The following is a 576,716-nucleotide window of genomic DNA, read 5'->3' as shown; positions in this document are numbered from 1 at the left end:
CATCTCACAGCACCAGGCAGCTCCAAGGTCCCAGTCAGTAAAAAGTCTAAAGAGGTAGTCAGTAGAGCACATAAAAGCACATATATTTATATATTAGGATAATCTAATTGCATTCTAAGCTCGATGACTTGATGTCTATATACAAGCTTATAGAAAGATGCCTAATATTATAAAGAAATTTTCTAATATTTCTAATTCAGTGCAACTCTCCATGATTTGGACCAGTGTCCATCTACTACCAAAAGTCAAGCAGGTGAGAAAATTTCTAAGATTAGTCCTACTCAGTCCTTCATCTTAACAGCACATCTACACTGTATTTTACTAACTGTAGATCTATTTTCTGAATGTGAGCTTAATTTTACTTTTCATGAGAGGGTACTTTCCTCTCTTTGAATGGGTTACAAAGACAACAAGGTTATAAGGAAATATCCTAAGGAAAGAGAGCAAGGGAGGAAGTTTCATCCTTCCTACAGCATATTAACTCCAATCTAAGAATCCACGCATCTGTTTTTTCTCTGCAGGTTCCAACTTCTGAACAGCTGGTGTGGTATAGGTATGCAGGGAAGGAGAGAAGATCAAGTAGTTCTGAGGCAAAACAGATACAAATCATACCTGTAGTCATGTGGGATGCAGAGCAGAAGCTGGATAAGTATCAAGAATGCATCTGGGAAACACAGAACAGGAAAGGAATGGGATTTGATACCAAGATCCAGGGTGAGAAGGGTATCAGCACACCATGGATAATGTGGTGTCATTTCAAAGATAACACTATTACAAACACTTTCCTACTCCATTTTCAGTAGCAATCTTAAGTTAACTTTAACCACCATCATTTGAGTTACATAACCCAAGGTAAAACTCCAGCAAATAAATAGTGCTTTTAAGTTTTTGCATGATTTCACTGATACGGTTAAAAATGCTTTAGTTAAATATCATTAAGAACCTAAGTGTTTTTTGCTTTTTTCTTCTGTGAAGTTAAATCATAGAATCAGAGGATCACCAAGGTTGGAAAAGAATCTCCATGATCATCCAGTTCAACCATCCACCTACCATCAATACTTCCCCACTAAATCACGTCCCTTAGTACAACATTTCTTGAAAACCTCCAGGAACAGTGACTCAACTACCTCCCTGGGAAGCCCATTCCAGTGCCTGACCACTTTTTCAGGGAAGAAATTTTTCCTAATGTCCAACCTGAATTTCCCATGGTGCCATATGGGGCCATTCCCTCTAGTCCTACTCCCACCTCACCACAACCTCATTTCAGGTAGTTGTAGAGAGCGATAAGGTCTCCCCTGAGCCTGCTCTATTCCAGACTAAACAATCCTAGTTCTTCAGCTTCTCCTCATAAGACTTGTGCTCCAGACCCCCCAACAGTTTGTTGCCCTTCTTTTGACATGCTCCAGGGCCTCGATGTCTTTTCTTTTAGTGAGGGGCCCAAAACTGAGCACAGTACTTGAAGTGCAGCCTCACCAGCAGCTGAGTATAGAGGGATGATTACTTCCCTGCTCCTCCTGGCAGTGCTATCTGATACAAGCCAGGATGCCATTGGCCTTCTTGGTCATTCTAGCACACTGAAGTTCAGTTCAGCTGAGTGTTGACCAGTGCCCCAGGGTCTGTTTCTTCTATACAGTCTTCCAGCCACTCTGACCTGAGCCTGTAGCATTACCTGAGGTTGTTGTGGCCAAAGTGCAAGACAAAACAATTGGTCTTGTTGAACTTCATCCCATTGTCCTCAGCCCATCTATTCAGCCTGTCCAGATCCTTCTGAAGGGCCTTCCCACACACTGGTTTATCAACACTTCCCCCTTGCTTGGTGTCATCTGCAAACTAAATGAGGGTAAGTAAGATGACCTCCTCATCCCGGTCATCAATAAAGAAATTGAACAGGACAGGCCTCAATACCAATCTCTGGGGAACACCACTTATGACTGGTTGCCACCTGGATTAAAATCCATTCACCATCACTCTTGGGGCCCAGCCATCCAGCCAGTTCTTTACCCAGTAAATAATGTACCTGTCCAAGCCACAGGCTGCAGCTTTTCAGGGGAATGCTGTCTGGGTAGACTAAGTCAACAGCCTTTCCTTCATCCATGAAACGGGTCACTTGATCATAGAAGATCAGGTTGGTCAAGCAGGGCCTGCCTTTCATGAACCCATGCTGGCTGGGTCTGATCCCCTAACTGTCCTCCACATGTCATGTGATCTCACTCAAAGACTGTAGGCTTCAAGTTAATTTTCAAGTTATTGCAACCAACCACCATCACTCCTCCTCAAGTCACTACTGAGTGCCTCCTCATGTTCCGCTACTCCCTCTTCCTTTGTGAAGTGAAGGATCATTTCTGTTAATACATCAACTTCTTGAACTGATAAATACAATATTCACTTAGGTTTTGTTTAGTGTTGCGTAGAACTTGCTCAGACATTTAGCTCATGTCCAAACCAGCAGGCTGTTCCAGATTTGATTACCACTCTCACATTCTCAACAGCCATTCATACTAGTTTTTCTAATGTGTACTGTCATGTAAGCCAGCAATAAACTCTGAGATGCTGCATATTTATTCCTATTTTTCACAGTTTATTATCCTGACATTTCAAATTGCTCTGCTTAAACTTTAATAAGTGTTGTATGATAGAGAAATCAAATTTCTATGTAAGAAATTGTTTCAATTAAATGTCAAAATAGACATAAAAATAATTGTAAAGCCATATATGGTTCTTTCTAAATATTATGTGCAGAGGCTTACTTTGGAATGAAAGCCCTTCTCAGCATCCCCTCCTTGTGTTTGAACTTCAGTTTCTATAACTGAATATAATTTATTATATCTTGAATGTAATTCAAAAGATGTACAAATTACTCTTTCCTCTTTTTCTACCATGTCACAGAATCACAGAATCAGAGAATTTTAGGGGTTGGAAGGGACCTCCAGAGATCATCGAGTCCAACCCTGCCAAAGCAGGTTCCCTACACCAGGTCGCACAGGTAGGCATCCAGGCAGGTCTTGAACATCTCCAGAGAAGGAGACTCCACAATCCCCCTGGGCAGCCTGTTCCAGTGCTCCGTCACCCTCACCCATAAAGAAGTTCTTACACACATTAGTGCAAAACTTCCTATGCTGCAGCTTATGTCCATTTTCCTTTGTCCTGTCTCCACGTACCACTGAAAAGAGACTGGCCTCATCACTATGGCCCCCACACCTCAGATGTTTACAGACCTGGATCAGGTCCCCTCTCAGTCATCTTTTCTCAAGGCTAAATAGACCCAGTTCACTTAGCCTTTCTTCATAGGAGAGATGCTCCAGACCCTTCACCATCTTTGCCCTCCGCTGGACTCTATCCAAGAGGTCCCTGTCTTTTTTGTACTGGGGAGCCCCGAACTGGACACAGTACTCCAGATGAGGCCTTACCAGGACAGGGTAGAGGGAGAGGATCACCTCCCTCGACCTGCTGGACACGGTCTTTTTAATGCACCCCAGGATGCCATTGGCCTTTTTGGCCACAAGGGCAGACTGCTGGCTCATGGCCAATGTCGTCCACCAGGATGCACAGGTTCCTCTCTGCAGAGCTCCTCCCCAGCAGTTCATCCCCCAGCCTGTATTGGTGCATGCAATCATTCCTCCCTAGATGCAAGACTCTACACTTGCTTTTGTAGAACCTCATCTGGTTTCTTACTGCCCAGCTCTCCAGCCTGTCCAGGTCTCGCTGAATGGCAGCACAGCCTTCAGGCGTGTCAGCCAATCCTCCCAACTTCGTATCATCGGCAAACTTGCTGAGGGTGGCCACTATCCCCTCATCAAGGTCATTGATGAAGATGTTGAACAAGACCGGACCCAGCACAGACCCCTGGGGGACACCACTGGTTACAGGTCTTCAGAGAGACTCTGCACCACCAACAACGACCCTCTGTGCTCTGCCAGTCAGCCAGTTCTCAACCCATCTCACTGTCCACTCGTCTATCCCACATTTCCTCAGTTTTGTTGTAAGGATGACAAAGGCTATTTAAATAAATGTAGGAGCATGTAAAACCACGTCTTGCAGGGGGCATCTGTAAGCATATATTCTTTACCTGATTTTTTTATAATTCCATTCCTTTTCCCTCATATTCCCTGGGTTGTGTCCATATACTAACTGCCTCGCTCCCAGTATGGTCATCCTAAATATTTGTTTCCTGTGTAATCCTGTTCTGTGTATTTCAACTAGTCATATAATTATTATTTTTACTACAGTAAGTCTTTTTTTACCACATTTCTCTTTCCTATCAAGATAACTTTGATCTTCTTTCTTTTTGTATTCCTCTGGCTAAAGGCACCTTCTCTCCCATGCCCATACTCTTCTGTCTGATCCTTTTCCCCTGCAGCTCATTCCTAGGATTTTTCTTCCTTTCAAGCTCCTTTGTTCCTATTTCCTGCTAATCCCCTGGTCCCCCGCTTGCACACACCACCACATGTTCTTCAGTCCCTTGCTGTTTTACCACATCCTGTTCAGAAGACAGATAATGCAATTTTAAGTGAAACTAAGAAACTTTAATATTATTCTGATCCCTCTTGGATTTAGGCTTGTGAATAGAGCTACAAGCAGGATGGGAAAGAAAGAGAAGGAAAGTAAGGAAAGGGAAGGAAAGATAGGAGGGGGGACCAGCTGAAGAGAGACAGAAATGCAAACTTGATAGAAGTTAGCAGTCTGTTTATTTCCCAAATTGTATCCACTCAGCTGGGTAGCAGAGAAATGTGAGCCACCAGATGTGCGCCTATAATACTGCTGTCAGCAAGAGCTGCTCGAGCAGGTTTTGGCCAGAACACAACATGGGACATCACTGCTTTTCTCTGCAGCCAGGGTGCATCCCAGCAATTTTGCAATGCAAGGACTTGGAAGACAGAGCAGTATAAGTAAAGAAATAAAAGAGCTGTCGTTTTATGTGGACGAGCACTGAGGGAAAAGACAACAAAGTTAATGTTAAAGTAACAGAAAAGAGATTGTCTAGCTTGCTTAAGGGAAGCCACAGATTTAGTGATAAGTAATGACAGGTTCATAACAGAAGCAGCTGAGCAGAGCTGAACCAAAAAGTCTGAGTCTGCATGGCCATAATTCTGCAGTGCCCTAGCTGTACTCTCAGCACTGAAGGCAAATGCAGCTCCAGGCCAGCATCCCACACTTCTGTTCTCCTACTCCTGGTTTTACCATAGGTGGAGCATCCCTTTAACCATATCCCAAATCAAGTATGTCAGTGATTTGCAAACAGTACTTCTAAGTTACTAGATCTTGTTGTATGGCTATGTTCAAGAATCTATAAGATAATAGATAAACTTGTTGTATAAAATGTTATTCTGTACTGGTGGTAAAATCAGTCTCCCCAAAAACAAAATGCCAAACAAGAAAAGAAGGATAAGTCCCTGTTTCATTTAGCTAGTGAACAATAAAGATGAGAATATGACCCAGAAAGGGACTTAACTCCTGTACAAGCACTACTTAGATAAGGTATTAAATTTATTTAACAAAATTCAGACAGAAAAGTTATTCACCCGTTATTCTTTTCAAAAATTTGTCCCACTGTGTTACATGGGACATAATTAACAAAACATTACAGTGTGTTTCAATGGAGCCAGCTATGTGCAATTTTCTCCAAAGTGTGATTAAAGAAATGATTGGAGGGCAAATGGAACAGCTTTTACTGAGACAGCTAACAATGAGACACATTGGATTCTTATTATCTGCTATTAGCTTTGGCTTTCAGGTAGGAGAAAAAACATATTTTAGGATTCTTTCATTGTGCTATTTGAATAATTCCCAAAACATGCCAGTTACTGAGAAAGTTGAATATTTGTTTTATTTTACTTAATATTTTCATAAAAATATGGAGTCTATGGAAAGCTACTCCAAAAAATTTTTAAAAGGAAGAAATCTGTGCATATTGCACAAAGGAGTAGAAACATTACTAATGCATGGAGATGGAGTTAATGGTCCAATTTAGAACTTCAAAGCTGGGTTTCATTTTTGACATTTGAGTGGGACGCTTGTAAAACCTTTGCAAGACTCATACAGCTTACAAAATCCCTTACCTGGCGGAATCTGTATACTTACCAGTTCTGAGGCTTTGTCTTTTTTCAGCTTCCATTTTGAATGAAGTGTGAATTTACTACTGTATACAGACCATTGGTGTCCCAATTATTATTGGAGTATACATGTGATGGTACAGGGATCCAACCCAGCCTTCCATGTGGCAGTGTTTGTATTTTATTTTAAGACGACCAGAAAATTAATACAATTTCTAGGTGCCATGAAAAGCTTTATTTTTCTTTCTTGAATAAGAACTTAACCTTCTTGGAAGAATCTCATTCAGAGCCAGAAAATGCTGCCTCTCAAAGTGCCTCTCTAACTCCTACCAAGTTCAGAGGAGTGAATATCTGCCACTCAGGTCTTTCACAAGCCTCTGCTCTCAGCCCTGGGCTGACCCAGCCTCACAGCACTTAAAATGAACCCATCTGTGGCACTGTGCACCAGAGATCTCCTGTTCCTGCTCTAGATACCATCATAACACAAATAGCGACGAATGCTCCATGCAAGTTGTGGTGTGATCCCTCCTTGGAGTGGTAAAAGCTTTTTGTTTCTCCTCTTTATTCTAGGAAGTGAGGATACCCAAAGTCTTATTCTAGACGATTGACTCTCTATTACACTCTTCTTTTGTGAGGACACTTACTTGTTCCTTTCTGCTTTCAAATTTCAGCCTTCTATTTTTCCTTCAATTTACTGTCTGTATAGTACTTTCTGCTTAAATAAACGCTTTGGTAACTATCTGAGTAAAACCCTATACTGATTATAGGCCTGTAGGGTTAAGAACATTTTCCTCGGTGAAGAACTGAATATTATTTCCTACTGTAAGCACACTTGAAATTGGCTTTAGGAAATTAAAACAATTTAATATGTGGCACTGCAGAATGTGTCAGTTAAGAGCCGCAAAAAAGAAACATCTGCCTCTGTTTAACACCTCAGCCCTTCTCCCGAAAATGTTTTTGATCACCTCATTCCTCTGTCCTGCTAAAGAGCTCAGTCTTCAGTACACAAATGCAGATTAGACCAATAAGTGATTTTTGGTCCCTATCTGCCTCTTCTTAGCTTCTACTTCAAACATTTTTCAGCTAATTCTTGGATTACCCCTGCAGACTGCAGTATAAGGAATAGCACACAAACATTTATTTTAACAAACTGTTACAGAGAAAACGAGGCAGCAATAGATGTGTTAATTTTTGCAGTGGTCCCAGCTTTCATCTGCTGAGTCCAACATCTACTGATGATTGCTAAGGGCTTTCTTAGACATAAGATATACAGTAGATCATGTGCAACCTCTGGTTTAAAATTAGGAAGAAAGATACACGATTATAGGAAAGGCAGGTGTTTTGGTGTGACAACTAATTTCACATCTTCATTGATGGACGAAGTTCACACCCACATGTATTTTAGATTTTAACTTGATTTGCATTGTCTTCAGTATTTGCCCACAGCTACAGGTCTGTAAGGGGAGGAAAAAAAAAAAAAATCTTGATAAGAAAAAAACATTTCTACACAGGTCAAACCCATCAGCCAGCTCCTGGGTCAGAAATCACATCTTCTGCATAGATGACTCACTACCACTTATCCCTCCATTTCAAAGCCTACTGATCATTTATAAAACTGCCTGCTTTTTGTTAAAATAGCCAGCAGTAGTAGAGCCACTGGGCTTTGATTTGCTCTTGCAGGGAAGGCTCAGGTCTCAGTTCCTACCTTTGATGTTTCCTGTACTACTAATGACTACTGTGGAGCTCCTCTCTGTGGGAGCTATGACACAGAGAGCCATTTCACTACTGCTGTGAGACATATTTAGTTGAGTTCCTTGACTATATGTAACACTAAAAGATTAAGCTCAGATAAAGCAAGGCACATAATTTTATCCAGATTTCAGAAAACTTTTTCTACTAGTCTACATTAAAAAAATAATGCACCTGAAAAAAACACACAGGTTTAACGAAAGAAAGCAGCAGAAATCACTTGTTATTCCAGCCTGTTACCTATAGTGCCAGTAAGTACTACAGAACCGTTCTCTAAGATTAATGTATAAATTAAAACAAAGGAGAACATATTAGAACATCTGATTTAGATTCAAGTTATAAAAAAAAAATTAATGAAATAATTTCTGAAAAGCTGTCTTATTATGTTGGTAATCTTGATAGTTACTAACTAGTTGTCATCTCCCATAGTGGAGAGAAGTTTACCAGAGTTTTGTGGGATAAAAAACCAAACACCGACTTCAGACAGGAACATTTTCTTACATGTGACAAGGTCAAATATTTTTCTTCCTTACACAGCCTTCACTATCACTTAAATCCTTTATCAAAACAGAACTAGAAGTGCTGAGTTTTCACAAATCAACAAGAGCCAGACAATTTTTCAGAACATCTTGGAGCTAGTTTTAGGTGTCCAACTGTAGTCACATTTGAAAATTTTATTCAGCATTTCTTCATAGCAATTTAGCCCTATCATATCTTGGACAGTTTAGACCATGCAGTTTTGCTGACACATCTTCAGAATGCTCTTGCAATACATAGATACTCTTGAATCATTATTTTCCTTTCATTCCATATGGTCTAGGCGCCCTTGACATAATTTAAAAATACAGTGTAGTAGCACAGTTTAAGATAAACCACTACCAATAAGCCAAGCAATTTAAAATCCCATATCCTCTTCACCTCTGAACAAATCTGAAAAACTTACAATTCTTCTCAGCGTTCCTGGAAGTGAAAAAAAAGATGAATGCAGCAATGCGTCTCAAGAAATCATTTGAAATTATACTGCCATTCAATAGCAAAGTAGTTGTTTAAGCTATTTAATCAATAACATTGTTGTATCATGGATAACAAGTTGCAGAGACAAACTATCTTCCAACTGTTGTCAGAGAATTAAAGACATAATTTTGGGTAAATGTATGGTGGTGCTGTTCTGTTGTTCTGATTCCCTGTTCCCCCTTTAACTTCTTTTGTAGTGAATCTGCTTATAGTATCTCTTAATTAACAGAAACAACTCTAGTTTGAAGTTCTCCAAGGTATTATCTTGTCTTTTTTTTTCTTTGTATCTATTTTTTTTTTTTTAAATCTTCAGATTTATGTGGATTTATGTGGATTTTGTTCTTATCAGAAGTCATTGTAGCAATTAAGAGTCTGTTTACACATCAGGCTCAAAGCAAGCTCTTCATGCAGTATCTCTTTGTCCTTCTGACAACAGCATTATATACCTTAGTTCTAGGAGGAAAAACAATGTTGATTACACACCAGTGTTCATAGCTGCTGCTAAGCAGTACTGTACAGAACCAAGGCCATACTCAGTGAAGGGCCTGAGGAGCTGAGAGGGAACAGTGTTAGGACAGTTTAAACAGACTTAAACTGGCCAAAGGAATATTCCATACCATATGAGATCATGCAGGAGGAGTTCTGAAGGGGATTGGAGTCTATCTTTCTTTCTTTTGCTTCTTGGTGGTCTAGCTGGGCGTCAACCAGTGGGTGGTGAGCAATTGCTGGTTTATCGCTTGTTATATGTATATATATAAAATATATATATATAAAGTTATGACTGTTTTTTTTTTTATCTTAACAAATAGTTTTATCCCAACTTATGAGTTCAACTTTGTTGTTTTTTTCTATTCTTTCTCTCATCTCACAAGAAAGGGGGGAAGTGAGCAAACAACTGTGTAGTGCTGTGCCACCTGCAGGTTTAAACCACAACATTTATCACAGTTTCAAACTATCCAGCCAGTCAGTCAAACAACACAGCAGTCAGTGTTTGCATTTTTCCGTTACATTTCCTAAGAAAGAACAGTGGAGAAGAAGGCCTTCCATCAATTTGACTGGGCAATATTTCACTCCTTGTTTCAGCCCTGAGCCACAGGTTCATGTCCACAGAACCGAACCAACATTTTGGCAGAAAGATAGAGTGTGATCCAACAGGTTTGTAGTGTATAGAAATATTAACACATCATGAGCCAAATCTGTCCGCTTAATAAATATGCTGCCATCTCCATTATTATGTTTGACCTCTTACATTAACAGTAAAGCAGGCCAAACTGTTCACTAAGAACAATTTAGAAACAAAATTTACTATTTATTAACCACAAAGAATTTTTAATTTGTAATTTTTTGACTATTAACAACGTCTTGAGCAACAGGAACAGGTGAATAAACAACATTTCATTGCATATTCATAGTATCTATTAAATTTACCACGTGCTTGAAAATGTGCTTTGAAAAATATCTTCACAGAGTAAAAAAATTAATTCAAAATATAGTTAGGTAGAGATATAATAGTAAAAACTGATTTATTGTCATGATTAACCCATATTTTTTTGCAGACAAACCCTTGTGAACTAATCCTTTTTCTGCAGGGAGATACCATTATAAAATAAAACAAAACTCAACCAGGGTATTGCGTTCAAATTTAAAGAAATTATTTCATTTCACTTCAGACATCTTAGCTGTTTGTATCATTAAGTTTTAACATTTTAATAGAATATGTCAAGATATTTTGGCATACTGAATGATTTCAGGCAATGTAAAAGATGAAGAATATCACTCCTGCAGTGTGTGGTTACCATGCTGTGGCAGAATGGCCACAATTCACTTTCTTGCTTGTATTTAGATAATTCTAATTACCCGGAATGTATAATAACATGTGAAGTAAACAAACATGTTCCATACATTAAACTGTTTCCTGTATTTCCATTTATTGTCTTCCCAAGCCCCTTGCTGCTATTCCTTCGACCTGTGGTATTTCCCAGCAGTTGAATACAACTGCACCAGTGCTGGGCTGAATTAACATCAATTAGCATTTAAATTGCATGCTTAAATGAGTGCATTAATAGGTGCATGCAATTTATATCTCTCGCTCCTCCACTTCCAGCTTTATCTAGTGCCAGAGATTTGTCAGACAACTGGTATCAATCTGCCTAATCTCAGACTTAGGATGACTACTCGCCTGCATACATTTATTCGGCACACACTGATTAAAGGAAAATTCGTATAGGTTAGCTTTAGATTTACAATGCAGTTTGACATACATTTTATCATGTGCATCTGATTTTACAGCTACCTTTCAAGGGCCAAATATTACCTGATTTACAACCACTTCCCATTGCTTTTAGATGCACTGCACTTCATGCTAGGCTGGAACAGATTTGGCCCTTTGTTTCACTATCCACCTATAAGAACTGCAATAAATTATCATCTGTGTAATAACAGTCCTCGTGTCCTCTGAGCTCTGAATATCAAACCATGGTTCTTGAAGGGTGGTATGAGTAAAGCACAAGCAAAAATTGCCTACCGCTAATTGCTGGTGCAATGACTGAATTCATTGTAATATAAATCCCAAAATCCCAAAACTTTTAGTGATGGAGATTCTGGAGGTTTAACTTATGCAGAGTTGATGTTCCCTGAAATGAATTTGTATTGTAACTGTTTTATGAGAAATATCTAGCAAGATTCATGGCATTAATTATTATTATTATTATTATTATTATTATTATTATTATTATTATTACTATTACTATTATTACTGTTATTACTATTATGAACGGTTGGACTGGATGATCTTTTAGGTCTTTTCCAACCTTGGTGATTCTATGATTCTATGATTCTACTATTTTATGGAAACTGAAGGAATATGTACAACCTCAGCCTAATGGGTGAAAATGGCGCTGAAGGCACAGAAAAATGATTTCAATGGCTTTTTTTGTCCTACTTTCTAGTTCTGGCTCCAGTCTCACCACAAGAAAACTTGGGAGACTAATTGGAGACTGCCCTCAGTATGTAGGTGTTCTGAGCACTCATGTGCTACTCAGGAAACATGCCAAGTCCATTGTTCATGTGATCAGTATACACTGAGACAAATGAGAGTGTCTACAGAACTTCTGCATAGCAGCTCTGGGAACAGAAGGCTACACAGACATAAACAGGGCTACTTCCAAATCATGCTAGCAATAGCAAACATAAAAGTTAACTGAGAAAAAAACATGAACCCATCTCTGGGACATACTGACACTAAAAAAGACACCTATAAAAATAACATACCAGAATAAAATTTCAAAAGTAACTTTAAACATCTACATAAAAATACAGAGCACCCGGGACAGTAAAAGCTATTTCTAAAAGCTATTTCAGATATTTTTGATGGGAATCTTCTAAATTATGATTACTTAAGAAACATCATTCATTAAAACAAAATTGTAAAATCAACTTGTGGTTGAAGTGCAGCAGTTTAAGTTGTGTGATAATTTCATTTTATTCTGATACCTAGTCTTAAAGGTATAATGCAATTCTTTAAATATTCCATGTCCATGCACTGTTCTGAGATTTATTTATACAATAGATTAAAAGGCTTACATTTTTTTCTTAAACAACATGCTACCATGGCAAACCGTTTCATCAAGGTTAACCATTCTTCTTGCCTAGTACCTTCAAAAATTAAATCCTCAAGAGAAATTGCACAACTAAGTCAGAGAGCATGGGCAAATTTAATTAACTAAATTCCAGAGGCCACAGTTGTTATAGGTGACATAATGAGAAAAAGAGATAGGATGTAACCTTGAGGTACTTGTTATTGCTACCAAATGCTTTAAAGGATTGTTTACCTGGATGTGAAGCATGCAAACTGTAGCACAATTAATATCTGTGCATCACTGCAAGTCTCTCAAAAGAGATTTTTGATGTGATGTTTCTTATACTCATTAAAGAAAACCTGGGGTGCAAGGAAATAAAATACACAGAGCTCTGCCAGGTCAGCTCTGGCATCTGCACACTCATCTGACAGGAGAGATATGGACCCAGTGCCTCTCTTTAATTGCAACCACGGCAGGGAAGCCCAAGCTTTGCCCAACTCAGACACACAATGGAAAATTGCCAGTGACCTTGGGCATCCACATGTTTACATAAAATGGTGAATCAAGAGCTACCCTCTGTCTTACTATCTAAGTAAGTCTGCTAGGAGCTTGGCACTGAGTAGCTAGGACCTACCTGCCCCAGGTATGTAACGATAGGATCCAGATTCTTTTTTTTTGTATCACAGCACACACTGCCTTTCCAGAAAACAATGATGCACACTAAATGCTGTAAAAGTGTGTTGTTTCCTCATCCATCTATACTGCTTTGAGGTAGATAATACTGGTTTTGTACAGATTTTTGTAGGTTCCTACAGGTTGATTATAAACCTGCCACCAACTGACATCTAGTATCCTGCTGTTCTGGGCCAATGAAAGTCCAAGGCATAAACATCAAGGTTAGTCTCTTACTTTCAGCTGAGATAACTGAAATTAGGTTTTCCAAAGTTCAGTAGAAGCTATCCATCCAGGTCCTTCCTGGGAGCCCATTCATTGCCATTCCATGAAAAAAATCAGTAATATATGTCTGTCATTCTCTTTCACTCAGGGAGTAATATATGTCTGCCATTCTCTTTCTCTCAGGGATGCATTCTTAGAAGATGCAAAGGCTCCACAGAACCACCATAGAAAAGAGTAAAGACCTACTCTGCCTATGACATCATTAAATGATGTCTACTTAGAAAGACCCAATGGAATCACAAAGAACAGATTACAGACTTTAATACATTTCCAAAGACATGTATCAAAGTATATCTACAGTCTTTTAAAACTAGCATGGGAGTGGTAGAAGGAAGCAGAAATAGGATTAAAGAGTAGAGTTTCAGAAGCAGAATGGAAAAGAAATGAAGAGTTATATATAGAAAAAAAAAAAAAACAACCTCTAAACAACATTTCTGAAAATATATGCAATATACTAACCTGCTTACAATAAGCCCAATAAGATGAGAGAATGGATGAAGAGAGAAAGAGTAGAACAGAACATAATGGCTTTTAGGAATAATGCTGTCCCAGCAGAATCCTTTTCAATGCTTATGAATGATACAAACACATCTTCTCTGGTTTGAACTATCATAAATAAATAGGAAAACATCCATCAGACTATTAATTTTTCAAACTACAATATAATTTTGCTTTTTAAATAAAGGAATTAATGATTATTTATAGCAGAAAACAATGGTTGGTGGCAAAAAGATAAAAATGATGAAGGTTTAGCAAGCAGTACTCTACATCTGATATCTCAGTAAGAAGCAGTGGGGTGGAATTTTTAAATTAAAATTTACTAAGAACATAGAGCCATGTATAGATTTGATGGGAATATAGTTTTTATTCTTAGGAAGAATCTTTAGAATTTTCAGGCACCTATGCAGTGAGAGAAATCTTCCCATACTGTAAACACTATTGGAAAATTGCCCTGTCTAGACATCCTTTCTTAGGCTCTCTGTTCTGATAAGAATGAGCTAGAATAAAACTATAAGAAACAAATACACATAAAGAGCAATTGCTGTTTGATTCACATTCCCCAAAGGGTATTAATGTCTTCACAGATGTCAAGTCATCATAAAGAATATACTGCACAGAAACACTGAGTAAAAGAAGAAATGAATATTATTATAATTCAGAATTAAAGAAATAATGTTTGATTGTTGCAAACGTCACTGATTTGAACCAGCTGAGGGCCTCTTTTTACTAATACATCAGATCATATTTTGAAATACACATTGGTTATGTAATCTTTAAAGTAGTTGCTAGGTACACCTAAGATGCTAAAAATACTGAATTTTCATAGGTTTGACTGCTGGCTTATATGAAAAACTTTTGTTCAAGAGCCACATGGGTTATATATTAATGAGGAGGAATCAAAGAGAGGCTGAGCATTTGGAAGGGTTCAAGGAGGCTCTACGCAACCCAGGACTACACTGGACCACAAGCAGCTGCTGTAGATGGTCCCAGTTGGTGATAGTAAATGGAGGTACCACATCCAGTCTTCTTATCAGACATGGTCACCAGCCCATGCACTCTGCCAAACCTGACAGAGAATTTGCGAGAGAGGTCTTTAGCTTGGACAAAGGCACATCAGCATCTTGTTAAAACTTCATGCAGACAGTCAAGTCCAGGTGCCCAACATGTGTGCACCTGGCACACATTCATCTACTACATCTTCAGTGCCTGTTTCCTGCTCTCTGTGGTACTCACATGTACAGTACTGCAACATGTATGTATATATTGCCATTTTTCCATTGACATTGTTTCCGAGCACCCACATTTGGAGGTGTTTTACCTCATCACCATCAATCCAGATCCATTCAAGCTGGGAGTATGACATGGAAAGGTTATTCAACTCCCAGCTTGCCAGGAGCACAGAGAGAGAGATGGAACACTGGCATGTAAGACAACACATCAGCCCAAGGTACATGAAGGGAAGGGTTAAGTTTCACTGTGGATCTCACTCTAAATCCAGGCACAGCCGATCTTTAATAAATATTCTTAGTGAGGTATGTAGCAGTCTTCTCCTAAAGTATAAAAGATGTGCATAAGACCAAAAAACAGCAGTTATTCACAACAGCCAGAAATCCTGATGTTCACACTGTCTGTCACAGTATCCTATCCATTCTGGGTTAGGGGGTAATCCCAGTCAATAATAGCATTGCAGATGTCTAATGCAGCAAAAAGTCAAGTAACATAGAACTTCAAGTTTGAAAGGATGAGCACTAAGGGCCTTCATTACCCAGAAATTCAAATAATGCAGAATGGCCAACTAACCTGAAGTCATCGATAGGCCCTGACAAATGCATAGGGACTCCTAGACACTATTCAACCTCTCTTTGAGGAAAAAAAAATGAGCAAAGAAACCATAAAAATTAGATATACATGCTGCATTTAACAACAACAGCAACAGAAAAATAGCCTGTGTTCAACTTGGATATGGCAATCCCATTTCCCACATCAATTCTCTAAACAAAGGTAGGTTCATTCGTTACTATATCATATATCCCAGAATTACAGTATTCATAAGAAAATTTCTCACTGCTATATTTAGAAAATAGCAATTTACTGAGTTTTAATCAAAGCAAAATAAAACAAAAGGAAAAAATATTAGAATTATTTTATTCAGATACACAGTCATTACTTCCATTCATATTTTCCTATGAACTCAAATTCCAACACCACATCTGTTGTTTGATTTAACTCTTAAAGGAGCAAAGAGGCTGATGGAGATTCCTGTATATACTCCAAGCCAATTGTGCCCCCTACTCCTTTAATTCAGCTTCAAATCAAATTGCAACAGGCAAGAAATTGCTCACACTTAAGTGCTTAGGTGGTTCTGTTCTTGTTTAGACATTGGGCAACGGCTAAAGTTATCACTTCAACATTACTGGTAAGAACTCTGTCAAATTATTTTGTAACAATTTGAGTTCTTGAATATCTATTATTTACCACTTCAGTGATTTAAACACAGAGGAAAGATCAGTTTTTTTGCTTCTGAACTGAGCAAGATTGGCTGGAGAAGGAGTGAGAGGGAGTACTGAGCAAAAAGTACCATTGTACTAGATAAATAAGGCTGCTTGTTAAAACTGTGTTTAGACAAGTCTGCTACAACAGATATTTTTCCTAATGCACTTTGCAATTCTGATGTGTTCCATTTCAATTATTTTTTCCTATTGACCAGTTCACCTTAACTGCCATATTCCTTCTTTTTCTGTGACTGGTTGTTGTGTAGCACTTTCAAAGGATAAGTAATATTTTTTACCAGAGTACAAACTTGAGCTATTTTCTAGTTTCTATTTTTTTGTAAGAGATATATTGAGAGGCCTATGGATGTGCAAGTTAGAGATGGAGTTATTTATACAGTTCTAGACCCAGCCCCATAGACTTCACTTTACTGTAGATTTGTTCATTTTTAAATATTTCTTAATATGGATCTTTCTCATTTCACTTCTGCCATAGCCTTATTCTATGAATGGAAGAGATGCTGCTTGGAAAATATAGATTCTTACCCTGAATTTTTATTGAAAATATTCACCTTTATATTACAACTGTGCATAGCCTCAGGGTAGTGTTAGAGCAATCATTGTCTATTGCACACTTTGTTAAAAGCAGTACACGTGCTTTTAAAGTACATAATTAGTGCTCTGGAATGTCTTTACCTTGCATGTAGATATATTCTTGGATACACTGTAATAAGACACTTCAGGAGGTATTTACACCAGCTAATATCAGATGACCTACATAGTCAATGGTAAAATGTAGACAACTAACTCAGGTGCTTTAGATAGCTCTCTGGAGGAGCCTACTTTTTTTTCCATTTAACTTTACAGGGTGTTTAGGATCCTCAGTTTGGTACTTATTTAGATGCTTGAAGTTCAAAGATGTGAATACCCTGCTTTGTGACTTTACTGTCTTAGATCTCCGTGCGCTGTGCTACCTATCATACTACCCAGCAAATGTAGGTTTACAAGATGGCAATTATAAGGCTCGCTTCCTTCCACTTCAGACTTGCTCACATAAATTGTACTTTTATAGAGAAGAGCTGGCATTTACTCCTTGTGAACTGAATTGTCCTTTCCTACTGCTTCATTTATATTCTTTATACTTCTTCTGAATTTTTCAGCCTATAGTAATTGTTTCTATTTCCACTCGGGCAGATATTTGTACAATTTGCATAATAACTTTTCTTCATTCTCAACCTGAAGCCAATAGTGTTATGATCGATGAGATTTGAGAAAAGTAAAAAGGACAAATTCTTCTTCACCTGACAGATTAATATTCTTTCTCAAGAAGAGTTTAATTTATCATAAAACACTTTTTTTCTCTAGATCATGTAATTGTCATAAGAAAGCTATATCCCATGCTTAAACACATTTATCGCCTCTGTTACTTTCCTTTCACTATTAAATATTTTTATTATATTGGCTAACTAAAAACTTATGATTTGTTACAGACTTTCCAGAGCTGCTGACAGAGCTAATTACTAAATTGCCACTGATCTGCACTCTGGGTAACTTTATTATCTGCCTTCATGTCACCTCCAATCCTTTTGCACAAAAGCTTTATAAGGCTTTAACATTCATTGAATCTGACCAAACAAATTGACCATCCTGTTACATGTGGGAACAAGATTTAGTAATTTGACTGTATCTTTTACCTGAGAAATTTCATGCCAGTACATCAATTTTCAAAGGTCACTCACTTGCTCTATTTCATTTCACTTTCCTTTCCCCAGTCCGTTTGCTTTTCTGTAAGTCACTCTTAGTGCTTTTTGGTCCATTTTGAGGCAACAGAAATCATTAGTTCTGCAGGACCCAGAAAGAGAATATATTGTTCATGGCTGGTGTCATGTAGCAAGCCAGAATCACTGATAATATTCACCAGTATTTGCACATGCAACAGGAGATCTGGACAAAAACAGACTACTTGAAGGCCGCTTCCATTCACTGCTGCTCAAAAAATGCTTGGGATTCAGATACAAGTGGAATCTCAACAGAACAAAAGATGGGGAGTTCAAACAACTAGTTACCTAGCTCCAGCTAGGAGAATAAACTGAGAAGTAATATGGCACACCTTAAAACTTTATTATTTAAAGGATAAAGTTGCACAGTGGTTTCTCTCCTCAGTAAATTTACTTTTCTGCACTTTCTGCTTTTTTCCTAAGCTCTTCAACTGATATTAAGTTTGTTATGTCAGCATGTTAGTCAATCCTATTGCAGCTTTTATCAAACTGGCAGACTCCAGCTCTGTGGTGCTTTTATGACATGGTTGCTCTGACAAATTGCTCCCATATGACACTGGAAAATACAGTGACTCAGAGGAGCAGATGGGAGCATGCACTTTCAGCTAGCTGATTTGATGAATGAAAAATCTCAAGGAATTCTACTGCGAGAAGTTGTAATATTGTATTCCACATTTGTTTTTATCACGCCTGTACCAAATGCTTGAAAATTATTAAAATACTAATTTCAGAGTTAACTAAGAAACGCAGAAACTGCTGTTTTCTTTCTTTTTCTGTCTATATATATATTCACCTGTATGAACCTTCTTGGTCATTTCTAAGAGGCCTGCTAAAATCTGAAGTGTGAGTTGTAGAGAATAGCAAATGGATCAAAAGACAAACTGCCTCTTGTGTGGAAAAAAATATAATAATAAAGATACCATTCTGTCACTTCGAGTTTGCCAGCTTTTGAGACCATTGCTAGCTTTTCTGTCTTTACATCACTTACTTGCGTAAAAACACATTCAGATAAACTTTCAAGGATTTTTCAGTCGTTATATATTTTTATTATAAAGTTTAAACAATAAAGCAATATGTATATGCATACATTTCAGCTGAAAACAACATTCATTCAACAATACATTCCTCCAATAATACAAGATTACTTATTATATCCAATACCTAACTACTTTATTTGTTAAAATTTAAAGAATATGAATGTTTTCAACATTTTATACTTGATATTCTTATAAATACACATACCATCTATTATCAAAATTTTCTGTCATATTTCGGTAATTGAAAGGTTTGTTCCTGGACTACAATCCTCCGGAAGAAATCAGCTGAAGGGGCTTTGATCCATAATACATGAATTTCTACTATTAAATCCACAGCAGAAAATGTCAAATGTTTATTTCTACAAAGATGTTTGTATAAAACACTGTGTTAAGTCTTCAAAGACTGAAAGTTGATGACCACTTCAAAACATTTAGACTTCTCTAGCTGTCACCTGAAAATATGGTTTGAGTTTTTTTGTTTTGATTTGTGTCCTTCTTCTTCCTCCCTCTTCAATGACTATCATAGGAAATGCTTGGGGGGAAAAAAAAAAAAGAGAGAGAGATAAAGAGAAGGTTTCCCATTACAGGACTTATGGCTTTTAGACTGCAATGTGCACCCAGAGATAAGAATTCAGAATTTAAAAAGAGCATGATAAGACTCTCTAAGACCATTTCACTCTCTGAAACTACCTGTTCTAGGAGTCCCTTTTGGGTGTGCATTTTATTTGTCAGAGAGCTGTGGTCAGTGAGACAGTAGAAATTGGCTAGTGCAGCTAGACTGGAACCAGCAAATAATACATCTGTGAAGAGCTGTTCACCAATGAGTCAAACTCTAGTGAACAAACTGCTATAAACACTTCTAAAATATGTAGTCTGTGAGGAAAAAAGAGGAGCAGAGCTTTTGAAATAGCAATGCTTTTGCAGAGTTAAAAATATGTTGCAAAAGTTCAGCTGTACACAAAATCACACATATGCTAAGTGTAAGCTAGTGTTACTACAATGCACTGTTTTGTCAAATGTTTAAATATGGTTCAGAGTATGACTGTTAAAGCCTTGTACAGTCTAGTCTGTTTTCCACACATATGCCAGAGCAAATAACGATGTGATCTGAGAGGCATAATGACAATATTATGCCTATAATACAAGTGCCCAAAGGTGCACTTGTGCATGTTTTCTATTCATTTTCGTTCTCTATTGCACAATTCTCTCAACTTAATTATTCCATTGATTGTAATTAAGATCCCTCTAAGCCAGTCATTGTGGAGTACATTTTCAAAATAAACATGACCAAGCTGACTTGATTCTCGAGCTTTTCTACTCTCATAGTTCTTTAAAATACCTTACAGGCACTTTATCTAAGAAGAGCACATGCATTTTCTTCGAGACACTTTCTTTGACTTCACTCATTACAAAAAGAGAGTTAAAATCTGAATTTCAAACAACAGAAATCAAACCTATGACAATTTTTTAATCTATTATTCTACTATTTGTTATATCAGTACCTATTACAATGTGTGCATCCCTACATAGATTAATATTTCTTTATGGTAAGCGCTGAATGAATATGTTAAGAAACAGTCCCTGCCCAGAAATAAGGTTTATCTGAATTCTTTGAATGGACTAAAAAGAAGAGCAGAAAAAAATATAGGAACTAGATACTAACAGAACTAACGGAATAACCAGATGTATTTTTGCATAAAACTGCAGTCTGAGTTTGCCACCTGTCTAACCATCTCAACATTGCAACATTTTTTCTTAACTTGAAGAAATTCTTTGGATTCTCAAATGCTCTATAGTACTGATCTGCCTCAGTTGCAGTGTAGCACTCCAAGAATGGCTTTTTTTCCTCTTTCTCTCTCTCTGTTCACTTCCTGAAAGGCACATGCTGTCACAGAATCACAGCACTGTAAGAGTTGGAAGGCACCCCTGGAGATCACTTGTTCCAACCCCCTGCTAATGCTGGTTCTATCCCATAAGAACATATGGTAGTGCAGTAACTTTTTAACATAAACAATAAATTATAATACAACAAGTAATGTGACTTAATTGAAGATCGATTAAATTGCTTAATACCTCAGCATTACCATGTCTACCAACAGTACAGTAATATTATGTGAAAGCAGTATGTTCTAAAACATGATAATTTGAAATTTATAGGTATTGAAAGGATTTTCTGTGACAGTTTGACACAAGATTTGAAGGAAAACAATGTGAAAAATATTTAATTAGGAACAGCTAACAAAATCTCACATATACTGTAAGGTATAAGTTTGGATCCAGTAAATCATCAGGTTAAACATAGCATACATGGAGTCAGATTGAAAAAGAATGAGCCTGCTTCTTTACTTCAAGCCTTTTTGCATATTTTTAATGCATTCAAAATTGAATGGTTATCTAAAAAAAAATTCTTTAGAATCAGCTAGCGTGCAATAATCCTTAGTAGATAAACGTTGAAACTACTAATCAAACTTTGACCACACTGTGTAGAATATTTTTACTAGAACATACCACGTAGCATTTCGTTCTCTATCACTGTCTGACTTAGTCACTTCAAGCTCCCTGTGTGCATGTCCTGATCTGCTCTGCACTGGTGTGGGCTGAGGGGAGTCCTCATGGCATCTGCAGCTCCTTAGAGAGTGCAGAGGGACAGCACTGAGCTCTCCTCTCTGGCAGCAGGGCCAGAAGTGGATTTGGGTGCTCCTGTGTGAAGCCACAGGTTGAACTCAGTGATTTTGGTCAATTTTTCCAACCCAGCATATTCTGTGATTCTATTCTATGATTCTATCAAATTTCTGATTACCGATTTGCACAGATGACTTTCTGTTTTAGTATAAACAGATTTAGTAATTTGCAAACCATATGGTAAGTAATGTAGCAGCGTAGATGAGCTGATATGGATGCCTTGGATCTGCCATTCCACGGTGTCTTACAGACTGTAGTGTATTGGTAGAAATGGAAAACTTATTTATGATAATTATATTTCACTGCACGTGGATGAGCTTGTGGATAGTGATATGGAATAAAAGCTACTTCTGTGTCATTATAAGTCTAAGGTGTTTTATTTCTGTGCTGGCTGGGATGGGGTTAACTTTCTCCATATCAGCCCGTACTGTCCTGTGTTTTGGCTATGCAGTTGAAATAATATTGATAACATACTAGTATTTTGGCTAGTGTTGAACAGTGCTTACATAGTGCCAACAATTTCTCTTTTTCCCACTCTATCTCCCGGTGAGTAAGCCAGTAGTGCAAAAGCAACTTTGTGAGGACACAACTGGGACACCCAACTAGAACTGGATGGAGGATATTCCATGCCATATATTGTCACACTCAGCAATAAAAAAACAAAGTGAAGGAAGGAGAAAGGGGGAATATTGACTTTGAAGGTGGACATTTCTCAGAGACTGGCCAGACATCAGTATGCTTATAAGAAGTGGTGATGCTCTGTGATACCTGCATTTTTGTTCTTTCCTTCACCTATTGAATTGTCTTTATCCTGCTCCACATGTTTTCTTGCTTTTATTCTGCTTGTTCTGTCACCCAGCTCCTTGCTCTTGCTATAGTGCATGGCCTTTCTTTCAAACTCACATTTGGACAATTACTCCAGACATCTTAAGCAGCCTACCTTGGGAACTATTGCATGATATGCAGGTAGCTAGGAGCAGTTAGAATCTCTTTCATAAAATTCAAAGCAGTCAGGCTGGATACTACTCTAAATGCCATCAGTGGTGAAATTTCCATTTACTTCAATTCTCAGTAGGTTTCGGTCAGAAAATATTAAAAAAAAAAAAAATCATGTTATAAACTGAGAAATGCAGAATGTAGCCTGAAGTGAATAACAAAAAGGTATATCACCAAATCTGTGTACTTGTGCAGAGTCTCGTTGTAATCATTTTATAGTTTTGTCTAGAGAACTGTTGAAAATATTGAATAGGATTCAGCTGCAATCAAAATCTCTGCAGTCTTTTTACTGGAAACTATCATCTGACAATATATTGAACTACTCTGTAGGATCTATCATTTTGCCCATTTTTAATCCATTCAATATGGGCTGCACTAATTCTGTGGAATACTAATTTGATACTAATTTCCATTATGTTTAATTAAATCAAATACTTTACAACACTATTTATGTCAATACAACTACTTTCCTAAGCTGTACATATAATCTCATCAAAAGCAATATCAAACTTACTCAAATAGACCTCGTTTCATTAAAACAAGGTTCCCTAGTGTTAAATATATTAACATCCTTCAGTTCCTTATTGATCATATCAGTATCATCTATTCTGTGATTTTTCTAATGATAATTTAATGCTGACCATTTTAACAGGTCCTATGCAATCCCATTTTCTCTGTTTTTAAATTATTGCTGTGCCCTCTAGTATTCTGTTTTCCAGTATTTGTCACGGATCAATGTCAAGAATTTGAAAATTCCACTGACCCTTTACAGTTAGATTCAGGTGCAAGTTTTCAGGTCCTGACAATATAAAGTATAATGGTTATCTCTTGATATTATCATTAGGCTTTGAAAAAATAAGATATGAAAATGAAAAATGAATTAAATAATAACTGTAATTTCCAGATATAAATATGAGATGGATGTGTTTGTTAGATTAGGTCACTCCATCAGAGAATTATCAAGGTTTTTCCAACAGTTATCTCACCTTGCTTCCCCCCAAAAAATTGTAGAGAACCAACTGACATATTTCAGACTTTCTTCCATTGTGACACATAATTTTTCCTGGAGTCACACTCATATATAAGAGTGATATACTTAAACATTACTTCTCACTGTACTTGTTAAGAAACTAGTGGGAAGGGTCCTCAGATATTGAGGCCAGCTGACAACATCTGTTAGTATGAGTCCAGTGCATACCATTGTTCTTTCCTCAACTTCTTCATCAGATCAGGTTCACAGCCAATTATATTAGATTTTCATGAACACCCTATCCTATTCTCATCTATGCATCCATGATCTGCATTCTCATCTTCTCATTGTCTTCACATATTCCTGGTTTTTCTTTCTAAATTTAAAATAATAATAATAAAAAAAAAGAAATCAATTATTTTTTCACCATTTTTCTTAAGTTTTATTATTTTTAACTAGAGATAACTTTTATGATTACTAAATTGTGCTGTGGCGAAAAGGCATTCACATGGGTATGGGTTTTTTTTAATGATTTTTGTCATTATTTTCAGTTTATAAAATTGATGATTCTAAAGAACAAAGTATGGATGTTCCTCATAGTACATAATTACTCTGAATTGATTTCAACAATTTGTGTATCAGAAACATATTGATTTTATTGCTTTAGAAGTTCCAATTTCTTTAAAAAATAACAAAATAAAAACAACAGCAAGGGGGTTCTAGATCAAATTCTACTTTGCCATGATTAAACAGACTTTTCTTTACAGATCTGACAGATAAATTGCCAAGATGTATTTATTGCCTCTAACATATTAATTTGCTCTCTAAATCTAATTTTAATCAATATGTCCCTTATTTATCAGTCTGAATACTAATCCAGGAGATTTCTGTATCCTGTCCTTTAAAATTTTCAGTAGCTTTGATGTAGATAATATTTTAACTGTAAACTTCTTCTCACATTATAATTATTTTCTAAAGTGTCAGCAGCAATGTTAACCCTCAAGCCATGTGGAACATCATTCCCCATTTCACTAAAATACATCTGATCAAATATCAATTCATAATGAGTATTTCTAATCCCTCTTGCTTATTACAAGGTTCCTAACTAATACTAATATACAGACCAATGAAGAATGTCTTCTTTATCCATTTCCTGACATCTGGATTCTTTACATCAACTTATTTTATAGACCTATGAGCAGAGAATTGTATATTACTTCACAGTTATTTGAATGTCACTGCAAGCAGACTTAAAATGAATTTCTACTTCATGGGAATCGTGTTATATTGAAACTTTTAATATTGTCATGTATTGAAAAAAAAAAGAAAAAGAAAGAAAGAAAGAAAGAAAGAAAGAAAGAAAGAAAGAAAGAAAGAAAGAAAGAAAGAAAGAAAGAAAGAAAGAAAGAAAGAAAGAAAGAGTAAAAGTGACCGAATTAACTCATTTTCTGCAACAAAAGATGATCATATTATTAATAATTTAAATGACTATAATGCAATACATTTAGAGCAATCAAATTGTCAATGTAGAATAGCAATTACATTATTTTCAACATTCATGAACAATGATGTAGATGTTGGTTCCCTAATTATTAATTCAGAAGAACGACTTCTCAAGAATGTGGCATATTTCTTTCAGCTGCAAAATTAGGGAGAAAACTGTGTCAACAACTCTTGGTAAAACAACAGTTACAACATAGAATTTGAATACTCAAATACTCCAGTGGGAAGAAGTGATCAAACCAGAATTTAAGTGATCCATAGATAACAGTGACAAGTCTGCTACATTTACTACACCTATTCCAGTGAATTGCTTTAATACTGCATTACCATATTAGAAACAACAAATAAATAAATGAATAAATAAATAAACAAAAGTTTAAATGTTTTCCATGGTCAATCAGGTTAAAACTCTAGACAGGTCTAAGTGCAGTGAATTTATTTAAAAAAATAAAAATAAAAATAGTGGGCTGTTTTCAGTAACAGCTTGAAAAGTATTTGCTCAAGTTGTGTATCTCCTGACCTACAGAAACAAATTATAAAGTCTGAAAGTATATTATTTTTAGAATTACTTTATTTTACCAGTTTCAATCCTTCCACTTGACAGTTTTCCCTGTTAATGTATTAAAGAGATACATGGAAAATATTGACCTAAATGCTAAAAAAAAACAAAACCATAATAAAGTTAAATAAAGATTTGAAGATGGGGCAAATATATAAGGTAAGCCTCCCTTTATTTGAACCCTTCCTGTCTGCTAAACATCATCCTAAAAGACAACCTAAAATGTCTGTCATTGTTATATATTACATAACAAAGTAAAATGAAGAAAGAATTTAAAAAAGAGCATGTTCCAGCCACCTTCATGATCAGCTTAACAGGTACAATAGTATGACCTGAAATTGAAATTCAGAATATTGAATTTGTTTCAGATATCAGTTACCTCTGACGGTGTCTTGATGAGTATTAATAAATACAGCTTTCTGAAAAGAAGAGTGTTACTTTGCACTAAATTTCCAGAAAATATTGGTTTATATTCACTCAGCTTGCAGCATAGCCACAGTTCATGTTTGCCCACATCTATTTGCACAGAGGGGAAGACAAAGGGAGCTTTCAGAGGCTATAAAAACTCAGAAGATGTAAATAGAAAATAGCCTTGCTGCAGGACAGCATTTTGCTTGAATAACATTCAAAACAAACACTTCAGTGTGTTAACTTGGGATGAATGAACTGCAGTATATCAGACTCAAAGACTCCTTAAAAAAGGAAAGAGGGGAAGAAGGGGGAGACAGGAGCCAAAAAAAGAAGAAGCAAAGTAAGAGAAAGAGGCACAAAGATAAATTTGGCTATGAATCATTTTGGGCTGGAAAATAAATGAAAATTTCACACAGGGCATAGCATTCAGATTCTTGAATTATCTAGTAGTAGAGATAGAAGCTAGTAAGACAAAACAAAAACAATTTGCCTGATAGAATACAGTGAATTGCTCCAAAATTAATGCCTCCTGTTTATTTGCATAGAAATGACATCAGCGACAAAGAACACAGTAACACTATTTGATAGAGCTCATTCTCAGATACAGAACATTGTTTTTCAACATTGTTTTTCACTGTATAGCAGAAATGCTGAGTCACAGCTTGAACCGGTGATTGAGCACCTGGTGGGAAAGCAGGGCCAACCCAGGGGAGCTCAGGTGCATGTAACACACCTGACCAGAAGGGGTGGAGCCACGATCTATCCTTTCCCAGACCTCATTTAAAGATTGGCAGTGGAGGCAAAGGTATTTTACTGGGGATTCCTGTATACCTGAGATCTTCTGAAAGTAAGTAGAATCTTTCCTTTATTTCTGTGTCTGTGATTGCTGTATTTGACCAAATCCTCACTTGATGTAGCTGGAATAATGCCCAGGAAAACAGGAGTCAGAAAGTGCCAAATGTGGGCTACATGGTGGATGCAATAGGACAGTCTAGCCAAGTCTGGCAATGTATTCCACAGCCTTCAAGCTGGTATGTGACCTGGTAATATTGTGTTGCAAGACAAAGACTGTCTTTTTCCCTGGACTGAATGTGAAAGTTCAAGCCTTCAGCTTAGTCAGTGTCACAATATAGCTGCCAGGGTTGATGGTTTGTCCAGGTTCCAGGAAAATCCTAAAGGATCTTTTCTTTCTTTTCCTGAAAGTATAGGAAATCAATTTACTCCCAAAAAGATGCTTCTTGAAGTTTTTCTTCAATAGGGAATTCGCATCTCACCACTCCATGGACTGCTATTCTGACTTCTGATCATATTGGTAACATCTCATCTCATTACTGGTAATAATGCAATCCAAGGAAATGATACCTTCAGCCTTCATATGTGTTTGTGTCCTGACTTACTTGCATGTGGTGTTCTTTGAGTTCCTATGTGAGCAGGACCCACTTCCCCCAAACTTTTCAGTGTTCTAATATGCCATAATATTTTCCAGCGCACTGAAGCCAATATTAAGCTCTGTATACTATTCCCTGTTCATAATCCATGGATATACATAGATAAGTTGATTGGAAAAACTTTTCATTTTGTGGTGTGATAGCTGTACATGACTATCCAGAACATGGCTAGTCTTTCACGTCTCTTGTTGTAACAGAAACGCACCATCTACCCCTTCACTGTGCTCACATCCACTGGTCGGTCTCTAGGAGCATTCAGCAAATGTCAGTTAATGTCAATGGGTACACGTTTTTCAGCATGGAGGAATTCAGTCCCCACATTTGCTTCGTATGCACTTCCATGTCAGACATCTTTTTGTCAGTCCAGCCCTCTGTTGCTATTGTTGCTAATGTGGCAACAAAATTTTTCTACAATGGCGTGGAATGTCCTGTTAGTGAATAGGAGTCTGAAAAAAAATCAGAGGGAACAGTTTTTATTTTGAAGTAAGCTGAATCATATGCCTCTTGGATTGTAAAACATATTTACAAGGACAAATGTACATTCAAGTAACACACTGTACTTGTCAGAGTACAGAGTAATAAAATATAATCTTGTGTTGAATCTATTAAATATATGTATACAGATTCTTTTAGTCATACTGAAAGAATACTCGTTTTTCGTATAACCTTGCAAAACGAGGGTTATTTTTTTCTTATACCTTCTTCTATCAGCTTATCAGTAAACAAGTTTCAATATTCAATTGTTATAATATCAAATTATTGACTATAATGAGCTGGTCAATATCAAGGTTTAGAAGCATGGCAAGTTTCTGCAAGCTTATTCTCAGGGGTTGATGACAAAATAAAAACGAGAGAGAAATGAGAAATGTCCAGCTTTGTGGAGATGCTAATGCACAAGTCAATTGCCTGTATTTTTTTCCAGCTAAAATCCTCCACTGCCTTATCTATTTAGTGTGTCTTGTCCCTTGCTGGCCTACCACTGACCTCAGCTCGGATATTGTAGTAATAGTGGTAACCATTATAGCAACAGCAATAGCAGTCTTGTTACTCAAATACAATTCCCGTGTTGCAATTTATTTCAGTGCAGTCAACAAACACCATTTTGTCCAAACAAATGAACCTTCAGGTTTGAAGCATTTCTCATTATTCATGCACACTACCATTAATTTGTTATGTGAAAGATTCAGAATGAGGGAATGAGCTGTGTTGTTGGCTTTTATATGATTTGCCTTTTATTACAGCAACAGTGACTGATAGAATTATTCCCTTATCTACAAAAACACGAGGAGACTTATGTAATATTAATATATGCAGCTAAGTCCAGGCAAGTAGTTTAACAGTAGAGTTTGAACTTTCTCATGCAGTTCTAGTTAAGCTAGAGGTTTTGTACATCTCTTCACTTTTAATAACAAAAACTAAGGTAACACAAGTATTTACAGACAAGAAGAGTCAGTTTACTTGACTGATCTTACCGAAGGTAATCAGCTACTGAAATTCAGTCTAATTTCTTGTCTCAGTTCTTGCTGCTTCTTGTCACCTTGACAATTTAGAACAGAAAGGAAATCGGCATGCCCAAGCCCCATATTCTGTTATGAGTTCGATGCTCTTAACCTCTTGCAAATTCTGTGGCAGATGTCACCAAGGCTCATAACTCATCTTCAGAAGTCTCACCTGGAATTCACTATCCAGAGACTGACGTTATAGCACTTTCCCAGTGATCCAAAGAAAACTCCATAAAGTATTTATTCTACAGTCTTTCCTGAGTTTTGCTTCTGTGTTCTCATCTTTCCTTGATTAGAGCTGTCTGTAAGTACAGCACTTGTCTGTAAGTACCTGAGGGGAGGATGCAGAGGATGAAACCAGACTATTTTCAGTGATGCTCAGTGACATGGCCACTGCTTCTTGTTATGAACTGGAACACAAGATGTTCCCTTTAAATATTAGGAAGTGCTTATTTACTGTGCAGGTGACTAAGCCTTGGCAAAGGTTCCCCAGAGAGGTAATACAGTTCCATCCTTAGAGACCTTCAAAAGTCACTTGAGACCATGCTTGAGAAGAATTGGACAGATGACCTCCAGAGGGCCTTTCCAACTTCTTCCTTCTGACAAACTATTGCTTCCTATTCCATAGCACAAAACCAGTTTTTCAACTGCTTTCATCAGCTCTGCATTAGGTCTATTTATACTTACTCACAGCTCCAGAGAACACAGTGTATGAAAGAACACTTATAGAATTGTAGCTTATGCACTGAAGAAACAAGTTGTTAATGAATTATGCTTTAAGTGACTTGGGGGAAAATTAATTGAATTAGGAAATTAAAAAAATACTATTTGACATTTTAAATAAATGGAAAAGAGTGTATTTTTGTTTGTTTGTTTGTTTTGGATGTAATGCTCAAGTCTATGAGAAGTACTATAAAATAATCTGTATATCTACACATCAGCCTAGGTACTCCCTACTTTGCTTTTGTGTTCTAGAGATCATCTGTCTACCTCAGAAAAAAATTTGCGGTATGATATCTAACTATGGATTACAGGACACAATATTTAGAAATGTGTTTTATCACTACAAGATAATGTTTTTTTTTCCCTATTTTTCAAAGCATAACTAAATATTTTTTAAACTAATATTTTTATAATTAATAATCTTTACTGTTGTTCTCTTAAGCCTCTGTTGTGTTGTCTATGTCCACAGATATACAGAAATGTATACGAAAATTTATCACGTGTTCTTTCTGAAAATCTCATCAGATAAAAGCATTATGATTTCTACTGTGTATACCAAAGAATGAGAGCTATCTTATCTCATTCTAGATATCCAAGAGGTAGATATTCAGTAGGCATCAGCTGTACAGAAAAAACATTGGTTTTTTGTATTTTTTTTTTTTTCCCCTCTGAAATCAGTGATGAGCCACAGATATATTACTTTTTTTGTAGGAATTTGTATGAGTGTGTCATAACTTTGATGGAATATGCTGCACATGTCCTACTAATCAAAGTTTTTCCTTTCTGCTCTTTTAGAGGTGTACAAAGAAATATTTTTTAATTAAACTGATTAATAAATATTTCATACTAAATTAGTGTTTTCTTCCATAGATCTTTGAGTGATCTATACCTCTCCTTTCCTGACTTTTCTAGACAACAAGTCTTTTAACCTCAATAGAATTGTTAAGCAACCCTACAGTTGTTAAGCATCAGTGTCTTTAACAATTTCACACATTTTGATAATCAAGTATGATGACAAATCTTTCTTATCTTCATATATTCATATATCCTTCATCGGGCATACATGTGTTCAGACTGAACATTAGGAAAACTTCTTTACCTTGAAGGTAACAAAACACTGGAAAAGGTTTCTTATAGAGCTGATTGATACCTCACATCTGTCAGTGTTCAAGAAGCATTTGGGTAATGCCCTCATTAATAGGTTTTAACTTTTGGTTAGCCCTGAAGTGGCCAGGCAATTGTACCTGATGATCTTTGAACGTCTCTTCCAACTGAACTATGCTATGAGCTCATTAGTTAGCATAATCGTTGAGTATTCTTTAGCCTTTTATGCAATGCCTTTTATCTAGTCCTTTTCCAACAATCAAGGCAGGTAGGGTGTTTAAAATTGAGAAAAGGAAACTCTCTTCAAAGTCATTGCTTCTTAATAGATATATACTGTATCATACAGTAGATCTATTTTCTAAATGAAAGGCATTTTTGACATAAAAAGTCAGTGCTTAAAGACATTTTAATGCCACACATTATTTGAAGTTTTGAGAAAAGTTTTTGCGTTGAACAATGTTCACTTGAAAAGTGGAGGGGAAAAAAAAAAAAAAAAAAAAAGAAATTAAGTATGAAGTGTTTCCTTTAAATATTTTGCATATGAAATATACCCACTAATGTAACTTATGCTCTGAGGGAATGCACTACTCTTCATTCATATACTGTCAAAATGCATGATAATAGCCTAGGTTTTTTCCCTTAATTTACTAATTGACAACAACTGCATTGTTGGTAATTTTAGGTGTTTCGTTAAAGCTGAGTAAATCAATGTTCCCATTAATCTGACATTCAACATCAAGACAATTCTAGTTTAAAATGAGAAGTAGAAAGAGATTGTCACATCTTGAAACTAGGAACAAAAGTTAAATTAAACTCTCATTCTGTTTGTCACCAAGGATTCCAGAAGGAATGTGGAAAAGAAGTTTAAAAAACATTGAAAGTTGCCAGACTTTTTTAAATGTAAGCTATGAGATTCAGTGCTATTCATATATGCTTCTAAATCTTATTATTTGGTCTTCTATTGGCGAGACATTGGTAAACTGAACTGTGGGTGTTTCAGAGCATTATGACTGTCAGCAGATAGTATCTTATGCAGAAAGGATGCAGGGATGTTTTTCCCTGTTGCAGATAGGAAAGACATCTTCATAAATAAAGTATATCAATATCAGATATGATAACATAATTCCATGAACTGACAGGAACAGGAACTTGAGAAGTATACTCTGCACATCCACTAACATGCTGTAAAAATAAATGCTGGCTTCTGTTCACAACAGGAAGACAGTGCTCGCATAAAAGGACAAAGAAAGAGAAGGAGGGATCACAGAATCACAAAATCATAGAATGGCCAGGGTTGGAAGGGACCTCAAGGACCATGAATCTCCAAACCCCCTGCCACATGCAGAGCCACTGACCTCCCTATTTAATAATAGACCAGGGTCAGGAGTAAAATCATTAAAAAACAACTCAGAGCTCTGACTGCAGTTGCTATTCTTCTTTTTGGGGTAGTATCTAGGAATGCTAACAAGAATTATATCCTACTGTGGGCAAGTCACTGTCTGTATGTGGAAGGACAGCCCAAAGGTAAAGTTCTTATGCTACAAACATGAGAGGAGCAAGAAGAAGAAAGGCAGATAAATAGTACAGGAAATAATTATACAAAATTGACCACTGTGATAAGCAATAAAGAATTCTTCTAGGTCATAATTGATGGTAATTTTGCTCTTACTGTGATCTAATTAAAACCAAATGGAATTTAGTCACGACAGAGTTCATCATCATCATGATTTATCACTACATGTTCACTGAACAGTCAGAATGTTTAATTTTGATATCAGAAGGCTTCAATGATCTGGACAAAAAAAAAAATCAGTGTTATTTTTTTAAATAATCTTTCTAAGAAACTTCAAAGAATCTGTGGAATTTTGTGGATGACAGGCTGTCTTTTTGGGCTATGATGACGTGAATATAACTTGTGGGAGGATTGCTCTAGAAATGCAAAATACTGCTCTATTCATATCCAATTCTTACACATTCTTTCTTGCACACAGTCAGTACTGACACATATGCACAGCAAACCACTGCTGAAGAAAATATACTGACATTCAGTCTGACCTAAACTAGCTGTTCTCATCTTATGGAATACTTATTCTTTAATAGGAATTGTGAGTTGTTATACCTTTTCTAAATAGCTAAGTTGTAAGGGGCAGATACATTTTTTAAAAGTGTATAAGTAATCCTCAATAGGTTTAAATATAAATGTATAGATCTGTTCACTTCTAGATATAATATACACAAAGATGATTCACCAGAATATTAATGAACATATCACTTGAGAATTCATATTCTTTACAATATTTGCTAACTGACCCTCAGCTACGTCAAATTCTTACATAGTGCAGATCACATGAAAGTTTGATTTTAAACAGAAAATATCTCTTGAGTTCTCTTTTTAAAAAGTCTCCCTACCAAGGTAGTTTGAATGTCTGTCTACACCCATCAAGCACAAACAGCTGTTTTAAACTTATTCAAAATAAAATGTACAAACAGAAGATTTCATAAGATCCTACGTTCTTTAATTTAGTAGCAAAAGGTGAGGAGAAAATTGCAACAAAATTCTGAACCTATATTATGTGCTCTATCACAATATATAGTCAGTAGGACTCTCAGTTCTGTCCTTCATAGTCCCAGGGAATGTGACTTTGACAGAGAATAACCTCAGAAAGCATTTACTGAAATGTGAATAAGAAGGGTCTTCTCAAAGATTCTCTGAATGTGTGATGAAAGAGACGTAACGCACAAATGGAGTCCTAGAAAACACAGAACATAAGTATAGACTAAGGTTACAGTCAATCTTGTTAAATGTAATCAATTTTTAAGGAATATAAGATTGGAGCAACAAAGCTTCAAAAAGATTTTCATTATACAAAATGATGCAGATCAGAATAGACTAAGTCCTAAGAAAAATTCAGTGCATCCAGTTGAACTGCTTTCAGTGGTAGAAGGTAAAAAGTGTGGATGAAACATCATCAGCTGTGGTGTACAGTAAACCATACATGGACTGGAAAATGAAATCCAGTCCACCAAATTTATCTATTTTAAAATTAGTTACAGTGTCTAAGTTCAGGAGCTCAATTCCAAAGATGCCAAAAAACTTTCAGTGTTAACTCAGTTTTATGTTTAACTATCTACATTTTAGCTAATCCAATGGGCATTTTCATTATCCATATGCTAAAAAAAAAAAGTTTGAATCAATTTACGGAAAAGTTATTTCTTAATACCCACATTTACATCATAAGGTGACAATGCTGCAACTGTAAGCTGCAGGCTTTTATTTGCTCTGTGGTGTATTGCATGCACCTGCTTGTCAGGTTGGAGTCCAGGTGTTTAACAGTCACAAGTTGAGCAGCCCAACACACATATGGTTAGACAGTTTGCTGCTTTTCAGATAGGTGTAGTACAGTGTCAACAAATTTAAAGCAAAGACAACTGCAATAAAGTGTGCAAGGTAAAACAAAAAAAAGTTTAATGTTTTTTTACATTATTTAACTGTTCTTTCAGCGAATGGTAAAGATGAATCAATAAAACAAGTGAAGGAATTCAGAAAAGGAAATGATATTTTGAACCCGTATATATTATCAGCACTGTTGCTAAAATCAATGCATAGAAAAGAAAACTGGAACACAGATGTCAAAAGCACAGAAGATGGAGACGATAAGGCAATGCTGCTGGAAAATCACAACCATAACAAAATTGAAGTGATGGACCAAAGGCAACACATACAAACTGAAAGGAAGAATAAGGAAGAAGAAAAAAAGCAGTCTGATACAAACTGTTGAGATTTGATCCTCATGTTGAATTCCAGTAGATGATTATCAATCTAAAATTTATTTTGAATGCCACTAAGAATACAGACTTTTATATGTGATTGTTTTGAAGGCATTAAATTTATCAGATATTTGGAAAAGGTTTGGAAAAGGACTGTGTTTGTTCTTTGATCTGTCATAACAGAGGCTATGTCATAGCATAACTATTAATACAACTTTTCCTTTAAGCTTATCTCATATGGAAGAAGTAATTTAAGCTATAATAACTGTGCAATTTAAATACTTCAGCTAAAATAACGCTTGTTCTAGTAAACAACTGAGCTAATAGTTTTTTCAGTATTGACAACTGACAAGGTCTCTGGGATTTCCATCTGTAAATTAGAAACAATCAATACAGCCTATTGAAAATTGTTCAGTGTAGAAAGCAACTTTTCAGCAAAAATAAGAAGGATGAGAATTAGTCTAACAACAGCAAGCTAACAAAATTAGAGTGTACCTCAAAGCTACTTACCTTGGGCATTCTTTGCTCACTAAGTTAGAGCATTTCCAATTTCAGATATATATATATTTAGAGAGAGAGAGAGAGAGAGAGAGAAAGAACAGTCTCTTCAAATGATATCCTACATTTTGATCAGCTGAAAAAGCTTTGTTGGAAGCAGCTGGGTCTGTCACGGCTTGTTTTAAACCAGAGATGAGGAAATTGTTTGTTTCCTTCTATTCACCTGAGTCTTTTGAACTGGAAAAAGCTGGCAGAGGACTACAATGGAAGGGTACCAAAATGAGAAGATATGCTAAAAGATATGTTTTTCAAAATTTTTGACAACTAAAAATCATTTGCAAATTAGCTGCTGTTGTTATGTGTTTATATCATGATTTATTCCTTGAATGTAGTAGTATAACAGTTTCTACCTAGAAAGAGATGGACTAATATGCCTCAAAGTACTAATGAAGGGGTTTGCGTAAACTTATGTTGCTACAGTCATTTTGCAAGGCCTTAAGATTACTATATTTCTGAAAGCTATCAGAGTTCAAAAGTGAAAAGAAAAAAAAAAAAAGGCTATTATTGCGAATCTAGATAATATTTTTCTAAAGGGGCAATTTTAAATTATTGGTCCAGCTCAGTCAGTTAAATGCAAGGTAGTGCCATTACCCTAGCAAAAAATTGTACAGGAAAATACATATAATTTTAAAATAACTGAGGCTGAAACATTAAATTTGAAGGATTTCATTTAGGCCTTCATTTAGGAGTTTTGTTTTTTCCTTCCTAACATAGAAAAGAGTTAAAATGCAAATATAAATCATTTTACTTCTAATTTATTAAAATAATTATATCTGAATTATCTGAGAATTTTTTTCATGAGAAACTTCAAATATATTTTCTTTTTATGATGTAGTGTGAAAAAAATATTGAAATGAATAAATTAGTTAAGGGATGCAAACTCAGTTGCAATCAGTTCTGTCGTTTACCTTCCTCTATTTCTGCCTATTAATATCCTTGATTAGTCCAAAGTTAAAAATATTTTTTAACTGCACATTATTAGACCATCTTTGTGATATTCCTTCTCTGGATAAAGGAATGAAGCTTTCTAGAGGCAGGTTGTCAAGATTATCTAGCCATTTCCTTCATGCAAATTTAACTCAAATGAGGACCTAATACCAAAGTATTTACTGTGAAGTCCTGGTTTTTTTAAACAAAATAGAAGGTGACTGATATTCCCTTTAATCCTTGAACTCCTGAGGTTTTGCTTCCACTGTCTTGCATATGTTTATCATGGTTATCACAGTAACTTCTCTACATTTTTTTCTATATTTTCAATAGAATCATAGAATGGCCTGGGTTGGAAAGGGCCACAATGATCATCTAGTTTCAACCCCCATTCTGCTGTGTGCAGGTCACCAACCACCAGACCAGGCTGGTGGCCACATCCAGCCTGGCCTTGAACGCCTCCAGGGATGGGGCATCCACAACCTCCTTGGGCAACTGTTCCAGTGAATCATCCAGTTTCTATCATTTGGCAAGATATAGAGGGTAAAAATAAGTACAAAAATTTCCATACATAAAAGATTCTATTTATTCTAGATCTCCTATTGATGCAGAAAATTGATCAACATTAATCACTTTGAAAGTGACCAAAAATAAGATTATTATAGACATCATAAAAAAGTGCTAGAAAGTTCTCAAAGGAAATAATCATGAAGTAAATTTTTGAATCATTGTCAAAAAGAGGAATTCTCCTTCTATGTTTTTTCAGCCAGCTTTTAATTATTCTTTGCAACCTGGAGTCCACGTATTTTTACTGTTTAAGTTTGAAAATTTATGGATAAATCAGTAGTGCCTCTTTGTGTTTCTAATGATATAAATAGCTTTGAAAATCCAGCTGTGTATTCTAAGGTCCTTCTCAATTTTTTGAACATTCTGAACAAATCTGTTTTGACATATGTTTGAAGAATGGGCAAAGGTTAGGGCTTGTTCCTATTTCATCGGAGTTAGTTTGGCTATGATAACTTGCAAGGAATTCATTCGTTCCCATGGCAATGCAGTGAATTCTGAAAAACTTTGCTTCTGTCATAGCAAATGAAGCATTTTTTTTTTTTCCCTGAAACTATACCAGTTAAAGGAAAATATCAGGTAACAGACAAACCTAAGGTCCTTGAAGATATATAATTAATTTCAAAGGGATTTGCAAGAACTTCATAAACCAAAGTAGGTCAATAGAAATTTGAGAGCACTCAAATACAATAGAATTCAAAGGAACTCAAGGTAGGAATTCTTAATAAAATTAGAATTAGAAAAGTTCCCTTTTGGGACATCTGCTTGGTACTGTAAATGTTGCTTAATGCCAGCCTCTAGTAGCTACTGAGGAAATGCACAGATTTTCTGCCTCTCATTCTCCATCAAGGAAGAACACCTCCCAAAGACCATGCCACTGTTAGGAGAGAGATGACTGTGCATCCCTATGAGAGTTACAGGTTTGAACCTCTCAGAAGGCAGCAAGAGTCTTCTCAAAGGCAGGAACGGGAATTCTGGTAAAGATCAGCCAAGCATCTCTTTGTCTGTAACTCGTCTGACAGCACCAGAAGGCTTTACTCAGGACACTACACAGAAATTAATGCAGCACTAATTGAGCCCCCGGAAGGCTTTTTTTAGAAGAATGCAGACTATTCCTTAACAGCTCAGCTACAGCTGCTGCAAACCCTAAAACCACTAGAAAGCTAATGTATCTAGTTCTCCACTGTTTCTTTATTCGTCTGCCACAGGAAAAAAAAAGATCATGAAAAAATGAAAAATAAATTGTAATTTGTCAATTATTACATGAAACATTACATGTAAAAAAAAAAAAAAAAAAAAAAAAAAAAAGGACTTAATGACTTAATATAAAAATTATTAGATCTGGTTATAACTAGCATGTTGCATTGCCTCCTACGCTACTGACCTTAACCAGGCCAGGACCAAATAACTGCACGTATACACCTTTCTTTTGTGGATAAGCCTGTGTCCTTCCTGACCCATGCGCGCAAGCAGCTTAGCTGCAAAAGCAGAGTCAGTCTAGCATAATACAGTTATCAATTTACATGAATAAACTTCATTTCCACTTATGAATTTGTGAATTTACTGGTATAACTTTCTTCTTATTCTAAAACAGATGGAACTAGTTGTATTAGTAATAATAGAATTTATCAAAAAGTGTTTCTTCCAATAATCTGACAACATATTAGCCAAAGAGGAAAACACAGAGGATTGTGGTTGTATTCAAACTTTTTTCCCCAGTTGGAGCATATAATGGACTTAGTTTAGTGCATGCAAAGTCAATCTCCTGCTTTGTTTATTCCCAGAGTAAATGGATCACTATGACTTTATCAGCATCTTCATAGCTAAACATTAGTGCAATCAGAACAGTTACCATTTGTCCCCAGTCATTCTTTCTATCTCAGTGTATATATTTCAGTTGCAATTGCTTGATTTCTGTCTAATGCTTCAAGTATTTATGAAGTAATTGTATTGAAGTTATCCTCTCGAAGGCAAGTAGTCTATTTTTCTTACTCTCTTTGTCTTTAATAGTCATATTTAAAGGAAAACTTCTGCAGTTTTCAGACCATATGTATTGCTTGTGTTGTCCTTGAAAAATTTGGAAAGGGCACCATTAAATAGAAATTGCAGACCACTGTTGCTATTTTTCAGTTTTATTTCAGATCTTAGTTGAATCATCCATCTGTTTTCAACTGTCATTGGTACTATTTATTTGTTTTCTAGTTGGCTGTCAGGGTCCCCATGCTGAAATCATGATTTCAGTATGCTGAACAGACACACGATGAGAGAGCCCTCAAGTTGAATAAATTATAATCTAAATAATTCCTGATAAAAAAATTACACTCTACTTTCAGTTGTAGCTGTGAAAGTGAGGAAAAATCTAGGCAAATTAATTCATTTCACTTCTGGGGCAGGGTATGAGATGTTAGTGAGTTCTGTTGTCCAAATCAAAAGCAAGAGCATTGAGTTGCTCTGTTGTACGTTCAACTGTACACCTGTTCATTCATAACATGTATAGGTGTGACTGGGAAAATGTGATCCTCAATCACACAAGTAAGTTACTTCTTTGTGTTTATAGTGCATTTATCAATATGATGGGGGGGCTATTTAATATAAACTTGCATTTTACGTTGAAAATAACGCAGGGAAAATCAACTTGCTTCTACTGTTCTTGGAGCGCTGCAATAAACTCTATTTTATAATCCTTCTGCAGGATCCTTCTGCAAGGATCTATTTTCATCACCATAGCTGGATGGAAAATGATAAAAAAAAATCCATTCTAAGGATACTGTGATTCAGTATCTGGATAAACATGTTGTCATGATGGTCTTTTCAACTCTGGGTCTCCTGCTGTCAAATTATGCTACAGTTTTGGAAAGCAAAGGAGCATTTTCTTGTATCTCATCTGCTCACTGTCTAGTGTATTATACTGAACTACTGAAGATGATTTGTCCTGCTGTCCCAGACTGTGACCTCTGCTCATTGCAGAGCCACAGATTTAGTTTACTACCCCTGGTTTTTTCTGTTTTTTTTTTTTATTTGTTTGTGGGGAAAGGGGGGGGGGGGGGGGGGGGGAGGTACAGGGTAGGGGGTAGATTTTGGCACAACAGCAGTCAGCTGTGAATGATGTGAAATTATGTGAGCTCTCCAAAACTGAGTTATTTAACCTCTCCAGCAAGCAACTCTGCATTTAACAACTTTTCCCATAAAAAGCATGCATGCATTTATATGCAATGTCATAAAGAGTGAATTAAAATTATACTATCCAATAGTTAAGGGCCAGTTTTTTTTAAAGAAATGAAATAAGTGTTAAGAACATGAGGTAGATAAATACTTGTAAAAGTGAGTTTGTAAAGCTTTCTGAAAAAATAGTTTAAGCGATTATGTCAGTATAAATTCCACTGCAAGAAATAACTGCCCATGAGCTTTTTACATGGAGTATAAAAGCATCTTAAAATAGTATAGAATATCCTCTTGTCTGGACAAAAATAACTGTGACAAGAAATACCTTTATGCTAAATCTAATGACACTCATTTGGAGATGATTTGTATTGCTTTTTCAGCAGTGGAATGGGTAAAGTGAGGGGCTTTTAACATAATAGTAAATTTTGTAGTATTTATTCAGTTCATATAAATATATATATAATATTAATATATAATATATTATTAATATATAATTAATATATAATACATATATAACCTGAAGAAATACTATATATATATTGTATTTCTATAGAAATGTCTATATATAGAAATACTATATATATATATATAGGTTTTTATATATATATATATATATATATATATATATATGTATATTTTTTATATATATATATATATAAAACCTGAAGAAATACTTTTCACAATTCACAATGATTTTGGTCAGCTGATACTGAGTTTTACTTCAATTTGGAGCAAGATCTTCTTACCTCTAAAAATGTTTTTAATGAAAATCTAACAGACCACAGTTCCAAGTTTTCCCAGATCTTCAGGTTCAGGGAAAGACACATTTCTTCCAAACTCCAAGCAAAGGGATTTTGGAATTGACTTTGCCCATGAATTTTGACTCAGTATGTGAAAGAAGTAACTTAAAGTCCAGACATGTTTTTTTAGGTGAATTGCAGAGTATGTTAGTCTCGTCATTTGGTAGCTATAACTTTTCCATCCATTAGGAAGATGTCTAAAATTGGGTTATATGATAAAGGAAATATTTGAAATAGGTACCACCTGGAATGATGACTATTGACAGAGCTTCAAAGATATCAGAAAATCACCATGTAATATGTCTTATGTCATAAATTAACATCCTTCTTTTAAGATATTTTATCGGTGAGTTCCTCAATACCTCTGTCTCCAAGTCACTGATGCATTGAGAAAGAGAGAAAGAAGAGGAAAAGTGTTGAGAACACTTATTGGTTTTAACTCATATCTGAAGAAGAAGTCAAAATCTTCCAAACTCAGGTTGCTGGTAGGATGTAATGAATCATACTGCTTTATTATAGCAGGAAAAAAATGAACCAATCTGGTTATGAAGCAGAAATAAAAGTCATCAATTGATGTGGGCTGTACCAGTGATCTACTAAGGTAGACTGAAGTTTAAAAAGTTGGAAATGGAAATCTGAGATTGTTAGATATGTAGCCTGATTTTGAAATCAAATTGTTTTTCAATAAAAGGGAAACAAATTAAAAAAAAAAAAAGAATAAAAGAAAAAATGAAGGAGTGTGCAGCAAGGGGAAAAAAGGGTGACACTCTAGCTAAATATTTATATCCATATGCATTTGTCCAGATGGAAACTTAACAGATTTTGAGATCCATTATTTTTTATCCTAGCTGCTCACGTTTTCCTGTGTTGTCCACTACAAAATTTTAACTTTAAAAACTATAGGATAATAAGTGCTTGTATGACACAAAAGAATTGCAGTGCACACAAAAAATTATGGATCTGTCAGTTACAAAAGAGATATTTAGTACCATACTGGTTTTTTTCAGTATTGCAGTCAGCTGCCTTCAATGTCTGCTGTCTCGAAGGCTGAGTGAATCACCTTTAAAATATATATGAAGATCTCTTGTGAAATCACTTTTTCAGTAGCTCAGCTACACAACGTGGAGATAATCTGTATAAAAAAAAATCCTGACAGGGACTATGCTTCCCTAGCAGATCTTTGAAAGCTTTCTACTTAGTGACCTCAGGCTTCAGTGAGTCACTATAAAAAGTCAAGCTGCTGGTACGTAGGTAATGAATGCACATATTCATACCTCCACTATTGCAGCTATGAAAAAAAAGTGAACATTTCTGGAAATGAAAATATGTGACGTTTATATCTGGAAAAGAAATGTAATGCAGTCTTACCGATTTCATAGTGCACATCTATGCTGTCAGATGGGTTCAGTGCCTCTTTGACTCCATGACACATCTCCAAGTAATTTACACTGCATATATGCCGCAAGCCAAGTTATTTCCTTACAAAAAGGAGCCAAAAGATAGTTTTGCTCTCATAAGGTTGCATCTTTATACAGTTGACAAGCTGTATGAATGTGGCTAGTCTACTTCATAAAACTACACTTGAGTGGTATAATCATGAGCTTGCTTGTCAGGATCAACAAAGACATAGCAAATGCATACATGCTGTAATACAGTATTAAGAGGAATTTTTTTTTATTCTGTCCACTCTAATAACTCTTTATGGAAGCCTTCAGTCAGGATATACGTGGAGTGGCTCTTTCTACCAAGGCACAATGTGAAGCTATGCCAAGACCCTGGGCGACTTGATGTAGGGGTTTTGGACCCAATGACCTCCAGAGAGCCCCTCCAACCTCAAACATTCTGTAATTTTGTGATACAATGAAATCTGCTGGAGTAAGGAGGAAAATGAAGCAGACTCCTACTGCATTTCATATTTTCTTTTCCCAATTAAAAAAAAAAAAAAAAAAAAAAAAGCCCAACTTAAGCCACAGTCTAATTCTAGTCTTAGGTGTCAAAAATGTTATAAATGAATTCTTTCACTCCTGTGTTTTTCACAAGGCAGTGTAGTATTCAGAAACCAGAGAGAGAAATTGATATGTAGTAATTTTAAGTGACACAGACAGACTGAGCCCTCTGTTAAGTCCTTGCAAGGGGAAGAAGCTAAACTAGCTTCCAAACTTGATGAGACAGACCACAGAAATACACAAGATGAGGGATCCTGGACCTTCATCTGTACTCAGAAGGAGTCTCCCCTTACCTCAGAAATGCCCTACACAACAATTACAAAACTCTTGGAATAGAAAGAGGAGTGAATGGTACCATTGGTTCAGAGCCAGCAATGAACAACTAATGTTAAGTTGCTCAAACCGAGGATCCAAATTAGAATTAGTACCACCAAAAAAGTCCAAGATTACTGCATTTCTTTGTGGGGACTCTTTCCTGAGGGACATCAGCAAAGGACATTGCCCATGAAGCAGCAGCATGGCAGCCTGGAGGATCTGTGCGTAACTTACAAGTGTTTTAGTCTGCTTCATGTCCTAAAGGCAGTGATGAGGACACACATTTATGTGACTCCCTCAATCTACTTTTCAGCAGATGCCTTCCTGCAGGTCTAGCTGTACTGAAAGTCATTGCTGGTCTCCCAGTTTATCAGAGACTTCTGCAGACACTTCGCTCTCAGTGAGTTGTGCAAATTCACTCCAGAAGCAGGTGAAACAAAGGCAATGTTCCATGTGTATCACTTGTTTCATTTAATTAATACTCCACATGGTCTCCCAAGCAGGGAACAAGAGTTATTTTATGAAACAGATGCGCTTTTTTTCTTAAGTAAGAAAAAAAAAAGATCCTTGAGGCTTCAGGGATTACCTCATGTTTTATTAAAAAAAAAAAAAAAGAATTTTAATAACCCTAAAATGTTTATTTGATATACAATTAAATAGTACATACACACAGAAATAAAAATGTATCAGCAATCACACCTTGAAAATGCAAGAATACAAAGCATTTCCAATTAATTACAGGTCCATCTGGTCTCTGTGGGTTGTTAGCAGAGTAGTTAGTTTTATAGTTGCAAACTCAGGAGCTCAAATTCAAATCCAGTTCGTAAGCTATGGATTGTACTCCAAACTGCAGTCATTAACAGCTCTAAGCCTGAGGGCCCTACTCTACCTCCAGGGCTATTTTTAGAGCATAACCCTCCAGTCTTGGGTTCAGAGTTTTCCAACATTTTATTTTCCCAGCCATGCATATAGGATTTATTATCCTTTTACATCTGTTTAATAGAAAACTGAATGCAACATATTAGGACACATATTTTATGTATTAAAACGTTTTATGACAAGATTTGTATTCAATCAGATGAAATGAAAGGTATGAAAGAGTTTATTCCAAAGAAGAGAGTATAGAGGGAGTATGTATGACACATCATTATCATTATTAGGAGAACTGCCCAATGAGGACAAAGACTGCTTTTGCTATCTATAACTTCGACATCTCAAGAATTTTTGCTTAAAATTATTGTAGTTATATGGAGAACTTAAGACTTTTCCTAAATGAACTATAGAATCATAGAATGGTTGGGATTGGAAGAGACCTCTCAAGCCTGTGCAGGTCCCTCTGGATAACATCCCCTCCCTCTAGCATGTCAACTGCACCACTCAGCTTGGTGTCATCTGCAAACTTGCTGAGTGTGCACTTGATCCCTCTGCCTGTGTCACCTACAGAGATGTTAAATAACACCAGTCCCAGCACCAATCCTTAAGGAATGCCACTCATTTTAACACTCCAAATGTGAGCATCCAGCCAATTCCTATCCAGCACATAAGACAAATCCATTTTTCACCTATTTGGTGACCAGTGAACTGTGTAAACACGTTTAAATACTTTCATTTCCTTCCAATATGAAATTGTTTAAAATCTTTCTGGTAAAATTCAGTGAAAACTGTTGTATGTTCCATCAGAAGACAGTGAAACTAATTCCCATTGCCTGTGCTCTTCATAGCAATTTTTTCTCTATTCACACTTGATGGCATAGACTCTAAAACCTGAAAATTGTCTCAAAATAATTTTTAGTAGAATATTACTGGTATCCAACCATTACAACAGATAAGCAAATACACAGACTGATCAACTAGAAGGAATATATTCCTTCAAGATTCACTACTTCCTGAGTGTTTTAGGAGCTGGGAAGATACTTGAGAGTAGAAAGTACCTTGGGAAAACTCAAGACTCCTGGGCTGAAGGAGAAGAAATTAATTTTCTTTCTTTTCATGTGTTATTCAGTCTCTGATTTTTGCCCTTGCTCTTATTAATACATGACAAACCAACTTACTTCACTGATTTCTCTCAGGAGTTCTTACACTAGAAATATTTGTTGTTTTTCTAACATGCAGAAAACTCAGGAGGGAACAGCACATACTTCCATCCTGATCGTTTCAAATTCACTGATCAGACTGTTACCTAAATATCTTATAACCTCAGTGCAGTTCTCTATCAGCTGCTAGGGTTCTTGATAACAAAGACAAGCACTGAAATATCTAAACCATTAATTCTTTGCCATCTTCTTAGACTCATGTTTCTCATCCCACCAACAAACATCACAGCTCAGATGTTTGATCACAAATCATGTTGTTTCAAGAATATTGGTATAAACGAGCACAGAATTTTAATTTCCTGTAAGAAGACTAATTGATTGAGACTAATAGGCTAGTGTTTTGGTTTTTTTTGTATGTTTGCTTTCTTCTGTGCTATGTAAACAATTCTGCTTGCTTTGTTCTGGGACTAGTTTTTTTCTTTTCTTCTACTATTGTATTTTTGTTTAATTTGACTTATGTCTTTTGCAAAATAACAAGGCTTAACACTGTATTGGATATTGTTATTCTTTTGAGGTCAGCATAAAACACTTCTTGTTCTCTCCTTTGATTTTTCCATCCTTACATGACATACACATATTTTTCTGTTAATTCCCTTGGAATAACTATTTTGATACCTTCAAAAAAAAGTTCTGCATAGTATTGAGACATGAAAATATGGCCTATGGTGATTCTTGTGCTTGTGGGAGGCACAGAAACTCATTTATTGTATTGTTTTGGGTAGTCATGAGTTCTCATAAATAGATGTTTCTCTAGCCAGTTTAGAGCTTCATATAATCTTAGAAGGCAGCGGATATAAAAAATATAGAAAAACAGTTTTGGTGCCTGAATTTGAATTTTGGAATTCAAAATTTTTCTTGTAGCTAATGAGAAGCATTACCATTTCACATCTTTTATCTCTTCAGCTCTGCATAAGAAGTGATGTTCCACCTTATTTTTCTCCAATAGCTCATGCTTTCAATCATTCCCATTCTTCTCCTTATTGTATAATTTTGAATCCCATTTACTTCAGCTTAAAAATTCTACTTTGGCAAGGTGTATGGCTCCTGAACCTCTGCTGGCAATTGTCCTGTGATCAGAAGGCATATTCCACTCAAATGATTTTTGATCTTTGCTTTTCTGTTAAATTCATCAGTTAATTGAACTCTGCATATTTCTCATCTATCCTGGATTTCTTTTTGTAGAATCATCATAAAAATATATTCTAGTCTAATATTTGAATAATTATTTGGATTCAAATCTATTCCATGTAATTCCCCTTCCAAAGATTAAAGAAAAGACCTTTGTCAAGTACATAGTCACCTAAGTTTCTCTTCACAGTCAGAGAGAAGCAATGAGAGAGACAGACACAGGAGATCCTTCTAGACTGATCCTGCATGATACTTTGCAGGTGATTTGCTTCTTCCACTGACTGAGAAAAGTCTTTTGAGGAGAGAAGGAATCTGGACTCCTCATACAGACACTCTAATGATGAGTCCAAAATTAGATGAAATAAACCTGAGTGTAGTTCACTACTAAGCACTGAACTGCATCCACTTATCTTTATGAGCACATGACTCTTTTTGCCACTGATTATTATATTGTTTCTCTCATCACATTGTCTTGTACATATCTGAATTTAAATTGATAAATTTTCTATGTTTCCAAATACATGGTTCATGTATCTCAATTTGTGGCACTGATGATATTTCCTAGGAGTTCCTCTGGACTGAAAACAGAACCATTTCCTTTCTTGTATGAACTGTACCTCCTCTGTTGGTGTTGCAAGCTCATACATTCTGACACAATTCACTGAAATATTTCTGCAGTTTTCCATCTTTGAACTTATTTTGCATTTTTAATTGTGAACTGCTCCACATGTATTTATGCCCCAGGTACTCATCCTTGTAGTGTTTCATATATTTTTCATATATTTCACCAACTCCAGCATGTGAAAACTCTCACCAGGTCTTGGGCTTCAGAGGAGATTTTCTTGGACTGGAAAAAACTACTTTGTCAATGGTGAGTTCTGATTTTTTTAGAATGTTTTGTCCTAGATGCTCTCCTGATTTAGCCAGATGCTTATGATTGAATTAACTCTAAAATTGAAAGATTTCTACAACTTATAATTCTATAAATTCCTCCACAGATTTCTGCAAATCTTTCTTCGGAGTCTATCTAAAAATCTCCTACATGTTTGATTTTTATATGAAGTGTGAAGTACTTGAATTTTCTACTGCACTTTCACAGTTAGCCTTCTCTGCTTGAGCTATTGAAAACCATTAAAACATCAAGTAGTTCAAAACCACCTACTGTTGGCAAGAAGGCTGCTTTCTCTCTGTCTTCCTTTTGCTGGTGCCCATTGCTTGTAGTTCATTTTAAACTTCCTCTGGTTGTCCTCCACATTTCCCAAGGGGTTTAACTCTGTTGGGGCCTTGAACTACTTACTCCTTTGTTCTGTGAAGGGTGAAGCTCAATTGATTTTATTTCTATTCCAGTGTTTCATTCAGCAGCCACACAGGGAACAGAGAGATGGCTGATATCAACTGCACTTGGTGAGGGTATTCTTAAAGAACTTTTGAAGTCATCCTTTCTTCACAACATATCATTTTCTTCCAATTATCACAAGCAAAAACATCTTGATAGAGGAGTTTCCCAGAAAGTGAATACTAGCAAGAAAGTGGACATAGAGAAGATGGGACTAGAAAAACTGTGGAGAAATCAGAACTGGTTTTAGCCTTTGTGGAAATGCAAGCACCTAGCAAGAGAATCAAATGTAGCAGCTAATGAGCCTCAGTAAATAGCACAGCTGTTATCCTTTTGATGATATTCCTCTTCCTCCTGTCTTGCTGGTGACCTGGGCAATGAAGAGTCTTTGTGGCAGAAGAAAGCAATTCTGTCTCAAGGTAAACAGTGATCTGAGCTGAATGTGTTACTCTTCTGAGGTATATTTCATCAACCTATGTGACCAATAGTGGAGAAAATGAGCATATCTCAGAAGGAAGAAATAGTATCATTTTAAGCAAAAACATACAACAACTCTGTGATCAGCATCATCTATTCCTTCTTCTAGAGCTTATAAATGGCTACTTTGTCTCTAGAAAGAAATAGCTCCGCACAGCTGAAACATTTCCATTTGATGATGTTCAGTTTTCTATACTACTAGTGTAGAAGGAAAAATATTTTGATTATTGTCAGTAATTTAAAAAAAAGCAAGTAGCATATAAATATGGAAACACAGCCAATGTAACTAACAAGGTCACTAGAAGGGGTATGAACCCTTCTTGACTTCATTTCTCTTTGTATATTCATTTAAGTATTCACCACAATAGGAAGGTTCAGATAGTCCACCTACAGGCTGATGATAAAGGTCCATGCCTAGCCTGTGAGGCTCTCCCTTTCATTAGATTAGTCAGATTCCAGCTGAATCTAGTAAGTACCAGTTACTGTGAAGAAGTCTTCTTTTTTTTTTTTTTTTTTTTTGTCTCCCTTTTTTTCCCCTTTCTTTTTTAATCAAGGAGGTATATTTAGGGAAAAAAAGGAGAAAAAAAAAAAAAAAGAATGAAAGAAAAAGCAGCCAGGAAGATGCAACTTTTGAAAGCACTATTTACTTTTAATGAAAATTTTATTGTAAAATTATCAAATTATTATTATTATATAAATTTTATTTAATATTTGATATTAAGTAATATTAAATATATAATCGCTATTTTATTATAAAATTATATTTTCCTCAAATGTAGTAAAGTTAGTTACTTTTAACAGAAGCTAAGATATTTTAGTAAAATGCTTTTTTTTTTTTTTTTTGGAAGTTGAGACTTTTCCCGTTAAAGGATATATTAATTGTATTTTTTTCACTCAGAAATATTTATTCCCTTTCTTAATGATCTGTAAGTCTAATATTCTATTTACAAAGTACAATTCTTCATTCAGAACTAAAAGGTTACTAGTTTTTTCATTGACAGTAGCAGTGTTTTTTCCCTGCCCTATGGTATTTCAGTTATGTGCTGTTACAATAGGATGGAAATAACTGTCAAATATTGCATATATGTAATGACAAAAATGGCACTGTGAAGAGATAATCAATCTTTCTAGAAGAAATTAGTTTTGCATGCAAGGCAGCTTTTAAAATGCTACACAAAAGGAGGTTGTATTTGCTTGCAAGAAATATGTACATGCAATCACTACCCACTTACTGTTCATTCCAGCAGAGGGCTGAGTTCCTGTGCCAACGACTGACCAGCGTACTTTGGATTCTAAGACATCACAAAACCCTGCTGTTGTTTTGATAGAAGAGAAGGAGGGATGAAACAAACTGGACGTTTCAGCTCTACTCTACCTCAACTTAAAACACAAGATGCTGTGAGTGTTGTTCTGCTGAACACTGATCAATGTGATTGTAGCTTTGAAGCTGGCTGTACATCATGCAGCAAAGATATCTTTGATTAATCCCCTCCTGGTTAGTTTAAGTGATAGAAAGCCCCCTGAGGACTCAGGCTTGCTCTCCTTCTTTGCAGAGATCAGAGACAAATAGTTTCTTCCTGCGTTATTCTTGTCTTGTGTAAAGAGGATTTATACAGGGAACTCCCCAGTGTAAACAGTATTGAAAAATTGTTCTAAAGGATTAAAGCTTCTCTAATGATCTGACCGAGGAGTGTGTCTTCTAGCAGTCTGCACTGATGCACTGAGGTTTTTGCTTCAAGTTGTGAGGCAATGCACTAGACATAAAATTTCAAGTGGATATGAAAAACAGAAGCAGTACACATCTGTATATTTGTTAGAATTTAAAATGAATAACAGTTCTTCCCCTTTAAAGGGATGTAATTTGCCCAGTAAATTATATACACTGGTCTAACATCTACTTTTTTCTCCTTTTTTTGTCTTGTGAATAAAAGGTAGTACTAAGAAAGTAGATTTAGACAGAAATGCTGGAGCTCGACTGAATCCTCAGACTTCCTATACGGTTACTTTAAACCTGATAGGGACACACTTTTCTCCTGTATCAGAATACTGTCCAATGTCACTTCTAATTCAGTAAATAGATGTGTCCATATGATTTTCCAAAAAAAAAAAAAAATAATATCTACATCTCACTGACCTTTCACCAACTTTATCCTATATGAATTTGTCTTCTTTCAAACAGTGCCAAAAAGACCAACTTTGCACCTTAAGTGAAACTTCAGTGAGGAATTCATGCTTATAGCATCTTTCAAATTCATTGCCTGTCTCTTACAAAATGCATATATATTAGGTTTTCCTTTAACTGACAGACTAAGAAAAAGGTAGCATAATTTGATTTAATAGTCAGGATATCTATACAAGAATTCTGTTTGCTTATTTTTGGAAGTGAAGAAATCAAAGGAGCCATAGAACTATAGAATTTGCTTAAAATATAATCTGTAAGATTTAATTCTACTTATAGTTCTTTTGTTATAGTGGAGAAACTGCACTGAGAAGAGATAAGAAGACTAACCACCAAAATATTACCTGAAAGAATGCTTGTTCTTCCATGGAAGAATGAGACTTAATAGGAAAAGTAAAACAATTGATACTTATCTGTATAAACTGTGATTCTGATTGGAAAAATTACTTTTTGCATGCATACACATGTACACTGAGAGCAAACTGAAATTCAGAGTTTCCTAAAACTTGACTGGATAATCTGGATGGTATTTGTTAGTGCTTCTTTGTTGTGTGAATGAGAAGATGCTTCATACTTTCCGTGAAGTGAGACAGAAGAAAATCTATGTGCAATACTGATAAGGGTTGATTGTTAATGGATCAAAAGCAATGTAGTTTTTAAATTTACCACTCAGCTTCTACTGTGTAAGACAGAGGAGAAACAGACAACATTGGTACCCTCTTAGTAGATTACCTGTTTAGTTTGAGTTTGTATAGGAACTATAGCAAGAAATAGTCTTGGGTTTATATCTGCCCAGCCATTCTATCCACCCATGGAGCATGTCTGATGGGTTAAAGTCCATCTGTGCTCTCCTGGCATCACTCCCTTCCCATCTCCACAAAACTGCTACCCTGTTCCTTCCAACTTCTCTTTGGCTTGTCTCACTCCTGCACTGGCCTCAGCCCAACTTCACTGTTCAAGTGGCTGCCACTCTCACCTGGATATTCCATTCAGACCCGTGTCTGTAAACAGGTGAACTCTCAAAGCTGGCACTGACAGAAGTAATTTCCCTTTTCTACTCAACACAGTTATCTTGTTTCAGTTTAATGTTTTGTCAGGTTTATAGCTTGAATCTGTTTCAAAGCTGTCCTACTCTCAGTCTGCCTACTGATCCTAAATGATCTAAATGATCCTAAATGTTAAAGATGAGTCTTCAGCACTTTCACCCCTTGTCTGGGTTGTGTAACTGTCCTTCTAGAGTCTTTCCCACGGACCATATATTATTTCCAGTCACATCTTCTGTTGTCCTTGCAGATCATGTTGCCTTCATTCAAGTTGGCTATTAGGCAAAAAAAATTCTTCTTGGAAAAAGTAGTGAGTTATTGGAAGAGGCTGCCAGAGATGTGGTAGAGTTACCATACCTGGAGGTGGTCAAGAAAGGAGGCAGACGTCTCACTGAATGACATGGTCTAGAGCAGTCACAAGTATGGGTTGATGGTTGGGGTAGATGATTATTATTGTCTTCCCAACCTCAACAATTTTGTGGTATATTTCCTCTACCCCAATTCCCCCACTGGATAAGTACAGAAATAAGTGACACTGCTTCTGAGTGCAGCTTCTGAGTGCCCCACACCAAGATCTGCCATGTTCCTATCCAAACACAAGAAATGCAGTGTTCACCACAGTGAATCAGCTGTGACTACAGCATAGTTCTATTGTTTTATGTTTCCAAACTTCACATTCTTTTATATGAAATAAGAACAATGCCAACACAGCCCCATTTCATCAAGGCACTTAAGCATATATTAATCATCTATATTTATACTCAGCAGATGTTTTACTTTAATTCTCACAGAGGTCAGCATATAAGAGAATATTTAAATGCTTACCATACTGGAATTAGGATGAAGCATCTGCGTTTGAGAAGAAAATCAGCATGCTGTGCAAAAAATAAAAGAAATCTGAAGGGATAAAAATATCAAATTTGTTCTTTTAAACAGCACCTTGCAGCTGAATAACAACACACAAGAAAAAACTAATAGTTGCGTACTTTTCTAAATTTGAAATATTCTGTACATTTGTTTTATTAGATACATTTCTTGGTCAGCTGAAATGATCCCCATAAAGTTTTCAGTAATCTTTCCCATTTTTTACTTCCTTTTTTGTCACATTTAATAAATTATCAAGGAAGAGAAAGCCAAAAATGCAGAAGCTCTCAAGAAAGTGATCGTGGATCTCAGATCTTCATGGATTCTCCAGTTACTGCTGAAATAGCTCAATGAAGATGATGTGTTATGCTTCCTTCCCATTTTTCTTTTTTCTTTCTTGGCAGTCCTCAAAAGCACATCACATGTGTGACATCCCTTGTCCTATCTTTGTCCTCAAACATTAATTAGTTTATGCTTTGTGACTAGCTCCTGCTGACTAGTATCTCTGAAGTTAATCATGTCACTTGGGACATGTGTATAAGCTTAGATTCTATGTAATAGTACTAATTATAAAATGAGATATAAGGTTATTTGGCTACATAATTGTATTGTTTTGTGAGGGTAGAGAAAAGCAAGGTAAGTTTTCAGATGTTGCTGGTGAGAGGAAAAGTATGAGTATAAACTGCTCAGTAGTTCATTAACACCTTTATTTGTCTTTCCTCACTATTCCTTTCCCTCTTTCATGCCAATATCCTAAGGCAATTGTAAAAGCTACAGTTGATGCCAGTGGAACCAGTAGGAATTCTGATAAATTTAACACTGAATGTTTTAGTAATAAAGCATGGTGTTTGTTACTGCTATGTGGCTCTGAAGTTATCTTCAGTTAGGACAGTGGTGTTAATACAGATAAACAGTTTGAAACTTTACCTGCAGCACTGATAGCATCCTTCTCACTCTTTATTTATACCAGTAATCTTAAAAATAAGGCTACTATAAAACAAAAGTATTCACCAGTATTTCAAAAAAGAGATGATATGAATTTTTTTTAAATGCACAGTAGGTTTTCCCTTAGAAGAGATGAAATTTCTGGTTAAGAAAAGGAAGAAAGAATTAACTGACATAGAAGCTGAAAATATATTTAAAATTAAAAGATGATTGTCTCATAGAGTAGGATAGGATAGCTGCATTTTGCAAGTTATATAACATGCTGCTGGAAGTAAATAAGTGCCAGAAAACATGCTTTTATCATAAAAATGATTACCGAGGAGGATAAAGGTACTTGGTGGTACAAGAATAATCCTGTCTCTCATAGCACACCCATTGCAGTACGTGTGGATAACGGAACAGCTGTCTCAACAACTAACACTCTCAGCATATGACTGCATAAAAGCTGATGCCAATGTCAATCATTCTTCCTGATGCTAAATCTTCTGATGTTAGATCTTTAGCAGAAGAGTGATAAAACCAAACTGTATTCATCTGCAAGTGGTGGTGCAATCCAAGCCTCGCAGAGCCCCACCTGCAGTCCTGTAACCAGGGCAGGAAGCAAGCTTGAAGTTTGCTTCAAGTATCTGTCACCTGATGTGTGAAGTAACAGGATTTCATCAGCATGATCCCCTTGCCCACATTTTAAGGGGGCAGTTAAGCAATTTAAATCAGGGACAAGACTGATTATGTAATTATACCTAAATATTTTTCTGAATATATGCAGTGAAAATTTTTGTCTAGGAGATTGGTTGGCTTAGCACTTCCTCCTGCAAGCCTGTTTGAATTTGGAGTAGACAGAATTTCTTGAAAACTGCTGTGCTTCAATATGCTGTTATTTGTGAAAGTTAAATTCATCAAAAACTTCATTACTGCGTAGTCTGAAACTACTATCACAACTAGAAGTCGTGTATGCACTTTTTGGCAGTGTTAATGAGCAGAGAAACTATCTCCCATCCTTCCTGTGCTGCAAAGATCATGCAGACTATGTTCCTCGAGGCAGAGTGCTTCGAAAAACCTATCACTGCCACTGTTCTGCTTTATGACTTTGATAGATTCATGATGTGATGGGAGCCAATCTGCTAGCTATCGTTAAAGCCATTATTTGGTTTTCTATCTATTTGTAAAATAACTTCCTTTAAACTAGTAATTTTGTCACTTTCTATATAGACTCAATTGAAACTATGGTTTTGAGTTAACAGCTAAGCAAATACATGAGTTCTCTTCTTTCAGTGAGCTAAAATTGTTATATATTCTACTCCATCTAGTTAAATAGATATAGCAAAACAAATTATTATTTTTGCAACTGCTTGGCAGACCTTTCTTATATTTTATGATAAGTCTCCCCCCCCCCCCCCCCCCTTCTCTTTATCTGAATTCTGCATATCTTACATGTCTGTACAAGTAAACAGAGTAACAGCAGAGAACTGTTTAATTTAGTCTTTTCCATATGAAGGAAAATATTGTGGAAATGGATACAATAGTGAACTCAAATCTCCACAAAGTTCTAAATACTATACTTAGTGTCTATGTTTTTTCTACTTTAAATATGCAAGAATTCAGTCTCATAGATGTTTCTGATGTGAAAACAGCTAGATCTAAAACATCCTACAAGCACCTAAATATAACATACAAACAAAAATAGTTTCAGAGGAAATACTCTTGGAGCTTGTGTCTGTACTGTATAATGCTTGTTTTGATGTTTTCCTTGGCTATTCTGTATTTTCAAGTCCTAAACACATGTGAAAAGAAAAAGCTATTGATGGGGGAAAGGAGACAGAAAAAGGAGAGGGGAGGAGGGGGTCTCTGGTGTCCTCGAAATGGAAAGCAATTGGGCAAAAATAGGCTTTTTAGGAGAGATTTATCTCATTCAGCTTTAGCTCTGTGAAGGTTAAACTTCTCCATTATCTGTGATGAGAATCAGCAATAGACAACCATCCATGACAAATATCCCTGAAAGTTTCTGCCTCTCTCTTTTGGCTATTGGAGAAGCCTGTTGACAGCCTTGGCCTAGGCTCCTGATTTTTTGATATCTAAAGTTTGGATAAATTAAATCTAATCCATGGCCATCGTAATAAATGTCACAATAATCTTTATTTATTATAATAATTCCTTCAGCATGGGGAAGATCATATTAGGTCAACTTTTCTCTATTTGATTAACAGTCCTTTATTCAACGTTATATTTTACCTTGAGCATGAATTTGTCTCTACAAATGTAAATCAAAATAAAACTACGAATATACTTCCATATTAAAAGAAACTTCAATATTTCAAATTCCTCATGCTTCATATTAGATATGATACTCATCTCTTTGAAAATCAAATTGCTTCTACAAAAACATTATACCAATTCTAAGAGAAGTTTGCAAGGAAAATAAAAAGTGGCACTGGGTAAATAAAAGGGTTAAAGAGAAAATGAGACTTAAAATATTCCTGGAGAGAACTATAAATTAATAACAACTAATAACATGAGTTCTCTGTTTGCAAGCAAGCCCTACCTACAAACATATTTCATAGAAGAACATTCATAATATTTTGATGACAAAGTAATTCCCACCTTAACCTACAAGAGTAACTCTCCCTAGAGGCATTAGTGTTGTTCTGTCTGCATGTTTTATGGGTTCTGAATCTAAACGAAAAATTGCATTTACCCTTTCTTTCAGAATAAGGAAAGCAGAGAGGCAGGAAGGCTCTGACTTCTGAAATAAATATCAATTAGAAAAAGAAAAAATTTTATCATTCAAGAAACTTCAATAATTTCATTCAAGAGTAACAATCTTGTCTATTCTAAATATATAAATATGTATTTTGGATCCATAAAATACTTTGGAATAATTACTATACAGAAACCTGTGGCTTTGCCATAGAACATTTTAGGTGCCAGCAGTATCCTTTTTACAGCTACCCCTTTATTTATTGCTGTGTCAGAAAGGCATAGGTCAAGAAAGACAATATGGAGTAGTCTGTTCACTAGCAAAACACCGACACTTTGGAGGCTATATTTTAATTTCTCCACAAATTGGTCCTGAGTCAACAAAGTACTTTAGCAAACTCCTATCGTTATGCACTGAATATGACCTAGGATATATGCGTCCCCAGACTGAATCCAGAGGTGAATGTCCTGTCATTAATGTACTGATATACACTGTTTTAACTGTTTCTTCTAATTTCCTTAGAAGACAGGGATTCACACCATACTACTACAGAGTCTGTAATTCAGATAATCAGAGGACCAACACAGTGACCATATTTGTCAAACAAGAGGCGTCCAGTTTGGCCTAGAAAGCTACAAATGAGGCCATAGTTAGATGTACACTAGAAGAACTTGCAAATTTGTTGCTACTTGACCCTGTCCCCCACAGAAAACATCAACATCTAAGTAATTATACTTATGAACAATGTGATTAAAGTCCTGTTGTTTTTTTTTTTAAACATAGAATATTATTAATACTAAACTTAAATATATATATTCTAAATATTTTAAATTATCTGAAGCATTTATCCTATATATTTCCTGATGATTCCGGAAGAATGTGTGTACGCATTATGACAGTACAAAATTCTTTAAAAAACTAGCATTTAAGACAAATGCTGCTACTATGCCTTCACATCCATTTATATGACTTTTTAAAATAATGTAATGAGGGAATCAAAGGAATCATCATTTTACCAAAGTGACTTCAGAAAAGACATTTGAAAAAAGAAACCACAATTTTTTGCACATAACACATAATCTGTACAGACCACAGCCATTTAACTCTGAACAGACAACACTTGCTGCTTTTAGCACATTGGTGAAAAGAGTGGGTATGTTAATTGCCTAATTGCAGCTTTATATAATGATATTTCTGATAGGTGAGTTTCTAATTTACTACTACAGCATGTTACAGTGGATTACTATCCACTTATCAGTCTATGAACAGCCCTGTATCCATTACACTGAGACTCACTTAAAGGTAGAATAATCACACTAATAGAATAAATCTATTCTATATCCTGTTCACAGGGCTGTCTTTTATTCAAAAAGAGTATGTGAAATCTTGCAAGGACAGAAAGTCCTTGAAAGGGTGCTCAGTCCAATATTAGCCAATTAAATGTAAGTTCTACTAAGGCTTCCACTGAAAGTAAAATTTAGCATAATATTCCTAAATAAGGAAAAAACAGGTAATTTAGGGTTGCAACTCTTAAACTTGCTCCTTAGCATTGCTGATAATTGAGGTAGCTCCTTGCAGTTTCATCATCCAACTGTATCCTAAACAAACTGAACGGTCAGTTAAGGTGATACGGACACACAGAATCAGCACCTTTACATCAAGCCAGTAATTAAATCACTCTCTAATGAGTGCCTGACAGGAATACACTGAAATTAATGAGATTTTCCATTGCTATGTTAAAAATGAAAATTTTTAGAACTCTTCATCTAGATTATGTTTATTAGTGGCAAACTGTTTTGAACTCGTCTTCTAACAAAGCTTAAAATACAGTGCTGGAAGACTGCTGAGCAGAATATCAGGATGAAGTAACAAAAATTTGTTAATAAAGGAATAACAACCAGTGTATAGCTCTACTCTAATACTGAAGGTTGTACCACCAATTAGATTGCAGCTGTGGTAGAATTTCTCAACCAGAGCAGAACTACTCACACTGTTACCCCAGAAAACAAAATGTCACACCACAGTTTAGGCCATCGCTGTGTGCCAATGCTACTGTGATGTGGGCTTACAGCTGCGTTGGTGTCACATAACATGGAGATATGTATGCTTTAAATATCTCTTTTTTAAAGTATTTTTTGTGGTCAATTTAGGAGAGAAGTACTTTGAATATCCCAGCTGATATAGTTACAGCTTTGCTTCAGTTTGATTTCTCCTTGTAGCATCACAGCATTATGCAGAGACTGTGTGACTAAAGATGGAGATCTGTTTCTGAAGCAGTCATTCCTTTTTCACTTACAATGAATTGGTAGAAATAAACACTGCTGGGATAGAATTCATCTTATCCTTAAATAAATGCCTAAAACAAGTCACAGGACACCTTGATAGTGCCTGTTTATCTCCACTGACTATAAGGACTGCCTAAGGTTAGATCTAGAACCCATATTACAGGTATATTTATTGAAATTAACTAGAAGTTCAATGGAAGCATACATTTGCACATCTCACTTTCTTTGATAACATCTACAATTTTTTTTTCTGTCAAGGCAGCAAACAAACAGCAAAACACTATCTAAGTGCAGTGGACCAGCTTATAGCTGTACTGATGAAGTTTTAGGGGCCCTAAGAAGCACAGGTTACATCCGTAATGTAGATCAGCATATTTAGGATCTGGCTCCAAGCCCAACTCAGACTGTCCTTAGGTCTGTGTGTGCAATTTAAGACTGTGATTATTATTTCACTTGCATTAGAGTAGAGCCCAAGTAAGAAGAAAAATCTGTGCACTGCATTGTAGTTATCTATCTGTCTACAAACATATACATATTAATTAACATGTAAATTAACTGCATATTAATTATGTTGTATTACATGAATACATTTATATTTTTTATATGTTAGAAAACAAGGCTTTGATCATATCTCAGTGAAATAGTAGCAGCAAATGGCAGGTGCTTTAAACAATAACACTGTCACCATCTAAGGGTGCCCTAAGCAAGATAAAGACTTGTCACGTTTCAGTGGTTCTGCCTACTGATGTGACTTTTGCTTGCAGCAAGAGGCAAAATCTTATGTATCCAGCTGTGTAGAGACAGGGGTTTATTGATCAATATATGTCTTACTGTTTTATGAACATGTATTGCAAGAGATTGTGTGTGACAATCACTTCCTTATGTGTGTGTGTATATATATTTGTGTGTCTATATATATAGGTAGCAGATATCGATTTGGTGATCTCACATATAGCTTTATGATTATCTTTTCTTAGTAACATAAATGATATAGAGGTCACGTCTACATCAAATGTGTACACGTTAATTGAGATATTTAATTTACTTTAGATTGTATTTCTGTCTTGATGTGTAAATGCAGAATCAGATAAAAACTAGCCCTGTTTATGCAAAGCATCATATTATGAGATCTGTAAGACTATGAATTTCTCCCACTGAAAACATGCCTGTTCTCCTCATGATGTTTAGAACATATAAGTTCTTCAATGCAACTTGAATTAACCAGATACTACAGTTAGTCATATAGATTTATTCCACCAATATTTTCTGTTATTAAATAAAATGACCAAAATTGTTTAACGTTCAGATATATCTAGATAGATAGATAAGAGAAAAAAAGTAGGAATGGAAAGGAAATATACTGTCAAAGTGCAAAAGACAGAAAGCATAGATCAAAAATATTGTGACTGAATGAGTTGTGGTAGCTGAAAATCATCAGTTAGAATGTGCCTGATGGCAATTTATATAGGCAAATAAAATTTCTGTATGCACATGGAAATGTCAAATGCAAATATATATGTGACAACATTATTCAAACTGTGCAATATGACCACAAGCAAACAGTTCTATATCTGGTCAGTGTACTCTAAAAGTAAAATGATTTAAATAACAACTCAAAAGAGAACAACAGATTCAAAAATTCCTTCGTCAACTCAAGAAGGTTAGATAAATTACCAGGTAGACTATTAAGAGGAGAAAAACTGCACTGAGAGTAATTTAAATTTACACTCAACTACTGAAGTTAAGCTTTACAGATTTGTGGGGCCAGCAGCTCCAAAAAGAATGATAAACAGTATTTGACAGCTCTGGAGTAGCATGTCCACAGCACATTTCCATAGCACGTGCCCTAAGTGTTAAATGTGCATCCCAAATTGAGAAAAAAAATAGATATATATATGTCCAAAATGTTCTACACAATATTCTTATGGTGGGGTAAAGTGTGCTGATAATCCACCAAAAGTACAAGATATCTGAATGCCTATCATCTGTGATGGGTAGGCAATGCTTGGATATAGTTCAAGTTCCTTAAAGAGATTGGAGTCTAAGTGAAGTGAGCAGAGACCAAATAACTCTTTACAGTATTCACTATCTGTATTGTGTTTAAAAATTAATTATCTTGTGATCTTTCTCACATTTTAATCCTGTCAGATGCATTTATGCTTTCTAAAGTATCACGTCTGAGATGAAACATCAGTAAGGGTAAATGTTGCTCACAAGCTATTGCAAAGAAAAGCTAGGATTTACAATGCAGAAGTTAATTCAGTGGTGATTATAAGTTGATAAAGGAGGACAATTTCCAGCCTCCTTCAGTTCAAGAAGTGTAAGGCTAGGTAATTGTCTTTGAATTAGGGTTCAAAGAGTTTCTGTGAGACAAAGACTAGAGATGCACTGTAAAAAAATTCTGCATAGCCACATTTAACAATCATTTCTTCAGTGTTAAAGCACAGCATTGTTTCCAACATTAAGAATTTAAAAATGATTACATCCTCATCCCTTATTTTATATGACAAGTTTCAAAAGCTCATCTCTGTGGCATTATTGTATTGTCAAAATGAAGTTTTCAAACACTGTCTAGAAAGCATAAAAAAATTGTCAAGGATAAAACATGCCAGAAAATTCATGCACTGCTCTCCAGGCACATCTCCTTAATAGACATGAAGAAAAATCAGTATGTTAGTCTAGGCCAAAAAGCTCTTTGCTTTTTCTACTACTCTAGATGATTTCTTTGAATTAATGTAAACAGGTAGATATCTCCAAAGGATAATCTATCCCAACTGAAGATGGACTCATAAGATTTAGGGTCTCTTGAATTGCTCTCTTGAGTTTCTTCTGTATCTATGAGGGAAAACTAGACAGTTTGGATTAGGCAGTAGACTTTTAGATGGCTTTAGTTAGGTGAGGTGTACGTGCCTATGGTACATTCATTCTAACACTATAGCAGTAAAGAGAGGCAGTCAGATTTCAGAGCTGATTCATATTTTGTCAATGAATATGAATAAAAAGATGTGAACTTTTCATTTTTCCCATTGCTAACAAGCAATAAAGAAAATCATGTTATGTTTCAGCTGTAAACAGTGAAATAATAGCAGGCAAGTCAGCGTTCAGATTACCAGTAAATACCAAATAAATACTAAACAGTGTTTGTGATATAATGAAATGACTGTCTGTGCCTATAGCTTGGAAATGTGTTTCAGTGCATTTCTTATTCTGCAATCCATACAGACATAGCTGAACTTATTTTAGAAGAGCCAGTGTGGGACCTAGAGAGAGGTCAATATTGTAACTAAACCTTCACATCATATTGTGTACTGATTCTCTTCTTGTAGATCACACATCCAACCAAATGAAGAGCAACTATTTTAATGTATTCCTAAAATTTGGGGTTATAATGCAAGACCTCCCAGAATAATGAGGCGAATTGAATCAGAAATGAGGACACATTTCCTCTGGGTTTATCCAGCATTTAGTTATGTAGAGAGAGGAAAAAATATAAGTTGAAGTGATGCAAGGAACATATTGTTTCTTTCAGATAAGAAATGTTTTATGAATTCCTATGAAGTGTAGGGAAATGCATAATGAAAAATTATGCCATCAATAATGCAAACTAGAAGGGGAGAAATGGAACAAGTTAGGCCTGCAGCGTTCTATTTATGTAAAAGAGCACTTCTGTAACCTTGTCCTGATAAACAAGGAAAAAAGGTTTAAAACATTCCTTTTAATGAATCTTCGTGGTTTCGTTCCACTGATGAAATAAGACAGACTATAATTGGTAAAAGATACTAAGTACAGCACTGTGTCTTTAAAAGCAGCATATTTGAAAGATTTACTTTGATGGTGTTTAAATACAGGATCCAGAAGGGGGAAAAAAAAAATTATATTGCTTATTCCCTTATAATGCTTTGTATTGGTAGAAGACCAGTGGGAGATGTTTATCCTTACTTATTTCTGGAGCTAACCCTTTGCACAGGAGAAATGAATATTTTTGTGCTGAAATGCGCGCTTATTAGCAGTGCAAGCAATTATCCTAACACTATGTGTGAAGCTGCCTGAAAAATTGTACTTGGTAAATGTGGAGAAAGAAAATAAATGGTAAAATTTTCCAGAAAAAGTATATTCTGTTGTATTTACTAAGAAAATCATTCTTAGCCTTGCTCTGTCAGTGTTTGCCGTATTCACCTAAGAGACAGGAGGCAGGCCCGATACGACAAAGATTTTGTCCCCAGTGCAGAATCAATTGAAAAAAAGGACATAACCTGATTCAATGCCATCAGTACAGAAAGGATGAACAAAGCTTTGAAAGCTTCTAATAACAAGATCAAATTAGAGGGAATCCTGATTATCTGCTGTGGCTTTATTTGTGAAGCAGCAAATTAGAATAAATTTATATGACTAAATAAAGGAATCAGTTTTCAGAGAAGACAAGAGTGCTTACAAGGTAAAAAGAAATAATAAAATAAAATAAAATAAAATAAAACAGTGCTGTTTTTCAGGACTCCCTTGATTTAAGAACTCTTACAGTGTGCTAACAGATGCATTCATAACATAGCAAAACCAATGCTAAGTGGTAAGTGTAGGATCTGGCATCAAAGTCTGGATCTTTCTTGATTTTCCTCTAATTTAACAGTCAACAAAATGTCAGTAGTACAGATCTCTGCATTATATATTTCACTTTCAAAGTTACTTTCTGTCTGCCAGATGAAGGAAAGAAGAAACACGTGTTCTTGATAGGATTCCAGACATCACTGGAAATGTCTGGAAGCTGCAGAAGTGTTAACAAAGTTGGGTTTTTGTGTGTGCGCTTTTGCTTCCCATATAATAACATGCGGGTGATCTCCATGTGTTTAGGAGGATGTTTTGTGTACTACAGAAGTGTTATGCAGCAGTCAGGAGCTGTCTAATGCTGTTAACGAGCTCTGTGCATTGGATCCCCTCATGGAGGATGAAAGACATTTTTAAGTGCAGTCGAGCGCCATTCTATGAGTGTGGACTCTGAGAAAATAAATAGTTTAGATTAAAGGTACTGCCTAAAAAAAGACAGATGAATGGGAAGGTACCTTTATATTAACTGAATTGCTATGAGCTTAGATAAAAAAAGAAAACCGTATTGCTTAGAACAGCAATGGTATTATTAAAAATGGCTGGTCTGGGTGCAATCTCCAGCTAAGTGCCTGAGGACAAAAACTATCACAGTTCTGATGCTGGTGTTTAATATGAAATTATATCTGTGGCTGGAAAGGAGCTCTTTGTCTGACAGAGCAGAGAGCTTTTGTTTATGATGTTTATTAGAGCTTACCAGGAAAGGTGGCTAATGTAGGGTGATAAGAGCATTACTAATTTTCTTTGAAAAATGGCTCTGAGATATTTTCCATTGTGAATTGTACATTAAACTGCAATTTCTTTCATGAATTTCCTTCTCTTACAGCTATGTGATACTGATTCTATACCCATCATATGGCAATTCTAATGCTCATATACAATGAAGCAGTAAAACGAGTGCTAAGAAAACAAGATTATAATAAATAAACATTGGGCTAAATATTTTTGCAGTCATGCTTCTTCAAACAAACCATAGCAATCCAGAGCCCAGAGTAATTCAAAAACACATACCTAATATACAAATGCTAAAAGAAATTATTGACTTCTCTTACCATAATTTTTGGTTTGCCTTGATTCTAAGTAGTTCTATCATTATTACAGATACTGCTTTCAGCTAAAATCTGAGAATACTGCAAGACCTGCTTTATGCAAAAGAATGAGGTAGACTAGTATAGATTTCTGTCCTTTTATTCCCAGCAACAATTTGCTGAATAGTATGAAGAAGAGACAATCAAATAGTGAGAGAGATGTTGGCTAGAGAAATTATTCCCTTGCATTCTCATCAAAAATATCAGAAAAAGTTGAGTTTAAAATAGCAATAATAAAATATTATTCTCATTAGGTTTTTTTTGTTTGTTTTTCTTTTTTAACAAGGTAATTATTTTAACAGAAAATCTCTAAAACCTAAAAAACCCTAATGTTCTCAGCATTTAAAATGAAAATATTTCAGATGAACATGACAAAATCCTGGAACTCTTGGAGATGTAAAAATGAAAATGAAAAGTCTTGGAGTATGGGGGTGATGGTTTTTTTTTCAGTTTTCATTGGAATTATAATGTTGAAATAAATTATTTTTTTCACTGGTACAGATGAAAATTGTGTGGACTTAGTATGAGGCCTGTGGGATTTTTCATAGTGACTCATGTCATCCAGACAGTCTCTTGCCAACTTTTACAGTATTGAGAAGATCATATGTGAAGTTCACTTTCCATACCACATTCTGCTTGAAGACCAGGAGATCTCCCAGGAAACTTGTATTTTGAGCTGTCATTTTCATAACTTTGAAGAGAGAGGCTACATATTAGGCAATAACACCGTATACTCTACTGCACCCAGTCTATAACTCCAGAATCTGCTCTCCATTATTACATTTTCTGTAATGGTACAAGTTCCTGGAGATAAAATTGTTTATTTTTGTGTTTGATGCTGCAAGATGTTTTAAGAAAGCAAATACATTCAGCTCCTTATAAGCCTGAATTATTTAAGTAATGTAATGCTGAACCTTCATCCTGTAGCAAGAAGTATACTGGTTGAAAGAATGAGTAGTCTGAGAGAAAATGTGCTATTGAATGAAAGCCAGTTGAACTGCCACCATCAGAGAGTGGAATCATCCGTGGACCCCGAATTCTTTCCTGCCTAAGCATTAGTAATCTCCCACTGCCTGTGAGTCTGTTTTATTTTGCAGTGAACTAAGCCATTTTTGTACAATTTGTGTAGACTTTTCACCTAAGGATTCAGTACCTTTTAACAATCAATACAGTCGCCCTTATACTCTTGAGCATTTAACCCCAGCACAGTTTTCATGTCCTGCATAACTTCTTTGATTTTTCAACATTATTCTTCTGTATATTTCCAGTTTTACTGCAAGGAAGAAAATTATTTTCTGTGGCTGGAATTCAAAGTTTCAGTAGATGTCCTTTCTGCTGTTCTAATATAAATGTCATCTTCACTCGTGACAACTCATAACATTGAACTCCTGCTTTTTGTTACTTATAATTCATTAGCTGTATTGCAAGTATCAAAATATAGAATGAAAAACACTGAGGAACCATCCAAGAAACACAGCTTTTAGAAATTTCCAAAATTGGAGAGATTTGAAAGAGCAAATACTGGACAGCACCATATGTTATTACTGTTATCCTTGCTCATTTGTCTCAAATTATAAACAATTATAGTGTAAAGCTGGAAAAGGGACGTGAGGAAACTGGGTTGCAAGGGAGGATTTAGAGTGCGAAGAAAACAGAACTGAGAACATAAGATGATGAAAAGGAAAGGAAGAAAAGCAGTGCATTTATTGAAAAGGGGTTTAAGGAAGGTCAGATTAACTCTGGGATTTATGAACATTAATATGAAAGAAAAAAAGATCACACACACCCCCAAAAAAGAGGTTTATTAAAGTGCTTATATACAAAAGCAGCAGAGATAAGAGAGCTGACAGCAAATACACATTTGAGACTTATGGTACTGTGGAAATAATTCAACTGGGCTAGAAAACAAGAGAGAAGAAAGTACTGCAAAAGGAGATGCTTTCGGGCAACAAAGAGAGGAAGAAATCTGCCAACTGGTGAGAGAGTTTAACACTATCACAAAGACTAATTCAGATCAGATATAGACATGTTTGAAAGAAGATTCTGTTATTTTAGGCCATTATTCCACCATTCCTTTATTTAACAAATGAACAAAATCAGTGTGTAAGTTGTAAATGAAGGATAAAGTTGGAAAGCATAGTGGATGTGCAACTTAACTCTGCAAATAATATAAGGAGGTACCAAAATGCTGTTTATGCATTTCTTCTTGGAACTCCAGTCTACTAGGCATTATGTATAGTAGCTATAGACACACTCATCTGTTTGTGAGGCTTTTACAATTCCAACTTCTAACCTTAAGTTATTGATTATCTGAGTTATCCGCAGAAATCCACAGGAAAGGAGAGTGCACAGAAGAAAAAAATAAGCTTTCGTGAACTTGATTTCCATTCATGATGTTATGAATATGTGTAGCAGTCATATGAAAAAGAAAGATACAGAGAGGAAAGTAGGATCAGTACACGAATGTTGCTGGTTGGTGAAATCCAGCAGTATGGGGTTCCGCTGCCTGTTAACCCACTCTTCTGCATGCAAGAGTAATTCTTTGGAAGGAGAGTGCCATCTCTTAAAATGTTTTTTAGGGCAAGCAGCACATCAATTTTTCAAGCTCTTAAGATTATTCTGATCTGTTATAGGCGCACTGAACTCCTGCATGCAGCCTGAAAGAGATAACACTTTTTTCACATGGCTACTACACAGCTGAGTTTTTATTTTTGATCTGCTGTAGATCTAGGATGGAGAATTTATAGAAAAGAAGCAACACTATGAATTTAAAGGTAAAGATCTGCTGCAAATTACTTTGCTAACTGTACTTTGGTGGCAGCTACTATGGAAGGTTTTTAGAACATGACTGTGAGAATGACCACCCTTCTATCAAAGTCCAGCTAGCCTTATATCCTGTTTCTGACAACAGTTCATCAGGAAAAACAGAAAGAAATGGCAGATATGCTATGAAATTCATTTAGAAAGGCTCTAGTTTCACTAATGACCATCTCACTGAGCCTCAGTACCAAAGGCACTGGATTTTTATTTAAAGGATGTTTTATTCTTGAATTTGTCCCACCATTTCTTGGACTCATTTTTTGCATTTGGAATAAAACATGTCCCGTGACAGTGATTACATGGCTTCATTATGTACTGTGAGAAATTATGTTCTGTTTGCTTTAAGCTTGCAGGTCATTTCATTTCATTTCATTTGGAGGCTTTGTAAATCTTATGCAGTGAGAAACAATGAATAAATATATCTGTTCACCTATTGTATTAATAATTCATGATTTTATAGATCTCTGTCTTAATCGTCTTTTTATCGTGTACAAAGAATTCTAATCTATCAACAGAAGCTATTCCTTACCTTTTATCTCACTGGTTGCATTTCATTCAGATTTTTGTAGTTTGCTGTATGTTCTTAGTGATAAGAGACACCAGAACTGTACTCAGATATTCAAAGACTGAGCAGACCACTTGCAGTATTACATAATGATTTTTTCTGCTTCATCTGGTATTTATTTCTTAATGATTCCTTTTTTTTTTTTTTTTTTTTTTTTCCTCTTCTGACTGCTGTTGAGTATGGAGCTGTTATTTTCATAAAACTATCAACTGTAACTCTGACCTCTCTTTTTCCTGAGTTGCAATCTGTAGTACAGAGGATATCTGCATTTATTTCTGTTCTTATTTTCTCCCAAATATACTACTTTTCACCTGAACATAGGTGAACATATAATTTCACCTGCCATTTTGTTATATTTTATGTATTTATTCAGTAACACAAACAAATTTATTTCAATCAATATGTTATCATTAAAAACACATTTTGATAACTCAGAAATATATATTTTATGATTTCTGAAACTGTTTATATCCTCTATAGCCTCTACAATTTATGAACAAGATAATAGTTGAGAAGAATGTAGGAAAAATATCCTGAGGGAGAAATATGTATATCTAGTTTTTTCAGGATTTCACTTCTTAGAAAACCCACATAGATTGCTCTTAAAGTAATGCCTCCTTTCTGTGGAAACTAAAGCAGACACAAAGAGCACAATTACACTATTTGATAGAGCAAATTCTCAGCTACAAACATTATTTTTTAACATAGTCACCATCATTAGCTATGTATTTTCACTGCCGATGAACAAGATCCTGTATGCCACACTCATAAAATTCTGCACTAGCAGAACTAGCAACATAATAAAATTGCAGATATTCATTTCAGAGCAGCTCTCATATTTGTGTTTTCCAAGTTGCTGTAAAGATCGTGAAGCCAACACTACTGAAAAGGACAGACTTCTTCTGTTATGACAAATCCATGTGACATCTGACAGGTTTTTTAACGGACTTTGATCTATGTTCCAAATATGAGAAACTATATATATATTCTTAATGATTTGGATGGCCCAGTTTTACAATGTACATTATGCTCACTAGCTCAAAGGTATGGAAAACCTTGATTTAATAGTCAGACTTGTGTATCTGTAGTGTAATTACCCTAATGCTTATCATCCTAAGATTATTCCCAAACAAAATGTTAAATTTTGCATTTTGAGAAAAATTCATCTTTGTTAAGATTCATAACTCACACTAAGAATTGCATAATTTGGTTTAAAGCACTGTGGAAATAGATCAACATAACCAACCCCAAAGACATTCTCAGAGTAGGCTAAGACAGTAGAATTCCTCTCACTTAATATTAGAGATATGTATTGAAAAATCATTAAAATCTTGAAAAAATACCATAAAATGCTAGAATCATTGAAGTTAAAAAAGAGTAAAGAAAGAAAGAAGCAGTCATCAATGAAGTAAGAGACAAAAAATGTCAAGTAATGAAGTATTCTAAGAATGACACTTATTTCTTTTTGCATTCCGTCAGAAATCTGAAACAGTGGCAGTCATGGGCGGCAGTTTAAGACACACTTGCTTCTTAATAGTTTTAATGTGCTTGTCTTCCCGCTCAGCAGGAAACACATTAGTGAAAAAATGTCAGATGTGGTCTCACTGGAGAATTAGTCAAATAAATTCATACAATGTTCTAATAATTGTGAAGCAGTAGCAAAAGCAAAAACAGTGTTAGAATAAAATTCTCTTTGCTAGGCTGGGTAAATTAGGGAAGTGATCTTTGTCTCTGCTTCATAGATTCTGAAACATTGTTTTTGCCCTAAAATTTTGTATTTGTTTGGATTATGTGTTGGGTTTAAATTAAAACTAGGTGGCAAACCATCTATAAACCTTCTGATGTCACTAAAATTAGGATTTTTTTTATACTCATCTCTTTGCTAATAAGAAAAATATTACCATTCTTTGTTCATTTCCTTATTTTCCCCTTTTACAAAATATGTTCTCTGACTCAACACTTAAACTTTAGTATAGAATATAATCACTTCATCTGAAATTAGAGCCAGTCATAATTTTCATAACTAACACAAATTAAATTTAAAAAATAAAATGTTCATTGTTGTGCCATGTCAGTTTTCATTCTGTTTCTTCTTGTGCTTTAGTCTTGTGTGGAAAAGGAAAACAATTCAGAATGATCTGCTTTCTATGTAGGGCATTTTATTTCTTTGGTTTTTTTTTTGTTTTGTTTTTTCTTTTTTCATTTTCATTGACTTTTCGTTTTCATTGACTTTCATTGACACCAAATGAAGTTTGCAAGCATGAGGATTCATTTCCATCCAGCTCTTGCAGACCACAGGAATCAGTGAAGATCTCACACAATCTTAAGGAATATCCAGTTGGACTACAATTTCACCACAAAAATAGGTTATTACTCTATACATACACAGTATTCTTGAATGTCAGTGGGCAGTTATGGATTTTCAGTGGAGAAAAGCTTTTTAAGTGCTACAAGTTTAACCTGTTCAGTCCACTATCATAGTCAATAATATCATCTAAAAAGGCCTTCTGGCATGGAGAAGTTTCTACAAAAATGTTTTCTCAGCAATAATAATTTTATTTAATTTAGAGCTATAACAACTTCAAAATTTTCGTTTTCTCAAAAGGTCTTTTGAGAATTCTTATGAGCATATTATACAATATGGAGGATTACAAATTTTATGGTAGAAATATTGATCCAATTTTTGGGGCACAAGATACTGAATTTCTATCATTTACAAATAGTACAAGAGTGATGGAGTGTAACCAAATCTTCAGACAAATAGAGCTAGCAAAAAATCATAGAATGGGTTATGTTGGAAGGACCCCAAGGATCATCGAGTTCCAGCCACTCAAAAATGAACTAAGTTTTAATACTTTTTAATTTTCCTTTGTGCAAAAATCTCTCACTTTTATCTCTAGATCAACTTCAGTGAAAGCAAAGAAAGAATATACTCTTGGTGAGATTGCTTATAAATTTTTTCTAAAACAAAGGGAAGAAGGACATATCAGTGTAGAGCTGAAAAAAAAATACTAAAGAGGGAAGACTGTTAAAATTCATGTATATTAAATGAACATAAGAAAATAAATGAGAACAAATTACGTAATAAGTTTCGTAAGCTACATGTAAAACGAGTCACCAGATAGAATCAGTGGAGCTATAAGTGTTATTGGTAAATAAATGATAGATGAGATTGGCAATCTTGAAATGAGTGAATTGTTATTTTTGCTATTTAAAAGAGAATTTGAAATAAACCATCTCAATAATGAGATCTGTTAGTTTAAGGAAAAAGTTTTCACTTTCATTTGTGAAAAAGGAAACTAGATAATATGCATCCAGAACAATAGCAATTTGAAAGAAGAATCAATCTCAAATTCTTAACTTCAGACATCTGGGAGGATAGTAACAAAGTATGTAAATATTTTTCCAATATTGGGGGAATTTAAGGAGCAGTAAATGTTAGAGGTTATTGATGATATTTCTAAATGTGAAGGCAGACAAAGAATTGGATATTTAGTTAAAATTTCATCATGCCAAGCACTTTTAAAGAGAAACCTTTGTTGTTAGTATCTTTTGGAATTATCAAATGTTTCTTAAGGTCCACTATCACTTAGAAATGTGAAACTGGGTAATAATTGCTATGATTTATTTTATGGAAAAGTGATCAGAAAAGGACTGTATTTTCAGACTATTATAAAGTTAAACTCCTGGAAGGAGAGTTCTGGATATTTCATCCCAAAAGATGTTAAGCATCAGAGAATATTTCTAGTTACTGTATCTGTCCATTTATTTGACAGTATGACCTGCTTCTTGGTGCAGAACTTCTTTACTCAATCTACAAAATTTTACAAGTCGTAAAATTACCTCCTGATTTATTCCCTGGTTATGTGCTACTACTCTAATGGAAGTATTTTCAGCAGCAGTTTTTCAGCTTACACATTTTATCTGTACATGGAGTACAGTGAATTTAGTCTTAGTGGTTTTGGTTTTAGTCTGTTTTTTTTTGAGAAATAAAAGACTGAATGATTATGCAGACATTCATTATGCTTTTTATTCCCATATTTTATATATAACTTTAGTAATTAACACAATTTACCGCAAAAAATCACAGGGTAACTATGATCATAAAATCTTCCTGAAAACAGAAAAAAGAGAAAGAGATAGTCAGTACCTGAAAGCCTGAAATGAAAATATACCTCTTATTAGATGCAAGAGAATAAGCAAAAAGATATTACGAAGTTTCTTAAACCTTCTTGGGTAGACACTCACATGTATACCGAATATTTTGTTGAATACATTGCTCTACGAAGAGTATATTTCCATCAAAATTAATATGAAATTCCTGTATTCCTGATCTTTTGTATCAAAACTATAAATAAATAAAAAATACATCTGTACAATGGGTGTTTTTCACATTGTAACATCATACCAGGTTTCTGATTGGAACTATTTATCGAGAAATAAACCAATGGAAATACAGTCACAATGAAAGGAAGTTAGCGCCAATTTCTCACTTTCTTGAGAAATAATTATTCATATATGTGCATTCAGCAAATAAATCTCCCACTCATTCTAAATAGAGCAGCACATACATAATTTTTAGTCTCCAAAAGCTGAAAATAATATGCTAGGAAAAAAAAATAGAACCATAAGAATTCCACAGATTCCTTCATGGTAAATTTGCTAGTTATTTTCTTTTGCATATGCTGCTGATTTGCAGCCAAAAAGCAAAGTGACAGATTAAATTTCTCCGGATTCGTGAAAAATTTTTTCTAACTCTTTGGATGTGCTTCAGTGTCTCTTGTCAGATTAAAAACCTTATGTTCTTGAAGCATGAAAACTATGAAATAAAGCAGAGTGATTCTGTCACCCTGAGGACTTACTACAGTCAGAAAAGAAGTCTTGATCTGACAAAAATTCAGACAAGCAAGGCCACTGAAATATTCCCAGATGTTAATTTTTAGTCATTAAAAAGGTTCCAATTTTTATTTTCCTTTTTCTTCTTTTTTTTTTTTTCCGTATAACAAAACAAAACCGATCCAGAAATATTAAGAAGACTTCTGGTATATTTTTTGAGTAAAGAGACAAACTAATCAAACCAACGCAAGAAGAAGCCCTTTCCCAGAATGAAGAGCAACTAGTCACATACCCTTGGGAAACATGCAGAACTACTACAAAAGGTAAAGTAGGTTTTCAGTGGGACTCAAAATATGTGAGCATACCTTAACTACAGCACTGTCCACTACAGAAAGGAGATTTGGATGGATAAATATGTAGAAACAAAACTGGTCGGATTTTTTATTGGTACTTTTCCACTGCAGGTACGTTGGCAATATATCTGCAGGATAGTAATTCAGGTGGCAAGGAGCACAGCAATTAGACTTCAACTTATTTACTTCTTTGTTAGTTGTTGGAAATGGAAACTGAAGTGCAATAAACTCTTAGGGTACAATCACTTGGCCATTGTATGATTTCATATAACTTCATATAAATCTTCAGTAAAAGCATTTAGAACATGCAGAGAATTCATTTATTTCTGTTTATTCTTATCTGCAGAGGACAGTAACTGGAAAAATAACCTTTAGTTTAGTAGAAGTCAATGAAGTTGTTCCATTTACTTCATGGGAAATTGAGAAAATGTTTCCATCTGAAGATCCGATCTTATTTTTAAATTGAAGAGAAATATAGAAAATGAAGGCAATTGGGTCTGACACAAGCCTTGTAATTACAGAAGATCTGTACATCATGTTTGCTTTATTCTTCCATGAAGCTGACCTCACTGTGTATTTCAGCATTAAGCAAGGCTTACATGCTTGTTTAGCTTTAAACTTATTTAATCCTTTGGCATTTTAAAAAATTTGGACGAAAAGTACTGAAGGATCACTCTCTTTTTCTACTGAAAATGGAAAATTCATGTTGAGAACAAAATCAAACAGGTCATGGCAGCTGACAGAGAGGCAAAACCACAAGCTGTATAAAAAATGACTGGCAGAATATTTCTGGTGTTGTCACATCACCAAAACTCATTTAAAGCTTTCAGTCTTCAACAGTGAGCAGCACTATCTGATGCTAGCTAGATCCATGGGACTGCTCTTCCCTTCTCTGGTGTCATGCAGAGCCAAGTTAGGCACTGCTGAAAAGAATTCTGTTTGCTCTTTTAGTAAGTGCCTTTTTCCAGTCATCTGCAATTCACAGAGGACAAGTGCCTCTTTCTAAACAATGCTGCATATTTTATCCTCTCAAATTGTTTAGCAAATCCTTTATTGTGTCCTAAGTTTTTCATTTCCCCCCAACATTTCACCCACTGTATTATGGGCATCATTTGAGGATTTAAATCCAAAAACTGTTACTGTGGCTCCAAAGTCTCAAATGAAAATTGAAAGATGTAGTTCAGCTGTTCTTCTATAAATATGCTGCAATTATAAAGAAATAAGGGTCAATACAGAATCCCAGAGAGCATTGCAGTAACCTGCACTCACTATATTTAACTAGAGACATGAAAGCTACTTAGTTTCAAGGAAGCATTTAAGTATTACAAATGATGAATTTACAAATTCATGAATTATTGATGAAATAGAAACCTCTCTGGAATTTGAGCAACTTTTATTTGAACATAATTCCCCGTATTTGTGTACAGGCATTTTAACAGCATTTTTCCAATTCAGTTTGAGATTTTGTATATATGGCAAGACTCCTTATTTTGTAAGTAACTGGTGACCATGTATTGCAAGTACAGTTTGCACCAGGGACTGTAAATCTATTGTCTCTACAGTCAAAAATCCTCCAGCTCAAAACAACATCCAATTTCCCTCCATCCATCCTGTTCAGTTGAATAGGAGACATTGATTCTGTGAGACACTGGTTGTGGTGAGAGGTTGTGAATGCCCCCGCCCTGGAACCATTCAAGGCCAGGCTGACAATGGCTTTGAGCAACCTGGTCTTGAGGGAGGTGTCCCTGCAGGATGGTTGGAACTAGATGATCTTAAAGGTCCCTTCTAACCCAAACCACTCTATGACTCCATGATTCTATGAAGAATGTGGCATTTGGTATATAGCAGTAGCCAAAGGGGTATGCTGGCATTGGGATCAGGTGGGTGAGACAAGCACCTTTTGCAAAGAAGCATAAGACTTATTGTCACCTTGATTCACAGTCCTCTGTCTCATTTCAGATTTATTTATTTTTCTCACAATTCCTATTTATAATGTTCAGACTGAAATAATTCATGCATTTGGTTCAGAAAATTGTATGAGTGGTAAATCTGTAGCCCTAATTTTAGTGAGTATCAGCAATCACTGAGAACTTTCCAAATGAAAAATAACCACTTTTCAGCCACTATTAAAATACACAGATGTCCATGAAGCTGTGTTGTGCTTTAACACAGCGAGCAACTGAAAACTTCACAGCCTATTTCTCACTCCTCTTCTTCCCAGTTGAACTTGTAGATTGACATAAAACCTATTTACTAGGACAGAAAAGGCAGAGAGGGACAAAGGTAATGATAATAATATGTAAGTGATAATAACATATATATAAACATACATACATACATACATACATACATATACAAAATAACTGATGTAAAAAGCAATTGCTCACCATCTGTTGATCAATGCTCAGCCAGTCCTTGAGCAGAATCTGCCTACCTGGCCAACTACCTTTGGATTAATAGTTTTTTGCGTAATACTATATGGTATAGGGTATGGAATATCCCTTTGTCCAGATTAGGTCAGCTGTCCTAATTTTCCCCTCCCAGCCTCCTTGCTGCTCCCCAATTATCTTTCCTTGCTGAGTATCCATGAAGAAGCTATTTTGAGAAAATATTTGAATCCTTCTTCTAATGGGGAATGTGACTAGTGAAGGAATATTTGTAAAGGTAACTATTATAAAATTCTTCTTTGCACAAAAGGAAATGGAATTATGAAGAGGAAAAAAGTGCACAATATTATGCAAACAAGAAAACATTTCGTTTTCTTCAGTGGTTTGATTACAAAAATGACAAAACCTTATGACATATCCATTACTGTTACTGCCAAAAGAAGTCCATCAGGACAACTTTCAGGCAAGCACGCAATACTGAGCCTTGCCTCAAACTCAACTCGACAGACAATGCCCCAGTGCCTTCAGATTTTATTATTACAGAACTCAACAAGTGGTTAAACCAAAACATGCAAGAGAAATCAGAGAAGTTTATTTCCCTTCCTGTATTTAAATTAGACATGATTTCAACTGCATGAACTCAGAAACATTTCTCCAGCATGACTTTCTACTTAGCCTCTTCATTCCACATCATGTAGTTATAATACTTGCATTTCTAAATTTTAGCATTTAAAGTACAAGTCTACACTATCCAGTTTCAAGTTGCACATCAGTTTGTGTAGTAGGCCACTGCGAGGCACCCCATCGGGATGTGACGTGGCAGGACCTCCCCAGCTCTGTGATGGATGTATGACACATGCTTTAGGGGTGTAGACGAAGCACATAGGGTATATAAGCTAGGGTTCACTTGTAATGAACGCCATTTTGCTGTTCACCACATTGGTGCGTATGTTCATAGAATAGAGCTGCACATTTGTATAGTCAGGCCAAAGTTAAAATGATTACCAGCTTGAAAATCACATTAACAAAAATCAGTTGGATTTCCCGACCTTTTCCCTTAGTTCTTGACCTTTTTTTGCAGCCTACTGTACAAACGCAGAATAATTTAGGAGTGAGCCCCGAAGACTACATTCATCTCTTGCCTTTTATCATCTGAATATTTTTTCCAGTAATGTTGTTTTCCATTATTTCTTCTTCAAATGATGGTTTCTCCTTTTCTTCTATTACGTCCAATGTCGCTGCAATCTTTTACTCTGATGTTGCTTTCTAGTAGTTTCATTTCTGAAATTCAAGACTGTCTAAATTTTTAAATTTTACACCTTTTTACATTTAAAGTGACTATTTTATAAACCACATGTTACCTTTCTTTCTGCTAATCTGAAGGAGCTTTATTATCCAAAGCTGCAAAGAAATCTAAGACTAAATTCAGTTGTGCACACCAAAGGATGAAGACATTATGCCCATCCCATTCCCACTGAGACATTTTTACAAAAAAAGTTGCTTTGGTAGGCTGTAAATCCAACCCTAACATGACTATCCAACACAAAATGAAGTCTGCTCACAATTCCTGCCTGTTGTTTGCAGTCACTTTCACCTTCCATAATAAAACTCCTCTGCAATGATAACTACGGAGAGCACCTTTGCATCCAGAGGAAAGCTGTTCAGATACTACTTCAGTGACCAAGATAAGGAACTTCTTATGTTGTAACATAAAGGGGAAGAAACTTTTTTTTTGTGACGACTTTCACATCATATGTTTAACTTGAGGCTTAGTAGGAGTTTCAGTGAATGATTGCTATAAAATTTGAACAACTTCTGTATTAAATCAGAAAGACGCTCTCTCTTGGGTCTTTTCACCCTGCCTTTTGAATGGCCTGGTAAAATTTCCCAATTTTCTCTTGAATTTCATTTTTCAGCTGCATGTAATATATTTTGGTCCCAGTGGGGCAGCCAGGGAATTTGATGTCTTCCTAAGCAATGAAGGAAATTCAGTTTTTACCATGGATTTTGTACCACTTCAGACCATCTTGTCAGACAACAAGAGCAAAAATGATACTGTTCTTCTGATGAAAATAATCCTCAATAATAATATTTTTTTAACTTAAGATGTGTATAAAAGCATGCAAGATTTCTGAAAGCAGAATGCAAACAAACGTAATGCTACTTTTCCAGTTTATTTCTGCTCAAAATCTAGCAAAAAATCAGAATCAGATATTGTTGTTATGATTCTCTATATAGTGACAGCCCATGAAAAAGTCTGTTTGCTGTTACTAATCCCTCATTTCTCATTTTCAAGAAAGGAAAAGCCTCAGAATTTAGGAGAAGTCAAAAAACTATTCTTTTTGAGACTTCTCACTTACAAATTAAGTCTGAGAAGAAAGTGATTATTAGATAGACACTATTTGGAAAGCTTTATGAAAAGAAGAAAAGGCAAAAGAAAAAGAAGACTCCCACAACAAAAGAAAAAAAATATTATACTAACTTAATTAGCATGAGTGATTTCTCCAAAACATTTTCAAAAGTTATCAGTGTTTGTAATGCGAAAAAATAAAAGCTTCTCACACAGAAGTACAGAAAATCCAAGCACCTAATGAATTTGAATTTCTTTTCCTTTTTTAAGATGGTATAGTGGCTAACACTTGCTCATGAATGGTGTTCTGCTATTTTTAGAGGAAAACAAAAGCTAATAGGTCAGTTGTTGTCCAAGGTGGATTTTAGGCTGTAACCTTTAAATAGATATAAAAAGAAACAGCTCTGAATTACTTTAAAATAAAAATGAAATTTAAAAAGTTAAGGCAGGAACAGATTAAGAAATCAATTATGTGGTTGAAGACAAAGATGGAAAAAATGCAGATTGCAGCAATATATTTTAAGGTTACCTCATCCAAATAAAGACATCATATAAGATGTACTTTAGATTTTTCTGTAGTTTATTTATTAAGTTAGAGTTAATAATATTCCACTAAGAGTAATCCACAGGGTAGTTTTAAACCTACTACACTAAGAGCAAGCTGAACTATGGAGCAGAGCACAGGCACACTGATCTAAACTCTAGCGTGGATTAGATACCATTCCCAGGGGGAATTCAGATGTCACTACCCCATTTTGGGCATTGAGAGGTTTTAATCTGGTGGACAGAGAGCATACTACAAAGTCAGCTGACAGTGACATCAGAAAATACGTTTTATTTGGTAAAATGAGTACTTTATAATGGAACTACAAATTTGTAAATGTATTTAGATCATCAGAATAATTTTCACAGACAGGATTTAAGTCAGTATTGTGTACAATGGGGGGTTACTTCCTAAGTAGAAATACCACGGCTGCTGTCTCCATCCATTCTTCGGTCTACTGCTGAATAATTTGTTCTTTTGTTCCCCATCCGTTTGCAAGTGGATTCTCATGTTGTTTCCAGAGACAGAAACAAAATTGCACTGCTTCACTCTGTCTAGAATGACAAATTTCCAGTCATTCAACTTTACAACCCTTCTTATTAAATGAAAATTTTGCACTGAGAAACTACTGTTTATTCCATAAAGTTTGTTTATTTTCTGTTTTTATCATATGAAGAGGAATTCTATAGTTCTGTTTATGATATCAAGTGCTCTAATTTTTCATAATTACGAGCATTGTTTGTCAAATCATTGATGTTTGCACATCACAGCAATGGAGAGAGCAGTGCTGAGTACACATGGAAGATGTTCACTGAAAATGCAACTGCAGGCTGTTGCTGTTTGCACAAGCTGTAGCTCTCACAGAATCTGGGTTGTGTACTGGGACATCACTGTATAGCTATTACTCATTCCAAACTTTCCAGTCCTCTTGCATTAAGGAAATCTTTCATTTGAATAACGACCTCACAACTACAAACCCATTTTCTGCTTGATTTAACACCATGGTTTTGTTAATCTGGTGCCTAGGATTATCCAATTTGCATGTGAAGCAGCAGTATTTTAATTCTGGGACCTGGATGAAAAGTTTGGCCCATGAAGTGAAAATGACCTTTCCACAAAAAGAAACAAATAACAGAAGAGAAAGTTTTTGAGTGCTACATATCTGGTCAGGAGGACTCTTTTGTATGATTCTTGGTTCTAGCTGATGCTTTTCTGCTCTGTGCTGTTAAGGGATGAAGGTGCTCACCCTGAAGCCTTTGTTTTTGCTTTTTCAAGCTGAACTTCTGAATTAGCTCCATTCACCAACTGCTTTCCTACTGCAAATCTTGTTTGAACTATGATAAAGCCATGCAGTTTCACTGAGATTTCATTTATTTCCATGTCAGCCAGGGATACTGATATACTTTTAATTCTGAACACTCATTCTGATAATGTTCTGATAAGAACACAGAAAAGCTAATTATTATTATGATGTAGTCATGGGTTCTGATACACCGTTCGAACACAGTGCATTTGCAAAACACATAGAAATGTGGTTCTCTTTTTTTTTTTTTTTTTGTTTACAGACATTTTCCTCTTTTGTTTTATACTGAGATACAGTACATAAAGATGGGTTGGTTGAAGTCAGTGAACAGCACAAAGCCTACTTGCCAATTTTCTTGAGATATGGAAAAAGTCCACCTAAAACTTCATGTGGTTAATTAAAGAAAATTAGTGTTTCCAAAAGCCCCTAATGAAGAAATGTGCTGAAATGTACAACTGGAGACAGTCTCCCACACATATAGCTGTCTTCAGAACTGTCCATAAGAGTATTCTGACTTTTTGTGACTTTTGAAGAGTGCCTCAGTACTTCTGGATTCTGTTCTCACAGTTATCCATTCATTAAATTAAATAGTTTTGATAACTTCTTTTATTCTCCAACATCTCTTTCTGATTCTTGTCAATGCTTATTGTGAAGACAGCATTCTGAAAACAGAAGTCAAAGTTGATTTATTTCATATTTTTTAATGCAAAAAATGCAATTCTTTTTTTTTTTTCCTACCTATTCCTTCATGTAGTTCTGAAATGTATTGACGTTGATCTTTCATTTCATATTAGAGAGACTGCCTGGAAAAATTAAATCAATATAGAGTTAATTAAATTTTTAAAATAAAAAGTGATTATGTTGTTTTGAATCAGTTTATGTTTCTGATGTCAGATTCAGATTAACAACTAGCATATGCAGAATTTTAGAATTTGTTTTTATAAAAAAAAGCATATTTGAATTGTAATCTGTTTGAGATTTATGTTTCCAGCAGGAAATTTTTTAAGATCATTGATAAACGAGAGGTTGCTGACATTCTGAATAGAGTTCTTAGTTTCATAAAATACCTCAAACCTCTTGAACTGTATGCAGTGCTAAAACATATGTGTTTTAATTGCTTTTTCATAAATCTATGTATCAGCTGGGGAAACATAGATACTTTCGTTATGAATTTTCACACTGATGATGCTGTGATAAGAACACCAAAGAGCTATCTAATGGCATTACGTGGTTTTATGACTTTTAATATGCATTTGAATATGGTGTATTTGCAATGTAGGCTGCACTGTCTGTTATTGTTTACAGATATAATCTCTTCTCCATTCTAGAAGAATTTTCATAGTCAGTTTTAATATTTTTACTTATTCAATTTTTGTTATGTTTATTTGTTTGTTTTTGTCAAATATATTTTGAACTAATTTTATATTAACTAACAAGAATGTTAACAAGAATAACCTACAGATAACAACGGTTAGGGATCCTCTGCCAGTGTTTTTTCTACATTATTTTAGGCAGGTAACGCTTGTGCCAGACTGGAAAGGCCACAAGATTAGTGCTAAGACTTCCCTCTTTAAGATTAACAGGGCAAAAATTCTAAATTTTACCATAGGAGACTGTCTTCTTTTTACCAGAGTGGCATCAATACAACCTTCCTTTGGACATGTTAGCTAATCTGCAAATCTGCCAAATTGAGTAAAACACATCTGAATTTCATGATCAGTTATACATGGAAATGTATATCCAGATTGTTGTGATACTTCCTGAAAATGTATATGCATTGTATATGCAATGAATTCAGATAGATTATAGCAATAAAGATGGCAGCACAGGTCTGATTCATTTTCATGGTCTTCTATTTCCCTGTTTAACATCAATTTACGCAATTATTCTTCAGTAGCTGAAGCTCACAGCTTTATTTGTTCTTTTCAGTTTTGAAGAGGCAGCCTAGTAACTACTTTTTTGGCACTTTGGTGAATACATAATATTTCTCAAGATCTCACAGTCAAAACACAATAGATCCAGTAAATATTTTTTTGCTATGCCAAACTACTGAAGAAGTTTTGTTGCACAGAGATGTCATTTTTAACTGAAACTGTGAGTAGGAGGTACAGCAGATAAGTTTAATTTGCATGAAAGTTTTTTCCATTACAATTATTCTGCTATTTTGTTCATGCCATCATTTTCAGATAGAATACTTTTTCACAGAGATTTCAAAAATGTACCTTTCTTTTTCTCTCATTTTACATTCTCCATTCTGTGTTGAATCCTGTGGGATTGTAGAATAAGTCATATACTCCAAATTTATAAAACAATAATATTAATTTACATTTGTTTTATTTTGCAAAATCTTACAATTGTAAAATGTGTATTGATATTTTAAAAAAAGAAAGTAGAGATGTCTGGGAAAATACTTTGAGTTTTTCTTCTTCACTGGAATTTCTATCTCTTTGTCTTCCATTTCTGTAATCAATTGTTAGAACAAAACATTAAAGAGCTGTTTTTATCTTTTATGATCCAGAAAGCATCACACTTCAACAAATTATTGCTTAATAAGCTTGTCACAAAGACCTAAGTACCAGGAAGTTTCATTAGTCATTATATAATGGATTAATATTCACTGGTGCAAAAATCACTCTTCAGAGTTTTACCTCCATGTAACCAAATTTAAAGTTGATGGTTTTGAAAAATATGATGCAGTGCTGTTCAGCTTTAAGTGGGAAATATGATTTTTTAAGAACTTTTCCATTAAATTTCTTTTTCAACAAACCAATTTTCTTCTATAATCTATTCCCTTTCTTCATTATTTGTTACACAATTGAGTACTTGACTGAAAACTGAGTTGTGTTAATTCTGAAGTGGTTGGCAGTTATCCTACTACATGCATCATGAAAGATCAGTGACACTAAGGGAGACTGGTTTGTTATGTCACAGGGAAGGATTTTGCTTAGTGAACGTTCATCCTCTGGGTGTGTTACATAAAGGGCTGTCTTTCGCATTCCCATGTAAAGTGAAACCCAATAAATACAGCAATAAAAGACATGCTTCATATTCTTAAAATGGATTAATTTTGGAAAACGTAAACAAACTTTTATCCAAGCAGCCTGTATGTATAGCAACTGCTGCTGTAAAGATGTTTATTTTCTATTGATTTAGCTTTGTTATATTTGTACTTTTAGGTGCAGCCTCAACAGTTATGAGTACAGAGGGGTGATCACTTCCCTGCTCCTGCTGGCAAAGTTATTTCTGATACAAGCGAAGATGTCATTGGCCTTCTTGGCCACGTAAGCACACTGCTTGACTCGTGTTCATCCAAGCACTGACCAACACCCCCAGATCCGTTTCTTCTACCCAGTCTTCTAGCCAGCCTGCCCCAAGCCTGTACCATTACCTGGGGTTTTTGTGACCTAAATGCAGGACCCTGACTTGGTCTTGTTTAACTTCACTTCATTGGCCTTACCCCAGCTATCCAGCCTGTTCAGATCCCTCTGTAGGACCATCCTAACCCCAGGCACATCCTGTCAACTTGGTGTCATCAGCAAACTTACTGAGGTTGCACTCAGTGCCCTCAATTATTTCTTTTCTACTGGTCTGGAGCAGTTCTCCCATGGGTACGCAGTATAGTGAAGAGCTGGCCACTCTCAAGGACTAGAATTGATAGTCTTAAAGAAGACTCAGTGATCAATGTGTTCTTTTATTATTATACATATATTAAGGCAGCTTACTAATAGTTTGAGAATGCAAGTTTATTTATCAGTGCATGTCATCGTACCTTGTCCTTTGTTCTGCACATGCTGGGTTCCCTTTCTAGATTATGAAAGAAGTCAATTCAGCTACACGGAAAACAAACAACAAATGGAAAGCATGGAACAGGTACATTATCTCTTTCTAGAGATACAGAGTCCATGACTTGGTCCTTTCACATGCAGTAACAGTTCAGGAATAAGAAAAAAAATTAAGTGAAAGGCTCCAGAGGAAAAAAAAAAAAATGCAGATGGAAGAAAGGAAGAGGAATTACAAGAGAAAGAAGCAGCTTTCACATTTCTTGTCTCTTTTCCACTTGTCAGAGCTTGCTTGTCCCCATAGTATGAAGGTGCTTCATTCAGAATATCACCAGTTAGATGCTGTATTATAGATCACTTTGATCTCCATTTATCTGTAGCTTATTAGAGGAGCATGTTTTGTTTAAGTAGAGATGAGGTTATTCATAAGTAATTTAGTGCCACTGAAAGAAAAATCGATTGTAGGAACATTAAATTTTCATTAAACATGTTAAATGTGACCTGACAGTCAAATGGTTTCCAGTCATATGGGCTTTACTGCAGTATTACTTTAACTAACAGATGAAAGAAGGATTAGGTAGCAAAGAATACTTTGCATGCCTTAAGATAGAGAATAAAAGTGGGGCATTTCTCCATTAGCTTTCATTCTGCAGGAATCCTCAACTACTTGAGATTTATCTTCATTGCTAGATATACTGTGATTGTGGAATGAGTAGTACATGCAAAATGAGAGCAGACTGAAGCTGTCTGGGCCAAAAAATATCAGACACTCATGTTTTTCTGGGAAATGACACATTTTGTAAATCCTGCAGACCTGAGAACATCATATGTCGAGATGCTTTGCATTCCATTCTTCCTAAAATCACAAGGATTTTTCCACATTCATTTTAATAATTTTGACATATTTTCATGTTTTTCTGTCCTATAAAATTGATCTCATCATAATCAAAACAAAATTTTCTAGATACAGTGTGACAGCATGCTCCCCAAGACACCAACCTAATGTCTCCTTTGACCTGCCCATTATGCTTATGATCTTGCTCAGGACAGATGATATTCTTTTGTTAAATGTTGTGACAATGAGTCAGTCGTTTTACACAATAAACAGTTAGTGGCTTGAGTGTCCCTTGAGATCTAATAGCAAGACTGCATGAGACATCCCCTATTCCTTCCAGACATTCTGAAGTTTGAATGATTATAGTCTTGGGCTAGATTATGTGAAATATTTACCAGAGGTGAAATATTGAAAGATACACCCCTTGAGAGAAGATAAACCTCCAGAGTGAAATGTGGTGGGAAATCCATTCCACGATAGTTCACTAAGCAATATAAGACCTGGAAACTTTAGATTGTTAGCAAATACCAGGAGAGTCTGATATGCTGACTCTAAAAAAAATACAACATGGAGTACGGAGTAGGGTGGAGGTATCATGGCCAAACTCCATGACCATCCTGCACAGATGGGGACTTGATGAAACTATTGGAACTGGTGAACCATCTTGTTATCCTGAGCCAGCCCTGAGCCAGTAGCTTTCCATCTTTCTGTGAAAAACATGTTCTCTGAATAAAGTTTGCAAAACAAAGATATGTTTGACTAGAGTCACTCAAGCTCTACCTGAAAATAGTATAAAAATGGCTTAAGAGAGGAGGATTTTTGGGAAAGATACCACTGCAGATAAGTCAAGAGGACACTGCTGGCTTCTGGATCCAGTCAGCAAGCTAAGCCTCTCTTCCAACCCCACCTAGTGATGCCTGTTGGGTCAGTTTCGCACACTCATAATATAGAATGCTTCATCCAGAAAACTTAGAAATCGTGAAGTTATTCCATGACTCAGTGTGCTTATAGTTGGCCATACTATTCATATTCTTGGTTAACTTCATATTCTTTGGGATGTATTTATTATCAGCGAACCAAAATAATCTGTAATCCATTGCTTTCAAAAGCTGCACTATTCACTAATCTAGCTGTGAGAATTCTCACTGGATGGTCAAAAAGCCCGTCTGAACACGATTAGATAAACTATGCAAAGAAATATCTGTGAATCTGAAGTCATGACAATTCATATATTGAACATGACCAAACTTACATCACCAAACTGGACATCATTCAGAATCTAAGCTCAACCACCCCAGGTCATCTGATGTCTGAGGACAAACTGAAATGCAAGGGGGTTTCTTTTCTGCCAAATTTTGTTGCCCTTTTCTTATAACATACTGTATGAATGACATGAATATGTATGCTAATGTACTGCATATGTACGTCTTAACAGCCTAAATGTAGAACTTGAACTCTGAGACTGCATGCTTGATTTGGCAAGTCTCCCAGCCTCTATCAAAAGTAACAAAGGAATGATGCTTTCTAACTCCACACTGGAGCTAGAGTGTTCTCTTTCCAGATTTTAGATGACATTCCCTAATCCAATTCTCATTTTCACACAATCAGTCACCTAATTCCTGGTTTGTATTTCCCTCATAGATATTACACAGTTCTCAGTTCCGTGAGAGTGCCAACATTGTCCTTCACTTATTTGTACCCTAATACTACTCCTGCAAGTACCTCATCTTGCCATCTTCCCAGCTGCTCTTCTCTCCCACTGCTGCTCCTGACCCGCATTAGCAAGTGCTATTTATTGTTCCTCCACTCCAGAAAAGTGTTCCTGTTCTGACACCAGCCTAAGGTTTTCTCCAAGAGAGCAAGTTGCAGGTTATTTTTTCCTATAGAAAGCTATGCTGCTGTAGATGGTAGCATAGGGTGGTAGAGCCTCTTTCCCACCTGAGGACTAGATACTGTGAAAGGCTGTAACAGCCTTCCAATGAAAGCTTTTCTGAGGGAGCACCACCACTTTTAAGCCTGAAGCTAACTGAGGTTTATGACTTGCCCAGCATCTCACAGTTGTCCTCACCAAGTTTATCAGGTACCAACAGCATAGTCTGATCCTATTAATTTGAGTGTAAATTTTCACTCAGTCAGCTACTGCCTGTGATGTTTCATTTCTGTTTATCTATCAGAAATAAGTGTCTGCTTTTCAGAATGGGGTGTATATATTTGACACATCTTTCTCTGGTTCTTCTGATAAGTCACTGTGTAACAGTCAATCATGCCCAAGTATGAGAAGAATCTGAGCTTTATTTTACTGTTACTGCCAGTCTCTTTTGCTCTGATACATCTGCTTAACTATAGAAAATGATGTTGTAGAACTACCGAAAATCTGATTAGATGTATTACTGCTTTTTCTGCCTTCCCAGATAACTAAAGTAATACAGTTCTACAGTATGAGAATATAGTGTTATTTACCTGTTCTGGCTTTTGAAAAACATCAGCAACTGCTTTTCAGAACATATCCATGTTGAAATTTCTTTGAATTCTGCAGGAGCTTAAAGAAAGACACATATGCTGCCATTTGTGCCCTATTCAACTTGGACGGTTTCTGGTAAAAATACTTGATTTTGATCTTAATTAATTAAATAGAAATTGCTAGTGTCTTACAACAGACACTACACGGGTTATAAGGAACAGGGCAATAATAACTGCACTTATTCATTTCAGAAATTTGTCATTTTAACATTACTATCTCTTACATTGTTAACTTAATCTAACATGTAAAAAGGTACATTTCGAATACAAAACTGCAATGAAAGATGCTGGTCAGCTTCAATGTATGTCCCAAGGTTTCAACTTTAAAAAAAAACTGAAGGCAGCTTTTAAAAAATGGACACTTCCATTCACAGAAAACTTTTATGATCCCAAAAGCTTTTATTTTGCATGTATAAATCAGGCTATGGAAAAAGCTGTCAGTTTATACTCTCAAGCCAAGTGGTATGAAAAATTCAAACTATTCTCCTTTTAACATCATTAACACATGTCTTCTCTTCATGAAATTCAGCCCAGGAAAATGCTGTGTATTTTCCCATATATTCCCAGTAACTAGATGTTTCTACTGATCACCACACCTTTGAGTTTTGCAGAATCCAACATCCAACAAGAAGCTGAACCCCGAATGTCAAACTCGTCACCCCTTGATGGGCTGGTGACTGTGAAAAGACCATCAACTCATATCCTTTGCCTGATAAACACTTTCAGTGACCAACTGAACAATATTGTTAATACACCATGGCTAAGAATAATTGCTTTTACACACTGCAAATAAAGATTTTATGCATACATTGGCTTGAACAAGTTTTCCAATTTTAGAATGTGCTACTTTAGCTCCTTCCAGCCTGTTTTAATGCTGACCTCCCCAGAGAGTTTCTAAATAGTTATATGATTGTCAGTTTGAGAAAGCAGCAGAATTTCTGGCACCCTAGAGGCAATGAAGATGTCATAGCAGGTTCGATCATTACTGCTTCAAAAAATGTTACAAACTTTTGATGGATGACATTTCAGAGGATGTAGTCATGTCAGTTGCTTAATTTTCTTTTAAGGACAAAGAAAGGTGGGGTTGTTTTTTGTCCTTTTTTTCATTGTTTAACGAATAAGCTTCTTTTCATATGCCCTAGCTTCCAGTATATTTATCATTGCATTCTCTAAGGGATGAACAGATAAAAAATAATTCCTTACAGGCTACTATTGGTTTCTTTCTGGTTTGTATCCAGAAAAATTATTTGGTATATGCAGTCTTCAGCAGAGAAAAGCATCTCAGAGGAGAGGAGAGAACTATCCAGCAGTGCTCTTCAGTGGTTTCCAATCAACAGAGCATTTGTGAGGGGATCACTGCCTACCACTGCTTAGACTCATAAATTAGTTTTATACAAGCTGAAAGTACTTGTTTCTGTGTAAAGCCAGGCTAACAATTGAAGGGCATATTACATCCATCTTCTATTAGCAGCTCAGAACTCTTTGTTGTCAAGTCTTTCAAATATTTTCTTTTTGAATGTGATTGACAAAGCTAGAGGTCACTAGAGGTCACTGATTTTTTACAGAATTCTTTCTTGAGGAGTTTTTTTTCTTGCATTTCTATGGATAGTGAGCAAAAGCTGAATGAAAGTTATCAGGATCTGACAGTTGTGAACAACTTGCTATTCAACCTTCAACAAAATATTTAAACTCTGTTTTGGAAACCTACAGGTCATTTTGATAATGAGAATGTTGGTATTTTTATGGTAATCCTGGACAAACATGAAGAGGGGCAATGTAAGCGGTTTGCTGCATCGGTCAAAATAAGTGCACTAGAGCTGAGTAAGGCAAACAAGAGAAATAAATGAACATAGGTAATGATTTTAGAACATACAAAATATTCTGGAGTAAATATGCATCTGTTTTCGTATGACAGAAAAACAAAAACATGATTATGTTCCTTCAGATTTACTTATAATTTATCTCAGTCTGTGAAATCTTACATGATACCTTGATATTTTGAACTAAGGTTTTTTGAGAATAGCTCAGGCTTAAGAGCAGTTTTGTTGCTTGCTAAATTCTGAACCATTTAAAGCTTTAGTGTGAGAAATGTTTTCAAAAGAATTGTTAAAAATTTGATATATTAGGCTAAAATATTCAATGTTGATGCTAAACTTAATACCTGCATATATGGGAAATGGTATGCATGCCCTACCCTGTCCCTTGTTATGGTATAAAACATTAGCATGATTTTGTATTTTGTTCTACGGGTTTATTGTATTTTATATGTGTGAAGCCCCAAATGACTTTGTTTCTGACCTCTGTCACCCCAGAAGTACCTTTGCCATCTTCAGAGATTGTAAAAGTGGAACAGAGCACTGGAGAATTGCGAAGAGTGGAACACAGAGTGGTGTCCTTGTGAGGGTCTTCTTGTGCTACTTGCTGGTCTTCCATTGTGCTTTTCTGCTTACGGTCTCATTTTCCTTTAAAATATCTGAGGATGAGTTTGACTCCTTGCGATGAAAATGGGTTTGCAAAAACCTCAAGCTTTTCTGCTTTGTATGTGTATATGTGTATGTGACTGCTGTTATTCCAGCCAAGCAGAGTGGAGGGCTGGGATCTGAACTTTGTAGCCTTTCAAATCCTTGGTGTTTGCTGCCTTAATCATTCTATCAGATCTGTCCTACTGAAGACACAGTGCTGTGGGAAATTCAGGAATGACAGCTAGGAGAAATCTGCAGCCCAGTAGTGTTGGGGGAGTTCTGAGCTCAATTTTCTGCTTTCAGCACTATTTAAATATTTTAAGTTCACTCATTTGGTAAAAATCTTTGTGTGTGAAAGATATCGTGCACCTCAGTCTTTGGAGTCCAGTGTATTTCTAGCACTTCAGTGAAGACTCTATCCAGTAAACTATATTCATGTCTCTCCGCTGTCCTTTTAAGAGCAGTGAGGGAGTCTGACTCCACCCAGTTTGCGTGTCAGACTGAGCTGGAAAGAATGTGCTCCTTCACACCTATTTTCTGCATCCTAATAAGGCATGTAGGCATCCAAAGACCGCAGCCTCTTGAGATAGAATAAATTTGTAAATCCCAAAGAAAAAGCTTAGTTGTTGAGGGAACTTTGAGGTCAAGAGAACAAGCACTTAGGAAATGCCATCTGACTAGTCTTTGAATGTCACAGTGCTCCTGAATTTTAGGAGTATTTAGAGAAGGCAGTTTGTTTTGTTCCTATGAGTCAGTTCCTGCTTAGTAGCTCAAATCAAAGCAGAAACTGGCTATCAATAAGAGAATATTTTTGAGGAATGAAATATTGGTAAAATAACCTTATTTAAATTTTATTAGAAGGTTAAAATATATTAATTTGGCAGTTATTCTGGAATAACTGGCACTTCATCGGCTCACCTTAGTTCTCCATCCTTTTTCTCTACCCTGACAGAGCTGTTGTGTTATTACAGACTGGGCTCAGTACACAAAATCTTTCTAATAAATTTCAATCTTATTTCAAGTATTGACACTGTGCATGAACTGCTCTTGTGAGGGTTTGTAATGGGGATCTGTTGCTTTGAGGTAACTGAGAATCTCCTTCTTTCATTGTCTTGATTTATCAGCAGCCTTTGATACTGGGGTCCCATTACACTGCCTTCAGCACCTCCTGGGTTTTTCAGGCTCCATGCTGGACTTACACATCATATTTAATGAAGCTCTGTCTCTATAGTTATATGCTGCCGTTCTCTTGTCATACTGATGCCTAAAGCTGTGCAGAGCAATTGTATTTTGATGGTGCAATTTGCTATGACAACATTGCAGTACAGTAAAATTCTCACTTTTGTTTGTTAATTTTTTAATGTATAACTTACACACCAGGTGCACAGAGGTGATAATCATCTGAGAAATTATGCAGCTGTTTGTTTATGGATCTATATGATAATGTGATCTCTAACAATGTTTGGCACTTGCGTACAACTGACAGGTTCAAAGACCATATGGTGTTAAACTTACAGTTTTTCTGTTGAGAAAAAGCTATTTTACAACAATTGAAAAAGGTTAGCTGTGTTTCTAAATGTATTATTTCCTTCTCCTTAGCATATGTTAAAACAAAATTGTTGTTCTTTCTGATAAAGATTCTGTTACATACAGCTTTTTACTATTTCCACCATTTATTGATCCTAATGTGGAACCAGTAACGCAGTCAGGCAGCCAGAACATCAGAAACATAAAAATTGGAAATATCTCAGGATAAAAGGCTGTTTTCCATTTCCAATTCTTACATTCACTGATCAGACATACCCTGTTTATTCCTGCTGTTCATCCATTTCAGGACATCCTGTGCAGCCTCCTCTCTGCTATGGGGCTTTAGCAGATATGGTGTCAGCATCCCTCCAGACCTGACTGAAACTAGTCCCCTGCATGTGTGTATGAAACCTTCTTCAAGTTTATCTAAAAGCTATGAATCAAGTTTGATGTATTTTCTGGGAAACTGCCTGAGCATCACTGCCAAGTGAGAATTTTGACAGCCCTTATTACTTCATATATACTGAGTTTCCGAAATACGTATTTCCCATAGAGTAATTGAAAGTTTCATAGTGACAGCGATGCTACTGTGAGATTTGTATCCACTGATTCAGAATGAATTCAGACTTCACCAATTTAACTAGCACTTAAAGTAGTAATGAAATTAAAAAGGATTATCTTGTCTGAACAAGTCCTACTGAAATTTTCAGTGAAAAAATCTACAGTCCATTTCTCACTTCTACTTTAAATCTTTTGATACACAGAATACCTTGTCATAACAGAAAATGTTAAGAACTAACTATCTGATTCCTTGCATAACATGGTTTGGATTTTTTCCGTTTTTCACTTTGGTTCCTTTTTATTTTTCTGTCTTCATTTTCTTCTTTTTCAGTTCATCATTTCTCTTGTGGACAACCACGTGAGTGAAGTGTAGCTAGTAACAGAAAGAAGAGATTGTCAGTTCTCATTTTTGCAGCCATATCTGCAAGACCTCCAGAATATCTTGGTCCACAATCACCACTGTGGTAAGAACTATAGTGTTAGATCCATTTACGTCATGTCCAAATTCAAGGATGTCTTGAGACTAAAATGTCACTTCCTTATCCTGTATTTACTATCTGGACTGCTCTCATCTTTCTCTTAATCTAAGTTCATGAGCACAGAATATGATACACTTCCCATTCTCAACACAGACATCCTTCCAGTGTGTAAAGATTGGCTTTCATCTATAACATCAGCTTCCAACCTTCTTTGTACACCCTATTTGTCTTTTCATGTAAATTCTAATCTCTAATGGAATATTAAGTCTCATACACAAGATGTTTGTAACAGTAAGAAAAAAAATCTGGTGCATTTTTTCAGATGAATTCCTGCAACTTTTCTTCGATAGCTTAAAATCCAGTATTTGTGACTGTGGAGGACTTCTTTCCATGGACCAGTGACTATGCCTGTACTGCTAAATGAAAGGGTCAGAGTATAAGCCTCAGTTCTGAGCCCCAGATGACTTATCACTTAAGTGCTAATATTTCCCTTCACCACTCTTGGGCAGTCAGGTGAACAGTATGCATAGATGAAACCAGGCTGAGGGGACTCAGGACCCGGCACTGCAGAGTTATCATTTATGATTTCATTTGATTTAGACACAGCTAATGAATCTGCATCTTACGTCTTAGGTGTGAGCTGGTAGCTGTTAGCAGAGGAAGTTTTAGCTAGGTTGAGAACACTCAGATTAGAGTGTCCTTCACATCAAGGCATGGAGGAAGAATTATTGTTGCAAAGTATTTCTGAAGCACTGACCACTTGGTTTGGTTTCTCTGAGCTGACATTAAAAGAAAAAAGGTGTAGAATAAGAGACAGATAGCAGCCCTCCCCATGGTGACTCCTATATTCCTGTAGAGAGAGCTTTCGCCCTGGAGAAAGGTAAATGGAACCTCACCTTCAATGCAGCAGCTGCCACATTATCTTATTGCAGATTAGATGAAATATCTGATTTTCTGGAATCCTCCTGATCACAGTGTGACCTTCAGCAGACTAGGACATTATCTGCAACATTTTTTTTTCATATTAGAGATAGGCTTTCAGAATGAAATTCAGTGAGATTTGTTAAGGTATTTAGCTCCAGTGTTTTGGTTCAGCCTCATTTCTGCTGCACTGTACTTTGCACTTTCCATTAAGTGAAGAGTAATTTAAAAATGTGGGAAGAAACCCCCTTTTGAAACCACTTGCTATCATCTTTGCACGGCCCTCACTTCCAAATGTTGCAAAGTAAAGCAATGTGGAATTCATTCATTAAATGACACATTAAGCAGCCAGTGCCTTTTTTCTATATTGCCTGCAATAAAATATATTCAAAGCACTTCATATTTCATTAAAATTATCAGTGAAATGATTTTCATCTAATGTTATTTCTGCTTTTAATAAAAAGGCCCTACAAAATGAATAACTGAACATTTTTCCTTCCTTTCTTTCTCCTTTTACAATTATGATATTGAAAATATCCCACAAGTGAGGGAATGACCCATAAATTGAGTTATGAAGGTCATATTCTATGAAAAGCAGATATTTTCCATATATCTTTAAAGGCTCGATCAGACCTACTGAGTATAAGCTATTTTAGTTCATGGGGAAATTTAAAACTACTCTCTAGGCTTGCTGTAAGACTATTTACAGTAGTCCATATCAACTTTGAAGCATGGTCTAAATACATGCATACATTGTTGTTCTCTTAGTATGTATTGTGGCTGTGTTAAACATATAATGAAAGGTTTGCTTAAACTGTCAAGCTTAAAGTACTTCAGAAAGCTTTTTTTCAGAAGTCAAATCTGTGACAATTAGATTATTTCACTGTGATGTTGTTCATTGTTTGCTGATTAGAGAAAGACTTTGAAAGCAGATAAATGATTACATTGGAAATGGTCATTTAGAAAAAGAAAAAGATTTCACAGACAGATTAATTTTGTTTCTTTTGATCTTAAGCTTATTGTGAACATAGATAAATTTAAGCTTTGCTGTAGGTGTCTCAGATGGGTACCAGATACCTTGAAAATATGAAAGTGGGAGGGCAGCTCCCTCAGAAACTACAAAGGAGAGTAAACCCATGGGATGTGTGGAAATAATCTGTATTTATAGAAATAAAGATAATTCACATAACTGTGCTTAAAATAATTACAGAATTGGTAAAAATTGGGTTTACAATCTGAACAGTTAAGAGATGTTAATGTTAAGGAAAAAGAGATATACTGGAAATTCTAGAGTTCAATAAGATAGCTGGACAGGATTCACTTTTAATTTTTGGATATTAATAGAACGGGAACAGGTCATATCATAGAAGGGAAGTTATGAGAAATTGTTTGCCCTGAAGCAGAACAAAGGAGATTAATATAAAGTACGTAGGGTTTATCACATAATAATGTGCTATTTTTTAACAGCTTTAATATGAGCTGTAATTATAAGTGTCCCATCTGCAGAATTAGGAACAAACACTGAGACGAAGAGAAAAATTAATAATTTGGGTCAAGAAATTAAAAAAGAAGAAACGAAGTACAGGCAGTTATTCAGTTATTTCTTGGCAATCTGTCTTGGAAATTCACAGCCGTATTCCATTCCAGCATCCTATGAAAGCATATAGACAATGAAGTACAATGAAGTACAAAACTGACATAGCACAGAGGAATGTATGCACTAAAGAAAATAATATAATAAGATAAACTACTCTTGTGGCTACTTCTTCTAATAACCAGAAGCTAAAAATTATATCTGGGATGGTCTTTCCAAGTTAAAAGATGATTCTCCCCATGTGTTAGGATTTAGGGCAGAACAGCGCTTCAGGGGCTCTTTGGCTGTTGAGCTCCTCACTTTAGCTGGCTGGTTTGTTCGTTTTGAATGTTGTTTATCAGATTTTTTACAGATCACCTTAATTCCTTTCTCTTAGATCAGTCTGCCTAGCTTCTGCACCTCACATGCTGCAGGTGCCCCCTTAGAGATACCAACGCTCTGGCCTCATCAGTACCCTGCCGAGACATTTATCAATTGCAAGCAGAGACTTTTCTGATTGGATTAAAGATTGATTATACACTAATCACACCATCTAGACAGGCAGACAGGCAGCTTGTTGTCAATGGAATCTTGCAATCAGCACTGGGATAATAATATGCAGTTGGGATTGTTGAACAGCAGATTTCAACGGACAACCTCCATACTCTGAAAAAGACCATTTACATCTTAGACATCTTCGAGAAGAAACGGATAGCCAATTTACCAGTGGGAACATTAGTTGAAAGTACTTCCTAAAGCATTAAGGCTGCCTTTCTAATGGGGGTAAATGCCTTCATTTCCAAAAGCTGTCTGCAAAGATCTTTATAAAAGGTCCACAGAAATAGTTGCAGCTTATTGACTGCAACTTATTTCCTGATCAGGAAATCCCCAGAAATCAAAGCACTTCCAGCCAGAAAATTGATGGTTCTGCATCTAAGAAAGTGTACTAGAAACTTATTAGAAACATTTTCAGTGGTCTGTGAGGACAGGAAAAGGGGAAATGGACATAAACTGGAGCATAGGAAGTTCCACACCAATATGCGAAGGAACTTCTTCACAGTAAGGGTCATGGAGCACTGGAACAGGCTGCCCAGGGAGGTTGTGGATTCTCCTTCTATGAAGATATTCAAGACATGCCTGGACACCTACCTGTTCACCCTACTGTAGGGAGCCTGCTTTGCAGGGGGGCTAGACTTGAGGATCTCTGGAGGTTCCTTCCAATCCCTACAATTCTGTGATTCTGTGGTTCTGTATGTGTCTGTGTGGAACAATAATCAATGTGCAGCCCTTTGCTGTCAATTTATAGATTCACAGAATCATAGAATTACTCAGGTTGGAAGTCATCAAGTCCAACTGCAGCCTAACCACAGTACCCTAACTCTAACAACCCTCTGCTAAATTGTATCTCCATATTTCCAGTTCTTCCAGTTTCTAAAAGGGGGTATAAGACAGAAGGGAACAGACTCTTTAGTAGTCTGTGGTGATAGGACATGGGGAAATGGTTTCAAACTAAAAGGGGGGAGATTCAGACTGGATATTAGGAAGAAGATTTTTACGTCAAGGATAGTGAAGTTCTGGAACAGGTTTCCCAGAGATGTTGTAGATGCCCCATCTTTAGAGATATTCAAGATAAGACTGAACAGGGCTTTGGGCAACCTGATGTAGTTGTAGGTGTTCTTGTTCATTGCAGAGGAGTGGCACTACACAACCACTCCTTGGAAGGGTCCCTTCTAACTCAAATGACTCTATGATTCTATGATATTTCATAGGATAAGTACTCTGCCAGGGAAGGATACAGAACAGATTATTTTGAGTGTGATCTCATGACAGGTGTGGGACAACCATGGGATCAGGCCCAGACAGCATAGGTTCATGAAAGGAAACTCTACAACAACCTGAAAGGAGGTTGTATTGAGGTGGGGGATCAGCCTCTTCTCCCAGGTAACAGTGATAGTACAAGAGGGAATGGCCTCAAGTTGCACCAGGGGAGATTCAAGTTGGATATTAAGAAGTACTTCTCCAAAAGACTGGACAAGCGTTGGAACAGGATGCCCAAGAAGGTTGTTGAGTCACTTCTGCTGGAAGTGTTCAAGAAACATGTAGATATGGTACTAAGGAGCATGGTTTAGTGAACATGGTTTAGAACATTTGCAGTAGGTGGATAGCTGGACTAGATGATCTTAGAGGTCTTTTCCAACCTTAGTGATTCTATGATTCTAAGCATGTGAATTAGGTGTGACTTTTGACAAAGTCTGCTCATCTTATACATAGTTTTACAAATATTTTGCCAGAAGAGTACATTGGAAAAAAAAAATTTTTTTCTATTTTTCTTATTTTATATGCCAGAAAAAAAGATACATTGTGGTGCATTTAAATGCAATGGTCATAATGCTCATGATTATGCAATCAAGTCATAGTCTCAAGCACATGAGAGTTTTCTAGATTTTCAGTCAAGTAAACAGTTATAGCGGACATGGGCAATTGGTTGACATTTCTAGAGATTCTTCTTTTGACTACTGTGTATTAAGCAGAGCTGCACTCCAGATTACATATGTTTGAAAACAACAACTAGAACTACGAGGACATTTCTCTATTTCAAATCTAAATGCAATGATGTATAGAAAGTGCCATAAAAAATCTCTTAATATTTTTTAATGTTGCCTCTATGTTTAGAAGTATGATCACAGAATCACAGAATTACAGGGGCTGGAACGGACCTCTAGAGATCATTTTGTCCAACCCCCCTGCCAAAGCAGGCTCCCAGATTGCACAGGTTGGCATTCAGGTGGGTCTTGAATGATCTGAATTTAAGAAATTGCACAAGAATAAGTGAGGATAGAAGGCTGTGCATCATCACCAAGTAGCAGTACAATACAGTGGGGTAACATTTGTGTGAGAACATTTACACTTTCAGTGTGGAACAATAAAATATATTTCAGTATTGCTTTTAACTTGTAAACATGCAGATAACAATTATCTTGTGCTTTCAGTTTGCAAGCTATAATTACAATACCTGCAAAAAGGCATCAGTGAAGAGAATCCTAATCACGGAGAATGGCACCAACCTAGAAGAGATTTAAGAAATATTTATTTCATTTTTAAAATTGAGCATTACTTTCAAAAACTTAAGGTAAAATTCAGAGCTAAGGAATAATCTATTTTCAGTTTCTTACTATGGAATTAAAAGGACCTTTAGTTTTCTTTTTCTCATAAAATTTAAACATTTTTGGACAAATTAAAAACAGCATTAATTTTCTTGGTTTGTTATTTCTAGCCAGAAATATTCTGCATATATTACTAAAGTAGAAAAACAAACAAAGAAAAGAAAAACTGCTAGCTTAGGTGATTCTTTAGAGTAAAAACCATGGAACTCAGTCACTGACAATATGTTTAGTTACAGTCTAGTTTTGTTTACTACAGGAAGACTGTATGCAGTATTACTGTAAGAAGAATTTCACTTAAAGACTCAGAATTGGAATTTTTTCAAATAATGATAGGCTTGTTATCCAGGTTTTGGAAATCTTAAAAAACAAACAAACAAACAAAAAAGCAAACAAAAAAAAACAGCTGAGGTTGTTAATGTGTGAATACAGACAATAAAGTTTCCCACTTTCTCTACATTTTAAGCATCAATAAACAATAGAAACTCTATGTCTTCCTTGCTGTGCAGAATAACTTTTGCAACAGAATACTTTGCATTTCAAATTATAGGGGTAAATATTGCTAAAGAGGAGAAGCTGCCATTCCACACCATTGAAGAGCAAGTTTGCAGCACTGGGTAAAATAGGTTTGTTATATCATCTACTCCTCAGAGCAGACTTTGCTTTAGTATTACTAAATGCAATTTAATGAGCAGCTGATTGAATCATGTAGCTGGTAGAACTGTAACTGCAATGCTGACTTCTGTTGGGAACAAAGGCATGGACACATGAGTGACATCTCTTCCTCCCAGATGGTCTCCCATGTGAGGAGAATCTCCATGATAACTGGGTGTCACGATTTTATGTTTTTTGGTTTTCAGTATTCTGCATCATAACATCATGTAGTGCACTGGGAGTTGTGCTAATGCTTGAATTCCAGTACCTATCCCTACACATTATGGAAGTCATGGGATCTGGCCCTTCCGGGTGGGGCGGTCTCTTACTGCCTTGCAGTGGGTGCTGAGATGCTTTCCTAGCCATTCCAAGCTTTTCAGGTTTGACTCAGTCTCGGGAACTCTCTCTCTCCTATTTTATTTGACTTATTAGTCTCAATTTCAATTAGATTGTATTATATTGTGCTATCCTGCATTCTGATATCATAGTTGGTAAAATAAGTTTTCCTCCATAGACTGTTGCTGCTGGTTGTTTTTTTTTTCCTTCCTTGAGCCTGCTCCTGTCTCCCTATCACTTTTCCCTTTCCTTCGCATTTTGTGGGGCCAGGGAGGGGGAGCCCCAGGGGCATACTGCCCCCCGTCACAGGCGTAGATTGATCTAGATGACTCCATGACATTTTTTGGTGGAGAATGCGGGCATTAGCTGCTTTTTAGCTTTTAGAACGAATCTCTTTGCTCTCAGAGGGCTTTGTTAGGGAACATTATCACTAGTTCAGGTTTCTGCACTGAAAAACTTGACCTTGAAAGCCCAGGTATACTGCCAATATTCTGGGATATTTGTAAACTTTGAGCACTGCTTAGTCTGGGCAGTGCTTTTTCTTTTTTTTTTTCTCCTCTCGTCAGCTTCCATTCATGAGCCCCTTTTTAGCAGATACCAGCGATGAACAAAAAACCTAATCAGGTTTGCATGTATTCTGATTACTGTTTCACCACCTTCTGTCTTCCTTGAATGATTTTTTCACTTTTTGTATAGTTTCAATCTCTTCAAACCCCAAACCAACCACCTGTAATCTGAAGGCTACGATTACAGATCTCTTCCCAAATTATTCTAAATGAGGACAGTTTCAGTCTGAATTGTATAATAAGGAAACCAGCGTTGAGACCTAGAACCCCCATTCCCTGTAAATTTTTGTGAATACAAGAGCTGACACACAAGTCCCAATGAATTTCTTCTCATTTTTTGTGGTGAGAAATAGTGTTTGCAGTAGTATTACCGAATAAATAAATAAAAAGTTAAAGAATATCTGAATATTGTGTGTAACTAGAGAATTTGGTGGTGGAGATGATATATTCAGGGCAACAGATTTAGTAATGTCTGAAGAAGAGGAAAGAAACATACTTAGTAATTACATTTGAATAGTTATCATAGGTCAATGCAGTTTTCAATAGATAAAAACTAAGAAAGAGGGAGAAGTAAGAGAAGTTTTGTTAAAATATACAGGGCCTGTTTTATCTTTTTACTTATTTTAATTAAAATTTCCACAAGGAAAAGATTCTAGAAGTTTGTCCATACATGCCCATGTTTGTCCATGTTTGCCTACGCTGCACATACCAACATTAACTTTTAGTGCACCCCACTGGGCAATTTTAAAATGCATAATGAAAGACCATGTCAAATATTTCCATTAGAAGCTCATCTTCTGGAACAGAAAAGTCTTTGACTGAAATCTTTATGAAATTCCTTTGCAGAGGGAAAGTACTGATTTAAAAAATGAACTATCTATTTACCCTCATTTAGTTACAGTTCACCATAAAGTAATTCATATTTAGCACTTTAACTCAAGCTGAGGGGAAAAGGGAAAGTTGAAAGTCAGCATAAGATATGAATATATGTGATAAAATTTTGTAGCAATGATCATTGCCTCTTAATAGAGTAGTTGAAGGTTAAGGTAAAGGTTGTCAAAAAGAGAAAAGTTCCCCATCATTTAATGTTCTGCTGATGAAATGACAAAGTAATAATTTCACTTGGGGTTGTGAAATCACTGTGAAGTTGGAGAATTACATGATATGGAAGAACTTGTTGAAGAGAATAAAAAGCCTGTTTTGCTGCTAAAGAAGAATATCAGAGATTCAACTAAAAGGACGTGGGAGTGAGGTAGGCTCTAAGCACAAAACCAGCAAGAAATAAACGATGCAAACAACCACCCTGATTTCTAGCAAATACTGAGAAACTTTGTGAAGTGCTTGAACTGAGCAGGACGGGACTGTTGAGTGAGCAACTTAAGTGAGTGTAGGTATGAAAGGACTGAGTATAGAAGGATCTTTACAAGTTTACAAAATGAAAATAAGGAAGTTTCAAGGGTAAAGTTTTTTCCACAGTGATACCTTGCAAAGAAAAGTCAGATTATCTGCAGATTTGAAGATGAAGTGGATAAAGTAAATAAAACTTTGAGTGCAATTCTGTTAAAAATGTAGGCCATACTCAGTGCTTAAATTAAAATTTCTTAATAGCACAGTATGTTTAGTAAAATTAAAGTTCCTAAGTAAGTACAAGAGTAAATAATTTATAGGTCCATTTACTTCTTTTATGTCTTAATACAGTTTCCCTCAGCAAATTATCAATGGACATTACTTGTTTAATCAAAGAAGCTCGTACATCATGTCAGGAGTTTATAAGCATTTTTGTTCCTTGGGAGAAGAAATGGGAAGTCTGATTACAGGGCTGTTGTACATCTCATTTCAGGCAGTAAATGTTGCTTGATTCTTCCTCACAGATTTTACAACAGAAGAGATTTGCTCTGAGGGATGCTAAGCCCAGCTGGGACAAGACCTCTCTCTCATGCTCTCAGTGCTGGGAGAGCTTTCATTAGAAACAGCGCTTCTGACAGCCAGTATTGAACAAAGTTAACAAGATGTTGTCTTAAAAGAAAAGCACAACCTACTGCAAAGTGAAGAAACTGTAACACTGTAGGGGTTATTAGCTCTCTAGACCTGCTGGAGGTGTTGCAGACAAGACGATCTAGGATATAGATTTCATGCTAAGATTTTCTGGTTTTGTTTATTTGTTTGGGGTTATTTTTAAGCTGAAAAATCTATTTACATCCCTTAGGAATTCAGAGTAAACCTTTCTTCCTGAATTGTTTTACAGAATGAGAGAAACTTAGTGCTGTAACACAGGATGGGGATTACAGAAGTCAAATAAATTTCAGTCTCTAGACATAAATTGCATTAACTTTCCATACATTCATTTTCTCTTCCTTTTATTAAATACAGCACTGTAATTCATTTAACAATCCCAGTTGTTGTGTAAGGAAAGCGTGTGAAGTAGTAGTGCACTAGTGAGGGCAGTCTCAGTGGTGCTGAGCTGCTAGAATATGAAAGATTTCTCTTGGCAACTGAGCAGGTTCTTAGCGCATAAAGTCCATTCCAACACCAGGTAAATTGTTATGAGGAAAAAGTAAATTTATAGTTTAAAAATAAAATTGAAACAAATACTAACAGAAGACTGTGTCTAATATTATATCATTTGAAAATGAGAATAGCAGTTAAGCTAGATAATGAGGTAAGGTAGTTTCCTAGTGCAGTTTGATTATAACATGAGAATCCATAATGGTCACCAAGAAAGATGTGAGACAACTAAATGCAAAAGAGACCCAGGACATGACATATGTAGTGCTTATTGGTGTGGGACCATTAAGCTTATACAGCAAATGTGGCAGAAAAATTAATCTAGGATTTTCCTTTTTTTTTTTTTTTTTAAAAAAAAAAAGCAGTTGTGACAATTAATTACGCACTGTTTCCTCTCTTCACGACTGTCATAAATATTGCTACTCGTTCTACAGGAAGGCATGTTTGTGTGTTGCTAAGCAATTGACATTTATGGAAAGAAGCTAAATAATCAGACATTTTTCGTGGAAGTACATGCATTTGTAAACATGCAACCAATGATCATCCTTAAAAATACATGTCGAGACCATTGTCATGTATTTCAATGCAGTAGTTATTTTCTGCTAAGTTGGCCTCCCGTTCTCTTGTGACACAAGTTTACCGGTATATTTTTGTACATAGGAGTGTGGCAGTATTTAGGCAGGTTTCTCTGAATAAGTGTTAATGTACTGGGAACTTGCAGAACAGATATCTACATCTGTGGGAAAATGTGCTTTAGTGCATAGATTATAAAGCCAAAGCTGGATAAATAAAAAGGATGCTACTGTGTGACATCTCGGATGGGTTGATCCTATGTAATACGCAGCAACTTTTGTCTCTCCAGTCCCTTTTGAATTTAGGTGAGAGTTTAGTCCTCATCAGTTCCTCATGCACAAATCCTTCTTGTGGTTTTTGCATGCTTAGCAGCTGGGATGAGCTGAAACCCCAGTTCCTCTTCTGTGCACAAAAAACATATAGGAAAGCCATGAGGCTCGAAGTAGGTAGGTGTATAAATTCCTGGATTCTCTGCTAGAATTCACTTTTTTGTTTTTTTTTTTAAATATGGGCAACAGCCCAGGAGTAAATACTGCTGCACATACAACCTTAACATAATTAAATGCTTGGGAAAGAAAATGGCTTTCTGTGGAGTTTGACTCAGAATAGTGCATTTATTGCCTATGAGCCATCTTGTGCTCTGGAACTGGCTGTGTTTAAAATCTTAATATGGCCTCTCAGCTAGCTTCTTTGTCTCTGAGATAGACCTGTAATACTGAGGTATTAACAGGTAGAAAAATGCAGTGATTGCTCTTCTCTCAGTCTGTTCCTGAAAGTTATGCTCATTGAAATGTAACTGGATACAACATGAGCTCATGCTTTATATCCTCACAGAATCTAAACCTGATGCCTGAGGCCTTGTCATTCATATTTTGTATTGAACCACTGCTGATATATACTTTTTGTATATCAGAAAGCATGCATTTTTTTGTAGTGGTAAGATGGCTACAGAATTCTTCAAGCCACTTTTTAAGAAGTCTTCAGAGCTGTACAACCTTGAAAAAGACAGAAAACTCGTGAGAGGGGAAAAAGATAAAGTTACTTTATAATTTACAATATTTTTCACCATTGAACTCTTTCATCTTTTTCAACTGGGTGAATGTTTAGTGGAAAACTGCATGGCCTGTGGGAATAAGAATGATTTCTACTCAAAGTCTGGACATCTGTATGTCAGAATAAACAGAAACCAGTCTGTAATCTTGAAGACTGGCAAGGTCAGTTAAGTGCACTTAACATTATTCTAACTCTCTCAGACTTTGAAGAACTGTCCCCTAATAAGAATGGGTTTTGTAAACAAGTAAATACATAGGATCTGTAATATTAGCTTAAAAAAGCAGGACAATCTGCATCAACTCTTTATTAGGCAAACTTTGGCATGTTGCTTTAAAGTAAGAATGTGGTCTTTATTTTTCCCCCTGTAACATATATCTTTCCTATTTAAAATGGATTAAATAAATAAGTCTGTAAGCAGCAAAGTAAATTGGATGACTTGCATTAGCAAAACAGCAGTTCAAAAACCACTGTTCAATATTATCATTATCAATTGAGTATTTGAATAGGCACTGCATAAGGTAAGTCTTCTATTAAAGAAAAAAAGATTTAATACAGATATCTAACTATGTATTCTATGTGATGATTATAAATGAAGAATCAATAAAGGCCTGGAAAAGTTGAAATGCAATGGTGGGATTTCAATCTAGGAGTGCACCATGTGATACCTGTAATCCTTATTGGTTTTCAACCATTGTGCGAACACATCAAACAGTAAATATCTGATTTCTTATGGGACTGTGACTCACAGTCACAAATATGCTCTGTTGTGTAATAAAGGACTCATATTGCTGCCTTTCCCTTCTGAGTATATTAAGATGGTCTTTGATCTGTAGTGATCATCTTCAATAAAATATGTAGGTATATTATACCTTTGAAATTTCTGACTATTATCTTTAGCCAAATAATCCTAGAAGCTTTAAAGGTGACAGAGGAGTAAATATGTATGTAATTCTTGGGAAACTGGATGGAAGAAATGACTGCCCAAAATAGACTGGGTCATACAAGAATGAGATAAAGCTTGTGCCAGTGTCAATTACTACATAAATTTCCTGATATGATTCACACTGACACATTTTATATTTGTACTGGTAATTTTCACTGACATTTAACTCAAATGTGTAGCTCCATAGAGGCAAAGGAAGCTTGTGTGGGAGGAATAGTGAAATCCAGATTATTTTTTAATACTGAGTGATAAGTCTGTACTGCTTATTTTACTATAAAGGACTTGGTATAATCAAACTGTATGTGATAGATCTATCTCCCAGAAATCAATCTGTCACTGGACCAAATTCCCCTTTACTTTTAATGCTTAGTTTTATTTATGACTGTAATTTTATCAATTATTTGAATATGAGATCTTATAATACACTTTCATTATGCCAAAAAATAGAACACAATTTTCACTATAATGTATGTAACATGAAATTCTGTCTTCTACTACACAAACACAACTTGGCTCACTGAAATGAGTAAGGGTAAGTGTAAATTTAGTGTGTACTTTTATTTTATATCTGATGTGTACTGCTGCCAAAAGGGCTGCTCCACTCTGCTATGCAGGCAGTCTTTCTTTGCATTTAGTGATTAGCAAAAGCATGCATATTAATGATTTGCATTTAGTAAATGGAAAACTGAAGAGTTGGACTGAAAAAGATTCAAGTTTTTTGGTCATGGGTTTCTTCATAACATAAGCCAATCATCCTGTCCTACATATTACTAAATGTTACTTTCTGGATATCTGGCAATATTCCTTAATACTTAGATGAAAGTAACGTGTAATTGGCAGACAGAAATTAAGAAGTAATTCTTTCTGTTCTTGTTTTCAGAAGATGAAGGAAAGGGGATGATCAAATAGGACATGCATCTTAAGCTGCCCAAATATACGACAATTTTCTGTTTGAACTCAAAGGTATTTTCAATTTATCCATCAAACATCTAACTCTTTGGATAACATATTTTCCTGGTGGGTCTCTGTCCATTTGGAGATGTGGCTAACACTATACAGAAACAAAGTAAAAAATTGTCTGAGGCATCAGACCATCCAGATGAAGTGATAAACATTAGCTTCAAAGACAAAACATTAGCTTTGAGAGATCTTTTAAACATATTCTGATCTCCATAAATTTTAATGAGGTCAGCAAAAATGATCTGAAATAATCATGTATTGCTGAATTTTAAAGAAATGTACCTGCATGACAGTACCTCAGAGAACACAGTTCTCTGTACAGGCTTTTTTCCTCCTGCCTTTTTCAGAAGCAGTTTGTATATTCACTTTTGTAAATGAGATGGAAGTGAAATAATGACATGTAACATAGGATCAGAACCCATCTAAAACTCAGACGTATGGGAACAGGTCTGCGAAGGTGCTGCATTGTGTCTGCCTAGCTTTGATATTCTTATAAGCATTTGTATTGGAGAAAGATACGGAAACAGTTGGAAGGAATCTTTGCTAAATAATAAAAAGCCCTCATAAAATCATTAATTACTCAGGTTGGAAAAGGCCCTAAAGATCATCAATTCCAACCACATACTACTCTTACTCTAACAACCCTCCACTAAACCATGCCCCCAAGCGCCACATCCAAATGGCATAAGAGTATTTCCTCTTCCAACAAAATGGATATGAAAAGTGCAATGAATTTCGACTGCTTCACAGGAATTTTTTTTCAATGGAAGACTGTAGAAATAAAGAGGAGTGAGGAGAATTTTTTGAACTTCTTTGGAGATAAGATACCTTGCTGCATGGTGTTTAGGTGGTTTACAAGCTATGGAAGTCGAGAGTGTAGATTATGTATTCAAAATGCAATCTGGAGGTACATGGCCAGAAAAAGTTTCTGTTTTTCTGCTGATATGTTCATGTGACCTGAGAATGACCTCTATCACACCAGAAACCAGAAGCAAGTGAAGGGTTGCCTTCGTTAGAAGAAAATAATCTGCCAGTCAGAAACAGGAGATTGAGGTGTGCAGGTGGCATGCCATGACAGGTGTCATAAGAGAAAAACTCAGGTTTCTGACCATATGCCTGTTGGGCTATTCATATCACAGCACAAATCATGGGAGAATACAAAGTGCATTAGAGCTTTCTAAACACAGGTTAAATAAAACCATCACAGTGGTGCTACCTATCCTGTTAAAAGCAAGCCTTGGGTTAAAACTTTTGTCACTGGCAAGTTCTCATTTTCTGACATTTGATAGAAAGTACAGTATGTGATGATGCTTGAGACAAATCTCTTACAGAGACTTGAGTGGTTGAAGTTGTATATCCCCAAGGATATAAGTCAGGAGAATGTCAAATCAGCAGAGACAAAGCCACATTTGAAGGACGTAATGGTTCAGGATTGGCTCACTAACAAAACTTATCAGAAATCAAAGTAACCAGTTTGCAGTTCTGAAGGTATTTAAGTCTTCCATAAAGCACATGTACATGATAGTAAAAGCATAGTTTTTCACTCTTTGAGACATTTTTTTTATTTTCAAATTATACTACAAATAGATTGATAAAAAGAAAAATACACATTTATAATAATAATAATACAACAGAACTATAATTGCTTTATAACTACTGGTTTATTTCTTACCCATACATATCCAAGTATTTAGAGATGTTTCAACACAAAGCTGTCATCTTGTTGAACCCTAGAGTGGATGACCTTGAAGTACAAGCTGTCCATAATACGTAGTACAGCTATTTCCTTTTGCAATTCTAAACACCAGTGGTTTGAGAACAATAACTTCTTTCAGATTCACTGATAATGAAACAGTGAGGATCTCCATTTTTCATCCCACATGTAAAAAGAGAAATGCTTTTCAAGTTTTTGATCTCTGTTTAAAAACGGCTTTCTACTCAAAGGCACTTTGGGTGATCTTTTTATTTATTTTCCTTTTCAAGACTTTACATGTAACTTCTAAAGGAAAATGACTTATAAAATGAATTTTCCTATAGTGTTATAGTGAAACCTTCTGTTTTTGATGCAGCGTGTTTATGAGTTGTGTGCTCACACTGCTATGCATGCCATGTGAGAAGAATACTCAGCAGTGTACGTGTGTTTCACCTGTGTGATACACTGTCAAGCTTTGGGGAAAACAGCTGCATATTCAGAAAAAGTCTTTAGGGACATTTCACATAAGAGATTGTATTCACTGACTGTGATATGAGTCAAAATCTCTTAGACTTGCTACCAGAGTTATTCTTGACTGCAACTGATGATATTTTCTATACATATAAAATGTCATTTCCTTCAGAATTCAGGGATGAATTCCTGTAAAAAGCTTCAATAAATGATAGAAATACATTTCCTGCCTTTACATATAATTATGTAAAATAAGGATCTTCAATTTTAAACTAATCATGCTCTCCATTCTAGCACAGAAAATATGTTTTAAGAAAGGGTACATGATACCATCAGTTGGAGTAGTAGTGTATAACTAGGGATAAAAACTGGGGTTTCAGAAGATAGCTATCGCTTATTGAAAAAGCGGAGATGTACAGAGACTCTGTTTATTTAAAAAAAAAATGTGTAGATAGCATTTTTCTGTGCTTGTGAACACAAGTTTTTGCTGCCACTCCCACACAAACCACAAGCAAGCAGGGATATGGAGAGATTTCTCTGATCTGGGAAAAGGAGGCAGCGCTGCCCAGAGCTTGCAGCAGAACGATTTGCAGTGGAAGCCGTTCTGTAAAGTCACTGCATATCAAAAGCTTAAATTGAGTAGATAATAGGATAAAATATCTGCAGAATGAACAGGAGAGAAAACTTAAGTATTGAAAAGCGAGTTTGAGTTTAATTTTTGCAGGAGTGAAAGTGGGTTGGAAAAGCATATATGCTATAGCAAATGCAAGAATCCATTAAGTCAATTAATATTGTCCCTCAGGTTACCGCTGAAGAGATTCAGTCTGAAAGGTTATGTTGCTTATTGTTCAACAAATCTCTGAACAGGTACTTGGTATAAGCAAACATTGCAAATGTGTGCTTTAGAATGAGTGATAATGTCTCTCTCCCAATTCCTGCCACTGTCTTCCAAGTAAAATCACCTATTAAAAATCACCTATTAAGTAAATGAGATACCCAAGAGTTAGATTAGAAGATTTGCTTTTCTTTGAATGTTATAAAAGTATTTCCAGTTGCTTAAATCATAGTTGTCTCAGTAAGATTGTGGAGAGGACAAAAGAAAACATTACTGATAGAAAATGTGGTGGTTGCAGATGTCAGAGGAAAACTGGTCCTGTGTAGGTAAGGGGGAAATTTTGTCTTCAGTGCAGCTATTTCTTTGCCTTTTCTGCCCATTTAACAGAAAATTGTCCATGGTATGAGTCTCCAGGTGCTGTTGCTACTTATCCAGGCATGCAGCTTCATGCATTATTCTAAGCACTAAAGGGAGCCCTTCACCACTAAACTCTTTTCTCTGCCCACCTACCTATGTATTCCTGCACTGTCCCATAATTTTTTAGCCCTCTACACAATTTTGACCAACTTGGAGATAGAAGCTTGAGAAAATTAAGCTCCTGAAAATACTATGAAAAGCAGTGACAATATCACATATGTGAAGCTTCTGCCATACACTTCTGAGAATTTCCTGCATCCTAGAAAACTTTATCTGATTTTGTGCTAGGTAATATATATATTTTTTAAAATAAGTCTTTTTTTCAGACTCTGATTTGTAAATTGCTGAAGAGAATATCTGTACGCATGTCTGCGCTGCTCTGCCATCTGCTTTTCCTCACATCTCATGTCAGAGATTATAATCTCCTTGGAGGGAGAATTGCTGTTAACATAAACAGAACAGAGGTCCCAATTTGCTTTAATACAGAATGAAAAACTCCCTTACATGAAGGCAGGAAGCAACTCTGAGCAAGGAGCACAGAAACAACGGCTCTCATGCCCAGTTTAAATAGCTCTTTAAAACAAAATATGATGAGCATCCAGCAGTCTGCTTGGTAATGCAACCATTTATTTCCAACTTCATAAAGCAAAAGAAAGGCTGTTAATATCAGCAGCTAATTACAGGGCTTCCTTCTCTCTCCAGGCACATAAAAGAAGCTGTGAAGTGCAGAAGGAATAGACTGCAGCAGTGGCAGATTGAGGCTCTTCTCGTTAAATTAAATCTGGCTGAAGATTTAATGTGTTAGAGTGGACAGCAGTGATAATGGGTACTGTTTCTTTAGTCTGCCTGTGTATAAATTAACTACCTTTAAGTGCTATTTGTGCAATAAAGCTTCAGCAGTTTTGCTTCTAGTTCCACATATGCTGCAGTAATTACAAGCGTAACTTTATTTACTTCTGGCAGTAAAAGTATGAATAAATGATGCCTTGTTGCCTTGGTCGTATTCTGGTTTTGGCCTCCTCTCTCAGTTCTGCTATTGTTGAGTCATGTCCTCTGCTCTGGTAATGCTATGAAACACAAACTTGGCAGATGTCTTGCTGTGTGACATATTTCCCTTTCAACTCAGGTCTTTAAACATTGTCTCCCTATTTTTTCAAAGAAATGTGAAGCTGTAATAGAAAAATAGCATGCCTGTAGGGCCCGTGCAAAGCAGGGGTGCTGTGTCATATCACAGGTTATTTCTAGACAATTTAAACATTGCTGACTATTACCTCTTTTTTACTTTATCATGCTCTGCTTTCCAATCATAGTACCTCACCATCAGTACTGAAACTAATTCAGATGTGAACCTTAAGCTCAGTGACTAGATTGATTTTTTCTTCCTAATTCTTGTTTTCTCTTCCATTACAAAGTACCACCAGGAATCCCACATGGGTAATATATCAGAGTTTTTTAGACAACTGAGTAAAAAATCCTATATTCCCATAACGTTCAAAAAATTGGCCTAAAAATAGCAGTATCAATCAGAAGAAAAGATAACCTAGTTAAAAAATAAAAATAGATTATCTTATTAGTTTTGCAAAGAAATTTTGGAAAGCTGGTTGCATTTTTTTTTTTTTTATTCCTATAATGCTGTAATTATGTTTTCAGAGAGTTTATAAGATTATGCTATTTAAGAAGCCTGTTAGGCTAATATTTGCAACTTAATGAATTTTGTCTTAAAATGGCACAGTACAGGAAAAAAGATACTGCAGCATCAGTAAAGTTGTAAAGCCATCTTTATCTGGAATATTCAGGTGATTTAAAAATTAGATAGAGGCACTGCAATTACAGGCAGGGCCTGTATTTATGTGTGTGTTGTATTTGCTGCTTTTAATTCAGATTTACTAAACTTGGGATTTAAGGAAAAGCACTGACATATTTGGACACAAGCAAAGAATTGATTTTCAGACATCCTGCATATTCACAGCTTGCAGTAATTTTATTTTTTTCTAAAAATCAAATTAAAGTTCTCAATGAGGTTTTGCTCCTAATTTTGAATGTCCAAGCAGTTGCTGACTGGAGATTACTGTTGTATTTACATTAAATTTCACTATTATTGTTTGCTCTCTTTCTTCCTAGTGCACAAAAAATGATAATAATTTTATGGTTAGATGTAAGAATGCTAAAATTTGAAGGAAGAAATACATGAACAACTCCCAACTCCTAGTAATTAAACACTCTTTGGACTCAATACTTCACTTTTAGGAGAAGACTATTTTATAGGGTTTTAAAAACATCTTCAGATAGAAAAGGCACTGTTGTGGCTACTGCAGAGGGAATCACACAGGTCTATCAAAGCTTTCCAGCCTGGAGTATTCTGATAGTGTTGTATGTTGTGGAAAGCTGTACACATTCCAGATTTGGCCAATGAAAAATTGGCCCCTAAATTTAGTTTTGTATAGCTTCATTTTAGGTGAAAGGCTGACTTTTCTTTTTAACTCTGTCAGTGACACCCTGTGTGATCCCAAAGCAGCCATTTCACCTTTCTGATATCACTTCCCTCCTGCTGTTTCAGCTGCTGTTGTTTTCAAGTTCAGTAGAAATATAAACACTTTTTCCTCTTTCTACACAGTACCTCAATCAATTGCCCCCCTTTTCTTCATCTCTGAGCTTCTCCAAAGATTCATGTGTAGTACTTTGTTGGCGCTGGTAGACAGGCTTCAGGAAAACTTGAGCTAGAGTCACAGAAGTAGGAAGAAAATAGTCCTGCTGTGGATTTTAATTTAATTTCCAGAATAAGAGAAATGGTATTGTTTCTCCATTCCAGAGCTTTTGTCTGCAATAATTGTTTCACTGCCAGAGATTCAGAGCTTAGACAAGCAACAGTTTAATGGACGTTCACTCTTATGAAGACAGTTTTTGTATTGCACTACTAGAGAAAGCTGGTGCTTGAAAATAAACTAGCATCTGATGTGTTGTGCTCCTTGCCAAATGAACTCACAGTGACAATTTGTAGAGACAATTTGTACTAAATGTCACTGGACCTGATAATCTTGCCACACCCAGTGTTAGGTTATTATCTTCTGGCTTGTTCCTCTAAGTGTTCAAAACTTCATAGTTAGGGATAATGATGCTTGAAACTGCGCAGTACCAGTTGCCTGAGTCCAGTATTGTGCTCAGTTTTGTCAAGACAGAGCTGCCAATTGCAATCTCATGCTCTGGGACCAAACATGAGCCCAGGGAAAGGAATTTGGTTCAGATTCATTTCAAATTGGTGATGTCTAAGATTTCTAATATTTGTTTTGTGTAGCCAGGTGCATTCAACAATGTTTCCAAAAGTCCTGGCCAATTTCATCAGAAGAAACCTATTTTTGAAAGGAAACCAAAGGTCTTCCATTTTTCTCTCTTCTGTACAGTTTGGTGTGGGATACGTTTTACCTTGCTTGACAGCAGCACAATCCACCAAGCCTCCCAAGGCATCTCACTGCTTCTGACTGCAGAGCCTTATTACAGAAAGCAGCCTTGTTGCCTGCCCTGCACCGCCTCAGCTTTGCGAGATCTGTTTCCCACACAGATGGAGCTCTTCAAAGCCATCGGGAGACAAATATGAGATTCCTGTTTGTCGCTCCCACCCTGAGGTGCCCTTGGCAGCACTGCACACCTCTCAAGAGAGCAGCAGAGTGCTTTGTCTCCACATCCCTGGTGCACTGGGTCAGCTGGCCGGCACTTAGGTCTTGGGGTGTGGGCAAGGAGAAAGCAGCACTGCTTTGCAGAGATGTCACCTCTTGGCCTACAAATGCCACTTTCCGGCACCCACCTGCCTCACTCTTCACTCTGTAAATGTTATGCCCAAAAACTTTATGCAAGCAAAGCTTGCTACTGTGGCTGTGTGTGTCCAGAGATCCTTTTCCTTTCCAGGGAGGAGGAAGAAGCTCCCCAACAGAGGGCTTCTTTTTTCCCTTGCCCACTTTCTAGGAGGGATCATGAGTGTAGGTGATGTTCATGTATTTTTGGTTACATTGAGAGATTAGGCTGGAGATACACTGAGATTTTGAGGAATATTTTTTTGCTTTGAAACAGAGGAAACTGTCCTAGAGACCATCTAGACCAAGTGGAGAACTTGTTGTCAGTGAACACAAAGCATCAGAACCAAGGGGAAGCCTGTCATTTCCTGAAGATTTAAAAAGGGTCCACCTCTTCTATCTTGTCAGAAAACATCACATCAATGACAGTGACAGATATCTGCGCCTCTTTGCATCTTAATTTCTTCCCAGTCAAAATAAGTTTGCTGCCAGTTTTATAGTGCGTTCTGTGGTACTTTTATGAAAGAGATTTCACCAGTGTAAATTATTATTTTATTACTTTTGGCAGACAGAATGTTTAACAACTCATTTGAAATGTATGCTTTTTCAAAACTCGCTAACTGTACTGGGAATCTTTACACAGAATCTTAATTTATCCCTTTATACTTCAGTAGTTTTTTGAATCCTTCTTTTGAACCACTGAGCGATTTTCAATCTGAAAAGAGAATCTAAGGAGCAATATGCAATTGTCACACACATCAGGCTTTTAAAAAATTGATTTTATGCCTTTGATGTAGTCTAGACAAATGAACATATTTCAGAAACATCGCACATCTTAAGCTGCTGACTGGCTGATTAAAGTGTTGCCTAATTTTTAAATAATTAACTCTTCTATTTTTTGAGATATTAATATCTTCAAGAGAGGATTTTACCCAGCAAGGGGTACATACCTCCATGTACACCTTCAAAGCACGTGAACAGGTGTTGCTCATCATCCCCTGCTCCACAGCTGGGAACTGCTCAGCTAAGCACTGGTCTCCTTCTCCATTGACGGTTACAGATAGGTAAACCAGGAGGACTGACAGAAGAAAATGAAACACTGCATGAAAAGGCCTTTCCATACAAAAATCTCTCCTTAACAGCATGAATATACTCAGGTGTTTAGAATATATATATTTGTACAAGTGCAAATGCATTTTCTACTGCAATGATCTTTTCGAAGGTAGGGATTACTTTTTATCCTTTTTTGTATCATCAGGCTAACGAAACAGTCAATTAAATTAATCCTCTGCAAATTTAAAGTGGATGAGAAATGAACACAGCTATAAGCTGTAAAATTCACAGCCAGAGGATATTGACAGGGAAACAGGTTAATGCAATCTGATAAAGAATTAGACCCTTAGCTCAAACTGCGGATGCTCTGTGCACAGTGTTCCTCTTTATGTCAGTGAGGACAGTAATGCCGATGGTTGCAATTCTTAACAAATCTTAATTTACTTGACAAAATCTGCTGCTTATCTTTTCATTGATCCTTCTGCAGAAATGGCTTTTCCTTTAAATTAAAGCTGATTATTTCTAGACTGGAAACATAAAATTAAGATTCTTTATCTCCTCTATGTGCACATCTTTATATTCCCAGCTTTTTTGATTCTAACATTATCCTTACCTCAAAAATGAGTCTCCTTTTTGGAAGAAACCATAGCACTGGAGCATAGATAAGCATAAGGAACTGCCAAGACAAATCTCATTAATCCCTTAACAGAGCAATCTTCATGACTGAATTTTGAAATAGGAAATGCAGTGTTGCTTCCTTTATTAGTTAGACAGTGGAATCAATTGTGTGCTAACTAGTAACTAAATAGCCAAAACACTTAAGCATCTGCATATCTTTAGGTATGAGAGGACATCGATGGGAGAAATGTACGTTTAAAATTAAACCAGACTGTGTTAGTGAAACAGAGATCTTAATTAAATCATTTCTCTACAGAGAAATATTTATCAGTATTGCTTCCTAATTAATACACAAGTACATTTTGTTTTTATCTGTAAGTATACTGCTCTGTCTTTAACCAAAGAAAGTCTTATTGAAAGTAAGAATGTACATGAATCAAGGTGGAAAACCACAAGCATCTTCTATACTGAATTTTTTCAGTAATTCAAAAATAATGAAAAAAAACCCACAACCATATATTGTGGTTCTTTTCATACATATTCATGTTCCACTCACTTCTCAAGCTTTGTGCTTTTTTCTAAGCTGTCCGTTCAGTTTCAGTTCTTAAAGCTGCCTATAAGCATGTAAAAGAGGTCCTTGCTCTGCCTCAATACATGCATATTTATCATAGTAGGTCCAAGGCATTCTATAGCTTGTCAACCATTGCCAGCAAGATAGTTGACATCACCTTACTGAGTATATTTACCTTTCATGTTCAAGAAAGATTTCTGGTGCAGCTTCAGATATGCCATGGTGAGTATATGAGGCTTTATACAAGGAACCAACAGTAAATGTTGACCTGCGTCTACCTTGCTCATATGACTTTCTGGAAGTCAAGCAAATACTGAAGTGCTAACTGGCTGTAGTGTCACTGTATATTTTATTCAGAACAAATAAAAGGCAGAAATCTGACTTTTTACTGTTGGAATGATTTGTAAGGGATCAGTAAGTGTATCCAATCTGGTGGATACATGAGAGGAAGGTATTTAGAGAGCACTTTGTGAGTTACATGTGAACATGGAGAGTGAATTTCTGAATTCTGCAGTTTTGTGGTGTTTGTTGGGTTTGATTTGTTTGTCTGTATTTTTTATTTGGTTTGGTTTTATTGCTGTTGTTGTGTTTTCTTTTGTTTCTTTTTGTTTTTGTTTTTGTTTTTTATAACAGCCGGAAGTTTCCACAAGTAACCTCAGGTATTTAAGGTACTTCAGCTATGTACTTCAAACCGCAAAGCGATGGCCACTTTTTAGTATACATAAAATGCCAAGGCTTTTAGATAAGATGAGCTTGATTTTTTAAGAAGTCTTCCAAGATTTTCTTTTAAAATACTTCAGATGTTACAAATTTTCTTATTTAATCAGCTGAGATGTATAATTTTGTACTACCACAAAATGTACAAGTCATGTCAATGTGGTAGATTTGCTTTGTGCTTAAGGAGAAGAGATAATCTTGTATAAGATGTCAGTTGGATGAAGAACATTTGGTATGAAACGGCAAATGAGCAGGCATTGCCAAAGTATCATTGCTGTGAACCAGTTGTTCAATGTTTGATGACAAACATACTGAAGACACTTAATGTACATCAATTTTCTCTGAAAATATGTCCACGATGCTGTGGAGTCAAAGACAGCAGTTGTAGTGACATAACACATTTCTTATGTGCTGTACTGAGTTGCAAGAATATTTCACATCCTAGAAAATTGTGTCTTGACAGTGTCCCATGGATTTTATGCAGAAATTATGATTTTTCTTGTATAAGTCAGGTTGCTGGTGGCCTGCTTTTCTTCATGCTCAGCCTTAACCTTGGAAAAATTTACTCCATGTAACAGAAACAAGTATCTGGCATCTTAACATGAAGGAGAAGAATAAATTTTGCTGTTATTGAGATTCTGTTGATTCTTTTTTTTTTTTAAAGCTCTCAAAAAGGACTGTAAGTCAAACATAACAAAACAATGAAACAGGCTACAAACTGCATTTTGCAACTCTGAACTTAATGTTCTTTTAATGCCCAAACAATGGTGCATCTTAGGAACAAGATAAAAGCGGTAATAGTGTGTCAAATTCCTGTGAAATAATTCCCCTACTTTGAATAGTATAACATCACCTATTGAGGAATGCATTTGTTTAAGATGCTGCTACATCTGATTATAAGATTATATTTAAGCAGATAATATATACTTTAGTAAGTATTATTTTACCACTTATTTAGTGCTGAAATATAATCCTGTTCAATGTAAAGGGCTGGAATACAAAATAGACCTGCTCTGACTTAATGAAGGATATTTTCCTTCCTCAGTTTATGTTCTTTTTCAGATATAAGCTTTTTTGAGTTGTAAATGCATCTTTTTAGAGTTTTTCCTCTTCACACCCTGAAGGGGCAAAAAGTAGATTAATATTTTTGGGTTTTGTTGGTTGTTTGGAAAAGAAGTTTTTCATGAATACCAAAGCGAGAACTGTAGCATGAAGAATAACTTAAATGGCTTTCTAGCATTGTACAAACAAACCATGAAAAGTTGAGATAAATGAAAAATATTGAACTATGGAATTGAGTCTCTGGGTGAAATTAGGCACAGTATGAATTTAATATCCAGGACACATCGTCTGTATGGGATTACAAAAGTCACCTATTAAAAAGCCAACATTTACCAATAGCTATATCCTGCACTGTGTGTATGCCTATTTGCATATTTCACATGTTAAAAATTTTTAACTGATAGCAATTATTAACTTTTCTAAGGAAAATAATTTGTATTTTGTGCTGCACTTACAGATTTACTAAATCATTAAATTTGGGAGGTGGCTGAATTTGAGCACCAAAACTCAGACTTCAAGGTTTAAAATATAAACTTCAATGAGGAAACTGTTGGAGTTAGCAGTGCAGGATGGAAAGGCACATTGTGCTGATTCAGAACTTCTTTTTGTTTTGCTTTGGATTTGTTTAGTTTTTTTGTTTGTTTCTGCGAGTATGTGATTTCCCACAGACTGACACTCCTTCAACCCTAATTTTCCTCTCTCCTTTCATCTGGTTGCAGCCCCTCAAGGAAATAATATTCTTATATGTACAGTATCCTAAAGCTATATAGCTTTTTCCTGGCAGGCACTTTTCTTTTGTCAAAAGCTACTTACATCTAGAAGATATATATATATATATAAAAGTATTACAGAAAAGATGTTATATTTATGGACCATGCCTCCCTCCCATGAGCCAGCTCCCTCTGCCAGCCGAGATTTCAAAAAACTCTGCTTGGGGAAGACATCTGCTGGTTATGGCAAAGCATCTGACAGCTGGGAAACCCAGAAGTACTTTCCATTGCTGAAGTGATAGTAGGACATTTTCCACCTGGGTCTGAAGGAGCATTAAAAATGGATTTGTGTGACAAATTATATAGGCATCTCCTCCTCTTTGGCAGAAGGCTCCTCTGGAAGCTCTGTACCATAACACAGTTCTGAATCTGCCCTGAGTTCTCTACTGTTACATGTGCAAATTCAGTACTTGAACTATGTTTCTAGGTAGGCTATGTAAGACTTGAGATAAGCTGCAACTGTCAGATGCGGTGTTGTGTTTCCAGGTCCTCTGAACTTCTGTAATATGGCCTCCCTTCATCTCATGTCCACATGCCCATCACACAAATTTAAATAGCTCTTTTAGACTCACACAATCTCAAGTGGTTCTAAGCTCCTCACCTCTCCTGCTTCTTTTAGTTGTTAATGCTCAACTGCAAAAGGATATTTACCCCCAGTACTGTCTTCAGCTGGCAGAGGGAAATCAGAGCAGATGAGGTGACAAGGATGCCTGACCCATTGTTGCCATTTTTCCAGTGGGTTCATCTCTGCAAATAAGTTATATTTGACAGAGCTGGCTACTTAGAGTCACAAACCAGTCTATATGTAATCCAATTGCATCTCTCAGTGTTGCAATAAGGCCCTAGTTTGATGTTCAGGATCAATTGAAGAACCAGGCGTGGATTGATTGAGTTGTTGGCTTTTCACGTTTTGATAAGAAGTAAAGCTTCATATATGATAATAAAACTTCTTCACATGGTAAAATATAAGCCTTTATTTTGAGTGGACAGAAAGATCTTGGATATAGGTTGTTTTGCCGTTAGACATTTTTCACTTCTGTTTCAAAGTATATGCCACACAGTAAAGGTAGAAACATATTTTTCATTGCCAGAACAAAAGGAAACTATTTTGTGTAAATCTTCTCTTAAATTATCTTAACCTACTAGCAATACCTGTACCACTGCTTTACAGAGCTGTTCCAGAAGCATAACTGCTTTATTCCTCTATAGGGCAGAAAATAGACACGTATAACTGCCATATTTTTATATGATTTTACACCAAGATGGCAAATGAGAGCTAGACGAATCTTGTTTAAATTAAAAGACTGGGTGAATGACACCCACTGTGGTTCCATCACTTTTTGTGAGATTGACCAGACTAAAATTGTTAAGTCTGAAGTTCTGCTCTTCTGGAATATATATCTCTATACCGCAGAACCACATTCCTCACAAAACATCAGTTCAGGGCTGTGTACACATATTCTTATAGTTGTTATAATCTCAGACTTCTTATGTACAGACTGAAAAAAGGCTGTGTCTGTGCAAAATGTTCAAAAGACTGAATTCTGAAAGGTCTTAGGCCTTACTACAGAATAGAGTTATTGGTGAAAGTGATTGTCTAAATTCATGGGTAGATTGGGCCTTTCTTATAATGGCAAATTATAAAGAAGTGGATGTAGATTCCCCATAATTTTCAGCTTTTTAAATTACATAGGGGATATGTAATGCTGGGAGTTAGTAATTTCTTTCGCAACAGTCAACTATCTTTCCAGTTCCTCAACTCTGGCCCTAAGGGTTAGCACAGATTGAGTAATGAGCTCTATATTCTCATAGTTGCAGTTTTTATTACAGTAGTGCTGTAGGGCTCCCCTTCACATACCTTCCAATAGGAACAGGTCAAGAATTATGTATTATATTTTTTCCTTTCTTTTACCAGAATCCTCTCTGCCATGTGCAGGCTTCATTTTAACTAGTTGTTTGTCATGTCGAGCTACACGTAGTAAGAATTAAATTCATCCACAGATGCTATGCTATACTATGCCTGTTCTTCCCTTAAAGGTGTGAGATCTGAACTGTGTCTGAGTTGTGAACTGGTAGTTCTCTCTGTATAAGCACAGTATATGAATGCATTTCTGAGGGGGGAAAAAAAAAAAAAAAAGAGGAGAGGATGAAAAAAGAAAAAGAAAAAAAGCTTGTTCATTTATCCAAACTTTATTTCACCCCAAAAGTTACTTTCAGAACTTCTGTTAGCAAAGGCATTAATTTTGCAAACCACGATGCCATTTTGCTACTTTTTTAAAAGAGCCCATTAGGCTTCCTTACAGACAAGATCTTACATTTATGTCATGCATAATTTTTTCATAAATACTCTTCACTAGTTGGGAAATACAGAGGTTTTTTTGCCCTCAGTAGCCTGTGTTACAATTTCATGTTTCATGTTCTGTTGTTCCACTGAAATAGAAGGAAAGAAATTAACTCTGCTATGCTGTCCTTTTTGTCTTGCAAGAATACTAAAACTGAGTTACACAGAACTGTGTACTCCTCACTGTGTTGTAATCACTTGCAGTTTATTCTTTTTTATTTATTGCACAGATATGGGAAAATGTTTTAAAAATAACACAGAAGCTCTGAACATTCTCAGAACTGCTTCCTTCTATTATTGCAATAATGCAGTTAAATGCTGAATAGATCTAGTATTTCTAAATTTAATTAATATTTAAGCTTAATAATATAATGCATAATATCACTATTTTCTGACATTAATGAAGTCTATTTTCTAGCACAAATTGAACCGGCAGCTCTAAAATAACATTAAAATACATTAACATTAGGTCATCTGCTTTGCATTTACAACAATAAACTCACATTTTCAGAAAGGATAATCTTAAACAACATTTTTTCTGTACCAACTGTACATCTTTATCTTAAAATTCCAAATGTTTCAACAATAGAAGACGATTAAGGACTAGACAATTATTCTTCATCTCTCAATGATTTGTGGCACAGAGGAAGACCTTTTCTTGAGATTTTGAAGTGCTAAGAAGGAGGATATATTTAAGTTGGCAGTTTCCTGCCCTCTTATTTACTAGGCACAGGAATTACTTCACTGTAGCCATCATACTAGAAAATGAGGCTATCAACTTGATTATGTGTTTGGCCGTAGGTGTGGATGTATATAAAAGGTTGTGTCCCCTGGCATTTATGTAAGTACATGTAGAAAATGAAAATAAAGCACACACATTCCTACAGCAGCTAAAATGAAAGAAAACAAGTGATGGCAAGACACAGCTTTTTCTAATGGGCTCTAGTAATTATTTGCAATAACATGTACTATGTGTTACATGCATTCTGGGCACTGAAAGAACTTATCTTATTCCAAGGAGCTCACTATATAATCATAGAGAAATAAATAGCCAGTAGGAAAAAGAAAGGCAATAAATATTAGAGAGTGTTTACAAAAACCTGTGCTTTTTTTTTAATGTTCATGTAATTTACTTTAAATATTGAGCATATTTGCAATAATCTGTATAGCCACTGATTTTAGGGTTTTACTAAATCTGTATTAATAAAACAAGTGGTACATTTGAGTGCTATTGTTCTGTCTCTAATGATGTCAGCAAAAGGAAAGTTCATTACTTATTAGTTATTACTTATAGAAAGATGCAACATTACATCTCAAAATTATAAGTGGGAAAAAAAAAAAAGAAAATTAATACATGTAACAAAAATCCGAGTGGAGTAAATAATCAAGCCACCCTATCGAAAGACTACCAGCAAACTGAGAATGTTTTAAAAATGATATTAATATACTGTGCCTTTTCTCTAACTATTTTGTTTGCTCTTATTTCTTTTCACATGCCATTACCAACTCAATAATCTCCTACAGTGTTTGTCATTCTGAGAAAAGTAGTTAACAATGACTGAAATTGTGCACGTAGTTCTTAATTTCCCTGTTAATAAATGGTATATGAGCTGGATACAATGCATGAGGTTAGAACGTAAGACCTTCATTGCTATGAGATATGCAAGAGATCTCCCTTAGCTTTTATATGTGTACTGACTATTGAAAAATGGCACAGCATGGTTGCATCCTGGTTTACTCCAGCTTGGTACTTCACTAGCAATCAACTTGTGCTAAAGCAGAACACACACACACCGGACTTTAAAATTCACATTTTTTTTAACCCTGTTATGTAGAAAAGAACAATGCTTGATGTACCATTGCTGAGTTTGCAGTGGTGAGTGGCAAATCAAAGAGTAGTAAAGGAAACACCGCTTTCTACAACCTGTACAATTATCTGAGGGAGGCAACATTAATTTCTCCCATTTTTCCTTGTCTGCTTCCATTCCACAAGTTGATTGTGACTCTTTTATACACTTTTGTTATTCCCTTTGCCTTCTTGCCATGAACATGATATTTTATTTAAATGTTCTTTGTCCTCTCTGTTCAAATCCCACATCTGCTTAGCTCCTAAGATTGCATTCTTGCACTAATTAATAATAAATTATGACTTGTCTTTGTTCTCTAAAGATACATGTTATTTTCTTGGGCTTGAGCATATTCTCATTACATATTTTCTTCTCGGGTAGTGCAGGATGTATCTTTACTACACATATAGCTAATGTGAGATTTTTTTGAGGGTTTTACTTGTGTCATATAATGTTGAATACGTAAGGACCACCACCAGGCACAAAGCTCCTGTGAAAAGTTATCAGTAATATTGAACAAGTAATCTTGAAGTGAGAGAGATGTAGTTCATTCAACTTATTGAGGATTTTTCCTGATTGAGTTAGGTGGAAAAACTTTGTAGTCTAGGTCCTTTTGCTGCTAATATTCGCTGTTGCACATTAAAAGTCTGCGTGTTTCATCCAGGAGGTTTGGTGCTTTATTACTGCGTTTGGGATCTTTTTGGTTGTTTTTGTTGTTGTTGTCGTTTTCGGTGGGCTTGGTGATGTTTGGGTTTTTTTATTATTATTTGTTTGGTTTTGGTGATGGCTTTTTGTGGGATTTTTGCTGTGTATCTCATAATAATTAGTCACATGTATGAAGTCCATCTCTAGTATCCTAAACAGCTATAATGGCAGTTGATCTTTCTAGGAAGAACTGTGATAACAGAGATGTTATTCCTTGTGTTTAGATTCTAGTTAAGAAAGCTTGAAGTGGGCTACAGTGCATTCAGATGGGGTTCTGTTCTAGGCAACTTTGGCAGCCTTCTCAACCAAGCCACTGGGATGGCTGACCCCAAACAGGAGAAGTTAGGTGATTTCCATTTCTCTAGCCTTCCTCTCACGAGAGAAAATGCTGCTCTGTGACATTTAGGAATCTACAGCTTTAAAAGATTTCCCACAGAATTTCTCCAGTCTATATGAATATTGTCAGACAGATCTCATTTGTGAGATACTGAAGTGGACTGTTATGAACACATATTCCCAGGTGATTTGTGATTAGTATGTGCCTTGTATTTACAGCTGGCATCAAGGATAGAAATACAAAATAATATAATTCTTAAATTGTATTAAATGAACTAAGAGTTATCGTTATTATTATGATAAAAAAAGATGTCGTACTTCTATTTTTAAATCCTGTGTAATTCTATGATGCTTCTCCATTTAATTAATGTGCCAGTACAATAAAATAACGCAAAAAATCATTATTTTGTGACATTAATGAAGTCTACTTTTTGAGCAAAATTTGAATAGGCAATTGAACAACAGTGCACTAAAACACATTAAAACCAGGTCATCTGCTTTGCATTTCTAACAATAAGCCCACATTTCCATGAAGGGTAATCTTAAACCACATTTTTTTTTCAGAGCAGCCAGTACATCTTTATCTTAAAATTCCAAATGTTTCAACAATGGAAGATTGTTAAGAACTAGACAATTATTTTTCAGCACCCATTGATTAATGACTTAGTCTATGACACACAGAGAAAGTGTAGAACAAAGGAGTGCATTATAATAATGCGCAGACATTAAACCATCTTCATTAATAGGGTCTTTTTGGATTCTGCTTAGCATGAAACAAAATATGCCATAAAGAAAGTGAAGTATTAGATTTAAATATCTCTTCAAACTTGCGTGAAAAAAAAGAAAGTTTACACTGTGCCACTAGTCTTAAAAAATGTTGTGTTTTCTGGGATTCACACGTTCTCCAAACTAGGTGAACTGCAGCCAGGCTTCTGAGCTGTTCTTTTGAGCTGTGCTTCATGTTCTTCATATTTAATTTTTTACATTAAGACTTTGCATTAAAATGTGACTGTGTTATCCTTATTTCTATTCTCTGCAATAACAGAGTACAAGGTATTGCTCAAAACTACTATCAAAATCTGAATATGTTAAAGAGCTTAACTAATACAGAAATATTAAAAGCTCTTGAAGAACATGAGAAATAGGTAAGAAAAATGAGTAAATAAGAACAACTTTAAATATTAAAAAAAATCAATTCTGTTAGTGTTCTGTTTCAGTTGACACAACCCCAAAAGTTCTTTCATGTTTTAATGCTTGGGCTATTGTGTCTCTTCCTTTCATAAGTATATTTTCAACTTTCAACTTTGGCACCCTGTCTCTTGCCATTGACCTTGCCAAGGTTGCTATTGGTTAAGCATATATCCACATTTGCAAGATCAGGTCTTTATGTGTTGAATGGGCTCTCTATTTTGTTAAAAATATTTGTACTTTTTTTCCCCCAGCTGTTTTGTTCCTTTTATACTTAATAATGATTGTTTTGCTCAGTGCAGTTGTGATTCTTTACTTCCTGTTTTTATTCAGCTTCACACACAGTTCAGAGAAAGAGGCTGCAAAATGAGCTGGGTATAGAGGAAGTTCATAGCATTTGGGATGAATGGAAGAAAGATGGATTATGGAGAGGTTGTTGGAGCTAAGTGAATAATTCACAGTGCATAATTCATCTTACAAACTTAGCCTCTTTGTACATACAGGACAGATAACAGTGTCTTCTAGTTCATCCATTATTCAGATTTATTCTGTTTCTTTTGAATAGTGCACAGCACAGAGCATCTAAAGCATCTCATCACAGCTCCTAAAGTGTGAATTAACGTATCTCCCTGGATTCATAGTTTATTTAACTTTTCTGCTAATCATAACCATTTAGGCCAAGGAGACACTCAGGGGAGCTGACATGTTGTGGGCCAAGAGCCCACCCAGCCCAGCACGTCACCTACAAATATGTATATAATTCCAAGCAGTAGAACAGAAAAGGCTTCTCTTTTTTTCCACCTTTGAGATAAAATTGTTGGGTAAGAAGAGACTCACCTCTGTGGAGGATTGCTGTACACATGGCTGCCTGTTTTGGAGAGCGGCATATGAGTTACCCAAATATTTGATGGTTGACAATGAACACCATAATTGTCATTGGCTATAAACTGTCCAGTCTCATTTGGGGATCCACAATAAAAATTTCTGTCCCAAATAGCTTAGACAGCATAAGAGATGTAAGGGACGAAAGTGAATTGTGCCAAATTGTCTTTAGTTTCATTCACTTGCATAAGAACCATCCACACAGAATTTTATTGCTGATTTGAATTCCTTTTAGTGTATGTCATATACTGTATGCTAAATCTAACGATGGTAATTACTGTTAGTGTTGTTTTCTAGCAAGATATAACAATGCTTTGATGAGCAGTTTTTTGTTTTAATTGGATTAATTTAAATATGTGTATTTGACAGAATATCTACTGACAGCTTATCTGGCAAGGACATCTGTGGTTCAATAAACACAAATCACACTAGTCTGTACATATTCTATAACATTAATTCGTTGGTCAATGTTTAACAGCTTAATGCTTGAGACATTTCATCACACATTATATTAGTTTATCAATAAATACTTATGTTATATCTTCCAAATGGTAAGCTATAAAAAGAAGGAAAGAAGTATAATCCTTCCCATCTCTATTAGCATACATTTGACAAAGATAGACAATGGACCCTTAATTAACATTAACGTTACTTAAAATGTATTGATATCACAAAATAATTGTGATTTTGAAATGTTATATAAAAGGAAAAGTACTTTTCTAAAAAAAAAAAAAAGTTATCTTTTATACTATCTGTTAAATCCTTTAGGAGAAAGCCCATTGTCATGGGTACTGCCTTTTCATCAACATCTATTCTGATGAAAAAGAAAGATAGAAATAATCATTTACTTTTGTTTTTTCTTCTAAGCTTTATTTTACCTTCTTATTTTATATGTCAATGACAAACTCTTAAGCTCTGATACAACTTTGTTTTTCTGCAAGTCCCCACATAGTGTCTTACAGGAGCAAAATTACTGATAGCCTCTGGACTTCAAGGGCAGGACGCCACTGTGATCAGGTAACAGAAGAAAGCCTCAGAAGTTTCTTCTAGCTATCAGAACTGTGCATTGCAAAATGAGCCGGATAATTTTAAGGATTTTAAATAGTCACTTTAGATAGTGTTGCTTAGGTCATCACTAGAATTAGGGCTTCTTTCCTCTTCAGATCTGAATACTGTTTTTCTTGGAACTTTGTTTCTCTAGGTCCAGTGCATACTGGAATCATACCCAGACTGGACCTTTAGACTCAAGGATTTGAAGGAGATGTAGATGGTTTCACCTGTTTTACAGAGAGAAAAGCTTCCAGTGTTGACTTGTTCCATTCAACCAATGCATATATCTGGATTGTTTCTTTCAACGATACAGAGGTCAGACCATTTTTACTGTGTGCTAATTTGCAGCACTCTAGTGAACAGTATTAACTCTTGACTCTAAGTGTGATGTGTGAGTTTTATTCATTATGGATACGTAAATGTTCACAGCAGATAACCTAGTCTGACTTGAAATTCCTGACATGTGTCCCAGTACGTAATTTTCTCACTGATGTCTCTTCTTATCCTGAATAGCACTGTATTTTAACAATCAAGGATCAGTTATTGAGTCCACGCTAATTTAGCCTATAGCTCCATTGTATGTCTTCCCTCATAAACATCATTCAGTTTTTGTAATTGTTGCCTATTTCTCTCTTCATTTCAGTAGTACTACAATAGGCCTTTCCTGCCTCGGTAAGTATTTTTTCCTGAATGTGCTGTGCACAAAAACACTTGCTACCTGAGGACTTAGCAGTGCTAAGCAGGTCAGAAAGATTGCTGTCTGAGCCCAGTAGATGGTACTCCTGTTTAGATAGTTCAGTACAAAATGCGTTGCTGCAAAACGCAATCTGGCTGAGCCAGAATACTGGAAATATGCCACAAGAAACGATCCTACAATGGGTAGAAGAGATGATCTATACAAACTCATTGATATTCTTCATGATTTTCTTCTGTTTCATGAATTATACTGTATTCTGTATTATATCTATTTCTGTTCATATTGCAGTTTTGCAATAAACTCCTACTGACTTTAGCATCAATGGGAATGTCTTCATAATTTCTGTTGATTACACAGACGCCTGCAGTTATACTTCTCATTTATTGTGTAGTTGCAATGAAATGTACATACATCCATACAAGATGGTAAGAAGTTATCAAACTCAGCACTTGCAATGCCAAAAATATAACTTCATGCTCTTTCAACAAAGCAGAATGCTCTTAGTAGAAATTAGCACTCTAAAGAAGGCTATGCACCACAGGGAATACAATCAAGATCTTTACAGACAGCATATCTTGGGATGCTTTTCATTTAAAATAACATTAAAAAGCAAGCACAAGAAATCAGAATGCCTTTTATAAGTTTATAAATCTTATTTCACTACTGTATACATGCCTCAGAGGGATAAAAAAGGTTTTCCCTTTCTTCTTTGACCCTCACCCCTCCTTTCCAGGAGGCTAGATAAAGCTTCAATATGATCTGATTCTTTGAGATTAAAAGGCTGATTTATCACTTTCCACCAAGAAGAATCATGGTGTCATAGGAGCACTGTGGAGAGATTTGGAAATCAGGAAAGGAAATCCTTGGAAACAAACAAAATAAACAAGAGAACTGCAAGCCTATTTACAAACTCCTCAATATTTTGTCCATTTTGTCCATATTTGGATACCATAAATACTTCTTGAACACAGTAGCTTTAACCACCACAGGCAAACAAGCTTTGAATTATTGCTCTGCTGCAACGTAACAATTCCATTGCTTTGACCCTTGGTGTCTTGTAAAATACAGTAGAACAATAATTGTCAATCCTTCCAATACAATGTGTTATATTTGACAGAGGTCAGCATTAGCTACAAGACCTTTGGCTGGTGCTCAAAGAGGTAATATCTCTTCTCTAGTTCAGCTGATAAAATGTTAAATAGAATCAATGTTGTCCATGCTTTTGCAGAGACAGAGATAAAAACAGTTTTTACACTATAACATGTTTTTAACAGTCAGAAAAGAGATGACAGTGTATGTGAAGTGCTTTGGTAAATATACTATTTAAATGTCAAAAGTTTTAATTCCTCTGAAGATAAATGACATAATTCTTTCCAGTTTGCAGTATGATTAATTCAACAGGGCTTTGCATTGTGCAGAAAATAGAGGAGTTTGTTACAAATCTTACATGAGTAATGTTTGAAGGAAAGGGACTGACTCACAGATATTTTGTGTCAGCACATGATTTGTATAAAGAGGGCATACAATCAGACATAGTGATAAAATGCACAAGCATTGGGAAATGTTCTTCTTTGGCACTACAGAGGATATAGTGGCAAGGTCAGCAGTTGCAGCTTTTCTCGAGTTATAAGCAATCAGTAGTTAACATTTTGCTTCAGTTGTTGAGCATATCTCCTGTCTATCATCCCTGCGCATTTTGGCTGAAAATAAGATAGATAGTCAGTACTCCATATATAAAGGAGAAATCAGACTTTTAGACCAGAAAGATCTGGCATATGAGAGGGAATCTTTTTTTTTTTTTTTAATTATTTTTTTTTTTTAAATTTAGTTTGATAAAATTATTCCTAGTGTTACAGACTGTGCATGTGAAAAAAGCATATTGAAATGCATATCAACAAAATGTTTCTGATGATTGCTTTAAGTATAACGCTTTATGTCTGCCCATGCAAATAAACTGCACACCAAACAAATCTTTGTTTCCCACCTTTCCTGAATGTTGCTGGACATTCTATTTTGAATTAGCTGTCTGCTTTCATGAAGATTCATGGAGACTGGGGCAACGAGAAGACATTTTTTGGTCAAGAAGCAGTCTGTAAGAAAACAGCCATTTCAAAAAAGTAATTTGACATTGAGCTTGAGTGCCACCATGATCTTCCTGATAAAGATAAAACCAGGATGTGTTTGAATCTTAGATATCCAAACCTGCTGAGTGTTTGAAAATTTCCTCTATGCTGAGATACTGGAGGTCCCAAGCAGTTCGTAGCAAAGACCTACACATCTTCAGGGCATCAAGTACAGGAGAAAATGGTGGAAAAGAGACACTTGAAAGATTCCTAGTCTTTGATGATCTCTTGTTTTATGCTTACTCATATAAAAAAATGTCCTATCTTACCCAATCCGTGTCACTGCCCCTGCTTCCCTCATCCGGACTTTCTGTAGAACCACAGGTGTTCCTGCTTTTCCTGATACAGAAGTTTGGTTCTACAGCAAGATAACAAATAAGATAATTATCTAAATGTAAAATGGGATGCAGAAAAAAAGCCCTGGCAGTGTTTACTAAAAAATAATTGTTGGAGTTCAGCTGTCTGCATCATTCATTCTCCCATCTCCTCTCCTTGCCCAAAGGCTGAGCTCACCTAGTTTACCTTGCAGTAAACCTCCAGTGTCTTCAGTATGTTGCTGGTAGTATTTGTTTGGTTTTTAATATCAGATTGCTAAACACTTTAGTTATGAATTTCTTCTAGAAATTAAACACTGACCTGTGATTCATGAGCTGGAAGAACAGTATTACACTGCCTGGCCTCTGTGTCCAGAGGGAAGGATTCATATTTCAGAGGTTCATGCTTCAAATAACAACAATTGCCAGTAAATTTCTCACAAACATGTTGGGGTGCAAACAATGTAGTTGTGCCTGAGGAAATCAATTTCATCTGACAAACAGGAGGACAAGCAAGGTCTCCTTTGGCAAAAGAACATTATAAGCGAACAGGAACATAAGTAAGGGAGAAAGAAAACAGAAAAGCAAATGGGGGAAACCAGATTATCTTTTGTTGAATTACCCTGTAAAAGAGAGAGAGAGAGAGAGAGAGAGAGAGAGGAAGGAAGGAAGAGGGAGGGGAGGGGAGGGGAGGGGAGGGGAGGGGAGGGGAGGGGAGGGGAGGGGAGGGGAGGGAAGGGAAGGGAAGGGAAGGGAAGGGAAGGGAAGGGAAGGGAAGGGAAGGGAAGGGAAGGGAAGGGAAGGGAAGGGAAGGGAAGGGAAGGGAAGGGAAGGGAAGGGAAGGGAAGGGAAGGGAAGGGAAGGGAAGGGAAGGGAAGGGAAGGGAAGGGAAGGGAAGGGAAGGGAAGGGAAGGGAAGGGAAGGGAAGGGAAGGGAAGGGAAGGGAAGGGAAGGGAAGGGAAGGGAAGGGAAGGGAAGGGAAGAGAAGAGAAGAGAAGAGAAAGAGAAGAGAAGAGAAGAGAAGAGAAGAGAAGAGAAGAGAAGAGAAGAGAAGAGAAGAGAAGAGAAGAGAAGAGAAGAGAAGAGAAGAGAAGAGAAGAGAAGAGAAGAGAAGAGAAGAGAAGAAAAGAAAAGAAAAGAAAAGAAAAGAAAAGAAAAGAAAAGAAAAGAAAAGAAAAGAAAAGAAAAGAAAAGAAAAGAAAAGAAAAGAAAAGAAAGAGGCTTATGAAGGAGAGAAATCTGTTACCGATCCTTTTTTTACTCCCTTGCTATTTAAGAAATATTAATCAAATACCAAAACAGCCATCCGTTCTCCTGCCTCTCAGGCAGGCACTTGGCAATGAGAGCTCTGCAGAGGTCCTGCACTCCCTTTGTGACTGTGTTAAATAAATAGATAAACAAATACTTCCATCTTTGCCTCTAAATGCATTCATACTACAGACATACGTTGGATTTTTCTACAGAGGCGAGGAAGTAACGGCTACTTTTTCATAGTGTGTTTAAAAGCAAACTCTCACCGGGGCACAGAGCTTTATGAGCATGTGAACAGCTGCATCCCTTCACATAATTGTTTCTGAAGAAGCCAAACACACTGAACAAAGACACATGCTTTGGTGCTAATGTTGTGAGAGCATATACGCTGATGGCTGTATGCATGTATTTCTGTGTGTCTGGGAAGCGGGGAGAAGAAATACTGAAGGGAAAAAAAAAAAAAAAAAAAAAAAAAAAAAAAAAAAAAGTCTATTACCAGGAAAGGTAAACATTTAGTGACAAAATTTAGTAAATTATATGAAACATGGAGTTCTGTGCTCAGGAAAACATCCAGATATTCAACTCCTTATCTAAAGCATGTCCAAACTATCTGCACTTCTCGAATCTGCAAAGCTGAACTGGAAATTGGACAAGACGGGCTTTTCTAGTATTGCCTGTTTCTGGTTTAGACAGATAGAGGCTGATAGCATCTTCCTTCACACACTTTTGCAGCGCAGTTAGGTGGCCAGGCCAGCCACAAAGCGCTGTGATGTGCAGGAGTGATAATGAAGCCCAGGATTAATTCCAGCAGACCCTTCATTTTATTCTCAGCAGAAGTCCAGCCCTGTGTGCCCAGGACAGGATCCTGCCTGCCCTTCTGTGAGAGGAATATCTCCAGCTTCTAAATAGTGGCAAGATGTTGGGGGGAGGCTGAAGGCTTTGTGGTGGCTACATTGTCTTCCTTACCCTCTCAGAATTTCAGAATCATAGAATTGTTTGAGTTGGAAGAGATCCTTAAAGCTCATCTATTCCTACTCCCCTGCAATGGACAAGGACACCTACAGCTAGATCAAGCTGCTCAGAGCCCTATCCAGCCTGACCTTGAATGTCTCCAAAGATGGGGCATCCACCAACCTGTGCCAGTGCTTCACTGCCCTTATTGTAAAAAACTTCTTCCTTACATCCAATCTGAATCTGCCCTCTTTTAGTTTGAAGCCATTTCCCCCTGTCCTGTCACAACAGATACTGCTGAAAAGTCTGTCCCCTTCTTTCTTACAACTGCCCTTTAGATACTGAAAGACCATTATCAGATCTTTATTTCCTCAACGACTTCTACATATCCAAGACAATAAAAACAAGAAAAAAATAAAGCAATAGATTCTACAGATACCAAATAGGCCATCACTTGTCTTCTTGATTCCTGGGGCACTTCCTTGTGTTAGCAAATGCAGACATCTGCCAAACTGAGATCTGTGGCATTTTGCTTAGTACTAGAGGATACAAACCCTGCTGTGGACTCCTTGGAGCCTGAAAAGTACACCCACCCCAATTCATCCAAAAGCTGCCTGCCCTCCAGAAACCAGGAGAAAAATGGCAGGAGCTGTGTTGCAGAGAAGAAATTTAAAAGAGCTTAAATTTGTTTGCTTTGAATTCATTTTCACATGTAGAAAGATGTATTTTCAAGGAATAAATTGTTTCTTATAGCAGCAAAAGCAAGCAGACACATTTAAATGACAGGGAACAATTTTACAGAACAAATACTGATCTACATTTGCAACACATTAGCAAAAAAATTGAACAAGTGTTTTGTTTTACTATAACCTGAAAAAATGGACATTCTCAGGGCTAAGTTGAGAAAAGGCATAAATAACATTTCCTGACATTATGAAGAGGGGGGAAAGGGATGTACAGAGTGATTGTAAATAGCAGAAAGTATTGACAGTGGTGAAATATCAGGGAACTCTGCAGAGCACTTTTAGTTACCTCTCTGACTTGTATTAGGTTTGAACGTTACATTTAATATGTAAACCTTTAAATGGGAATCAGATTAAAGAGACTCAAAGACATGAGGTTCCAGAAAACAACCACTGAGTTTGATCCCAATGTCAGAACAAAAATTGCAGGGAAGTACTTCATATTGTCAGACTTAGAAATTAAATTAAAAATCAATGAACAGTTTTTATTCATCAGTTCAGTTTTTATTCACCACGTGAATATTAAAAAGTGAGTATGAAGAACTGTAGAAGATGGAGAATTTGTTAATTGTGCGTAGCCTTTTCTGTTCTGAGTTTGAAACAAAAAATATTTAATATATTATATTATTTTTCTTTAAACCTGATAAAATCAAATGAGTGGGGTTTTGATTTGTTTCGTATTTTTGTTGTAGTTGTTTTTTTTTTGTTGTTGTTGTTGTTTTAATTTACTTTCTTACATATGATCTTCTGCTTTCCTAAGGAAAAGCTGTGTTTCTTAGAGGGAAAATCGTGATATTTTTTAAGCCAAGCACAGCGGTTCCATCCCGTTCCCCACAGGACCACCCCAGCTGTTCGACTCTGTTTTTAAGGACAGCCTGACGTGAAGACAGCCTTCCTCCTTCCTAGTGTGTGGAGTTTTCTCTGGTGTCCTCTTCCACTTGGGAGGTGGGGGCTGACACTCGGATCGGCTGCTAGCGGTGAGAGCTGCATTGTAATGCAGAACAAATGAGGGTTGGATACATGCCCTCATCGCATTCAGCCGCCACTGCTGCCACTTACAATTACAAAGGACAAGAGCAGGAGACACTTCAGCAGTGGGGAAGTATGACCTGCGAGCCGCAGCTCATTTTGCACTGCACTTATTCAATACAGCGCTGCCCTATAATTTCCTATAGCATTGTTATCTGTTAGCCGTTTACACAGTCACACCTTCATTATGTCCCCCGTTGCCAGCGCTGGCTGCTTGTCACATCTATTGATTGCACTCAAGCTGCAATTTGCATGGATCACTCGTGACTGTCCTCAGACAGGCTGATGTCCCTTGCAGGGCTGATAACCCTTATAGGGGCTGGTATCCCTTGCAGGGACAGATATTCTTTACAGGAACAGACGCCCTTGAGAGGAACTGGAACTCCTTGTGTGGACTGAAACCCCTTATAGGGACTGATATCACTGCCAGGGACCAATACCCCTGCCAAGTACTCATGCCTCTTATAGGGTCTGATACCAATGCCAACAACTAATGTCCTTTAAAGGGACTGATATTACTTGTAAGAACTGATACCCCTTTATAAGCACTGATAGTCCTGTTGAGAACTAAAAACCCTTATAGGGACTGATACCCTTTATAAACATTGATAACCCATGTAGGGACTGATACCCCTGTGAGGACTTATTCCAGGAAATGATGTCCCTTTCTAGGGGGCAGCAGTCAGCAGAATACTGGCAAGGGAAAGTCATGATCCCGCACATCCCATTGCATTGAGCCACTGGAAGATGAAAACCCAGAAAAGCTTCTTACTCTCTTTCCCTGGATGGAGACTCTAACTGTGAAATTTCTGAAGGGCAGAACAGGTTGCCAGAGCTAGGAGGATTTTTTTCTAAGTTGCCCACAGCCTGCTGGAGCAGGAACTCACTGGGTTCAAGAAAGGCAGGGAGCTCTGGGCTGCTCCTCCCAGCAGCTGGCAGTCACGGGCAGGGATCCTAGCTCCCATCCATGAGGACCACAGAGAGACCATCCTTGAACCCTGCAGCATACACACATTTGGCATGAACGAGTTACTGTGGCTGCCTCAAGAATAACTACAAGGAGTTCAATACTTAAATGCCTCTATTGGGCATTTCACATTAATCTCTACAATCATGGGAAAGATGTTATAGTGCAAAGGCTTGAGGACAGTCTGAGAAAGGAAGGGAGAATTGTATTAGTTCTCAGTGCTGCCTATGTTGCAGTAGACTTCCTCTTTCTTTGTCTTAAAGAGTAGAAACTATCCATGTCGGTCTGAAGATGTCTCCCACACATTCAAGTTGGTACATCAGCACTGCATATATGCTGTGTCTAGAGTACATTATGGCATGAATTTGGAATGCTATGCTCTCAAACTGTATGGATGTGTGAGTCTGGCTGTTGCAGGCATTCTGCTGGAACCAAAGGGATGTGATTCTCGAAGTCAGTAGTAAGAGATCTGCTGTCTCTGGCTCAAAGCAGGACTGGATCTTGTAACAGTTTAAGTGGGTGCACAGGCAGAGGACAACAAGGTGATCAGACGGAGCTGGGAGAAGTGTTAATTGGCAAGCTCCAGGAGGAATATAAATAGTCTTTTGAAAGGTTTGATGATTCATTTGCCCTTTCCCTCTCGTACTTTTGTGTTTCAGTGAGAGGTTTTGTGAGATTTGGGCTGCAGAAGGAAAGAATCCAAGCTATCTGAACCAACTCTGGTAGCTCAGCCGGATAACAAAACCCTCACATTACTGCAGATCAGGCAACTACGCAAACCCTTTCAAATCCTCTACACAAGTAGAGCGCAGATAAAAGCAGGCAGCAAAATGTTTCTGAAATTATCTGTGATGGAGTAAAATCATGCATCATTTCATGAGAGATGCTGAATCAATGCTTATTACTAACAAGTTAGGTGCTTAAATCTTTCATTGGATATGGAAAGAATAGAAAGAGAAGGAAACGACTGAGATGAGCACGGTAAATTGTAACATGAATTTAAAATAAATCCATCCTAATTATTATTATTTTAAATTGTAACATATATATTCCCAATCATTCTCTATCTCTTACTTTCAGTTTATGAAACTAGATAACTTACTGATCTATCTACTTCATTTGCCTTTTGTCTTCTCATTTTTCTCTTGTTGCCACATACGGCATTTTAAAGAGATATCAGTGTATCTGGAAGACAGACATTGTAGAAAAAGAATCCAATCCAAGTAAAATGTTGGTAACTGAGAATTTTGTTATTATTTTAAGAGGAGTAAAATCAGATAGCCAAGACTGAAAACAATAGCTACTTTTAGTAGGTACTTTTGAAAATTAATTCTGAAAATAAGCCAGGTATGCCTCCATTAATTATTTAATAGTTTCAACATTATCTACAATGCTCTTCATATTACCTAACAAATATGTATTTCAGAAATGTTCAGTTTCTGCATTAATGTAAAATATCATAATTTTATTTACTATTGCATCAAAGTAGATTATATTAAGCTACTAGTTTTCTACATACAGCTGAGTCTGGAGTTGCTTTGGTTGAATATCTTCAGCAAAGTACTAAACTTCTATTCCAAGCCAGAAGGTTGTGAAAGCCATAATACAGTCCAGCCACTTACCTCTTGCTGTTCCTGCAATACAGAGCAACATGCTGTAGAAGTTTGCAGCTAAGGTCAAGGCCAAGGGAATCAAATAAACCCATGCAAGCAATAGAGCGCTGGGGTCTGTGATGGCAAGCTATTCATACGGCAGTAGTACTGTGGAATGCCAGCAACACTGACAGGGTGAGACTTTTGAGACCCCATGTAGCTAACATGGCATGTGGCTTCTGACCTTGAATGGGCACTGATAATTACATTTTCAAAAGGACTTTGAGAACAGCTAAGTCAGAAGTAAGACACGATTAAAAGATGTGCAGGGTTGGGGTGGGTTCTTCTCAGATAACAGCAAAGCTCATCCTGGTAGAAATCACGTCACAAAATCAATCTTCCTGTGTGAGCAAAGGCACTCAAGCAGATGAGGAAAGAGAGAGAGGAAGAATCCTTCTAAAACTTCTTAAAGTCCTGACGTGCTCTGGGTCAAGCTATCAGTAAGAAACATGTTTTCTATCCACACTGTCCTCTGAGCTCAAGGAAACTATATTCTCAGCCTTCTATCTCAGTATGATTAAGGGGGTATCTTGTACAATAAACACCACTCTAAATTATGATTTTTCAATATTTGTAATTTTACCTGAAATTTTTTATGTGAGTTGTTTAAATCCAAGAACAATGGTGAAGATAAAAGAGCTGGAAAGCTTTCTTGTGCTATTTCAGTATTTGCTGAAACTAATAATTCAGTGTCATATGTGATGATGTAGTGAGTCAGCAAACGTGAAATATCTCAAGGGAGCTCTTTGTTCTGCTATTTTTTTTTCCACCCAGTGCTTCTGGTTGTCAACAGAAAAAAACATAAAATAAATTCTCAGATTCTAAATAAAGCATCTTGTGTATGATTCTAATACTTCTTGCTGTAAAAGAATGTTCTTCAACTGATTTTCCCTTTATAAGAGATGTAACAGGAATCTTGAGCATTTGAACAAAAGGATATCTATGAAACTGATTCTAAAAATGGGGGGGGGGGGGGGAAGAAGAAAAACAGTTTGCATATTTTATAAGCATTTTGTAAACTATATTTGTGTCACTTCAACCTACCCCCCCCCCCCCCCCCCAAAGAAGATTTATTCTTCTTTTACTTTCACACTGGGCTTAGTTTCAGTTTTAGTTTAGTGTAGTCATTCAATTTTTCAGTAATTCAGTAACCACAGTAATTGTGGTTGCTTTGAGGACTTGAAGTAATACTCAATTCACCTGTGGAAAAAGAGAAAGGTATTTCCACAATGTACTTGTTTCTATCATCTGGAGGCCTGTCATTCTCCAGTGAGTGCAAAGACGTGGAGGGTGACAAGATTCTTCATTTAGGTCTTCACCTGTGCTTAGTGTCAAAATTAGGTGGGATGAACTCAGACTTAGGTTTCCAGTTTTGTGATTAAGCAATGGAATTGAAGTTGCATTTCCACTGATTCTTTTCGAAACTCTAAGCTTGCCAGAGTTCACAACTGCCAAATTTATTCAGAAAATGTCCAGCAGTAAGGAGAAGTTCATTATTTTAAAATAAATCATGTCAGTTTGGCTAAGCTTTTATTTGATACAGCAGTTGTGTTTTAAAGCTTCAGTGAACGCCTGTCATTGTCACCCTGATGTAAAGCTGATATTTACTTGTATGACACACAGATAGTAATGCCTGAATGCAAGTTCAGCAAGAAAAAATAAAAGAAAGAGGGTGGAGGCTAAAACCTCAGGCTGAAGGACTCCATAGCTACTATTAGCATGGTAATTGACAGAGCCACTGTGTCCCTAGGGAACTGTGTACGAAGTACACAAAAGTTTACCTGTTTATTATATAATCGAGTGTTCAAGATTCATCACTGATGGACACATTGTGCTTCATTACTTTTACCTGGGGTCTTAAAATAACATCTTCCATCTCTATCTGTCTGTTGAGTATAGACTGGTCCACTGAATCATCCAGAGATACCAGATTGTTCTGTGGGAACTCTGGAGTAAGGGAGATGCACTGTTGTATCTGTCTCTCTTGATGTCTCTGTTTTTCCTGATGCATGTTTTGGATTTGTTTTCTATCTCTGCTCAACTTTCCCTGGCTTGTCTATTCAACCTGGTGGGGTAAATGTCATTTTCCTTCAGTGTTTCACTTGCTGAAAAACCTTCCAAGCCAGCATCCTTATATGACTTTTTTACCTGCTAGCAGATGTTTCAGCACCTTTATTTTCCTGATGCCTATCAGGGCTTATGTTTTGGATGAAAGAAAGTCGGTTGTAATGCATGGAAAATAAAGTTCAGGAGAATTTGATGTGGAAGGCAGTGGGTAAACCTGTAATAGCACTGACTGCATTGGATTATACATTCTCCTTATTCAAGATAATTTGAGGTGTTTATTTTTTTTCTTTAGAAACTGCTACTGTGGCAGTGGTGCTGGCAAATATTAATTTAGAGCTGTGATTGCATTTATATCTCCGTGATATTTCTATATCCACATTATAACATCATCCCAGTCAAGAATTGGGGTCCATATGTGTAATGGCTGAACCTAGACACAAGCAAAAAACAGCATTTATCTCAGTAGTTTGTTAGACTAACAAATGAATCAAAAATTACAGGGAGTAATATGGCTTGCCATTTTGTAGAACATAGGTGACATATCTCTTGCACGTAGATGATGTAGGTCATGCATTTGAAGTCTGCTACAATTGAGACTTGATTTCTGACTGGTGATGTTTCAATCTTACACCAACTCCATGATGATATTGTCATACAGTATGGACATCTGCGAGAGGAGTTCTTGTAAATACAGGGATTCTCTTTTCTTTTCATGTCTTTTTCTTCATTTTCCTGTTGCTTTTGGCTGTGCCATGATTACATGTCATCCTAATAGGAATGCCTTTTGAAAAAATATGTTTAAAAATATGTGAAAAAACACAGTGAAGAACCTTTTGTAAAGCAATAGGATACCACTGAAAACTGATGAATATGCTAGGGAATCTAACCAGAGGTTAATGCAATTTAATGTACATCTCTTATACTGACTGTTATTGTAACTTAGCTTCAACCACCATCACTATAAGGTCAGTAACTGGTGCTGGAGGTCTAAGGGAAAGCTATAATACTAAACAAATGCATGCCCGCAAATACAAAATTTAGTCAAATTATACTTCTGTAATAACTTCTTTAAACTCTAGCACACTGCATTACTGAAATAATGCCATACAATTACTATGCTGTACTATTTTTCAGTACTGCCTTATTTCTTTACAATGCAGTTACTGCATGATTACTCTATAAAGCATTTTTAGAGTCCCAGAGAAGTTGGTTAAGGTTTCTCATGGCATAGGCGAGTAGCAATCATTTTAGAAAATGGTTGAGTCTTACATCAAAAACTTTACAAGTCTTCGTAAGCCACCCAGCTGCTAGGGGGAGAATTTATTCATAGTGTAATTCTGGAAAATTTCCAAACTGGAAAGATTAGGGTGAGAAGTATATTGTATACAAACATCCCTTGGTCATTTGAGATTTCCTTAATCCTGTGTGGTAAGCATTTGCATCCGTATTTTACTGATGCAGAAGCTGTCAGTGCAAAGAAATGAAGATCTTTATTTTTATGTCTGGTCACTGTTTTGGACACTTCTCAGCTGCCAGATTTCTTAGTCTGTGGTAACTGCAGCTGGAGGGTAATGCCGAGTTTCAATCCTTACAATTCAATCCTTACAGACTGCCACCAACTGAGGTGGGCTGGGGACAAACCAGCGACAGTGCCCCTAGTCCCACTAGCCCTGCTGAGGGCTTATAGGGCTGATCATGAGCCCAGGATGTGCTCAGGTCAAACAGCTGCAGCTCCTTGTGCTGGATGGCTCCTCTGCAGCACAGGGAAGGTCACCAAGGCAGATCCAGTGTTTCAGATGGATAATTCAAAGTATATAAAGACATAATGATTTTTCAGTATTTTGATATTTGTTAACAAATATTTTATAATTAAAAAAAATAATGCTGTTTAGCTGTTGTAGCACTGACACATTTGCAAGTGCTTAAATAAAGAATAGAGCTGCTTAGCATTCTGCATATTGAGAAGGAAACCTGATCAGTAGAGGCCTTGCAGACAGTATGTGAACAAGGTAATGTCAAACACAAACCAGAGGTAATCAGGCCTGGCCAGGACAACAACACCTGAGGGCTAAATAGGGATTCAGACATCAGGGTCACTTTCATCATTCCATGTTTTGAGTTAGTTCACTAGAAACACAGGAAAACATGATTAAAATCAAAAGCATTTCTGTTGATGAAGTGTATGTCTACTCCCCTCCAGACTCAGAGCTGTTGAGATATGTTTTAATATGCCAATATAAACATCTTTCAAAAAGTTGTTTCATTCCCACCCCCAGCAACTGCTGCTGCTTTGCATGGCATGTACAGACTTACTAATTACATTGATTTGCAGTCTTTGACATCTAGGTATGTTCCCCATTAAAGAGAGCATTGTCAGAACAATTTTGAAATGTTTATCTTACACTCATCAGGAGCTAAAATCCTTTTAGTGCTGTCTTAACATCCTGAAATCCAACACCACAGCTATTTTACATATAAGATGCAAAGAGACAGACAAGAGGACTTGCCTGCAGTAAGGAGTTTATCTGGTAAACTTGATGCACTGAATATGGATCCATATCCTCATTGCTTCATCACCACCCTCACTGCTTCATCACCACCCTGTGATGCTTGGCCCCAAAGCTAAAGTGGTTTTTGCTGCAAACAGCCACACTGACAGCTCCTTGTAAGTAGGGCAAGAGTGGATTAGTGCAGGCATTTTGCGGCAGAAGGCTCTGGAGTCTCACCTGCGCAGCCACACGATTGTATTTCTGTACTGCTTTAATGCCCTTGAGCACTGTTTTGTCTTCCAGATTCTGAAGGACCTTTCTCTTTTCTCCACCTACCAGGCAGGAGGTAGCAAAAGCAAGCAGAAATGGTGCGGGGAGGATGGTAGAAAAATGGAGCACTGCTGCTACATCCTTTTCCTCACCCAGGAGCCTGTAGGACCCCTCTGCATATAAGCAGCATGTTACAAAGGTCTCTATGATGGCCTGCTGCTCTCAGCATCCACAGCTCCTTATAGAAGGGGTGGTACAGCTGGAAACTGTGGGATATTGCAGCCAGGCATTCTCTCTTCCAAGGATTTATGCATATCCTGGGATGTGCACAGACTGGAACTTGCTTCTGCTGCTGGCTGTGCTGCTCAGCAGGACTTTTTCTCTGGGAGGAGCATGCATTGTAGATGCTGCAGCTCTCCTGTGGAGCATCCCTGGCATGCCTTAGATGCTCAGCCTCATTTTGAGGCATTTACATTTCTAGAAGTTCAATGTAGTTTTTTTTCTCTTAAAAAAAAGATAAAAAGATTTCGCACACAATTTTTTGTAGTGTCATCTCATTGAAAAATTAAATCACTTTGTGTTTCAAAATACAGAGGAATAAAGAAACAATGGAGTTCATATTTAATCAAAATGTTTTTATATGAAAAAGTTTTGTCTACCAATAATGCTGATTAAGTTTATATTCAGGTTTGGATAACCTTCCTCAAAATTGTGTTCTTGAAGTTGTTCATCTGAGCAATAAATTGCTGAAATAAATATGGACTGCTTTTTCTCTTCATACATTTTCATTTTTCTCCATTTTTGTTAACAATTAACTCTACACTGCTTTCCTGAGAAATGACAATATAAGAGTCAATCTGTAATTTAGGTGCATATCCTGGTATCCAGTTTCACACTCATTCTCCCCAACATACTCTCATCAATAATCCAGTTAATAAACTATTTGGACTCTTAACACTCCAAGAAAGTTGTCTGAGAGAACTTGAGTGAAGAAATGTACTGTCACAGATCTGACAAAGTTTGAGTTCCTTACTTGTCTGTTTCCAGTGCTGAAAGACCTGCCTATCTCTCTAGAACAGGAATATTGGTACTGATGTATGGGCTGTGATGTGCTGTGGTGGGTCAAAAGAGAAGTCATAGCTCCTTACACCAGATAGAAAAAAAAACCTTTTACTTGTACTTTACAGAACTTGTACTGTAAGGCCTCCTATTTGTTTGGTTCCGTAAAACTTGAGCGTGTGTCTGTGCACTGGTGTGATGTGCACTGCTCTGCAGGCTGCAACTGGAGGTAAGTAGAGCTATTTCCTTTAGTATCATGAAATGTCTCTGCTCAAAGGTGAAAAACTTGATGGCCTCCCCAGCCCATGGGAATGGGTGAAGCTCTAAGCTGCTTTATGAAAAGGAGCATGAAATACTACTAAAGGTCATTACCAAGACATGCAGTAATAGCCACAATTTCTGTTGGTCACTCAGATTATCAACTGCACTGGCCGCTAGTGGCATAGCACATAATGGAAAAAAGAGTATTATTTTATAATTTAGCTGTTTTTTTCTGCCTTACTGGGCTGCTTTTGTATTTCCCAGATTGAGCTTATCTCTGTTTTTACCATAGCACTTGAAATCATGTACATCTTTGCCTAGGGGTAGATTCAAACTGGTGATGGGAGTGGTAATCTTGCACTGTTAAAAAAAAAGTGCTGAAACAGGACACCGCTGAGTGGAAAAGGTGTCTTCTTCCATTATGGAGAACAAGAGGAATAAACACAGCATATCTAAGGAATTTTGTTCACTTTGTAGTTGAGCACTACTGAAAGTGATTGCCCTTCACATCAGCTTACTTTCAAGAGGAGTCCTTCCACTAATGTGACTTCAGCTGTCCCATGCTTTCACCAAACCCATGACCAGCCATGGAAGAAGCTGTACTACCAGCATAGCTCAGCTTTGCTAATGCTGTGCTGATAATAACTGGCCTGCTCAATGAGTGTGAGCAGAATAGAATAGAAATTTCCTAGAATAGAAAGCATTTCATGAAATTGTTAGTACTGAGAGATAGCTTCTGAGAATTGGTAAACTATCACAATTTTCAGGTTAGTTTGGTAGCATGCCTTATCTAGGGACTGGCAATGCCATCTAGACAGTCTATCTTCTTATATTTCTGATTTCCTGTTCCAGTCATTTTGAGAGTATAATTATATGTTATCAGAAAGAAAAACTTCAGAAAGAATTTAAAGAATTTGTTGAGCTGGAAGCCATCCCTAAGGATAGGTAAACGTTCTGGGATGCTCATTTCGTTCCTAATTGGGCCTTGCTTCTCATTTAGATTCCCAAGGTTTGTACTGAAGCACAGAAAGCTCTGTTGACTAAATCTGGTTCCTAAACTGAGTGACTTAATTTGCAGACCAGAGAAGAGTTTGATAGCAGTTGAACATGCGATTGAGTTTTGCTACTTCTCATGCAAATGCAACTTTTTTGCTACATTAATAGATGAGAGTCAGCTATGGTCAGAGGAACAGAAACGAGAAGGAAAAGGGGAGAGTGGGTGGTTAAAGGCTGAACGCTCAAGCGAAAAATAAAAGTAATAATAAAATAGTGATTTTCTCTCATTTCCTGCACACGTGTATTTTTCCTGACATAAACAGAAGCTTTCAAAGAGATGTTTACTTAAGCTATGGATCAAAAGTTTGACCCTTTTGGGTGATGTGCATGTTGTGAAAAACTACAGCCCGTAACTTGTAAAAGCCGTGCATTTAAAAACCTACTTCCATGTAGGGCTTCCTGAATTACAACCGACATCAGCAGCAACACTGGAACAAATTCTAAGGCTCTCTTAACTTAGCTGATAAGGCATAGGGACCTCTTCTTTTTTGTGCTTTGTGCTGTGCCGCATAGCTAAAACTGAGGTTACTTGGGGCATACATGGGAAAAAAAAAGCAGAACCACTCCTTGGAGGATCCAAGAGGTGACACCATTTAGGTATGAGTGCATTATCCAAATTCTTGGCCAACCGAGCACTTTCAGAGACGATTGTGGAAATATTTTTGTTTATCTGTGAAATCTGTGTAACATGTAGCTCTGCTTAATCCAAAAACAACAAAGGACTAAAACAGCCAAACACAGAGGGTTTCTAATAGCTGGGAGAGTTGCAGTGGAAGTGCTTAGCAGCAGGAGCTGGGTAACCTACATTCCAACAAGAGGAAGTTTTAGATTAAAGGAGTTCTGATAAACAGGGTTTTACTGTGCTTCTCCAGCCGACTACAAATAGAGTCAGCACTAATGATGACATTAATTATTTAGCATAGTTTTTTTTTTCTTGATATTCTTCTGTTTTCCATTCACTGCCTGTGAATCCAGATACATATTTTTAACTTAGATAATAACTAAGGAGGGAAAAACGCAGAAGCAGTAAGTCCCCTATAACTTAAAGCAGTATTTTATCTGTTGCATATGCTTGCTTTTTCTAATGAATGTGTAACGCTTTGTAGTCAAGCTTTTTAGAGGAATGCTGTTGTCATCTTTCCTCCCCATAAAAGCCCCTCTGCTCCCGACACATTAATTGCGCAGTTGTCTAAATGAGGCACTGCAGAGCGTTAATGTATCAGTCTGAGTGACAACAGACCCTTCTTTTCACAGAGCTTTTGCCCTTGATTGTGAGTGTAGCGGAGCACGTACCTTACAAACAAGTGGAGATTCAAGAGAAATCGCTACACTTAGCCTTCCGCGTAAGGCTTGCGGATCAGGGATCTTTCGACAGTAACTCATACTCTTTCCCTGAAAAAAATAAGCAGCGCAATTAGCGAACTAGTTAATAAGTGCTTGGTTGAGGAAGACGGCAGCAGCATTTCTGTGCTGCTGGAAGCAGAGTGTTCGGTGTCCACATGGTGTAAAGAGAGAAAGAAAAAAAGAGAGAGAGAGAGAGAAAGAAAGAAAAAAGAAAGAAAGGGGGGCTTGCAACCCTGTTTGCAGCATCTCTCCTCGCCTGCCGCCCCTCAGGGTTTCCCCGCATCGGGCGGCAGGACGCTGCCGTTTCCGCGGGGCCGCTCCGCGCGGCTCTCTGCCGGGAGCCGAGCACAGCCGGCAGCCCGTGGGGAGCGGAGTTTGGGGGCGAGGGCTGGCGGAGCTGATGTCAGAGCAGGGCGGCGGGAGCGATTGGGCTGCAGGAGACTTTGCAGCAGCAAATCCGCCCCCCCTCTCCCCCCCAACCCCCCCCCCCCCGCTCCGCTCCGCACCCCCTCCCTCACTCCTCGCGCTCTCCCTTCAAAGCGGCCGGGGCCGAGAAAGTCGCAGAGGTACCAAAAGTGGGCGCGGGGCCGGAGGAGCCGCGGCGGCCGCTCCCGCCCCCGAGTACCGCACGGCCGGGCCCGGCCCGTCGGGGCGGAGGCGCGACCCCACGCCGGGCAGCGCCGAGCGAGCGGCCCTCCCCTGCGCGCTATAAAAGCCGCCTCCAGAAAGAGAGGAAAGTCGGCGGGAGAAGAGCATCGCGGCGCGGTGCCGTTGCTCTCAGGTACGGGCATGACATCCGTCCTCGGCGGCAGCAGGGCGTCGGGAGGGCCGAGCGGGCAGCTGAAATGCAAGTCCAAGAGGAGGAGGAGGAGGAGATCGAAGAGGAAAGGTAAGAGGAATTTTGTTTCTTTTTCTTTTTCCCTTGATTTCCCTTCCCGCCCCCGCCTCTCTCTGCCCGTCTCCAGCCCGCATGTTGCCGCACGCTCCGGCTGCTCCTGCTTTTCTCGACTCTGGATGGCGCCCGCCGGCACCGGCCTCGACGGCCGCGCAGGGGCGACGATGCTTTCCTGTCCCGCGGGGCGAAACGGGGACCAGAGAGACCGCCGATCCCCCCGCCCTGTTGGCTCCCCTCCTCTCTTTGTTCGGGGCGGCGGCGGCGGTGCTGGCGAGGCGGAGCTGTCCCGGGTGCTGTTCCCTGGCTCCCCGGAGTCCCGCCGCGTCCCGCGGTGTCCCCGTTCCACCAGGCAGGACATGCCCGTGTGGAGCACGAAGCGGTGCGCAGCCTCTCGGCTGCAGGTGGTGACCCCAAAGCTCTCTCTCTTTTTCTTTCTTTTTTTTTTTTTTTTGGCGAGAAGGTCCGCCAAGTTTAGCTATTTTTGGTACTGTTCCGCTTCCCCCAGTGAAATACCTTTGCTAGGGAAGTACTAATTGTCATGAGCAAGAAAAGTAAAGCTACAGGATGTCACCGCAAAGGGAATATGCCCTAGATAAAAGCTCATCTGAAGGCTGTCCTGTTTTTTCCTGTAGAGAGGATGACACACAACTCCCTGAGTTTTGATGTTTTACCAGAAAAAAGTCAAAGTTAGCAGACAGTGAACACTACGGTAAAATGAATGGATACAAGAAACAATGCCAGTTGCAGCGCATTAGGGCACAGCGATGCTAACTTCAAGTATTTATCTGAGCAGTAAATATCCCCCAACCTGTCATTTTCTAGACCTCTAGACACTAGAGGTTGACACAAGTTTCAGCTTGTCAAATGAAGCTGATACTTTGGCTATATTATTTCTTCTTCTGATTCTAGAAATTCTAATTTATAGAGCACATTAGCTAACAGTCTTTTAATTATTGACTTGTGTTAAAGCCAACAATCATGTTTCTGGACAACTTTTTAGAAATGTCAAAGAAGGTTTTGTGTGGTAACAAGTGAAAATGGGTCAGATGCAGAATTCCAGACTCTAGTGCACAACTGCCACTATTTCAACTTTCACTTTGAACTCTATTTTCATAACCATACTAACAAACAGTGACCTGAGCACAAGCGAGAACAGCACACCTGCAGAAGCATTAATGCTTCTGGTATGTGTGTAGTCTTGATTTGCTGCTTCTCATCTTTAGTGTGCTGTAACATCCAGTGGTAAAGTGTGTTTTACACTGTTTCAAAGCAAATATTAAAATAAGAAGCAAAGAGAGAGCACCCACACTCAGTGCCTTTAAATCTGCTTGTACGTAAGTTGCTCTCTGCAGGCTTTGTTATGTTTGTAGATGTTTGAGAAAAACAACTTTTGGGGGATTTACAAACTTAGCCTAACTACCCTTTGCTTGGCCAAGAGAAAAATGTGGCCAATTATGCATGCAGTGGAGAAAAGGTGCTTTGTTACGACAGAAAATCACGTGTCAATTTTCTTTCTAAGAAACAGACAGAAATGAAAGTCTTTTAGTAACACTTTTGCTGCTGTTTTGCCAAAATAAAGTGGAAGTTGAATGTAAAAAAAAAAAAAAAAAAAAAAAAAAAAACCAAACAAACAAAAAAAAAAACAAAAACAAAAAACCCTACACAAAACAAATGAAAATCTTGCTAAATAATAACCCGGTAAATGACAGCTATTTGCAGAACACATAGCTGGATGCTAATGGCATTCTAGAAAGTATTTTTCTGACCAGTGTCATTGAGAACGTGCACATGAAGAGTTTGTCTTTTTATTCCTTCAAACACAGTGTTGTAACCACTCTACAACCAGGTAGTTACAATATTTGCTATTGGGAGAAATGCATGTGTTCGTGTTATTTTTCTTTTGTATATAACCGCTGTATATAATCTTAAAACAAACAAAAAGAAAATACACATTCCTGCGAATTTATGCTGGCAAAATTCCTCTAACTTGTGGCATGTCCAGTAAAAAAACCTATTGGTTTTGATTATTGTGAAATCTTATTTATTTATCATATATTCCTATGCCTTTTTCTGATTGTATCTTGTGCAAAGGTGTTGTTTAACAACTAGCTCTCCTGGAAGTTCATCAAGAAAATGTTTATTAGGCTTACAAATTACTACATCTTCACAACAATTAATATGGTCTGCACTAATCTGCAGTTCTGATTATTTAATAGATTGTATGAAAAATCCTTTTATAAAGTTGCAAGTAAAGCACTTGCCCTTAACAGTTCTCCAGTACCTATTTTGTTAGACACACAGATACCTCTGGACAAACGCATACAAAAATTGGTTCTTATTTTATGTTTAAATGGAGCAGTATCAGGGTAAGGAAATGAAATTATCTCTCACACCCCCACTCCTCAAAGAGGTGAGCTCTACAGATTATTTATACAATTTGATGTATTTTATTAGGCACATTATATAAAATTTGTACTTAAAAACAAATGGAGACAATGTCTTTCAGTACATCTAAGAATGCATAGCAGTAGAAGTAAATATTATTCCCTATTTAATGCATTTTTCCTCTTCTATTTTACTTTCTATGGTTTTACTCATGTTTCTGTCCTCGGTGTGAATTGTAAGTCCGTTTTTCTGTTTTTGCAATTTCCTTCATTCTCTGTATACCTGGATGCTCTCCTTTAGGAGTTTCTTGGGGGCAGAAAGCAAGTTCAGGCAAGGAGAACAAACAACATTCTTTGAATAGCTAAGTGTCTTTGTGTATTTATGATTTAAAAAACAAAACAAAACAAAAAAAACCACACCCAAAACAATAGAACCCATGTGCTGTGCTGGGAAAGACAGAGAGAGAATTTCCATATATGCAAATTGAGAATTGAAGACACTGAGTGAGATTCCAGTATACAAAGACATAGCCTAGTAATTAATTTTCATGCACCTAATTTTTAGGTATATAAAATCTAGCAAATTATTGAGTATAAATATCTTGCCTTGAAGCATTAACATTAAATGTCCACTGGATATCACATTCCAAGCATATATTTGCCCAGAAATTCCATTCAGTTTTACACTGCTTGCAGAAAGTATGTTAACAACACTCAAACGGTTGGATATTCACAGCTTTTGTTAAATTACTGGGCATGTGGGGGGGGATATTTTATCATTAAAAAATAAATATTTAACTCTGAGTGGGAAATAAACTTCTTAATTTCTCAAAGACCTAATGAAAAATAAATGCAGCTGATTGCCAAAATATCCGCAGGCTAATTTCGTGCAAAAGTGGAAATGGATATTTTATTCTCTCTTTATTTTTTTCTTTTCGTTTTGATATATGTGTATAAAATGACCAGAAGTTAAAAAGCTCCAACTAATGAGTTAATGAAATCCATTTGAAATATTAGATCTGTAAAGAAAATTGTTGGATATGTGGGTTCTTGTGGTGTTTTCTCCAAGGTTTTGAAGCATGGCAGAGTATTGGCAGAATTCAATGCAGCGGCCTCCCCATGCTCTGTGCAAATTTGAAAAGCAAGCTTGCTTTCTGAGATAAATGGTTAAAAGTAGACCAAACAAAAGCAGAGTTGCCATTCACTGATAACACTAAAAAGGCACAGTTTGGCAGCTTCCCTTAACTTCTTAGAAATCAACACAGAGAAACTAAATATGAAATTGGTGACTGAGGATATGTCACTTCTTAGTTATTTTCCAGCGTAAAACAACAAGTAAGCCACCTCATTTGCAATACCTTTTTATAGAGCTAGCAATTAAAGTTAATTATAGAGAATGAGAGGGAATCGAGTATCCATGATGTGATGGAAAGGTTTGTCAGGGGTTGTTTTTGATAAAATGTGATATGAGATAAAAATTGACAGAATAAACTAAGAAAGGGCAGCAAGAACACGAGAGAGACAAAACGATTGTGAAACAAAATTTCATGAAAAATTAATGAAATAGAAAGAGTGTGCTGAGGACAGAGGGAGGAAACCAGCTTGGTTCTTCATCATCCTGCAATGCCAAAGTAATAAATGAGAGTGTTTCATCTCGGCGAGGTTCAGGGACACAACTCTTTCCCCACAACAGGATTGTGTCGTGCCTCAAGATGTGTTCCGCTTATCTCATTCCCTGGCAGCTTGAGAGGAAGGGACTGAATTTAGTGATAAAATTAAATTGATTAAACCTTTATCCATCATCTAATTTGGTACCTTTCTTTTTTCTTTTCTTTTTTACTATTACTTCCAGTTTCTAGTGATCCGTGTAATGACAGCAATTTGAGATAGCATCAAGGACATTAGCTACAATGACTGAACTTAGATTTAGAATAAAAATATGGGATTCATGAGTCCATACCTAAATAGCAGACAATTAGGTTATAGTGCAGCTGTATCTTCCTAGCAACAGCACATAAGTGTGAGAACAATAAAATGGTGCATTTTACTTTAAGACAGAACGAAATATTTCTACTTTACCTCCAAGAGTAAATTATGTAAGCAGAAAAAGCAGTAACACAAATGTTGACCAGATCGTAAATGAACAGCCACAATTATAGCCATTTTGCCCTTTTGAACACAGGAATTTAGTCAGAGGTTTTGCTTTCTTCAGTAATGATTCACAGACACTGAAAGGTAGGGGTAGTGTATATAGTGTTGGAAATTGCCTTAACATGCTTTAAAATTTTGTAGCTTCTCTGTGATTTGGATAGTGAAATTCTCCTATTCGGTGATTCTTTACAGTTTTTGCTTACAAATTCCTGTTTAAGAGATATTAACAGAGTTCTGAAAATACTTAATGGCAGCCCTTTATGAAGTGCTAGCCTACAAATGGAAAACCCCGCACTAAAAATTAAAGGTCACATGAAATTGCCTTGTGAAATATCAGAGGTACCAAAGGTCCATGGAAACATTTTCTTAGGTTCTTTCAATTCTCTTCAGGTTAGCGAGTTGCATTAAAAAGGCAAGCATTAGAATATCTGTCTGATCTCCATTAATTGTACTACTTTTGAATTACTGCTGTCCAATATTGCCTTGGTTTTGCAAGTAGTAATGAACCTGAATTGATTCCTGTGTTCACTGCTAACTATCTCTACAACCTTTCAGGCAGTTTAGCGTTTTTTCCCATGTAAACTATTAGTTATCCAGACAAAAAAGCTGATATGCATCAGTAGATAGATTATTCTCAAGGCATTTGTGATGAACTTGACATTTATTTGTGTGTAAAACTGCCTGGTTTGCCTGCAAATCATATAAGTTCTAGCAGGGCTTGCATTTCTTCTCTGACTTTTGTTTCCTGGTGCATGAATTTTAAACGAAGCAGTCAACCCAGAGGTGTTCTAACAGCATGTTGTGTTATGTAATATATTACAAAGACCACTTTGTTAACTGGTAGAAACAGCTTGTCAGCTCATACTAATAGGCAGCCCTCCCTGAGTCATAAAGTAACCAAATTTAATGCCTGAACAGAAAGCATTTAAATGGGCAGTGTTATCATTGTTGTTCAGTTGGTCTCAAATTTCTTGCTTCTTAAAATGGATTTGAAATATGAAGCGTATTTTGGGGCTCTGAGTTAACAACACCTGTTCGAGATGAAGGACTGGTCGTTGCTGTGGATGGTTTGTGGAAATCTCTGCTAACCAAAGTGTGGTAATGAGGGAAGCGCAGAGCAGGGCCGGGTGCGTGAAGAACAGTGTGGCTAATATTGAGGATGTTGTGGTGTCATTAGCAAATGAAAGGTATGTTCTTGCAGAGTGCTTTCTGCTTCATCTGGCTGTTCTGGCTCAAAAATGTATACTAGAAACACTGAGGATTCAGAGGCATATGGCAAAGGGATTAGAGATGTGTAAAACTTAAGCAGAAGAAAATTGATGAGATTTATATTGTTTACTTTGGAGATAAACATAAGAAGGAATACAGCAAAAAACCATATTATTGAAAGAAAGATTACAAAGAAAGTAAGCTGGCTACTCTGATTTATTCCCAATTTATTTAGTTACAAAGATAAAAGCCTTTAAGGAAGCTGAATTTCAGCACATTTCAAAGGAGAGAAGGACTTCATTCTGAGACAGCACATAGGTGGCCTGTGGGACTCAATGCTTCCAGGTATGAAAAAACAAAACTTACATATGTGTAAGGAGAGGAGGCACTTGATTAGCTCAGTTGAGAATAAAGATAAAAAGTTTGCTGCTCACTTCAGTGAATGCAGGTTTGGGCTTTATTTTGGATGTACCAGGAAGGATTTGTTAGTTTGTTTTTTAGTATGAGTTATGAATCCTCTCTTTCAGGAAGCTATCTGGCATGGATTAAAGGGAAAGGTGGTTTGTAGGTGGTTTATTCCCCAGATCACTACTGGGCTGTCACTGAGCGGCCGCCTTTGTGCCTTCCGACACTGTGGAGCACTGCTGGAGGGAAGGAGATGTATTTTCTTGCTTTTCCTGATGACTTGTTCAGTCCTTGCCCTTTCTGTTACCACTCATTTCCCTGTATGTAAAGACAGACCAAAATTCACAATCTCCTTGATGCCATGGACAGTTTAGAAGGATGACAAATAATAATATCCCTCCCTCCTTCTTATTCCCTTGGAAAAAGGAACAAAGAAGTGGGATACTGACAATAAGCCGTGCAACCACACGATGATTTGTTCAGCAGAAGAAAGCTAGAAAGCCAGTTACTGATGTGAATGTGAGTGCACTGCTGCGAGATGAATGCTGTGCACGGGAGATGGCTCCCACAAACAGGGGTTGTCTTTGTGCCAGTGTGGGATGGAGCTGTACCAACCATCACAACCCATGGTGCAGCCATACCACTTGTGATTGCTGTGTCTGAAGTCTACCATATCCAGCGGTGGAGCTTCACATGCATTTTGGGAAGCAGTGAGCAATAAGTAGATCTCAGTGAACTCCTTCTTGAGATGTGGTGCTTTTCTTATTTTTTTCCCCATTTTTACATCAACCTTAGGAGGTGCTCAAATTTATTAGCAGAGTCACCTTTCTCTTCCTGCTAATGAAACATCAGCATGAAGAGTCAATGCTGCTTGGAAGTATAGGGTGAAATAATTTATATTTGACAGACATTTTATCTCCATCTCCAAATTTACACACAACTGATTTTATGTGACTGCCTGCATCTTACCTTGTGCAATGGCTACTTGTTCCTTAAATAGCAAGGTTTAAAAAAATGATGGCCAACTCTAATAATGCTTACCTTTGTGTGAGGTCTGATGCTGCTTCCCTTGCAACCAGTAAAATTATAATTGAAAATTCTCCACACGAGTTGGGGGGCAGAACTGTGCTGCTATACATATGTGTATTTGCGCTGAAATATTTCTGTACAAAATAGGGACTTTTGTGGCCTTCTCTGTCTATCTGTGTCAAAACAATGAGCATATTAAACACCATTTTCTGTTAGACAATGTATATCAAAGCCTGTGGAATCCCCTGAAAATATTTTCTTTAGGAATTTTTATATTAAGCTGAATAATTTTGTTCAGAGATGTAAAGATAAAATCCATTTCTAGCATGTGTATATTTATGCAGATCCATCCATACGTTCATGTTGTGTGAATTTGCAATTTTGAATACATAGGCTTATATGTAGACATTCTCGTAAGATTTCTGTATTATCTCCATCCTTGTAATACCAGCAGTCTTACAGACAAATCACAAAGACACAGCTGCATAACAATTACAAGATTATTATTTTTTAATTGCAAAATAAGTAAGTGAAAGAAATTTCTTACAATCCAGATTTTTCAGGATATTTCTATGTTCTATTTTTGAATATATGTCTTCTGAGTAGCTGAGTAATTCAGAATGGCAAAGACAGAAACACTTGTGCAGAAGCCTGTAGTATTCATGTCAGGAAACCTCAAATGTTCATCAAAAAAAGTGGATTTGGTCTGAAAGTTGCTTTTGCGCTGATCTTTCTCCAGCTGATTTTCATGGAAAAACTGTCACGGCTGGGCACAGAAGCTACGTTGAGCTGGTGCTCTTTGTCACATCCATGCCAGCAGCCATGGCACACAATGCCAGGCAAAAATGCCTATGGATCCTTCAGCAATATTTAACTTAAATTAACGTTCATTAGCTGATTTCCAGGCTGTAATCTTGCCTCACTCATGCCAACCATGAATTGCTGTTTATGTGCTCACATGAATGGCAATTTTGGGCGGTAAGGGGCAGAGCCACAGTGGTCTGTGTTGCTTCCATTGTTGAGCAGCGCAGATAGTAATTAAATTGGAGCTCAGCTCTTGCTGCTTGTGGATGGAGGAGTTTAAAAGATGCAGTACAAAAAGAGGCAGTTCTCTGCTATCACTGACAGCAGGTTTCCTCCAGCTGCAACTGTTGCAAAGAGTATTGATTGATCTGTGTTTATCATTTATTTATGCTAAAGCATCTGATGCGCATCTCTAAAATCTGTTATTTCTAAAATCGAGATATTTGGCTCGTTTTCAAACCACATTCACAAAAAAAAAAAAAAAACAACAGCTTTTGCAGATGTATGGCAGACGTTTGCTTTACCCAGTGCTGTGCCCAACAGGAGCACTTTTTGTGCCCTCAGCTGAAATCCATAAGCACATTTGATGATTTTTTTTCCTTTTTTTTTTTTTTAGAAATAAAAGTTTCACTGTGCAAATGCTTTAGATTTTGTATGCAGACAGGAAGAGGGGATGTACAGTGTTCAAACATAAATTTAAAGTATAACAATTCAAAAGCAAGAGTTACTGGGATAACTTCTACCCTGACTATAATACTTCTGTTCTGCAGGTTTGTTTTTTAAAAGAAAAATTTTTCAGTTCCTGCATGTTAAAATATGAAGAGTAAGTTGTAAGGTAGAAATAGGCAGCACAACACAAAAGTATCCCAGTTCCCACAACATGGTTAATAGGTGTCAAAGAATAAATAGGGGGAATTTAAAAAAAAATATGTTTTTGCTTAGTCTGAAATGAAACAGCCCTTGGCAGTTGAGCAGTGTGATTTGTAATAGATGCAGCTTAACAGGACACTGCTTTTTAGATTTGCCAGCACAGATACAATTTTAACCACTGCTAAATGGTTCAAGGTTAGAAACCACAAAAAAAAGTTTTCCTGAAGGACAGTTCTTAAGTTTACTCTTTCATGATGCAAGACACATTTAATTAATTTTTGCCCTTCCCTTCGAATAACCCCAACTAACCATTGCCAGCAAGGACTCTTGTTGCCTAGAGCCACCCAAATGCACCCATCACGGCACCACATAGCTCAACACTGCCACAGTGGGACCTTGCTATGCCACAGCTCGACCCCATGCATATCCACCCCCTAGGGCTAGTGGGCAGGCAGAGCTGTCTCTGCCACCATACACCAGCAGGGTTGTTCGCTCAGCTTCTCCCTGGCTGCCCAGAGGCCTCTCTGTTTACTTCATTTTTGAATGTACTGTCTGCTTTTACTTAATTTTTTTATTTTTGATTTTACTTTTTACTTTATTTTTAGATACAGAAATGCATGGGAACAGATTTTTCAAAATATGATCTAAATTTCATAGCTATTATTTCCACTAAAATTTTTACTTACAATGCCTACAGTATAGTTCATCAGTTTGGGATGTGCATGTCCTCCTTGGAGGACCAGGAGATTTTTACATTAAAGCTGAGACCACTGTAGATTGACTGTAACATTTAACCATAAGATAAATCTCTGACTAAAATATAGGAGATGATTCTAAGTTTAAAAAAAAAAAAAAAAACAAAACCAAAAGCCCTGTTTTTTGAGTCTAGAGAAGCAATTCTAAAAGTTATAACAATTTTTAGCAAATAAACAAACAAAAAACTATTTCCCAAGCAACATTATTTTAGCTTTGCCTCAAAAAACTCCAAGCCGCCATCAATGAATGCCATAAAATGAAATGAAAGCAAGAAGCAATAAATTACAAATTATTTTGGATCTTATAGAGTGCTTTTTAGAAGGAGACTGTGAATTAAACACTGTAGAAAACATCTCCATCTTTTATATTAATGATTAAAATAAGTGCAAAGGCTACAAAAAGCCACTTCTGAACTAATACTGAATGTATGCTACCCTGAAGATCCATGTGTTTATCACATTTGCACTTTCTGAATTTGATTCACTCTTTATTGGAACACCTCCACTTCTTGTCATTATCTCCTTGCGTGTATCCTCACTTTATCCATACAGATTACAGAAAGGAATGTTTATGGGAAATTGGTGATTGGATCAGACTAATATCTCACAACAGGTTTCTGGGGTAGTGTGTGGCAAAATCACTTCCTCAGGCAGGCTCAGAAAAGCAGTAAAGAGTGAGTAACAAGATCTGCATACAGATATCCAGGTGCTTAAATTTTCTGTGGAATCAGAAAAGAAACAAGAAGCTGTTATTGTTTTCCTAAAATTTTTTTCACATATAAAGAAGTTCCTAATCCACATGACTGTTGAAACATATTATTTAAGACCTGGTCTAATTCTGTTTTAACTTATCTAAACTGATCCTAGCATTTGCTGGTCTGAATAAATGTTTCTGACACTGGCACATGAAGCTGCTGCCCGTGCTTTTTAGACAAAAATGGAGATAACAAAAAAATCAAGCTATGGGGCTAAGATTAATTTTCTAATCGCGATGGTAGCAAAAACAATGTTTGTAGGCTGTAGGGTGGAAGCAGTGGTTTGTTAATCTCAGTATTAACTCATTTGATTCTGTTGATTTGCCCCGGGCTCTATTGTGAATGTTGGTGTGGGGCAAGTACCTGCCTACAGCCCACAACAACACATGAAATTCCATCTGTCACTGCCCTGCACTCCAGCAGGTATCCATGAGTTTATGCATTGGAGAACAGGTGCAGATTATTCACTGAAACTTGTACAGCAAAAGAGACTCATCAGCGATCACTTATGATCCTCATGGATGCCTTCCAATTCAGGACAATCTATGAGTCTATGATCACCAGCATGGTCCAGGCATAAGCATGAGGCTTGGGCATGAGATGGGACATCTTCAATATATCAGTAACCAAAATCATGGCGTGAGGGTAACAGCAAAACAGTCCCTGACCGAGTGTGGGAACCTGGAGTCTGTCAGTCCTGCCTAACAGCTTGCCTCTGCTGAATGTTGACAGTGTATTACATAATTTTCCCTGCAACAGCTTGTTTCAAAAACTTTTCCCAGTAATGTAGATTGTAGAATTTTGTTTTGACTGTGTTAGTGCATATTCATTAGATAAAAGCCTAGACAATTACTGTGATAGTTTCAATAGCAGGTGGAACATGTTTTAGGATTTGATGGGCATGGGATTTGTTGGAATAATCTCAGAGAAATTTGGAGGATTATTTTTATGATGGGGGGTTGTATGAAAAGTGAGAATGTAAGCAGATTGGAAGGTGATTTCATTATGTTTTTACATTAGTTTGCTTTTACCATTTTAAATCTAGAATAAGTTCATACTTTGAACAAATAAATGTCTCTTAGGGCAAGCAGTGAACCACACAGATAAATGCTGCCTAAACAACATAGCTTAAAATTTCATAAATAGTACGCAGCAGTATTTCTAAAGGGATATGATTTTATTGTGTTCATTTTCCAAAACAGTAAAAGGAACTAGGAAAAATGTTTTCTGTCTTCACTTCTACAATGATCATTGTCATCTATTATGTACATTAAGGTTATAGCTTAATTTTTGTTGAGTAGGTAATAATTCAGAAAATATTGCATCAACGCTGCTTGTTGTGAATTTGCAACCAAAAGAACCATTTCCTTTTTTGTTTCCACTAGAAAAGAAAGATTGAGAGCAGAGTCAAGATGAAGAGAATAGGAGCCTGATCCTGCTTTGTCACGTGGGATTCCCTCTTTTTCAGGAGGACTGGGCTCTACTGCTTACAGGGACCTTCATTCCATGGGTGGCCATTCTCCCGTAGGTGGTCACATTGTCTTCACTGATCTCAGTGGTAATTTTTATATGGGTTAGGATCATGACAACTGGCACTGGCAGTAATACATCACTGCCAAATTAGAATTTCTAAAAGAAAGCAAGAAAGTTAAAATTGCATGTTCAGGAAAGCAATTTATTTACTTCCTACATTACAGCAACAGAATTTAACATTACAGGAGGTTTAAAAATACATTTGCATAACACAGAAGTTATCAGTCTAGACTCCCCATCTGTTGAATGCCTCGTCAGTAAGTAGCTGTAGCACTTCGGTATTTGACTTAAACATCATGTAAAAAATGATAATAATTTCTCTTCACTATTCTGCTACTAATGAAACTTCAAAGCCATGAATGCATATGTTTATATTAATTTCTATTTATATACTTAAACACAGACACTAGCACTATGCATATTAATGTGCCAATATGTGCTCCAGCATTGCGTACGTTAACTTACATGCATATTCATATAAAGGGCTGAGCTTGGTGGAAGCTTTCTCCTTAGCTTCATACAGACCTTGAATCAAACCCTTAGTTTTTAATAAATATTGGGCCAAATTTCCAGGAATTCTTTTGGTTCATTGTTACTTTTGCATTTGTTTTTTCTTAAGCATAAGTTTTGCATACAGGTGTTCCTCTGTTGACTCTGTAGTGCTTCCACACACTCTTGTCCATTCTCCTTTGTCTCTGTTGTTTTCAGTGTGCTTTAATCGTGCATTGTAATCTCCTATTCTGTTATAACTGATTAATTAGCAGCCTCTCCAATTCAGGCTCTGAATCATTCTCTTATGCTCAGATCATTTATAACCTTAGCTGAAAAGACAAGATTGAACATCTCCCTTGCAATTCATCTCTTTGCTTTGTGTAACTAGCATGATTATTGTTTATTCTTTATTATGAGTGGGTTTTTCTAAGGATGAAATGTTAACTCTCTGTTATCTTGGCTCTTAACCTGCAATTAAATCCAATCAGATAGGCTGATGGGAAATAATGGAAAGTCAGAGAATCCACCACTCATGTTTCTTCGTAGGTTTGGAAACTTCAAATGTCCATTTTTTTTTCCAAAGATTAATTTGCTACTAGAAGAATTGAATGATAAATCAATCATTTTGCAGACCTTTCATTTGCTCATAATCTCAAATTTTCTTTACAGAAATGTGGGATAGAAGCATGCATATATTTGTATGTGTGAAAAGTAAACAAATCTGACATTTTGCTTGAACATTAGGATGCAAAAATCTATGGTTTTCAGAAAATCACATCACAGGACCTGCATGTGTTCCAGTAGTCTTGGCTGCAGCAGATGCAGAGCTGGACAGCCCAGGGAAAGAGCTGTGTCCCAGGAGGATGGGCTGGGCAGAAGCTGCTGGTTCAGGTAACACACCCAAGGGGACAGAAGGCAGTGGCAACAAAGCTGAAATGCATGTCCTTAACAAAGAGAATGCAGGCTGCAGGACTTCTGGTGGCAGAGATCTGTCCTCCACAGAAAATCATATCTGAACTTCCCTCAACTCTTTGTCCAGATTTCCTTGTGAAGTTCAGTGCTCATAGCTTGTGTAGGAAGCATTTTTCTCCATTACATTTGCCCTATGCATATTTTTTGAAGCAGATGGGGTCAAGATATCAAGAGATTGAAGGGGCATCAAATACCCATTCGCAATTATCTATTTCAAGCAGGAAACCATGAGAGCACAACATGAAGGAATAGTGGAGGAGAAATTTTACTGAGACGGTTTTTCAGGACAGACAGAATAGTGAAGGATAAAATATTTCTTTGCTCCCCCCACCTACTGTCCCAGTCACCCTGTCAAGCACCAGCTAGCAACACAAAGATTTATTTCTCTAGAAGGAACTGGCTGTCTCCAGGTGTCACAGAATTTATGCAGCAATTGCTTGTTTACTTTTTACTGCAGTTAGTGCCCATGTGGAGTTCTCTGCCCCCATGATGCCCTTCTGGACTACTCCGTCCAGGTTTGGGGCCCCCAATACAGAAAAGAGCTGTTGGTGCAGGTCGAGAGGAGGGCCACGAAGATGATTAGAGGTCTGGAGCATCTCTCCTATGAAGACAGGCTGAGGGAGTGGCTTGTTCAGCCTGGAGAAGAAAAGGCTGAGAGAAGATCTCATTACAACCTTTCAGTATTTAAAAATGGATTATAAACAAGAAGGGAATCGACTTTTTACTCTGGTAGATAGTGATAAGACAAGAGGGAATGGTTTTAAGCTCAAGGAGGGAAGGTTTAGGTTAGATGTCAGGAGGAAGATCTTCACAGGCAGAGTGGTGAGGGCTGGCACGGGCTGCCCAGCCAGGCTGTGGATGCCCCATCTCTGGAGGTATTCAAGACCCAGTTGGATGGAGCCCTGGGCAACCTGGTCTAGTACCAGATTTGGAGGTTGATGGCCGACTGTAGCAGGAGAGTTGGAACTTGATGATCCTTAGGGTCCATTCCAACCCACCATTCTATGATTCCATAGATATTTATAAAAATAGAAAGAAAACAGCATCCAATTTTATTTTTTAACTGTTTTGTTGTTGTTGTTGTTTGTTTGTTTCCTTTCACAGCTTTATGTGATTATCCAGGAGCTTTTAGGGAACTATATAAAAATATGTATTTTCAAAAATGAATAAGAAAAAGCATGTGCATAGAGCTTCATCTCAACTAGAATAAGAAATGTGAGGTGCCTTTCTGGAGCTGTGATTCCAATTTGCTGGCTTCCCAAAGAGCACAGAACAAGTGTGTCTGTGACCAATGGAGCCCATGAAGCATTTTAAGACTGTCTCTAGCACTTGTTTCATTCTCCAGGAAGAACTAATTTGAAATATTCCAGCATACCTTTCTGGAGATACGGCACATTTCTCTCCTGATTGCCTCTGTTTGCTGTTTGTTTTTGTAAAGATCTCCTCGCTTTCAGATATTTATCACTTACAGCCTCATAGTGACCAGATGCACACTTCTCCTCTCAGCCTCTGCTACGCTGATTGGTCCCCTCAGCTGGTGTCATAGAATCATAGAATCCTTAGAGTTCAAAAGGGACCTTTAAAGGACATCTAGTCCAACTCCCCTGCAATGAACAGGGACATGCACAGCTAGATCAGGTTGCCCAGGGCCTGATCCAGCCTCAACTTGAAAGTCTCCAGGGATGAAGCATCAACCACATCTCTAGGCAACCTGCTGTAGTGCCTCACTACCCTCATCGTAAAAGACTTTTTCCTTATATCTAATCTAAATCTATATTCTTTGAGCTTGAAGTCATTTCCCTTTGTTCTATCACCACAGATCCTGCTAAAGAGTCTGTCCTCTTCTTTCCTGTAGCTTCCCTTTAGCTATTGAAAGGCTGCTCTCAGGTCACCTCAGAGCCTTCTCTTCACCAGGCCAGGCTCTCTCAGCCTGTCCTCATAGGAGAGGTGTTCCATCCCTTGGATCATTTTTGTCTCTTTCCTCTGGATATGCTCCAACAGGTCTATATACCTCCTGTATTGAGGACTCCACATCTGTAGTAGCACGCAGTACTCCAGGTGAGGCCTCACCAGTACAGAGAGACAGGATTACCTCCTTTGACCTGCTGGCCAAACTTCATTTGATGCACCTGGATACAGGTGGCTTTCTGGGCTACAAGGGTACATTGCTGGCTCATGTCCAGCTTTCCATCCACCAGTATCCCCAGATCTTTTTCAGCAAGACTGCACTCAGTCCTTTAATCCCCCAGCTTCTATTGGTAGTGAGGTTTGCCTTGACCCAGGTGCAAGATCTTGCATTTAGATTTGTTAAACATCATAAAGTTCACCTGGGCCCACTGCTGAAGCTTGTCTAGGTCTCTCTAGATGGCATCCCATCCCTCTGGTGTGTTGACTGTCTTTTGGCAGCACTGCATCAGGAAGGAGCTGTTGACTGATGCAACTTGGTTAGGTTAAATTAGAGGGCAACAAAACATTTCTTTAGGACCCATAATGTCTCAAGAATTGATGGTGCTTGGTAAAGATGAGCTGCCGAAATGTTGAGGTGGTCATGAGATGGTGCAAATACAGCTAGTCTCCTGGAAAGCACTTGCACTTAGAGTGATTACAGATGTGTTCCTAGCTGGGGAGCCCTGCAGCTGTGTTTACCCTTTGTCTTCTGTTGGTATGATGGCGACAAGGTGGCCTGGTGGTGCTCCCAGCCCTATCAGCAAGGAGGATGTGTGTTTAGCCTGGTGTTCCTATGAGGCTTGGGGGCAGGTTCTCACACCTACAAAATAGATTTCTAATAAAGGAAATTCTATTTTGAAATTATTAGTGCTGAAACTTAAAATTAACTTTTCCTTTATTACTAGGACGTATTTTTAGGTCCCAACTCACGTCTCATGGAAGCGCAGTCCTCCCACAGCTATGCTGAAGGGCAGGGTGTTACAATTTCCAGAAAAAGATGTTACCCAAGATCTTGAATATTTACATCCTTTGCTTTTTATAAAATACATCCACTGGTTTTAGGCCTGTATGTGGTTTTGAAACAGTGAAAAAGTATGAAATGCTATGCATTATTTCTCTGTCACTTGATCTTCATTTTGAATTTGGCTGTGTGAAAGAGATCTTTGCTTGAATGTGTGTGCTGCAAGTTGCAAAAAAAAACAACAACAACAACAAAAACCAACACAAAAAAACAAATAAACAAACAAACAAACTCTACAGAATAGTCCAAAATTGCTCTAAAATAAATTTAGGTCTTTCTTTATTTTTTGCAATCTCCTGTTGAGCTACTCACAGATAGCTCCATGATATTTATGTCCTCCTGTCTTCAGTGGTCAGTGTGAGCAGAAACCAGTGATGTACTTGCATTACTTGCTCACTGAAGCACATAAAGCTACTGTTCATGGTGGTAAGATGAGCCAAAACTTTATTTCTGGAGCCCTGACATGCTCCAAGGACAGTGGACAGTGTCTGGCCTTTGGAATCCAAGAACTGGATCAGTGCTGGTGACTTTGAAGAAAGGAATTTGGTAGGACTCTACTCATTAAAAAACCCTGCTGGTGCAAAATTTAGCCAAGTATCAAGCTAAATGATGAACCTGAATGAGGACAGGAGTTTATTTACTCCAGGAATACAGCGACAGTTCTCATTAGTACTGATGCTGTAGGCAGAGGCAGCTTGCAGCTGCATGCTGGACCTTGCCTTTCCTGGCTGCAAGGGTACACTTGTGACTGTTTTCATTGTCTTCTTTCAGATGTCACTGTCCCCAGTAGAATATTTATGGTGTTCAAGCTGTACTAACAACTAAGCAGTGTCCCTGCATCTCTTATTCCCAGGAGCTGCTCTGATACACCAAGGTGGGATAATGGCACGAGGCAGCATGACAGGAGCTGCCCTTTGCCACCCTATGTGAGCGACAAAGGTTTCCTCATGCTCACGAAACTAAATGATATTTGAGGTCCTTTTCAACCCAGGCCATTCTACGATTCTGTAATTCTATGAATTATGTATGTTTTGCTATAGAACAGGGATGGAATTATATACCAAATAAAATTTCAAGTTATTATTTTATTTGAAATAATGATAAAGCCAATTATTCCAGCAGTATGTTGCACATACAGTTGTGAACAACTCGATAACTGTTTGCTTGAAAAAGAAAAATAAAGCCATGTATGGAATGTGGGAAAGATGGTTTGTACTTTGACATGAATAACACAAAAATAAATGAGACATTTAGAAAATGCAAATCATATCTGTTCTTTGTTTTAATCTACCATCCTGGGAGTTGGAAAAGATAAGATTAGAGAATGATCCGTGAGAAATATCATTGGAATACTGAATGCTTCAAATTATCAAGGACTCTTTCATTTAAAATAAAACCATCACCAAAAGGCTGTATCAATTTATGAATGGAGAGGAATCAGATATTTCTGCCACTGCAAAAAGTTAATAAAGCAAGTCATTAGCATTAGTGCAACTTGCTTCTCTTTCTAATTTACAGCAACATATCTAGATTAACTGTAAAATATTCCTAGGTTTAGGACACACTGTCCTCCATTGAATGCTTAGCAGGAAAAGGTTATTAACATTGAATGGGGACTGTTCTCTCAGGAGAGCTGCAGATAAAATGACCAGGGAAAGAAATAGCACAACTTCTCAAATTAGCATAATTAGTAATTATCTCTTAATAGCCCCACTTGGCTTTGGAGACTTGGCACTTGAAATTCCGCTTAAAGTTCAGTGAGGAAAAACAAATTTCACGCTGAAATGTCTCAATAACACAGCTGAGCTGCTGAGGTAATCGTCTGGTTTAGGTAAAGGGAAGGAGATGAACATATGGATAGCAAAGATCTTTCCTGTAAGCACTGTGTTTGTGTTTGCATATGCAAAGCATTCGAGGCTTAATGGTACAATTGCGACTTTCTCTGTCGCTGTGGAGGCTGTGGAGAGGGCAAAAGGATGAGAGAGACTTTTCCCCTTTAATGGAGAGAAACAGATGAAGATAATAAACTAAAAAGCGGAAATCCCATCCATTTTGCACTAGAATTGTGTGAACTCTTTTGCAAATCTAGCTGAAATAAAAACCTTGGGACAAACAAGCCTCAGGGTGGATATAAAAGCAGCCTTTACTGTAGCCAGTGGCAGAACTGAAACCTTCCCCCAAATGGGAAAAGTTCTCCAACATTTTACTCCAGGCAAAATCAGATGAATGAGCAAGGAGCCCAGTAACCCTAATTTTTTTTCTTTACGTGGCAAGGAAACAGATGGCTCTCTTTAAATGCTTTTGGCTGAGAAAGAACAAAAGAGGAAGAGAAATATTTACATTTTTTTATCTACCTAAAATTGAGTCCTTTATCCGCAGTCAGAAAGCAATTTTTATCAGCCCATACTGATCAAAACAAGCCTTTGTTACTGAAAAGCCACTTTCTGATTTACATGTTGCACAGCTGGTTGGAAGCTTTCCACCAGGAAACAAACATACAATTGATAAACCTTCCTCGACTAGTTTGAAACAGGAAAAGAGGTTGTTTCACCCCACCCCCTCTGACAAAAACGTAATTCATGTTGGGGCCAACACATCTGGAATGGATTGATTGAAGTGACTGTTTAGGGGCTTTTTAGTAGGACAGTGGATTTTATTTTACGTGCTGGGCACTTAAGGTGCAGGGAGTGCAGCAGCTCATGCCACGTATGGCCAAACCTGGGGCAGGATCAGGCTCCATGGAGAAAAGGCAGTTTTTGCTCTGCAAAACAAAGAGACCCTTTGCTGCTAAGTAACTCTCCTTTGGTTCCCTGTCAACACACAAAATAGGAAAGATGAAGATAAACTAGTCCAAGGAGGCTGGCAGCTGTTATAAAACTGATAGGCTGACACACTCATGGCCAGAGGAGGAAAAGAGTTGGCTTAGAAACTCTAATTAAGGCTGGCCAAGGTCCATTAGCTCGTCTTCATGAGTATCTCCACAGCCTCACACTCTATGTATCACCCTTATTATACAGGTTCTAGGTGAGAAATGTGATTAAGCAGTCTGCTCTCCTGTGTTTCCAAGGCCCAGCCTCTGAAAGCATTTCAAATGCCTCTATCAACCAATAAAATCCATTTCAAAATTCAAAAAGAGCATGAAGGGAAAAAGGGAGAAGGGAGTAAAGAAGTGGAAGCAGATCAAAAGAGATGCAATGACATTTGAAAAGTATGGAAATGAGTAGGATATTGAAACTGAATTAATTACAAAATATCCTAAAAGATGCAGGAATCCAGCAGGTCTAATGTAAATATTTGCAAGCTGACAGAAAACAGGGAGATTGAGAGCATCTCAATGAAACAAGCACATTCCTCCCTGTCCTCCCCCATTTTCCTACTTCTGAATAAGCACTTGACAAATAAATTAAGCTTGAGCACTAACAGTGAAGAGTGTACAAAAAATACCTGAGATTTCTCTTGATAGTCTGTATGTGGGCAGCTGCAGTGAAGAAAATGCTACAAAAGAAAAATGCCCACTCTTTGACAAGGATCTTTGTTGAGTGATTGATACGTTTCTGCCTTCTTCCTTCCCTATAATATTGGGAATGGGAGCTGCTACTTCGAGGCCAGAACTATTAAAAAATAATCATCTGTGAACACTAGCTTGATTTTTTTTCTTGAGAATATATAGGTGGAGGTGGCGAGATTTGATTTTCCTTGGTACCCCAAACTGGATACTTTAGGGTAGATTTTTCTGAGTAATTTTGTCATTATGCTGCTAAGTTTCATATGGAGAAATATAGGAGTTTCAGTAGGATAGTCCTTTGTTTGTCTTGTTTGATTATAAAATTCATTAGGAAGATGATCTTGTTCAATCTTAGAACCTCAAATTTGATTTTTGGCTCTGCTGCTGTCATTTATGTGACTACAGCAATCCGCTTGCATCCTTGCATCCCTTCTGCATGGAGTTCATGGGGACAGAGAGAAAACCTTCCTCATCATTATTTATAATCTCCACATACTGTGAGCTCTTTAGAGACCACTAAAATATTTCTGAAATGATGTGGTCCTGATCTGATTTTGGACCTCCTGATTACTATTGTAAAAGAAAAAGCAACTTTACTAAATGGCATTTTTAGGCATAGAGGAAGCTAAGTCACCTGCAGGTGAACTTTCAAAGGCTACTTCTTTGACATTTGATCTTGTCTGACAGCGACTAATTATTTGACCTAATTCTGCAATGCTCGGCAAATCTTAGTGAGGTGCAAAGAGCATTTCTGTTCTGCTAAAACCAATGATAGACTGCTCAGCAGTTCCATCAGGATTGGACCTTTAAAATTGGACAGAGCAAGGAAGAGGAGAAACATGCAAAATTACCTGAGCAGAAAAATGCCTGAGGATAGTTCTTTCTTTTAAAAAATGCCATTGGGTCATACTGGCTTCATGGGTAGCATTTAATTGTGTCAAGATGATGATCTGTCACCTTGTACCATTTTTTCTTTTCCAATTTTTGGAACCATCAATTTTAGCTATTTCTTGAATTGCTGGTAATTCAGAACAGGGAGTGAATAAGAACATACTGTGCATTACATTTGTGTTGCTTTCAAACAGAGTTAAGCATAACCTGCATATACAGATCATGGTAAGGAAATATCAGTAATTTTAAGTGGAAGAGTAAATTGGACAACCTAACAGACCTATAGGGCCTATTCCTTCATTTAATAAAGTAGGTCAATATTTCATGCTGTTCACATTAATGTCATTCTTTTTAGCTTTACTAAGAAAAGCTAGTTTCTGGTTAAGCTGGTTACTGGAATATAATAGATTTTAGAAAAGATTTTAGAAAAAGATAAATGGGTAAAAAACATAATTAAAAAAAAAAAAATACAACCAAAACTCTAGGTCACTGGAATGCACCTATAAAACTTGTTAAGTAACATCGCTAGCACCATGGTTTTGAAATTCCTGCGTGTATTAAGAATAAAGTACAAATGAACTAGCATATGGAAACAAAAATCTTGTGTACTTCTTTACCTTCAGATGAGCTATTAAATGCTCAGGAGATACTAACTATGAGCTTTGTGCAATTCTGTCATAATTCCCATTTAATTTTCAGGGGGCTATTGACTATTGGTGACTATCGTGGTCTGGCTAAGTCCTATCCTGTGCTGTGCTGCTTTAGCTAAAAAATACTTGTGGGTTTAACTCCTGTCTGCTTTGTTAGTTAGGTATCTGCCTCAGGGTATGACTCAGGTAGCGCAAGGGATGCTGGGTGATTATTATAAAAGATAGAGAGAACATTATTCTATCTGTTGTTATTAGTACATTGACTGTTGTTAAACAGCTGTTTAGTGAAGGAAATCAAAGGAGTACATAAACATAGATACATTTAATCCCTCTGGATTCTTTTTCATTTTTCTTCTACTCTTTTTTTTATAAGGTTAGAATTATTTTCACAGCTAAGAAACTCTTTCTTTAGTATTTCTCATACAGAGCTTTGGAAATTCACAGATGATAGGAGAAGGAATTGGGGTTCTTTTTATTTGCTTTTCAGCTTTTAGTTAAGACAGACTGTGCTTTCATACCTTTTCTGAAAGAATAAAAAGCTTTCAAAACACTTCATAAAGGGTGAAAACCTTGTTCTTTTTCACACAAAAATATATAGATTTCCTCCATAACCTGCACCTTAAACCACTGTCTTTTTCTCAGACTCTTCTTAATACATGAAAAAGAGCAATTTAACCTGTATCTCCAGCCAGTTCATGTTAAAATTCATTTCTTGTATTGGATCTATTTTTACATCGTTTGTGGAACATTTGTCTTTAACTCTTTCCATGGTCTTGTGCACAGTCTCCCTGCCATTCTGTAGAGGTTGTGTCTTGTATCATCTCGTAACCTGGAATAGCTGTGGGACATGGAAACCTTATCTGCTCGTCTCCTTCTTCCTTTCAATCTCTTCCATTTCATAAACCATCACAACCTCAACAAAAACAATAAAGGTAAAAACCCATGTACATGAAGTAATAAAATCCACTAACAGGTAAAGAAAATGAAGAGTTTGTAGTGTTCCTACATTCTTAATCTCTAAAGATAATTTCAGGGCTCAGCTCAGATTCTGAACCCATGTGAACATGGAGTACTTTTGGTACAGCATACCTGAGGCTTTGCTAAATTATTTCCTAAATTAAGAGGACAAAAAAATGCTCCATTTTTACATTTGCCAAAGTAAAACAAATTTCTCACTGCATTCTGAACTAAGGATATCTCTTTTTTTGTCCCCAAGCAAAATGCTGTAGTAGCAACAGGAAACCTTATAATTAACAGAAAGTAGGAAAGATGAGTTATTTCAGAAGGTCATCATCTAATAAGTAGAACATGCCCAAGAACTGTTTCTCTGAATAACATTGCAACAACAAGCAGGCAAACAGGCTGGAAAACTTGAAGTGGCTCAAGTGGACCTAGACAGAGAATGTAAGGTTGAGCCGTTTAGCTCAGTGGGCTATGAAACATTAGGACATCTATGTTTAGATGCAATATTCAAGTGGGCTCATGATTGAGGGGTGGATCTGATCACTGAAGCTGTCACACAGGTCATTCATTAATGTAAAACATGCACTACAATCAAGCCAGCTACACAAGTAAAGCCTCCTTCTCTCATGCAGTGGTAAATTCAACTCAGATCTTCCAGGCTGTGAACTTGTCTAAACAGACAGAAATTTTGTGGTTTGCTATGAAACATAGAAACCAAAGGCAGGTTCCACACAGAATAAGTTACAAAATTTCCTGCACGGCTGTTTTTTTTGTTTTTTGTTTTTTTTTTTAAATCATACTGGTCCCTATCTAGAAGTCATCATTAGCTGATCTAGGAGATCATTGATGGCATGCAATATTATTAGGTCTTATGGGAAGGAAGAATGATATACCATATGCAGGAAGTCGGCAGAATTTTGGATGAATTAGAAAGTGAGTAGATTTTTAGCAAAACAGGGTGAAAGAGCATAATCTCAGAAGTAATAAGAGAGCATTAGACTTGATTAGTAGCACTGTAGAATATTTGCTCGTTTCAACAATCATTGAAATCAATCATTTTAACTTTTACCCCTCAATATGGCATTCTATTTTAAAGCTTCTCTAAATTCAATTTTGAAATGAAGTCCCCCGTGTTTGCTGTCACTTCAGAAAGAATTATTTCATGTACAGATGCACATTATATTTTCTATTTTGTTTTTCTTTGTTTCTTCTCAGAAACAGAGAATTCAGTTGACTCCCAGATGACTCTTCTTAATCTGATCTCAGCTCAGAGTGAGCCATTCTCCCAAAAACAAGATATATCAGGATTTCTAGGAGATCCATGTCATTTAATACCACAGAGGTGCCAATAAGTGTACAGCTTGCACATTCTGATCTTGAAGGATACACAAAGTTGTATATTAACATTACTATTTTCTCCAGGAAGGTGGGTCACAGATGAATTCCCAGCAGTTTGATGGGCCATGTAGAGCTTTGTTTCACCAGCACTATCTGAGCCATTTTTTTGCATGATATACACATGCCTTTGCAGTATAAATTCTAAGCTGTAAATGCTGAAGTTTCAACAAGAGCATTTTAAGCTTGTATTGGTAAAGTTGCTAGGGATCTGTTAATTTAGTCTAGTTCATTTAGTTATAGTTTCATTTAGCCTTTTCCCTCTCCCTGCTGGTGTCACAAAATCTGGTGTCACAATAGAGATGAATTGTCATTGCATACTTAATTTTTAAACACAGCATTTTACTCCCAGTGACCCAAGATAGGGTCATACAACACCTTACGCATTCAGAGATTCCAGACTCCTCATCTACTTAAACATGGTGAGACTACTTCTGGAATACTGTGTCCAGTTCTAGGCTCACCAGTACAAGAGACATACGGTCAGACTGGAAAGAGTCCAACAAAGAGATAGTTAAAGAATGAGAGTACTTCTCCTACGAGGAGCAATAAGAGAGCTGGGACTGCTCAACCAAGAAAAGAGAAGGCTCAGGGGGATCTCATCAATGTATACAAATGCCTGAATTGAGGGTGCAAAAATGATGGTACCAGGCTCTTGTCAGTGGTGCCAAGGACAAGGACAAGATGTTCTCTCTAAACACCAGGAAGTATATCTGTGCTGTGCAGGTGATGAAGCACTGAAGTAGTTTGTAAGGAGAGGCTGTAGAGTGTCTTGTTTAGAGATCTTTCAAAGCTGCCTGGAAGTAAGCCTGGGTGCCCTGCTCATGGTGTCCCTGCTGGAGCTGTTATTGGATCAGATGGGCCCAGATGTCTATTCCAACCTCACCCATACTATACCATTCCATAGGGTTGTGCTTCTCCTTAAAATACAGGCATCCTTGAAGGCAGGCATAATTATATTTTGGAAATAATAACAATAACAATATGGGACAGAAGATCAGAACCCAAAAGAATCCAGCCCGGATAATTACACTGAGCCTTAATCAACAAGATGCTGCAGAAACAATGAAATGAATCAGAAAATGTAGTTCAACTCACAGTGGCATGAACTGCCAGTTTTCCTTCTGTCTTTGGATGAAGAAAAAGTCAAGATCTGCTTTAAATTCTGACATCTGGTAAGTGTAGTGATATATGATTTGGCACACAAGCTAGTACATTGCACAACAAAGTATGCCATTTATGAGGCTCTCTAAAAATAGGAAAGCCATTTTTTTAAGTAGTGCAGTAAATAACAGAGTGGATATTTTAGATCAAGGGAATATATAAGCCTTGGGGCTGAATTCAAGGGAGAACATTTTTGTGGATTCACATCTTGAATTATCGAAACCATATGCCTGTCTCTAGTTTCTATATTACCCAGTGATCACCACTGCCTGACATCTTGCAATAAATATTCATAATTGACTAGAGGTAGTGATACAAGAAACAAATTGATCTCAAATAATGTGGCCAATAAAATCTGAGCTGTCAGTTTCAAAATTTTCTTACACAAATGTATTAATGGGTCTTCATTGCTCAGATTGGCATGGAGTGGAAATTAGAAGCTTTAACATTGCTAAATGTCTTTAACTGTGCAATCTCAAGGAAAATCATTTCTTTGTTCATTCCTTAGCTGGAATGAGAATTTGGCTATTAATTTCAGGAGTAGAGCTTCATACTCTTGGGGTAGGACTTCCTGACTTAAATAAGAGCAGGCAGCTGCTGGTATCTTGCCTTTAGCAGTCATCAGAAGCAGGTGCTTAGGAAGGTGGTTAAACACAGGACTAGCTACACATAAAGAATCTTCCTGTCCTGTATGTATAAAATGAAGAAGTTATGGGAATACCAGAGCTAGAAGTTTAACCTGAGCAGGTGATAAACATAGCTGACTCTGACACACTGTTCTTCAAAGTTTTAAGAGAGGAATGGATGGGATTGCAGAGGAAGATAATGTATTAATTTGCTGAAACTCCAGTGGAAGTTTGCACTGGTAGATTGCACTGAGTTATGTTATTTCAGTGGTACTTTGTAGGTTTTAAAATGAGGCTCTGACTCTCTGACTCTCTGCTTAAGAGATTTAAACTTTTTAAAAATCTATTTTATCTCATTTTATGACTATTAGTCTATCATGTACTAGGTTTGCATATACTTATGTGCAAAATCCTATTTACTTCCAAATTTCCTGCTCTAATGATTTCTGTTATTTGTTCAGTACCACAGCATAGTGTGGGAAGAAGAATAATACATCAATTTTCCTTTTATATCAACTCCAGAGTTTTACCATCCATCCAGCTGGCAAGGCCCACAGAAGTCACTTTCTCATAAAGCAAGAGCAGCTCCAAGGCTGCAGCTTACAGTGCCAAACTACTGGTTCCCCTATACGTGGCCCCACATGCAATTATGCTTGCAACCTGGCTGCACCACATTTCCACTAGTGATTATAGGTCCCCCTTAACTTACGATTTTCAAAAATTTGTTGGACTAGAATGAGCATTTTGTTGCCATCAAAAAGCTTAGATGTCTATGAATTGACTATGAACAGAATTAGCCAGCATTCATGAGGTAGGTGCCATTCTCATCTGTGCTCTCCTATCTAACCACGTGTGTGTGCTGTTAAAATAAATGGGTCCTTCTCTTGCTATTTTGAAAAAAAAAAAAAAAAAAAAAAAAAAAAAAGGCATTAGAAGCCATAGGAAGGGCATAAGGTTAGGGAAAGAAATGTGGTCTTTGAGTTTTCCATTACTCTGCCAGCAGCTCTTTCTGGCAGCATGCTTATCTGCCAAACTCATCATTAATAGCTTTAAGAAATTCCAGCATGTAGCTCATCCACACTCCTGCTCTAATCCAAATATTAAACTTGCTTCCAGTTTCATACAAATTAGCTGCTCATCAACTCTTGTTATTACACAAACGTGTAGCAGCTGCACTGCAGAAACTGATTACTGTGAAACTCCTTCAATTCCAGCTCTCTTACACAACCTTCCTGTCATTTTACTCAATTGATTAACTCAATCCAATTTTACTATTAATTTAATTTCACTGTTGTCAAAGGCCTCATATAATTTTTCATATGTTTGTGTCTTTTGAGCCCATCTGTGCCCAATACATACTTAGATCAATTATTTAAAGAACACTGTTAGGCCTCAATAATTGACAGTATTGCCATCCATGAACAAGTATCGATTAAAAGTAAATATTTTAAAATTATATCAACTGCAAAATCTAATCATGTTGAAATAATATGGGTTATTTCATTGATTCAAAAATGTATTGTTCATTTCATCTTGCCATATTCAATGAAATTTTAAGCTAGACTTTGTGAACAATTCAGAGATTAGTTTAAAAAAAATAAAAATTAAATCTTGAAGATGTCAGAACCGATATTTCTGACTGCAGCCATTGTTAATTATTGTCAAACTTGTCTCTAAGATGCATCATCTGGATGTGTAAATTCTTCACACATTTCAATTCATGTTTTCTCCATGTGGAAAAAAAAAAGTCCAGATAAGTTGGAAAGTGGGAGAATTTTCTTGATCCAGTTTTCTGCCAGGAAAACTGTCCAGCATTTAAAAGTTAACCCTGCCCCCTACTCCTCTCCTCTTTAATGATGAAATAAAAGCTTCTCCAGGCAACAGTGTCCAACTTCTCTAACAAGTTCATGAGCACAGTAGCCATGTCTGTCTGCATAACAGCAAGACAGATTTTTCTTTATTTTATACGCAGCATTAAAGGATTCTTGCATTATAGTGCAAGATAAATAATAATAATGTATGAAGATCATTTCCTAAGTAAATCACAAAGCAGTCCATTCTAATACTGCGCTGCTATTTGTTTTACTTGTTCTGTGTAGATAAAACCACAGGTGTTCTGTTTTTTTCATGTGAAAGGTGACTGATCCATAAAACAAATAAGATGGGTGCCAGCTGCCCAAATTGCTCACTAATGCTGTTAAAACAGTGTGCTTTGTGTTTTCAAGAGAAAATCTCTTCTTTAAATCTATAAATGGCAGTGTAAATTCTCTTACATGTACAATAAATGTTCTGCCTGAAAGAAAATATTACTGTTCAAATGACTGGGTGGAATAAAACAAGGTTTTTTCAACAAGCACCAGTGATATATGCCCACAGGAAGGTGCTCATTTGGGTCCTTAAGATATGAATTTCCTGATGAACCATGAGACATTGTAGGACCCCATGATACATCTGAACAACACCTGAAATATATTCCAAGGGATACAAGGCCCTAATATTCTCTGTTCTTATCCTATGTCCAACACAGTTCTGGAAAACCTTTCCAACTTGATAACTAATAAAATGTTGGGGCCCTCTTTACCTATGCAAGGATACCTTGGAGTTAACTGCTATATTATTGTGCTGCCTTAACTTACAGATTAAACACAGGTACAAAATTTTAGTTTCCAAATAACTAAAGTTTCCAAATAACTCTTTCCAGAATACCAGATCAGCTCCTTGGCTGTCCTTTATTACTCTTTCTTGCCTCCTTCCCAAGCCAAGCAATAGCAGATGACATGCTGACAGCATTGTGCATTGCTAAGGGCAATTTCCACTGATAGATGATATGTCCATAACAGGTGAATCATCATTCTCATTTCTGTCTTTGAAATACATTAGTAACTATTAGTCAGTGTTATCATTGGACTTGCCTTCACAGCAGCTGCGCTGCTCTGACTGCGCCACTTTGTCACTGTCTCTGTCCCTTTGCTTGTCCAGCATTTGACATCATGGATGTTGACCTGCTTTGGCCTCCCTCTTATCAATATAAATTCCGTTATTCTAATTATCTGGCTTCTTTTTCACTTTTGCCACTTTTATTCTCATATATTTTAGAAGTCCCAATTTACTTACACATAGGTGAGATCTTATCTTCTTTGGGTAGCATAAATCCACTGTTTATAAAATTCACCCACACTCTGGAGTTGTAATCCAAATTCTGAATTTTCTAATGATTGTCTGAGAGCTTATTTTGTGTTCTCGTGGCTTTACAGGAAGTGATGAGTATTTCTTCATAGCCCTTGATATTGTTTATTTCTTCTTAGAAGGACGCTATCACTTACCGTGTACATGAAAAAAAGCTTTTGTCCACATCCTCCAATGAGAAGGATAGGATAAGGATATAAAGAAAATTGCTGATAGAATTAAACTACATTTCAAAGAGACTTGTGGGACAAAAATTAAAAATAAATATTTCTTGGTAGGCTCAGGAAACAATGTACAATGTAAATCAGGATCTTCTGCTCCCTTCTCTGCCTGTGAGAGTTTTGTATTCCAGGAACTGTGGAACGTAAGGTGATAGAAGCCTTACCAAAAGATGCAAAGCACTTCAAACTCTTTCTCTCCCCACTGGGCTCATCTGTCTTCTGCATTACTAAGTAAACAGCCAGGTCATGAAGAATTAATCTTGCAGAGGTTGAAAGTGCCATAGCATTTGCCAAGAAACTTTTCAGTTCAGAGCACAGATTAAGCAACCACAATAGAGAAGAAGCCTGATGAAATGGATCATAATCGGTTTTCCTGTGAGGCAGCTCCACAGGATTGTTGCCTCAGAGGCTCCCCACGACCGTGACAGAACTCTGGGTCTCTTATCTCTTTGGGATTTCATCTCCTGTCTCCTGATGTATGTGAATGAGATGTGCTGTTGCTTCTTCTCCCAAAGTTCTGACAGGAAGAGTCAAATGGGTCATGTTCCTCCATAGACTCTGCTCAAAGATTTGGTCCAGTGTCCTTCTTGCAGGTGTAACCCCATGCTGCGCTATGAACAACAATGCTGGGAACCACCACAGGAGCAAAAAGAAGAGACCACTTTTGTCTCTTTACCAAATATTGGGTAGCTGTTCTCTTGCTACATCATTCTTGAGCATGCATTTGTTACTGTACTGGATTCAATAATAAAATATATTAGTGTTCAGTGCAACATGAGGCAGGCTCTCTCCTGCACCTGCATCAGTTTCTCTCTTCAGCACTTCTGGAATAAAAATAATTTCTTGCAAAGTCGCTTACACTTGCTTCTAACTTTATTGTAATAGACACTGACCTTTCAAACCACTGAGACTACAGGGGGGCTAAATTATAGAGTCTGCCTCCCTAGATGCTCCTTAGCTGTCATAATGAAGGAAGTTTACAGTGGGAAAGTGAATGAAACAAGCATGTTTTTAACCATATGGTAATTATCTGCTATCTGTGCAAAAGACATAAAGTGTTGTTTACCGGTTGTGAAAAGAGCATCTGAGAAGGGATTCCCTGGAGAGAGAGTGGGGGAGATTTGGCACAGTGTCTGCTCTTCAGCTGGCTTGTAATAGAGCCTATCAATTTGGAATATGCAATTGTTTGCAGGTGAAGACTGGTCATGGCTGGCACAAAATGTTTAAGGGGCAGATGATTGTCTTGTCAAGCAGATAGAGGTTTTATAAACTCTAATTGAATTTTGCAAATGCACGATTGTTGTTGAGCTTTAAAAGTGAAAACAAAAAAATATGTAAAATGACACTTTGATATTGGAAATACATTAAATAAGAAAAAGTTACTCAGATAGTAGAGTCATTCAAAGATTAATTAGCTGTAAGCTGTATTCACTCTCTTAAAATTAAGTACAATGTAGTTTGAAGTCTCTTTTCTTGCAGTACCGAAGTAATAAATTCTTTAAAAAAAAAAGAGGGTGGAGAGAAAGAAAGGAGAATGTGTCATAGTTATAATTGTAACCACATAAGATTGCAAATCATTTAATTTTCAGTACATTAAATTGTTCAGAATAATTGCCATGGCTCATTTGCACAAATCTACTTAAACTGCTTTTGTATTTCAATAACAAGCAAATTGTGAAAATCCAGGCAAATCATTTGCACTATACAGGCTGAACCTAATGCACACTTATGATCCCTTAAAACTACCTGGTAAAGCATAGACAGGTTCAGCCTCAGGCATGTAAAAAACAATTTTTGGTGGAAACTGATGTGCTAACTGTCAAGTAAAGAGAACTCATTTCATGGTTTCATTTCTTTAACTGAATTTTTTCAGCTTTAGCCCTAAAAACAGCAGGTTTTTTTCAGTGCTGAATGCTGAAAGTATTTACAATCTATTTAATGCTCATTTCTTATGAACGATTCTTCGGAGTGGTGGGCATACATGCTGTGGTAAAAGCACCACATTTTGAAACAAGAATGTGCCTGATCAGTCTTTAAATCAATTTTCCTTTTTGTATTTCTCAAAAAACAACATGTTTGCTGGAGAAGGAAAATGTACATTAGTCAACTTTTATTTGTACCTTCACGTAGACATTTCAGGGAAGGAAAATGGGAAGCTGAATTTTATGGGTGAAAGAAGCTCATGAATAAGAGTATAGGAGATATGCATAAACAGAATAACCCATGACAATATATAAAGAAAATGGAGGCAGGATCCTAAGCAGAGTGTGATCATTAAAGGAGGCATGCAGAAGCAAACTGAGAAGGGTTTAAGAGAGCAACATTATGAAAGTGGTGGGAAGGCAGGTTGACTGACAGATTTGAAGGCAGCAACAAGGAAAAGCAGCTGAAACCCTTAAGACTGGGACAAAAAGAACCCTGTTCCTCACCATTATATTTTGTCCATCAGTAGCTCCTGAAGATGTAGGAGCTGACCCTTAAAGTCCTTACTTGTACTAGCAATCCTTTGGTATCTGCCAGACTTTCAGCCAGGTTACCTACTAGACTGGTGTTTCAAAAAGTCTGTAAGTCGTAAATCTTTCTTAGCAGAGTTATTATCTTTCAGGCTTTAAAACCCACCACACATTTATAGTGTCATTTAAATGAAAAACAATAATATATGATATACTCTGAATACTATACTTAATGAGCTATATTTTCTTTTAAAATAAGATTACAGAGTATAGCCAGTACATTGTGCTGCCGTAAATTTCATGAGACTTTTTTCCAAACACCTTAGTCTATAAAAGTCAATGACTCACAGAGCAGACATAATCTAAGGGAACTTTGACCTTTTGTGTAATGACAGTCTTACAGCCTGTCTTGTCAATGCTCTGCTTCCTCTGAGTGTTCTCTGAAGACCTTAGTAAAATAGCCATTAAGGCAATTTCCATCTGGAATTTGCATTTTAATAATTCCATAATTATATTTAAGGAGTCTTCTTTATGTGATGCTTTTTTTGTATCATTACTCAATGGCCCACACAATTATTCACCCCTTAACTCAGAGCCCTCCTCCACGTAGAACTAGAAGAAATAGGCTGCAAGAGGTGCAACGGAGCTGCTGTTGTTTCGCAATGACTGTCAGAACAAGCTGGATGTCTTTATTTAAACAAGATAAATATTACTATTTCTCAGATAGATCTGGGTACAGGTTATTTAAACCTAACGGCATAAAAAGCCTTCTGTTTCTGAGCACATCAACCCATTTCTGTCTTACACAGCTGCCATTCACAGTAATCTCAGTCAGGTGTGCAGAGGCTGAGCTCAGGTGACATTTTTTTATTTTTTTTTTTAAAGCAGAGACAAGATGTGTTTTTGTCTATGAATTATGCCTCCTGACTTTCTTCATCTCTGAGTTTGCCTTGACAGATGCAAAAACACGATACCTATCCATATTTTTCTTGGCTCAAGTTGTAAGTTCTTATTTTTGTAGCTTTCCCATGTTTTACAGCAATGTCTGTGGGCATGTTTATGCAGTGGAAAGTGTAACTTTTGGTTACACTAGAAGTAACTGTGGTAGAGGATCTGTGCTGCTTTTGACAAAGAAATTTGCCCTTCATCTGCCTTAATCTCAATAGCCAAAAGCCATTACTCCCTTGATATCAGGGTATATGCAGCAGACAAGGATAAAATTGACTTTCATTTACTAAGATGACATTCAACAGGAGATGAAAATGATTTTTTGTGATTATTTGTATTGAAGTCCTTGGGTTTCTTGAAAGTGCTTTGTGTGAAACCAGGCTTGAATGGTTTTGTAGAAGGTCAGGCAAGCAGCATGCCACATATTTCATGTTAGTGAACATCCTACGTTTGTAAACAGTTACCTGTCTCTTATCAGGAATCTGTGAATGCACCTGCTGAAAAAGAATAAAACTTACTCACAAATGTGGGTTGAGTAATTCAAATGTACTTTTCAGTCTATGTCAATTACATTAATTATGGGAATACAAAAAGGAGGAGGACAGAGGGGGAATTAAGGTAATTTAAAAGGAGTTAATGGAATTTTGCATTATTTGTCCCAAAAAAATTTTGGATGCATTTTATTGTTTTCGGAAGAAACTGTACTAAGCTCTTCTATCTTTATTGGTTTATATATTTTCTTTTCTGATTGTTTATTTTTTGTTTTTGTTTCATCTTCAGCAAGTCAGAAAATGCCAATAATGGTATTGTTTGCTGCAAAGAAGACAAGAAAAAAAAAAATGCACAGAAAGCAAAAACTCAACATTGTGGGTATTACTTTATACTGAATTGCATACTACATCAACCTTTGTGCACTGTTCTACAAATAACACCTACATTTAGCTCATTGTAGACAAGCTGTGAACTCCAACAAGTAAATATCTAGTGAACCATATCGACATTCACTGTTTTCACAGTTGTAGTGGAAATGTTAAGTCAAGGCCTAAACCAGGGATTGAACACCTGGTGGGAAGGCAGGGCCAACCCAAATGTGCTCAGCTGCGTGAAATGTGCTTGAGTGACCAGAAGGGGTAGAGTCAGGATTCATTCCTTTCCAAACCTCACTGGAGGGTTGGTAGTGGATGTGAAGGTGGGTTGTTGGCGAACCTTGTCTACTTGAGGTATTCTGAAGGTAAGCAGCTTTTTTTCTTTGTTTCTGTATCTAAGGCTGTTTCACTTGGGCTTATGCTCACTTGCTGTAGCCTGGGACTCTGTTAACCCACTATCATTGCTGTGTTTTTCAACACATAGCATTACAACAGTACTTAAGGTGACTTCAGACTGTATTCTGTACTATCCTACCTGGTAATTGATGCTGGTTTGAGCTTAATAAAGCAAGACGGACAGCCAAGACAGATGTTTATTACCTTTCCTAATTCTAAGAGTCTTAATCTGAAACAGTGGAAAAGCTCTTAGCTGTATTCTGGAGCAGTGTATTACTTGTTAGGTTCTATAAAATTGAAGGTGTGATCTGGAAAAGGGCATACAGACTGCCCTTCTGTCACACATCAAAGCAAGAAATGTGTCTCTGAAACATCCCTTTTCTATACTTCGCTTCTTAATTTCTTATGTATTTTGTTTATCAGTTCTTTAAGTACATTGGTATGTTAATTTCAATGAAATGCTTTAAGCATAAACTTTTTTTGCTAAGAATGGACACTTAGAAGGTGAGGCTATGAAATTGGATAAAAATTACTTGATTTCTTTATCATTAATTGCTTAAAATCTTCTCAAATAAACTTTTTTTTTCTCTTATCATTTAAGGAACTTTCAATAGAAAGATTTAGCCTTTTTTACATATGTACCTTTACTTCTGCTTTTTCTAATATGTTCTTGAACAGTATTTTGACTGTTAAATGGTAGTATACACAAGCTGGTAATTTTTGCTTTGGGGAAACTCTAACCTATCGATTCTGTATAGACCACTGAATATGAATGCAAAGAATTTATGTAAAATATTCTTGGCAATGCCGGATTCAGGAAACTGACAAATTCGTTCAAGTGAATAAGCCTGACTTTAGGATGTTAGCATTTTTTTCTTTTCCCTCTAGAAGGACTAAGTGGCTGAGAATACTGAATGGAAATGTTGGGATTTAGTTGAGCAGTAGTATGAGTTCAGTGTGTTTTTTGAATGTGAATGTGGTCTCATTGGCAGGAGTTGCACACAGATGTGTGGTATTAACATAGTGGATAATTGGATATTGCGAATGAATTATCCAAATGTGGTGACTAACAGGATAATGTCCTTAGCTTATGTATTCAATGCTCCTCTAATGTTAAGAAGGGGGGAAAAATATAAGAAGAAATTCCTTTTTACATTTGGATTTTTAATCAATAACAGTCTAAATTATCTTGATGCAGTTCGCTATATTTGTGTATATACCTCCATTCTTCTATGTTGAATGTATTCCCATAATAATATATTCCTGTACATATAGAGATATATGCTCATCGCGTGTTTACTTTGTTTTAGGAGATATATGATGTGCAGCAAAATAACACATTCTGTCAGTGGGCTTCACAAAGTTAAGAAAAGGTTGACTTTTTTTTTTTTTTTTTTTCAGTACAGTGCCAGAGAAAATCCCATTACTTCTGTAAGAGTAGTGATGATAAAGCTTAGATGAGTAAATCAGAAGGACAAAATGGTGGAGAAACTGGAGATCCAGCTATGAAGGATCTTGTATATTATCACAGGTTGATCAATCAAGAGGAAATGCACTGATTCTTATCAGTTAAAAATCTAATACTGATATTTTTATTCCAAATCTTTTATCTTTCCTTTTTTGTTTGTTTGTTTTTCTTTGCTCATCATAGGTGGTTCTCTGTTTTGGTCAGTTCAGTTCCTTTTTTTCACGCAACTCTTTACTATAAAAAGAAACCTTTTGAAATTTTCAGATGAAATATTGTTGTCTACTGTACTTGGCATGGAGTTTTTCTAAGCCTTGTTTTCCTTACTGTTACTTAAAAGGAAATATTGTGGTGAGTTATACATTCAGGTTCTACTGAAAACTAAGTTGCTTTCCCACCTGCATCTTTATTTACAGAGCACTATGCATTTAATTCTTTAAATTAGTGAAGGGTTCCAAAAGTCATCCTTATCTGCAGACCTGGTTAAAACACAGCTTAATATCTGATGTTCATATAGTGTTACCGTATTGTTTTCTTGTTTGACTAATGTGCCTGTGGTGAATATTTCTGCTTACTATTTTGAGGGATGTTTCAGAGATCAGATATACTGCCGTTCATGTAATTTTTTCTTTGAATATTTAGCTTGGGCAAGAATTTGCTGTTTTCCGTTATAGTTACAGAAATTACCCAGTCTCTGTTGTCTGAATGCACTTTTCTCATCATAATTGTCACCAGATTTATTACCAAAAAAAAAAAAAAACCAACAAAAAACAAACACTGTACTGTTTGCTGAACTATGTTTCAAAAATAAATTCAGAAAATGGATAAACATTTCTATAATCTAGAAAATAATGTAAAATATTGGACTTAAAGCTTATGAGTTCAAATAGTTAAAAACATTATAAGAGGTACAAGGCAGAATAAATCCATCAAATAACTTGCTCCTGGCTAACTTATATACGCCAGATGGATGTACATGCTGTAACATTAATTTTAATGGGTTTGTCTTAAAAGGTGTGTATGTAGGTGTGCCAAAGACAGAGCATATGCAATAGAAAAAGCGTAATATTTTATTTCTCGATTTCGGCAAGAAAGAAGGTAAAATTAATGGAAGGCTATTAGGTACAAGAGCTATTAAAGGAGAAATTCATGTGTTGTTAGGAAAAATATATTTCGGGAAAAATAAAGCCTTTAAAAACAAACTTCTATAGAGATCCACAAAACTAAGTCAGTAATTTTTTATTACTTGAACATTCTTAATTTTGGCTTAAGAAAACAGCCGTGCCCTAAATGCTAATAAAATTTCTGTGAATGAATGTATATGGCTTAAAATGGAAACAAGATTTGACATGAAGTATTTTTTTTTCATTCCAGATCAGATAGATGTATTGCTTTGTGTTTTGTTGTATCACTTACTATTTAAAAATCACAAATGTTGATCCCTTAAAGAATCAAATCTTACACTTCAATATAAAGTCACTATAATGTCTTTCAACATATAACTATAAAATTATGGATGAAATCTAATGAAGAATGTGCAGTGCAGACTGCTGCTCTGTCATAACTTACAGAAGGTCTGAATCTTTTAAAAAAATGTCTGGATGCCTTTCCCCAGCCTGTAAGTCACCTCTCAGAGTTTTCTGTGTGTGCAGAAGCAACACAAGCAGCAAGTTTCTGTGAATATTCCACTTCTGTCACTTTACTTCTCTCCAGTGTAAAGCCTTTAATTTTGATTTTGAGCAGGAGTCTGTTTTTTTTTGTTTTGTTTTGTTTTGTTTTTTTTTTTTTGGGGGGGGGGGGGGGGGGAGCGGGCAGTTGGGGGGGAGGGAAGGAGGAAGAGGTAAAATAGAAGTCTCTGTTTTACCAGAAACATGATACTCATGAAAGTAGGCTAAATTTTGAGATGAACAGTACCATCTGGTGTATAGATGAGTAAGTTTGGACTTGCCCTCATTTCTGGCTTGGGCATAATTTTTGGTTGTGAATCATTTTGTTTCTCTTGCCCTGCCTGCTTCCTCTGCCTTGATTTCAGTATTACCTACTGGGATCAAGGACTAGATGCTTTCTTATTCTAAATCTTTCCATTGGTCCTAATACTAAACCTTCAGATTATACCATAGTACAACATCATAAAATACATTACAAAACTTCATGGAAAATGAATACATTTTAATCTTGGGACAGGGTTGGAAGAGCACAAGATCTTGAGGAGTCAAAGCACAAAACATGACCAGAAATATGTGATTTCACCTTAAGCCATACTTGACCTTGTCATCACAACTGGCAATTTAAAAATAGTCTTAAGTTAATAAGTTAATAGCTAAGTTAATACTTAGATTTGATAATGTGCATGAAAGCTTTTCAGTCTCCAAAATATACAAGAGTTCTATTGATTAAACTTATCATATAACACAGAAGCTGGCTAATCCCTCACAATGTGCTTAAATGTGAAGGAGAAGCAGTGTTGCAGGCTGGAAATGCCACAGTGAAATGCGAACTATTAATGCAGCATTGTGAGACATATCTCAGGTTAAGATGGCAACTGCCACCGCACTGCCAAGGGCATCATTTTAAAGGGTAACACTGAGTTCAAGAAAGACATGTAGGTTCAAAACATGTCTATGTTGAAATGAACAGGAAAGAGTTCAGTATTAGTTTGTCAAGCCGCAGCAATCCGCATTGCTGCCAGCATGCATTAGGAAACAGCAGCACCTAACTCAGAAAAATCTCCCAAATTTTTTGAGAAACTTTAGTCGTTTACTGAGACATCTGTCTTCACCATTCATCCCCCTTCCTTGTCTACTCAACACATCAAGAGCAGTCCAACTTTTCAGCAAAAAAAACATGACAACCAGTTATATCCACTCTCTTGCCCCCAAAAGGAAATAAGCCATTGGAAGCAGTTTTCAGGACCTTGGAAAAAATACTCATCTATCAGTAAATAACATCTTTAACTTCTATTAAAAACTGAGCAGTGATTGTCTAACACCTGGCAGTTATAGAATAATAGAATCAGTAAGGTTGGAAAAGGCTTGTAAGGTCATCTAGTCCAACCATCCACCTATCAGCAATGCTGCCCACTAAACCACGTCCCTATATACCACACCTACATTTATTGAACTCCTCCAGGCTTGGTGGCTCCAAAACCTCTCTGGGCAAACTGAACTGAACTGTGTTTTGGATGATGGTAGTTCAAAAAACACTTCTACTAACAATATGTCCTGTGAGCTCCTGAAAATTATCGCGTCTGATCAAAGTAAATATTTAAGGGAAAAAGCATAGGAATAAAGTACTGTCTTTCATGCTTTAAGTAAGAGCTACATTGCTGAATGTCTGTGGATGCGGACTTGGGCACTTTTTTTTCCAGTTCGTAAGTGAATTTAAGTCTATCTAAAGTAGAGGAATTTTAGGGGGATGAAATAGATTTTTCTCTTCATGACTTGAGAATATCCAGGAGATTTTTTTTCACAGAAATTATATGAGAAGACTAGCACTACTTCTATGACAATAAAGAAGGGAGGAGATATTATATATGATATAATATAGATATATATGTACATTTCAGCGGTGTGCAATCAGTTTGTGGCCTGATGTTGGTAAAGGCAGGATTTTAAGTGTGATTGACAGAAGAAACCCTAGGGCAACCCTCTAAAGATGGCCATTATCATTTATTAAGCAGGTGTTGAAATGAATTGGTCTTTTATCGTAATGCAGATTTACAGTGCATTAGGCAATCCATTTTTCAATTTAGTGTACTGCCTCTGATAAATTAACAGATGTCGATTGATTTTTTTTTATTTTTTTTTTTCCTTCAGTCCCCCTGTTTACACCTGACAGCCAGTGCTTTATAGCTCAGCAGTTATTTGAAGTTATAAACATTATAATTAGCAATTTTTTAATTAGGCTGACAATTAACAGGAGATTTGCAAAGCTGCTAATTTGACATGTCATACTCTCCACAGTGTTTATGTTAACCACTACTTGAGTGAATTCAATTGAACAGAAATATGGTGTCTGCAAAATCAATCTCAGAAGAACCCTTCTCCCCACTTGGCTAGCATTATGGCACTTCAGGCAGAGAAGTGGGACTTCAATGAAATTTTACAATATGACAATTCAAACAATTGAAGTTTAAGCAAGGCAGTCGTGTTAGCTCAGAGATGCAATTAAGCATTATGTGCCAAACACAGGCATGTTCAGAGTTGCTCTTTTGTTGTCGTTGCTGTTGCTTTTGTCATGTTAGAGTTCAAATTTGTTATTTGATAAAGTGTGAGACAAAATAAACAAACTAAACAAAAAAAAACCAAACCAGTCTCAGCTCTGAAGATAACTTTAGTTACTCGAGTTAAGCAAAAGAAAAAAAAAAAAATCACTGATATTTACTGTGGTCACTGATGAAATCCATGTACCATTTCCAGTAGAATTCTGAATATCTCTGTGCCAACCAGAATGTTGTGAACAGAAGTGCTACCACTTCAGCAGGTGGGAATTTTTTAGCTCTTTCCCCTAATCAGACCTTCCTTCAAGTAATAAGAAATGCTTTTTTTCTGATTTAATTTTGGCATCTTTATCTACAGAATTCTGTTGGCACTCCTGACATTGAAAATGCTGGGTGGATGCAGGGCAGTAAGTAGAATGCTTAGCAAGAGAGAGGAGTTTGTGTAGGAAAAGAGGCAACTGATAAAAAAAGTGGGTTGCCGTCAACATGGTTAAGATAAATTAGTGGGGCAGCCTGGGAAAACACGTTTTTGGTAGGTTGTAATTTAAAGGACCAGAAGTAATATGTTCTTAGCTCATTTCTGTGAATTAAGATAATTGATCACATCCACTTTGTAAGGGGAAAAAAGGTTAGCATTTCTATACTAATAGACTTGATTTTTAACTAGCAAGGCTCTCTTTATTTAAGAATATGGATACTTCCTTCCCTTATATAGCTGTTTTTTTAACTTTATTTCACTCTTTTTGTCAAGCCATTTACTTTCATTAGGTACCTACTTTTGTATTTTGTTTCTGTGTTGGCTTGTCTCTCTTCTCACTTGGTATTTCCACCAAATGAGCTACCATCAGCCTTTGAACTAGATGATGATAACAATGAAAATAAAGAGAACAGAAAAATAGCCTCTTGCACATCTTTTAAAAAGTGTACTTCTTTAATCCCCTGTAGCCATCAAAAGATATTTTGTACCCTTTCCCATGTTACCTTTTTTGCTCTGAAATCCTCACATGATGGAGGTAAGATCCATCCCTAACTTGACTCTAGATGAAGCACCAGAATGTGCGGAAAGCAGTGCTCACCAAAATACTCACTCCCTGCAGTCTTCCGATGGGAACTTAAAGAAGAACCCAGACGCAAAGTTATTGAAACCTTTCCTTCTTCTAATACTATTGCTTGCATGTATACGTAACTTTAGTTACTTTCTGAATGTGCTTGCTTCACAGAAGCTGTTTGAGAATGAAAAAAATGTTATACTTGGTTTTCACTCCAGTCCAATAGGATGATAAGGAAGGGCTTATTTAAATAGGGAGCTCAAGAAAGACCTCAGAAATTGATTCAAAATGGAAATAATACTTCATATGTATTTCACTTCAAATGGGAGCTTTAATAGACAAAAAAAATATATGTAGATTTAAATAAAAATATGGCCTCTACTGGGGACATTGAATTTTGTTTTACTGGGGAGTCTTTACATAGTGACAGATCCTTGGTACAAATTGTCATAGGACCTGCCTCTGAAGTATCTTATTTTTTCACATGAAGTTAATAATTCAATTTTGCATACCCTTTCAGTGACTAAATGGGAACGATTTGGGGGTTTGCTGCCCAATTTTTTTTTTTTTTTTACAATGTAAAACTTAAATGCCAATTTATTTTTGGAGCAGTTAAATGAAGGGCATCTTGAAATAGCTCCATCAGAACAAATGAAGGATCAATACCAAGTGAGTTACAGTTAAATATGTGGAACTGTGGCTCCAGTATCTTACTATTTTTGAACTTAAATTGTTTTAATTAGCTGCGTGGATAAAACCGTACTTGACATGAGGTATACTGAAGAATCCATCTACTATTTCTTTCATATAAAATCCCAGTTGCTCATTTCAAACAGTGAGTCAAATGCTGCTGGCAAAGAGTGCTGTTAATGGGCAAAGTATCCAGTTTTTACCCTGTGGGACCAACACCCACCCCAGAAGCAGTGATTCTCCTCTGAGAATGAGTCAGAAAAAAGTACTTGATCACGAACAGCGTTCACTGCAGAACTTATCATCCTTACATTGATAGGGCACAAAAGAAAGTTGTGTATTATGAAAATGTCCTTGGGAAACTAAGAGTCAAGGGTAATACAACAAATGAGTAGGAGGAGACTTTCAGGGGAAATTTTTAAAAAGAGAGAAGAGAGGAGAAAGAGTTGTTTAAGACTCTGAGTTCAAACTGCATTTTCCTCATCAGCAAGCTGAGGTACATAAAAGAAAGAGTGTTGTGGTAGGTGAACAGGCTGCAAAGTGAAATATTTACAAATGGATCAGGGAGACAAATTTTATGTAGAGAGAAGCTGAAGAAGGACTAATGGTCAAGCCTGAGGGTATTTTGTTAGCATGGGAGAAGCTAGTTAGTTTTAAATAGTGCTTACAAAAAAAGGGAAGAGACTATTTCTCCTTGTCATGGTACCATGGATTAAGGAGACAAATAGGTGGTGTAGACTATGTTGGTGTTATGTATGCCACTGGCAGAGTTCAACCCATCAGAGTATCAAACCATATAGCCAGAAAGAAAGTGTATGTTATAAGGGAAAATAAGTCTTTATTACAAAGCCCAATAAAATAGATAGTGTGGGAGAAGTGAGGGAGGGAGTTTAGCTCCATAGTGCAAACCGGTTAGTGCTGTTACAGTCTTTTGAACCTCTTGAATAATGTCAGGAAGGCCTTGTCCTCTAATGGTAAAGGAGACAAAGGAGACACTCTGCTAATGAATATCCCAGAACAGGACGTGAATAACACTCTAATTGATAAAACTATTTATTTTGAGCTGTTTATTTAAGCACAGGAGGATTCCTAATGGAGCCATCAGACCTCACTCATTGGCTAATAGTTTAATTAGGCCCATCTGGTGGAGGCTGTGGAGAGAACTGTCCCAGTTCTCATATTGGCAGAGAGGTAATTTGTCATCCCGTGGCCCAGTGACTGGCACGCGAACATCTCTAAAGCCAAACAGAAGCTCAGCAATCTGTCTCACATGAGAATAGCTGAGAGCTGTTGGAGGCATTTTTGTGGTTCACCTTGGCATACTGAGGAGAAATGACGCTATTCTACAGCATCCTTGAGATAACCTCAGTAGAGAAATCAAGGCAGATTCCCTGAAAGTCAGGTTAGTCTTGCCTGTGTCAGCCAAACCAAGTATAGAGAAGAGATGTTTTTCTCTCTATTTCTTAGCATCCCCTCTTTCACACTATCCTAATAAAACAGTATGGTAAGGATGTTTTCTATTAGTTTCTATTAGGGGAATCTTTGCTTCAGGTACAAGAACAGCAATGCTAAAGAATTCATACAACCAGTCTGTAAAATGTGTATATTGATAAAACTATGGTTTAATTCAACGGAAGAAAGGAAAAACTTCAGAACTTACGGTAATTTCCTTAAATGCTGAAATAAGTGTTTTCTTCCCAGCCTGGTGTTACAATTAGTATAGGTTTTAGAAGATGTTAAAACCACATTTGCTTCCATAGGGAAAACGTGAGAGAAATGGGAGACAGCAAGAAGTCACATTTATTTACCCACTAGAGTTTATGTGGCACTTTTTTCTTATTCTTTATTGTAGTATCACCCTCTGCCTTATAAAAAAAACCCTAAAGCACTTAATATGTCAAATGTTGGCTTTTTTTTTTTTCCCCTGTCTCATAATGTCAGTGCTGACTAAACTAAAAGAAGCGAAAAGCTCATCCAACACAAACATTGCTGTTTCCACTATAAATGACACTTGGAGACTCTGAATAGTCTCAAAGGAGGCATCGTCACTTAAAAAATCTTCAAGTCAATAAATCACTCATTTTTATAGATCTCGGGTACCTATCTGTACCTTAAGAAATGAAAGATGGAGACAATACAGTCATTAAAAGGAATTGATTCTTGAGAGCTGAAAGCATCTGAATTGAATGTTTCAATTAATCTAATGGGCTAGTAGTCCATTCTAATCTCTTAACCAAAAAATATTAGTAACGTTAAATATATATATATATACACTATATATATGTAATTGGCAATATTCACTGTAGTTTTATAAGTATAGGTTGGTACTCTTTTATGATTGTAGGATTTTTTCATGAGCTAGACATTGCAGAACCAAAGCACTGTATTTGAATGGCATAGATTAGATTCTGAACTCAGCTGCTCTCACCTTACCTGGTTGTGCAGGCTGTGTCAGATACACAGTTACGCGCTCACAACTGATAGATACTAATTCCTGTCTATAGTTTTTACAGTGAATAAATGCATTTTAGAATTAACACAAGTGAGTTCAAAGAGTTCCAATCTGCAGTTTCATATCTTTGGAAATAGTGTAGTTTATCAAAATTTTGCCAGTCCAGTTCCCTATTAATTAATTTTGCCTCATATGCAAGTACAAGCATCATTAGTTTGTATCATTTTTTGCAACATCGGGAAAGAATCAGGAAGTCAGTTTTGTGCTCAGCCTGATAAACTGTCAAGACAATTTTGCTGGCAAAGTTAGCTGAAGCAGCGCAAATATTTACCAAGAGATTATCTATTCTTAAAACAAAGTCACTAATCCAGCTTGTCTCTTCCAGACATAATTCTGAACATGTATACTGAGCTTGCTAAAAGCATAGTAACAAAAATGTTTTGCAATGTAAGAGCCTCATGATTATCTGCTGCCTTCACCCAAATCTCTTTTGAAAACTCCTTGTTTCGGTCTTGCTGCATTGTGAATTCTGTTTTACTTACAAGAGTGGAGGAGACAGTGGATAAACTGAAAACATTTTTATTATTTATATATGCACTTGACTGGTAATGGCTGGGATTTTGATTCCTACCAATCAGTTTTCTCATCACTCACCTGTCTTACATGTCAGCGCTACATGGGCAGGTGACAGACTTGTCCTTGTTTTCCAGATGAAATATGGTGTGCCTTCTGTCTAGTTCTTGTCTTGGATTGGTACTCTTATGATGCAAATCATTCATAATAAGTAAAATGCTACCAAAACAGTGCAGCGGTTATACCTACTTACTGTTGGACAAAAAGCACTACTGCCTTATGTCATTTACAGAACACGGAACAGAGTTGATCTGCCATCATCTCTGGGCCTGTAAAGGCAGCTCGTAGAAATGAGGCCCTGTAGATGAGAACAGCGTGAAGCTGCAGTGTTGAGCTATATGGACCACAGTAGCCGTATCCCTACCAGCTTGGCAGGTAAAGGAATGCATTTCCAATGGGTATTTTCCACTGGATCTTGAAGTCCTGGTGCGTCAAAGAGAGGCAAACAGGATACGTTCCTAAAATTATCACATGCCATAGATACAGGGCTGCCCATTTCCCCACCTGTGGGAGAACAGCCCGTAACCCGGTGCATACAGTGAAGACAAAAATGGCACTGGGCTAACAGATTATTTCACTGAGACCCAGAATAAAGTGCTGGATTACTTCTGGGGCCTCAGAGAACCCCAATGTAGATGAAAGGAATATTTTTCCTACAAAGAATGAGAAAAATATGAATCAAAGATTTGTTCACTCTTGTGTGTTAGGAAATGTGATCCAACAGGAAAAGGCTCAAGCTATCAATTTGTCTTTGTGGAAGACTGTATGGTTATTTATCTTGTTTAATTATGTTTCAAAGCCTACATGTGCTGCAATAAATAACATTAGGCAACAATGAAGGGAACAGCACAGAAAGCTGACTGTAACTTGTCCCTCTCACCCTTTTCACTTTAACCTCCACAAAAATGTGGGTTTTTCCATGTTGTCAGATATTCGAGACTGTGATATTTCTGGAAGCAAGTGAAACACAGCTGCTTGCTGATTAAGGGGATACAGGAGATGGCAGGATTGCATTAATATGATGCATGTGCTGCTACTCAGGGACCAGCAATTTCCCAAATTTGGTGCCAGATACACACACACGGTCGCACCTGAGCATGTCTGAAAATGTGGTGCTTCCACCAAAGACTAAGCAGAGTTTATTATCGCCTGTGTGCTAGAAAATAGGCATAAAATTCCTTGACAAGGATTGGAAAACCACCAATACATCTTGAGGAAGAAATCCTGTGAGTCTGAGGCATGGTTTTCATTTTAACTCCAAAGATGCCAGCTAGAAAGAGCATTTGAGCTGTGAGATTTTGGAGGTTGTGTCTGGCCAAGTCTTCTGCATGGTATAACCATATTCAGAAGTAATTTTTTAAAACTTCATTTGGGAGGTTTTCAATCAGGATGCTTATGAAGGGGGTGCTTTGCTGACTGAATGACCTCTCTCCAACTTTTGCATTTTTTTTGAAAGTTTGTCTCATGTTGGGCTCACTGCTCTCTCTTGGAAATCTTGCTGCTTAGTGTTTGGAAGTAAATTAAAGAGAATTAACTAAGAATTTTGTAGGTCTAATTTTGACTCTAGAGCTTTTTTAGAGTTGTGATGGCAGTAATGTAACAATTTATCTTGCAGACAAATCTAACAACAGTGACATAATTTCAAAAGCTAAACAGTCTTTCATGTTTCTTTCAGTTGCAGAGAACTGTTGGGGTTTTCATGTATGCTTTGCCTTTGTAAAAACATAGAGTTTGAAGTGTGGGATCATAGATCATCCTTCATACTCATTAGTGTTTTAATGGCTTCTCAATCATTAACAGATTTGATGTAGCTACTAGAAAGTAAAACTGGGTTTTGATTTACATCTGCACCTCATAGTCCGGTAGTAATCAGTCATATTTCGTCTTACCAAGTGTGATGCTGGGTCTCTGAAATAAATTTTCAACTCACTGAAAAAAGTAAGAAAGGAAAATTCAGTATGTCGTCTCCAGTTTCTGTCAGAAGTCTTAATTCTGATTTGATATTTTCGCAGATTTCAGAGAAAATTATGTCAGAAACAACTATTAGCAATATAACATGAAAATGTAAGTTGAATGTATTCTACACAAATTAACCATATATTGTAATAACAAAAAGCAAAATAACCATTCATAACAGAATGATCTGCATATATTCCAATATAGAGAAGATATTTGAAGATATGTATTTTTTGTGGTTTAGCCTGGCAGGTGTGTCTCAGCACCACACAGTCATTCATTCACTCCCTCCATTCCTCTGGGATGGGGGAGAGAATTGTAAAAAAAAAAAAAAAAAAAAAAAAAAAAAAAAAAAAAAAAGTAGAACTTGTGGGTTAAAATGAAGCTGTTTACTAAGATAAAGAAAAGGAAAAGAATAATAGTTATTATGATATATATATATAAAATTGTATATAACAAGCAATGCACAAACAATTGCTCACCACCCCCCAACTGATGCCCTGAGGAGCAGAAGAAAGTGAATTGAACTTCCACCTACTTCTAAACTCCTTCTGCATGATCTCATATGGTATGGAATATCCCTTTGGCCAGTTTAAGTCAGCTGCCCTAACTTTGTTCCCTCCCAGTTCCTTGGGCCCTTCACTGAGAATGGCCTTGGCACTGCTTAGCAGCAGGTATGAACATGTGCTATCAACCTTGTTTTGCTCCGAGAACCAAAACACAGCATTATACGTGATGCTCTGAAGAACAATCCATCCCAGCTGAAGCTAAGACAATATCCATCTCTTATTCCATACCATTTACATCATGTTCAGAGCCCACAATTTCTCTATGTTTTAAATAATTACCATCACCTACCTTGTCTTTTTTATACATATACACCTATTATTTCTGTAGCTTATGAGCCATGTGTTTAAACTGTTCATGGAATTCAGTTATCTCATAGTTTTAAGCTGCATAACTTAACTGTCTTTCAGTGCTGGAGGGATGATTTGTAGTGTTGGGTTATTGCATACAGAAGCTAGCTCTGGTTCCACCAGAGTTTGTTTTTCTTTAACCTAGGTAATTCTTACTTTAATACTGTTAACAAGGTATATAAAAACCATAATAATGATGACATATAGTATTATGAAGCAATTTAACATACAGAATTTAAATTATTGGCTGTTCTCACCCAGCATCACATCACCTTGAGGAACACAATGGACATCCCCATCCTACTGCATTACCCACCACATGCACCCAGGTCCTTGAGCAAAAGCAATCCCATCATTAAGCTTGCCTTTGCCCAAGGCAGGAATGTCCCAGACTGTCTTTCCCACCATGTTCTTTATGTGCACCACTGGGACTTTATCCCCTTCTACAGTACTTAGGAGATTTGACTGGGCAGGAGTAGCTTGATGGGCAGGTCCCTAACTACTGATTAACTGGGAGACTCTTGCTAAATGTGTGTCCCAATGCTCAACTCAATTGTCCAACTCAATTCTTTCTGGGGTGTCATGTCACCACAAGACTTGCTTTTCAAGGCCAAGATAGTATTTCAGTCAGTACCGTGGGGCACAGGATATGTTTCCAGTCCTCCGGTGGTTGCTTCCACCATTGTAAGCACATGGTGCTTACCATGATGAGTTTGTGGGAGTGTGGATATAATCCACCCAACAGGCCTCCCTGTATTTATATTTCAGTCATCATCCTCCATACCAAAGAAGTTTTATCTGCTTGGCCTGTTTCATTATAGCACGTGTTTCACCTTCATGGATAACCTGTGCAATAGCATCCATAGTCAAGTCCACCTCTTGATCTCAAGCCCATCTATGGGTTGTATCTCTTCATCCTTCTGTTGCTAATCCAGATTTACGTGAGTCACTTCAGTCCTACCAGCCCTATCTACCTGCTGATTGTTTTGATATTCTTCAGTGGTGTGACTCTTAGCTACATGAACGTGACATAATGTAACAACCATGTTCTTTTCTCAGGCAGCAATATCTTTCCACAGTGTATTTCACTGTTTTTTTTTTTAAATATTTGACTACATTTTTATTAGAACCAGATTAATTGAGTTGGCTTAATGTATAGCCTCAACTTTCTCAACATGGCTGGTGAGGATGTACATATTATACTTCAGTATACTATTTGTTCTCAGCAGCTATCATCTCCAACACAAAGAGATGTCAAACGCAAAAGCACCACAGCATTGTATTAGAAATATTTGTAGTCAGCAATGATCAGAACAAATTAAGATACCAAGTGCACGAGCCAGTTAACTGAATCTCACCAATCTAGTATAGACTGTTATTAGTCCCGTGTGACATATTTCTATATCTTTCTTCTTTTCCTCCCTCAAAAACAGAGCTGAGACATGTGTTTCAAACTTGAATACTGACAGTGCATATTTGGCACGCATATCTGGTTTGACTCCTCTGTGGTCCAGCACTCATTGCCCAGTAGTTATACTTCCTGAAGCATCAATGCAGAATCCAGAGCATCACTGGGGTCATCAGTAGATCCACCAGAGAGTGTTTTGTTGGCAGCAGTGTCATTAATGACTTAAACAGTCAAGATTTCTGAAATAAAAAAGGATTCTTCTCTTCTGAGAAATCAATGTCACCCCAATATGGCAATCTTTTTTTAAAAAAATTATTATTATTATTATCATTATTATGAATTTACTTTTCTGTTCCCCATATGCTTCCAGACCTTACTGGGGATCCAGGCAGCACTGACTTTTTCCATAATATATAAAGATATCCTATGACAGCTCTGTTATGATCTAGAAAGTCTCTGAAAAAATTCAGACAAAACTCCTAACTACCTGGTCTATTTACTTCAGCTGAGAAGCTTTAATATATAGAAAATGTGAGTATTATTATTTGTTCTGTGCTTACTGTATGGAGGCCAAAGTTTTGAATTTCCAACAGTGCTTATTCAATATTTCCTTAGAGAACTTGAAGAAAAACTGCAAGTTTTGTTTGTTATTTTTTAGAGAAAGAAAATAATCTGAAAAGCTCCCTCGCATGACTTGTCCAACAGGTCAGATTTTAGATGACCTGATGGTTCCTTTGGATCTAAAGATTTGATAATCACAGTTGAGAGTCTGACTTAATGCTTTGAATTAGATACCTCAATATTGACTGCAACCATCTGTTGACAGCCCTTATGTCCTGCAGTGATTAGTACTTTGAACTGGAGCATCAAAACCTTCTGGACCTGTATATTTTGGAGTTACTGTCTTTCTGGAATTGTAGCGGGGAGCAAGAAGTGTGTTGGGCAGCTTTTCTCAGGGAGAGCGTAATGAGGGATGATATTTGCACAGTGCTTTTAGAAAGTGCCTTGAATGCACTTTTCATCACATGGCAAATTAGATCTCTTCTTGACAGAAAGTTAGACTTTAGAAATGTAAAATGTCTGTCATAGAAATTTCCAGCCAACAAAAAAAGGCTTGCTTTCATCAGGAAAATAATTCAAAATCCATCTGAGTCATCATGAAAGATACGGGCCATGACTGTGTCTTCAAAACCCCATTGAGCTGAAGTACCAAAGACAAGAAAAATTGCATTCATTCCACTGTGATCATCATCTGTCCACTCAGTGCAGTACTCTCCAGGAAAAGACAAAGTTGGAGTGACAGATTAAGGAGCATCATGTGCATTTCTGTGTCACTGCCAGTGAGAACCTGTGGCACCATGTGGCAGTGGGTGTGTAGGGGGTGCAAGAAAACAAACCCTCTGCACAGGTTTCTTTTTCCTCCTCTCTTTTCTTCCTCCCTGAAGTCTTGATATAAACTTGCTTTGATAGATGCAGGTGGCTAAAAATAGTGTGTTTTGTGTGTACCGTACAAGCAAGTGAATAATTTTCTGCTGTGAGAAGGATGCCGAGGGACAGCAAACACCTGAAGGTAATGGCAGGTAAGGCACAATGATGGAGTGTGGCTTCCAGCCCACTAAATCAGTGGCAGAGAGTACTTGGCATACTTGCCAATGCTGCTGCAGTCAGAGAAAAGCCCTGGAGAAATGCCCCCTGCATTTAAAAATTATATTTGAAATATACATGTTTTATGCTAGGAGTCTGATAACTTACCCTTTCAGTGTAGTAACAAGGGATAGTTTTTTGCTATTTTACTTGTTGCAGCGTCTGTCTCCTGGATTTTTAGCTTCTCTGCTTCTGGCCAAAAGGACAACATATATGTTTCCTCACAGCTATAATTGTTGTGCGACATGAAAGTTCAATAATTACAATAATTACAGTGAATGCTGGACAGGATCTAGGAAGAAAGCATTACAATCAGTTCAGATTTTCTTGGTTGTATCCTTCACATCATCGGCACTACACCTGGAATTTACTTCATATAAATAATAGAAGAGACAGTTCTCATGTTTAGGATTATACTCCGACCTTTGGACAAGAAGGGAATCTGCTATAGAGGCTGCCATTTTGACACTTAGTGAATATGAATTCCGTTATTCTTTAGAGTCCTGTACTGACTCTTATTTGCAGTAGTTTCCATCACTTGGAATGAAGACCTGATCCGTTTGAAGTCAAACAGCAAAATTCCGATTCATTGCAGTAGGACAGATTTAACTCCCAGAGTTGTGCAAGACCGTAAGTCACCTGCAGCTAGATGGTTCCCTCAGCAATGGATATTTTTATCAAGTCGACCTCATTTATGTAGTTGCATTAGAAAGTTTGCTTAGGCTCAGAGAAGATACAACTGGAATAAAGCAGGAGCCTTCCTAATTGGAAAGTGGGGGAGGCCGAGTTTTACAAGAGGTATTCAGTGCTAAATAAGGAATAGAATAGATTCCCTAGGGAGCTTGAAATCCTTTTAAAACTTTTATAGCTTCCTATTTCTTTTCTTCTGGTTCTCAGTGCCAGATGGAGGATTTCATGTCCCAGCAGTATACACTTCTGTATCCTCACCACGATTGCTGCACAAGGGATGACTGCAGTAATACCCAGGAAGTGAGCCCACTATTTAACAGGGGGAGGGAGCAGATATGCTGCTTATGGTGTACAAAGAGGTAGAGCACAACAGGCTGTCTGCCCCTTCCATGCTCAGTATTGTTGTTTTTCAAAAGATGTCTGAATTCCTAAGCTGAGTGAGGGGTTGCGAATGATACCCCCACTACAGTAGTATAATATAATATAATTATATTATATATAATTATATAATTATATATAATATATATATATAATATTATATATATATATAATTATATAATATAATATCAGAATGTTTCTCACATTATTTAAAGAAAGTCAGATTTGGAAGGATGCTTTATATCTGGATGATGAATGCAGACTATAGCCACACTCATTATACAAATAGTTCAGACAAATATTCTTTCTCTCTACTTTCCTATTTGTTTTGCTGTGAACAAAAGTCACGGTACTGTTACAAGGACCAGTATAAGATTGAACAATCTTATATCATTAATTTAAATGAGATTATGATTTTACTATCTGCATTTGGTTGTGCTCCATTCAAAACAACATCCCTTTGTGTCATGTCCAGACATCTATTAAAAACCTCCATAGTAGGGGCATTGTCCATATCCTTGGGCAGCCATTTTCAATGTTTAACCACTTGCTCTGTAAATAAATATTTTTGTAATGTCCAAACTAAATTTCCCCTGGCATATCTTGAGACTGGTTCCTTGCATCTGAGGACTTGTTACCTGAGAATTGAGGCTCACACCCTCCTTGGTGCAATGTCCTTTCAGATAGTTGCAGTGAGCAATGAGATCTCTCCTCATCCTCTTCTCTAAGTCTGTATAGTCTCAGTTCCTCAGTTACTCCTCACAAAACTTGTTTTCTAGACTCTTCACCAGCTTAATTGCTTTTCCTGCCAGCCAGACTGACATCCCTTCAACAGCCTACTTTACACAAACTTGCACACTTCCAGCAGTGCCTCCAGTTTTCATGTTAATGTATGCATTTGGTGAAGTTCACCCACTGTAGAAGAAATTGCCTGTGCCCCATTTTGCACTGGTAGCAATTCCAAACTGCCACATCCCTTCCTCATTTCTCTTGTCAAGATGTGTGAAGGCTGCTAATCATCGTGTTCCTGGCAGATGCTCCTGTTCTACATCTCTTTTCAATTCCCACTCATTTATGTGCAGTTTTGGGCACTAAAATATAAGGACATAAAACTGTGAAGAGCATTGAAAGTAGGGCTACGAAGATGGTGGAGGGTCTAGAGGGTAAGACATATGAGTGGCAGTTGAGGTTGCTAGGTTTGTTCAGCTCAGAATTGAGGGGAGGCCTCATGGCAACCTATAGCTCCTTATAGGGGAGTGGAGGGGCAGTGTTAATCTCTGCTTTCTGGTGAGAGCAGCAGGACCTGAGGAAATGACATGGAGCTCTATCAGGGGAAGATCAGGTAGATGTTAGGAAAAGGTTCTTCATCAGTGGGAGGGGGGCATGGAACAGGCTCTGTAGGACAGTGGGCAGAAGACTGAATCCAGGATAATGTTATGGTCATGGCAGATTATTTATAATATCTAACACAGATCATTAAATTTGCATTAAATTGCAGAGGGAGGACAGCAGAATTTGGCTACTCTGAATGAGGTATATTTGAAGAGAGAAATAGTCGTCCCATTTACATGTGAACATGCAGAGTTATTTCTTTCTCTGCTTTTATGTTTTTCCTTTGCTTTCATTCAGTATAAGAGCTTCATATTATGTCAATTTTATGGCTTTATGTCTTGTGGAGGCTTAAGTAATAGCAATGTCTGTACAGCACATCATGCACGCAGTGCACAACACAAATATTTCAGTAAAGAGAGATGAAAGAAGACCGGAATTAAGTTACTGACCTGGGCCTTAGGAGAGCTGAAAAATTCCTGAGGTTTGTGTCATTCATCCTCAGCAATTTTGTTTTCTCATGTATAGAACAGAAATACACATTTCTTTCTGAGTACCATAAATATTTAAACTGTAAGCTTTGCAATAAGTGTACTGTCTCGTGGCATACACAGGACTCACAGGTATGTAACCTGGCTGAAGTCTTTAGCTGCTGCTAAGATTTAAATTATGGATCAGTCATTTTGCAATATTTTCTGTCACAATAACCAAAGATCATCCTACTGAGGTTTGGGATACAGCACGTGGAATATAAAAGATTTTAAACGTCTACTCAAAGTGTCATAGACGAAACCCATCAATTCACATGGCACACCAAAGCATGTACAAAATAGAAGATAGTAAGAAAAGCAAAATGTTTCCAGTATCTGGATGCATTCAGATTTTAATTATTAGTAGTATTTGGAAGATGGTTGAAGGACCCTGAGCTTTAGTTTGCTACAGTTTTTGTGTAGACAACAATTAAAGCTAATCCAGAAACATCTAAAGAGTATTTCTCTTTTTTAAATAAATATTTTGCCTATTTGCATACCTACAAAATTGTGTTATTTTCCAAAGTATGGGTCTTTTATTTTTTTGAGTGAAACCCATATTTTAAGCAGCAGTGTAGTTCCTGCATCAATCTTGCTTTAATAAATTATTAGAAATCCCTTCAATTTTTTTCTGTTTAGTTTCGAGTTTAGCATAGTCCTTTGAGAATGGTAATGGCAGCTAATGAAGAGTCTTCTGCTGTTTCTGAGTACGGTAAAGTGAGAAGTAGAAAGCTCAGATTCCCTTACCCTGGTTGTGACCCAACTCCAGATGATACAGTCTCTCTGCTGGAGAGAAGGTAATTTAATGCCGGTTATTATCACACAATCCTGCATCTCCTTTGAAGCTGTCAGCTTCAAAATCAACTCCAGTTGTGTATGTTCATTTGAAATCTTTGCCAAGGTTTTTATCAAAGCATGACACAGAGCTGTTTCCTGAACACTCTCCCTTTCTTACACACCCAAATTAAGCACTTTCCCCTCATCTAACCAAAGGGAGAAGTCCTTTGAGGTCGAAGCATATACAGTAACTGTTGAAACATGATATTAAGAGAAGAAGCATGCTAATTAGATTACTGATGCACTTTAAAAATATTTGCTTCCTCTATAGAGCGTGCAACATAGCTGGCATGTTAATTCAATTGTAAAGTAAATAATTTAAACTTGTATATTATTAACTTCACATTTTAGCAAAGTATGTATTTTGTTAAGTTGCAGAAATATGCAGATGTACTTCATTTATAAATAAACCAAATCACGTTCGTTGTTTGTGAGGTGGCAGATTCTTAGCTATGAGGTCGATATGATCTACAAGTGTCCTCCAGTCCAGTTCCTTCATCTGCTGACCTTGGTACCTAATATATGGGCACATCACTCAGCAGTTGGCTGCAGCAAAACTGGAGTACTTGTAAAGGTTTTACAAGCTGTAAGGGAATTCAGTATTGGAAATAATTTCTTTGCAGAAGGACACTGGGGAACGTTGTATGACCCTTCACTTTTTTTTTTTTTTTTTTGTAAACTAAGCCCTTCTTGCTTCTCAGCAGATGTTAATTCTCTTTGTGTAGTGCTTTTTCTTGTTGAATATAATTATCTGCTCTGCAGCAGTCCCTCCTCCTCCTCTCCTTTGGACCAGCAATGGCCAAGTAGAACTAGACCTAGATATTGGTTATTTATGGCTGTTACCAGGGAATACAGGCATTTTTCATTTGTAAGTGACAAAATACTCAGGACAATTAGAACAGCGACATGTAAATGTGGCATATCTGAACTGTATTTATGATAGCAAAATGATAGAATCCTCATGTCACTCCAGCACAATTCAGCCATTGCCTTAGGAAGCCAGAATGTCACCAATGCCTGTGGGTGAACTACCTCGCCAGCATGTTGGAAGAGATGGCAACACCTCAGGCACAGCAAGAGGGCAACAAAAGCTTTGTTGGTTTCTGTATATCTGATTTAATATTTAAGTCAAAAAGGTAGAGGATGCTAAGGGAGAACAGTGTGAAAATTAGGGCAGAGAAGGGATGCTCACAGGCCATTACCCTTCAATTCAGATTTCTCCTCCACTAGAATAAGGCCCTAGGATAATTCATATAGAAGCCACCTTTTAGGAAGTGCAGTAAGATGAGTACATACCTTTGGCTCATTTCTCGGTGGTTTCAGAGAGAAAGTCTCAGGAGGCCTGAAAACTTTTCTGTGATAGTGAAAGTCAGAGGAACATGGCATCTCTATGGCTTTGGCATTTGAATTGCAAATCAACTTGAATATTAGCAAAGCAGAGATTCATGCAGCAAATTTCCATAGTTTGTATACAGAATGTAGAAATACCAGCATCTGAAAACAAAACCAAGGTTATCACTACTGAATATGTTCTTTGTTTATCCAATCAAAGTCTATTATTAATTACAGTGGTACCTATACACTTCAAAGAGGATTATCTCTTCATATGAAATCCTGGAAGAGACGAGACTGGCATACTAGTTCCAGAAAGAGGAGGTCACCTATTGTTAATATGTAGTAAAAAGTGTTAATAAGTACCCAGAACCACTAGCAGCAAAATCTTGTAACTGATTCACAGAAGTGAGGTGAATTCCAGAATCCTTCATAACCAGTTTAACATATTTGATAGCGAGTTTCTTTAATGCATATATTCTGATTGTGAAAAAAAATAAACAGGACAGTAACATCGACCATGTGCATAGGATTAGTGTGCAGTTATTGGCAATAAAGCTGTGTTAAAAAACAATATTAGATGCATGTTAAAGTCAGAATATAAATGATGCATTTAGGATGCTTTGAAAAGCTATGATATCTGGGAAAAGTCTGTACTTATTCTGACGATATAGGTCAGTGTGTCACTGCACACCATTAGTGGATGGCTCATGTGGGTGGTGCCCACATCTGGATCATCCCCAAGGATCATTTAAGGGATAACAAACTGGAGATGCTTGGATCCACGGAGTCCAGTAGTACCTCAGACAAGAAAGTTACAGCTTTGCGAGAATGTGATGGAATGTATGTTAACATACATGGAAGGTTAAGTTAAAATACAAAGTTTAAGCCAATCTGTCCTGTTTATAAATTTGATCTGTCTAAGTTACTGGGAGGAAGAGAGAAACAAAAACATCATTAAAATAAAATCCATTAGTCAGTAGCAAGCTTACTGCATTCCAGTAACATGTTAGTTGCATTCAATGTGCAGTGAGTGCTAAAGAATATTTAAACTATCTTACAAGGATTTTCTATAAATACCAGTTGGTTTACTTAAATTCATCCAACTGTGACAAAGAAGTGGTAGGAAAAGAAATAAATCAGAAGGAATTAAAATGCATTTGTTTTGAGAAGTGTCTACTGAATTCAGTGAAAAGCCATATTGGGGTGAATGAAAGTGGTGAATATTTGCTCATTTATTTAAACTATTTTCTTTCCATAAATCAGTATCAGTCCCACTTCTAATGAAATGAATTCAATTAATTGGGTTCATCAGAACCATATCAATTAGAAAAATTAAACCAGCAACAGTCATGTAAAACCTAAGTCTTTGATGCAAAAAGAATAATCCCATTGAAAATGATAAAATAAGCACAGAATAAATCCTAGGTGCTACAATGAATATAAATGAATTGAGAAGATATCTTGGATGTACAACTTCTGCATGTTTATACTGTATAGTGTATAATTGTAGGCAGCAATTAAGCATGGTGCTTGAGCATGGCAGTGATGGTTAATATATATGCAGCTGTTTGACAAATCCAGCTCTGAAATGCAGGAGTTTGGGGTATTGGGTTCACATGCATTGGAGAAAGAAAAGTGAAAAATCAAGGTATTTAGGGAAGATCAGACATGAGGTGAGCCATGTTAGTATAATTTTTTGCCATATTACTATTTGTCTCCTTTTTATGTAGTTTTAAACCTGTGCATAGCTTTTAGTGCATTAGGAAGAGTTTCTTCATGTGACTTTATAGAGATATAACCAAAGCATACTAATCATCAAAGACTTAATAGAAAGGGGCACTGATCCTTTCTGTGATCTTCCAGCTCTTCATCTCCTTCCAGAAGTAACCACAGCTGCAATTTAGGCAGGGCAACACCAAGGAGTGCTCAATGTGAGTACCATCCCATTACTGCCCAAGTGAGACCTGTTCTGATTGTGCTTCCTGCGGGCACAGCAAAGAGCTCAAATTAAAGTTAAGGCCACACAGAGGCTATGGGAATGTTGCTGTTGAAATCAGAAAACACCAAATTCACTCATGCAGTGTAGATAACCCAAAGAGATGATGGGGATGCAATTAAATAAATCCTGTTATTCTCCAAGTTCAGCTCCATAGCTCTGGAGATGATGCCCTCACCATCAGAAACTTCAGCCCCCTGATCTCATTTTGATGGAAATTTTGGAACAGGATTTGTAGGTAGCAAGGGAAATCAACAACAACAACAACAACAAAATATGCGTTTTTCTCATTCTAGAAAAAGCTTTCCTGTTTTGTTTTGCTTTCCACATGTGGTGCATGAGATGGAGCCACGAGAATCATTTTTCAACATCAGGGCATTCTGCTTTAAAAGTGAGAGGTCTCTGTGCTGTCCCAGAGTTCTGAAGTATATTTTATACGTTGGAGACCATTTCTTTCTGCAAAATAAACTTTAAAAAAAAGTGCCTACTCTTAGTTTTTAGCATATTTCCCATGCTTGGATTTTACCTATTTAACTAATAGATCCCTTATTCTGCAGATGAAGCTGTCAGAGATGCAAAAAACATATCTGTTGACAGGAATTTCATTTAGTGTATGAGTACAGCACAATAAAGCATATAACTTTGTCCCATGTAAGGAGCAGATCATAGAGTTTGCTTTGTAATAAACTTTTACTGCTACCACCTCCCCTCTTCATAAGTTATCATCTTCCACAATAATAAAATAGTTAAGCAGCTATTAGTGTAGTAAAGGAAAATATATTAGAACCAAGGTCCCTTCACATACAGAGAAAAGATGTTGATCTTTTCTGTAACATCTTCTTTTCCAGATGGCTACATGGAAAGTGCTGCTGGTTTGGTTTGCTAATGATTTTATAATGTATTTTAATGTGACACCACGATTGTCTAGATCATTCTTACAGATATATTTCTTAAAAGCCAAATAAATATATCTAGTAGTACCATATCATCTGAATGTAATTGAGGAAGCCACAGGCTTCCTACCTGCATTAATCAAGTGTAGATGAGCTTAATTAATCTCTCAGATGTAAATGGAGGAAGAGAAATGAGAGCTATTTTCTTGAAAGCTACTATAATAAGCTTTGAGAACATAAAAGCTGTCCTGTTTACAGGTAGGGATGTATATTGTTAGAGTCTTGCTTAAAAACAGTTCAGCTCTATGAAGTCAAACACCTGGGTTTTGGTTATCTTCTAAACCTAATTTCTCTACCATGACAGAATTTGCCTAAAGCTTAGCTGTGTGCATGGAGTTTGTCACAAATGACTCTCACTACTGAGCTTCCTCTCTAACTGTTCATCACTCATTTCCAAGGTGAGTAAAAGCAAACGTGTCATTTTAAATAATATTTTATCAATTTTATGGAATTAGAATAATAACTGAATACCCATTTACAATCTCCTTTTAGGCTTCTCCATTTTGTGTCAGCTCTATTACAATTTGAGCAGCTGAGGTGTTACTTAAACAGAAATATCCATCATAGCTGAATTTCAGATGCAAAAATCTGTTGATAACAGGATTTTATGCTTTGAACATAAGACAAACAAATTCCCCTTCACATAACATTTTACAGTTCTTTAATGTGGGGGTAAATTTGCCAAGGGGTATCACAAATTTAGCAAGCTCAGATTTGAGAAAGGAACTTGGGTCTTTTTTGCCTTTTTCCCAGCTGAGTTAGTAGCTTCCTGGTGCTAGCAGATTCATGAAAATTAAATCAGGGGATCATTAGTTTGTCCAGTCTGACCAGTCTATTATGAGTCATTAGATCTCACTGCCTCTATTGAGCTCTGTAATTTGCACTTCACTGAGGCATGCTTTCCAGCAAGCTTTGCCACTTGGAAGAGATATGAATGTAAAATCTACCACTCCAGTGGTTAGTCACCCTTACTGTTGCAAATTTGTGCTTTGTTCCTAATTATAACTTGTCTGGCATCAATTTTTTACAAATAGCATTGCTGGACTCAGAAACTGATGTCCCCTACATCTCTCACTCTTCCTGTGACATAACTTATTTTTCATGAAAAGCAAAGGAAGGCTGAAATTTGCCCAGCAAAACAATAGGAGCCATACTGGCTCAGTAAGCCTCTCTGAAAGATATGAAGGTAATTTTTTATCCTATTTATTCCAATATTTGGTTGAGGTTTGCTTCATGTATAGTGGATACTCTTTAACCATGACTTCCTCTGAGGCAACACTTTGTTAATGCTAATGCTGAGAAAATATATTAATCTTTTGGCCTCTGGCACACTCTGCTGTCCTTGTCTCTTTAGCATATTCTCCCATTTCTCAACAGAATGGAAATTGACATGCAATTTCACTATCTTGCCAATGGTTCAGACACACATAATTCAGATCTCTGTTCCACACGTATGTCCCTGTAGAACTGCTGCTTCTGGATTGCTTTAAGCTCCTTTGCTCATGGATCCACAGTCCATGTATCTGTAATCTCATTGTATAGGCACAAGGATGCACGTGCAGGTGCACTCAGGCACTACATCTTGTTTAGATAATAGCATTAGTTGATAGCAGAAATTGATTTACAGAGTCTCTTGATGTTTTCATTAAATGAATAATTTATGCACTTAACTTGTCCTTTTGGTCTTGCTGTAACTCTTCCCATATGGAGATGTCTGGAGTTTTATAGATTAAAATCCAAGAAATGAAAATTCCAAAGAATCTGAATTTCACTGGGGGGAGAAAAAAAAAACAAAAACATTTCTAGTTCTAATTTGACAACAATATCCATTGCATTCTCATACACCAAATAAACTCCATTGCATTCTCATACACCAAGGGAATCCAAACTGACTGAAAGTCTCTAAGCATTTTTCTGGAGAAAGGCCACTGAGACTGTAAACTTGATCACGACAGATTCTTTGGTCTGGGGTGAGATTTGTGATCAGAATAACCTAGAGGTGGCATCCCAGAATGGCAGATCTGCAGCCAGTATTTCAGATTTGTACATGCCACATATTGCAGTCTTAGTTCTTGCTTTTCCACACCCTGACCATCTACTCCAATAACGTAAATATGGAGTCTGTTTTTTCCGGCTACTAAACCAGTGCCACTTACTATAAAGAATGTTCCTAACTTGAGAAATAATGGAATTTCAAAATTTGGTTTAATTCTGAACTGGATGAAAGCTTATTTCACAACATTTCCCGTAGACTAGAATTAAAGGAAAATCATGTTTTGAAAAACTAATATGAAATAAATTTAAAAGTTTCTTTTGTGAATTCTTCTAATAATATTAGGATCATTACATAAATTTAATATTGCGTTTATTACCAGAGGTAATTGATGATACAGATTTACTATAGGGTATAGAAGCCCATTACCACCATTACAAATAGCACAAGTCTTTCATGTCTCTCACATTACTGTATTGTGGGTCAAACTTTTAAGGCTGACCATTATTGGGCACCAGGACTTCAGCAGAAATGAATCAGTTGCATCTGTCTTGATCAAGTTAATGTTAACTTGCATAACGTAGAGTGAGTGTCAAAGTTCTTATTAGCAGGCAGCTTCTTTTGTATCTCATTTGGAAACAGTACTTTCTATTCAATGAAGACTGTTAGTTTCTTGTCCATCTTTTTACTAATCATAATTAAAAAGCAGTGCTTATATCTGTCCAAGTTGAAAGGGATATACTTATAAAAATTTGATTAAAAAAAACATCAGTTCCAAAAAACTTGGAATCTGAACACAACCTCTTTAATCCTCTCATTTGCCTCGTGTGCCAGCGGGTGTGGATTTATGTGTAGGTGGATGAAAAAAAGAATTTCAGTGAAGTCTAGATAGGATGGTAAATGTCAGTCCTGTCTTGGAAGAACCTTTATTATCAGTGATGGCTTGTCGAGTCTCAGATAAAACAAAATTATTCAAAACATCTTAATAAAACTGTCTGTTTGTCTCTCCTTTGCTAAATAGCAGCTTATCGATCTCTTTAACTGTGCTATTACAGTAGCAGAGTTTGAAATGTTTTGAAAACATCCCTTAGAGCCACACAACAATAATTAACAGCATAGCAAGTGCCGAGCAGCAAGAAGCTGATAATGACAGCATCTAATGTCGATTGAAAGCAATTAATCATGGATACTACCCATAGAGCTTAGGATTTATACTTGGTTATTACAAAGCACTGATGAGGTCCCCTCTCGGTCTTTCACAATGTATGTATTAAGAGTATCTCTTTTCTATAAGCAGAAGAAAGCCGAAGGAATGCTTTGAGACTTGTGTTTCTTAATATATTTACTATCGCTCCATTATGCAGCTAGTGGCTGATATTCTCCTAGGAAAGCAGTATCATAGAGAAGCAGCAGCAGTTCATGCCTCTAATCTTTCCAGCAGAAAAGACAACAGGCAGTATATATGCACAATCCCAAAGTGGTAAATAAGTGCTAGCATTGTAGGATACCTTTATCCAACATAAAAACAAATTTTCATTGCCTGGCTTTCCTTAGGGTAAGCAACCATGATCAGTACAGTGTGCATACCACAGCTTCATAATTCATATAAAATGGCATTCATTCTTTTCCTTCTCTGTTGTTCCTGACATCATGTTCCACTTGATCAATCCACTCTAATAGCTGTTTGGCACTTGAAAAGTGACTAGACTCTTAACCCTGAAGTGAGTTCACAGAAAGCAAAAGGGTGCAGGAGTTTGTCATGTTGCCACACACTTTCAGTCAGAGGATTTCAGCATTCAGAATTATTTCCCTGTAAACTCAAATCAAACATAATTCACAATCTCACCTAATCCCAAGAAAGAAAGCAGCAAAGAAAAGTGATTTTTAAACTGCAATGTGTTAAATATACATTCTAGTTCTCAAGGAGCTCGTGGTGGAAGGACCATCCCTATCTTCTCCCTGATGTCCAAAAGGAAAGTGTTTACCTGTCTGCATTGTGTTTAACTAAAAATTTGAATATGAACGAATCTCCACTAGTTTTGTCATTTGTCCATTAGTTTTGTCATTTGTATTAGTGGAAGCACTCATGACATGTTTTATCATTCAAATGTCTACCCAATTAACATCAGCATAGGACTCATATTTTTCCCTTGTTTGCATATCAAAAAGTATAAAAAAGCAACTTTTTGTTCAAAGCAAGGAGTCAGAAGGTATGAGTGCCATATTGTAGTTATGAAATTTATTTTCTTCCTTACTGCTTATTATCAGTGCTTACTTCACTTATCTCTGTGATAGAGGAACTGACAAGCAAGCACCTGAATTTTTCATTATTTTCTGAGGCATATAAAAACATTGTCCTTTTACTTTCATGACAGTGGCTGCAGTGAGTCTGAATTAATGACTCTGCATGTGTATTATGTTCATGATGGACATTAAGTCTTCCAGATATAATTTTCTGTAAAGAAAAGTCGTTTTATTTCCAGATGAATAGGCACTCGATCATACTACCCAAGTCAAACAAAGTTATTATTTGGCTTTTTGCCTCATTGTATAGTATAGAAAGGTCATATTTTTAATAGCTTTGTACTCCATGGTAATCAAATTTGTAAGCCTGGAGAAATAAACTACTTGAATCTATCAGTGTTGTCGGCACATTTAACCACTGCTGTTCTGATAGTACAGTACATTTCCTCTAAGCTGCAGCAGCAGAGCAGGCAGTGTTTTAGCTTGGTTATTAGGTTTGTATATTAAGTTATAATGTAGTAAGCATATAAAATCAGGGTGTGATAATTTGAGCCATTTATTAAGATTAAGTTTTGAGGACTGAACAAACCAAAAGACTCCAGTCCCAATCACATGTGTGTTTGTACACCAAACAAGTTTACAAGACTGTAAACCTGAGTATAACTAAGTGTTAATAACTTGCTCGAATCAACAATAATTAGAAAGAGCACCTGCTTTTAAAAGTCATTTTTCTTCTGGTTGACTGGACATTGCTTTTGCAGGAAATGAATGCCGATTACATGCAAATGAAATTTCTAAGGTTTTTTTGTGTGTGTGTTTCCTTTTTTAAAACGATCATGTCCTATCGTTTGTCAGAAGCAATCCAGCTTGGCTGCTGCTCAGCAGCACCCATGTGTCAAGAAGGAGCTGTGAAACCTTGAGAAGTCCAGAGGAGAGGAGAATATCTTGCATCAACACTTGTGCTATCTATCTTCTGAAACATTAGATTAACCTGAGGTTTTTGTGCTTTTATAATAGCTGTCGTTATGAATTGGCTTAGAGTCAAGGTACAATCTGACTGGTGAGAGGAGTTGAATTATTCACCTGTAACACAACGGCTGGGAATAGGGCCTGCCAGACAGAACCATTAATGCGATGTGTGTTGATGGCTTCTTGATGATCTGCCTCAAAGTAGCTGAGGCTCGCTGCAATAGCCATATTGCATTGGTAGTGATGTCCTGTTTGGTCATTGATTTCATTTTCTTTTTTTTTTTCTTTTCTTGAATTTTACCTTTTCTACAAATTGGTGGCCTGGTTGTGAGGTCTGCATGCTTTGGTCACACTTCTGGAGCTCTAGAATAAGAAGACACTCTGATCCTAACAATTATGTTAAATAGCCTTTCTTACTTTCAAAGGTTACATATAATACATATTACTATCAGAAAACCTAAGCAATATCGTCATGGAGACAAAAGTCTTCCTCACCTGCTAGAGATTTCCTTGTTACTGTATACTGCTGGAACCACTGTAGCTTAGCATTTTGCCTATATGACATATGCTACGAAATTGGAATCTAAACTACCTAAGGATGTTAATTTAAAGTGGATTGTTAAATAATATGAAGTAAATCCCTTAGTCAAAATTAAAGTGATCTTCATTGGATTTAGCTTAATTCACTTTGGAAGTGTCCACACAGAATTGCAATTCAGTTTAATTAATCAACTTAAAAACCTTATTCAGTATAATTTGCTTGAGCATTTCTCTTATATAAGAGTACTGTTCTCTGTAATACATTCTCTGATAAAAAACGGAATTTGTCAAACTGGTGCTTTTCATAAGCATTAGGGAAGAAGCAACATATCTTCATGAATGGATTTTGCAATAGAATGCTTTAACTCTCGGGACTCATCTCTGAAAGACACACATTGCTGTCTGCTGCAGTGTGCAGTAGGTACTCTCCTGTAACTGCTGTCACACAGCAGGAAGCCCACTGGAGTACTCTGCTTCATCCAAGCACAAATCCATCAGCTAAGCTGGGCCCTGCTTTACGTTTTTTGTAAGAGGATCGCAGAAGCAAGGCTTCTGTGAAGTGAGCTTGCATAACTTAGAAAATAATTATGTTTTAGAGAATTAAAGGGATGTTTCTATATGCTTGGGACAAATTCTTCAGGCGTAGACTGTGTGAATGTGCAATTAAAATAAGAACGATCCATTGTGTTTTGATTATTGTCAACAGTTCTGGCCCAATTTGGCTTGGTTCTGTGACTAATGGGGCAGCAGAACCCATGGACCCATACCCCAGCAGAGGTGGAAGAGGGAAAGGGAAAAGGCAGGGAAATGGGCTAAAAACAAAGCAACAGCAACGAGCAAGGGGAGAAAACTAATTTACTAAATATTTCTGTGTGATAACGTATTCTTTTTTTTTTAAATTCTCTTTAATGTTAAACAAGGGCTATTTCACTGGAAAGGCAGGTTGATTGTCTGTGAAAACATCAATTAAGCTTGAAAGGAAATCTTCAATGAGCATAAAATTCATGAATGCATAAATTTATAACTTTGTACGATGTGAAAAGGAATCTAGTAGTACTTTTCCCTGCCTTTTACAAATCCCGTCTCATTAGGGAAGTTCCCAGGGACAGATCGTGGCAAACTGCAAAACAAGAGATCTGAGTTCAGCAGCAGGTTAGAAGGTAAGCACAGAAGCAAATAAGCAGTGATAGTGCTGAAAGTCCAAGAAATTCAGGCTAATTGATAGTATTGTGTTCATATGTGATGAGAATCTCTGGTGTGGCAGAGACTTAGTGGAATACAGGGAGGAAAATTAAAACCTAGGGTTTCCAAAGACACTGAGGGGAAGGAACATGTGTTAAAGCCTCTAAAACTGCTGAACAACCTTTGATCTTAACGCCATGGCATTTTTTCATTTAATACTTGTAATATAGTCTGAAGCCATTGCACCTGAAGCAGCCAGTCAGAATGTGAAAGGTCAGTACCCAAAGTCGGACTACTCTCTACCTTCACTTCTTACCCATGGGCAGGTGGAGAAGGACAAAGCCACAACATTCACTCATGTTGAATACCTGTCACATATGACTTTCCAGTATTTCAGATATATTTCAGGCATTTTCCTCGCTGTGTCTAGTGCGTAGTGCTTGTGCTGCTGTCGGTAGCACTGCCCAGAGACATCTGACCACAAGCAATGATTATTCATGGCAAGATAGAGGGAAGGTAATGCAGGATACAGGTGTATGTTAAAGGCAGGTATACAGTTATTTTCCATGGTGTCAAATCTATTGCCCCCATACATATTAAAGGTAGAGGTCAAATCCATTCCAACTGTGTTTTACACAACTGCATTAAATAACTCTGACCACCTCCCTCTGCCTCCCCCAAGCACTGAAAAGGGCAGAGTTTTCACCACTGAGCAGCTATGCAGCTAATTGCTTGCCCATAAAAGACTGATAGATTGTATGATAGTGCAATGGATGTGTATTTAAACCAACAGAGAAATCACCTAGTGATTCCTTAATTGCATTCCATTTGTATGGCTAAAGAAGTAAGTTGTTCTCTTAGGATTTTCAGGCAGCGTAACTGCCTGAACACTGGGCATCTCATGCATTCATTTAATAAGGGCATGGCATAGATTCCAGCCCAGAAGAAAAAAATACATATATATTTGTGTGTATATATATATATTTCTACACATATATATATACACGCAAATCTGAGGTCTGAGTAAAACCAAATTAAAATATTTCTGTGCAGGAAATAAAATATGAATTGTGCTTTCATCCAGAACCAGATTCAGGTGTTGTGAATATGCTTCTAATGGGATCACTCAAGGTATTAGTAATACAAGAGCCATCTGGGAAAGAAGTATTCATGTTTACAGGCATCTGAGAATTACTTGGAGTCACAAAAAAGGAAGTGTAGAACAAAGAATAGATTGAGGGTGATGAGGAAAGGTTTTTTGTGCTTTCTTTCCTTTCTTTTTCTTAAATATTTGTATTGCAACGCTGGGACAGCAAATGGTTAACAGCCAAAGACAAAACCCACTGTGACCGTCAGGCCTCTGTGCAATCATCAGCAGAACTAGCTATTCTAGCCAATTTAATAGCTTGAAAATGAACTCATTAGTGGTCTTTTATCAGTGGAAAAAAGTCTATTAAATCCGGATGTGTGAAGAAGCAGTACAGAGGCTCATTTCCATCTCACTTGTGACCTGAACAAATCAGAGAAATGCTTTTCAAGAAACAGGGTCAGGCTTGACTGCAATAAGATATTTTCTACACACAGCACACAACTTGTATCTTTCCTTCAAGTTTCTGATGCAATTCATTTTAATTTACAGTCTATTTGTCACTCCCCACATCTCTCCCTCATGCCCCCTCCACAGTACCACTGTCATCCATAAACATGTGGGCTGTTTATAAAGAGAAAATGTACTACAGTCTGATAGATTTCTTCATATATGTGCCTTGTGACAACCCTCTGACAGGTCTGGGCCGCACTTCTGATTGACCAAGGTGGTAAGAGTCAGGCCCTCATCTGGAAACTAAGGTTCAGAGCAAAATAAAGCTGATTTACATTAGTCTGGAATCCAGCCAGAGCTGTGAAAAGGGGCAGAATGTGCCTTGTGTCAGTCCCCTTGGTGAGCACACAGGCAAATTTGAAGTGCTTAAGATGTACATCGTCAGAATGGGACAGAAGTATTATTCACGTGAGGATACTGGCGTTGCTCAGAGATTATGTCTCAACGTTATCTGAAAGTAGCTTTTCCTATATTTTTTGTTTCTGACATGATGCACAACACTGAGTGAGCTAACAAACCTGTGTCTAAAACACATATTTCCCCTAGGAGGTGGTATATCTGTGGGGTAATGCCATCAGACAGCCATCTGCCTTTTAGTGATAGTCCACGGAGAGTTTTAAATCTTCAGTCTCTTGAGGAGAAGCATTTAATGTCTGATATTGACAGAAACATTCAAAAGATTTCTCATACACAAATGAGGCACAAATGAGTTAACTATGTCTGTAGGACTACTTGTAAGGACAATGCTTCGTATACTTGTGGAATTCCAAGATGACCAATCCTATAATTCCCATACAGCTCTATCTGTCAGTATACAGTAAAATACCACTGTCTTAAACACTCCAAGGGAAAGACTGTTTCCCATTTTCCTTGTAACAATTTGGTCAAAAGTTAAACTCGTAATGGAATTAAATTATTTTTTTATATTTAATTCCAGACATGTATGCACATGTATTTGAACTTACATTACTTAATAATATACTGGGATTGCTTAATAGCCTCTCATCCTGCCCTGAAACATAACCCTATTATTCCAGCCTTAGCTCTGTTATGAATTGAAAATCCCAGATACAGTAAATTCCTTTGAAATGATGCTGGGATTTTACCGTGAGGCTGTGGGCCAGTTTGAGACCACCAAACTCATTTACTGTTGTCTGTTAAGCCAAGCATGAATCACTGATCTCCAGGGTGAAAACTCACTTTATTAACTCCCTGGGTCACCCAGCTACCAGGGCAACGAGTTTCTGCAATGAATAACTCCATAACTAACGCATAAGCTACACAAAACCCAAATCCCTTGATTAGAACAGGGGCTGGCAAACCTCAAATCAGGCACATAAATACTTCCCAGAAGTTTGTTTAGCTCTTAGCAGAACCCGTTCTCTTGCATTGCTTTGAAAGGAGCAAAATGGAAAATTGTTCCCCAGCCTGCCTCGCCAGGCTGGAGCCGGGCTGATAACTTGATTTGTGAAGTCTCAGCATCTCAGTAGCGTTCTCTTGTCACTGCTTCATGTGCTCCTTCTTGTGTGCTCATGTCCTCAGGGATGCCCATGAGTCTGGGAGTCCTGGGCATGTTATTAGCTTGTCTGTAGATGCTGTAAGGTTTGCTGCAAGACTGTGCTGTGCATCACAAAGGGAGGCAAAGGGGAAGCTTTATCCCATGCAGTGCAAACTAAATAGAGTTATGACTAGGTATTTCTTTCATATTTTAAGATAAACAGAAATTTCATTTACCTAGAAAAAGATTCTGCCTTCTTACATCTTACAAGTCTGGTTTAAGTTTTGCATCTTTCTCAAAGACATAACAAAGTTTGCAGGATTATAAGAATATGGCACATGGGTGTAACAGGAGACTGTTATTGAACAAATAATGCCCCCATTTAAAGTGTTAATGTGTCCCCATGCAGCAGTAGCTGTCCTGCAGCACAGGCAGGCTGTTACGGGGCGCTCTGAGCCATGTACTATCATTACAGAGCATTGCTCAATCTGCTTTCTTGCTGAAGCTTTTGACACGCTGTAAATTTGTTTGTAAAATTCCACCGTGCTTTGCTTAGCACGTCTATAGACTAGCAGATGCATGCATTCGTTGCTGCAAAGTAATTTTATGTTATCTGAAGTCCTATTTTTATGTTTCAAAGTCTTTCTCCACACATCACTGGGAATGTTAAACTCTCACAAAGAAAGGGGAGAGAGCCATTTAAATAACAGGCATACAGATAACATGCTGCCTTTTATTCTTTGTTCTCACAGAGTATGTGCTGTACAAGAAAAGAACATGGTCACCTATCCCCTTGCTAGAGAAACTGTCATTCCTAATTCATTTATACAGGGTGCTTAAGATGCCTTGAGCAAACTGAAATAGCTTTAAAGGAAAATTAATCTAGTTTGACTGGAGCAAACTAGTTTTTTTTTTCCTAGAAGTGTAACACATTTGTTAAATAAAGGGGTCACGCTGCTTTTGTAGGGCCATTTACAAGGCTGGTTAATAAAAATCCTTTGCTGTACTTCTATTGTTCCGTAAACAGCCTCCAATGGATGCTTCCATCATTGCTCCTGTTCCATGTGGGTGCAGCAGGCAGCACTGTCAGCTTTGAACACCCCCTGCTAAAGCAATGATGAAACAAGTGAGGAAGTTCTCAAGTCCTGAGAAGGAGGACCAGGCTTGTGTTGTTATGACCACTGAGAGGCCGGGTAGAAGTTCCTGTACAGGTTGTTATAGAGTAACCTCGTGGCTCATGATCCACAGGATCTGAAGTAGGCATGTAGATATGATGAGTAGATGTCTTCTAGGGAGGAATTCAGTGTCTTATCCACAGAAATAATGCTCATGATCCATAGGATCTGAAGTAGGCATGTAGATATGATGAGTAGATATCTTCAAGGGAGGAATTCAGTGTCTTCTCAGCCATGTCTTCATTTCTTCCCATGTCTCAGGGAGCCCCGCTCTGGTGGCTTTGGAAGAATTTCTACTTTGTTTTATTAATAGAGATGAAAACAGTAATATCAACATGAATTTTCTAGGGACTTTAAGAAATACTTCTTTAAAAAATAACACAGGTTTTTTTAATATTAAATTAATCAACTTCTTTTTGGGAGAGGGGTATGAAGGAACATAGCACTGACGTGCATAGTTGTATTTTGGATCTTACAGTATATGCTGCTCTCTTTTGGCTTGGTGGTAATGTCAATGCACTATTCCTTAGAATAGCAATCAAAATTAACTAATGGTTAATGTGTCAAAAGAGCAACTCTTCTCCATGTGACTGGGTAACCTCAAGAATACTACAATAATCTTTCTGGTGCTCATACAGCAGTATTTAATGAACCTGTTGTATAATAGTACTACCATCACTAGATTTTGTGGAGTTTATTCCTTCATCTTTAAAAAATACACAGATTATTGAAGGGCTAATTTTTATCATCTGTTTTCATTTGGACTTTTGTCTGGAAATTGAGAGACAAAGAAGAGCCACATTCTATTTTTAAATGGCAGATGTAAGTAAAGAAACAGAATCCCAAATTAGATGTTTTTGATTGCTAATATTAAAGTTATATTTTTCTATGAGGAAAAACAGATTTTTTTTTGACAGAATTGCCAAGGCGTATGATTTTCATGTGAAAACAAAACTCTATTTATGATATTATACATGATTGCAAATAAAGCTATTTAGAAGGAAGTTGAACATACAGGAGTGTTTATTTAGAGACTGAAATGATTCCAGAGTTATGTCCTTGCATCACTGAAGAAATTTCTTTTTTTAAATGCTAACTTAAATGTTCTTTAGAAAAATGGGAGATTGTAGCCAAATATACATTTTAAATAAAATGTGGATTATATACATGCAAGATCTTGTCTTTTTTTTTTAATAGATTTACAAATGGTACTGGTGTAGGACATATTTAGAGCTAGAGCTTGCAGCAGAGCTAAGATTTTTATTTTTGCACAAAATTGCATTTAGCTTGTCTTCCCTGATGCCCAAGCCAGAACTTATCCCTGTAATGTTTTCTGTTTTTTGAACTTCGGTGGTCTGTTGGTACCAACATAGTTTCCTGTTACACAGGTTGAGCAGGCTGTGTAACACCCGTTGTGCATGTTAACATGTGCTAAGTAATGTGAGAACCATTTAACAGATACTCTTGTGGATAAAAATCTTTCTGGGTTCCTGTCTGAGTTCTGTAAGATATCCATGTTTAAACATCATAGCAATAAGAGCATGATGCTCTTAATGAAAACACATCATATACAGGCTGAAACAGCCATCCTGAAGGTCAAATCTTAATATTTAGTAATTATTGATTTTGAATACAACCCAATGTTATTTTAAAGTGGCTATAATTATGTAAATGTGTTTATAATTTATTGTAGTGTTACAATCTCATAATTATAATAATGCCAAGTGCATTGGTTTCAAATATCTTTTTCTCTATTTCCTATTCTACTGATTGTTCCCTGTATAGCACAGGACATGCTTAAGAAAATGTACCTTTTGTTCAGTGTTGATGGAGAGTGAATAGAGAGCATTAATCCGCCTGATGATTGAACTGTTGCACAAATTCCCAAACAACAATGAATTCCACATCATTGTTTAAAAAAAAGAAAAGAAAAAAGGCATCTCATTAGTTCTATGCTGTCATTTCCTGCCATGTTTTCATCTTTAGAGCACTCCTTTGATGTGTCATATAGCTGATTTAAAATAGGAATAAATGATCTTGGAACTTTTTGAAGGATATTGGCATTTTTTCCTTTAACAAATTAGAAGCTGAAGAAAGAGAATTGGAAAGAAAAAAAAAAAAAAAGTGCCTTATCTCTCCTCCCTGCTCCATCAGATGCTGTCCTTTAGGCAAGATCTTTCAGGGATATACTGTCTCTTGACTGACATCACTTATACCATAGAGAAGCAGCTATGCAAAGCTGAGAAAAGCATTGTTTCATCAATCTGCAGACTACTGTAAGTATTAATATGGTCATGTAAATATTCTTAAAATATTGCAATAACACTAAGAAATGACAAAAGCATCTGGTAATGACTTACATTTCTGAGCCTTCAATGTCAAAATTGTCTTGTTCAGACGGATGGATTTCATAAAACTGTTTTAGACAGACACAGAAAATGTAGTAACTGGTACTCTTGTGTTTCTCCTGTCTAATAAGTCTGAGCTTTGAAGAAGTCACTGCATGATTATTTTGATTTAAAATAAAAAGAGGTCATATTTTCCTGTATAGAATTTTGCCTCTACGGGGATATACTGGCTGTACTTAGGGACCAAAACAATCTTAAATTAATGTTAATTTAATTTGTTGTGTGTGTTTTCTGTTGCAGTCTTTTGTTAATTCGAATGGTCACTACAGAACTGGCTGCTCTCATTTCTGAAAATGATTTTGGCATAATTGGTTCACTCTGACTTCAGCCTACCTTTTTCATAGCTGCTTGTGAATCCTGAGTAACACAATCTGAAAGGCAAGGTGCCCAGCTCACAAACATTCATTGCTGCTCCTAAGAAATGTGCAAATTGCAAGCTCTAAAATATATATGCATACAACAGTAAATTACCGAAACTTCATTTGAGCTGTATCTTGTACCTGGAAGCTGCTGCTGTAGCTGATGGCCACAAAGAGGGTGGTGGCTCAGGGAGCCTGATGTGCCATGGGCTGGACAGAGGGGATATGAGCAAAGCCATGGGAGTGGATTTTCTGGAAAGGATAAGTACACAGGGAAGATGCAAGGATGGACAAATGGGCAGGAGGAAAGCCCAGCAAACCTTCAGCACCCCCAGAAATATCACTCTATGATTGCTGCCTCCCAGATTATTTTCTCCATCACCAACTGTCAGCTGACTAAAACCCAATCAAGCATCTTTCCAGTCATTCCAATTATGCTTGCATTTCTCTTCTGTGTTCCCCAGCAGAAGATGTAAGGGAGACTGTGTTGAGTCGTAACATAAGTAACACTTCACCTGAGGTTAGAAACCCAGAACCAGGTTGTGAGGAGCCTGAACAGACAATGTCTGTGATTTGCTTTCTATGAGGCATTTGTTCCATTTTGCTTTCTCTGTGCTTTCTTGTGCAGTTAACTTTTAATGAGAGTGAACTCTTTTGAACAAGCCTCTTCTTCATACATTTTAGTACTTTCATTTATCTCTTGATGCCTGCTGTGAATAGGATGCCTAAAGATATTTCATTAATGAAGCATGTGAAAATGAACGAAGTGGACAAGCTATTAATTGATTTTCATGTTTGTTGGTTATCAGTTGTGTGCAAAATTGCTTAGACAGATTAAAAACACATTTTAACCTTATCCCAAGCTCTGTCTGATACTGTAAGAAAAAGCGTTTAGCAGCTTTTGCAGCACACGCTGCTCAGCTGTTGGCTGTGGGTCAAGAGCAATAGAAGAACTGAGGTCCTTTTGGCTCTCCAAGCATGAGCCACTATAACACTTAACTGAATGGGGAATATTCACTTGCAATAGCAGAGTGTTTGTCATCTCAGGTATGCAACTATCAGCAAGGTGTTTTTCATAGCAACATCTGAACAAATTTTTCAGTGCACAGAGGACATAGAAAAGCTACAGCAGTACTCCTATGTGGCTTAGAAGTGGACGTGCATTTTAGAAATGTTGTTCTTGTGAATGAAAAAAGAGATTTGTGAATACCATTTCTACGTAAGAACCGAGGAGGGTCCTTATGGCTGGCAGCTGAGCTATATGAGCTCACTGATTTATGGAACCGTTCCTGGGAGAGCCAAACTCCCTCCACTCCTAGTTAATTCAGTGCAAGTCAAAATCACAAGTTCCTCGCAGAATTTATCTGCTAATCCCAGTCCCTGTGATCATTTGTTATTTTGTTTGCTGTATGATCCACTGCCTTGCCTGGATTCCAGTTTTGGAAAACTCCCTTTTGCACTGTTCAGTCTGTCCTGTCTTCTGAATGGCACAAAGTGTCTCAGCATCTCATTTCTCTCTATTACACACAACTTTTAGACTACTGTTCAGACCTGCAGATCTTTCACTGCCTAGAAATCTGTTCCTATTTAAAATCTGTTTGGATACTGTTTTCAACCTCTTAAACAGATGTAATGTTACATTTTTAGTTGATATCTACTAGTGTATTTTATTTGCCTTGAATAAATGCAACAGTACATGTCCCTGTTCCCCTCTTATAGTAGGTTACGATTTAATGAACTTTAACAAGCTTAGATGCTGAGACAGACAGATTCTACTTTCTACATTTAATGTAATGTGTTGCCATGGAGATAAGTTCTTCTCTATCTGAAAAGTGACAAAGAAGCCAAAGAAGGTATTGCCAAAATAGTTCAAACATTGGAAATGTGACATTTAAAAATCTTTTTTGCCACTGAACTAAATTATTTATTTTTCCTCTCTTCTCGCTGTGCTATTTAATCTCTTCCCGCTGGAACTATACTGAACATCTTTGCTCCTGCTCACAGGACTGGCAGATGTCCCTTTGGAGCCCACCCTGGTTCTACTCTATGAATGGGATTACATGTTACTCAGGGATGCAACTAGCTTTTCTCTCCCTGGTCTTGCTCTCTGCTCCCTCATCAGCAAAGACTGAAAGGCTTTTTTTCATCTCCGACTAACCACTTGGGGTTTCTGTGATCCTCCATCCAGCAGTTCACTGTATAATACTGCAGGGATTGCACCAGCTGGGATAACTCACAAACTCATATCCTTCTGGAGTTTACAGTCTCATTATTTTACTTTGTCCTTGATACTTTGAAGCACTTCAACACTGTGTGAATAACTATTGGATTAGCAATTTAGGGTTTTGTTCTTGAGATTTTCTAGTTTAATCGGGTAGATTTGTTGAATAATCCATTTAAAGTACACACCTATCATGGTAGGAGAAGCCAGTCACCACTCTATGTGTGTTCAGACACGTACTGCAGACTGAAGTCAATGTGATTCTCTCTTGCCTCACTAAACCCTAATGCAGAATAAGGACTATTTGCTCAGGAAGCACAAGAAAGTTTGCTTTCTTGGCAGTGGAAATCATATGAAATGTTATGATATTCCTGTAAGACTATGGTTTTCTTGCACCAGTCTTTACAGTGGAATGTGTATTCCATCCATAGCGCATCCATGACTGCACAATTTACTTGATTTCCAAAAACTTCTTATTGCACATTAATTCACAGAAGATGTTTGCTTTTAAATACAAAATATAAATATTTTCTACTTGCGGTTTTAACAGTGGTTCAATTTATAGACAGCTAATGAAGTCATTTTTGTTTTTTGCTTTTACTTTTGTTTTTACATGAATATTGACTGCTCCCTATTTAATATTGTTCTAATCAGCAGAAAATGTTACTTTCTTCCATACCTTGATGACCTAAGTAATATAAGGAAGCCATATCCAAATTAGTTGCTCAATTTTTCTGGCTTCCAACCAGAACTTAATTTGGCTAATTTAACCATATGATTTTACTATTTATTATTTTATTTATTTCAAATTACTGCCTTGAAATTTGTATCAATCTTTTAAAATCTAACTGAAAATCCAAATTCAAACCAAGTAATCAATAATATTCGTAATTTCATGTAAGTACCAACAAAAGCCCTTTGGCTTTCTATAAGAAAGAAATGAGTACAAATTCAGGAGTCAAGAAGCAAGAACAATGGGGGTGGGGGTGTATAATGCCAGAGAAAGGGTGGAACATGTATCTGATCTTTGTATTTAATAGTTCCTGATGTTTGGGGTTTTTTTTTGCTTAAAATTAATTAGTCTCATGAAAACTTGATTGCCTTTATTAGCATTTATTCTTTCAGTTGCATATGTTCACATTTTTGGAATTTGTTTTGATTTTTCAATTTGGAATGTATCAGTTTAAACTACTTAGTTTCACTTGGCTTCACAGTAGAGCTATTAAAATTCCTGTCATTGTCTTTCTTTGCCATAACTGGAAGATGGTGAAAAATACTCAGTGAAACTGATCTGGGCTTTTAAAAAGTATTTGCTTATTTCAGGAATTATTGTGAACATTTAACTTCTTTTTTTTTAATGTTATAAAAATATGGAGAAAAAGTATTCTGAAAATTGCACTGAGCAATGTTGATGTGCCAGAGTAAATTATGTCTCATCATTCCAGATTCAAAATGTCTTGTCAGTCAACTGAGGTTACCAGCTTAATGATGACGTTGCATCTGACTATGGAGGGGGCTTTAAATTCAGCAGTGTTCTGTACCAAGTTTTGCTTATAAAACAGGGTATATCTTGTAAAATCATCAAATTGACAGAGTGGTAGTTGCAACAAACTTCATGAAAGCTCTAGTCCAATCTTCTAGCTGAAATAAACTCCTGGGTAACACTGGATTAGATCAGCGGATACACGTCTAGTGAAGGGTGGAGTCTCCATGGCTTTGTTCTGACACCTTTTCCTACTGAAGAGAATTTGTCTCCGTCACCTTTTCAAGTCCCCTTCAGGTAGTCACAGATTGCTGCTAGATCACCCCTTTGCCTTCCCCAGACCAAGCAATCCCAGGTGTCTAGGATTCTGTGTGCCATTCTCTGGACCTTATAAGCAGCTTTGTGTTAAACTCCCTCCAGTTTCTCAGAACAGCTTGGTGAAGCTAAATATGGAATACTGTGTTACTGCATTAATTATATTTCATATTTAGCTTCACCAGCACCAAGTAGAGGTGGATAGTAGCCATCTTAACCTGCTAGCCAAGCTGCTCCTACTGCAGCCCTTTGGATTTTGGTTTATTTGCAATTAGCACATGCTGTTGGCCTGTATTCAGCTCTGTCCTTCATGATTCCAGGTTCTCTCTGGCAAGGCTGTTGCTCAGTCAGTTACTTTCGTGTGGTAAACCTGACAACCTGACCCAACAGAACAGTTCATATCTCATTGAATTCTAGTAATTCTGCAGGTTTTCTAGTGTTTGCCTTCTCCAGCCTTACCTGTTGGAAGACAAACCACTCCCTATTCTGGGATCATTTGAAAGATTGTAGTTCTCTCTCCTAATCATGGCAGGAAAAGATATTGAACAATATAAGCCTCACAGCTGTCCCTGGGATATTCCCTACAAGGAACTTGCTGTCTTGCATTCTTTCTGATGTAGCACATTGCTTGATTTCGCTTTGTAGGAAGAATACTTAAAAACACATTTAAAGGACAAATTCCTAATACCTTTTTACATTAGGGCAGAAACATTTTTCATATAAATATTCTGAATTTGAAAATGATTTTTCTCCTTATTTGCATGAGTAGATAAAATATCTTTTCACAGTAGTAATTAATGTTATTAGAAGGGTTTCACTTTTACATTGAGAAGCCATAACTTTGAGGGAGCAGAACTGATTTTTTTAGAGCCTTGCTAACCATTAAGCACCATAATTTTCTTGTCATGTAAAGAGTTCCTGTTCTTACAGACATCCATCTAGGTTCAGAAAAGCTTCTGTGAAATGTTATTAGTGTGTGAGTAGAGGCACTGGGTATTTGTCAAGAGCTTTACTGTTAGCAAACTACAGGTGTAACTTCAAATCTGGACACACTGTATTTTAGTATTCATCCAATGCTAAGAAAACGAGCTGACAACTAATTAACTGCACAACTTCATAGAAGTCACTTATGCCAACTCCAGTTCAACATTACTGATGTGAATATTAATTATATCAATTTTGAAATAGCATTTTTTTAGAGAAGGACAAAAACAGAGAAGACTAGAGCAAATGCAAATCTGAATGATGTGCAGCACGCACTTTTCCTTTGTGCTTACATAGTCAGCAGGCTTCCTCCATGGGAAGGTTCAGACTCTTATTTTCTTATTTTTCTTATTTGATAAAGAAATGTGGTGACAAAAATCTATTGGAAAAATGTCTCTTTCCACATACCAAAAAATGAAGAAATGCAGATGATGGACATTCAAACCCAGACTTATTCCAAGGACTCGAAGTGACAGTTTGCTCAGATCTCCAAGATCCAGTTGCAGGAGAACTCGGATTTTCATGCTTCCTCTAATATTGTAATTTTGCTTTTCCTAGGGAAGGTGCATCTCCTTTTGCTGTGTACAAATCAAGTAGACTGCTCAAGATTTCTCTTTCTTCCTCTCCCTATCTCTCACACACATCCCCATCACTTTCTAGGAGCTGGCATGTTCTTGACATTTCAGTAGTAGCAAATAGGGCAGGAATCACCTTTGTCTAAAACTGTCTTTTAGATAGATGACTAACGTGAAATGTTGACTGCTTGCATGTCAGATGAATTTGTTTTCCTAAGGGTTTTGGAGAGAAAGAACACAAACCTGAAGGGCCTGTACAATCATGTAACATTTCTTCATCTGTTTTTTCCTGTTTGATGATGACAGCAAAGGGATAGACTGACTTGGTGCTTTAACCAATACAGTAGCCATGAGACAGTTTTACTACTAGTTTATTAAATTCCCTGGCAGGTTGCATATGTGGAGAGAATATCTTGGAGTGTGAGTGGGTGAAATTATCACTTTATAAAGTTGGCTCAAGTCCTCTTGCAGAACCACTGCCATGTTATTATCCTGCGTAAGTTGGTAGCTTGAGGTTTGGACAGGCAGTCCATGTGATATTTCCCAAGATTCACTTTCAGCCCCTGTTCTGTTTTATATCCACCTGCTTCCTTTTGGAAATGTGATTAGAACATAGAGTTGTTGCTGCTCTGACAGTGATAGATAAACAGCATGCTTGTCATTTTACCTGATGGTGCCATGAATGCTTTATGCTGCCCTTAACAGGTGTTATTTGATGGAAAACTTCAAACTAGTTAGAATAAAATTCTCAGTGGTGAAAGTTGGTAGTCCTGGCGTCCAGATTCAGTCTGAGATTGGCATCTTTGGTTTATAATAAACACTATGAGAAAGCCTGGAACACTTCCCATCCACTAAGTCTGAATGTTTTCATTAAATATTAAAATATAAAGTATGCCACACTACCCCTAAAACATGAAGCCTGATTTGAGGCTTCCTTTATATACAACCTCATCCAAGTCAGCTTTGCAACCAAACCAGCTGGAGCTGAATGCTGTAGGAAGCCAGTCTGGGACAGGGGCAGTAATCATCTGGGAAGGCAGCACATTCTCCTGGACTTCTACTCGTCAGCAGGAACACCTCTTGTCAGAATGCCCCAAGTAAAACTGGGGTATGAAGAAGTTGTTACAGTTTTGATATAATTCCTCAGTTTTGTTTCTTGCAGACCTATGTTGCTGGCACTATTATAGCATTTCAGAATTATATAGACTTTTCTGTGTCAGAAGTGGGGTTTTTCTTACATATTTGTTTGTCTGCCTGTATTCTGACAATAGTTGTTACTACTAAGAAAGCAGTCTTTAGACTGAAAAGGAGAGGTGCAAAGAGAAGTTACTTTATTAGCAAGACCAACAAAATCTGGAAGAAAACAGCACCAAGATTTTGATATACATCCTGTCCTGAGCCTCTGTGTCCTTCATGCTCTCATAAACTCTGTTCTCCAAATATATTCTTGTCCAGTGCATTTTGGGTAGGCAGAAGAACATTCTGTAGTTTTACAAACAGTGATAGATTATTACTTATCCTTCATCATATCTTTGAAGCAGTTGCCTTCATAAGCATCAAAGCCATCTCTTCATGCATTAGATTCACAAGAAAAGACTTGTGAGTCATCTTCCCTTCCATTTATGTGGTTTTCCTTTCACGTCTGGAGAGCTACCCTTGTTTAAAGAGAAGATATCAAAAGTATTAATCTTCTGCCTAATTTTGCTGCCCTTCTTTTACCTGGTAATGTTTTCTCATTTCTCTTTGTTTAAAAGTAAACATTGTAAGCATTTTTCTCTGCTGTCTCTAGAGGAGCACATATAAAAAAAAAAAAAGTATTGTCTAGATTTTCATACAGGCATCATCTTCCTGATGAAGTCTGATGTGGCAATTGTAATTCATGGTATGGAAATGCTTCAGAAATTGTATCTGTTTGGAAAACAACTTAAAAGAAATTAGTGAATGTCAAGTCTGATAAATGGAGCTATGAGTAGTTCTATGAAATGAAATCTGTTACTCATCTATCAAACAGCTACAGATTGACACATCTCCATACTGATCTGCAGGGATTACTCCTGTGGGTGTTCTCCACAGGCAGGCTACTCACCATCTTTCTCATGATTTCTGTAATCAAACTGCCAGCTCATATTGGTTGTGACACTAATTTGTTAAGAAACACTTTGAAAAGATGATGAGTTGAACTGCAAATGAGGGAATTGGATATTGGGAAAGTGTAGCTCCTTTGGAAACTCTCAGACTTGGTTCGATGTACACATGGAAGAAGATGGCTGAGATTATCAGCATTCTCCCTGCCATCAGTAATCTTCCCTTCTGTGATTTTCAGTTACATTCTTAGTTAGCAGGAGGTAACTGAGCCTGATCTCACTCATACTTTTTCCACATCAGTGTGGCTCTGTTGACTTTTAAGCTACGTTAGTGTGAAACAAAAATGTGATGTATTAAGGAAACATTTTACTCTTTCTAATCACAGAAAGTGTGATATATTTTTAGAGTGGCACAGGGAAAAGCAAAGATGAGTAGAAAGCAAGACTTGAACATTCAATAGAAAAATGAGGCTTGGGATGCATAAAATTTCTTCTAGGCAAGTTCAAGCTAATTTTATGAACCGTTCACCCAGTTCCACTTTCTTTTCTATCTCATTTTACTTACAAGCTGAAAACAAATATAGCAAACATCAGTAGACCTTGAAAAACACATTAAAATTGCACACAAGGTTTTTCCTTTCTTTCAGTATAACTCATCTAAATTGAAACACCACTATATTTTTAAGATGACAGCTTTCAAGAAAATATGATATCCAATTTAACTTTAAAAAAAGACTTTATTTCAATTCAATCTAAGAAACTTATTCAATTATGTACTACAGAATATGTTGCAAGGAACTACTAAATACACCTTAAAGCAAAATACAGTACACCAAGTTATTTAAAGCTCTGTGTTTGCGTTGCTAGTTTTTACAGGTTGTTAATTAATAAAGTTATAAAACACAAAGAACCTACAGTTGGAAGCACTCATTACAAAATGTATACTATTGCATTTGTGTGTACACATTTGTTTTTTTTCTACTGCTTTGTGGATACGGGCTGGCATTTCCATCTCCAGGAAAAGAAGGAGTTTCAAATTAAATCTTTATGCCATAAGAGCCAAGCAAAATCAGTGACTGCTCAGTGCCAGCGCCATTAGACATAACATAGTTTCTTTATGGGTGAATCTGAATTAGAAAAGTAAATGCTATTAATTGCTCCTAAAATTCAATTCTTTGTGTAGCTGGCAATTTAACTAACACCTTTCAGAGGCTCTTCCAAATACACATTTGTGCACTGATGCCTTGGAGAGTTTTACTTCTGATATGATGCAAGATCAGACAAAGAAACTGCCTGTCTTAACCCAGTAAACAAACAGCACTGACGTATTGGGAATGGTTGGTGGAACCAACTCTTAAGTAGTTACATTCTAGTGTCATGATCAAGATACAGAGGCTGTTTCTCTGAGATTGTTGGTAGTCTTCAGCGATGGGAGCCCATGTGTATTTTGGGGGAAAGGCATGAGGATATACTCTGAATCTCTCATAAGTCGATATCCTACATTAAAACATGGATTTGATACAGGAAAAACAGGCCACAAGCACTGTCTCTTGTGTCTTGAGAAGGGGGTTCTGGTGATTTGTTGAAGGCAGCAAGTTTAACATTTCAGTGTGGAGACTCACATGCTCGTGCACTTTGAATGCTTTGCTGGTGTCCTCCACTGGATCAGGATAAAGCATTTGGATTTGCTTCTTCTGGTATAAAAACCAGGAGATGTAGTAGGAATGAGTACAGTCAGTACAAGTGCATGGAAGCTCATAGCATTGTCTTGATTTACATCACTTAGAGATTTGTTCTAAAAACAATTTTCTTGTTAAAATTAGAACAGATGATACCTACTGAGCCTCAGCACAGCTGTTGCTGTGCTGTTTATATATGAAGGCAAACTTCACTTCCTTAAATGAGAAAAATGTATCCTCCTCTGGGGCTGCCCAGCTTCTCTGAATCTCTGCTGTCCCACCTGAAGCATGAGGTAGGCTGATTGCATGGGCTGTGAGTAGAAAATTATAACAAGTTTCAGCCATTAATAATTCCACAGGGTCACTAGAAGTTACTGCATAAGACAGCATGATTTCATTTCCAGGAAGGATTATATTTGCTTTTTCCAGAGTGACTCGGTGAAAAAATGTGACAATATCATAAGCATTGAGAGGCAGAGATTTGATATTTCAGGATGCAGTGTTTCTGCTAAAATTTACAAAAATATGACTTTCACAGAATTACAGAGTCACAGAATCACAGGGGTTGGAAGGGACCTCAAAAGATCACTGCATCTTACCCCCTGCCAAAGCAGTTTGCCTAGAATGGGTCATACAGGTAGGTGTCTAGATGGGTCTTGAACATCTTGAATATTTCATCGATATCATGACTGGAAGCCACTATTACTGATAGTATTTTGGTGGTATCTAGAAAGGAAGGACTAATGTTCCATATCATACATCATGTGCAGTTGTTCACTTTGCTTCAAGGATCTTCATTACTATGAAGTGGTTTGCCTGGATGTGATATCGTTAGAGTGCCAGGGACTAATAGGGGGAGTCCCCTGGCATTCAGTCCTAGCGAGCAAAGGGGTCCAAGAGAGCTGGTTGCTCTTCAAAAAGGAAGTCTTAAGGGCGCAGGAGCAGGCAGTCCCCCTGAGCTGCAAAATGAGCCGGCGGGGAAGAAGACCGGCGTGGATGAATAGGGAGCTATTCCTGAGGCTCCGGGAGAAAAAGAGAATCTACCGCCTGTGGAAAGAGGGACAGGCCACTCAAAATGAATACAGGGAAGTTGTTAGGATGTGTAGAGGTGAAATCAGAAAGGCAAAAGCCCAGCTTGAATTTAACCTAGCTGCTGGTGTGAAAAGGAATAAGAAACTCTTTTATAAATACGTTAACAGTAAGAGGAGGACAAAGGAGAATATCCACTCTTTGCTGGATGAGGCTGGGAATGTGACCACTGAGGATAAGGAAAAGGCGGAGGTTCTGAATGCCTTCTTTACGTCTGTCTTTAAAAGTCAGACCAGTTATCCTCAGGATACCCCTCTCTCTGACCTGGTAATCTCGGCCGGGAAGCACACTAACCCCCCTGTGATTCTGAAAGAAACAGTCAGAGGCCTACTGCTCCAGCTGGACTGTCACAAGTCGATGGGGCCAGATGAGATCCACCCGAGAGTGCTGAGGGAACTGGCGGAGGTGATAGCCGAGCCGCTTTCCATCATCTATCAGCGCTCCTTGTTGACTGGTGAGGTCCCAGATGACTGGAGGCTTGCCAATGTGACTCCCATTTATAAGAAAGGTCGTAAGGAGGATCCGGGGAACTACAGGCCTGTCAGCCTGACCTCGGTGCCAGGGAAGGTTATGGAGCAGATTGTCTTGAGGGAGATCATGCGGCATGTGCAGGGTGACCGGGGGATCAGGCCTAGCCAGCATGGGTTTATGAAGGGCAGGTCCTGTTTGACCAACCTGATCTCCTTCTATGATCTAGTGACCCATCTGGTGGATGAAGGAAAGGCTGTTGATGTGGTCTACCTAGACTTCAGCAAAGCCTTTGACACTGTCTCCCACAGCATTCTCCTGCAGAAGCTGGCAGCCAGAGGCTTGGATGGGTACACTCTTGGCTGGGTAAGGAGCTGGCTGGAGGGCCGGGCACAGAGAGTGGTGGTGAATGGAGTCAAATCCAGCTGGCGACCGGTCGTGAGTGGTGTTCCGCAGGGGTCGGTGCTGGGGCCTGTCCTCTTCAATATCTTTATTGATGACCTCGATGAGGGCATCGAGTGCACCCTCAGTAAATTCGCAGATGACACTAAATTGGCTGGAAGTGTGGATCTGCCTGGGGGTAGCGAGGCCCTACAGAGGGATCTGGACAGGCTGGAGAGCTGGGCTGGAGCCAATGGAATGAGTTTCAACAAGGCCAAATGCCGGGTCCTGCACTTCGGCCACAACAACCCCAGGCGACGCTACAGGCTTGGGGCGGTGTGGCTGGAGGACTGCGTAGAGGAAATGGACCTGGGGGTATTGATTGATGCTCGGCTGAACATGAGCCGACAGTGTGCCCAGGTGGCCAAGAAGGCCAATGGCATCCTGGCTTGCATCAGAAACAGTGTTGCAAGCAGGAGCAGAGAGGTGATTGTTCCCCTATATTCAGCACTCGTGAGGCCGCACCTCGAGTACTGTGTCCAGTTTTGGGCCCCTCACTGCAAGAAAGATATTGAGGCCCTGGAACGTGTTCAAAGAAGGGCAACGAAGCTGGTGAGGGGTCTGGAACACAGGCCATATGAGGAGAGGCTGAAGGAGCTGGCAATGTTCAGCCTGGAGAAGAGGAGGCTCAGGGGAGACCTTATTGCTCTCTATAACTTCCTGAAGGGAGGTTGTAGTGAGCTGGGGGTCGGCCTCTTCTCTCGTGTCATTAGGGATAGGACCAGGGGGAATGGTTTCAAGCTACGCCAGGGGAAATTCAGGCTGGACATGAGGAAGTATTACTTTTCAGAAAGGGTGGTCAGGCACTGGAATGGACTGCCCAGGGAGGTGGTGGAATCACCGAGCCTGGGGGTGTTCAAGGAAAGGCTGGATGTTGTGTTGAGGGACATGGTTTAGTAGGAGCTATTGGGAATAGGTGAACGGTTGGACTGGGTGATCTTTTAGGTCTTTTCCAACCTTAGTGATTCTATGATTCTATGATTCTATGATTCTATGATTCTCCATGTCATCCCAACTTGGAGCTAAATGGTGAAACTTGGCAATGGCAGGTCTGATCCCTTACAGAAGTTCTAAGCTTATTTTTGGTTGTGTAAACTGTAAATATGAATATAAAGGCTGATACTCAGAGGGTGTAGGCAACAGTCTTATCAAAATTCTGCAATAGAAAAGATATAGGGAGATCATTTTGGCACTGTGTTGTTGTGTTTTCCACTTCATTTAGCCATTGCAGGATAGTTTTCTGGGCTTATTATTGAGGTTGCTGATGATTGTGGACTGGAAAAATTTCTTTTTTGCAGTCAGAGTTCACCTCTAATGAGAGTATTCAGTTACTGTGGAACAAGGTGCTGTTAATGAATCATCACTGATGATCCACTAAAGACTTTGCCATTCATGTTGATGTTCATGTAAGGGTTTAAATGACTACACTGATAAGTGCAAGATAAGCAGGCAACTAGAGTGCAAAGATAAGATAATACACTTTATTTGTTTTTCTGCTGCATTGTATCTGTAATAAGTAGTACGGTACTATTTGTTTTATTTATACTTATGCATAAAGTTGTGATAGATTCCTGTTGTCTTTTATAAATAGAGTACACAGACAGGTTTAGCCTTGAACACAAATTCAAGGGATTATTTGAGGCTCTGCAAGCCTTTTCAGTATACATCCAGGCCAGTTTTCTGACCAGCAGATTACTGCTTGGTACCTACCCAAGTACCTGGCTTACCTGGTAATGTCTGTTGGGTTCTTGGTAATCTCTGGAGATGTGAAAGCCTTGAGAAGCAGCAACCTAGGACTGGATGAGAAGGGGATGTGATGGACTATGGGAGCAGAGGATAGAGCAAGTCATAACCTGAGGTCTCAAAATGCAATCAAGAGTGAAGAAGACTGGGCAGAGGAAAGAACAGTGGACAGTGTGAAAGCAGAAGACAAATCTGCATTTTTAGGACCCACCTCGGTCCTAAATTTTGTGGGTGGTGAGGCACTGGCACAGACAACCCAGAGAAGTAGCAGATGCCCCATCCGTGAAGACATTCAAGGACAGTTTGGATAGGGCCATGGGCAGCCTGATCTGGTGGGTGGCATGACAGGGAGTTGGAACTGGATGAGTCCCTTCCAACCCAAACTGTTCTGTGATTCTATGATACTCTCAAGATCCTATACATATTAACAGAAAATTCTCAGCTTTGTATTTACATTTATATATTTCTACAAGGGATGCTCTGAAAGTAATGCTTCCTATTTTATGATGTTGGCCCATGACATCAGAGGCAGATGTTCATGGTATAGCAGTAGAGGTTGAATCTTCCTGCCTACATTCCACTACATTGGTGGGGCAGTCTAACAGAATGGCATCTGACATGGAAGTGCATATGAAGCAAAGGTGGGGAATTAAATTCTTCCATGCTGAAAACTTTGCACACATTAGGATTCATCAACATTTGATGAATGTTTCTAGCAACCTAATGGTGGATTAGAGCATGGTGAGGCAGTGGGTGGTGCATTTCAGCAGTGGAGACAGTGACATGAAGATAAGCCATATTCCAGACAGCCAAGCACAGCTATCACACCACAAAACGAGTGTTTCAATCAGCTCATACTTGCGATTTGACAGAGTACAGCTAGGGAACTGTGTATGGAATTGAATTATCAGTTTCATTGCATTCGTTGCAATGTTGGAGAATTGTGAAGTTTGTACCATGTGTACCACACCCACCATGTAGTCTGGATTTGGCATCTTCTGACTTCTATTTGTTCAGACTCATAAAAAGCAGCCTGCATGGACAACATTTTTTCTAGCAACAGCTCCATCATCGCAGCTGTGAAACAGTGGGTCACCTCCAGTGGTTCAGGTTCTTACAAGCTCGAAATATGGATTCTTGTTCATCACTAGCAAAAATGCATAGTGAAAGGTGGTGATTGTATTGTAGTTAAGAATTTGCTCTATGAAATAGTGTTACTGTGCTCTTTGTTATAGTTCTCATGGAAATAACTAGCAGATATTACTTTCCGAGCAACCATATTTTATACATATCTTGATCACTTCAGTATAGAATTTATTATGGAAAGAAATAGAGATGAGTAAAATTTCCTGCTAAAATGTGATCTGGAGTTCTGTTCTGCTTCAGTGTTGCACTAGATGGGAAGAAAGTCAAGCAAAACAAATGTTTTGTTGGTATTAATGAACAAAAACATCCTCTACATTGGCATAAGAGAAGTAAAACCTGAATAGAAAATACTTGCATATTTTTCTTTCTACAAGTATTGTCATGTATGAATTACAACTTCAAACTAGTGTTAGTCTTCAATATGTCTAAAATGGGACAATTCTGTTGGTGCAACTCCCTTATCTTTCACAAAAGAATTGGAAGGTGGAATTTGGCTTAATTGCATAATTTTAAGTCAGAGCATTGTTTCTAGCCTTGAAGCTCGGAGCCTGAAATGGCAGAAGTGTCTTTTACTTCTTCTGGGTACTAAGCTGGTACAAATGTGAAAGAATGTAGCTCAGTGTCTGACATTTCTCTCAAGTCCTCTCCACATGGGCTTGTGTACAGCTGGGTGGGCAATGTGGTTTCGACCCAACTGTACTCTAATCAGGCTTTCAAATGAAAATGGTGCATAATTAAAGTCAGTGTAGAACTACCCAGAAGGCACTAACACATTTTAACAGGCTGTAGCTCTTTGACATTTATATAATAAAAAGTATGTTCTCTCCTTAGGGGTGCAAATCCAGAATGCGTTTGATTTGACCTAGCTGGGGAGGCTCATGACCTCCAAAAGGATGTGTTGTGCCTTGTAGAATTCAGCTATAGGGCATGAAAACGTACCCGTGCTGCTTTCCACTTCTCTGCCGCAGACACCAGCATGGCTTGCAGCCTCAAGTCACACACAGAGAACAACAGAAAATAATCATTCTGTCCTGCAGAGGCAGCAGTGCAATGGTCTCGCTCTGAATGTCACCTCACACATCAGCTACTTTCTGCCTCTCATGCGTGGAAGTACTTATACTCCCTGGAGCGGCAGAAATATTTTTTGCCAGCTATCATAGACTTGTTTGCTTGAGCTACGTGAGCTTTCAGGTGGCAACAGCGTCTAAAGGCAAACAAGAAAGTCCCTGAATGTGAGGATCTCTAGTGAGGATCTCTCCAGCTTGGGGGCGAATAGAATGAAAATTGTGTCCAATTAAGGACAAATTCCTCTTCCCTGTGAATGCTTAGAAACGAGATTCCTGTTCTCCCATAGCAATGAGGTTGATTTGGGATCAGTATTGACAGTGGTGTACAGAAGACTGAAGATGTTTCATAGCATGCTCTGCTGCCCTGCCAAGGCTGTGTGGCCACAGTGACCAAGAAGAGAGCAAAATAAAAAAATGAGTCTTAGAAACAAAAAATTTCTTGAGTTGAAAGGGGACTTTAAAGATCATCTTATCCAACTCACCTGCAATGAACAAGGACACCCAAAGCTTGATCAGGTTGCTGAGAGCCCTCTCCAGCCTGACCTTGAATGTCTTCAAGGGCAGGACATCCACCAACTCTCTGAGCAATATGTTATAGTGCTTCACTACCCCTGTTGTAAAAAACTTCTTCCTTACATCCTGTCTAAATCTCCCCTCATTTAGTTTGAAACCATATCCCCATGTCCTGTCACAAACAGACCCTGCTAAAGGGTCCCTGAGCCCTTCTTTCTTACGGCCTACCTTAAGATACCGAAAGGCCACTTTCAGAGCTCCCCAGAGCCTCCTCTTCTCTGAGTTGAACAGCCCCAGCTCTCTCACCCTGTCCTCATAAGGCAGGTGTTCTATCCCTTGGATCATTTTTATAGCATTCCTCTGGACATCAGCAGATCCACATCTCTTCTGTACTGAGGACTGCACGTCTGGTCACTTGTTAGAATCTCAAATAAGGCAGGAGTTAAACTCTCGTGTATAATTTGTGATTACTTCTCCTAAAAGATTTTTTTACAATGGGCTTAGAAAAATATTGATGAAGTCTGAATTATAGAAATAGGGGTCTTGCACTTGTACAAATTAATAATAGCAGTCTAGCTGATTTGCCACATAGGTGGGACTTCATGAGTAAAGTCCCCACAATACTAATTCATTCTGCCAAGGCCTATGAACATCTGTGACGTGGAAACCATGAACAGGGTGGCAGTGTATTTTTAAAGACTATACCCCAGACTGACAGCAGAGGCACTGGAGTAGTTCTGTTCTGTCCAAAGGGTTGAGGGTGTAGCTGGTCTCCATCATTCACTGGCCCAAGGTGAAAAGCCACTACTTAATCTGTTTTGCTGTCTCATCATCATCATATAGATGGAATGCCTCATGTTTCTGTAAGAGTCTATTAGGCTGCTAAGGCAAGAATTTTCAGCTTGAATGGGTTAAGTAAATATACTTGGACTTCAGATTCCAAAACATACTTCCCATTTTATTTATAGCCAGTATAAAGGGAAAAAAACAAAAAATTGCTGGACCATAATCAGAGTAAACACAAGCCTCTTCAAATATAAAGCAACATTCTTACTAAGGTTGATATGATGACAGTAACTTGGGAATAATGCTGCTGTGTCATATTTCTATATACTTTCCAGGGGTTCATAAATCTCTGATGAAATAAATGAAAGCCCCCTAGGCAAATTTAATAAAAATCAGGTAAGCATTTGTTGTAATTTGAAATATTTTGTAGTGTCTTTCACTGCTGATTTGCTCGTTGTTGACAAAAATGAGAGTTACTTATAAAATAATCCTGAGGAGGTAAAAAGCTCTCACTGAAGCTCAGCTGTTCAACTTTAGACTCCTCTGAGCTTTGTGTTTTCCTTCCCACTGCCTTGCTGGTAAGGCAGCAGGAGAGAAGGCTTGGCAGGAAAGGTCTTTTTCAGTACCTCGACTGCTTGTCTGCATGCATGCAGGTTAGGGCCCATAGCTTGTACTTGACTTCCAAGCATGTTTACTTTTCAGAAAGGGTGGTCAGGCACTGGAATGGACTGCCCAGGGAGGTGGTGGAGTCACCGAGCCTGGGGGTGTTCAAGGAAAGGCTGGATGTTGTGCTGAGGGACATGGTTTAGTAGGAGCTGTTGGGAATAGGTGAACGGTTGGACTGGATGATCTCTTAGGTCTTTTCCAACCTTGGTGATTCTGTGATTCTATGATTCTGTGATTCTACTGAGACAGTGCCCACAGCATCTTGTGCCTTCTAATGGGCATATGTAAATCTGGCTGTGTCTTGGCAATGGCGTGTTGTTTCAAAGCCAGAATGAGGTATGGCACTCCAGATGAGCATCCTACTGCCTGTTTTGCTAGTAGGGATACATCTAGGCAGCTGCAGCCACCCCTACATGATCACACAGAAGACTGGTATGGGTTATGTGAAAATATCAAAGAGCTGTGGGAAAAAAGGGAGGGGAAAAGGGGCAGAAATGTTACACTCAGGGATGCTGTTTCAAAGCACAATGTTTGTAAAGATATATAGGTACTAAAGATACATATGGTCTGAAGGCATTTTCCAAACTACATGCTAAACATGTCTTAGCTAAATGGACATAACTGGAAATGGCATTGCTCAATTGTCTTTAGACACCAAAAAGTCTTTTAAAATTTGGCCTCACATATAACTTAAAGCTTAGATACTCCAGAGTTTTAAGGATCTCAGCCTTGCTATTATTTGTCTACGTAGCAATTTCTGGATATTTTATGGATAGTTTAGTGACACTAAACTACAAGAAATTGTCAGGTAACTCTCTAATTGGAATTTTGTGGTTTTACATTGTATAATAGTTCTTAAGACTTACAAAACTACTGTGAACTTAGTGGCCGCTAGTTCATCAAGAGCATTGAAATAATGATGATGTTAATTAATTCAATCAAATGCTTATTAGCATGTTTTCCGGGTAGAGTAATCCTAGTGGTTTTGACTTTTCTTTATTAAAATAAAAATGAGTGTATTTTTTATTTTGACATGAGTTTCTCAGCTCATTAAAATGTAGTGGCCTGATATTGCATTGTTACTGCTGATTATTTCTACAGAGACAAAATGTATGGTTATTCCTTACAAGCAGTAATGATAGATAATATGATGATGATGATAGATAATAATTGGTTTTTAGCATGCCACCAGAAAACCGTAGCAAATGGAGAAAGTGAAATAATGCCAACGTGACCAAATGAAATAAAAAATACTATATATTCCTGTGCATTATAAAAATATTTATTGCTCAGTACTGCAAAAAAATTCTTATGAGGTTTTTTGGTACTTAGTCAAAAGTCAGCATATGTTTTTATCTGATACATAATTACATGTGACAATAATGTATAGGAGGAAAGCGAACCAGTTTCTGGCAGTTCTGTTTGATTTGCATAGATGCTATATATTGGCACTTATTGTCCTACAAGAATTTTTAGAAATTAGCTTAGACTAAGATTCAACTGAACATCTGCAGTGTCCAAATAGAACAGTGAATAATTCTTCAGAAACAAAGAGAAATACCTGCAGAAGAAGAATTGCTAGTTCAGGTCTAGCTATATTTGCTTTCTTTCCTTGCTTTCTTTTCCTTGAATCCAATAAAGGGGAGATATTTTATTTGCTGAGGCATCTTAGGAAAATTACAGTTCTCCTTCTTGTGGAAAACAAGGTTTGTTTTACAGTGGATTGTACCTGGTTATTGCTTTATTAACTGAAATTTACTTTCCGCACTATATTAATTCCATTTGTACATCATTCTTCTCTGCATTTCTGTCATGCCTCTGGTGTTGCTGTGGGAGCTTTTAGAAACTGGGAGAAGTAGTGCTACCGGTTGTAATGAGGGGCTATGTTGGGACCAAAGGTATTCGGCTTTATAAAAGAAAGTAATTCAACAAATTCTTGTAGAATAGGTCAGAGTTCATTCCTCATAAACTAAATAAAATAGAGTAACCAGATAAAGCAATTATATTATGGAATAAGAGATCCCCAAGGGGTGTTACAGAGGTTTAATTACTGTCTGTAATTATGTCACTAAAATGCCCTGACAGATTAGGCTGAACAACCATTCTGAACCTAAACAGTCTACAGAGTCTGTCTCAGGATGCCAAGTGTTGCTGTGAAAATGAAAGGATGGATTTTGGGAGAAGAAAGTTGGCTTTTAAAGTTTTGAATAAGTATACTCCCTCAGGGTGAGAATGCAGAATTAAAGATTCCCTGATCAATGTGCAAGATGTTTCCTTTGCAAACTCAAAAACTCCATGCTCAGGTACCACAAAATACTACTAAGTTCTTCTAAGCTCTTCTAAAGTGTGTGTGGGGGGAGGAGGTGGGGATAGGGGGAGAAATGGCTCTTTACAAGGGTGGATAGTGGTAGAACAAGGGGGAATGGTTTTAAACAAAGGAAGGGGAGGTTTAGGTTAGATATTAGGAGTTTTTCACAGAGGGTGGTGACACACTGGAACAGGTTGCCCAAGGAGGCTGTGGATGCCCCATCCCTGGAGGCATTCAAGGCCAGGCTGGATGTGGCTCTGGGCAGCCTGGTCTGCTGGTTGGTGACCCTGCACACAGCAGGGAGGTTGAAACTAGATGAGCATTGCGGTCCTTTTCAACCGAGCCATTCTATGATTCTGTGATTCAAAAGGCAGCTCTGTATGGCTTTTGTTTCTATGGCCTCCATTTGGGTTTTAAAGAAGGATTTCAGTCTTTTATGGCTCAGTCATGTTGTTGTGCTGGCCATGCCTGTCTTCCAGACCCTGCATTCACAGGGTGGTCACACTGCTGAGAGCCCCTTCCCTGTGCTGAGCTCAGTCTGCTGGTTTTAATTAACTTCCAACTTCATGCCAAGATTTTCAAAATCTTCTACCTTCATTTTTGTTCTTAGATTCTGCAATTAGGTTTCAAAAGACCTGAGGGTTTTAGATGTGTTCTGAATACTACCAGCTTTCACTAAATTAGACAGAGTCTGGGTCACTTTCAAAGCAAATAGAGCTTAGATTTTTTGGTTGTTGTACCCAAAATGCTTTCAAAATATCTTCTGGATAAATTGTGTCAGGTTCATCTCCTTTCCATTTTGCCCCTTCCAGTGAAGGTTGATTGGAAATTTATTTTGCCGTGAATACAGATAGCAATGCAAAATCACAGAATCACAGAATCACCCGGGTTGGAAGGGACCCCAAGGATCATGTAGTTCCAACCCCCCTGCCTAGCAGGGCCACCAAACATACACATTCAGATCAGGTTGCCCAGGACCCCGTCCAACCTGGCCTTGAACACGTCCAAGGACGGGGCATCCACAACCTCCCTGGGCAGCCCGTTCCAGGGCCTAACCACTCTCCTAGTAAAGAACTTCCCCCTAACATCCAACCTAAATCTTCCCTCCTTCAACTTAAAACCATTTCCCCTAGTCCTGCTGTTGTCAGCCCTTTTGAAGAGTTTACTCCCCTCCTGGGTGTAGGTTCCCTTCAGGTATTGATAGGCTGCAATGAGGTCACCCCGCAGCCTTCTCTTCTTCAGGCTGAACAAGCCCAACTCCCTCAGCCTGTCCTCATAGGGGAGGTGCTCCAGCCCCTTGATCATCTTAGTCGCCCTCCTCTGGACCCTTTCCAAAATCTCAATGTCTTTCTTGTACTGAGGGCTCCACACCTGGACACAGTACTCCAGATGGGGCCTCACAAGAGCCGAGTAGAGAGGGACAATCACCTCCCTGTCCCTGCTGGCCACCCCTCTCCTGATGGAGCCCAGGATCCCATTTGCCTTTCGAGCTGCCAGAGCGCACTGCTGGCTCATATTCAGTCTCTCGTCCATCAGGACCCCCAGGTCCTTCTCTGCCGAGCTGCTCTCAAGGACCACTCCTCCCAGCCTGTACAGGTGCCTGGGGTTCTTCCGGCCCAAATGCAAAACCCTGCACTTTGCCGTGTTGAACCTCATCAGGTTCACCCGAGCCCAGCCCTCCAGCCTGTCGAGGTCCCTCTGAATGGCATCCCTTCCTTCCACCGTATCAACCGCACCACTCAGCTTGGTGTCGTCAGCAAACTTGCTGAGGGTGCACTCAATTCCCTCATCGATGTCATTAATAAAGATGTTAAAGAGCACCGGTCCCAAGACAGACCCTTGGGGGACACCACTTGTTACCGGCCTCCACCTGGACATAGAGCCATTGACCACCACCCTCTGTCTGCGGCCTTTCAACCAATTGCTTATCCATCGGGTCGTCCACCCATCAAATCCACTTCCCTCCAATTTGGAGATGAGGATGTGGTGGGGGACCATGTCAAAGGCCTTGCTCAGGTCCAGGTAAATGACATCGGTCGCCTTCCCTTCGTCCACCAATGCCGTCACTCCATCATAGAAGGCCACAAGATTAGTTAGGCATGACCTTCCTTTGGTGAAGCCGTGCTGGCTGTCTCGGATCACATGCTCATTCTTTATGTGATCGAGCATGTTGTCCAGGAGGATCTGTTCCATGATCTTCCCAGGCACAGAGGTGAGACTCACCGGCCTGTAGTTCCCCGGGTCCTCCCTACTCCCCTTCTTGTATATGGGAGTGACATGACCCTTCCTCCAGTCGTCCGGGACCTCACCTGACAAAATCTTGGGAAACTATGACACTGCTAACAGTCAAGAAGTTGGCTGGAAAAATAATTGGACAATAAGTGCCATCTAAGAAGCCATATTACTTAGGAAATGTCAAACAGTTATTCATTTCTTCCTGTTTTAATACATATCAGCAGTAGAATTCTTAATTTCAAATCACTGTCAGTTCTGTGTTTTTCTAGAGCATAGTGTAACAGCTTTCATCCATTAACCAGAGGTAACTTGATTCTAGATGCAGTACGTGCTATCAATACTTTTTGACAGGTTTGCTTTACAAGAGGAAAAAAAAAAACACAACTAAGCCACAAAACCCACAAAATGTTACTGATGCACAAAAACTTTGTTAGAGATTGAAATAATTGCATCCGAAGTGATAACTATCACAGTCCATTATTTTTCCCTCCCATTTTTATCAGTTGTAGTACAGTAGTGGGCATAATCCTGGTAATCTCAAGAAAACAGAAGTTTTACTGAAGTCATAGCTTTCACTGTACAGTCGCAATCTCCAACAGCATAAATGCAGCCTATTTGCACTGTTCACTTAAGCAAGCATACGGAGTAGGGCATTTGACTCCCTGTCACAAAGTTGAAATTTTTGAAGATACTTTTGGTGAAAATGTCTCTTTCTGCACTGGTATTTAACAAAATGGCATGCTGATCAAAGCAGGAGTTTCCAGCTACTGTTCTAGTACTAAGAGTAATAATGATCTCACCTGTAAGAGGAGAGAAATGAAAACCAGCCAGGTAAAATTAATTAATGGTAAAGAAGAAAACTGAATTTGGTTGCAAAGTTATTGTCTTTGGAGGGATATTTTCTTTCTCTTCTTTCCACATTGTGAATCTCTCTTGATTTTGCCTGTACTGTATGTGCAGTTTCATTTGACTTGATGTTTTACATTTTGAAACCAATAGTGATTCAAATTATGTGGCTTTTATCCTTAATCTATCACTTTATTTTTTCAGTACAGAACTACTAAATCTTATTCAAAACAAATTCTCTTTTTTCCTCAGCATACTTTTTATAGAAAATTATTCATAAATAAGCATCTCTGTGCATGAGGAAATAAGAATATTTACATGTTCTTGAGTTGTTTTACTGTATGAGATAGATTGACCTATATACAGAAAAGAATGAAAACCAAAGATTAATTTTGAATTGTGCAAAAGACCAAGCATTCTGTAATGACTACTTGTTGGAAATGGGAGTTCTCAAACTCATTGTCATGGTAATTACTCTAATGTTCAGTCCTTTAACTAATGCAAGTTAGAAATCGTGACATTAATTGTGATAATAAACAGTCTGTTTCTAGTGACCAACATCTCTATGCTCCAGCACTTCCAATTTCAGTTCTCCAAATAAAAAAAAAAAAAGCATAATATTTTTAAAGGAAAATGAATAATAATCCTTAAGTCATTAACTGCTCTGTCTGCAAAGGTCTCTTGCTGGGTTCCTGTTTTGAAATATAGCATATTACAACACTCAGTCTGAGCTTCTGCAATGTCTTCCATAAGGAGGTTTCGTAGTACTTTGCAGATGTAAGGAAAGCTTGCCTTGTTACCAGAGGCAGACAAGTGTCAAATCTATTGTACTAATTATGAAATAAAAATTTCATTTACATTTTAGTCCCTTTAGAAAGAAGAGTTGAAAGACAGTTTCAGGCATTACACCTGCCTGCTGGTGACACTGACAAATAGTAAGGTTTCACAGTTGAATCATAATCTTAAAAATGTTTTTCCATCTTCATTGTTCCTCAGGGAAGAGCTTACGTGAACAGGAGAGATAGTAATACCAGAGAGAGAACAAGGGAATGCTGTCTATACACAAACTACTTACTGTTTAACTGTTAATGTCACATTATCTTCACTGGCATAGGCTGCGCATAGAAACTGTGGATGCCCCATCCCTAGAGGAGCTCAAGACCGTTTTGGATGAAGTACTGGGCAGCCTGAGCTGTGGGTGGCAATCAGCCCATAGCAGGCTGTTGGAACTCAATGATCTTTAAGGTCCCTTCCAACTTAAGCCATTCTTTGATTTAATGATTCGATAATCTGAAATGATGGAGGAAGTTACAAGGCTTAAGAAATTCTTTTAATAGAGACAGATAAATTTCTCTGTAAAGTTAATTTTTTTTTTTAACATTCTGAACCACCCCTTGGTCTGTTTGACAGATATTTCCCATGTGGTCCAGAGCAGAATCCAAACCTGTGGTCATACTGTAGCCTGAAGCTGTTTTTCCTTCATAAGGCTATGAGGTTAAGAACAGTGCTATGAGGATCTCCCCACGATTCTCCCCACGAAAAGCCATGTGTGTCCTGTGGAGCCACACACTTATCCTTATTTGAAGCTGGTCTTTTGCAGTTTAAGTGGTGCAGGCACCACCACGTGCCAGCACGGCATCCTTAACGGATGTAGCACAGAAAGAGAGTGACTCCATCAAACCAAAGTGTGGCCTTTTAATTCCCTTTGGTCCTGAGCGCTCACTTATCACTATCTCACAGCATCCTATATCCAAATCAAACCTGTCAGTTATTAGAGCTCTAGCTGTATTTAATTTAGTTAGTTAAAGCAGCACCTCGACTTTTCCCTCCCAGCTGCAGATAGGTTTCTTTCAAGCTATGCTGAGTGGGCGTTTTCTCTCCTGACATGAAAGGGCAGCCAATTTGTAAGGGGAAAGATTAAATTTAGGACACTTAGTCCAAAGGAGAGGAAGGAAAATAGACCAGGGAGCTGAGATAGGGGTATAGCATTTATATTGTTCATCACAAACACATACACACAAATGCACATGGGTGCACACACATACATTAATAGATGCACTCAGAAACAATAAAGCTAATAATTTTTGAACTTTCCATAGTAGGCAATTCTATGCCTATTGTTAAGGCTTCATGAGTTTTATCATTTCCTTTTTTTCCCCCCCAAGAGAAAGAAAAATCAGGTATTCTTATATCCATGAGAATCCAGGAAAGCCCTGAACCAAAATATTTTACCAAGAACATAAGTGATCTGAATACAAATTTTTATGTGCTCAAGAGTTACTTGATGACTTTGAACCTGTCACTTGGCAAGTTAGTGCTTACCTGTGCTCCAGTGTGGAGCACAACTGGATCATAGTTGGTCTCCATCTATTGTACTTCACTCAGAAATCCTCTGAAGCGAGAATTGGCCATGGATATATGCAGTACCTATCAAAATTAACTCCAAGGTCTGTTTTACTTTCAGTCTGCCTGCTTGAATCCCTTTAATACCAGTCCCTACAGAGCTGTGACCCTGAAGCAAGGGATTAGAAAAGAGGATTTAACTGTGGGAAAGAGCAAGAGTGGATATGTAAATGTTAGAAAATATTGAGTGATTGTTCAGCAGGGAGGAGGCATGTGCTGTGTGCCTTTTTTTTTGGAACCTATCAGTAAAGGTTCTATGGAAACACTTTTTGTTTTCCTGTAGGAAAGACAGGCAAGGGTTCTGCCAAGTTTTACTTTCTAAGGACATAGACTGGAGTATTCCTGGAGAATGGCTTGTTTGCAGAAATTAGTTGTGTGTAGCTTGTGTTTACACAGTAGAACAGACTCCTTTTGGCACACAAATGTTCTGAATGATGGTGAGACAACTGTTCTGGAGGCTTTGTTCTACTAACTCTCCTAAGCCCAGGCTGCTTGTTTTTTCCTGAAGAAAACAGGTTGCTGAACATCTTCTGACAAACCCTTAAGCTCAACTGTTGCAGTGTTTGCTATTGTAATCAACAGCCAAGTCCCCTTGCATACAGTGTCATCCATGAGCCCTTAAAATATCATCTCGATTTTTGTATTAAAACCATACAAAGTAAAACAAGTGAACTAGATGAATAGGTGAAGCCAGAGAGAGAAATACCATTCTCAAGACACATCTGTGAAAAAGTCTGTATCTGAGCCCAAGGTTCTGAATAACCCAAACCACAACTTCAGGTCCCTGCTGTTGCAGGGCAAATAACAGGTTTTGGAATTTGTGCTGAGTTAAATCTGTTCACTCCATTCCTACAGCTGTGCTCTGAGTTTAACTGGTTGGATTAGAGGTTCCTCATGAGATTTTGAAATAAACAGCTTTGTATGATTTAAAGTTCACAGAATTCAATCTGCTGTTTTGATATACAAGGTCAGTAAATATTGAAAAGATTATGAACACCAACACAGCAATTAATGAAAAGGATTGTTCCTTTCCCCACAACTGATTTTCTGTGATGTCTTGAAATTTATGCATGTAACAGAACTGTGATGGATGATGTAAATTAGCTTCTTTTTCCCTTTTGACTTAAATACTAATTGCCATTATCTTAGCACAGTATTAAAGTATGGGGATAGAACTTGGTAAAATGTGGCAAAGTTACTTTTTCTTTCTTTGAAAGAGAAGACAATTATTAACATTCGTTCATTACACAAAAAGAGTGTGTTTCTTAAAGAAAGTGAAAGTGTCACAGTTTAAGAACATCACTTGAATGTTGAGAGGCCATGCAGTTGGATGCAAAAGATTATCAAATGAATATGTTGGAGTTTTTGAGCCAGTGGTCCTTTTCTGAAATCTTAACTCATTGCAAGAAATGTAAAATTTATAGGCTCTGAAGATGAAAATGTGGGTTCTGACATAAAAGTACGCAGCTTGTAGAGCTGCCTCTTATGCATCTCCCTTAGGACTGAAGCTTATAAATACAAATTGGAATTGAAAAAAGCAAAAGTAAAGCAGTGTAAGACAACTTATCTGAACCTTGTGGTGTTTCATCCACCCCCATTAATGATCACTGTCTTTGTAATGAGTCTACACTTGTCTTTGTTACTACATTGTTTTTAAATAATTGTTTCTGTCATAGTCTTGTGTAATGTATGAACTGCCCATAAAGTTCCCAGAAGTATCTCAGGAGTGTAAACAGGGGCAGAAGAAGTGTCTTATACAGAACATATCTTCCAGCTCTGGGAAGACCAGGCTTACTGACTGTGAGCTTTGTTCCTGTTACTTTTTAGTTCTTACCTCCTTGCTCCTCCACCAGAGAGGCTAGTCACTAAAAGTCATGGCAGAGGTTCTCCACATAGTTATATTTTGGGAGAATACTAGACTGATAATTTTTGATTAAACAGGACTAAAACAAGGCTAAAATAGGACAAAGGAAGCAGAGAGCTCTGAGGCGACTTGTGACACTCCAGTGAAGAGGTGTCAGCCCAAATCCTTGTCTACTGATGCCCAGTGACTCATGGAGAAATAACACTGCTATTTTCCCTTCCTCCTTGTAAAGGAGAATAAGTTTTCCCAAAGAACAGCAAAAACTTTTGGGGGGAATATCTTCCTTTTGCCATTTCAGACTTTAGATACTGGAAAATATCTACATTTAAACTACTGATCTGCTTTCAAGCTTGTATTTACCAGCAGAATCTTGCTTCATAAAAAATCAGTCTACCAAATTCATGAAATCCTCATCTTTAATGCTCACTTTCTGAGTTACATATCACAGACAGGGCCCTGTGTAGGATGGTATGGTGATTGTGTTTCTGTTCATGCGGAATCACGAAGCAGGAAAAGCCTCAAAGAAATAAGATATTTTCTGTGAATCTGCCTTCCCAGAGCCTCCTCCCGCATTTTCTGCTGTGACTGCCAGGTAACACTGGGAGAGGAAGTGTCTTTACCAACATTGTGCTTTTGACCTTGTGGTCCCTTGATGAAAGGGGCTAGTGCCAGGTCACTGCAAGAAATAACTTTCTCCGTTGGGATATTGTGTTCAGAGACGGGGCTTGCAAGGATTATAGACTGACCAAGAGGGTGGAATTCAAATAGTCTCTTTTTCCTTACTGAGGCAGTGCTTCAGGTACACAAAAGACAGCGGAGTGTCTGTATCAGAAGCTGCCAGCACAACAAAGGGTATTGTTCCTGCTGCTTCCTATGGAACAAAGGCATACATACAGGAATCACAGGATGTGATAAAAAAGAGGAGATAGCCAAGAGCAAACAGGAAGTGGCAAAATAATTCATACACACTTTCTTTGTGTAATATCTAAACTTGTTGCTTCAGATACGCAAAATGTTCTTCTAGACAAGAAAAAATCAGGTCAGATTCAAGTATGAAAAATTAAAAAAAAAAAATTGTTTGACATTTATTTCCTCTGTGCCACAGAAACGTGGTGTTGCAAATAGAAATCCACCAGAAATAGGTGAAAAAGCAACGTATTAGAAAGTCTGTAACCAGGAATTATTCTGGTAAACCTGTCCTTACATTATTTATGCAGATAACTTGCATGTGTTCTTACAATAATCAGCATATTCCATGGATTTCTGTATTACCTGCAAACCACTAGGGCTGATTAGGACAAAGTTTAATTTGGTCCTTAATCAGCTCCAGGCAAGTGGACCGCGAAATTGGCTTGACACATTAATTATGTGTTTTATAGTAGGTAGCCCTGCTGAAGTTCCCCAATTGCACTAGACCAATTCTAGGAATATATCTGTATAAGCATGAATATATATGTTCGTACTTTCTATGTATATTCCTGTAATAAAAAAGCATTTCATCTGTCTGCAACAGAGGTGCCACAACATAAGATTTTCCACTTTGCCTTTGGACTACAGGCAGTCCCTCTTGGGCCTCACATTTAAAGCATCACACTTTCTTTTAGTTCCAGTCTGTTGATGGTGCTAATGTTTAGTGACAGTTACTCAGTACTAATGATCACCTTTGGGGATTTTCAGAGTGCTTGGCTCTTGCTGGTCCTTGGTGAAATGTAATCAATAAATCTGCCAGCCAGGCTTTTCCTCTTGCCTTTCCTATTAGAATTAAATGAACATTGCAGTAACTGATCTGTGATGGAGTCCCGTTGCCATACAGAGCCACTGTGCATGTGCATAATGCTAGTTTAACAGATCTATGAAGCATATCATAAAAGTATAGATTAAATAAATCAATAAATAAATGAGTAATACTTACATTAACATTGTTCTTACATATAACTGTTGAGTGGAAGAAAAAAAAAAGAGGAAAGATAATTTAAATATATATAAATATATCCTCTTTGGTTCTCATTTTTTTTCCTGATGAATTGCTTCACTCAGCTCTTCTGTCACTAACCCACGTCTTTACTGCCATAGAGGATTGTTCCTTACTTTCCCATTCTGACGTGTTCCAACCAGTTCTTTCTTTGATCTTTTCTGTGTTGTTGCTCTCCAAAGGTTACTTGTTTCTTCTCTGTATGGAGCAGGGGATGTCATTATCTAATCTGTCAGTATTGTCAATTAACAGTTAATAATCTGTCAGCTGAAAATTTGCAATGTTTATTTGTAAACCACTGCCTGACGTTATTTTCCACTGATGATTGTGAGAGTAATCCCTTCCATCTGTTTTATGGAAAATAACAAAATTCAAATAAATGCTAAGTGTTTTCCATGAGGATGAGAAGATCATGCTTTTGACTATGTGTAGAAAAAAAAGTTCTTGGGAACTGCAATGAGAAAATTCAGTGGAATATTAATGTTGCATTCAGCTTAAGCAAGTTTATGGAAAGCTTCTAGAAGACAGGGTCTTTCTTCACATTCTAAGAAGTAGTATAATGCCAGAGCCACTTGTGTTTGTGTTCCAAGGCTGAGAGGTATTGGCTGAAAGTACCTTTTGTGACACCAAGTGAGTAGATACCTCTGGGCTTATAACATTGAAAAGAATGAAGGCTTCCAGGCTTTTCAGAAACAGCATTGACTGTTGCATGATAACAGAAAAAAATCAGAAGAGTAAAACATTGATCTGTTCCCTCTACTTCTTTACTTCATGGGTGGGAAAGCACAGAGTTTATGCCCTTCTGTAGCTCATTAAGCTTTTCTGAGAATTGACAATTTAAAAGCTGATTTCTGTGACTAATTGGTTAAAATAATTATGGTCTAAATGTGGTCAACACCTGAGGAAGCTGGGAATTAAGAGAAAACAAGTGTGCTACTGGCAGTCACATCCTTATCTTGGCCAAATGCCTATCATTTCCTTGGTTCCTGCTGTCAATAGCTGTAACACACGTCTCTTGAACACCTTGTCTTTTGAGAGCAGCAGCGGAGGAGGAGCAGTAGAGCAACTGCCCTGGCTGAGCATCACACAGCTGAGGTCATCCAGGGGAGGACAATCTATGGCCGGGAGACTTTCTTTGGCTACCAAGAAAGCGCTGCTTTTCTTTTCCTGCTTCAGGTGTCAGTGTTCCCTGTGACTGTGCATGTTTGGTATGAGAGAGGAGAGGAGAGGAGAGGAGAGGAGAGGAGAGGAGAGGAGAGGAGAGGAGAGGAGAGGAGAGGAGAGGAGAGGAGAGGAGAGGAGAGGAGAGGAGAGGAGAGGAGAGGAGAGGAGAGGAGAGGAGAGGAGAGGAGAGGAGAGGAGAGGAGAGGAGAGGAGGCAGAAAGAGCTGAGTTCATGCTATTTCATGGTGATCTAGTTTGGTTTGTTCTCAACTCCCAGAAAATAAAATTGCATCATCCTGAAGTTTTAGGCATATTTTGACATAATTTTCTTATAAAATCAACCATTCTTATCCCATATCTTTTTGAAGATGTTAATCATCAATGTAGTGGATTTTTTAAGGCAAAGGTAACAAAAAAATGAACCTGAAAATGGCATAGGTATAATGAAGTGTTTCAGAACCAGAGCTCAGGAATAGCCTATGAACATATGCACATAGAAAATGTGTAACACCTACGTTTGTGTTCTGCCTCACTCCTCATATATGAGTTCTGTCACACACGTGAATAAGTAGCATATGGTCTTCAAAAAATACTCTTGTGGATACTCTTAAAATACATAGCACAAGAAGTGATTCCCTTCTTCTGAGGAAAACTGTGATAGTTTTTCTCCCCATGTGCACTGATTTTTTAGACTTTTTTTTCATCAGCATATTGTTGACAAGACCAGCAACTGTGCGGAGGCTGCTCAGCTCCCTAAACTGTACAGAAATGTTCCCCCAAACCCAAATTTGACCAGGTGCTAACCGGGCTCTGTGTCTCATTATGGGAATGAACTGCTCTAGGGAGTTTTGTACTTTTATACAGAAGGTTTTTTTGTTTTGTTTTTAGTATTAATGTTAAATTACATTTATAATATGTTAAATTGTTATATTGCAAGTATAATAAAAAGTAAAAATTCCAACCAGACTTATATACCTTGAACAGTGCATTGCTCTGCTACCGGGAAGAGCTTTAGATAGGACAACGCAGTCCCAGTACCATGCGAGCATCACCATCCACAGCAGGCACACCGACTCAGTAGGAAACATGCCATGCAGTTCTACACTCCCAGGCAGAAATGTGCTTGTGGTCTTTCTTGCGTAACCAGCAGCAAGGCAAATGCTCACTGCTGGGCTCGGAATGTTTCTGAGCAATGAAGAATAACTGCACAAGGCCTCAACTGCAGACATATGATAGGCAGGTCCATTAGGGTTGCTCTTTTCTGTTTTGTCATATTTTGTTTTTTTTTATGCGCTGAGAGTAGAGTAGTGTTGCCAGCACTTATAACAGAGCATAACGAGACCAAAGACAGTATGACTGCTCACAGAAATAAGCAGCATGTCCAATACAAAATGCTGACGGGATCAGGCTCTGGGACTAAAAAATTCTCATTAAAGGGTTTTCATTTTTTATCACTTCCATTCAGCCCTGTCACCCCTGTTCAATAACTAACACTATTGGCTTCAGCTGAGTAAAGATTACATGTGAATGCAATGACTGATGGATTAGGCCATGACTTGTGAGATGTATTTTCTTTTTCCAGAACACTTCGCTTTGGTCTTTTTACAGATGACAATTATAGCATTTGTGCAGGCTGATAACACTACAGTGCTGCAAATACCAAATTAAATAGTTGCTCTGTTTTTTTCCCTGTTTTCAGGAATTGCATGCATGCCAACATATCTTGAATCCTGTCCAACATTTCTGCACTCTGTAACTTTCAGAAATGCAGCAATTATAAGCCATTAAAATGAACCAATTTATGAAATATGGATGCCAATTTATAGGAAAAATCAGTGCTTGTATTATATTGCAAAATTGACATGTATTAAGTAATTAATGGTTAGAACAGGCATTTCTTCAAGACACCCATCATTACATGGGGCTAAATTATGTTCCGAAGGGATAACTGTAAATTAACAAACTGCATAGGTGCAGATGTTAGGGACCCATGGGGAGACGGAATTTTGGATTGCGTTTTCTTTATGGAGATGGCACAAACTTTCTGCAGAAAACACAGCCTGTCCAGTGGTGCAGGAAGGGTATGAACTGGACCAGAGCACAATTCTGTACAACCAAACTGATTTTTGTGTATATTTTTCTAGAGACAGATATCACTTGGGCTAGATTGCATAAAAAACATGCAGAAGAACACAATTTTCTGTGGGCTTATTTCTATTTTGACGTGAATGTAGCATACTTCCACGTTAACATTTCCATATATTCCACAGTTTACTCACAGTTAACCATCAGTCCAGACCTTCCAGGAGAGGGAAGCAAAGAATGATTAGGCCAGTAATGAAGGTACACTCTGAACAGGAGTTCACTCCATATATTCGTGCTTGCGCTGCTAATAGAAAAGCCAGTTTTCAGTAATCTGCCACTGAGAGAGAAACCATATGCCCATCCTGGGAGGGCTGATACCACCAACCGTCACAACATCTAAAATCTGTTAGTGAGGGATAGGGAAAGAAATTAGCACACTTTAAAAAGAAGAGAAAACCACTGTAAATTACTAGCATATCAATCAATTTTTGTAAATATGAACCACATTCTACTGTGACATAAATCTAGAGCCACCCCATTTTCTTTGTCTGAATAAATCACTTTGGGTTCTTGACATGCAAAAGACAAGATATCTACATGCAGCTTCCTGCTTCTGGTTTTATGTTTCTGTTATACTTCTTATTTTCATATACAAACCCATGTTGGGCTGGAAATGAAGGCAAGTAACAATTTTGTTGTGCTCAAATAAGCATCTAATTTTTTTCCCTGCCATAAAATAAAACCAGAAGAAACAGAACTGCAAAAAAACATGCTGTTAAAGTAACAGTGTTTGAATGAAAGCAAGGAAATCCAAAGTTAAGTGCCTGGTGTCCTTTAACTCAACCACATAGTGTCTAGAGAGATTGCACTTTGCAGCACTTCACTGTGTGATCATTTCCATCCCTGCAATCCCAAACACAATGGGGTGAATTAAGACTAGAGGGGAAACGTTAACTCTTTGTTGCTGTCAGACAATCTGACTGTTTGTCTAACAGCTTGCTGAGAAACAAGATTCAAATTGCCAAGAAAAGTTAGGGCTTGGTGGTCCCCTGTGAGTCTGGTGCACTGCTTTAGACCAAAAAATTAACTGAACTAACCACCAACCAAAATGCTACAGCACAGACTCTCTTTCAGACTGTTTTTTGGGATTTTTTTGTTTTTCTGTTGTTTTGGGGTTTTTTTTGCCTCTCATTTTGTGAGCCCTCGGGCACTAGATGTGTGAAGTGAGTGTTTCATACATATCCTCATACACAAAAATTTACATGTATAATACATTATGGATCCTTTTACTTCCATACATAATATCCTGCGTGGTGATGTCTTTTCCAGAATAGGATTTGTGAGAAAGTAGCAAATCTATTCTGGGTTGCAACCATAGGCAAAATTTTACTAAGCCCCTTGTCACCACAAATTGAATGTAAAAGAAACTATGCATCAGTTCAGTATAATAAAACATTTGGTTTTGGAGTTTCAAAATAACTTTCACGTGTAGTGTGTTATTTCTGGAGCTGTTGACTGCAGTTGCTAGAGCTACAAAGACTCTACAATCAATTCTGCACTGCTGATATAAGGATAACTGTATTAGATGTGTCTCATCAGAGATCCCACTTGTCCTATTGCTCTACAAACAGAGGTATTTCCAGTATACAACATGTGACAGAACACTTCCCTGATCAGATATTCATGCAGGCTTCAAATGAGCCAGAAAGGAGTCAAGAGCTTCCTGTGCCAAAAGGATAGATATCGTCAAACTGTATAAAAAGAGATTCAGACAGTGGAAGTGAACGTGGCCATATGATCTCTAGCAGAGATGCAGTGAGCAAATCAAGGCCAGGTGTAGACCTTGCTAAACAACTAGTAACTGACAGACCAAAAAAGGTACCATGTAGGTTCGTTGTTAGGGCACGCCACTGGAGGCTTAGTACAAGGTCTTCATGCAGCCATTCCCAAAGCCCATTCCTGGGTATTTTCATACAACCTGAAGTCACGGCCAGATTTTAAGCATATTCCACTCTTGCCACAAATAATGTGCAGTCTCAGAAAATCAAGCTGTACGTTTGATGCCTGATTTTTTTTTTTTTTTTTTTTTTTTTTTTTTATGAGGCATAATTTAACTTGAGCCCTCTCTTTGACTTTGAGACTTACTGTGATTTTGAATACCAAGGCATGGGGAGAATAAGTGGTTTTGTCAGTGACTTTCATTACTCAGGTAGGTCTTTCATTACTTTCATTACTGTGGTAGGTCTAGGCATTAGACCTTGATGTTGGGTATTCAGAGGAGTACTTCTCTTTCCTAATAACTGAGTGGGAATACACTGCATTCTTATTTTGAAGATTCACATTTGATTTTCAATTCTTTCATCTCCAGAGAAAGGAGCACTCTGTCTGTGCAACTACACAAGCCAGTATTTCTGTCAATTAATGAACTGTAGCAGAATGGAGAGTGTTCATTCTGGCATACTCATTTAAAGCAACGGGTGAAATAGTAGGGAATATTGTAAGCTAATTGTTCCCATCCAAACTGTTTTTCCCAATGACTTTTCCTTGTGCTTCTATTACTGGTTGAATTCAACTACTCTTTAAGCACATATTCTGTATGAAGGACATAATAGCTGAGCTGAAAATAAACATATAAAATACAGATAATTTTAAAATAACTAACCAGCTACCATTAATTTACTTGGTGCTTACTGGAACAGGCTGCCCAGGGAGGTGGTGGAGTCTCCTTCTCTGGAGATGTTCAAGACCTGCCTGGATGCCTACCTGTGCGACCTGCTGTAGGGAACCTGCTTTGGCAGGGGGGTTGGACTCGATGATCTCTGGAGGTCCCTTCCAACCCCTACAATTCTGTGATTCTGTGATTCTGTGATTCATTACAGTAATATGATACTTATGATTCATTACAGTAAAATGTATAATTTGGTATACATTTACATTTATAACATTTATACATTTGGTATTATACTCTCTGACTGAAAAGTTGGTTTGCTCTTAATTTTATTTCAAAAAAAAAAAAAAAAAAAAAAAAAGGTATTTAAAACTTCACTTATTTTACCCTATTCTCAAATCTTTTAAAAGATAAGATCAGGCAAGTAAATAATCTGTAAGGTGACTAGCAGTGAGCTATAGAGCTTTTTATCCAAAAGGGATTCGTGACCTGCCTGCACCTACTGCAGACCAGGCATTTCCAGTGGCTTCTCTGGGGAGTTTCCTTGTGCAAGGGTTAGTGGAACTGGGGGCAGATATCTGAGACAGTAAGAATCAACCTACACAGGAGACAGCCCGTGTAGTTACTGCCCAGTGTGTGTATGTGTTTTATAACCCATGGTGGAAATAAGAGCTCCATTTCCATGACTGTCAATCTAGTGCATTTTATGAGCGATGTTGCTTTTTAGATACAAGAGTCACACTTGCTAAAATACATGGTGACACTGACGTGACACAATAAAAGCAGAATCCGTTGCTTTGGTTTGTTCTGAGGTGGTGTTGGTTTTTTTATGATATTGACCTTCCATAGCAAGACAAACAGAAATTTTGATGTTGTTTTGCTTTTTGAGCCAATAAGTTGAAATGGCAGTGTCTCCTCTAGTGTGCTCTCAGAAAATGCAATCTTTCAGTTACTGGAAAAGACCTGAACAAAAAGTTTTTGCTTTATTCCTTGTTTCTGGTTGACCATACTTTTTTGGATGTGTTCCATGTTCCACAAATTGGCCTTCATCTGGTATTTTGTATGGAAATTTATGTGTCTGCTGGTGTTATGGAAATGTAACATATTCAGATCACTTTTATACAATGTGAATTCTTTTGAGAACAAACATGTTTAAAAATGGGTACTATCATCTGTAGTCTGTGAATTTCCTAATTGGCCTCCAATGAAGTCTAACAATATTGTGGATGTTTTAATTGATTCTGCTCTCAGATGCAATAAGCTATTAAAAACCAAAAGCAAAACCAGATTTCTAATTTTGGACACAATATAAAAACAATGGAAAATTGTTTGAAAGGGAATAGCTTACTTAGTCCTCACTCTCCATCTAGCCTGATTAGCATTGCAGGAAGTCTGTGTTTTTATAAAATTGGTTTATATAGTCATTAGTGTTTAATAGTCAATATTTTTCAGGGATAGTTTTATTTTATCATTGATATCAGTAAGACTTTAACTCCTTAATAATACAGTCATGGAGCTGGCACAAATAGAACCCAGTGGTACAAAAGAAAAGGAAAAACAAAAAAAAAGAAAAAAAAGGACACTCTTCCTTTTGGATTAGGAAAGTACGAAACAGTTGCAGTATAGTCTTGCTCCTTTTCACCTGAAAAAAATTATCTTCATTTCTGTCCTGTGTATCACTTGACCTGAGAAGGGCTGGGAATTCGCTTTGGTGATCAGAGCATACTCCTGAAGGGTCCAGTCACTTAGTAGTGCCCTGCCCTCCTTTTCAGTTAATGCTTGCAGCCTGTTCCTTGCTGCCTCTGACCTATCTGTAATGGAGCATCTTCATCCTCCTGTGCCAGAGCCTGAGCAACTAACCCTTGCATTGAGTTAGCACAGATAGGAGAAAGTGGCCAGTTACTCTTCCTTTGTGGCCAGTAACCTCTTCCTTTGCCATAGGAAGATGTGGCTGGGCATGTCAGACAATTCCCTACCAGACCTATTTGTTTCCCCTTGTTTCCTTATATTTGTTTTCATAGGCACATTCTGCAGACATTGTTTCCTCATGCATAATGATTCACTGTGTATGCACTCCTGGGACCCCCTGTCAGACATGAGCCAGAAAGAAAAAAATAACATTTTTTCCATAGTTATTGGCAAATGTGTGTCGAGAGGTGAACTTTTATTTGTTCCCTAAACAACAACTAGGAAAAAATCAAGAGGAGTATCTGCCACTGCTCAGATTAAATCCAAACTGTCTGTTAAACCTCTAATTATCAGCTTGCCTTGTGGGTAAAATGGTACCATTCAATTATTGTTTTTTGTTCGCTTGTCAGCTGCAAAAAAACATATTATCACTGCTTTTCAAACCAGCAGAAAGAGCAGAAATTCTGCAAATTGCTTTCTAAATGTAGTTACTTTAAAGCTAATACCTCTCTGCAGCATGTCAGCAATTGTATAATGCGATGTTGCATGCAAATTGTATTTAATGTAGGTATTCCAATTATTTGTTTTACATTATGTAATTTTATTGAAATGATTTCTTTTGTTGCCATGTGTGGTTCGGTTTGACACATCCAACTTAGCATGTTAAAAATAAACACATGCACACATACAGTTGCCTGCACACATTTTATCAAGTATGTATTTATGGTGTATTTACATATTTGTGTATATTTACATATTTATGTAATACGTAAGTAAAGCAAAAATTGCCAAATGAAGGTTAGTTCTCCACAGCTGTAGGGAGGAGGGAAATAAAACTATCTTTTCAAGAGTAATTTCAGAACTGATTGTACTGGACATGCTTCCTGCTTATTTGTTTAATCTTGGAGGGTACGTGTGTTTAAAATATCCTTGGTCAATTTATTTTCTCTTTGTCTCTGGGTGGCACTGGCAGTAGCTGCCAGTGAGCACCTAGTATACATCCTCCAAGCCAAGGCAGGTAGCATCACAGCTTTGCTGTAGAGCTGGAGGGACTGAAGCTTCACTACTCCCATGATGAAGTACATGACACTTTTACACCAGACTTGGCTGGTGAATTTTACATATTACACTTCTTCAGTTTTTCATTTTTCTATTTCCATCATGTGAAATCTATTTTACTAAAGCATAAGTTCAGCAAGGAGATTTCCTATGGAGATTGTTAAAACTCTCCCTCCATTCTCTGACTTCACTCTCTGCATAGCCCTGTAAGTGATCTCTGCTGTTAGCAGAGATTGCTAACACCATCTCTGTGGCAAAGAAACATACTTTTTACTGAGTTTCTAATTTGCAAGAAATGTATCTTAGTAAGGCAGGTTCAAAGGTGGTGCTGCATCAGCCTTATTGCATCATGTGTTGCTGGGTATTGCTTTTTTTTTTTTTTTTTTTTTTTTTTCAGAACAATGATTTTCAAAATATTCCAGCACTTGCTGAGGTGCCAAAAAGGAGGGACCTGTTTTTCATCCTCCCACTCTCAGTTGAAAATTCTGTGGTTTTATTTGCAAAAGAAAAGCTATGTCTCTAACACTGCTTGAACCACGTGTTACTCTCCTTTCTTAATGTTAGAAAAAGCAATATATTTATTTATTTTGTGAAGTAGCTGGAGTTCTCTGCTATCTCTACTTTGAAAGGCTACTAGGAAAATTTTTCAGTTTTCGAACATATCTACTCTTTGTCTTTTCATATGAGGGGAAATACTGTGCTGAGAAAATGGTCAGTGCTTGACTTGCCAATTAGAAAACCTACTTGCCGTAGGCAAATGGTGAGAGGAATGTTACAGTGCTGGTTTAACCCCCTGCTGGGTTTTTGTTTAGCTGTCATGATAGCAGCACAGATGTTTTTTGTTTTGTTTTTTTTTCATGGACACAGTACAACAATGCAAAAATACACACAGAGTGAATTTCCCCCAACTTTCCATCTCTGATCATTGCCTGTCCTTACTCAAAGACAAATGATGCTTTGACTTCTATTGACTGAGAAGAGACCACAAGAGGTCAGAGGCAAGGAGATTCAGTGAAGCCAGGCAGCCAGAAGGGTCGGGTCACACCTCATTAGTAGGCATGCAGGTAGGAGAGCTTTAGATTTGTTTCAGGCCCCTTGCAAGGGTGCCTTGACAGCTTGAGTTATGCTGACAGCCTCCCCTCAAAGGGAAAGAGAGTGTCAGGCAAGAGAGATGAAACATGTTTCACTGTCACCCTCCGCACAGCGTAAATGGATGGCCCAGCACCTTGCCATCAGCGACATTCCCATCTGGGGAAAAAATGGAAGAGTTGAGCTTGATGTTATAAATCACCATAATTTGTTACAATTTCCAAAGACAAATATGACAGGGTGGAATTACTTTGCGGTGCTGAGACAGTCATTTGCGAAAGCCATAAAGTGCCAGTATAAATCTAAGGATGAGATATATTTAATGTGAAGAAACAAAGCACAATATTACCTTAGAGTGTTGCATTTACCAAGAATTTAGCTGTGGTGATGCCATGATATTGCTGATTGTTTCATTTAACACTTTGAAATCAAACTAACTCTTTTCTAAAAATTTTAATGAGAAAGCAAGACTCTTCTGCATATTTTGTATTTGTCCACTGAAGATTAAAATATTTATTACATTCTTCAAGAAAAATGATGCAGTGCTCAATTTGGACAAAAACAGTTTAGGGAGGCTATAAGTGAGATTCCAAAGAAAGCTGAAGCATCGCTAACACATTCAGGTCTGTGTCCATGCAGCCATTTCCATTTACCAGTGCTTAAAATAACAACACACTGACATACTATTCCTTTTGGAAGGGTGCAAGTCACAATCATTACTCCCAAAAGCTGTATCTTGAAACATTTTTCTCTTTTTTTCTGTTCATTGATGATGGCAGAGTTCAAGAAGACATTTTGAAGACACGTTGAAAAAATCAGAGGCAAATTGAAGGTGTTACCCTGTGACATTTCTGTGGTCACAGTATAGATCATTGATTTTGTATGCTCTATAACAGTCACCACTTGAGGAACCTCTTTCTGGCATACATAAAGGAGTGTGAGTGTTCAAAGCGTAGCTGAAGCCAAGATTGCTAATCATTGCCTGTGTGCTCTGGGTTTGCTTAGCCTGTCTGCACCTTGATTTACCCACACATAAAATGAGGACATCGCTAGCCTTCCTCACCTTTCCTCTGATTGGAGCGACCCATAAGTAAAAGGATTTTCACAGACAAATGCAAAATCCTTATTAATATTTTTCAATTTAATTGCAGTCTTTTTTTTTATTTCCTTGGTGAGAGAAAGATGGCACATTATGCACCATTTTGTAAAGGCCAGAAAAAGAGAGAGAAAATTCTAAGTGCTGACTTGGCACTCACTTAGAGAAGTCTTCCCCAAGGCCTGGCTTTTTGCTTCCATAAATTCCAGTGTTGTTATGTCAGTGAGTAGATGATGATATGCTCACCCATTCCACATTTGGGTGTTATCAGGAGAGCGACGAAACACATTTTGGTGTTGCAGTCGCTACTGAATAAATCAAACTCCAGTGATACAGTGTGATGGTACGAAAATCTCACAGCCTGCAAAGTCAGTCACTCATACGTGATGAAACTGGATCACTCTCCTTAAAACACTCTCTTAGCCAGAGCTCTCAATATGTCAGCTTGCCACTCTGGAAGAAACTGGCAGGTGGTTTCATCTTGTTGCAATGACAGCAACTTAGCAAATGTTAAGAAGGAAGGTTTTACTGCTGCTTTTCTCACTTCCCACTGTCCTACGGATGGAGTTGGGCTTGTTTCAGCCCTTCAAGATACCATTCATGAAGTCTAACAATGGCACACAGGCAGCCTGAAGTAATTGCCTTTACAATTTGTGCTTTTGTCACTTTATGATTTCCTGGGCTCTGCACTTGTCAGTGTATCCAATACATGATGATAATAATGAGACATTTGTTTTCATGCTTGTATTACCATTGTGTTTTCATTTTCCTTCTTGAGAGGAGCTACTGTGAGTGGATACTGTCCATGAAAAGTGAGGTATATTTCTACAAGGCTTGTCTTTCAGGAAATTGCAATTGGCACATCTTCACCAACACTAGGGGACCTGCAGCGGTTTTGTAATCCTGCTTTGAATGGAATGAATATCATGTGAACAGCAATGATAGTCTCCTTTTCCCTGCTGAACTGATGCATGGCTAGTGTGTGGAAGCTCACTGAGCTGGACTGGTGGATTCTGGTGGCTATGATGAGTGCTCTCACAGGTTTCCCACTCCTCTCTGGAAAAAAAAAAAGAAGTTAAAAAATCGCCTTAGAAAAAATGAGGCAGAGTTTAGCAAAGGAGAGGTTTGAATCTGTTTGCCGAGACATTCATTAAAGGGAGAAGTTGCAACACCAATTTACTGCTTTAGCAGCATTACTATCAGGAAGAAATTTAAGACAGCACGGACACGTACTACGCATACTGTGAACATGGCAATACCTGCTGAACTAAATGCTGAGGAACCAGCTGGGTTACACCGGCAGACTTGCCTGTATTGCCTGAGCTGCTGCGCTCCAAGAGCAGCATGAAGTAGGGAGGGAGGAGTATGAAAGTGCCTGCATGTGCCATGATGAACACCGTGGGCTTCTAATGCAGGAAAAGTGGGATGCTCAGATCAGCTAGAAGTTGCATAGCTGAGTATTTCCTTCCAGATGAAACCTGGATCTGAGCAGAGAGGATGACATGCCTGGAGCCTGGCAGTGCCTGGGCTTGAGGAGACAGACAAGTGTGACATTATCCCTGGCATGAAAAAGAAGCGTGAGATTTAAAGATTGCAAAAACACTAAGTTTTGTGCCTTTGTTCCTCTAAACGTCCTCACTTTCTCACCTCTGCACTGACCTTCATGTCACACCAAAGCATTTCCAAAAGCATTTCAATCCATTTTGCTGTGAGTGCTCCCAAAGGGAAGCGGTGGTGGGAGGAGACTCTAACAGAAAGCAAGAAGGGCAGTGGGCCTTCCTTCTGCATAAAGCACAGCTACCAGCCAGCACAGTGCTGTGCAAGCTGTCTCCCTGCCATTCCCACCTCTCTGCCCCCTCGGGGCTCAGGCAGCCTTTCACTCTGAGGTTATGTGGCTTTCATGCTTATTTTTGATATCTTCAGCATTTCAACAACAAGCAAAGTCATCACAGTTGTATCACTTCGTGCAGGTTGTCACCTGCACTTTGTAAAGCTGCTGCCAAATCGGGAATGGTTTGCAGGCAATGTCAACAAGAGGAACAGGAGCTGTGAGAGAGAGCAGGAGAAGGCTGTGAGGTGCTGTGGGCTCTCTCAGGAACAGATGGAGTGAAAAGGAGCTGAGAAGTGCTGCTGGTTGGTGTCTGGTTCTTCACCAGCCTGAGCCCAGCCTGTTGGCAAAAGGATCAGTTTAGCTACTCTTCACTGCTGAGGAACATCCTCCACCTTTACACAGGTGTTTTTCTGCAATTCTATGTGCTTTAATCATAGAATCATACCATCAGTTGAGTTGAAAAAGACCCTTAAAGGTCATCTAGTACAACTCCCCTGCAGTGAACATCTGCAGGTAGATGAAGTTGCTCAGTGCCTGGTCCAGCCCAACCTTGAATGTCTCCAAGGATGGGACATCCACCACAACTCTGGGCAACATGTTCCAGTGCTTCACTACTGTTACTGTAAAAAGCTTCTGTATATCCAATCTAAATCTCCCCTGTTTTACTTTGAAATCATTTCCCCATGTCCTGTCATCACAGACCTTGCTAAAGAGTCTGTCCCCTTCATTCTTATAGCCCCTATTTAGATGCTGAAAGGCTACTCTCAAGTCCCTCCTCCTGGCTGCACAACCCCAGCTCTCAGCCTGTCCTTGTCAGGAAGGTGTTTCATCCCTTGGATCATTTTTATGCCCCACCTCTGGTTGTGTTACAACCTATCCATGTCTCTCCTATACTGAGGACTCTACTGGTGGATGAATTATACGTCCTACTTTTGTTGTTGATTCTCACCTTAGCAAGCTCTAAAATGCACAGGTTTAGCTGAGCACATTTTCATTTCTTAGATAGTATTCATCTTGTAGCATTTGTTTCAATTTGGAATGGACAAAAGCCCAGAAGCACAGCTGTTTGGTTTTTTTTCTGTTTTGTGTGTCTGTGCGTGTGATATGAGCACAGATAAGTGCCTAACCACTCTGGTTGAGTTTAGATCTCCCGTGGTAAGACGTTGTCACTATGTCTTCATTGTCATGGTCTGGCAGCTCTCAGTAGTAGAAAATCTGAATTATTTTTTCGTCTCTTTGACCTTAAAAACAAGAGTAGACATGATTTCTCAGTTTGGCATGTATAGTTGACAACATGAATGGCGCCCAGAAGGGACCTGGAGTTGTTCAAGTGACCTGATGTAGACTTCCAGTGTCTGGGATTGGAATAGCAACACTTATCCACACCCTCATCTGTACAGAGACTGACAGAAATGTGTGTCAGCACAATGGAGTGAGACAAGTCAATAAGGAACTGGAAGGCACCTGAGAAGCACTGTATGCAGACTTCTTATGAGCATCCTACTAGATACATGAGATGCAGCTCTGCTTTTTCTGCACCCTTAGGCATCATGTCTGTCAGTGGGCTGAGAGGTGGGAAGGGAACACTGGCGCTTCTTCTCTATTTAGTGCACTGGCAATTGGATTCTGAAAGCAATCAAAGATTTACAGTTTGGAGTGGAGAACAGAGATGTTTAGGGAATTGATTACAGCCCCTTTACTTAGAATATCTCACAGCAGTGAAAATCAGAGCAAGTGACAGAGATATTTGCAGCAAAAAATAGATGAAAGTTGTCATTTGCTTTTATATCCATTGCACCTCTTCTTTCTTATTGTCTGATGCAAAGCTGAGGGTCTTTAGGCTGTCCTCTCTCTCCCTACATCCTTCTCAGCATTATTTTATAAAAGATGAATCTCTGCAACCCACTTCTGGGCCAATTCCAGTCTTTGTGAAGCACAGTAGAGCAGAGTGGAGAGCCAATCCTTCTATCTGACTTTGCTTTGTTCGGAGACAAAACTTGGAGAGCCTGTCATCAGGGAGAACAATCTGGTCAGCAGAAAGCCACTGTGCCTCAGGAAAGAGATAGCTGCCCAGTCTTCAAAACAGAAAGCAGGAGGAAAGGCACTGTTCCTTGGTTCTCAGATCTGGTGGCAGGCATCCCATTGCTCCTCTGATTTTCATCATTCCCATCTGGGCAGAAAGGATGTCCTACTAAGCTTGCCTGTGCTGTAGGGCTAAACTCAAGTAATTTAATTTAATGCTAATTCAGTACCCAGTAATTGTACAGTCACTGTGAATGTGCCCTCTCATCAGTCTGATAATAAAGAGCATATACTGCTCCAAAAATTACTGGAATTGTGAACTTCATTAGTGCTCATTTTCTTTGGGGAATCCTCTGTTTCTCTCTGTCTGCAGTCTGGCCATGGGAGTTCTGTAAAAGAACAGTTTATTAGAGCAGAATAACTGTCTGAGCTACAAGAAGTGTATGTTGAGAATTCTGATTGCAGGAACACAGTAATTCAGAAATTCAGGGAGGATTGGTCCAGTGTACAGCTCACTTTTCAGTTGATTTTATTGGCACAACATACGTCACAAAAATGCATACTATAGAAGTGAACAAACTCTTAAGTTAGTGTATCTGTTTATCCTCCAGTGTACATGTCTGTTGCTTACTGTTTTATCTTGTGCCCTTTGCATCCTCAAAGGTCAGACTTCAAAACTTCCTCATGCAGATCCTCCAGCAACCCAGCAGATCTTCCAATTAGCAAAATGTTCCATATATGCAGCTAATATGGTATTGATTTACTCCTTCACTTTGACTGCTACTTCTTGGGACCCTCTGAGTAATAAGATTCTGCATCTCAGAATAATTTATAGATTCTTTGCTTGAACAGTCTGTCTTTCAGTAATCAGTCTAAATTGCAAAATACTTTAAGCAGTAGCGTTGTTTGCCTGGCACTACTTGCAAATTGTGAAAGCAATGGAATAAAGGATGAGGGAGCAAATCCATTCTCCACTCAATCTTGTACCATCCTTGAGAAAGGGACATTGCAAAGACATTGATTTATAAATGGATGATAAAAAATCAGATTTTATATATTTTGGAAGTGAGGCTGAGGTATTTATCATGAATGGTGTCACATCTGTATAACCAAAAAACAGTGCATATTCTAGAGGAATATGCCTGTAGCTCTGAAGTTAATTTGCCTGTACTTCTGAAGTTAATTTAGTGTCCTTAAGCATGCCAGACAGACCGTAACTTGCATTCATAGAACCAGGGTATGGGCAGCTACTAAGCAAACTAAGCAAACTATACCTGAAGAGATGAAAAACAAAAAAACAACAGTAAGAGTTAAATGTTCTCTAATTTTTCTGTCTTCATTATGGCTGAAACCTTTCTGGGGCATGGGAGTCATTGTAGAACTACAAAAAAGCAGGGCTTAGTGGATGATATGGTCTCTACCACAGTGAAATGGGGTTGTTTTCTCCCAGCACAGATAGTAGTGAATGAAAAGGAAAGCAACCTCAGCATGATGAAGAGTTGCCTCAGCTGACCATATTATTTCTGACAAATAATAGTTTCATTCTGGTTTCTGTTGTACTCAAAATCTTCTTTGTATGCACACTATGTAAAAAAGAAAACAGTTATTGCTCGTGTAAATCAATATTAATAGACTAATAAAAGAATAACTGCTAGTCCAGATGTCATTACATCAGAAGGAAGAAGGAAAAAACTCTGCAGAAAAGTGTCAATAATGCCAAAATTAATACACACACTCTTCATAGTTTCTACCACTTTTGTGGGCATTATGCTTACTATTTCCCAGCTCCTCTGGGTCAGTCTGGTAGTGGGGTAGATGCTACAGGAAACCATCTGGACTCAATCTAGAATCCACCAAAATCATTTCAATAGAACTGATATCACGTTTTTACATCTTGTGCTTTCCTCATTTGTCTGTGGCTCCAAATTTCATCCAGTTTTCTATGTATACATATGATGTCTTTTCCCTATGTTAGATAGGGCTTTTTTCGTTTGTTTCCTTTATTACTACTTAAAGCCATTTTGTTCAGCTTCGTGCCAGCCATTCTTGCAGTGACCAAGGGAAGGTAGCTTGCTCAGATTAAAACTATGGAGTTCTAATTTTGGAGGAGATAAAGAATTTAGAAAGAATCCACTTTAAATGTATTTCACACTTCTTCAGGATGCTCCTATCAAATTAATGTCTGGGAAATTTACATTTTTTTCGGCTTTCCAGGGCAAAATTTAAATAATAATAATAATAATTAAAAAAAAAAAAAACATTTATAATATCAGAATATAGCAGTAGAAAATTTCAGTGGTCACAGTTCTTCATTATTGTCCTGTTTGGCCAAAGAAATCTTAGTTTGTATATCCTTGGTCCTTTTCTCTGTGACAGAGGCATTAATGTATTACCAATGATGTGTATGGATTAAAATTGCAGTATCAACCAAAGCAAAACACTAGTCGGGAAGAGAAACACTCCTTCTCAAGTAGAATAATGGAGTAGGATAAATAATTACACACCATATCTCTGAGTTCTGGAGGACTAAGCCTACTCTAATGAAAGATTTATTGAAATAAAATGATTTAGCACAGTCATATACAATTAAATGATTTAGCACAGTTATATACAAGGAGTCAACATCCCAAGAACAATAATCAAAGCGAAGGATAGCTGGAAAACTGAGAGGTTTCACAACTACAACTCAGCAAACCCAGCAGCTGGCTAAATCCAGACCTTGTGTATCACTGAAAGAAGGCCAGTAGGACAATGTGTCCTGGCAGTGACAGCTCATTGTGAGAAACTTATGGCAATGTCTCACTTTCCACAGATTTATAAAGCTCAGGCCAGAAAAGATCATCTAGTCTGATATCCTATATATCACAGGACATTAAATTTCTTCCAGTTAGCTCTGAGTTGAGACCAATAACTTAGGTCAGTCAAACGCTTTTGAGTCTTCAGAATGTTAAATGACTGTGCACCAAAGAAAGACATTTGATAGCTTGCTGGTACTTAGTATTATTTAATAATGAACTGAGGATTAAACAGCACTGCAGATGATTGTAACTGATTTTGCAGCTCTATGAACTCTAATGAATCTTGCTTTATGGTGTTGTCAAAAAATATCTGTATAGTTTTATTTCAAGGTTTACAGATACTGATCTCCTAGTAGTGCATCTCCCCAGACTCCATCAAAATCAGAAAGTCTGCCCTTGAGATATATTTGCCAATTGCCTGCTTCTGCACAAAAAAAATCTGTGTAGAACCTACAAGTTTCAGGAAAACATTTTTTCTTGATTCTTTTACTTCTTCCAACAATGTCCTTTGTGCCTCTCTATCCTGTCAAAGCAGGTACAAACAGCAATCTGTGCTGGTTTCTGACTATTTCCTTGTACTGTTTTAGTGTTTCACATGTTGATTGAGTCAGGAAAAAGATGCTGATTTTACAGCTTTTGAGTCATCGATTATTCCAGCTAGCCATTATTGGTTTCTATTAGCTTATGCTTTTTTTTTTTTTTTTAATCCAAATTCTAACTATTAACAAAGATACCAGGGAGCTCTTGCAATCTGCTTTAGATTGAAAGCGGATGGCACCATATTTTTGATGTATAGCTAACGATATAAACTCCTCTACAAGTATAGGATTAGGTAGTGCAAGGACTGATCAGTGCTCGATGAAGCAGGGAAGAAAACTGCGGAGTATGATTTTTCACAGTGCAGTGCAAAGGTGGTGTAGAAAACTTCTGTCCTTACATTCAGTACATTCAGTATTTGGTACAGCACATGAAGACAGAATGCACCAAAGCTGACTGGCAGAACACGTAATTCACCTATGCCCTTGAACACAGATTTATATATGGCCAGAAGTTGTACCAGAAGAGGTTTAGGCAGGAGAAACTTTTTCTCTCAGAGGTGGTCAGGCACTGGAATGGCTGCCCAGGGAGGTGGTGGAGTCGCCGTCCCTGGCAGTGTTCAAGAGGCGCCTGGATGAGGAGCTACGAGAGATGGTTTAGTAGCTTGTGGTACTAATAGGAATGGGAGGATGGTTGGACTAGATGATCTTGCAGGTTGTTTCCAACCTTGTGATTCTATGATTCTATGATATTTCTTGGAAAAATGATTTTGATTAAGATGATTAGGTGCTCTTTGTTCCATCTAACTGGCAGATCTGACTTATGCCCAGCTTTCTCTAGTTTAGTCAAGTAGCTAAATAAGTGTGCATATTCCCCACGTGAGCAGTAGAGACAATGAAGTGCCTCTGGAGGCCTCCAAAAGGAGATCCTTCAGAAGACTGTCACAATAATCTGGTTCATCTGATTATGTTAGGAACTCATTCTACATAGGCTGCTTCATTAGGTGCCTAAAATGTAATGAAGCCTGCATATTTAAGTTAGGTAGATAGGATCCTATAATCAGGACATTCACACCTTAAGCTAATTACATCATATCATCTAACTGCTGATAAGAGCATCTTTTTAATGAGCCTGTAGCTTGGTGCTTGCAAGGTAACTGTGAGAAGTGTCTTTTTCCCCTGAAAATGCACCATGTTTTAGTAAGTCAAAGGCAAATGAGCAAATGTCTTGAATCCATTACTGAAGGGAATTGACAGGCTTCTTAACTTCATGTCTTTCTCTTTTGAACCACATAGTTATGCTGGGAGTGTAGCTCTTCTCTGAAATTAAAGGGAGCAATGACTCCATTTAAATTTGACTCAGCAGTGTTCACATAACTTATCAGAGAAATGCTAATTAAAAGGTAAATTAGATGCCTCTATCTGCATTTGTCCTTGGAGAGATGGTAGATATAATTTTATAGTGATGTTGTTAGCCTCTTCTCATTCAGTAGCCTGGATTAAAAATGGGTGCAAATAACACAATGTGTGTATCACAAAACACAATACCTGTTATGAGTAAAACTCTGCTTACCAGCTAACCAGTGCAGATAATGGTGCTTTACCCTCTTATAATCACTATGCTAAGCTACTTTGTGCTTTGGAGTAACAGAGAATGAGGAGACACTGGAGATCATTCATAAGTTTCTCATTTCCTCACAGCCTCCTGACAGCTAAACAATATAATCTACTTTGCAATGTATTGCCTTACTATGAGAAACATATCTCAGTGTACTGCAATAAAAAAGAAACATTTGAATGTTCTACATCTCCACTGCACATACCTGTCAAATTTCAGATGGTCATTTAGATGATGCTATTGCAGTAGATGGAATAATGGAAGAAGCCACTTACACCTTTGTTTCTCGATCCAGCTCTACTGCCAAAAGCATTCAATGTCTGGAAATAATGTCTTCAGGCTTTTTGGGCAGACTTTCTGCTATAATACTATGAGAGTGGCTTAGGCTGGAATGTTTTCCTTCACTCTTGGAGTAGTTTTGGTGTATGTCCCAAATGGTTATGAAAGCAGTGTTGTGTTATTTGTAACAACTCTGTGAACAGTGTTTACTTGATAATATGCAAGCATAACTACAAATGACTACAAGACTAACAATCTTCTAAAAGGTGACCCAGTTTTAGGGAATTTAAATACAAAAAATACTTCCAAGCCGTATCACTCTCACAGTTTTATCTTGCAACAAGTAGACACGCTCTGCTTTGTCACTATGCTAAAGTGGTTTCTCCATTTCTGGTAAACAAAAAACTCTGCCAGGAATCTGAATTCCACCAATCTACTGACAAAGCAATGATTTTTAGGTTCACTAACTAAGCTGCGTAAAGTTTAATAAGATTTGGAAAGGACTGTAATGGAAAACCAAGTGATTGCAATGGCAGGCTAAGGGTTTGAAATGATAGCAGGAATACAGAATAAGAAACATAAGAAATGGGATTTTGAATTGAAATGCAACGGTGGTCCGACTAAGGTATAGGAAAAGGTTTCACTTATAAGGAAGTTACAGTGCTGATGGGGATACAGATGTTCATCAAGGATCTTCCAAATGACCTTTGGCAAATCACTCTCTCAGTTCCTCATTTGAGAAATGAATATAATAATACTTCTCTGCAGCACAGGAGAGTTTGTGAAAAGACACATTAAACATGAAAGGGGGTGCGGTGCTTTGCTATATAAGTACGTAACATGCAGGGAAGAAATCCCCAAGAAGACATTTGGTCCCACTGCTCTTTTAAAACTAGAATCTCTTAAAAATCAAGAATCTAATATTTTGCCCACTGGTCTAGATAGTGTTACATCACAAGATGCTAATGCAATATCAAGACTAAACCTCCAGCATTTGATAGCTAAATGCTTGCCTGAAGCAAGATCAGCTGGAATTGAATAATTTCTATACATTTTACTATGCTTGTAAGTGAGTCTTTAGTAAGGAATAGGACCACCTCTGTGGAAGAAATTAAAAGTATGGTTTATTTTTTTATATGTGGTTATTTCTTTATAGCTGGTTAGAAGAGATATTTGATTTTTTTTTTAATTTACATTTTAGAATTACATTTACAAAACATCTAACTCATATTCCAAATGATTTGCACTCCTGAATCACTTAGGCACTAATAAAGATACAATTCTTCATCTAATTTCATTATAACACTGGTTTATCCAATCTCATAATACAAAAACAACATACATTTCTTGAGAAAAAAATCTTTTTAAAAGATAAGAAATACTTTGCTCAACTTAGTTTTTAAGCTACATTATCATGGTATCTTTGAGGCCAAGTATATAACAGGATTTTAAAAGCATTTGTCATTTATATATACAACACAATTATCTGGTACTATTAAAAAGATTTTAGAAGTAACACAAATCCCTGTGCCGCGAGGCATAAGCCAATCTCTTATTAATCAAGGTTAGAAATAAATCTTTAGGAAAAACTGCTTTATTGTGTGATTTCTTCAGCTTGTTTTTAGCTTGTTACTCTCAAATAATTGATGTTGAAACAAGAACAGACTAGAAAGATGAGCGATCAGATTCCATGCAGGATTTGCTGTTTCTTTTCCTCATTACGTATTTATCACACCAATATTTATGTCAGTACTCTGTGCTGTTCCACTTTTGTTGGTGTCACAGTCCATTCAAGATCTGATCGAACAGGATATTCTTTGCTCTCTCACGAACACGTTAATGTTCTTTCTTAAGTACACGACTCAGCTGTCTTCATTACATGTCTAATCAATAAATATCGAAAAAAGTAAAGTGAACAAATGAAAAGCACTCACTAAAGAAGATTGTTTTGTGTTTGTTTTTGTTGTTGGTTTTTTTTTTTCCCAAGAAAGCCTTGATTTCAAATATTAATAAATATTTATAGCAAATTCATTATTTCCGTAGACTTTGGAAGAATGGAGAATTTGCAATTACTTTTTATTGTGCTTCCAGTAACCCATGCAAATTACCTCCTTGTTTCTAAAATCCATTCTGTCCAAGAAATAATGCTTCCCCCAAGTATTAATGAGGGTCTTCCTTGCTGCCAACCAAGTAAGCTGAAAGGACCGTTATCTCGAGTCCCAAATCACAGATCAAGTACAGGCAACATGCAGCATGCAACTATAAGCATTTCACAACTGTACCTTTTTGTCTCCTTTTTCCACACTGCAGTCTAGCAGACTTTGAAGTATTTTTAACTAAATGATTTCACATTTAGCAGCTTTTTCATTCCAGAGAATACTTTTCCAAGAAAAAGAAGACTTGTACAACATCAGTCTGGTGATGAGAGCTGCAACCAGAGTACTGTAGTTTTCTATTTAGCTAATTCCTTTGCCTGATTTAGATCAGGGACATGACCCTGGTTCTCACACATTTTAGATAAGTGACAAAATCGCTGAGCTATCAAGACAGTCATTTTTGCTCTCTGTCCTATTAATATTTCATTAGTGAATCAAATAGAGCGGCAAGCTGGAACACTGTATCCCACTTCCATGCATGTGCCAAGCTGCTTGACACTCAGCAGCAGGGATCTCCAGCTTCTCTGAAACACCTCCAGAAGATCATGACTTCATCCCACTGAGATTGAGGAGAACTTTTAAATCTCAGGATGTATGGTGGCTCAAGGAAACTTTCTCACTCAGCTTTAACATCATGTTTCACATAGGTTTTCATTCATATATCAAGCTCAGTATAAACATGGCTAACAGTCAGTACTTCTGTCATATTGTGAGTTGATTTTTGCAGATCTGGAACAAACGTAATCTCTTCAATTTAAGCTAATGGATAGGGATGCAGTGAGATCAGTGCTAAGGGTCTTGGAACCACCAGTATCATGACAGTCCTATATAAGAATGATCACCCAAGACCACACAGTCGCAAAGAAGGTATGCAAATTCAAAACTGCAAATTTGACAGCACAAACAAAATACTTAACATCCATCAAAACTGTTGCCTACTTTGACTTCCCAGAAGAAAACGATATAAGGTGAATGACAAGGGTGCAGTGAGAAAAGTGACAAGCTTTAGGCTTTCAGAGAAACATGCATATACACGTGTTGAGATGTCCACTTTTCATAGAAAGAAAGGGATGAAAAATTAGAGAAGCATTTTTTTTAACCCCTCTCTGTGCTAAGGGTACATACTAACTTTGTGGAATTGCTGAAGCAAGTTGTAAATGATGTATGAAATGGAATATCCTTGCCACTGCACAGAGTATATGACAGCACTGTGCATTCATCACTGGACTGTCCTATTTGCAGTGCTAATCAATTCAGACAAGAGATAAAAAACCCTACCAAGCTCAGAAGTTTTGTATAAAAGAAACTAAAAAGGCAGAACACAAGTATTCTATTTTGTGGGATGATTTAGTGGTTTAAGCATCTAATCTGAAACACTTAGACTTCATGAAACCATGGGTTTAAATCCCAGGTGGGTTCATTTTGTCCTTTTATCTCTCAGAACAAGATAAATTGAGTACTATGCAGTTTTACTCTGAAGGGTTTCTTACAGATGAAATCTTTAAAAGAACAAGGAAACTCAAGTTCTTAATATTTTGGAAATTTTTGATTCCCTAGCTTAAAAACAAATAAACAAACCACTCTGCTGCTCTTGATGGCAAAAAGTAAATGGCAAAAATGTTGTTTACCTACAGAGAGCAATAAAATAGAAAGAGTGTTTATGCTCATATTGACTCTATGGGTTTACATGGCAAGGTTTTTTAGTGGGAGGTTTACAGGCATGGTTCTGTGGGCAGAACCCAGAAGCCATGTCCCTAAAGGGACCCACCTTTGTGCAGAGCTGAGCTGTGAGTGATGTTGGGTGTGCTCTCAGAGAGCAGATTTAAGAAAGGGAAAAAAGTGCTGTGCACCCAACAGATGAAAGACAGAAATGAGAAATGAGAAGCAGCCCCGAGGCCACCAAGATCAATGCAAAAGGAGGGCAGGAGGTGCTCCAGGCATGGAGCAGAAGCTTCCTGCAGCCCAAGAGAGGCTCATGGAGAAGCAGGCTGTCCCTCTGCAGCCCATGGGAACCACATGGGAACCACATGGAACGGATCTCCATGTGCAGCCCACAGAGGAGCCCATGGTGCAGCAGTGGATGTGGCCTGGAAGCGGCCACAGCCATGGAGAGCTGCTGCAGAAACAGGGTCTGGGCCAGAGCCCATGAAGAGAAGCCTGCATTTAAGCAGGAGGGCTGGGGAATTTGCCACCTTTGGAGACCTGTGGTGGAGCATTTCCTGAAGAGTGGGCCCCCTGGTACACACCCATGCTGGAGCAGTGGTTAAAGAGCTGAAAGGATTTTTTGCTCAGCAAAGGGGTATTGGACACCCGTAGGTGAGAGGAAGACATCCCACCTCATTTTCTCAACACTACTTGAAGCCTAGATTAGTTACCACTAGCCTCTCAGAACATGGCCAAAAAGTGAGTAAAGCAGACTCCAAGAGAGCCATAATCTCCTTGGTTTTACTTCAGCATTAAAATTGCTGTTAAGCAGGGCTCAGCTCCTGCCATCAAGGCTCAGCACACAAACTTAGTGAGGCCATCTTGTCATTAGCTGCCTTCAACCCCATCTCCACATCTGACCAGCTCTGTGCCTGACCCATCTCAAAGGTTTCCATGCTCCTGTTCACACATTTCCCAGTTTCATCATTTTTGCTGTTAGAGCTTGAATCCTTTGCTAAATGATTAGCAGAGCAGAGTGCCAAGGATGCTAATAACAAATGAAGCTGGACAGGTGAAGACCCGGTATTGCAGCAGCTGAGGCCTTCATGCAGAAGAGAAAAGCTAACTGCACCAGGATGAAAGGAAAAGTACATCCTTATGTTTAGCACTTCAGAGGATTTCCTTGGGTGGAACAGCTTTTGTCTCGGGCAGAAGCAGTGTCATCCCCTAGGAAACAGTCATCCTCTTGGAAATAAAGACATATTTATATTACAGAGGCTTCTGGAAAAAAAAAAAAAAAATCACAATACAAAGCATTAAGGTTAGATTGTGATGTCTTGCTTTGAAAAAAAAAAAAAAAAATGGATCAAATACTTACCAGGGCTGAGAGTGTTCTGTCTGAAAGAAATGCCTTTATGAGAGATATAAAAGTAATGAAAATAGCCAGTACTCAGAAGAAATGGTAAAAAATTAGTCTCTTTCTTGGAGAAGATGTAGCTGTACCTTACGTTAAAAAAAAAAAAGTAGCAATCAAGGAGGATTTTTTCCTCCAATGTGTATTTTCTTGGCAGTTGTGCTACTTGTGGATAGTGTTAAAGTACTTCAGTTCTCACTGCAGAAAACAGAGGGAAAACAGAAGTGGAAGGGACCTTAAAAGGTCATCTTGTTGCCCAAAGGTACAGTCAGCTGTGCCGACACCATCTGGACAGATGCTTTGCTTCTTAACCAGGCATTTCACACATTCATAAGTACTGAGATGACTTTAAACTTGTAGTAGAGACAGTATTTATCTATGTTGTCCTAGGAACACCCAAGAGAAGGAAATTGTTTCAGATTTCAGTTTCTCCTTTAATTTCCTGCTTTGCTTTCTGGAAACAGATACAGATCATTGTTAATAGCAGGGAGATAGTGGCAGGGCTGGGGTGAGCAGTGCTATTCCCTATAGCAACAGATACAAGTAGAGCAAAAAGAGCCTTCTTTGGGAAGGCACTCTTTGCAATGACAGGGGGTGCCGATTGCCAAGTAGATCCCAAATTTATTATAGTGGACCCAAGTAATAAACCTATTCAATTTGTGAGCAGGAGATGACCACTGAAAGGACATCATGAGATGTAACAGTTCTGCTTTCTACTTTTAAAGTTATCCAGTTGCTTTTTTCACTTATTTGGTCAGGCCTAAGTTGTAAGTGTGAGGATTTCGCACATCGTTTGTAGGTGATTCAAACTTTGAAGTTTAAATTTCATTTTTTATTTAATAATGAATATTAAATTCATTGAATATAAAGTTTGAAGACGGAAAATCTTCCCCGACTGTTTGTTTTTTAACCACTTAGTACCAACTGCCCAAAACTTAGAAAACACTCAGGTGGGCACCTAAACAAGTACAGTTACTTGAAACAGGGCATTTAAATACTACATAATGAGAGTTCAATAGAATTTGGTCTGACTGTATAGCTGTGGCGAATATGAGGTATCAGGTTACTACATGTAGGTCTGCAAGCATGGCTGGCAGAATAGAATCATAGAATCATAGAATCACTAAGGTTGGAAAAGACCTAAAAGATCACCCAGTCCAACCGTTCACCTATTCCCAATAGCTCCTACTAAACCATGTCCCTCAACACAACATCCAGTCTTTCCTTGAACACCCCCAGGGTCGGTGATTCCACCACCTCCCTGGGCAGTCCATTCCAGTGCCTGACCACCCTTTCTGAAAAGTAATACTTCCTCATGTCCAGCCTGAATCTCCCCTGCCGTAGCTTGAAACCATTCCCCCTGGTCCTATCACTAATGACACGAGAGAAGAGGCCGACCCCCAGCTCACTACAACCTCCCTTCAGGAAGTTATAGAGAGCAATAAGGTCTGCCCTGAGCCTCCTCTTCTCCAGGCTGAACATTCCCAGCTCCTTCAGCCTCTCCTCATATGGCCTGTGTTATAGGCCATATAATAGTAGGGAGATAGAAGATTTTAATTCATTGCAATATCCTGGAGTGTGGTGTTGCTCATTCAGGAGTTTATTTTTAGGTAGATTCATGGATTTTTCACTTGAAGATCAGGCCTCTTCAGATCATTTTACCTTGGCTGTGAACAAAGTGAGCTACACAAATATTAAGCAAATATGTAATGGCAATTTTCAGCTAGTAACAAGACAGTCAACCATGCAGTGGTTTTCACCAAAATTTCATCACTGCAGACTTTTTTTCCAGTGAAAATACCCTGAGGTATTTTCTCTACTGAGGCACCATAACTGTCTACTTGTACAAAGGGAATATTTTTATCCTGTGCTTGGACATGTCATAGCCAGAGTAGGTAAAACTATTAGTTCTCCTACCAGCCAAAAATTTTATTCAGACCTTCTTTTAGCTCCAGTTCATACCTTTGTCTCTTAAAAGCCTGAGAATGGGCCCTCGGGATAGCTGTTCCATCTGTTGCAAAGACAAAATTCTATCTTTGAGATACATTTGTTGCTGTTATTGTTTTTGTCAAGGACATAACCTGAATTCTTTAAAGTCATTGGGAAGACTTCAGTTCCTCCCTGGAGATCAGGATCCACCATGAAGAAAAATGACTTAAAAATATTTTATTATTTTTCTTTTTTTGTAAGGTTCATGCTTTCTAGACTTATCGTCATTTGAAGCATCTCCACACATCTTCCTCCTTTACCTTCAAGACCTGTATCCTGCATGAACCATGATCTTTCTAATGTTTTCTTTTGGTACAGAAGCCCATTCTCAATATGCTTGTTTGTCAACATCGACTTTTCAAAGGCAGTTTTGAATATTTATTCGCACAGCAAGAGTATTATGCTGCTTTTCGTGGCACCACAATACTTTGTGTCACATTATCAAAACTTGTACTTAGTAAAGAAAACATTGGGAGAGAAGATTTCCAGTGCATATTCCAGAGGTGAGAAGTTTGCTTTTCTCTCAAGAGATTGTCACTGCTGTCAAGATGAGCTAACTCATCATGACATGATGTATATGCAAATGACTTTTTCACATACTAGATATAGGGAAAATAGACTAAGTACCATATCATCTGTGAAAGCAGTATTGCACTGCTGTTTAGGATCTACATAAAGACTAGAATAGATTAAAAATAGGGTGCTGATATTCAGATCACAGCTCTCAGAGCTGCCCGGATTCACTGAGTTATTTAAACTACTGTACTGAGATTATAGTTTTGTCATTACTGGGTATTAATGGATGATTTCAAAATTTAGCTCCGGGATTTTTCCAGTAACTTGCATATTTTCTGGTAAGGGGAATATCCCAGAAGATTAGCAGACTCATTTCTTTATTGGTGCATTTTTTATCTAATGAGCATCTCAGAAAAACACTTCAAGACAATTTCTAAAGTGCAATTTCTGGTTGAGTTAGAAAAGCTAACAGACTGGCAATTGTTATGGCATTTATCTTTTTTTGAGTACTTTCTTAGAGGTCATATAGATTCAGAAAATATAGTCATAATCAATGTACAGTCTAAAATCCTTTTGACCAGGCTGAATTTTGTACACATCTTTCTGTTGGTTTTCAGCTTATTCGCACTGACCATCTTGACTTGCGGAAATCAAACTCTATAACCACAAAATAGTTATAAAGCAGGTATGGTTTAATCAGTGCTGTGCACACACGCTGGGTGCAAACGGGATAGCCCCTTGTAGGTTGCACACCATGAGGTAGAGGTTATAGAGACAAGTCATACGTGGGCCACGAATAGGAGGGACATTCCAATTACTTCCGAGAGATTATTATCATATTCTCCACCCCTAACTCAGTCCCCTTCAGCACGCGTATTGAATCGTGGTGGTGGTCATTGGGGGTCACAGGATGAAGGCTCAATGTTTTTCTCTTCTTGTCTTTTTTACCTTTGGTCTGATTTAAGCCTAATTGCTGATTCTGTCTTTGTGGCTTATCTGTTATATTCTTTTCAAGAATAGCGTATCCTGGCCAGATGCAGTCCTCTCATCCTTATCTTCCCTGGCTTTCACAACTCCGTTTTGCAAATCTTGCCTCCTCTTATCTTCCTTAAACAGTTCAGCAAGGTTTGAGCAGTGCTTCCCCTTTTTAAACAATTTTAAAGAAATACATTCCACGTCAGTTACATCAATCTGACCTCCATGGCTGCATGGTATATAATCCAGATCCTGCATACGTGTTACTTGGACTGCATTTCTAAGTGCAATGTAATCTCATGGTCCTCAGAAGGTCTATTAGCCATGTGTATCCTATGTTAGCCTGCTCTTAGTACCTTTAGCACAGCAGAGACTTTGAGTATATGCTATAGTTTTTAAACTTGAAGTATTTATGCATGTGAATTATGAATAGGCCTATAAAAAGTAGGATCCAGGCCCAAGATCTCTCCAAACATCATTTTTAAAAGTCTGAGGTTTGTTTGTTGTTTTGTTGGTTTTTTTGTTTTGTTTTGTTTTAGTTTGGTTTGTTATGTGTGGTTGTTTTTGTTTTGTTTTTGTTTATTTGTTTGTTTTTGTTGTTGTTGTTGTTAGGAAAAGATAACTATTAATCTCTCACTGCAACACAGTGCTACTTCATTGACTTTGATCTTCTAAACATATCTGCTACCAGAGATACCTGCTCTCAGAAAGCTATGCAGGGCCAAAGTGAAGTAGCCTGACAAGAAGGAGGGAGATGAGGAGCAAGGAAGGGAAAGCCATACTGGGAGCTGGGGCATTGGAGAGATGAAATCTGAGCCCAACTAAAAAGAGGAGGTAGAAAGAGGAAAAGGGGACACAAATATTCAATTCAAGACTCCGTAGGAGCCATGGGGCCCACTGGGAAGTGTTTTGATGACTGATTGGAGAGCTGGCAGTGATTTACAAAGTGACTCTATCAACTAACACCAAATCATACAGCTCATAAACTGTATTTACAGGGCCACCCTGTCTTCTTAGGTTGAATGGGAATAGAATCACAGAAACATTTTCAACACTTGGAAGAGTATTTGCCTTCACAGAAAGTTGCAGTAAAACAGTATTTAATGAAAAAAAGCCCTTTAGTTATTTGTTGTTTTTCCTTTTCCTCCTGAGATGTTAACATCTTCTTAGAAAATATGATCACCTGAGATTCTAATGATGCAGAGATCCATTATACCTAAAGTGATTTACAACAATTGAGAATCTGTCCATAAAGCCAAATCAACCTTTAAATTAGGCTCAAAAGAAATACTACCAATTAAATTTACTCTGTGACCTCTAACACAAGTTTAACAAGCTCAACGTATCATGGATTTCAGCAGGAGAAAAAATCAATTAAACTTAAAAAAAAAAAAAATCAAATCCTCAGAGTCTAAACCTTGACAAAAGTAGTTCACAAATCCTGTAGTATCCAGCTGTTTCCATGGTATCACATCCTGTGTGCCAATTTTTAGGGTGCTACATGGGATGTAAAGGCAGCATGGGAAAAAGAAAATCCTCCACCAGAAAAACCTGCATTTCAGTTCCCTTTTCTCTTTTTTAGCAACTGCTATAAATTTTTGTATTTTTTCTTTCTTTTTTTTTTTTTTCTGGTTATTTTGTTGTTTTCAGTTTTGGTTGGTATTTTCTTGTTTGCTTGTCTATGTTTTGTTTTGTTTTGTTTTGTTTTGTTTTCCCTGAAAAAGCCCTGTATTTTAATTTACATTTGAATACTTGAAGCATTCAGAGATCATTGTCTCACTGTGGACAATAGCAAAACTTTCATTGCCTTCAGTGGGAGCTACACTGGGCCCCAGGAAAAAAAAAGAAAAAAGGGAAAAAAAAGGCATAATATTTTCCCAAGCTTCATTTCCCCCAGAAATAAGCTAACATAACCACCCTGATGCGACAAATTTATTAAAAGCAAATAGTCATCTTGTGCTACAAATCCTTCTGAATATAATGTTTTGACTAAATGACATTTAGCAGTGTTGTAGCTTTAATGGTAAAGAAAACACTAGCAGCTCAGCACTTAAACCTCTGTCCCACGGTGAATATCATTTTCAATATCCTGTAAAAATTCTTTGAAGTGTTTGTATCCAGGCTTCCCCAATGGATTTACTCAGAATTAGTTAATAGTGAGAAAGCATTGAACTAAATTTATTGGTTACAGTCTCTCATGATCGCATAAAAAATAAAATTAAAAGGAATCCTCTACAGAATACTCTATCAGGCTTGGTAATGGCATCATCTCTGACAGTGAGGCAATAAAAGCATATTAGTGACCCCCTGATGAAACATGTTTACAGGCAAAGTCAAGGAGATTGATCATTCTATCTGGAAAGTGGCATTTTCATTCTATGCGCTGTTACTGTTAGTCACAGAAGCATACTGATCAGCTAATGCATGACAAGAAACAAATGTGTGAAATGGGATGTAATTATCAAGAATTGCTCAGTTTTTCAAGGAAACTTGGGAATTGTTTCTGCTCCCAGCCTGGGCTCCCTCCTTATGCAAAGAACTTCACTGGCATTACAAAAGAGAACCGAAAGATCATAGCCAAACTACAGACATTGTTGTGCTGAATTTCACACAGGTTTCCTTTTCTCCTGGAGGGTTTTCCATATAAATAGGTCATATAGACAAGAAGGAGAAGATAATAATAATAATAGGAAAATCATTAAGGAAGAGACTTTCCCAGAGTTAAAACAAACCCTAGGAAGACCCCACTCTCCTACTGCCCTGCAACCATGGTGGGCAACATATCCTTAGTAGTCACTGTTGGGTTTTTTAAATTTGATCTTTAGAATATTTTCTGTATTTTCATACTCTCATGCCATTTGTCACCTATCAAAAATCTCAGGTCCTGCTAACATGCCAATTGTTTTCCACAGCTATATCACCCTGTAGAATCCTCCTATTCTGTCACTGTCTTTCCCATTCTAAGACTTTTTAGTCTGTCATTCTTAGAATCACAGAGCTGTAGAATCATAGCACCATTTGAATTGAAAAGGACCTTTAAAGGATTTCCCCTGCAATGAACAGGGACATCTGCAGCTAGATGAGGTTGCTCATCCAGCCTGACCTTGAATGTCTCCAAGGACGGGGCATCCACCACCTCTCTGGGCAACCTGTTCCAATGTCTCATCACCCTTATTGTGAAAAAAAATTATTCTGTATATCCAATCTAAATCTCCCCTCTTTTACTTTGAAACCATTTCCCTGTGTCCTGTTATCACAGACCCTGCTAAAGAGTCTGTTCCTTCTTTCTTACAGCCCCCATTTAAACACTGAAAGGCCGCTATCACATCTCACCAGCGCCTTTTCTTCTCCAGGCTGAATGGCTCCAGCTCTCTCAGCCTGTCCTCAGAGGGGAGGTGTTCCATCCCTTGGATCATTTTCATGGCTCTCCTCTAGATGTGCTCTAATAGGTCCACATATTTCCTGTACTGAGGACTCCACATCTGCATGCAGTACTCCAGATGAGGTCTTACAGAGCAGACTAGACTCATAGGCCATGCTTCTTTTGATGCAGCCCAGGATACAGTTGGCTTTCTGGTCTGTGAGGGCACATTGCTAGATCATGCTTAATTTGCCAGGTCATTTTGGACAGAGATGTGCTCTATCCTTTCATCCTCCACCTTGTACTGATAGTGAGGGTTGCCATGACCCAGGCGCAAGACCTTTCACTTGGACTTATTGAACCTCATTAGGTTCACCACTCATCAAAATCTGTTGATTTCTGTGCCACACTTAGCCCTTAGCTCATTTCTCACCCAAATGTTTCAATCAAGTATCACCACGTATGTTGTACAGAACCCTTGTACACAAACCAGAACCTTGTGTTTTCCCACCCCATTTCTCACCTGGTCCATCATTACACAGGCTGAAAGAGTTCAAAATATAAAACTATTTTCCTTCTATAGTTTTCACAGATAATAACTGGTCAGTGATTAACCAACTGGAGCTTATTACTGCATTAAAACTCTCTTCCTTGATTTCCTTAAGCATTCTCAACATCACCCTTAGTGTACACTGAGGATGAGTCAGACTGGTCAGCCCAGTCTGTGTGTAAGATGGGAAGGGATGGGTGCTATCTTATTAACAGGACAGTGTGTGGTGTGAAGATAGTAAGAAGATACGTGTCTGGAACAGCTTGTTGGGAAAGAAAGGGGTTGAGAGCCAGGAGACAATAGCAGTAGCTTTAAACATAAACTACATAGTTGCAGAAGGGAAGAAGAAAAAACTGTAAAGATGTTTTTTTTGATTAGTACAAAAGTTTTCCTTAATGTGATGTAACCATTAGACCCATCAGATGGGTTCAATATTCTTTGATGCTCCTGACTGCTTAAGAGGTGTCTATGTTAGAAATGCTTCCTTCTACCTAATCAAGAGACTGCCTAATCTTCCTGCCATGTGGGAGGAAGATCCACCAGACTTGTGTTTGTCACCTTTGTATTAAATTCTGAACATTACTGTACAAAGAACTGATGGAAAATATGATGAAGAGGATCCAGATGGTCCAACACATGGTGACTTGTCACATCAGCAACACAGATTGATAAGAGTTTATCATTTCAGTCCACTACAGACCACTGTTGGTTCCTTGTTAAGTACTGGGTTTTATTTTTGAGACCCTTTATTTTCACAGCTTTCAGTTGTCTACATCTTGACATTTTCCTTGACCCCATTTCTCACTGTGCTGGTCACCTGTGGCATTAATATCCTATGGCAAAAATTTCTTTGGAACAACAGCTGACACATACCAGAACAAGATTTCAACAAAGATGACAGGACCTTCTAAATGGACCTTGAATCAGATTCAAAGCTAAGCTATGCTATTGGCAATATCCCAAATAAGGTATAGAACTATAAAAAATATTAATTTCGTGATGTGACTTCCAAGACTGACAGTATGGAGGGAAATGAAAGAATAAAAAAGAATATTAGTGAAAAATGCAGGTACAAGAGAACAGGCAAAATTCAAGTTCTTTCTGAAAGAAAACAAAACAACAATATTACAACCAAGTTCAGAGAGACATCGGGACAAAAGAGAATCTGCTACCATCTAATACTTGCAAACTTGAAGTTCAAGAGATGAAATGGTATTCTGGGTAGGGGTCAGTGAGCTACATATGTCTTAATTAAGAGGATTAAAAAATAATGAAAACATAACACATAAAGGCATTTTTAAATAGAAGTTTCTCAAAGACTCTCATAAGGCTTTGGCTTTAACACTATTACTGTGGGATAGTATTGTACTGTGAAAAGCATTTCATCATCTGCAAAGCAAGAGGTTGCTGGCTCAGACAAGTGTCTTTATCAAAGACAGTTTTCACAATGCATTTGAAAGCTTCATTAAGTGCCTGCCTGAAGATAATATTGGGCCTTCTATGTTCAGGCACTGGAATACAGATCCACAGCTGACTACTTTTTCAGACTTATGAGGTAAATGCCCATCCTTAACCTGCAGATTTATCTGAACTCACCACATTATCTGTAAGGCATAGGCAGTGTAAGTCTGTATAATAAGAACATCCTTGTAATGAGTGGCTTTCAATTAAAAACAAAACAAAAAAAATACAAAAAGACAGGAAAGTAAATTGTTTTGTTAGAGCTTCTTCAATCAGAAGAGAACAGAAGACAGATAAGGGCAAAACTGTTTAAGGTTTAAGTTAACTCAATACATCGAATCTTAAATCCCTTCCTCATCTCATACCTCAGCAATATGATGACTAAAAATCACAGAAAGATATCTGACATATTTGAAACCCAATTTTCCATAGCATTATAGGTTTCTACCCAGATTATCAATGATAATGTTTGTTTCAATGGTCTGGAAGAAAAAATACCCCATATCCTTGCCTCGGGTCTGAGATGTCAAAATCTATCCCTTTATCTCAGTTTATCCTGATACTGGTTGTGAAACATGGTGAGGAAAGTTACTGAGAAATATAGTTAGTATCCATATTAGAGCGTCACCAAGATATGCAGAAGTGTTATTTCCATGTCATAAACATCTAGAAAAATACTCGTGTTGGAAGATCTGTTCTTTCAACAAGTTCATATGCCCTACATACAATGATATCTCCTCCTATGCTTAGCAGCTAAATCCACATTCTGATAAGAGACTGCTCAACTCCATCTCATCTCATGGTGTAAAGGCCTGGATTCAGTTTTCAAGGGGCTTTCTTCTTCCAACATTTCTAGCACATTAAGGTTGCAGATTATGCATTTTGGTGAAATGTGAACTCCAAATAATTTTAATTTATTATAACACAAGAAAAGTATGTGCAGGGATCACATTTCCATATTATATATAATTCCTCTGCCTTATATCATGTTATACAAATAGTAGTTTGCCATCAGTCTCTTGTACTCCAGGGTCTTAAAAGATAGATAGAAGGACTCTTTCTGTTAATTCTAGAAGAGCCAAAATGCGCTAAAAATCTCATATTTTAGTGCTTCTGAGCACTGAAGCTCCTAAGTGAGTCATTCACATCTTTTGACAATTGATGCATAAGTAACATGTGCACAGTAGCACAATGAGTCCCCAGTAACAAGGCCAAGCCTAGAAAATACTGGTCATATGTGCTGTAGGAATTGGTTCGTATTCTCCTACCTAGAAAGCATCAGGCAGTTCATCATCAGTCATCCTTCTTGTGGTTTCAAGAAAGCTAATTAACCTTAAACTTAGAAATTAGTATACGCAGAATCCACTTGATCTTGATACAAATAAGTACATTAATGAAAAAATGTTCTAAAGACTTACAGAATTGATGCTACTCAAAACAAACAAACAAACAAAAAAAACACTAAACTTTTCCTGTTAAATTTATCAAAACATCATCCTTCCCTTTATTATTTTAATGCCAGCACTTTCCCCTTTATTTTTCCAGATCCACTCAGAATAAGTATGATTACACCTTTAATTGTAACGTCTGCAACTATTCCAGTGTAATGGGGATAGAGAACAACAACTACAAAGTTGATGACATAGTGATGACATAGAGAGAAGGCTGTGACAGCTGATGTGACATTACTAATCTACTAAAAAGACACCAATTTATCGCCCCGTTTTTCACAGAGCGTTACCAGAATTGCTTAAAACAGCTCAAAAAATCTACAAGAATTGTTCATGGCCTTTGCAAATCTTTATAAGCCTGCCTTTGTTTTCATGGACTCAGGAGTAAACCTACTAGAGCTTTAGTCAACTGAAGGTTATCTGTCAACTAAAGGTGCTGGGCCTTAACTTTGCTATCACTGTGTCAGAAGTTAGCATTGGGTTAGGCTTGTGGTTGCAAGGAAGTAGAGACAGTATTAGTCTGTTTGATGTGCTACTATATTTCTTTCCAATTTAGAATTTCTCTTTATTGAATAAGTGACACCTGAAAACCCAGCATCTGCATGGAACTAAGCTGGAGATGGGGCAGGAAATTCTTCAGGGTCCACAACACTGCACATTGAATTTTAGGATGCTGTATCACACTCACTCTCACCTCTGTTGTTTTCTGACACCCCCATAGCATCACTCTTTATCAAGATTTACTACACAAGAAGACCAGCATAGACATTTTCTGTCAGCCTCCCATGAGGAGCCAAGTGGCAGCTACACTAGGTCAAATCAACAAGTCATATCCTTGAGTAAATCATATCTGATGACAGCCCCATTAGATGTCTCAGGAAGTGTAGGAATAGGGAATGTGTTACAGCAGTGCTTTCCTGGTGTACAGTCTCAGCCTCCTGTGATCTACGGGATCACAACTAACTGTCTGATCTTGGTAGTTCTTGTTCAAGTATTCTTCCAAAAAATCATGTAATCGTTTTTGGAAACTGTTTACTTTTCACAGATCCCTACATCGAGAATTTCTGCACCTTAACTTATTCATAAGTAAAAAGTGCCACCTTATCTTGTATAGTGGCTATTCTTTGATATAAGTAGCTAATGTTTTTTTTTCCCAAAGAAAAAAATCATAAGGGTCTGCATCTATCTCCAGAAACAAGGCCTGTTGTCCTGACTGTGCAGCATTTTTGTGTTTTTCACACAGAGGGTTGTGACACACTGGAACAGGTTGCCCAAGGAGATTGTGGATGCCTCATCCCTGGAGGCATTCAAGGCCAGGCTGGATCTGGGCAACCTGGTTTGCTGGTTGGCAACCTGCACATAACAGGGAGTTGGAACTAGATGATCATTGTGGTCCTTTTCAACCCAGGTTATTCTATGATTCTATGATTTTAGTCAGATATTTGGATGGGAAACTGTGGGTGCTCTCCTGTGTTGTAGTGACCACTGAAATATCCTTAGAGATCATAGGTTCCTAACAAAAGATCTTTTAGCCTCTCTACTATAATACTACTATCAGGACCTCTGTTTATTTTCGTGGGGACATAAATTTGGAACCACCACCTGTACAATTTTCCATACAACTACACATAATACAAAATATACAAGGAGTACAGAAATATCTATCTATACATGCAAATTTGTGTCTGTGCTTTCCTAAAGGTTTACTTTAAAAATAAAGAAAGAAAAAGGAAATTTGGAGAGGTTTGGAAGATAGGCAATGAATTGTGAATGTGAGGGTGCCTAGCATGCTAGATTCAGGGTAAGCAGCTTGCTACTCACAAGCATATGCTGCTGTAACAATAGCCACAGTACAGAGAGCTTTGCTCGGAGGCACTTTGGAGTGGCAACCTGTAGGGCTGCCATCTGTCCTACCTCAAGCAAGAAAAGCTTGTCCTTTCACAGTTATGGAAGCAGAAAACAGATCACAATCATATGGAGTTGGGATTTCCTATGTTTTTAAGAACGCCTGGCTAGATAACCCACTGTTTTGAATCGGATCTAAATGTTTACAGTTTGACTATGGTATTCACTTACTGATGATCAGTGTCACGTGGACACCCAAGTCCTGACAGTTTGTTAAAACAGTTACATTCTACGTGACAATATGAGCAAACTGCACTGTCTTTTTGTGTCAGTCTTTTAAAAATGATTCAAGAAAAATAATTTCTTCGTTTGGAATAGTGAATGGCAGAGAAATGCACCAGATGACCTCCTGAGGTCCATCTCTCCAGCTCTATGGTTACACAATAGCTAGAGTTCAGGCTTAGGGCTCCTTCAGCTTTCCCCAGAAAATCTTCCTGAGGCTCTGAATATAAAATGATAGTGAATCAGAAAAGAAAAAATAACGTTCCTAGTAGAGCTACACATCTTTTGTTCCTGTACTGGTAGCCAGGTCAGCACTTACAATGAACTTTTGCATGTTTATCCTGCCCTCCTTCCAGGAACTGTGGCGTGTTCAGCAATCATCAGTAGCTTCTCAGCACCCTTGTGGTTATAAATCCAGGATGCTTGTATCACAAACTACAAAAGAACCAGAGTAAAATTAAATACTGAAGCTTCAATTTACTCACAAGGTAACAAGAACATATTTAGAATTGGATTCATTTTCAGAGTTGCAATAGTATTACTTTAACTGCAAGCACTGTCTCCCTAACCTGAGTATACAGAAGCATGCTCACATGCTCTCTGCCTTATGGGATAAAAGCAAATGGGTGAAATTAAGGCACAAAGATTATAGCACACATCAGGGAAAGAGAACTAAGCTTTTGCTTCAGAAACATTCTTCAGAGAAGTATCTAGTGGGATTTGAAGTTTTCTTCTGAAAGTAGGTAAAAGTTAGAGCTTTCATTTGAGTTCCACTTTATGTTTCGTGTTCATTTCAACCCACAGCTCAAAGTGAAACTCCAGGATTTGGGGAAATGAAGAAAAAAATGAAGAGGTGCATTAAAATGTCGTTGTGCAGAAATATTTCAATTGGGCACTTAAGGCACCATCCTTTTTAAAACAACACTGGAGTTCCAGCATTTGACCTGAAAAGACTTCTTTGAAATTCCAGCCTTAAACATCCTGTCCCACACAGGGCAGCAGCTGAGGGTGCAGGACTGTTTCCTCCCTCTTCTACCGCATATATATCCTCTTGTATTGGAGCAGGATGCGTAGTAAATGCTAAAATACCCATCATCTCCTCAAAACTGTTTTGCAGTAGCAATACACATAATATACAGATACAAAGGCTTCAATTTATAGTAAAAACATATTTGAGAGTGACGTTCAACTATATGATAAAAGTCTTATCACGTTGAACTTCATTACAGGGGAGTTAGACCAGATGACCTTTAAAGGCCCCTTTCAACTCACATGATTCTATGATTCCATGATTCCATGAATAAGGATATGGAGATAAAGGAAAGAGAGAACAAAGTTTGTGAGGGAGTGTCACAGCTCTGCACTAAGCAATGAAAAATGCAAAGAGATTTGGAGAATACATTTTGGTTGTGTTCTGTTAAGGAACATAATGACTTTGTTTCAAAAGCTAAAACCTCCTTTTCCAGCTCTGTACCTGAGTACATCTCTGGCAATCCATGAACCATCTCACGTGAGCTGGATTGTTGTGAGGAGGGAGCATGCCACAGAGGCTCTTACAGGCTGGTCCTCTTCTCATATGTTGATCTTTTCAAGGCAACAGGATTGTCTGAATAAACATGAGTTTCTTAGTTTTGGGAAAATTCATATCTTTTGAAACATTCAGGCATACAGGAAGTCTTTGTGCTTCTAGCAAGCTGAAGTTCAAGTAGAGAGTTACTTACTGCAGCATAACATTTCATGAGCTCTTATTGTCCCTCCTGTGAGAGGATGATAGGTTTTTGTATTTCAAAAGGATGAAAGTGAGTTGGTAATTTCCAATTTTAAATTTTAAAGAACTGTCCATAAGGAAATGCTCATAAACACAGAGATATTCAGACAAATCTGAAGGTGATAAAAGCTGGGATAATTTTTATTTATGTTCACTCCCACTAGCTGAGTTTAGAAATGGTTAGGATTTTCTCCACAGCTTTGTTTTCATTCGAAAAAAACTGAATCGGAGTTAAAGGTCACAGTTTCAACTAAGCTTTCTTCAGTAAGAGTTGCTGATCTCCAAGGGCTTTCTGCTCAATCAGAGGAGGAGGCAGAGGACCCAATTTCTGTAGTACTGTTCTTAAAAGATCTGTTTTGTCCCGGGTCTGAATAAAAACGGTCTACACAGAGAATGCAAATACTTTCAGCAGAGCAGTATTTGTCCACCAATGCCTTTGCTCCTCATCCTATACTGAAGCTTTTCCCTTTTTCCTCTACACCTGTTTTTTTCCTTCTCTTCCCATCTCTTTCTCTGAATAAAGCTCCCGCACAGTATTAAAAGCTCTTTACTGGTTTTCCTAGTCCTTCTTTTTGTTTTTTACTTTTGTTCTCCTGCTCTGAAAAGCAGATTGGCACATCAAGGATGGCCTCGGGCTGTGTTATTCCCTGTGATGACTCCTTCAGCAGTTATCTGGTTGTGAACTTTCATCAGAATCAGTGAAAAAATATGAATTATTTCACTGTTAATCTCAATCTAGTTTTATACAAGAGGAGAGGAAATAAAAGAGGAGGTTCAGCACTGCCACTCAGAAAGAGAATATCAACTGGGTCCCCTTTACCACAGAAGAGGGGAAATCTGCAAATTAGGCCACTATGGCCTCTTCCAGGAAACTTGGTGTCACTGGTGCAGAGCAGTTCTTCTCACCTGTGAGAACAGCACTGCTCACTTTATATACCTAAAGCCTCTTGATTGTACAGTTACTTAATCACTGTGAAAGTGCACATTACTGCTGTCACATGGCTGTAGTAAAAGGAATATTTAAAAGGAAACAGAGCTTAAGGGTAAGCCAGGGTTTGGTGATCTGCCAAGCTGAAAATAGCATTTAACAGGCTTTTAATCTATTTCATAGGTTATTGTCCCCGTGAGTGCTGTTATAGTCTACAGATAGGAAAAATGAGAACAAAGGGTTATTTTCACTTACAATTCAGCAGCTGCTAGTATTATTACTGTGTCACTGGTAATCAAACAGAGGTAAACTAATAATTGTATCTTTTAAAATGCAGAGTGCGGTAAATATTTGTTGATTTAAAAGTAAGCAGGCCATAGAAATTAGACAGCTCTTTCTGACAAAGCTAGCAGATTAAATGCTCACAGAACCATCAAGAGAGAAACGTCTGGCGTTTGAGGAAGATTTTGTTGATCTATACAAGATTGCTCAGGTCTGTTTGCAGAGGGAGAAAAACAGACATTTGAAGTAAAAATGTAAGTAAAATCAAAATTAAACACATGTTTTTACTTTGAATCCTAATTGGTAGGTAGTATGTAATACAGTGTTTGATACCTTAGAGATAGGCAATTACCAAAATAACCCGCTACTTGCATCTGTTTGACTCACTCTAATTATCAGAATATACAAGGCATGGAAAAAGAAACTTTTATATCTTCCTGCTCATCAGCTCTGCTTGAAGTGGAGAGTGCAGCTTTTCTTACACACTGCAGAGGACAGGCAGGTGTTTTCCCTGCACTCACTGCAGGGGAATTGTTGGAGACTTCATTTTCCCTTTTAACTGCAGGAGAAAGGAAAAGAGAATTCCTAGAGCTTGGCAAGTTCCTGTGCTTTCAACTGTGGCTGTCCTGGAGAAAAGCAACAGAGCAAAGGCTGGGCTGGGGTGGCAAAACCTATTGTCCCTTGCTGTGTCTGTGAGCTGTCTTCTTAGAACTTAGAACACTGCTTTTGTGTCACATTCCAGAGAATCTGAAGTGAGACTGTGCTCATGGCAAAAACTTACAGGGCTGGACAGGCAGAGGAGTGATGGGGAGATGACATGAGATGTTATCTTCATTGCACAGCAGTACCCAAGGTGTATAAGGGAATTTTAGCTTACTGTTAGGAACCTATGGAGCAGCTTTTCCACTGAAGCTGGGTGGAAAGAAGCATCTCAGGGAAGACAGATGTGTAATATCCATGCACTGTTTGCATCCACCAAATGTAAAGGGAACACAGAGTAACTAGCTCACATGTGTTAATTCATTCTGGAAGTGCCAAAATGATGTAAGAGACTTCTCTTATTCAGATTTTTCATCCTTTATATCACTAGTGCTTTGGTTTTGAAAATGGCGTTTCAATTTTGAAAGCAGTGTATGATTACAGAAATGTGACCTAAGATGACTCCCTTAGGACTCCCCATGGAAAAATAGATGTAGCTCTGAGCTGTGGTGCACACTTTGACAGACAGCCCAAATTGGCATTCCAAGGGGTACCAAACTGCCCAAATTGCCTTTTAATAGCAGAAAGCCCAGGTATTTTTGATTTGATGAGGTTTCTTTAAACACCTTGAAGTATCTGTGAGTCTTTGAGATTTATCTATAAATATTTTTAGTAACAATAGACAATGTTTTTGCTGTGTTCCATGTTGCATCTACTGCAACTTTCAGAAGCCAGGGATTTTCTCCCTTACTCAGTGTTTGGTTTTGTACATTAGGAAGGTTCAGACAGTAATAAACTGAATCTGAGCTACACATCTGCTTTTTCAAGTAGTGTTTGATGCAGGGGTAACACTGACAGATTTCATTACAGCATCCTTTGCAAGCGTTGATGTATTAACACTGTCATCTCACATGCAGCTTGGATGAGAGAGCTTCTGAATGAAGCTGAGAGTTTCTGATACCTATGTGGCAAATGATTCAGCGCAGATCATTACATGCATTGGCCTGTTATCTCTTCCACGACGTGTGAGGCTGAAAGCGAGCTGTCTCCTTGGTTCATTATTTATTTTTTCTCCACTCGAGGTTCTGCCAGCCAAGCAGCCTGAAACAGAGCTGGAGAAGTTGTTTTGAATGTAGCACAGCATGTTGTGAGGCAGTGTGAGATCATGGCCCTCACAGCATCCCCACCAGAGCTGAGATGATGACCCCACACCCTGGCAGTACGAGGGGGACAGGGGCCTCACAGGACACCCAGCTGGGCAGCACTATGACTTGTCATCTGTTTTTCAGACAGGCTTTGTGGGACGGTGCTTCAGAGGAAAGGTCAGCTACTATCAACCTTTCTATCTGCTGCATCTTTCATCTGAGCAACTTTAAGCTCTTTGGCAAGCATTAGACCTTTCCCTACTCTCCTCAGATAAGCAAAATTAGCTCTGTTCTGTAGGTTGGAAATATGTAGTAGTGAGATAATATCATTTTCTTCAGGACATATTAGAAGATCATATTAGATCATATTAGAAGATCAGAAGCAGAATGGGGAATAAAAAGAGAAATTCCAATGCCTGGAGCAGTATTCCACCATCCTGGGGACAAACCTAATCAGGCTACAGTCTCTGGGACAGCAGATGAATTTCTTTACTTAAAAGCATGATGATGAGACCTAGGAGCATGGGACATTTTGTGCAGGCTGTGGTGCCTGCAGTGGCTTTGTGCCTGTTGAGGAGCACACAGGGGTGTCCAACACCATGAGGCACAGCCTCTGAGGCTGCTCCAGGTGTAGGATCCTCATCTCCCGGGCTGTGGGCTGCCAGAAGAGAGCATGCTCTCCTCTGTACTACAGACAGTCCCTCAGCAGATGTAAATGGATAGTGTGGTCTTACCCCAGTGGAAATAGGGCGGGTGAGTCTAGGTTTGTGCCTCTCACAATAGGTTTTATCTTATAAAAGCCAGAGGTTTTCTGCTTGTCAAAAAATACAGACAAAAGCTCTGTCTCTGACAAGAGCTCTCTATAAGCTCCAGCAGCTTTCATTTCATCTTTGCCCACGAAGAAAGCCGTATTGTAGATCGAGGTGGGGAGAACTTGTGTCAAAAGCTTTTTAAAAGTTACTTTCAAAGTATATTTCATCTTCAAATTTTAAGTGGTTTATCCAACTTGTGGCAACTGAAATCCGCTTTCCTTATCTCAGTGTATGGTATCCCTCATCCACTTGCCAAAATCCTTTCAGCTGAGGAAGCAGTTTTGGGGTCATCAGAAGAGTCAGCCCTGTGTCAACACTGCTGCTGAGAATGTGTGTTGTGATGTCGTGGTGGTTTCACCGTGATGAGCAGCATAACTCCAGCATAAGCACTCTCTCTCTGCCTTTCTTCAAAGGAAAAGGGGAGCAAACATGATAGAAAAAGGCTCAAGGGCTGAAAAAAGGACAGGGAGATCCTTTACTAGTTACTGTCATGGGCAAAACAAATCAACGCAGAGCTTAACATTATTTATTGCTTACAGACTAGGGCAGTGAGGAACTGAAGGCAAACTAAAAACTGCTTCCTCCCCATCTGCCCACTTCTATCTTTTCCCATGTGTAGTGCAGGGGAGCAGGGAACTGAAGTTACAGTCAATCCATGATGCTTTGTCTTCACTGCTCCTTCATGGTCACTCTCTATCCTCTGTGGCTCCTCTGCATGGGCTGCAGCTCTGGGCCCTGCTCCTGTGGGGGCTCCTCCAGACCACATCCACTGCTGCACAGTGATCTTCTCCATGGCTGCACATGATGATCTGCTCCATGTGGTGCCCATGAGTTTCAGGGAGACAGCCTGCTCCTCTGTGAGCTTTTCCTGGGCTGCAGGGAGCTTCTGCTCCATGGCTGGAGCACCTCCTGCTCTCCTTCTGCACTGACCTTAGTGCCTGCAGAGCTGGTTCCTTCAGATTTTCTCACTGCTCTCTCCTAGCTACTGTGCAGCATTTTTTCCCTTCACACCCAGTGTTTCTCATGGCTCAGCTCTACCCAGCAGTGGGTCCCTGTAGGGCCAGCGGGACCTGACTAATCTGACATGAAGCAGTGCTGGGCTCCACTCACAGAGGCCATCCCTTCAGTTACTCCCGCTACCAAAACATTCACACATCAACACAATATACATGCCACAGCCCCATGGAGGGTGCTGGGCTGCAGGCACTGCATACATTTTCCTGTCATCTCTGGAGATCAAGTCCTACCTGGGACCAGCAGTGGGAAGTGTAGCTGATGTCCTTATCTCAGCCACTGTGTGACCTCAGTGCAAAGCTGACAATTTCTTTCAGGTGTGAAAAAGACTAAAAGCCCACACCTGACATCGCGAGGATGCTTCAGTTCAGGATTCATAGAAAAACAGCCTGGAGATAATTGTACATATTCCAGCAGCATCCTGCATGTCTGTAGCTGCTGTTACAAACTGTATTGTGAATAGGTTTAATTTGCTTCCAAGCACTGCCTACGATCCCCTTCCTTCCCAGTGAAATCCGCCCAGGTGCCACTATGTGCTGGGAACAAGGGATATTGATGAAAGCTGAGCAGGACACCACATGTGGTGAGCTAATTAGAGGGATCCCAAAACAATGAATATCTTTGAACACGGTAAAATCAGAACTTTACCATAGAGCACAGTGTAGTATTTTCTCAAATTAGACATGCAACTTTCACTGGAAGTGGATGAGAAGCTCTGTAACTGAGCTGCACATTGTGTTGAAATCTCCTTCTGTGTGCATTAAAGCTGATTATTTGCTGAAAGCACCTTGCTACATGTTCAGTAAGAGCAGCAAATAATAATTGTTTGTGTAGAGGAGAAAGGGAAATGTACACTTAACTCTATTCCACAACTCTTTAGTGCTGTTAGGGCATTTGTCTATTTTTACATCGATTCAAAAAATGCAGTCCCTGAAGGTCACTCTTTAGCAAAGGGCTTAATTAGGATTTCTGCCTGCAGCAAATCTTATGAAGTATAATATATCACGCTGTAGCAACCCAGATACAGATCACTGGCTACCTTGATCCAGTCATGTGGTATGAACAAATATTACCATTTTCTTATTGTCAAGGATCTTTTTACAATGTGAATTAAAAAAAAAAGATTTTCTTAAAACGTCCATAATAAGACAGAAAAATGTCTGCCATTCAGGCTAAATAAAGCATTGACTCAGGGAGTGAAGGTCAAGCAGAGACTAATACTTTACTGACAGAAAAAATGCAAATTTCTTTGCATCATAAATATTAAAAACAATACTGTTTAAAAGGTCTAATTTATTTTTATTGAATTAATTTCCTTCCATCTGTTTTTCTGCTTTGGAGCTCCAAGGGCTAGTCTTCCCAAACCAAGGACAAATCCTGTCTGCCTGCCAAGCCTGAAAGTTCAATTTGGATGTGTTTCCCAACATATCCAGAACTTTTAATCCTTTTTTTCCAAAGCACCCAAAGTTCCAGTTATGACAAATAGAACCTATGCAGTCCTTCATTTCTGTGTCCATCTCTTTAACCCCTTCCACTCTAACCTCCAAGCCTTCCCTTGCAGGTCTTTCTGGGACAGCCTCTTTCACTTGCCAAGTTGCACATATACACAAAATCCACTCCTTCAGAGGCATTTACAAGATCAGTGTCAGAATGAGCGACCATCTTCAGGTTTTCTGATCTATTACTTTATTCAGCAGCGTCCCATTTTTGCTTGGGATATTTCCGCTCACGCACCATCTTCAGAATAAGTATTTTATGCTGCATATTGGTGAAATTTTTCCCAGTTTGAAAAGGAGCTTCATTTGGGTGGGGAAGGGGAAGGGGAAGAGGAACGGGAAGGGGGAGTGGGAAGGAGAAGGGGGAGTGGGAGGGGAGGGGAGGGAAGGGAAGGGAATGGTAAAGGGAGGGAAGAAAAGAAAAAGGAAAAGAAAGAAAAAGAAAAAGGAAAAGAAGAAAAAAAAAGAAAATGAAAAAGAAAAAGAAAAAGAAAAAGAAAAAGAAAAAGAAAAAGAAAAAGAAAAAGAGAAAAAGAAAAAAAAGAAAAAGAAAGAAAAAAAGAAAAAGAGAAAAAGAAAGAGGAAAAGAAAGAGAGAAAGAAAAAGAGGAAAAGATCTGTCTCGCACTTTTACTCTGGGGTAGTTTTGGGGGTTTTGTTGTTTTTGTGGGGGTTGGGGTTTGGGGGGTTGGGGTTGTTTGTTTGTTTTTGAAGAAAGCACTTATCATTACCAGATGACAAGACAGTGAAGAACAAGTTATTGTTTCAACCTTGAGGGTCATGAGAGGCCAGTAATCAACCACTCCTGGAGTCTTTGTAGCATTTAATATCACATTTTTATAAGGCATGGCAGTATATGTGGCCTTGAAATCGTAAGGGTGAGTAGCAGCAGTGGGTATTTAAAGGATGCCTGTCTTTAAACACAAAGAAGACAGTGTTCTACCTTTGCTAGTATGCAAAAGACTCTCATGATACAAAGCAGTTAGAAACAGATGACAGTAACATTTCAAAGCAATCAGCAGCAGTACAGCAGCAGCCTAACTACCTTCTTCTCTTTCATTATTTAAGTTCAGTGTCATATTCAAGGAGGGTTTTAGTATAATGTTGTGCTGTGAGACAGATGGATGATGTATAGATGTATAGATAGATAAATAGATAGGACAGTCTTCACATGAGCGAGAGGCATTTTACCTATGACTTTCTTGCGTGTCACTTTTCAAACAGATTTTCAAGGATTTTTTTCCCCTTTGCAGCTGAATGAGAGAAATATAGCCTGCACATGAGAGATAATATTGTCCTGGGAAATATCCAGTGGATTAATGTATTTCTACTGAAGCTAGCAGGAAATTGTGTTTCAGTTTGTGCTTATGGGCTTATTGTGAATACGTCATATTGAGAACAATTTGTTAAACAAGAAACATAGGGTGTTAAAAAATCAAAAGGGAAAATAAAACAGGAATGTCAAGTTCTATAATAGGCTTGATGTGTATCTGTATTGTTGATAACCCAGATGCCAAGATGTCCAGATGCTTTGTTTCATAATGAAACAAAGAATACTGTGGCTTTGTGAGTTTTTTTACGGTCCATGTCTAAGGTTCTCTATGTAAATGGACTCTAGCAAACAGCCTTTTGATGACATCATTAGACAACTAATTCCATACCTTAATTAAGTAAGAAGGCTTTATCTGTAATGCATTTTATCTTGGGCGAGCTCTACCCTTGGGATGGGAAACCTCTGAGCACACATGGGTACCATGAGTTTTAGGTCTCAATCAAGGCATTACAGCACAGTAGATGGATGGAATCAGACCTTAGAGGGACAGGATCAACAAGGAACTGGTTTAACGCAAGGTCAGCTTCTTGTACGTGGTCAGGAAATTGTATATTTTGCCTTCTGTTTGTTTGTTCACGTCAGAGTTCATGTCTTACTTTCAGAACATACTACTGATTGAGCCCCAGTCTCAATCACAACAAGCAGTGTTTCCTGAGCCATCTCCAACCTCACATATTCTCTGTGCATGAGCCTTCCTAGGATTTTGTCAGCTTGTTCAAGAGCAAATAGGCTTTGCAGCAGGCAGAAAGAGACTTAGCTCTTTTAATGTAAATGTGATACATATATATAGTAACTAGTGATGCTGGGCACCTACATTTTTGCCTGTCTAGCAGGAATTATCTCTGAGAGGCTTAATTTACAGAGGGCAGAGGGACTGTTGTCCATTTGAAAGTGTCATATTTTGCTTCAAACCACTGCATTTGTGCTTCAAGCTCTCTGAGTGTTCATGCTGGGCAGTGTGTCTGTGCTGGGTACCAGTCCCTCTCTGTGGGTGACACCTTTAAGCAAGAGTTCTTCCTGCTGCTGACGTTTCTGATCCTGTTTCCATGGAAACCAAGGTCAGATAACAAAAGAAAAGGTTAGGGGATATTTTTCGCTTAATTATTCTAAAATCTTTATCTTATTTTCCTTTTTCTGCTGTCATTTTCAGAGAAAGGAAAGCAAATATGTTCTATTTCTGTGTATTATGTGGCACCCTATATATATGAGTGTTCATACACACTGATACATAATGAGATGTATATTTTTATAGAAGAGATCTCTTCGAAGTTTACACTGCATTTAACTGAGGGACCCTTAATTCAACTTCAGATTTTTTTCTAATTTACACATCTATCTATAAACCCAATAAGAAATAGAGTACAGTGCAATATGAGTAATACCACCTGCTCCAATTTATAATAGTGTTTGTGTCATTTTGATGGATCAGCAGCTGAAAGAGAGAATATTGATGTTGGAAGTAAACTGATGATTCCAAGCCAGAGTCGCTATAACATGTAGGACTGTTATAAGGACAACTTCCCAACCTCAGTGTCAGCCAGGTTCAGTCTTTGGTCCTCCTTTCCTCCCAAGGAAAAAGGACAGATTCATAAGGAGCCTGAGATGTGACAGAGAAAAACAAATTCTATCTGCTACTGAACAATTTGAGGATAAGGCACTGAGAAAGTGGCCCACGTCACTGTTGCAGATCCTGCATAGGCCACAAAACTGATGCAGACTGCAAGTTGATCAGAAATTCAGAGCTAAGCACAGGCCTCTGATCTCCAAGGCTTGAAGGAAGCTGACAACTATTTTTGCAGTTTAAAAAAGTAGTTAATGTACATGATAGACAGTGGGTGCACAGGCCTAGCAACAGACTATTCCAATTCCTTTGTTCAGTGCAACTTTTATTTCCCCATATCACCAGCACTGTCTCTCTTTTTCATGTCAGGACTAGAGAGAATGAGTGCTCATGCTCTCTGAAGGACTAGGAGTATACTACAAGGAGATTACTAGAGCTGATAGTGTGTAATATTTCAGGTGTTTGTGATGAGCTGTCTCAACTAGCTTTCGGTATATGGTCTGAAGAACTTCTTTGCACAGCAAAATGAGGAGAGATGGACAGGTCCTGAGGCAGTCTGCTCCATCCTAAGCCAGAGGTACTGAAGGCAATTAGCTTGAGCATTGACCTGCATAAGGACAGAGAAGACAGTAGGGTAAGATTTCAGATAAAGATTCTAAATGCTACATAAAAGAAATAGACATGGATGGCACATACATTGGAATTTCCTCCTAACAAATATCTCTAAATTGGGTTCATTGTTAAACACCAGACTGTTGCCATAAATACAAGGTCTCACATTAGCTGCATTTACCTTTCTCATATCTTCCTGTAGCAAAAAGAAATTATTTTTCTACATCTGTCCACATAGAAAATTTCCATTTTCTGAATATCATAGTGAAATACTTTTTTCTTGATAAAAATTAACTGATTTTTGAAAATAAAAATAAAAGAAAAAGAAAAGATGGGTTTTGCCTCTGCTTTCATGCTGTCTGGCAGGAATTTTTATACACTGTTTTTTTATTTTATTCTGAAGCTTGTATTGTTATCAGGGACACACTCGACACTGCAATCAGTGTATAAAACAGCAATTAAATCACTCCTAGGAGTTAAAAAGTAACGTGTATATCAGCACTGAATGTGCAAACAATCCCATGCCAGTTGAAAATATCAGAGATCTGACCAAGTGAATAAGGTAAGAGAAATTAATATACGGGGCTGATGCTGAACTCTTGCAGTTTCCTTAAGTATGCATCCAGCCAAGAGGATGAGCTTTCTTGCATGTAATATTTGAGTGGGATGATAACAATTGCACTTATTCTGATGTGCCAGGGATCTAGTAGATGTGAACAAAGAAAAGAAATCCCTGGGCCATCTCTTCTGCCAGGTAAATGGTTCATCTCCACAGGACTGAGTGGCAGGAGGCTTCCCTCTGCCTTCTGCAGGTTCTCTCCTTTGCAGGTCTAAGAATAAACAGAGACAGCCACAGAAAACAGGGTCAGAGTCTATAAGTGTCTGTTAGCAGATGAGAATAAACCATTCTTGGCGTTTCTAGGTGAACGTGATGGACTGCCAGGACTTGTCAGTCTGCCCCTTGTCCGTCTTGCAGCTTTCTGCCTGAAAATGCTCAGCTGAGTCAATCTTTGATACGAGGAAACTAGTTAAGGAGAGTGTCATCAGATCACTGAACTGGAACAGTGCAGAAAACCCTATTGCCTGCTGAATGAGCGTTAGGCTTAGTCAGAGTCAGAGCAAGGGAGCAATGCAGAGAGCTTATGATGAGAACTCTATCGCTTGAATTTTGATCTAGCACATTAATTAATTGACTATGCAAGTCAGTATTTTCCAGACAGTAAATCAACTTCATAACAGGTTATTCATGAATAATTTCAACCTGTTTTTCCATTACTTGTAATTATTTGTACAACAATATGACATCAAATGCTCTAATAAATGCAAGGCTTTATTGTCCTGGACACTCTGCGAACAACATAATAAGTGGCAGGCTGATAAGTCTTATTACCGGGCTGAAAGAATGAATCAGCATTATCTGGAAAGACTCTTGCTCCATCGTAGAACTTAATTGTGAAAAAATGTTCCTTATGTTTCCCTCAGAATTGTCTGAGAGTGCAGAAGTGCCTTGGCCTGGATTCTGGAGAAACAATAGGGCTCTTCAAACTTCACAGAAATAACAGAAAGATAAATAGTCTAGCACCTCAGGTGGAATAGGAGCAATTCATGTTCCCCTGTATCTGCAAAGCCTGCTTTGCTCTGTGAACATCTTTCACTGTGTATACTTTCTGGTAGGATTTCTCCATTTCATCTAACTAAAACAGCATTTGGCCAAACTGAGGGAAAGAAACTAGGTGCTCAGGGTGAATACATAGGAGGAATGATGAGAGAGCCACAGAGGGGAGAGCCATCAGTGTGGTTGTGTCTTCTTTAACCCTAGTAGAGAACTGCCCTGTGCAGGTACCACCACATGCAGAAACTGATGCATCCTAAACTCACAGGGCTAAGCTCACACCAACCATCACAGCAGCTTCTGCTCACGCTGAATGCAGCTTGCCCTGGATAATGTACATGCAGGGGACATTTTTCCTGAATATGGGGAGTACAGTGAGTGGATAATGCAGCTCATGGTAAATCTGGAAATAGGGAATCCTGAAGCATTCACAAGTGGCTTCAAGCCTCGATGCAAATCAGGAATATCAAAGAATACAACAAAAATTTATTCCATAAACTTTAAAAAATCATACACATGACTTTCTTTCTGGAGCTAAGAGCATAACAAATGTCATTTGTAACAAGTATTTCAGCTGATGGTGAGAAAAATGGATCTATGTGACTCGCAAGCAATTAGATCAGAAAAAGCAACAAACCCATCTCCGGGGCTAATTATTAAATTACTACTGTAAAGCTGTAGCAAAAAAATATTTCATTTAATGTCTAAAGTTTAAACAGAAGTTTTTAATGAAGTGACAAGGCTCTGAATGGTCAGAAATGTTTTGGCTTAGTAACCTGATCTTGAACTCAAACCTACTGTCTTAACTATGTCACATGTCATAGTGGTTTGTTTTTAAGATATGCATACCTTATTCTGATGGTGCTTTTACTTTATTACAAAGGAAGGAAAAAAACCAATCCTTTCTAATCCAGAGAATTTTCACAGGCTCTGTTCTTTCTTTTAAAAATATTATAATACTATAAGCTTAAAAAATCATTTGCATTTTCCAGCCATGAAATATTAAGGGAAGTTTAAAAGAAAAAAAAAAAAGAAAAAAAGAAAAAAAGAAAAATGGAAGAAAAATGATTGTTTTTGACAACCATATTATGCTAACATATTAAAAACATATTGCCTGAGAAGTGATGATTATAAATAGCTGGCATTGCAGCTCGATGCATTAGTGAGCTAGTCTTTGATTCCTCTATAATTATAGAATGAAAGCTTCAGTCCCTGCGTTGGGTGAGCATTTAATATTACAGCTGAGATAGTAAATTACTGGTCCTCAATGTTCTAGTCAGACAGATTGCTTTCAGTTCATAAAGAGAAATTCAGTGTTGTGTCAGAGGCAGATTTCCCAGCAAGCTTAATGTCTTCTATTTAAAAGTAGCAGGTGAACTAAAGGAAATACTAGAATATTTTACAATATGCTGACATAAACAACAACTCTTACTTTCTGAAACAAGCAGCACCAGTGTTGCCTCAAAGTGTTCACATTGTTCATATCGATTTTCGTTTTACACATCCCCAGGAACAAAATGTACTGGCTAATAGCTTGTGTTTATTAGTTGCACTGGATGCTGTATCAATAATGGGTTTAACTCTTGCATGAAGAGAACGTGCTGGGCTCTGTGAATCTGTCGATGGGCATTTGATTCAAAGAGCCATTCTGTCAGTAGGAATCCTAACAAGCACACACACAGGAAAAAAAAAGAAAAATAAAGAAAAATAAATAAATAAACAGGAAACACTGCAATGAATTCTAACAGGTTTAGTTTTCTGACACATTATTATCTTCTAGGGATTGTTTCTGAAACATCAAAAAAAACAGGTATCAGTCTAGAGGTTAATTTCACTCTTTTAAGGCATTGCAAAATACTGTGAATGAAATCACTTTGCCATAGTCTCGGGCAAAGTCTGACAGTGCATGTAGCTGCACATTGAGAAATGTCATATCCACTCTACTCACTTAAGCAAAACAGATTTGGGCATTGAGCCAGAAGTGCATTCTCTTAAATCCATATTTAGGTGTGTAAGCAGCTACCTTATCCAAAACTGAGTAAATTCAATGGGCATTGAACATCCAGATTCATAGACTAAAATGATTCTGGTTTTCACATCAGTGCAAGGTTGATATCAACATCACTTCAAAAGCCAAAGGATGTGGGTAATTTGAGCCTGACTTCCATCACCAAGGATAGAGTCTCCAACTGGAGGTCTTGGACAAGTAATTGTGTCATGGAGAGTGAAAGCCTCCTGTGCCTTGATGGAACACAGACTTGGAGCAACTATGAAAGGCAAATGTGCTCTGGATATGTTTGCTGAAAAAAGTTATTTCCATTTTTGGTCTGTTCAGATTTAGCAGAAAGGTCAAGAATTAAATGGGCAATGAGATGAAATTACTTTCAGAAATAACTACATTGATGTTGAAACGTATTTGTGCAGCACAATGAAGAAATATGTTCGAAGTTCTTAAGGGAGACAGTAAACTCTAAGTGCCAATGAAGTGTGCTCAGGAAGCTTAGAACTTGCTTGGAAATTTTTGGAAAATATACCAGTACTCTAGTAGATGGACATCTATCGGCTGAAAAAAAAATCTATCAGATTAGGTGAAATGGAAGCTCACGTAAGGGCAAATACTTGTCAGAATGTCTGATATTTTTTCACTATTCTGCAAATTTGCACAGTCATGGTGAAAACAGGGCTCAGTGAGTTATTTTTTAATGAATTGCTTTGTCTAAGCAGTCTAAGCATTTATCTGAGCGCTGGCTTTGGTACATAGAAATGAAAAAATATTGTTCATCTGGATGATCTTCTTTCATATAAAAGGTCTTTAGACACCTGATAAAGGATTAGAACATTATTCTAGATGAAGATGACTGCTTATGGTTTGAAACACTTTGTTTAACTATGCAAAACTAAATGTGAAATAAAACTTCAAAAAACTAATAATTTTAAAACATACACCCATTGTTTCTTCAACATATTAAAATAGATTTTAAAGTTTTTCGCTATTGGGTTGATTCTTTTCCTCAGTGTTCTCCCAGCCTCATTCTTTTCTTAAGCTGGCCATCTTTGAAGGCTGCAGCTGATGATAACAGAGAGAAAGCAGTTGCACTCTTTATAGAGCAAAACGATATTTGCAGTAGAAAGCATTGCTTCCCTTCTTAGGTCAGTAGGTTGTATGTAAACATGCTAAAGAAAGACAACAGATACTATATGATTTCATAACATTCTAAAAGCACAAACAGACGTCTGATTAAATTCCAAGCTTTGGGGATTTCTTTCTACAGACATTTTCAAGTCAGAAGAAAACTCTTACCACACAAGTAAATAGAATAATCATTCTCCTGAAGTCAATGGTTTGGGGCTTATTTTGGATTTGTAAGCAAGAGTTCTTTGGAGAAAGGAAGGGAAAAAGATGAGTATTCTATTTTATCATTCCAGGCAGAAAAATCCATTTTACTGCAACATGTTTTATAAAGTGAGTGAGATGAAAATGATGACATCTGCCCATGAGATGAATGACTTCCTGAATGAAAATATATACTTTCAATGGTAAAGAAAAAAATTTAATAATTTCATATGGATAAGCTTGAATAGATATCCCCAAATAACCTAAACTTCATTTGCATCTTGTGGAGAGAAATTAGTAACTTTAGGGAGTGGTTCATCTCTTTATAAAGTAGGCATCTTCACTGGCTGATCAAATCGCACACTAAAAATTGCTGTGTCTCCCCATTGTGCCTTCACACTATTCATACATTCTTATCTCTGAGAAGAACAGGAATCTGTTCCATTAATTTCCGTAGAACTCTATATCCTTTAAATAGATGTGTGTGTACAAACTTTTTTACACTAATACAGACAGCTTTCTAAGCATGTATGGGACTGAAATGTGTTTCTACGTCTAATTCCTGAATGTAAAGTTGTCCTGCTGGAGAATTTCTGTACATCTTCCCTGCATGTGTCAGCAGTATGAATCTAATGAGACAGAAATGTACCACTTTTGTACTGACACTTTCTGTTCTGTGACTATATGCTGAAACAACCAATCTAAAAATATAATATAATATTTTGCTACTCTCTTTTCTTTTTAAGCAAACTTTAGCTATCCAGCTATTTTATATATATTATATGTATATTATATATATAGTTGTATATTTTATATATGTATATTAATATATATATAATATTAATATATATATAGTGGGTGGAAAATAACGTGCCTTTTAATTAAGCTCTTCTAATTTTGTAGAAATGAAATAAATATTTCATTAGCATTCTTAAGATCTGCACTTATTTTCCAATGTACTTAGTTGCATCTTTCTAATTATCAGCATATACAAGGAGCATCTCAGTATCTGATTGAGCACGTAGAAAAAAAATGCTTTTTCCTGGCTTAATTTTGTCAGAAGCCACCAAAGTTTCTCTTGTACTTTTTTGGTTCCAACTGCTTAATAGAAATACCTTCCTTTACAGTATAGCCAATCTCATCTCTTATTCCTTATGGAAACTAATTCAGCTTTTCCTACAAATTTATTCTTACCAGTGACTTTAGTGGTATCACAACTGATCCCTGTTATCCCTGTTAATATAGAGAAAATATGACTATACAAGGATGCTTTAATAGATATATTTATATGAGGAAATATATATGAGGAAAAAGATATAGAAATTGGAAGGAAAATAAATGCAACCGTAAGATCAGGTTTTAAGTGGAAATGGTAGTTTTTCATTCCTTTACCTTATATTTTTACCAAAGCAAAATTTACTGGTGCAGATTAAGGAAAGTACCTGAACACTGGAAAAAAAAAACAACTACTTTTCTTGAAAAAGTAATAAATTAGGGAAATGGAGGAAGATGAAACCATGTGAAGCCATCTACTCCAGTGGAATTTTCACTTATATGCTTTAACATTTTATCTCTGCCAGAAGGTTTATGTCTAGCAGGGGGTTAGTACAAAGTGCTTGCTTTGCACATGGGATTTATTTGAAGGAAATCTTGAGTGTAAGGTGCACTCTGCTCTTGTATAGAAGAATTGCGAAGGGAGTCATAGGTATCTATTAAGAACATAACAGAGAATCTCAAAAGGCAGTAATATGTTACTGTGTCTTTCATCCTAAGGCTAGCTGAGGTGTTTTCTAATAGCAGCATGTGAAAGAAAGAAAACAGGAGAAGAAAACTGAACACGAAAAAGAATGTCATTAAGCTGGGCATGTTCCTGGCTGTGACATTAGAAATGGTCTGAGTTCAGCCTCATCTTAGCAAGCATTTATGTCAGCAGTGCCCAAATGTTCTGCCTCGCAAAGTTAGCCATCCAGCAGCACGAGACTCTGTGCTTCCCATATCCTTACTTTTAAATTCTTATTGTCTTCTGTCACCATCCAGGGTTAGATGGACTCATAGGCAGTATCCTCTTGGGACAGGAACTGGGAATCCCTGCAGACTGGGGAGGACCAGAGGCGTTGCAGCTCCTCTCCTCCACTCTCTCTGTTGACAGACAGCCCACAGCCACATCCTCCACTTTGGACCAGATCTATACTCTTGGTTTTTCTGGGTTTTACATCTTCAAACGTCCTCAAGCAAAACACATGAATTTTATCAGAAACATTAGCCTGATTTCACATTTTCTGTCGATACAAGATTATCTTAACTATAAGAAATTTGAAATGAAAATTCTGGTAGGTGAGACATGATTTCCAGAAAGAAAGCTTTCCTGGAAATGCAACCAACGCATGCATTTTACTGTGTCCCATGTTCCTGAAATCTGCAAGAGGTAGAACTGGAAAGATCCTATTTTCCTTTGAACCAGGAAAGATATAACAGGGAAAGACTCAGTGTCTCTACACAAAGGCAGACCTTTCCTTTTCACCTTCCTTCAAGTTCATTCCCCTGACTTTGCACTGCACCCAGGTGCCTGCTTGCTTTGCCATGATGTTAGGGCACTCCCAAAGGCACACCTCCCTAACTTAATGGAGGTGTTGCTTTCCCTTCAGGGGACACATTAAAGGGGAAAGAGAAAGAACCTTTGTATTTAAGACTTCTCAGCTGGAGGCCCTGGAGCTACTCTGCTACTGTTAAGAAGTGATAACAGAAATCCTGTGTGACTTTACCAACTCCTGTAGAGCACGTATGACATGGTTAGAAAATAAATGGACATGAAAGTATCTGTGGAGTATCAATTAGATAAAGAAAAGGTCAAAAACAAAGATGACTTCCTCTTTTTTTAATAATGAATTTTCATTTCATAAAATACTAAGTCAATAAATTAGATTGAAACTCTTTGGTCTTCTTATAATTATATATTACTGATTTTCCCATTTATTAATTATCCAAGAAGAGATTCAGTAATATAATAACCAGAACTGAGTTATGCTCTCCGGGAGATGAATCCCTCTCTTATAAATGAGCTCTCTTCCTGGAAATTCTAGTTTTTCACTGTTGATGATAAATGGATTCAGATCAGTCCTGTGGAAGAGATGATTATTATATTTCTTAGAAGCAAAGGAAAAGAAAACGTAGACAATTAATATTATTTAATATTTAATATTTATTAATATTATTAATATTAATAAAAATGTTAACTTATTTTAATTCATATGCCTTTATAGAGCAAACAAAGACCTGTCTTCAGGTCTTTTTTTTTCAGTGCACAAGGTGTGCTTTCACTTAAACTCAAATTTTCTGTTTTGAATAATTCTCAATGATTGGGTTTTACAACTTGGATGGAATTTACATATGTCTAGATATTTACATATTCACTCTTACTGTACCTTCTTTCGTTATAATAAACAGAGGAAAGGACAAGTAGTTTTGCTACAAATACAGCCTCAGGAAGGTAAAGTGAAGGCATTCCCTTGTAAGATCTTTGAATTATCATGTTATGGTCAGATAAAATGTTAATACAAAGAACACAAGTGCTTTCTCCAGCTATAAACAGGAGCTTAACTTTCCATCAAAAGTCTAAGTTCAGCTGAATCTCTGACCTAGAATCTATCACTTACTTTATTTACTAGTAAATGCAGGAAGGTATTGCTGTTGTTTTATTGTTTCAGAATGACAATGGCTATTTCATTTGCAAACCTAAAAAGTAATCAAATATTATAGCCACTAGCAACACCAGTCACAGTAAATTAGTGTTGTATTTCCTCATCAATTACCTACTCCTTAAAACATTCCAAATTAACATTTTAAATTCATCACGTTGCTGTTTTTTAAAGTAATATCTAATGAATAAATTCCTGCCAGGTGGTGCCAGATATGCAGCTGGCAAAAAAAATATTGAGGCAGCTGCACTTTAACAAGTAGCCGTCTTTTCACCTGCTAACAAGCATCTGTCAGCTGGCTGTATGGATAAGCAGGACGTGAATTTTGCATGTAAATAAATTGTACCTGTGAAAATCATGCGGTGCAGCTCTCCCCTGTACAGAGTAAAAAGAAGGGGGGGACTTTTTCAGGAGACTCTTTCAGACAGTATTTTAACCTTGGGATATACCAAAGTCCTGCTCACCTAGATCTTCTGCAGCCCCTCTAATAAGTTGGAGCCTTTTATGTCAAAGCCCCTGAAGGACAGAGGGCCTTGGAGAACTTTGAAAGAGGAAAACACAGTTATCACATGGATTTTTTTGAGGGGAGTTATAACAGAAGGTGCAGATGTGGAGAGGAAAATGCTTTTATTCATTGCAAAAGCAAAGACCAAAAGTAGAAAAAATGTATATGGGTCTTTATGGCAACCATCTCAAAACTTATTCTGCCTGCACATTTTGAGATCCTTCTACTGGCTTCCAAATAGAATTGTGGTTTTCCAGAAATGATACCAAGATTTCCATTTAAACATTTGGTCCTGTCATGGGTTCACTACAGCTAAAACTAAGACCATCTGCAGTTGGTGCCACTAAGATCTCACAGCTGCTCCCTGTGCAGTGGCAGTGTTTGCCTCCTGAAATTGCTCCATATTTGTTGTACCAATCAGATGAAGCACTCCTAGGAAATGGTTTGGGTGCTGTCCTGAGTCCCCAGACCTCCGAATGTTTTCTAAATTTTGGAGAAGATCCAGAAACTTAGGTAATGTCCATAGGAAGTGAAGTTGCAAGTTCTCCTGACTTTTCTCTGCCTATCCAAAGGCTGTGCAATGTCCATGCAAATGTGTACGTGTTCAGAACATGTGAGATAAATAACAAGTGCAGCATCCACCTCACATGATTCTCCATACTTCTCCATACTCCATTCCAAAATGTTATAGTGTGGTCAGTCATCATCAGGATCAATTTGCCTGGGGAAGTCCTCTTCAAACACTGCACACAACAGGCATTGCTGTGGCTGCAGAGAATCTATGTGATACTCTACTGAAGCTCCAGGGATATATATGTCCCAGCACTGCTTCACTTCTCTCAGTGTGCTCTTGGGCAGAGGAGATAGTATTAAGCTTTTGAGCTAGCATAACATGGAGAAGGAAATCTTCATTTAACCCAGATATGAATACATATAAAACAAGAACAAAAGAGTACAACAGTCTTTTCCCAAGAAATCTTCAAGTGTGATAAAGAACAGGCAAAATCTGGCTGTGCTCACCATACTGCTCATGAATCTGCTTCCACCTTCTGCACCCTCATCCTCCACTTCCTTCACTCCCCCCTCCTCAGCTCACTTCATATTTGTACCTTCAATCCACACACTCCAAAACTAAAATCATACTTAAAAAACTGAACAAAATTTTCCCAGCATCTGGTGGTGCTTTAGTGGGAAGCTTTTTGCATAAGCATGGGATATTTTCTTTGGTACTTAGCTAAATATGAACCCATCACAAATACTGGAGCAATCCCCGTGGGCCATTGCTGCAAGGTATCATCACTAATTGCAAGGATCATTGCAACAGCTCATAGTTGGCTGAGGGAAAAACAGTTACATTCAGTTGCTTTATTTAAGGAGCTTTCCTTTTGACAGACAGCGTTCAGCTTAGGAAAGATAAAATGCTGTCAGTGTTATTGACAAAAGACAGATTTGAGGTCAGAAATCCAGTGTAAGCTTTCTTGTCTTTTTGCATAACAAAATGCTCTGTGTGCCTCTTCCTTCATGGCAAGATACTAGTCAACAAAGCAGATGATAATAAAAATATTTACACTAATAAATAGGAAAAAAAAAATAGCTAAATGTCCATGTATTCTCACTAACCATGCAACTTTCTTTCTCATGATGAATTATATTCAAGCAAAAGTAAATATCAGGTCTTGAAGGTTATTTTAAATAAATAGGTAATTTAAATGCAACAGTAACTTCCTCACTGTCTGGTGTTTATTTTTAAAAAGACCGCTTATCAGGCATATGAACTCCTTTGAAAGCACATATGAAGGTCACTAACTTTTAACAATGCAATACAAAGTCTGTCCAGACTTTTTTAAATCAAACCTGAACCAAAGATTCCCTAATGATTCTTTTTACTTGAGATTTATAGAGGAAATTAATTGACTTTGAGAAGCTGGAAAGTGGTGATTTTTGCTTGCAGAACAGAATTGTTTCTAGTCTATATCCATGAGTGCATGGATGAATGTCCAAAGTTAATGTAAAGAATAATGGAAAATTAGGAAAGGTCTTGATAATGTGATGACCTTTGCTTGAGCTCCACCAACCTGAAAAACAGACTCTCTCAAGTTCAAGCACTTTTCTGCCAAAAGTCAGAGGGGCAATCTTCAACAAGCCATCTAATTTCCCCTGAACTTAATTGGACTATAAGTAGTATGTGTTTAATCCTATTTATTTTCCCAGGGCATGTCGAGATTCGATTCATTTGCATACAAAAATATGATAAATAGATATAGGTTAATAGGTAAATACACACAGCACGATGTGTACAATTCCACAAAAACCCAGGCAGTTTTGCATGGGCTCAGTAGGGTAAGATTTTCACCCACTATGTATTGAAACACCTTGTTGATATAAAAATATTTCCAGATGTGTTATGTTTACTACCTTGTGGAAGAGCAGATTTTCTTAGTCTTTTTTCTCCAGCAGGGAGAAGCCTATTTGTCTTATCTTTTAGCTTTGTTTTTTATTAAAAACAGAGCTGTATTCAGTAGTCCAGTTAATTTTCTATTAAGGTTTTTGCTCATAACCACTTCTTAGATCAAGATACTGCGTGAGCTACAAGCACCATTTACCTGAAGCTTGTTAGTGAAACATAAGCACAGTGCTGGTATCCAGATAAGGTCTACATAGGGGGTTTTTAAGCTTTCTTAGGATTGCTTGTCTCAGAGTATCTGAGTTAGCTGACACATACGAGGATGGAGGAGTAGGAAAACCTCCCCTAAGCAGGAAAAACGTAGTTACTCATTTTGGAGATTTTCAGTGTCTTCTGCAACAAGTGGAAACTCCATTTCAAAGTTACAAGAGTTGAATGTGGCATAGTTAAGATTTAAAGCACTGCGAGCCTCAATCTTGCACTACCAGGGTTTTCCCATCAGAATTTCAACATTAGGGAACAAGCCAGTCAATGGATTGCCCTTACAGGTTGTGGAAGACCTCAGAGACCAGCTGGTATTTGTGACATGCGTTCTCTTCACCCAGCAAAACCAGTTTACAGAACGCCAGGCGTTCTGTATTCATTCATGCGTGGCCTTGTCTTCTGTTCAGAGATTCAGAAGTACCATTACATTTTCATCAAACCACTCTGACATTTATGTAATGCTTGTACACTAAAAAGTATGAATTAATATATCTATGCCAGGTTAAAGTCTTTAGGATCAAATGCAAAGGGAAATAGGAATGTCTGTTGACTTTTCTCTGGAGCTTATTTTAACTGCAAGCATGCCTTGGTTTCTGTTTTTCTGGCTATTCCAGGATTCACAGGGAAGTCAAAGGCTTCCCTGCACTGATTTGTTTAGAGGTGGTATTATAGATAGCACATGACTTAAACCACCTGTTTGCTTTCATTTCAATTGTAGGAAACTACTGCTCCCCAAACAGCTGATAACGGCAGTTTTATCTGAGGTTGTACGATCTCCATTTTCCTCTTTTTAAGCTCTTATTCAGTAAAAAGCTGAGTTTAAACGCTGCAGTTTAAACATTACATTGCCAAAAGAGGCTTCATTATTATTTATGAACTTACAACTGTACAACTTCACTTCAGGTAATAATTCAACATCTCAGATAGGTTTTCTAATGCTGTTTTTGTATAATTTATTGCAGTCTTGATATTATTTTACCATTAAAATATAATATTACTCTCTACTTTGATTATAATGATTTATACTTCTGTTTTTAAGCTGCCTGCCTGGGCAAGGCTTGGAAAGACATGAGCAGAGGAACAAAATGTTTTATAACTCCTTATTATTATCAGGGACTTATCCTAAGGAAATTCAGTAGTTCTTAGATGTTATTGTCCTTTTTATGATTTACAGCACTGCTGTTGGTGTAATCAATATTTATTCCCCCAGTGTCCAAGAAGATGACTTAGGAATCAGTGCATGTCATCTCAACTCTTCCAAAGGAATTCATGACCCCTTCAAGCTCTCAGATGCTACAAATTACTCATTTTCCCATCTGGGAGATAACCAGCTGCCCAGTTTCATGCCATGATAGTTTCATCACTGCAGGTAGCATACGTTGCTGCTATTGCCCTTCATCCCCAGGCTGACTCTAGATTCGGGCAAGCTGATGACAGTGTGGCAGTTTGCATCCTGCTTGGTCTTACTGCAGCCTTGCCAGGGATCACTGCTTTAGCTAATGGCCTCTGAGGGTTTTTGTTATAAAACCTGCTCAGAGATACTTGCATTTTGCAGTGTCATATGTGTCAGTAGCTGAACAGGGGTTATTCCATCGCTGGGCAGTTGTTTTGCCCAGTCTTTTAGTCTGACTCTTCAGGCTGCTGCCAAACCTTATCTGTGCCTTATGTAATTGGTTTTAGTATTACGTTCTTTCCTCTGTCTGTAGTTAAGGTTTTATAGCAGCTGCTGGAAAGCCAGCGTTTCAGCACAGGCATTTATTTACAACCTGTACAGAAGTGCATCTCTAGTCTGTCAGGAAATGTGCACTTATGGGCAGAAAAGTACACCCACTATTCCTATCTCTTTTCAACATGGACAAAAAGTACTTCAGAGGCATCCTCTCATCTGCTGGGTCAGTCGAGCTGCTGCTTTTGAGATCCTGGTGATTACACAATAAATATCAAGGCCCAGGCAGGACAGAAAGCTGTGGATGGAAGAGGCTCATGAAATCACCAGGGCCACCTCTTCATCTGAGCACAGCTCATGTCAGTGCCATGTCCAGAGGAGTTCCTGTTCCACATCAGGATGATACGATCCAGTATTTCTTCTGGAAGCAAAGCCAAGAGAATTATGTGATGCATTAAAAAAAACTGCTCTACTATTAAGTCAAGCCACTGAGAAATTTCAGCATTTTTTGTCTTCTGAGTGTGGAAGGTAACGGCCACAGGAATCAGATGAAACGGAATGAAGTTGCAGGATGTAGCAAGCAGGGCTCTGAGGAGTTTCTGACAGTGCTCTGGGTGATAAGGCCATATAAGATCTGGTTAGAGATAAGCATCCAGCTAATTAATAATCTGTCCAGCTTCTTGATCATACAAATAACAGATTTTTTTCAGCTGTATTTGGAAGGCACATTATATTTTCACTGTATGACTCTCTGTGGCCCATATCACCCACAGTGTGTAATTTCAGATTCTTTTCTGAGTTACATAGTGTTTTAGAAAGCAAGCCCAATCATTCTGCGAAATCTAGAGCACTTGGAAGTCTTTCTTCCATAGTTTCTGCTCAAGCTTTTGCCAGAATGTGTCAATATGTTCTGCAAGTGACCCAGTTGACTTCTAACCCGTAACACAATGCATATCTCCCACTGGTCAGCCTACTTAGCTATGGGAGGGATGGCAAGGCTTCTTGCTCAGCCATGGCAAAATTACACTGTACTGATGAGAGGACAAGTGTAATGAAGAGGTCTGATACAGATGATCATTATTATCTCAACTGCTGTTGAGATTAAGATGCTTCTTCAAATCCAGAGAAAGGAGATATGAATGTAAATGAGGATTTATTATCTGAGAAAAATCTTCTATCTTCTAAAAATGAGAATTGTATAATAACAGCAAACTACAAGCAACATCCTCATCTAAAATTACCCATCTCATTTTACATAAGTGCTAACTTACTTTGCACGTGCCCTTTTAACTAACAAAAATAACACCCGTTAAACTAGTGTAAGGGAAATAATAGAATCCACACTATGGAAAACAAATAACATAACCTGTACACAAAAGAAGAGAAACGTCATTTTACATTCTTCTGAAATTATATAAATGCAAGGATTTCCTACTCTATGTATTTGGAAAAAAGTGGTGCATGGAACTAATATTAAATAGTCTATAACAAATGGAATCAGGTAACAACTATACAGTCTTGCACTTGTCAGCTAGACTTGACAGTTCGTATTAGGCAGTGATTCAACTGACACTACCAAGTGAGCTTAAAAACCAGGCTGTCACACTGTGCAGGGAGAAGTTTTAATCATTAAAGGTCTGTACACAGCAGCACTTGTAACCAGCCTGCTCTATTCAACATATTAGACTGGCAGCATTTAGCTTATGTTCACGGCAATAAAATAACTTTTTATTTCAGTGTATCACGTTTTATTGGCACTATATATAAAGTATGTCCACTGTTTATCCTAAAATACCATGAATCAGTATAGACTATTCTGGAATACATTTTATTACAGAAATTCTAGGTTAGAGAAATGTTTTGTTTGGAATCTGTGTCTCACTTATCTTTTTTAAATGTTTTATTCTTTTTTTTTTCCTACTCAGGCAATAAAAGCAGTAGAAAATTGCATCTTAGCATACTGATATAGCAATGTTTTGCCTTAGAAATAGCCTTACTGTATTCCAACAACACACTTCCACAGGGAGATTTTGGTTTTAAACTCAAGTCTCCAAGTGAACATAGTGAAAAGACTGGCTGACTAATTTGGTGAGAGTTAATTTCAAATGGCTGCTTAATGTGTCATTTGAAGAGAAGACAGGAATTTAGGGTGTGCTTAAGTTTCATCTCTCTCTCATCATTCTGTTGAATCAAGGACAATGTTTTTATATGTTGCTGTGAACAGGGAATACTTTTTCAATATCGATCCCATAGTAACAATTAGTAAATCCCAGACCATCGCGTGTTGTGGACCTATGCACAACCCAAGAAAGACCTAGCAACTATAAAGCACTAAAACAGTCTTTTTACCTATTTAAAGCAGAGTTTTTCTCTAAGGTTACTATTGGAAGTGCTCATGCGCAGTGATAATAAAAAGGCTCCCTGCTTTTGCTGATCTGATAATGTTACTGATGGTCTGTGTCCCCTTTCGCCCTCTCTTATTAAATGTGAGTGTGAACTTCGTGATTTTCAAAATGTCCTTTTGGAGCTGGACCTCAAGCCATTTAACTGCATGAATTCTTCTCTCAGAGGACAGTGGGATCCTGCAATGAATTGCGTGCACACTCAGTGTGAGATATCGTTTGTTGAGTAGTAGCATTCATCAGCCATCCTGCTGATTTCTTACATCAGTGCAAGTGTTTGTATCAAAACCAAAGACAAAGAAAGAAGTGATGTCCAAGAAGGACAAGTGGACTTTCCTGCCAACTCGGTCTTTTTCTCCTGGTTCTCAGCAGTCGTAAGAGTCACAAAGGTAGCCTCCTTCAAAGAGCAACAATCAGCGCCCTAACCCATACCTCAATCTTGATTAGTACATTCCGTTGAGGAAACATTATTAGGCATTAAGGCTATTGACAGTGTACAGATTCAGGTATTTATTTAGATATCTGTTGCTCCCAGCTAACCATCTCTAACTCACCCAAGGAATCCAGTCTTTCATGGTCCTTCCCAACACATGTATAGAAGTTTATGAATCTGTGCAATCTTTCCTTCAGCATAGTTGATCTTATGGGCAGAAAACATTTACAATTTGAAATCAAAAAGACTCAACTTTGTTTCTGTTATTAGTAATACTGAATGTTAAGTATGTGGTCTTCTTATATCTCACTTTTCTTCAGAGAGTTGTACTCCACTACCACCATCCACTTCCAATTTACTGTTAAAGCTCAATCTAGTAAGATCTTGACTTCCCATTAATAACAGTGAAACTGGTAGAGCAGATACTTTCTTAACAATTCATGTGAGCTATTGCTATGGCACTCTTGTTTCAGTACAAAGGCAGGTTTTCCCATGTGTGATTGCTTGTTGAAATATACACCATGCTGTTTGTGCATGAACTGAACCTGTGTTTAAGTTGGTGAAAATCTATGCTAACCAACCTCAGGAGATTTCATCCAGTTTTACTGCATAATAATCCTTTTTAAGTCATGTTCATACAAAGATATATAACATTATAGCCTTTATTTTAAATCTAATAGAGAAAATGCAACTGGAACAGTTGTTTTTGTTGTTGTTGTTGTTATTTTTGGTTTGGTCTTTTTTTTTTTTTGGTCAAATGTAAAGATGCTTAGCAAAAAGATGTGGGTTTTCTTCCCCCTAAGATTCTCTTCTTTTTTTAAAAAAGCTACATCCTGAGCCCAGTTTTATTGACAGTGAGATAGAACTTCAGAAAAGTAGAAGTGGAAACCTGAAAATAATTTAATTTTTGAATTTATGAGGAAAAGATATTTTTGAGATAGGCAACTTTTCTCTTAGCATCTCTAAGAGCTGACAGCAGAGTATTTTATTCATGTGAGTACAAAGCATTAAATCCCTCAAATGTATTTATCCAAATATATAATTACCTCATTTTCCAGTTTTTCCTCCCAAATTTTGTGGATACAGATATGCTGAGATTACTATAAAGCATTATGTAGTAAGAAATATGGAACAGGGTGTAGAATCTCTTCTTAAGGAATCTTCTCCTTGAACGAGTATATAGTCAGTAATAAATCAACATGCTGCAGGTTACTTGAAGCAGCTGCATTTCCATCCCAGAAAATAGAATCCTTTTATTTAAATGAAATAGCTGACTTAAAGGAAGAATATAAAACTTGAAATGACAGTTAAGTTATCCCCAGGGGAAATTTAGATGTACCTGGATACATTAAGAGTTCCAGCACTGACTTCTTCCCCCCTCAAAGCCATTGCAATTTAAGATACACTCTTGGAAGTCCCAAATGATGTGTTACTTCCCACCAGTGCATTTGTCTTGAGAGACAGCGAAAAGCTGGACTTTCTGATGTCAGTAATATTTCCTGTTGGCTCCAGTATGGCCAAGGTTCCCCTGCGGCTGCTCCCGTAAGAACCTTACGTCTTAACAATTCAACCAATTCCATAAAGGTTGTAGCAAAATTGCAGTGTCAGGGATGTGCAAGTCCTGAAGAAGCACCTGAAAGTCACAGGAACAGAGGAAGTTTAAGAAGTGTCTGTGTGTTACTTTTTACATAAGAACTTCACAAGATTAGTCCTCACTTGTAAACTCATCACTTAGTAAGTGCCATATCATGAAGCACCTTCTGAAGACTGACCTCTGTGATACACTGGCTAACAGCAGAATCACAGAATCACAGAATGGCCAGGGTTGGAAGGGACCTCAAGGATCATGCATCTCCAACCCCCCTGCCACATGCAGGGCCACCAACCTCCACATTTAACACTAGACCAGGCTGCCCAGAGCCCCATCCAACCTGGCCTTGAACACCTCCAGGGACGGGGCATCCAGTATCGCCCAGTATCGCCTTCTTCTGTTTATTCTTCTTCTGTCTTTACAAAATGTCAAATTTCACATACCAACCCTACATAGCTTTTAGGTGAAGTCTGTATCAGGAATAAGAATCTCAAACTACGGAAAGGAATAAAGTATCTTCCCAAACAGGTCAGATTGCTGCTCAGAAAACTGCTGGTGGCTTCTTGTTGTGTCCCAGTGCTGTAAACCTTCCAGAAATTTATGGACAGTTTATAAATGTAAGTGGCTTCAGAAGAACAGCTCATAGTTGTATAAAAGTATTCATTCTGTTCATAAAAGAAGCTGAGAATTTTTTATTTATATCTCCCATAAACTGACATTATGTTAAAAGACATTCTGATTGGTATGGTGAACCTAAAAATCTTCCTGCATTTCCATAGAAAATAAATAATTCAACTATGTTTACTTGGTTAATAGAATATTTGCACCCAAAGAAAGGACACCCAGCAGCAGAGGGAGACAGATTAGCTTCTATCAAGAGTCCTTCTGCATGGCCATGCAGGTAAAGTCAGTCAGAGCCAACCTCTATCAAACTTCACTGGTATGTAGATCTGCCTTTTGCAAAGTGCATTCAAAAACCACTTTGGGGTGCAGCTGGGAGTGACATTCAGGATATAATCCACTTCATAGGTCAGATTCAAGAGTTACAAATCGATTCTTTATGTTGTGCACTCTGCATTCATCTCCCCGGGCTCTCCTCTCTTTTGCTTGGCCTGAAAGAATGAAGGTGATAAAGAAGCAGGAAACTGTAGAAATGTGGGATTTTTTAAAGAAAAATAAATCCTACCTTGAGTTCTCCCATCATGCTCCAGTTTCAGCCTATGGTGCTTTTGTCTTTCTATATTCACTGAAAACTGACAGCAGCTGCAGAAGCAAATGGCATGATGATTTCCATAGGTGCTAGAGTCCTTTTTCACAGCCAGCAGAGATTATAAAAAAAAAACCTTTACACAGAGAGACCACCAGAATTAATCCCTGCAGGAAGAAAGGGTTTTCAGAAATCTCTGTCACATCAATTTTGCACTAAGGCAAACACAAGCAGACAAGTAAGGAATTTTTAAATAAAGTTTTATTTGTTTGACCCTGATGGAGTCAGTGTATGACACTGGGGAGAAATATGTGCCCAGACTTGCAATGTCCTATGAAGTTTAAATCAAATCATGCTAAAAATTGGGTTCCTCTCAGGTGCCTGGCTTGTGCCATTTCGCTTTGGGTTTGATTGCAAGCAGTATCCATCAAATTCTGTCTAAATTGACTCTGATTTTCTTTTCCACTGAATGTAAAATATACAGAAAGTCTTGTCATGCAAGGCTTTGTAGTCCTACAAGGACTGGGATGTGTGATAATAACACCTAGAGATTAAGGAGGGAGGGAGGAAGGCAGGCCCTGAGCTGCTGGAGTCTCATTTACTCCAGTGGCGTTCTAGGGCAATATAAGAAATTATATCCAGTGCATGTGTAATCACTTGATGAAAACCTGGGGAAAATAAATACCTCATTATGTGAGGATCTCTTTTAAACTAGCAGATAGGAATAAGTCAAGGCAAAACAGTGGCACACTTTATGCAGGCTTCCTACTTCAGGTAACTATTCACACTTCTGCCTCAGCCTTCCTCCTGGTCACCTCAGTTGCCACTGTTTGGACCAGCTCTAGTTGATGAGTTTCCATCCATGGAGATATTCAGGTCTTGAATGGACGTGGCTGTAAAGTATACTGCATTTATTTTGAAATGCCTGGCATTAAGTTCAAGTTATTGTGGTGTATTGCAGATCATTCTGACTAATTACAGAAATACATGAGTACTTGATTAACTTGATTGTCCAAACCAGTATTTTTGGAAGTTATGAGCCCTATGTGCCCTTCAGATGTGGAAGCTACCTCTGTGTTTCATAGATTTTCTTACATTTCTGAATACTATTTATGTATATATTGCCCAGACATTAATAGAACCTGAAATTCACACCTTCAATCAGACCTGCATTCTCATGCCAGAATAGCTCTTGACTGAAGAGAAATGACTTAAATTAGTCACATAATCAGAATTTAAAGCAGCAAAGCATTTGTAATAAGAAAATTTAAAAAAAAAATCAGACTGGAAAAGAAATGACATCAAACACTTTGATTCATTGGTAGGGAGATGAGGTAAAATAAACACAACAAATCATAAGTCACAGAGCTGTCTTTCAAGGAGATGATCAGCATCAAGAGTTATGTGCAAAAAACATTCTCATGCCTATATTATCAATCCATATAAACACAGAAATCCCTTTACAATTTTTACTCCTCCTTGACAAATCAGTCTATTTATGGTCAGGTTCGTGATTTAGAAGACCTAGTTGTACAAAGGTGAATATTAAGATGCACGAAGTGCATTTTCTGTCCCTTATACTCCAGTGCAGTCAAAAAATACTCAGCTGTAGAAACAGATGGAAATGTGCACACGGGCAGCAAGAGCAAACAGACTGTCTCTTACTCAAGTGATTTGGTTTCTTCTTGCAAATACAAAATGTCTGAAGAGAGATTACACTGAAATTTCCACACAAAAAGAAACAAATCCACCCCCGATGATACTCAGAACAGCTGGTGGTTTCTACCAGCTAGTCCCAAGTGGACAGCAGTCACGATTTGTGACTAGTGTTGTCTTCAGACATTCTCAGGGCAACTGAAATGCGACAGGATGACAGATAGTCATTTCAATAGATACTGACAAACAAATTAGCGCAAAGATGCTTTTCATAGCATACCAGATGTGTTGAGCTCTATCATATGGAACAAGGAATGAAAAACTGTCTACATCCCATCTGTGCTTTTTCAGTAATCACTGATGCACTAGTTGGGGAGTGTAAGGTGCAGTAAACATTTGGACTGAGTTTTAGTTGTGAAATCAATGGAAAACCCCAGGTCTTGGCCTCATCATCACTGTCCAAAGCGTTTATACTCACAAGAATACCTTAACTGCCTGGCAGAGATACATTCAGGAGTTAGGGTATTGTCCTGGTGATTAATTGAAAAATTATGCAAATGCAAAAGAAAGGTTTATGCAAATCGGTACAGACTGCAAAAATGCACTTTGCTTCCGATCACACCCAGGGCTTCAAGCCTGTCATAGAAAAGCACTAGGTTAAAGAATTGGTATTTGGATTTACATCATTTTCGCTCTTGGGGCTTATCTGTCCTCAGACTATTAACCCAGATTTAATTCAAAGAGGCTACAACTGCAGCTGCAAGAACAGCGCTGAAATGGAAACAATGAGAAGCGAGTGCTCTCGGCAGGTGATTGAAAGGCCCTGGGCATTGCAGCACATGCATTTCTAGCCCACTGTAAATGAAACCTCTATCTCTCAGGAAAAGACCCTTTGTGAGGGTTGTCCTTCCATTCAGAACAGAAAGCTGCAGGACTGCAGAGGGAGCAGGGTGGGGGTAGAGGCAAATAATGTATGCCAGATATTTAATGAGGGAGCACCAATAGGAGGAATGTAGCAAGCAGAAGATTTAGTCCAGACTCTCGTGCAGGGGTGAGATTTAGCTGTTCTGAACAGGTTTAACTTAGGCTGACACGTTGTTTGTCTTTCCTGCTGTTTCTCAGAAAATCATTTGCTAAAAGCTTGCTGCTAGGGAATCCCTTTTTGGCTCCTAATGTCACCACGCTCTGTGCCCTAATCGCCCTGGTCCCCCACCACTCTGGGCCTCACAGAGGGTTGTGTCATGGATGGAAACAACTAAACTGTATACTCATAAGAGAGAAGCAGAAATATATTTATTGATATTACATAACATAGTAATTTAACAGATGTGTAACAAAGTTTGAGGTGGCTGGATATACTTGATTATTTACTGCAAAGAAGGTAGGGTTAAACAGCATACAGGAAACCCTCCTGTTGAATCACGAGATTCAAAGTGGACCAGACTTGCTTTCTAAACCATGGAGGAGACTAGGTGCATCTGGATCCACTTCTAGCCCCAGACTTGGTCTAAAGGTCAAGGAGATCCTCCCACTGAGTCACAAGGTGCAAAGTGACCCCTGTTTCTTTCTAATCTTGTTGAACCATGGAGGTAAGGAGCCTAGGTGTGACGGGATCCATTCTTAGCCTCAGACTTGGTCAGTTGTTTACATATAAGGTATTATATGTGCACAATCTCAGATATATTCTTACCAAAACTAACAATGCTTAAAACAAATTAGTCATTTACCAAGGAAACAAGGCATCTTAACATCAGGTTCTGACACCTCAAAAAGTGTCCCTTTTTGAGGCAACGTCCTGCTGTGCAGACTGCTTGCATGCAGGAGAGTTCAAGGGGCTCCTGGGTTGCTCACAATTTATTGGGTATGATTGATTCATAGTCATACTTTGTTTTTAGGCACATGCTCAATTGGCCCTCATCTGTTGAACCAGGTGTCTGCTATCTGTTCTTTCACTCCCCCCAGTCTAAGATAGATCTGTGATTGCCAGTATGTCTTAGCAAGAATGTTATCAGAACTGTTGCTTTTGACTACCTGTGCAAACCTAAAAGAGGAAGCTGAGGAAATAAGGAGGGAGGTGAGCACACCATCACAGGATGTGAGAACACACAGCCCCTCCAGCCCATGTCCCATTCCCACCAATCCCTGGTTGCAGGACCTACTGTAAGAATGAAGGGTTCATTGTAGCATCCTCTTCCTTTGCCCCGCTTCTGCCATGCCCAGGGCACACCAGGAGGCAGCTGTGCTGAGGGTATGTACAGACAAGGTTGGTGCCTCATTGACAGTTTTGCAGTGAGTCCAGGCACCAAAGGATCTTTTTTCTCACTGGGCACATTTGCTCATGTCTACTGAGACTTCTTGCCTTTTCCTCTGCAGCCCGGCAGATGTCCAAGTTCTCACCTTTCTCCCACCATGAGACGGTCTCATTTTTGCTGTCCCTCTCTTGCCTTCTCTGCTCTTTTGCACGAGTTCTTATTATTGCATGAGAAATAATAATTTGTTCCTCTGAATAAAAAAGCATTTTTCTTTCTCTTTCCCTTTTAGTTGGTTAGAAAATTATTAACCTACCTTCTCTTAATAAAATAGCCACAATCATAATAATAAAGTCAAAATAAGATTTCTCCATAATATGGTATAATCTCTTCCTTTTCTTTATTCCCTGCAGATGGTACACCTCTTAGCATAAACTGCATGTTAGTGTACTGATTCCAGATGCATAATATATGTACAAATCTTCACATTTTCTCTCTCTCCCTCTGAACGAGCGTGTGTATATATATTATCCTTGCCATTTAATTTTCCCTGCTTTTCATTTTGATTTCTCTTTTAGGACGACACGGACTTGTCATAATCCATCTGGGATTTTATTCTTCATCATATAAAAATGTTGCTTGAAGGCCAGTTTTTACTTGGCATTAAGAGACTGAAGATCAGCCTAAATCAGAGTTTTATAAACCTCTTATAGCAAAATCCCTTCAGTTGTAGATGTGTTGTCTCAATAATTAGATAAATACACCAGACCACTTGTTACCAGACTAGCACAGGAACTAATTACATTATTTCCTGTGGCTGCATGCATTGAGCCAATTCACTGTCAAATAACAGCCTTCAGTATCTGTGTATCTTTTTCTGATATTGTTGTAAATAAATTGGGTTCTAGAAAGAAGTTATAGCAAAGGCTCTATTAGAAGCAAAAAGCATTTAAACAAAAAAACATGGGAAGATACTTTGTGGACTAAAGGATAAACTGAATGTATTTTGTGTTGGTAGGTAAGGGAGCTTAAAATTCTCATTTGATCATTTACAAAAAGCTTCTGACTTGATTGTGAAATGTTTTCTCTTGTGCTTAAATTTCATGCCACAGATTATTAAAAATTGACTTTGCAGTATTTATTTTACTTATCTACCCCAGCCAGGCTGTGCTTTGCCATAGATTTTGTGAATTATTAAATTTTAAAAGGAATTTTTGTTGGATTTTATACACCAGTTCTGTCTATGGGGACGTGCACCTCCAAGTCTTATCCTTGAAGCTGAAGCACTTTGATTCATCTTTAATCTGAACAGTTTTAAAAGTACATGTTCCAAGATGTAAGACATGATGGTAGTCTCCAGTGTAATGCTTAACTAACTCCTTGTTAGTTTCAGCATTTAGCATATGATGAAAAATCACGGGTTTCAATAGGTTGTTTGAGCCATAACAACGCTCAACATAATTCATTCAGCTGGATAACAAGAACTGCTTTCAAACATAATGAGAAGATAATAAAGGTCACTGTGTCTACAAACACATATAGATCACTATTAAATTAACAGCACCAATGCAAAATGTGTGCATTTCAACTGCAAATCTCTTTAATTGAAACCACTTGATGTTGGGTGAAGGAAGGCAACTGAATAAATCGTCAGGGCTTAAATTAGGTAGGCTCAACTTAACAAAACTTGAATCTATATCAAGAATTAACTAGTGCAGATTTTGAGTAACATGCTTGAATTACCTAAGGGTACACATGGCCTGAATTTCTCTAAATGTGAAGGCAATATCCATTTTCTCTGCTAAAATCAAGGGCAAAGCTGTAGTTTTTATATGTGTTTTTCAGTGCCTCCTTTTTGGATTATGTAAACTGATTTCCAGAAAAACATCAATTCTTTTTCAGGGTTTTCTTAGATTTCTTCTTGAAACTGAGTCCCTGTATGATGGTGGAGAAGTCAAAATGTTGAAAATTGAGAACTGTTTTAAAAATTTTGGGCTATCACTGTGCAGAAGACGGTTGCAGCAGATCTCTGGAATGGTGAACGCATTAAAAGCAAACACTGAGTTGGGATGTACTTGGGTTTTGCCTTTATGTTGTGTCCTTGACTCTGGGAAGAGTTTTGCTGCCCAGTGAAATTACTGTGGCATTACCCAATCATACAGGTACACCAACAGCAAGAAGAAACAACTAGTACGCAGAAAATAGATTGCACAGAAAGAAATCCCAAAAAATCAAAGACAAAGAGAAAGCAGCAGAAAATACTCCACGTACAAACCTCTTTTCCAACTATGTCCATGAACACAAAGTGAAATATTAAGACTTGGAGTTGCTCCATATTATAATTAATGCCAGATTTCAAGGTGAAATTGTTTTAATTATACAGAGCATTGGCAAGATTACTGCACTCAATGTTGACCTGGTTGTTTGTTGGTGGTTTTTTTGTTGTCGTTGCTGTTGTTTTCTGGTTGATTACAAAATTGATGCAATTATTTATGGGAGTACTATTTATTTTAATGCCTTTTCTTTGCCATAAAGCAAACAGTAAGTCCCTGTCATCCTGCTGAGCAGCCTGTCAGGACTGGACAGCATGTAAGAAAGAGTAAAGAACAGAAGGAGAAATTCCCTTTTTTTTTTTTTTTCTAATTTATTTTGGAGAACCTATGATTTTTTTACAATTTCAATAATATTTTAGAGCTAAACTTCAAAAAGTAAAACATAATTTAGGATCAGGAAATATTATTCTTCTGATGGGCTTGTTATCAAGGATAGTTAGGCATCCTGAATTCCAATGAGATGTCTTAGTAAATATATACTCTGTGCTGCTCCTTACAAAGCCACCATTCATCCTGATCTACCTCTCTTCAGATCTCTTTCTGGCCCTGGTTTGTCTTTTACAAGTTTTTTTTTTTTTTTTTTACGTGCTGGGTTTAAAAACCTTCAGGTGTACAAAGGTTTAATCTTTGAAGCAAATATGAATGTTTCCTCTTGGACATGGAGAACACTGTTTCAGACAAGAATACTTGAACCAGATAACAAAAACTCTGAGGCATATATGGTTCCTGTGTGTGTTTAGGTGTTTGGTAGCCATAATGTACAAATTAGGTGACTGTACCTGGAGAAGGGTTCCTATAAGTACATATCTTTATGTATGTGAAGGTTATGTAAACATACATTCTCTCATACACGTTATCTATAACAGAGCTCTAGGACTTTCCACAAGAGTTGACAGATAAGCATTGTGGCCATGTGATAAAATCACTTTGGATAACCTTCACTCCTGTTTGCAGACAGGAAGCAGCTTATGGAAGAGATTTTTCAAGCTGCAGAAGCATACATAGAAGACCCAGTAAAACTGAAGGTGTGCAGCATGGCTTTGAAAATCTCAGGGTGGCCTTTTGCCAGGTTTTTCTGAGTCACACCTTGAAACCAGCTTACAGTACCTTTTCATTGACAACAGTGCACACTCAAAGGACAAATCTACACAAAGGGCTATAGATAGTAGCATTGAAATTAGAATGTTACACAAAAACCTCTGTCAGCACAGTTCTTAAAATAACAGTGCCAAATGACCTTCCTCTGCACTTAAAAATACATGTTACCTATTTTAAGTTAGATATCTTTATTTTCTTCTAATTATGCCACATGTAATGATGAGTGTTACCACAAGGAGACACAAGAAGGCATTTGGGGTTATGCACACTCTGAGTCAGAAGTTATCACTTTCAAGAGCCTGGAATTTTCTAGCTAGATACAAACTCAGTCTGGACGTGTAAAATATTCTGACCCGTAATATGTTTCTAACAAGAAACAAGTTTGTTATCAGAAACAAACACAACCCCAAGTGGTGTCTGGGACTTCACTGAGATAATCATAGAATCAAAGAATCACTAAGACCCAAAACTGAACATCGTACTTGAGGTGCAGCCTCACCAGTGCTGAGTACAGAAAGACAATCACTTCCCTGCTGCTCCTGGCAATGCTATTTCTGATAAAAGCTAGGATGCCATCAGCCTTCTTGACCACCTGGGCATGGTGCTGGCTCATGTTCAGCTGAGCATTGACCAGCATTTCCAAGTCCATTCCTTCCACACAGTCTTCCCAGCCACTCTGCCCCAGGCCTGTAGCATTGCCTGGGGTTGCTGTGGCCAAAGTGTAGAACCCAGATCTTGGTCTTGTTGAACTTCATCCCATTGGCCACATCCCAGCAATCAAGCCTGTCCAGATCAGTCTGTAGGGCCTTCCTAATCCCAAGCGGATCAACGCTTCCTCTCAGCTTACTGTCTGCAAAATTACTGAAGCTGCACTCAATCTCTTTGTCCAGGCCATCAATAAAAACATTAAACAGGATTGGCCGCAATATTGACCCCTGGGGAACACCACTTGTGCCAGCTGGATGTGACTCCGTTTACCACCACTCTTGGTCCAGATGTCCAGCCAGTTCTTTACCTAGCAAAGAGTACATCTGTCCTAGCCACAGGCTGCCAGCTTCTCTGGGAGAATTCTGTGGGAGACAGCGTCAAAGCCTTTGCTAAAGTCTAAGCAGACTACATCAACAGCTTTTCCCTCACCCACCAGGTGTGTTACTCAATCATTGAAGGAGATCAGGTTGGTCAAGCAGGACCTGCCTTTCATGAACCCATGCTGACTGAGCCTGATCCTCCAGTTGTCCCACACATACCATGTGATCTTGGTAAAGATGTTCTGCTCCATAATCTTTTCTGGCACTGATCTCAGACTTACAGGCCTGTAGTTTCCCAGATTCTCCTTACAAGGCTTGCCGTAGATGGGAGTCATATTGGCGAGCCTCCAGTCTTCTGGGACCTCTCTGGCTGACATGGAATGCTGATAGTTGGTGGAAAGTGGTTTGGCTATCACCTTCACTGGCTCCCTCAGCACCCATGGGTGTATCCCATCTGGCTGCATGGACTTGTGACAGTCCAGGTGAAGTAGTAGGTTTCTGTTTCCACCTGAACTGTGGGAACTTCTTTATGCTCTCTCCAAGTTGCCCATCCCTTCTTCCACAGGAGGCAGGCTCTCCTTTTCTCCTGGAGCCTCAGGAAACGCTCCTTGTTCATCCATGTCAGTCTTATTCTCTGTTTCCTCATGTTACAGAGCAGGGGGATAGCCTGCTCCTGCGCCTTTAAGGCTTTCTTCTTGAGAAACAAGAGAAACCTCCAGAAGTCCAAAGTAGCAGATTTGCCTGTACCCCTCCTGACTTCATCAAGAATAGAGAACTCTACTATTTTGTGGTCCCTTCTGCCCAAGACAGACAATACATGGAGCTACAGTGAATAACACACATTCAAGGACCCTGTTCCATAGCACTCTGAACACTGCTGCATCTTTGCCGGCAGATACATCATTAGCAGTCAGATTTCTTCTGCAAATTCATTCCTAAATGCCCAACTAACCATAGAAAGAGCATCTGGGTTCCAGAGAGGACCCTGAGATGAATGCAGTGTTACTTCTGTACCAATCCACCAGTCTTCTTTCAACAACCAGGAACTGGTAGTTATTACAAGTCAGGTCAGTCAGGTCAAGGCTCATCTTACCTAGCTTCTGCCACTGCAGTACTAAGTGCCAATCTGACCAGAAGAAAGACTCATGTAATCAAAGGATTTGTTATCGTTTGGTCTCGAGAGGTTGTCTGGTTATATTCACTAAGAAAGCAGGTCTGCAGCCATTATCAAGAGCAGAAAATTCACTTCTTATTACATGGTAAAAACCATACTAACATAACTTAGCAACGGATTCAAACTGGGGATGTAGCCATGCTGTCTAGATCTCCAGATCTCTTCATAAGCAAGGTTAGAGATAGGTGGTGTCATGAACAGAACATTAAAATTAATACATTTATATTAGGAGATTTATTGTACTTATTTTCCATAATGAACTCTGCAAGACAGCATTTGTATTTTTATTATATTTTACAGAGATTTCTGGAAATGTGCTTTACATTATAAATATATGGATAATAAAGAATCATAAAAACATCCATTCTTCAACTTACTTTGTGCATATGCTAGTGCACTCCATCATTTCTTTTCGTTGCTGTCAGGACAGTAAGCTTATCTGTTAGAGTCAACAGAGAGTGACCCCTGTTACGTGACTGAGAAATAGCTTTTGGTAACCTTATTGGGTGACTGAAGATAGATTATAGTAGAGATCTGCAAACAATTCAGGGGACTCCAGAGATCAGTCATCTGCAAAAGCAATGGAAAGCTGCAGTTTGCCTTAGGTGGCTGGTTACACAGCATGAGTAGTGAACAGTCAAAACAAATAGTTTGCATGGGTTGAAATATGTTTACAAAGTGCTTTTGAACAACTGCTACTGACAAATGTATCTGGAAAAATCAAATTCTGATACAAACAGGAAAAAATCTTAAAACCACGGAGCAAATTACCATGTACAAATCACTCTCTCAACAGTAGATATGAAGCAGACAGATTCCAAGTTCTATATGTATCAGTGACACAGGCTTTGGTCTACAGCCTGAATCACCTTACAGTGTCAGGGCCACATGGAACACGACTTTATGTTCTCATCCCTTTTTGGGAAAGATATAGTTTTGTTCCCTATTTCCTTTTGAATTGGACAAGTTCATTTTTTGCTAGTAAGTCATTTCTGGAAGCAGCAATGGTTACAGATAGCTCCAAAGTTTTGTCCCTCTGAGCTGAGTAAATGAATGATAGGATTGTTTGCATTTAAGTCATCAGCATTAGACAATTAGATTTTTTCTGAAAATCATCTATAAAGTCTAGAATCAAATTAGGAGAAACCAGCTTGATGAACTTTCTTACCTAAAACTCCGTTCACTGGAGATTTACTGTGTGGGTACTTCTGTAGACAGTTTGCTACCTTATTCCTCTTCCTCCCATTCTCTTTTGTTAACGTATATATTAACAAACCTATCCCTTGAAGCTTAGTCAAGGCCAAGGTGTTTCAACTTTATCAGCAGAAATGATCCTGCACGTTCTCAATAGTCCCAAACTTGGAAAAGTTAATAAATACAGTTCCAGCGTCCTGGTCTTTAGCCAAGCCACTACAGATATGATCCCAGTAACTTTGAATACGTTGCCATATTCAGGATTAAGGATCTGATCAAGAATACTTCAAAACTGATCAAATCAGTGCACCATTTGATTCTTGCTTTGAAGAACGAAGAGTGTAATAATTATTTTGCTAAATTATTTTGCATTTAATGTCATGACAAAGAAGCCATCTGCACATGGTGAAGTGACCAGCAGTGACTACTCACAGATGTTTGGTGCAGAGTACTGCTGTCAGCTATCAGCAGTGAGGCTGTGCTTGATGTTGATGAGATATACGCATACTTTGCTGGAAGTGGCCATAGGAAAAGCCACACAATGATGCCTCACAGTGTCTTTGCTGTGTGTAAGAACCTGGCATATTTCAGTCTACAGGTTTGGAAGCCAAGCAAGGCCATGGCAAGAATGGTTGCTAAGCATCTGTTTACTGCAAAAACTGGTACTTTAGATGGATTAATGCCTGACATAATTGGCAGTGTGGAAGAGCAGGATTACTGTTAAGCATTTGTTATTATTTAAACTACATTGAATACTCATTGGTCTAATTTAAAGGTTAAATACTGAGAGAGGAACATTAAATTTTACTCAGAAGAGAAATTTTGTGTGCAGATAGACAAACAGTGTTATAAAGTTTGCTGATTTATCAGAACTGAGGGCACCAAGGAGCCTCTCTGACCTCTCCAGCCCCATGGGGCCTCCCCAAAACAGGTCCCATGTCAGTCTCTGCCCCAGGGAAGTCAGTTCCTGCCCTAGGAGTACTAATATCTTTCAAGGAGTATAAGAGCAAAGGATTGTTCAGTCTGGGGAAAACGAGGCTCAGGGAAGATCTTACCACTCTCTGCAACTACCTGAACGGAGGTTTTAGCAAGGTGGGGATTGGCCTCTTCTCCCAGGTTACAGTGATAAGATGAAAGATAATGGCTTTTAGTTGTGCCAGGAAGGGTTCTCGTTAGATATCAAGAAAAATTCCTTCTCAGAAAGAGTGGTCAGGTACTGGAATGGGCTGCCCAGGGAGGTGCTGGGGTCAGCATTCCTGGAGGTTTTCAAGAAAAGCGTAAGTGTGGAGCTGAGGGACATGGTTAGTAGTATGGTGATGAAGGGCTTACATTTGGACCAGATGTTCTTAGTGGTCTTTTCCAACCTTGATGATTATGATTCTATGACTCTAAAATTCAAGTCATGTTAATTAGAGTTTGCAGATCAAAACAGGTATAGGACTAAATGAATAAGGTGCTGCTGACTGTGAGTATACCCACTTCTGCAGCAGTTTAATTTCTATAAAGAGGTAGCTTTTATTTTGTGGTCATTTAGGAGAGGACTGTAGGCATCACGTTCTCCTAACAGTGTATCCGTAGTTAGTAAGGAGCTTGTTAGCTCTGTCAGATAGTCTGGTCTTTTGAATTAATGCAGTTCAAAAAAACTTCAGCTTTACCAGAAAAGAGGATTTTCTTTGTTGTTGTGGAAAGAGTGAAAGATGGCTTGTAAGAGAGAAAAAAGATCTGAATTCACATAACTAATGGAATTAGATACATTTGAAGAGTGTGAGCTATATACATTTTCTAGTAAAGGAGTCCTCTCCTCACCAGGATTTCTTGTGCCATGGGGAAGAAGGTTTCGGATTTCTTTTGCATTGTAAAATGGAAGAAGAGAGCATGGGAGCTGTTTTATAATCTCTTGCTGAGATCAAAGGAGAAGGGAAGGTAAATGTTGATGTACTTCTTTCTCTCTGGTTCTGCACCAGCTATTTAGTTGAACTAATGGAGGCTCTAGTGTAGAAGAATCAGGGATTAGCCTCTTCATCTCTGTTGACTGTAAAGAGTCCAAAAGGATTAATACTATTAAGAGTAATTTCAGCTAAAAGTAGGAAGGAAATTCTCTCTCCCTTATTCATCTTTTTATCCTTGTTTCCAGAAATAACTCTGAGCCATTGTTTTCAGCCTCCCACCCACTCCTATTTTTTCTTCTTATTTTTCAGTAAAGACAGACTTGGAAATATTTAACACTGCTGAGCAGCTTTGAATTCATGGGACTTTTGACCAGGTTGCATCAGAATTGTGGCAAACTAACAAGACTGAATAGCAATAGATAAGTTTATCAGATCAGATTCTTAACTGATTTGAATCAGTGTTATTCCTCTGACCTAAGCTGATACAACATCAGGTGTGCTTGTGAACTTCAATAAAGCTACACAAATTCACTCCAGCTGAGGATCTGACCCATGAAATTATGGAGTCTTATCCAAAGCAAACTGAACTTCTGTTATGAATTGGTCTTCAAGGGAAAATAATTGCTAATTCAATGACTCCCACTGTTTTTTATTGCAGCTGCTAGTCATTATGTGCTGCCAAAAATCTTTACTTTTAACTGGTGAATCAGGAGTTTTCCCAGCAGCTTCAATACACAGAAGATCAGAGGTGCAGAAGTGTATATGCAGGCCTCAAAAGTTGTGTGTTAAAAGGCAAGACCTAGGGTCAGTCCATGAAGTAAAAGTGACATACTCAGGAGAAATCTTCCCAGCTAGACTTTTCACCTCAGTGTCCTATCAGATTTCCCAGTAAATGGTAGGAAAAAAATAATAATAACACCAAAAATCCTGGTTTAGGTGGGACTATTTGTCACATTCGGTATTGTCATAGTCAGGGTTTATCTTGTGTTGAAACAGCCTGAAAGAGCTCGCTGGGACCTATTTACAGCATGTCAAAGCAGCAACCCTAGCTTATGTATCGATGCTGCAGCGCCATCCAGTAATACCAGTCCTCAGAATTGCAGAATTTGGATTTGAAGACAGTAAGCAACGTGCTCAGAAGGTTACGGTTCTGTGCTGTTCCTTTTGGCAGCCACTGAAGGGAGATGAGCAGAGAAGAAATGTGATAAAAAGTAAATGGCACTTTCCTGCTAAGCTAATCACTTCTTTTTGAGAACAAAGGGCTGTGCCAACTGCAAATCAATGCACTAAATCACTTCTGCTCTTGTGTGAGTCCTGCCACCATGGCAGCTGCTAACAAGGGAATAAAGAAAACTGTTATTGGATAGTTAGTAGGCTTCTTAAGTGCTTGTGTAAAATAACATATTTAATTTAATGCAAAGTTATAAATGTAATTGGAGTTTATGGACATTACAGAAGGGAAGAGAAGAATAAGCTGCTGCTTCTTTCTGCACAAAGAGCTCTTTTATGCTCCCACACTGTCCTTACCAGACTTTCTGCACAGTGAAAAAGCAGCTTTGCTGTGCGATTTTAGCACTTCACCAGTTTATAAAGGAGTAGATGAGTAGATAATGATGTCTAATATTTCACATAGCTCTCAACAGGTTCAAGTCACAAAACAGGACTTATACATACTTTCTTTAGGAAAATGTCTAATGTCATAGGCTGTGTTAACTAAGTCTTCATTGACTATAAAGAAAGCCTACAGCTCCATATGTTGTTATGTACAGAAGTGTTGTAAACTTAACTGGATAAGCCCACTATAGAAGACAAGAAGTCCATACTGAATTGATGCATTCAGTGGTATAATATTGTATACTGTTTTTTCCATTTTCCTCTCTAAATAATTCCCAAATCGCAATCTTTCTTGTCCCTGGCTGTGACTAGCACTAGTTCCTTTCTGTGACTAGACTTTTGGACGTTTTCAGTGATTATATTAAATTGTATGTAAGGAGGCTGCATTTTTCCCAGAAAACTCCTTTTCTACAGCATTCTCAGAATTCTGAGAAGTCTAAAATACAAGACTTCCATATCTCTGAACCCCTGGCTCAAGCCACTGTTGTACATACAGAGCAGTCCAACTTTGCCATCATTTAAATCATCAATCGTAGCTGTGCACTGAAATGCTTGATATAAAACACCCACGGGCAAACAGTAGACTGCCTTCTCTTTAATTACATCAATCCTCAATCACCCCAAAGCAATGCCATCCTTGGAAGTACTAACTCTGACAGGTAGTACTTCTGGGAATGCCATAAAAATGCCAACAAAGCAGCAATGGCAGAGAAAATAAGCTGCCTCATCTTTGGAGAATTATTGGACTGTACTAACATTCAAGGGTACAATGTCAGCACAATGCAGAAAGAGTTAGATGCATAGCCCCCATTATTATTGTTGATGGGAGTCAGGTGTCAAGTTTCCTTTGCATCACTCTGAAAACTTAGCTTCCTTTGTAAAGCTTTAGCCAACTTTTCCTTTGTCACAACTCTTAATTGAAGGACAAATTTGAAGTAACTTGTGTTCTGATTCAAGAAAGATTAAAATGGTAAGAAGAAAATACTAATCAAATAACGATGAACCTGAAACTTTCAGACTCTGCCAGTTGTGATGGAAAGCTCAATAAATATTTAAGCCTCATGCTTTAAAAGGTGAAAATGGAGCAGCTGTGTTGTAGTAAATGGCACTGTAATATCAGCAACACCTGGGACAGCCCTGGGGCAGCCCCCTACTCTTTCTATCTGTCTCAGCTCCCACAGGATCAAATGGGAATTTAAGTTTTTAAATGCTTAAATAACTGGCTCGATTAGCAGACATGACTTTTATCCGTAACATCTTGCCTGAGAAACCTCTGTAAAGTTCAGTCCTCTTATAGTACCTGGAAAGAATTGTTGGCTCTCAGTATGTGCACATTTCTCAGTAATAGTATCTCTAAATTCTAATAGCAGTACCGTTAATTTTCTGCCCGCTAACATATTGATTGACAGAAGACTACCTCATATTATAAAGGATAAATCAGAGCAGAATTCACATTAAACATGTGTTATTGCAGATGTAGAAGAGACAGAAGTATTTAAATTACTGATGAATAAACATCCCATAAGCCAAACTGCACTTCATATAGTTTTCTATCCAAGTTTAGCCACGAATCCTTAAGTAATGAACACTTGTATGTAGACATAAGAAATTAGAGAAATTATCCCACTTATTTTAATTCCAGCCAAATTAGTTTCCCACATGACTGAAAAAGTACTTTTGCTTTTTGTTAATACTATTTGATATGCAGCTGGCATACAATCACATAGTCATAGGTAATGTCAATTATGCAGTTTTATTATGTGTCTAATAAATCCAATGGGCATTTTTATGCTGTCCATTGCAGGACATCGGCACAGAGAGCTGAGCATTGGTGGCTTTATACAGTCATCCTCTCTTGTGCTTCTCCTGTTTTCTAAAGTGATGACATCCAAAAAAAAAATATGGGGAAAAAGCCTGTTGCAGCTTATGGAAGGCAAAATAAAAGTATTTCCAAAATGGATGTTCAGACGGCATAAGAAACTTGGGAAGATGTGATTTTAAACTGCCATCTTCAAGCCACAGTCAGATTGCTTAGAAAATACTTAATATAGCACGCTCCACACACAGACGAAGATTCACCTAAACTGATAATAACTCAAGAGTTTTTATCTCTGTGTATCCTCAAGCAAGGCATCAAGAGAGAAGAACACTCCTGAAACAAAATTAAACAATTTTAGATCTAACTTTACAAGGCTGAATGAGATTTCAGATTGTCTTTTGGGGAATCTAATAGAGAACAACACACGTACACGCTGCCTTTCTTATATAAAATCCATCAACCACCTCGTGTTTTTACTTACTGTGCTCTTTACAAGAAGTAATAAGAAACTAATATATCACCACACAGAGTGTTTCATTCTGTAAATGGTCTTCCATTGTAAAGGAATTGGGAGTAGGCTGTTAAGGAATGCTGAAGTACAGTCACTGAGATTTGTCTGCTCAAATGCTTATTTACATTTATGTGGTGAAACTGCACCTAAAGCCTATCATTTTCATCCTGAGAAAGCGGGACAGAGAGCTGCAAAACAAGCTACTGTGCAAAGAAATAATGCCTTAAATGCTGCAAATACTGGCTAAGGCCCATATTGTGATCAATTAAACACATGCCAGAGCACAGATCCTATATCACAAGCTGTATTCTATGGATCCATACAAATCACAGTTCCAGATTTGTTGATGACTCTTTCTGCTTCCAAAGTGATAGACAGAAATTATTTTGACCTCAGAATAAGTGAGAAAGGCCGTATGCAGAGGCACTGCTGGAATGTGTGGAACTGAGTGGCCAGAGCATGGGACATGAACTGTGTTAGGGGCTGAGTCATCACCAGCAAATAATCTCTCATAGCTTCCCCCAAAGCTTTTCAAGGATAGAAATGCTAGGTCAACAAGCAGTTAGAATAGGAAGCATGGAGATAGGAGGATTTGTTCTGTTACCAACACTCTGAGCCCAGATGCTTCACAATTGGTGTTCCGCGAAATATTGTAATGCCCTACATTGATATCATTTAACATACTGGTGTTTCAGAGCTCTTGTATTGAATGAGGACCCCATTTTGAATATTGATAGAGCAGAGATATATTTCCTGCTCCAAGAACTAGATAAATTAATAATGAAGGCAGGAAGTAAATCTATTTAGGGCAGATCCCTGCTCTTGGCAGGTCACGATTGGCTTCCAGGGGAAGCACAGGTGCAGGTGTTTTCTGTGTGTGAGTGTGTATCATACTAAGCAGCTTGTTGCTCCACTTCAGAGGAAGCCTCCATGGCTCTGGGTTCACACCTCTCTCTTTTAACTCAAAAAGCAACCAGCCTCCTGCAGCCACCAGCCTTACCCTGAAACACTGACTATCCCAATGTTCCCTGTTTTTTCCCTTCTCTTTGATTTTCAGGCAGGAAAAAAAAAAAAAAAGAAAAAGAAAAGAAAGGAAAGGAAAAAAAAAAAAAAAGTGTTCTGGTTTCTCACGTCTTCATTTCAGTTCTCTGATGAAAAGCAGAAAACTAAAGGCATAATGTTTAATACCTCTTTTTTCTTTTAAAAAGTTAGACTTAATTTGAATATTTCCTTGCCTTCCTGTTTTAAGAAAAATGTTCCAGACAAAAATCCCATTCAGCCAGAAGATTTTTCTCTCAGCACATTCCTCTGCTGCCTTGAAGAAAAGCTTTCCTTCCTGTTCCCATGTGGGCTACTATGGGATATCGCAGCAAATGCCTTGGATTGAAAACCAGTTATAAAAAGTAAATCGTTAGTAACTGTCCACCTCAGAGGCCACACTCTCAGGGACCCCAAGCAGCATAGCTTCAGATGGGAACAGTCCCACACTATTTAACTTATTTCTATCCTTCAGTACACAGGCTTTTCTTCTTTTTTTTTTTTTTTACCCTTGGGCTGCTCAGTTGGATGCAGTGCTCCAGCTGTTTTACCTGATGGCTCTCAAGAGCCCGTGATGCCAGCAAGACCTCACCTGCAATCCTCCTTCCGTAGGAATAAGAACAAAAAGAAAACCAAGGAGGCATTGGCACGTGCTACTAGCCTCTTGCAGATAAATGCAGGCTTGAATTCGTCTGGTGCAATGTAAGGCACAAAAATGAACTCCTGCACCCATAACAAACTCCTGGCACACAGTCATGCCAAAACTGACACAACCATGCCAAAGTTGACACTACCATGCCAAGTTTGCTGCCATGTCTGCTAAGAAACATGAACCACTTGAAAGTATGTAAAGCATCTACATTTAAAATTTCACCACAAATAGAGGAGATGGACTGAGATGGTCATCCCAGTCACTCTGGCACCATTGTGGTCATTTGCATCACAAAGAGCCTTCCCACTTGTCTGTTCAGCCAAAAGTACTTGGGCAATGATGTTACAGCTCTTCACACTCACTAATTCCTGTCTGGATGGCTGTTTCTCAAATTCATCTGTACAGGTTGGTTTTGACATCAAGAAAGTAAATCCCTATCTGGAAACTGGCTGCTTAAACTAAATGATGCAGCATGGTGGCTGTACAAGCCATAATTTAGGAGGCTGTGAGCCTCTCTCAGTAAGTGCTGTGGCTTAAAGATGTCGTTATTTTTCCCACAAAATTTATCACATTCTTCTTCTCTGTAAAGAAATCCCATTTGCTGTCAATCACCGTCAGCCCAACTGCCTAGGATATCAAGAAGGCAGAAAACCATCTCCTGATGTGCAGGCTCTCTTCCCTCCCTATTTCTCTCCTTTCAAAATAAAGCAAGGCTAACGTGCCTGTAAAAATGCAACTGTTTGAATAGCTGCAGATGCCACTTTAGAGAAATCAAATGAGCTTTTTCCAATAAGTTCTGCATTATTACATCAGAGTTGACCCTTGACCTGTCCTTGGTAATTTCATACTCCATAAAAACCAAGTGAATTATTTAGGACTGGTTTATAATATCCACATTGTGTTTTTAGAATAACACTATTAAAGAAACCTCTGACAAATAAAGAAGCTTATGGTAATCAATTAAAATATGAGAATTAAACTAATTCACAAAACATTGCTAACACTGATCTGGCAAACAACTGCTAGCCATCTGTCAAATCCTTCTCGTGTTCAGAAGTTGCATTTTAAAACACAATTATTAATAGTGCTCATTAGCTGCCAAGCAAAAGAGCATGCCACATACTTCTGCTCAGTGATTAGCTAATATTAACACATACCACGCACTTTTCCAAATTTGAACTAAAACTTGCTTTTTGAAAAAGCCAGGACAAGTCTTTCCACTGGGGACCAAAGGGATAGGAGAGGCTGTAAAGATGATATCAGCCCAATGACAACACCCAGCAGGTGCCAACCATCTTCCTTCAGCCCTTCTGCAATAACAGCTCCTCAACAGCCCCACTAGACTGCCTATTCCACTGCTGCACTGTCCTTGCTGTTACAAAGGTTTTTAATGTCTAAAGTGAATTCTCCTTGGTGCAATTTAAGTCCATTACTTCTAGTTGTGTTAATGCACATGGAATGCAGTCCATTCCATTCTTCTGTGAAGCAGCTTTTTATGACTTGGAAGACTGCTGTTATGACCCCAGTCGGTCTGCTCTTCTTAAAGCCAAACAATTTGTCCAACATGTATACGGACTGATTTTTAAAAGTGTTGAACTCCTGCCATTCCCATTGCTTTTATTCATGTGATTGAGAGTGAAAGAACCTCAGTATGTGTGATGATCAAGTTGTATTGTCTGATACACTGTAAACGCTGATAGGTACGAAGGGCACAAAAGCTGTTTATAGCTGTATTTGTGTATTCTTGTCTGTACAACAAATGTGTATTTAGAGAACCTATGACCAGCCTTCTAACTGCAACCACAGGGCAGGAGCTGCTTTACAGTAAGAGCAGATTTTAGTGGAAACTTGGCTGCTTTGTATGCCAAGCTTTGCTGAACCATTCAGATGAAATTGTTTTCTCTTGTCCAAAAAATATTGGCTGATGTTTTAATTTGTTTATATGATTACATGACATAGCTACTGTCAAAACTGTGTTTATTTTAATTTTTTAAGTAAGTATTTACCAGTGTTGGAAAATACATACTGAGGAAGCTTGAATTCAAATCCTTTTCTGTCCCAAAACAGTGGAGAGTGATGTTTCTTCCTATAATGGGCTTCTCATATGGAGTAATGGTGATTTTGATTTTGAGTTCCAGTTGGCATCACTTGCAAGGATGTTTTTATCAGGAATATGCTACAAAATATGGCATTACTGTCCTGTGTTAGCATTCCAGCATGGCTAGAAATAAATCCCAATACTACCTGCTTTTTTGTCTCTCAATTTCCATTGTAAATACAGAATTATTTGTGCCTTTGTAGGCCTTCAGGAAATAGCTCCTTCCTGCCATTTGAGGCTGTCGGTTCAATGATAATGCAATCAGTAATGTCTCCTTGTATTGCTTCTCATAAACGTAGAGTTATATATTCTGTTTTTCTGGAGAAAAGAGTGTTTGAAATGTCTTGTTTACCTCTCTCCTGACCTTTGAAAAACTTCCTTTGACAAATACAAAGAATGTTTACAGTTATAAGTAAAAATTACAGCTTGAAATTTGGGCCTTTACATTTTGTTTTGCTTCCTTTTGGGAAGAAAAAAAAAAAAATCATAGGAGGAGAATAAGTAAAAAAAAAAAAAAAGGAGTCTTAATTTAAAGGTATTTATCTGAGGAACTGTGTGACACTTTTGTGTCCAAAGAAAGATATCCTTTAATTTTATTCATAATATTTCATCCAATTGGCAAAGACTAATAGTGATGCACTTTAAAATATATACAAACTGTAAAGGGTGAATACACAATTCAGTTAATATTGTTCTAAAATGTTAAACAAAGATAACACCAAATTTCACCAATGACAATAAAGCTAAAGCAGTGTTCTGTAGTGCATATGTGGTAATAGGCAATAACATGCAAAAGATGGAAGTACACCATCATTGTGGTATATATCTAGCCAGATTGATTCCCTGTAAACACCTACTTCTAATTATCCTGTCATCTATCTTCCCCACCTCCACAGGCTCCATAATTCACCTTTGCTGTGTGCATACTGAGGTTTTTCTCCTCCTCCTCCTCCTCCTTCCAGACGCACACTAAATCTTCCATTGTTCAACCAATGGATTGAAATATTAATTTCTAATTTTTATTGTCTGTATTGATTGAAAGATATCTTGTTATTAGAGCCTGCCTGAGTTTGGTTGATGTGAACCCATCCATTGCTGCTCTAGGAGCGCAGTAAATTTTGCTATCTGAGATCTCTGCCACAGAAAGTGAAGGCACAAACAAAGTCTTTGGGGACAGGTGCTAAGCAGAAACAACAAAAGCTTAAGGTGGCTAAAAGGCCCCCCAAAACAAAAAGGAAAATAATTTGATAGGGTTTATAGTCATACTATAAAACTGGTCTACTTCATGGCTGGTGAAAGATATCCAATAATGGTATGGTACAAAACAGTTTTAAACTGAAAGAGGGGATATTTAGATTAGATGTTTTTGCTAGAGGGTGGTGATGCCCTGGAAGAGGCTGCCCAGTAGAGGTGCTGGAGGCCAGGTTGTGTGGAGCCTCGGGAAGCCTGATCTTGTGGATGGCAACCATGCACATGGCAGCTCCACAGTTGGAGGCAGATGATCATAAAGGCCTCTTCCAACACAAGCCATTCTATGATTCTATGATAAAATTTTACAGTTTTACTTTTTGATTGATTTTGGTAGATATTAGCAACCTCATTAAGAAACTCCTGTTCTCATTGCTTAATGGATCATCTCTCTATGAGAAATGAGAGTATTTTCTCAGTGGAGGACCTTTAAGTTTGTGTGTACCATCCAGTGTCTTGAGAGTCAATGTCTGACATCCACAAGCAGTCAGGCACAGGAGGAGTACACTTCAGTTCATTGCATTTTGATATCTAAGACAAACAGTCACTGCTGATGCTGAAGTTAGGGACTGCTCTGGTCCTAAGTTTATCTGAAGTGTTCTTCTTATCAAAGATTACATATTTCTTCTCATTTCAATGACAGAAACTGGTTAAGAAGTTATGGAGAGAATAACAGCCTTAATCCTGATCACAACTCAACAGTCTAACATGCACAGAGACAGCATCTTACAGAGATACTGCATTTCTCAAGGAGCAAAGCCTTAGCAAAAAGTGTCAAAGTATTCACTTAGGAAAATCTTTTGGCTAAAGCATTCATAAATAGCTTCATTCTTTCGGTTCGTGACATCATTACAATCTCTTAATGAAATTGCAATTCAAGGAGGCTAATTTGTGCTCTAATTATATATTAGTCTGGGCTGAAAGGTTTCTGGACAGAAAAAGGTTTTCTTCAGGCAATCTTGTATTCTGCTTATTGTATTTACTTAACAAAGAACAGTCAGTTTTTTCTGTGCCTTCTCATAATAAAGTAGAGTTGTAATATTTCCTAGCTAAGGGCAAACTTCTGCAGTAATTTTTTGATGGATTCTGATAACAGTCTTTAACAAGAGCAAGGATTAATTGCAAATGTAGGAATAACCAAGCTGAAAAACTAACGGATGTATTGCTGAAATAGAAAATGTTTAAGAGCTCTTCAGCCAGAAAGCCTTCCAGATCAGTGGCTGCCTGAGAAAAGAACATATTAGACAAAACATAATTCAATGAAATTCAAAGAAATACTTTCTCAATGACAAAGAAAGTTTCCAATGCAAATAATTTGTCCCGCGTGACTTGACAGAAGACACTCTTAAATTAGAAAAAATTAAATCCTCTTCCCCTCACTAAGACTTTTTAAGCAGATAAATATTGTCCAAGACAGGGGAAATACACCTACTATCATCAGCATAAACAAAAAATGCAGATTAAAAAAAAAAATACGGTTAAATTGAACGTGAATAAGGATGTCAAACAAGATTCTTGTAGTTTGGACAATAGTTTCCTGTGTCACACCATAAAAAGTTTTTCAAATACAAAATCAACAAATTCTAGAAGAATTAGAATCCATTGTGGTCCCTTGTGCCATCTCTTGTGTCCATTCTCTCTGGTTCAAATTCAGTCAAGGGAAACAAGAGTGGGTGAGCTTATGGTCTCACTCAGCAGAGTTCCTGACTCTCAGAGCTGCCTACCTCCAGCTCCCACCTTCCTGCCCCTTTCCCAACCCTTATTCACACCTCCCACATCCCCAGCTCCTTCCTGGCCAGGGTCTGGTCTGCAGGAAGGCAGCACTTGAGATACATTGCTAGGAAGCACAACCAGAAGCACCACCTAAAAAGTTGAGATCGGCCTGTTTTCCCAGACAACCAGTGACTGGACAAGAGTTTATGGCTTTGTTGTACCGGGGAGATTCAAGTTGGATATTAGGAAAAAAAATTTCTCAGAAAGAGTGGTGAAGTATTGGAACAGGCTGCCCAGGAAGGTGGTGGAGTCACCATCCCTGGAGAGGTTTATGAGATGCATGATGAGAAGGGTAGATGTGGCAGGCAGGGACATGGTCTAGAGCAGTCAGGCATGGATTGATGGTCAGACTCTATGATCTTAATGGTCTTTCCAACTTAATGACTCTATGATGGTATACAAAAGTCAGTAGAGATCTGTATTTGGGATTTGCAGTGCCAACTGTAATGAATGTGTTACAATTCCATGGATTTTGGTGGAGTTGGGCAAAACAGAAAGGAAATGGACTTACCAAGATGTTTTCAACTGAATAAAAGTGTGGAGTAGATCAGGGTACATTGACGAAATGCTGAATTTATGTCTTTTATTTTGTTTTCTTCTAGAAAAAGTAAGCATACTGTCAACCTTTATAGCACCCTTCAAGTATCTGAGTCCTGGTTCAAGCACCATGGAGGATGAAGACAATTTAAGTAAGCAGCCTCTTTTTTTTATAGGCAAACAAAGTCCAGAAATAAAAGCTCTGTAGTGTTGGGGCAGTTGTGAAAAGAAAGATTTCCAAAGAGCCCTAAGTCCAGTCCTCATGTAAAATGCAAAGATCTCTGATGCTGAGTGCAGACATATTCTCTGGTCTCCAGTAAGGGAGACGTTAACCTCAGCCAACCTTCCCACTTTTCCCTTGGTAGGGATGGTGAAATGTAAGTGGTGTGTCACAGATACAAGGGAAAAGAGTTACAAAAAAGAGATGTTTATACTCAGGGTCACAGGACTGTGGAGCTACTGCCCTTCCCTCACCTCCTCTCTTCTTCCATTACCTTATTTTGTTTGCTTGCTTACCCAGTCTACAAAAGCCAAAACTATGCTTGTACTATGTCTTTCCCCCCAGTTTATTCTTCCACAATTACAAAGTACTTCTGCAAAAGTAAATGCTGCAGGTTTTGTAAGATTCTTTTCTCCATCCACCTGAAGAAAGAAAAAAAGAAAAAGAAAAAGAAAAGAAACCAAATTCATTTGAGAAAGGGATGACAGGATGATGGGGTTTGTTACATAGATGTAACCACAAAATTAGCCACAGGGCACTGTGGATACAAAATTAGCTCTGGGGCACTTACACCCAAAAAATAGCACTGACATTCCTCGCACCATGACTGTGGAGCTAGATGGAAGCACTGCTGAGCTGGGAGGAGATGAGAGGTCTTCAAAACACCTGCCAGCACAGGAATGTGCTGCTAGGGCTGGACAGCCCTCAGTGAGCCCTCCATTTATCATCCAGAAGCAATTATCATGTGTTATCCAGCCCTGCTTATTGAAACATAACTCGAATCATTCACAAATAAATAAATAAAGGGGTTGGAAGCTTTCTGAAACAAGTGAACAACTCCCTGAGCTTAGTATCACCTACCAGATGGATTCTTTTCCCAGCCAGACACACACTGATATGTTGCCCTATTAAAGGCAGTGGGTGGGAGGAATGTTGTTTTTTTTTTCCCTGCTGTTGCTAATCTGCCACAGTTTGGTCGTGATGCAGCACAAAGTGGAATAGCTTTTGAAGGAGCAAAGCCCTCAGATTTCTGCTGCTGAGGATCACTCTGTACTGCTGCTCAGGGAATGGCAGTTTTTTTGCATATCTTAGGAAAGGTGAAAAAATCTTGAAAATCCTTCAGAACTGGTCCCAGGGAGGCTACATTTTTAGGAAGAGATATGAGAAGTGCACGCTGGAAACATATTATGCACATGATGAGCTTCTGCAGGCACCTCCTGCGTAATGTTTCCCAAAAGTGCTGCTTAGTTATTTTTAGGTAATGTAGGAAGTTTGTGCAAGCCAAACACTGTAACACCATTTTCTTATTGCTGCTGTAATGCTAAGACTGTTTCGTGCCTGTGCTGGTTATAAAATAGCTCACATGGACGGGGTTTGATATTTTCTGAAAAAACAGTAAATTTCACTGTTTTCAAGAAAACTGTGCCTAGGCCTCTCTTGGATCAAACATTCACTTCTTGTATAATGGTATAGATCCCATTAATTTCTATAGCACGCAGCTACTCCTGTACTAATTAGACATTTCGGTGATTTGCTCTGAAGAAACAGAAACTTATTTTGTGTTAACAATTTAACAAAAGCGTAGGAGAATGCCAGCAAAGTAGAGCAGTGGTTGGGCTATCTTTGCTAACTGTGCATTTTCTGAGAGCATCCCTGCCCTTACTGTGCTGTATCAGTAATAAGTATGCAAAGTCCCACTAGCTGAAATGGATTCCAAGTTCTGTTTCACATTCCTTTAGACCTGCTTTAATAGGGGAGCCATACCAGGTTAACTGCAAGCGCATTTTCAACTGGTGTTTATTAGCATACAGACAGTACTAATGTGGTTTATGACCCATAAACTAATGCTGGAAAAATGTACTGAAGACTCTAGGCAATTTTGGAATGGCATTTTTGGGTAGGCTATCATCAGTCTCCAGTGCAGTCTTTACACTGACCATGAGAGAAAAGGAACACCCTATATATTCCTAGTGTTTGGCAGCTAAGGGTTTAAAAATTGTAACAGGGTTAGAAATAGGATATGTAGCTCTGCACTCTGTCTTCAACATTTGCTGTTAGTGATACACTGAGAAAAAGGATGCTTAAATGGTGATTGTCCCCTCAGTTTATCTTTTTAGTGCTCAACAAGGAATTTACTCAGCTAGACTTTGCACCTGAATCATCATATTTCTTGTTCGCCAACAGACCTGTCTAGTCCTCTCCAGAGCCTGCTGATACTTCTGGTCTCAACAACAGCAAAGAGCAGCAGTTCAGTGATTTTTTTGTGTTATAAAAAGTACACCCTTTTGTTGCTTCAAATCTCCTGTCTCCAGGGCTTGGACTGATTGAAACAGTAAATAATCATGCCCTGTTCACTGCTTGCTTTCCTTTCATGATGCTACAGACCTCTGCCTGCCCTGATCTTGAATTGTTCCATCCACACTATGCCACAGCAATGCAGACTACCACCTGACACAGACGCTCACAAATCTGGGCTCTGCCTCTGGCAGGAGTGTATGATTCCTGTGGATCTCATTGTGCTGCGGTGCCAAATGAATAGATGTGGTGCACATACCTCTTCTCAGGGCCTGCAGAGAGATGCTGCTGATGATGGTCCCCAGCATATGGATCTCAGAATCAGCAAAATTCATGTGCGGTGACTCCCAGCCTAAGATTCAGTGTTTTGAAGCTTGTTTAGTTTTGAGCCTGTTGGTCAAATCCCTCTTCAGGCAGCATAAGGCCCCAAAGCTTTTGATGGCACATTTGAGATACAGCAAGCTCCATGTCTCTAAAAATGCAGTGAGAAACTCTTCCAGCAACAAAAGCCCCAAGCTATCTCACACCAGCAGACAAAGGAGAATAAGACCCCCTGGTTTTATTTTGAAAACTGTATCTATTGCTTGCATCTGAATCTGAATCTCTCCCATGCTTAAAGCTAAACTAAACATTGGTCCTGATTTGGGCAAACAAGTACTTACATGTGTTCCTGCTCAGAGCTGCCCAAATTGTTGGCTGCACATACTCATTTGTTAACTTGGACAGAGTGCATGAGGGTATGAGCATAAGCTCAGTCAGGTCATGTGAGTAATTTCCCACATTGTTAAGAGCTGTGCTAGAGGTGTATGAATTTCAGTTACTTCGGTTAATACTTAGGGCAAAGTTCAGGGCAAACTTCATTCTGGAACAGCCAAAGGCAATAGCAAGCACTTCCAAAATTTTTCAGTCCCAAGTTTAACTAAACAAAATCCTGTACTTTTGTGCACTGGTAATGTTTCCCTTCACAGATTGCTGCTGCATGCCAGTAAATCCTGGCAATATTGTTTTAAGCAGCCTGAGCCTTATGGGCTGTTGGGGAGAGCTACAGCTGCAACAACGAGATCAGGGTTGGTTTCTCTTAAATAGGTTTACCATGCTGACTTCTTTCATGGGGATTTTATGGAATATGTGTGCTAGCATATTAGAGAGGAAGGAGTGAATCCTGCTGTTAGCTACAAGTCTACTACTCTAAAATCAAGAATACAGACCTAGAAATCCCCAGCCTAAAAGTCCCCAACCCTCTATTATGAATTCAGTAAGTGTATGAAAATGTCATGTGCTTGCATGAAGAAATAGCCCTACATTGCTTTTGACGTAGTAGCTGACCTTGTACAAAGGTATGAGGCTCTGGCTCACAGGTTCATACCTATTGCTTCTGATTTAAACATTTTTAATTTCAAGAATGTCAGGAATTATGGAGGTCAGTCTGTTTAACCTCCACAGTTAATGTAATGTAGATGAACAGCAAAAACATATTGTATGTAAGCAGGTCAAACAGGAGCTAGATATTAAAATGCAGAACATGGAAAATGAAAATTAAGTCCTACCTGTATTGTGGAAAATGCACTGGTAGCAACCTTGTGAATGCTAAACATTCATAACAGTAATAACTTCCTGCATCAGAGAAATCAGTGGAATCAAGAATTTCGCTACACTATAGAAACTGCAGTCTTTCTTTCAATATCACAGCTTCTCAATAATGTACTGCCCCTTGTGACTCAATCTGAAAGATGCCAGCCAGAGTGAAGATGTCATCTACCACCTCTCCTTCCCCATCCTCCCTAGAAGTTGGCTAGGCAGCAGAATAACCTTCAACAGGAACAATATTATCTCTTCAAATGTAGCGTGGAGTATCGGATGGGTGGTTCTGCAGAGCCCTTATGACCCAGAGACATAGGCAGTGTCATTATTAGTGATGCATTATAGTTCTGAAAAGCTCTTGATGATGCAGACTTTCTAGGTTAACTCTACTGTGCATAATGACCAAAAAGAAAAAAAGAAAACCATGAAAGAACAGTCAGTAGATTGAGGAACAGTGCATAAATAAATGTATTTCACTAACTGCTTTCTTCTTTCCCATTCAATTATTGAAGCCAGTACAAGTCTGCAGTGTCTCCCCTTGTTTGTGATACTGCAGAAATCAATGAATAAAGTTACTGAGCAGATATGACAGTTCATAATTTTTTTTAGAAATATTACACTATAGACTAGAAATTGTTGCAAAAAAAAAAAAAAGTAATATTTTTCTTTCTCCTTTTTCTTAACTCTGGCGCCTTACAATTTTATTATTCTCCTACCTTTCATCATAGGAGAGACATATTTGATTATCATTTCTTCCAAATGTAGAGAATGTGTTTGGGGAACCGAAGAGCAAAGATATTACAGGAGATAAGAGCTAACAGAGCTGAAAATGATCCACAGTTTTGCATCTTTGCTGTGTGCATCCTCTGACTTACCCCTTTCCTTTTAGTGCTCTTCATTTCTAAAATAGCTTGTGATTGTTCTATTACATCTGCTTACAGTATTTATCTTATGTAGTTTGGTGTCATTTGCCTGCTTTGTCTGATTTTCACAATAGAATGCCACCATTAGAGAAATAATCTCATGTCTACTACACAGAGGTCTCATAAAAGGCACATTTCAAAGACCTTCTATTTCAAAGATACCTGAAAGTATAAAGTAATTTCACATTGTCCGGCTGCTGTCAGATATCACGCAAGTCCATCAGGCTTACAAGCTTTTTGAAGCTGCCTCTGTTTTCCGTGACATGTTGACTTCTGGCCTGCTGCAGCTTGCACTGAAGTCTATGAAGAAGTCAGCTACATCCCAGTCATTCAGGGTAGGGTCTCTAGATATCCAAGTGGCTGTAAGGACACTTGCATGGATTTCTGCCACTGTGACTAGGCAAAAGCAGATCATAAATACAGACATTTCACTTTCACACACACCCACCTTTGTGTCCATCTATTTGCGTGCTTGATGTCTTCAAGTTTTAAACTTGAATCACTGCATTTTTTTTCACTACATCAGAGAGAACTGTGGTGGCTGAACACTGCGCTAGAGAATTTCATGGACCAAATTCAAGTAATGTTTATTTTATATCCCATATGTTTAGTTAATCAAGTGTTAGTGAGAGTGATTAAGGGACGATGCTTTATGGTACTCTGACTATGAAAGGAAAAAAAAATAGCTGCAAAAGATACTATACAAATTACTAATACAAATAACCCTTGAGCTTTCCTATTCTGTGGTGCATAATCAATACAAATTCTTTTCAACCATGAATACAGTGTGAAGCACGTACTATCTTTCTTTCCACACTTTCTGTCTATATCATAATGTGCCATTTCTGGGTCTGTAAAACCCTGTGGGTAAGAGGAGAGAGGATGTTTGAAATATAAAAGCAAATCTGTTTCCTTAAAACGAACAAAACAAAATAAAAGTGTGTCTGAGTCAAAATAAAAAATTTAAAAAAATAAAAAAGAAATTTAAAAAAAGTAAAAATCTATTTTGAATGGAATGAAAACGTGAGGAAGTCCCAGTGGAAAATGGCTGGCCAAAGTCACTGCCAAGACAAACAGAGCAAAGTTAAAGTTGGCCTCCTTCCCCTCAGATCACAGCTTCCATAAATAGAGTTGTGAACTCAACAAGAAAAGACCACGTTATCCTTGTGTCTTACTTAACCTGACCTTTTAAATGTCTTATTTCCAGTTAGGCTGGTTTAAAGATGTCAAATTTTATACAGGTGAATGCCAAGTGATGAAGCTTTCCTTTTTCTACTCTGTATTTCTTTTTCTTTCTTTCCTCACCTGTCTTCATTCTCTCCCATTAGCTTTACAAAGTAAAAATTAACTAGTCACTGTAGTCACTGAAGACCTTAATTTGTCAGTCCGTGTTCTGCCTCAGCAAAGCACCTCTCACACGTACAGAGCTCAGCAAATAACATCAGTGAAACATATGCAGGCTGGAAGATTGGCGTTCGCTGAAGGGTTTCCATGAGAGTGAACCAAAAGCCTTAGCCATACAGATGGGATGCCCCATGTGCAGTCTCATCAGAATTTTTACTCAGATGCAAGCGGCGAGATGCTCTTTTTGAAACAACTCACATGAGAGCAGCATTATCGTTCTGATGAGAAAAAGTATTCTGATGCAAGTGCAGCTCATCAGGATATTAAAGGAAGTTTTTAATTAGGATGCTTGGTTTCGTATAATTCCCTGCATGCTCTCATGATGTCAGCACAGGACTGGGCTGCAGCACACATACTGCTCCAGCAGAAGCTCCTGGAGGCACAGCCAACTGCTCACCAGTCAAATCCTTGCAGCCAGTTTGCAGAAAAGGGTAGAGGCTAACAAAGCTATGGCCCTGTAGCAGTTTGGAAGATGATTCTCTGCCCTCTCTGTAAGACCACATAGACCTTCCCTGTGCTTGGGACTAACGCAGCCTGCAAAGGTGGCAAGATCACGTCTGACAGTAACAAAACATGGATAGGGTTCCATAAGCACTGCTAGATGGAATGCAGCAGGCAGGCAGACAGTGCTTTGCTCTGAAAGGGATCAGGTGCATCGCTCCAGGGATGGGCTGCTTCAAGGGCTGATTAAGGTCTTGTTTACTTCCCCAATTTGGTATCTGCCACAAGCAAGTCACTGCAGGGCTGGGGGCTGCATCCAAGATGCAATACATTTAAACAAAATCATCAGAAACTACAGAAATGTTATAGGATAATTATTTAAGTATTAGCACATTTTTTGTGTCATTCGGGACATCAGTGAAATGAATCTCTGTTCTCAAGTCATACATCTGCTGTAGCAAAGAGCTCTGCCTTGCAGCACAGGCATTGAACAAGTGTAGTTGGGAGCAAAGTGTGATTCACTGGCTCAACAGCAGCAGAGTGCTCCCTCCACAGCTATCATGGTCGTTTCATTCCCTTCCCCCATCACAGTAGTGCTTCCTGGCAGTCTCCCTCTCCCATCACTTTCCTTGACATAGATCATCCTTTACATCAGTAATCATTCCTGTCATGATGCTCTGGCTTCTCATAGTCTGATTCAGATTTACCTACTTTTTTTTTTGCAAAATTGTTTGTTGCTGATGTGGGAGCTAAGAGTATCTGCAATTGAACTTGATGGAAAGACTTTCACTTCTTATTAAATCAAAATCTGAGCCCAGACTAAATTATGGTTTCAAATGCAAGAAAGGCTGGATTTGTGATGTTAGCAACAAAAGAGCCTATGGGTTGAGTACAACTGGTCAAAGTATTGATAGCAAATAAATTATTCAATGCATTTGCCCATTTTTCTATTTGCGAATCATTTGTGAATCATTTCTGATTTCTAATAATGTGTTCATAAGCATTCACCCACATGGATTATGGAAAACAATCTCAGCCTCAGGGAGCTTTGCAAACTATTCACTTTCTACTAGTAATTATCCAGTGTGAATACAGCTTTTTATTTAAGTCACAAGGCATCACTTATATTTCATCTTTGAATGACATAATCTTTTTAAAACAGGAGGCTATAGACTAATAGAAGTAGGATTTAGGGACAAGTAATCATTCAGAATATGCAGAAAATCTATGCTATAACAAGTAAAGCACTTTTTGAGGAGGAAAATGACAACAAAAACAAACAGGAAAAGCAAAGATATCTATCATTAACTTCTTTTTTCTTTTTTGGATATTTTGCCAGCCCCAAACCTGATGTCAACTGCTCTGATGACAACTGTAATGCAAGATTTGATCTTTCTTTACTGACAGGTACCAGCAGTGCGGAAGTGAAGGAAAATCGAAACATTGGCAACCTGGAGGATCATCCAATATCGTCCAATGAGAGGCCAAGAGGGGGAACACCTAGTAGTAAGAGAAAAAGGCCCTTAGAGGATGGAAATAATGGCCATTTCTGCAAACTCCAACTCATCTGGAAGAAAGTATCATGGTCAGTGACACCAAAGAATGCTCTGGTCCAGCTGCATGAACTTAAACCTGGTTTACAATACAAAATGGTTTCCCAGACAGGCCCAGTGCACGCTCCAGTCTTTGCTGTTGCAGTGGAAGTAAATGGACTTACGTTTGAAGGCACAGGACCCACAAAAAAGAAAGCCAAAATGCGCGCTGCAGAGCTAGCTCTGAAGTCATTTGTTCAGTTCCCCAATGCCTGCCAAGCTCACTTCGCCATGGGGAACTGCATTAACCCATCCACGGACTTCACTTCTGATCAGGCAGACTTCCCAGATACTCTGTTCAAGGAGTTCGAACCATCCACACACAGTGAGGACTTTTCGGTCTATAACCCAGTTAATAACGAGTTGCTTTCCACCGCTTATCGACATGGGCGCTTACTCTGCCACACGTTGGACTTAATGGGCCACGGTAAGCAGAACAGACACAAGATGGCATGCAAAGCAGAGAGTGAGAAGAACCCAGTGGTGCTGCTAAATGAGCTGCGCTCAGGCCTGCGGTACGTCTGCCTGTCGGAGACCGTGGAGAAGCAGCACATCAAGAGTTTTGTGATGGCAGTGCGAGTAGACGGGAGAACATTTGAAGGCTCAGGACGCAGCAAGAAGCTGGCTAAGGGCCAAGCAGCACAGGCCGCACTGCAGGCTCTCTTTAACATTCGGCTGCCCAGCCACATTCCCAGCAGGAGTAAATGTCACCATTTGCCACAGGTGAGAGCTCCTGTGTAGCCACCACCACGTTGGAAGAGCTCATTCAATTAGTGCGATCAGTATTGCTATAGCTGTTATTGTTCTATCAGATGGCTCCTCTGACATTATAGCAAAAGCTGTGCAATGAAATAGCTATTTTCTCATAGAAACAGCTATCTGACAAAAGCAAAAGCTTAAAAATCGTATCCCAAAATCATTGGGCAGAATTTGCCAGCCCTTTCCATGCGAGGCATACATGAGAGGGCAGAAAGCAGGGTGAAATGTCGATGTTCCCATTTGCTAGAGAATGATAACATTGATACACGCAGAAAAAGCAAGTCATTTTGCAATGCTGACTCTTTCTTGACAGATAGAAGTCCCTGTAAAAGGGATATCCCATGTCTTCCTTTTACAGTTAATTTTTGCTGAGGACAGCACCATCCAGAGGAAAGAGCAATGACAGGATACGTGTCTTTGTTAGAACAAATTTTGCAATTCTAGAATAGAATTTCTGCCTCTAGAAAAGTTAAGAATTTTTGTTTAGTATAGGCTTACTTTTTGTTTTGCATTCTTTTTTTTCTTTTTCTAAATAAGCCTCTAAAATATAGGGAATAGTGAAAGCTCGGAAGTTTTCCTGGGATAAATGTAGAGATTACAGTTATATTCATACAGAAAATACAGACCTGAGCTACATACTTTGCACATAAAAATTTCATAGTTGGTCCTATGCCAAAGGCTATCTTAGCATTACACAGACTTCTGACAATTTTCTAGGTTCAAAGGAAGCCAGGATTTACAGATACTGAGAAGCATTACATGGGCTCATGTAATTTCTTGGTTTGTTTCTACTCTCATAAAAGGTTTGATCCACCAGCACCAGTAGGTGATCTACCACCACAAAGCTCCCTTTCTGAAGGGAGTTGTTAATGTCCAGGATTTATTGCAAAGCACTAGGAGCTCTAAGAATTATTCTGCTGCTGGCTTGCTGTGAAACCCTAGGCAAGTCATTTAAATCCAATATTCCTGTAATAAAAAATGGGCATATTATATGAAAGAATACTTTAAGATCTTTAAGTAGTGTGTAAATGCAAATAGGTAGTAGCTATTCCCATTAACATTAGTAAAGATGTTCATTAACAAGACAGTGTTGTATAGGATCTGAATCCTTTCTGTGACATGATTGCCTGTGGGATCCAGGAATTTTATCTGGTAACCCAGAATTTTTTTCCTATGTTTCAAAAAATGAAATATGAGAAATGTGAGAAATTTTAAATACATCATGATCATTAACCTCTTTCCCTTTAATTCTGGTTTATAAACTCCATGTGCGAGTGGGATACTAACACAATTGAATAATAGCAGTCATCTTCACAGAGTGCTGTGGCCAACCTGTCAGTTCCATCCACACAGTGCTCCTCTGAAATATGGGTGAGATTTATGATAAATCCATGTTGTCTCCTGGCTTAATTAGTTCTGGTAAAAAAGCTGTTTGTCTTGACCAGTTTGCCTGTCCTTCCCCTTGCAAACCTAACAGTCGAATACATAGAGGAGTCTGTATTTGCATCCTATTGTCTGCTTTGCTGAACCCAGTGAACTTGGTTGGGTGGCTTAGCAGGCAGATACCATGCATTCATTAACAGATGCTTCACCATATTCTAAAACTACACTGCAAGTAACACAATCTCTCTATTTCCTGGTTCCCTGGCTTCAAAATCACGTTCCATGAAGATGGATTGTTCCATCCAACCATGTCCCAAATTGTTCATGACAGTACATGACAGATTCTTCAGTTATTCTTTTTATGGCTTTTTTTTCCTTTTTGTAGATTTCTGTTAGTGAAAAGGTGTAATTGAACTAACTTCATCATTATTTTTGAGTTTGTTATGTGCTATACAACTAAAAGATTAGTCAGACACCTTTAATGTCAGCATTCAGGATATTAATTGAGAGAGAAGCTTTAACACTGATTTTTGCTGACTTCTTTACTAATTGCTTTCACGAGTAGTCATAGAGGCCATGACACACAACCCGAGCTTGTGTTACTCACTTATGTCACAACCCAGCTTCCAGTGACACTGACAAATGTGTTTCCTATGACTTCAGCTGGGCTGAAGCTGGAGCATTAAATCCAGAAGCATGTTTTCTTGTTCTGGCTCTGTTATCTCATGTAGTGACTCTTTGGTCACTGCTTCAGTTGGCCCATCTAGCTGTTTTTGCCAGTCAAAGTGGTGGTTACCATATCAAAAAGAATGTTATTCTTGTTAAGCTGTGGTCAGAACCAGCTGCCTTGAAACTTGTTTCATATCCTTCCTCTCTCTCAGATCTTCCATGAGCCATATTTTCAAGGACACTTTTCAAGTCATGTTTTCAAAGCTCTACTTACTTTTCTTTTAGTAGGTTCAGCTTGGTTTGTGTCCAAATCTATTTAAAAGCAAGAGAGTAATATGAAACTCAAACAGCTTAGAGTTTTAAATATTAGAGGGGGTTAATTTCTTCACAGAATAAGGAGTAACTACTCAGACAACACTCTTTTTGCATGCTTCATTTTATTAGGATATCAAATAGCTAACTAATTAATAATAGGGAAAGGCAAATTTCACCCATATTTTTGAATACTGTGTAGAATACAGGACTGTGTTCAACTCTAAAGAATATTCCGCCCTTGCGTGTCTCCGTTCCTGTTCCCATTGCTGTCATCAGCGGCTTTTGGAGGCCAGAATATGCTCTTTCCTCACTTCTCCCTTACTGAAAACAGGAAAAGCCAGTGATCTCACAATACTGGTTGTCCACCAGTGCTCAATTTATAGATTTGACTTTGTCCAAGGAAGTGTCAAAAATTTTACATGTTCTTATCAGCTGGACTTGTGACCATTGACATTTGTGCCTGGCTCATCATGGCTGCTGGGAACGTGGTGTTCCTCAGCCTGGCCCTCAGGCATGCTTTCAGCCTGACAACCACTTTCCCTGCTGAGCAAGGGAGATTCAGTGCAAGATGTCAAAAAAGGCACCATATCCTCTACTCTGTCCTAATAGGCACTGGTTACACAAGAGGCTTCCTGAACTGCTGGGAAATGTAGAGCATAGACATAAATTCCTGCCATGCTGATCTCTTCTAATTCAGACAAAACAAAGAAATGCAAGCACAGCAAAGATAGAAATAGATTAATTCCCTTAGGCAGCTGCAGTCCAACTTGCTTGTTCAGCTGCCACTTCTGCCCCTCACCTGCCAATGCCGAAAATCCAAGTGAGATTTTGAAAATTTCACATGATTATTGTTGGGAGTAGATGATCTTATTGGTCCCTTCCAACCTAACTGATTCTATTATTCTGTGTTTTCTTAACAGAGCAACGCTGCACATCTGAGTTTCTTTCCTGTCATTGTTCCACTGTGTGTTTGAGCTGACTGCAAAATTATGCCCTCTTCCTTCCACCCCCAGAAAAATCATGCTTTAGACCAGGAAAAAAATATTATCTCAAAATTTAAATCCGAAATAATCTAGCTTGTGACTTGTCTGCAGCTCTCAATAGGGCTTTGATTCACTTCTGTGATTCTCATACACGTGCAATGACAGCTGAGGTTGCAAGCTCTTGAACATATATATGGTGAATAGGAGGTAGCTGAGATAAACCAGCTAAAGTGATGAGAAGATTTGCCCATCAATCTGCCAGCTAGTGTTCTTTCACAAACCAGATGTCTTATCTGTGCTATGCTGCTGAAGTGCAAGATAAATACTATTGATGGTGTGGGGCTGGGCATACCGCGTTGATCTGAGTAGCCAAGAAAGAAGCCTGGAGAGCTGCTAAACTAATGAATAATGGCAGAGATAAAGTGAATCAGGAGAATGGAAATTGCAGTGCATCACTGTGCGCCATTTCCAAGTCACTAAATAATTGCTCCTTGTTTCCTAGAATACTTGGTCTGAACTCATACTGTCCATCAAATAATGTGCAGTTTCTTCAATTATCAGCTTTTATGGAAGTCTGACAATTATTTCTCTCCACATTGGTAACTAATATTCTTGCAATCCAAAGTGGGAGATGACACCGAGGAGCGCTGACCCAGCCAGCCTTAATGAGGCTGCACTGGTATATGGCTGCTCACACACTCCTGGACTTTCTGAGTGCAATATGCTCGTTTTAGGAGATCAAGGTGACCCCCAACTGCATCTGACCAATTTACAGATTGTTTTTCTAATCTTGTAGTCCTTCCAATCTATCTCACTCAGTCTAAATAGCATTCTTACTGCTGTACAGCAGAACCCTTAATTAATATTGCCATTTAAAAAATGTGTAATAGAGGGGTGCTTGGATTTCAAATGGATCTAAATTAAAAGCAAATAAGTGTGAAAATCGCATTCACTCTGCTTTGAAATTGCTTAACGCTGCTGTCGCTGGTTCATATCCAGAGCCTCCAGAGCAGTAGCTGTCTGTTTATTTAAATGAAACCTCACTTTGTTTTCTGTGTATGTCACCAAAAAGAAGCAGGCTGGTTATTTTTTCTGCTGCAAATAAAGCTAACCATCCAATTCCAGTTAAATCCCCTATAATTCCAAAGTGTCATTTACAGACTACAACTACCTGAGTTATCCACACTGCACTGATTCCTTACCCTGCGCAGGTCAAGGATTCCTGCAAGCTGTCTTCAGCATCACCCTGAAGAACAATGGCATGGGAAGAACAAGTACCATGTCAGGGAAAGCCCTGTATGTCCTATGCCTCTCATCTACTTCCCTCCAAAAGCCTGTTTCTCTGGGTTGTAAAGCACTCCATTTCCATTCAGTATCAATTATTCCTGCCTCCTTCACTCTATTTCACTAACTATCCTCATTTGCCAACTTTCTTGCAAGCATGCCCTGTCATCTGTGTTGCAATTAAGCCAGGGCTGAGGCTGGCAGTGATAGATTTCACTCTGGTGCGAATACGGACAGCACAGAGCTGGCACTGAGTTTTGAGAAGCTGTTCTAGTGTGTTTATACAAAGAGCTTTGTCTCATCAAGTGACCAGGTACCTTTTTATAGCTGTCTGTCTTGCACACAAAGAGAAGCAGCTGATAGGTATGTGTGTAGCTCTTAGACACAAGAAAGGGAAATGCTTGGGACCAAATAAATGCCTCTGCAGTACAAACAGTGTTTGATTTTCAGCCATCTATTTCTGACTCTGTAGGTGAGGGAGAAAATGTGCAGAGCAATGGGCAGTCAAGACACTTACAGGATTACAGTTTCTTAAGGAAAAAAAATAGCAAAAGAATCACTTTAGAGGCAAAACATTAGTACACTGGACACTGCTGTAATTCTCCTGGCTGCTAATAAGATTGCAATCACTTCCAGGCTCACAGCTGACCACTTCCTACCCCTCAAAGAAGTCCAACATAAAAGGTGATTATTGCCCCAGAGACATTACAACTGGAGTCTTACATGAAGAAATTACCATGTTTTAATGTATATAATCCTTGTAAGATCAAAAAGAGAATGCAGAAGGGCTACCTACATGGAATCAGAAGAAACAAGTTAATAAGGCAGAAAGGTCTCTGATCTCTTGCTCTTACAGTATCATCACATAAGCATAGCCACATTAAGGAGTTGCAGATGAAGTACTGTCATCACTGCAAAGTAACACATCATTTTGCATCAGCTACACTCTGGCTAGCTGTTGCAGGAGTAAGTGTCTGGCAGTGTATGCATCTCTACTCATACACCACCAAAGGCATCAGGGCCTGTCTTTGGGCACATCTGGGAGGCTGTTTGACAGCATGTGAGTGTGAGAACACCTCGCTCCATAAGGACATCCATGTCCCACCCCACATTCCCCGCTCCAGCCTTCCACCATCCTGATGGAGAGCAGCATCCGCCGTGCCAGGGCTGTTCAGGACAGGCTCAGTTGTGACAACATGTATATTTCCCACCTCATCTCACTCATCTGCTCCTCAGTTCCCTGCAAACCCGTTCCCCCCTGCCCATAAATAACTGCAGCAGGACCCCAAAAGGACTCCTCTATACTTGTCTTTAAGTAAAAGTGTAGTGCTTGCCTAACTACAAATAGATAGAGCTGTAATAATGGTGATAATTGGTGAATGAATGGCTGGTTCCATTTATAGAAGTGAAAAAAAATAATTTTAATATCTTCAAGGAAAAAATCTTTGAAGCGTAAAGGCATTTTTCTCAGGTGTATGAACTCTGCTGGCTGCCACTGTTTGCCACACTGACCCAGCCTTGTCTTGTGGTGACTGGTGGCACGGATCTGATTTGTGAAGAATTATTGTGACATGTTATGGAGTGAGAGTTTGTGCGCAGCTCTGGCGTCGTGCAGAGCTGGTTTTACATGAAAGCTGAATCCCAGCCTGGTGTCATCCACACATAAAACTTCCCTCTCAAGCAGGCACTCTCACAGCTGGCAGAGCCGCCTTTGTTGCTTTCTGGCTTTGTCAGGGAGCTAGGGACACTTCAAAAGGCTCCCGGCAAGCTGGACCTCGTTAAAGCTCCTGCTTCGTCCTGCGTCCTGACATTGTTTACGGTGCTTCATTATTATCTACTTAATACAAGCCATGATCGTTCTGCTCCACTAAATGGAGCTGTAATACAAGAGCCCGGAGTGGATTTTTCTTTGGTCAACTTCCATGCAAAGCCCTCTCAGTCTGAGCTGGAGTGTTACATTCACGCCAAAACCCCGTTCTTTCTCTATTTTTATCTGTAGTCACATCTAGGAAGCCTTAATTATTCACGCAGCTCTCTCCTTCCATGAGCAGAGGATGAGGAGCGAGCTGCTCCCACCCATTTGACGATGCCTACCTCCCTCTTGTGGTGCCTGGGCCAGCTGCGTTAGGCTTAATTTTAGCATTGGTGAGAAATAGTGGAATGCAACAGACGTTGAGCTTGATATAATAGATACAAAATATTCTTTATATGTTCAGACATTCATAAAACCAAAAAAAAGCTAGAGAACTTGCTGAATATCCTTTGTTGTTCCTTTAGTACTGTATGTAAACAAAAATGATTTTAAGTCTCTGATGGGAGTAAAATTTATCCAAGAAAATTTTAGGTTTTTTCACATGCAGCATATGTAATGTGAACTTCTGTTAATATACAACATTTTTTATGAACTCCTGAGAAACATAAATGAGAGGAGTAGGTAAATTAACTGTCTGCTTTCACCACAAAGTTGTATTCAATGAAAACAATCAATATGCTCTATGTATTGTGATACCCACTAGCTTCTTAGGCTGAATTCTAAGAAACATAAAATAGGAATGTAGCTATAAACCTTTCCTCCTTCACTTCAAATACTTCAATATTGCCTTCAGACAAATCATGTTACTTTTTCATTCTTCCCAGTTTTCCAATCAGTAACTCAGAGTTTATTTTCCAGTTTTCCTTTTTGTCTTCTACACTCAAGAAGACATTTGATATGAAAGAATCTAGCTATGATTGTTCTTAACCTACATGTCATCATATCTACTGCAGGCATGAGTCATGTAATCAGGCAATGGTACCTTAAAATCAGGGCCACACAGAGATGTCACTCACGTGAACCCATGCTACCCAAGCCACACTGATTTGCTTTATGAATGCCTTGGTTGAGGATTTTATTCTTTACCTAGTTCACCTCTAAAACTAAAGGTCAAAAGAGAACATTCCCAAACAAACAAACTGAAATGAGCAAAATGAACGTGTTTTTCAGTTTGTTCAGAGAAGTAGCCTTAAAATCCCATGATTTCTAGGTTCTTGTGCTATTTCATTGCAGAGCTCCTGGTTTTCACAGATAATTTTCTGTGAACTGGACACTATTTCTTACAGAAATAATTACAACTCCTTTCCCTCCTAGGTGGGTCATTGCTTTATTAGGTTAAACACAATGAGTAATGCGAGTCTCCAGGGTCCAGCAGGGAGAGTGAAGTCAGCAACACCAGTTTCATTTCTTGTTTGATAATTAGTTTTTATCCAAACCAACTCTACCCCATACTTTTACGGAAAAATCCTCTCAGGGATATTAGAGAATAAACTCATTACTCCTGGATCAGCCCCCTCTTTTTCTTTCACTGTCTGTGATGCACGCAGAAAAGTCAGTCTAACCCTCTGTGCCTAATGACCCATGTACACTCATAATATGGAACAATAGTTCATAATAGCACAATTAAACTTTTAGGGTTGGCTGTCCTGGTTATTGCAGAGAAGTGCAGAAATAGAACATTCCTGTTTAAAGCTGATTGGGCTACACATAAACCCTCTGCAAACTGAGTCAGTGGCCATCAACACATAACAGCAAAAAAAAAAAAAAAAAGCAAGATACAAAATAAAAGGAAGCAATGGTTGACAACACAGCAGTCAAAAAGTCAATTTCCTTGAAGACTTGTACACATGGCAGCAATGAAGGGGCAGATAGTTGACTGACATGCACCAGAAGACAGAAATCAGAGCCTCACTGGAGTTTGTGTTCTTGTGTATCAGTAATCCAAATGAAAATGGGAAATGATCACATAGCTGTTAGAACTGTCCCCCGAGCCAGAAGTTGGCCGTTGTACCACTTGGAACAGCAGCATGATTCACCCTAGACATTTTCTCATAATAATGCTAATAGAGGCTCATAATATGATAAGATGGAGAGAAGAGGAATGGTTCATGAGTGTCACCATTCTGGAGAACACCCTCACAGCTGCTAAGGGCAGTTATCAGCTAACACGTCAAAAAAAAAAAAAAAAAAAAAAAAAAAAAAAAGAAGGAAAAAGGGAAAGGGGAAAAAAGGATAAGGGAAAAAGAAAAAAAAAGTCCCTGGCATGCACATAATTATGGATCATATGGCTCACTGAGCCAGAAGCTCAACCCAAGAGTTCTGCTTTTCCCAGACAGGACTGGCAACGCATTAGAAGACTGTCATATTTTGCTGCCTTTTGAATGGATGTTCTCCCTCAGCTTAAAGCCACTCAGCATCTTTTTTTTTCAGTGCACAGGGGGAGTGAACATTGTATTATTAGTGTAGGCTGATGGCTATGACTTTCTGATATTGGCTTTTGGTAATAGCTCTGCTCTCCTGGAGCGTGTCTTTGGTGCTGGATGACTTGGGGAAATCACTGTAAGTGTTCATCATAGCACAGCAATCATAATATAGAGTTACATGGACATTAGCAGAACAGAAGATGTGAGTTCTTAACACAGAGACATCTCTGCCCATTTTGTGTTTGTTTTCCTCAAAACTATGCCTTCTTCAATGCCCCAATACATTATTCCTGACCATAACTCATGCACTTTTTCTAAGTTTCCACATGATTTAACCCAGCAATATTTACTATTTACTCTAGCAAACAGTCTCAGCATGACTGGAGGAAACTCTGCATAGTATTTGCCTTTCCTGTAGAGTCTGCCTACTAAACAGACAGTGAGACCTCTTAAAAATTCTTTCTATATAAAATAAATGTAATATTTTTCTCAAAAATCCACTGGGGGGAGAAAAAGTTTTGAAAGACAAAAAACAAAATATTGTCATGCAAACTTTCAACTAGAAAATTTGTGGATATTTTTGGTTGCAATCATAACAGTCATTGTAACAGCAATGCCCTTTCCTTTTCCAGGGCAAGCTATGTGTTTTACATTTTGACTTTGAAGGAAATTAAAGCACAAGAGGGATGAGACTGCTGCTGCCACCACATTCTGGAAAACACTGACAGGAGTAAATGAACAACATTCCCCAAAACACTGACAAGTTACAGTGCATAAATTTTCCTTTTAAATCTTGTATTCATCAAAAAGAAAAAATGTGACTTATATATCAAAATTTAAGCCAGCAGTCCTAACTAGAAAGTGAGAATCCTGCATGCAAAGTCGCTGCCTTGTCATGTGAACAAGTTGAAATCAGGCAGATATCTGAGCAAAGTTTCAGTGTGGCAGAACAAGAGATATTGTGCAAATCAGAGAGATCTGATGGGGAGACCTTGATACCCTGAATGCCAGTGAGGCTGAACTGAGCAGCAGCAGAGAAAGAAATGTTGCCAAGATACAGTGGAATGGAGAGGAAGCTTCCAAAATGCCTTTGATAGAATATGATCTAAGCAAATTAAACACTCATATTGGTGCAGTTTGCAAACTAATATTTCTGCCTTTTGAAATGTGAGGTGTTGGCAGCTAGGTGAGAGCAGTGGTTTGCTTGTTCCCAGCTGCAGATGTTGAGAGTTTAGTGGCATCTGGAATTAATATCCAAAATATGAGAAACTGGGAGTTGGATTTGATGGGCAGAACTCACACCTGTGGTGAAAATCAGGCAAAAACTTCAAGTCTGGGAGGGAAACTTTCTGCTATTGCACAGATAGAAGTGAAATCCCAGGGAAGGGCTCTGTGGCACACACAGGGACATGCTTTTCTGGGAGTGGGAGCTGTGTTTTGCTGCCCACACCGCGGATTGCATTCTGGGGGCTTATTTCTTTCCATCTCTACTTGCTAGCATTAGAAATATTAAAAATTCTTTACGTGGTTGTGAAATTAAGGTGATTAACTGAGGCAACATAAACTAAATTTACTCTAATATACATGGGCTCTAATATACATTTACTCTAATATACATTCCCACAAAGTGATGTGGGAAGCTAATGCCTTTATTCCATATTCCCACAGGCATAAACCAGAGCAGAATTTGAGTCTGTGGATTTGTAGTGAATAAAATATCAAACTTACTCAGAAATATGTTGCAGCTGTTTCTCATTCCATCATGCAGCTGATAAATAGCTAATCTCCAGTTCGGGCCTCTCTGTTTAAATAGGCACAGTAAAAAGTTCAGCTATCTCTGCCTGAACTACTTCAGCTGGATATCCATAGTTCAGCGCTTCTGGCCCCTATTAAATGCAATACAGATTAAGTCTGTTTTCTACTACTATTTGTTTTTCTCTTGACACTGTTGTTATCTGCTCCCACTAAAGGCCTTCAGACGGGAAGAATAATCTACCGAAAAATATATTATTTAGCAAACACAAGTAAACATCACTAATGTTAGGAAGACAGAGAACTTCCTGTTTGTTAGCCTTTAGTACATTGCTCTCTGCAGGCAGCTTCACCCCCACCAGAACTGATCACTTTGCAGATCCGGAACAGCCCCCAAAAATGAGGTAACTACATCTTACCCCATGTTATAGCAAAGAAGCAGTGAGACAGCCTCTTTCCTCTTCTTGCTGCTCACCTCACTCACCTGCTTCACCAGTGTCATGCACAGCTTCCTGAAATCTTCTGCCTTCATTCCCTTTCCTAGCTCCAGTTTGCCCGCTGCTAATTTTCAGTCTCCTTTGTTACGCTCCCATTGTTGGGAATGGTCTGCTCACCCATCTGGGAGCAGAATGGAACTGGGAGTAAGGAAGCAGCTGTGAGAACAATTCAGTACAATCTGGGTCAGATATTAGGTGCCCCGTCCTTGTGATAATCGCCTGCATTAGAGCACATTAACACGATTGCACGTGCAGTAAATTAGCAATGCTGTGTGCTGAGGCACAAAATCAAGCCCAATAATACTAGAAGTGTGTATGAGAAACAACCGTGATCACTATCTAATTAATTAATAACTAGTTACTGATGAAGAGGGGAACATTTGAAGCTAAATACATCCTTGATAAGGCCAACAGGGTTGTTTTAACACGTCGTATTTTACCGTAAGATATATAAGTACAAATAATTGCTTCCACTATATCATGGCATTAGTTCCACGACAGTTCAGCTGATTACTTCAAGGTTTTATCTGCGTTTTGTAGCTGCTAGATCTGTTACCATTTTGCACCTTGTTAGCCGGGAGTGAAACACTGGCATCTGTTTACATGTATTGCATGTAATGTAGCAGAAGAAGCAGAATCAATACGATAGATATATACAGTACCTGCATCACAAAGGTTACCGCGCTCAGAAAATAGCTGATGAAGACCTGAGGTAATGAGCTGAAACATCCTGAAAGTAATTCCTAGCAGCACTAAAGACAATAATATAACTTCCCTTGACATGGGTAATCCTCCGCAGACTGAGGGAAGAGTAATTTTTTCTGGAAGAGAGTTTTGTGGTCGGCTGAGAGTTTGAGTGAGATATGGGCTATACCTTAGGAGTGAGGAGCAGCTCATAACTCAGGAGAGGTGGAACCTGAATGAAGTCACAGAGGTCATTCTCATTTTATCATGGGAGAAAGGACACCCTGGACATCACTCAGCATTTTCATACATTTAAGTAGAGAGATAGTGTTTTTTTCACTCTAGATTTCATGAACAAAAAGCCTTTAAAACAATTAAAAATGGCTGTAGAGTGACCATTTGCTCTGTGAGTCCAAAGCTAGACACATCTAATGAAACACACAGGGATTCCCTGGTCCATGTAGAGAATGGAACTACCAGCTAAACATTTTTGTTTTCTTTCAGTACATTTTTTGATGCTGCAGTGTACTGTCTGGAAGGGTGAGTGAAGTCATCAGAGATGTTTGCCCATCCTTTTATCTCCCTTCTTGATATCAACCATTCGTGTGATGTGAATATTTCTGCAGAAGAAGTATCTGTGCATGTTTTCAGATTGGTTTCCTAGCAAAATTATCAGTCTGTGATCACGCTTTCTGCTGTGCCTCATAACATTTGAGACTGTTCAGCTGTGTTTGATAGCAGCAAGTATCTCAAGACACTCAGTCTCTATCTGTACAACGTGAAAGCAGGGGCTTTGTAGAATTGAGAGAATCCCAAGCTTGTGCAGGACAGAGGACAAGGAGATTCTCCCCTGTGGGCCAGACAGCATGATGGCAAAGCACGTGGAGGCATACTGGTGTCTCCATTTGGTGGTTTCTTTTCTCCATACAGGTGACTGTACTCCCTCTTTTGCAGAAGTATGACACTGCTTAAGCTTGCAGAGTCACAGAGGCCTAGGTTTAGGAAATGCTTCCCTATGGCTGCATTATGGGATTCCTTAGGAGCAGGGAGGGAATTGTGCAGTTGCTGACAGCAGTTCAGACCTGGCTCCAGCCTGGTAAGTAGAGCTTGTGCAAAAATCTGCTATGTCAAGGCAGCTTCCTCCTCTTACTCCCACTCAGAAAGGCTGGGAGATGTGGATTTGTGTTTACTGCAAACATGGCATCAGTGGGATCCTCAAGAAATACCTCAGAGGCATGCCTACATGCGTATGCCTACGAGGCACGAAGTCTCTGCATTTTGTGTTGAGGTATCTGGCTGTCCTCAGCCTCTCATCCTTTTTATGGAGTACCACACTGCACCCAGAAATCTTGTTTCTATATCATGAATGGGCACTGTAACATCAATCACCTGTCAGTGCAGGAGCACAGAATACAAGAAGGGAGTAGATTTCTGTCATGTGTGTTTGGAATTCACAGCACTAATTTATTTTTTTAATATAGAAACATTTTTGCTTCTATGAGACCTGTGAACCTATTCTTGCTTTATACAACACAGAGCAAAGTAATGGGTGAGATTATTGCTAAGCATTGGAGAATGGCCTTGATGAAACAGGGAAACTGAACTCTAATATGTTCCCTATGTCTGAACCCATGTCTCAGGATGGGACAAGACGGCAAAGGACCAAAAACAAAACCAGAAATATCAGTGCATTATTGGTGGGGCCAAAGGAGCAGAAATGAACAAGACATCATTTACTTTACTTGCACCTGTGGTAGTAACTGCAAAATTGATCATCTAAATTTAAGTGAATTCCAGTAACATCTGTGAACAATTTCCTTGTTTTTCAATGTAGTATGTTGCTAAGTCAAGGGACTGTTAATAATTCCATTAAAACTATTTATCCTTCTCTCAAACAGCAGAATAAATTCAGGCATGGAATTGTTACTCTTTTTTTCCCCTTTTTTTTTTTTTTCCTAACATATCTGATCCTGATTTCTGTGGGATTTAATTGGCAAAAAACAAAAGACTGAAAAATGATTGATTAGAGATTCAACTGGAAATGTAGTCAGGTGTCTATTCATTATTCTACTATGTTACACTTGTTATAAAATAGGTGGAGCAGGTGCTAAAATCCTTACTTTAGCAAAACTGAAGACAACTGTGTTGACACTGGATTACACAGGGACCTTTGTTGTCCTAGGCAGCTGTGAAGGGGGTTGCTGTGTGTTAGGGAAAGAGGATGGTCTGTATTACATCTGAGAGCCTTGTGGGCAATATTCCAAGAGCATGAGGTGGAAATTAAGTGGGTAGCATGAGGACAAGCCTGTGGGAAACATAAAATCACCGTTTGTGAATCTGCATTGACATACTGGTTTCCACTGAATGCCAGTGGCAAAATTATGTTGACTCCAGCTTTCTAATTTAGAGAACTACATTTGGGGAATATTTGGAAAGAACAAAACTCGGATACTACAATTTAAAAACCACATCAATGCCTGTTCTCAAATAGCTGCCTTGTTCCCATTCATACCGTGAGGGTCTAATCAATAAAGTATAATTATCTCCTGTGTTTATAGGGTGATGCTTGTTCTCAGTTTGAATCAAGAACTATTGAAAGGCCATACAAAGAGGACCTGAGCATATTCATGTATCAGGATCAATTTCGAGTTTAAATTGCTTATAATGGTTTTTTAATGCCAATGCAAATATCTCAGCATGGCCTAAAGAGAGAGTTATAAAAAAAGGAACTGGCTGCATCACCAGCTAGTTTTGCTTTTGTAGTTAAACTTGAAACTTAGGCAAGAAATTAAAAATAGTATTAAATACAGCATTTTGCACCTTGATGCCATAGCTTTTGGTTGTTTCATTTCTTTTAGTTTTCTTTCCTCTCTGATTGCTGTTGAAAGATCCAAATCTCCCTCTTGTACGGGGAGAACAGCACTGGACCCAGTTCTCCAAATGTTGCCTCATCATTGCTGAGTAGAGGTGAAGGATCACCTCCTTCAAACTGCTGGCAAATCCAAGGAAGCTGTTGGCCATGAGGTCATATTGCTGGTTTACAGTCAGCTTGTTATCCTCAAGGTCCCTCTCAGCAAACCTGTTTTCCACCTGTCAGCCCCTAGCATGTACAGGGATGCATGGGGTTATTCCTCCCCAGATGAGAACTTTGCATTTCCCCTTGCTGAACTTCTGCCAACTTGCCCATAGTGCCCAGGTTCTTCTGAATGGCAGCATGGCTCTCTGGTCTATCAGCCACTCCTCCCACTTTTCTGTCATCTGCAGACTTGCTAAGAGCACTCTCTGCTTCATCATCCAGATCATTAATTAAGCTGTTATACAGGACTGGACCCAGTATTAACCCCTGGAATACACCACTGCTGACTGGTCTCCTGCTACACTTTGTGTCGCTGATCACCATGGGCTTGGGTCATTCAGTTTTTGACCCAATGTCCATTTATCTAATCTATACATTGACAGCTTGTCTATGATGATATTATTAGACATCACGTCAAAGAGTTTATTAAAGTTGAGGTAAATAACATCCACCAATTCTGTCACCTCATTACAGAGGGCTATTATATTGGTCAATAACTATTTCATAAATCAATGTGTACTGCTGCCAATCACCTTCTTGTCCCTCCTGTATTTGGAAATGTTTTCCAGGTTAGTTTAGTCCATCATCTTCCAAGGACAGAGGTGAGGCTGACAGCCCTATAGTTCCCGAGATCTTTCTTCTTCCCTTTCTTGGAGAAAAAAGTGATATTTGCTTTATTCCAGTAACCTTTGCCAGTAGTGGGAAACAGCAGAATGTTTACAGTTTGTTTTCAGTAATGAGATGCAAGTTACTTGGCTGATTTTAGGAAAATCTGCTGTAATACTTCCATGGCCCGTACTGTGCTGTTAGCTGGACAAGAACAACGAAATGGCCCCTTCTGGCTTCAGTCTTTGGCTTTAAAATTGTTTATAATTCTGTCAGATCAAATACAACCGATACAAATACATCACCTTTTTAAAGTCGATAATGTCCCTTTAGCAGGATTATTTAATAGTCCCAAATACTCTTGTTAATAATGTGTGACAGGCAAGTGTGATAGGAAAGCTTCCTGATTGCTCCTTGTGCAATATCACGCTGGGATTTCAGACCTATGCTCTGCTGTTTACGTTATCTGTACTTCACTTCAGACATATTTTATTAAGGTACTTTAAAAAGGAGAATGGAACATTTTATCATATTTTCCTGCCAACCCCCTTGTGTCTATTTTTTTCCTTAAAGAATTGTTTTTATCATCTGTCTTTTACTGTGTATCACAGCATTATCTTCACCTGTTAAGGGAAAAAAATGAATGTTGTACAGTCAGTGCACAACAGACTGACAGCAAATCATGGCATGGATGTTCCCTTCAGAATGACAGTTATACCCTAGACAGCATAGTGACTAAATAACTCATTGTGAGAAACTCCTTTTCAAAGACAGTTGTTAAATTGAAGGTATTACCAAAAGAGAACATAAGAATTATTGCTTGCTCCATGGTCATTTTTCTTGAGGTAAGGATATCTGCCTCGTTTTTTGCCTTCTGTAAGAAACAAACTGAAAGAAGCAGTCCAGTCCTCAGCACCACTACAGGACCATTATAGCTTATGCTGACTTCGTATTTTCACTATAAACCCTGTTTTCCACATGAGTCTTGAGATCAGGGTTCATTTGCAGTTCAGGCTTGTTTGAGGAAAAGTATTTTTTAATGTACCTTGAGGACTGAACCAAGCCCTTTTAAAATTTGCAGTAGAGGGAGAAAAAAAATAAAAATGAATGATTTCATATGTTTTCTAATTTTGGTCTTTCATTCCTGTATCAAGGATCTCAGTTTGAAGTTGAGGTTTTGCTGACTTGTAATGGGAAATTACTACTATGATGTTTAAATTAGAAACAACACATTCAGGTGAATGGCTTTATTTTCTTAGAAAATGTCTACATTTTCCTAGTGAAAAAATATTCAAAAAACTTTGCAGTACAGAAACTCATGTGTCTCTTATAATCTAAAGGATGGGGGGATTTTGTCTTATTAGAAGATCATCAGTAGATCAGTAATCCTAAGAAAGAGAGGAGGGAGGGAGGGAGGAGAGAAGAAGGGAGGATGGAAGGAGAGAAGAAGGGAGGGAGGGAGGAGAGAAGAAGGGAGGATGGAAGGAGAGAAGAAGGGAGGATGGAAGGAGAGAAGAAGGGAGGGAGGGAGGGAGGGAGGGAGGGAGGGAGGGAGGGAGGGAGGAAGGAAGGAAGGAAGGAAGGAAGGAAGGAAGGAAGGAAGGAAGGAAGGAAGGAAGGAAGGAAGGAAGGAAGGAAGGAAGGAAGGAAGGAAGGAAGGAAGGAAGGAAGGAAGGAAGGAAGGAAGGAAGGAAGGAAGGAAGGAAGGAAAAGAAATCACTGTCACTGAGGAATTACTTACAAAATCTTCCTATGTAATCAACATTTTGTGATGCCTTTTGATATTGTTTTGTATCAGTTTCTAAGACTGTGTTTATTCAGTGCATCCATGGCACGTATGTGTATTGCCAATATTTTTGTCATGAATTTTTCCCCTTCCAAGCAACACTGTCCTCCTGTAGCCTTTCCTTACAGAGGATTTTTGGTGCTCCCAAAATGTTCCAACGCAATTAACTGTCCCAGTGATCTCAGCTGTCAGCCCCAGTGAATACCTCAGTGACTTCCAGAAGCAACCTCAGCAGCTTTCTTTGCTCTTGCAGGCAAAGAAGGAGGCAGCAAGTATTCAAGGGGCTTGAGAACAGCATTTCTGCCTGGTGAAGGCATCCAAGCCCTACCAGATGTTTGCAGTGGCTCTTCCACCAATGCTGCGCGTTCCATGGCCTGGATGCTGGAACACACAACACAGAAATGCTGTAATCCACTGGAGGTGAAGGAAGTTGGGTTAATTCAACATCTACAGCAAATATTGTTTGAAGCCTTTGCTTTGGAGCAGGAGAGTGGATCTCTTCCGCAACAGAGCTGGACCAATCTGAGGTGCCTCAGGGGATGGCAGTGTCTCCAGCCAGCATCAGTGGGTCTGGCAAAGGAGGCCTGACGACAGCTCTAGTTCCTGTTAGGGTCCATGTGGTGTGACTTAAGGGAGGAGAAATGCTCTTCCAAGCTAATTCCCAACACAGAGTCTGTCATATGCTCAGGCAGTTCTTGGCATTGTGCACAGCTGACTGGGGACTCTCAATTCTCTCTGTTTCCCCATGTCCAGGAGGTAGTCTTGGTGAGCCACAACAGTGGGCCACATGTGGAAGACCTCACTGCATCTTTTTCCCTGGGCTCAGGCACAACAGTTGTCAGTTATTCAGCAGAAAACTGCTTCCACTCACAGCATCCAAAAACAACAGATAATTCAGACTCCAGATCAGTCCTGTACCTGTCAGGACAGCACTGCATATTGAATAGTCTTCCAAATCCCTCATTAATGTCTATCTCAGTTTTTTACCAAATAGATGGAATATTCTAGGTAAGGCCTTTGTACATGGCATAAATGACCCAGATTTAGTCTGAATCCATTCCTATCCCCCATAATGTGTTGGTTTAGCAAGGGTCAGCTCTTCACTGTCCAAACTCCTGTGCTTGGAGAGCATCCACTTCCTGAGCTAGGACAGCTCACACTGAGCACATGACTTTGCTTCAGCCATCAATTTAGTGCTCAACACACAAAAATCTGCCCAGCAGGACTACTGAGATAATCAAGATTTGTTATCCCAATTCTATTCCAGAGCCTGAAGGAGAAATTAAAATTGACTCTTGGTTAAAAATATGATGGAGAGGGGATCCGTCTCTCCCTGCCATCTTCTAAGTACATGCAGATAACATGACCACATGTGGGTTCATAATGTTTTAGCTTTACCCAGGGTTTAAAAGATTATTTAAATTCACCAAGTATAATTTTTCTCTTTAGAGAAAATTCAGTTCTACTGGAAATCAATATGCTTAGCCATTTCCGAAATTTTGTCCTGTGCAAGGCAGTATGAAATCCTGTAACACTTGGGTAAGTGACTTCATGAGATGCAGGTCAATGCCGAGTCAGGCCAGCAGGCAGGTTTCGATAAAATCTATTTTCTGCCTCCCATTTAACACCCCCCTTCATTTATTTTTTCCAATACCAGTGTTAAAATGACATCAGGATCCTAGTTTCATCTGCTAAAGATTAGGGACAGCAAGAGATTGAGAGGGCTGTTTGCAGAACTGTCAAGAACATGGAGCAGCCCAAGTGTAAAATCTATTCACCTTTACTTTTTGCTACTGATGGGTATAATAAGAAAATATTTTTCATTCATCCATCAGAAAAGTTAGAGCTATTTACACACATATATATGCAGAATGCACGATGTGATTTGGCATAAATACTTTAATCCCATGCATTTCAAATGTAACCTACTTGTAGCTCCACGACTGGGAATCTGAAGCACAGGCTGATAATAAGCATCATGCATCTTCCCTTTCCATCCCGCAACACTTCAAGTCAAAGGGCTTACTTTTGCCTAGGCATTCATGCAAGGGTTTCACTGAAGACAAAAACAATTCCTACTGCAAAACAGCCAGTGCACTACAAAAGACAGACACTTCTTGGGATGAAGCACCGTAACTGCAGCCGCAGCATCGTCACTGGGATAATTTTATCTTTCCCTAACAAATACTTGATCCAGGAAAGGAAAAATGCATACAGAAAATGTCATGATATCATTACCACCTAAACAATGAGAGGGGACATACTCTGTGAGACACCTTGTAAAACTGATGTGCCTTTACAATGCTTTTACAGGGGAAAAATAAAGCATGTACTGCTCCAGCACATCGCAAAACACTGCACATGGAGAGCAATAGAAATGCATAGAGTAGTCTTTTTTGATGTGGGGAAAAGGCAAAAAGTCAATAAAATAAGAAACAGCACCCAACTGTAAAAGGAGGATCATTTTATTTCCTTGAAGGTATACTTATAAGACATTTTCTTTCCTGTCTCAGCACTGATGGCATGAGGAGAAATAACTTAAATCATATATTGTGGTGCCAGCTAGATGAAAAACAGCTTTGCTGTAATGAATTTTGCTCAGTTCCTAATGTACACACACATACTCATAATTGCAGAGAGAAATAATGGGCAAATCTGCAAAGTGATTTGGGCTAACTCATTTGCTAAAACAAATCGTTTATCATAAGATCTCAAACAGGCAAAATAAATCGTGAAAGTGCTTATGAATAAACCTTTAAATCTTACATACATTCCAGAAATGTTTGCAAAATTATCAGAAATGCTCCATCATCCTGGTCAGAAGTGGTTGAGTGAGAATTTTTTTCATTGTCAACACTGGAATTTATTCAGCACGTTTACACAGATGAATCCCATCTGAAGAAGAAAAATATATTATTTTTCTCAGGATTTTCAAGTTTTTTTGTCTTAGCTTTGCAGACATTTACAGAGTAGGATTTTTGCTCGAAAATTGCATCTATGAAATTTAGTATATTTATACCTTTAGAAAGAAGTCTGCTTGAATTAAGTGTAAAGTTCATATACAGTGAAAACCTTTAGCATTAATTACTCCTGAATGTTTGTGAGTATCCGAAATCCTGACATAAAAGCTGTAATTTCTATGCAAAGTAGATAGGATGATTGAGTTATAATTAAAATGGTAATTATACCCTTAATGCTCTGTATTTGACTTTTAAAAAAATGTTATGCTCCAAGAAAAGCTATTTAAAGATCAGAGAAAAATGTTTGAAAAATGAATGTATTCAAGACATTCTAGATCTTTTAAAATCCCGTTATTGATTTTTACATGCTTTCATGTGTAGTCTGAAACATTTTCTTCATTTATTTTGGTCGATGGAAATAATAAAAAATCATTGGAACGTGAAAAGCTTAAACGAATGCAATATTCTCCCAGTTGATATTTAACATGATAAATATTTGAGATGTTGGGGGAGAGGCGGCAGCATCGCTCGCTGGCTGCAAGCCTGGGCTTCATCCTCTCAAGCAGGTGCCGCCAGCGGAGCCAAGCAGCCGCTGGTCGCTCCGTCTCCACTTTGGATGTGTCACACTGCACCCTGCACAGCTCCAACGTGGCATTTCCTCTGATCCTTCATTGACTCTTCTGAATTAAACAGAGAGCACCTAGAGCTATACATCAAATGTCAGGAGTGGCAGCCTGCTGGAACCGTATCAATGTTTGATGATGAATGGCTCGCTCCGAGGCTCACGAGGCGCTGGCCGTGGCAGTGCTGACACCCGGTGTGCTTTGCACTCACTCAGCTGTGGTGCATGGCTGCAGCTGCAGGGCACGGATTGAGGAAGTGAGATGTGCGTGCACGAGCAGTTCACACATCTTTCCAAGCTGATGCCAAGCTTGTTTTATTCAGTGCTTGTGTACCCCCTCGCCTGTGCAACTAATAAATCTAAAATGGGATTAGGAGACTTTATTCACCCTGCTACATGAATCCCTTCTGCTGCTCCAGTGATCACCAATCTCAGCAAGGCAAAAATAGGACTGTAGTTTGCTAAAAGTAAAATCAGTGAAATCCTGTAGTCTTAGGTGCTCAATTTTTTGTAGCATTTCTTACCACAGCCTCCATCCACCTATTTACCTTGTGGATATCACTTACCTTGGACTTCATGACTTTACATTCTTACTAATCTTTAGCTAAAACGAGAAGTTTTTCCTTATGTTGCATGGCATGGAATGTTTATATCTGAGTGCTAAAATTTTATGATTCCTGTAAAATGAACTGCATTTATTTCCTCATTTGTAGCTAGCTTTCTCTTTGTGAAAAGGAAAAAGAGCCAGGGACTTCACTGCTTCTGGTCTATTTTCTGCTCTTATTCCACCCATGGGTGGTGGCAAGAAGCTCTTGACAGTTTATGAAAACAAGGTAAAGTTAAACCATCACTGGAAGAAATGAGTCACAGTTTTGTTACGTGCAGTCCTTCCTCCTCAGGTACTGGATATCCAAAAGCAGGATGTGCATTCATCTCACTAGCAGATAGTTCTCCTGGTGTATGGGAACTGCTGAGTCATGGCCTGAACCTCTGATTGATCACCTGAGGTGAGCCATGAGTCAGCCAGAGGAGCACAGGTGAAGGCAATTCACCTGTGCTGCCGGAAGGGGTGGAGCCAAGCTCCACCCCTCCTGGACCTATTTAAGAGCTGGCTACCAGAGGGGAAGGATCTCTTCTGGAGATCACCTCTTTTGGTGTCTTCTGGTGAGCTCAACCCAAGGGTAAGCTCTTCCACTTATTCTCTTTTTGTGATCGTTGTCTGCTTTGCCTTACTCTCTTGATTATATTGCGATTATAACATCTTGATATCTATTGATTATACACAATTATATTGTGATTATAACATCTTGGTTATACAACTGGCAACTCCTGCTATTCATCCATTTTCATAAAGTGTCCTGATTAATGGCAGGGGTGGCCACGTTTTCCATTGCAGGCACTCAGTGGCATCCTTAATTTGCTGTGTTGTAGATTGTCTCTCTGCCCACTGCTGTGTTGTACCACCCAAGCCCAGCATCATATTTCTTCCCTTCTCATGCCCTTATGCCTTCTATTCAGGTTTGCCTTTTTTCTCCAAGTGAACTAGAAGTGGTAACATAAGGAAAAATAGCATCTAAAGAGTACACAGGAAAGGAGTTAGCATGTGATAACAAGATAAACCTCAGGAAAGACCACCTGGCAGTGGAGAAGACACAGTGAAAAAGCCAAAGGGTAAAAAAGTGCAATACAAGCCAATAGTGTATGAGAAAGAGTGGAGAAATCTGGAACTAAGAGAAGGGGACAAGGACTACTGCCTGCAATCTTCTCTCTCTTCTTTTCAAGAAACATTTGTAAATTTTTTCCCATTTGGAGCTGAGCCTACTTCATCCCTTCTTTCACATACTGGTTTGTTTCACGTAGTGGTTTGTAGTCTGTCTGCCTTCAATAATTGAGAGCTGCTATTTCTAAACCCCTGCGGTAAGTTCTGAATGTTTGCTTTTTAGTCATTGAGATCTTTCAAAACAGTACTAGTTAGCTAAAGATGTGTAAATTAATGCCAATTGACCCAACAAAATGTGTTGTTAAACATCAACGATAGCCATTAGCTATTCCAGATTTCTACAGATAGAGACTGAAATGAAATGCATAGGCAAATTTTTAAACAGCTTTGCATACAAAGTTCAACTTACAAAACAGCAGATATCTTCCAAACTGAAGTCTACTTCAGTAACAGTAAATGTTTCTATGCATTTCTCCAAGGTTTGGCTCAGGTTCTAAATCCTTTCCATATGTCAGATAACTATAGTCTGTCAAGGAGGCTTTGTGAAGAAAAAAAAAAAAAGCAACAGTAAAACCTTTTCTAAAATTATTAGTGACAGTGGATTTGGAAATTGTTTTTTGGAAAATTTTTAACACTAAGAAGAAAGCATAGAACGTCCACATCCAATTGGTCTCACCATATTGCAATTAATGTGGCTCACCCTCTTCTTACTAATGGAGGATCTCAGCACTTGTGGTTCCTTTACCAAAACTGGCATGGAAATGTTCCTGTCATTCATACTAATTATTTCTTTCTTCTTTGTTTTGTGCTCATCCATGCCTTTTGGATGGATGATTATATTTGACATTTTCTTAACTAAAATTCGCAGAGTAGATTGCTTTGTTTTCCCTTTATGGTACTTTGCTAAACTCTTAAGAGACTTTTAGATGTGTTTGTGGTATGAATGCTTCACGGTCCTCAACCTTCCTGGGAAAGAATAGCTGTACTGATGAGGAAGACCTCTTTCTCTTGAGGAAGACTTTCTCTCTTATTCTGAATTTTATAGAACAGTTATACCTGCAAAGCTGGAGCAAGCTGCAAAAGCATTTCATTGCTGTTGGGTACCAAACTAGAAACCGAACCAGCCCTTGGTCTCCCATAGCCTGTATAAGACATTTTCTCCTTTAAACGAGTAGTCCCTAATGGCTGTGATGTGACTGACTGTGACAGAGGCTAGTGCCTGAGTATCACTTCTACCTCCTTTTGTGATGTCCTATTTAATGAATGCCATATCCTTCTGAGGGGACAGCTCTGTTCCTACTTGGAGGCCTTGTGGCTGTTTTGTTCTCAGCCCACACGCAACACAAACAGCTGCTAATAGAGCACCATAGGATAAGGTGACCCTTCAAACTCTTCCACTGTGCAACTGTCTACACACTGCATCATCATGAACACCAGGCTGTTGAGAAGGCAAAATCAGCACACCAAGCCATCTGTGTTAAACATGGGAACACACAGATGGAAAGACGGTTTGCAATGTCATTTCCCATGACATTTGAATGGCAGGTTACAAATGCAGCCATTACAAAAAGCTGCATTTCACCCATGAGGTAAACAATTGTTCATTTTGTCTTTTTGTTGCAGACTGGGATGAGTTGTCTCATGCTGCTGATGTGATGAGCCAAAGAGATTTATGTAATGAGGCCATTTGCAAACAAGGACAGATATTGTTGACATCATATAATGGAAAGAGACAAATATATATCTATCTAGTTTGGGCCTACAGAGAGACTGAGCTTTTCCAAACACCACCAACCATCCAGCTATGCAAGTTTGGAACTTAGATACTCTGGGGAAGCTCAGTGTTTGTCTTTTTCAGAGGTACATCAATGTATTTTGCAATGACAGCAACTTCCCTGAATTGACTCCCACTTTATACTCTGAGAGTTTTCACACCATCTTTGCCTTGAAAGACACCTTCATATCTTTTTGGAGAAGTTTGATCTGTGTTTTGTGTAGGTTTTTTTAGTTTATTTGCACAAAAAGTATTAAAAACAAAACACTAATAAAGCCAGTTGTAAACACTTAGGTAAACAAAAAAGGGGTGACAGTACTGCATCCCTGCTAGAAGCAGATGAGTTTTCATCTTTCAATATGGAAAATCTCTACATGCTGAAGAAGCCATCAAAAACATTACATAATTTCTAGCAAAACTGTTGTTGAGATGTGTTGTAAATGTCAGCTAAAGAAAGTCTGCTTAACCACCTAAATATATATAAAATGGCAATCTACAACTTGGCATGACATATGCATATATATATAATGTACATGAAAAAATACAGCTGAACCACATCATTTTAGCCTACAATGGTAAGACTTATTCTGTTTGTTTGCCATATCTCAGTGTCCATCATAATTTCATTAGTCACTGAAACATATTTTTACTGCTTTCCAAGGGCAATATTAAGTGCACAGGACTCCTGTTATTGGCAGCAAAAATTAATATATAGGACATTTCAATAGGATCTTAGCATTTCACTACAATGATTTAAGAGAGGGGCCTTTTTTTCCCATGTTCTGGTGTAAGGAAATCACTTTATTTCACTTATTACTGTACAACCTATTCATTACCACAGCACTGAAACTTGAGAGAGAAGTAATTTTAATCTGCTATTGCAAGCCAGTAGATCTTGGCTCTGTTCCTGGTCTGGAGTGAGAAACTGACCCCGCTGAGAAGAGGTGGCCAGAAAATGGCCATTGCTTTGGTATTGGTTGACTCAGGTGCTCAGTAGTGAAAGGAGGGTAATTACTGAAATATTCACCTACAAATAACAAGCCAAGGGATAACTCAAGGAAAGCCGGAGGGTGCTCAGTTTCCTAAATCCACCTCCCCTAACACAGCCCCTCCCAGCATAGTTGACTGTCTAGGGACCACAGACCTGCTTTCCATCAAGGCACCTTGCCTTAGGATCCAAAGCTTGTTTTCCTCCACAGAGGCAGGCTACATCTCAAGGCATCTTTTATTATTATTATTAAAGGAGACAAAAATGTGTCATAACGTTGCATCCTTTCACAGCACAATCTGAATTGAGCCATCTCTTGATTTCTGATGGAAAAAGAGTGGTGGGGTAACCTGGGATGCATCATATAGACTAATATGCAGATTATGTTCTAAGAACACACTGGGTTGTAAGAAGAATGGAAGAAGAAATATAAGAAGCAATTTAAAAAAAAACTTCAATAGTAGTGTTGGCTGTCGAGAGCAAAGACCCTGAAGGAGAACTGTATTGTCCAGCTATGTATTACCCTGCGATTTGTTGAGGTAGACATCCTTGGGCACCAGAGAGAAGTGGCAAGGAGCCATCAGTCAGAGGAAAGTGACTCCATGGAGCTCAGGGACAGCTAGAGGCATACAGCTTCTGTGAAAGGGTGTTTTGACATGAGAACCATAGAGTCGCGTTTCCTAGCTCAGTGACCTCGCAGAGTGCTGTCTGTGCTGTGAAAAAGAAAATGTGCTCATTTCAGCTGTCACTGCTGTGTGGGCAAAATATTATTATTATTATTACTGCATTATTTCATGACTAACCAAATGTTAAAATGCAGTACATCACCCACCACTTCTCCACTAAGGGATATGATGGCTTTTCTTTCTTAATCTCTCTCCTTTTTTCTTTTTTTCTCTTTTTAATCAGTTTCATTTCTTAATGGATGCCGAAGTTGTTCAGGGAGTCAAACGAGTGGTGCTCAACCTTGGCAAGAGAGTACGGTGTTTTTAATATTTTGTCAGTTGCAATCAATGAGAGCAAGTCTGATGTTTTTCTGTTCCTAACTGAGGTTTCTTTCCATTCACCCTCCAAAGATCAGCATCTATTTGCAAGGTGCAATGACTGCTGCATGTCTCCTGTGATGAGGAAAAAGTGAATGTCTGACCAGGTTGGAAAGCATATTATGCACACACATTCGTACACACAAATGCTTTCATGCACCCTTTACCCATGTAACTCTGAAAAGAGAAAGAAAAATGCACAAACACTGCTAGAGGGTCTTTGCCAACCTGCTACTCACCTGTGAAAATGAACTACCTAGATTAATTACCTGACAAAGTCTGGACCACAGCTGCAAGCTCAAAACAAAAGAGTAGCTTGTCAACAGGAGCCAAACCAGGGCCTTGAGTGTATTGGATTTTTCCTTTCTTTTCCTCTTCTTTCATCTTCTTTCATCTTCTTTCCTCTCCTCTCCTTTCATTTTTTCTTTTGCTTTTTTTCTTTTCTTTTTCTGCTTACACTCAAGCAGCAGGGCTGTCAGCCGTGAGGTTGCACAGCTGTAATGGAATGGGGAACATTAAGGAGGTGGCTGCTGCCTCAGCCACAGCCACCAGTATCACATGGGTAATGGTTAGAATGGTGACAGTTGTATCACCCTTGTATTGATTAGAGCTTTTATTTTCCCTGAAAGGACTCAAATGTTGTGCCAAAGAGGCAGCTACTTCTCCTGGTGTGGAGCAGCCACAGTGCTCGTGCTGCTGAGTGCAGGACCCAGCCTCTCACAGGGCTGCTCACCTGACCATAGGTTCTGCGCAGAGAAGAGTGGTGGGAAAGATAGCACCCATCCCAGTAAAACCTTGGCCATAACATTAGGTGACAGAGCACCTTGACCTCCACCTATATTAAGAAAACCAGACATTCCCATTTTTACTGGAAATTGAGGTGCAAGGGTGAAAGCGTGTTTAGCATCAATATGCAGAAACTCATCTCAAATCCCCAATTGAATCCACCTGCCCAGATTGGCAGGACGAGTGAGTTTTTTTCATGCTGATTTTATCAAACTGAAAACAATACTGGAAGTTGCTGCAGCTTGAAGCTTATACACAGACACGGGAGCAGCCCTGATCTTGCAGATGAAATATTTGCAATGCAGGCAAGGGTGACCTGGAGTCAGCAGCAACTGTGTAAATCACTGCTCTCCCTGCAGCTGCCTGAACTTCCACCCTAGCTGCTACACCTCCAGTTGTTTGCAAAGCCTTTCTTCACCCAGGGGGAATTTTCAGTCAGACGCGTGTAGAAATACTCAGATTAATTTGATTTTTGAGGGTATACAGGGCAATTTAAGTGAGGTTTTGGGTATTTTTTTATTTGTGTTTATTTCTCCCCTCCAAGCTGCCTTTCACTGCACATTTACTAGTTCTGGAAGACAACACCCTGCTGACACTTAGAGAAGCATCAGTGAATAAAGTCTGTTGTACAGGCTGCAAAGCCATCTGGACTTTCTACTGAAAAGGTTGGACATGGTTTTAGGCAAGATTTTATCACGTCTGAAAAAAAAAGACTTCTGCACACAGTACCTCTTCCAAGGTTGATGTCAGGCTTTTTTTTTTTCTTTTGTAGGTTGCAAAACAAAAAAATTGACAAACAGTTGAAAGGCAGTAAGGATGGAGATATAAATCTCTAGAGGAAGCTTTGTCAAAGGTAGCAGAGTATAAACAAAAAATAAATTAGTTTTGGTGTTATCAGAAACCGGACAGACTTCGATTTGTATAATAGTTTGTCTGGGTTTCCAGACCACCTAGACAATACTGCTGTGAGGCTGAGCGTGGATTCATTCAACAAAAATGTTTTTTTTCTTCTCGGAAAGGAAGAAATGGTTAAATATAAAATCACAGGAGTAGACAGGATGGAGAAAGACAAGAAGGAAAATGTGCAATGGCAGGCAGCCTTAAATCCTCTCTCTTTGCCTTTGTTATTTTCAGGGGCTCTGAGCATGTGTTACCTTGCCTTCAATATTAGCCCAAGCCCAAGAATTTGCTGTAGCCCTTTTGTGCTCTTGCACATCCAGGTTTTTGCAGGGTAGTTTTGTGGACCAGAAAGTGCAGAACGAGGCTATGTGTCAGCTCCTCTTGGCAAAGGAGCCCTGAGAGCAGCGCAGGCGAGCAGCTTGCTGGGCAGAATTGATTGGGGTATCCTTCAGGTTATGTGCTTCTTAGCAAGTCAGCTAACATCCAATGATTACCTCAGAAGTGCACACTCTGGTAACATGGTTTTAGAGATTATAGGAGCTGAGTGTAGGACTGGAAAGCTGCAAGTTATTCTGCTATTCTCCCTGGAATTATTGTTCAAATCTTGGGACATAAGTATGTTATCCTGTGGCTGTACATGGGATGTATATATCCCCAGCCCACCAAAAGACCTGTAGGGGTGTCCTTCCAGAGGTATGATGTGACAATGAAACAAATCTATTCATATTTGTATGGTCTCTTCTGCAAGGTAAGAATTGCACTTTTTATTTATTGTCTTTGATGCTGACTTCCCTGTGCAAAATATTAAAGCTGGTTGTCTCTTAATCATCAACTTTGTAGGAGTAAATATGCCACTCTGAGATTTCTTCTCAGTAGTTAAGTAAATAAAAATATTTTATTTTGAATTTAATTACTGAGTTTATCTGCACTGTCGTCTTCTTCTCAAGAAGCTCTTCTTCCGTTGGCCAATTTGAATAATTCACTCTCTTAGAATGAGACATTTTCCTCATAGATGGTATTTGCAAAAGAAATCTGACCTGCAGTTGGCACCACACAGTGCCCCTCCACAGCCTCCTGACCTCCTGCTTGGTCCTTCCCTTGGGCTCTTACTTAAAGACAGGTCTGCTGAGACAACAGGTTTTGCCCAAAGGTGTTATCAGAGGGTTTCAGAAGGCCATTTCCAGCTTGCAGGTGTGGACACTTGTCTGGCAGATGGAAGGCAAGGTGATGATGAAGTGATACTTATTATTAAATAGAGATCATGGGCTAAATGCTGAATTTTTGGCTTCACGTGCGGGTTCTTAGCAGATATATGACAGTAAAACTCTTCATTAATATCAGCAATGTTATATTAATGACTCGTGTTTGTCCAGTAAAGAACAGTAAGTGAGAAAGGGACTGATTTAAGCCCTGGTGCCACACACACCACTCCAAATGGCTCTGTTGGTTCATGGGTGGCAACAAGGAGCCAGCAGAAAGTATGATTATGCCTTTGCTGGAACAAAGTTACCATAGATGGCAACCATCCCTGTTATTTACGCATTTGAAGAGAAGCCCAGAGAAGGGTGAAGCAGTGTGAAATGTCGTTTGCCTTAATACCTGTCCCAGCCAAGGAAAAAGCTGTTAGCAAGGTTACAGCTGGATTTTGAGAATCATTACAGCAGATGACAGCAAGATCTTTAGCAACAAGAAAGGAAAAATTCCAATATCTGTATAGTAATTGTCATGTAGTGTATTATACAATTTGCTCTGCAGTGATTCAGAAAGTTGAATTGTGCAGTGCCTTGCTGGGATCAGCAGTTCAGAATAGATTAAATTTGTTTTGGACGCTGCCTGCACCCCGCTTTATCTAACAAAGCATATGTGTGATGGAGAAGGCTCTTAATGGTGCAGCTCCTTAATGAGTACCATAAACACACAGACATAGATTTTCAAAGTGGTGCTCAAGGGATTTGAGCAAGTATAGCTCTCTCACCGCTTTCAGCATGTACCCAAGAGCTGTTTACTGGGTACATTTGGGAGGAGAGTGGACCTTAAACAGCCAAGAGTATTGTATATGACAAGGCTTTTCTCCTGCTAGTTTCCAAAGGATATTTGTTTTAATGAATCTAAGATGAATAAAACAAGAAAATAGAAAACTAAAAGGACATTTCTCAGGTAAAACTTCAATTTTATTAAAGAGATATGCCTCATAATATGAATCTAAAATCCAGATTGTATAGAGAGTGTAAAAGCCTCTATACAGAGTTAGCCATTCCCCGGTGCTGGTGGCTTTATAGAGCTTTCATCTAGTTAAAGAAAACCCATTCGTGCTAATTTAATATCTGTAGTGTACAACAGCTTGACACCTGAGGCTTGTCCTAAAGCAAGCACGAGGCTGCAAAGTGAATGCTACTTCATTGTTGTGAATTATTCAGCACTCATAGCCAGCCTTATGTGTGTCTCGGTAGGAAGCTGGCTGTTGGGTTAAGGATCAGTAAAAGAAAAAAAGCAAACAAACAACCCCTCCTTCCCGGCGTTTGTTAGCAGGTGCAGTATTGACTTCAAGAATGATTTTACAAAATTGGTATGGACATCCTTCATTACCAGAGCGATAAATGCAGAGCTGTACTCAGAAGCAGCAGAAGCTGGAAACTGAGCATGGCTTCCTTTAGGGAACAACTGTACATGTCAGTGGAAAAGCTTGTTTCCTCTAAATTCATTGAAATGGTGCTCATTGGTAGCATCTTTTTAGAGCAAGATGAATGCAGACAGCAATGAATCAACCTCAAATAGAGGGGCTCATCTGTTAGCATCCCAACATTAACACACTAATGTGAATTTAAAGATTCTAATTAAAGCTACGTACAAAATGTTTTGCTTCTAAATAGAAAACCGTACTTTTTGGAGGAGCTAGGGCATTTGGATTTGACAGTATTTCCTTTTTTTATAGTATGCTTTTTTATGTATACTATTTTCTTTCAGTCACTCTAGGGGGTTCTGAAACAAATAAAAAGATACATTATATTAAGTTAGATTGATTCCCTGTGGTTGATGCATAAATTGAGAAAGCAGACCATTTTTTTTCACTGAGCTCTTGAAATAAATGCCTGTTTGATTTTTGTTCCTTCCTGTTGTAGCTACAAATTTCCTTTTAGATATTTAGCATTGATTAATCTCATTTACAAGATCACATCGTTGTTCTTATGGTCAAATTCAGAAGCTGATTCAATATAGCAGGATTTGCTTCATAGCTGTCTGTTTCTAAAATTGTCCATTTCTCTCCAAATACTCCTCCAGTAAAGTTTGCTTTTTTTTTTTTTTTTTTTTTTTTTTTTTCCCATTTCATACTTGATATTTATGGGGAAAAAAAATCAGTATGTTAAGAAAAAATACTGTGAACATTCATGTAGCACCTCCGTGATAGTCATGAGTGAAAAACATTCTGAAGATATTTTAAACATTTACTAGGAGACCTTTGGGCTCTCTAGTACCAAGAGTCAAGCATCAGACAGAGGGAAGGACATTTAGCTTGCATTTAGCCACTCTGGAAACATCACAAGTGAGAAACCTACTGCTGTCTCTAATCATTGGTGGAGTATACAGTGGATATATGAGCAGTTCATCAAAATCTGATGAACTGGTGTTTAGCAGTCATTGGGAAACCTTCCAGGCATAAAGATGCTGAGATTCACCAAAGAAGAACTTTAACTAACCCTCCCATTTGACTTTTGTCCGATCTTAATTTTTCTGTGCATTCTGTATCCTCCCAGCCCTAGTGAGCAGTATGTTATTATTTTCATACAGCCATAGGGTTAATGGGAAACCCAAACAGCAAATGGGTACAAGGAGGAATTTTCTATTCTGGGTTCTTTCAGTGCAGTTTGTCATTTTTTCATCTGCCACACAGGCAAACGCTGCCTCATACAGCAACCAGCACAGCACTGAAATTTAGTAAATGATCACTAATGATATAAATAATGGTGTAGAGGCAAATATATTCTGTGGGGCTTGGGAAATTAGCAGAGCAATCAGCTTCCAGCCGAGGTGAGAGGGGGAGAGACAAGCAGCCAGCAATTGATGGCTCTGAGCCCACGAGTCCCTTGCACAGTCCGGACAAGACATCCAATGCAGATGAGGTCAGCCAAGCCTTTACAAATGCAGAGCAAATTCAGAGCATTTGGTGATTACAGAAATGAGGGGTTTATTATGATAGCTCAGCATCATATGTAGCTAAAACATTTGTAATAGGACTATGAACAATTGGAGGAAGTTGGTGAAAGTGATTCTTTTGACTGAGATAATTGAAGCAGTTGATCTTCCCCATCAATCTTGATAAGAAAAGGATGAGGATATTCAGCATCAGAAATGTGTTGTTTTTGGAGTTTTCATTAGAAGCTCCATGTGGGAATGTGTTCCCAGCTGCTGCCTGTGAAGCACAAGCACTGTCCTCTCTGAGAATCACGAATGAGGAGACCTCTTTAAATCAGGATATACACAGGATATATGAGCACGTCCAGATGAAATGAAAACATACCAGACACAATAAAATTACATCCATCTACAATAAAACAAATCCCACATATGCTGGCCCTGAGGGATAAGCCAAAATGAGACATAATGATCAATGTTGTAGGAGTTATGATTGGAGAAAAATAATTACTGCACGTCTCAAAATAAAAATTAAAAAAAAAAAAAAAAACAAACCCACAGTGAATTCCGTGGAAGTGCTTTGTTCTTGGAGTAGTACTCTGCAAAAGCCTGTGCATGCTGAAGAAAGGCTGAGTTATGAGGGCTGTGCTTGCAGACCCCAGACCAGCTACAAAAGTACTTGCATGACTCTGTTTGGAGGTTCTCATTAGTGCCAGTGACATTTGCCTCTCATGTGAAGTGGATAAAAGTCAAACACTTTTAGCTCTGAAGAAGTGGCATTATGTTGAAGCAAGAGACTTGCACTGAAGCTGCTGGGAAGAAAGGCAAGAGTGAACTCAGCCTCCAAGTGGCTGACTTCCTTTTTCCATGGCATTTCCTGCTTGTTCTATCTTCTACGTCCATGCTTGGCCCTTCTTACTGAACTGGGGGAGCTCCTGGCAACAGAAGTTAAATTGATGCCACAAGATGGATGGTGGAAGGCAGCCCATGACCTTCTGCCATTTCTCTTCTCAAGGCTGCATCTTGAAGATGATGTAGTGCCTGGGAAGACCCTAACTAATTAATTGGCTCTAGGGTACAATCACTTAGCAATGAATCTCCAACTAGCTACAGAAAACTTATTTACAAGCCTGGGAAGGAGTGTGCTGTGTAGCAGTTTGCTGTACATCCTGACTAGAACCAGCAATTCAGGACTGATATTCACTGTGCTGTGTTCTCTTCCCATTTAAGTAGTAAGTACTCCACAGGAAAAATACCAGCTTACACTGTCAAATAGTGCATGTTTCTCCCTTGAGCAGAAAAAAATAAGTAAGTGTGCATCTCCTTTTATCAGTGAAGGAAGATGTGAATTTAATTCAACCCGATCCGCATTCATTGTATTCAACATTTACCCCCAAATGTCAGTAATATCCTAGAAAATAAAGTACTTGGGAGACAGAAAAAACAGCGTCCTTGGTGATATCTGTATAGTGGAATACTTCTTCCCATCCATATGCATATCTAACCTTTATGATATTACAACCCTATAAGCCCTAAGACAGGATTTCAATAGCAAATGTTTACTAAAGGCTTTCTCCTTCATAATCTATTGATTTTAATATCCTTACTACTCCAGTTGAATGTCAGTTTTACCCCAAAGACTGCCATTGCAAACTTGAGCACATTTAATTATTTATGCTATTTGAAATATTAGTGTTGAAAAATGACTGAAAGTTTTTGATTCTGTAATGGAAAGATCTAAAATTTGATTTTCCCTTGTGAATAACACCGTTAATTTGATATGGTAATCGAGGAGAGATGAATACTTCAGACAATACAGTGCTGTTTTAGTAGTAATTACATCTATTTTTCATTTTCCCAGCCTACTTTAGACAATAAAATATAGCTTGTTAAGTATTGTAGTACATCCCAGCCTTCCTTCAGAATGGAAGTTTTAGTATTGTCTGCTTTCTTTCTTCTGCCAGGAACCTGAACAGATTCCTGATGCTTCCTCTGCTGACAGTAGGTTTTTAGGCAGTGTACATGACTTCAGTGCAACTAAGAGCAGATTTGGGTCTCAGTGTGGGTCTTTCAGTTTTCTCTGCCTCGCTGCTATCCATCACTGTATTAGTAAGAAAGGGTAAAGATTTGATCTCAAAGATATTGCCTTTGAGACAAATACTGTTTGTACAGAAAAAAAAAAAAAAAAAAAAAACATCTAAGGGATGATCTATAAAAGCCAAGATTTTGAGAGCAAACAAGCCAATGCAGGGTATTTGAAAGAAGCACGTCATCTGGAGGGTCAGTCATTTTGTAGAGCTGCATTTTTTCTTCCTAACATGTTAGGTACCCATGCACATGCCCAAAGCTGTCATGGCCTAGCTCATCCTGCCCAGCCATGTGAATTCACCTCTTTGAGGGATGAGCCTGAAGGAGTATCTCTGAGCCAGGCACACTTCTACTGCCTGCAGTGGGGCTTTGGTGCTCTTAGTCAGAGTTCTGACTGTCCACATCATTTTAGTTTCTCCTTCCCTGCCCACAGCTGCTATTACACTGTCATCATGTTTCTTTTTCACAAGGAATGTTTTGACTCTTTTTTTCCCTCCATCTTCTAAAATTTTACCTTTTTCTGCTACCAACCTGGTAGTTGTTCTGAAGCTGCCAAGATATATTTGGCTCTTGTATTTACTCCAGATGGAGACTCTTATTCTCACTCATATCTGGCAGTAAGAACTATGGTATCGCCAAATGCTACTTCTCTGAGATTTTTTTGCTAATGGAGAGTAATAAGACTGGTTTCTTTTGTGCAGGGGTTGTAAATTATTTCTGATGGCAGATGACATAGTCTAGCATATATCCCAAAAGTTCAACAGGCTCCTAATGGCCACCAACGTTGAGATTTTTCTGGTTTATATCCCATCAAGAAAGATAACCCAAATGTTCACCTTTTAGTAATCTGGGATTATTGGTTAATAGTAAAGCAAGAAAATATCTGAAATAAAATATCAGATTATAAACTAAGGAGGGGTAAATGTGTGAACACTTGCCTCTACTAAACCTGTCTTCTATGCATTAAATACATTTGTTATCTATTTTGTTTCTCTGAAAAAACTGAAAGCCAGTCTAAAGATTAAATAGGCAGAAATCCTGCTGTTGATTGCAGTGTGTGTGACTGGCACAAGGTGTGTTGGAGGAAAGGCAGCACACTGCAGTTCTTGTAACCTATTGGTGTCAATAAAGTAACCCTACATGCTGCCCTGCCACTGGGCCTGCTTTCAGGGCTGCGTTATTCAGAACCCTGCACTTAAACTGCACTGCATGCATCAATCCATGGGGTATCAAACCCCTCACGGGCTGAGTCCCGCATGTCTTGACATCTTATTTTTCTCTACATACTTTTCTTCCTTTCCACTGTACTTTGGAATAACCAAAGACAGAGCAGTATGATTGCCCTTACATGACCTCTTGGATTAGACACTGTGGTTCTGTTTTGTTTTCCCGCATCCTCCATTTATGTATGTATGTTACTCCAATGCTTCTATTGATTTCACTGGCTTCCTTGTAGGCAATGCATTCAAGACAGAAAATATTCGCCTATTTATTCTAGATGAGAAGCTTCACATTTAGTGGATTTGCTACTCTTTAATATCCCAGGTCACTCCTTGAGATCAGTAAATACTGAATTCCTTATCATCCCTAAATGTTATCTGAAGTCATGTCGTTATTTTGCCTTTAGTGAACTTTCTGGCTTTGGAATCTACTGCCAAATGAAGTAAGGAAAGCTCTGACAATAGGGATTTTTAAATTCAAAGTTAAAAGTTATTTGTTCTATTTAGCATTTTTAAAATGATTCTTTTAGGAATTGCATGTGCCTCTAAGCTAATTAACTCTTAATGAGTGCAAAATGCCCTGGGATGCAGATTTGGAGGGTAGTCTAGAAGTGCAGGCATGGATTGAACTGCAGTACTGTAGGAGATGAAATCTGAGATTTGATGCTTGTTTAAAATGATGGTACAGATAGTTTTATTGTTATACTCTTTCTTTTCCCCTTTCTTCCTACTCTAACTAAAGCTGATCAGATTTTCAGTCCGCCATATGGGACCCAGCTATATCTGTACTGCAAATACACTTTAGTTTTCTGTTATGGATGAAGTCACTCTCCAGTAGGGAAAACAAGTTAGAAACAAACTTTCATATTATGAAAGACAGGCAGCGTTCCAGCGCTGAGCGCATAGCCAGAACGTCGGTAAATCAGAACACCTGGCTCTGCCCTGCTCCATGCTATTCCCCTGGACCAGTCCCTCACCCTTTTAGTGCCTTCATTCATTCATCTGTAAAGCAGCTATAATTGCATTTATATCACAAGGGTGCCTTGATGCTTGACAAATGAGAATTGACCCAAAATTCATCCTTCAGAAGCACTGTATGAGCACTGCCTCGCTCACATGGTGGTTGTGGAGAATTAGATTAGAAGAGGTTTAAATGCAGTCAAAGTGAAATTCCATTTAGGAACTGTCAAACGGTTCTCGATAATTTTTCTTAGTTTTCATCTAATTCTAGTGTAGAATTTTGCATGTATCTCACAGATGAGTTTAAATGCCTCTTTCCTTTTTTTGCAACAAGCCAGCACATTTTACTCCATGTTATATTAAACTGTCTTCCTTCTTGTGGGTAAATGGCTGTTTCCAAGAGCAACACCTTGGAAAGCTGCACTTAGCAAAGCAACGAAAAACTGTCATGTCAAAGGAATCCTATCTTTATGTACTTGATCAAGTTACAATCACTTGCAAGAATTGTCCACAGAAAAAAATATTCCAGGTTTTATGGAAAGGGGGTTCCTAATTGTTGTTGTGTTCTATTTAATTCATTTTTATATGTATTTTTCTGTAATAATATTTAAAAATTAAGCTGACTTTCATCAACAAACTGTGGAAACATATGGTGTGTAGCCTGTAAAGGCTCTCAGTGGCACAAGTATTACCAAAAATATTGGTGAATTAGAATCTGCTTTTCTCTAAAAAACAGTTGTATGTTCTCCCAGTTAAAATACTATGTTTTCACCACGATGTTTTCATAATTAGTAGTTTTAGAAGAAAAAATACATAAATCTTCTTAGATATATTTCCTTACTTCTGCATGAGCTTTCAGGGCAAGGGAGGCTGAATATCACCCTCAGCATCTTATCCCTGTGTGCCATGAGCCCACCTACAAGCAGACCCATTATAACAGGACATCATCCCAGGTGAGCTTAGCCCAACCCCAGAAGAATAGCAGGGACTGTTGCTTGGTCAAGACACCTTTCCTACCAAAGGCTTGCTCACTTGGGACCAAACACTACAGCAGGTCTCTAGCCAGCACCCCAGACTAATCTCTGGTCTCCAGGAGCTGGCCTCAGAAGGATTTCTGTGTACAGCTTGGTTTCACCTGAAAGCTCAGATGGCTCAAATTAAAAATCCTATGTATCTTACTTTTTTATGCTCAGACTGGCAAAGCATTTTGAGAATAACTCATGCTCATGAACAGCATTCCTGTGACTTATCTCTAGTGTATGCTTGAAAGACTCCAAACAAAGTGCACAGATTAAGTGAATTAAAAGATACTAAATGTTTCTTCAGGGAAACAATTCCAAGAATCAGTGTTCTCAGGAGCACCTCAGATGTTTCAGGTTCACATTTGCATGCAGTTTACAGAATTCGCTACTTAGACTTTTTACCGTTTGACTTCAGTAACTAGCTTCTACCTCAGTACAAGCTCATCATCAAAACTCACCTTTACTTCAGTCTTTTGACACCTTACCTCTAACCCAGTCTTCAGCTCAGCTCTTAGGCTTAGTGGCCTAAAGGAATTTTTCCTTCATCAGTATTCATTGACAATAAAAATCCTGAGAAACAGTAAACCTTGACATTGGTGATATCTAACCCACATCTCCATGGTTTTGTGGGGCAGATGTTCACCTCTTCATCTCTTACAGGACCAACACATATTCTGTGAACTGATCCTCCACCAACTGGCAGGAGGCTCAAGAAAAGTCCCTTTACCATTAATCCTAGTCAAAATGGGTCTTATTTTTAAGTCACTTCATTTGGCCTTAGAACCTCACGCTAGCCAAATCTGAGGGGGATGAGGGCAGTCAAAAGAGATGCTCCTTTCATCTCTGCTCAGGTAGGTGGTGTCTAATTCTAAAAGAAACTTCTCAGCAGTTGACAGCAGGTGATTAATCTGCAGAAACGCCCAGGTGCTTCAATCAAAGAAAGTGAAAGAATTCTTTCTGACTGTGTCTTTCAGGACTTTGCGGACTCCGTGTACCAAATGGTTACACAGAAGTTCCAGGAGCTGACAGACAATTTCACTTCCATGCATGCACGCCACAAAACTCTTGCAGGAATTGTGATGACCAAAGGTAAGATATTCTATCCTCTCATTTACTTTCCTTGGCATTTTTCATGACTAAGTAATACATTATTTACCTAGTCCACGGTATTGAAGGATGCCTTTGCTCCCACACAGAACAATAAATAGTAATGCAGAGAAAAGAAGCATTAAATATTTACACTTCAAGTAGGTTCACACAAAAAATATTGGCAACAGAGGTAAAGATTTATTCATAAATATGTCCCTACATTTCTGTGTCTACAGGACAAAATGCAGACCTGTCTGATTTTGCATTTTCTAATAAATGGGGTTTTGGTAGTTATCAACAACAAGGCTGTATTATTTATTAACTGGGTTTTTTTAAGATTTGGAAAAATTGAGTTCTGTTTGTACAAAACCACTTTAAACTTTGTTTCAGACTGACAGTAAAAGCAAATCTCAGCCTGGTTTCTTTCCAAAGAAAAGAAACCCAAAGCATGCACAGTTTTAATTCTGCACTTCTCTGACCACAAGAAGTAGTTATCAACGGGGTCAAAATTTGATATTCACACATGATAAGAGTTAACTGAAGGATACATACCATACAGAAATCCTTATTTCACTGATGAAACTGTTGCATAAATGGCCTTTCCTCCTTTGCGAGCTTACCTCAATGCAGGCACCTCGGTATTTATGAGGCTGCCAGCAGTAGAGAGGCTGCCATAAACTTCATTCTCATTCAGACACATGGAGTGGTGGTCTGAGTTTAGAAATGAAGGGATAAGCTCACAGGGGAAGGGCATGTATAATTCATCCAGGCTTGTCTTTCTGGTTCTTTTTACCAATTACATTAGCTTGACTCAACACGAACATCTGTGAATATTGCGAGGCAGCAGGATGGAGACAGGATTGTCTGCTGGGTCTTCTCCAACCACAGAGCCCAGATACTGATACAAATTCTGTGCAGAGTAACTTATTCTTCTTTCTGATGTGATAAGAGTGAGCAGTGAAATCCAGAAAGAGCCCTCCCACTACGTTTTTATGACTCCCATGCCTTTGGTGGGTTTTTACACATTCATATTTTCTTAGTCATCTTTAGACAAAGTATAATTGTACTTCTGCTCATAAACCATTTTTCTCAAGGCTTCCGTTTTAACTCTGAATATCCTATTATGAATTCCCCCAACTTGTCAACTACCCAGTTCATCAATTCCTTACTAGTCTTGTGGAGCCTAAGAAGTAGATTCACAGTTATAAAGTGATTCATGGAAGATGCAAAGCTAAGAACAGCCTTATCTTGGCATGTTTTCCAGGAAGATCTGAGTTACTTCCAACTTGAGAAGGTCTGCCAGACATCGCATGACAAATAATTCGCCATTTGTGTCATCCCCTGTACTAAGCTTGTAGCTTTGTAGCTCTGTTTTTTTCCCAAAGGGAGCAAGGAACTGATCAAATATGGCACAGACACTCTTCCTATCACAGAATCAAATATGTACAGATTTCTCATGTTTTCAACACAGAATTTGGCAGAAAACTTAGATCTCTGAAAATAACATACTAATGATACCAGTGAAAACAAATCTGGTAATGTCTAATCATGTTTGGTATTATAAACGACTCTTTCAAAAAAAAAAAAAAAGATTTATTTTTGCCTTTATTTCTCTTCTACGTAATCTCAACTAGAGACAGATTTATCTGTGCTTGTAGGGTTTTCAGACAAAGCTGGTAAAAAGCACAATGTGATTCTGCGGTAACTACTGTTGAGATAATACAAACTCTCTACAGACAAAACAGGATTGTGCTAGATTGGTTTTCTTTTCCTGAACTCTGACTTTTTTTTTTTTTTTTTCCTTCCATTTCAGTTTCCCAGGGAAACCGGGAAGCTACATTTGGTCTCTATAATTGACTTATGCTGTGGCACCCAGGGCAAATTCCAAAGCAGGGGAGGGAGAAGTGTAGAAAATGGTGTTATTGACTGGCTGTGAATGTTCCACAGTAACGAATCTAGTCAGCAAAACATTGCAGTCCAATGTATTTGCATATCTTTTGCTCTGAATTGTGATGAAACTTAACATATCAATACCTTTTGTGAAAGTAACTTTTGACTAGTAGATACCAATATATTCTTTCAAAATTTTTACCCAGGTGAGAGCAAACTATCCCACTGGTTGATGTGATGTTTTCTGATGTAATATAATAATTGAAACATGATAATAACTCAAAAACCAACTTAACTGATTGTAACTGATTGTTTAACTGATTTTTGCCAGAATGATTCAGGTGTGTTAATTGAGAATACTGTGCATCAGACAAAGTCCTCAGTCTTGACTTTCTTTCTCATATTCAGTTTTTCTGGTTGCTGCTAAGCAGACTTTATCTTTAAAATACTCTCAAAAATTACTAAATTCGACTTTTCAGATGTCTCTTATGGTCATTTATGGTTATACATTTTAGATGTAGTCTGTGGTCACAGAATCATAGAATTATTCAGTTCTGGTGGGATCTAAGTTTCTCAGAACAACGCCTTTCTTCCAAATGTTCATACCAGCCCTTTCTTCAATATTTCCAGGGACTGGCTTTTATATTTTGAAGTTGGCAACACTCAGGACAAAAAGACAAAGACAGCAGACCAAGAGAAAGGAGGAAAGGGTGTTGAGAAATATCGATGACCACCATAGAGGGAGACATATTTCATCTTTCATGCTGAATGCTGCAATCTAAATGCAGGTGGAACTCACAGTGTTTATCCACATCACTGACAGAGTTTGCCTTTGCCAGCTCTGAAAAAATATGAGCATACATTTGTGTTCTACATGAAATCAATGAACTCAGTAAAGAATACCTGCTGCTCATTGCAAAGGTGCTGATTGCTGAGGTCATTTTTGCTAAGGAACCCTCCCATAATTACTATAGGCAAAAGGAGACTGCTATTTAAACACTATTTTCCCATTTGTGTTTGACAAATCTTAGCAGTTTAAATACCAATAGGAATCTTTTGTCATGCCTTCTGTTAAAAATGAAGCATTAAGAAAGTTCAGTCATTTTCACAGGAGCATGGCATTCATAGAAAAAGGTTATAAGTTGATTTCTCATTTCAATTTTCTCTCTTCTTCTATCCTTTTTTTTTTTTAAAAAAAAAAAAAGTCTGACAATCATTTTGATGTTAAAAGCAAACTAGGAGGTCTTTTCAGTTATCTTGTATGAAATAAAGATGAACTGGACAAAAGAGCCCTAAATAGCAATTTCATGCTGTGATAAAAGGTGGTAAATTATCATCTATACCTCATGGAACAGATCTTAATAATTGCTAAGTGGAATAACAGAAAAAAAGTAAAGATGACAATATGTCTCCATGGATCTTTACAGTATATTAAGATTCATAAAGCCTGACATCTAAGAACAATCAAGAATATTGATGTCCAATTGCCTTCCCTTCTTTAGCTTATGTAGTAAGTTGGAAAGTAGTAAAATACAGTAGAAAATACAGAACCTGTGTAGAGAATCAATCTGCTCCATTCCAGATTAAATTCAAGCAGCCAAAAACCAGTTAGAGGAACTGAATGAGTTACAGCATGGCTAATCCCCTCAAGAAGACATTCACAGGGGGAACTCAGGCTTTCCAGATCCATTTGCATAGGATACTATGCAGGATAAATGGATACTAAGTACCTGTGTTCTCCTGAGACATGGGTTTTCAGTGAGACTTAGATTTCTGACATGGAAATTGGGTGCCCAAACTGCTGACATGTTTTTGAAAACCTCATGAGGTCTCTTCAGCTTCTTTTTCCTGATGCTCTTAAGGAGGTGGCCAAATTCATCTGTCATTCTTGGAAATGTTATTCACTGCTTATATGTGCCCAAGCTGACACATCCCCACAAGATGCTGGGTTTTCCTGAATCGTTTTGAAACAATAGCTATCTAGTTAGAAACCGTACATGTCATTGTGGTTCTCAGAAAACCGTTTTTCAGTTGTTAAAAGCCTTAAAGCAATAATCTTCAGAATGTCTCTAAGTAACTTTGAGTTCAATTAGAACATCATGTTCCACAGTTGCAATTCTACTCCACATTGTATGATCTGGATTTACAATCGGCATACTGGGATTTCTGTGACCCTATAGAATTTGATTTCCAAATTCCAGCCCAAAGGACAATATGAGGTTCAAACTGTGGTTCCACCAGTTCACCACTTCTTTCAAAACGTGGGCTTAAGCGTACTGCTGCAAGTACTCTCTTCACAAGGGTGGTACAGTGTTTCTCCATTTTTTCTGATAAATTGGTGCTAAGGAGCAGAAAATAGCTCAAGATATGTTGTCTTAGAGACAGAAATTGTGAGATAAGATGTGACTGTACAACCTACTTCTTGCACCAAGTGGGGAAAAAAAACAGGCTTAAGGTTATCTCCCCATCCCTTGTTATATATTTTATATTAAACAGAAATTAGAAAAATGCATGCACCAGCACAGAAGCAGGGCTTCCCTTTTCAAGGTGAGCACTCCAGCCCTTCCTTGCTGCTGTGGTCTAACCTAAATCTGTCCTAGCTGTTTGGTAGCATGAGAGAATGCCCTATTCTCTCTGCAGGTTTAGGAACTCCCATGGTAGAATGACCCAACCTGAGGAAACAATTGATCCCCCATGTTCCACCTGTTGCAAAAGCTGTAGGCATCTGAAGCACTCCTGAGCTGACATCTCCATCCCTGCTGGATGGCCCACTGGTTGCTTTGGTTTCCATTTCAGAGCAGCTGGTTCTTCACAGACATTGATCCTTTCATCCCAAATCATTGACTGCCTCTGGACCTTTCGGTTCTTGCTGTTTAAACAGTATTTCTGAACAATATAGCAACTGATATCTCTCAAAACCTGGATACAGGCAAAGCCCTGTTTTTGAGTTATGCATTGCAAAATATGAAAATGGAAAGCAGACATTCTGTTCCTGTCCCTACATATAAGAAGCAAGAAGTTGGGAAGTTCAGATTTTCATTCTATTCTCTCGAAAGTCAGACTGGACATTGTCCACTTTCAACACAAACAATGCATCTGATCCGAAAGATTAACATTTCTTCAGCGAATAAAAGCTTATGGACATCAATGACTGGATTTCTCTGTGGCCCAGTAAAAAAGTTAGGAAGATTTACAAAATGAAAATATACTTAAGAAAAAAACATTTGAGAATAACTTTCTTCTACACTTACCTTCCAAAATCTATATTCAGGATTTCAGCCTTTCTCACTGTAATTAAGGATCCCACTAGCACAGAAGACTGTCAATTTACTTAATAGTTAGATATCAGTGGCACAGCATTTTTTAGACAAACAGATACCTGTATGCAGAACCTGGCAAGGAAAGTGCGATTCACTTATTTTAAAATTAGAAGTTATCTGTAAGTTGCAACATAGCTGTTCCTGAAGAGAACTTATGTTCACATTCACATGAAAGGACCCTCAAATAACACTGATTCTGCCACAGATCTGCCACTGATCTAGTCCTCGTGGACTTGATATGGGGCAAAGCATGTGGAGGTCTCCACTGACCCTCCCCTCTTCCTCTTCTCCAGAAGAAAGGGGAAGGGAAGGGAAGGGAAGGGAAGGGAAGGGAAGGGAAGGGAAGGGAAGGGAAGGGAAGGGAAGGGAAGGGAAGGGAAGGGAAGGGAAGGGAAGGGAAGGGAAGGGAAGGGAAGGGAAGGGAAGGGAAGGGAAGGGAAGGGAAGGGAAGGGAAGGGAAGGGAAGGGAAGGGAAGGGAAGGGAAGGGAAGGGACTGGGGCTTGCAAGCACAGCACCATCTCCTTTCATTCCTTATAGAAGCAGATCTGATGGGATTTTCTACTTTCTGTCTACTAAGGAGAGGAGAGAAATGGACCATGGAAATGAGAATTGGGAGAGACCAGTCCATTTCCCTGCAAGTACAAGATGGTTCCCTGTAGTGCATTCCTGAGTGCATTTTTCTGATCTAGATTTAAATGAATCAATTACCAACATGGCTTTCAACACTACCTTGGGAAAGCATTCTAGTCTAATAGACCTCATTGTTAATCATTCTCACCAGTTATTTGGGCTGTTTTTTATTTCCTGCAATTTCATTCAAGGTCCTCAGTCACACTGTCCTTAATTGTGCATTTGGTACCCACCTCTCCTTGGAGACTGTACCCTTCAGCTATTTGTAGGCACTTAAATCACTTTCACAGGCACTGCCTAGAAAAGGCTTTCACATTTAATTCTTGCACTCTTTCTGTCTAGGTCAGTCTTTTTTGCAGCCCTCTGCAGTTTTACCCGTTTTCTGATTCACCTCCACCTGGGCTCTTTTCTGGGCTGGAAAGGAGACTTACTGGAAGGACCTGCATAGGAGCATCTTGCAAAATGAATTAGGTGCAAGAGCTCTTTGACCAAGAGATCTGATTGAGCTTTTTAAAGCCATCCTGTGTCAAAAAGGAATTTTTCTTCTGGTCAAACTGGACCTGGGCTTTGTTCACAAAGCAGTGCCTAGTGGTACAAGGAAGCTGGGCATTCCCAGCTGTGAAAGAAGAGGCATGGCCATTTTCATACAAAACCATGGGCCTTGATGCCTAGCTTCCAGTGGCAGAGTGGTCTGCCCCTACTCTCTGACTAAGGAACATGAGGAGCCCTGCAGACAACAGCCCTCAGCAGGATTACCCACCAGCAGCTTGCTCTGTACCTGCTTCTCCCACAGAAACAAACAACATGCTCTCTTTCGCATAGCCCACAGTATTTTGACAGCAGAAAAAGGAATCCCTGCATAGCTCCAGCATTTCAAAGTCTACATTCTGCTTACACTTCTAAATATCTTTAACTCCACTGCTGGCGACTGCTATATTCCTAATATTTGTTAGCCATGTGTTTGTCTGTTATTCAGATTTCTAGTACTGCAGTCTTTATGACTGGCAAATTCATATTGCTAGTAGCTGAACGCATATTGTAAATTGTACCTGCTTTGTATTCCTACATATGACTTCTTGTCATATGGCTGCATGTCCATTTTTTGGAGTAGTGAGTGTTCTTTTTTCCTTGCACAGACCTGGCAACAGCAGAGCTCCCTGTGATGGAAGTGCACAACCTGTGGGCAAAGCAGGCTGTGCAACGCACCCATGTCTCTTGAGCCTTAGCTTTCTTGATTTCACCATGTGTTGATAGCACTCTTCTTAAAACCTCAGGAGAGGGAGATGTAGCGCATCACCAAATTATGTGGCAGCTGGAAGTAGTCCAGACTGATGGACATAGGTGAAGACATCCTTCACTTATTGTCATAGACTGACCCCTAAGCAAGGACAACTGAAGAAGGCAAATATTTCAGCTCCTTTTCAGAGCAGTGTGTGCATTTCCTGGTGTTTTCACAGAATCACTGGCCCATTAAGGTTAGAAAAGACCACTAAAATTATATGGTCCAGCCACCAATCCATCACCCCATGCCCCCTCAACCACGTCCCTCAGTGTCACATCTGTATGATTCTTGAAAACTTCCACGGAGCACTATTTTGGAGGGCACAGGGAGAAGAGTTCCTTTGGCACTTTTGCAGAAGCTTTTTTGCATGTGGCCCCTGTCTGCAGCCTGGTGGTGCTCAGGGGCTTGTCCTGGAGTGCTCATGCACCCCTGGCACGTCCCTAGGGGCAGTTTTCCTATGCCAATGCCTTTTCATATCTTGACTATCTCCTATTACAAAATTGAAACCATTCTGTGGATATGGTAGAGCTGCTACGGAAGGAGATAGCAGAAAACAATGCAGGACTTGTCGAGACTATGTAGCATCAAAAAATTTTCTTTCCATAAACAAAACTGAAACGGAAACCTGAACTTATTCAGCTGTGAGTAGAAGGGATTAAAAAAAACTCCTCTGTGATCAGAGGTCTATTAAGCTGCCTCGAAAATTATTCCAAATACACTGTTTTGCAGATAACAGTAGACAATCCTTTTGACTGACTTGTTTAAAAAGGTAAAGAAAGAATACAAAATTATTGCTTATCAAAGAGAGAAGCTGCACCATTTAAAATAACATGAAATTGTACCCCATGAATTATTCACAAGAGCTGATGTTACACCATCATTATTTCTGGATTTCCTTTTCACTGCACAGTGTTTTGTGTCAGTTGTCTCCAACCCCGTAAAAGAGGTGGAGGTTTTTTTTTTAATTAATCACACCTGATTTTTCTGATTTTTTTTTTCCAATTTAAAATGAATATATTCCAGGCAGTAAGTTGTCTTCACAGAGTCATGTTGAAACAGAAGACAGATTTCATTACCACTAGCTGGGTATAAAACATGCAGCGAAATTGATACGTGCACACTGACTGATGTTTCTCTCCGTGTTGTGCCAGCTGCTGGGAAGCCAAAGTGTGATCCCAGTTGCATGCTGGCATTAGCAGTTACAAACTCCATTCTGTTCAATGTGAATTAAGCCCACTGATTTTCACAGAAATAAGTTCTCCAACGTAGGGCAGGTGTGATTCAAGTTTTGTGTCACCAAGTGCTGATTGCAGGTAGCAGTCAACATCTCTTGCAATTACCTACTGATTTTGATTTTCCTTTCCCAACACATAAACATGCAGGGCTATGAATTCTGTATTATGGAAGGTCTTAATGATCAGAGCATACTAGAAGTGAGAGCAATTCTATTAAAGTCAGCTGAAACATCAATTAGACCAGCCAAAACTCTGCTTCTCATTTTATTGGTAGAGCTGTGTCTGGAAACAGATGGGTGCAGACAGTTTGCTTTTATGACCATGGCTGAGCTTGTAACTGTAGTCCATAACATGTCATCCAGTTCTCCATATCAAACTTATTTGCTGAGTAAATCTACATACTTTTCTTGCCTACTGTCTCTTCTGTCAGTATCTTTCTGAACCACTCTGTTCAATCCCTACGTCCATAAGACTGATATTTTGGGAGATCATGTGGGAAAGACAGTATTGCTTGCTTTATTTGTGTATCAGCCCAGCTCAGGGCAATATGGCTATATTGACATAAATATCAAAAATATATATTATCAATTATCGTAGGAAAAAGAAAATGAAAGATCTTGATTTTCTCAGCAAGCTTGCAGATGACAGCAAGCTGTGTGGTACGGCTGGCACACTCAAAGGATGGGAATGCCATTCAGAGAGACAGGTTTGAGCAGTGAACCCAGGAGAACCTCGTCAGGTCCAACAAATCCAAGAGCAAAGTCTTGCACTATAGTCATGCAACCCTCACTATCACTACAAGCTGGGGAATGTAAGGATCGAGCACAGCCCTGCTGAAAAAGACTTGGGGGTACTGGTGGATCACCAGACCAGGAGCCAGCAGTGTGCCTTTGCAGTTCAGAAATCCAACCTTATCCTGGGCTACATCAAAAGAAGCATGGCCAATGGAGATGATCCCACCCCTCTGTGCTGCGAGACTTGGAGTACTGCATCCAGATGTGGACTCCTCAGTACAGAAGAGACATAGACCTCTTGGTGCATGTCCAGAGGAGGGTCACAGAAGTAATCCAAGGGATAAAACATTTCTGCATGAGGACAAGCTGAACTGGGGCTGTTCATCCTGGTGGACATGATTGCAGCCTTTCAGTATCTAAAGGGAGGCCATAAGGAAGGGGACAGATTCTTTAGCCTGCTAAAGGTGGAGATAGGACAAGGGGAAATTATTTCAAAGTAAAAGAGAGTAGATTTCGTTTGGATATAAGGTAAAAGTTTTTTTTTTTACAGTGAGAGTGGTGAGACACTAGCACAGACTGCCTCATTCATAGATACATTAGAGGTCAGGCTGGATGGGGCTCTGAGCAACCTGGTCGATCTGCTGGTGTCCTTGTTCATTGAGTTGGACTAGGTGACCTTTAAGAGTCCTTTCCAACTCGAACAATGCTATGGTTCTATGAAAAAAAAAAAAACCAAAATTAAAAGGCATTGATTTTACCTTGATGATCCTTTCATGATTTGGGAAGTTTTGATTCATGAATGAATGTATATAAGAGAAATCTTACCACAAGCAGCTGTCTGCAATGTATAAAACTGTGCTGCTGCTAGGTGGCTACAGGTTTTCAGAGTTCACAATGAGAAAGTGGCATTATTGAGGTGTAACTCAGACTACCTAAAATAGGCCAGATGAATCACCTCCCAGGAAAGTTTCTCTCCACTGACTGTAAAGAGAGTTTACTGCAATTAGCTCAGGTACAAATATCTAAACTCTAGTTAGTCCAGATAGCTGAAATGAATCCCACCGCTGGTGGCCTGTGGTAAAAGCAAGTTGCTTTTCAGCTGCTTAGCTGTGGTGTGAAGGCCTGGAGTATCATTGACACAAAAAGATGTGTATGAGTGGGGTTGAGTTCCCCCGGTGGCTGTGAGAAGGGACACAGCCTGCCTGACCTTGAGAGCACCAGGAGGATTCATTACCTCACCAGGTCATTAGATGGGATCTGCCATCAGAGTGAGAGTGGCGTTTATGACTGTATTTTTGTTCTATATTGCAACTAATTAATTGGTGCCATTTTGGAAAAGAAAAGGTGGCAAATTCTCTTCCTGCTCTCCTTGTGAACACAGTGGTAGCCAGTCCCCAGCCTATACACTGACACAGCTCCCCAGTTTTCCTTCCCCTGCTCCATTTCCTCTTCAAATTGAAAGCTATTAAGAGTCTTTAGGCAAATAATAGAAACCTAATGCCAGTGCGTGTTATAAATCGCTCACCTAGTTGCTTCTAGCCTAATGTCTTCTCAAACATTACTTTCACACAAGGCAGTGAGGAAAGGAAATGCTTCATGTGCTCCAACAATCAATGGGTCAGGAGTTAAGGTCACAATAATGTAACCTGTTTCTCCTTGTTTGTCAAATCACCTGAACACAGTGAGATTCCTGGGTCTTTAGTCTCAGGCTGGCTACCCTCAGCAAGAATGCGGATCTTGGTGAGAATCATCCTGCTCTGGGATTATATCCTGTTGCATTCTCCAAAGCACAGAGGATGGCATATGGCTGATAGTGCCAGGTTAGAGCTAGGATTTTATCACACCCAGTGCTTTCCTCAGCATAGCTTAAAGATGAGCTCTATGTAGGTCTAACACCTTAGATGTTAAATTAATCAATGTTTAGGAGGTAACTTGATACTTGCAAACAGAAATCACTTTTTGTAATGTGAATTATTCTGCAGGAAAAATAAATTAGGAAGCAATAAACTATGAACATGAGAAAAAAACTTTGAAGGTTAGAGAGCTCTGGAACAGGCTGCTTAGAGGTTGTGAAATTCCTTCTGGAGATATTCAAAACCCACTTGGACACCTACCTTTGCAACCTGCTGTAGGGAATTGCTTTAGCAGTGGGTTGAACGAGGTGATCTCCAGAAATCTCTTCCAATCCCTACAATCTCATGATTCTGTGCAGTATTAATACAAAGAAGATCTCTTTAATTCTGAATCACTGAAGTACACATGTAGACTCGAGAGCTGGAAAAACTGCCTAAAATGCCAATGCGATCAGTCAGTGTTAAAATTTTCCACCATCAACTGAGAATCGTATGTCTCATTCTCAGAGACAAATTCCCCCTACATTCGTTGAAAGCAATATCATGCATTTCACAGGGGTAAACTTCCAAATCTATGCACATACAAAATAAGGCATGTGAGAGAACAACCTATTAACATACATGCCCCAAAACATATCATGAAGCTGTCAGGCTGTTGGTTACATTTCTCACAATGCAGAGTGCTCTCACATGTAGTGTTGAGCAGCGGTATATTGGTCACAGATCACTTTCTCCATTTGGATCCCCCATGAGGTGTAAATATTTCAGAGCTGATGCATAAGTCATGTACACCTGTGTTTCTGAGTGCCTTCATAGTGATACATAACTCGTGGGTATTTCTGAAAATGGAAGAACATGGGTTATATTTTCCTGTCACTGCAAATGAAAAATACATGGACACTTTTAATGTTTAACACTCAGACCAGTTCTGCAGATTCTTGGAAACTGTTGACTCCAGCCCTGGGCAACATCAACATCAGAGTGATGTGGAAACACATACACCTTGCCAAGCCGTGTCTGCACATGACTACCTGCTGGGCCCTGTGTCACTGAAAGCCAACATATGGAGCTAATTCACTCAAGAGCTAACATTCTGAGCAGACTTTGCTATTACTGTATGGATATTCATTAGGATAACAAACAGAGGTATTCATGCTATTCATATTCTCATTCATCAATAAGTGTTGGGTGCCTTCGTATGACTTTTTCACTTGTGAGCAAATCCAAACCTCACAGAAAACACTGAACACATTGATCCTCATGCACTCATGATAGAAAAAAAAGATTGTTTATGGAAAAAAAATGTGTTTGAAATACTAAAATTCATCATACAAATCACTGGACTGATCGGGGGATAGGGAATGAGTAAAGTACACCCACTGAAGAGCAGGATGGCTTCTGTAGATGGTTCATTCTTGTTTGCAGAGCCTGGTACAGTCAGTGCAAGGTGAAAGGGGGAAAGGAAGGGCACATTTCAGAAGGTGAAAGGATCAGAAAGTCAGGATAAAGGAAGGAAGCAGCATTTCTCACTGCTCTGAGTAGTATCAATGGAGCTCTTCAGGTTCAGGAAGGCAGAGGTAGGGTTTGTGGGTTTCTGCACTAGGGAACTGCTTCTTGCTGTTTTGCTTCTACTGTACAGTAGAAAATAAGACCCTGAACATTTCTAAATAAGTAAATAACTAACCTGAGTCTTTTCACCAATGAAAGTAGTATAATGCCTCATGAAATGCTTGGGATTAGCCCATGAAAAGGACACAGTTAACTAGATGGGCATCAATCTGATCTAAACCTATTACTTTTCTCATGAAGGCAGTGCCCCTAAAGCACCAAAGTAATTCTGATGTACAGAGTATAAATATGTTTCTTTGTATAAATAGAACAATTTATCCACTTCAACCTCGTATCTAGTAATACAACCAGGATAAACACAAACACTTTTTATTTTAATTTCTCTATTGCATTCTCCCATGGAGGCAAACATCTTACAGCTTCAACTTTCGTGGGTATTTTTCATGGTTTTCCATTTGAATGCTGCCAAGTACATTGTTATGGCCAAACTATAATGTAATGAGAGATGAAATTGCAGGCACAGGTGTACACTTTTGCACTAGCACCAAAAATGACTTCTGTCAGACTGCCATGACCAGAAGATCAGACATGTTTAACTGAACTTTCAATCTACTTATACCTTCCCCATACGTATCACATACGCTACAATGCCATGATAATACCAAACTTTTTGGACTACTGATGGAGCTATCATACTGGTATAAATGTAAGATAATTCTGGCATCATTTCCTGGTGTATACATTACTAGCAACACCATCCTAATATTCTTTATTCATTTCTAATTATTCTAATATTCATTTCTAATTATTCTAATATTCATTTCTAATATTCTTTCCTTCTCTGCTCTGCTGTTTTCATAGATCCAGCCTATGGATCTTATGAGAGAACATGGCCCCAACCCTGAAAAATCTCTACAGTTTCTTGTTTCCTTTCTGATGCTCAACAGAATAATAGAAAATAAGAAAAACAGATTGCTGACCTTATAAAATAACTCCTAAAGCTTTTTCACAGCTAAAATCAGATCACAGGAATAAGAACAAAGTGAATGCGTATATGGATTTTGTATTTATTCTCAAGCAAAATTTGTGAAAACTAGAAGCATGTGGCCTATGGTGAGATTTTTTTCCTAGTCACCCTATGGCAAAAACTTTGAAGGATTCATTCATGCCTAAAGGCAGGCTTTGTTTCCACTGTGTCACCCTGTGGATATCTATGCTGGGGAGGGCACAGAACATCCTGGATGCTCTCCCCTTCCTGGAGCAGCAGCCAGAGGTTAAGCAATCACCAAGGGTTTCTCAGTGCCATTACATGGGCACAACCAAGCTTGGCTTGCTCTGCTGTACATGTGCATACTTAAACACAGTATGCATGTATAGTTGTCAGATACATTCTGTTTCTCTTAAACTGCTTTGTCATGCCTGGAGGAAACACCTATATGCCACAAAAAAAAAAATCCTTTTTTTTTTTTTTCCTCCAGGATGTGCTTAACAATTCTCTCTTTTTCTGAGAGGTGCATTCTGAAATGTACTTTTCAACACATAATTTCAGTTTGGTCTCAGTTCATTCTTAGCTCTTCCTTCAAATTGTCTGCAGGGTTGAATGAACGACTTTTTCAGTGAAACTCATGCCCTGCTGAACTCTGTGAGCATTTTGCTACAATGCAGATTCAATCCTAACAAGTGCTTTACTGCACCAAGACAGGCAATCCTTCCTTTCACCATTAACTGAAAAGACATTATTTGCAGCCAGTCTCAGGAAGGGATGCTCCATCTGCCACAGCAGAAAAGGTACTGATGTAGCTGCTCTCAGAAAAACAAGGAGACTGTACTGAGAATCAGGTCTGTTTGTTCTCTGACATTTTTAAAGAGCAGCTCCAGAAGTGTTACTTGCATTTTATTTAGCACTTCTAGTGCAATAGCAATGAAAACTAACATTACAGGGAGTGTGTGTTCCCACCTGAAAATGTCTTCAACAGCTCATAAAAACCAAGCCATTTTTATCAGCACTGCAGGAGATCTTTATTACCTCTCTACTGCATGTGCACTGCTAGGATGTAGTTATTGATTTAACAAGTAAACTTCGTGACACGCTTTTATCTTGGAATTAGCAGCAAGACTGAAATAGAGCCATTATTGTACTAGTAACACTGAAATGTGAGATTCCTGAATATTCCAAAGCCATATCTGCACTTCAACAAGCATCCCATTTAGGCTGTCTCTACAGCCACATCAAAACGTCGGCTGTGAGAACTTTAATAGTTATGATATCATGCTCACCTCCAGGCAATTTCACAACCTTTTTGTTTTTCTTTCTACAGGTTTGGACATCAGGCAAGCTCAGGTTATTGTGCTGTCATCGGGTACCAAATGTATAAATGGGGAATACATTAATGACCAAGGGCTTGCAGTCAACGACTGCCATGCAGAAGTTGTGGCAAGAAGGGCATTTATTCACTTCCTCTACTCACAGCTGGAGCTACACTTAAGGTAAGTAATTCTGCTGACTCTTTTTGAATGTTACATTGCCTTCAGTGGAACACATCCATCCGCCAAACATTTCAGATATTTTTTTTCTTCATGTTCTTGTTTCTGAGTCTTTGGCTGATGAAGGACCAATATACTGTACAGTACAAAATGAGTATTAGACAGTCTGAAGTGTTGGATCATGAGCTCCCTTACTTTACCTGGCTTCCTTTCAGTAGCAATTAGACATGACTCATAAAGTTGTGTTTTATGAAGCCTAATGATTTTGTACGCACAGGCTTATTAACATCACACACTGGCCAGACACTAGAAGGAGGTCATTCTGCTCTCTTTAGACTTTTTCCTATCTTATTTGCTGTGCTGAAATATCTCAAGGAAGTGATTTACTGATAGTTAATGCCTTCATTGACTCACCAGAGAACCAAACAGTGTTCAGTACAGTAAACTTCTTGACAAAGTACAAAATGCTCTCATCCATTCCTTCTTTATGAAGTTTAGAAATGTTACAGTATCTAGAGTTACTATGGAGGAATTATTGTTTCTGTTTTCAGTCAGACTTTCCTTGTTACCATTTAAATGAGTCAAACACTGTCTGGAAGATCCTTACAAGTAGGATAACACCAGAGTCTCTTCTGGGACTTCACTTATCATTTCTATTCATCTGGAGAAACAGGATGGCTCACCCATCAGAACCTATGGGAGGTCATCAGGAAGGTGGAGTTGGGATTTTTACTGACATTCAAAGTGGGAAAATGACAGACAACTGGCCAGCACTTAAATAAAAGAAGTGCAGCATATAAGGAGAAATTGTCCACGCAGGAACAAACAAGCAGTGGAAGAAGGCACCCAGCAGAGTTGTTTAGTCTCCCTCCCATTCTGGAGGTTTTCAAAATCCAATGGAATAAAGTCTTGTCATCCAGTTTAAATAGACTCAAAGTGACTCTGATTTGAATAGGAGGCTGGTCTAGAGACTTGAGAACCCTGCCAGGATTATCATTTAATCCTATGAAATCCAAGCAGAAGTCAAGCTGAGGTGAAGTTTACTTATATGGAAGAGAGAGAGGGAAGCAAGGAAAGAAAACAAAAAGCCATTATCTATAGACTATACTTCTTCCCTCCATTATTGCTTGCATTTTGATGGGATTTTATCCAAAGGCCATTAACCTTGGTGCAAAAACTCCCTTTGCTTTCTGAAGGCTTTGCACCAGGATTCAACTGTGTGCTCTTGTGAGCCCCTATAATATTGTTGGCTCCAAAACAATGATAATGGGAATGGTGGTTATTTTCACTTCAGGCTGGGACTGAAGAGTATATTGAGTAGATGAGCTTGGCTAACAGAGGAGGACAAAAGCCTTGAAGGGTTTAATCAAAAACAATATTCTCTCTATTTCAATCTGAATTGCTGTCAAGTTTACATTAAATTATGTTTTCAGCAGTGTAGCAGCCCTATTTCTTGCTTTGTGCTAAAGTCTCTTGGGAAAGAAGTGCTGACACTGTATCTCAGACTATTGTATTGATTCACATCCCTAACATGTTCAGTCATATTATTATTTTATTTGGATCAATGTTAACAATCTTTTGTTAAGAGAATCCTCAGCGCAGCACAAGCTCTGTTCACAATAACTTCAAATGACTCCCTGTTCAGTGAAGATCAGACAACACCGCTTCTCTGACCAGCACAAATAATAAAAATCTCAACCGAAATTGTCAAGGCTAAGCAGCTTTGAAAGACAGGGCTAGAGATATTGTAAAGCACGTTTTGCTTTCTTAAAGTCCATGTGTGCTGTAATATGTTCTCCAAATCCAGTATTTATTGCTTGCCAGTTTTACACCATCATCAGGAGCTTTACCATATAGAGATAAAATGAGAGCACTCAAAGTGGAGAGAAAAAAAAAAAAAAAAAAAAAAAAGGCATTTTTGGCACATTGAAATCATATTTACCCCTTTCCTTTACAAAAAGAGACAATACTCCCACTGGCAGAGAAGCCATGTGGCACTGCTGCATAGCTAAAACAGTTTTTTCAGGACAGATGTGTTAAATCAGTTTCACTCTGACTCCCTGCATACTTGCTCCTCAGATTTGGGACTTCTATTTTGTTGCACATTTGCATTGACTCAGTCTAAATTCAAGTCCTCTCTCTCCTGGACCAGCAACTTGTTGTACAGACTGGTATATACACTGAAAACAAAAATATGAACCCCTAACTAAAAGTTATAAAGAAAGCCTAGTGCACATCACAGGCTCAAAGAGCTTAAATTTTCCATCTCTCCCTATGAAACAGAAAAGATTATTCCATAGGGCAGTATCCCCTATTTGTCACACATCGTCCTCCCACCAAGGAGGACCTGCTCAAACTGATTTCCATACATGGATTTCAAACTTCAGGAATTTTCAATACAGTCTTCATTGTCTGCAAGTTAGTTGGCCAAGTGTGGACTAGATACCCAAGGCTACTATGTCATCAGGAGTGAGAGATGGGCATCTATGGAGTGTGACTCAGTAGACCCAATTAAGGTTCTCCTTGTAAATGAGATAAATTGCCATTTACTTCTGTTGCTGTACGGAGAGTATAAGGTGACAGCTTCAGATATGTGAACCATGGAATAGTTCCATCCACAAGCTAAAGTTGCAGCAATATGTAAATTGTATTTTTTTCTCTCTCTTCATACTGTTAAACATTAGAGGTGCAGCTTTCTGAATTTTCTTTTGAGAGAGAGTTCCAGAATGGGAACTTTATCCTCTCTAAGAAGCAAAAGTGACAAATACTTCAAAAGGAAACTTTCTTTCAACAATTCATTGTCTAGAGCTTGAGTTAAATAAAAAGCTAGAAGCACAACTAAAATCTGACAGTTTCTAAGCAGTCTGATTAAAACCCCTACCCCTCCCAGATCTCATTTTTATGACAACCATAATCCTCAAGTTCTCAGTACTTCCATGGAAAAGATGAGAAGTAAGACGCAAGTTTTCTGATGCACAAAAGAAGGATGAGAAAGACCTTTTGAGAAGATTTCTCTAAAATTCACCCATCAAAAGGTACACAAATACCATAGCCTGATTATCTCACAATGATGGCTGTAAAATTCACATTGACCTCAGTGAGTTTATTTGTATCAACAGACCAATACAAAAGAAAAAAATCCAACACTTGGTTACTAGAGAAAAATAAAAGTAATGATCTATTCTTAAACCAACACTGTAATGTCTTAATGTTATAGTGGCCCTACAGGTGCCAGAGGGATGTTTTTTTTTTTTGTAAGAAGTTCTTTAAGAGATTTAGATTCACACTACTGTTGATCTTAAAAGTAAGGAACGGTCTTCATCCAGTCCACTCAGGTGGGTTTTTTTTTCCCCCCTACAAAAAAAAAAAAAAAAAAAACTATCTGCTGGAGATATACTATTTCTTATCTTCCTCCTTTTATCTTCTCAATGAATACAACCTTTTTAAGCCATCTGTTAGTTTATCTAGGATGCTGTGCTCTATGCTGAGCAATGGATGTAGCACTAGAAACTCCCTTTAACTACATTTACATGCTAAAAATAGCTTCTCTATTCTTTTTTTTATAGCAACACACATATATTTAGCCACAAGTACATGCCAAAATATTCTTGCCATCAGCTCAAAACAAATGCATACATGTTAAACAATGAATTTAAACAAAAGATTGAATTTACGACATTCTTAGAAGTTTCTCTTAAATTTGCCTCAAGTGCTAAGTCTCTAGCAATAAATCACAACAGGCAAAGGTTCAAGGACAAATTCTTCTCTTAGCCACTACCAAAGTAGCTGAGGTGGAAAGTGACACACTAATGTCACCCACTGAATGAACTCAATTTGTACACTTACTATGGGTTCATTCCTCATGGCTTTATACAGGTGTGCATGGCTCTGCATGGTACTCACAAGTGCTGGGGAAGAAGTGACTTCACAGGAATGACTCTCATGGCCCACACAGCCACTTTTACACAAACCACTTGTCTCTGGGGTCTGACATCCCCCAAGCCTCCCTGAAAAGCCACTGTTGATGATACTGCATCTCAAACTCATTTACAATATTCTCAGTGCTTATTTTGTTATCCCTATCCAACCACCAGGCAGGGAGAAATCTACTGTTTGAGTTCAGCCCCCAGAAAACCACACCAGAAATGGATCAGAAGCATACGTGATAAAGAGGAGTTCGTTCAGGGACTCCTTGCAGATGCTCATGGTTAGATCCACCACTGTACAATCAATAGGTGTACAATAGGCGTAATAGGTATACAGAGGTTAGGCTCAGTAAAATTATCGCAGTAGAAAGCTAACCAAAAAAATGGAAATTCTCACCAGTATTATAGGCTTGCAGTAAAACTCCACCAGGAGCAATCTCCAGAAAGATATCATTCCTCAGTAGCAGTCAGCACTTAAATGGGATCTAGGACAAGTGCAGCCAGGCTCCAGCCCTTCTGGTAGCACAGGTGAATTGCCTTCACCTGTGCTCCCACAGCTGACTCATTGTTTGCCACAGGTGGTCAATCAGAGGTTCAGGCTGTGATCAACAGTTCCCATACAGCCATCCATCACCCAATCTGTCAACCACTCTGGCCACAGAAGTTTCTCAGTACTAGAAAGAGCGTAAGGTTAATCCATGAGAAATAGTCACAGAATGGAGGCTGATTGCTGTGAGCTCTGGCAACCCAGCCCAAAAAATGACTGCTCCAACCCTACCTAGCAACTGTTTCCAGGTAGAGCAAGCTGCCCTGGCACTAATAAGGCTTAACATAATCACAGCAGATGCCAGGACTGCACTACTCTGGTTCTCCCAGCTGATTTTGTAGTGAATTATTTAAAACCAACTGCACTTGCTACAAAGTCCAAGCAGCAGGACTTAATTTGTAGGTATTTTATTATTTCAGAGAGCAGTATCAGGGCGATGGTATAATTAGCATGGTTGGGAAATTCCACTGCAGCCTGCAGAAGGAAGGAGCGATGCAGCTCCCTGCCCCTGGTAATGTGCCTGTAAATTCCTCTTGACAGCAAACGCATCCCCGCATCAAAAAATGACAAAACACCCAAAGCGTGCAAGAGTGACAGCCAAACAGCTTCAATAATACCGAGTCTGCACAAGAAAAAAGCAGGCAGAGTCAGCTTGAATGGAATTCAAGGACTGCTCTGAGGCTGGGTAAAAGCAGCCCTGCTTGCACTGATGGAAGGCACAGAGATGAGCAGAAGTTGTGCCACTTGATGGGCTGTCCTGGTGTGAATTAAATGGGTAGGGCTTCGGCTTATTAGGAGCCTTCTAGGAAACCACCACCTGCAGGTGCAGTTATACTCAGAATCATTCTTACAAAAAGGCCCTTGAATTTTGGAGGGAAGAACCAGAGCATCAGCATCTGTCATTAGAATTTCACTGATCACATTTTCACCTTCAAAGTGATAATCACCACCCAAATGTATATATCAGAAGCAGCTGTTTGTCAGTGAAATCACCCATGTCTTCACAAATGTAAATCATCTGAGAAATACACACAGCATAGCCCTAATGCAAGCTGCTGCTGCAAACTACAGGATGGGGAGGGCTGGGCCTCCTGGGCAGCTGCTGCTAATGGAACTTAAGCGCTGTGTCCCCATCTAGCTGCTGAACCATTTCACAGACAAAAGCTTCATCTCAGTAAGTGTCTTTTTCAGCTCAACCAAGAAGGAGCCTGTGCAAGTTTTGTCTGCACTTCTCAGGTTGCTTTCTGATTTCAAGAAATGCCAAGTGGCCAAGGAGGGTCTGTTGGCTGAGATGGAGTGCTTATGGGTGGCTGTAGTTGAACAGAGAGGGAGAGTGATGCTTAGGGAGAAGGAGGGTTGACTGGGTCATAAATTCTGGGTGCTTTATTAGCAACCATTTCCAGTGGAGAAAAACTCACATCTTGGCTGCGGTCATGGGTTAATGGGATTTAAATATGTGGCTGGGCACAGCTGATTTTCTCAGCGGAGAATCTAAGAGATTCTTCATGTGCCAGAATCTCTTTAAAATCAATGTGTTTATGCATCTGTGCTTTGTTTTTAGAATAGACTCCAGGTAAACAAGCCAAAGCACATTGACAGTTTTGACCCCCCTTCAAGCATTTTTTCACTTATTGTTTTTCTCTCCTTGTCAGCAGGCAAAATATATGATTCTTAGTGCTAGTAAAAACAAACAAACAGGAAGAAAAACACAGAGAAGAATTGTTTCTGATTTGGTGTGTAACAAATGACCTGCATCCTCTTTTGTGATCACAGCAAACGACGAGAAGACTGGGAGCGATCAATCTTCGTGCGATTAAAAGAGGGAGGCTACAGGCTGCAGGAGAACATCCTGTTCCATCTATATGTGAGCACTTCGCCCTGTGGGGACGCGCGCCTCAACTCCCCGTATGAAATCACAACTGACTGTAAGAGAAAATATTTCCCTCTCTTTTTTTCCCCTTTGTGCCTGTTATTGTTGATTTGTTTGTTTATTCTAAGACTAATCCTTCTTTCTTTGTTGACTGACTTGCAGAAAATATTTTTCTTGAAAGCAGAAACACTGAAAGGTATATGGCATGTGTGTCTGTGCAGCTGGTGCTCCTTCCCCCATGCTGAGAGGGAAAATCATGGCCAGGCAGAACTGGAATTTCTCTACCTTCCTGAGGCTCCATGGCTCTGCTGGGTAGTTCCCAACAGCCTGCGTTTCCTGATGGGGAAAGGAACCCCAGTAATCAGTAGACACCTTGGGAAGGGTCCTCATGATCAAACAGATTCTTGGAGCCACAGCCATGGGCTGGACTAGAAAATTATGTTTGCATTTGAGGCTGCATGAACTTTTGTTGAGGTTTAGGCAGTATGGATGTGTTGAAGGGTTGCATTTATACCAAATCTCTACTGTCCAAGCTCAAGTGGCTGGATTCTGAGGTGGAGCAATGAGATGAGATCAGGTAGCTTTAGCACCAGTTGAAAGCCAGGTTCATTCCAGATGCTACCTGCCCTTGAAGCAAACACTGTCAGGAGCATTTTGGTAAGAATCCTTCCCAGACAATCCTGCTTGGGTCAAATCAACTGCGTGGTCACTGGATAGCAGATAAATTAGATGGAGTCTGCCAGGCAGTCTTTGGAGTCCCTGGTCCTATACTTATGATCTTCAAACAGGAATGTGACCTTATGGGGAGTTATGCTTTAGAGGTGACCCTGCAAGTGAGGTGAACAAGCTTTGAGCCAGTGCAAATGCCACCAAGAGAACTGCAGGATGTGTTGCCGTGAAGGAATATCTGACCTCCATCACGTGTCCCAGTGATGTCATGATAACAGCCCCCCATAAACATTCTTGCCCCTGACATTGTCCCACTGTTGCAGAGGCACATCATGGTTACAGACCCCTGCACCACCTTTGCCCCAGGCCATGGTCACACTAAGGGACAAGGGAATCGAGAGAACTGTGGCTTGCTATCACAGATGTCTGTCACTCTATGATCCACTTCATGATTCATAAGGTGCACACTTCCCTCTATCCTGAGGTGTCACTTCTCACAAATTCATTTTACCGTGCTGCAATACTCATAGTGCTCACTGCTAAATGTACATATAATGAGAAATACTTCTTGCCCTGACTACCTTAAATGTGAAGCAGGCAAGACAGAAGAATGAGGAGGGAAAAGCATAGATACAGGAATGTAAAATTAATCATCCAAGGTCATGCAACAACCTGACTGCCTCCCAGGAAAATTCATCTGATCGTGGTTTCATTTCTGGTTCTTATTTGTAGGAGTTATTTATTAACGATTAAGCATTATTCTCTCCAGACTGGAATCCTTTTGTCATGTGTGAAACAGCAGCTTGCTGGGGCAAGAAACGAGAATACACCTATTCAGAAAGGAAATACTCTTCCTCTTTTGATGTGATTTCTACATTCTGTCAGTAGGGCATATAAAATAAAGAAAAGCAAGGAAATTTTTAAGAAGAAAGCAGCAAATAGACAAATTCATGATGTGGCAGCAAAATTAGGAGACACAGACATCATCTTAAAAATAAAATTAAAAGCGAGTGTCTATGAATGTCAAATATGAATAGTGATTTTAGCCTCACACTTTAATATTAAGAGATATCAAAAAAGGCTTTATGTTTGATTAACCACCCTCATATTTTTCTAATGTGGGCCATTGTCACGAATGGCCGCAGACTATCCAGGACTGGATGCTACCGAAAGATGAGGGGACACTTCTTTAATTGACAGTGCATGTAAGAAGCTACATTAAAAATATATTTTCTTGCAACTGCTGGTATTCACAGGGTGACCTTGTAGGGACCATGAAAATGCTTTTCCTGGTGGTTATTATACCAGCTATAGTCTGAATAAAAAAAAAAACTGAGACAGCAAGGTCTGTGTGACTTAATGAAGGTTACAATGTGATGCAGAAATAGGCTTGAAGGGGCATCACTTGGTTTGTATTTCACTGCTTTAAGCAGCTCCCTCCACCTTTGTCCCATGCTCTTAAAAGCATTTAGCTCTGTATAAAAGCTATGTTGCCAAAAGCTGTCCTTCTGTGAGATAAGCATTTCATTTTAGCTCATGTTATCCCAGAGACATCTGGAAAGATAAGTATTTTATAATGTTTATCATTCACATCTCTTTTTTCTTTTCCTCCTCTCTTCAACTTCAGAAATAACCTTTCTTTTATCCAGTAATGACAAGGAACTCCAGATGAATGCTGTTTCATTTCTTAAACAACAAAGACGTTTCTCCTAGAGCTAGCACAAGCCATCAAACATTGCTGATTATTCTCTAAAGATGCATTAACATTTTAAAACAGTGTCTCGCCATGTGGTTTCTGTTTTTGCAAAGGAGCATGATAAGCCTTTATCAATACAGTGAGTGAGTAAAATCCACTTCTCAAATCTCTTTCCAAAAATTTCCCATTATCCGCTGTGTCTTCCCAGCACCCTCGGGGAGGCCTCACATTTTCTTCTTATGAGCTTTGTTCTGGTTAGGGAGGAGATTAGCCAGCATGCACTTGAAACCCAGTTTATTTCTTGCTGGATAGTGCTGGGTACCAACTCAACTGCGTATGTAAGAATCTGACCTTACTGTGGTTCCTGTGAATGGCTGCAATGCAGCGCAGGAGAGGTTGGAGAGTCCGCAGCCATGATGGTTTCACTCGGGAAAGTAAGAGATTAGGGCCAAAAAGAGCAAGTCTTGCATTGATTTGCAATTATGCCCTTCATGATTCAGAATGGAGCAGACTTGCTTGTTGATATATCTCAAGACAGCTGTAAATAAGAGGAAAAGTCCATTTGGAACAGGGCTTCTGTGAGCATGGAGAGGAATTCTATAACTCTTTTTTGGTGTCTGCAGGTCAGAAGGCTGGAAATCTGAAGCTTTGGAAGAGGCTGATACAGTCCAGGAGAGCAGGGAGGAGGCTGAGGGGAGAGGTGTTGGGTTGTAGAGAGCAGGAGAGACCAGGGTCAGTGGTGTAAAGAATGGGAGGCTGGGAAATACCAAAGGTATTTCAGACTTCTGTGAGGATTTGTATGGATTTGTCCTGGGTCCTTCTCAGCTAGTCTCCTTCCCAACACTCTCCTTCTTTCCTCATTTTCTGAGGTCACCCACCAGGCTGTAACGTGCTATGCCATGAAGAAGCAGCATCAGTGCTGTAGGTGAGGTCATCTCCTTTTCCAGTACCTTTTCCCTCTGTGTACATGAAGGCAAGTTGTGCTTGATTTTCTGACTTCAGATAGCACACACAGTCCAGCTCATGAGCTGCAGCTGCAGCCATGGGGACAGCTTGCTCTGTAATATTTGTTGCAGATTTTGCACCTTTTCCTGAATCTAAAGCAAACCACCCAACAATCAAGCCCTTGATCTGCTGAAGTACCTTCATAGTTAATTTAGGCTTCTTGACATGTTGGCTTCTTTTTTTTAAGCACCTCTTGAAAAGGAAAATGAGTTGCTTAAAAATTGAGCTAATAAATTCTCAACTTCCCCACTCATCCTTCCAGGCAGGATTTTACCTCTTTGACCATCTCTCTCCTAGAGATGCACTCTTTTTCACACAGACTGACAGAGGCAGACAGAATCTGCCCCAGGGCTCATCTCCATTCTTGTCCCCTGGGCTGCTTTTCTATCTCTTGCTAACATGCTGTATTGCCTTGTACCATTGACTCTTTGATAGCCCAGCTCCTGTTTCATCCCATGCTCTCTTTAGGTCTGAAACACACCATTGCATCTGCTCCACAAGGGGTCTTCCTCCTGCTTGCCTATTAACCTACAGCTGTGTTGAAGCTCTCAGACACATGCATTCAGCAGAGCTCTATTTTAACAAGATCCACTTGCAAGCATGTGAGTTGGATCACTGCCCGAGTAGGTGATATGATGGGGATAAGATGTACACTGAAGTTTGTGTAGAATCTGAGTAGTTGAGTGCTAAAAGACAAGTTTGCTCTGCCTACTTAAAGTATGCATTTCCTGCATAAGCCCTGTGCTTTCTCTGCTTGTGCATCTGACTGCTGCATTTTACATCTCATTCTCAGACAAAATGTTCTCTGCTAACCCTCAGAGCTGAGGATGCCCTGAAACATTGTCCTGCTCACACCAGAGACTCAGCACTCCATGTTCAGATGGAGCCTTCTTGGACAGAGTGGCTGCAGAAGGCCACATTCAAGCAGAAACCATTTCAGGAGCATATCCATCTCCAATTGGTAGACACAAATGATCTGTAAACGTCAAGAGATTCTCAGCCCTAGAGCTCTGCATTCAGGGTCCTGCAGGCAGATATCAGGGGTACAGATACACTGATGGCACATATGATGACACATATGATAGAATAACACCCAAACTTTTGATTTTGGTAATTGTTATCGAAATTGCAAGGGGAATAATAGAATCATATAATCACAGAATGGCTTGGGTTGGAAGGAACCTTAAAAATAATCAAGCTCCAGCTTACTGCCATGGTTGCCACTCACTAGATCAGGAATGAAATCTCAGCCTTCTGCCAATCTCATGTTTTATTTAAATGGAAAAAAAAATCTTGATAGGGGGGAAGAAGTATTTCAAGAAGAACCATCTGAGTAACTCAGTGACCTGAAAAGAAATCAGATATCTGTAGTTATTGGAAAAGGCAAATTCTAACATACTGACATATGCTCCTGTTAGGAAAATCAAGGGCAACTGTCTGTCATCCTGAGCAGTGTTTCCATTGTTTTAGTTCTCCCAGGTATCTTGTTGTTCCATTGTGACTGCTGGCCTTCTGCCTCTTGGGGATGCACTTTGGAAATTCGTAGCTATTCAGAGCGTGGAGCAGCTTCCTCCTAGGTTGTAAAGTCGATTTTACAATGATGAATGACCTGTCTGTGGAACTGGGATGAAGGTGCATTATTTTCCTATTTTTCATATGGCTGAGCAGAACAATATCTTGGGGGAACTAAAAAAAAAAAAAAAAAAAAAAAAATTATCATACAGAACCATGCCCAGAAGTAACATGAAAGAAAAAAATACATACAGCACTGTATGCCTTAACACCAAACACGGCCTTGGGAGAAATAATTGCAGCACTAAATGAATTTCTGTGGTCCATTCAGATTTCTTTGTATGTATAAGATGCTACAAAAAGGGCAGACACAGCATGAGGCTGTTGAATTTGTTCACATGCTTGGGAACTGGTTATTAAAGGTGAGGTGAAAATGTTCTTTTGTTTTGTTGAGGTTAGATTGAAATGATCCAAATAGTTTGGGTTTGGGGTCCTAAGCATGGCATCCTTTATCAGCTTCCTTTGAGATCAAGTCCTGTTGAAGCAACAGTCCCATCCTGCCTTTACCAACGGCACATTCTCAATTTGCCAAAGTAAATACAGAGGAAATGCAAAGATTTTTTTCAGTTGACTAGAAGCTGGACTGCCAAGGATCTTATGCTTGTCTTTAGGTCTGAAAGCACTCATCTTTATACACAACCTAAGTCTATCTTCTCACACTGCTGAAATGCTGTTTCAGATTGTGGTTACTCACACTCAAGTTAGTTACAGACACAATTGTGTGAGGTCTGGATAATGTTCTCCATTACATACCCACATCACACTTGGCTGGGAGCAATAGGAGAGGCCAACAACAGAGTCCAGCCCAAGGTTTTCTGCTCCCCTGAGGTATAAGTAATGATTCCTTCTCAGATTTAGATGTGCTGGATTTCTCCCCAGCATCCAACAAAAGTCCAAGGGAGAACCTTCTGCAGGAGGAAGTGAGCAAGAGAACTTCAGGAGAAGAAAGTGTGGTGGAGAAGGATCAGTGGGACTCTGCAACAGGAGGACTGTGGTGATAACGGGAAATCTAGAGAGTTTGTATTGTTCGGCTTTGCCAGGGTGTAGGCAGAAGACAGCAGTCTAAGGCCTGCAAGGAGTAGGTGAGGACTTCAGAAAGCTTTGAAATCCACCTTCATCCATCTTCCAACACACAAAGGTCCTGCAGAGAGCAGCTTGAACTCCTCCAGCACTGCAAGAAGCTTTTTCTCTTCCAGCATCTCCTACTCACATTGCACTCTTCCAGAGCTGCACCAGAGTAAGAGAATAGAGGAGGGAGAAGAAGAAGGGTTGAGGTCAGAGGGTAGGGAGGAGCAAATAAGGGGAGGCTCACGCCCTCTGCTGTGAGCTCTGCAGCCTTTCTGGTGCTGCCTAAGGGAAGATATGCAGAAGCATGAGCCATTACATGCTCGTGCATGAATGGGCCCATCACTCAAGGAGCAGTGCCAGAGGCTCTGCAAATAGAGTGGGGATGATCTGGTCCTGGTGTTCTGAGTGGTGGAAATCTCATTGGTTTTGATAACCCAAAGGACATGCCTGTTATCCTAAACAGTCAGCCATACTGAACTTTTGGCCAGTGCCTGGTTTCATCTCATATCCATAAACCTACCAGGGAAACCAGTGATCCCCTGGCTTAGAAAGGTGGAGGACTGAGTGAAGTGAGACTGTGACAGTACAGGTGGTTTTAGTGTTGGTACTATCATACTGGACCACAGAATGGAGTTTTGAAAGACTCTGGTTTTGCTACATTGGAAGTTCTTCAGTTTTGACACCAAAAAATCACCTTCTGAAAGTTTGCAGTTGCAAAAATAATTTTTTATTATTTATCTTCTCCAGGCTGCATATTTACGCTTTTTAGTGGATTTTTTCTGTAAAATGACTAAACAATTACCACTTCATGGACACCTTTCAGATATCAAAGTACTGGCTGCAAAGAAATCAAAACCTTTTAGACAATTTTTTAAAATACAGAAATTGTTGAAAATGAGATTGTATCACATATGGTTCATGTCTCCTGGTTAGTAGCATACTAACTAGAGGTAGAAAATGAACACATCATTTTAATTTGGGATTTTTTTTTTCATACAAGAACAGTTAGACTCAAACTGAAGCTTGAACCTGTGTCTCTCAAGTCCTAGATGAAGGCTTCAGGAAATTGACCATTAGCTGAGTTAGTCAGTCTCCCCCTTTTCAGTCTCAGTTATAAAACTTTGTCAAACTGACACCTCGTGAGAAAACTCTTTGGCATTAACAATGCATTGAATATGTCCCAAGTCTCTCTCCTTGTAATATTCTTGGCTGCCTTTTCTTTATTTGGGTTTTGTTGTTTCAGGGGGAGTTATAAAGTAGAAAATAAGATTTTCTAGGATGTGCCTGTATAGCGTGTGTCTATCTCAGCAAAGAGAAAGAATATGCTGGAAACTATGGAAAGTTCAAAGCCAGCATTGGCCAAAGCATTGAAAAGCTTTCATGTAAAGCAAACTGTGTTTGTTAGAATTCAGAAAAACAGGTTTCCACAGCTATAATCATATCCGCAACTTAACAGAATGCTTGGATCACAAAAGAAAATTGCACTGTATTTATTGATTTCGCTTTGTTGCTGGGTTTTACTGCTTTGTACAACATTTGGACGCAATGTTCAGATGTGATAAAAACACTGCATTACTCAGCAAAAGGCCATGGCTGAGAAGCTTTCAGAATAGCTGTAGATATTTTCACCCAGGCAAGCTGCATGGATAGAAATTGTCCATGATTTCCAGGGTTCCAATGTCCTCTGCAGAATGGACAAAATGGCTGCATGTTCAGGACATAGCTGCTCCAGCACCAGCCCCAACATCCAATAGTCTGCTAGAGCTCAGAGACTGAGATGCTCACCTGACTGTGGCAAGTATTTGGGGCAGAAAAGATCAATTCATAGCTGGGAAAAATCTCTGTGGCAAAAACTGTATCTATCTAGATCTAGTTTGGTCAAACTCTTTGATTGAGTGCAAGTCACAGGTAAAGCTTTTGAGATTAGTTTTATAAAGCTTTTCAGGAATCTCCAGGTGGAGTTAAGATCTCTATGGGACTTTTCAAAGTCCTTAGACTTCTGGGGATTTTCTTAGAGTCTACTAAAGATAGCTGTGTAAGAGCAACAAACACAATTTAATTTAGCCATGACAGTGCTACTGCTTCTATAGCTAGCCTCAAACAACTCACTTTACTCTGGTTAGTTCTATGTCCATGCTCATAAAATAGCAGTAAAAGGTATCCATCCATCTGTCACAACTTTGAGGAAGAGTAAGTAATGCTCAAAGATATAAAAATGGAAAACTGTGTGTATTTTAAACACTATTCAGAATATTTTTTATTCAGGATAATTTAGTATTTACAATTCATAGATTTTTAAGGCCAACGGGGACCATTTCTTGGTGATGTAGATTCAGTTTGCCCACTCAAAGAGCGTAGGACTCTACTCCATAATCATCATCTTCACCTCCACAGATGGAAACTGAACAGAATGGGGCTGCAGCAGGAGCCACAATCTGTCAGGGCTCAAAGAAACCTTATGGGGGCTGAAGCTCATCGCAATGCAGAAATATTGACAGTTTTCTGTTGTTTCTATCTTATGGACTTCATCTTCTGTTTTCACTTTTTTGCTGATTTCTTTCATAACATTTTTTTTCAAATGACTCTTGAAGATTCCAATTTCCAAACAACAACAAAAATCTCAAACTCACATGAATAACAGCGTATTTTTTTGATAAAGGAGTTATGATGAGTAACACATTCTCTCTGTGTATCTGTAATCTGTTTGATTAAAACATGCCAAGGGAGAGAATTGTCACCAAATGGGCAAATTCAGAAATGTTGACAATTTTTCACAGATAGCATGTTTGAAAGATAAAGCCCAGCTATAAGAGAAAAAATTCTTATTTATTTATTTATTTATTTATTTTAAATAGGCAGAAGATATAATGTTGTGTAGCTGTAGCTTAGGATATAGGTTAACCACTAAGGCTCTTCCTGTCCCCATACAGCCTCCCTTCACTGTTTTCTCAGCTGCTGACCTGGAGACCAGATAATTTACCTTTGTGGCTGGTGACAAGGCTCACAAAGGTTTCAGAAGCAGAAGTTTTCTCCATAATGGAGTTTCACAACACCATTGCAGCCCTTTGCCAAGTCTCCAGTCTTTTCTTTCCAGGGGCAGCTGCACTTCAAAAGCAATGGCATTACACATCTAATTTTAGATGAGAGAAGCAATTAGTAATTAAAAATAATAATCTTGGAGTGTTCGAGTTTTATTTTCCTTGATTGTCACATGAACAGAATCTTAATTCCATGGATCCTCTGCTTGTGGCTTCAATGTACTAATGCATTTCTGCCCAGAATAGGCTTGAGTCTGTAGACTGGGTTTGTGGGTGGCATGAAGGATTTCTGTCACGTCTGACCCAGAACTTCTCACTGCTCCTTGCCAGTAGTGACTATTTATAGCTCTCCGTGCATGACTTGTTTGTCAGCAAATTGTTTTAAAGATAATTTTAATTAGTTGCTCCTATTTTGATCCCAGAGGTTCCTCAAAAACAGAACTCTTTTGTAAGGTAGATACTTTGATGTATTTCTCTGGTTGGTTGATTTATTGGTTTCTGTCCCAAGGGTTAAAGTTTGATGACAGACAAGGACTCACTTAGAAGTTCATCTAACATCAAAACCATAGAATCATAGAATAGCCTGCATTGGAAGGGACCATCTCTGCGGCCCTCCTCTGGATCCACTCCAACATCTCCACATCCTTCTTGTGCTGGACTCAGTACTCCAGATGGGGCCTCACAGAGGCAAAGCAGTGGGAAACAATCACTTCCCTCACATGCTGGCCACTCCTCTAGCCCTTCTGACTGAAAACATCCAACCAACTCTCTATCCACCAATTTAGAGAAAAGGTTGTGGTGCAGGACAGTGTCAGAGGTCTCACACAAATCCAAGTACAGAACATCAGTTACCCTTCCTTTGTACACCAGTGCTGCCATGGAAGGCCCCAGATTTGTCAGGCATGATCTGCCCTTGGTGAAGCCATGTTGGCTATCTTAGATCACCTTCTCATCTTTCATGTGTCTTAATATGTCTTCCAGGAGGGTCTATTCCATGATCTCTGTCACAGAGGTCAGGATCACTGGTCTATAGATACCTGTATCTTCCTTTCTCCCTTTCTTTAAAATGAGAGGGATGTTTTCAGTCACCATCATTTTTCAGTCATTGTCATTTATTTTGATGGTTCAAAATGAAGAGTTTTGATTAAAATACAGTGGTGCTCTTTGCTCATCTAATTAATATGCATTTAAAACAGATGAGGACAAATGATGCAGTCATTTCCTTTCTGTTCTTTTCAATTCAAACTTTACATTTTTCTCACCATCAATAGTATGGATTAAATGCCACATCTTGGTGTACTGTGAATGGGCAGATTCCCTTTGATTTCTTATCTGTACCTTATCTGTATATCACAAATTATTGGCAGATAAAAAAATCATGAAAGAGATAGAAAGATTCACAAATGTTATTTGAATGATGAAGAAAAAGAATAGCATCCTAAATATATCACCTATTAGGCTGTGGGATATCTGATTGTTGTCCAAAATCAGGAAGTTAGCCAAGAAACACACACAGAAGAGGGAAAATATAAGGAAGGTCGGTTTCAACATTCAACCTCAGTTTCACAAATCGGAAAAGTTCTTGGATAAGGTTTGTATTCAGTACTTACATTTCATATCTGTCTTAATGACACAGTCCAGCTCCCAGATATGACCCGAACATCTCTAGGAGGGAGCAGAAGAGTTTTCTGGAGCTGGGCTCAGATATAACAGACCTCCTTGTCTGCAATTAAAAGCATGTCTGGACTTTAAGGGGTTCACCTGCATGTATATTTGATACGTGCAAGCCAGATGTATGTGTTTCCCAAGAGAAGGATGCATCCCTGCACTCACTCCAGTGAAAGCTCCACAGATCCTCATGCAAGACCACAGGCTTTACCTGCCTAGCTCTTGATGTGATGAATCCCACAGTCAGTAGCCACAGTTCAACTTAGTCCTTTGTGGAGGGATCTGTTCTATTTTTCCCAAATCCACCCTCATTTCAGAATATCCTTAAAGTTTCTCGGTTTCCAAAGCTGGGCCATCACATTTCAGTCTCACCCTGTGATGGTTTCTAAAGCACACCAGAGCAGAGACTAATTTGGCTATGCACGCCTCCCAGGAAAGCAGATGTGTCTAACGCATTCAGTGTGCTCATTTCAACATTTCCAGAAACTGGAATATCATGCATTTGTCCATCATTATGTTAAGGAGTATGTATCTCTAATAACCATCAAAACACCAAGGCAGTCAAATGTTAACAGTTCTCTCTTCACCTTTTTGTTTCATACCACTCTAAGGAAGCTTTATAAACCACTGTGATGAATGGAGGGTCCAGCACAGGAAAAAAAAAAATGCAAGATATGCTGTTTTATTTCTTCCTTCGTGAGGAGAGAACAGCCTCCACTGAAGCAGGGAAATAGAAAATGAACCTCCGAGGCAGTCATGCAAAATCTCCAACAGAGCCTTACTCGTGTGATTCTGTTTAATCACCGTCCATTTCCACTTCACTCTTCAACTAAATAATAAATATGGAAGTAGCTTTTTTCATTACCATTTGAACCAGAACCGGTCCTGGAGAAAATGTGAAAAGAAGGGGAAAGCCTTGAAATCAGTGAGTTCCAAGATGCTGTTCTGAATATAAACCACCTGTGTACATTCATAATCCAATAATTAATAATCCAGCATCTTTTTATCTCAGAAACTCTCAGGAGTAATTTCCACATCTGAGCACAGCACACATCATAAATCCACTCCAAATGATTTTTAAATTTGTCCTTTCCAATTCTGGTTTAAATTGACATTTTGTTCTGGTTGAAGTGGCATCCTCAGACGCCTTCTCCCCTGCAATTAGCTGAGATTAAGCAGTTGGAGAAGCAGCACAGGAAAGATCGGCAGTGCTCATAGTCTCTGATGCTTTGATCATACTGAACAGCAGAACAGCAGTCAGCTGTAGTTTGTGGCTTTGTTACACAAATAAATATTTTTCTGAGGCTGCTTTAAAATGATCCACAACAGGCTGTGCCAGCACGTGGGTTGCATCTCTTACTACAGGCAATCGTGTGCCAGAGTCTGTGTAGAACACACAAAACTCGTCTTTTGGTTTCTTCAGTATTTGTTATCTTCCTGAACTATTTAACTATTTAATGTTTAAAAAAGAAAAAAAAAATCCCTAAGCATGCTGCAATTGTCGATCTGGATTTATTTAATCATTGTCATTCTGAAAGCGTTTGGAGCTCTGGGTTATTAGTATTTCCTAAGTGTGCTACGGATCTTTTTGCAACTTGTGTGCCGCTATCCCAGTAATGTGAGCAGCCCGAGACAGGCAGCACAGCTGAGGGTTTTAGTCACACCCTATTCATTGAATTTAATAGCAGTTGAGCAGCTAAAACCCCTTATCGGTGTTGTGGGAGTGCATCCCAGGGTGAGCGTATGCCAGCCCCAGCTGCCCGAATCCTATCAGCTAATGCTGCCCGCTTGGCTGCACCGTGGGTACGGCGCGCATTAAGGGAGCAAAGTTTGATACATGGGCTGAGTTAATGCGAGCATTTGGAAAATGAGATGATCTGAGCAGTCACACGCATTTCTTAATGCTTTAAAAAACTTTATTTTTCAGCACTGGGTATGTGCAGGCCAGATCTGAGATGCTACAATAGCAACCACACCTGGAGTAGTTTGGTCCTCGTAAAACAGGCAAATGAAATTGGATCAGTAAACCCACTTCAACTCACAGAAGAGTTTCAGATGCTCTCCCCTTAAATTGTTGGCCTGTGCTTTAAATGCCCCAGATACTCAACAGCATTTGGCAGTGATGATGGTTTTGTTCTCCTCTGCCCCTCCCCAGATAATATTTAGGAAGTGAAATCAAAGTCATGTATGCAATGAGCTGCTCATCCCTTCATGTGGCCACTGAAATTCCCCAGCAACTGCATGTCCCCTTGCATGCAAAATGTGGGAGCTTCAGTTGGGTGAACCACTTTTGAAACAGGATGGTCAAGGGGACGAGTGCACGGATAGGGGGGTTTGGAGCTGAGGAAGACAGGTGGGTGCAGACTGAGGTCAGAAATGAAGACAGCGATGCTTAGTAGAAGAAAATACTTTTCTGAAAAAGATGGGGAAAAATGTTTTTAAAAATCATCTTGTGCTAGGGGAATTCCTGCAGGTGGACTCCTGTGGTAGACCTTTATTGAAAGCATAACATCTGGCTCTCATCAATACTTGTTGAGCAGTGCCTTTAAATGAATTTGCAGAACAAAAAAGCATCATTATCTTCATTTTACCTGTGGGAAAGCTTAGGAAAAGAGAACCAATCTGCTTAAAGTAAAACTTTCTTCCAGTTGAAACAGCAATAACCTCAGTCACTCTTCACTGCTCCCATGGAGGGTATCTGGCTCTGTCATGCCGCAGATCTGGGTGTATGCAGGATGAGGCAAGGGGTTTTCACTGTACATCTCTTTATGCTGCACAGCTAGACACATTTGTTAGACAGAAGCAATCACTTTCTTCTTCTGTTGTTCAAATTTCATGGTTCCTTCCCCACCACTCTGTTGTTTAATAATAAAACATGCTGCTCACTGCTGCTCGAGTCATGTTTTGAAAGTTTCCTGCAGAGTCCCCATAAAAATATGGACTGGTTCCCAGACAGATAATCCCATATACACATAGCACAGCAGACATCCTCTGGATGATGCTGCACGAGGAACACCAGATATGTATCTAGTAGGTATGATGGGGCTTAGATTTGAGTGGGAATCAGTTTTGGCTGTGACCACTCCATTCAAGCTGGCCCAACCTGCTGCTCACGTTCAGATTCCTATTTTTAGACTTACAAAGGAAGGAAGGAATCCAAGAGGAAATGATCTGTGTGGGTTCAGCTGCTGCATCTGCTGGCAGGTCACAGCTGACTCTGCTGTTTGTTCTACATGTGTTTGCTGCCTTTGCTAATCCCAGCAGGCCAAAGTGATTTATTTTACTCTTCTCATTTTGTAAGTCATCCATTGGCAGCAGCCAAAGTCAATCAATAGCGTCAAACAGAGCTCACAGCACAGGCAGCAGTTGTACAAAGAAAAGATGGTGAGGAACAGGATGAGGAAGACAACAGGTGCCTGGTGAGCACTACAGACCCTGCTGCTGGTAGCCAGAAGTTTGGTCAGACAACCTATGGCACCCAGCTTTACTCAATGGGAGGAAAGAAGCCAGGCAACAACATAGCCACTAAGGGTTAAGGAGCACCACTTTTACTAGCAGAAACCTCTTGGTCCAGCTAAGGTCCATGAAAAAAAAAAAAAACCTGGAGATCTGGAAATTGGCTAAACCCCTCATGTCTGTAGAAGCAGCACTCCTTTCCCATAAAGCAGAGGTCACCATGTACCTACTACCTTTCCTTCTTCTCCTCTGGGCTGCAATGTGAAAGGTCTGTTGCATGCAGAAACTATCCTCCAGTTAAACCCCCTGAGGGTGAGAATGAGATCCAGAGGATTTCCTTGCTCCTTTTCCAACATTGCTGCTCTTTGCAACCAAAATACCTAGAGGCAAATAGGTAGTATAAGAGAGTAAGAGTAATTTTGATAGTGAACTCCCACTTTTTTCATTTGATAAAAATGATAGCAAAATAGTTTATTATCTGCAAATTAAGCTCACTTTATTATCAAGCAAATTAAGCACAGAATAAGTGTGCTAGCTGTTTGCCCTGCACTGCCCCAAAGGCAGCCACCTCGTACTCAAATGTAGTATCACTGAAGTGATGATGGATGGCAAAGTCATAACAGATACCAGTTTGACGAAGGGCAGTAGTGTGCTTCTCTTTAGGGACACTACAGAGGGAATTTAGGCAAGCAATAACTGCCGAAGTATGATTTGCTTTAGACCCAGAGTTTGAAACTTTAGCTTTTGAGAATTTTCAATGAAATTCCTTGATAGCAAATGAGAAGCTCTGTCCTGAAATTACTCAGAAAAGGCCACTGAGTATCACATCAGGCTATGGACTGAGTTGGCTCACACAGGTGAGATTTTGGTTGCAGTTCTTAAACCAAGGCTTTCCAAACATTGGAAATTCCAAACATTTAGCATGGGAAACTAGAAAAAAAAAAAAAATCATATGCCTCTATTCTTTTGAAACATGGTAGGAAATGGTGAGTTCACCTCAGTATATGTTAATTACAATTTTATGAGAAGCAAATCATGCGAGGAAGCACAAATTCTTCTCCATTGTGCTCCTTGCTTAGGCTATGGTCTTGTCTTATTTTGCATTCAGCTTCAAGGACCTCTGCAGGCGGTTCTGCAAATGCAAACTATGGCATCAACACAGCCTGTTAGTTTCAAAACGCACCTAAAAACAATTAATGATTGCCATTCTTGTACTTTTGTGCAGTGAACAGCAGCAAGCACATAGTGAGAAAATATCGAGGGCACCTCCGAACAAAGATCGAGTCTGGAGAAGGAACCATCCCGGTGCGGTGCCATAACGCGGCTCAGACGTGGGACGGCGTGCTGCTGGGAGAGCAGCTCATCACCATGTCCTGCACAGACAAAATCGCCAGGTACTGTAGCATCTCATGTGCATGTCACAAAGCTGCTTGCATGTGGAAATGAAGTTTGAGGATGATGGCTACTGGTGGGGAATGGCTCATAGGTTCTGACATAGACTCCCCTTGTATGCAAAGATAGGGCCTATAAATAGGTGGAGTAAATAGAATGGTCTCCCAAATTCTCTATGGGTCATTAGTTGCTCTTTACAGTGTGACAAAAATATAAACTCTCTTTGCAGCATTTTCTGCCAGTAGAATTTCAGTGTGCAAATAAAATACATACGCTCTGCTCTTACTGGATCATTTACTGCAAAACTTGCAAACCAACCACCATGCAGATAAACTGACCTCATCTGCACTGATAAAGTGCCCTAAGTGCTGTTAAGAATATTGCTACTATCTTGAATGTCATTGCAGAGCTCTCATGTCACACCCACCTCTGTGCCTCTCTAGTCTGTCTTGCACATATAATGTATCTTTATGTAGAATAACTTCAAAATAACAAATATTTCATAATTATTTCATGGTGGTACATAAAACAACACACTTGTCATTCTCTATTTACAATATTAATTAATAGCAAATGAAGGTTATCATAAATTGAAACCAAAATGTGCACATTGGGAAGCACACTTACTATATTACTAGTATCTACATATACATACATGTGTACTTTTAGTCACAGTTATATATGTATGTATATATATATATATACATATAATGTGTGTTAGCTAAATGTCATAGAATCATAGGATTGGAAAAAACCACCAAGATCATCCAATCCAACCATCCACCCATCCCCTTTATGCCCACTGATCATGTCCCTCAGTGCCACCTCTGCATGTTTCTTGATGATGTCCAGGGACAGTGACTTCAACACCTCCCTGGGAAGCTCTCTATTTAAAACACAGCACATTGTAGCTGTAAAAATGTAAACATTACAGCAGAATTCTCTGCTGGAATATCACGCTTAAGATCTCAGTCAAGTTACAGCAGCCCAGAATTTGATTCAATTATTGAAGGTCAACATAAACAAAATCGTTTTTGAAAACGTGTTTTTGTTCACTGTATATAAATTCTTAGCTTTAGCTGGATGACCTACTGAAGTTCAATTTCTCTTTAGGTTTAGCAAAGCCAGGCATTTTGAGAGAAAAACGATCTGACTATCAAATGGAAATATTAACAGGTTCAAAGGACAGAAGACAAAATCCACACTCTGCTAAGTGTAATCATTACAAATACTGTGTTTACATGACAAATAAAGGGCGTCTTCTGCTATCATATTTTCATTTATTCATAAAGAGATAACTGAAAACCCAAAGAGTTTTGAGCAGATCTGTCTCACTCTTTTCAGGTGCAGCTGGGTTTTCCAAATTCAGACTCAAAAAAATAAACAAATTCAAGTTTGTGAATTGAAATATTGCACTCTCTGAGGTTTTGAATGTCACTGGCCAGTGAATTAAATATCAGCTTTGCAAAGAGTAATTCATTTGCTGTTGATGGGGATGCTGACTCTAACTCACATTCTCACAAGCTGGGTTTTCTCCAAGCACATCTGCTCTAGTACAAAGAATCCTTTCCTTTTTGGCACATATCTAAACAGTCCTAATGTCTGTGAAGGAAAAAACATATAGGGTGGTGAAATAGAGACTGCTGTGTGAGGGCCCTTTCCTCCCCCTCTCTATCCTCCTCAAGAGACCAGAAGGTGGTTTCTGTGTCATTCTTCAGACTCCAAATATTTGCTCTAACACACAGACAGTTGGCTCTTCAAATGTCTGCAGGATGCAGGAATTTGATTTCACATCATCTGGACTTGTCTCACTAACAGAAAAAAAAAAACAAAAAAAAACCTCTGAGGCTGAAATTCATGTTTGTATAACCAAGATTTGATAAAAAGTCTGACTTGTACACTTTGGATTTTATTGCTTATAAAAGCCCCTTAGGAGTGCTGGGCTATTAGAGAATGTTTCCCCTTGAGAATCTAACCAGTAGCTGTTAAAATATACATCATTTTGCATTATTTGCAAAGGACATTACTATCAGAATATCAAGAATAGAGTTACTCAGAAAAGTGAGTAATATTCTATAAATCATGTATCTAACAATTTATGTTCTTTCCTACTCATAGGATAGCCACAAGCAGAGAGCGATTTAATCAGATTTATTTGTTATTCAAAGGAATTTAGCAATTTTTATTACTATCAACACAAATTTGAGAGGATTTGATGCTTGGTATGCATTATTTGAGTTCTGTGGCTGTGTTGAGATTGCAGGATAAACAGCCTAGTATCATACCCATTCCCTTACTGAATTAAAGCACAAACACTTCTGGCATGAATACTCATGTTATTTGGCTCAGGCAGGGAGTTATGAGGTGAAATTCTGTGACTGTATTATAGAAGAGGTCAGACTAGATCTTGTTGGCTCCTCCTGGCTTTAAAAACTTATGCATTTATATCTGCAAATTTAAAGTTAGGGCTCCGTGAATCCCCAGATAACCCACCCTGAGAGAGTGTTGGCTTTTACACTCAAGTTCTGTCAATCTCACAGTGCAGCTGAAGTCAGTTCAGCCTTCTTGCTGCACATTTTAGGATTCAACCATGTTCTTTATATCCAAAATTCAGCAGTCACACTAACACCTAGGATTCATTTCCCTCTTTCAGGTACACTGAGAAAAAGAAGCAATGTCATGAGCAAAATAATTCTGAAAAAGAACAACTGTTTGGGGAACCAGTCTGTACATACTTTAACATGTTGTTGATGGTAATCAGTAGTTGTATTAACAACTTTATATCAACAGAGACATCTTAGGTCAATATCACAGCACCAAAATATCTACTTTTCTTGTGGAAGCAAATCCACTCATACAGCAGTCCTTTACAGGAAGTCTGCCAAACAGTCCAGAAACCTCCTTCTATTTTTTAAGCTTTGTCTTCTGACTTATAGAGATTGAGCCGGCTCACATCCTAGCTTCACCGTGCCACTGGGTTTCTTCCATGCAGAGAAACTGGAGAAACTATTTATCCCAGCATCCATCAGTCCATAATAACTGTGTTTTCCTTTCTGATGGCTGCATGGAAACGTTTAATGATGACTGTTGAGTGTGCTTTGGCACTGGGAGTATGTGGAGGAGGCCACCATAACCCAACAGACACACAGCATAAACCAGCACTCCTAGGTCATAAACCATGGCCATACAAATGTATGAAAGTTATTTTGAGGATCCAAGCCCAAATATTCAGCGTTAAGATTTACTTAAAAATTAATTCATATCTGGGTGTCCCTTTGAGTTCTGCAGTACACAGCACTTCCCTGGGACCCTCTTCCTTGGTTGACCTCCACAAGGAACTGGAGCACTTAAGCTACTGCCAGGGCAGAGCATGTTCATACTCACTGGATGCCTTAGCTGTTGTACTTACTTTGAAGATGCCAGCTTTCTGTGTATCCAATCTACATCTAACAGTATACAGACAAATCTGTAAATGAGTGAGACATAACACTTAGTCTCTTTCAGAAGCTGGCATCTGCCAGCTGCCAATCTGCAGCTGCCCTTGCAGGGTGCAGGTTTGAAAAATGTGTTTACACAGGCTTTGAGGAAAACAGTCCTCACAAACACTGTCTTTATTCAGCAAATAAAAGCCAGAATTCAATGTGTACCTTATAAGCTTTGGCCTTAAAATTGTTTTCTTGCTACAGCTTCTCAAAAGGTCACCATTAAAAAACTGTGTGTTTTCTTGCCACCAGGTTAATGGTCATCAGATTCCTTTTATTTCACAGAAACAGTGGTGTTAAGCCTGGAGGTTAAATAGGACCTACATCATATTAATTATACCTCACCTATAAAATGTCATAAGCAATTACAAAGAACCTCCAAATTTGGCATTACGGCCCTGACAGTCTATTCCTGTCCCTTGATGAAAGTTTATGGATGATGTGGGCCCACAAGCTAGAGGAATCTTTTCTGAGAGTATCCTCAGAGTATTGTAAGGTGACGTGGTCTTGAAGTACTGTTTCAGGTTTTAGCAGTAGAAATCTGCAAGCACTTTACAAAATGATTTGGGCACACTGAGTTACATTTAAACATGTGTAAAACTGCAAGACTAAAAGTCAGCATTAGAAATTGGCATTCTTAGATCTATCTTAGCATTAGCCTCCTGACCAGAGCCGTTGTTAACAGAAGACCTGACAAGGTAACTCTTAAGAAAAGCTACTTCAAAGGCTGCATATTAATGTAAATGAAAATCAATTAGCACAGCAAGATCTTCAATTAGAGGTGATTTGTGTACATGATTTGTAATTCTCCCTCTTAACCCCTTTGTATGTGACTGAGATTTCAATTTCAATCTTTCACCACAAGGTATATTCGAGAAAACATATATAAGCCACCTACTGGTAAAACAGAGATCAAAAACTAATGCACTATTTCCAGTTTCTTAACCAATAATAGCTAAACGGTCACATAAATAGGAACACCACAGGTGTTATGCTGAGTGCAGGCCATCGTTATTAACAATTTATGTTGTGTGAAGCATAGCTAGAGATTTTGGTAACAGAAACTATGGCACGGGAGTTAACAATGTGACCAAAACAAGTCTGTCTTTTATAAAAATGCCCTAAAAATATAAGCTTTGAAATTCATCACCCAAAGTCTCCAAAGGTCCCAGGAAGACAATTCAGTCTCGGAGAGCTTCAATGGAAGGTGGACACTTTTCCCTGAGATGTTTTATTGAAGCATCAATGGCAATTTCCCCACATCTCAGCCTCAAAGGGATTTGAGAGCTGGAACGCACCAGTGTTTCATTTTGTATGACGTTAATTTGTATGATCATATGGCTAATGCTGAAAATAACTTGGGGATGACATGGAGATGCCTTTCCCTGCGTGCCTTCCTGGTGGTGCTGTGCTTTGAGGAGTTTTGATGTGCCCGGTGGGGCCAGGAGAGCACAGCATCTCATTGAGGAAAGACTGCCTGCTCTGGGATGCCTCCCACTCATCCGTGGCATTTCCATGATTGACAAACAGGGGAAAACATATTGACTTAAGGATTATCTATATTGGAAACTGGACGCAGAATTCTGTCTTTGTAAACAGTTCAGTAATATCCGGTGTTTGAACAAAAGGAAAAGTGTGCTTTCACTCCATTTAAGGTACCAAAATCTCCCATATGTAAGTGAAAAGGGGAAGACATTTAGTTTTGTTGATCCTGCTTGCTGTAGATTTTGGGGGGTTTTGGAACCATTTGTGACTAAGGGAGTAGTGGGTTGATTTTCTCTGTATTGGAAGGATTATTAAGAAGAGTACAGCATATAAGTTATTAGAAAGATGCACAGACTTGAAAACAATCCTTAAAATCCTTCACAATTATGAAAATTCAGAATGATCCAGCATATTTCTTCATAGGGAGAAAAGTTACTTTCATATATCAAGGACCCAAAATGTAACACTGCATTGCTCTGAATAATAATTTTATTTTGAAAAGCTGCATTTGAAGTGAGTACTTTGTCACGGATGGGAGCACAGCTATTTTTGTGCACCTAAATCAGACTACAGAGAAGTCATTTCTTCAGAAGCGAACAATGTTAGGATAGTCTCACTGTTGTTCTTTCCTATCATCTAACTACAAATAATCCTATAGGTGCTCTGTCTTCTAAGGGCCACATTTACTTGTTACAGTTCAGTGTAGTATCCACGTTTGTTGGCCAAGGGATAAACAATACAGAGGACGAATGGATCCCTCTTCCCTGAATGGATGCTGACAAAATAAGGCTGTATCAAACCAGGAAGCAAACAGTAGTGTGTCACTCATTGAGCGTAATGGTGCCATTCCTGTTGTCCTTTCTCCCCACTGCCACCATGGAGGACAACAGCCTTGGTGTTACTCAGAGAGAGCCAGTAAGCCTTCCAAGCTGCTTTCCCCTCAGAACCTTGTCTTCTTGGTGTCAGCACCTCTTCCGATTTCTCTGTGCTTTATACCTTAGGGTGCTATCTCGTTCTGGGACAGCCTTTTTTTACAACACTTGTTTCTCATCAGGCTCAGCTGTTTTTGTGCCCCATGTGTCCCCTTGTTTCTTTGGTGTGACCCCTCCATCCAGTCAGTCCTGGCGCTATTTATACCTTGATGTCAAAATTCACCATTGCTGACATATGGTTTTCCTGTTCCCTCAAACCTGATGGGATCTTCTTTTGAGACGGGTTTTCTTGAGGAACTGTGGACTCTAGCTCTGCTGCCAAATACAGACTTCAGCAGATCATGCTGCATTTCCATCTTGATTCCCAAACATATATAAAGACTGGGTTTTACCTCCCAGAAGCATTATGAGAATTGTTTGTGAAATGCTTTTAACACACAGAGGCCAACCTGATCACAGTTATGCCATGATTTCCAATAATGTATTTTCATCGACATCTGAATCCCTTTGTATGCAAGGATGAACATGTTCAGAATTAGGCAGAGAAACCTACCTAAACAAAATGCAGGTTCCTTGCAATTCATTTAAATGAAATAATCACTATTACCTTGTAATTTATGATCTGAACACAATCCCCTGTTTTGGTAAATAAAGCTCAGATTGTTTCTTGTGATATGCATACTGTTAAAATTCCAATAGTGTTGAACATATGTTGGTCTTCTGTTTAGCTGTACTTTTTTTTCTCTCCTTCAATCAAATCTACAAGAGATATTTTTGAGGAAATGTCAAACAAACCAAGATCTCACAAATTTCCATCTGGACAAAGACATCACTGTCTAATTTCTTTACCACCCTCAGAAGCTGATCTGAAGCATAGTGCTGTTATCTGAGTTCAGCTCTATTTCTTGAGCCTGCATTATTAATTTTGCATCATGATAACATATTTATTCAAAGAGGCAGCTAGTTCTTTCCTTTAAAAGCAATGTTATTTGAAGGAATGACCACACATTTTTTCCCAGTTGAAGTTATGCAAATCTGATTGACTAAAGTAAATGTTTCATAAAACCAATGACTGTTTAAATTGTGGGACTAAATTGTTTGTATATAAATATTACCTTTTATATTCCATTTGAGTTTTATGTAGATGAACACATTACTTTAATGACCTGCATTTACAGAGGGAGACAGGGAGAGTCTGACTCTGAAATCCTCAGCAGCCAGATGGCTGCCTTTTCTTGCATGAGATTAAAAGATGTTTCTCATTCACAGCCCTGCTTCGGAGGCAAATTAATATAGCCAGCTAAATTGCTTGTGTTTTTGGAATAAAATTTAAAGAGAACTTTTTAAAGCAATTGGTGTCACAGGTTCTTAGAGCAGATTGCTCTCCAGGTACAGCATGCTGGTTTTAAACATTCAGTAATTAATGGAAAGTATTCCGTGTTAATTGACTGCTTCGGGAAAGAGAAATATAATGACTTCTTATTAATCATGAAAAGAGACATACAGCATGGAGGTATTGCAATAATTGCACTAACAGTTGAGAAATGTTAATTAATGAAAAGAACAATGATGTAAGAAATTAGCTACATAATGCTTGCTGCTGATGGAGATTGCGCTTTAAACACATTATTTAGCATGGCAGCTACTGGATGTTGCCCTAAATAGCAGGCACCTCTTATCCTTTTCTTCAGTCAGCTATGGATTTCCAAATGTTGCCAGTATTTTGGCTTTTAATGAGCCAAAATATGCTCTGCAAAACTACATTTTCCAAAGTTTTCAGTTTGAACTCCTGAACTCAAAACTATTCAAACAGATTGACAGCATTCAACTTACATATAAAATACTATCCAAGGGTAAGAGAGCATCCATGCATATTTGTGCCTAGCACGATGTAAAATGTAGTATATTAAAATGATGAACAGTTCTGGAAACCAATCAACCAGCAGTGACAAGGAGCTCAGTCATTAACAAATCCAAGGCCCCAAGGTTTCCATCATCACTTTGTTGCACATTTTGAGACAGCAACAAGGTGAGAATTGCTTATCACTAGGAACACATTAGAGCAGGTTAAGATGTTGGTTACGAATACATTGCCTTAGCATGTAACTCTTGCTTTGTCTTCAGGAACAGAATTTCATTCTTATACATATCTTCATACATGTCTGACCATTTGTGCAAGAAAATGTCAGTCTGTGATGTTTTCAAAAATTATTCACAAGACCTTCGACCTAGGTCACATAGCATCTTGGTTGTGCAGTTATGGGAATGTAGTGGTACAGAATAATGAATAATGGATAAAGAAAGATACAATAACAAAAGCACTCATTTTAGTTCTACCCTTGTGAGTGTAAAAAATACAGATGCAGTAAAAAATTAAGTTCTGCTAAAGACATGCCAAAAGATCTTCAGTCAAACCAAAATGCATGTATAAAAAATAGGCTTCCACAGGAAGCTAGTGCTTGCAATAAAAGAAAACAGAAATATGTCCCTTGAGTTAGTGGCATCACAGTAACATGAAACCATTGTTTTGGGGCAACTGGTCCTAAAAGCATATCATAATCCACCAGTGCAGTGTGCCTCATGCCTCCTAGCACAAGAACGGGGAGGTTTCACCCTTCATACTCTACCCCACACATTAGCCTTGCAGGTTTTCCCAGGGCAGCTCTCTCGTGGCCATTCCTTCACCCATGTATTATTTTATCCCTTCTAAATTTCTTTTCCAGATGGAACATCCTTGGGCTCCAAGGTGCTCTTCTCAGCTCTTTCATTGAACCCATGTACTTACACAGCATCGTTGTGGGAAGCCTCTATCATACTGGTCACCTTTCCCGGGTAATGAGCCATAGAATAGAAGACATTGGTCAGCTGCCAGCTTCATATCGGCGCAATCAGCTTCTTCTCAGTGGTAAGCTAACACCTGCCTGCATGACAAACAAGCCCCTCTCCCATCACTAATTGTGCAGGTCGCCAACAGGAAAGTTTACATATTTGTAAGTAAACCATTAGCCATGATTTCATTTTTTCCCACTGAGTATTAACTTGTAGAATGAAGAAACATGCATTTAAAGTCAGTTTCTCTTTCACAAGCAGAACAGACTTCAGTAGTGTATACAAGTTAAGTAGGAAAACTGCTACTATACCAAGTGGAAGAAAAAAGGTATTTCTAAGTAAAAGATCTCTAAAAATCAGGAGGAAAGTTTTTAATACATTTTAGGTTTAAGTCTCTCATCCCACCCTCCCTCACCCAGTGTCAGCACAAATGTGCAACGTCAAGAGAACCACTGCTCATATCTTTGAGCCATGAATGCAGCATTTCTATCAGTGCCTTTTATATGAAGCTCCTGCTCCTGTACTTACTAACAATCATACTCAGCAGATGGCCATCCAAGAAGAGCTGTTGGCTCCTGCAGGTGGTCCTGACTGCTCGTCAGACCTCTAGGAGGCATTGGGGCTGCCTACTGAGGATCCTGCTGGTTGTGTGAGCCATTCTGTGGCTTGCAGCTATCTTTCAAGGTTCCTCTACTGCCACCATTCTTCTTCTAAGCCCCTCTTCCTACCCCTGGTCACCATTCCTTTCATGTCTAGTCCTTCCCATCTCTGTCTTACCTTCCATACCCTCCAGACAATAACTGCCCAGCTGCGCTGCACAAATTCCTCAAAGCCTCAAATGTCTTCAGAATCTCAAGAAGCATGTGAGTGCTGAGGACCACCAGCTCTGTACAGGATCATAACATTATTTTGCTCTTTGGCATTGACATTTGCTTTTCAAGAGGATTCACTAAGAAATAAATGCACTGAGAAAGAAATACAGAGATGGGAGGATGGGCTGTGTTAGTGGAAGATAACATTGCCTTTCACAGTCTTCTAGGTTCCTAAGTCAGTGCTGTTTTGTCCTTTAACTTTCTTCGCTTTGGTGTTTGTTTGTTTCTTTTTATGTGTCTTTGTGACAAAATTATTTTGACTGAGGCAGAAGTGATAGTTTAGCCACTGGGGAAATTCTCAGGCTCTGTGTGGTTTAGTACATCTGGTAAGTGTACTGTGCATGCATGTGTTATGAGGTGAATAGGTCAAAAAACTTGTTTTAACAGCTCATCTCAATTTTTAGCCCTTCAGTGCAGCCAGCCAAAGCCTGTGTAATGCAGGTATGCAGAAACACTTCTTCACCACCAAGTCCTTCCTGGCTCAGTCCATCATGGTCACCACTAAGTCCCTTCTTCCCTCTGCAAGCAACAGGAGGGAGGAAGGAAAAATCTCCTCCTTTTCCAAATCTGTCTGTTGACTTGGTAACACATCCCTGCTTGCAGGAAGTGTCTGCATCTCCTGAGCCACTTCTGCCAGCCCTCACTCACTGCAATCCACCCATATGATCAATATCAAACTCAGCTTGAAATGCTGAAGGACTGAAAATTCAATAAAGGAGTTAAACATAGAATAGTATTGTTTTGCTGGATTGGACTTGCAGACAAGACATAATGGCTCAAATATGTATTAATGTCTACAAATGATTATCAGATTTCAAGGGAGTTAGAAGAGCATCAAAGGGTACCTGGTATCATTGCATGCTTCGTGGCTGGCTTCCTCCTTCCCTGAGATCCCTGTTGGAAAAGCTTTTGCTTTGCTTTTGGATGTGTTTGTGGGTATTCTTCAGCTTGTGAGAAGCAGTGGGAAGAATCTGTCTCTCTCTGTCTATATTGTTCTTGTCTCTAAAGCCATTATTTGTAATCTTTCCTCCCCTGGAGTCCCAAGGAGCCAATGCTGCAGCCCTGCTTAAAACTCACATCACTGAGGTTTGTGCTGAATTTCCTTCAGATGGAAAACTGTGCCAACACCATATTTGGTGGCTGTGGAAATGGCCACCTATCAAAAGCCATACTGAATTCATTACAGACTTCAGCAGCCTCAACCAGGCCATTCTGCCTCCCGCTTTCTTCACAGGAATCAAACCAGCCAGGGATTTTAAATTGCAGGAGTCCTTCAATTATAAGGACACCAATAATTGGGGCACTTCATCATAACACTACAAGCATTTTGTTAGAGAGGAGAGTCAGAGTGTGTGATGAGATATCCTGAAATAACTCATTGGCCCCACAGAAAAATAATCAGTTTGGTTTTCCACTCACTGCAGTCCCAGATGGATGGAAATCCTTTCATTTGCTGGAATTACTCTTGGGTGCAGTTTTAGAAGAAAGAAAAGCCCTGTTTCATTTTTATTTCCTTTTCTCTTAAGATTCAGGCCCTTCTAAAGTGTATTGTGAAGAGGCATGAGGCTTAAGGAGGGAGAGGAGAATAAGAACAGATTTCAGTTCATATTCCACAATGCTCAAGTTCATATTGTTTGTACAAAGACTCTCCTATCCCTTCAAGTTCCTGCAGTCTTCTATTGTATTCTTTGTTGTGTTGGTTTTAAGGAAGATATTTTACATAAAGGAGAGAAAATTATCTAGATTATTTGGGAATTACCTTTCAAACAAAGTCAGAACAATCAGTTGTCAAAAGAAAAATACGAAGAAAAGTATTACAGAAAGGATCAAAACCAACATAGAATATATCCAGGCTTGCCCCCATTTGTGGCTGTCATGAGTCTCACAGTTTTTGCTTTGAAGCCTTTTCTCAGACAGTGATGTGAAAATATCCTCCACTTACTTAAATATGTGAGCTGATATAGGATGGCTGAGCATGAGAAAGAGAGAAAGCTGAAGCAACACAGAGGGTTTCCTAGGCACTGAGACAAGAACCCTTCTCTCACAGATGTCCACCATGAGCAGAGAGAGTTTTGGGGTGGTCAAAGGATGGAGTGTACATCTCCCCACTGCCCAACTGACGAATACCACAGCCTGCTCTGTCCCTGGTGCCTCCTCTCCTTTTCCTCTGCTTGGTGTTTTCATGGTGTTTTGGCTGATTTAGTGACCTGTGGCAGCTTCACAAGGCAGCGTGTTTGCTATCACATTTTTTTGGCACTCAGTCCTTTTGGGTGCTATCTTTACAGAGACTGTATGTGGTGTCAAGCATTAGATTCTGATCTTGTTCTATACAGAGGGCTTCAATAGCGCCAGGAGCTATCTGATTTTCAGGCTTTCAGTTTATATCCTGTTGCCTAGGTGAACTGGAATTTTAGATGCAGACAGATCTGTTATCTCAGGGGGGAAAAATCAAACAAGGTATTAATACAACATGAATGTGTTTACAAATTCTGGGCGAGGTTACGATTAAGCTGTAATTCTCTTCTACATGATAGTGAGTTCAGTCCCGGTGATTGAGAGGGTCTCTGCAATTTCACAATACAAAGAGGTTGTGCCAAGTAATTTTTCCCTTTATTGGTCACCTTTCTCTCATTGTGTGGGCTCAGTCCTGCCAGGCTCTTTCAACTCCCTCCCAGGACAGAAGGGATGATGCTGGAAGGAGCAGATAGAGCAAATTAATGATCTATAAGAACTCTTCTAACCTAAACCATTCTATGATTTTAATAGTTTTCCTCAGATTAACGATTTTTTTTTCCTACCAAGTTAAAGAGATCCACAGGAATTGCTAAATTATCTCTCTGAGGTGCTCAGACTAGTAACAATCAGCAGTGACAACAGCACAGGTCAGTGTATTTACCCAAGGACATCTCATGTGCCTCAATGAATCACCACAGATTATCAGCCCCTGAGGGTTTCAAGATCTAGATGATACTGGTGTCCTTCTCTCCTAACAGGGGTTAGTCATGCTGACGCTCGGCAGCCTGGAAAGTCTCCCAGCTTTAGTGTGAATTGGATTGTGGGGAACGCGGATCTGGAGGTTATCAACGCCACAACAGGGAAGAGGAACTGCGGGAGCCCCTCACGGCTCTGCAAGCACATGTTCTTCACTCGGTGGGCAAAGCTTCATGGCAAGGTAGGCCTGGTACACTGATGGGACACTGCTGCCAGCAGCAAGTGGGATGATCCTTACCCTGTAGTCAACCCTGTTTTGGGAATCACATGATGAAGGTGCATCCACAACAGATGTCCAGCATTCCTCCTCATGGGGCTTGGGTGGGGCTGGAGGTTACTAGGAGCCAAGATCCTATGGTAGCTGAGGACTCAGAGAAAGCCAACAGCAGAAACTTAGGCATGTTTGGAAGGGAGATGGGTGTTCTGGTTGTCCATGGCACTGGTTTCTAGCTCAAACAAGCAGTGTTGAGTGCCCAGTCAAGCACAGCAGAAAATTTTTTCATGTCTTGTTCCAAGTATCTCTTTGTCTCCAAGAGGAGTCCTCAACCTACCAAGTCTTGGGACTGAGAGCAGTATTTGTCATGGCCTTGAAGATATCTGCATCACTTCATTGCCAAACAGCAATTTAAACTCCCAACTTCAGTTGCTCCCAGTCTCACTCTAGTTAGCTGATTAAAGCAGGTGCTATGGATTGCTTATTCCGTTTCTCTCCCCCACTCCCCTAGATGTGTCATTTAATACTGATAATACCCAGCTGCTCCTCAAGAGGTGAGTTGACCAGATGCTGAAGGCTCCATTACGCAGCACCAGTACAATTTAAAGGTATTAAAACATAGGCTATACTTAGTTAAAATGACAACCACTCATTGACAGCTGGGCTATGAAATCCCTTATTTGAAATAGCGCTAAAGTCAACTTGCCATTGCACTTCACTTCCCATGGATGGAGACAGTAACAGGACAGATGGATGGCTTAAAGCTACAGGGTGAAGCCTAGAGCTCACAAAATGAGTAGAAGAAACTTCATCTGGAATAAAGGAATGAAAGAATAAAAGGGAAGTAAAGGAGAAGCAGGGAGCCTCTTGCCAGGGCTGAGTGAATGCCTCAGAGCTTTCTGCTTGCCAACACTTGAGAAACACAAAGTCGAGGAGATGTGGGTATATCAGAATTTTGAAATAGAAATGGGCCTAAGAATGTTTTCTGTAAACAAAGTCCAAAACCAAATCAAAGAAAAGGGTGTTATAACAGCAATTCAAATCAATACTGTGATTTTACACGGATAGAATTTGGCCATCTAGCAGGGAGCACATTGTTTTCTAAATGCTTGTCTCAGATATTTCCTTTCTTTCTGTCACTCTTCTTGTTTTGGAGTCAATGTTTCTCTTCCTGCCTGAACTTTCAAGGAGGTGCTGGGGGAGAGGAGCACCCAGATACCGAGTCAGCAGGACTGACTCCACTACTTCTAGGAGGAGCAGCAGGGAAAACACGTAGTGTTTCTCCAGCTCACCTTCTTTCCCTGATATAACATTATTTTGCTATATGAAGGTTTGACAAGAATTGTCCTGCAGCCTAGAAAATGAAGACAAGAAATAGATTCTTTTATTAAGTGCCCAAACCTTATTCATATGGGGAAATAAATGAAAAAGGCAGAGAGGTGGCAGGAAAGTTTGCAGCCACTTCCACCAGCAAAGTCAACCAGGAAGGTCCATTTAACCTCAGGCTGGAGCACCACCTCCTGCACCGGCTGTGCCAATCGTCTCAAAGCTGAGCAGGCCCATGGAGTACAAACACATGGCACCAAGCAAACCAGATCAGCTCATTCCAGGCTGCATGATTGCCCTTTCCTGGAGTCTCTTTCAGAATTTCCCCATTTTACAGAGAAGAAAAACAGTGTTGTTTACTTGCTGAGGCTGTGCTTTGACGGTGTGTTTTCCTACAGGGTGCTATTTCACTGGCTTGTAAACATTGGACTTTCACCTGCCTGCTTGCTCTAGGGCATTTTCCTAACTTCGGGTTCTTTCACACCATGTCAAAGGCTCACAACTGTTTTGGTACTGCTGAGGCTTTGGCAGGTCGGAAAAAGCTGTTTGGACCTTCTGCACAACTCAGGGTACTGCAATCTCTGTGTGCTCCAGGCGTGTGTGTAGGCACTGTCTGGCTGGTTGGCTGACAGCACAGTGCTCACTCTTCCATCAGCATGGATCCAGATGCTAATTTCTGCCCCATTCTGGGCAGTTCTCATTGCATTTCTGACAATAACAAATACAAGAAGGAAAAGGGAGAGTACGTGAAAAGCCTCTCCTCCTGTGATCTGCTCATGTTTCTTTTGAGCCTAAAGCTGCTCAGCTAACCTGAGCACATCATTTAAAAAAATTCTCAGACTGGATTTTCCCCTTTCTTTTCTAAAAATCACCTCAACCAAAAGGTAGATTTTTTGTAAAGCACATGAATGTTTGCTGCTGCCAATGCCCACTCCAAGGCAGAGTTGTTTACCTTCCTACACTTTGCAATGGTTTGGAACGGTGTTGCAGGCATTCAATGCTTTCATTTTTGTCGTTGTTGTTAATCCAAAAGTAAACATACAAAGCACAGTGATAGTTTGCTTGTCGCTGATGACACGTAGACAGGAAGATTATATGGCTACTGAACCTCCTGTTTCTCTTGGCTCGATGGCTGATTTTTTTATTATTATTTTATTTTTCTCTTCCCTGCCTCTTGCTCTGCAGCTGAGCACACGAACACCAAGCCATGGAGACATGCCACTGATGTACAGCGAGGCAAAGCTAGTGGCTCAGACATACCAGGCTGTCAAGCAGCAGCTGTTTAAGGCATTTCAGAAAGCCGGGCTGGGCACCTGGGTGAAGAAACCCCCAGAGCAAGATCAGTTTCTACTGACTGGGTAAATCACGCAACACCTTTGCTATGCGACCAGATCGAATCAACTGGTGAGAAGTCTGGGCAGGACTGAGAATGGAAGCGACTTGGTATTTAGTAGCAACCTCCACAGAAATATTTTCTTTTAATTCTGTATTGGAAAAACATAAATATAAATGTGTCTGATGCACTGAAGTCAACTTTAGAAAATTGCTTTTTCATGATCCCTTCCCAAGAATGCACCTGCCCACATTAGAATGCACACACAGAGATGCACCCACAAAGATTTTGCTTGTCATAGTTTATCGCTGTTGGTATTCACAATCTGAGGTGTTAGCAGGCCACCTGGCTGATCCCAAACAGAGTTTGTTTTCCCTCACAGAGTCAGTGCAAGAGTCATCATTGAATAATGGAAAACAGTAAGCAGAGATGGAAGCACCCCAGGCACTCAGCAGGGCTCTGGGCATCCATAATCATCCACAAATAAAGGTGTTGAACCTCTATGCAAAATCATCCTGTTCACTGCCTAAATCTGTGACAAAGAATTTGGGCCTTGAAGATATGCAGAATTTTTAAGCTCCGCTTCCCACTGCTGGCTCTGAGCACAACGCTGGGCATCAACTTTCCCTTGGTTTTTGCACTGCACTCCTCTGATGCCGTGGACATACTACTTCCCACCATACCTCTGATCCTGGCCACGAGTTTCGCACACTGCAAATATGAATTATTTGAGCCTATTCACACCACATATGTCCCTTATAAACTAACTGGGTATCCCTCACCTCACTGGAGTGCCACTGGGGCTGGTGCTCTCTGTTGTTCTGGGCTGTAGGACCACTGTGAGGATGCTTCCAGATCCAGAGATCGGGGAGCTGCTGGAAATCATTCAGGCTGGAGCCAGCACCCAGGGCCTCAGATCTGACAGCTCCTGAGAATCCACTGCTCTAAATTAAGTTGATGTGATCTCAGGATGCTACCAATTGTGTTGGGTATCCACAACAGAGACATCCCAAACTAGGCAGTACATTTGGTACTTGGCTTTTTCCTGCCTCAGTTTCTCCATCCACAAAATGGGGATAATAACATATGCTTCACATCTAAAGAAGTTGTCAGGAGTGTTCTGGCCAGGTCCCAGATAAGCCAGATGCTGTCACTTTTACAGTGAGTTTCACCTCTGCACATTGTCCAACTGACATAAGTGCAGTAGATAGAACTACAAACTTGAGTAAGGTTCCTCTCCATGTAAGAGTTTCCAGATTCTAACTCTGTATAAATGACAAATATTATTGTTTTTCAGTTAGGAGGCAAGTAATCTTTCCTGTATAATTGTAACTGGATCTGATATTATCTCATTTTTGAATCACCCCAAACTTCATCAGAATGCAAAAGATACTGTCGTGGGAGAAACAAGCTTTGATGGTCCCACTGCAGAATCAACCTTCAAATGCCCTGCATATTTCTTTTGTGTTTTAATTCTTCTTTTTTTTTTAATGACAGGATTTGCGGGTATATAACTACTGTTTTCTTTTTATTCTTGTGATTCTCTTTAAACCTGTATATAACATGCTGCTACTGATTTGTGATAATTGTCTTGGTATTTTCTCAGAACTGTCAAGTTGAGTTACTTTTCAAACAACACAAGGCTCATTTTTTCCATGTAATTTCCTTTACATAAGAAACTGTTCCTATCAATAAAGATAGATGTTCTTTGTATAGGGTTTATCATGTTTGGAGAGCCATATACAGTAAATACATTGTTTATTGATGCCCACAATAGAATAGCTACAGTATTTTGATGAAATTTTATTTTTAGATTATAAACTGCAAGATGTATCTATAGTGTCTTGTATAAAAACAATTGTGATAAACTAGAATTTTTAAATTAGATAAAACAAAGCTCCCTCCTTCCAGAAAGCTTTTCAGCAAAATAATACATTCCATATTAACTACCAAAAATATTTAAATAATTAAAAAAAATCCTTAGAGTAGAAACAGTAAAAAGAAAAAATACCCGAGACATTTTCAGTAATGGAAGCATTTTGTGGTACCCACTTTGTCAATATTTTGACTACTTTCTCAGCCATTCCGGTTAGCATTCTGAATATTTCTGGCACCTGCTGGAGCTTCTCACTCCTTTACATGGTCTCTCCTCCAGCACAGCCATCCCTGCTGCAGAGCACCCACAAGGTCTGGGCAGCTGGAGGGCACCGGGAGGGCACGGGGCCATGACCACGGCCAGTGGTGCAGTAGATGCTGTGGGTGATGCTAGTGGTGATGGTTGCATGGGCTGCTCCCAATGAGGGAGGGAAGCCATGGGAAAGCGAAAGAGGAGGATGAGGGCAGAGACCCATAGGACATGGGGGAGCAATGTCTTCTACTTTTCCTCTTCGAGTTAGTCTTTACCTGGCACACAAGAGACCTCTAGGCTTCTCCTTACATTTCCCAGCCCTTCCCTGCTCTCCTTCAGGCCCAGCACAATGGCCACTCAACAAATGCATAAAGCTCCACAGGCTGGTGTTGCAGCTAAGGTGACAACAAAAGGCTGCACCTGGTTATTTTTGAGGACAAAAAGAAAAGTGTGGCAAGATTTAATTATCCTTTGTTGCAAGAAATACATAAACGAAATCCTGGATTCAGGTGCAGTGGGGATCCAAATGAAGTTCCCCTTGCTAGTGGGCATCAGCTGGTCCCTCTGAAGGCAATGGAGTTGCGCCTCCACTTGCACAAGGGTTGAACGTGACCTTCAATGTCTACTTCTTCTCATTATGTGCAGCGATAGAGCGTGGTGGGACCAGCACTTAGAAACATGCATGACCTACATGCAACATTTCCTGAAGCAAAGGAAAACTTGCTCAGTAGTAATCTTTCAGTGAAGATTCTGTATATAACACGCATGAGTGAATGGCAATACTGTACTAATGGATGTACATTTGTAACATTTGTATAAAAGAAAAAAGAAACAAAAAGGACAAGAGAAAATAAATCTAAATTTACATATGTGAATTTGCTGCTAAATTCTGTAAATTGCACTTCAGTGATACCTAATAAGTGAATGTTTCTGTTAAGTGAATAAAATGCCAAGTAAAATTGTTCTTTCACTGTTTGTTGACCGTTTTTCACAGTGGCTTAGAAACCAGTTTGCAAATGCTCCAAGATACACTAATACTTTTACACACACATAATAGATCTCTAGTCAACATGTTCTTGTTCTGTTTGGATTTGGTGTGTCATAGGAAACATACACTTACATTGATGGTTGCTGGTAGGGAAGAAGCCTTCTAGGGACGGTCATAGATAACTGAGCTGAGACTGCCACTAACTTATTTCCAGGTTACTCTGAAAACTTTTTCCTCAATGAAAATACATCTTTACAAACTCACACTCCACGTGACTTGCTGTCTATAACTGCTTAAGAAAACAGAAGTGATTAACAAAAGGTCTGAGGTCAGTGCATCTTTTCAGACCACTTCATCGGTAGAGTGGCCCTGGTTTCCTTCTGAGTAGAGCTTTAAGTATTTAGTTGTGGCAGACAAGAATCACACACTGAGCCCATATGACAATTTATGCAAAAGTTCAACACACTTTAGTGCTTAGGCATCACTTTATGTGCTGAAATTACTTCCGCCAGCCAGTCCTTACAGAGATCTCCAGTGTTACCAGTCTTTCAGAAGTGCCCACTGTCAAAATATACACACACTTAACAGTTAAAATTTTCTAGAAAGATTTGAAGATTTGTTTCCAAGATGAAACTGAGCCTAACAGCTTCCAGAGAGCCCCTTCAGCTCACTGGACCCCACAGCAATTCTTTGCTCTTGTTGAAGAATCTGATGCTGGACGTGCGTGGGCCGTCCCATTCCTGGCACAGCAGGACATCCTCAGTGGCTATGCACATCATTTTTTTCAAGGTTAGACACTGTGGCAGTTGCCTTTCCTTAGCTTGGGTCTATGTTGTTAGACATTTGGGTGGGAAAACTAGGAGAGGGAAAGAATTTACAGGGTGAGGATTTTTTCATGCAAAACTGCCACTGTGAGCTGATCCATCCACGCTGGACTTGTGACTTGAATAATAAAAGCATCAGATTCTCAGTATTTATAGATCCCAAAGTTTATTTTCACATATAAATTATGTCACTTTTTGTGGATGTAGGTGAAGCAAATCCCATCATCTCTTCTCTCACCTCAGCCTTGTTATATCCCTATCAGCAAGGATGCTTGAGCCAGCAGAACATTAAGAAAGAAGCTACACCAATAAGGCTGTTTGTGTCACTAACCACACTCAAAGTGGTGAAGCTGTCATTATTTTCATGGCAAAAAGCATAAATGCCAGAATTCCTGGCTTGTTTGATAACAGCATCAGCTTGCCCCACAGAGGAGCTTCAGAGGGGATGTGTTCAACCACTGCAGATGTGGACCATGAAGGGGGTGACAGCCTCACATGTCTCCCTGATCCCCATCATCTGGGGGCCTCTGCCAGCCTTCCCAGCATCCTGGGAGCTTCAGCCCACACCTGGGCACTTTGGCCATAGCTGAGCTCACCACAGGTGGTTCCCAGCCTGTTTTCCCCTCCACAGTCAGCTGCTAGTGCCCAACTACAGCAGACACTGTGATGTGATTTGGCTGCTGAAAACAACTACAAAGCAGTCATCAGAGGAAATTATATGGATGGATTCTGTATTTAATCTCATTGAGTTTAAAGGCTAAATACCAGAACTGCACTTAAAACTTTATAGGCATCCACCCCAGGATCATCAGGCACAGTTATTTCTTTTCCAACTGTATTTTGGAAAAACAACAACATAAAACACGAACAAGCTGGTATATCAGCTAACAGAGGGCTTGAGAGAAGTGCTTGTTTCTAAAATAAAATAAATAAGTCCTTCTGCTGCAGTTAAACCTCGATAGCCCTGCTTGTGTGTTGAAGAATGAAATAGCAATTTAAAAGCTTTTTAAGCCTCTTGATTCATTATTGTTGTGCCTACTTTCCAGCCCTTAGCCCTGATTAATTTGGTTGGTTTCAGCTTGATCATGTGGATACACTAGTTTAGTGGAAATTTGTGTGAAGTCACAGAAAAGCTGAGACTTTTTCAAGCATAGTGACAGCCTGTTTGGATGCAAAGACACACACATACAAAATACAAACAAAAAAACACAAAGACATGGAAGCACATCCATACATATAGACACATATTGAATTTGTCAATCCAAAGCTTCCTGAATAAATAATTTGGCCTTGGAGAAAGGGGATTCGTAATCATTGTCTTTTCAGAAATGAAATGGTTCTGTTCAGATGCTTCATTCAGTCTGGCTTTCCTGGTAATTAAATCATCCATTAGATAAGTTTATGTTCTATTTTATCAACTTCCATTGTGATACAGAATTAGTTCCAGCAGACCATGAAAGCCTTGTTCTGCCTGGGAGAGGAAAAGGTCCTCTTCACTCTCCTTTGGCCCTGAACAGACACCTTCACAGCAGTGCTCAGCGAGGAGAGAAGCAGCTCCTTCCTTTACACCCAATGGGACCAAAACAACCAGGGGTGAAAGGAAACATTTGCAGGAGTAACAACATGATTTACATGCTATCACACCCTTGACACCACAGAATCCTAAAATCTGGACCGTTGCACAGAGTAGTGAGACTTGCACTCCTCAACTACAGATTTCAGTCATAGTCAACACCTAAACTCTACACTGCTGGATATCAAGCCCCTGTTCAACCTCTCAGCTTCTCACATTAAGTATTCTCTAGAGTCAACAGATCTTCTGGATATGCCCTGTCTTGGCTGCCTGCTGTGGGCTTGCTGTTGATCCTCTCTATGGTTTGAGACCTGTCCAGACTCATCCACACATAGTACCTGTGCTCCTCTCAAAATAAGATTGTGCCCGAGACAAAGAGGAGGGCTCCTCTTTGTTAAGTAACTCAGTTGATAAATGGCTCATGCTGCTGTCTAGAGGGACAAGAGAGTATTAAAGTCAACAGAACAACAGGCACTCTGAAGGAAATGTATCAGGAGGATACGCTTTACATTTACAATACTGTACATTATATGGAGGAAGCTAAATTACTCATTATAATTGAATAACTTTTTGGCGTGAGAAAGAACAAAAAACACACATTAGCTGGTTCTAGGACACTTCATTGGGAAAAGGGCATACATGAGATCTGGTGTAGGCTTTACCTTTCCAGTGAGGAAGAGCAAAAACTTGGTTCCTAAGCCTGATGCACCTGTACTCAGTGGAAACAGGAATCATCCATCACTGCCATCTGAACCTCTGCATTTGAATTTCCTTGCTGCAGCTCTTTTTTCACACCTGTCCCAGTAACTCTTTGACCTTTGGACAGGTGGGAGTATATTTGTACATTCAGTTCTACAAGCTCAGCTCTATTTTCTATGTACGTGGCTTTCCTAAAATGTTCTTTTATCTTCTGGGAGGATTACTCAAGGAGTGATGCAGAGATCAGAAGTAGTAATCTGTCTATACATTTGTCTCACTGCTTACTTATCTCTCTTGAAGCAGTGTGGCAAAAGCAAAGATTGACTAAATCTGAAAATATCCCCTTGTTCACTGAAGGAGTGATGCAGAGGTCATGCTATCCCGAAAGTGTTATTGAGATGTACCAAAACATAATTTTGGCCCACTGCTGTACAAGACCATCAAACTAAGGTATAACTGTTAATTTAACATGACTCCATTGTCTTCAAAGGACTCAGACTACTGTAATGGAGCAGAATTCACTTTATGAAGGAGCCAGGGTGTTAAGGTCAGATGAAATAGGTACATGAAAGCACTTCATCATTCCTTCTCCTTGTACTTCACTGTGCAATTCAATGATTTGCACCACTGAGTGCCAAAGCAGCCTGCTAGTGTCTCTAGACAAGGCTGGCTGAGGATTACCCTCTGAAATGACATTAAACTGGTGAAGCATTTTAGTGCTTATAGGATTGGCCAGCGAGTGCCATACTCTAATCCTGCTTCAAATTCTTCACCTTTTTTGTCATATTTCCTCCAGTTTTCATGGGGAGAAAGCTCTATGCAGCCATTGCAGTGAAGATTAGTCTTTCATGAGAAGATAGGAAGGACAATTTAGTGATCTCACACATGGCACAGCAGTTCAGCACCTCTGTCATGGGAGCAGATCCGTAACATTATTTTCAGATGTTTCTCTTCTTTTTTTATTTTTTAATAAGCAAGCTCAGTTTCTGATGTTGATTCTTTCTCCTCCTTGTCTCTTGCTCCAAGTGTCCCCAACAGAAAGCAGTAGCATCAGTCCCAGTGTTTAAGTGTCATAGTGACACATAGGTCCAGTGCTGCTGGGGTACCCTGCTAGCTAATAGAAACAAATGTAAAACAACACATGGAAAAAACAACAAAGGAAACTAAAAACACATTTTAAAGTAAGTGGCACTCCATCTTTTACAGGAAGGTATGCAGTAGCTACTGACATCACAGTTACTGGTATTATCATCACTGATCAACAGACTGATACTTCTTCCATCCCCTATGGTGCTATCTTAACACTGGGGATGTTCTATGCCACATGAGGATGAACCAACTTGAAGACGTTGGGTATTAGAGTTACCTGGAGACCCTCAGACTGGTTGGGTTGTGCCTGGAGCAGTTGGAGAGGGTGTGATCATTTGCTTTCACTCAGCCTTTGTGTCTGCTTCCCTCACCTGTAATAGGGCCATAGGAACCATCAGGGGTGATTAATGCATTATTGTCACCAGTGATAAGAGAGCACTGTTATGAGCCCTCCTGGCCTTTAATAACTGCAAGCCAAAGAAAGGAACACAGCATTAATTTATATTAATTACAATAAATTAACAGACTAGAGCCCTTCAGTCCTTTACGTCCCTCTCCCCAGGCTCTGGCAGCAGCAGCTGGTGTTGAGGAAATGGTAGTGGCTCCCCAGGAAAAGAAGCAAACCAACCAGCTGCCCCCAGGTCTGCTTACAAATGAAAAAGCTCTCAGTGTATCCAAGGGGCTCCTGCAGCTCACAGACTTTGGAGCATCTATGTATTTGTGTGTATGTCTGTGAATATATACAAATATATGTTATTTGCTTAAGAGCTACTTCCCGTGTGCCTCATCAAGACATTGGCTCATCATTTGGCCAGTGCCCCCACTACCAGTAAAATAAGTATAAGAGGTTGTGTGTCTCTCTGTTTAAGCCCTTTTTCCCTTCTCTTCCCTCCTCCTGCACATCCTGCCCTCTTGCTGCCATTCTCCCAAATGGCTTCAAATCACTAAGCTGGCAGAAAACTGACACAGCAGAAAATATGATAAATGCTTCTAAGGCTGGAGAGTTGAAGCCGTTTTGCAGAGGGTCAAAAGGCTGAGGAGCTGTGGGAGGCAGGGAGGAGTGGGGCACAGAGGGGATTTTCCTGTTCCACAGCCTCATCCTCAAGCACCAGTAGTTTCTTCCTTATTTCCCCTCATTTGGCAACGCTGCACAATTTGTCTTTCCTCACCACCTCTGAGTGCCTTGGACCCGTTCTGGGACACCCATGGGGAAACCGCAGCCTCGTGAAGATGCTCCGTCAGCACAGCGATGCTCTGCACTGGCTCTGGGGAAAGGAGTGAAGTCATCCCAGCCCTAGCATTAAATCAGCAACACTGGCATTTCCAGGGATGCTGGTGAGACAAGGCCAGACTTCTGGAATGCTGATCAGTGCATGCAGGATGGTCTGCGAAACCCAAATCTAAGGAGGACTGTTGTGGCTTACCCTGACAGGTGCCTCAGCACCACACAGTCATTTGCTCACTCCCCCAGGAAAAAAAAAAAAAAAAAGGAAAAAAAAAAAAAGCAGAACTGAATGTATGTAACAAGTGCACAAGCAATTGCTCACCACTCTCCAGCTGATGCCCAGCTATCCCCCAAGCTCCAGAAGAGACTGAGATGTCCTCCCACCCCCTTCAGAACTTCTGCATGATGTCATACGGTATGGAATATCCCTTTGGCCAGCTTAAGTCACCTCTCCTAATTCTGTTCCCTCCCAATTCCTTGGGATTTTCATTGAGAACAGCCTTGGCTCTGTACAGCACTGCTTCACAGCAGTTATGAACATCAGCATGTCAGGAACATTGATTTTCCCCTAGAACCAAAACATAACATCCTATCACACATGGAAGAAAACAATTCTGTCCCAGCTGAAACTCAGACAAGAAGCAGGCTTACAGCCCTGCCTACTCCCTGCGCTCCTCTATGCCCACCTCACTCCGAGCACATCATGGCCTTTCTATGGCATTTCACGGGCAGAGCTGAAGATTAATTCCCTAGAAACAGATTTTTATACATAAGTGTATGGGAACTGCTGAATCACAGCCTGAACCTCTGATTGATCTCCTGAGGTGAGCACTGAGTCAGCCATGGGAACACAGGTGAAGGCAATTCAGCTGTGCTGCCGGAAGAGGTGGAGCCTGGCTGCGCCTCTCCTAGGGCCATTTAAGAGCCAGTGACTACCAGTGGGGAAGGATCTCTTCTGAAGATTCCCTCCTCTGGAGATTCATAGCAAGCCCCAGGATACAGGTGAGCATTCTATCTATTCTCTTTTGTTATAATAACTGCTTAGTCAAACTCTCTGGTGTATTTCATAATTATAGTATCTGTGCATTCATTGATTGTACAATAGGTCAGATGCTTATTCTCAAAATATTCATGTTTGAATATGCTGTCTGGAGGTGTGGTGGATGTCTTGTTCTTGGATGTATTCAAGGTCAGAATGGGTGGGGCTCTGAGCACCCTGACAGAGCTGTATGTGTCCCTGTTCATGGCAGGGAAGTTGCACTACATAACCTTCAATTGTCCTTTCTAACTTAAGCAATTCTATGATTCTTTTACGTTATTATCCATAGTATTTCTAGTCCACCCCTTGTCCTTACCATAGCAGTGAATCACACAGTTTATATAATCATCTCTTTCTGATAGAAAACCAACAGTGTGTTAAGTTGGCCATAGTGAAGCCCCACAGATAAGCGGTGCCTCCGCAAGACCACATGTTCTTTGAGCAAAACAGCTTCCCACGAGCCTTCCTGCCACCTACACACAGAACTCAACATAAAGGGCTCTGCCTCAGTGAGAAAGAGATTATATGCAATGACCCTGTGCCCAAGGAATGAGTCAAGTGGTAGGGTACCCTCCAAACATCAGTTACCATTACCATCTGGCTGGCCCTGGATGTTTGGAACTATGTAGCTTAGCATAGAGCATCAAAGTTTTTGAACAGATCAAAGCACCCACATGATTTCTTTATCAATAAATAAGGAAGGATGGCAGCTAGACTTTTTTAATAGAATGTATCAAAATAAATGTAAAATCTGTTATTATGTCATATGATATTATGGTGTGTAACTGATAATTGGGTTAGTAACATGTTTGTTTATAACAAGCATACACACACATATTGTAAAACATGCACGCTACCTGAAGCAACCTGTCTTCTTGTCACTTCAAAAATGAATGTTAAAAACACTACAGTAAAATCCCACAGAGCACTACTCCAATATGGGTTTGTTTTTTATGCTTCCCAAGAACAAAATCCAGCCAAGGAAGGCCCCAGTCCTTTCCAAGCAGCAGGGCAGCATTCCTCCCCCCCTCTTTCTTGCACGACCCACAATGAAGCAGCCAAAGTTGTAGGATCCACCCTTGGCTCTCATGGCTGCCTCCTCCCTGCTGTGCTTGGGGCAGACCTGTACCAAAAGCTTTCAGGTGTGTGTCTCTCCTGCCTGCCAGTAACATTCTGAAATGCTCTGTATTTCACTGCTGGAGTAGTTAGGTGCAACATTTATTTTTTTTCAGATCTTTCTATCCATCACCCGGAACATATAGCTGAGGTGTTTGGCTCCAGTACACTTACATGGTAATCAAATCATTAGCCTGGGGGAGGCATAACACATTAATGACTTCAGAAATGTTGGTTAAATTCCAGTCCTGATCAAAGAGACCAGAATTTATTGTCATTCCTCTAATAGCTGTGTGGTAACCAAAATGAAATCAATTTGATGAAGATAATTAGCTTCCCATCTCTATCATCACGCACTTAGAACAATTAGGTAGAATGAACTTCCCCTGCTAGCAATATGATACTGTTAGCACAGACTAAAATATTTCACTAGCAACAGCCAGGAAACCTTTACTGAAACAACTGTTTCTTAAATTAGAAGTTGCTGGTTCACCAGAATCTGAATGTAGTCCCAGGAGACTCAGTACCATGTGCACCAGGTCCTGGGCAGAGCTCACAAATGGACACTGGAAGAGGTCTTCTAGAGCAGGCTGGCATCATTTCAGGACTTTGCCTGGGCTGTTGGATGTCCACAATCGGGTCTTAGAACTCCACCTTCCTGCTCCTGATGAGGGGAGACAGTGACCACTGCTGGAGCAAGACTGGTTCCTCCATGCTGAGCCAGAGCCATTCCACTGAACACAGCTGGTGGCTTCTCAGGAAGCCTGTTCACTGTGCCCAGGTGAGGTAAGGGAGGATGCTAAGGTGAAGCTCAGCAACAATTTGGGGCAGGAGGGTGGCTGCTCTGCTCCCACCAGCTGGGATATCTGTGGGCTCTGTATCCCACCTCTCCCATTTGCCAAGCTCTGAGCACAATTATTTTTCTTACTGAGAGGTCTTTGTATCAGCTTACAGCTGAGGAGGAAAAGCAAATTATATATTTGCAGAATATATGCAGGAAAACTACTTCCAGTTTTGTACTTATTGGACCCAGAATTTCTTTTTGCCCTGTCTTCATAGACAGAATGTATTAGCGCCCACGCTAATCAGATAATGGGAAACTTGATTTGTCCATATACTCATTAACAAGCAGTCAAAATGCTTTTCCAGTTTTCAAAAAAATAAAATATTCCATTTGTGAACACTGAGCTGATACTCCTTTAATTTATTCTGAATGTCTGAAAACATGTATAATTGCATGGGCTTTAGCAGAAATGACCCGTATCTTTTCAACACAGGCCTTCAGCTACACAATAACTGTTGCCAGCACTTTGAAACAGAGGTGAAAACTCAGTGGCTTAGGAACACAAGACTGACTTCTGGTCAAAGATTCTGAAAACTTAACCCAAAATTTCATTCTGTGCCTGTCAAAGAAACAAGATATTTTACTCCTCATGTTATGCCATTTGGAAATAGCAGTCTTGGTATTTCCTTGTATTTTAAAACCTTACATTGTGCTATATCTTAAAAGACAACTTTCCAACAGAAAATTACTTTTTACTTCTATGCAACTTCTGCCTTTGCATTTTCAAGAAGTCCCTCTAAGTATCTTCATGTTGTTTAGTGTTGCACAAAAATCGGCATAACATTTGATACAGGTTTTCCAACAGCACCTCCAGATTTCACAGTGAGAAGGATTTTTATAGATGAGGTAGAGGCTCTATTTTCCAAAATAAAATCTGCTATATGCTCTTTTCTTTTCCCATTGGGCACCCCTTTTGCTGCCCTCAGATTCCCCTCTAGGCACATTTTAGGTAAGGGCAACCTGTGTCTCCATATCTGAAAGTCTCAAAGTTTATCTGGCTGCAGAAATTTTGGAGACAAAGTAGTGAAGTAGACAAGAAAGGCAAAAGGGAAAAGGAAAACATTAGCATCACAGTAAATAGTGATTCTCAATCTCACTCAAGGTGAGGTGGAAAGAGGTCCCAACTTGAGGGCTGGAACCATAGGCAGACACTAATACTGCTCTTTGGAGAAACTGACTTATTTGATTCTTTCTCTATCCTGGAAAAGGACTATGAATTAATCCTCTCATTCTATGTACAATGAACAAATTAATATAAAAGAAATAAATCTACCTTAAGCTATGAAATATGAAGCCATTTAACTGGCTTAAAAAGGATCTGCTGATGGAGGCTGAGAGAACATTCCTGAGAACCATCAGTGCCCGCTTATACTGTTCTTATACCCTTTTCATCCTTAATCACTTTTCATCCTTAATCTATTGTCAAAAACAAAGGGTAAATAGAGGTTGGCTTGGCCCACTAAAGCCATTCTGTAATATTTAACTTCTATTTTTTTTAATTGGTAATCAGTCCAGAACCAAAGCAAGCATCCCTTATGGATCTTGTAGGTCATTTCCAACCTTGGTGATTCTATGCTTCTATGATCTTATTGTTCTCAGAATGTTTTACTAGACCTTGCTAGACCTTGAAGCTGTTACTTTAATTTCTTTTCAGTTGGATCTACTGGTGTGTAGTAGAACATGACTGTAACCTCAACCAGAATCTGAAGAGCACAGTTTATGTGCAAGGCACTATGCGTATTTGCCATGAGTGAATCAGGAGTGAAGGCTGTAAAGCAATTAGACCCAAGAAAAGGTGATAGAACTCTCAATGAAGAAACCACACAAATTATTCCTGTACTTAATCACAGACTCTGATATTCTCAGTGGAAATACTATGATGAATAATCAGAGCAAATGACCAGAATTCTTGTGTAATGAGCCCTGTGTTAATTGCCCCAGTGTCCATTCAAATACAAAAAGTACTAATGAAGCACACAGTCTCATCATCTTCAGACTGACTTTTGATAGGTCTTTGTTAGGTCTCTGTTAGAAGTTATTCACCCAAGAGAAATAGCAGAACATGGTGAACTCGAGTACAGGGCCCTGTCTTTCATCTGGAAATGAATGTCCTTCAGTGGGACCTGACTCAGAACTCCCATAGTGACCCCAATCTCTCTCCAGTTATTGCTCCTTTACTGCATTACATGCCACACACATTTGACAGCAGTGATGATGGATAAAGGGTGCATTTTTTTTTTTTTTTCCTCTGTTTCAGTGGGACATGTGATCATCTTTAAGGGACTTTTTACTGGCTATGGGATTTAAGAGATGATACTCTCATCCTTTCAATGAAATGAGATGTGATGCAGATACCCTGCCCATTCAGAAGCTCACCAGAGTTACCACAGCCAAAGAGTAAGGCAAGCAAGGAACATGAGCCTTCAAAGCAGAACTGGACGACAGAGTGCTTTTGGCATTGCTGACTGTTTTTTATTTATTCCCCATGCAGGAAGGGGAGCATCTGGAGATTCTCTGGACCTACGTGAAGGTTAGTTTGATCATGTGGACTGAAGTCTAATCTGAAACATCCCTAACAAACAAGTTATTTTCATACATCACCTTTAGTTATTCAGCCAAATGCCCCGAAATGCCAACAAAACCTTTAGACCTCTCCTACATTGCAGCTTCTCAATGGGGAGACGTGGCCATCCTGCAAAATCCATGCACTAGGCCATGGGATGGATATAGTGAACCTGCCCCCCCACACACACACACATGCACGGCACTTGAATTGGATTTCAAAAGCTGTCTTGAAAGATTCAGCCACCTGCTGTTGGTTGGCAGTGAACAATAGCAAGAGTTTTTGTTTCCCCCTTCCTCAAAAATTATTTGAGATCCCTAGATGAAAAGGTATTCCAAGTGCAAAGTGGTTTTGCTTATAAAGTACTTAAGAAACACAAGTCTGACTCGCAGAACTCATTTCAAACAAATGAACAACATTTGAAAACATATTATGGACATTATTTCTTCTCCAGCTGAACTTCATCTCTTGAATTTAGTCTTATGTTATGGTCTGATTATTCTCTGAAAGAATTAAATTGGAGAAGGGAAGAAATGAAGGTATTCCCTGGAAATCCTTTCATTTTATTAAAGTCTCTGTTATTGCTTGTGTTGTGTTTGTCCAAAACACTCGTCAAGATTTCATTACCCCAATTTAAAACAGCAGCAGTATGTCTAAATGCGGTTATGACTGAAAATGAAAGCATTCTGCAGTATTTCCAGAGAGAGCAAAGCATGCTGCTTTCCTGGGCTGAGTTTAAAGAAAATAGGCTATAGATAATATACACATTAATCCATCAAATATCACGCTACAAAGCGGAATTAATATGCTAAAGGAGAATTTATAGCCCCAAAGCATGAGTCAGACAGAAGTTACCCTTTCTGAGACAGGAGTGACCAACACTGATCAGTACAGAAGCGATCAAATGTAACTGCTCATTAAGTGCCATGAATGAATGGCCCTCTGCAAGATTAATTAGCAGCAGCAACTTCCCCCAAAAGAGCTTGTAAAGGGACTCTGTAAGAAACCAGCCCAAACGTGCTGGGGTAGAAAGCCAGTGGAGCCTCTTGACACTGGTGTGTACAGAGTAGTTGGGAAAATGAGGCCTGGTTTCAAGCAGCCCAAGAAGACCTGTACAGCCCAGCATACTACAAGGCAGGTGTGGAGCATGCACAGAAAATGAAACATTGAAGAGCAGAGAAAAGGTGCCCACAAGAGGTGGCTTTCAGGAGCAGTGGTTTGCATTGTTGCCCTGTGTGAGAAAATGTTCAAGATCTGTGAAAGGAAGGCTCAGACAAGGTCTGTCACCTTGGGCTGATGGCCGTAGGTTGGACAGAGCAAGAAGTCAATGTATTGCATACCCTCGGTGTGAGGTATTACCCCTTCATTTGCCCAGTGTTCAGGACAGGGAGGAATGGCAGCTCCAGCCTGGAAGGGAGAGGTTCTTAGATCCTCTCTTGGGTTCAACCACAGCCTCATCTACTCATCTTTAAAAGCTGAGAGCTGAAAGGCTGTTTACAAGAAGTGACTGCTTATGATCTACTAGCTTATGTTTTTCTAGGAGGTTTGCGTGATTTGCCAGCTCGAGGAGCACAAAATAAGCCTAATGACTGCATTCCAAGTCTTCAAAAGCATTTCTAAGGCCTGCAATCTATAAAGAATATATGACAGCTTAGGTTAATAGCATAGGGTGGCTGCCACTTAGCTTGGGACTAGGTTGTGATAAACACAAGCCCATTGCACAGAAAAAAAAAAAAATATGAAGGATGGAAAAAATGAGATAATTATATGTAGATATCTTACTTTTTTAAACTACATCTTATCCTAGGAAAAGCGTGATAGCTTCCCATACTTCAGAACTGCCGTTTTACTCAAAATATGTTGGAACATAAGATAGAAAGAGATGTAAAAGTACAAGAGGTTTGGATTTAGATTTGTATTTCTGTGAATGTTTCATAAAGACCTCCCAGTTACTGCTCACTTATTGGGAATCACATGGCTACTTGAAATTTTGCATACATACCTACAGAGCATACATGGGAGTTTATCTCCTATGATAGCAAGACCACTGGTTATGCTGGGCTGCTACTGCTCTTGCTGAGGCTGAATGTTCAGGAGCTTGTCCCATTTAGGGAATTACAGAGCAAGATCTTGGCAGAGCAGACAGCATGAGGCAAAACTGGTCCATAAGTTTACAGGGCAGGGTTTAATGAACTCTTTGAGTCCACAGAGGGTAGCAGTGCCTTAGGTGCTAAACATGTTTGTTTATTGCTCCACCAATTCTCCTCTGTTAGTTAGAGTTTATGCTCTGGCCAAACGAACAAGTTTTGGGGCGATTTTTTGTCATTGCTCTGATTCAGGAGAAGATATTTTATTGAGAAATTGATTGCGTACCAAAGGCAGTATTGGAAATATTCCTGTATCTGTGTAAAGTAAATCTTCTCATAAAGTTCATGATGTTTTCCACCTACACGTTGCTTTTATAGTTGGAGCTGGGACAACCTGAATATTTCTGTGCTTTGGGTTATTTCCTTTCTGATGTGCCAAATAACAGATATCTCTTTGGACTGAAAAATACATTTTGGTTGACTGCAAACTCCTAATTTCATTCGGGTATCTTTTTACTTCTCAGCCAAAAGTAGTAAATACTGCTTTGTAATTTTGAAAAACTATAGTAATTCAAAGCAACGCTAGTTTTCAAGGGTAGAAAATGAAAATCACATTGGGTTGGGCCAATTGTTTTTTGCCTATATCCCAAAAAGACATTGGAACACAGGGGCGTGAGAGCCACCAGGGCTGGCGCTGCCCCACCTCTGGTTTGTAGCACAATGCCAAGCAATGCCGCAGTTGACTTACTGCAGGCATGCACCAAGACCCTGCACCCACCTGCCAAATAAAAACCTCACTTTAGTGATGAGAAAACTGTTCTTCTGATCTATGAGAAACTAAACAGCATAGAAGAGTCTGATTAAACACTTTGCCTGATTAGCTAAAACACTTTTACTATCTTTAAGCACTTAAAAATCAAGCTGAGATCTTTTTACTGTTTTTTTTTTTTATCAACATGGCGCAGGCTTTCCACTCCCACGGTAAGCATCAGCTCCCAGACACCTGGGGTTATCTGGCCCATGGAGTCACCTCAGCACCTTGCCCCTCCAGCCTCTGTCCTACCACCAACTCATTCCACCGCTCTGGTCCCACCACCACCACCTCATCCCATCACTGCTGGTCCTGCCACAACCCGAGCACCAGACACGGGGACACAAAGAACAGGGGACACCCTGGGCTTGATGGCTTTTCATGGTGTCCTCTGGGAAGAGCTATCGATAGTGTAGTTTAAAATTACTGAATCAATGGATGTCATTAATATCTCTGGTAGGATGCAATTGTATATTGGCACTACTTGCATCTGCTGTCAGCCAGATGTCTGCGAGATGTTTTATTCTACAGAAAGATTCACGTCTGGGTGTTCAATCAGTAGAATGTTCAGTGTGTGCAATCCCAGAGACCAGCACATCAAACTCAAAAATATCTAACACCGCAAACTTGCATACTATACATCTAGCCCTGAAGAGCAACAGAATTAACATGATGTAAATGCTGGAGACACAGCTATTTAAAACCAAAAAGCTTCTGTGCCTTTAAAACAGCTAAACTCTACTTTCAGCGTTATGCTTTACTAAATATTGTGATGGAAAAGTTAATGGGAAAGGACTAGGTGAGCCAGGGGAGGGAGTCACTTTTCTTTTTATCAGCAGATCTAAAATTATGCTACTTTCATGGTTGTTTTAAGATATTTTGTCGACAGCATTTTTCAAAGCAAAATACCACCACTGCCCTGACAGACCAATTATATTCCCTTACAATGTCCTACAGGCATATGAATTATGAACCAGCACAGTTCTGCCTGCCTCCATAGACAAACTGAACATGCATAATTTTGTACTTTCCCCATCTGCGTGTCTCGGTGTGCCCCCTGGTGGCTTTTCTTCCCAACGACATCGCTGCGTGCTCCAACCTCCCGTGCTGGGAATGCTTGAGGCCAGCAGTTCTGCAAATGCACACAATGAGAAATTTCAGGAAAGAAAATTAAGGCAAATGCAACCTCCATCAGCTTAGTGGTAGGAGGCAGCTGCTGCCGCGCACAGATCAGAACAGAGCTGCTGTCTTGCCAAAGCCCAGTCACTTCTATTACTCTTCCCTGAAGTTCTGATGTAGTTTGGTACATTTGTCTTTGAAAATCAGCACACTTGGAAAAATGGAACATGGAAAGCTGATGCTGTTAACAAAACTGCTTTGGTATAAAAGAGATGGGTTCTCTTACAGGGAAAAATGGTGCAGTCCAAAGGCTGTGAGAATTCACAGCACAAGTTCTTTGTGAAACCCTTGGACCGACCAGAGATGCTCTCAACACACATGTAAAGGGCCAATCAAACAAGCACCTGGGCTTCACCTGCAGCAACTGGTGGAAACTTGGTTTGTGAAGGTGAGAGCAGTGGCCATGAGAAGTGAAGATATGTTTAAGATCCCTCTGCTCTGGAGACCTGCATAGGGTCAGTTAGGAGACAGTTGAGTACCAGCAGCCTTTTCATGGACAGAGCTCACAAATAAATCTGGTTGGCCTTTCACCAGCATCTCACGGACCCAAGAGCCAAAGGACAAGCCCCAAAACTTGGAATTTACATTTGATTTAATGACGTTTTCTTACAATAGGGGTGGTGAAACACGGGAACAGATTACCCAGAGACTTAGTGGATGTCTTAGTGAATGTCTTTGCAGACATTCAAGGTCAGGCTTGGGGCTCTGAGCACCCTGATGGAGCTGTAGGTGTCCCTGTTCATTGCAGGGGAGTTGGACTAGATGGCCTTTAAAGGTCCCTTCCAACTCAAGTGATTTTATAATTCTATAAGGTAGTCAGACCCCAGAGCAAGGAGCCTCCCTCCACAACACTTGAAACTTAAAAAACTATGTTCTCAATCATCTTCCAAGCACCCCCAGAAAGGGGATCCCAAACACGTCTTCACAGCTGACCACCACCACTCCCAATCTCCACACCAGAGCTGACATTTCCACCAGCTGACTCGTGTACTTGAAGAAAAACCACTCCAAGGTATCAGCAAATATTTTGTATAAACCTCTCTGCTTATTGGCATTTTCATGCAAAGTCCACACATGGATAGAGCTGCAGCCTTGAGTCCATTACTGAGCTCCTCTGCCTTGAGGATGGACTGCAAAATGGCTCAATTTGCCAGGTTAAGGCCTGTGTTTGCATTGTGAAATAGTTTATTTCCAGCATGAGCTCCACACCTTGTTGGCAGAACTGTCTGTGTTTGGAGGTCATCTGTTCCGTTGCTTCTGGAGAAGAGAATTTTAAACACCTGTAATCAGCTTATTAACAAAGTGGAACAGGAGTTAGATACCATTTCTCCTATGATTTTATACTTGTAAACTTCAGGAACACAAGTCAGAGGAAAAAATCAAAAGAGTATTAAATAAGGATCAAGATCAAATTAAGCCGGATTAAAATAGCTCTACATGTTATCGAGTATAACACAAGCCTTTGTTTCAAGGTGGTGTGGACATCCAGATAAATTAATCTTTTGCCTTCAGGATAGGAAAATAAACATAAGGGAGGCTATTTACAGAACAGATTCATTGGATCAAAAAGGAAAAAGTTAAATATGGACTTGTTCTAGTGTTTGCTTTTACCTTTCTCTCACAATTCAAGTCACTTTGAGATAGAAAGGCACTAAAAATACCTTTTTTAGTGGAAGAGAGGAGATCAGAAGGGGACATCTCCATATCTGTGACTTTCCAGTGAGAACAGAAATATGTTATATTTCAAAGGCACTTCTATGTGACTCAAGGTAATAATTCAAAGTAGATGAGACTTGCAAATACTCAATTGCTGAAGAAACACTGAAGCCAACAGAACAGCATAGATTCAAGGGGTTCAAGAGAACTGAAATACATCTGGATGCATAACATCTATCCAAAATAGAGTACTTGTAATAGTATTGACATTAAACAGTGTTCCTAGAGCACCTAAAGCAAGGCACATCAGTACTATAAACACACATGGTAACTTGTTGGTTCAGGACCTTACTCTCAAGGAGGTAACTGAAACATTGCACATCCTTACAGCAGTGCACCTTACAGCAGTGCACCTGAGATCCAATAACAGGAAGTGCTGTCCCTTTGGTAAGGAGAATATCATCTTTCTTAAATTTCAGTTATTAATCCAATGTTCTACGAGACTGGGGGGAGGACTTTTGGCTTACTTTGTTTTTCTTTCAGGGCTGTAGTCACCTTGATTTCTCAGCCTTTGAAGGCATCAGTGAGGCTCCATCTGAGCTGAGATCCATGCCCTGAGATTTACCTGGTTCCTGCTCAAATGTTCCCAATCCTCAGCCCCCTGGTATCACCGCACTGAGTCACACCATCTTCCTCCAAAAGAAAACTGGCAAAGACATGATGTCAGCTTCCCTGTCCCACAGCCTGTTCCTCCTACTCTTCCACAGACACTCATTTCGTCTGGTTTTCCATCTTCTAACTCCTTCACTTGCCTTAGTGACTCAAGCCTATCGCCTTTACACCCACTCTCATCCTCTTCTGAGCATTTTCTGTCCTTTTCATACACATTTCTCCTACACACACACATCAAAGCTTTCACCAGTGTCTCAAAATCTGAACTGGGAGACACCAGGCCCTGTCCTGTGGCACCACAGGGCCCCGCCACTGGCATCCTTCTGGGCCTCCAAGATGACACACAAACCCACCTCTTTCTACATCTTAGTTTTAATGCAGTGCTCCACCATTTTGTGATGTCGTCACATCCTTCTTTGCACAAACGTGTCCTTGTCTGTGAAGGCCCACTAAGACTCACTTGCCATTTGCTCATGTTCCCCATGCTGCACCTCCAGCACCCACTTGTCCCCAGTGAGAACCCCAATGAGTCAACAGAATGGCTGTGAAGGCATCTACAGGTTATGATGGCAATGATGATACTGGGCTAACCAACACTAACTTCCCTTACACTGTTCTCCAGAAATCCCTCAACCTACTTGTCTCTATTCCCAACAGAACAAAACTCAAGGATTGGAGATGGTGTTGCTTTGTGACATTCACCTTTATTTTTGCAGGAGTATGGCCCTGTCTACTATTTCCTCTTTCCTTCAGTGCACTGCCCATAGTCTGTTTATAGTATCTTAAGAACTTGTCAGTGCTTTTTTCAAAATAAAATACTAGCCTGACAAAAATTGAATTATTAAAGATACCACTGAAAGCACATGCTTGCAACAGAGTGAGCAAAGGACAAGAAAAACACAGCTAAAAGGCAGATGCAGGGCCCTTTCCAGCATGACTATTCTGTAACTGCAACATTCAGTTTTCAGCTGAAGAGACATTCTAAGCAGCAAGGCTTAAATACAGATAAAAACCACTCAAATGCTGAGCAGGAATGAAATTGTGTGAACCCACTCTTAAAAATGCTCCTCCCAGAGGCTGGGACCCCACCTGCAGTGGGAAGAGGACATACACCCCCAGCTCTGCAGGAAGCTGCCCACAGCCCATTCCCCCTCCAGCCTTGGCTGACAGCTGCCTTCTCACAACTAAGGCTCTTTCCACCTGATTTTGGTACTTTTTCATTAGTACTTGGTCACAGAAGCTGCTTCCCATTAGCTCACCCGCTTATTGATATTCAGTGCTACCCCCAAGTTTAGCCCTGGAGAGATCAAACCATAACCCAGCACACTGTACAGAAACAGGGCACCAGTTTGAAAGGTCAGATCCCCATAAGGATATGATTTGATTCTTCCATTTTGTTTATAACAGAATTATTGGGGTTTTTATACATATATTTGGATGAATTCAGTCACCCAAATCACATAACAGACTTGCTGAGGACTACAACAGCACCCTTAAAGGCCATCTAGTCCATACATCCTGCAGTGAACAGGAACACCCACAGCTCAATCAGGTGCTCAGAGTCCAGTCCAGCCTGACCTTGAGTGTCACCATGTGCCATGACTTCTGCACTGGTTGGAAAACTTTTGCAAGAGGAGCAATGAGAATCTGAAAGAATGCGTTTACTCACTCATCAGTAAGCAGCTGTATCTGGAGCTGACAGAACACAGCTCCAGTTTTCTAGTAGTACAATCCAAGGAGCTTTAACTCAAGAGGGAAAATCATCTTTCTAGCTTTCATATATTTCATTGAACCATGCATTTATGCTCAAGAGCTTCTCAGTACATTAATTTGGTAACAACATAAAATTCACACAAAATTAGGGAATGGTTTTCAAAAATAGGTACCTGAAGTGCCTTATTCCATACTGAGGTATGCGAGTATGATTTTCCATACCACTAAGCACCCCCAGCCTGCACAGAGGGCGATGGGTGCCCAACAGTCAATGAGTTGCACTGCTGAACAGCAGCATCCCACTTGCTGACAGCCTTCCAGCGAAGGTACTTGCACAGGCTTCATAAAATGCAAAAGTCCAAAACAACATGCCCTGCAATTATCCACGCTGAGAAACAATCTTAATCATGATATCATCACTGTTTCGTCTATCCTTAAACTGCCACTGAAAAGTTTTGCTTTCCCTTCATTTCTCCCCCTCCTCCCTAATGCTTTAATCCTCCCCTTCAAGTTTTATCATCCTATCAACACGAATATAGCAGTTGTTGTTCAGTGTGTCAGACTGTCAGATCTTTTCCCTTACGTTTAGGAATACTCTCCTTAGTACATATTCAGCAATTGCAGCTTCAGAGGACAGGTTGTTCCACCAAAAGATGCTGGTTTGGTTTTGGACACACAAGGCTGCAAAGTTTTAGATAAGGTTTAAAAACGAAAGGAAAATAAAAATCAGGTTTCTATCTCTACCCACATTAAGCACTTGGGAAAAAAAATAGTAACTAAAAATATTTAATACTAAAGGTACAATTTCAGAACATGACCTTGATGAAGCCGACCTGTTGTACTCCTTTCCATCAGCTAACAGTTTTGATGTAGGCACAAAACACCATGTTTCCTGAAGACTGACTCTATTCTTAGGTGTGTATTTAGTCTAAAAGCCATTGAGGAAAACTGAAATCAGAAATTTGAAACCAAGAACGATCTTTTTAATCACTTGGATTTGCAATGGAGTGTGTCAAGCTTTGTCATCTAAGCGAGAATGTGAAGGAAGAGCTGGTTTCATCTTTCCCAGAACAAAGGTAATTACTGGAAATAGAGCAGTAACTCCCTGATGCAATCTATCCATGGAAATGCCTCTATTTTGGCTTGGTTGAAAAGACTCTTATCACTTCAAATTAAATTGAGATAAACAGAATTAAGGCAAGCGTTCATTTTGGTCTGGAATCATGCTTAAGCTTAAAATGCAGAATATGTTTCTTTGTAAACTAGCCACATGTTTCTTTGGAACATGTGACATAGAACAGCATTTCTTTTTTTTTTTTTTCCCCCCAAACCAATTGTTCATGCAAATAGGAAGAGATTTCCACTCCAAGAATGGTTCCTAACAAGACACATCATGCTGTCATACCTCAAGTTGGTAGGACAGAGCTTGTTTGCACGTAACATTTGTGACCCTGCACTGCAATCCATCAGCTACTCGAGTAATCACAGCACCATTAAAACACTTGAAGTAGAAAACTGAAATTAAAATAGTGTTTTATATAACTGAGTTTTTCCTGAAACCAAAGATATTGAAAACAACAACCTATTGTTATGAACACTGAAAAGATCTTTAACACCTAGCAGTACCCATTCTAAGCTCTGGATGCCTGTGTTTCCAGCAAGCTCAGTCCCTGCCCTTCTCTTTCCACTGGAAGCAGGTGGAACTGTGCAGTCATCAGCAGCTGATAACGACACCTTGAGAAGCACCAGGTCACCTTATTAATTAGCTTTGCTGTCATTCCACAGGCATCTGATAGCTAGAAAACCTGTTTCCATTTTCAGTATATTTCAAGACAAAACTTCTCTACTTACAGCTCCCTTCTTTCATACATGGACACTTAGGAATGTCCTTCCTAAATGTTCCTATTTAGGAAGAAGTATGAATGCTTAAATTCCTAATTCCATACATAGCACTAAGCCACTCTTAAAAACTTCAGAAAGCTGTACGAAGAGCCAAAGCTGCTAATTGAGGCACTTAGGTGAGGTAGCACTCCCACTCACCAGCCTCACCTCTTTGCTGCTGAGAAATGGACACTGATGAGCAGCAACCACAGGATGTTTGCAAAACTGCCCTCCTCCAGTATGCTGCCTCTCTCCAAGTCACTGGGACATTTTGACCAGGAGTTAAAGTTTGAATTAAACCAGATTTCTGGGTAAGCTCCTGCGATTACTTCTCAAAATTATGAGCCGTGAGAATTAGCAAAGGTAACACTACTACTTAAAAATTAAAATATCTCAAGGCTGATTAAGCTTTCAGGGATATACTTCTGTCTCATTGGAGCATTAAATAAAAATTCTGTGTCAGTCAAGAATAGAGCTGCAGTTCTCCTGCAGCTCTTCAAGTTAGAGTAGACATTCTACTGAAACCATTCATTTATGCATGCTACTTACTCACAGATTTATAAAAGAAATACATCTATGCTTCAGTGTATGCTCATCTTCAAATCCCATCAAGCCAAAGAATGAACAGAAATAGCCTTTGTAAAAATATTACCTGAGACATATGTATATTACCTAAGACAAGAGAAGATAGAAGTATCACAAGTTCAAATCAGTTGCCATAAGCTCCAATTTAAATCCCTCAATTAAAAGTTACTTAAATAAATAGAGTGCAATACTCTATCTCAATCCAGCCCCCAAGTCAGTTTTGTCACCTAGTAACTTTGGTCTTTTATTTCATCGCCATCAGCAACACTAAAAGTCATTTTCCAGAGGCCTAGAAATCTCAAGGTTCAAAATGTGGCACACTCAGATGTGTTCCGCGCTTGGGTACTGGCTGGCAACACGGCTCAAGCACCTGGAACCAGATGACATGGCCCACTGAAACAACAACCCTTTTCAACACTGCAAAGCTCTGTTTCAAAGGATATGGGTGCAACAAGCAAGCAATATTCAACCTACAGAAATAATGCTAGCAGCTTTTAGACCATTAAAAATATTGATTTATATAATACTGTGAAAAGTCACACGGAGACTTCAGTAATCTGCAAAACAAAACGTATTTACAAAATAGCTCATACAAAACCAAAGACAACAGTACAAATACCAAGACTGAGCACCTGCCTATGTCAGCATGACCAAGTGCATGCCCTACTTCAGGGGCTCACCTGGCCTTCTTCCTCAACTGCACTCATCATTGCACTGATAATTAACTTCTTGAGTAAGAGAGCAGAAAACGGATAGGAAAATCATTTGATTACTAATGAGATATTAATATTAACCTTAATGCAAAACAGAAGAAAAGTAACTTGCAAAAAAAAATGTTGAATGTTTTAATGCAGTTTTGAATCATAATGAAGAATAAGATTTTACATCTCTAAACAAATCAGCAGAATAATAAAAAGTGGTTCCACATAACTTATAAATTCTTTTTCCAAAAAGATGGTTTTCACAGATTTAGGCAACAAATAAGATGCTGCATTCCAGATCTTTCTGATTTAAAAGTACACAAAACTTGTGAAAACTGATGTGCATTATTTGAAAGACAAAAGCTTGATTTTGCCCAGTGATGAACATTCTGTGAAGTTCTGAATATTCTGCACAATACTGAAACTGTAACTGCAACTCTTCTCCATTTTATGAAATGTTGGACATTGTTCAATGCTGAAAAAGCTCTCTCTAGAATATCCAAACCTATGAAATGTTTCTCACGTGTTTAATCAGCGCAGTACTGTTCACTACCACTGCTCATGTGTGATTTGCTTCAAGGGAAGTGGAAACTGGGGTTTAATCTTCAGTACAGTATATAAAATTAAGTGAAGAGATAGTTCAAATCTAGTTGAGTATTCGCCTGCTCATAAGAACGTGGCTGTAGCACCTTGTTTGATATTTCTTCAAAAATGAACGCATGTAATTGTCCCATTCTGGTGCCAGAGGTCTGTTCCTCTGGTGATATAAAAAGTTTGCAGCAATGATTATCAAACCACATAGAGTCTCATGGTCCTGTATTACATCTGTATACTGGAGACATTTAAGCAGTCGATTCAGGCTAGCAGGACCAAAAGCAGTGACCCTCTCTCCCTCGCCACACATAACTGATGGTTGGGCCATCGCTCAAGATGTTACACGCAAGCTCTGCTACAGAAACTGCTTGTGCTGGCTGGAGAGAAACTTCTCTCTCAACTGAAAGAAAATGTGAGCCTTTTTCCTTAAAGAATAAAATCTGTCAACATCAAATGGCTTTAAAAATCCAGAAAAAAAATAAGTGAAAATAAATGCTGACACCATCTTTAACCCTTTTTATCAGGAGACTTAAAGCTCTGCAGCCACTTTCCTCAACTTCACTAGTTCTGGTATTTTAAGACTGCTTCAGTACAGTTCTGTATATAACTTCTACCTCAAGAAAAAAAACAGAAAAATACACTATGCAATTTAAGATGAAGCTACTATAATGGCTCATACTATAAAGATATTGGACTCATTTTCCATTACATACCTTGATCTTCCACAAAACCAATTCTAGGACTCTAGTTTCCCTGCAACTATTCAATCCCATCCCATCGCACTGCAACGCTTTTACACGTCAGCCAACAAGGAACCCAATTAACACATCAGCCCTGAACCGCGTTGTAGAGGACACGAGCACAGTTAGAGCTTCACATATTCCAAAGAATGAGATAAAAAGTTCCAATTACTTATCTAATGGCAGCCCAGCATAAACTTTCCCACTGTAACAGCACACTCTTAGCTCACCCTCACCCTTCATCTTCCAGTGTGATATGTCAAACAGTCAGGGGCAGGATCTCCCTCTAGCTAAAAAGAAGTGTCTGACTGAAGCAGCCTTCCTGTTCTTTTGAAGATGTCAGCTGCCATTTGCACTTACATAAATAAGCAGCAGTTGTGGTATAACACCGCACTGCCAGTGCAAAAAAGGCTGGGCACAGTGCAGAGCAAAAGCAGAGTAAGATCACTGGGGAGAAAGAAGGGAGGTCTACATTAATTATCCCGTGTACGACAGTATAAGGACTGCAACAGCCCCTTGCCACAGCTGAGAACACAAAGGTAACAGATGATGTTTACTTATCATATTGCTCCATTAGCCTTAAGTGTTAATTATGTTAAGAATCACATTAAGTATGATTGTCTTTCCTCTCATGTAAGTAAACAGTACTTCAGCCAGAGACCAAAAGTGCTTTTTCCAGGCTACAGAGAGATTCAGCGTATCTTGACCAACATTCACTTTTGAGGTAGTACTAATTTACTTTGTATTGCTGGCTCAAAAAAAAAAAAAAAAAGAAAAAAAAAAAAGAAAAAAGGAGAAAAAAAAAAAGAAAAAAAAAAAGAAGAAAAAAAAAGAAAAAAGGAGAAAAAAAAAAAAGAACGCATTTAAAGTGTACTCATTGTAGGTATAGGAAAAAAAAGACAAAAAAAAGATAAAATTATATCCTTTCTGGGCAGATCACCAAAAAGAAGCAATCCTTCTTACAAAGGTCAGCTCACATTCACTGGTAAAGTCAAACTTTCATAAATGGTTTATAACAATAGCTATAAACTAAAGTGCTTCAAAATTTGCTTGACTGGATCATAATATTCTGGATTTTTGCTAGTGTGAAATGCCATGAGATTTTTAGAATCACTTTATATAAGAAGGGCAGAATGAACATTTTCTTTTTTCCAAAGAAAAAGTACAAAAAGCTTTCAGAATACACCTTGCAGTCTATAATCACTACAAGTTGTTTATATTTTCCTTCTCAAGTCTACTATTTCTCCCATAACTGGACTGAAAATGGAGTGGCACTATACTGCAGCACTAAAAATAACTGTTCCAATTAGATGCAAACAGGAAAATGTTTACAATCATACAGCTAGTGAAATTCACACTTCATTTCAAACTTTTAGCCCTGCAGATTCTTTTCAACACAAGGCAGATATGTAGATCATGGAAAAATGTAACAGACTGCTATACACTCTCTACATTAACTACATCAGTTTCACATTTATGTCACAAATGTAATGCCCTACTGTTTATCTATCAAATGCTAAATAACTTATGAACACTTATGTGCTCTATGCAACAGTGAACATATTGACCAGTGGATGCCAAAATATAAAAGTTCATACACAGGACAAACTAATTTAAAAAAGAAAAATCACATTTTCTGTACAACTCATGCAAACTGTGCACAATGTGGTAACAAGAACAACATCTGCTGAAGTCTCCATTTAAGGAAGAGCTTTTAGACCAATAGCAGACTGGTATTCAGAGAAGTCTGCAGAAGTACAGCAGTCCACGGCAACATAAAATGCAAAAATTCTTCCAGCATTTCACTTTTCTTGTAACAAAGCAGGGATATTGATGTTCCAGCCAATAGCCTGACGATCAAATCCACAGGTGAAGAGGTTACATATTGGGTGATCTTCACTCCAGGCGGAGCAGCACACCATTCTTCTGTGGCCCTACAACAGATCAGGAGATGTCAGTATTACTTATAACGTTTTTGAAAGCTTCTGTGTCAACAAATTGGCAAGAGTCAAAATGGAAACTTGCTAATGCTCTACATTTTCATAAATAAATTTGTGAATCCTAAAGGTCATAGTTATTTTCATCTGCAAGGTAAAATCTTTCTGATAATGAGACTGCTTAATGCTGGCACTGGGTCAGGAAAAATACAGGAGCAAACAAACAGGAGTTCCAAAACTTGAGTTTTTCACAGTATGTCTGCTATCTAATTGGCATTTTATTTACAAAAGCAAACTGAATTTTGATTTCACCACTTTTGCTTATAAAAGCAACTTTAAAACTAGAAACAATTTGCTGGCAACAACTGTCTTATGAACCTGCAAGATGAAGTGTTGATTTTTCTTTCTGTCGATCGTGTTTGTAACTCAGAAAGGCTAACAGTACAGTGGGAGGAATGTCCTACTGAGCAAAAATAATGCCCTATGCATTGTTCAATAGCAACAAGAATACCCCAAGGAGGATTCTGACAAGCGCTCAAGTAAAACAAATAAATAAAAAAATCCTCCATTTCTGTTGTGTCAGCTTTAATGAATACTAAGGAAAAATAAAGAAAAAAAAAAAAACAAAAACCAAAAATCACAGTAACGAAGGTAAACAAGAGGTAAACACTTAACAGCTCTTCAAACCCTTTTGTACATTCTGCCAGCTGTATCTACATGCATCCATGATGTCCATAAAGCTTGAGCAATATAGGACAGTCAGATTCACACCAAGACATGAAAACACATTTAAAACGCTCAAACATTTTTTTTCTATTTCACAGAGAAGGCAGACATTACTACCATTTTCACAAGGGGAAAAACGCCATGAGACTCAGTTCAAACATCATTTCAAATGCCAATGAAAAAAATCTACAATACGTCACTTATTTGCATGCTGGTCATTTTCAGTTACAGTCTATATGTACAGATGAGTGTCTTTCAGCATTTCTTCAGCTTCTGCACTAAAGACATCAAACCCTATTTTTATCCTTGTATAAAGAGAAGAAGAGACATACTTTAAGGGTACAGGAACTCCATTACCTGTCTATTACTGCGAGGGAGGCGTGCTAATCGCACTCCTGACATGTCAAATAACCTAACCTGTCGGTTGTCGTGGGGAAGGGCAATGATTCTTTGGCCAACACATACATTAATCCTGTGCAGAAGAGAAAAAAAGGCGGGTTATGCATACAAGAGTGAGCCTGGCAAACAGAACTCGACAATGCAAGTTTAAGATCTCAAGAAGTGATACAGCTCAATTCCTCCTGGATAGAATCCACGCTAAAAGTAAAGTGTATTAAATTGTTAAGATAGTTCATTGTGCCAGATATTCTAACAGGCTTCACTTCTGCATCCAATATAAACATCTCAGAAAAGCAATGCATTGTATTTATTGAAAATGAATGCTGACTAAAATCTCTAGTTTATTAAACCACTTCAGACCTTTTTCAAAATCTCATAAATCTCACTACACAATTCTAATTGCAGTGACTAAAACTAAATTTCTCTTAATTAAGAAAATAATAATTTGAAGGTCTGCTTACCTATTTACTGCAGAATCCGTACGAATGGTAGCAATAGGAGACCTCATGTTTTTCAAATCCCAAACTTTTACAGTACGGTCATCACTACCAGAAACAACATTGTCTCCCACAGTGAAAACTGCAGATGTCACAGTGCTAAACAATTAAGAGTAAAAAAGAAAACTGTCAAGCCCTGAGGTTTGTTATTAAACTAGCAAGCGATTTAAAGTTTCTGTTCCTATGCTCCCATTAGAATGTACAGCTTGGTTTTCCCCTTCTCCTTCTGTGGAGAGTCAGTCTGGAGGCATTTCTCATATTCCATTTATCCTAATGGAACAGGAAATGCATAGCTCATTAAACCTTAATTCACTTTTGAAGTTCTGTATTAATGTGAACATCAGACACCTACAACTGAATCACTAGTACCCAATAAAAGACTTCCCCATGTGAGATTGTAACCAATGCTATTTTTAAATCCATCTAAACATGGTACTACACACAAGCACAGAGCTTCCAGAGTAACTCTGCTAGCAGCAGCTATCTCAATCTAATAATTTCAAATTCTGATTTTAATTCCTGTTTTACGAGTAGCTTAATTCTAAGTCAGGTAAGACACATGGCAAGTAGTAACATCATGAAGCATGAGCAGCCAGTCCTTTAAACGTCACTCACTATGGCTACAAATGGGCAGCAGCCAGAGAATGACTATCAAGAACCTTTCTATCAATAGAAACACAAACTACTCCTTCCAGGAACCATATTTTATGTACTTTTATGTATATGTAATTGTTAAATATTAATTCTATTCACATACACAAAGGATTTTATTACATTTGGATTTTATACTTTCCAAGAACAGCATACTGCTGAGCTCAACTGAAAAATTCTCATGACTTCTTTCCTACATCTTTTACCTATTATTTCATAGTAAGCAATTAACACTTTTGTACTGTTTTCAGTTAAATACTATGCAGATTCTCAAATGAAAACCAATTATTTTCTGTGCTCAGAGCGCACTAGCAAAGCATTTTTGTCTGCGCCTAAAATCATTAGGGAGGCTTCTCAACTCTGTTTCTACAGAACTGATTTAATGACCTATCTTGTAACTGGGGTCACGCATATCAATTTCTTAGAATTTAGTAATTTTAATTTAAGTTGTCAGTCGTTACTGTCACTTTGGTTGTTCTGCAGAAATTTGAATTCATGTCCTATCCAAACTGCTGATTGAAATTAGCATTAGCCAGGTCACAATGGACCAGTTTATGTGAGCCTCTTAATTTAAATTGACACCAAATTAAGTTTTAATTAGGATGAAGGTCCACTTTACTCATGACACCAAGCTTCCTAATGCATTATTAGAGTGCAGCTAAGCTATCAGAGAGATGCTTATAACAAGAATCAAGAGGTCTTCACCTAATCTTCTGGAATTCATGAACCAAAAGACAAAAAGCCAAAAGATACATGAAGGCCACAGCAGATGAATCTTTCAAGAGGCACTTTTGCATTTGGGAAGATAATTCATTCACACAATCAAATTAATGCAGACTAGAGTTTGAGTGTTCTTTGCACACAACTTGATTTCCGCTTGCCTAACCTACACAAATCTTACTAATTTTCTTCATTTATTTCCTCACCAGTTCTTCACAGAAGCTGCAAAACACCTAAAAAAAAAAATGCTTCACACCTCCATATTGCTGCAGCACATTGAAATAAGGTTTAGAACTTTCACACTATTAAATCTGTACACTTTACACACACTGTGAGCCCTCCTTATACATGACAGTATGAGGAATTCAAGTCATGAAAAGGCTCCACGTGAGTGAATACACACACAGTATTTTAGTATTCTGCTACCAACACACAGATATGATCTGTTCTCCCATCATACATTTTATTCCAATTATAGCTGGAATATGTTCTGAAACTGCCTTAAAATAACCCTCCAATTTTGGATGCTTTTTTCCACAACTTTAAACAGTTTTCCAGCTTCTTTGATCTCATATTGGTTCTCCTTTATCGCTTATCACTGTCAAACATAGTTAAGTCTTTTTGACCACATAAAGTTCTCTTTCTTAGATTTATCATCTTTCAAATGAAAACAGTCAAAGCCATTGCCATGCAAACAGAATGTCAGTCCTAGATTAGCTCAATCCTTCCTGCTCCTGTCAAAAGAAAATGATTTTCAAAATAAAACAAAATCTTCATCTGTACTACTTTCAGTTTAACTATTCATACAGATGCTACAGGGCGCATGAGGAGAAAGTCTGTAAAACAGAAGAGCTGTGAAAATCCCCCTGTAGCACTCTGATGACTGGGTAAAGGATAGAAAGGCAAAAGAAAGTCCTGGAGCTGTTGGAGCAGGTCTAGAGGAGGGCCACAAAGATGATCAGAGGGCTGGAGCACCTCAACTCCTCTGTGAGGACAGGCTGAGAGAGCTGGGGCTCTTCAGCCTGGAGAAGAGAAGGCCTGGGGGACTCATAGCAGCCTTCCAGTACCTGAAGGGGGTCTACAGGAAAGCTGGGGAGGGACTTTTGGTAACAGCATGTAGTGACAGGACGTGGGGAAATGGTTTTAAACTGGAAGAGTTTAATATCTAGTCTGATTTAGACTAGATATTAGGAAGAAATTCTTTACTGTGAGGGTGGTGAGACACTGGAACGGGTTGCCCAGAGAGGTTGTGGATGTCCACTCCATGGAAGCATTCATGGCGAGGCTGGATTGGGCTTTGAGCAACCTGGTCTGCTGGGAGGTGTCCCTGTCTATAGCAGGGGGTTGGAACTAGGTGATCTTAATGGTCCCTTCCAAACCAAACCACTCTATGATTCTATGAAAAGGAAGACTGCCTTGCATTTTTCCACGACACCTTGACAAGTGTGTTTAGTAGTCTTCATCCACTGACTACCATCCCAAAATTCATCTCTGAAAGGCACTGCTGACTGGGATATGCACTGTTTGCAAGCACAAGTGACTACAGAAATAGCCTTTCTTGTTAAAAGCTCAGAAATCAAAGACTAGATGTAAAAGCCCTACTTACTGCAAAATAGCAACAAGAAAGCCTACTTCCTGAGTAGCAAGCAAAGGAAAGTCTGTGATGGGAAGAAATAAGTTGACAGAGCAGCCAATACACCAAAAACCTTTCGGTATTGCCTCCCTGACTCCACTCGCATCAAAACATTAAAAGACATCGATCTGCATTTTCACTTGGCCATTTTTACTTTCCATCATTAGTAATCTTCAGTTTGTTCTAACTAAACTTAAACCTGTGGTTAACATGTCCTTGGCTACATTAATAAAAAGTGTCAACAAAAGATCATCAACCCTTGTTAAGGGAATGCTAGAAGACATTAGGTTTTTAATAAATCAAACAGATGACAGGTATCGTAGGACAGTGGAAAAAAAAAAAAACTGGCAAAAAAGAAGCAGTCTTATGACACTTCAAACCATGGGTCCCAGGAGGAGTTTGGTGTGCTACAACTATTCTCCAGAAAAGCTTCAGCCTCTGCCAAACCCCAGCAAAACTCATTTATCTTGTCGTAGGGAGCAGCCGAGCGTGTACTTCCAGCTGACAGCGCGGCACTTCCTCACCACACACCACTGCCCGGCCTCGAACATTCTGCTCCCTCCGTGGGTCTCAATCAACAGAAATACTGTAGTGCTAGCACTCCTCATTAGGCCGAACAGCTGTCTCCCCAGTCATACTGAGACACAAAACTGTTTTGCATAACAATCTGCTGAAATTTCACACACAGGGAGAAAAAAAAGTGATGTTGAAAATGTTGGACCATGAAATGCTGATGCAGAACACTTACTGGCAATGCATCAAAAAAAAAAAAAAGTGAACACTTCTGTTTCCATTTTGATTTGCAACCCATACTGGGATTTGCAGTTGAATACTTGGAGAAAACATGCTTTCCTGGCAGCAGAACTAGCGGGCACATGGACTAAGTTCATGAGTGCTAACAGGCATGAGGGACTAAATTCTGGAGGAAATGAACTAAGAGAGCTTTCAGATAAATATGTACACTAAATCATAGTTAAAAAACAACATTTAAGTGTTCAAATATGGGTCTTACATTGTAAGTGGTAACATTCAGGAACTAAACCTGAAGAAAGATGTATATTCTATTAGGGGAATAAAGAGCATCCTTACACAAAGCAGCCCACAGCCTGAGGGGAAGCCAGGAACTGGGTTTAAAACCCACAGTTATGGACAATAGATGCCAGCCAAAGGGACTGCTGCCCTGGACACGTAAATACCCTGTGAGGAACACACCAATACCTCCACATCTGAGTGCACAGTTAGGTTTTAGGAGTGCTAAAGGACCTCAATGCCCAGAAGACATAAGCATACAATTCCCTAAGTCTGTTTCTGAGTTTATCTCCCAATATGAGCAGAGCTTTTTCCTCCAACTTGAGAAAGGCTAAGAACAAGCTATGAAAAAGTAACATAGAAAAGGTGGGAGTTGAGAGACTGTTGTTAGCACTGAAATGTCATTTTCTAGCAACTAAATCAACAATGCCTATTCCAGAGACATGTGCTTCATGATACCCAAGAGAAAACAACAAATATCTCCTTTTCTTTCTAGCTTTCTTAAAATAATAAAATGATGCAGTACTGAAAACCAATCAGCAGCTTTTATGAGAATTACTCAATGGCAAGTTAGCAAATTAGTTATGGTGCCTTTAAAATCAATTTCATTACCTTTAGGATGGAATAAAAAAGGTTCATTTATCCCTGCAGTATTGCTGCATACATTATGTAAGCTTTAGAACAACAAAACACTATAAAGTGTTAGACTCCACTGAATAGGATACAAAGAAAAGGTCTTTGGCCACACTCTTATGTGGGTCAATTAAAAAATATATATATACACACACACACACAGAGCACTTTTTAGAGCATGCATTTATAAACAGAGTTTAGATTGGCTCTGGGCAGCCTTGTCTAGTGAGCCTGGTGACCCTGCACATGGCAGGGGATTGAAAGTAGATGATCATCGTGCTCATTTTCAACCCAAGCCATTCTATGATTCTCCAGGATTTACTGCCCACATCTTTTTTTGAAGTGACTGCAATGCCTAACATGAAGGGCATTCAAAATTTGTATGTTACATATCCAATCCCCTAACATAAAACGTGTAATGGATTTTCTTATTTTAGCTTTTAACTTCAATTCCTTACTCTTCTAGCTTAAAGAGGGCATGCCACTGGTTATACAGCAGAGAACTGGCTAAGGTAAGATCAGTCACTTAAAACTTTTAAGTAGTATTTCCTGTAGGAAAACATCCTTGCAACTGATTTTCACCACAATCCTATGCACATTTCTTTTATAGGGCACAGCAATTAAAAGTTATTAGCTTTTCATTATTTTCTTAAAATAAAGATGAAAAAGTATTTCAAAAACAGAAGCAGTCTAATTTTCCTCATTAAAAAAGTTACAGAACCTAATATCAACTCCATAACCTCATATTTTAATGCCTTCCCCTCATAGTTTGACCACATATTATAAGTTGTAAGTTGACTACTACTAATCATTGTGTAGTAATTCAAGTCATGTTGCCTTTATATGAACATGGCAGTGACAGCCCAATGAAACAATTTTTAGGAAACAGAACAAGGCAGTACCACTAAAGTAACAGAAGAATTATGTAGTTAGTCAGAAAGGTTTGGGAGAAAGCTGAGAAAAAGTCTGCACTTCCTACAGAAGCTGAACTCATGGGGAATGATTAGGAGCAGTAGAAAAAATGGGAGGTAAAGTATCACTGATGGCAGGAACAGCTAAGGTAGGAACAGGAATATCTCCAGAGGAACCAATCTTTAAACTGGTTGAGCTCCACTGAGAGCAGCAAATTGGTGACATTTTGTTGGTCATAGGAAGCCTGTAAATACTTCCTTCTCACTGCACAGATTTTAGTCAAAGATGCAGAACTTGTATGTAAAACAGCATGCAGTTACACATTCATTTCACTAAGTAAGACACATCAGAGAGAATGAGAATTAAATCTTGAGGAACAAAGAATCAGGGAAAGCCTGCTGACCTTAGCAAACCCGAGTGCCCATGAAAATAAAAGAACTATTAGTATCTAAAGAAATCCATTTTGAAATTAATTCCAAATTCACTAAATATCAGAATTCAGCCCAGCATTCTAATGAAATCACTACTCAAATATTTTTACATCTTTTTAATTCAGATTTTCCAGCAATCATAGGATTTACAAGATAAAAAGTTGAAGAGGCAAGACATATTTGCTCTTCACTAGCTTCAAAGTTCTCACAATAAACAGGAAGGGGAACGGCTGTTTACAAGGGTTGATAGAGATAGGACAAGGGGCAGTGGTCTTAAGCTGACACTAGGGAGGTTTAGGTTAGATATTAGGAGGAAGTTTTTCATTCAGAGAGTGGCGACACACTGGAACAGGCTGCCCAAGGAGGCTGTGGATGCCCCATCCCTGGAGGCATTCAAGGCCAGGCTGGATGTGGCTCCTGGCAGCCTGGTCTGCTGGTTGGCAACCTGCACATAGCAGGGGGTTGGAACTGGATGAGCATTGTGGTCCTTTTCAACCCAAGCCATTCTGTGGTTCTATGATCTAGCTGATGTACTGGAGCTTTCCATTCCTCTCCTAGAACCACACAATCTTAATGAAGGAAGGAGGAATGCAGTAGTCAGGAAGTCCTACAAGCCACCACCCATCGCAGCGCAGCACTGGGGCTGGAACTAAATGATTTCTGAGGGCCTTTCCAACCCAAGCCATTCTAGCATAATTTCTGGAAGGCTCTAACCTAGGAAGTCCATTCAGTCAATGTGGAACAAATGAGTGGATGGATAATGACATAAACATAAGCTTTTCCAAGGGTTCTGATAGACATCTCATAGATAGATAGGGATTAATAGTACTAGGAATAAAAGTTTGTTGTGGTGCACACACAAAATGCAGAGAAAAAGCATATTTAATTAAAAATTAGTATTATTGCCACACTAATTCATATTTTGAAACCTGTAGGAAATAACAAGTGAGGCAAACTGAAGGTGCATCAAACCTAAGATAAAATGTGATACAAGTTAGGAACTGAAACAGTCATATACAAGGAAAAGGTCAACAAAGTTTACAGATCTTCAAAAGACAACCTGAATGCCCTTTAGGGACTCAGCTGAATGCAGGCTTAAAGTACAGAAGTATTATTCAGGTACTGACTTGGCCTCTGGATTAGTAAATGCCAAAACATGTTGGAAAACATGCTTTGTTTATAAAAAAACTAATAAATGAAACCGTTATCATCACCTAAATATCTATTAATACAGAATGCAAAACTCTTTCATATTAAAAAGGCAAGATAAAATCCAGTTACCAGAAATTGAAGCTAGTCCAACTAGGAAAGCACAAAAAGTTTAACAGGGAGATTAAACACTGGAATGAGCAATGTACAGGATTTACCAAGGCCTAAGTTAAAATCATTATCACTAGAAGAGCCTCATCTGCAATCGGACAAGTCCACTACAACTAATTCAAAACATCAAAAGGCATCAGTGTAAGAAGGCCAGCACAGGGGTGACAGTCACAACAGGCTCCTTCTGCCTTTGCTGAAGAATGATTTATTTTCTTGGACTGTAGCAGAACTGTGACAGCAGTAAACTACAAGAAACAGCCCACTTTTAACAGTGAACAGTTATATGCTCAAATACCAAAATAACAGGTAATTCTTAGTCCATTTACTTTAAATGCAAACAGTCCCTCATCACTGGCATACACACTTATTTTGAGAGCACATCACTGTATAGTACAAGGCAATGCACAGTAATTGTTTATCATTTTTTTAAGCCAATTAGCTTTATAAAATCATACTCAGCATGTAAGTCTCTTAGCCTCTCAACATCAGTATCATTGCATTATATCTCTAATAAATCATGTGCCATTTTGACTAAATCTTAAATCTGATTCATTACAGCTACTAAGGAAGGAATTTGAAATTACACTATCCACCTATGCCTTTAATAAGCAAACAGACACAAAGTATAAAATGGCAGTGAAAAAAAGCAAATCTCATCAGGTTTGAAACCTTGGTTTTCTGTCTAATTTCCAAAGCTAAAAATTGCTCTTGGAACCAGGAATCATGTGCCTGATGCAAAGTTTAAGAGACAAAAGTGGTAGGGTGGTCAGCTATCACCCGACTTCAGAGGCTGGAGCTCTGAGCCTCTTTTTGAGGGAAGTTTTTTGGAAGCAGTGAGCTGGAGCTATGGACACCCAGTCTGGCAGTCATGGCAGAGCTGTGGTGCCATCTGCTGACAGGTCTGCTGCCTCTGCTCACAGGCTCCACAGACACTGAAGTACTTAGTAAAAACTGTTTTTCCTCTTCAGATTCACATTTTAGTTCCAGTGCATTGAGAAGCACTCACGCCCAACGCAAGCATTTTACAGCATCCAAGAGAGAAGCCAGCTGCAGTATCAAGTGCAGCACAAAGGAATGAAACTTCTGAACCACCGTGCATTGCTAGGATTTGATGATGGTTTGGATCTCAGATCAGTACCAAAAGGCAGGAACAATCTTAACTGTATGTGTGAAAAAATCTGATTTTCAGAGAAAACTCCTAACTGTTCTCTTTGAAATGTTACATAGCACTACTTCGTTTTCAAGCCAGCAGCCATAGCTTACAGTGTGATATTATTTATACATTATATCTAGATAAAATTTATAATTAAAGGTGATTTAAGGTATGAGGATAGTTAGTTGATTTGTGTGTGTGTGTGTGTGTTAGTTATGCTCGTAGATTAGGGGTAATACAGTTGATCAGACATTTTCTCTGCTTGTCACAATACATGAAATAAATCACCACACTGCAGAACAGTTAAGGACAGATGGGACCTCGGAGAGGTCACAGGGCAGCTTGGGTTGGAAGGAACCTTAAAGATCATCGAGTTCCAAACCCTGCTGTGGGCAGAGTCACCACCCACCAGCTCAGGCTGCCCAGGGCTGCATCCAGCCTGGCCTTAAACACCTCCAGGGATGGGGTAGCCTATTCCACTGCCTCACCACCCTCTGAATAAAGAATTTCCTCCTTGCACCTATCTAAATCTCCCCTCTTTCAGTTTAAAGCCATTCTCCCTTGTCCTATCATCTATCAGATGATGTAAATAGTCAGTCCCCCACCTGCTTGTAAGTTCTCTTCAAGTACTGAAAGGCCACAGCGAGGTCTCTTGTCCAAACTAAACAAGCCCAGTTCCTTCAACCTTGCTTCACAAGAGAGGAGCCCCTCTAGTCACCAGTACGGCCCTCCTCTGGACCCACTCCAACAGCTCTGTATCGCTCTGCATCTTTTTTACATTGGGAGCCCAGTGTTCCAGATGCGGCCTCACAGGTGCAGAGCAGAGGGGAGCAACTACTTCTCTTGCCCTGCTGGCCACTCCTCTTGTGGTGCAGCTGAGGACACATTTGACTTTCTGGGCTGCAAGCACACGCTGCTGCCTCATGTACAGCTTTTTGTCCACAGCTCATCTGGTCTGTGAAAACAGGTCTTACAGTGTGGAAAGTTAACTTTGTACCTCAAAAAGAGAATATAAACAGTTTTGCTCATATTAGCAACCAAGTACATTTATAACTTGTAAAAAATAAAAATATTAAAAAGAAATTGAAGAAATTGTCACTTACTCTGTGTGGCCCTGAAAGACATTCACAGAATGGATAGAAGGATCTCTGAAATCCCACAGGCGGAAGGTTGTATCACGTGAGGACGTCACCACAAGACGCTGGGTGGGATGGGTACAACAGTGTGTTAGCTCTTGGTCATGCCCTATAATCACAGATGAGAACATATAAGGTAGTGAAAACAAGACTTTTCATTTCCACACGTGCTTAGAATGGAATGCTGATAGCCTCTTTTAAACAATCAGTAAAAGTGTACTAATTATTTTAAACTCTGATGCTACTTGTTGATGCGAAGTTTAGAACTATACTTAAAACCAAAAAAGTGCTACTCATTTCACATGATGATTAAGAAACTGCTGCTACTTAATATGCCATAAAGACAACAGAAATACTTTGCAAGAATGAAAATTTGGCTATATTCAGTTTAAAACAACTGTTCTGTTGGCTCTATCGCATGCTTGAAAGAACACAAAGTCATGCTCTGTGAATTTACAAGGTTGGAATTTTAGAAACCACTGCAACACCAAGCAGCAATGTAAGTTGCTCACCATATTCACACCATACTTCAGAGATACAACTTTCACAATAAGGGATCCCCATAAAAATAAACCACCAATTATACCTTTTTTGAGTGAAGAAATACCTGTAAGAGAATGGACTAATTCAGAAGTCTCTACATCATACAGGTTCGCTGTCCTATCCCACGAAGCTGTCACTGCTTGCTTCCCCCCAACAAGCCAATCAGCTGCTATGACCACTCCTTGATGACTTTTGAGTGAAGTTAACGGAGCTCTAACAGTGGGACAATCGCTAGAACCATCTCCATCTCCATCTGGTTCATCTTTATCTGAGAACTCAAATTCATCTTCTCCAGACACTTGCTATAAAATTCAAGAGGAAAAAAGAATGAAAACAAATGGAAAAGAATGCCTCTAAGTTACATTTTACAGTGTAAATGCTTCCAACTCCATGTAACATGAATGTGGGTAGTGAATTCTGCAGAACCTCGTCTATTTAAGTGCCTACTTCAAAATCATAGTTGAAGGGAAAAGACAGTTGAATTAAATGAATTTTTAATAACTTCTTCATTTTAAAATCTCTACTGAACTGTTTAAATATCTGTCCAACATATAGTCTGGCAAGCCTCTTCTGTAATTCCTCTCCCTATATTACCCATGAGTTTCATTCCCATGCATATTATCAAGAGACTTTTCCCTTTAAATTTTTAAAGGCACCAGTCTTAATCTTTGGGAAGACAACCATTTAGAGTCGTGTTTTTATCTGTTAGAATCAATATCTTGACATTGCCTTTTGGTCTTTAAATAACGTATCCTGTATGTAAACTGGATACGAAAGAAAAGCATTGATCTTTGAACCCCACATTACTCACGCAAGACAAACGCACTCCTTTCACTATTTTTGGATGGGAAAAGGTAACATTTGCACTGCTCTTTCAAAATAAAAATTCCAAATCAACTCATCTGAATCAAGCATTTGCCATGCAGAAATCTACCCACACATTTCATACCACATGGCCACCTCTTGCCCCTACTTCATTTACTGAGAAGCTCATGCTACAAACTACATCTGTCTTCACAATTCAGTAAGGCTGATTTGAAGCTACATACAGCATTTGACAGCCAGAAAATGTTGTCCACAGGCTTTTTTTTTTTTTTTCTTCCAGTCAGCAATATCCAGACAGTGTGATTAATGCTGGCAAAGGTCAATTAGAGATCATATTAAATATACGGTTCAGAAAATGCCAAAGATACACACTTTATCATCAACTTTGAATTCATAGCAACTATAGTTTATTCAAATACCTCAGTGAGGTATGTGACAAAAACTTAAGAAGTTCAGAAATAATTTTATTATTATTTATGATTTTAATTAGTTGTTATGAAAAACTGCACTTGCCACTTCATTTACTTATACTTTATATGCTTATTACCTTAATTGACTTTTTTTCAAGGTACTTGGGCATTGTAGTTTCTTCAGAAACATGAAAGGAATTACTTTTTAAGATACAGAAATATACATATTCAAATAAAACCTTAAACCCCCACCTTCTGCAATCCTGAAATCACGTAATTTTTAATTATGTATAAATGCAATGCTCAGTACTACCATAACACCCACATCCAATGAAATTGCTGTGCAATTAGTTTAGTTGCAGCAAGTTGATTGCTTACATTGCAGTCTGCAGTTGGCTGAGGTGTAGGCAACTGTACTATGTATCTCCAGATGTGAGCTGTCTGGTCTCCAGATGCTGCAACGGGAAAAGAAAGCAAAAAAAGAAATGGAGGGGGAGAGAGAAAGGGAGCACTGATTAAATGAGAGTATTTCCATGAACAATCAAAACAAGCTTTCATGTTACATATTTGGCAATACTGTTTGCATGGCATCTTTTTAAACAGACACTGTTACAACCTTTTTGGTAAGCAAGTCTCAACATTAATGAAATGGTTACTTCCCTGACTTCAACACAGATGAGAACAAAACTCATGTAAAAATTTCATTAGCTACCAAATTGATCATTGCTGCAGTGAAAATATCCACTTAAATCCTGCAAATCAGATCACTAATTTCACTGCTTTTCTAATAAACTGGATTTGAAGAAAGTATTTTATACATCAAGCACCATCTTTCATATGCTATTTCCCAAATATGCTGAAGTTCCTCTTCATTCAATGATTTCATCTACTAAATGTTTCTAGCCCATTTTTTATGAGAAAGCCAAAACAGCAGGAGTGAAACTATTCAGCCTTTACATTAAGCAACTCAGCTTAACTGGTACCAGTTCACAGCTCAGTAGTTGATTTCAGGATCTACTGTTTTTGAAAGAGATTTATCCATTACTAACCAAGATTTTCTTTGCTATGGACAAAACAAACATGTTTCTAATACTCAGGAGCAGCACTGAGAGTCCTACATTGAGGTGAAAAGCAGTTTGTTATGCATGTGCACAGGCTTGGCACATAAACCATAAAAAATGCGTTTAAAAAATTTCTTATGTAAAAGACCAAGAAGGGTAGAAGACAGCTCATTAACTCTGAATGATTTCTGGGACAGCAAGTCAGCTTACATAATATTGTTTATGGTACTCCAACACTGACTACAGGTAGCACATGTAAACAGGAAAATCTAAGCAGTCACACCTCTTTAATCCTAAGCGTGCTGCAGCATTTGCTGGGCTGCACAGTCCACAGCATTAAACACATGAGATCACCTGCAAACTCAAATTTGTACTGAATGTTGACTCTCTGTCCTGAAAACATCCTTACACTACCATTTGTGTTTTCATTTTTTCTTGTGCATATTCAGTAACATTCTTTTACTTTACTTCCAGAAACATTGAGTAATTCAAAAGTATTAAGATGTACGATTCCAAGTGACCAAGCACAAATGTCAGTATGGCATGATAAACATAGATAGAATGATGTAGGTCTGATTTCTTATTCCTTAAAAAATAACGATAATTTAATCAACAGTGGTACTGACAAAGTAGAAGAGGCCCCTACAACACCAAAAAGACAGTAGGAAATGACACACTTATTTTTCCAAAATGATTAAATAGACACTAAATGAAAAACCCATACCTGTAAGAGCCACTTGCTCAGTTGGATGAAACTTTATTGAGTTTACTGCAAAAAACAAAGCAGAGCTTTAAGCTAGTGTACTAAAAGAATTACTTCACAATGTTTTATCATTACAAGCATTGAAACATCAAGAAGTCTTCAGTTTTAATTGACTTTTTGTAGGATTGCAACCCCTTAGTTAAGAGAAACCAAAATATTGGAGCACATAAGCCTATGCAGTATCAACAAAGCAGTCGTAGAATGACTTAGGTTGGAAAGGTCCTTCGAGATTTAGTTTCAGAAAGTCAATCACAGATACCACAATATACATTTTCTAGCAAATTATTTCCTGAACCTACTACAAGTGTTTCATGTTAAAGAGGACAAACAAACTACATTCAAGCAATTGTGTGCAAGCTGATTGGAAATAATGCTCTAGATTTCCATAAGGTGAATTTAATTATTCGTAACTATTCCTAACCTAATCATTAAACTTCCTCATTGTTGCTAAAGACTGCAAGAACAAATGCCTAAAGATCCAATGCAAATAACAAATTAGATTTCAGTCCTGCAACTACATGTAATTGAAGCACGATTGTTTTAAAATACAGCCCTGCAAGAATTCTGTCAGCCTACAAAGCTGCTCTTCATTTTTTATTTCAATGAATAAGATTTAATTACATTACTACGCATTTTTAATTGCTAAACCCATAAGCTTCACTTCAACAGTTGGAGAAAGAACTTAAAAATCATTTGTGTTCATCATTTAAGTAAAATATGCCTATGCTCTCAGGAGAATGTTGAAATTTGCTTAGTATTGAGTTGAAAAAGATACTCATTGTTCACACTAAATCACCTCAATAGCGTAATAACTGCTGACATCCAACATTTCAAATCAACTGTCACACATAAGCAAGTGAACAAAGTTTTACTAAATGGAAGCTACATAAACTAGAATGTAACACTTCTTTTTTCCTTTGGTTTGAACAGTTTACACACATCTATTTAAACATAGTTTAGAGCCTTTCGTTGATTTCATCATTATCCAAGTAGCAATTGATAAAAAAAGAAAAAAAAAAAAAAAAAAATCAAGAAAAAAAACCCACCAGTGGTTGGAGTTTTTAAACCACATAGGTGGTGTTCCCTAGGGCTCAATTTCAGGACCAGTTCTCTTCAGTGTTTTAATCAATCACCTCGACACAGCAGTTGAGTGCACGCTAAGTAAGTTTATGTATGATAATTAAGAGAAGCCACTGATTCCCTTGAGGGTTGAGAGGTTTTACAGAGACGTCTTATTAGATGGGCAACCATCAATCATATGAAAAATTTAACAAGAACAAATGCCAGATTCTGCACCTAGACCAATGCAATCCTGGAAGTATATATAAACTAGGGGACAGCTGGCTCGGCTTTGGATCAGAATGAGCCAACAATGTGCCCTGTCAGCCAGAAGAGCCAACTGTATCCCAGAATGAACAGAATAGCTAACTGGTCAGAAGTAATTGTCCTTCTATATTCAGCACTGACGTGGCCTCACCTCAAGTACTGCATGCAGTTTCAGGCTTCACAATACAAGAATATAAAAATAATAGAAATGCCCTTCTTTGGATGGTGAAAGGACTTGAGGATATGACTTATGAGAAGCTGAGGTACTTGTTTGTTCATCCTGGAAGAGAACAAGGGGTGACCTCATTGCTGTCTATAATTCCCTCACGGGGCATGAGTGGAGTGGGAAGTGCCTATTATCTCTCTGTAGAGAGGCTACAGGATGAAAAGGAATTGCTTAAAGCTGTGTCAGGGAAAGTTCAGATTGGGAACTGGGAAATAAACTTTTTCACCAAGAGCACCAAGAGTCAAACACTGGACCAGGCTCATTGAAGTAGTGGTGACAGACCCAAGTCTGTTGGTATTCAAGAAGCATTTAGACAACACTCTTAAGTGCGTGGTTTAACTCTTCTTGTAATTGTGTCCATAAATTTCTGAATATGTTTTTGTTTATTCATTCAGACTTTACAGAACTATCTTAATACTCCTCTCTAAAAAAAAAAAAAAAAAAGAATCACATTAGAAGATATTCCCTGTAAGAAGACTGATGGAATTTTACAATTAATTTGCTAATGGTATTGGCAAACCACGAAGTCAAACCACAGTAAACTTTTTTGCAGGTGTACAAAAGGCACTTCCCCCTCCCAAAACCACTGTTTCCAGTTTTCACAACATGCTCCCATCTTACCTGATCCAACATGCCCTACATACTTGACAAGGCACTTCCCTGTTTCTATGCTCCACAGCAAAGCAGTATGATCTATAAAGATTGAAAAGTAGCAGTAAATATTTGTTACAAACATAGTTTTCACTTTTACTTCTGATTCAACAAGCAAGTTAACTTGGACTGTAAGGCACACCAAAGGAAATAAACTTCAAATCCAGAAAAGGCCTCTTGATCATTATCTTACACATATATTTGAAAAACGTTCCTATCATTACAACTTAACACATCTCTCAAAAGAAGTAAATGGAGCTACCCCAGTCAGAACGATTTTGCGTAAGTACAGAAAGGCAAATTCTATTTGTGGTATTTTTCCTAACTTGAGTATATACTTATGCATAATGTTCTGAATGAGACTAAGAAACACAAAGAGTTCAGAGATGAAAATCCCAATGAGTCACTAGGAACAAAAGTTCTATGCACAAACTATTTACTTTATGCCTAGAAGTCTCAAATGCCTGAGTCTGCCAAACACTACAAAAACTTACTTAAAAAGGACTCCAAATGTCACTACTTTACCCACCCACAACCTCAAGTGAATTATTAACACAAGTATTTTTTAACCAAGGAAAATTTTAATCCTGAATTGGAGAACGGCTGTTTCCAAGTTCAATCAGTACAAAGACAAAATGTGCCTCTCAGTGGGCATATAAAAATGGTTACAGTTCAGTTTATGGAGCAAAAAAGGTTTCTGGTCCATAGTATTTGTGTATGGTAAGTGTCTTCAATTTCTATTTCCTCTTCAAAAGACTGACAACTCAAACTGACCAACTCTAACTGATTATTATTTATTTCCTAAAATTGTTGCAAACACACAAGCCTCTAGACTCATTTTTGGATCATCACAGGTACTACTGAATAAGTCAGTAAATGTTTCCTTTCTTCAGAGGACAGTGAGAAATCTAGTTAGATGCTTAACAACTGACAAAATAAGGTTTTTAGCTGCCTCTAGATCCTTAAGCAACAGCCCAAAGAACTTGAGTACACAAGAATATGCAAGCTATGATCCCATGTCAGCTGTTCTTATAATGCTAAGTAACACTGCTAGAGAATCTTACAGGGATCTCTGAATACAGGAGTACAGCACTGTGTGCAAGACACCTCTTCAAGCAAGCAGCTCCAAGAGCCTTCCATTTACACCATCCAACAAGCTAGAGCTGGCCCTAAGGGAAGAGTGACCTGCACCAAAGCTAACTGACATATACTTAAGAACAGCGAGGATGTTTGAATTTTCTACAGGATAAATGCATTTCAAGGAAAGTCCAATTTATTTCTGAGCTACTGAACTCCTTTAAATCAACTCTTTCAGAGTACAGTTCAGTGGTGGTATGAAGAATTCAGGTATGCTCTTGATGAACACTTGCTTTTATTCAGAGTTTAAACCAGAATTGTCCGAATGTGCAAGCAACACAAAAGCTTACCAGCAGATGCAGTTCCCAAAACCACTGGCTGAGTTTTTGCAACACTGACATCCCAAATGCCATCCCTGTGGCCAATATATTCCTTTACCAGTTGACAGATTGCTCTTGATGTTGTAGTTTTAAAACTGGATACAATCTGAAAGAGCAGAAAGATCAAGTTTTTCCCACACAGACACAAGATTAAGTAATTACTTCACAAACACAAATAGATACTAAGTTGCTCATACTCATTTTCTTACGGTTCACTATTGCTAAGAATTTGTCATTTGATGATAGAAAAGAGAGTTGCAATGCAAACATACTTGATTTCTTACAGTGTGCCCCTGTTTACATAAGGCTAAACTACTCTGTACTGCAGTAATATAACCTCACTGGAGTAATCAGTTGTACAAATGCAGTGTGAACTTCCCATCAGGTATAGGTAAGGATTATTAAAGAAAAAAAAGTCTATTCCCAAACAACTTCGTCAGACAACTTAGAGACAGTCTGTGAAGTCGAGTGCATTGTCTTTGATAATACGCACTATTCCAGTAAAGTACAGAAACATTCCATTTCACAAACTCAACACCATTTTTTTTCAGAACTGCAAAAAGCTAACCACATCAAACACTAACCTGAGAGCACGTGCCAGGTTCTGTGTAATAACACATTTTCAAGGTTCATCAAACATTTGGATAAATCCAACAATTACATTCCCTCAATGTTAAGGGAAAATCGAGAAGATTCAAATTAGCGTGTGCATAAATCGTACTAAATTAAAGGAAGAAAAAATGTAGCAAAAATGGGAGAACTACAAGATACTGTAATAAAGGAAAACTGAAACCTCCAGACAATAAAGGTATCACATTTGCAGAAATTTTCAGGTAACAGAGGACTGTAATACTTCTAAAATAAACAAACTTTCTTGCTTTCTTGTAACATTTCCACAGACAACCAAAAACAAGACTGATAAAAGATTACAAAAAAAAAAAAAAAAAAACCTAAAGTTATAAATATCCTATTATTACCCCACAAATATTTATCCCACAAATTCATAAATGTGCTTTGCAAAAGACTTTCTGAAAAGCTTTATTAAAACAAACAAACAAAGCAATTCTTCAGAGCTTTGCTCAGCATGCAATTATGGGAAAGTATCTATCTACCTGACCTGTTGACTCAAAACCTTTGAATACTTCAACACAAACCACACCTTCAACTTCATAAAGATTAGGAAACTAATCATATACATTCCAAATATAGTAAAAGGTAAAATACAAAAAACATAAAAGGTTAAAATCCTATTTGTTTGTGGTAACAAAAAGGGTCTGAGGAATGTCATTAAAGCAAATTAAGTTTTTTACAAGTTAAAGGACATCTTTAAGTCTTAAAACTAGGATATTCCAGATCCTGAGCATGACAGCTTTCCAGTGGTAAAATGACAATGCCCTGTTGGAATTTCAAATTGACTATTAATTCCTATTTTATATCAACAGAAGCAACAACCATTAAGGCTGCATTGAAAAGAAAACAGGTTAATGGCAAAAATTAATAGTTCACACCACAGTTTCATAGGTTTTTACTACAACCATATGGATGAGACTTTAACACTGAACGTGGTCCTTGAACTAAACTGAGTAACAGATGAGAAATGGAACAGTAGAATTAAGTAAACATTTAGGGACTAACACAGTGCTCCTCTCAGATTTCAAAATAAGTTTCTCAACTCTCAATCCTGCATTCAAACTACACTTGTACACTGCTATTCTAATTTTGAGTCAAATCCTCATGCAAAAGTTCCTGGGGAAAACCCCCTCTCTTACTAATCAACAAGTAGAAATGTTTCCAAAACTGCTGCACAGTTCAATCATTACTTATTGGCAAGGCCATAATACTCCTTTTTAGTATAAGCCATTTTCTACAAACAGGAGGAGTCAGAATTTCAAGGACATACATACTTATAGACAGCTATAGATACTGATTTAATTGATAATTTCTCTACACATGAGATCTCTGGGGTTTTTTTGTTTGTTTGTTTTTTAATTCCTACTAGCTGTTCCTCACTTTGTACACCAGTTATTGGCTCAGGTGGTGTCAAGGCCATTTCTTGGTTCTTTACGCATTCATAAACATTTTTCCAAGAAAGCAAATGTTTAAATGCCATGCAACTTTCTACAGACCTGAGGAAAGTTTTTATATTATTTCAGCAGATCTCACAGTTTTGTATGCAGATAACCAGGTAATATCTGACTGTGTTTCAGCTTTGCCCTATTTGTTAAATCCATATAACTTCACCTACTGCCTTCTATACAGAGAACTTAATCCTCTGCAAGTAAACTCAGCCAATTCATTTTCATTTCCCTTATCAAAATGCTAATTCTCTTTAAAGAGCTACTGCTTGTGCATATGCACGCAAACGTCCTCCCCCCTCCACCATCCATTTTTTTTAAATAAGTAGTTACTATAAAAAAAGGTAATGGTGTGATAGAAGTTATGAGAAATTGATGCATCCAAGATAAAGATACTGTTCTTCCCGAGGCAGATCTACATAAAAAACAGCACTACTTAGTTTAAAGAAACTATAATTTACCACTTAAGACAGCCATATTAGTCTCATGAGTACACACTAATGAGTAGAGATTTAATTTGTCTCATACCTTGCTAGTAGATGCCTTGTAAGTTGTCTTTAATTTCTGAGAAAGTTGACTGGTACTATGGCTGGCTGTTGAGACAAATAAATACAAAGGAAGATATTTCAAACAGTATTAGCTTATTTTTATAAGTAACTCGTCAATAGATGCCAAGTTTGGACCAGCCAAGTACAAAAAATTACATTCAAAAATATGATTTAAGATTCTTTGTGGTTCTCTGACCTTTTGTTTTCAGTTGTCCTTTGCTCAGTTCAGCTCCATCGATTGTCTGTCCTTCGGCTGCTAAACGCTCATTAAGTGTATCAATCTCTCTACGTACTGTCAACAAAAAATTCAAATTAATACAAAAATAGGAGTACCATTAACAAAATCATTAACATTGTAAATAAAAAGTGTTACAAGAAACGTGTCTTGCACTGAGGACAGGAAAAGAGATGAACTTATAGAAGCAGTTCTCACAATGACATAAACAAAATCTTCCAGAGATCTACCTTGACCCAGATTCCAAGGAAAGCATTGTTGGCTTCTGATTAGATATTTTTACTATTAAATGTGACTAAATATTAACAAAGCAATTTCTGTAAAATATATGGTCCACCTACACTGACTCAAATCCAACAGAAAGCAGAAAACTTACTAATTGTGCAGCTAGTACATTTATGGCATGTGTATGTTGCTTCTTGACAAAGACTTTAGTAACCATCTAATAGCATTCTTCCCTGACCTCTTGTTTACAGTTAGAGATTCCACAAGAAAGGACCCCAAAGATACATTTTATTCTTTGAGATTCATTAAAAATCAGAAGAATAATGTATATATTTTACATTCAAGTGTTTTAGAAACATTAAGTACCATCAGATTATTTTTTGCACAAAACACAAGGTATTCATTTGAAACAAGAACGTGCTTTTCTCTCAATTACTTATAACCCTTGCCAGTGTCATTTGAGCAACAGAGCAATGGTACAGCAAGATCAGGTACTCTTAAAAGATTTCCAGATGCTTAGCTGGTTTAAATGGTCTGATTTCACTTCACAAAGAACATTCCCAGTGGCTCATAGTTATTCCCTAAAATCTGGGCTGATAACTTTAAACATCTTCCTCAGGTCAAATTTCATTCAAAGTCTTTAGCCAGGCAGTTTTCAGCTTGTTCTGAAGAAGGAGGCTAGGTCTGCCTTTCCCACAAATTCTTACAACTTCCTCAAAAAGGTCGTTTGTTCCCAGACACAAGTTCTGATCTGGGAGAACGCGATCCATTAGGATTGTGGTTTTTCCTAATTTCTGAGAAATGCACAACAGAAGTCTCAGTCATAAGTCTCAAGAAGTCTCACTCACTATAAAAAGCCAGATTACACTTGCATACCCCCTCCAGTTTGCTGGAAATGAGCAAAGCAGGATTTTCTTTCCTGTGTTCCTAGTAACAAACATCTAAACTTACTAAACACAACACGAAACAAAGACAAGCTTGTAGTAACAGATGACTAAAACAAATAAGTCAGGGAGATTAAAATAAACAGCTGAAAGAATTAAGGATTAATTAAGGAATTAGAAGAGACTAGAACTTAGTTGTAATAAGGGAAAGAGAATACATGAATAGCCAGGAAGGAAAACCTGAGATTCTCTACTGAATGTAATTGCAACACCAATGAAGGAGTTAGACCAAGAGCCAAAATAACTGTGAGCAACTTGGAAGTCATCCTGGGAGCTGAGAGATCACAAATGCCAGGTGTGAAAAACAACACTGTGGTGAAGGAGAAAGATGCAGAAGTAAAAGAAATGGGATTGATGGAAAATTACACTCTGAGGGTTACAGGCAAATTCACTGCTTGCTTTCCTGATGAGCTTTTGAAGCTTCATGAATGTTCTGTGTGGGGGAAAAAAAAAAATCCAAGAACAAACTTTTCTCACTTCCAGCCAACTTAGCAGGAGACTGAAAGTCAGGTGCACAAACTTCCACTAATGTAAAAAATGGTGTAGTGTTGAAAGCATTTAACCAACACAATCTCAGCTTTTCAATAGAATAAAAAAGCAGCACATTTCCAACAACAAAGCAAGAATGTTACTGTAACTTGAGTGTTTGGTTTAACAGTGAGAATAGCTAAAGTGTGGAAAAAAGTTTGACGTGGAGCCAATGTAGACAGGTTTGACAATGCAGAAGCCAAGCTTCCAAAACCTAACAAGGAAAATTTAGCAGGGACTTTGCTATATAGCTGCTTGTGTTACTCTAGATTGTACATCACTTTGGATCACTTCAATATGTTACATTACATGTCATATTTTTTTTGCAGATAACACTTGGAGTGTTTTTACTGAGTGTTTTAACTGAGTGCTCATCTTCAAAACTCATGAGCAGCTGCAGGTGCTGGCTACACGATGCACTAACAAGCACTTTCAATACAAGTTCAAAACAACTTTTAAATGCCTCACAGAAAAACTCAATTGATTACATTACAGCACTCAGTGCAATCTTTTCAAGTACTATATCCTAGATTCAATGAGTTCTGAAGTTGCTGGAAAAACTATATACTCACATTCCAAATTTTCAATATACAAATTTTCAAACTCCCGCTCTATTTGTCCAAAAAGTTCGAGGAGCGTGTTCCGAACAGAAGATGGTAGTTTAGAATCCTAGGAGGCAAAACACTGGGTTTTACATTTAGTTACATATACATACACTAAGTTAAATATGTAACATATTTAACACATATACATATAATTAAACTTAGCATTAAATTGAAGATGTATATACATGCACCCCCAATTGCGTTTCAACCTTAAGCCCACTTTAGAAGTTTTCTACCTCCTGACAAAAAGAAAACTTAAACCTGCTTCTGCAATGTAACATAAAATAAAAAGACTGGGGGACCTTTCTGTACAATATAAGGTAACTCGTGTTACTTTACTTTTTTTTTCATGTACTCTTTTCAAAGGACAAAACTCAAGCGCACAGATTTTTTTTATTAGTTTTATTTTTTACTACTGAACAATATGCAAGTAAATTCCACTAAAAGTATTCTTTTCTTCAGTTGCTGATACACTGCAACATGCAGCTGGCTTATGCAGTTATTACTTATCTAGTTAGCCAAATGTTTCAAGAAGAGTTTCTGCTTAGTGAGCCTTATCCTAACAGTAAAAAGGCCCAACTACTCCTTTCTCTGAAGGCATTCAAGGCCAGGCTGGATGTGGCTCTGGGCAGCCTGGTCTGGTGGTTGGTGACCCTGCACACAGCAGGGGGGTTGAAACTAGATGATCAGTGTGGTCCTTTTCAACCCAGGCCATTCTATGACATTCTAGAACATATTCAATGACCCTTCAAGCATAACTGTCATCTCAGCATTCACCTATCAAATACATCGGGTGTGTGCACTTAGCAACATAAAAAAAAAAATCGTGAAAAAGAAAAAAGGTTTTAATTTCAAAGCCTTGACATCATCAGCTATAAGAAAAAAGAAAAGAAAAATCAGTCTGCTTCTGCCACAATGCAAATCACCACTATTAGAGGCCTTAAATTACAGAAAAACCATTACAGAACATAACATTAATATGGGACATCACCCAAATTACAGTGAACATCATTTCAAAGGAAGTTTAACGATGATTATGGTTTGTTTTGTTCTCCAGTGTTCCAGCAAAGCCAAACCAAAAAGAAATTGCTTCTGTTCTTGTAAACTGAAACACGAACACATGCGCATGGTAGCCATTAGAGGGCAGCAGGCATCTTTGATCAAGTCAGCACTTAAGCAACCACAACTTAACATAATACTGTAGTTCTTACGTTCAGGATGACTATCTCCAAAAAGCCAGATAGGTTATTTATGGACATGGAATTTAAGGACAAGAGCAAGAGATATCACTAATAGATGTGCACAGAGCACACCTGCTTTGAGCATGATTCATTCTTTTTTGATACTTTCAGCTTGCTACTTTCAACTCACAGAAACAGGCACAGTGCTGAAAGGAGCAATTTGTGCTCCTCACAAATTAAGCACTGTTAAGAGAAACACTGAAGATTGAACAAATACTTCAGATTCAACTACCCACGAATTCCAGATTATAAAAGAAATTCAGTTATCCTACTAAAACTTCAGAATATAGGGAAGATTTTTAACTTCCTTCTCAGAGCCTGGAAGCATTAGCAAATCTAAACCAACATGGTTGGTTAAAGTAACCAACTTGGTAAAAAGAAAAAAAAAAAAAAAAAAAAAAAAACACACATTACCCAGATCTCATGTTGTTTATAGCTCCACTGTGATTAATATTCATTAATTTTCACTAATATTAATTGTGGCATTAATATTCTCTACAAGTTAGAATTGGCCAGTGGGCTGTTCAAGGTTAAATCAACAAATTAAGAAAGCTAACCGATAAAGCATTTAAAAATTCTACATATCATAGTGTAATACATTTGTAGAGTTTGATAAGAAATACCAAAATAAGTTAATATTTTTGTTTTCTACACAGATATGGTAGCAAGGGTTGATCTCTCAGCTGTCCTTTGTTCCCGAAGGAAGGCTGCAACTGTTTTCAGTTACAGGACATGAGCAGTCTGCTGTGCAGGAAAGTATTTAGATACAACTTTCGGATGACAAAACTAATATTGTAGTTAATTGAATAACAGATTCAGTAGGAAAGCCTGTCACACCAGTGAAATACAAGCTGTTCATTTCGGAGTACCAGCAGACAGCTCAGAAGAGAAAAGTGAGGTTTCGCACAGCAAAACAGCATTTCAAAATAACTCTCTGATACAAATCAAGTCTTACATCATCTTTGCCAGGCCCACATTAACACTGCATATTCAGTTTGATACTAAGTAGTCTCCTGGCTGTTATTTGCTTATGTTAGCCAGCACTGCTTGAAACACTTCCCGTAGGAGTCTTCGCTACAGTTAATTTCAATACTGTAAGGTGAAGCGTTAGGCTCCTGACTACATTTACTACTGAGGCTGACACGATTATAAACATTATGGAAGTTTATGATTGTTGTTCACTTAAAATTTACGTGCGCAGAAAAACCGCATCTGCAACTGAAACGAGTTCAAAAACAAAACAAAAAACCTCACTGAAAAATGTAAGTTAGCTCACACCTGTCAAGCAGGCAGAAATACAGCCAAGTATTTCACTCTGCAGGAAGGAAAGCCAGACTGCATACCCACCAATACCTTCCCTTTCAAAGTTGTAATCACAAATATTTCAGTTTATTCATAGTCCTGAGTAACTACTATTCCAAATTCAAACTTGTGAAATCATGAATCAGTCTTCGACTTCGAGATGTGGAGAGATGCAGGGGGAGGCACAGCATGCTGAACAGGGTGTTTCTTTGTTAAAGGTTTTACCACTCATGTAAGAATATGTAAAAGCTAATAAAAGGTTTCATGAGCCTGGAATGGCATCGATCGTCCTTCAAAGATGGTCAACATTGAAAGCAAACAAGTCTGTTGTTTCTCTGGCTTTACTACATGTATTTCATGACCTATTTTTGTTTTTTTTTTTCCACATAGAATAAACTGTTTAAAAAAAAATAAATAAATAAAATAAAAACCACCCCCACTAAGGAAGTCACCTAAGCAGAGGTGTATTACTTTACCTGCCCTTCCAACATGTCTCTCTGCAGTCCTGCCCGTTCTTGCTCAGAACTGTTGGTTCTTCGGATTGAAAGACTGTGCGATTTGCGTTTCTGCTTTGCTTGGCGAGCAGATGCACAGCTTCCACTTTCTATTGGCATTACTTCAAAAAAACAGCTTCACAGAGGCTCCTACAATAAACTAAGGACAAGCATTAAACGTCACCAATTGCTCTGCCAAAGCAACTAAAGTTTAACATTCTTCCTCCAAACAAAAATATTAGGTACACTACATTTGGAGTTGTTTGGGGTGTCATTAAGCAGAGAGCTCCTTGTTACTTAGAGCTATTTGGCAAACAACATCAAACTCAGAAACATGTAAATTACTATACAAATAAAGAACAGGATCGTTTTCTGCACTGCTTTTGATTTAGCTAACAAACCACCACAAAAGGAAAAGAGATTTCATCGCCTTCCTGACTTTGGTGAGTACCAGCAGCAATAGCCCCAAAACGCTTCCAGGAAACAATTATTACGCATACCATATTTCACTGAAATGCATGCAAAATTAAAACCCAGCTGGAAAATGAAAGCAAACAGAAATGATAACTTAGGGACACTGTCAGGTTAGGAATGTCTAATGCAACGTTAAGCACTAGTGTACGAAATTGAGTGCATGTGCTTGTTTACATGTAGCAGAAGTTACATCCAATGACTTTGCAACGTTTCTGACAGCTCACAGTTTCACCTTATTAGAAAGTAAAAGCGCATTTGATTTATCAGGACAGTGAAAGTGAGCCTGATTTGCGAGGCTGCTGTCGCTAGTTTTTAAACTTTGGCAGCTCGTTAATGTCAAATATGCATTTAGTATCCTTACAACACCTGACAGTATCACTGAATGGTATTACCATGCATGATCTACTGCTTTCCCCTGCTTTAGAAAAATCAAATAGTGTTTGATTTCTTGCATAAACAAGTGGAGATGTTCTTCAGTCAAAATATTTTTATTTGTTTTATAAAAACAAACCATTTCTGGATTATACTTTTTTTTAATTAAACCCAATATTCAGCAGAAATTGCTTTTAGCTTCATGAGGTACCAGCTGTTAAATGTTCCAAGGATTTTAGGAATTATTATTCAATTTTTTCTTTTTAATCGTGAACATTGAGAACAAAATAAAAATTCATTCTCCAGCATAAATGATTTCCAAAACAACAATTACAACTTAAAATAACTGCAACAGTCTGCAGAGAAATAGGAGAGCAGAGTTGGCAAAGCTGACGAGGCAACTGAGCTTCCTTTCAGACAAGCTGATCAAAGAAAAATATAAACCAAACCCAGGGCCACTTCCAATTTAAGATCTGCCAACACACCAGATCTCAAGCTAGGAATGAGCACCAGCACTATGAAGAAGATCCAGCCTTAACCAGTTTAGTGAATTCAACATGGTATTTTCAACTTTTTAACGTATCGTAAAGCCAAGGAAAAGCATCGCTTACTAAAAGAATAAAAACAGCTTTAAGTTTGCCTTTGTTTCTATACCACAGCATAAAAATATATAAGGATATGCAAATAAGACTAGATTTAACTAGGGGTTTTATAATCCTCACATATTCTCTATAAGTACTCAGTATTTTATTAGCTACTGGAACATCTGAATTTCAGCAACCTGACACGAATCCCACAGGGAATCTAGAACAAAAACTCAGGTTGTCCCAGTATCCTGTACTTCACTGAAAGGATTTTATTAATTTCCACTGGACTCTGCACAGTCCTCCCCCGCACCTAATCCCACTGGAGCTTTTCACATGTGATTAATCAGCAGTAACTAATTAGCTATATATATATACAAACCCAAAAAGAAAGTAAAGAACTGCCATTAGGTAGTTTCTTATTTCACTAGGTCTCATTTTTCCCCGTGGCTACATGCCTCTATCATAGAAATACAGGGCTGAAACTTAAAAAAAAAAGTCAACCCTGTAATCAAGTTACTGCCAGTTTTCTGGGCTTCACTGAGTATCTTCCTGTTCTTGAACATATGGCTAAGAATTAGGAACAGGCTTGCAGCACTCATCATGTTTGCATTTCTTTTCAAGCTATGACTGGACACCAAACATGACATAAGATTCTCCTCTTTTCTATTCTCTGTTACCTCACTTGGGAATCACTCTTTTGGTGCATTTCAGTTTAGAGGTTCCTGCAGCATGGCCCAATGCAAACTGCGTGCAGACAGATGCACTGAACAGTTATACATCTATACATACACACAGTTGCATACAATCACATAAATCAGCTTACACCACTCACGTAAATGCCAAAAAGAAATCTAACTTCTAGTTCCTGACAGCTACTGGCTTCTAAGCTGTGGGTATACACAGAGGCATTAATATGGTTTATATTTACTCCTTACTATGCATTGTTTTTACTGTGTCAACTTCTACTTGCCCTCTGCTGCCAAGCTACTTCATTTCAGAGCACTTCATCATGAAACACACTGTTCTGGACTGCTCCGGGACACACAGATTCAGCAGCTACAGAGCAGCACACTGTGCCATGTAGAATTTAAAGGGACACGGTCAAGGAGGCAGGACGATTATTTTCACAGGGTGAAATCCTCACATGAAATACACAGGAGTTTCTACTTCCACAGCGAACAGAACAGGCCAGATACGAAGCACTCGCCGTGCTCTGCTCATGCCCCAGCATGACCACATCCATGCACTGTTTGGGAAAGCAAGCATGCACAGCTCCTTGCAGCGGGCTGCACGCAGCCAGAGCAAAGCTGCAACCGAGAGGCGACAAGCAGGCATGTGCACACAGAGACAGGAAAGAGGAACACAGGGGGTCCGGCTTAAATGTTACCGCCTTTCATGTTACTCTTACTTCCACCAAAAGGCCATGTCACCTTTTAGTAAGGGAGCAGTAACGACCAGCTTACAAAAGCCAGACATAAATCTGAGTACAGAAGTCGTGACGGTGTCCCTTTAAACACAAACTTCTCTTTGAAATTTCAGAAATGTTTTCAACACTGACCACAACAGTAAGCAGCTGCAGATTTTCCAAGAGTTGGTTTTACAGAACAGATCCTTGGCAATACGATGCTAAAAAAAATAAATACATCAGGTGCTCATTTCTAGCAGTTACCTGATTCCCCTCATTACGTAAGGTTGTCAAACAGCGAGAATTACCTGTCCAGAATATCAGTGTCATGTTACATATCCTATGAAAACCACATTAAATATTGATTAGTGAAACAGTCAGTAGTACACAAACCAAAGTATTACACATTTTTGAAACATCTGTAGTTAGAACACAGCAGATGATGGGAAGGGGGCAATGGGAGTAGGGAACATGTCAAGGCTGAGTGACAAATTTGAGTCGAGCAAACTAAGAAAAAAGGCATTAAAATGACCCCTCACTTATCATTAGTCACACAGTGTTAATCAGAACATTCAAATGTTACAAACGGGTTCTGAGAAGTTGCATTCATTCTCTGCCTCCCCCCCCCCCCCCTTATAAATAAGGCAAGCAGTATGAAATATCACCAGGAAGGATGGGAATAGCTTCCTGAATAAACGAAGCTGAATTCACAGAAGCTAAAAATAGAATACATAAAAGTGAAAAGTGCTTCCAAAAAAAATAGAAAAGGGAAAAAAGAATGGTATAACTAATGTATGTTCAGTAAAGGCACACAGGTAAAGGTAAACAAGCACCCCATTATTACAAGTGAGCTTCTAAACCATGCTGAGCATTCCTGCTCAGCCGTGCTGGAAAATGCCATGTTTGCATGGTGCTCCTCACACAGCGATCTGTCAGAGCCTCAAGAGAACAGCACCAAATGAATTTCTGACCAAGTCAATCAGCAGAAGCAGGGGAAACAAAAAAAAAACAAAAAAAAAAAAACACCACATGTCCTAGGAAAGAATCCACAGGTGATTAGAAAAGAGACCATAGGTGATTACTACTTCCTGATTGTGAAGACATTCGGTATTTCAATTACGCTGTTTAATTAAACTCAAATCATACTTTACAGTCTGTTAAATTAAAGTTCTGTCACCTACCTTTCTGTAACAGATGTTACCATGTATTCACAAGGAATAGTTCATTAGAATAACAGTAAACAGCAGATGTGTGCAGCCAGTTATCAATTTATTCAGCTACAATAAAGAAATGGCACTGAACAAAGATGCCTTTGGTCTTGTTGTCAATGCACACTGGTCTCACTACTCAAAAATTAATTCAGTGCAGCAATCAACCAATTCTACTTGCATGCTTCTACTTCTGAACATGGAATAAGAGCAGCAGGCTGCTGAAAGGAACTCCTGGGGTGTGGATACTGCTGAAGCCAGGAAGAAAATCTGTTTTAAGAAGTGTCAGAGCTCAGAGCAAACAGCTACAGTACTGCATTTCCTTTTTTGTTCATTCAAAACAACATACAGGTCTGGAAAGGGAAAGCATCCGGAAATTTCAGCACCATCTCTTACCCAAGATCTCCCTGCTCCATTTTGTTTAAACTTCAGCAATACCAGCACTTACTATTTAAGGGATTGTATCAAAACAAAACAATTGTACTGGATTTCTGTGTGCTCTTAAATCTCTTTCAGGTCATTCTGTTGCAAACATGTTTCAGAACAAAATTCCAGTGCATACTAAATAAGAAACAAAGGCTTAGTACAACAGAAATTACTGTCCTGTGCAACAAGAACACCTTAAGAAATAATGATGCCAATTAACGTGTTGTTTTCATCCAGCAGTGAAGGAAGGGAAGGATAGAAGAACTTTTACAGTTATTAAGTTCTTAATTACATATAACTCAGTTTTGACAGCATTTCTTGTGAGTTAAGGGAATTTGAAAGTCAATCTACATACCTTCAACCTTCATTAATATGCAAAGGCATCAAATTTAAAAGAGTGAAACTTCCATTTTGAACAGAATCAAAGAATCTGTGGAGGTGGAAGGGACCTTTAAAGGCTATCTAGTCCAACTCCGCTGCAGTGAATAGGGACACCATAGCTACATCAGGTTGCCCAGGCCCTGATCCAGCCTGACCTTGAAAGTCTCCAGGGATGGGGCATCAACCACATCTCTGGGCAACCTGTTCCTCATCGCTCTCATTGTAAAAGACTTTTTCCTTACATCTAGCCAAAATCTGCCATCTTTAAGCTTGAAATCTCTTCCCTTTATTCCAACTCTGCTAAAGAGTCTGTCCCCTTCTTTCCCATAGCTCCCCTTTAGATACTGACAGGCCGCTATCAGGTCACCTCAAACCCTTCTCTTCTCCAGGCTTAACAGCCCCAGCTCTCCATCTGTCCTTGCAGGGAGGTGTTCCATCCCTGAGATCACCTTTGTGGCCCTCTGGATGCACTCCAACAGATCTATGTCCCTGCTGTACTGAGAACTCCACATCTGGACTTCAGTGAAGAGTTACTTTCAAGGACACTATATATTCAAATGTAGTTGGTTCAGTACAAATTCCAAGAGTACAGCACTCCCAACAAAGTTCAGGTTAAACAGACTTCTTTGTAATACTAGACATTTTTCTAAAGATAAATTTTTGGAAACAAAAGCACTTCAGATCATCACAGATGATGCCAGAACCACTGATAAGTGCACTCAAACATTACAAAACCCACTCAAGCATTACAATGTGACTTGTTTATTCCTGAATTTAGTACTGCATGCTTTCAAACAAAACTGGGTTTTACTTGACATGTCAGTGGAGAAGTCAGCCACCAGTGAAAAGGTGACAACCTCCTTCATAAAGAAACTGCAGAAATGAATTTTAATTACATTATGCAGCTGGAAGCCAGTGATAAAGACTGCAGCACATTAGCAGATATCCACTCTGAGCAAATTTCTAACACAAAACTGAAGTGTGAAGCAGTCCAGTTTTGCTGCTAGCAAGCTTTGATGCTGCCAATTCGACTATGTCAGCAAATGTTGCAATCCCATCAAAATGCATCACAGACTGAGCCTGCCAACTACCACAGCAAAAAAAGCTATATCCTTCACCATATGTACTTATTCTAGCTGATATTAAACAATAACTACTATTAAAAATAGATGATTTTTTACCCAGGATATAAAAGAAACCTGGTTGGGTCCACTGATATCATCAGAGCAAAGAACTCTGAAGTAGAACTGCTGAAGTGCTGAAAGCATACAGCATTCCTCAGAGGGCTGAGTTAACCACACTCACTGAATATGCTCTTTCAATTAGCTTAAATACTACATGCAACATACCATACAATCTTGCATTAAACACTGTGAACACCTATCTACCCAAATATGTATTGTGCTTTATTTTATTAATGAGCATTGATCAGCTGATTTTTCTTGGACAGTTCAATAAAGAACATCAAGTCCTGCTAAATGACTTTCTGCTAGTTCAGTCCTAAAGAGCAGCCTCCAAAAATGCTTTGTTTCCTTTCCTGTCTCGCAGACCCTTTAGCTCTCACTCCTGTATTAGCAAATCTCTAACAGCTCAGGAGCAGTCTGGCTGCATGTACAGGTATGCAAATACAAGACCCGAGGGTAAGGAATCCCAAGGAAGTTCAAGCTCAAAGGTGGTTTTACCTTAAACAAAGGTATTTGTTTAAGGAAGCACTGCAGCTCATTTAGAGGCCAGAATCTTACTGTGCTGTCTCTAAACAAACAATGATCAGGCTTTTACTACCAGTGTAGCAGATGAACTGATAGTATGTTTTCATGCAAGCAGAATGATCTCTAATACCTTCATTTAGGAATACATCAGTTGCTAATAAATTAAAATATTTTACTGCTCAGACAGCAACATAAGCAAGCAGCTCTGACATTAAGTCTAGCACACTCAGCACGCTTTCCTGAAGTACTGATAAGCAACCTTCACACAACACACTCTAAGTATTTCCTCATATGGCCTACCAGATCTCTGGACAGCGTGCAACAGCACAGCGACTCCCCAGACCTACTGCTCTGCAACACTAAGTCTCACAACCATCAGCAGGAATTACCGGATGGTGAAAATACAACAAACTCCTCTGGCTTGGAAGGAAACTCTCCCTATTCCTGGTGCTGACCCACTCACCTGCAGAGGCTGGAAGCAGCAGCATCCCAAACAGGCCTCATAGCCTGGACTTCATCTCCCAAAACAAGCTGCAAGCCTTTGCTCCAGGGCCTACAAACTCCACAACATAATCCTACCCTCATCACAAACATACCAATAACACCACCACTTCTCCCTGTATGGTGTAGTAACTTTGGTTTGCAGTTTCTAGTTCATGCAGAAGCTTCTCATTTTCACCCCGCTCACAAGATTCCTCACATGACTTACCAACGCTCTCAGGCAATTTGGTCAAGAGGCTCTGCAACTATTAAGAAGTCCTAAATTTAAGTGTAAGACAAGGTATTAGCATGTCCACATCAGACAGCCTCAGAGAAAGTTATATTTAAATGTAACATAATAGACCTAGTTTAAAGACAAGTGTTCACATAGAGAAAGCAGCATTAAAAATACAAGTGATACTGGCCTTTGCTTTGAATTCTAACATCTCATAGATGCACTTCTCAGTGAAATTGCCCCAGCCCACAACACACAAAGCAATGTTAACATTATTACAGAAAGACACGTTAGGAACGACACATGCAAGCATGAGATCTTATCTAATATAAACTATTTGTATGAAAATATATCTTTGAAATCTTGAGGTTATCAGCTTGCTTTTTAAAATATCACGTAACGAAAAACGACAACAGCAGGCTTGCCTGGAAAATTGTTTCAGAAATTTGTTTATAGAGAAAAATACTGCTGTGATGTTCCAAACGGAGTGCCTGAACAATAGAGTGTGTATAATACCAAGGTGTATTAGTGACACTGAATCACTCCAAAGTGGTTCCACCAGTTCTTTAAGTAAATCTTCCAGGAGCTACTGTTATAGAATGCATACGTAGAAACATTGTAACGAGTCAAAATTTGACAGGCTGGAAGAGGCAATTGCAAGGATAAGGACAGGCAGAAGTTTCTCTTCTCAGGTACACTGAGAACAGACAGTCCTGAACAGCGACTCAAGGCTCAGCTTGAAAAAGTTTTCCTCACCTCTGCACAAGCACAATCTTCATAGCTTCCTCCTTCTACACCTGCAAACTGAAACCTACTCAACCTTTTAATATAAGAAATATATTCATTCTCCTCCAACATTCATTTCCACAATACTGAGCTTGGGCAAAGAGAAAGAAATACTGCAAACGAATCTCGATGGAGGTGAGCCATACGCAGCCCAGTTCCAGGCCGCCTCCCGCTGCCCAAGTCCAGTTCTGCCAGCAGCCCAGCTCTGCCCGCTGCCCTCGCCTCCCATTCCCGCTCCATCTGCGCACAGAACAGGACTCAGTCCGTGCATTTCCCAGCCGCCGCGCCTGGCCTGTCCTCGCACACACAGCAGTACACCCACAAAGTTCGCAGCCTCCTAAGCAGGCATCCCCATCTTCGATTGCTGCAGGACCGGATGATCCTACAGCCTGAGGCTTAGCGGTTACACAAATAATAACAGGGTAGCTCGCTCTTTCAGGGATGGCCGCGCAGGTCACCTCACGGGACCGCGTCGGCAGCAACACGCAGGTAACGGCCCCGGGCCCAGCCCGGCTCCCAGCCCGCCCGCAGCCCTCGGGGAACCGCTGCCGGCCGCGGGGGTCGCGGCGGGTGGGAAGATGGCGGAGGGTCCGCGCCCCGCCGAGGCAGAGGGGAGGGGGCGGCGCGGCCCCGAACTCACCTGTCAGCCCCGGCGGGCGGGCGGGAAGGGGCAGGGCTGCGGGCGGCGGCGGGGGGGGGAGGAGGAAGGCGAGGAAGGGAGGGGAACGGCGGCGGCGAGCAGCCCGGCGCCGCGCTCCGACAACGACGCGCCCGTCGGCTGAGCGGCCCTCGCGGCGACATCCGGCGGTGGGCGGAAGCAACGCGCGGCTCCCGCTCGCCGCCCCGGCGCCATGGAGACCGGGCCCGCCCCGCCCCTCCGTCAGCGCCGTGCCGAGCGGGTCGGAGCGGCCCGTGTGGGGCTGACGCGCTGTGTGGTTGTGTCGGCCCGAGTTCCGCCCGCTGCCTCTCTCCCCTGAGCGGAGCGGGGGCAAACGGCTGCCCCAGCGCCTCTGGGGAAATGTGCATAAAGCACTGCTGGGATGCCTTGGTTTTCGGCAGGGAAATGCCAGATCCGTAGCTCTCGTTTGTCTGCAGTGTGGCAGGAACAGTAAATCAAGGGCGAGTGCTGCGTTCTGCGAGCAGGCTGCTGGCTTTGAAGCGTACAACCCATAATTGAAATGGGATTTGTTCCTTTGGTGATTAACGCTCAGAGGCCTCCACCTCACATTCCTATTCATTGCGGCAGATGATGAAAGTCAAAAGAGGCCGCTGCCTAATTATTTCCTCTCCTCCTTCAGATGCCTGCAGCCTCAGAAGAGGTCTGTGGAAAGGCCAGAGAACATGTGCCTTATTGCAAGGGCTAAAATGATTAGCACATTTTCTTTTCATGTCCTTCCCAGCTACAACTGTGCCAGCCGATCTCTTTTGTATTCTTTTTTCCTTTCTACCTCCTTTTGTGCGCTCATGTCTTAATTGTATCGACGCAGACAAAATCCATGTGGTTTAGCTACATACTGGCATCTAAATAGCTTCAAGGAGAGGGAGACAGCACTGGCAGAAGAAGATGGACAGGAGGTGAAACAGAGCTGTCTGGGGTGGAACACAACCAGATGCCACTGTTGACCACTTTGAATTCTCTCTATAATCAGTGCAATTGCAGTTATTTCAGCCATGTTATCCAAATCACAGCTGAAGTTCCCAGTGATTCAGTCCCCACCTAAATGCTTAAGCCTTATTATCCCTACCAAAATCAAATCATCCTAATATAATACTACCATATTGTTACATTTTTATGGAGGAAGAAATAGGGGGGAAAAAACGTCCAGAAATCCGCATCCAAGATTTCCCTGCAGTAACACCCTCTCTGCAACACTCCCTCCTTCGCTCACTCTCTAACAGCAGGGGGCAATAAAGATAGCACCATTTCTTTCCTGAAGAAGCAATGTGAAATACTGCAGTAAGGAAATGATGATTAAATGATTTTTTCCTCGATAAGGGCCAACTCTCACCTGAATACCAGCAGGCCTCATATGGAAATGTGTGGCAAGTGGCACTGCTATCACACCAGCCCTGTGACCCTTTTGGTTCTGATAAGCATTCCAAGGGTAGAAAGGTTCTGTTTAGTCTACAGCAGCAAGTGCAGATCAAACTGCTTTTCACAAACTACTTGATTTTTAAAAAGGACATTTATATAACTACATAGGAGCCTAGAGAAATATGGGGCAGGATTAGTCAGCATGAAGTTTATCAAGAGTTAAGTGAGGGTTTTGTTTTGCTGCTGTTTTGTGTATGTGGGTTTTTGTTGTTTTGTTTTTAAATAAACATTAGTATAGTGGTAAAAGTCAGGGTTTTTTGTGTTTTTTTTTTCCTGGATATCACCTTCCAGACCATCTGCAGCTCTACTTCTTTACTCATAGCTGGATTGAGAACGCATGATACAAGGTTTAGGAAACTAGCAAAAGAACAGAACATTCAAACTCCAAAACAAAACAAAAAAATTCCAAGCCTGCAAAAGTAGCAAGAAAAGGCAGGACCGCCTATCTAGTGCACAAACTAAAAGAAAGAAAAACAGATTTAGAGGAGAAAAGCACTGTAGCAGATCATTTGTTCCTTCATATAAGAAACTTCTTAATAACTCCTGGCTAAATGCACTGTACTATATTATTTATCATCACTTCATGCTGTGCATCCAGAAGCTCTCCGTCATAACATTTTCCATCACAGCTGTCTATCCTCTGAAGCAAGCTAAAAGCAATGCACTCTCCTGAAAAAGGTGTTCTAAGAATGAAGGGCCAAGCAAACTGCAGATTGTTAGGACAGGGAGGTACTACCTGCCAGAACTGATGAAGTCCAGGCTCGTGTTGGCTCTGCGTCCTTCAGACAAATATTTTCTGAAGAGCTATGACTCTGGGCCAGAAGCAGACTTCTAGAAGGATTCCTCAGGGAGATCAGGAGCTGGGTAGCCCTGTTGCTAAAAAGAGCAAACTGGCAGTCTTAAGCTTTACAACAACTGAGCAGGAAGCTTAAAAAAAAAAGGCAGACTGGATGTGAAGAATGGAGAAACAATATATTTTCTTTGGCAAGTGTAGAACTGAGGATAGATTTATTCCACAAGTCTGTGTGTTGTAGATTGAAGTCCAATGCCATGATACTCTGCATTTATTTATCCTGTAGTTTGCTGCCTTCTAGTTTAACTTACTGGATAATTAAGATGTTCTGCTCCAGTTTGTTGGATTTGCATTTCCCTTTAACTGAGCAGACAGTAAAATTCAATCAGTGATTTGAAGCTGTTTGGATTTTCAGGTGAAATGAGAGACTTTCCCAGCAGTGAAAAGAAACTGCTTTCTTTGTTTTCCTTCTTGGTATAGTGTTTGAAAACAATCAGCAGACTTCAAGAAACGCATAAATTAAATGAAGTCTTAAAGAGATATACGTGTCATTTAATGCATGTTTCTGTTTATGCAGGGTGGAGCAAAACTTCTGAGGTTTCAAGGTAGTGTACAGCATTACAAAAGCTAAGATGTTTTATTTTCAACACAAATAGCTTGTTTGAAGGCTGGAGGAAGGGGAGTGAGTGAGATGAAAGATGATACAGATGACATCAAACACCTGACCCTGAAAGTGCCTTTAGTGAAAAGCTTGGGAGATCTCTCACTTGTCTGTTTTGTGATAAGGGTTTGTTTTGACTCTGCTGTCCTTTCTGGCTGCTCGTTTATCTCTTATTATCCACTGGGAACTGGGACATGTTGCTCACAAACATCAGTACAGGTGAAATACTTTGCTTCTCTGCCCAGAGCTAAAGACAGTCAGGTTCTAAAATGCTTCATTACTAGGGAAGAAATCTCGTCCTCATACTGTAGGAACACTTCTGGTGTGCCTCCATTGCACAGCCTGAATACTCACTGTGTGTATCTGCACATGTAGAATGACCTGATCTGAGCAATTCACCTTGACATCTTGCCTGTGCTCGATTCCTGTCCAGAAAAGGTGTTTCTTTCTTTTCTCTGTCCCTGAAAAAATCAATGAGTTGGGCAATTTCAGTGCTTGATCAACACCATAACAGTCTTCTATAAACTGCTGTTGACAGTGAGGTGCTCCTTACATCCCCGCTGCAGCAGGCTGTAACCTGCACGCATGCTCAGCCTCTGCGATGGGCACAGCGCTGCTGCAGGGCAGAGAGCAGCATTCCTGAGCTAATGTGCTGAGTGTCAGCTCTGCCTCACTAACAGACAGAGCCTATGGGCTTTGGGGCAGAAGCTTCTTTGCCTACACAGCTTCATTCTCAGGAAAATGTGCTGTCAACTAGGCTGTCTCTGTATGTGATGCTGGATGTCCTCGGCAGTTAGACTATTTTAGACAGATTTGTATAGCTAATGTATGGTTACATTAATAAAAGGAAGGGAGACTTGCAAATCTGACAGATCTAAGGAAAGGTTGAGGGAACTGGGATTGTTTAGCTTGGAGAACAGAAGCCTGTGGGGAGACCTCACTTCCAATACTTGAAGGGAGCATATAAACAGGAGGGGGAATGGCTGTTTACGAGGGTGGGCAGTGATAGGACAAGGGGGAATGGTTTTAAACTGAGATGGGGGGGTTTAGGTTAGATATTAGGAGGAAGTTTTTCACTTAGAGGGTGGTGACACACTGGAACAGGTTGCCCAAGGAGGCTGTGGATGCCCCATCCCTGCTGGCATTCAAGGCCAGGCTGGATGTGGCTCTGGGCAGCCTGGTCTGCTGGTTGGTGACCCTGCACACAGCAGGGGGTGGGAACTGATGATCATTGTGGTCCTTTTCAACCCAGGCCATTCTGTGATTCTGTGATCTATCTTCCTCTGGAGCAATGAAACCAGCAAGTGAGGTACAGGGCGAGGGATGATTACGGTACCACCACGAGTCCCAGCTCCACTCGCTCAGGACAAACAATCCAAGACAAAGCACCACCTCACACGCCAGAGTCCCCACCCCTTCCAGACAGACCGCGGCTCCGCCCCGCTGGGCTGGCTCTGGCCGGAGGTTTCCTCGCTCTTATTGGCTATCTCTCCGCTATTCCCTGTTCTTATTGGCTAGCGCCTCCACCCAGCCGTGTCGCCATTGGCTGTGCTCGACGCCTTACTCCGCAGTGAGCGAAAGCCCCTCCTCCCGGCGGTTCAGCAGCGCGGTGGGGCGATCGGGCGATCCGGTGACGTCAGCGCCCGGACGCTCCGCTATTGGCGGCGGCGGAGTGACGGCGATGTGGCGCGTGGTGCGCCGGGCCGTTGCTGCGGGTCGCCGCGGGCCCGCCGTTCTTCGGGGGCGGTGCTGCCGCCTCAGCGCGCGGGGTCACCGCGAAGCGCCGCCGCCAGCCGCCCGTCTGCGTTCAGAGCCTGCCGTGAGGTGAGGTGGGCTAGGGCTGCGGGCCGGGGCCGTGCGCGGCGGCCTGCGAGGGACAGCTCGGCCGGTGCTCCTCGGGGCGAGAGGTGTCCGGCGGCCCGGTGACACGGAATCTCGCAGCCCCGCATCGCTCTCGTCTTCCTCGCTGCCCTCAGCAGAGCCCGCGTGGCCGTCACGATGCCCGAGGTGAGCACGGAGCACCTGGACGAGCAGCAGGTGCAGCTGCTGGCCGAGATGTGCATCCTCATCGATGAGAACGACCGTCGGATCGGGGCGGACACGAAGAAGAACTGCCATCTGAATGAGAACATCGACAGAGGTGTGGCCCTGCGACCTTCCGCGGAGCCGGGCGTCCTTTCGGGATGCTGACAGCTAAAGCAGGGCGTTTGTGGGTGGAAGGAGCACGGCTCCTAAAGCCTTTCTCCATAGCAGAGCTGCCCCAGCCCTCTGACCATCTTCACTGCTTTCCTCTGGTCCTGCTCCAACGTCTCCACATCTTTCTTGTGCCTGCTTGCAGTACTCCAGATGGGGTCTCAGGAGGGCAGAGCAATGGGAGGCGTTCGCTGCCCTTGCCCTGCTGACCACTCCTCTTGTGATCCAGGGTACCGTTGGCCTTAAAATGTCATATTTTAAAATAAAACAACATGGAGGAAGAACACGGTGTTCCACTTCAGCCAATTCTATTAGGAAAGGGTTTTTGTTGTCATTTTAATTGATGGGCTTTCCTTTGGATTAATCATATCAGAACTTTGCAGTTTGTGCCCTCCATCTTTCTGGTCTAGGAGAATGTTTTCCAGAAGAATTAGGAACAACAAATACAGAAGTTGTGTTGAGAAGGAGGGAAAATAAGGAGGCAATTGTTCTGTAATTGAAGAAGTTTATTTTCCAGTGCTATTTTGAAATTCACGAATCTTCTTTAAATTTCCTGTATCTTTTTCAGCATTTTCACCTTTGTCGTGTCTTTTTTTGAATGTTGAACCTGTCCTTAGCTTGCCTGACTGTCCATCTTAAGACTGGTGAGCGGACAGAGCTTCGTGTAACTCTTCTGCTGCATTGTTCTTATGCTCTTCTAACTTCATAATGTTTAGCATAAACTGACACAGAAATCCAAGGGAAAGCTCTCGAGTTTTTCCTCAAATCCTTGCTTTTAAACACTTGAATTGTTTTGAATTTAGTTTACCAGTAAGTTGGGCAATTCCAAGCCTTACGTTTTCATATAATTCTTGTCCTTAAAACAGCTTTCTGTGTTTTTGCTTTTTAGGTTTATTGCACCGAGCATTCAGTGTTTTCTTATTTAATACAGAAAATAAACTGTTACTGCAGCAGAGGTCAAACGCTAAAATCACATTTCCAGGTAAGTACTGAAATACATTGCACATGGAATGTATTGCTTCAAATCAGTGTTTTAAGATGTGCCAGCCTAATTTTGCAGTGTAACTCCTGCAGAACGTAACATAAAGTTCTAAAACCTTTGCAGTGGTTCCAGGATTTACTGAGAAGAGATACTTTTAAGAGCTTGGGATGTGCTTTTATTGTGGATGAAGCAACATAATGAGAGCTCTAGCTTATCATTATATGTGATCTTGGGAAATTATTGCTCCCTGGCTTGCCTGGTCCTGTTTATAGTAAGGATAAACACCATACACTCACCTGTCGCAAGACACATTTAATGACATTAGATGTAGAAGATGTAGATGTGAAGAGTGAGTGTTTTAATTCCTCTGGTTAAGAACAAAAGAGTATTTGGTAGAGACAAATCCAGAACTATGCATAGAAAGAAGGGATAGAAATATTCTCCCTTTCATCGTCCTCTATCAATGAGAAACAAAAATGTGGTGCATCAATTGGCTGCTCTACATCTCAGGGCTTTTGTCGCAATTTACAGTGTCAAAAGTGTACTGATAAAAACTTCTTTCAGATTGCTTTACCAACACTTGCTGTAGCCATCCGCTGAGCCACCCACTGGAACTGGAAGAAAATGATGCCATTGGAGTTCGGAGAGCAGCACAGAGACGAATGAAAGCAGAGTTAGGAATTCCTATGGAGCAGGTAAAGGAAGGAGAAAGGAGGGGGGGTTCTTAGCAGCACTAAGAATCTTCACATCTGGCAGGTGTGAAATCTGAAACTGAACTTAACTTTAGAAATGCAGAGGATTTGATGAATTGGAGAATTCTTCAGTTATTCTGGAGTGTCAAGGGCCAGTTGCAGATGTTTGTTCATCACTGCTTTCCTAAGCGTACGTTAGGCTCTGGTAAATATTATCTGAACTTTACTGTATTGGAGAAGTCTGGTCAAAATATTATAGGGTAAGCCCAACTAGAGAAATGCTGTGCAGTTTACATGGTCAATGTACAGTAACTTTTTTCATAATTTTTTGTAAGAAATGCATTGCAATTGTACTCGAAAAAATGATTTCCTAGGAAGAGAGCAGTGTCTGGTAATTGTTGTGTGCTGCCAAGCAGTTCCGTTATTCTGCTTTGCTGCTGGTCCTAATGTGTGTTTTGGCTGTAGGTTACTCCAGAAGAAATCTTCTATCTGACACGAATTCACTACAAGGCCAAGTCTGATGGGATCTGGGGTGAACATGAGATAGACTACATCTTATTTGTGCAGAAGGATGTAACGCTGAATCCTGATCCCAACGAGATCCAGAGCTACTGTTATGTGACCCAGAAAGAACTGAAGCAACTTCTGGACAAAGCTTCGAGGAACGAAGTCAAGATTACTCCCTGGTTTAAACTAATTGCAGAGACCTTTCTTTTTAAGTGGTGGGATAACTTACCTAACTTGAACAAATTTGTTGATCATGAAAAAATACACAGAATGTAATAGCTGCAGTGAGAGATGCTGAAGGCTGAAGCGATGTCTGTGTGGTAATTTGTGACTCGAGTGCAGGGAAAATGGCCCACCTGGAGCATGTTTAACAACAGATTTTGAACAGATGGTTGTAGCCAATGGTTTTTCCTATCTCTTCACCTCTTCTTCCATCCCAGTAACATAAGAAAGCCCCTTGATTCATCTTTCTGTTACCTCATGTGGTGCTAAAGAACCCTCAGCCTGCATGTACCCAGTTTGCTCTCACTGCCTTGCACACTTACATGTGCTGTAAGAGTGTGGGCACTCCCTGCCCGGCTCCTTCAGTAGAGAGGTGCATTTTCAATTTTATATCACTACATCTTCCAGAATGCTAATTACAAACCCATGTGAGTTCTGCACTGATGGGACAGAACGAGTCTGTGAAGAGAAACAATTAATTCAAAGTGATCAGGAGTGTTTTAATTGCAGAACAGATCTCTGGCTGCTGTGCTGTGTAGTTAGTCAGACATGTGAAAACTAATTGGATCATCTGTGTGGACTGAATTTCACTTTAAACTGCTACGTGATGTGTTACAGCTTTAGATAATAAACACTGTTTTTAGAACTATTTTTTTTTTTTTTTTGTCGTCTAAGCCATCCCCTGCCTGTTTAGTGAGCAAATACTGCACATCTTTAATTAGAAAGTAATGTTTAATCACCCTAAATGCAGATGGTAGGTAACTACCTACTGAGCATAGCCTGTCCTGGGAGAAGGGGTGTGCATTGGAGAGTCCTCCTCACCTTACAGAAAACAAAGGCAGCTTGAGACAAACTTTTTATTGCAACATCTGATTTCTTCCCAATGTCCTGGAAAGCTCAAATCTCCTGAACTCCAAAAGTCAAGATTGAGAATTTATAGGCATACATAAACTCTTAATTTTGGTTAATTAGAAAATCAACTAGAGGGTAAGAGCTAAGCCACAGCCACCCCACGTAGATTTCTTAAGTTCTCTGTGTTTTCTTGATGAAATAGGGTATTTTCCATACTGATTCCCCTTAGTTGTGAAACATGATTTTAACTAGTCTGTCTGATGGCAAGGTAGATCTAACTTTTCTAGTTTGTTGCTTATCCCAGTTCTGTCCATAGTTCTACACTGAGAGGTTTTAGGGCCAAGCTTTTGTATGCTGACCTGAAGCAAAGAATGGTGGAGGAGGGAATGCAGCAATGCAGTGTAACAGATGTCTTGAATTTGGTTTCATCAGCTACACTACCTAAGTAGTCTCTTTTGAATACCTTTTGAAATACCTGCACTACTTTTAAATGTTCTGTTGAGGCTGACTATTAAAACTGTTAACCTAAAAACCTGGGCTGGGCTTTTCTTTTTAGACGTGCTGACTAAGCACTGAAGTGATATGGTTGGAAGTGAACAAGGTGTGGTTTTATTTTAACACGAGTTCAAATAGTCAACTCGGGGCAAAAGCTGGGCAAACAGCCTGCCATAGAAACAGCATAAAGACAAAAGCAAAGTTTTGCCAAACACTTCTTAAAATCCTGTGAACAGTTCTAAGTATTTTTTTCCTGCACTGAACTTCCTTGCAGCACAACAAGTATTTTTAATAACAAATCACACGAAGGGAGACAGACTACAAGTGGAAATCCATGAAGGTAACACTGGTACATGCAAGCTGACACCTGAACACTCCACAGTGCTGATTCTGGCTGTGTTAATTTTCTTCACTAATAGCCCATATAGTGCTGTATTTTGGATTTGTGATGAAGAACAGTGTTGACAACGCGATGTTTACATATTGCTGAACTGAATCAAGGGTTCCTCTGCTTCTCACACTACCCTGATACTTCAGAAGCTGAGGAAGCACAAAAAATGGGGAGGGGACACTGTCAGGACCACTGGGCCCAAATAACCAAAGGATCCATACCACAGGAGCTTGTGATCAGCAACAGAAGCTGGGGAGAAAGGAAGAGGAGGGGGAAAATCCCATACTACAGGGCATCACTCACAGCAATGAAAGCTGCTGGTGGAGAGGAGAAGGCATTAAGAGTTACAGCATCTGTCTGCCCCAGTAAGTAATGGAGCACTGCTCTGATGCAAAGGGCTGCCAATGGGAAGCAGTGAATTAATTCCTTAGTTTGCTTTACCTGCGTGCACAGCTTTTGCTTTTTCTACTTAACCATCCTTGTCTCAACCTAGGAGCGTCATTTTTCAAGTCTGTTTAGAAACAGCTTCTGCCACAGCTATTGATAAGTCTCTCACAATCCTACTGACTCTGTGAGAACTCCAAACTCCTGTATCAGAACTCTTCCCCCCAGAGCTTCAACTGTCCTGCCCACAATACAAATGTGTGCTCTTGTTAATATTCTCCATTACAAAAAGGAAAACCAGGACTAGAACTTAGTTTTAGTAACTGTATGCTTTAATTTAGAGCTCTGCTCATCTTCTCTGTGTTTTACCAGATTTCCTCTTTCCAGCCAGCAGATGTTTTGGCTTGGTGTCAAAGATGTGCCTGTCTGCCTCTCCTTTCCTGCCCAGGCGATTCATTTTCTTTTGAGCCTTCTTTGCCATAATCTTGACTTTCTTCACCATCTGTTTAAAAACAAGCATACAAACATGGTGAATGACTTCCTCAGTAGCTCAGGTAACTTGCTTTGCCCTTTAAAAAAACACTAAGGATTTTCTAGGACATGAAATAATACTTCGAGTAAGCAACCATCTGCTATCTGTAACACTTTCAGTATGACACTAATCTCTCTTAAAAACAAACAAAACTCTTCCCCAACACACTAAAAATGCAATCATCCTATGCCTGAAACTCCAATCTTATAAAGGTAGAGCCCTTCTAATAGGTTATGAAGTACGTACAGCTTTTATCCTTCTTTCTTCATACTTAAAATTTAAAAATGTGCTTTCTTTATATTATTACATCTTAAGTTAAGAACTAACTAAGCTCTTTTTTTTTTTTTTTTTTAAGAACAGAGAGTTCAGAAGATCCGAAGATGAAGCTGCAAAGAGGGATGAACTCTCATCTGCACAACAGCCCTAGTATGAAGTTTACCAGAAACCAGTTTAAGTACAATGATGCTGTTTCATCTGCTGTAAGAGGTAATTAACTCCAACAAACCTTTTCATCACGCAGACCAGAGACATCCCGTGGTGGACGAGAGGAGCTGCGACTGCGTGCCACAGACTGAGGGGTTTCAGACTCGTCACGTTTACGTTTCCTTGTAACACTCCGAGACCTTCTGGCATAATGGGCCTGAAATCCAGAGCAGTACTTGGGTTATTAACAACAGAAACAATCAGCTCAGATACTCCATCTCTAATGAGACCAATAGGAAAAAACACAACAGGAAGTGAAATGCTACAATACATCGTCAAAGGACAAATGGTTCTTTTGGATACTGAAAGACAAAAAGATGTGAAGTTGCACAGTTATTCCACAGTATCGTATCTTACCAACTGTCAGTCATTGTCTCACTGGAATATTCAAGTCCTAGTGAATACTATTATATCCTTTTCAAAATTAACTCCAGTTTTATAAACCCTTTTTTTGCCACTTCATCCATAAGTAAAGGATTAAAAAACAAAAACCCACAAAGGAATGACTAGCAATACTAAAGCAGTTCTGCAACAGCAAAAAAGCAGTGACAAAACCTGCTCTGATTAGTGGCTGTTCACAGGACAAAACCCCAAAGAACTATCAGTGTACAGCATAAACATCAAATTCCTCTGCACGGAGACAGCAACTGAATCAACATGGCATATCAGCCCTGAGAAGCACGAATGCTTATTTCAGATGTGCAATGTTGACATTCCTTGTTTCCAAAGCCCTTGTTCAGTTAACAAATTCAAGGTCTCAAGCTTCACACAGCCATATTAGTGCTGGATTTGCTGTACAAAATGGAGTAGTTCTTAAAATTTATGATAAAACAAAATGGCTCCCAAAGGTTCAAAGTACTTTGACTGCCTTACATAAAAAAAACTCCAGCCAAGCTATCAAAACTTCAGTTATAAGTCACAGCATTAATGAACTGTAAAAGGATCAGCTCCATCTGTCATTATTGCTAATTCTGACACAGTTGTGTCTCACAAAGCAATCATGAAAATCGTTCAGCCAAATCCTATTCTTGAATCCTACACAAATTGCAAACAACTGGTAATAGAATGCAGTGTGTATATACAGGAGTGATTCTATTCAAACATTAGCAAGTTTTCAGCCAGCACTCAAAAAAATACCAGTATCAACAGCCTCCTATTTTCTTCTCAGCAGATCCCATCTCTCTCTCATGCCAACTGCAATGTGCAATTCAAGTGTCCTTGAAAAAAATGGAGTGGAACTGATCTCCTTCAGATGAGCACAGTGTTAAATTAGCAGCAACTTACATCATCTTTATTAGTCATGTCAAGTCCAAGATCAGTCATTTCTTTCTCTAGCACCTTCCGCTGCACCTGGAAAAAGAATTAGGAGATTGTGTGTGTTTCTTCTAAAGAATGATGTTTCTATCTTACTTTTGTCTTAATGTATTAAAAAAGAAAACACAAAAAAACAAAAAAGGCAACCCAATTAAACAAGCTGAGTTATGTTCTAAAGAGTTTTTCTATAATATATACAGAATCATACAATAGACTCACTTGTATAACAGGAATAAAAAAGGCAACTCTCACTTGTTTCATTTTGTTCGGCACCCCCCCATAATTTAGTTATCAGAGCTGTAAGGAGCACAGAAGTGCAAACTGTGAGGCAGAGGGTCAAACATGAGAAAAACATCAGTGCCAGTGCCCCAAATTACTACACATTCCTACACACTTACTATGCATCAGCAACCACAGGGTTCTTTACTCACCTTTTTGGCTGTTCTGGGCATCCTTGGGCCTCGAGTGTCTTTTTCCTTTGACTGCAGGATTTTCAGTTTCTTTTTTTCTCGGATCTGTTTTGCCAGCTGTCGGATTTCCATCATCTCTTCATCTTCACTTTCTGGTTCGCTGTCATACTCCCCAGCAGCTTCTCTCAGCTCTTCTTCTTTCTCTAATTCTTCCAGTTTCTTAGAAGAGATTAAATGAAAATTGGGATGCTCACCAAATCTTGGACTTACAATCCTCAATGTGACTGTGCCACTTCTGGCAACACAACCTCAGAAAACCTTCTCTCTCTGCATTTGCCATGATTCTGGAGCACCAGCAAACCAGATGAACCTGACTGCCCAAGAATCTTTGCCTGCACTCACAACTTCTTCTTAAGGACCAGCAAGAAATAAGGATGGGGCTTGTCATTGCATAAAAATGCTGTAAATTGAGAATTCAGTCTATTTCCTTCAATAGCATGCTCCAGCAGACAGAAATTCAATGGGTTAATTTCTTATTATTAATAATACATTTTGATAACTACATTCCTTCCAGCAACAGTCACAGAGTAAGGAAATACAACTTTCCCTGCAAACCTCTGCTCTGATAAAATAAAGCAGTTCTCCATTCTCCTGAAACTGTGAGTTTGGTCACTCAGAAAACAGTGTCCTTCTCATGGCAAGTGCAGACAAGTGTGGAAGAACTGGCTTACACAACATTGTTTTTATCTAAGAATATTACAACTTAGAGAAAATAACAAAGGGATGAAAAGGTAAAAAAGTGTGAAAAGAATGACAGCAAACTCACTTTCATTATATCTGGATCAATGTAATCAAGGATATTGTGGCCTTGCCATATCTCTGGAATCTTGTCATACTTTTCAGATGAATTCATCAAGTCCCAATATTCTTTAAAAAAAAAAAGAAATTGTTAATAAAAAGATTAAGATCATTTTGAAGTAGAATGTTCAGTGACAGAAGACAACAGATCACAAAAAAAAAAACAAAAAAAACCCCACCCCTAAATGGGAAAAATTTCACAGCATCTCTGACACATTAAAAATCCTCCCGATCCTCTGCCTGCTGCCAAATAATGGTCAGGAATCACAAAGTCCAACGCATCAAGAATTAATGAGATTAAAGGGAAAAATAACCTGAACCATGAGATCAGCCACTCAGAGGCATCAGAAAACATGAAAAGATCAGTGAACATCACCAGCTGTGGAACAGAAGGGCTACAAAAGTGGCACTCAGTTGAAAGGAATCCGTTTCAAGTTTTCTCCAATAAGATCAAACTTTCCTGACCAACAATAATACTGACTTATGTAGCTACTTACTCTGAAGATCCAAAACATAATCATCTCCCATTTCAAGTTCAAGATCTCTCTCCTGCAAAGACACACATGATTTTATATAGCTCCTAATTTTAAATCCACCTGCTAACATGAAGAATTCTAAAACCCTCTGCAGATTTCCTAATTAAGAGATACCACTTACTGATTTCCTCTTGGGTGCATCTACTTCCATGCGCTTCTTACGTGCTATTGCTCCCTCAGGTATAAAAGGCAGCCGTTCCTGAAGTCAACACAACAGGAAAAAGGAAAAAAAAAACTGTCTGAAACAATTTTTTTAATAATACCACAAATCACAATTTTAACATAATGTACTTCTAGAGGAAATGAAGTCCCAAGCTGATTAACCTGTCAGCAAAGTCAGTTGTAGATAACAAAAAAAAGCAACAAGAAAATCTCAACATGTATTTCATTAATGTCTTAAGCCAAGAAAGAATTCTAGTCCTACTGAAATTGTGCTGGAAAATACATTAAAGTGTAAGCACGCAGCCTACCTTGTTATCTCTTTTGGCTGGCATGGCCAAGTGTAATCTATTCAACACTTCATTCACTTTATTTCCTTTCATTTTAGTATCAACACGATGGGCCAGCAATCTGTCACAGGCCTGAAAGTGCACAAGGCAACATAAGGTAAGGAATGGAGTCATCCTGATATGACAAGTAGCACAGCAAGGTTTAAATCCCAAGTACCCAGCTTCTATCCAATCTTCTGCCTCACCTTTCTAGCTCTCAAGAAAGGATCGACACACTTTATATAACAAGTATCACGAGTATATGCATATGATCCTGTTTTGTTGGCATAACCAACATTATATAATGAGCTGACAATAAGAGAAAGCAACAGGACCCTGAAAAATCCTACAAAAACTAGATTGTATCTAACACAATGCAAATCACTACATTTCCCTTTGCACCCAATGTGTTCAACGTGCTATTAAGAACACCACACTAAAAGCTTTTAGAACAGTTTAACTGACAATAAAATCTAAGCTCAAAGAGGGCAGATTTAGGTTAGATAGAAGAAAGAAGTCTTTTACAGTGAGGGTGGTGAACCTCTGGAACTGGCTGCCCAGAGATGTGGTTGATGCCCCATCCCTGGAGACTTTCAAAGCTAGGCTGATCAGGCCCTGGGCAACCTGATGTAACTGCGGTGTCCCTGTTCACTGCAGGGGAATTGGACTAGATGGCCTTTGGAGGTCCCTTCCAACTCTAAGGGCTCTATGATTCTCTGATTCCTTCTGAATGAAATTGAGAGAAAAGAGATACATACTTCTGTTTTAACTTGCATCACACCTTCTTCTGTTAGGGTACTTGTCTCTATTACTGAAAATCCTTCTGCTTCAAAAGACTCAAATATTTTCTGAAATGGAAATATCATCACAAATAATTACATTCTGCCTAATTCTTAATACACCATTACACCAAGGACTGAAATTTTAACCCAGTGGCAACATATGCAACTTTTTACTGAGGAACTTTATAAAAAGATGACAAATTTTAGAACTGCAGTTCTATTTAATCTGTTAGTAAATAACCGCTGTTAACAGCAACTGTAAATGACACATGAATAAAACAGAAAAAGAGATGAAGGGAAAACACAAACTGCATGTGTCCTCGAACTTGTAAATACAAAGGAACTGTACACAGAACTGCTGCCCAATAGGAGCTCCTATTAAAATCAGCTCCAGTACCACTTATCAGTCTAGGGCTCATTATCTCTAAACTACTGAAACAGCCCCTATTGAACAGATCTATTAATTCCAATTATAGCAGTAATTAAAAGATCTCACAGTGTCTGAGATTTTTAAAACTGCTGAGGAGTTGCTTTCAGTTTGGTATTTACAATACTCTGGTAAGTATGCATACTAAACAGTGCAAGTATACACAGCAGGCATAAAGATCAAGACTTGCAAAACTACCCTCCAGTACACTGTTAAATAGTTAAGAAGTGGTTGTCTAATTTTTTTTGCCTAATCTAATTGTGCACACAGCACTTTTGCTAATTTTGGAAGAAAGACAGGGGTGGGAACCTCAGGCTCACCCGGCTCTCTTCAGGAAGTTCTTCAATTCTCTTCACATCACATTTGTTTGCAACAATTATAAGCGGCTAATAAAGAGAAAGAAAGAGCAATCACAATCCAAGGTATCACGTTACAAAAATACTGACTTTACAAATAACATAACCACATAACCAAACTTACCTTGTTAGCAAACAACGGCTTGATATTTCTGAAGAGTTCCACTTGCTCCTCCAGGCTGTGCCCACACTGCTCAGACACATCCATCACATAGAGCACAGCAGCACGCAGGTGTGCGAGTGCAGTTATAGCCTGCATCTCTATGGTGTTCCTGTCCTCCAAAGGATGGTCTAAAATACCAGGAGTATCTACGACCTAAAATCAACATAATTGAGGCACTGTTTTATAACATATTGTTGATTTCTTGTCCATATTATCTTCTAAGACTACAGTATTCCTTTCAGTCATAAATAAGACCATAAACTCAGCTAAATTGAGACTGTGGAAATGGAATAATGCAAAAATAACAGGTTTCAGAGTAAGAAACAAGAAGCAAACAAGTATGGACAGCCCTGCCCCAAACTGGCTCTGAATTTAATACTAACAAGAAGAGACCTGGCCTTACTCAGACATTCCAGTCCCAATTCTTTCCCCAAACAGAAAACGTATACGTACGTGCATGTTTTTAGAACAGATTTGGACTACTGTCCCCATTTGACACATAGCAGCTCTCAGGCACAGTGTTTCTCATCAAGGCAAAAACTGTAATTCAGGTTGCGAGGTGGCAAATTGTAACCAGTTGATTCTGGCAAGAAAATGCAAAGTGATACCAGTTCTTACCTGCCAGCGCAGGTATCTGTAATCCATATGTCCCACAAACAGAGATTTGGTGGTAAAGGCATACGGCTGCACTTCTACATCTGCTCTTGTAACCTTAAAACAAGATTTAATAGGACATTTACTGAGTATTTCCTGAACTTGCAAGCTGTGTATCATAATCACAACTCACTGCATTTGCTACAGGAAAGCTGAAGATTGGGCTGTTTCTCTGCAATCACTCATCTGCACTAACTTTACATATATCCCTCCAGAAATTTCAGTCAGCCTGTATTCACCCATACGAATTTGCTAACCCTCAGATCAGACAGTGCTATACATTTTATTCCACCTTAAATAAATGGTACCTCAATATTATTTAAAGAAAAATCACACACCTTATTTATAAAGCTCGACTTCCCAACATTTGGATAGCCACATAACAGAAGAGTTCTTGTATTGGGATCGATGGTTGGCAAACGAGACAAATGTTGTCGCACTGAAACATTTAAAAGATGTCTGAAGTATTTGTCTTAATTCACGTTTGAATGGAAGAAAAAATTCATGTAACACAGCTCAGTAACTTCTTTTTAATTTCAGAAACTGATTGAGCAGTCATTTATGAAAATGTACTGTTGTTTGTTAAGTCCAGAAGTTTCACACAACAAAAAAAAGGAAATGTTACTTTACACATTAAGACCACTGTCCTGTAGCTAGAGTGAGTCCATCGTATCAGGCAGCACAGACTGAGGCAAGCAATAATGAGCCTGAAATAAGGATCACTGCTTGGAAAATGTTTAGCAATAATCGATTATTAGAGGGCTGGAGCCCCTCTACTACGAAGAAAGGTGAGAGAACTAAGCTTGTTTAGCTTAGAGAAGGCTCTGGGGAGACTTCATTGTGGCCTTCCAATACTTGAAGGGAGAGTATAAACAGGAGGGGGAAAGACTATTTACGAGGGTGGGCAGTGATAGGACAAGGGGGAATGGTTTTAAACTGAGACAGGTTCAAGGTTTAGGAGGTTTAGGTTACATATTAGGAGGTTTAGGTTAGGTATCAGGAGGACGTTTTTCCACACAGAGGGTGGTGACGCACTGGAACAGGTTGCCCAAGGAGGCTGTGGATGTCCCATCCCTGGAGGCATTCAAGGCCAGGCTGGATGGGGTTCTGGGCAGCCTGGTCTGGTGGTTGGCAACCTGCACATAGCAGGGGGTTGAAACCAGATGATCATTGTGGTCTTTTTCAACCCAGGCCACTCTATGATTCTATGATGCATTTTTCAGATATGTACATGTGAAAATAATAATAAACACAAGCATGGCTATGACCTTTAAGTGAGTACAGACATTTTGTAACTACTACTAACACCACAGCGTTCTAAACTTAAAATAAGAGAACTATTTAGTTGAAAACTAATTTCTAAACGTTTGGGGGTTTGACAACTATTTTGCTTTCATTACCTACATTCTGTATCTAACACATTTTTCTGTTTTTAACTGTTATTCTTTGTACGAATAACAATGTACTCTTTATATTCTTTGATTTATTGCACAAACCTTGCTCCAAATATTCCAAGCTTTGTTTCTGCCTTTTGATAATGGTGCACATCCGTCCCAGAGCAGCACGTTTCAGCTGTTTGCAGCGGTAGAGAGAATCCCCGTACTTCATCAGGCGCACGTAGTCCTTGGCAACGCTGCAGGGACAGCAAAATAGGAAGTGATGCAGCAACCAACCTCACAGGTACAGAACTGAAGGAAGAAATATTCCTTACTTGTCAATCAGATTCTTGGCAATATTGATCTGTCCCAAAGCCAGCTTGTAGTGATCTTTGTCGTACAGAACGTTCATCAGATCCGCATAAAAAGGATGAATATCCTAAGACCAAAAAAAAAAAAAAAAGACATAAAATTAACTTTATTTTCTTGAAGATGACAATTTCTTGGCAACTACGTAAGTTCATTTTTTCCTCCAATACAACAACACAACTGACAATACAACCCAAACTATTTTCATTACTATCTCGCCTAACAAAAATAATCCCCTTCGTCATTAGATGCTAACTGTCAATACTTTGAATTTTTATGCAATGATACCTTGGACTGACTTAACCAAGTTTCCATTTTGTCTTTTGCACTGCAAAATACTTTCAGATTTCAAATCTGAACTTTCCTCTGTTGAATAATGAAACTGCAAGAAGCCTGCAGAAGCAGTTTCTAATAGTAAATTCACCTTATAGCAGAAACACAGTAACAGTGTTAACTCCTTTTGTTTGAGTGCTGGCTTACAGGTAAGATTGGATAATAAGGGTTTATTCAATGTCCAGATAAATCCCCTGGCTTTCCAAGAAAGCAACACTTTCAATTCTTCTAAACGAATCATTTTTAGCTATTTACACATTTATGTGGAGAAATTTCATCATGACATATTAAAACGCAGGTGATATTTGCAGGAATTCAGTGGGTATAAAAACAGCAGGAAAAATTAGGGCTGCAGGTGAAGGGTTTAAGCACGTATGTGAAGCTACCCACAAAGAAGCCCCAGCGGGCACCTGGACACAGCTGAAGTTGGGAAGTGATGACCATGCACACTGTGTCAGAGTGCATTTCCAACACTACCTCTGATGGGACTCTGATGGGGATTAGTTTTGTCAACCGAAGTGACACTTCTGAAGAACTGAAGGTGGGAGGCAACGCGATGTGGTCGAGTACCTCCAACTTCCAGCACTTCCAACGGCATTTCCAGCCAGTAGAGTCCAACAGCCAAATCTCTGCAAAACGCACCCTTCAGCAAACACCCACAGACAGAGTTTACTTCTCCATACACTTCTACAGAATACATCTGCCCAAATTTACTCTCATCAGGACCTGCTGGGCACCACTCCGACCTGCAAACTGGGACTGCTGCAGAATTATCCCCAGTTACAGAAAGCTCCTTTGTGAGCACTGGGGTTGCACTTACATCCAGCTTAGGGAAGTCTGTCAGGATCTGGGTCAGCCGGTCGTGGTAATTCTGCTGGGTGTACTTCACCTTCCTCATATAGAACTGCCGGATCCGATGGATTTGGTAATGCTTATGAATGACAGTCGGGGTCTTCCGCTGAGTCTTGGACAACGTCAAATCGATGAAGTCCTGCAAACCAAAGCAGCGCCGTCAGCTACGAGCCGTCACGACGTAACAACGCGGTAAGAGCCCGCTGCCTTCTGACGGAGGCCCGGCAGGCGCCCGCACCCCGCCGGCACGGAGTTCCCTGGCCACGCAAGGAACAACCCGGCCCAGGGCCGCACCTCAGCGCCATCAACGGCAGCCGCACGGCGCGGAGTCCAAAGGGGGGAGGCGGGAAGGGAAAGGGGGGCGCTCTCCTATCAGCGCGGCACCGCGCGCGGCCGTACCTTGGCGGACGGCACCACCGTGATCTTCTTGAAGTTGTACAGCGCCATGCCGCCCGCTCAGCGCCACGCCGCGGGAAACAGGAAGGCAGGCCACAAGTCTCGCGAGAGCTCCCGGCTTCCGTCAGGGCGGCGGGGCGGTGCGGGGCGGCCCTCATTGGTGCGTTCGGCTGCTCCTGTGGGTGTGCGGGTTACACGGCGCTGCCGGCCGCACCGCCACAGCGTGCATTGCGTGGGTGCTTGCGGAGAACTGTGTGCGTGTCTGGAGGCACAGCGCAAGAAGGATGTGGAGCTGTTAGGCGGGCACAGAGGAGGACCACAAAGATGCTCAGAGGGCTGGAGACCTCTCTATGAAGACAGGCTGAGGGAGCTGGGCTTGTTCAGCCTGGAGGAGAGAGAATGCTCCTAGGAGACCTCATTGCGGCCTTCCAGTACTTAAAGGGAACTTACAAACAGGAGGAAACCAACTTTTTACATGGGTAGATAGTGATAGGACAAAGGGGAATGCTTTTAAAATAAGGAAGATTTAGGTAAGATGTGAGGGAATTTTTTCACTGTGAGGGCGGTGAGGCGCTGACACAGCTGCCCAGAGGAGCTGTGGATGCCCCATCGCTGGAGGTGTTTGAGGCCAGGCTGGACGGGGCCCTGTACAGCCTGAGCTGGTGCCTGATGTAGTGGATGGCAACCCTGCCCACGGCAGGGGTTGGAACAGGATGATCTTTGAGGTCCCTTCTAGCCCAAGCCAATCTTATTTTACAAAAATGGAGAAATCAAGGTGGGTTTGGAGGAACAGGTGTGTGAAAATAGAAGATGAAACAGGTCCATAGCATGTCAGCAGCCTGGTCAGTGTGCGTGTCTGACCACAGCTTCATGAGTATGAGTGCCAGGAGCTGTGGACCCCTGGAAAAGTTAGGCCCTGAAACTTGCTGGTCTGAGTGCCCAAGACCAGTTACTTGATATATCAAACACATCCTCTGGCAAGCTTTCATGCTGCTCAGGAAGAGAAGAGGATTGGGTAATTCCAGCTGACTGTGTGTGAGTGCTGTTTCCATCTCTGGCTGTATATGTGCTTATGGCAGGGACAAACCCAGCCTTCATTCTAGTTGGCCGTGGGGCCATGGAGCAGCAGCAGCCTCACTTCTGGCAGCATGCTGGGTTTGGAAACCCCAAACATGCATTCTCTCACCTCTCATTTTGCTTTTTTTTGTTTGTGGTGTTACGTTTTGTTTTGGTTTGTTTGTTTGTTTTTTTAAATAGTAACTTTTGGTGGTTTGTCTCACACTAAACTGTAAGAGCTTTTGGATAAAAGTGCAGCCTGAGTAAATTCTGGAGCAGTTTTTTTTGTGTACTCCCTGTGCTCTGTCCTTTCTTTTTTGCGTATCTCCAGCAAACAGTGAAATCCAAACACAGACCAAAGACATAAAATACACCCAAATGCAGTGTGCTTGTCTGTTCCTCTTTTTTACTTGACATTGATAGCAAGTTGGCACGCACCGAAATAGATCTGCTTTAAATGAATTACAGATTATGTGATAGACTTTGGAAGATGAGTTAGATGAAAAACTGAAAATTCTCTCTACACTTTTTCCCCTCTCTCTCTCCATAAAGCATGACATTTTCCCCTTGAGAGAATTTAGTTACATATTATTCTATCACTGCACATTTTTCTGCAGTATTAGAAATTAAAATGCATAAATTCCTTCTGCATTTCCTTTATTTCACTGCTTTACTAATTTTGCTGCAATGCTTCAAACAGCCGTCCAATGCAGTGGAAATTTTAAGGTGCTTGAAAATTAAGAGTCTCTAATCAGACAAGCCAATAGTTAATCCTTTCCAGAAATTAATTTCAGTAACGACTGTACAAACACCATTCAATCATAAACATGCAGTTAGAACCATCCCATTTGCTGTAGCTACTCAACAACACTACAGCTGCCCTATTATGATGAGTTTGCTTCTTCATAAATATTTTTATGCTAATACTTCTGTCTGCTTTTTTGAAGCATTCTTGAAGCAGTGAGATAGGACTTCATATTTTATTTGTATTGTTCTTTGCCTCCAAAACATAGTTTCATAGAGCAGAAGGAGCTCTTCTCTAGGCGTATCCACAGGTATCTCAAGTTTCTGGTGCTTTTAGAGCAGCTGATGACACCCAGCAAGACCTGGATTGTGTTCTGTGCTGATTGTCCAGAGAAGCACTTGGGAGAAAAGGCTGTGGGAACGGACACCACAAGGGAACCAAGGAAGCACTCCAGCACAATACGTGTGACATTGGCACAGTGCCTAGCTGTGACTTTAGCTTAATACTCATAGTATCTCAAAAATGTTATCCCAGAATTCCCAAAGTAGCCTTAGACTCTTTGGTCTGCACTTAATGTACACAAAGATTTGTGTGTGTGTGTGTTGAATATACTTAGCAAATAGGTGTGCTTCATTTAGATGGTCCAAATCATTGTCCTCTTGTCCCACAAAATAAAAAGACTAGTTCACAGTTACAGAATAAGGTAGCTGAGGTAGGAAGGGACCTCTGGGTCTATCTCAATCAACCCCTGTCCCAGCAGGGCTGCACAACACAGGGTGCCCAGCAACAGCTTCTGAAGATCTCCAAGGATGAGACCCCACAACCTCTCTGGGCAAACTGGTCCAGTGCTCCATCACCTGCACAGCACAGAAATGCTGCCTGGTGCTCAGTGGGAACCTCCTGTGTTCGAGTTTGTGCGCATTGCCTCTTGCCCTGTCAACAAACTGCACTGAAAAGAGCCTGGATTGATCCTCTTGGCATCGTTTGAGGTATTTGTACCCACTGATAAGATCCCATTCGTATAGTTCTCTTTCATTCTTTAAGTACATTGATTCTATAGAATCTCATCCAAATAAACTAGTTTCAGTCATTTCAACAGATTGCTATTATAAAGTCCTCTTCGGCATCAGTCCTTATGTATATATGTGTTCAAAGTCTTAAAGTTTTAAACCTACTTTACCAGGCACACACTGCACACAGTGAACAGTCTCCAAACGAAAAGCTTACCCTCCTCTTTCTTTATCAGAAAGTGTTTTGAGTGGGGTTCATCAGATAAGCTGTTGGTCTGGCAGCAGTACACATTCCCTCTCATCCTCTGATTTCAGCAGCTGAAGCCCAGCTAACTGGCTGGGCAGAAAATATTAGTTCTGGCAGCCATTTTATTTCAGTGGGGTTATTTGGATTTTGGTGAGAGCAGATGAGAAAGAAAAAACTGCCTTCCAGCCTGAGAACCCAGCCTGGGAACTGGGACTGTGAGCCAGAAGCATCCCTGAGAAGCACCGCTGCCTCTCTGAAGTGCAGCTGAGCACCGTGGAACTGGAGGCATCCTGCAGATACCATTGATAAGAGCAAACTGAGGAATGGGAACAGCAGCTTATCATCTGGCACAGTGAAAACAGTCTAGAAGAAAGGGGAAAACATCCTGAGAAAGCAGGAGCCAGCACTGCTATTGGCTGTTTTAGCTGAAAGAAAGGAAAACAGTCTGGGATAAGCAAAGTTCTGTCTGAGGGAGCTGGACACATCATCGCCTATTGGGTGTTTCAGGTGGAAACAAGAATGGAGCAGCATCCATTGGGTGCTCTGAGAGGTGGTGTCCCACTCTCTCCTCAGTCCCCATGCTATAACAGGGACCAGCCCTCCATCCCCATGGAGCCTCTCTTGGAGAACGCCCCGTGCTGCAGGGACTCATCCTTTCCCTTCAGGATTCCTGACCTGAATCAAACCTTTGCTGGGGACGCCTGGCTGCTTCCAGCACCGTGACGCGGCTCATCCTCACAGTGAGTCTGTGTGCATTTGTTATTTGCTGCCCCTGCGGGGCCTGCTGCCAGGCTGTCTTTACTGGCCCATAGTTTCATAGTGTTTGGTGCTGACAGCATTTAAATAGATAGAAGTATATGCATGTGCATTTCAGTGACTGACCATGAGTAGATTTGCTACTTCATAAGTGCTGTGTTTGTCCTAACCAATAGTTTTAATACATGTATATACTTCCTGTTGTATTGACTGCTACCAGGATTGATTTCTGCTGCTATTCGTAATAGTAGATGTGCACTTTCTCTGCTGGTAACGGTTCAAAATAGCTTGATATATACCTGCTTTGTTACTCAGCATTATACTTGAGATTTGTGGTAATATTTAATAAAGTAGAGAAACTTGGAAAATAAAGCTTCTGTGACCTTGTGTGTTACAGAATCCTGTGAACCCACTGTTGTGATCTCTGTAAAACCACAGGCTTGGTGTTATTAATTGGTGTCAGAAGCAGGATTCTGTAAAATATCAGGTCATGGATGCTTGGGAAGAGGCAGTAGAAGAGCAGCGTAAATGGCAACAGGAGAAGGGATGGCAAACACCTAAGTGGGACAGGAACTGGGTAGCTGAGAATTGTTTCAATTGGGAAGCCCTGCGAGCTGAATTTCAGAAGTGGCAAGAAAGTAGTAAAAGTAATGGGAAGGAAGAGAAGGGGTCCTTCATTGGTCTCCTCACAGAGGCATTAGCAGCTGCAGGCAGTTTGTTTAAAACTGCAAGGCAGAAACTGGAAACTGCCTCACAAGGGGCTTTGCAGCAAGCTACAGATGCAGAAGCACAAGCTAAAGGTGCTGCCTTTGAGTCTCGTAGTTTTATTAAGAGCCACTTACTTCAACAATTAAAAACTAACCTCACACCTCTGGCTTTAAGCCAGCTTGAGCAAGAACACATGCAGCCTGTCTCTGACAGTGAGATCACTGAAGAAACACATACGCTGAACACTGATAATGAGGAGGATTCTGATTTTAGCAACGGGCTGTTTACCCCCACCTCACTGCCTGAATCTAATCCAGATGAAACTGCCTCTCTGTACCCGATCACCCAACTCCCACCTCCAGGTGGACATGAGGGCTCTCTCCTGCCACCTCAGGTCACGATGACCGAGATAAATCTGAACGTAAGACAGCTATGGCAGAAGTTCATACCGTTTAGCAAGAAGTCAAGTGAGGACTGGCTCGGGTGGGTGGCACGATGCTATCAAATGGGAGCTGGAGCTCTTATTCTTACTCAGAATGAGGCTAGACAAATCTTCCTAGGAGGTGGAATAGTTCTTCGCAACCCTGAGGCAGAGGCTGGAAAAAATACCTTTTCTCTATTATCTTCAATAATACATGCTGTTAGACAGATGCAGGTACGGTGGGGATATAGTCCACCTCCTCCATGGAATACCCGGGATGGGTTTGCCAAATGGACGATGAGACTGGCTGCCTGGGATGCCCTTAAGGCACAAGGTGCCATACCTGAGGACATGATGTCTCTGATGGCAACAGAAGCAGGGAAATCGAGACTATTGGAAAATGCAGCGTATGGAGGAGCAAAGGGTTTAGCCTTAATGTTGTACAGTAGGACTTACGACTGGAACACTATAATGGCTCAAGGTCTGCAATATTGGGTAGCCTTTATGAAATGCACCCCCAAATCAACAGCTCACCAGAGGGAAGGATGGGTCAGAACCACCCAGGCACCAAGAGGAAATCACAAAAAAGGACAAAATGTTCGTAAATTCCCTGTTGAAATAAATCGATCTGGTACAAGAAGAGACCCTGATAAGCAGGAACGAGATCTGGAACGGAGGAGGCACTTACGAGGTCTCCTGCAGGGAATAGGATTCACACCAGGTCAGTTAGACAAGATGCCCACATCCTTCTTACAGAGACTGTGGGACAATCGCAAAATAGACTGTGACAGTACCCCGAGTGTGAGTGCTGAGAGTGTGCCAGACAGTACTGACCCATCTGCTCCTCTCATCCCCATCCCAGATGACCAGAGCACTTCTCTGGTCTCGGTATCAGGAAACTGACAGAACTCCCAACTTCCAGCTTAGAGAGTTCTGACAACCTGTCCCAAGCGCCCAGTATTTTTAGAACTGATATTAGCAAGTGAGCTATTAGTAGTAAAAGATAAATATTTTATCTCTTTTCTCATGGATACAGAAGCCTCAAATCAGTGATCAAAGTGGGGGATATCCATGGATTGCTAACGAGAACTTGAGAAAGGATTTGTGTAACACGAATTGCTGGAAAAAGACAAGAGCTTCCCATAGCCAGCATAAAAGTGGCTTTGCCCAATGGAAGAACATTGAGTCTGTAGTGGCAGTAGGTATTAGGTATAGATTTGTATGTTAAATTCTCAGACTACTAAGGTTCCTTTAGGCACCTGGGTGCCAAACTATCAAACTCAGATCCCTGTAATTTCTGTAGATGAAACCCTTTTCTATTACAGGCTGCACCAAAATTACCTAAAAGTAGCTTAAGTTGTGTACAAAATATTATGTTAGCCCTGAAGCCTCACAAGGCATAACTGCTATCATTTGGGATTTAGAATGATGGGGTGTTGTTCAGAAAACTCACTCACTGTATAACTCCCCCCTGTGGGAGTTAACAGCACCTGGCATTTGTCAGTAGATTATCATAAATTGAATGAAAATAGAGGACTCTTACATACTGCTCTTCCCTCTCTTAGAAATGTTATTTTTGCAGTGCATCCTTGGATGGCTGCCCTGGACAAGAAGGATGTATTTTTCATGGTCTCACTCCAAGCTGAAGATTGAGATTTGCTTTTATCTGGGAAGAATCCAATATGCTTTCACCTGCTTCCCCCAGAAATTCAGGCATAGCCTTATACTGTCACATCAGACTTTGGCTAATGAATTGGAAGTTCCACGAGAACTAGAGGTGAAAGTGTGTTAATATACAGGTGACATTTTAATCAAGGGGATTCCTCCCCAGCAAAATCCAAATAATGGGCAATCACGTCCCAGTTCATTCAGAAAGTAAGAGTTCTGGAACCTAAATGACAAGGTTCTAGCCAGATGGTTCAAATTTTAGGCATAACTGGACAAGGTGACAGAGGATATGTTCCCTCTGATACATTACAGCAAGTATCTGAGTTAGATTCACCTCCAGTAAGAAGTTCTGAAAAACCTTAGGAACTGTAGGATTCTGGTGATCCCACACTTAGGGTTTAGTGTAGTTGCTCAGTCCTTATCTGTTAAAGTAGTGTGCTCCTAGGAATGGACACTTCACTCATGAAGAAGCCTTTCACTTATCAGTATGCCATGTTTCAGAACACCAGGCTATGGGTCCAATAACACCAGTGCCCTTTTAGACTAGGACTTGCAGAAAGAAAATCAACAAGAACAGTGGCAAAGTCCTAGAAAACTCCAGATACTGATTTGAATAAAAGGGGTGGTAAGGTTCTCAGGTATGATATTCACCTTGGCAAAAAGTAGTTACTGGCTACTAATACTGCCTTCCCTTCAAGGAGAACCCAGGCCTACAGGGAAATGAATGGAGCATAACATGCAATGGCACAGGGTAGTTGTGGTTTAATCTGGCAGGCAGCTCAGCACCATGCAGCCATTCACTTACTCCCTCTCCAACCTGTCTTTACTAAGACAGGAAAAGAAGAGAGAAAAGGAAAAATAGCAATTACATATATATATATACATATATATATATATGCTATATATACTATAAATACATTACATATATTTGCAACACAACTGCTTACCACCTGCTGACCAATGCTCAGCCAGTTCCTGAGCAGTGGCTGCCTTCCCAGCCAACTCCCATCAGTTTTATTGTTTTTTGCATGATGGTATGGAGTATCCCTTTAGCCAGTTTAGGTCAGCTGTCCTGGTTCTGTTTCCTCCCAATTCCTTGTTCCCTTTCAGCCCCCCCTCACTGGCAGGATGGCACAAGAACCTGAAATGTTCTTGGGCTCTCTGCAGCACTGCTTGGCAGCAACTAAAACATTGGTGTGCTATCAACACTGCTGCTGGCCAAAACACAGAGACTCTGAATAAAAATCAACTCTATCTTATCTGAATCGCAGAACTGTAGGGGTTGGATGGGACCTCCAGAGATCACTGAGTCCAACCTCCCTGCAAAGCAAGCTCCTCACAGCAGGCTGAACAGGTGGGTGTCCAGGCATGTCTTGAATATCTCCACAGAAGGAGAATCCACAACCTCCCTGGGCAGCCTGTTCCAGTGCTCCATCACCCTTACTGTGAAGAAGTTCCTTCACGTATCGGTGTGGAACTTCCCATGCTCCAGTTTATGTCCATTTCCCCTTGTCCTGTCTCCACAGACCACTGAAAAATCACAGAATCACAGAATGGCCGGGGTTGGAAGGGACCTCAACGATCATGAATCTCCAACCCCCCTGCCACATGCAGGGCCACCAGCCTCCCCATTCAATACCAGACCAGGCTGCCCAGAGCCCCATCCAATCTGGCCTTGAACACCTCCAGGGACGGGGCATCCGCAGCCTCTCTGGGCAGCTGTTCCAGCACCTCACCACTCTCTCTGTAAACAACTTCCCCCTGACGTCCAAGCTAAATCTCCCCTCCCTCAACTTAAAACCATTTCCCCTTGCGCTGCTGTTTTCAACCCTTTCAAAGAGTTGATTCCTCTCCTCTTTGTAAGCTCCCTTTCGGTACTGAAAGGCTGCAATAAGGTCACCCCGCAGCCTTCTTTTCTCCAGGCTGAGCAAGCCCAGCTCCCTCAGCCTGTCTTCGTAGGGGAGCTGCTCCAGCTCCCTGATCATCTTTGTGGCTCTCCTCTGGACCCTCTCCAACAGCTCTCTGTCTTTCTTGTTCTGGGGGTTCCAGATCTGAACACAGTACTCCAGATGGGGCCTCACAAGAGCAGAGTAGAGGGGGACAATCACCTCCCTGTCCCTGCTGGCCCCATCTCTTCTAATGTAGCCCAGGATACCATTTGCTTTTCAAGCTGCAAGAACACACTGCGGGCTCATGTTAAGCTTTTCATCCATCAAGACCCCCAGGTCCTTCTCTGCAGGGCTGCTCTCAAGGACTGCTCCTTCCAGTCTATATAGATGCCTGAGATTCTTCCAGCCCAAGTGCAAAACCTTGCACTTTGCTGTGTTGAACCTTATTATGTTCACCTGGGCCCACCTTTCAAGCCTGTCGAGGTCCCTCTGAATGGCATCCCTTCTTTCCACCGTGTCAACCGCACCACTCAGCTTGGTGTCATCAGCAAACTTGCTGAGGGTGCACTCAATTCCATCATCAGTGTCATTGATAAAGATGTTAAAGAGCACCTTTATCAATGAAAAGAGGTTGGCTATGTCACTTTTGTTCCCACACTTAAGATATTTATAAATATTAATAAGATAAGTCATATTAATAGTCTCTCAGTCTTCTTTTCTAAAGGCTGAAAAGACCCAGTTCACTCAGCCTATCCACATAAGAGAGATACTCCAGCCCCTTTATCATCTTTATAGCCCTCTGCTGGACCCTTTCCAGGAGATCCCTGTCTTTTTTTGTACTGGGGAGCCCAAAACTGGACGCAGTACTCCAGGTGAGGCCTGACCAGGGCAGAATAGAGGGGGAGGATCACCTCCCTCGACCTGCTGGCCACACATCACCCAGTATCCCACTGGCCTTCTTGGCCACCAGGGCACACTGCTGGCTCATCGCCAACCTGTCATCCACCAGGACTCCCTGGTCCTTCTCCACACAGTCCTCTCCAGCAGGTTGTGTCCCAACCTGTACTGATACTCACAGTTATTCCTTCCCAGGTGCAAGACTCTACACTTGCTTTTGTTATACCTCATCTGGTTTCTTACTGCCCAGCTCTCCAGTCCAGGTCTTGCTGAACAGCAGCACAGCCTTCAGGTGTGTCAGCCACTCTTCACAGCTTTGTATCATCACTGTACTTGTTGAGGGTGAGCACTGTTCCCTCATTAAGGTGGTCAATGAAGAACAATGAAGGTCCTGAAACGAAGACCCACTCCTTATTCCATATAGTATTCATCATGCTCAGGTACCACATGCATCTCAGTTAATTACATCACCTTTCCTGCCTTTTGATATATACACACATATATCATTCCCATAGTCTATGGGCCTTCCACAGTCTGTGGAGTTTATTTAGTCCATGACTTTGGGCTGTTACAATAGTCATTCAGAGCAGGGAGGATGATGCAAAGTGTTGGACTGTTGCATGCTAAAGCCAGTTTTGGTTCCATCAGAAGTTATTCTTCAATCTGGGTGATTCTTACTGTAATACCATTGATAAAACAATCATAGTAGTGATGACATGCAGTATTATGTAATGACTAGCATCATACAATTCAAATTACTGTCTGTTCTCACCCAACATCAAATCCCTTTGAGGTTCACACCTGACTTCTCCATCCTTCCTCACTGCCCACCAAGTGCATGAGGCCCTTGAGCAAAAACAGTTCCACAAATGGGCTTGCTTTTGCCTGAAGCAAGAATAATCCAGACTGTCTCGCCCAGCATGTTTTTTCATGTGCACTGCAAGGAATTTATTTCCTTTTACAATATGTAAGAGTTTTGATTGGGCAGGACTAGCTTGATTTTGGCAGATCCCTGGGTGTTGATTAACCAGGTGGCTTTTGTTAAATGTGTGTCTCACTGTCTGAATGTCTCTACTACAGTGTTTATAGCAATTTTGTTTTAATGTGCTCTGGACAGACCTGCTGTTATCTCAATGCTTTGAGCCCCATGGTGGGCACCAAAAGGGACTGCATTGAACCACCCTGGAAATGCTGCCCACACCCATTCAAGAAGTATCATTTCCACTCAATTTACAGAAAGATGCTGCCTGGTCCGTGGTTGGATCAGCTGTGAGGAATGAAGGGGAGGGGAAGGCAGGCTCTGCATTCAGGAGCAGCCAAAACATAGAAGCTAGGTGGGTCGGTTGCCCTGCAGACTTATGAGTATAAACACCAAGTCCTGCACAGGTGGGCTGGGACTTGGCAGTGGCTCCCATATTGACAAGCTTCAGCATTTGCACTTTACAACTTAAGACATAAATGGTCATCACTTACTTATTGGATAAAGTGTGTTAATCACCTGCAAAGAAGAGCTCTCGTTGCATATTACAAACACTCCTTCAGACTGCTGTGTGATTGGTGCTAGATCAGCAGGGTAATGAGCTTCTTCTCTTTGAACAGTGGATTTCCAAATTAGTGAATACCCAAAAGGAATGAAGCGATTTTGTTTTTTCTTTTAGGTTACCCTGACAGCAACATCAGCAACCAGAAGCTCAAATCATCTTGGATCCTAGTCCTATCTTACTCAACACGTGGATTGATTGGCAAATTGCCGTGAAATGAAGCAACACTGAGAGCAGTTTCTTTCCCTCTTATAATTGTTATTTTATGTACACAGTGATTGGGTCATACCTAATAATTATCATTACGTTTGTTCTCTTATCCCAGGGGTGGAACAGCAGTCATGTTGTTCAATTTATGAAGATGATTGCTCAAATGAGCAATGAATCAAGTTGTTGGGTTTGCTTATACCACCCTCGTATGGGATGCTAAATTTTGGTGGTCAGCAGAATCTATCCCTGAGGCATCTTGGTCTCAAACTAATTTGGCATACTAACCCCCCAGTACTCCAAATTATTGACAAGATGACTTTTGTAGCACATCCATATAATAATTCCCCAGGGAGCATTACGGTGCCCCAGGTTATAAGTTCAACTTGGGTGGAAAAGATGAAAAATTGTAATTAGGCTTAATATTACAATCACACCCAAGTGCATGTTCAATTTAACTGTGACAGACTAGAAGCCAATTAAGCCAAACGTGCTTAATAAAATTTAATTATTTTTATAATCCATGGTGTTCATTCTGCAAGCATTGCATGGGCTCTGGATAGAACTGGTGACCAACCTTGTTAATACCTGGGTGGTTCTGGCTTTGTGTCGCTTATGTTGGTAAGAGACAACTGCCAGATACTTAGAATCATAGAATCACCAAAGTTGGAAAAGACCTCTAAGATCATCCAGTCCAACCATCCACTATCACCAGTATTTCCCACTAAACCATGCTCCTCAATACAACATCTAAACGTTTCTGGATCACCTCCAGGGATGGTGGCAGCACCACCTCCCTGAGCAGCCCGTTCCAGTGCCTGACCACTCTCTCAGAGAAGCATTTCCTGATGTCCAACCTGAATCTCCCCTGGCACGGCTTGAGGCCATTCCCTCTAGTCCTATCACTAGTTACGTGGGAGAGGAGACCAACCCCCAGCTCACCACAACTTCCCTTCAGGTAGTTGTAGAGAGAGATAAGATCAGCCCTGAGCCTCCTCTTGTGCCACAGCCTGGCTTGGTGTATAATCGATGAATGTACAGATGTTATAATTATGAAATATACCAGAGTTTGGCTAAGCAGTTATTATAGCTGTTTACAGAACTATTTCCCTTTACAGATCCTAATTTGCTTTTCTGTTCCATCAGACAGAAGCCTTATTAACTGTGATCATCCTTAGAGAACAATCTGGCAGCACTCCCCTGTGCACTCATGTTCTCTACCCCAATGGTTGCAGAGCCCCAGCTTACAGACTGCTTCCAAGAAGGAAAATTGTTCTAATGTTAACAAAGCCTGGTGTGCATTCTTGGGAAGAATGGACTCTAGCCAATTATTCCTGTGTGGATGCAGCCCTGAACATGATCCTGGTATGGATGGACTCCTTAAGTATCTTGTTAACTCTCAGGACAGACTGTGGTGGGGCCTCTGGGAGTGGCAAGAAGTGGGGCTTTCTTTCTAAATCAGGCTGGTAGTTTTTCTTGAAAGGAATGTTCCTCTTGTTGGGATAAAATTCTTAATCAGATCTCTCAAACCGTGAAAAATAATTTTTCTATCGCACCTTGAAATTAATTTAAAGGCTCCAAAATGAGATGAATTCATTCTTACAACTGGCTATCCAAAATTACTGGGCCTTGGAATATCTTTTTTTGCCTCACAAAAATGAATGAATAAATACTGCCTGTTGCTTTTATGCTAACAAATCCAAGCAATCTAATACAACGTGAACATTATTCAGCCACATCTGTACATTAAACCGAAAATCCCAACAAGCCCCACTTGGAGTCCTCTCAGCAGACTGGTCAGGGCTGTGGTTTACATAGCAGACCCTGAAGCATGGACATGGCAATTTTAATTATATTAGCTCTCGATATAGCTGTAGGATTTGTGCTTTTCTGTATCGTTTCTTATGTCAAATCATCATCTGTGTCACTTTTATCTAAACCAGTACAGTATGCTCATGTCTCAGCTAGCAAACCATCCCAGAAGGTGCAGCACTGGGCCTAACGGACACAAGTCTGCTCCGCCTCACGCATTAGGAGGCAAGAGAGACGCACCAGGCGTGGTGTAGCCTCACTCCTAGTGATCACAAGGGGCCGCAGCTCAAGGTGTGAAGTGAGGGCAGCAGCCATAGAGGTGACCTGGCCATAATAGGAAAAATACTGACAGCAAGTGACTGCTGATCCCAGACAGAAGAAACTGCCTGCCAGTGTGAGAACTGCCAGCCCAGGAACTGGGACTGTGAGCTAGAGACACCACTGTCTTTTTCAAGGGTGACTGAGCACCTTGGAACTGGAGGCATCTGCAGATACCATTGATAAGAGCAAACTGAGGAATGGGAACTGCAGCTTATCATCTGGCACAGTGAAAACAGTCTGGAAGAAAGGGGAAAACATCCTGAGAAAGCAGGAGCCAGCACTGCTATTGGCTGTTTTAGCTGAAAGAAAGGAAAACAGTCTGGGATAAGCAAAGTTCTGTCTGAGGGAGCTGGACACATCATCGCCTATTGGGTGTTTCAGGTGGAAACAAGAATGGAGCAGCATCCATTGGGTGCTCTGAGAGGTGGTGTCCCACTCTCTCCTCAGTCCCCATGCTATAACAGGGACCAGCCCTCCATCCCGATGGAGCCTCTCTTGGAGAACGCCCCGTGCTGCAGGGACTCATCCTTTCCCTTCAGGATTCCTGACCTGAATCGAACCTTTGCTGGGGACGCCTGGCTGCTTCCAGCACCGTGACGCGGCTCATCCTCACAGTCAGACTTTGTTCGTTATTTATTTGGTCCCCCGGTGGGGCCCGATCTTTACTGGCCCATTTCTGAGGTGGCTTTGTCCCCTTCTGGGATTGGTTTGATAGATATTGGTACCGATAACACTTTGAAATATATACATGCATTTATAAGTAATCAATCATAAATATATTTTCTACTTCCTAAGTGATGGGTTTGTTATAACCTGTAATATTAATATACAGAGAGAGATACATAAAGATACTGAGATAAAATTGCTTGTTGAGGTGTAACCTTGTTAGGCAGCTGAGCATCCTATGTAGAATCAGAAAGATAAAAGTGAGAAAACTCTTGTGTTGGGGTAAAGACAGTTTAATGGGTAAAATAAAAGCTGGAACCACAAGCAAATCAAAACAAGGAAGACACTGACCACTTCCCATCTGCAAAGAAATGTTCAGCCATTTCCAGGAAAGTGAGATCCAACACATGTAATGATTACTTGGAAAGACTAACACCATAACTCGGAGTGGTTCTCCCCGTCCTTCTTTCCCCCCAGCTTTTATTGGTGATCACAGTGTGTCATGGTATGGGATATCGCTTTGGTTACTTCTGGGGCTGGCCTGGTTCTGCCCCCTCCTATCTCCTTGCACAGACCCAGCTCCTCAGGGGCAGGACAGCACAAGAACCAAAAAAGTCCTTGAGGATGTAAGTACTGCTTGGCAACAACTGTCAACAACATTTTCATCACAAATCCAGTACTGAGCACCATACCAGCCTTCACGAAGAAAATTAACCCAACCAGGAACCTGCAAATTGCTGCTGTATTGTTAACTGATGATGACGATGATGATTTCTGCTAGTAATACTATTGATTTTTATTACTCTTGAGTACGTAGGTGTAATTGCTTTCCAGGTAACTTACATACTTGCTTTGTCAACCATAGGTATACTTGGGAGTGGCGATTTGTAGTAACCTTTAATAAAGTAGAAAAACTTAGGAAATAAAGCCTCTGTGTCCTTCTGTGTTACAGAATCCTGTGAAGCCACTGTTGCAATCTCTGTAATTCTTCAGATCCTGAAGGATTTTTAAAGCTGCATCATATCAGTTGTCAGAAAAATCGTCAGTCCTATTCTGGCCATCACAGTGAAGAGAGACAGGCCTGAAAAGACCTGGCAACCTCCCCTACCCTCTATCTCTGTAACTTGTATGCAAAGAGTATGGTCCAAGGGACACTGGTAGATGGCAATTACGGAGACTGTCGCTTCATCTCTAGCCAATCCTCAGGTCTTGGTCAGAGAACATCACCTTCTGAAATGTCAGCTGCACTGCATTAATTAAGCACAAAAAATAAAGCTATCAACAGCCAGTAGTTGTATACTTGCACATACCTGCAGAATCTGAAATACTGAGTATACAGTTTCATTTTGAAATGGTGCCAATTAGTACCAACACACAAAAGGCAGATAAGGAGAAACTCCAAAATTGAATTAGTAAGTATCAGACTCTTACTAAATTGCCACTGCAAGGGTGCATGCACAGCAATAGATCAAAGAGCTTTGGAGAGCTGCAGCACTGCAGCAGATGAGTAATGCCTTCTGATCTGCCTTGGTTACATGGCTCTGACATGCTTAGGAACACACTCAGGAATGTGATACATGCATGTTAATAGGTGTAGCCACCCTGTAATCTTGGGAAAACTTTCAAGTTGTTGAAGGAAGTACAACAAAGACACACTGTGTTGTCTTTCCCAGCTCTTCCTCTTTACAGCTGTTTGAGTAAGAGACAGCTTAACTGAAATGGAGATGGGCAAGCTTTGTGGAAGGAGGCCCTCACCATCAGCATTGGAGAAGCAGGGGCTACATCTGTGCCACCAGCATCAGGCACACTGCACAGGTAGGGGAGGGCTTGTGAAGGGCTGCCTTTTCCTGTCCTCGATCCTGTGCAGGTGTTTGACCATAATATGGGCTGGGACAATCCTCAAAAAGCCTTAAAGAACCCCAAGGAAACTTCTAAAATGTCTTATCCACGCTCCCCTCAGGAGTGAACAGCCAAACTGCAGTAAACAGAGCCTCAGCAGATCAGTTACTAACACTTAATGTCTGTGCATTCCTGATATTACTGAAATACCCCAGGACCAATCCAAAATCTGGTGATTATTATGATTAAGAGTTGTGTTGCTAATCTTCCTGAATATGGAGGGTCAGCCTCAGGACTGGCAGAGCTTCATAATGCTTTAAGGAGCAGAGAATTCCTCTGCACAAACAGTGCCATCAGTCCTGTCAGAGCTCTGGCCTGCACAAAATGACTCCCATGGCTATGGTTCTCAGCAGGAGTCACAACCAGCACGCCCTGGGCAGCTCTCTGACACCTGAGGGGCATGGTGGACTATCTCTTAGGTATAAAAGGAGAGTTTTTATGCCCCACCAGCTCAATTTTTAATATTGACTGATCACCCTAATTTTAAATGACTTCAAATCCGGGTCGCTTATTCATCCAGGGCTCTCTGCTGCTCCACGGAAAATGAGGCGTTGGCAGGACCATGGTGGCACCGCCTGCCATCAGAGGCTTTTGACAGAGCAGCCCATGGTGTGGCATTCTGCGGGACTGAGGATTACACTGCGCTCACAAAAGGCAATCACTGCTGCAAGCCTTCCCTAAAGGGGAGGAATCAGACTAGGGAAAAAATCCCATGTGATTTCTGGTGTTCTCAGATTACTTGAGAACATCTGCAGGTGTAATTCTGCTGGCACATGTAATTGCAGGTACATTTTATTGTACTTAGATGCCTATTTTGTTTTGGCCAGAGGCTGAGCAGTTTGACACCTAAATACCCTTGCAATCATCTATGACATAAACTATATCTACGGATGTGTTCTTGACATAAAATTGGAAACTGAATTGATGTCCTTTTAAGAAGCAGCGCCTTCATCCTCACACTGATGGACTGAAGATAGCAGGTTTGAGATTTCATAATAACATCAAATCTAATAATATAAAACCTTTGTCAGCATATAGTTAAAAGGTGTTAGTAATGACGTTTTGAGAAATAAAATATCCCACTGGTGTTGTTAAACACGTTGATGTACAGTACAGCAGCTGCAAGCAGGCATTTGGAGATCCTGCAAGCTGTGCTGCTGTGCTGGCAGGCAGCAGGTGGTGCCTTCGAGTCACAGCATTTTCTCACTGCCAAAAGCAGTGCAGCTCTTGTTCCAATGCAAAAGCATCTTCATGGCATTCTGCAGGGTCTTCTGCTGAGGGGTAAGGTACAGCGGTAATGCTCTTGTCAAACTTTGAGCTATTGGTATTGTTACAGCCTGGCCAAACCACTCTGGGTAGACCTATCTTGGATAGATCTATCTTTTTTGGGCAGCCCCAGGACCTGATGTGCTTGTAACATGTCTGGGTGGCAATTGCTGGTTAGGCAAGTACTGGACAATCAGCTGCATTCACTGGTGCAGATCCTACCAAATGACCATCAGGCTTCTGCCAGCACCACTGGTCGTGACTGTGCAGACAGGGCGTCACGTCATCCCACCGTGTCAGACCACCAGGTTTTGCTGTCATAACCAAGAGCACAGAAAGGCCATTTGCAGCCTGCTTTTTGCCTAGCCAGAGGTATTTCCGTAGCTCCATATTCGTGCTGTCGTTGAGGCAAGAGAAGTCTCCTGATGTGGAGTAGAGAGCTCCTGGGATGACAGGACTTTCCCTTCTCAGAATACAAGTCCACCAAAGGAGCCCACATTCCACAATTTGAATTTTGCATTTTCTTCACATTCTGCTCATGACCTCCTCCTCCCACAGCCCTTCAGCTGACGGCCTCCCCACCCCTCACAAGCCCTTTCTTTTCACATCTTTCATTCCTGGCTGCACGGATCCATATTTCTCCCACACCAGCACTGTCCTTGTCAATCACATGAATGCTGACTGGCATTCTTACTGAAGGAAACCTAAAAATGCTGGCTGGTTGTGTCACTCCTTGTTCTACAAATTCCTTTCTTTTTTTTTTTTTTAATCTTTCATTGATTCATTTCAACATGAATGCTCCTACAGAATTTTATCTTGGCTAATCAATTAACAAAAGCCCGTGAGATATAACTGCAAATTGGAACTCAGTATTTCAGGCTTTCCTTTCTTGTTGCTTTTCCAGTATTTACATTTGCCACACAAACACTGTGCTGTGAAAAGACAACATTTGTGTGACAGTGGGATGAAGGAAATAATATTAACAAAAAAACTTCCTATTTTCCTTCTAGTTTCTTTCTTGTTTGTTTGTTTGCTTTTAATATTTTCCTCTTGCCCCGGTGTTGTTACAGAGCCATGAGTACCTGAACATCCCCATCATTTCTTTAAAGTGAAGTGCATCCAGGAGCACCTTTAGTAGAGGTGATAGTGGGAGATTTAATGTGTGTAATTTGCTATAGAATCTCATATTTGCTGTAAATCATTGCTAGTAAGGTACTGTCAGAAACCCAGGAATAGTGGTCCTAAAGGGACCTGCATATCACTCCTGGGGGAAGGTATCATCACAGTATAATCTGTGAAGTGCTACATCTTCCCTTTATTGTATTGCCCCCATATGCACACACATACATGCACACATACACCTGCTTGAAATGCATACATATGTGGGTACATATATACATACACACACTTTTGTAAATGTGTTTATATACCTACATTTATGCAATTGCAAAACAGTCATTGCTTTAGAAATTACTTCACACATTTCCAGGGAAAATAATTTGGCAACTGATGTGCTGGACTATTACTGTTCATTGAATTGTGCAAAATGAGCAATAGGAAGAAAGAACTGCAAATAAACAGAAGGGGAAAAAAAGGCTGTGAATTGTTGCGCAGTACTCGATAATACTTAGGAGCACTTCTCTAGCACTTTTCATTTTCCCAACTTTCAGAAAGCTAATTAATTAATCTTCGCAACATTCCTGCATAGTAAGTGCTATTCACAAATAATACTTTAATTAGCAGATTTCCAAACAGCTCCAAAGGAGAGAAAACACCCATGCTGCACATGGAGAGCAGTCTCAAGCCCTCACGTGAAGCCCTCGTTCTGTGAGCACCCCCTCATGTGCTCCACGTGCTCCAGGAGGCCGGAACGCCCAGGAGACATCTTGTCATGATGTAAGCTAAATTCGAGCGTGAGCAGCAAGATGTGCCAGAATAAGGTCACTCACCATCTCAATTAACCATAACAGTCTGCAGGTGACCCACAAGGTGCTGGAATCACAGTTAATAAGGTCAGCTCCCACGAGTGATGTGGTGAGCACAGAAAATAAGGCTCAGCTGAAAAGCAGGCGCCGTAAGAAAGCTCATGGCGAGGTCGTACATGTAGGAAACAAAAATGTAGGTCAAAGCTATGGATTGGTACTTGGAAAAGAATGATTTAGAAAATGATTGTGAAAGCCTGATGAGTTAATTAAGAGCACATGAACTCCCAATATGATGTAGCAGCCAAAAAATCCCCACCAAAACCACGGTGTCTGGTATAAACAACATTACTTCCTCTGAGAGCAACAGTGCTAAGGACATCATTGGAGTACTGGCTTCTCTCTTCTCATTTCCATTTGGTAGAAGAATATTGGTAAATGTAAAAGGGGTCAGAAGAAGTCTATAATAATTATTTAAGGTCTGGACAACTTCCTCCAAAGAGAAATCAAGGCAGTTTAATTCCTGTAAAGGGAAGAGACAACAAATACTTGTGTAGAAATACACCTATATTGGCTGTGAAAGACTTTAAGCTAATAGGAAATGGGTGAGAAGCTGAAATCTACAAATTCAGCCTAAAAGGAGAGATAACTAGCAATTTCTAGTTGCAGATTCTCTCCAACTGGATATTTTAAAGCATTAACATGTAATTCTTAATGGGATATAATTTATCTCTGGAAAAAGCTGCAAGACTAAGTATGGAAGTACTAGATGAAATCATGATGCAGCACAGAACATCTGAGCAGATCATTATAATGTCATACTGGGGCATTTCCAACTCATGCAGGGTTTCAGGTTGTCTGGTTGTCTAAACTGTACATACATTAGCTCTTATTCGGTCTTATTCTGAAAAGAAATTAGTTGTTTTTTGCTCAAGAAAACTCAGATGTAGACTAGAAAGAACTAAAATCCTATTCCTGGTGTGTATGTCCTGTTCAAAATAACTCCCCTTGGCCTTTCCTAGCTACCATATGCCATTCAATGCAAGTTGCATAGTACCCCAGGACTCTTCCTTACCACCTAAGCACTGTGCTATAATTTACGAGTTTCACAGTCAGAGATACACTGCAGAAAGCCACATCTGGCTGACTGGGAAGCAGCTGTTTCTGTGGTCAACATCTGCAACAACCATGCTTGCACCTACAGCTTCTTCGGCAGGAAGATTTGCTGGCAGCAATATGAGGAAATAGCAGACTAAGCACAGGCAGCTCCTTAAGACCAAGCAGTACTGGTTTGCATTAAAGAAGCTGGAAATTGTATGTAAACATGAAAAGGTCAAAAGCAGTGCTTGGCTGAGGGTAGAAGTGTCCGATGTGCCAAGCTGTTGTATCCTCCACCCTGTCTTGTGTCTCACAGCTACTGCCAAGTGAGGATGGGCTTGCCATAAGCAACAGGATGATTTCTATGCTCTGGATACAAGAGATGAGGCTTTTTGGAAGATCCAGCCACAGAGTGGGCAGATATTTGGAAGCTGAGGCTTCCATGGCCGCACTAACTGCAAGATAGATTCCTGGTTGCCCTAGCCCAAGGACTGGAGCTACAGGAGTGGGAAGGAGCCGGCCTGCTGCAAAGCCATTGCTGCAGGGCAGTGACTGTGGCACCAACGCATGTATCAGTGCAGCCGGCCTGGGAGTGCAAGGGACACTGGGGCTGTGGGACTACATGGGTCTGGGGACTGCCGAGCCAGAGCTGTGGCCCTGCCTATGCCCACTGGGGCCCCCAGCTGACCCAACAGAACCCTCTGTGTGGTCCTCAGGGGTCATGCCATGCCTCTGCCATAGCTGGGACCCCAGGTGCTACCCATGGCAACTCATCACTGCTTAGAAGTGAGCCACATGATGTTCATGGCTGTACTGAGGGCTAGATGCCTCCCAGTGTTCTCTGTACATCCAGAGGTATAAATAAAATAACGCTACCTGAAAATAAAATTATAGGTCATAAAACCCCTGGAGTTCATGGTGGATCAGACTGCATTTCCAGGTCTGTAGGGATCCGATATGTCACACCAGCAGCAGCAATTCCCAGGGCACTCGGTTGCACAGTGCTATTTATGAAGGATTATGGACTCTGCTGCATAACGCTATGTAAGATGGGTTTTGAAGAGGTGCTCTAGAAAACAGCATGAAATTTTATTTTATTTTAAGTAAAGGCACTTCAGAATCGTGCAAGTGCAGAGGAAACATATGACGTTAATTATTTCTTTGTATCATTAAAATTGAAAAAAGAAATAAAGCTTCACCAACAAATAACTGAAATACAGCAACCACTATTGTATGTCGAATTCCAACTTGAAGCAATTCTTTATCTCTGTGTTACAAACTCACAAAAGCAATTGCAGTATGTTTTTAATTATTAACTACTACATGATAGAGTAGGCAACACAATGTATTAGAGCTTTTCTTTTCCCTTTTTTCCACATGAGAGATCTGAACTTACATTCTGAAAATGGCACCGAATCAAGGTGAATTCTCAGGTTTCAGTCTCAACCTTTCACTGTCTGTGTGATCAAAAATAGAGCACAATTAGAAGTGCTGATGCTATCCAGTGTGAAATGTAGATCAACGTGCCTACATGAAGGGACCTTGCCCAATACTTGCATGCTAATGGCAGCAGCAGCACATCCCTCATCTAGAAGAAAGGAAATCTGATGACACCATTCATCTGCCCTGTCAAGTGACCCACAATGCCCAAAGAAGAGAACATTCTGTAACACAAATTTGTAACTAGCAATTAGAAACATCTGGAGTGACAAGCACAATGCTCTCCAGTCAACAACACTGGAGCCCAGCAACTGTTTGCTGTAAATTCTGCATGGACAAAATGCAGAGCCCACTCCACTGCCTCGGAGTGAGATGGAAACTTGATGGCTACGGCTGGCAGTCAAGCTAAGGTGCTTGTTAATGCCACTTGATCCATCAAAAGGAGTGAATGGAAACGATGCCAGGTGCCCTCTGCTCCAAGGGCCTCCTGCAGCACAGGGATGGATGATGTTTGATTTCCCATTGTTTGCTTACAGTAAAATCCAGTTTGAGTGGTTTAGATCAGCGTTTCTCAGCGTCTTTTGATATGTTGCAACAGCAAAAAGGTAGAGATGGATTCTGTCTCTACTGAAGAACAGAGAATGGAGCAATAGTAACTCAGCCTGCCCTCACACATCCCCTTCAACCACTGGGATTTGCTGTGTGGAGGTGGAGGGCTAATATCCAGTGATGCCTCTTTAAACAAAGAGGGACACTCTGTACTCAGTCTGTACCTTTTCTGAGAGCCCAGGTGTAGGAGGCAGGGCTGGGCACTCAGCAAGGAGGAAACAACAAAAGATAGGAATGCCTTTGTGTGAGTCTGTCTCCTCTGTCAGCAGCCATGGGGTGAAAACGCAGCTCAGCAAAAACGAGGAAAGAAACACAGCCAAAGTGCAGTGAGTCAAAGTTGTTACTGAGCCACACATCAGCTCTCGTGATGTATTTACCAGATTTTTCACTGAACAGCTGATTTCTGGGCTAGAGGGTGTGCAGATAGGATGAGATCAGCTGTACAGCCCAGGACCGTTTGAGTGGAGCTGTCTGCCACAGCTATGCTGATGACTAGGTGAATGTTCAGAAATACCACGGCCATCTTCCAAATCCTAAAGGTTAACTATCATCACAAGCTTTGCTTTTTGCATGATAGGAAATAGGAGGACACTGCCTTGAGCTGACCTATTCCTATGGCCATCACAAAAACAGCACTGCTAATAGCACTTTTCTCAAGTTTTAGGTAAACAGAAAGAAACTCAGAGCTACCAGGTGGAATCCTGATTGTACTGCATTCAAAGGCTAGATCCTCTTCATGTACTGTGCATGTACTCACACAAGATCTGGCTAGGGGCCTGACCCTTCAGCAAACACCCAGGTGGCTCTGTGTGCTTCTCTTTCCCTCACTTTCTGGAGACCAAGACATGCTTTAGGAAAGGAGTTTGCTGGCAGGGCTTAGCAAAGCTGTGATTTATCTCTGCTGTATCTGAGGAAGCTGTCTCAGAGCACTAAATTCTGCATTAAACTTCCAGAGAACTGACACATCTCAAGGGCATACGTGTGAATTCCTGCAGTCATTTTTTATAGAAGGAGTTTTCCTAAATGAATTTTTTCTTGGTAACTTGTTATGCTCTGATGCATGTAGTGAATTATTGTCCTTCTCAATGGTAATTGTTGAAGGCTAAGTTTTGGGATATTACAGATGATGCCCAAGATCATTTTTTTTAAAAGATAGCTATAGTGTTACAGTGCATTACAATTCCTTTACTCCAGTTTTCTTGTACATAGTGTATTTCACATCACTTCTCAAGCAGTGAGATGTGTTGTACAGTTCTAAGCCCATCTAAAGATGCTCTCTAGGGCTTACGTATTTTGCGGAGGTATTTTTTATACAGTAGGTTTATTTGCTGCCTAAACAGCTGAAATCTTACCCCATGCATTATGAAATTAGCTAGATGGGAGATAGAAAGAATTCTCCTTAGTCAGACTGAGCTTTTCAGAAGACCTTCTGCCAGTTTAGTACCAGCAAGGAGCGTCACAGTATGATCTAAGTGCAGCTATGACCTAAGACCTGGGTAGTAACTTCTCCCATTTGTGCAGCTGAAACCCACTGAGCTCATGATTAGTACCAAATTAATTAGTACTCATTGTCAGTACTGATGAAAGTCCTTCCAGACTGGCACTAATGAGTGTGGGTGCCTGGGAGAACACAGGGCAGGTCTGGGCCACAACATGTACAGGACCTCCAAGAATGGTGCTATGCTTAGTGTAAGCAGCACGTCTACAGTAGCTCTTCTTTTTCTTCTTTTTTATCCTTAAGGAAGCTGTCAGACAAAGCAATAAAGAATATTTCCTGCCTTTTACAACCTTGCGTGTCTGCAGTGCCTTTGTTGTGCTGAAATTCAGCCTGTGGTGCCAAGGGCTGGCCGCAATCCACACTGTGCTCACCTCTTGAGGGCACAGAACTGCCACTGTTCCCAATTTGTATCAGCTCTGCCCACTTGGAGGGCTGGCAGGTCTGTGGCTCTCATGGCAGCGCTGAGGCTAATGTAGGAATTAGTTTTCTTTAAAATAGAATGCTATCAAAATCCAAACTGAGAGATTGAAAGCAAGCCTAATGCTAGGAGAGTCCTAATTGTCCCAAGGACTCCGTACTGCTGTCTTGCCAGCAAACCAGACCTCTGCACACCAGGCCTGAGCTGTGGATGGAATGAAAGGGGTGCAGACTTGCACAGTGTCACTTCTCCAGATACTTTTCCACCAGCAGAAAGCCCATCCAGCCTGGCAACTTGAAGCAATTTGTGTAGCAAATACAGATTGTCTGCTCTTCTGATGGAAAATGTTCAAACAAAGAAAGGGTACAGGGTGCAGGACTCATCAGCAAGTCCTGCTGTGCCTCACAGCACCAGCCAGGATGCTCAGAAAAGTGCCATGCTAACTTCATGTTCTAAATCTGCAGTGCACATGTACGCCCAACTGCCAGCAGCCCATTCCTCACCCATGGTGGACACCCTGAATTCGGCCCCATGCATTCTGGCAGTGTGCTGAAAAGTCTTCTCTCTACATCCCGTCTAATTAAGACAACAGAGTATTTAACTATTCCAGTTTAATATGAAATACAGTCCATTTTGCCTCGCCTCCTGATATCTCTTGTGGAATGTTACCAAGGGTAGGCCCTGAAGCTGTGCTGCTCTGTAAGGGCACATCCCAGCTGCGCTGCAGGCACGTACAGCCCTGGTAACTCATGCTGAGAACTGCGGCACATGTCATGTCGCTGGATGGCATCCCTGTATGCCCCAAGCAATGTCATCTCACAGTGCCTTGCTGGCTGATTTGCCCTGTGCTTTAGCAGAGATGGGGTCAGGAAGGAGCTGCTAACACTCATGAGTGTTGGCAGAAGAGCACTGAAGAAGCAAGGCTGTAAGCTTTCCTCTGCCAACAGATAGGAAGTGAGACTTCTGTCCTTCAGCCCTGGATTTAGGAGGAAGTTTTTCACATAGAGGGTGTTGAGGCACTGGAACAGGTTGCCCAAGGAGGTTGTGGATGCCCCATCTCTGGAGGCATTCAAGGCCAGGCTGGATGTGGCTCTGGGCAGCCTGGTCTGCTGGTTGGCGACACTATCTGTGGCAGGGGGGTTGAAACCCAGGCCATTCTATGACTCCTATGGTGGCTCCAAGTGCTTGTGGCCTGCAAAATATTACCTATGGGCAAGTCTTAGTTCACATGCCCATTCCTTTCACTCACTGCTTAGATATAATGGTGTCTTGGAAATGAATGTCAGTACGAACCAAAAGATACCAGTGAGGGTCATTAGCCCTTGGCAGGAAGGGATACCCCTCTCTCACATGGATCTCACACTGTTGACACTGCTAACCCTTGGCCTCAGCTCCTCCCAGCCATTCTCACTACATGGCACTGAGGAGCAGGAACTCCATCATGCTGGAAAGTCCCCACACTCTGAGGAGCTTTGTATTTAACACTTGACTCAGTTTGGCACCCAGCAGTGATAAATTAAGTGATGTTTCTGGGAAGGCAGCCAGTACTGACAAAGCCCAAGAAAAATCAATCTTCAACAGAGAAATAAATTAAATTCTGTCGCTATCTATCAATATTTGCTCTGTCTGTGAATAACAATTAGAAGAAAATAGACAATTTGCTTTAAATATGGAGAAGAAGGGAACTACACACAGTTGCATTTTGGAAAAAGATATCTTTTGCAGAACAGAGCTATTCAGAAAATGCTGCATGGTATCACTGCAATGTGCACTGCAGGAACAAACAGTGTAAGACCTAAAGAAAAATGTTGCTGTCACCTTTAAAGTCTTCACTCCTATAGCTGCAATCCTCTCAATTCATCAAGGCTGCATTTTATAAAAATGCCATATTGACTTTATAGCCCAGATGAAGTGAAAATATAGCACATGCCACCTGAGTAGGAAAGCGATTCAAGGGGGTACCTCAGAGGGCACCAGTATCATGGCATGATAGTGAATAGCTCTGAGAAAAGAACCAGCAGCGTGGCCAGGAGCAGGTATTCAACATAAAGACATTACCTCTGCTTGAGAAAGTCCCTAAGCCTCAGACTGGGAGAGGCTGGTCCAGAATATGTACAAGTCAGGGATGCAAAACTACACGTGGTCTTGTTCTCACATTCTTTTCTAGAGATCTGCTGTCAGATGGAAGGAGGCAGAGGCAGGGCGCGGGCTGGACAGAGCCCCAGTCCAACCCAGGCTTCCCTCTCCCATGGTTCACATAGAGGTATTGCAGTGGAAGAGTGTGCCAGCCCACTGAGCCATGGAAGGATTTTACAGATGCAAACAACTTCTGGGGGTTTTCCACTGGCTATGTACATGCTGCCTCTACGACTGCTCATATTTTCATGTTTAAATGACATTTCTCCCATTAAAATATATATGTAAATTATTTCAAACCTTCTTTTACACACTTGGGGGTATGTTTCATCACTCATCTGATCTCCAAATCGAGTGAATTCTGTTGTTCCTCTCAAGATTAGCAAATAAGTTCTCCCGTGTCTCTGGCCTAGGTCTGTGATCATATCTATATAATTTTTTCCTCTCTTTTCTCTGCATTTTATGGCGTTATCTTTTGTTTGTTTGTTTTTCTCATTCTTGTGGAAAGGTTAAGGGGTCCATCCTTTTTTTTTTTTTAGCTGTCTTTCCACCTGATGACCTGGTAATCCTCAGTTCTGCTTGGCTGGACATGGCACAGTACTGAGTGTCAAGGATGGATGCTCACTGAGGATGGATGCTCATCAAGGCTTAGCAGAGAGGGTTGGGTCTGCAGCACAAATGTTACATATGAGCTATCCATACAGGTTGCTTCCACAGCACCCACGTTGGAGCTGAGGTAATGGGGAACACAGATCCATAAACTCAATAACTTAGCATTTTAGCCTGTTCCTGGAACAAATACAGATGTTCCCTTGAGCTGTTGTACAATCTCACAATAACAATCAGACATACTTTAAATAAGGTTCTGTGACTAAACATTTCAGTTGTCAGGAGACAAATGGAGAAGGAGCTGCTAGAGTTTTAACATCTCACACCTGTAACATATTTTACCCTCTATGAATTTCCTCCTTTCTTCCAGACATTCCTCACTGAACATCTGAGAAGCACAGCCTTAAGGTAACCTCTATGCCTGTTCTGCGTTCTGAAACACCAATAAGAATACTCTGCAAGATGGCTTTCTGTAACACTGAGCAGCTTTACAACCGATGCCCTCTTCCTGTTGTGGCACACAGTCTGGGTGAGGGTGCAGAGCTACCTTTCTCCTCACCCTCATCAGCACACTTTCATTATTATTGTTCATTGAAAAGTCTAGATATAAAAATAACTTTTGTCCAAAAATAGGTCAAGGAAACCACCGGGTGTATATAAAAGACAGCCAGCTTTAAAGCATCGACTAAAAGTGACGAGGCTCCAAATTCATGTGTTTGTAATCCTTGATGCAAGCAATGGTGACAGTAATTACAACGGCAGTTCCTCAGAAGCAGGCAAATCCCCAGGCCAGCCTGCCAGCGCGCTCAGTCTGCCTTGCTGCAGACTGCCTTGCTGCAGAATACTTATTCACATTTTGCCATGAAATGCTGAGTGTCCTCTGCCATTCCCACAGCTGCCCCCCAATGGGGCAGCACCCATCTCCTCAGTGCCACAAAGTGGAGCGGTTCCATAAAGAAATGAGTCCCGGGTGGATTTATTTAGGGGACACGGATTGGATCCAGACGTAGTCCAGCTGCTTTCTTTTAATATTTGACTGTGTTACCTCCTCCATCAACAAGTTTTCCAGCTGCATTATTCCCGTTTTCCTTCTGAAGCATTCAGAGCTCACACTGCTGACCCCATGGCCAGCTACAGCCCATGGCCAGCTGCACCACTGCCACTGATGGCCGCTGCTACCATCAGACAATGACTAGCAAGAACAACAGTCGAATGTGGTGGCACGTCTGTCAGATACAACAGCAAAGCCACGTGGTTTTGGTTGAAGGCTTCAAGCTACACGGCAATACAAATGAAACACATGGCTCCTCAAACAACCCGAGTGCTAATTGCTGATTACCACATCCTGTGTGATGAGCTTGATGAAGTCAGCCACCAGGAGGAGCCAGTGTAATTTATTTCCAGGCTGATTATGGCATCAGGTCATAAAATTAATAGAGTGTGGATGCAGCAGGGGAGATACTGCTGGCTTCTGTTTCCCCTGGAACTCATTGCAGGCTGCTCCTCTCTTCTGTCAAGCACATGCCTAGGCTTTCATGTTAGATACCTGCCATCCTCTGAGGGCAGCGCTTCCCTGCAGTCGGAAGCATTGGGTCTTGGGCTGTGCCTGTGATCCAGGCGTTCAGCAATATTTGTCTCACAACAAGGTGATGATGCATGGCAAGCTGGGGAGTCAGCACTGGGGGATCATCAAGGCTGCTGGAATGAAGGAATCTCAGTCTTTTCCTTTTTGTATTCTTAAAGAAAAAAATACGTGCCCAAGTCTGGGTCTCAGCTTAACCTCATTTCCTTCATACACTCCCAAAGAAAATGAATGTAAAATGGTTGTAAATGTAAACCAAATACTGGCATTTTATATAATTGGAGTACTTTAGATCACAATTGGATCACAGTATTCTTGTAGATTTAGGGGCTGCCAGAAATCCACTCAAGCAGCAGAGTAAGATCAGTGGGGTTTTATATACGCTCACATTATATGAAGAAGTTATCTGAAGTGCTGTCTGAAGTGCAGCCATGCCTCTGTGTCTTTTCCTGCTTTGGGTGGAAAACGCAAAAATGTGTAACTCTAATGAAGACAGTTTCCCTGCTTTGCATTGCTTGTCACCAGCACTTGTGGTGTTTATGCTGAATTCCATTCTCATGTGCTGCCTTCCTGGGACTTCCGCCAAGGCTCTCGTTTTTGGAGAAGAATCAGCTTTCAGATTTCCACCACTGGTTGTTTTCAGGTTCTAAGCTTGTGCAGCACACTGGCAGAGTGCCCGCAGCCCATCACACCACAGTCCTGTGGAGTGGAGCTACCAGGGCAACCCTGTGCTTCTTGTCCTTCAGCACCTCCTGAAACAACAGCATTTAGGCACACAATTTAAGAAGTGAGACATTGCGTTTATTAAGTATTTTGCTCCAGAGAAGCTTGGGAATAGCTCTCTTCCCCCCCCCCCCACCCCAAACTGACACTGTGTGGAGTAGCTGCAATGATTAAAATTCTGAAGTATGAGGAACACATGACTCCAGGATTATTTTTAGATTTTGAGTTACATTAATTATTTTAAAGACAATGATGCTCCTGGCTTAAGGAGGCTTAAGTGTCAGACTGCTTAAGGCTGGGATTTTGTATGAGAAGCATCACTGTTTGCTGGTGTTGGGAAACTCATCCCTACATCTGCTATTGGCTGCTGTCAGGTAGGATACCAGAAAAGCCACCTATGTGTATTTATATACCTCTGTATCAAGAATACCATTCCTATGAGGAACTTCCTTTTCTTTGTTGGACTTCTCACTGCCAGTCTGGTCCTGTAAAGCCAATTTTTATTGTGCTCCAATTCTCCAGTTTAATAAGAATTCCACATTTGGAAATCACACGCGACTCAAATTCGTAACTGAAGTGACCAGTCACTGCTCCCAACCAAGCTAGCTTCTGCAGACTGTCGGGAAGTAGAAACTACAACCAGAGAGATCAAACATTGGCTCATCATGTGATGGTGGGAGGCTTGCAGAGCAGAGTATTGTCTGACCACAAAGCCGTATAAATCCAGCACTGATGCTTATACTGTTGTGCTGGGTCCCCACGTGTGAGGAGATGGAAAAGGACGTTTTGTGGATTTTGCAGAAATCAAACATTGACATTCTTGCTCCTCAGACTGCAATTGAAAAAAGCCCTGCCTGCCCCACCCTAATCCCAATCACGTTGCCCTCCTCTCCTTGTCCAATGCAGCAGAGGTTATAATGAGCTACAGTGGAGTTAAGTGAATGCTAAATGAAACGTTTAGCTTGCTCAGGTTTAAAATAGTGCTACTATTTGAAAGCTTTGTGCAGGAGCAATCATTAAGTGAGACATAGTGTGGTTTTGGCCTGTTGTGCTGAGTTGAAAAAGTAGGTCTGTCCTTTTGCAAACAGCATTTCACAAGGCCACTTATGTTAAGAACAACTCACAGTAGATCAAGAGGGAAATCTCATACTGGCTTTACAATGAAGGGAAAGGAATTTATTTCAGTCTGTCACCTTCCAGGCACTGTGATGGCCCTGGGAGAAGGCTCCTTGGAGGAAGAGGACGTGCTTGGAAGTACAAAGCAATGCCATTCACTCCTGTGCCACAAATACTCATGTATGAGTGTGGCTGCAATGCACGTAGTAGCAATTTAGGAAGTCCCTATTACAGGCCAGCTCTGACACGTATTCCTTTGGGAATAAATAGTCCTCCAGCGCAGCTGGCAGCTAGGTGCCAGTTTGGGATCACCTCAGCAGACCATTTGGGTGTGGTGGTGGCCCTGAGCAGTGCAGTGTGCAGCTGCAAGGGAATAGATAGCTGCTGTTCACACACAGCTACAACAGATGTTTCCATAAGCTGCTTCCTCCTCTAAGGACACTGATGTCTACATCCTTGGCTGTGCTTGGCGTGCAATGGCTCAGCAGTTTTGCATCTGTTGGCTTAGATATGCTTTACTAAAAGCTGCTCTCTGTTCCCTCTTGCACCGCAACTTAAAAAGAAGTGGGCTTTTAACTGGATAGCAGTTTATTTGGGACCCAACAAGGTATGGTGGCTCCACTGATGGGAGTGTGACGGAGCAATCTGCTCAAAACAGGGTCTTCCTGACCACAGTACAGGGTGAGAACAGGAGACATGGAGTGGGATGGCCATGTCTGTGCCCAAGCAAACCTTCTGTACGCCATCCTGTTGCTCTGATTCCATCCAGTTTCTCATATCTACGGCTGTTGTTGCCACTTATCTAGGTTTGCAGATGTTGACTGTCAAATACAGAAGGCTGAATAAGGTGGATGGAAAAAAAATGGAGCAAAGCAAAGGTCTTCAGCAGCTAGTACAGAAGTCTGGTCTGCCTGGTCTCCATACCCACTGCATTTGAGAAACTGATACACAGCTTTAAGAGCTGTGCTGAAGAAGTTCTGACATTCTTAAAAACAGAATAAAAATGATCTAATAATTAAAATACAATAATTTTAAATTGTGCTTTTTCAACAAATTAACATTACTTTATGGCTGGGAGATAGTTATCTTAAGTAATTACCCTATTATCCCAGTGACAGACTGATGGTGACCTTTCGACTGCAAGTGAATTATGCAAATTGGTATTTTCATTAAACATTAAATAACTCCCTTGAGAGAAAAAAATGTTACTCAGTGTTCATTGGCTATTAAAGCCTAACGATATGATTTACCACAACTTTGTTTTCCACATCCAAGGGCTTGGGAGGAAAAAGGATTAAAGCTTGGCATGGGATTTGAGGCTCAGACATGTGTAGGCAGGTCAAATGAAATAAAAAAAAAAGGAAAGCAAAACAAATCCTAGTTATTTCATCCCATGTTCAAAGTGTACATTCTCTTTGCCAGAACATCAATATGCCAGGAAAATGCCTCCAGGCCCACACTTTCTAGTTCTTTGTGTACCCTGGAGCCAAGAGGTGGCCTTCCCATTAACTCAGCCTAATTCTCACCATCGATCCTTACTTCATGCCAAGTTATGAGCATGCTCTTTAAAATGTCTACCCACAGAATCACAGAATCACAGAATTGTAGGGGTTGGAAGGGACCTCCAGAGATCATCGAGTCCAACCCCCCTGCCAAAGCAGGTTCCCTACACCAGGTCACACAGGTCGGCATCCAGGCAGGTCTTGAACGTCTCCAGAGAAGGAGACTCCACCACCTCCCTGGGCAGCCTGTTCCAGTGCTCCGTCACCTCACTGTAAAGAAGTTCTTGCGCATGTTTGTGCGGAACTTCCTATGCTCCAGTTTCTGGCCGTTTCCCCTTGTCCTGTCTCCACTCACCACTGAAAAGAGTCCGGCCTCGCCATTCTGCCCCCCACACCTTAGATATTTATAGACCTGGATCAGGTCCCCTCTCAGTCTCCTTTTCTCAAGGCTGAACAGACCCAGTTCACTCAGCCTTTCCTCATAGGGGAGATGCTCCAGGCCCTTCACCATCTTCTTGGCCCTCCGCTGGACTCTTTCCAAGAGATCCCTGTCTTTTTTGTACTGGGGAGCCCAGAACTGGACGCAGTACTCCAGATGAGGTCTTACCAGGGCAGAGTAGAGGACCCTCCTGCTTTCAGCTGCTCACATAGACCGTACACACTCTAAAAATCAGCCTTGTGTCACTCAGGCTGAATCAGGTTTGGAGGCAACAAAATGCTGATAAGTAAAGCCTACGGTAACGTCAAATTACTGGTGGACCAATGCAATGGGGATACTGGAGAGCATGCCTCCAGCACGGCGGGAATGAAGGAAGTGTGCTGAGTTGTGTCAAAAGTCATTAGGAGTAAGGCCAAGAAGACAGGCTTTGGAAATAAGAATTTCTCTGTTTATTTTTAATGATTCCTGTTGTAAAACGTGGTCCTCAGTAACAGCAGAAGCTGTACCGAAAACGCTGTGATTCTTGTTAGTGATGTGGCAGACAAGCTTAGTCATTAAGTGTTGTCACTACAGTAGGTTTCTACAGCTTAAACTTCTTTTCAGAAACTTCTACAATTGCATGCACAGGGATCCTAGTACGAATGCACTACATTAAAAATGTCTCAGCACCTGAACTGAGAAAAGAGTACTCAGGCTTCCTAGAGGTGCACCATGAACTGCACGTAACAAGGGAGCTACAGCAACTGCGTCACAAAAATGCTGGTGTGCTCCTGACACCACCAGTCTTGGGACGAGTGGCACTTCATTGCAGTGCTTCACATTCAAATAAATATATAAAATACCTTGGCATCCACATGCCTGTTCTGAAGACAAAAAGTAATGCAAAACAAACTATTTTCACTAAATACTCTGCTATGATCTTTCCTGTAGATGTTGTTAAAATAGAGATCATTGCTAACGAGTTAACTCTTAGCTTTTCTTCTGTTATTTTTGTCTCTGCTATATTAAATAGTTCCTTAGTTTCCAACATTTTTTTGTGCTGATAGGGCTTATGTTCTGTCATCAAGTCATCATTCAAAGTAGGTATAAACTAAACAGATCCCTGTAAACCTCAGTGCATTGATAAGTTTGTAAGGCAGGGAAAAATGAGACCCATGAAACTCATGTTTGTCTCATAAAGAAGAAAAATAGAATATAAAACTGAGCTTTTCCCACATTTTAAGTTTTATCCAGAATTAAGAAAAGTTTATTATTACTGCTAAGCATATGGAACGACTGTTTTTCATTGAGCCTTTTAAGCACTACTGAACCAGAGTAAACATAATAAACATATTCTATATTATTCACTCTGAAGAGGCTAAAAAAAAAGTCTTAAAATACAAATCTGCATTTTCTGAATACATGTTAGTTTATGATGTTTTCCTGCAAAGAAGTTATATTTATAGTAATAGAACTTCTTTTCCTTAATAACTTCATTTTAACTTGTGCTGTTTAGCAAAGCTGTATTAATCCTTTGTTATTACACGTTCAACATTGTTAATAGAGACAGAAAATTCCCATCAGCGTTTTACATCTGGTCACAGTACAGAATCTGTCTAAACTTAAACTCCCAGAATAGGGAAATGGGAGGAGAGAGTATTGGTGCCAGTACACCTCCCCACTGGGGTACTCCAGACCCACTGAGGTGGCACTGGGCTCCCAGCATCTTTGTTAGCAGGGAGGACAGGCTAGCCCTGCTGAAGCAGCTGCTTGCCCTGCAGCCCTGCACTGACATTTGCCCCGACTCTCCATTTTCAGCATGGCTGGTGTACATCTCTGTTTTCCCATTCTGTGGTGCAGGAAGTTCCTTTCAGAAGCTTTGCTCCAACACCTGGACAAAACCCTACAGTTCAGATTCAAGAGAAAGAATTTGAAATTACTTACACATGTGGGCTATGGTTTTACCTGAAAGGAATGTAAAGCAGTAATTAGAACTAAGGTAAAAGCATTTATTTGTTTGGCCACATACCTCTTTTATGACCCACGGTCTTTGTCCACTCCATGAACAAAGCACTGCAGGTAAACAAAGGGCAGGAGCAGTCAGCAGGTGAGGGGCGAGGCTCACAGCCACTGCCGCCATGCTCCAGCCTGACGCCAGCTCTCATTCCCACTTTCCACTCAGTCTCATCCCCACTTCCTTCTACCCTTAATTATGCTGATTCAATTGGTTTTGTCACACAAAACAAAGTCCCTGCAAGGGCTGGGTTTCCAAATGTCACTTTTTTGTGAACCACCTTCCCTTTGTTTTTTTAAGCTTGGGATAGCATGTGGTGTTACAGCAAACAAAGACAGCAAGGTGGAGCAGCCCTGGCAATCCAGGTCTCCAGGCTGAGGCGGGCTGTTGTATGAGTTCCTATACCAACACACCCTGGTAGCAAAGCGCCTAATGCTGGCTGCATGCCCAATAAAAGCTTAGGATTCCAGGGGAGAAATAAATACAAAAACTAAGACAGAAAAGAGTCAGAAAAGCAGTATTTCCCCTGTGGCCTGGTGCTGGCCTGAATCCTTCACGCTGGCCACAGGAAGAAGCACTGGCTGCTGGAAGAGGCTACGGGTAATCTACGTTTTCTCCATAATGACATTCTCCATATCCGGGGCAACAGTTTAGTCATCACTGCTGGATATTCACTTTTTTACACGTGGTGATAACCTCAGGGGATCCAGAAGTTCGGACATGGAGTACCTCCAACTCCAGTTCGGATGATAGTAAAAAGAACTTGGTACATCTAAACAGTGTGCAAATGAGCTACAACAAACACGACTGTGACTTGTGGCTGTGGTCAAGTTTTGAACAAATGCAATGTGACAACAGGGCTTTATCCCAGATCAACATTTGCGTAGTGGAGAGCTTGTGAAATTTTTTGACCTGGTGCTGTGATCCTGCAAGCTAAATATACAGACTGCAGCCTCACAAAGAACAATTATTTACCGTGAACAAGCTGCTGAGGACAACCTGAAACCTGCTATGCTGCAGGTGAAAAAGCAAAATCCCTTCTGCTCACCTTAGGAAACATTCAGAGCTTGGTTCAGTTGCCTACACAGGTGCTGTGCCATTGGAGATACCACCAGGAACCTGAGATATTCACATAGATATGACACAGAACCGATGTCCTTCCGGTACAATATTCAATGAGCAAGTCAGATACACTTGGTTATCCCCCAAAAAAGCCCATTATATGCTTTAATGCCCATTATACTTACTTGGCTTACATACAACTACTGATTATGTACACCTGCTTGACCGGTGAATTGTCCAACAGCTGGTTTGTGTAGTAACTGGTCAGCTGCATCAATCTCCGTTAATGGTGTTGATCAGAGATAACATGATTAGTTGCCATCATGTAAATATGCAGAGCCTCTTGAGATGCTTTGTAGTTACTGATACAGATGAATATAGGTCTTCTATGAACTCTAGAAATGTTGGTTGGAAGAGACCTCCAGAAGTCATGTGGTCTGACGTGAACATCCCAAACCACAGTTCTTGACCAGTGTCTCACCTTATATTATCTGAAGCTAGGAAAACTAAGAGGAAGAGCAAAGGCTGTCCTACACCACCACCTCTCCCTGGAGCAATGGCATAATAACACATCATCTAGCAGACAGTCTGTGAAATGCTTTGTAACTATCTTAGAACAGAGGACATGGACATTGTATGCTGTCTAAACCTTTTTTGATGTGGTAAAAAGATTTAGCTTAGGCATAGCAAGCACGGCAATCTAAGCTATGCATAGACACTGCACCTACTGTAACCAAAGATCTCACAAACTGCTGTTCTTCCTTCAGCTTTTCCAGAAGGATGAATGAGTTCTTGTGTGATGCGTCCTTCCTGTACCTATCTCTACACCCTGGAGACCAATGATGTGAACGTCATACACTGCTGGAAATCACCTATGTATTTATAGACTAAGAACACGGCCACACAGGTCATGTCAAGATTTATCTAGTGCAGTGTTTTGTCTTTTATATATGGGCAAAAGTGGATGTCTAGAGAAAAACTATAGGAATATAGAAAATAGCTACTGGTATTTTCTCAGAATGAGCACCCAGCTTGCTACCATAGGAGGCCTAGGGACTTCTTGAGCCAAAGTATTATTTTATTTAATTCTAGCACATTACCCTTTATGGACAGTTTACACTTAAATCCATGCACTTCACGTTGCCTCAGATCAGCGCAATCAGAGCTGAAATGTGTTATGTTGCAAGACCCTGCCAAACCACCCCAAATAATCTATTCATCATTCAAAGCATACACTGAACCAGAGAGCATATGCAGATGTTATGGTTCAAAGCCCTAGTCAAAACGCAAGCAGTAGCATGTTATTTGAACCCTACCTCATATCTGCCCAACATTCAAAGATATTGAGACCAGAAAAAATCCTTAGATAATCTAAGCAGACTTCCAGTCTAAAAATTAATTGTATTTAAAAAAAAAAAAAAAAAAAAAAAAAAGAAATAATTGTATCCAAGTGTTCCACCTATTACTTGGAGTGTGAAGTCAGTCTGTGGATTAGAACACTTTAATGTACAATTTCTGCATGTGAGTTCCAGTCACTGCCAGTGCAGCCAGCACACTCCAGGACGTGGGAGCTCTTTACACTGGTATACACAGAATCACAGAGTTCCAGTCACAGAATTCAAGAGATTATTGAGTCCAACGCCCTGCCAAAACAGGTTCCCTACAGTAGGTCATACATGTAGGCATCCAGACAAGTCTTTGATAACTCCATAGAAGGAAACTCCACAGCCTATCTGGGCAGCCTATTCCAGTGCTCCATCACCCTTACCATAAAGAAATTCTTCTGCATGTTAGTATGGAACTTCCTGTGTTCAAGTTTTAGGTCCTTGCTCCTTGTCCTGTCACTACGCACCACTGAGAAGAGCCTGGCCTCCTCCACTTGCCTCTCACCTCCTTTTAGATATTTATAAACATTAATTAAATTCCCCCTCAGTCTTCCCGGGCTGAACAGACCCAGTTCACTCAGCCTTTCCTCATACAGGCTATGTATGCTCCAGGCCCTTTATCCTTTTTGTGGCCCTCTGCTGGACTCCTTCTAAGCGATTTCTGTCTTTTTTGAACTGAGGAGCCCAGAATTGGACACAGTATTCTAAACGTGCCCTCACCAGGGCAGAACAGGGGGGCGAGGATCTCCTCCCTCAACCTGCTGGCCATGTTCCTTTTAATGCACCCCAGACAGAACTGCTCAGCTGAGCAGCCCACAGTTGCACAGGTGGCATGGACATGTCTGGGGGTCTTGTTCTGCAAGCTGAACTCCTTAGACTGACAAAATCAGCTTCCAGAATGACATCTAAAACTAACTGAAAGTTCATGTGCTTTTGCGTATTACATCAGCCTGAAGTTTCAAACTCCACCATTATTAATTTTTGATACACTGCTTTCCAACAGATGTAATGAGTCATATCACTAGCCATCACAACCACCAGTCTCAGGGATCAGCTGCAGAAGACTTAGATGCATAATGTGAGCATCAGGTAGGCACATCAGTTAAAAAACTCGAGAGGATAGTTTAAAATTGCGGCTCTTCAGGAGCTAAATCTCAAGAAACTCGTGGCCAAACTGTACCACGTTTGGATCTGTTTTTTCCACTCTCTTGACACACAACAGTTTTTAATGCAATTCAAATTAGTTTGTGTATTTTTAGGTACGTAGGCACTTAAATAGGTATTCAAATTTGTTGCAGCACAGAATCACTCAGGTGAAAATTATTTGATGACTACATCTGGAAAATGCATGCTTTTCAGTGTCTGATAACATCTGTAGTCACTTAGCAACATATTTGTGACAGTGACCAGGAAAACTGAGAATGACATTTTTAAATGTTAGGCACAGTAGTTTTTTCCCATTTTAACCAAATCAAATATTTGACTGCAAATATCAAGAAAAAAGAAACGGAATTTGGCATATAAGTGCACTGAAAGTGAACGCTATCATAATAGAAAGGTCATTGTGACTACAGAAAAGTATTCCTGTGATTCCAAGGAAGTAATGCTAAAAAGTTTCTCCTGCCTTCCTTTTTTTTTCTCATTCACATCATATGAATGATTACTGCTATGGTTCTTCAATCAGCTCACCGCAGAACAGCTTTCATTTGCCTCAGTGGCTTAAACTATGTCAGGCGTATTGATTATCTGACTTCTGCTCTGTTAAGGACACAATAAATCTACTAATACATAGGCTTTAATTTTGCATGCATTCTTTGTATCTTAGAGAACAATATTGCTCGTATTTTAGCTAAATAATATTAAAACAAGGCATATTAATATGTCGCGTGATACATTAATAGATATCTCTCTATTAATATATATTAGTATGTAGCTCTTTCTGCATGGCTTTACACTACATCACCTCAACCTTTCCATATTGCATATAAAATAAATTAAATGATGTGCTCATCCTGGAGGCAGGCCTATGAAAAATTCACAAGTTACCATAGCATCCAAGGCTTAGTTATAGCAGGTCTGTGCCTTTCATCCTAAACACAGCGAAATGATCTTTCAGTTATATATGAGGGCCACTCCAAAAGTAATGCCTCCTATTTTATTATGTTTGCCCATGAGGCCAGAGGCAGATTTTGGTAATATGGCAGTAGAAGTTGAAGCTTCCCACCAATATTCCATTACGTGTTGCTGCTGTGTGACAGATGGCAACACAGGGGCAGTCTGACATGGAAGTGTGTATGAAGTAAAGGTGAGGAAGTGAATTCCTCCATGTGGAAAAAAATTGCACCTACTGACATTCATTGATGCTTGCTGAATGTTTATAGAAACCAAGCAGAGTCTGTGAGCACAGTGAGGTGGTGGGTGCTGCATTTCAGCTATGACAACAGTGACATGAAAGACAGACCACATTCTGGATAGCCATATAAATCTGTCACACCACAACATGAAAAATGTATTGAACAGGTCATCTACGTGAATTGGCTAATGCTGGTGACTGTGTTGGAAAAATAGTGTTTTCTAGCTGAAAATTTGATCTACAAAATAGAACAAATTGTGCTCTTTGTTGCAGTTTTCATGGAAATAAATAGGAGGTGTTATTTTTGGAGCGACCTCCATACGACACAATTTTTAAATTTACAGTGAGTTTGCTTCTTCATAGTCATACTATAGTGATCTCAGCAGCAGCAGAAAAGAAGTTCCACAAGCACTCCATTTCTCTGGCCTGCTAACGGAACAGAGAGACACAGTTTCCAGACACAGTTTCCATTCAGTTTGTACACATCTGGCATCAGCGAACACATTCTGTTGGTGGGGCAGGATTTGGGTTGCCCAGAACTGAACATCAGCCAAGTATCACTTTGTAGTGTACTGCCTGTATTGCCTAAACTTTAGGAAATCATGGGGTCTTTACAAGATGGCAAAGAACAATGAATGCTGAGTCATGCACGAATAATGAATTCATATCCCTCTCCTAATCTCTTTTAGGTTTTACACGACATAAAAAACAAGCAATTACTCCTTCCAGGTCAATGTCTTAGGAGGATCATTAAACCACAAGTCCCAAGTTGTGCACATTTCAACCCACTGCAATTGCATGGTCATTTGTTCCTTGTTGGAAATGAAATTCGCTCATGGAAAACAGTGAATGCACATACAGAGACTGCAAGCTGAAACCTACCCCTAAAATCTAGCTTGCTTTGTAGTGGCAGTTCATGTAAAGCAGAGGTGGATGTTCTAAAATCTCGAGAGAAATTTGAAAGGACCTTCCCAGAGTATCTCAGTGAGGATTTGGGTTTAAAAAAAGAAGTTCGGTTGTAAATTGCAGGTGATTCCATTGGCTAAAGGTCTCTCCTGACAGCATAATTGATCAAGTGCCTGCATTTTCCAGTCAGAAAGAGTAGTTTTAATTTTGGTTCATTCTTGTACTGCATGTACAGACCTGTAAATAGAGATTAGTATTCTGAATTTGTGCATCTGACCTGAAGCTTACTGGGCATTAAGTAGATATTAGATGCAAGATCACAGCATTTATGGATAAACAAGCAGCATACAATTTGGATATATCTCAATGAATTGCTGTTACTGTAAATTCTATTTCATATGGACTCATCTAAACATGTATTTAGGAGGGGAAAGGGTTTGTCCTGGAAGTTGTCACTACTTAATAACCCTGTCGTATCTCTTTACAATCCAGATGTGCTGTAAAGCCTATAAAACTACCTAACAATGATTAGGGAGCTGGTGTCATCTGATTGACGCTCCTTACGCTAATTATAAGTGTCTCACCAGTGTCTTCTGCTTCCCTCCCATTAGCTGTGCTACTGTCTTCTTTTCTCTCTAGAAGTTCTTTGGAGCAGGAATTAATTTCTGGGGAAACACCTTGTCTTACACAATAGGACCTTGACCTTTGACTGGAATCTTGGACACCGGGGCTTAGTGCGTAAGAATATGAACAGCCTGCACATGTCTGAACAAAGCCTTCTGGTAAGGGAAAGAGCTCTTTCCTATGTGTCTGAAAGCACACACGTTAAGAACAGACCATAAAGGATTTATAAACACATAGGAGTTGTGCTGCTGCTGTTCATTGATTTCTTTTTCCTGAATTTATCAAAAAGACAGGAAATCTTTAGCCAATAAAGTCAAAATTTGCCTAGAAGTAAGGTTTATTGCCCTTCTCCAAAATGAAGAAATAGATGAGGAAGCTATTCCAGACAAATCCTCTTCACTTTTGGTGTTTCCTATCTATATATCTTGACCTCTCTAGCAATAACCTTTTGCACTTGCTGAACCCACCCCTGTGAATATTCCTAGAGGTCCTCCACCAAGCAGCACAGGGGCTTTCAGCATCCCCCATCAGCGACAGGCCTGGGCCACAGCTCTCCACGAGAATATAATCATTTGAATATAATATATCATTTGAATATAATATATCATTTGAATATAATTCATGAAAGGACGTTTTCGTGTGCTGCTGTCCTGTTGGAGGGGCACTGGGATGTCTCTGCACTGGGTGGCTGCACTTGGGCCTGCCCACATGCTGTGCAGGAAGAACACAGCCTGTCTGCGTATCAGAAATCTTGCAGAAGTGACAGGTGCTGTCCCACAGGGTCATGACTCTACAAGGACATAGCACCAAGCAGTACTACAGCTATTAGGCACCAGTATGACCTGTAGCAATAGCAGTAGTACCTGTAATACCAGTCATGTGCGCTACACCACAGTGCTGCATGGCACGGCTAGGCCCTGCTCTGAGTCGTCTTATTGGCACAGTTCCTCCCTTTCTGCTTCTCTGTGGGGACACACAAACTGCCTTTCCCTCCAACCTTCCTGCTTCCTTTCCAGCAGCAATCCCCCCTTTCTCTAGTACGTTGGAGGAATCAGAGGGCCCAAAGACAGAACTGGGTCAGGATGACTGATGTCCTCCCATCCCTTGTGACTCCCAGTGCTATGGCTTCCTGTGATGAAGTCTCCAAGAAACAGATTGTGTGACCCTGCAAGATGAAATTAGCTGATGAGTAGAGCGTTTAGCGATGAAAGAGAGCTTTCCATCTATGCTCCCAGCCCCAAAGGCATTTAGCATTATAAGCAGCCCTATAATTAAAGATGCATCTATCTGCAGCAGCAGCAGCAGCAGCAACTATTTGGTGCTACTGATTGCAACCAAACAGAAGGATGAGCACAGACATAGTGACTCGCTAATGCAATGAAGTTCCAGCTAGTGTACAACTGAACAAAACACGTATTGTAAGTTTCCTCCTGGTTCAGTTTTGAAGAGGATTCATACCTCAGATGATGTAGGAATCTAGATCTACAATCTAGATGATTGGCCAAAACCATGGAATTGTGCATCCCCAAACTCTGAAAGATTCTCAGGAGTTTTCCTGAAGTCTCAAATCCTACTTTTTTAAAATTTTGAATCTGGAGATAAAGTTGGAGCTGCACCTCATGGCTGGGTCCCCCCTTTGGAACAAATATTGCCCCTTGGAGCAACTCCTTTTTTCTCGCATGACTTCCTTTCTGATTTTAGGACTTCAGTGATGACTGAAAGCATGGCTGTTCCTGATGTGACCTCTCCCAGTGGAAGCATCTTGTTACATACACGTTTCTTTGGGAGGCAATTATTTTCTTCCTCTTTCTGAGGTTTGCAATTTGGGAGCTACTGCTTTCTTTCAAGCTCCCACAACACTCACAGGAACCTCCCCAGGTAAAAGCAAATGTTATCCCAAAGGGTTACTGAGGCTTTTAATACATTCTGACTTCACTTTTGTAATTTGTTATTCGCTGATCCGCCCTCCATTTCCCTGAAGTACTGTAAGCTCGTATTGAGCTTCACTGTTTGAACTTGGATTTCTCAGCATTTTGCTTCTTTCCTGAGAGAACTTCTCTGACTTCATCCTGGTAAAGCAATGGTTTCAATCTGAAATTAATTTTCCATGTATCAGCTTCCAAATGGATCATTTCCAGTTCTCATCATTTTTCCCCATTACCTCAGTTGCTATATCACATCTAGTACTGATGAAAGCCTTTGTCTTCTGAGTTGCCTTTCTTCTCTTTTTCCTTTCACAATCAGGTTTACTGGTGACCATGTGGAAAACCACCTAAACTCCACTCCGCAGCTACACTCCACAGTGACAAACTGCCTTCACTCACCACCTCACATCACCCAACACAAAGCTTGGTACAGAGGGGATTGACTAGGACTGTTTCAGTCTCTTCTTCAGTTTTGCTGGTTGTTTCTTGCCTTTTCCTTCCTTTCTTTGTGTATAGCGAATCTCACACCTGTACAAAAACTGAACATGCGGTTATTTTGCCACATAGCTGGACAATTTCTTCTCTGGTTCTCTCCAAAGGCACAGATAACAGACATTGAAGGACATAAATGCAGTGTTCATCATATGGATTCTCTAGTTATAGCTGGAGAATCTAAGAATCCGCATTTGGAATGTCAGTATTTGGTTAAGAACATCAGTTCTTTTGTACACTGACACCTGCTACAAGCTAGTGAGCAAAGTTTAGAAATCTGTTTGAAAGGCTGCATGTTTCTGTGAAAGCTATGTGCATAAGGTCAACACCTGCCCTCCATTCTACCTCCTTTGTATGGTTCCTCTCCAACTGCAAGGGAAAAGGGAACTTATTTTGGCTTGTGTGGGGTAATAGGTTGCATAAAATTGGTGTTGCCCACAAGTGTGCACCCAGTCACACTGGGAATGTGGGTAATCCTTTTCTGGGCCATTCTAGTGGCCTGTGACCAAGGCTGCTCTGAAATTTCCTGCACTCTGCTTCTAGGTGTGGGAAATCAGCTATGCTCTACTTCTTGGGCATGATGACTTCACTTCAGCAGTGCTTACGGATGACTTGATTTCTGGAAGGCATTCAAGCAGCTCAGATACGGCTGCTCTCCCACATCTTTACCTGAGAAGCAAAGCAATGCAGCTGGCCTGCAGCCGGGTCTGTGCCACCCCAGTTGGACAGCTTGGGGTACGTGTGCTGGCCCAGCGTGACCCAGTGGGGTGTCCCAGCCCACTGCACTGTGACTGGGGACACGTTCCTTTGTGCTGAGAGTGGTACAAAACCCAGGGAGAGGCAGCGGAGGGAGTGGGAAATCCCAGGATGCCATTCCTTAAGCAGGCATATCCGCACTGCTGTGCAGAGGCCTGAAGGATTTCTAGCTGCTGCCCAGAAATGGGGCCCAGGGTAGTCAGACCTGCCATCTGCTCCAACTTGCTAGAATGCTAAATATGAGCATTTGGAAACCACAGTGCTCTGCTTCTAACTGCACAGGCATCTGCTTCCTAAGCACAGATCAAAAACACCCAGGCCGCTGACTGTGCCTCCCAAGTGCGAACCGATTCGGCTTCTTCACGCTTGGTTGTGCCTTCATGCGTGCAAACGCCCACATCCTCCCTCAGGACCTCACAAACATCCACCTATGCCTGGTTTGCTTTGCCTCCACCTCCTGATAGATCTTGCCCACACTTCTTCCTCTCCATTTCCACGTAGAATCCCAGACATGTGAATTTGTTCCACCTATCTTGTCCTTGTTGTAAGCCCTGCTGAATTCTGCCTTCTAAAATACCAGCAGGGCAGCCTGGTGATGGAGGCTGTTCTCAGGATATCTTCAAATCACAGACCTAAAGGCACACAAAGGGGCATTTCTGATGCTCCCTAAGGAAAGTGCAGACAGCAACATGCCACAAGCATCCACCCCAACATGCCCTGACAGCCAAACAGGGAAGCAGCGTGAGATGATCATTCTGCACCAGGGGATTGGCAGGCTTCCTGAGCACTATTTCCAGATTTTGTAACACTCAGATGGCTTAGTGAAGACAGTGATAGTCTGATTCAAAAATCTGGCTGGATTCCCCAGGAAAATACTTGAAAACTTAGCTCTTTTTTAACTGTGCTTTCACATTTCAGTAGCTGCTGTACCATTAACAGCTGGGCTTAGCACCTAGCTTCCAAACTGGATTGAATGAGAAGAGTGTTTACTGATCAGACTACTTTCAGTCTTCATGTGCAAGCAGAATATAATGATGAATGGTATAAGGTATATACATATATTTATATAGATACACAAAATTTTGGGGGCTTTACCTTGATGGCAGCAAAGACAGAATTCATTTTTTCAAATATTTTCATGTTTTACCTCCTTGGCAGAACATTTTTAAAAAGTATGTAGGTCAGAGGTGGTTCTCACTTCAAGTCAGGAGCAGCTTATTTACTTGTTTCAATGAAATCAAAATTCAATGCATCCTCACTGGTGTATCAGTATCTTCCACCTTGCATCCAGCGATGGCAATGATAATAATTTTATGGTGAATGTTAGGATCTATAAAAGGAGATTTACATTCTACTTAGTACCAAAATATGACATTTTAGATTTTTACTAGCTGATATATGTACAGATAAAATCTCAGAAGTGTGAAGCTCAGTATTTTAATGCAAAATATAAATAACAACTCGAAGGTAATATGCTCATATTTCACTCTGAAGCCAGTCACAGCCTATTTTGGGGTTCCACACACAATTTTTTAGAACCTGTATTTGGCAGAACAGCTAATCTTTGTTGAGAACAAGTTGCACCATTATTCCAACACCAGACAGCCATCATTCATTACTTCAGACTTCTTCAGTGGATTTTCAATTTTATTTCACTGATTCTGGATATAAACAACCTTGACGATATAGCCAACAGTATCCTAAATTTTCAGTATGTCTACTCTTCTCCCCAGAAAACAGGCAGTTCAGCACGTCTCACAGTCTTACGCCAGTCCGTTTCTTTCATCCACAGTCCGGCCACCCATCAGCCCCCTGCAGAGGGCACTTGCACTGCCGGCTCACCTCGGGTACTCTGAGCCAGCCTACATGAAGCATGGTGCAAACTGCTAACCCCATCCGTCAACAAAGAGAGAAGAAAGCAAGCAGCCTAGGAAGGAAGTCTCTGTAAGGCTGCAGTTTTCACATCTACTTATGTACCTTCTGTTAGTCTGTGTTGTGCCTCCAAATACGGATTGGCATTTCATCTGAATGGGCTTGGAGAAGCAGATCGGATAGATAGTATCACAGGGATGGACAACACAAACATCATTTTTTTTGCAGTGTGCTGTAACACAGACTTAGTATCTTACTGCATTTATTCATTCATCCATTCATTCATTGTAAGGGGAATTTTTGAGCCCTCTTTTCCTTCCTGTCTGCAGTGTAAACCACCGCACAGTTCCGCAGCCATCTAACGAAAGCGATGCAGATCTCACCATGGATACCCATTTAAATAGAGAAGTCACAGGACAGTTGCTATTTGTGTGCCTGAATGGAAGTCTATTGTGTTATTTTTTTTGCTCCAGTGAAGCAGAACAAACCCTTCTTTTTCTTTGTTTATAGGAGGTGAAAAAACATACTGGTACTGACTTTCAGATAAAAACTCTTAGTGGTGTTCAGTTTCTGCTCACTTTGAGAACATCTGGGAATACAGAGACAGTCAGTCTATCTATCCTGCTCCTACTCCAGGTAGCACAACCATGGTGTTAAACACCCCTCTCATTTCCTTTGTTTGACCTTATGCCTTAATTCCTTCTGATCAAGGACAGAAACTTCTGGGCATTACCAAAATACCATTTTTTTTTAATATAATTCATGAAAATGAGTATGGATATTCCTGTAGTTGAAGAGCTGAATCAAAACTCAGGAGACCTCAGCCTTGTTTCAGTGGGCCTGTGTCAATTTTGATGCATAACCCTACTTTGCACTTTAGCTTTCTAACTCTATTTTTGTTTTGCTACAGTGTCCTTGCCAGTGACTAAGTGCTCCCTGTGTCTGTGTTGTATAAATACATTAAAAAAAGATAGCTCTTGCTGCAGTAGGTTCACATAATAAGAAGGAAATATTTTCTGAAGAAAAAAAATCAACAATTAAGGAGAAGGAAAATTAAAAAAAAGATTTGGAGATGTATAATGGAATTTCAATGACATCTGACAATGTGTATTTTTTGCACAGCCTTCTGCACAAGTCAGCGCACAGTGGGTCTCCATGTGAGCGTATTCTATGCTGGTTATTCGGGCTGGTATTACACTACCATGAGCAGAGTGTTCCTGGTCCTGAGCCAGCTCAGGTGTCCCTGTACAGCATGCGTGAGCTTTATTCTGCTCAGAGGGAGCACACTTGGAACAGATCTGAAGTCTATGCAAGTTGCTATGAAGTCTAGCAACTTCAGTTTATTCTAAGACTTCTGATTTTAAAATGGAGGTTAAAACACTTTTACAGTATTAGCATTAATCATTTTTTAAGTATTATCTTGAAGGACACTAAGATAAGTCTTATCTTAGAGCATACCTCAAAGGATACTAGGATTTACCTTGCAGATAGATTAAAACACCTGGTAAGTGTCTGCATGTGAGCTGGACATCCCAGCTTTCATTACAGTCGGGGTAATACAGAGATCTGCCCACCTCATCAAAATAGACCTCTAAGGACACAATCCAGTTGGCTAAACTTAGATGTCTAATGCCAGCTTTGCCTGCGGTATCCAAAACGTTTATTTGGAATTGCCAACATTAAATATGACCTTTCTCCTTTTGAAGGGGCAGCCAGAAGATATGGTGTATCATGGCTTTGCAAAATATATGTGGGCACTGCAAATGTCATTAGAGAAATATACGTGGGTAACTGAATACCAGTCAGCTGAATAGCTCTCTAGGTTTCACTAACTATAGTGGGAGCTGGGATATATCTCTTGCACAGACATTGAATCTATGAGCTAAATGCCATCCTGAATGTCATGTAAGAAGAAGACTCAGTGTTTTTTTTTTTCTTCCCAAAGGGTGGGAAATTCTGGTTCCAAGTTCCCAACCAACTTCTCCCCAGAGCATCTTCACACCCAGAGGACTTCATGGGGCTCTTTCAGCTCTTCACAAGATTCCATAGCTGTAAGGGGGCACTCAGGCTGCCTTTAGCCAATGCACCAACAGGCCTTTGTATATTCTTAGAATTAGTTTAACTATAACATAAGCTGCTGGAAAGGAACAGTGTTTACCCAGGACTCAGTACCTCTCAGGCTTTCTCATTATTTACATAGTGTTTATATTGCTCAGTGGTGCCAATCAGGGTAAGTATTTATTGCTGCTGGGTGTTTACTGCTCCATATCTGAATATAGCTTCTGCCCTGAAGAGCTTACTATTTAATTAAAAAAAAAGATGCCAGGAGTTTAAAAGAAGAGAGAAAGTTGATGGGCAAAGAGGTAACAGTACCAGTCACAAAGTCAGGAGAAGCAAAATACTTCTTTTGCCCCTGTGCTTTATTTTTTTAAATAAAATGCTTTTCAATTAAAACAAAGCAAAACAAATCAACTGCATGCATCTCTCCATTTTTCCTTTCCACCTTCCTCGTTCTCAGTGTGATTAATTATTCACAGTGGAAAGATTACACCTTGTATTTGTAGATTTCCATTTAATGCTATTTAAGATTTTTTCATGTTCATAACTCCCGTCTGCTTACAGGCCGTTGGTGCACACCTGTCTCCCACAAGCAGGGGCCTGGATTATCAGCAGGGACATACAGGACCTTTCTCTCCCCAGTGGTTGTGAAGCAGTGCAGGTCACATTCATCCATTTTCCTATTTCCCCTGGGTTTATCTGTGTGCCTGTGATCCAGCTTCCAGGCTGGGCTGTGTCTCAGCACGCAACTCTCTTCCTGGCCTCCCAGCAAGGCCTCCTCTGGGCTTCCTGGGACCACCAGCCCTGTTGTGCCATCCTTGGGCATCACCCACCAATGTCCCACCTGCTCCACACCTCTCACGCTGCTCACCCTGCCTGCAGCCTGCTTCTTTAGAGACAAGAGCACTTTCACAGTTAATTTAAAAAGATAATTTGTGCTCTCTCTGTGGGATATCCCTCACATTACTCAATTTGGTGAAAAATCAGAAACATATGGCTACAAATACTATCCATAGCAGACATAAAAATGTGCTACTATTGTGCCAACATAGGAAAAGAGGAGCTGGAAAGCAAAAAATACCAACGTGGTTTAAGGCAGCATCAAGCTTCGTTTAAAACCCATTGTGTATTGAAAATCAGGGTTCAGATGAACACTACATGCACTTGCACAGTTCATGCCCTATTCAAGTTTTGTAGCTGTACTATCAGAGCTCTCCTCTTTGTCTAAACACAGGAGAGGCACAGCAGGTTAGAGTGAAATATTGTGGTTCTGTGCCAGAGAGCTGGTTGTGAAGAAAGCATCTCCTAGATGGACAAGTCTTGCAACATCTGTGTGTCACCTGGACTCATTTTTTTTGCTATCAGGCATTGACTTTTGCCAAGTACCCTGCCAAGTCAGGGTATTTTCTGATGCATACATCTGCCCAGTAAGCACTGAATCACCAGCACATTTCACAGCGCAACACAGAGAAGCTCCCAGCCCTGAAGATCTAACTCAGAACTGAACTAGGATAGGGGAAAGAAAAAAAAATAGTAGTATAAACATGTTTCCTCACTACTGGGTATTTCTCGTTGTGATTTTATTATCTCTCTGTAATAATAACAAAAGGATTAATAAGTTTGTATTCAAAGTCAGCATTAACTGACCACATCCACAACAACAGTGGCCGTGTGACCACATGTGAAGAAAAATCTTACTTCTCTGATGTTCCAAATATTCCATGTTGGATTTAGCTCAGTACACGGCCAGCTGGAGCTTGCTATTTGTGTCTCTGATAGCATAAACCACTTTTGCTTTGTTTTTAAATCAGATTTCTATTACTTCCCTTACACTGACGAGGAAGTTAGAATTAAGATCACAGGAAACCTCTGTCCTTATGTGCGTCTTGAGGTGAAGAATGGTTCCCAAATAGAACAAAGCAGGCAGTTTAGATGTTTAACAGGTGTGTCAGTAGATGGCAAGGAGACATCTGCAGAGGTTTCCCCTGCTCCTTTCACAGGTAGTGCCAGTCCCAAAGTCTGGTACATATGAGCAGCTTTGGGAGGGCCAGGTTCACCAAGATAGGTGAACTTGTATCTCAGTGTATCTCTTTTACTCTTTTACATTTTACTTCTGCTTTGGTTTATCTCGATGCAACAGGCTGAAAATTGGTTCTTCTACTGCACATCTTTTTCATGGGCAGCAAGAAGCATTAGGGCAGTGGCATCAGCACAGCTTCAGCTCCACTGCATGGCTCTGCCCTACCTACGGATAATTTAGAAACCTGCATTTCTCAGTATGGGTGTTTTCATGAACCCGACAGGAGCAGCAAATACTAATGAAAAAGGGAGCACTCCGTTCAGCATGCCTGGAGCTGTGTACTCTGATACAGCATGGCAGAGATCTAGCTGGGAGGAGGCCTCGATCATAGAAAAAATACCCATCAATATTACTGAAAACAAACAAACAAACAAAAAAAAACCAAACAAATAAACCCAAAACAGTGAGATCCTAGGAAGGGAGAAACTGCTGGACTGGAAGGAAGACAGCAGGTTTTCAAATACACCAGCCACCATTAAGTGTCATCATCCCCATCTGGAAGAGGATTGAGGGTGTGGTGCCAGCACCTCAGCTAAGTCAGCAGAGCCCTAGAAAGTTGGGAAGAATGAACCATAACCTCCTGCCTCCTTAGAGATGGGCACTTCAGCAAGGCCCCCCTTCACGAGTTTAGAAGCAAGCAGCAGTCCGAGCAGAGGGCTCTGTTGGAGCTGAGGGAACAGTTCAGTCAGTATTTTTTATGAGAAACAGCAATTTCTAGAGGAAAATGCTTTCTGTGAAGAATCTCCTGTGTATCAAGGCCTTTTGGTTAGAAACACGCTGGAGATACTAGACTGCTAGCTGAAGAAGAAAGCATCATGGCTTCTCACATAAGAATCTGCTGCATCCGAGTGTTAGAAAATAAAGGGTATGGGAACTCTCCCTCTTGAAAATAACTGGAATCTTCCTGCCAGCTGAAAACCAGGAGTCATTCCCCATCGTATAGAAAAGGGCTCTGTAATGGGGAAAAGCAGTCACAAGGCTGTATGAACAGATCATTTTGACAGCTAGCATTCAGCACATTAAGTGATTCTTCTACTGGCCTCAGCAGCGGGGCTCTCTGACTGGGGTGGAAGAGGTGTAAAGAACAATCAGACATTACTGTCCAGATAGAACATGCTAGAGAACTCAGTATATGTTATAGTGTATCTGTAAATTGTAAGCATAAAATATCCAAAGACAGGGCAGCAGAGATTTCTTTAGCATAAATAAATCCTAAGCAACTCCAACGTATGGCAATTTAGAAGTATTTAAAGGCAAAGCTAGCAGTTCAGCCCCCCACACACTGGGCGGGAATGGTAAGGATAGCCTTGTAAAATGAGCTAAGAAATGGCCAGCCCTGCTACATCACCTCTCTCTTTAGAACAGCAGGGAACATGGGCTGGGCTTATCAGAGAGCAGGCAGGGACTAGTGGAAATCTCTGGACAATATAATTTGTAATGCATACGCAACGGAAGGTGCAATTCACACCGTAATCAATTAATTAATTAACACTATTCAAGCATGATCTTGAAGGCTGGATGTGGCTCAGGGCAGCCTGGTCTAGAGGTTGACAATGCTGCCCACAGCACAGGGGTTAAACTAGATGATCTTTTAAGGTCCTTTTCAGCCACTCTATGATTCTATGATCAGCTGATTTTCAGGACTCGGTGTTACAGATTCCCACTGATTACATACCCCACTTTGATGTGACTCATACTTGTGATTCACAAGCTGTCATTGTTTTTTTTTTTATAAAGCAGAGCATAGGTGATCTACAACAGAATCAGCTTTTAGACATTTCAGTATGTGAAGAATGACATTTTTTTGACTTGTGTAATAATCACCTTGAGCTCTGCAGCTTCAGGAGCAGTAAGCCTGTAATTCAAAAGGATAAGTGTAAAGAAATAAACAAGAAAATATCTTCCCATCCTGACTGATGAATACAGCTGGGGTTTTCCTGCCACCTTTGGTGCCATTCTCCCTAATCACCTCTTCCAGCAAAAAAATCACGAAGTATGTAACCTCATAATCAAGCTATGAGGTGTAAATCTCCCAAAACAACCCCTTTACTGGAGCTGTTTAATTGTGAGCGCTAGGGTAGATCAGTTCTTGAAGCTGTGAAAAGAACTGCAAGACCAGAAACTGTCAGCTGATGCTGAAATGAAGTGTCAGGCGTTGCACATCCAGTACTTTGAAAAAGTCATTCTATGATTCGACAATAATGTGAACAGGGAGACATGGTCTCCTTGTTCAGATTGCGCAGTTTTTTGCATCTGAAGGACAAAGCACAGTTGCCTTGACCCAGTTTTGCAGTTCTACTGCTCCTGATGTGGCTGAAGCAGTCCCTCCCCACCCACATCAGCAGCTGGTGGTCTCAAAGGACAATGGCAGCAGCTGGGAATCACTAGCACAGAAAGGACGCTTTAGATACACTCCTTTGCAGCCTGAGCTGCAATGGCCCTAAAAAGCAGTAATCTCAAAGAGATACTGCAACTCAGTGTGACCTTAGCATCTCTGGATAAAAAGCACTATCCAGCAGTAAAGCATCTCTCAGAGTTCACAACTAACCCACAGTATTTCGTAGTATGTTTTTTAACTGGTAAAAATATTCACTGTTTCATAGCTGCATCTGAATTTCCTGTATATTTACTACAGACTTCATCAAGTGCTTCTTATTTTAAACCTGTAGCTTTCAGCCACTTTACAGATAACCTTTCTTGTGTACAATAAATGAGTAAAGGAGTTTGCAAAAGTCTTCTTCTGTAGTGTTAGGGTAAACTTGCACTCTCAGCATCCTGTTGTTGTATGTATTTATTGGGGAAAGAGAGTTTGAAGCTGCCCAGTCAAAGCAAAATCACTCAGACCATGCAGGTTACACAAGTGCTGACTCCGAAGAGCGAAGGACTGTGTATGTCTTCCCTTCCTCAGTCAGTTCACACCTGATAATTTGAGTCCTGACTCTCTGCTAGTGTTCTTGACCACGCTGTAGGATGTTATCAGGCTGCAAATAAGACCTCTTAAAAATATTCAAGTCCAGCCTTTCCAACAGAAATCCCATAGGCCACCTTCACAATCTATCCACAGCCTGGTTTGATGTGAAAAAAAACCTCCTTTTGCCCTACAGTAATTCAGACATGTGTGTGTAATTCAGGCACATCAGGACTGCACACCCAGCAGAGATTTAACTGATCATCTGAAACATCAATTTCTGTAAAAGACAAGGTGAGGACTCTAATTTCCTTGTCCTTCAACACTGTACAGTCATTTACAGAATGGCAAAGAGAACGGGGTATCTTTATAACCAATTAGCACTACAATTCCAAGTTCAAACGAACGTTCAAGTAAGGTGAGCTGAGAACCTGCTAACACTTCATTAGTGAATTTTACCACTTTTCAGATGTGCTCCTTTATCCACTGAGGAATATATGCCCACGAATGAGAACTAAAGGATCCTCATTATTGCTATAATTGAACAGAACACACTTCTGATGAATTGCTTTTTAAGAACTTCTTCTGCTCTTCTGTGCCACAGAGGGGTATTTGATGCTGAGTTAAAGCAGAATGCCACATTTCTCTATGTAAATTGAAAATTTTAGGAGAACCCTGTGACTTAAATTATGCTACATGCTAATAACACACATCATGATATTTAATGATATAACTAATGAGAGATTCATGGAAAACTGTTGTTTTATAACCATAATTTTATAATTAGCATTTTAGTTAAAAAAAAAAAAAAAGATACATTTCTTGAATTTGAGGTATGGTCTTTTTCTACATATTCAAATACTCTGCTATGATGGCTGGGTCGTATTAAAAAGTCTGGTGCTAAATGGACTAATGGCCAAGTGCAAGGTTAATTTCAGTTGAGGAGTACATTTTATTTTTGAATAGCTGGAAACGAAGGTGCCACAAATAGGCTGCTATAGAAAGTATTCGCTTATTTTTCAAATACTCAACTTTAAATTATAAACTTTAACCATTTTATCCTTGCTCACTGATAAGCTTTATAGAGCTTGCCTTCTATTACTAGAAACATGTCATGTTTGTAGCTCTGCAAAACATTCATCAGATGGGCTGAAATTTTTCATGCAATTTTCTCCATAGATCTCCAACATAATTGAGAAGAGGAGAAATAAAATTGCTCCAAAAGCAAACACAAAAACAAAAAACCAACTGAAAAGTTGATTTGATATTTATGAGATCAAGAACAGGAAATATGATTCAAGATCCTCTCGCCTGAAAAAGGAAAGTTTGAGAAATAAAAACATATGCCTATATAGTCCTCCTTGAGTCTCAGCATAAGGCTAAAAAGGACAGGAATACAAAATTACAAACTTTTTTCAGAATACATACAACAGAATACAACTTTTGCATAGGATCAGTCACAAGGTTAACCCAAACATCTCCAGGCCTCAGTTTGCTGCCTGTTGAATGGGGATAGATATGTATAAACATGTGAGCACACACCTCACATAGTGGTTGCAGTATTTAAAGGGCATTGTGAAAAGCTCAGAAGCAATAAAATGACAAAACTAAGTACAAAGAAGAAAATGGCTAACGTGCTTCTTTCCATTAAAATCTGAGTTGATGTCAGAGTGTTTCAAAAAATCCCTAACCACAAAATCTCTATAAATGATATGATTCCCCATTAAGGTATAATTAGCTTTTAAAAATGAGTTAAACAGCTCAAGAACCAAATGTTCTCCCACATGAACAATAACTAAATGGAAATCGGTATGATCTGCTCAAACCTGGAACATGAGAGATGTGGTTTTGAGTCCTGGCCCTGCTGCAGACCTGCTATGTATAGATAGAATAAGGCCTGCATGTTAGTTGGTTTGGTGGTATTGTAAATTCCATGAAATAGGATGGTAATACTCAGACTTGTAATTATGTACAATTAACAGTAATTATTATTGTTAAACCATCTCTTGAAAATTTGTAACGAACTGCTGTTAACAATGGTTTTAATATGTATCATTATCATCTAGAGCTTAGACCTTTTTACACTGCATTAATGAAAACCACTGTTTAACAATGGCTGCTACCTACACCACAACCTTATTTCAATGTTGTCTCTATGCATTAAAAAAATGTAACTAACATGCAAAGGGACAAGGCTGGAGATCTGCTAAGTATGGTTTGTCTTAACTAGTCCTACAGCACAGTTTCACAAGGTTTGTTGCCAAACATAGCAGCTGATCAAAGAAGTCAGAAAGTGCACATGTTCATGCTGTCAATCACGAGACAATCACACAGCTTGGTGCTGCTGTCTGTGCGTTGGAGTATCACTGCAGCCAAGTTGAATTCCTATGGTTAGAGTTATGGAAGCAATAGAGAATTGTAGATCTATGTAAGCAGTAATGGACTTTTGTCAATTTACCAAGTAATTAATATTCATTTAGCTGTAAAGGAAGCCTGAATATTCACTAAACTATAGGATTCTGTGTAGAGCTGTGACTCAGATGTGGATATCTTACATAATCTCTGGGCAGGTCACTCAATCTGTCTTACCTTCTCCTCCCATTGGAAAAAATATTTAGCTTCTCCTGACCTACGTCTGCTCAGACTGTT

General features: G+C 39.2%; 4 protein-coding genes and 1 long non-coding RNA gene across 9 annotated transcripts; 3 read left to right on the top strand and 2 right to left on the bottom strand.

The window, feature by feature from the left end:
• The first annotated feature begins 143,697 nt into the window (after window positions 1-143,697).
• On the top strand, window positions 143,698-440,542 carry ADARB2 (adenosine deaminase RNA specific B2 (inactive)). Of its 2 annotated transcripts, XM_048950584.1 has the most exons (10): window positions 143,699-143,889; window positions 337,358-337,444; window positions 345,564-346,471; window positions 384,967-385,081; window positions 399,914-400,082; window positions 406,326-406,477; window positions 421,820-421,988; window positions 430,609-430,790; window positions 434,580-434,758; window positions 437,303-440,542. In XM_048950584.1, the coding sequence occupies exons 1-10, from the start codon at window positions 143,790-143,792 to the stop codon at window positions 437,477-437,479; spliced, it is 2,238 nt and encodes a 745-aa protein (XP_048806541.1). In that variant the 5' UTR covers window positions 143,699-143,789; the 3' UTR covers window positions 437,480-440,542. The 2 variants fall into 2 exon arrangements, with proteins under 2 accessions (XP_048806542.1, XP_048806541.1); XM_048950585.1 differs by lacking the exon at window positions 337,358-337,444 and having other exon boundaries at window positions 143,698-143,889.
• A 6,398-nt stretch (window positions 440,543-446,940) lies between these two features.
• LOC125695727 (uncharacterized) lies at window positions 446,941-450,764 on the top strand. Its single transcript, XR_007378045.1, has 3 exons — window positions 446,941-446,978; window positions 448,737-448,912; window positions 450,630-450,764. It is a non-coding gene; the product is annotated as an uncharacterized LOC125695727 (long non-coding RNA).
• A 10,195-nt stretch (window positions 450,765-460,959) lies between these two features.
• WDR37 (WD repeat domain 37) lies at window positions 460,960-501,647 on the bottom strand. Of its 3 annotated transcripts, none has more exons than XM_048950586.1 (15): window positions 501,497-501,646; window positions 495,940-495,971; window positions 492,776-492,953; window positions 489,724-489,820; window positions 487,416-487,511; window positions 487,200-487,264; window positions 484,567-484,702; window positions 483,110-483,181; window positions 480,898-480,942; window positions 479,491-479,567; window positions 477,942-478,179; window positions 477,302-477,443; window positions 467,681-467,815; window positions 467,178-467,292; window positions 460,960-466,091 (listed from the first exon to the last, which is right to left on the bottom strand). In XM_048950586.1, the coding sequence occupies exons 3-15, from the start codon at window positions 492,911-492,913 to the stop codon at window positions 465,960-465,962; spliced, it is 1,488 nt and encodes a 495-aa protein (XP_048806543.1). In that variant the 5' UTR covers window positions 492,914-492,953; window positions 495,940-495,971; window positions 501,497-501,646; the 3' UTR covers window positions 460,960-465,959. The 3 variants fall into 3 exon arrangements, with proteins under 3 accessions (XP_048806543.1, XP_048806546.1, XP_048806545.1); XM_048950589.1 differs by lacking the exon at window positions 501,497-501,646 and adding an exon at window positions 496,813-501,472; XM_048950588.1 differs by lacking the exon at window positions 495,940-495,971 and having other exon boundaries at window positions 501,497-501,647.
• A 4,454-nt stretch (window positions 501,648-506,101) lies between these two features.
• On the top strand, window positions 506,102-509,650 carry LOC125696058 (isopentenyl-diphosphate Delta-isomerase 1). 2 transcript variants are annotated; one of them, XM_048951268.1, is made up of 5 exons: window positions 506,102-506,229; window positions 506,385-506,545; window positions 507,488-507,580; window positions 508,145-508,275; window positions 508,738-509,650. In XM_048951268.1, exons 2-5 carry the CDS (start codon window positions 506,404-506,406, stop codon window positions 509,053-509,055), a joined length of 684 nt encoding a protein of 227 aa, XP_048807225.1. In that variant the 5' UTR covers window positions 506,102-506,229; window positions 506,385-506,403; the 3' UTR covers window positions 509,056-509,650. The 2 variants fall into 2 exon arrangements, with proteins under 2 accessions (XP_048807225.1, XP_048807224.1); XM_048951267.1 differs by having other exon boundaries at window positions 506,114-506,229; window positions 506,382-506,545.
• A 1,783-nt stretch (window positions 509,651-511,433) lies between these two features.
• Window positions 511,434-521,580, bottom strand: GTPBP4 (GTP binding protein 4). Its single transcript, XM_048951266.1, has 17 exons — window positions 521,456-521,580; window positions 521,025-521,195; window positions 519,838-519,941; window positions 519,623-519,759; window positions 518,465-518,565; window positions 518,091-518,183; window positions 517,434-517,625; window positions 517,274-517,339; window positions 516,503-516,592; window positions 515,727-515,837; window positions 515,378-515,455; window positions 515,218-515,269; window positions 514,689-514,789; window positions 513,884-514,081; window positions 513,423-513,488; window positions 512,161-512,295; window positions 511,434-511,625 (listed from the first exon to the last, which is right to left on the bottom strand). The coding sequence occupies exons 1-17, from the start codon at window positions 521,501-521,503 to the stop codon at window positions 511,473-511,475; spliced, it is 1,896 nt and encodes a 631-aa protein (XP_048807223.1). The 5' UTR covers window positions 521,504-521,580; the 3' UTR covers window positions 511,434-511,472.
• Window positions 521,581-576,716: the final 55,136 nt, after the last annotated feature.

The sequence above is a fragment of the Lagopus muta genome, chromosome 7, assembly GCF_023343835.1.
Source record: "Lagopus muta isolate bLagMut1 chromosome 7, bLagMut1 primary, whole genome shotgun sequence".
NCBI lineage: Eukaryota > Metazoa > Chordata > Aves > Galliformes > Phasianidae > Lagopus > Lagopus muta.
This window is presented reverse-complemented; position numbering and strand designations above follow the sequence as displayed.

Coding starts and splice junctions, on each gene's coding strand:
- GTPBP4 (XM_048951266.1), bottom strand. CDS start 521,503: ATGGCGCTGTACAACTTCAAGAAGATCACGGTGGTGCCGTCCGCCAAG. Junction 519,760..519,837: donor GCCAAGAATCTGATTGACAA/GTAAGGAATATT, acceptor CTGTCCCTGCAG/CGTTGCCAAGGACTACGTGC. Junction 517,340..517,433: donor AGCCGTTGTTTGCTAACAAG/GTAAGTTTGGTT, acceptor TCTCTTTATTAG/CCGCTTATAATTGTTGCAAA.
- WDR37 (XM_048950588.1), bottom strand. CDS start 492,913: ATGCCAATAGAAAGTGGAAGCTGTGCATCTGCTCGCCAAGCAAAGCAG. Junction 487,265..487,415: donor AGGACAACTGAAAACAAAAG/GTCAGAGAACCA, acceptor TTGTCTCAACAG/CCAGCCATAGTACCAGTCAA. Junction 478,180..479,490: donor AGCCAACTGCAGACTGCAAT/GTAAGCAATCAA, acceptor TGAATTTTATAG/CAAGTGTCTGGAGAAGATGA.
- LOC125696058 (XM_048951268.1), top strand. CDS start 506,404: ATGCCCGAGGTGAGCACGGAGCACCTGGACGAGCAGCAGGTGCAGCTG. Junction 507,581..508,144: donor CGCTAAAATCACATTTCCAG/GTAAGTACTGAA, acceptor AACTTCTTTCAG/ATTGCTTTACCAACACTTGC. Junction 508,276..508,737: donor TAGGAATTCCTATGGAGCAG/GTAAAGGAAGGA, acceptor TTTTGGCTGTAG/GTTACTCCAGAAGAAATCTT.
- ADARB2 (XM_048950584.1), top strand. CDS start 143,790: ATGACATCCGTCCTCGGCGGCAGCAGGGCGTCGGGAGGGCCGAGCGGG. Junction 430,791..434,579: donor CAATCAGCTTCTTCTCAGTG/GTAAGCTAACAC, acceptor CTCTCCTAACAG/GGGTTAGTCATGCTGACGCT. Junction 434,759..437,302: donor GGGCAAAGCTTCATGGCAAG/GTAGGCCTGGTA, acceptor CTTGCTCTGCAG/CTGAGCACACGAACACCAAG.